Source organism: Chiloscyllium plagiosum, unplaced genomic scaffold (genome assembly GCF_037043375.1).
Source record: "Chiloscyllium plagiosum isolate Xiang-an unplaced genomic scaffold, Cpla_swu_hap1 HiC_scaffold_4, whole genome shotgun sequence".
NCBI classification, from domain to species: domain Eukaryota; kingdom Metazoa; phylum Chordata; class Chondrichthyes; order Orectolobiformes; family Hemiscylliidae; genus Chiloscyllium; species Chiloscyllium plagiosum.
The window spans coordinates 75,060,683-75,629,534 of NW_028270142.1; the positions used below are offsets into that span (position 1 = coordinate 75,060,683).

At 52.2% G+C, this 568,852-nt stretch overlaps 4 protein-coding genes and 1 non-coding gene across 15 annotated transcripts; 4 read left to right on the forward strand and 1 right to left on the reverse strand.

The window, feature by feature from the left end:
- Positions 1-72,450: 72,450 nt before the first annotated feature.
- On the reverse strand, positions 72,451-81,772 carry chchd7 (coiled-coil-helix-coiled-coil-helix domain containing 7). Its single transcript, XM_043688395.2, has 4 exons — positions 81,682-81,772; positions 73,289-73,365; positions 73,109-73,207; positions 72,451-72,688 (listed from the first exon to the last, which is right to left on the reverse strand). Exons 2-4 carry the CDS (start codon positions 73,340-73,342, stop codon positions 72,584-72,586), a joined length of 258 nt encoding a protein of 85 aa, XP_043544330.1. The 5' UTR covers positions 73,343-73,365; positions 81,682-81,772; the 3' UTR covers positions 72,451-72,583.
- A 193-nt stretch (positions 81,773-81,965) lies between these two features.
- Positions 81,966-427,990, forward strand: plag1 (pleiomorphic adenoma gene 1). 11 transcript variants are annotated; one of them, XR_015756985.1, is made up of 6 exons: positions 81,986-82,112; positions 401,157-401,259; positions 406,727-406,859; positions 411,659-412,021; positions 420,497-421,989; positions 424,663-427,990. XR_015756985.1 is itself a non-coding variant. In XM_087986371.1 (5 exons), the coding sequence occupies exons 4-5, from the start codon at positions 411,780-411,782 to the stop codon at positions 421,755-421,757; spliced, it is 1,503 nt and encodes a 500-aa protein (XP_087842497.1). In that variant the 5' UTR covers positions 81,986-82,112; positions 401,157-401,259; positions 406,727-406,859; positions 411,659-411,779; the 3' UTR covers positions 421,758-422,496. The 11 variants fall into 11 exon arrangements, 8 of the variants coding, with proteins under 8 accessions (XP_087842501.1, XP_087842500.1, XP_087842497.1 ...); XR_015756986.1 differs by having other exon boundaries at positions 427,336-427,982; XM_087986371.1 differs by lacking the exon at positions 424,663-427,990 and having other exon boundaries at positions 420,497-422,496.
- Positions 427,991-449,964: 21,974 nt separating this feature from the next.
- Positions 449,965-450,960, forward strand: mos (MOS proto-oncogene, serine/threonine kinase). The gene has a single exon (XM_043688387.2). The coding sequence runs from the start codon at positions 449,965-449,967 to the stop codon at positions 450,958-450,960; it is 996 nt and encodes a 331-aa protein (XP_043544322.1).
- Positions 450,961-495,742: 44,782 nt separating this feature from the next.
- On the forward strand, positions 495,743-505,524 carry rps20 (ribosomal protein S20). Its single transcript, XM_043688385.2, has 4 exons — positions 495,743-495,899; positions 499,253-499,352; positions 500,762-500,835; positions 505,300-505,524. The coding sequence occupies exons 1-4, from the start codon at positions 495,897-495,899 to the stop codon at positions 505,480-505,482; spliced, it is 360 nt and encodes a 119-aa protein (XP_043544320.1). The 5' UTR covers positions 495,743-495,896; the 3' UTR covers positions 505,483-505,524.
- Positions 500,637-500,700, forward strand: LOC122549629 (small nucleolar RNA U54). The gene has a single exon (XR_006311623.1). It is a non-coding gene; the product is annotated as a small nucleolar RNA U54 (small nucleolar RNA).
- Positions 505,525-568,852: the final 63,328 nt, after the last annotated feature.

Sequence of the window (568,852 nt, forward strand, 5' to 3'; positions counted from 1 at the left end):
TCCATGCGGCAAGTGCCATTCTTCAATCACCACATGGTGTGGGTGGAGCTCATTTCGTTTAGCACCAGAGCAAGGTCGGTGTACTAGCACTCTAACAACCTGCTCCTGGAGGACAAGCTGTTCCGGGACTTGTTTGTCACTTCTGGACTGGCTGGAGAAGGAAGTAGGGGAGCTTCCCCTCCTTGAGGATATGGCGGGATGTGATCAAGAATCACAATTATGTCTTCTGTCAGGAATTTGCATGGGGTGGGGCGGCGGGTGGGGAATGAAGAGTTGTAAATCCAGATTCGACGGGTTGGAGAAGGAGGTGTTTGACCTGTAGTCACATCTTGGTAAGCGCAGTTTCAACCCATCTGTGTGGTGGTGTACAAAGAGAAGAAGGCAGTGCTCCAGAATCTGCATCTTGTTGGGTCCGAGGTTGTATATATGAGATTGTGGGTCCAGTTGGGAGCTTGGCCGCAAGTCCCCTCTCTACTCGCTTGAAAAAAGGCACCAGGTCTACCAGCAGTTCCTTGCGCTGCTAGCCAGCAAAAGATACCTCACTTTGGAACTGGCTCGCATCAAGGCACAACTGACAGACTGTTACAGGCTGTCTTCCCTTTGGATCCATTCAATGAGGAAGCGTGCAAAGTCCTGTGGAAGGACCTGTTGCAAGTCATCCCCAAGGGTGCCAAGAGGCTTGACGCCCCTCTGAGCTTAGAGGAGCTGACCATTGCCCTCAACTATCTTTTCAGTGGCAAGTTCCCGGGCCAGACAGGCTGACCATGGAGTTCTTCTTCATGGTGTTCTGGAACATCCTGGGGTGACTGTGCGGATCCTGAAGAAATATATTGTGACCGGAGAGATACCCCTTTCTTGGCACAGGGTTGTCATCACTCTGCGTAACAAGTGAAATCTCTGTTTGTTAAAGGGCGGCATGGTGGCACAGTGGGGGCGGCATGGTGGCACAGTGGTTAGCACTGCTGCCTCACAGCGCCAGAGACCCAGGTTCAATTCCCGCCACAGGCGACTGACTGTGTGGAGTTTGCACGTTCTCCCCGTGTCTGCGTGGGTTTCCTCCGGGTGCTCCGGTTTCCTCCCACAGTCCAAAGATGTGCAGGGTCAGGTGAATTGGCCATACTAAAATTGCCCGTAGTGTTAGGTAAGGGGTAAATGTAGGGGTATGGGTGGGTTTCGCTTCGGCGGGTCGGTGTGGACTTGTTGGGCCGAAGGGCCTGTTTCCACACTGTAATCTAATCTAATCTAAATTGGCATCTGGTCTCCCTCCTCCACACTGACTACAAAGTCTTTGCCAGGGCACTTCCAACTCACCTTGGCTCTGCTGGGCAACATAATCCACTCAAACCAGTCCTCCACTGTCCTAGGATGGAGCTTCCACGACAACATTCACCTGGCCTGGGACATAGGCCAGCCCTCTGGGGATAATGGATCATCGACCAACTTTCTCTCTCTTGATCAGGAAAAGGTATTCAACAGAGTGAATCACGATTATCTGCTTGGGACTCTGTGAGCTTACAGGTTCAGAACACAGTTTGTCGCCTGGATCTGACATCTGTACACCACTGCAGAGTGCTGAGTGATGGTTAACAGATCCCTGATGGCACTGCTACACTTTGGGAGATGAGCCTGTCAGGGCAGCTTTATTTTTTTTCTGTGTGGAGCCATTCCTGCACCTCTTGCTTCATCAGCTTTTGGGTTTGGCTCTGCCCTGGCCAGGGCTGGATTTGATTCTTTCAGCATATACCGACAACATGCTCCCAATGTTCACAGACCCAGCTGACCTGCGGAGGATGTACATGTGCAAGGAGGTCAATTCTGTAGCATCCTCTGCGAGGATCAACTGAATTAAGTATTCAGGACTTTTGCTCGGTCCCTGGCAGATAGATTTCCGCTCTCCCCCCAAAGTGTTTGTCTGCAATCTCTTCTTAGTTTTTTGAAGTGACTTCTATTAAAGTTCTGGTTGCACTTCAGTCCCACACTCCTGATTTATGGGCACCCAGTATGGGGAAGGGCAGACAAGTCTATGAGCCTTCTCACGGATTTCCTCTTGGGCCTGGCCAAGATGGCCATTAACGCATCCAGGTAGTAGGCCAAAGATGGGCTCATCATCCCTGTCTGTCTATCCCACTTTCATAGTTACATCTGTGCTTGGGTATCTCTGGAGAGGGAGAACACAGTGCTCACTAACATGGTCAAGGCCTTTTGAGAACACCAAGTGCTGCGTGGGATTGACTAATGAAATTCTGGCTTAGATTAGATTACTTAGAGCGTGGAAATAGGCCCTTCAGCCCAACAAGTCCACACCGACCCTCCGAAGAGCGACCCACCCAGACCCATTTCCCTAATACTACGGGCAATTTAGCATGGCCAATTCACCTAACCTGTACATTTTTGGACTGTGGGAGGAAACCGAAGCACCCGGAGAAAACCTGCACAGACATGGGGAGAATGTGCAAACTTCACACAGACAGTTGCCTGAGGCAGGAATTGAACCCAGGTCTCAAGCGCTGTGAGGCAGCAGTGCTAACTGCTGTGCCACCTTGCTGCCCCAAAGTTAATTTTGGGGCAGCAAGTGGTAAGTTTCCATTTTGCCATTTGAGTTTGTTTTCAGTTTGGTGCGTCCAGAAGAAGGCTGTTTTATTTTCCCTTTGTTTGGAGTTTGAACCCTTTGGAAGAATCAAGGCAACTTTTATATCAGCCCCATAATGTCCCTGTTTCCGATATACTTGATAGGGATCGGTGAGAGGAGAATTTTATTTTTAGTTGAAATGAGCAGTGGAACTTTTCTCTGCATTTTTAAACCATAGTTGTCCCTGTTTCAGGAGTGTTGGATGGGGATGGAGCAGCAGTGATTTATTTACTTAGTTGTTTTACTTGTTTGTTTTCTTAGCTTCGATTTGAGTTTCTTTTGGCCCCTTGTGATCCCTGCCCGAAGAGGTTGGTGGGGATGGAGTTGAGGGAGAGTCCTTTTTCTTTGTTTATTTGTTTTGTTTTTCCCCAGAGTAGTAGGGTTTTAATGTATGTTTAAAGGCGTCAAGGCAACTTTATTTTCTGTTTTGAAAGAGAGAGTGGGCTTTGCTCTGTGTTTCACCACTAATGTCTCTGTCCCGAGATTGTCTTATGGGGGCAGTATCAGGGGGTCTTGGATTTTTCTGTTTACACCTTTCGTTTAAATGAGTGGTGAGGTTGTTTTTTGGATGGGAAGCCTGTTGCAGGGATGTGTACTGTGTCATCTTTTGCTTCAATAAATGAATTGGATGAAATTTAGGGTGGCATGGTGGCTTAGTGGTTAGCACTGCTGTCTCACAGTCCCAGGGTCCCAGGTTCAATTCCCGCCTCCGGTGACTGTCTGTCTGTGTGGAGTTTGCACATTCTCCCTGTGTCTGCATGGGTTTTCTCCCACAGTCCTAAGATTTTCTGATCTGGTGAATTGGCCATGGTAAATTGCCCATTAGGTGCATTAGTCAGAGGGAAATGGATCTGGGTGGTTTACTCTTCGGAGGGTCAGTGTGGACTGGTTGGGCCGAAGGGCCTGTTTCCACACTGTGGGGAATCTAATCTAATCTAATCTAATGGTTAGTAAGTTAAAGGACAACCCCAAAATTTGTGGCCATCAGACCATGACAAAGGCTTCTAAGATTACAAAGGGGCCTTGATCAAATGGGCCAATGGGCTGCAAAATGTTCGATTAAATGTGGATAAATCTGAGGTATTGCATTTTGGTACTTATACAATTAATGGTAGGGCTTTGGGTAGTGTTGTGGAGGGACCTAGGGGTTCAGGTACATAATTTGTTGAAGTTTGTGTCACAAACAGGGCGGTTAAAAGAGCATTTAGCATGCTCTTGTCGAGGTGCCGGTGTTGGACAGGTGTGGACAAAGTCAGAAGTCACACGATATCAGGTTATAGTCGCAACAGGTTTATTTGAAATCACAAGTTTTTGGAGTGCTGCGAAAGCTTGTAATTTAAAAAAAAAACCTGTTGGACGATAATCTGGTGTCATGTGACTTCTGAGGTTGTACAGGACATTTGTGAGGCTTCTTCTGGAGTAATGTGTCTTGCTCTGGTTGCTCAGTTATAGGAAGGATAACATAAAGCCGGAGAGTGTTCAGAAGAGATTTACCAAGATGTTGCCAGCTATGGAAAGTTTGAGTTACAAGGAAAGGCTGCATAGGCTGGGATTTTTTTCACTGGAGCATAGGAGGTTGAGAGGTGACTTCATAGAATATTATAAAATCACGAGGGTATAGATAGGGTTAATGGTAGGTGTCTTTTCCCTGGCATGGAGATTTCAAGACTAGGGGACATATTTTTTACAGAGAGAGATTTAAAAACGAAATGAAGGGCAATTTGTTTACAGACGGTGGTTCACCTGTAGAATAAACTTCCTATGGACATAGCACAATTACAATGCTTAAAAGACATTTGAAAAAGTACATGAATAGGAAAGGTTTGAGAATGTGGGCCAGGTGCAGGTAGGTGGGACTAGTTTAGTTTGGGATATGTCCGGTATGACCTAGTTGGACCGAAGGGTCTGTTTCCGTGCTGTATGATTTTTACAAAACCTTTTCCAAATGAGTTATCTACTGATATCTGAGACCAATCTCTGTTGTCAGTTCCTTCCCTTTTCAAACTTAACAGTTTAGCAAAACAAAAGACTATTACAACAACAAGCATAACAAATTGTAGTACAGCAATCACGAGACACAATTCTGATCCACAGAAGGATTCTGGGAAATCCAAGATTGAGGACGAGAAACATTTCTGGCTGTAACAGCTGCCCCCTTTTTTTTTGAGGTATTTTAGGTGCTGGAGGTGATTTCCTTGAATTCCAGGAGCAGCAATTACTGTTTCAAATGCTGTTGCATTGTTTTAGAACTTTAGAAAAAGAAAGTCAAAACAACAGCAGTTTTAAAAGGGAGAAGAACAGACAAAGGAAGCACATGGTGAGGACAGTGCAGGAGAGAGAGAAAGAGAGAGAGAGAAAGAGAAAAAAAAACCTGCACAGTTACTGCCTTTGCTGTTTTGAATTCATGTATCGCTGGACATCAGAGTGCGTCTGGGAAATTAACAAACAGTCAAATTCACAACTAATCTTGGAGGAACCTGTTTGGGGGAAGTTCACAGCACAGAATCAGGTGAGTTAACCTTTGTTTGAAGTGTGTCCAATAGAAAGGCTGCAGTAGTGAGTAGAGTGGGTTCTTTCTTGCTTATATGTTTTTGGAGATATGTCTCTAGACTAAACTTAAAATGTAAGCCATAACTATTAATTTAACCTGGGACAGTGTTTTGTAGAGAAATAAGACAGTGTTATTTTCTGGGTCTGTAGATTGGGAAGGAGCAAAAATGGCCTTTGCAGTGATATGTACTTGTCAGATGTGGGAGTTTAAAGAGAGTTTAAGGGTTACTGCAGATTATATGTGCCATAAATGCTGTTGGCTCTGAATCTTATCAGATTGAATGGATCGGTTGGAGAGACAGTTAGAAGTAATGAGGAATTTGTAACAGCAACAGTACATGATGGATGGCAGTTATAGGAAGGGGGGGAAAGTCTGAGATACAGTCACATACTTGGGTTAACTCCAGGAAAGATAAGAGAGGTAGGCAGCTAGTACAGGATTCATATACCCATTTCAAACAGGTATGCTGTTTTGGAAAATGTAGGGGCTGATGGATTCTCAGGAGAACGTAGCACGAACACAGCCAAGTTTCTGGTATTGAGACTGACTCGAATGAAATGAGGGGTATGTCGGCTTCCAAGTGATCGATTGTGTTAGGGGATTCTGTAGTCCGAGGTACAGACAAACATTTCTGCGGCCAGCAGCGAAAAAGCAGAATGGTGTGTTGTTTCCCTGGTGCCAGGATCAAAGATGTCTCAGAGAGGGTGAGAATGTTCTCAAGGTGGAGAGGGGCCAGCAAGAGGTCATTGGAACCAACGACATAGGAAGGGAAAAGGTTGAGATTCTGAAGGGAGATTACAGCGAGTTAGGCAGAAATTTAAAAAGGAGGTCCTCGAGAGTAGTAATACCTGGATTACTCCCAGTGTTACGTGCTAGTGAGGGCAGGAATAGGAGGATAGAGCAGGTGAATGCATGGCTGAGGAGCTGGTGTATGGGAGAAGGATTCACATTTTTGGATCATTGGAATCTCTTTTGGGGTAGAAGTGACCTGTACAAGAAGGACGGATTTCACCTAAATCGCAAGGGGTCTAATATACTGGCAGGGAAATTTGCTAGAGCTGCTCGGGAGGATTTAAAATAGTAAGGTGGCGAGGTGGGACCTAGGGAGATAGTGAGGAAAGAGATCAATCTGAGACTGGTACAGTTGAGAACAGAAGCGAGTCAAACAGTCAGGGTAGGCAGGGACAAAGTAGGACGAATAGATTAAACTGCATTTATTTCAATGCAAGGGGCCTAACAGGGAAGGCAGATGAACTCCGGGCACGGTTAGGAACATGGGACTGGGGTATCATAGCAATTACAGAAACATGGCTCAGGGATGGGCAGGACTGGCAGCTTAATGTTCCAGGATACAAATGCTACAGGAAGGATAGAAAGGGAGGCAAGAGAGGAGGCTGAGTGGCATTTTTGATAAGAGATAGCATTACAGCTGTACTGAGGGAAGATATTCCCAGAAATACATCCAGGGGAAGTTATTTGGGTGGGACTGAGAAATAAGAAAGGGATGATAACCTTATTGGCATTGTATTATAGACCCCCTAATAGTCAGAGGGAAATTGAGAAACAAACTTGTAAGGAGATCTCAGCTATCTATAATAATAATAGAGTGGTTATGATAGGGGATTTTAACTTTCCAAACATAGACTGGGACCGCCATTGTGTTAAAGGTTTAGATGGAGAGGAATTTCTTAAGTGTGTACAAGACAATTTTCGGATTCAGTATGTGGATGTACCTACTAGAGAAGGTGCAAACCTTGACCTACTCATGCGAAATAAGGCAGGGCTGAGGTGTCAGTGAGGGAGCACTTTGGGGCCAGCGACCATAATTCTATTAGATTAAAATAATGATGGAAAAGGATAGACTAGATCAAAAAGTTGAAGTTCTAAATTGGGCCAATTTTGACAGTATTAGGCAAGAACTCTCGAAAGCTGATTGGGGGCAGATGTTCACCGATAAAGGGATGGCTGAAAAATGGGAAGCCTTCAGAAATGAGATAATGAGAATTCAGAAAAAGGTATATTCCTGTCAGGGTGAAAGGAAAGACTGGTAGGTATAGGGAATGCTGGATGACTAAAGAAAAAGAAGGAAGCATATATAAGGTATAGACAGGATAGATCGAGTGAATCCTTAGAATATAAAGGAAGTAAGAATATACTTAAGAGGGAAATCAGGAGGACACAAAAGGGAAATGAGATAGCTTTGGCAAATAGAATTAAGGAGAATGCAAAGGATTTTTATAAATACATTAAGGACAAAAAGGTAACTAGGGAGAGAATAGGGCTCCTCAAAGATCAGCAAGGCGGCCTTTGTGTGGAGCCGCAGAAAATGGGGAAGATACTAAATGAGTATTTTGCATCAGTATTTACTGTGGAAAAGGATATGGAAGATATAGACTGTAGGGAAATAGAGGGTGACATCTTGCAAAATGTCCATATTACAGAGGAGGAAGTGCTGGATGTCTTGAAACGGGTAAAGGTGGATAAATCCCCAGGACCTGATCAGGTGTACCCTAGAACTCTGTGGGAAGCTGGAAAAGTGATTGCTGGGCCTCTTGCTGAGATATTTGTATCATCGATAGTCACAGGTGAGGTGCGGGAAGACTGGAGGTTGGCAAATGTGGCGCCACCTTTTAAGAAGGGCGGTAAGGACAAGCCAGGGAACTATAGACCAGTGAGCCTGACATCGGTGGTGGGCAAGTTGTTGGAGGGAATCCTGAGGGACAGGATGTACATGTATTTGAAAAGGCAAGGACTGATTAGGGATAGTCAACATAGCTTTCTGCGTGAGAAATCATGTCTCACAAACTTGATTGAGTTTTTTGAAGAAGTTACAAAGAGGATTGATGAGGGTCGATGTGATCTATATGGACTTCAGTAAGGCGTTCGACAGGTTTCCCCATGGGAGACTAATTAACAAGGATACAGGGAGAACTAGCCATTTGGACACAACTGGCTCAAAGGTAGAAGACAGAGGTTGGTGGTGGAGAGTTGTTTTTCAGACTGGAGCCCTGTGACCAGTGGAGTGCCACAAGGATCGGTGCTCTGTCCTCTACTTTTTGTCATTTACATAAATGATTTGGATGTGAGCATAAGAGGTACAGTTAGTAAATTTGCAGATGACATCACAATTGGAGGTGTAGTGGACAGCGAAGAGGGTTACCTCCGATTACAACAGGATCTTGACCAGATGGGTCAATGGGCTGAGAAGTGGCGATGGAGTTTAATTCAGATTAATGCGAGGTGCTGCATTTTGGGAAAGCAAATCTTAGCAGGACTTATACGTTTAATGGTAAGGTCCTCGGGAGTGTTGCTGAACAAAGACACCTTGGAGTGCACGTTCATAGCTCCTTGAAAGTGGAGTCGCAGGTAGATAGGATAGTGAAGAAAGCGCTTGTTATGCTTTCCTTTATTGGTCAGAGTATTGAGTACAGGAGTTGGGAGGTCATGTTGCAGCTGAACAGGACATTGGTTAGGCCACTGTTGGAATATTGCGTGCAGTTCTGGTCTCCTTCCTATCGGAAAGATGTTATGAAACTTGAAAGGGTTCAGAAAAGATTTACAAGGATGTTGCCAGGGTTGGAAGATTTGAGCTGTTGGGAGAGGCTGAACAGGCTTGGGCTGTTTTCTCTGGAGCGTCAGAGGCTGAGGGGTGACCTTATCGAGGTTTACAAAATTATGAGGGGCATGGATAGGGTAAATAGACAAAGTCTTTTCCCTGGGGTGAGGGAGTCCAGAACCAGAGAGCATAGGTTTAGGGTGAGAGGAGAAAGATATAAAAGAGACCTAAGGGACAATGTTTTCACACAAAGGGTGGTACGGGTATAGAATGTGCTGCCAGAGGACGTGGTGGAGGCTGGTACAATTGCAACATTTAAAAGGCATTTGGATGAGTATATGAATAGGAAGGGTTTGGAGGGATATGGGCCGAGTGCTGGCAGGCGGGATTAGATTGGGTTGGGATATCCGGTTGGCATGGATGGGTTGGACCGAAAGGTCTGTTTCCATGCTGTACATCTCTATGACTCTATGAGGTAGACCTGAGTGTTCAGTCCTGAATTCCAAATTTTGGTTCTAAAGCTTACAGCTTGCAAATTCCTGTTTGCCTGCTCAGCATGAGTTTTAATCTCCTTCTCATGCATAGCCCATTGAGGAAGAAGCAGCACTTTGAAAGCTAGTGCCTCCAAATAGACCTGTTGTATATAACCTGGTGTTGTGATTTTTTAACTTGTCCACCTCAGTCCAACACTGGCACCTCCAAATCTCCTACCAAGGCATACTTAAATGTTTGTCTATCCTGCTGGTGAATAACCAATGAGCAGTTCTCATAAGAGGCAAATCCACACTGAGTGAGGAATTCTTTGATAATTTTGAACAGACAAACACAGTAGTTACCCTCTTGGTGGCATTGGGACAAATCCCACCCCTACTTCTGGATCCTTCTCGAAGTATGCCTTTCTTGGCCACTGGGGCATAGATTAAAAGATAGGGTTGAAACTGCCCAGGACCGGCAATGATGACAGAAAAGCCCACACCTCCTCCTAACATGCAGTCATTACTGTAACATTTGCTCGGACATGTAATATGTGTCGTTAACTTCTCTCATTTATGTAAAAAAAATCAGTGTTCGCCTCGGATGGGACCCTCATTCCAAAGAAAATGATAATGATCTCCACATTCTGATCATGTTTCTTCTTCCAAGAAAAATGTAACTTCTGCACATATGTGCAGTTAATCTGATTTTATTCCTTTTATTACATTTATACTGTTAATCTCCTCATCCCCTCATCCATTTCAGTTAGATGGTGGATGTTTCATCCATTTTATTCCCTTTTTTTTTTCTTTTTCATTTCCGTTAGTGTGCCTGAGGTGACCCCTAAGGTTTTAGGAGATGGTGGTGCATCTGCCAGATCTCCATTTTGCTCACGTTGCTCTGGTCCTGCAATCCCCTGGTATGGGTTCCAAAAATACTTCCACTCTAAGTTTCCTAACTTTGGGGCCTCACATTCTCCCAATATGGTATGAAAATGATGATAATTGTCCTGCTCCCCTCTCTGATTTTAGCTGGTTAATATTATACCAGCCACTCTTCTTAGTGGCTGTTGGTACCTTTTGTACTGATGGACTTGGTTTGTCTATCACTCCATATGTCCCTGCAAAACAAGGGGCCAGAAAGGTTTTTTTTAGATATATGTACAGGTATCATCGCCTGTTGCCCTACCTGCAGCTCCATTGGCTTTGTCTTGAAGTCAAAATGGGCTTTTACTTTGTTGTTTCTCCCTTCCCATATTATTTGAGACCCAATAATTTGCTTCTTTACACTCTCAACTAGTTCTTGTACCCATTTATTTTTCATTATTGCATCTACTTCTGGCTCAGGTAGGTCTAATCCCACAGTGGTCCAGGCCACGTATCTCTCGCCCCATCATCAGCCTATAAGGGGTAAATCCTGCAGAGGAAGTTACAGTGCCTCATTATCATCAGGCTATAAGGAAGCTCTGTCAGCCAAGTGATCTTGCACTGCTGCACCATTTCAGCCAATATATTCTTCAAAGTTGGATTCATCCTTTTGATTATCCCACTGGATTAGAGCCTGTAGAATATATGGAATCTTTGATTTATCCTTAGCTGTGTCATGACCTGCACTGTAAGATATGTCCCTTATCTGATTCAATACTCCTTAGTTGAGAACCTTGGTTAATACTTGATTGTCTCCCGTGGGACACCAGTGTACAGACCCACCGATTTGTCAAAAGGTGCATCCAAATTTGTTCGGTCTAGCCCTGGGCTGTATACACTCTGGAACACTAACCATAGCCTTGCAGAAAATGCAGTTGGGTGCTGCCTGTTCCTCAATCAACACTTTTACAGGGCTTCCTCTGCGTCCCCTCTATTAGCTCCCAAGGTCATCAGTACAGCCCCTTTTAACTCATCTAATGTTTTCCCTCCCGCATATTCTGGTTCGGGCAAAGCTGAAGGAATAGTGGGATGTAGACACATCAGTATTAGTTTTTTCTCATCCTTATTATCTAACGTGTATGGTTTGCTGCTTGTCGGTAGCTTGGAACAGCTCCCAGGGCTCATCACCAGGCTGACAATCCCTTATACATCTCAGAGACAGCAGGCAGAGAATGCCGCCTGAACTTTGAAAATTTGAAAGACGGGATTGGAGTGTGCATTGAAGCACGATGTTTCTTAGCTGTTAACGTCCCTGGTGGGAATTGACAAGAAGTAACTTTAATTTACTCCGACACCAGACTGGGTAACCTCTGGTTTTTTCAACACCCTGCCTGACCCTGAATTAAAGGTATTTGTGATGTCGGGAGCTGGCTCTTGCTCTTCTCTCCTAATGGTCAGGTGGGCCTTAAAGGCAATGGGCCTTTCTCCTGCCCCTCCCTCCAGAGGGGAACCCCATTCCCCTGCGTTCTTCTCTCTATCTGGCAACTTCATCTACTAGCCCTCCCCAGTCAATGTCACCATCTTCCTCCCATCCCTCCTCAAAGGGTGGGGTTGCAAATGCACATATTATCCCTCTTTGTGATGATACCTGACTCTGAAACTTCACTATCTGCTTCATACACTTTGTACAATCATCTGAGGACCTCTTTCACTCCTACGCTGACTTATGCATTACTTCATAGCTGTTTTCAAATCACTACACTGTCTCTTTCACTCTTCTGTCTGTGTGTGTCTCTTTAGTTTCCTCTTCATTTTTCTCATTTTCCTTTATCAGTTTCACACACTGCATTTGATACTGGTTCGTATGCATGAGATCGACATCTCTGTGGTTTTGTAAATTCCTGGCCTTCTCAGTCAGTCTCTCTATCTCATTTCTCAACTGAGCTACCTCTATTTGCAGCTGCAGCTCTCATCACTGCTCTTCCAATGTACAGCCAATTGCTACAGCTTTCTGCAGTTTCTTAATGTGCCTTTTTCCTGTATCATCTTTTGCCAATTTCATCTTTTACCATGCTCCAGAGAGTATCTCCATGCATTCTGTTTCCACTCCAATCCTACTGGTATACCCACAGTACTTCGCCAATTTCCCATGGTCAGTCACATACTGTTGGAGAAATCTTATCCAGTCAAAGTCCCCTGGACCCACCAGCCTCTGTTAGTCCTAACTTTTTTAGTGTGTCCACTGTTCTTTTTGTGTCCTTCTCACTACCAAGTTTCCACCATCATCTTTATGGCAGCCACTTACTCCTGGCTATCACGTGAGAAAGTTGCCTTCTTAATTCAGGGCTGAAAATGTGTTGCTGGAAAAGCACAGCAGGTCAGGCAGCATCCAAGGAGCAGGAGAATCGACGTTTCGGGCATAAGCCCTGCTGCGCTTTTTCAGCAACACATTTTCAGGTCTGATCTCCAGCATCTGCAGTTCTCACTTTCTCCTCCCTTCTTAATTCAGGATCAGGTAGGGTATTAAAAAACATCAGGGGTTACCCCAGTCCAGTGTCTGATTAACTTAAAGTTACTTCTTGTCGATTCCCACCAGACGTGTCAAAATTCTGTTTCCTGTTAGTTAGCCAATCCCCTTTCCTTGTCCCATTTATTGCCCATATGCTATGATCTCTTATCTTGTGCAGTAACTTTTGACATAATATCAAATGCCTTTTAGAAATCCAAGTGCACTATATATCCCCTTTTACCTACCTTGCCTGTTACTTATAAAGTCATAGAGTCATACAGCACAGAAACAGACCCTTCAGTCCAATCAGTCTATGCCAACCACAATCCCAAACTAAACTAGACCAATCTGCCTGCACTTAGCCCATATCCTTTCAAACATTTCTTATTCATGTACCTATCCAAATGTCTTTTAAACGTTGTAACTGTACCTGCATCCACCACTTCCTCGGAAGTTCATTCCCCACACGAACCACTGTGTCAAAGTTAATAGTTGCCTCTCATGTCTTTTTTAAATCCCCTCTCACCTTAAAAATATTCCTCCTCAAACTCTAAGCATGATTCCACAAAACCGTATTGACTCTGTCTGATCACATTATGATTTTCTACGTTCCTTGCTATAACATTTTAATAATAGATTAGGCATTTTCACTATGACAGATGTTGCATTAATTGATTCATAGTTTCCTGCTTTCTGTCCCCTCCTATCTTAAATAATGATGTTATATTTGTCACTCTGATGGGACTTTTCCAATATGCAGGGAAAATTTCAATATTACAACCAATGCATCCACTATTTCCTTTGAAGCCCCCAAAGTACAAGCCATCAATCCTAAGGACATGTCAACCTTTTAACTTTAATTGTTTCCTCAGTCCTTTTGCCCAGTGATTGTTATTGCTTTAAGTTCCTCCCTTTCATCTCTTACTTTACAAGTATTTCTGGCATGTCATGTATCTTCTACAGAGATGACAAACACAAGCTACCTGTCAACACTTCCACCTTTAATTCGCCACATGAAATGCATAGACCAATGTTTAATTTAGTTCCTGTTTTTGTATCCTTTGAAGTACTGGTAGAAATTGTACTCTTCCTGTTCCTGAGCTCTATCCATATGACTTCACTGGATGAGCCCTACAAGGTGTTCTCCCTCAATTCTCCCTTATTAGTAATGTGACTCCCTCACATCTTTTACATCCCTGTTTATCTAGCTTGAAACATCTAAATCCCAGAATGTTAAGCTGCCAATCTTGTCCCAATGTTTAATTTAGTTCCTGTTTTTGTATCCTTTGAAGTACTGGTAGAAATTGTACTCTTCCTGTTCCTGAGCTCTATCCATATGACTTCACTGGATGAGCCCTACAAGGTGTTCTCCCTCAATTCTCCCTTATTAGTAATGTGACTCCCTCACATCTTTTACATCCCTGTTTATCTAGCTTGAAACATCTAAATCCCAGAATGTTAAGCTGCCAATCTTGTCCTTCTTTGAAACAACAACATTATAGTTATAAATTCATCTGTCATTCTCCTTGCATTAACGTACACACACCTCAGAGCAACAGTTATGTTGTGTTCAGTCCTTAAAATAAAATAAAGAATAGCGAATGCTGGAGAGCTGAAATAAAAATGAAGTGCTAGAAAATCTCATCAGGTCTAGCAGCATCAGTGGAGAGAAAGCAGAGTTATGTTTTGAGTCCTATGACCCTTTGTCAGAACTGAAAGCAATTCAGAAATGGTGGTATTTATGCTGATATGGGATGGGATTGGTTTCCAGGCATGATTGAAATGCAAAATAAAATGGGAAACAACATCTCATGTTCTGCCTAGGTTCCTTATAGTCTTCAGGATGGAACATTGAGTTTCACAGCACAAACAGTTCATGTTCATGACTCATCTGCAGATCCTGTTCTGTACAGGTTGCTACCAGCACAGCCAACATATTTATGCTTCCCATATTAAGCATTCATCATTTACTTCTTCCCCAGTTACCAGCAGCAATCCCTTTGTCTGCTTCCCTCTTATTCCTTTCTCTCTTAACACCGTCTCCATTTGTTCAACTCACCCCATTCATACACCCCAAATCATCAATACCACCACTTCAGTTCTGGCAAAGTTTGGACTCAAAAAGACAACTCTGTTTTTCTTTTTACTGATGCTGCTAGATCTGTTGAGTTGCTGCAGCACTTACTGTTTTTGATTCAGATTTCCAGCAACTGCAGTTCTTTAAAGTCATAGAGAGCTACAGAAAGAACAAGTCCATATCGGTCAAAAACAACCACCTAACCGTTATAATCCTGTTTCCCAGCACTTGGCCTCCAGCCTTGTCTGTCTTGTCAGCACCAATGCATATCTAAATGCTTCTTAACTATTATGATTATTTCTGTCTTTACCATCTTTACAGACTGTGAATTCCAGGTTCCCATCGCCCTCTGGATGAAAAAGTACTTCCTTACATTTCTTCTAAATCTGGTGCCCCTTACTTTAAATCTATTTCCTTGGTTATTGATCCCTCCACCAAGGGGGAAAAGTCCCTTCCTGTCTATGGCCTTCATTAGTTTATACAGCTCAATCATGCACATGAGCAATTTCCTCTGACCTATGGAAAACAGCCCTAGTCTGTCCAATCTCTCCATTAACTGAAACTCTGCAGCCCAGGCAGCATCTTCGTAAATCTGTTTTGCACTCTTTCTGGTGCTATCACATACTTCATATAAAGTGGTTCCAGAACCACACACAGTAGTCTAGCTGTTGCCTAACCAATGTTTTATACAATTGCAGCATAACCTCCCTGCTGTTAAACTCTATGGCTTGACTAATAAAGGCAAGTATATCACAGATATATCACATTTATCCAGATTGAGTTCCATTTGCCACTAATCAGCCTATCTAAATCCTCCTGTAATCGAAGTCTATCCACCTCAATATCTATCACCCCACCAATTTTTGTATCATCTACAAACCTAATCATCAACCCTCCTACATCAAGTCAAAATGGAAGATGGTGGTGGTTGTTGGAGGTCAGTCTTCTCAGCTCCAGGATGGCTCTGCAGGAGTTCCTCAAGGTAGTGTCCTTCAGCTGCTTCATCAATGACCTTTCCTTCATCATAAGATCAGAAGTGGGGATGTTTGCTGATGATTGCACAATGTTCAAATGCAATGAGATCTGGACAATATTCAGGCTTGGGCTTACAGGTAGCAAATAGCATTTATGCCACATATATGACCATCACCAATAAGAGACATTCTAACCACCGCCCCTTGACACTCAATAGTTTTGCCATCACTGAGTCCCCCACTATCACCCTGTGAAAGGGTTCAGAAAAGATTTACAAGGATATTGCCAGGGTTGGAGGATTTGAGCTATCGGGCGAGGCTGAACACCCTGGGGCTATTTTCCCTGGAGCGTCGGAGGCTGAGAGGTGACCTTATAGAGGTTTACAAAAGTATGAGGGGCATGAGGAGGGTAAATAGGCAAAGTCTTTTCCCTGGTGTCGGGGAGTCCAGAACGAGAGGGCATAAGTTTAGAGTGAGAGGGGAAAGATATAAAAGAGACTTAAGAGGCAACTTTTTCACACAGAGGGTGGTACGAGTATGGAATCAGCTGCCAGAGGAATTGGTGGAGGCTGGTACAATTGCAAAGTTTAAGAAGCATTTGGATGGGTATATGAATAGGAGGGGTTTGGAGGGATATGGGCCAGCTGCTGGCAGGTGGGACTAGATTGGGTTAGGATATCTGGTCAGCATGGATGGGTTGTACCAAAGGGTCTGTTTCCATGCTGTACATCTCTATGACTCTATGACCAGAAACTCAACTGGACTCACCACATGAACACAGTGGCTGTAAAAGCACATCAGAAGCTAGGAATACTGCAACGAGTAACTCACCTGAGTCTCTAAAGCCAGTCCACCATCTACAAAGCAGGAGTGTGACAGAATACTCCCCATTTGCCTGGGTGAGTGCAGCCCATCAACACTGCAGAAGACTGACACTATCCAGGACAAAACAACCTGCTTGATTGGTACTGCATCTGCAAGCATCCACTCCCTCCACCACTGCTGGTCAGTAGCAGCAGTGAGTACTATGTATAAGATGCACTACTGAAATTCACAAAAGGTTCTCAGACAGCATCTTCCAAATCCATGAGCACTTCTATCTAGAAGAGCAAAGGCAGCAGATATATGGAAACACAACCACTTTCAAGTTCCCTTCGAAGTCATTCACCATCCTGACTTGGAAATATATCATAATTTCTTCGCTGTCACTGGTAAAATCCTGAAATTTTCTCCCTAATGGCATTGTGGGTCAATCCACATTAGGTGGATTGCAGTGAATTAAGAAGGCTGCTCACCAATTCCTTCTCAAAGACAACTAGGGATGGGCAAATGCTGGCCAGCCAGCAATGCCCACATTCCACAAACGAATAAATATTTTAAAAAAAATTTTTACCTAAACCACAAACAGAAGGGCGCTGACCCCTGTAAGACCTAACTAGATACAGACTTCAAGTTAGAAAAATATCCTTCAGCCAACATCCTGCTTCCTATCACTCAGCCAATTGTGGATTCAATTTACCAAATTTCCTCGGATTCCATGGGTCTTACCTTTGCTCTCAGTCTACTATGTGAGAGTCTGTTTTACTTTGTTTCATTTTGGGAGAGGCATTCCCCTCAGCCTGACACTGTGGCCCAGAAGGGAAGGGGCCAGAATAGAAAAGCGCTAGTGATAGGAAACTCAATTGTTAGGAGAATTGTCAGGAGATTTTGTGGTCAGGATCGGGAATCCCGGAAGGTATGTTGCCTCCCTGGTGCCAGGGTCCAGGCCGTCTCTGATCGGGTGTATAAGATTCTGAAAGGGGAGGGCGAACAGCCAGAAATCGTGTTGCGTATTGGCACCAATGATATAGCAAGGAAAAGGATCGAGGATATAAAAAGTGATTTCAGGGAGTTAGGGTGGAAGCTGCAGAGCAGGACGAACAGAGTAGTGTTCTCGGGTTTACTACCGGTGCCACGAGATAGCGAGGCGAAGAACAGGGAGTGGGCGCAGCTTAACACGTGGCTGCGCAGCTGGTGTAGGAGGGAGGGCTTCAGATATGTAGATAATTGGGATGCCTTCTGGGGAAGGTGGGACCTGTACATGAAGGACGGGTTGCACCTGAACTGGAAGGGGACCAATGTACTGGGTGGAAGGTTTGCTTGAGTGGTTCAGGAGGATTTAAACTAGTATGGCAGGGGGGTGGGAACCTGAGCTGTATACCGGTGGTGAGAGTTGATGGAGATGAGGCAATAGCAAGAGGTAGCGCAGCCAGTGGGAAGGAATTTCCTGGGAAAGAACCAAGGGATCGGTTAATGTGCATTTGCTTTAATGCAAGGAGGATCAGGAATAAAAGTGATGAGCTTAGAGCATGGATCAGTACCTGGTGCTCTGACGTTGTGGCCATAACAGAGATGTGGATTTCTCAGGGGCAGGAATGGTTGCTGGATGTTCCAGGGTTTAGAACATTTAAAAAGAATGGGGCGGGAGGGGGGGTGGAAAGAGGAGTGGGTGTAGTACTGCTAATCAGAGAGGCTATCACAGCTACAGAAGTTACCATTGTCGAGGAAGGTCTGCCTACTGAGTCAGTATGGGTGGAAATTAGGAACAGTAAGGGAGCAGTCACCTCATTAGGGGTTTACTACAGGCCCCCCAATAGCAACAGGGAGACTGAAGAAAGCATAGGTCGGCAGATTTTGGAAAAGTGTGAATGTAGTAGGGTTGTTGTCATGGGTGACTTTAATTTCCAAATATTGATTAGAACCTCCTTCAAGCAGATGGTTTGGAAGGAGCTGTTTTTGTAAGGTGGGTTCAGGAGAGTTTCCTAACTCAGTACATTGACAGGCTGACAAGGGGAGAGGCCATTTTGGATTTGGTGCTCGGCAATGAGCCGGGGCAGGTGTCAGATCTTGCGGTGGGAGAGCATTTTGGTGATAGTGACCGCAACTGCCTCACATTCTACATAACCATGGAGAAGGAGAGAAGCAGGCACAATGGGAGGATATTTAATTGGGGAAAAGGAAACTATGATGCTATTAGACGTGAGTTGGGAAGCATGGACTGGGAGCAATTGTTCCATGGAAAGGGGACTACAGACATGTGGAGACTAAGGAACAGTTGTTGCGAGTGATGCATAAATGTGGTCCTCTGAGACAGGCAAGAAGGGGTAAGATAAAGGAATCTTGGATGATGAGAGCGGAGGAGCTTCTCGTCAAAAGAAAGAAGGCAGCTTACGTAAGGGGGAGGAAGCAAGGGTCTTGCTCAGCTCTAGAGGATTACAGGCAGGCGAGGAAGGAGCTCAACACTGGTCTGAGGAGAGCCAGGAGGGGGCAGGAAAAAGGCTTGGCAGGAAGGATTAGGGAGAATGCAAAGATATTTTACACGTATGTGAGGAATAGAAAATGATCAAAGAAAGAGTGGGGCCGATCAGGGATAGCATAGGGAACTTGTGTATAGAGTCTGAAGAGATCGGGGAAGCCCTAAATGAGTTTTTTGCTTCTGTCTTTACTAAAGAAAAGGACCTTGTAGTGAATGAAACCATTGAGGAGCAGATACACATGCTGGAACGGATAGAGATTGAGGAAGCTGATGTGCTGAAAGTTTTGACAAACATTAAGATTGACAAGTCACCAGGGCCAGACCAGACTTGTCCTCGGCTACTTTGGGAAGCGAGAAATGTGATTGCTTCGCCGCTTGCAAAGATCTCTGCATCCTTGCTCTCCACCGGAGTCGTACCTTAGGACTGGAGGGAGGCAAATGTAATTCCTCTCTTCAAGAAAGGAAATAGGGAAATCCCCAGCAATTACAGACCTATCAGTCTCGCGTCTGTCGTCTGCAAGGTATTAGAAAGGATTCTGAGGGTTAGGATTTATGACCATGGCTTGATTAAATGCCGTCAGCACGGCTTTGTGAGGGGCAGGTCATGCCTCACAAATCTTATTGAGTTCTTTGAGGATGTTACTAGACAAGTTGATGAGGGTCGAGCGGTGGATATGGTGTATATGGACTTCAACAAGGCATTTGATAAGGTTCCCGATGGTAGGCTCGGTCAGAAGGTCAGGAGAAATGGTATACAGGGAAATCTAGCTGTCTAGATACAGAATTGGCTGGTCGACAGAAGGCAGTGAGTGGTAGTGGAAGGAAAGTATTCTGTCTGGAAGTCAGTGGTCAGTGGTGTTCCACAGGGCTCTGTTCTTGGGCCTCTACTCTTTGTAATTTTTATTAATGACTTGGATGAGGAGATTGAAGAATGGCTTAGCAATTTTGCAGACGACACAAAGGTTGGAGGTGTCGTTGACAGTATAGAGGACTGTTGTAGGCTGCAGCATGACATTGACAGGATGCAGAGATGGGCTGAGAGGTGGCAGATGGAGCTCAACCTGGATAAATGCGAAGTGATGCATTTTGGAAGGTCGAACTTGAAAGTTGAGTACAGGATTAAGGATAGGATTCTTGGCAATGTGGAGGAACAGAGGGATCTTGGTGTGCAGGTACATAGATCCCTTAAAATTGCCACCCAAGTGGACAGGGTTGTTAAGAAAGCATATGGTGTTTTGGCTTTCATTAACGGGGTATTGAGTTTAAGAGCCGTGAGATCTTGTTGCAGCTCTATAAAACTTTGGTTAGACCGCACTTGGAATACTGTGTCCAGTTCTGGTCGCCCTATTATAGGAAAGATGTGTATGCTTTGGAGAGGGTTCAGAGGAAGTTTACCAGGATGCTGTCTGGAATGGAGGGCTTATCTTACGAAGAGAGGTTGACTGAGCTCGGACTTTTTTCATTGGAAAAAAGAAGGAAGAGAGGGGATCTAATTGAGGTGTACAAGATAATGAAAGGCACAGATAGAGTTGATAGCCAGAGACTTTTTCCCAGGGCAGAAATTGTTAACACGAGGGGTCATAGTTTTAAGCTGTTTGGCGGAAAGTATAGAGGGGATGTCAGAGGCGGGTTCTTTACGCAGAGAGTTGTGAGAGCATGGAATGCATTGCCAGCAGCAGTTGTGGAAGCGAGGTCATTGGGGATATTTAAGAGACTGCTGGACATGCATATGGTCACAGAAATTTGAGGGTTCGTAGGTTTTCCTCACATGAGGATCAATGGTCGGCACAAGATCGTGGGCTGAAGGGCCTGTTCTGTGCTGTACTGTTCTATGTTCTATGTTCCATAAGTGGTCAAGCCAGCATATGAAATACTTTGTTTTATGATTTGAGCCCCTAGAATATAAGAGCAAGTACGTTGTGCTAGACCGATACAAAACCCGAGTTAGACTTCAGTCAGATAATTGCTTCATTTCAGGGCAGTGCATTACAAGGGCATAGAGTCACGTAACAGAGAGACAGTTTATGAGGATGTATCTTTATGAAGATATTGGAAAGAATGGAATACTTTACCTCTGATGAAATACTAGCCTGAAACAGCAGAGGCTGGGGGTGGGGATTGAATTGAGGTGGCTAAAATCATAAGGGAAAAATGGATAGAAAGGACCTGTCTTTGAGGGCAGAGAAGTCAAAAGCCAGGGAATATTGATTTAAAATATTTAGTAGAAGATCTGAATTGGAACAGGGGAGATTTTGTTTTGCCCAGAGGGTGTTGCAGGTCTGGAATTCAATGACTATTTATGGCACACTAGAATCTAAGAATCTACTTTGTTGTACCACTTAAGCAAACCATTATCAGCCTCGAATCAAATTTTCTAATTTGTTCTCATCCTGAAATCTCATCCAACTAAAATAGGTGTGAACTCAGCAGTTTGGCTGTTACAATGGTCAGGGTTGTGGGGCGGTACAGGAAGTTAAATAGATGAATTTAGCTCCACTAGCTCCTCTTCCTTTGTATTATTGTTGAACACATAATAAGCAATCAATTTCAAGTGAGCTATTTCCATATGGTATAGCTTTGCTGATAACTGAAAAGCTCAATCCTTGAGAGAGGTCCGTTCTGCCTCAAGTGGCACATGAAATTGAAATCAAATGTTGATGGGTTTGTTTTTCTCAGAATTGACTTCTGTTCTCAAGTCTCTGCTCATCAAGGTGGTGTGCTCCAGTTCATACAAGATGTTGCCATTTCCCTCTATTATCGGATGGTGACTCTCAGATGCCATAATGTTTGTCATGTAAAAGTATACTTCATTCATAAAATATCGAAAAGTACATTCCAAAACATTTCAATGGGAATTGCAGAAAGTGCAGTATACAACTTCGTTGACAAGTAAGAGCCTCAAAACAATTGCCATATATGTAACACTCACTGTATATATTCAGTGACAGGCATAGTCCAAAGTGTTCTATAAGTTACCAGCGCCTCAGCACACTGTGACTGAAATGCCTTAGACAGTGGCTTTCCCCACTGCACTTTGCTGGCAGCTATGCCAAGCTTTTGTATGTCTATTAGCACAGACTAGGCATGCACCAGTCTGCAACACTCATTCAAGGAAGAGTAGTAGTGAAGAGCACTAGAAGACTAGTGTGACTCAGATAGGCTAAAGAGTGTATTTCACTGGGTTGATGGTCCTGTAGCTGTAGTTGATGCTTGTCTCGATACACATCCCTTTAGATTAACCCTGGTTCATGGAGATGCTCAGGATGTACTTCAACTATAACTAATGGGTCTCTCTCCAGACTTCCTTTACAAATGCACATTCCAGAAGGAGATGTGCTGTGGCCTCTTCACCACTGCAGCCATCTTGAAGGCAATGTGCAATGGTGCAGAGTCTGGGTGTGCATGAACAATCTGACAAGGTATGCATACCGTCTCACCATCAGCCAAACTGTTTGAAAGTTCTGGATGATTGATGGATAGGATCTTTATGTCTTGCATCGAAGCATTTTGAAATTGAGTTTTATTCATGATTGTGTCCTGCCAGGATATACTCATACTGCACAGCAGACAGCAGAACTTCATATTATAGATGAAAGCCATCCTTTCATCAAGATGACCATAATATCATGACCTGGAGGTTTATAAAGAGGAATCTCTTTTTCTTACACACTGCTAAGCACCAAGCCTTTACATTGAAAAAGAAAATATTTGATATCCATGGAATGTGGGCTTTCTGAGGAGAGTTCATGGGCAGTGGGAATAAAACACTTACAGATGCCAAGCCTCATATGAAGTAATGTTAATAGAAATCACCGTATGCACAAAGTTTTGCATGTATATTTACCTAGACATCCATTAGATTCGTGTGTCACTAGACATCGGAGTATGTCTATGAAAGCTTAACAAACAGCAAAAATCAAAACTGCTCTTGGAGAAACCTGTTTTGGAGAGGTCACAGCACAGAAACTGATAAGTGAATACTTTTAAGTATAACTTTGCTATATATCTACATTAGTGGGTAGAGTGGGTTCTTTCGTGATTATATATTATTCAGGTATGTCTCTTAAGTCATAAGTATTAAGTTAGTCTGAGCAGTGTTTTGTAGAGGCATAAGACAGTGCTATTTTCTGGATCTGAAGACTGGAAGAAGCAAAAATGACATTTAGTAGAATTATATGCTCTTTTTGTCGGATCTGGGAGTTTGGGGAGCATTTATGTGTTACTGAGAACTATATCTGCAATAAATGCTGTTGGATGCGAATCCTACAAGATCAAATGCATCAGTTGGAGTGACAGTTTGAGGCAATGAGGAATTTACAAGAGCAAGGGGGTATGATGGATGGCAGTTACAGAAGGGGGAAAAACTGCAGATACAGTCACATAGATGGATTAACACCAGGAAAGGTAAGAGAGTAGGCAGGTAATGCAGGAATCTTCTGTGGCTATCCCCATTTCAAACGAGTGTGCTGTTTTTGAAAATGTAGGGGGTGATGGATTCTCAGGGGAATGTAGCATGAATGACGACTGGAGGAAGAGCGCCTCATCTTCTGCCTAGGAACCCTCCAACCACAAGGGATGAACTCAGATTTCTCCAGTTTCCTCATTTCCCCTCCCCCCAACTTGTCTCAGTCCCAACCCTCGAACTCAGCACCACCTTCCTAACCTGCAATCTCCTTCTTGACCTCTCCGTCCCCACCCCCACTCCGGCCTATCACCCTCACCTTAACCTCCTTGCACCCATCACATTTCCAACGCTCCTCCCCCAAGTCCCTCCTCCCTACCTTTTATCTTAGCCTGCTTGGCACACTTTCCTCATTCCTGAAGAAGGGCTCATGCCCGAAACATCGATTCTCCTGCTCCTTGGGTGGTGCCTGACCTGTTGCGCTTTTCCAGCAACACATTTTCAGCTCTGATCTCCAGCGTCTGCAGTCCTCACTTTCTCCGTAGCATGAACAGCCAAGTTTCTGGTATCAAGATAGGCTCTAATGTAATGAGGGGTACATCGGGTTCCAAGTGATTGATTGTGTTAGGGGACTCTCAAGTCAGAGGCACAGACAGATGTTTCTGTGGCCAGCAACGAAAAATCAGAATGGTGTGTTGCCTCGCTGGTGCCAGGATCAAGGATGTCTCAGAGAGGGTGCAGGATGCTCTCAAAGGGGAGAGGAACCAGCAGGAGATCGTTGTACACATTGGAATCAATGACATAGGAAGGGAAAAGGATGAGATTTTGAAGGGAGAATATAGAAAGTTAAGCAGAAGTTTAAAAAGGTAAACATTACAAAGAAACAAATTTGATAAACAAATGGACAAAATTGCTACAAATAGATTTCAATGAAAGCAAACATGAAGACATCTACCTTGGATCTAATAAGGATACAATAGGAACTTTCTAAATTATCAAAAAATAGAAACGCTATAGGTTACTGAGACTTGTAGTGCAGGTACATCGATCTTTAAAATGTTACAGGCCTTTGCAGAAAATAATCAAAAAAGCCAGTAGATTGTACCTAGACCATTAGAATACAAAGGAATAGATGTCATACTTCAGCAATAGGCTAAATATGGAGTATTATGATGGTTCAGAGCACTACACCTTAAGGAAAGATACATTGGACTTGGAAAATCATGAAGCAGATTTACCAGAATGTTATCTAAGTTTCAAGAATTAATCACAAGAGAGTATACATATTGAAGTCACAAAAGAAATGTGGAAAGTTAAAAGATAACTTCATCAAAACTTTCAACATATAAAGAGGAACAGATATAGTAGTTTGAGAGAAATGGTATTCCATTGGTTGAAGCATTTAGGACTAGGGACCATTGTGTACAAGTAAAGAGCCAAACTTTTCAGGAGTGAAATTGGGAAATACATCTACGCACAAAGAATGTTAGTGGTTTGATTCTCTTTCACAAACTGTAATTTATGCTAGATTGAGCAAGTTTACATCTGAGGTTGATATATTTTTGTCAACAAAAGCAAGCATATGGCATTAGGCAACATTATCAGCTATGATCTCATTGAACAGCAAAGTAGGTTAGAGAGGGCAAATGTGCCACTCACTCTCCAAGGAATTTCTGCAGCATAAATCAGGAGTCTGATGAAATGTTCTCTTACCTAGGTGAGTGCAGCTCTAATAGCATATTTTCAAATGCCTTCTGGCTCTTCTTTATCCACACACTTGTTACTTTCTCAAAGAACTCTAATAAATTTGTTAAATATGGTATCCCTTTCAAAAACCATGCTGACAATTCTCAATTATCTTAAGCTTTTCTAAGTGCTTAGTTACAACTTCTTTAATGATTGCTAACATCTTTCCAATGATGGAAATAAAGATAACTGATCTATAGATTCTTATTTTCTGCTCCCTCCTGTCTTGACTAGAGGAGTTATAATTGTTAATTTCTAGATGGAATCGTTCCAGAAATTTGCATAGTTTATAAAAATGCACTAATACATTTACTACATCATTATTAGCCACTTCTTTAAAATCACAGGACAAAAGCTCCATCAATTTTCTGAGTACCACTTCTTTAGTGATGGCAATTTCACCACAATACTCTTTTCTTTCCATGTCCTCATTTATAGCTATTTATGGAATGGATTTTTTTGTCTCTCTAAAGTGAAGAAAGAAGCTAAATATTTACTCATATTATCTGCCATATATATGAGGGTGGCATGGTGGCTCACTGGTTATCACGGCTACCTCACAGCACCAGCGACCTGGGTTTGATTCCAACCTGTGTGGAGTTTGCATATTCTCCCCGTGTCTGCATGAGTTTCCTCCCATATTCCAAAGGTCTGCAGGTTAAGTGGATTGGCCATGCTCAAACGTCCAAAGTGTCCAGGGATGTGTAGGTAAGCTGGAATAGCTGTGGGAAATGCAGGGTTACAGGGATAAGATAGGGGGATGGATTTAGGGATGCTCTTTGGAAGGTTGGTGTGGACTCAATGGGACAAATGGCCTGCTTCCACACTTTAGGGATTCTATGATATAGGAACCAAGAGCAAAAGTAGGAATCTTCTTTAGAATCATACTGCCTATTATGTTGTCTTCTGGTTAAAGTGCATCACCTCACACGTCTCTGCATTGAACCTTATTGGCCGACTCCACCAACTTGACAATTTCATTTTGGAATTCTACACTATTCTCCTTACAATTTATAATTCTTATCAAGTTTAGTGCCATCTGCAAACTTGAGAATTGTCCTGCACAACAAAATCCAGATCATTGATATAGATCAGGAAAAACAAGGGTCTCCATTCCAACCCCTGACAAACTCCACAACAAACTTCCTTCTCGCCTAAGAAATATCCATTGACCATTACTCTGCTTTCTATCACTGAGCCAATTTTATGTTCATGTTGCCACTGTACCTTTCATACCGTGACTTTGCACACAAGTCTGTTGTGAGCCATTATATCTAATTGCTTCTGGAAATACATGAAAATTACCCTCATCAACCCTTTCCATTCCCTCTTCAAAACTCCAATAATTCCTTTAGGAAACCATACTGACTCATCCTTATTAACCTACTATTTTCTACTTCTGATTCTATCTCAAATAACTGTTTCCAAACTTTTCCCCACTACTGAAATTAAACTAACTGCTCTGTAATTGCCAGTATAAGCCTTCCAGTCATTTCTGGACCAGTCTTCTGACACCTCCTCAAAGTCCATGGAAAGGCTGAAATATTATTGCCAATGCATCTGCAATTTCTACTCTCACTTCCTTCAAAATCATTGGATGCATTTATCTCTTCCCGGTGCCTTGTTAACTTGTCAAGTGTCAACAATATATCCAAAACTTCTTCCTCATTAATTTTGATCCCTTCGATCTTACTTGCCAATAAAAGACTTTGCAATTTCCTTTGATGTTGTCTGCTAGTCTTTTTTCACAGCTCCTTTCCACTTATTTGCTTTTCCACCTCCCTTCTAAACCTTCTGCATTCAGTTGATTCTCAATTATATTTTCTTCCTTGCATCTGTCATAAACACACCTTTTGTATCTATTGTTAATTTCTACCTCCTTGGACATCTGGATTTGTCTGTCTTACCTTTTACATTAAAGAAAATAAATATTCATTGTATTTGTTCCTTGAAGGGAGTCTGTTGGGGAGAGATATCAAAGAGGACTCTTGAGTCCTGTGTTCTGTAGCGTAAATTGATCTTTATTTACAGCTCCTTCACTACACATGTAGTTCAGGCCAGAGACTGCTCTGAATCTGGCTTTCACGTGGTGCCCAAGTGCCCTATTAGTTGCACCTCAGGGCAAAGAAGAGGTTCGTGACACTCTACCTTTCCTAATAAAGTATAGGATATTTATACATATACCATTACAATGATAAAATGCAACATTTATGTCATGATTCCATCCTCCTAATAAATGCACCCAATCCTGTAAATACCCAATCAATGGTGGATACTCCTATTGACAGCCTTGGGTTCTCCCATGAACTCATAATGTTAACAACACAGCTTTATCATTAGTCATAGAGTCATAGAGATGTACAGCATGGAAACAAACCCTTCGGTCCAACCCGTCCATGCCGACCAGATATCCCAACCACCCAATCTAGTCCCAGTCCTTGGAATCTTACAATATATCTTATTACTTTACATTGCAATCCTTGCACTTATTATAGGACAAAGAAAAAGATGCTAATTCCTACCAATTGCTACTAAATTCATAATATTAAATTCTAATATTAAGTTATTTATATATAAAGTTATATGGTTACACCTAACGTTAGAATTCTTTAGCTAACGAGTTGTGAGCAGCTTCTTTCTCACCTGACCTTGGAATGTCAAACAGATATTGCTCCTCTATCTTATAGCTGCAATTATAACTCCTTCTATTCACATGCTGTCTATAAGTGTGTTTTAAACAGGAGATTGGTTCTAAGATGAAATTTATTGACCCTAATTTAAATATTTCTACATTAACTATTTTACTTAATAAGACATTTGTTCAAATTCCATTAATAAGATTGAAGCTCATTCACTTTCCCTGCTCAATGTGCAATTCTGGTCTCCTTCCTATAGGAAAGATGTTGTGAAACGTGAAAGGGTTCAGAAAAGATTTACAAGAATGTTGCCAGGGTTGGAGGATCTGAGCAACAGGGAGAGGCTGAACAGGCTGGGGCTGTTTTCCTGGAGGCTGAGGGGTGATCTTATAGAGATTTACAAAATTATGAGGGGCATGGATAGGATAAATAGACAAAGACCAGAACTAGAAGGCATAGGGTTAGGGTGAGACAGGGAAGATATAAAAGAGACCTAAGGGGCAACTTTTTCACGCAGAGGGTGGTACGTGTATGGAATGAGCTGCCAGAGGATGTGGTGGAGGCTGGTACAATTGCAACATTTAAGAGGCATTTGGATGGGTATATGAATAGGAAGGGTTTGGAGGGATATGGGTCAGGTGCTGGCAGGTGGGACTAGATTGGGTTGGGATATCTGGTCTACATGGACGGGTTGGACCGAGGGGTCTGTTTCCATGCTGTACATCTCTATGACTATGACTCTATATCCATGTCCTTTCCCCCTTAATCCTTGGATATAAGAATTCATTTGAGATGTCTCCATCATTGCCTAGGTTAGCTTATTTAGGTTAGGAAGCTCCCATCATTCACGTTCTCAAATTCAAGCTGGTGCCCCTTAGAGATCATTGGCTTACCCATTTGTTGTATAGACCCAAGTCTTGCCCTTTCTTGAATAAAGTCTCTGTGCTGCTACGTCATAATTCCATATTGCAATATGAGTCTGTAACTCTTTGACCACATTTACCAAGCTCTGTACATGTACACACATGCCTGTTTTGTACATTCTTTCTTTCTCCCCATTCCAACTTCAGGAACAGAGTCTACTCCAGTGTGCAGAGGTCCATTCCCAGAAACAGGGTCCACAACTAAGTGCAGAGTCCACTCCAGTGTGCAGACTCTACTCCTGAAGGCAGCAAATGTACACCCTCGTACTATCTTGCTATTTTCTATGCTAGTGCCCGCTGTATTAAAGAGAAGACAAGATAATAGTACAGCAAAGGAACAGCCCTGAGGCCCACCAAGACTGCACCATGCATCATGATGCCTTTCTAAACTAAAAAGCTTCATATCCCTCTATTCTCAGCCTATTCATATATCTGTGAAGATGCCACTTGTATCTGCCTCCACCTCCTCTGCCAGCACATGACAGGTACTATCGTCCTCTGTGTAAAAAACATGCCTCTAATGTCTCCTTTAATTTTATCCAAGTTTCCCTTAAACTTATTTTCCCTAGTAATTAACATTTCTACTCTGGGAAAAAGACTCTGACTCTCCAATTTCTCCATGCCTCTCATAATTTTGTAAACTTCTGTCAGATCTCCCCTCATTCTTCAATGTTCAACCAAATTTGTCCAACTCTCCTCATAACTAATAACCTCCAAACCAGGCAACATCCTGCTAAACCATTTCTTTACCATCTCCAGAACTTCCTCATCCTTTTGATATTGTGGCAAGTGGAACTGTACATACTATTCCAAGTGTGGCCTAATTAAACTTCTGTACAGTTGAAACACACTTGCTAATTTTTATACTCTGTGCCTCAACTGATGCAAGCACATCATATGCCTTCTTGAGCACCTTAGAACATAGAACATAGAACATAGAACAATACAGCACAGAACAGGCCCTTCGGCCCACGATGTTGTGCCGAACATTTGTCCTAGCTTAAGCACCCATCCATGTACCTATCCAATTGCCGCTTAAAGGTCACCAAAGATTCTGACTCTACCACTCCCACAGGCAGCGAATACAATGCCCCCACCACTCTATGGGTAAAGAACCCACCCCTGACATCTCCCCTATACCTTCCACCCTTCACCTTAAATTTATGTCCCCTTGTAACACTCTGTTGTACCCGGGGAAAAAGTTTCTGACTGTCTACTCTATCTATTCCTCTGATCATCTGATAAACCTCTATCAAGTCACCCCTCATCCTTCGCCGTTCCAACGAGAAAAGGCCTAGCACTTTCAACCTATCCTCGTACGACCTATTCTCCATTCCAGGCAACATCCTGGTAAATCTTCTCTGCACCCTCTCCAAAGCTTCCACATCTTTCCTAAAGTGAGGCAACAAGAACTGCACACAGTACTCCAAATGTGGCCTAACCAAGGTCCTGTACAGCTGCAACATCACTTCACGACTCTTGAATTCAATCCCTCTGCTAATGAACGCTAATACACCATAGGCCTTCTTACAAGCTCTATCCACCTGAGTGGCAACTTTCAAAGATCTATGAACATAGACCCCAAGATCCCTCTGTTCCTCCACCTCACTAAGAACCCTACCGTTAACCCTGTATTCTGCATTCTTATTTGTCTTTCCAAAATGGACAACCTCACACTTGGCAGGGTTGAACTCCATCTGCCACTCCACAGCCCAGCTCTGCATCATATCTAAGTCCCTTTGCAGCCAACAACAGCCCTCCTCGCTATCCACAACTCCACCAATCTTCGTATCATCTGCAAATTTACTGACCCACCCTTCGATTCCCTCATCCAAGTCATTAATAAAAATTACAAACAGCAGAGGACCCAGAATTGATCCCTGCGGAACTCCACTTGTAACTGGGCTCCAGGCTGAATATTTACCATCTACCACCACTCTCTGACTTCGACCGGTTAGCCAGTTTTCTATCCAATTGGCCAAATTTCCCTCTATCCCATGCCTCCTGACTTTCCGCATAAGCTATCATGGGGAACCTTATCAAATGCCTTACTAAAATCCATGTATACTGCATCCACTGCTCTACCCTCATCCACATGCTTGGTCACCTCCTCAAAGAATTCAATCATACTTGTAAGGCAAGACCTACTCTTCACAAATCCGTGCTGGCTGTCCCTAATCAAGCAGTGCCTTTCCAGATACTCATAAATCCTATCCCTCAGTACCCTTTCCATTACTTTACCTTCCACCGAAGTAAGACTAACTGGCCTGTAATTCCCGGGGTTATCCCTATTCCCTTTTTTGAACAGGGGCACAACATTCGCCACTCTCCAGTCCCCTGGTACCACCCCCGTTGACAGTGAAGATGAAAAGATCATTGCCAACGGTACTGCAATTTCCTCTCTTGCTTCCCACATAATCCTAGGATATATCCCATCAGGCCCGGGGGACTTGTCTATCCTCAAGTTGTTCAAAATGTCCAACACATCTTCCTTCCTAACAAGTATCTCCTCTAGCTTACCAGTCCGTTTCACACTCTCCTCTTCACCAATATGATCCCTCTCATTCGTAAATACTGAAGAACCTCTCCTATCTCTTCCGACTCAATACACAGTCTCCCACTACTGTCCTTGATTGGGCCTACCCTCGTTCTCGTCATTCTCATGTTTCTCACATACGCATAAAATGCCTTTGGGTTATCCTTGATCCTATCTGCCAAAGATTTTTCATGCCCTCTTTTAGCTCTCCTAATCCCTTTCTTCAGGTCCCTTCTGGCTATCCTGTATCCCTCCACTGCTCTGTCTGAACCCTGTTTCCTCAACCTTATGTAAGCCTCCTTCTTCCTCTTTACAAGACATTCAACCTCCCTCGTCAACCAAGGTTCCCTCACACGACCATTTCTTTCCTGCCTGACAGGTACATACATATTAAGGACACGTCGTATCTGTTCCTTGAAAAAGTTCCACATTTCCACGACATCCTTCCCTGACAGCCTATGCTCCCAATTTATGCTCCTCAGATCCTGTCTTACAGCATCGTAATTACCCTTCCCCCAATTGTAAAACCTACCCTGTTGCACGCACCTATCTCTCTCCATAACCAAGGTGAAAGTCACAGAATTGTGGTCACCATCACCAAAATGTTCACCCACTAACAAGCCCATCACTTGTCCCGGTTCATTACCGAGTACCAAATCCAAAATGGCCTCCCCTCTGGTCGGACAATCTACATACTGAGTTAGAAAGGCTTCCTGGACACACTGCACAAACACCGCCCCATCCAATCTACTTGATCTAAAGAGCTTCCAATCAATATTTGGGAAGTTGAAATCGCCCATGACTACTACCCTGTGGCTTCTGCACCTTTCCAAAATCTGTTTCCCAATCTGTTTCTCCACATCTCTGCTGCTATTGGGGGGCCTATAGTAAACACCCAACAAGGTGACTGCACCTTTCCTATTTCTGACTTCAGCCCATACTACCTCTAAAGGCAGATCCCCCTCGAGCTATCTTGCAACTGTCAGGGAACTGCGAAATAATAGCCAAGATCCCTCTGTATGCAAATGCTACTAAGGGTTCTATCATTTATTGCACACTTCCCTCCTGCGTTCCAATCAAAATGCATCAGCTCACATTTGTCTGGATTCAATTCCATCTGCCATTTCTCAGCCCAGGTTTGCATGCAACTATATGCCACTGTATCGTCTGGTAATCCTCTTCATTATCCATAGCTCCCCCAACCTTTGTGTCATCTGCAAGTTTATTAATCAGGGCACCTACATTCTCTTCCAAATTATTTATATAAATTACAGGGGTCCCAGCACTGATCCCTGCAGAATCTGGTCACAAATCTCCAGTCAGAAAAACAGCCTTCCACTCTCTGTCTTCTAGCCCTTGCACTCTAGTTTTTAGTGCCTGTACTTTCTTTTTGCATGTGTTTTCATTTTTTGGTGTTTGGCCTGAGCCCCTGTGAGTCAACTGCACTTTTCTAGATGAACCGTTCCCCTGTGGGTAAGCCTGGCTTTCTGTGGGCAGACCAGGTCTCTGTAAAGGCGGAGCACCTATGTAGATGTGAGGTGAGCATTTGCTGCATGCTGGAGTTGACTCTGCATTCGGGAGTGGACTAAGCCCCTGTGAGTTAGCTGCACCTTTACAATGAACTGTATTCCTGAGTGGGCCTGGTCCTCTGTGGATGGACCAGGCGTTTAAGGAGCCTGAACACCTGTGTGTGTGCTGCAGGGTGTACATTTGCTGCCTTCAGGAGTGGTGTCTGTACACTGGAGTAGACTCTGCATTTGGTTGTGGACCCTGTTTCTGGAACTGGACCTCTACATATTGGAGTGGACTCTGTTCCTGGTAATAGACTCTACATACTGAAGAGAACTGTTTCTGGTAATGGACTCTGCATACTAGAGGGGAATCTTTTTGGTAATTAATTCTGCTTTTTTGCTTGTTGCGTTTATCACTGTCTAGTGTGTCCCTGCGTCTGGCAGGCCTTACTGTGAGCTGGGAAGCTCATAGGTTGGCCTGAAAACTGTCACCCTGAGAGCCAGAAGGTGAGTAGGCCATCCTGTGACCTGAAAGCTGAGTAGGCTGCCCCAAAAGCCAAAAGGTGGGTAGGCCATCCCCTTGCCAGTCGCCCCGAGAGCTGGAAGGCGGGTAAGCAATCCTGAGCACTGTCATCCCAAGAAGGTGCGTAAGAGCAGACCAAGGGCTGGAAGTCTTGTGGGCTGCCCTGTGCGCTGTCGTCCCAGGCAGAGTGACAGGCTATCCTAGAGGTGGCTGGAAGGTGTGTCTGGGCACTCCACTGGGTGGCTTGGTGATGGGCTATTGGCTTCTTTGCAGTTATATCATCCCACCCTTCTTGTACCTGCCTGGAAAACATCCAAATTATCTATTTCACTGAAGCCTTCCTTCCTAACAACTCTTTAGCCATGTATTGAACTGTACTATCTTCCTATTCCTCGCTTCACCAGCACGTGGCACAGGAAGTGATTCCAAGATTACAACCTTGGATATCCTGCTTTCCTACTTCCTACTCAATTCCTTGAATTCCTCTTGTAAGGCTCATTTCTTTTTCTGCCTCTGATAATGCAAACAATATGGATCACAACCTCTGGCTGGTCACCCTTCCCCTTCAGAATATGCTGTGCCTGCTCTTGACCCTGGCACCAGTGAGGTCACACCCCATCCTGGATTCTGACTTGTGGCCACAAAAACACCTGTTTATGCCCCTGACTGTAGAGACCACTATGACTACCACTATACTTTGCAACTACCTGCTGTACAACAGTGCCAGTCATGGTGTCACTGATCTGGTTGCTGCTGCTTTCCTCTGAGAGGCCATCCCCACCAACAATGGTGGGCGGCACGGTGGCACAGTGGTTAGCACTGCTGCCTCACAGCGCCAGAGACCCGGGTTCAATTCCCGCCTCAGGCGACTGACTGTGTGGAGTTTGCACGTTCTCCCCGTGTCTGCGTGGGTTTCCTCCGGGTGCTCCGGTTTCCTCCCACAGTCCAAAGATGTGCAGGGTCAGGTGAATTGGCCATACTAAATTGCCCATAGTGTTAGGTAAGGGGTAAATGTCGGGGTATGGGTGGGTTTCGCTTCGGCGGGTCGGTGTGGACTTGTTGGGCCGAAGGGCCTGTTTCCACACTGTAATCTAATCTAATCTAATATTCAAACAGTGTATCTGGTAGGTGAGGTAAATGGCTACATGGACTCCTGCACTTCCAAATTACTCTTCTTCCAGGTGGTCAACCAACTCTTCTCTGTCTGTATCCCTTAGTGGTAGTGTAACTAGCTCTCTAACCATGCTATCCATAACTTTCCCAGTCTCACGGATGTTCATTGTGAGCACATCCATATGGCAAATTAAGAGCTTCAGCTGAACACACTTCCCACACATGCAGTCACTGTGGATACTGGAAGTTTCTGATTTCCCACATGTTGCAAGACGAGCTTTCTCCAGAACTACACCTCTCTGAGGATGAAAGATCAGACCTCGGCAGAGGCCTCGCCTTCATTCCCCTATGATCTCGGATTAACGAGTTCAACACGCAACGAGACATTGAACAATTCTTCCGCCGCCTTCGCTTCCGCGCCTACTTCTTCAACCAGGATTCTCACCCACCCTCTGACGACCTCTTCTCCCGCCTCCTACACACCCCATCCACCTGGACACCCCGTGCTAACCTCTTACCTGCCCTCGATCTCTTCATAGCCAAGTGCCGCCACAACATTAACCGCCTCAACCTCTCCACCCCTCTCACCCACTCCAACCTCTCACCCTCGCAACATGCAGCCCTCCACTCCCTCCATTCCAACCCCAACCTCACTATCAAACCGGCAGACAAGGGAGGCACGGTAGTAGTTTGGCGCACCGACCTTTACACCGAGGCTAAACGCCAGCTCGCGGACACCTCCTCCTTCTGCCCCCTTGACCATGACCCCACTTCCCACCACCAAACCATCATCTCCCAGACCATCCATAACCTCATCACCTCAGGGGATCTCCCATCCACTGCCTCCAACCTCAAAGTCCCACAACCCTGCACCGCCCGTTTCTACCACCTGCCCAAAATCCTCAAACCTGACTGCCCCGGCCAACCCATTGTCTCAGCCTGCTCCTGCCACACCGAACTTATCTCTGCATACCTCGACACGGTCCTGTCCCCCTTAGTCCAAGAACTCCCCACCTACGTTCGGGACTCCACCCATGCCCTCCACCTCCTCCATGATTTTTGTTTCCCCGGTCCCCAACGCCTTATCTTCACCATGGACATCAAGTCCTTGTACACCTCCATCCCGCATCACGAAGGTATCAAAGCCCTCCGCTTCTTCCTTTCCCGAAGTACCAACCAGTACCCTTCCACTGACACCCTCCTTTGACTGACTGAGCTGGTCCTCTGAACAACTTCTCTTTCCAATCCTCCCACTTCCTCCAAACCAAAGGAGTAGCCATGGGCACCGCATGGGCCCCAGCTATGCCTGCCTCTTTGTAGGATATGTGGAACAGTCCATCTTCTGCAGCTACACTGGCACCACCCCTCACCTTTTCCTCCGCTACATCGATGACTGTATTGGCGCTGCCTCGTGCTCCCACAAGGAGGTTGAACAGTTCATTCACTTTACCAACACCTTCCACCCCAACCTCAAATTTACCTGGACCGTCTCAGACTCCTCCCTCCCCTTCTTAGACCTCTCCATTTCTATCTTGGGCGACCAAATCAACACGGACATTTACTATAAACCGACCAACCGACAGCTACCTAAACTACATCTCCTCCCACTCTGCCCCCTGTAAAAACACCATCCCATATTCCCAATTCCTTCGTCTCCGCCGCATCTGCTCCCAGCAGGACCAGTTCCAATACCGTACAACCCAGATGGCCTCCTTCTTCAAAGACCGCAACTCCCCCCCAGAGGTGGTCGACGATGGTCTCCACTCCATCTCCTCCACTTCCCGCTCCTCCGCCCTTGAGCCCCGCCCCTCCAATCGCCACCAGGACAGAACCCCACTGGTCCTCACCTACCACCCCACCAACCTCCATATACATTGTATCATCCGTCGTCATTTCCACCACCTCCAAACGGACCCCACCACCAGGGATATATTTCCCTCCCCTCCCCTATCAGAGTTCCAAAAAGACCGCTCCCTCCGTGATTCCCTCGTCAGGTCCACACCCCCCACCAACCTAACCTCCACTCCCGGCACCTTCCCTGCAACCGCAAGAAATGCAAAACTTGCGCCCGCACCTCCTCCCTTACTTCCCTCCAAGGCCCCAAGGGATCCTTCCATATCCGCCACAAATTCACCTGCACTTCCACACACATCATTTACTGCATCCGCTGCACCCGATGTGGCCTCCTCTATATTGGGGAGACAGGCCGCCTACTTGCGGAACGTTTCAGAGAACACCTCTGGGACACCCGGACCAACCAACCCAACCACCCCATGGCTCAACACTTCAACTCTACCTCCCATTCCACCAAGGACATGCAGGTCCTTGGACCCCTCCATCGCCAGACCATAGCAACACGACGGCTGGAGGAAGAGCGCCTCACCTTCCACCTAGGAACCCTCCAACCACAAGGGATGAACTCAGATTTCTCCAGTTTCCTCATTTCCCCTCTCCCCACCTTGTCTCAGTCCCAACCCTCGAACTCAGCACCACCTTCCTAACCTGCAATCTCCTTCCTGACCTCTCCGTCCCCACCCCCACTCTGGCCTATCACCCTCACCTTAACCTCCTTACACCTATCACATTTCCAAAGCTCCTCCCCCAAGTCCCGCCTCCCTAACTTTTATCTTAGCCTGCTTGGCACACTTTCTTCATTCCTGAAGAAGGGCTCATGCCCGAAACATCGATTCTCCTGCTCCTTGGATGCTGCCTGACCTGCTGCGCTTTTCCAGCAACACATTTTCAGCTCTGATCTCCAGCATCTGCAGTCCTCACTTTCTCCTAGAGCTTTCCACAGGGCCAAGTTCGCCTGCCATTTGAATCTTATTGATAATATCATTCTTATCAACTATTGACAATAATATAGAAACTGATTACACAACGTTACCCACTGATCACCAAGCTCAGATCTCTCATTCCCGCTCTCTATTCCTAGCAGATTTCCCCCCCAAGCCATGGGGTGGTTGGGTTGGTTGGTCCGGGTGTCCCAGAGGTATTCTCTGAAACGTTCTGCAAGTAGGCGGCCTGTCTCCCCAATATAGAGGAGGCCACATCGGGTGCAGCGGATGCAGTAAATGATGTGTGTGGAGGTGCAGGTGAATTTTTGGCGGATATGGAAGGATCCCTTGGGGCCTTGGAGGGAAGTATATTTCTCTAGACATTATTCACTCGGTGCTATTCACCGCTAATATTCTTTCTTGGTAAAACTCTTTGCGAGGACTTCAGTCCCAGGACTCCACTTCAGGTCCTCCTCTCAGAGCCAGTCGTAACACAAAGCTAGATGAAAAGGTGAACTGAGAGGAGATAGCAGATGCAGTATAACATAGATAAGATTCCCTACAGAGTGGAAACAGGTCCTTTGGCCCAACCAGTCCACACCAACCCTCTGAAGAGTAACCCACGCAGACCTATTTCCCTCTGGCTAATGCACCTAACACTATGGGCAATTTAGCATGGCCAATTTACCTGATCTGCACATCTTTGGACTGTGGGAGGAAACTTACACAAACACAGCTATAATGTGCCAACTCCACACAGACAGTCGCCTGAGACTGGAATTGAACCTGGGACCCTGGTGCTGTGAGGCAGCAGTGCTAACCACTGAGCCACCATTCCACCCAATGTGACGTTATCCACATTAGAAGCAAACATAGAAAGGCAGATTATTACTTGAATGTCTGTAAATTGAGAGAGGGGAATGTCAATGAGACCTGGTGTCCTTGTGCACCAGCCACAGAAAGTCACACGTAGTATAGCTGACAGTAAAGAAGGCAAACTACATGCTGGCTTTCATTGCAAGACGAAACATCACACAACACCTGTTTATTGTCTGACAGGTTTATTTGAAAGTACAAGCTTTTGAAGCGCTGCACCTTCGACAGGTAATCAGCAGTGTAGAAGGTGATCAGAAATAGCAGCAGGACCTTGATCAGCTTGGGAAGTTGCCTGAGAAATGGCAAATGGACTTTAATATAGTTAAGTGTGCATCTTGGAAAGTCAAATCAAGGCAGGAGTTTCATGGTGAATAGTAGGGCCTGAAGGAGTGTGATGGAACAGAGGAACCTTGGAATTCAAGTGCATGGTTCACTGAAAGTGGAGTTACAGGTAGACAGGGCTGAAGAAGGCTTTTGGCACACTGCCCTTCATCAGTCAGGGTATTGAGTGTAGAAGTTGGGACGTTATGTTGCAGTTGTAAAGAATGTTGGTTGAGGCCGCATACTTGGAGTATTGTGTTCAATTTTGGTCAACTTGTTAGAGGAAGGATGGTACTAAACTGGAAAGACTGCAGAAGAAATTTAAAAGGATGTTGCCAGGGTGGCACAGTGGCTTAGAGGTGGCACAGTGGCTCAACGGTTGGAACTGCTGCCTCACAGCGCCAGGGGCCCAGGTTCAATTCCAGCCTCAAGCTCCTCTGTGTGGAGTTTGCACATTCTCCTTATGTCTGCATGGGTTTCCTCCCACAATGTGCAAAATGTGTAGGTTCAATGAATTGGCCATGCTAAATTGACCATAGCATTCAGGGACATGTTGGTTAGGTGCATTAGTCAGGGGTAAAAGTAGGGGAATGGGTCTGGGTGGGTTAATCTTTGGAGGGTTGGTGTGGACTTGTTTGGCACACTGTTTCCATGCTGTAGGGCTTCTATGATCCTATGATTTCAATGGTCTGAGTTATAGGGAGAGGTTGGACAAGCTAGAACTTCTTTCTTTAGAGCGTAGGAGACTGAAGAGGGATTTTATAGAAGTGTATAAGATCATGAGAGGTATGGATAGGGTGAATGCACTTAGTCTTTTCCCCAGGATTGGAGAATCGAGGACTAGAAGGCATTGGTTTAATGTTAGAGATGAAAGAATAAAAGGGAACCTGAGGGGCAACCTTTTTACACAGAGGGTGGTACACACATGGAAGTGGTTAAGACTGATACATTAACAACATGTAAAAGGCATTTGGACAAATATATGGATAGGAAAGGTTTAGAAGGATATGGGCCAAGTGCAGGGAAATGAAATTAGCATTGATGGACATTTTGGTTGTCATGGACCAGTTTTGGGCCAAATGGCCTGTTTCCATGCTGTAGGAATGTATGACTCTACGGGTGTATACTCTGCATTTATTTAAAATGCAAAGGCAAATATACTGCAAGAAAAATAGTAAATGCAATAATCAAGAAAATTGACACAGTTAATCATTCAGAGAATTGTAGTACTTTAAATCCTAAGTATTTACTTGATTTACAATAATAGAACCTTATCCCACTAATACACACAGAAAACAACAGTTTAATTACAAAGTCTTTCATCAGAATTCCTACCCTGGGGTCCCAATGCACTGTCACCATCTGTCTTCCATTCTCTGCTAGCTAGCTTGGAACTTTGGGATCTCGAGAGTTTAAGCTCACCACTGAGAAAATGCAGTTTTGAAATGTGCCTGGCTGTTCCTGCTAGCCCTACACTGAGCCTGGATGAAGCCTTCAGACTGCATAGGTTTTTCAGTTTCGGTTGAGCCTACTGATGCAGCAAGTGCATATTGGGTCTATTGGGTAATTACCTGATTTTCCTTACTTTCTGCTAGTTTTGTGTGGCTGGTTTTCACTTTAGGATGTGTCTGAGGACTTGTGGCAACAGTTGAGTCGGTCGGTTGCAGAATTGTCTGTCTTTGGTCCTGCTGGTCATGCACAGTTGACATTGGTTCTCTGGGATCAGAACAGGCCTCTCATTTGGGAAAGTCTCGGATTGTTCTCTCAGGTGAGATGGGGGCTGACAATTAAACTCATTGTGGGCATCTTATTTTTTGCACCAAACCCATGCTTTTCATTGTGTTTCTGGTGTTTCCTTCTGAAATTAATTGGTTTCCCAATTATTACACTATGTATGAATGGCTTTTGATTGAGGTTAAATGTCTGGTCTGGCATCTCTGTAGGCCCCATACTATCTGCACTGTGTAGCCCGAAGTGTAAAAGCTGTCTCGGGCTAAGGTCTGTTGGTTTCAGTAGATTGTTCTTTTAGAGTGGAGGTGTAAATTGGGATTCCAGGCTGAACAATAGTCGTAGATAGTAATTCTATTCCCAGGCCTGCTGTCTGTGTATTTCTTACAGATCCATTCCAGCTTTTATTTTTGTTTTTAAAAGTTTTGGAAGTCCAGGACTCTGCCCGAAATCTAGGGGTTTGTCCAGATGTTTTAATATTGGAGATTTTCGCTTGATCTTACCAAATTGAGGAGGAGAGATTTCATAGAGACCTATAAAACTAGACAGGTTAGAAGCAAGAAGTATATTCCTGATAGTGGGGGATCTCAGAAACAGGAATCAAAATTTAAGGATAAGAGGACTAAGATGAGGAGAACTTTCTTCATCCAGAATGGTGAGCCTGTGGGAATTCACTACCATGGAAAGTGGTTGAGGCCAAAATATTATGTGTTTTCAAGAAGTCGATAGATATAGTTCTTGTGGCTAAAGGGATCAAGGGATATGGGGGCCAGTGGGATTAGAATATTGAACTCGGCAATCAACTATGATCAGATTGAATAACAGAGCAAGGCTTACTCCCGCTCCTTTCTTCTATGTATATAAATTTTAATAGCAAAATGAAAAGGCCAGGAAGGGACCAAGCCATGTCCTAGACAAATAGCAAGAGGCCATTCTACTTCTTTTCTTCAATTCCAGATGATAAGGCCTGCTGCTCTTCTGACTGGGGAAGGACTAGGGCTGCATCTTCAAAAGATGGGGCAAAGCTCTGGGGCTGGATGGCAAGATTCCCAAGATCCAAAATACTGCATAAAGAGGCCAGCACATCCCAACTTCAAATTGGAGAGGCCAATTCACTCCAGATCAAGGAAGCCAGGAGCTGCAATGCCTGTGAAGATGTTGAAACCTTGACCCTGGTAGGAATGCATAATGCCAACCAGATTGAACATTTTTCACAGGGTTGACCTAGATGGCTTCTTCCTGGTGACAAGTCAGAGGCTAGGAAATTTGCTTCAGACAACTCACTCCCAAATCCTTAATGGCTGTTCACCATCTACAAGGCACAAGTCAGAAGTGTGATGGAATACTCCCCACCTGCCTCGATGTTTTCATCTCCAACAATACTCAATAAGTCCATACCATCCAGGATAAACATTCATTTGCTTGGCAACACATTCACAACCATTCACTCCTCTACTGACACAAAATAGAAGCAATTATACACCATTTATAAGATGCACTGCAGAAATTAACCAAGGTTCCTTAGGGGGTACTAGAAAGCAAAGACAGTAGATACATGGGAACATTAATGCCTGCAAGTTCCCCTCCAAGCCTCTCACCATCCTGACTTGTAAACTTAGCACTGTTCCTTCAGTATCACTGGGTCAAAGTTCGAGAGCTCAAGAGCATTGTGAGTATATTAACACCAACTGGTGCAGCAGTTCAAGAATGAAGTTCACCACTGCCTTTTCAAAGGCAATCAGGAATGGGTAATAAATGCTGGCTAAGCTACTGAAGCCACACTCCATGAATGAAGTACAGGCTGAAGGACGATCAACTCAGTGGAAGAGGCTTCCCAAAGCCTGCTGGTCTTCCATCACAAAGGGTTGTCTTTGACCAAATGTTAAAGACTGACACATTCCAGTCAGTCAGACACATTCCAAGGTGGAGGTCTACATGCTGAAGCTTGTACTAAAGCTTGGTGCAGTTGCTGCAGAAGCATGGTGGGAAAAGATTGCTGTCTGAGACCTTTCACCTATAGTATACAATGAACTGGAAAATATAGAACCTCTTGGGCTGTATTTTTGACAAGAAAGGTAGATAGTGAAGATAAAGTGTATTGCTCTCTTAATGAACAGAGAAGGTGATGGCCTGGTGGCATTATCCTTGGACTGTTAATCCCAAGAATAAGGTAACGTTCTGGAGGCCTGATGTTGTAGGTAAAAATGTCTTATGTTTAAACTATGGTCTTGTGCCCTTCCAAGCCACACTAATCCATTTGTCAAGTAGGTGTACATGTCGAAGGCCCGTTCTTCAGTTGTTGTTTGTTCTTTCTCTAAATTTACACATATATCTTAAACTTTGCTTGTGGCTCATTCTAGACATTTGATATGCTCCTATGCAAATTTTGAACAAATTCAAAATTCTGTCTTAAGAACTCTTATAACAATAACTGTTTTCATAAGTTTTCACAATTCCATTGATGCTACTAAATCTGCGCCCCCCCCCCCCCCCCCCCCCCAAGTGGCTACCAGGCAAAAGGCCAGGGTGAGAATGAACAAAACGTTCCAAAGTCTAACGATCAGAGTTTTAAAATGATCCAAAGAGTATATTGCCCATGCGCAACAACCTGCACTCCTGGTCCACATCTCACAACTGCAAAGGATGTCCACAAGCCCAGAAAGGAATCAGTCTGAAAAGGAAATAGAGAGTGAGGATACCTGTCGGTGCCTATATATTTCATCAACTGGGCCCAGTGTTGGTGGGCGGCACGGTGGCACAGTGGTTAGCACTGCTGCCTCGCAGCGCCAGAGACCCGGGTTCAATTCCCGACTCAGGCGACTGACTGTGTGGAGTTTGCACGTTCTCCCCGTGTCTGCGTGGGTTTCCTCCGGGGGCTCCGGTTTCCTCCCACAGTCCAAAGATGTGCAAGTCAGGTGAATTGGCCATGCTAAATTGCCCGTAGTGTTAGGTAAAGGGGTAAATGTCGGGGTATGGGTGGGTTACGCTTCGGCGGGTTGGTGTGGACTTGTTGGGCCGAAGGGCCTGTTTCCACACTGTAAGTAATCTAATCTAATCTAATCTAATCTAAAAAAAACTCCCTTCCCTCACACGTCAATACAAGCACATATATCACCACCATGATAACTTCATAGAGACCATTCCACTTAGGGGCAAAGCCATTTTTACCAGCTAGAGTCTTACTCGTAACTTTACTACCCGCCAGTGGAACCTTGGGACAATCCTCTAATTGCCTCTGTTCATCTGTCCTTCCTGTTTATCCCTAACTGTTTTGCACACCTCCTTCAGCTGGGCGCTCAATTCGAACACATAGTTCTCGATTCGATATATTTTATCGTGGAGAGGGTCAACATCAGATCTCCCCATGATGATGGACTGGGGCAGTTGCATTGCCCTACCTGTTATTAACTCATAAAGGTCAAACCAGTCGACAGGTTTGAGGTCGACCTGAGTCTTATGAGTATCACAGGCAGGACCTTAGTCCAGTGTTTGCCAGAGTCCTGCATAGCCTTAGGAAGGGAGGTTTAAAGGGTCCTATTCATACGCTTCACCATGCCAGAGCTCTGTGATGTGGAATTTCAGTTTAATTCCCATCAACTGGTGTATAGTTTTCACTATTCTTCCAGTGAAATGGGTCCCCTGGTCAGAATCAATCTGGAATGGCACCCGCCACCTCTTCGTTTTGGAATCACTTCCTCAACTAGAATCCTTGCAACAGTATTAGCAGAGCAGTTCCGAGTGGCGTAGGCTTCCATCCACCTGGTGAATTGGTCAATAATCACAAGGCAATAAATTTTGCCATGTGACTGGGGAAGAGGTCCAGTAAAGTCTATTTGTATATGCTCCCAGAGCCCCCTTGTGCCTGGCTGGTGCCCCATTCTAATTTTAACAGGCCTGCCAGGGTTGTGCTGGACACACGTCACACAGTGGTGACAAAATCAGGCAATATTTCTGCCCATGCCCTTCCACCACCATTCCTTCCCGATGCTGGTCATCATGGTGTTGTGGCCCATAAGGGAAACGCCATGGTGTAAGTGCATGAGAGTAAGTTGGATGCATGCAGGGCCATAACCTTGTTGTTCAATCTTCAGACACCATTATCGTCTGGTGTGGCCCCCTGCGCCTTCTACCTGACACACTCGACCTCAGGGATATCAGCATGCAGTTGGATAATACTTATGGTAGAGCCATCCCCAGCAAAGGTAGCCAACAAGGGATGGATGTCTTCTGTGTCTAGGCCTGATTGAGCAGCTTTGTCAGCAGTCTGGTTTCCCTTAAAAATGTGCCATTTGGGATTCTGCTTGTCCGGTTCCCTCTGATGGGCCATGACCTTCAACACCACTGCCTCTAATGGGAGCTCACTGGCTTCTAGTAAGATCTCTATTATCTGCCCATGTTTGACAAGGGTGCCCCCCCCCCCATGGTGACAAATCCCCGTCTTCGCCAAACAGTCATGTAATCGTGGACAATCCCAAACGCATATCTATTATCATGTAAATGTTCACCCCTTTCCCTGTCGCCTCCATGAAGGCTTGGATGAGGGCCACTGACTCTGCAACTTGAGCCAACAGCCTCCCTCTGTTCTACCAGCGTGGATCACAAGTAGGTCCGCACTCACTACTGCCCAGCCTGTTCGTGGAGGGCCGTCAACATATTTCTGCAAGCCATCCATGAACAGGGTCTCATCACGTGCCTCCAAGGGCAGATACTTTATATGATGTTCCTCTAACTCATCATCAACATTCCCACATTCAAATGGCTCACCATCTCCCAACATTACTTCCTCTGGGTTTTACAGGTATTCTGGACTACAGTAACCGAGTTAGTGGATGGCAAAAAACACAGCCTCCCAATTCACCCTTCTCATGTTAGACACAGAGTGTAACTTTCCCGTATTGAGCGTCTCAACAAGGGTATCTTTAGTATGCAAACTGACATTCCCTGTCATCACAATGGGTTCACTGACCCTGCCAGCCTATGCAGCACAGTCTAAGGCAGCAATGCATCTGGGCAAGCCGTTAACAACGGATCCCTCCTCAGTGGGCAAATACCCTATACGTTGGTGTTTGTTGCCATGGATCTGGGTTACCATTGCCGAGTAAAAGCCTCCATGCTGTTGCAGTAAATATGGAAATCCTTACTCGTGTCAGGCCCCACTCCTGGGGCTGACATTAACTCCGCTTTCAGTTTCTAAAGAAGTCATCTTGTTCTGGTCCCCAGTCAATGGGGTCTGTCGCTGGTTCCCCCCTTTTACCAATCGTTGTATGGGTTTGACTAATTTGACAAACTCAGGGATAAAATTCGTACAGTAATTTAACAAGCCCAAGACTTTTCTCACACTACGGACTGTCACAGATTGTGGCATTTGTGGTATGTGGTCTTCCTATCTACAGGCATTTCTTTTGTGCCTTAGGAGATTAAATTTCTCAAGCAATGAGTTTTCTTCAGGCTGGCTTTTAACCCTCTGTCCTGCAGGTGTTTCAGTATAGTGCCTCCTGATGTCTCAGTTTGGACTCAGAAGCCAGTTGGATGTCATTAACACATTGTAATATCATATTGCCATGGGACAGATCGATCTCCCTGAGTACCTCACTCATTGCACAGTGAAAAATGACTGAGAAGTCAAGTCCACGTATATTGTTTATCCCTGACAGGAAATGCAAACTTATCTTGGGAATCACGATGGAGGGGGATAGACCAGAATCCATTTGCAATATTGGACGGTGCTCAAGTGGCTCACGTAAGTCCCCATCTTTTTTTCCTTTTTTTTCATCAGGACGGGGCCAGATTAATTTACCTTTCCCACAATCTATAAGGACTTCATTTTCCTTCATTAAATCATTTTCCATAATAGCTCCTTCATTATTTTTTACACACATAAAATTGCATCGTATATACAGACTATTGATTTCTATTAGAGTGGTCTCACTCAAGTACTCAGGAGTGTGTTGTCCATTAATCCCCTTCACATAAATCATCTTATTAGTTGTGGGCAGGGGTAGATTAGTAATAGATATGGGGGTTCCTGTATCCACTAGCATCTCACACTGTCTGCCCCCTACTAATGCAGACACATAAATCCTACCCTCCTTATTACCTGTGCCTATGGGGCTGCCAGATGTCAGATGTTTGTTGTGTTCTGGGTAGTTGTTGTTTTGCCGTGTTTTCACCAACAAGTGTTTTCAGAGTGGCCCCTTGTGCCACAGTACTGACAGACAAACCTGAACATTGCATTGGAATGCTTTGCAGCCCTATACTCCCTGGTAAAGTGATCCATCTTGCTGTAATTTCAGCAAATGTGTTTTGATTTTTGTCTTTGTCACAGCGCCCACATTCTCTTGTTTTATTCGCATGGGGGATTTTTCTCCCATCCCTTTCTTAATGCCCAGTCAGAGTGGTGTGTCTGTTAGACTTTAAAGAGTTGCTTTCCATACTTGGAAGCGCCTCTCCTTTCTACTATTTAGTATTAGTTATTTTTGCCCAGTTGTTGGGTGGTTTGCCGAATCCACACTGAATTTCAGCCTTAAATCTGCCAAAAGGGTCCTGTTGGTCCTCTATTTATACTCTCAGGAAAAATTGCCATGTTGGCCACAATTATAATTGCTCAAAAAATTACATAAACCATATATAATCGAAACGGATACAAACACAGACTATATTTTCAAACACAGACTATATTTAATATTTTCAAATATTAACACATTTTCAGCTCTGATCTCCAGCATCTGCAGTCCTCACTTTCTCCTAGTATATTTTCAAATCACCATTGATATCCAAAATGTAGACTTAATTCAAAACATTCCTGGATCTTGAGTTCCAAGGAACAAAAATGAATATTACACAAGACCACATGTGACCTCCAGCAAACAAAAGTACATTCAAAACAGACCACAAAGAGTTAACACTTGTTCAGTATTCGCAGCACCAAAAGCTGTTCTCTCTCTCTCTCTCTCTCTCTCTCTGCTCGATTGTAAGAGAAGGTCTCTCTCTCTCTATGCAGTTTCTTTTTTGTTTCTAATTTACTCAAAATTTCTGCCAATTGTTTTATGCAATCACAATTAAATGTGCCATCAGGTGGAAATGGCTTCTCAGTTCTTTGTGTCCATTTCACCCATTTGTTGACAAAGTTTTGTTTTGGCATCAGACCTGTAGTGAACATACATGTACACTAAACACGTTCCCTTCTGAGGATGCACCTCATGACAGATGTTGTTCCCCATGCTTTCGACAACTATCTCTCTCACGTAAACAGTCCTTTAATTAGGATATTACAATTTACCAAGTTGACCAATTCACACAGAGAATTTCCCAAAATATCCAATTTCTCAGAGGAGCATTTAATCCCTATTTCTCTAAGTCATGATTCTAAGATTCCTTTGTCCTCTGTCCACGCCTTTGTGGTTTCTAAGGTTTTGCCTCTAAGGCCAGTGAATTGCTGCACTAGAAGGACTCCAGTTTCCTTGGTCCTATCTTTCTTTTGTCCGAAGTGTTACAACATTGGGTAAACCCTCCTGCTTAATTTAAAACCAGCAACACAGGAAAGATGTATCCCGTGCAACAATCTGTAAAATTTGAGTGGCCAAGAACTATTTAAAGTAAAAATTAACAACTTTATTTCTTAAAGTATAATTAACTAACCACTATTTACAATTTCTTTCTTTAATCTATCTTTTAGCTTCTCTTCTATAATACTAGTCCGATAAAACTCCCAATTAAAATTTACAAAACAACACTTTTATCTCAAAACCAGGCAGCTGTAGGTTCTTTGGATCTTCCTGTGTCTTCTTTTCTCCTTGTTAGGAATTTCCTTTTTACAGGTTACTGATCAAAATGTTACTTTTAATAGAGACCTATTTTCAAGCAGTCTCTAACACGCTGGGCTGTGGCAGTTCTCTTCTCAACTATTCAATTTTCCATGATTTTATACCCCTAAATCATCAGATTGTGTCATTTGAAGATTGTCAATATACTAAATTCAAACTGGATTGGAGTTTGGTATTTTTTCAGGGTATAATGGAAACTGATTGGCCTAGTTTGAATCTGTTTTGCCGTGTCCAAGCAACCAGCTAATCAAGTTGTTTGACCAAATGTTATATTATATATTTTTTTCAGAACACTTGGTTCTGTCAGGTCGTTTTAGCTTTTAATTCTCTTAAGTGTACAGTACACCCACACCATCATAACACCTCCCTTTAAGAAAAAAATGAACCATCATAATGAAAAGATGGCTTCATTTTTTCTCTACTTTTAAACACATTACTCTAACATACGGATAATATTAATACAAGTTCATCTTAATGTCTTCCCATATACCTGTATATATATATTCTTCTAAACTCTATCAGTTAAATCTGTGATAATGCACCTGCGATTACTTTCTTCCGACTGGCTACATGTATGATTTTTAAATTAAAAGTCTGTAACATAAGACTCCAATGAAATAGCCCCATATTCTTGTCTTTATTACTTGTGCCTGTGGGGCTGCCAGACGTCAGTCAGATGTGTTCTGGGTAGATATTATTTTGCTGTGTTTTCACCAACAAGTGTTTTCATAGTGGCCCCTTTTGCCCCAGTGTTGACAGACAAACCTGGACTTCACATTGTAATGCTTTGCAGCCCTATACTCCCTGGTGAGAATGTAAGCGGATTGTGATTTGTGTACACAACCATCTTTGACAGATTGTCTGTGACATACACATTAAAATGTTGTAAGGCCAGTACCAAACCCAATAATTCCTTTTTGATTGTGGAGTATTTCCTCTGGTGGATGTTGATCTTCTTTGAAAAGTAACTAACTGCTGTTCAATCCCATCCTCGTCTTCCTGTAGCAGGAAGCTCCAACTCCTACATCACTAGCCTCAATGATGACCTTAAAAGGTTTTGAAAGGTTTGGTGTAGCTAAAACTGGTTTGGTGGCTAATATTGCTTTCAAATGGTCGAATGCCTCCTGGCATTATACTGTCCACTGAAACTTTGTGTTCTTCTTCAGCAAATCGGTTAGCGGTGCCACTACATTGCTGACATTTGGAACAAACGTCCGATAGAATCTGCTGAGTCCCAAGAATTGAAGCACCTCTTTCTTTGAGGTTGGTCATGAAAATTCTTCGATGGCCTTCGTTTTTACGTTCCGTGGGGTCAACCTTCTGTGATTGATGCTATATCCCAAGAACATCACCTCTGCTTTCGCGAATTCAGTTTTATTTAAGTTTATCACCAGTTTTGCTTCTCATAGTCAGTCAAAGAGCTCTGCCAACTGTACCATGCGATCTTTCCAGGACTTACTAAAGATCACTACATCGTCCAAATAGACTGCACAGTTTGTTAATCCAGCCACAACTCTGTTCATGAGTCTTTGGAATGTGGCTGGTGCGTTCTTCATGCCAAAGGGCATCACTTTAAACTGATACAGCCCATTTAGAGTTACAAATGCAGAAATTTATTTTGCCGTCTCTAAAAAGGTACCTGCCAGTAACCATGTATTAAATCCAACTTGGTGATGTAATTGGCTTGTCCGACTTTCTCGATACAGTCCTCCAATCTAGGAATTGGATACGAGTCCAATTTTGTAACAGCATTGGCCATCTAATAATCCACGCAGAATCATTGAGTCCCGTCCAGTTTGGAAACTAAGACCATTGGCAAACTCCACTCGGTCTGGCTTGGTTCAATGATGTCCTTGTTGACCTCCATCTGCACTTGTCTGGCTTTGAAGGGATTAAGCTGATATGGGTGTTATTTTATTGCAGCAGTATTCCCTGCGTCTACGTAATGTACGATAGCATTAGTCCTCCCTATCTGATTCTTACTTATGTCCTTATACTGCAGTAACAAACCTTTCAACTGCGTTCTATGCTCCTGAGACAGATAGCTTACTAACCTCTCCCACTCCACAGGGACCTCTTCATTTTTTAATCTATACTGAGGCACATCAAAATCTACATCATCTGGATTTGATTCCTCACTTTGCGGGGCAGTAACTAACACCTGTTTCTCCAGTTTTTTTCTCCCTAGTATAATACGGTTTCAACATGTTCACATGACATACTCAATAACTTTCTGTTCTATCTGGCATCTTTACAAGATAGTTGACCTGACTCAACTTTTTCTCAATTTGATAGGGACCACTAAACTAGACTTTGAAGGGATCTCCTATCACTGGTTACAATACTAACAAGTCATCTCCTTGGGAAAACATCTGAGTCTCAGAGCTGTCTGTTGTCTGAGCATCTGCTGTCTGTTTCATTCTACACTGTGCCCTCTTTCAGTGCTGTTTAGCTAATTCACCTACTCTATTTAATCTCAACCTCACCTTCGATACATAATCTAAGTGTGAGATCTCCGACTTTGGTCCTGTCAATTTTTCTTTAATTAATTTCAAAGGGCCTCTCACTTCATGAACGAATGTGAACTCAATTTAGATTAGATTAAATTACATTACATTACATTACAGTGTGGAAACAGGCCCTTTGGCCCAACAAGTCCACACCGACCCGCCGAAGCGTAACCCACCCATACCCCTACATTTACCCCTTACCTAACACTACGGGCAATTTAGCATGGCCAATTCACCTGACCTGCACATCTTTGGACTGTAGGAGGAAACCGGAGCACTCGGAGAAAACTCACGCAGACATGGGGAGAACGTGCAAACTCCACACAGTCAGTCGCCTGAGGCGGGAATTGAACCCGGGTCTCTGGCACTGTGAGGCAGCAGTGCTAACCACTGTGCCACCGTGCCGCCTTAAATGGGAGTGAACTGAGTAGATTTGTTTGGGGCATCTGTAATGGCAAACAATATGAATGGGATACCTTTATCCTAGGTCTCCAAGGTCTGATGCCACCTTTCTAAAGCTCCCTGGGATTCGGCATGCTACACACTGGATTTAAAGTGCTATGTACCTAAGCTATGTATAACCTCCTTAACTAGCCAACCAGTGAAATTTGACCCTTGGTCCGACTGAATCTCTCTGGGTAGCCCATACCGCATGAAAAAAGCTACTAGCTCCTCTACCACCATTTTTGCCTTGATGGAATTGCCTCCGGAAATCTGGTAGACGCAGCCATTATAGTTAACAAGGTGGAAAGTTTAAGGGGGATACACGGGGCAAGCACTTCACACAGAGGGTGGTGGGCATCTGGAATGCGTCGCCAGCAGAGGTGGTAGAGGCAGGCACGGAGATTCATTTAAGATGCATTTAATACCGCTTGTGGCTTACCTACTATTTGGCATTTATGACATGTACGGCAAAAAGTAACCACAACCTTGTGCATTCCAGGCCAATAAAAATGTTTTTGTACCTTAGCCTGAGTCTTTTATATCTGTAGGTGACCTCCTACATGTAGTTCATGTGCTACTTGTAACACCTCCTGTCTGTGTGTTACTGGCAACACAATCTGGTGCACTTTGGCCCATTTCTCTTCTGCACTAACCTGTCATGGTCTCTATTTCCATCTTAGAATTTGATCTTTTAGATAATAACCCTCTGGAATATTCTTAGCCTCCTTTTCAGAGTACCCGTCCACATATATATCTTTTATTGTCTTGTCTTGCTGTTGCAAGTCCCTTGGCCTTTCAGGAGTAAACACTTTTGTCCGACCGTCTGCCTGTTCAGGTTTCTCCTGCACCATTACATCAAACAACCTCAACTGAATCTCAATTCCTTCATCTTTCTCTTTACTTTTCACTTTGTGCTGTGACTTAAGATAGTGGGATTTGGTTACCACACAGTCTGGGAAAATACCAGGATATTTCTGTTTTAAATCCTCAGTTTCTTGGTCTTCCTTTGGCTTCTCCACAACAAGAGATGTCACTCTCACTTTGGATCCTGCCAAATCATTCCCAAGATCAAACTGAATGCCTGGAATTGACACTGTCAACCCACTGTAACTTCCCCAGTCTTGAGTTGGCAGACCAACCTGACTCGGGGAACACTAAATTTCTGTCCATCTATCCCATAAATTACCACTCTCTCAGTAACAGACCAGAAAGAGTACATATTTGCTCATTTCTTACTATCAGCAACTGGTTAGATCCTGTATCTCTCAAAATTATAACTTCTTGATCTTCTTCCCCTGTTCTTTCTGAGTAAACTTTATCTGAAGAGGTGAATTCTTTGTAGAGATCAGGTACTAACTCCATACCCAGCCCCTGCCTAGACTATGCACTCTCCTGCAGTTCCTCGGCTCTTCTAGTGCCACTGGCTTAGCTTCTTTTACCACATCTTTTCCCACAACCAGCACTACAGTGGAAACACCTGAGACCTTTCACCTCCCTTACACCCTCTTGGGCTTGTTTTGTATCCTATGGTAAATTCTTACCAATGCTCTCTACTCCTGGTTTAGTAGTGTAGGATCTCCCCTTCTCTGATGTTGACCCTTTCCACGATAAAATATGTCGAATCGAGAACTATGTGTTCGAATTGAGCGCCCAGCTGAAGGAGATGTGCAAAACAGTTAGGGACAACAGTTCTCTTCTCAACTGTTCAAATTTCCCCCACTTATACCCCCCCCAAAGCATCAAATTGTGTCATTGGCTTTTAAAATTCTTAATATACTAAATTCAAACTCGATTGGAGTATGGTATTTTTGGTATTTTGGGGTATAATTTAAACTGATTGGCCTAATTCAAATCTTTTTTTGTCATTTCCAGGCAACCAGCAGATCAAGTTGTTTGACCAAATGTTACCTTTTTTTCAGAATACTTCCTTCTGACAGGTACTCTTTGCTTTTAACTCACATCTTCATAACACTGGCATCTGATTATCACTTCCCAGGGATAATTTTTCCAGTCAACCCTCCTACTTTAGGGTCCTGGCTTTCATGTGGGGTATTTCCTTTCTTAACTACCGCTCAGGCTCGGTGCTAGGGACGCTTTCAAATCTGATGTCACACAACCAACACTCTTTCATTCACTCTACCCTACCTGGTGCAGTGGGCAAGACCTTGCCACTGCGTCAATTTGTTGTTGGTAAAATTTATTGAGCATCAGATTTAGTAGCAAGTCAAATCACAGTTTATTACACAAAAGCTTTTGGGAGGTGTGAGGTTGCCCTCAGAATGGAATTACAACCAGGCAATCTCTCAGATTACAGAGATCAATAGCCCTGTAAGCCCCTAACCACAGCAAAGCACACAGTTTCAGATAAAATTATGTAAACATTTCTCAAGCCTGCAGGTGTTGGTCTGTTGAGACTACAGCCACTGGTTATTTTGAGTTTGTGGTTTGCTTGCTAATGGTCATACTTCCGTTTTGCCTGCTCCTGCAAGTTTTAGAAATAATCAGCACAAAAGCACAACTTGCACAAAACCTTTAGCAAACATCAGCACAAAAGTTTAGTCAACAATCCCAGTATTCTTAAAATGTAGTCAACAATTCCAGCATTCTCTACTTCACTTGGGTCTTGGCATGTGGTCGAATTTGAATTCAATTAAAAAGTGTGGAATTAAAAATCATTAGATTACCATATGTCGATTGTTGGGAAAATTAATCTGGTTCACAAATGCCCTTTAGGGCAGGAAATTGCCATCCTTATTTGATTTGGCCTACATGTGACTCCAGACCCACAGAAATTTGTTTGACTCTACACTGACCTCTGACCATTCGGGATGGGCAATAAATGCTGGTCTAGCCAGCGAGGCCCTCATCCCATGAATGAGTCAAAAAAAAGTATTGAAATTATTCTAAGACAACTCGGAGTAAAATATGATGGATTTCTGTTGCACTTCTTAAAATTTTCATTGGAAATTTTTTTTAACTCTTGAGAAGTATGCCTCATATCAAAAGTATATTAAAATCATTGTCATGGTTTTAATACCTTAAGTATTAAAACCATAACAATTTCAGGACATCTAAAAATGGAGTATGCTTTGTGGAGCAAGGTTAGATTGGGTGAAATACAGGGAGAATAGCCATTTGGATACAAAATTGCCTCAAAGGTTGGAGATGAAGGGTGGGGGTGAACTGGAACTGGAAGCCTGTGACCAGCAGTATGCCACAAGGATCGGTATTGGCTCCACTGCTTTTTGTCATTTATATAAATGATTTGGAAGTGAATATAGGAGGTCCTTGGCCTCCTCCATCACCAGACCATAGCAACACGACGCCTGGAGGAAGAGCGCCTCATCTTCCGCCTAGGAACCCTCCACGCACTAGGGATGAACGCAGATTTTTCCAGCTTCCTCATTTCCCCTCCCTCCACCTTATCTCAGTCCCAGTCCTCGGACTCAGCACCACCTTCTTGACCTGCAATCTTCTTCCCGACCTCTCCGCCCCCACTTGACCTGCAATCTTCTTCCCGACCTCTCTGCCCCCACTTCCCTCTCTGGCCTATCACCCTCACCTTAACCTCCTTCCACCTATCGCATTCCAAACGCCCCTCCCCCAAGTCCCTCCTCCCTACCTTTTATCTTAGCACACCTTAGCTTGGCACACCTTCCTCATTCCTGAAGAAGGGCTTATGCCTGAAACATCGATTCTCCTGCTCCTTGAATGCTGCCTGACTTGCTGCGCTTTTCAAGCAACACATTTTTCAGCTCTGATCTCCAGCATCTGCAGTCCTCACTTTCTCCTGGTACCGTTAGTAAGTTTGCAGATGACACTAAAATTGGTGGTGTAGAGAACAGCAAAGAAGATTACCTCAGAGCATATTGGGATTTTAATCAGATGGGCCAATGGGCTGAGGAATGGCAGATGGAGTTTAACCTAGCTAAATGTGAGGTGCCACATTTTGATATGGCAAATCAGGTCAGAACATATACACTTTATTGAAAGATCCTGGGGAGTGTGCCAAACAAAGAGACCTTGGAGTTCAGGTTCATAGTTGGTTGAAAGTGGAGTTTCAGGTACACATGTTAGTGAACAAGGCATTTTGTACACTTGCCTTTATTGGTCAGTTCATTGAGTGTAGGAGTTGGGAGCTGTTGTGGCTGTACGGGACATTGCTTAGGCTATTTTGGAATGTTGCTTTCAGTTCTGGTCTCCCTGCTATAGGAAAGATGTTGTTAAACTTGAAAAGGTCCAGGAAAGAATTACAAGGATATTACTGGGGTTGGAGGTCTTGAGTTATAGGGAGAGACAGAATTGGCTGGAGATATTTTCCTGCAGTATTAGAGGTTAAGGGGTGACCTTATAGAATTTTATAAAATCATGAGGGGTATGGATAGGGTAAGTAGCCAAAGTCTTTTCCCCAGGGTAGGTGACACCAAAACTAGAGGGCATATGTTTAAAGTGAAGGGTGGCATATTTAAAAGGGACCTAGGTGTTAGCTTTTCCATGCAGTGTGTGTATGGAATTGACTGCCAGAGGAAGTGGTAGGGGCTGATATAATTACAACATTTAAAAGGTATCTGGATGGGTATATAAGTAGAAAGGAATTATAGGGATATAGGTCAAATGCTGGCAAATGGGACTGGATTATTTTAGAATATCTTATCGGTATAGAGAAGTTGGACCGAAGGCTCTGTTTCCATGCTGTGTATCTGTGCATCTACGACTGTAAGACAAGTAGAATTTTGTTGTAAATTCTGTAATTTACACATGGAGATGGTTTGTAATGCACTTTTAATAACTTTATACATAAGATATATTATGGAGTAAACATTTACGAGAAACAGTAAACATTGACATGATATGAAAACTGGGATTAGAGTGGTGCTGGAAAAGCATAAGAGGTCAGGCAGCATCTGAGGAGCAGGAAAATCGACATTCCGGGCAGGAGCCCTTCATCAGTCCTCACTTTTGCCTATCATATGAAAGCTGTGCATTGATTGACTGATGAGTAATTGCTCTCAGTGATCAAACTGTAGAATCAGTTTGGGTATAGATAATAAATAACAATAGTAAGACGTAATTCGTGAGACTAATTTATAGCCCTTAAAGGTAGTTACACTTTAGGACAAGAAGAAATAAATGGGACATGTAAGGTATGTACTATAGTAATAGTCAGGGGTTAAGAGGATCAGATTGGCAAAGGCAGCCTGGAAAATTACATTAGAGAACTTCCAGGACAATTTCTTAGATCAGTACGTTTTACAGCCTAAAAAAAGCAGCAGGCTATCTTAGATCTGGTAATGTGCAATCAGATGAGATTAATCAATAGTCATGGTAAAGGAGCCTCCAAGTGACAGTGATCACAAAGAATTTCAATTTCAGTTCAATTTCAGTTTCATTAATTTTTTTCAACCAAAAGGTAACCATGAGAATATGAAGGCAGAAATAGCTAAACTATTCAGATAGATTAAAAGGCATGACATCAAAGTTATGGTGGAAGAATATTAAGGAGATACTAAAATAAGGGAGAAAAACTGACATAGGACACTCAACTGCATAGGTTTTTCCAAAGGCTGGCACAAACATGGGCTGAATGGCTTACTTTGTGCTTTAAGATTTTATATTAAAGAATTTTCAAAGATTTATTCCAATAAGAAGGGCTCTTTGAGAAAGATGAATCATCCATGGGTAAACTCAGAAACATTATAGAAATTTGCAAAGATTAGGTATAGGTCTTTGTAATGAGATGATTTTAGGAGCCAACAAAAAACGACTAAAAAGATGAAGCAAAGAGCAGAGCAGAAGAGAAACCTGGTTAGCACTATAAATATAAATAGTCAGAATTGCTGCAAGTATTTGAATAGGAATGAAATAACTAATGCTGGGCTCTAAAGGGATAGAGTCCTGGGAATTGATAATGGAAAATAAACAAATGATGGAACCTTCGATTAGGCATTTTCTGTCCATCTCAGAAGACTTCCCTAAGATAATTGAAAATCAAGATATTTTACAGAGGAATAAATTTATAACTATAACCATCCTGACTGCCTGGCTCTCAGGACAACTCCATACAACCCTGTCACGGTGGACGCTGCAAGACGTGTCAGATTGTGGACATAGATACCACTATTACGTGTGGGAACACCTCCCACCTTGTACATGGCAGGTACTCATGTGACTCAGCCAACGTTGTCTATCTTATACGTTGCAGGCAAGGATGCCCGGAGGCATAGTACATTGGGGAAACCGAACAAAGGCTACGACAACGGATGGATGGGCACTGCACAACAATCAACAGACAGGAGAGTTGGTCCAGGACATTCAGCCTCGGACCTTCGGGTGACCATCCTCCAAGGTGGACTTTGGGACAGGCAGCAGAGGAAAGTGGCCGAGCAGAGGCTGATAACTAAGTTCAGTACCCATAGGGAGGGCCTCAACCGGGACCTTGGGTTCATGTCACATTACAGGTGATCACCATTGCACTACACACACACACACACACACACACACACAGATATTCCTACACACACACACTCTCACATACACATGGACACAGGTACACACAGACGTGCACACAGACACCCACACACACCCTTATAGACACACACACTCCCACACATGCACTCCCTCACAGACTTAAGACACTCTGCACTCACTACACACACACACACACACTTTCTCAAACTCACAACCCCCACCCCAGACAGACAGACACACATAGACAGACAAAGACCCACATGCACACATATATTTTGTGTGGTGAATTTGTACTTGCAGAGTTACATTGCACTTTGATAAAAAAACTGCATACGTTCATGAAGAATTCTGAGCTCACAAACTGCATGAATTTATGTAAAACTCTTGTTATCTCACTTTTTAGATTGGAATCAATCTAAACATCAGGTCATAGACAGAGAACACAGGGGGCTAACACCTTCAACATATTGTCTAGCTATCACCATTGTTAACAGCTAACCCGAGAATGCAACTTTTAAAAAAAGGGTTTTGTGATTTACACATGAAAGAAGTGAAACTATCACTGTATTCTAACAGATGAAAGGCTTAACAGACAATCAGTTTTTCAATGTATAATTTCAGTTACATCACACTGCAAATTTTTGCTATAAATTCTGTGTTACGATCGTGCCCTCCACAATCACCTGATGAAGGAGCGTCGCTCCGAAAGCTAGTGTGCTTCCAATTAAACCTGTTGGACTATAACCTGGTGTTGTGTGATTTTTAACTTTGTACACCCCAGTCCAACACCGGCATCTCCAAATCATGGAAAGAATGGTCTTTGAGGAAAGCGGAAATGGGTGGGGAGGGAAATATATCCCTGGTGCCGAGGACATGCATGTCCTGGGCCTCCTCCACCACCACCCCCTCACCACCCGACACCCGGAGGAAGAACGCCTCATCTTCTGCCTCGAAACACTTCAACCCCATGGCATCAATATGGATTTCCCCTTACCCCACCTCACCCCAGCTCCAGCCTTCCAGCTCAGAACAGCCCTCATGACCGTCCTATCTGCCTATCTTCCTTTCCACCTATCCACTCCACCCTGCTCTCTGACCTATCACCTTCATCCCCACCCCCATTCACCCATTGTACTCTTTGCTACCTTCCCCCACCCTCATCTCTGACCTATTACCTCCATCCCCACCCCCATTCATCTATTGTACTCTATGCTACTTTCTCCACACCCTCACCCCCCTCTCATTTATCTTTCCACTCTGCAGGCATCCTGCCTCTATTCCTGATGAAAGGCTTTTGCCCGAAATGTCGATTTTCCTGCTCCTCGGATGCTGCCTGACCTGCTGTGCTTTTCCAGCACCACTCTAATCTAGACTCTGATTTCCAGCATCTGCCGTCCTTGTTTTACCTAGTTTATTTGAATACGCAAGCTTTCAGAGCCTTACTCCTTCTTGGCTAGTGAGAGAGGAGACATCAGAGACATAATTTATAGGTAAAAGATCAAAGGCTCATCCAACTGATGGAAATGTGTTGAAAATCTCTAAGATAGCTGTTAAATCTTTAATCAGATAGAATGGGGATGGACGTTTAAATTGATTAATATGCAAATGCCAGAACTTCTTTCACGTCACTGCCCCAAGATAACTTAAGGTTTTTTCAGTATAGGAGAGGTGAAATCTCAGATCAAACAATGCTTTTTTAAATGTGAGGCCTTGTTTAGAATCTGTCTGTGTCTTAACCTGGAGTCAGACTGGTTTTATATCCAAATTTATAAAATGCCACATTGGCTGACTGTTCATAAATTGTGTGCTTTTTGAACAAAACAGAAGGTATCTGCAAATTAAGTTTATTAATCTGGTAGGGTTTTTTTGATGAAGCTGTCGAAAACTTTCATTAGGCCACATTTGTGTGCAGTTCTGGTCACCACACTTTAGGAAGGAATGTACAATTGTTGGAGAAAGTTTAAAAGAGATTTATACAGATGTTGCCTGGATTGGAGTGACAATGCTGTCACTTTAAAAACTCTGGCCTTGTTTTTGTTTTTCAGAAGAGGTCATAAAGGCAGAGGTACCAAAAAGTCTAGGGAGGGCCTAGTTTAACAAGGAGAAAGTGAGGTCTGCAGATGCTGGAGATCAAAGTTGAAACTTTATTGCTGGAACAGCACAGCAGGTCAGGCAGCATCCAGGGAACAGGAGATTCCTGAAGAAGGGCCTGTGCCCGAAACGTCGAATCTCCTGTTCCCTGGATGCTGCCTGACCTGCTGTGCTGTTCCAGCAATAAAGTTTCAACCTAGTTTAACAATCCAAGGGGAATGCCAGTTCTGGCAGCATCCAAGGAGCAGGAGAATCGACGTTTCGGGCATGAGCCCTTCTTCAGGACCTGCTGCGCTTTTTCAGCAACACATTTTCAGCTCTGATCTCCAGCATCTGCAGTCCTCACTTTCTCCAGGAATGCCAGTTCTCCCAGTTCAGGTTTTTTCTAGTTTGTCTTAGCTGTAGCAGTCACTAGATGTGAGAGTTCATGGGAGTTGCAAGCTTCAACAAAGAACTCCTCTGGCCTTCTTCTGAAATCTCTTTGGATGTTGTTCCCTCTTGCCTGTAAGAATCTGTGTTTGAATTTACCTTTTTGTCAAGTGGTATGTTTGTGGGATGTTGCTGTGTTGTCTCGTCATATCCTCAAAGAACTCAATAAGGCTTGTGAGGCATGACCTGCCCCTCACGAAGCTATGCCAACTATTTTTAATCAAGCTACATTTTTTCCAATTAGTCATAAATCCTCTCTCTCAGAATTCCTTCCTGTACCTTGCTCACCACACATGTAAAACTGAGGAGAAAGTGAGGTCTGCAAATGCTGGAGATCAGAGCTGGAAATGTGTTGCTGGAAAAGCGCAGCAGGTCAGGGAGCATCCAGGGAACAGGAGAATTGACGTTTCGGGCATAAGCCTGAAGAAGGGCTTATGCCCGAAACGTCAATTCTCCTATTCCCTGGATGCTGCCTGACCTGCTGCGCTTTTCCAGCAACACATTCCCACACATGTAAAACTGACTGGTCTGTAATTCCCAGAGATTTCCCTATTCCCTTTCTTGAATCGAGGAACAACATTCGCCTCCCTCAAACCATCCGATACTATTCCTGTGGAGAGTGAGGATGCAAAGGTGCAGAAATCTCATTCCTCGATTCCCATAGTAACCTTGGATATATCTGCTACAGCCCTGGAGACTTATCTATCTTGATGCTTCCCAGAATTTCTAGCACATCCACTTTCTTAATATCAATCTGTTCAAGCTTATTAACCGGTTTTCTCACTTTCAACAAGGTGCCTTTCTCTCATGAATATTGAAGCAAAATCTCATTTATTGCTTCCTTTACCTCTTCAGACTCCAGGCGCATGTTCCCTCCACTATCCCTGATCGGTTATTCCTCATGTACGAGTAGAATGCCTTCGGGGTTTCCCTAAACCTTCCCAGTAAGGCCTCTTTGTGCCCCATCTAGCTCTCCTCAGTCCATTTTTGAGTTATTTCTGAGCTATCCTGTAATCCTGTAAACCTGTGCCAGATCCTTAATTCCATAAATTTAAGGAAGCTTCCTTCTTCCTTAGGAGGTATGGGATACATGGAAATTTGGCTGTCTGGATACAGAATTGGCTGGCTGAATGAAGACAGTCAGTAGTAGCGGATGGAAAGTATGCCATCTGGAGGTCAGTGACCAGTGGTGTCGCGCAGGGATCTGTTCCTGGGCCTCTGCTCTTTGTAGCTTTTATAAATGACTTTGATAAGAAATGAAAGGGTGGGTTTGCTGATGACACAAAGGTCTGTAGTGTTGTAGATAGTGTCGAGGGCTGTTGCAGGCTACAATAGGACATTGACAGGATGCAGAGCTGGTCTGAGAAGTAGCAAATGGAGTTCAACCTGGATAAATGCAGTCATTCGTTTTGGAAGGTCAAATTTGAATGCTGAATACAGGGTTAAAGACAGGATTCTTGGCAGTGTGGGAGGAACATTGGGATCTTGGGGTCCACATACAAAGATCCCTCAAAGTTGCCACCCAAGTTGATAAGATTATTAAAAAAGTGTGTGGTCTTTTGGCTTTAATTAACAGCGGGATTGAGATTAAGAGCCGCAAAGTTTTGCTGCAGCTGTATAAAACCCTGGTTGAACCACACTTGGAATATTGTGTCCAGTTCTGGTCGCCTCATTATAGGAAGGATGTGGATGCTTTAGAGAGGATGTAGAGGAGATTTACCAAGATGCTGCGTGGATCGGAGGGCTTATCTTATGAAGAGAGTTTGAGTGAGCTGGGGCTTTTCACACTGAAAAGAAGGAAGAGAGGTGACTTGATAGAGGTGTACAAGATAATGAGAGGGATAGATAGCGTAGATAACCAGAGACCTTTCCCCAGGGCAGAAATGGCTGTCACAAAGGGGCATAATTTTAAAGTGATTGGAGGAACAATAGGGGAGATGTCAGAGGTAGGTTCTTTATGCAGTGAGTGTTGTGTGCATGGAATGTACTGCCAGTGGTGTTAATCGAGTCAGAGACACTAGGGTCATTTAAGTGACTGCTGGACAAGCACATTGATGGCAGTAAATTGAGGGGTGTGTAGATTAGGTTGCTCTTCAATTAAGATAAATGCTTGGCACAACAACATGGCTGAAGGGCCTGTACTATGCTGTAGTTTTCTATGTTCTATGTTCCTCTTGACGAGAAGCTTCTGTTCTCTTGTCATCCAAGGCTCCTTCACCTTACCATCCCTTGCCTCTCTCAGTGTGACAAAGTTATCCAACACTCGCAACAAGTGCTCCTTAAACAGCCTCCACATTTCTGTTGTGGATTTCCCGTAGAATAATTGTTCCCAATTTACACTTCATAGCTCCTGTTTAATAACAGTATAATTTCCCCTCTCCCAATTAAATATCTTTCCATACTGTCTGTTCCTATCCCTCTTCATGACAATGGTAAAGGTGAGGCAGTTGTGGTCTCTGTCACTGAAATGCTCTCCCACCAAGAGATCTGACACCTGGCCAGGCTTGTTGCCTAGTACCAAGTGCAATATGACCTCCCACCTAGTCGTCCAATCTACATATTGAGTCAGGAATCCTTCCTGGACACATCTGACAAAATCGGCTCCATCCAGACCATCTGCGCTAAGGAAGTTCCAATCAAGTCACCCATAACAACAACTCTGTTACATCTGCACCTTTCCAAGATCTGCTGTCCAATCTGTTGTTCCATCTCTCTGTAGAAAACTCCCAATAAAGTGACTACTGCTTACCGGTTACTGACTTGCATCCATACTGACTCAACAAACAAGCGCTCCTCAAAAACTTCCTTTTCTGCAGCTGTGATGCACTCTCTAATTAACAATGCTACTCCCCCTCCTCTTTTACTCCCCTCCCTGTTCTCTTTAAAAGAACTAAATCCTGGAACATCCAGCAACTATTCCTGTCCCTGTGAAATCCATTATGGCCACAACATTGTAGTTCCAAGTACTGATCCATACTCTAACCTCTTATTCCTGACACTCCTTGCATTGAAACAGAGACACTTTAACCCATCCCTTTGCCCTATCGACTCTATCCTTCCTGACAGACTCTCTGCATTCAAGTTCTGCCCGTTCAACAACTACCTTTTCCCCGATCTGTAGCTCTGGTTCCCATCCCCCTGCCAAACTATTTTAAACTCCCCCCAAAGTGCTCTAGCAAATCCCTCGCCCAGGACATTGGTGCCACTCAGAATTAGAATCCCTACAGTGTGGAAACAGGCCCTTCAGCCCAACCAGTCCACACCAACCATCCGAAGCATATCCCACTCAGACCCATTCCCCTACCCTATATTTACCCCTGACTAATGCACCTAATCTACATATCCCTGAACACTATGGGCAATTCAGCATGGTCAATTCACCTAACCTGCACATCTTTGGACCGTGGGAGGAAATCCATACAGACACAGGGAGAACGTGCAAACTCCACACAGACAGTTACCCGAGGCCGGAATCTAACCCGGGTCCCTGGCGCTTTGAGGCAGCAGTGCTAACCACTAAGCCACCGAGCTGCCCCTCCAGTTTAAATGTAATCCATCCTTCATGTACAGATCCCACCTTCCCCAGAAGGTACCCCAATGATCTGCATATCTGAATGCCGCCCTCCTACACCAGCCTTGTAGCCACATGTTAGCTGCACTTGCTCCCTGTTCCTCACCTTACGAGCATGTGGCACCAAGCACTTATCCTGCTTTTTAGCTTTAGGAGTAAGAAAAGCTCAAACTAAAATACAAAAAAATTTTTACTGGCCTGGATTGCATTATAGATATACAGAGAATTCTCGATTATCTGAACGAAATGGGCGGGCATTATTTTGTTTGGATAATTGATTATTCGATTAATCGATTCAATTCCTTTCCTCTGAGGCTTGGAGTTTTATATTAAGTCTGCTCCCCATTCAGGAGACTAGCAGCAGCAGCACAGCACGCGCGAACTCTTGCCTGCCCCTTCCAAACCCCCTCCAACACCTCACCCCACCCGCACCCCTCCAAACCCCATCTGACCCCCCCACCTGCCCCCATCCAACACCAACCACCCCCCAACACTGGCCACTGCCCGTCATCCCACCCCATCCAACACTGCCCACTGCCCCTGTCCAACACCACCCACTGCCCACCCCCCTAAACCCCGTCCAACACAGCCCATCACCTGCCCCCATCCCCGCCCATCACCCACACCCCAACCCCGTCCAACACCGCCCACCCCTGCTCCATCCAACACCACCAACCACTAACCCCCCCAACCCTGTCCAACGCCGCCCACCACCCACCCCCCAAACCCGTTCAACACGTCCTACCGCCCATCCCCCAACCTCGTCCAACACTGCCCACTATCCGCTCCTAACGCCGTCCAACACCGCTCCCCCGCCCACTTCCCCTGTCTATCCCTTTGCCCGAACACTGTCTGCCCCCGACATCACCCCCCCCACCCACCCCCAACACCGCACCCCTGTCCGAACCTCCTCCTGCCCTGACACTCCCCACCCCCATCAGCCATGTGACACCTGTCTGCCCTGCCCCCTCTCTGGAGCATCTGAACTGGATACCAACAAGACTTCTGCTGCTGTTGCCTTTTGGGGAGTGAGTCTTTAAATAGCGCACACACACACACCTTTTTACTGTGACATTTTGACAGGTTTCACCTCTGCCCTGTACAGGACAATGTTAGGGAGATTATCTGGGGAAGGGGGTTTAGGGTACCTGTCTGTGTAGGACTCCAGAGAAAGTGTGTGGACAGAGATAGAGGGGGTAGGAGGTCAGTCATTTAGAGATGGTGTCTGTGCTCCCATCAGTCCAGGACTGTTCTGGGCAGCACTTTTAATCACTGTAAACAAAAAACGTGATCAGTGTTGGACAGATGTCTTTGATGTAATGTTTCTGTCAGGACCTCGAGATCTCCTTTGGATAATACGATTTTCGGATAACTGGGATTCGAATAATTGAGGTTCCCCTGTAGTTGTATGACATGTCCAGCAAAATTTGTTCCAGGTAATTGAAAAACCTCAGGCACCTTTTAAGACCTATTCCTGCATTTGAGGGATCTTTTACAAGGGTCTTAATTGATTGCATAGGACTCTTACCTAAAACAAAAAGTGAGAATCAGTATTTGCTAACAATAATGGATGTGTCCACCAGATTTCCAGAGGCCATTCCATTACACAATATTACTCCCAAAAGGATTGTAGTAGAGTTATTCAAATTTCTCACTAGATATTGACTACTAGATATGACTCACAGCGACACAATCAAATCAAGGATCAAATTTTACATCCAAAGTAATCAGGGAAATTATGGACAGTTTAGGAATAAAGTAATGCAAATCCACAGCATATCATTTAGAACTGGAAGGAGCTTTAGAAACATGGCAACAAACTTTAAAGACCATGTTAAGGGCTTATAGTCAAGACTATCCAGATGATTGGGTAAAGGAATTCCATCTGTACTTTTTGCCATTAGGGATGTATGAAATGAGTCAACCAAATTTAGTCCATTTGAATTAACTTTTGGGCATGAGGTGAAATGAATTATGGAAAAACTGGTGAGTCAGAATACAGAGACCACATACTTGGACTATGTGTTAAATGTCACGGAATAATTAAATAGAGTAGGGGAGTTGGCTAGACAGCATTTAGAAATATCACAGCATATGATGAAATAGGAAGCAGATGACAAAATCAAAAACTCACCATTTTGCTATTGGAGATAAAGTGTTAGTGTTCCTTCCAGTGATAGGTGAACCTTTAAAATCAAGGTTTAGTGGACTTTATCAAATTGAAAAGCGATTGAGTGAGGTGAACTATTTGATAAGGACTCCAGATAAAGAACTCTCACAGAGTGTGTCATGTAAATATGCTCAAAAGGTATTTTGATAGGGAAGGAAAACAAAAGGAGAATATAGAGTGAAGAGCCAAATTCAGAGGATTCCGAATTGGACATCCCTGAAATTTGATTGGACAGTAAGGAAGTTCTGGAAAATTGGGATAAATTATTGCGGTACCTTCCAGAGGAAAATTGAAATGACCTGAAAGAATCATTACTATTGCATGGGGAGATATGTGGGAATAAACTGAAAAGTACTAATCCAATTAAGCAACATCCTTACAGATGTAACCATCTGTAAGGAGAATCGATGTTTCGGGCATAAGTTGGCACAGGTTCATGAAGCGATTGAACACATCCTCCAAGACTACATAATCAAAGTGAGTTGCAACATCTGGAGCTCTCCAAAGTACATAGTAATGTTGCCAAAGCCAGATGGTACCCAACAATTACGTGTAGACTATCGCAAAATCCATGCAGTTACAAAGTCAAATTCATATCCAATTCCACTTTTGGAAGACTGTATTAAGAAAGTGGGACAAGCAAATTAAATTTCTAAGTTGGACTTACTTAAAGAGTACTGGCAGGTAACTTTATCAGAAAGAGCAAGTGGACCGTATGAATTTAAAGAAAAGGAATTTGTGGAATGTCTATGAGATGGCTTTTTGGAGCAGCTTTGGCAGAGCCCACTAGGGAACAGGCAATACTGGATTTGGTGTTGTCCAATGAGGCAGACTTGATAAAGGGAGCTATAGGTGAAGGAACCCTTAGGAGGCAGTGATTATAATAGGATTGAACTTACTCTACAATGTGAGAGGGAGAAGATAGAATCACACATAATGGTATTACAGCTGAATAAAGGCAACTACAGAGGCATGGGGGAGGAGCGAGGTAGAGTTGACTGGAAGAGGAGCCTGGAAAAGCACAGCAGGTCAGGCAGCATCCGAGGAGCAGGAGAATCGATGTTTCGGGCATAAGTCCTTCATGAGGAATAAGGCTTGTGGGTGGGGGAGCTGAGAGATAAATGGGAGGGGAGTGGGACGGGGGTGGCAAGGTAACTGAAGTTGCAATAGGTCGATAAAGATGGGGAGAAGATGCTACGTTGGAGAGGAAGGTGGAGTGGATAGATGGGTGAGACGATAGACAGGTCAAAAGGGCGGTGCCAAGTTGGAGGCTTGGGACTGGGATAAGGTGGGGGGAGGGGAAATGAGGAAACTGGTGAAATCCATATTAATCCCATGCGGTTGCAGGGTCCCAAGGTGGAAGATGAGGCGTTCTTCCTCCAGGCGTTGGGTGGTTAGAGTTTGGCAATGGAGGAGGCCCAGGATCTGCATGTTCTTGGTGGAGTGGGAGGGAAAGTTGAAATGCTCAGCCACGGGGCAGTGGGGTTGGTTGGTGTTGGTGTCCCTGAGATGTTCCCTGAAATGATCCGCAAGTTGGCATGCTTTCTCCCTGATGTAGAGGAGACCACATCGGGTGCAACAGATACAGTAGATGGCTGCATGGAATGTGAAAACAAAGGTTCATAGAATCTCTACAACGTGGAAGGCCAGTTGGCCCAAGTCCACACCAAACCTCCAATGAATAACCCATTCCCCTATCCTGTTATTCTACATTTCCCCTGACTAATGCACCTACCTAACCTACACAATCCTGAACACAATAGACAATTTAGCATGACCAATTCACCTAACCTGCACATCTATGGACCATGGGAGGAAACCGGAGCACCGAAGGGAAACCCATGCAGACATGGGAAAAATGTGCAAACTCCACACAAACAGTCACCCAAAACTGGAATCAAACCTGCGTCCCTGGCACTGTGAGGCAGCCATGCTGACCACTGAACCACCAAGCTGCCCGGAGAGTTTCTCATACCATCAACAAAGACAGCTAACAATCCGCATACATGAACATCAACTAGCCATGAAACGACACGACCAGCTATCCTTAGTAGCCACACACGCAGACAACAAGCAACATGAATTCGACTGGGACAACACTACTATCATAGGGCAAGCCAGACAGAGAACAGCCAGGGAATTCCTAGAGGCATGGCATTCATCCACAAACTCTATCAACAAACACATCGACCTGGACCCAATATACCAACCACTACAGCGGACAGCTGAAACTGACAACCGGAAGCGGCAGGCACAGACCACTATAAACACCGGAGGAAACATCAAAGAAGCGCTTCGTAGGAGGCTCCCAAGCACTGATGATGTCGCCTAGCCAGGGGACGAAACGTATGCAACAAAAACTTCCAGCTCAGCGAATAGAACCATAACAACGAGCACCCGAGCTACAAATCTTCGCACAAACTTTGAACACTTACGGGCGAGAGACGCTGAAACAAAGAGGCCAATACTATTATTCCTGGGATTCGGAAATTCATACCAAATTTTAGCTGTGTGGTTCCTCCACTCACTGACTTATTGGCGAAGTGCAGAAAATTTCAGTGGATGGAGGAATGTCAGAAGGCATTTAACAGCCTGAAAGCTGTGTTCACCACTGCCCTAGTATTAGCCATACCTATTTACGCAAAACCATTCGAGGTGCTATCAATGCAAGTAATGTGGTTGTCGGTGTTGTACTTTTGCAAGATGACAATGAGAAGACAGCAAGACCTATTGGATACTTCTCCAGGAAATTGAATATTCATCAACAGAAATATTCCACAATTGAGAAGGACACCTTGAATTTGATTTTGGCATTATAACATTTCCATTCTATGTTGCCAGTAATGTGTCTGACAAAAAATATATATACTGATCATAACCCATTAAAGTTTTTGGAGAAATTTAAAGATAAAAATCCTACACTGTTTAGATGGAGCTTATCTAATTTGAAAACTATACACGCAGCAAGATGAGAAAATGTAATTGCTGATGCATTGTCAAGACTTGGATGAAGAAAAATGGAGTCATCCAGTGGCAGGAGTAAACAGACTGAAGTAGAATGTAGTATTGAATGTTTGCATGTTTTGAGTCAATATAGTATATATGTGTTGTCGTGTACTAACAGAATAAGAACGAGGGGCTTAAAATGAAACCATCTTTCTATAGTGATGTTCATTTTTAAGGGTGGAAGTGATGATGCTGTCAGTTTAAAAAGGTTATTTTGTCCTTGTTTTTTTTTAAAAGGGGTCTTAAAAGCAGAGGTAGTATTTAAATAATGTATGTTCTTGCTGAAAGCCAAGTGGTTTAACCAGCTGCATCACACCTGGAGTACTTACTTCACATCTGCCTTTAAAATAAGAAAAAGTTAGGGTCTAGGCTACCTTCTTAAAATGTTGTGAGGGTGTCTGGCCTGGTCCTAACAATAGTGTGTATAGTCAGAGTTTTTCCCCAAAGGTGGAAATGTCAAATACTTGGGGGCATAGGTTTAAAGTGAGGGGGAGAAAGTCCAAAGATCCAAAGGATACTAGTGAGAGAGGGTCATGTTGTTTTGGGGCTAGTTGATGTTCATGTATCCTGGTGGCTAGTTTTCTGCCTGTTTGTCCAATGTAGTGTGCATTCTAAAACAGCAGCTCATGAATATGAAAGACCCAATACAGATACCCAATAGCAAAACTAATGTCATTTACAAAATACTGTGCAAGGACTGTAACAAACACTACATTGGACAAACAGGCAGAAAACTAGCCACAAAATGACATGATCCTCTCTCATTAGTATCGTTACACACAGATAAGGAAGGACACCACTTCGACTGGGATAACACATCCATCCTAGGACAAGCCAAACAGAGACATGCACGAGACTTCCTCAAAGCATGGCATTCCAACCTGAACTCTATCAACAAACACATTGACTTGGAGACACAAGAAATGACATCACCAACCAAAAGAAATCTAAATATATAAATAGAAAGCAGGAAACAGGAAACATCAGCAGTGATTTGTCCGGAGCCTCACTGAAGATGTTACCTAGTATGGTGATGAAACGTCTGAAAATGAACCTTCTAACTCAGCGACCAAACCTACATCCAGAACCTCAATCTGAGCTACAATACTCAAAACACATGAACATGTTTAGTTTGGCAGGAAGAACAGAAAACAGTATATTGTTTGCAATTGCACTAGAGGATGTTGCAGAAGAGATTTACCAGGATGCTGCCTGGAATGGAAAACTTAAGTTGGATAGGTTGGATAAGCTTTGGTTATCTTGGTTGAAGCAGACAAGATTGATCAGCAATCTAATTGTCCATGTTCTCGTAAACCAGAGTGGATAAGAATCAGCTGTTCCCCTTAGTTTAAGGGTTGGTTAGAGCATCATAGCATTAAAGGCTATGGGCCATGTGTTGGCAAATGGGATTAGGTTAAACGTCAGGTGTTTCTAACGTCAGTGAAGACTTGATGAGCCAAAGGGCCTCTTCTACACTGTATAATTTTATAATTTGTAGAAATTGCAGAACTCACTGGTACAGAGGAATCTGGGTGTCCTTGTACATGGATAATACATTATACAGATACAGCAAATGCCAAAGAAGGCAAATTCAATTTATTCTACGGGAATTGAATGTAAAAGTAGGGAAGTTTTCCTGCAGCTGTACAGGTGAGACCACATCTAAGGTAGATGCAGATGTTTTAGAAGCAGTTCATAAAAATTCATTTGACTAATTCCTGGATGCCAGGCTTACTATATGGAGGTTGACTAGATGAGGTCTATATACATTGGAATTTAAAAGAATAAGAGCTGTCCCTTCCCTGTCTCCTCCTCACTTTTGATGGTTTGCATTGCCCATAATGGCTTTGCTTGTAAAAATATAATTGGCTCAAAGGTGATTACAGGTAGCAGTTAATAAAGAAACAAAAACACAAAAACAAGTGTCACAGTAATTTTGGTGGTGGGAATGTTGCTCAGTTGTGTGTAATAGCACTTCTGGATATCGAAAAAATGAGAGGTCGGGCCTCTTGTTATGCATTGGAAGTGTCCCTGCCTCTGAGCCAAGAGATTTGGCTTAAAGTCTTATCTGCTCCAGAGGTGGGTGAACAGGTTATTGAGGAAAATATGCAGAAGAATGAGAGGTAATCTTATTGAAACATACAAGACCTTGAGGAGACTTGGCACAGTGGATACCTGGTGGATGTTTCCATTTGTCAGAAATCGACTGTAGAATTCTCTTCCCCAGAAGGTAGTGGAAGATATGTCTTTAAATTTATTCATTGCTCAGTTAAATCAATTTGATAGAGAAGGGAGTCAGGGTTACAGAATGTAGACAGAACATTAAGTTGAAACCATGACTAGATCAATTATGATTTTATCAAAGGTGGCACATGCTTGAACACTAAACGGCCACTTCGACTTCTACATCCCCCTCATCCATTTTACTAATATTTTGGAAACTTGCATTTTTATAGTATGCAATTCTGTGTCTACCTAAAATCACAAGTCATTGACCCAAATGTTGCATTGCAGCCATGGGAAAACTGCCACAAATTGTGCTCATTCTAATTGTGTAACTCACAGAAACTTTTGGTGTCTACACCTGTGTAATTAAATACCAAAAGCCAGAAAGTGCTCTGTGATTCTCCACTGTTCCATCAGGTATGCTGTTCAAGTCCATGATTCTTAAAATTTCACATAAATTGAAGTGATTTTTATTTTTATATTATTTCTTATTTAACCAAGCCCCAAAAGAAAACATTTTATTGAATGAGGTAGAATTGAGTTTAAACAACATATTAAATTAGTAACTACCAAAGAACAACCTCTCTTGTCTTTAAATATGATTTAGTATGTTCCCTGTCATGATGAAAATGTCAAAGGTTTTAAAATATTTTTGAAAAGTGTAATTGATTGCTGAAAGAAAACAAACACAAGTGATCCCATATGCTGATCCAAAAATGGAACTAAAATTAGATAATCTATATACAGATTGCTAGCTCTTTAATGGACACCTTGCTTCAAAGTCAATGACAAGTACTCTCGCTTTGTTGCTCATTCTGAAATCCAGAAGTTATATCAGAGAGTGTGTGATTCAAACATGTGATAATAGTTATTAAAAATGAACACTGTAAACCATCTCCGACCCATCACCTTCACCCCCCACCATCATCTACCGATCACATTCCCAGCTTTCTTCTCAACACTCCCTCCCATTTATCTCTCAGCTCCCTGGCCCACAAGCCTCATTCCTGATGAAGGGTTTATGCCACTCCTGACCTATCACCTTCCTCCCCCACCTTCATCTACCTATCACAATCCCAGCTACCTTCCCTCCAGCTCCACCCCTCCTCCCATGTATCTCTTAACCTCCCTGGCCGACAGCCTCATTACCGATATATCGATTCTCCTCCTCTCCAGCTGCTGCCTGACCTGCTGTACTTTTCCAGCACCACATTCTTGACACTGTAAACCATCTGCAAATGACTGCCAAGGGTGGATAGGCTAACCTCAGACCAGAACCTAAGATACACTACCCTGAAGGAGGCTCTTAGTGAAGCCAGATAGAATGAAATAAATTGTCAGATACTGCACTGCAACATTCTATCTTTGTAAATGTTCCCTGCTCCATCAAGCAGTGCTATTTCCCATTAACACTGTCTAATTTTGTATAACTTATGATGGAGCATTTATTATTATGTGAATTAATTGTGTCATGTCAACACACAGTATATCTCAATCTAAAACTGAATTCCTAGCTTCAGCCACTCTTTCTGGTACTCCATAAAAGGTCAATAGAATAACTTAAAAATTATCCTTCTATAATGTGCATATTTATAAAACTTTCAACAATGCCCTTTTCCTCCATTATATAATTTATAACAAAGTGCTTTGAAATATTCATTATTTGAGAACTGCAGACAGACATTGAGAAATCCTTGAGCTCTTTTATTGTAAATATCTAATGTACCATTTGCATTAATTAATAAAGCTTTAGATTAAAATTACACATTCAAATTATTCACGTGGATTTGTTCACATTGATCATTTTTCAGAATCAAGAACATCAGTAAGGCCTCTTTGTGCATTCTTCCAGAATTTCTTTTCTATCCTTTGCAGTTGGCATGTCAGGGCTAATTCCATTTCTTCGTCTTTGAATCATTATGTTGTTCTTCAAAAAGAAAAAAAAAAGCTTCAAATAAATTATTTCTGCAAAACCTGAGTCAAGGTAGTACTACATTAACAGATAATGCAATAAAATTTATTGTGGTGGTTTCCTTGATCAGTGGTTACTGATGAGTTAAACAAAATCATAGTTCAGAAATTGAGGCTGATTGCACCAATATATTGCAAGCTCTGCATCACTTTCAACAGAAGATCCAGGAAATGGTAGTGTTACAAGAAGGCTGAAGAATTTTCACCTATATTTACACTGAAGATGGGATGAATAATTTACCTCAAATTAGAAAATCCGGGCTTGGTTATGTAGTATCACATTGAGACCAGTCAACTTCCTGGCTTTTTTTCTTTCTCAAATATCTCAAAGAGTTTTCTGATAAAATCGACAGGTCAAATCTTTGATCATACTTACCCAGAACTTCCTACACGCTTTATACCTCAGAAAATACTCGGTACACATATCTTTGTTATAATTGTTTGCTTCTAAACACTTGCTGGAGGCATCTGTTTCCTTTAAATAAAAATGGACCATTTGTCACATCAGTTAATAAACATAGTTAAAATAACAGTTGGAGTTTAACAATACTCCTACCTCAAGACAAGGATTAATGTCTTCATCCCTTAATTTTCGTACATTTTTCGGCATTCTGAGTTGTGCTTTTCCAACACCTAACAATGAAAATTGTAATATTATCCAATCTTATGAACAATGTGACAGTTTCACCAGTCCTATTGAAATTGGTTAATTTATAAAGTTTATAAAAACTTCATACAAAAGTACAACACACTTAAAAATACTTCAATTTTGCACCTGTATCAACCAGATCTGGCCAGTAAACTAAAAGAAATCAAACTGAAGATTGCTAAATGGACCCAGTTACTTAATTAGTGAACCATACAAAGTGGGTGGTATGGGAGACTGCTATGTCAGAACAGAGCATTGCATTTCCAAAAAAAAAAATCACCAAGACACACACATTAAAAAGGAATGAGAAAAAGAAATTAAGGAAAATGCAAGAATACAAAGACAAAAGCACTGATGAGTGCAAAAGGCTTTGTCAACATTTCTTTGCAGCAATATTCAAAATTATAAGTTATACTCTACTCAACAAAATATACCATGCTAAGAAAATTTAACATTAATGAGTTGACTTTATGAATTTTATTTTAAAATGAAATCCTTCCCTTTACTATAGACATATGAAATAAAATATCCAAATTACTTTTGAAAATGGGTAGGATTGGTGTGAGAGTAGTCCAGTGTCTTGATCTATGTGATTCAAATGGGGGTTAACAGCATGAGATATTGCACACAATTACATGCATTTAATTTTTCAAAATAACTCAGAGCCACGTGAGAGAGATAACTGAAAGTTTGTTCAGAGATGTTGGGTTTTATGGTGAGTTTCAAGTGGAACGTGGAGCAAAGTAATTTAGGAAAAGAATTCCACAATAATGGCTCAGCTGCCAGTGCGGGAGATGGAGCTATGCAATAAGAATCTGACTGGAAAATTGAAAAGACAGATGGAAGGTACAGATATAGGTTAGGAGATGAAAAATTATGATCAGTATAACTATAATGTGGTTTAAATATATAATCCCTACAGTGTGAAAACAGGCCATTTGGCCCAACAAGTCCATACTGATCCTCCAAAGAGTAACCCACCCAGACCCATTCCCCTACCCTATAATTTTATATTTATCCCTGACTACTTGTACCTAACCTACACGTCCCTGAACACAATGGGCAATTTAGAATGGCCAATTCCTGCACATCTTTGGACTGTGGGAGGAAACCAGAGCATCCAGAGGAAACCCATGCAAACACGGGGAGAACGTGCAAACTCCACACAAATAGTCTCGCAAAACTGGAATTGAACCCGGCCGGGTCCCTGGCACTGTGAGGCAGCAGTGCTAACCACTGAGCCACCATGCCACCCTGGCAACATCTTTGTAAATATGTAGCTGAAGGTTTTGAATTGGAGGCACTGGAAACCAGTAGAGGCCAGCAAGGAAAACAAAGATGGGTGAGTTGTACTTATTCCAGATTACCACAAGTTGAATTGTTTGTTACATTAATTCAATGAAATATTAACCCCGTTACATGAAAAAATGTTTTTCTAACTTTATGTCTGTTTGTGTATGCCCAAACAGGAAAGATGAGGCAACTATGGTTGACCAGGAAAAAGAATGTAAAGTGGTAAAGTGGTAAAGTGGGAAATCAGAGGATTGGGGAGCTCACAAAGACCAACAGAGGGCAACTAAAAAAAAGGAGGGAGAAGATTAAATATAAGGGTAAGCTAGCCAGTAATATAAAGGACGACTGTAAGGGTTTCTTTAAATATATAAAAAGGGACAAGAGAGGCATAAGTGGACATTGGACAGCTGGAAAATGATGCTGGAATGATAACAGTGAACAAGGAAATTGCTGAGGAACTGACTAATTACTTTGCGTCAGTCTTCATGGTTGAAGACATGAGTAATATCCCAAAAATTCAAGAGTTGGGGTTAGACCTGAGTTTGGTGGCCATCGCCAAGGAGAAGGAGCCATCACCTGGACTAGATGGACTACACCTAAGAGTTCTGAAGGAGATAACTGAAGAGATAGTGGTGGCATCTAGCATTAGATCTTTCACGAATCCCTAGAGTCAGGGAGGATCCCAGAGGACTGGAAATTCGCTAACACATTTTAAAAAGGGAGTAAGACAAAAGACAAAACATTATAGACTGATTAGCCTAACCTCGGTCATGGATAAGATTTGAGTCCATTGCGAGGGAAGAGATTTCTGAATACATAGAACTTCGAACGTTACAGCGCAGTACAGGCCCTTTGGCCTTCAATGTTGCACAGACTTGTGAAATTAATTTGATGCCATCTAGCCTACACTATTCCATTATTATCCAAATGTATGTCCAATGCCCATTTAAATGCCCTTAACTTCGGCGAGTTTATTACTGTCGCAAGCAGGCCATTCCATGGCCCTACTATTCTCTGAGTAAAGAAACCATCCCTGATATCTGTCCTACATCTATCACCACTCAACTTAAAGGTATGTCCCCTCGTGTTAGCCTTCACCATCTGAGGAAAAAGAGTCTCACTGTCCACCTTATCTAACCGTCTGATTATCTTGTGTGTCTCAATTAAATCACCTCTCATGCTTCTTCTCTCCAACAAGAACAGCCTCAGTTCCCTCAGACCTTCCCACTGCTGTCTTTGATTGGCCCTAATCTTACTCTGGTCATTCTTTCGTTCCTGATATATCTGCAAAAGGCCTTAGGGTTTTTCTTGATCCTATCCGCCAACAACATCTCATGTCCCCTCCTGGCTCTTCTTAGCCCTCTCTTTAGATCTTTTCTGGCTAACGTATAACTCTCAAGCCCCCTAACTAAGCCTTCATGCCTCATCCTCACATAAACCAGCTCTTGACAAAAGTTTCAACTTCTTTAGTAAACCATGGATCCCTCTCACAACAATTACCTCCCTGCATGATAAGTATATACTTATCAAGGACCCATAGTAGCTGTTCCTTGAATAAGCTCCACATTTCAAATGTGTCTATCCCCTGTAGTTTCCTTCCAAAAATGCTTGGAAGTATATGGTAAAATAGGGCAAAGTCAGCATGATTTCATCAAAGAGAGGTCATGCCTGACAAATCTGTTAGAATTATTTGAGGAAGTAACAATGACTGCCAGACTACTCAGACCTCTTGGCATCACAGTAACCCACCAACACACCAAAACAGCAGATAATGAACTTGAAAGACCCTACACAGACAACAAGCAAAACTAATGTCACTTACAAAATACCATGCAAGAACTGTAACAAATACTATATTGGACAAACAGGCAGAAAACTAGCCAACACGATACATGAACACCAACTAGCCACAAAACGACACGACCCTCTCTCATTAGTATCCTTACATACAGATAAGGAAGGACACCACTTCAACTAGGGGAACACATCCATCCAAAGACAAGCAAACAGAGATACACAGAGAATTCAGAGAAGCATAGCATTCCAACCGGAACTCTATCAACAAACACATTGACTTGCAGCCCATTTACCACCCTGAGAAAAAGAACAGGAAATGATGTCACCATAGGAAATGACAACACAAACCCAAAGAAACCCAACATATAAATAGAAAGCAGGAATCATCAGCAGTGCTTCATCCAGAGGCTCACTGAAGATGTTACCTAATGTGGTGGCGAAATGTCTGAAAATGAACCAGCTCAGCGACCAAACCTACATCCAGAAGTAACAAACAAATTAGACCAAGAAGAGCCAATGGATGTTATCTACCTGAACTTCAAGAAGGCCTTTGACAAGGTGCTACACGGAGGCTGCTGAGTAAGATAAGGCCTATGGCAGCAAGGTGTTCGCATTGATGAAAGATTCGCTATCTGGCAGAAAGCAGAGATTGGGGATAAAAGAGTCTTTTTCAGGATGGCAGCTGGTGATAAGTGGTGTTCCACAAGGGTCAGTTTTGGGACACATAACTTTTCCCTTTATACGTTAATGATGTAGATGAAGGAACTGAGGTCATTTTGGCTAAATTTGTCATTGAAACAAAGAAGTAGAGGGAGAAATAGAATTGAGGAGATGGGGAGGCTGCAGAGGGATTTGGACAGGTTAGGAGAATGGGAAAAGAAGTGGCAGATGGAGTACAACTTGGGAAAGTGTGAGGTCATGCACTTTGGTAAAAAGAATAGAAGCACGGAATATTTTCTAAATAGGGAGAAAATGCAAAAGTCTGAAGTGCAAAGAGTTCTAGTCCAGGATTCTCTCAAGGTAAATTTGCAGGTGAGTCAGTAGTTAGGAAGGCAAATGAAATGTTGGCTTGATCATAAAAGCAGGTATGCACTTCTCAGGGTCTGGTCAGGCCACATTTGGACTATCGTGTGCAGTTTTGGCCCCCATTTTTCAGGAAGGATACAGTAGCCCTGGAGCGGATTCAGAGGATGTTCATGAGAACAGCCCCAGGAATGAAAAGCTTAACATAAGAGGAACCTTTGAGAATCTGGGTCCACACTCAATGGAGTTTAGAAGGATGAGGGGATATATAATTGAAACTTACAGAATACTGAATGGCCTGGACACAGTGGATGTTGGGATGTTGTTTCCATTGGTAGAGAGACTAAGACCTGAGGGCACATCCTGAGATTAAAGGGAAGACCTTTTAGAATAGAGATGGGGGAAAATGTCTTCAGCCAGAGTGGTGAATCTATGGAATTCACTGTCTCAGAAGGCTTTGGAGGCCAGGTCATTGAGTATCTTTAAGATAGAGACAGGTAGGCCCTTGATTGTCAAGAGGATCAAGGATTACAGGAAGAAAGTGGGAGAATTGGTTTGAGAAACTTATCAGCCATGATTTAGTGGCAAAACATACTCCATGGGCTAAATAGCCTCACTTCTGCTTCTGTGTTATGGTCTTAATTCAGCCACTGCCATGCTATTAGTATCCTAGGAAGTCCATTCCGATGAGCAATACAAAGTCTTTCATAAACAACACAAGCAGGCAAATGCATTATTCTATCTGGCACAGACTATTTACTCCACTCCAACACCCAATTAAATGTGACCTCCTGGACAAAGGTTCTACGATATCACATCCAGCCCCAAAACTAGTTCATTGACTCTGGCCTATTTCACATCCTTATACCATGTTAACACCAACACTAAAAAATAATTCAGAACTTTTTATCAGATCACTGACCTGAAACATGAACTCTCTTAATTCCCAATCTGCAGGCGCTACCAGACTTGGTGAAAATTTTCTATTTTTATTTGAATTCCAGAATATTTGATGTTGGATTCATTTTTGACCTTTTTTTTGTTTTTCACAGAAGTGGAAACAGCCTGAACGGTTTAGCTGCTGTGGCTGTGCAACTGCATAATGACACCACTATGTTTTTACAGTAATTTATGAGCTAACATACTTTATATGATTGAGGACATGAAAGCTGCATTACAAGTGCAAACTTGTTTTTTCCTCTTCTTTTGTTTAACCCCAACCTCCATCATATCAACTCCTCTTCTTTCTGTGACCTAAACTCTCACTGCGTGCCTCTGAAGTTTCGAGTATACCTATATTTAGCTCATTGAACTCATGTCCAATTTACTCCCTCTGTGTTTTCTGCCAAATCCTTACGTCTCTTCCATTTTCTTGCATATATCTTCATTCAATTTTCACACTTTCAATTTCCCTGGGTGAGATTGTGAATGATTACTTTGTATCAGTGTTCACTGAAGAGAGGAACATGGTGATTAGAGATAGAAGTTTGATTAGTCAACATTACGTTGACACAAGTCGGGAAGATGTGTTGGGTAGGCTAGAGGTTATTAAGGTGGACAAATCCCCAGGACCGGATGGGATCTATCCCAGGTTGCTGAGGGAGGCAAGAGAGGAAATAGCTGGGGCCCTGACAGATATCTTTGTGGCATCCTTAAATACAGGTGAGGTGTCGGAGGACTGCAAGGTTGCTCATGTTCTCCCCCGTACAAGAAGGGTAGTAGGGATATTCCGGACAACTACAGACCAGTGAGCCTGACGTCGGTGGTGGGGAAGTTGCTGGAGAAGGTACTGAGGGATAGGATCTATTTATATTTAGAAAAGAATAGGCTTATCAGTGATAGGCAACATGGTTTGGTGTGGGGGAGATCGTGCCTTACCAACTTAATAGAGTTCTTCGAGGAAGTGACCAAGTTGATAGATGAAGGAAGGGCTATTGATGTCATATATATGGACTTTAGTAAGGCTTTTGATAAGATCCCCATGATAGACTAACGGAGAAACTGAAGTCACAGTGTGCAGGGTGTTCCAGCCAGGTGGATAAAGAACTGGTTGAGCAACAGGAGACATAGAATAGTAATTGAAGGGAATTTCCTCGAAATGGAGAAAGGTGACCAGTGGTGTTCCACAGGAGTCAGTGTTGGGGCCACTGTTGTTTGTAATATACATAAATGATCTGGAAGAGGGCACTGTTGGTATGATCAGCAAGTTTGCAGATGACACGAAGATTGATGGAGTAGCAGAAAGCATAAGGGACTGTCAGAGAATACAGGGTGATATAGATAGACTGGAGAGTTGGGTGGAGAAGTAGCAAATGGAGTTTTGTCCAGGCAAAATGTTAGGCGATGCATTTTGGGAAGTATAATTCTCGAGCGAATTATACAATGAACTGAAGAGCCTTAGGAAAAGTTGATGGGCAGAGAGATCTGGGAGTGCAGGTCCATTATTGTACCCTGAAGGTGGCTGCACAGGTGGATAGAGTGGTCAAGAACCCACATCGTATGCTTGCCTTCATTGGATGGGGAATTGAATATAAGAGCTGGCAAGTCATGTTAAAATTGTACGAGACATTGGTTCGGCCACATTTAGAATACAGTGTATAGTTCTGGTCGCCACATTACCAAACGGATGTGGACGCTTTGGAGAGGGTGCACAGAAGGTTTACGAGGATGTTGCCTGGTATGCAATGTGTTAGCTATGAAGACAGGTTGAGTAGGTTAGGTTTATTTTCATGAGAAAAAAGGAGATTGAGGGGGGAACCTGATTGAGGTTTACAAAATCATGAAGGATATATGATTTGGAGATGCCGGTGTTGGACTGGGTTAAAAATCACAACACCAGGTTATAGTCCAACAGGTTTAATTGGAAGCACACTAGCTTTCGGAGCGACAGTCCTTCATCAGGTGATTGTGGAGGGCTCGATCGTAACAGGATTTATAGCAAACATTTGCAGTGTGCTACATGTATACATTCATGCATACATTCATGTAGAACTCTGAGCTCAAAAACTGCATGAATTTATGTAAAATTCTCTTATCTCACTTTTTAGATTAGAATCAATCTAAACATCAGGTCATAGACAGAGAACACGGGGCTAACGCCTTCAACATATTGTCTAGCTATCACCATGGTTAACAGCTAACCCGAGAATGCAACTTTAAAAAAAGGTTTTGTGATTTACACATGAAAGAAGTGAAACTATCACTGTATTCTAACAAATGAAAGGCTTAACAGACAATCAATTCTTCAATGTATAATTTCAGTTCCATCACATTGCAAATTTTTGCTATAAATTCTGTGTTACGATTGAGCCCTCCACAATCATCTGATGAAGGAGCGTCGCTCCGAAAGCTAGTGTGCTTCCAATTAAACCTGTTGGACAATAACCTGGTGTTGTGTGATTTTTAACTATGATGGATATAGACAAGCTTTTCCCTAGGGTGAAGGATTCAATAATGGGAGGTCACGCTTTCAATGTGAGAGGTGGCAAGTTTAAGGGGAGGGGGGTACACACAGCAGGTTCTTCACACAGAGGGTGGTGGGCATTCGGAACGCATTGCCAGCAGAGGTGGTAGAGGCAGGCACTGTAGATTTATTTAAGATGCATCTGAACAGATGCATGAGTAGGTGGGGAGCACAGGAATTGACTGACAGGTTTAGACAATACATTTGGATCAGCTCAGGCTTTGAGGGCCGAAGGGCCTGTTCCTCGGCTGTAAATTTTCTTTGCTCTTATACCACTCTCGAGGTCCCCCTTCCTATTTTCTAAAACTTCAAATTACTTTCCATTGTCTCTCCTTCGATTGCTCGAATGTTTTGCCTGTCCTCGGATGCTGCCTGAATTGCTGTGCTCTTCCAGCACCACTCATCCAGAATCCATGTTCCTTCTCAATCTCAGTCTCACTGATTCCCGTGCCACTAGCCCTCTTTTCACTCTTGCCCTCTGAAGAAACCCCTGCTCCTGTATCCAGTCCACACTTTCTGAATCCATTCTTCGGATTTATTTTTTCTCCACTGGCTCGCTACTCGTCTCCTGCCCCGTATCGCGATCCGCTCTCGCCTCCGAACACCCTCTATTACAAATCCTCCTTCTCCACTCCTCACCTTCCTGTACTCACCTCCTTCCTCTCTGCCCCAATCTACAACTTTGTTGTACGCCTTTCTTTCCCGTCTTCCTGCCCCTTCTTACCCTTTTCCAGGTCTTCCTTTCCCTTATGCTGCCGCCTTCTCACTTCATCCTCACCTTCACCATCAGGACACACCAACAAACAACGTCACAAGCAGGCGCGCGCACTATAAGATGAGTGGAACCTAACTTGATGACGGAAACCTGGGGTTGACATTGATAGATAGCTCGACGAACCTATACATCCAGGGAATGTCCGCCTCGTCCCCACCCACTTCCCGCTTGACCCAATAGAGTGGAGTAGAGGGGGCGGGATGTCCGCCATCAAGTTAGGTAGAGGCACAGCGCGTATACAATGGCCGCTGGAAGGAGGCTAAAGCAAACAATTTTTAGGCCCGCGGTGAAACAAAAATATGAGAAAAAAATTTTTAAAAATTCGAATAATTGTTTAAAGCCGGAAAAAAATGCGGAAAAGTGATGTTGAATGTCCCATGGTAAGTTCCAGTTAAATTTTGCCAGGTGTTGTCCCCGTTTTGAAATAGTTTATCAGAGTTATTTAAATCATGTTGTCAGAGAGGGGCTTAAAAAAAAAGTTGTGCCCCCGTTTGTACCTCAGAGTCGGAGAGAAACGGTAGCAGAAAAAAGAGGAAACAACTTATTCAAAACCGATCCCAACTCATCGTCAAGGTTGAGGATAGATCACCTCACTGCTGCCTTATAGGATTGGGGAGTTAATCACTTTAATCACTTTCTTACTTGAGCTCAGTTTTGGATTTGGTTTTTTGTGTATATGTTGTTTTATGTTTTAACGACGGTGTTGAAGAGTGAAAGAGAAACTTGGAGCAACTTCTTCTGTGCAAGCTGCAACGAGATCAGAAAGAATTTAAAAAGATTTTTAATTAACTTTTTTTTCACAGAACGTTCCACGTTAAAAACACTCTTGTTCCCCCACCCTCGAAATTTGTTTTTGTTTTTGTTTCGGATATGTTTTGGCAGAAACAGAAACAGACAAACAACAAAAATAAGATGCTCCAAAACTAATGTTAACCACGATTTCAGATCCGGCCGTTTTTAAAGAGGGTCGAATGTTAAATGAAAAATAATGAAACTTAAATCTCTCCTTTGATTTTTGGATGATTGGGTGAAGTGAATAACTTTTCACAAACATGCAGTTCTGGTATTGGGGGGAGGGTAGACAAGCAGTTGAAGGAATTGGATATTACTTTTTGTTTTTAATCATTAAGACGTTTTTAGAGGTTATCAAAAAAGACGGAAAAATTACGAATTATTTTGTTTTCCCTTGTTATTCTGTGGTTTTAACGAGTTCCCAGTGATAACTCGAATATAGATCGCTTAAACGTTTAGTGGAGTGTTAATATAAACAAGACTTGTGAAATTATGTGTAAGTATTGCAGGCAGCTACTTTAAATAACCTCTAATTCTTTGTAGAGAAAAATGCAAAGAATATTTCGTTTAAACCGATAATGCATAGCTTCGATTTCGCACAATTGTTTTAAATGGAAGATTATATTTCAGAATACAATGACACTTCTTTCCCGCTACTTAATTGCTTTATATCTTAAAATCATTTTTTAATCATAAGAGCAAGGATTAACTTTGAGAATATTCGACAGAAAAACATTTGAAATGATTCTTGAAAATATCCAGACGTCAATAGATTAGCACGTTTTCAAATCAGTCTGATTGATTAGTCCTTCCTCGTGAAAAGATGCAATGTTTATTGTGTTAAATCAAAACTTTTCCTACTTTTTTTTTTGTTTCGAAATCGCTGTCGCAAATGTGTTTTTGCTGTAGTTTTGAAGATATGCGGCACTTCTAACATGTTAAACGGAGGTGTCTGTCAGTGTAAGAAAAGGCTTATTAATGAAGGTGACTGAAGCTGAAAAAGCAAATACTTGTTTCAGAGCAGCATTTTTAACATTGCTATCGAAACAACTTTGTTGGTTGTCTGGTTGCATTGTGATTAATATTTTAATTAGTTCTGTGGACGTACAGTACGTCAGCATCGTAGGAAAGCTATTCTTGCTGTTGCTGTTCCTTGCGTAGTCATTGATATAGTAACATGCAGGATGGACTTTGAAAACTTTCAAATTAATATTAAGTGCACCTTGGGCTTTTGGATTGTTTGTCGATGTATAACTGTGGAACGGAGCGATGTTAACGCAGTATTATTTTGTATCATCTTGACAAGTGTATGTTTTAAAAACTGTTGTTACACGAATAAAGACTAATAATGAGTTCTGCCTTAAAGTTGCAGTAAGGGCAGGTTATTGACAAAGAAACTTCAATACTGTTAAATGAAATTGTGCACTTTGCCGGGAGGAATGAGGAAGGAACCTACTGCTTGGAAAACAAGTCTAGTGGGTTGGAGTGTGATTCTTGGATACAGATTAGCAAATCATTAAAAGTAACAAATCAAGTTACCAAACTCCAAGGTGTAAATAAAGCCCTGAGATTTATTTCTAGAGGTATAGAATTCAAAAACAGATGCTAGATTGGACTGTATTTTTGGCATTTCTTGATTCCACATTTCAAATGAGATATAGCTGCACTGGAGGAAGTGTGAAATAAACTACAAGGATGAGGTTGGAATGTGAACTGAGAAGTTCTAACTACCAGGTTTAAAAGAAATGAAGTGACCAATTGAGTTATTTAAAATATGAAAGGACTTGAAAGGATACATGTAGAGAAAATGTTTCCACTGCAGAATCAAAAACTCTTGTAAGTATTAGATTGTCACTTATGAATATGGTAGGAAATATGGGAGATATTTGGAGGTTGAGAATTTGGAACATGCCACCACATGGAGTAGATGAGGTAAATAGCAAAGAAGTGTTTCAATTTCATAAGTACATAAGGGGAGAAGGAGGACTGTTGATAAAATGAAATAAAATAAGTTAAGAACACGTTCATATGATGCCATATTAGTATAATGGCAGGATAAATGTATTTGACTAAATGACTTGTTTCTGTGCTGTAGAGTTTGTAATTCTTTGTATCTCATGAAGTGCACAGGAAACATTGCAACAGATGCACTGAGCATACATTTTGTATATAGATGAGGTAGAATTTGCTGTGTTTATCATATGGCATAATGCTTTTAAACATTGTCTTCTTTACTGATAAAGATTTAATCAGCTTGTATTTCAGTTTAACCAAGAATGTTAGTGAGACTAAAGATATTGACATTAAGCTTTAGTTACATTTCATTATTAAATCTATACTCAACCATCTGGGAAGTGTTCTAAACATGTTTGAAAAACTGTGAACACTGTAACTGAAATAAAGTGTATTTCTAAAATTGCATGGAATGAGATTTTTAAGCTTGTTTGCCTTAGAAGTTTTAAGAAAGCTATGTTAACTTTGTGTGAAATTAAAGTTCATGAGATTAAATACAAGTTTTCCAGAAAGAGATCCTTAAGTATTACAAGGGTAATGTCTTGTTTTCCAACTTTATGGGAAATACTGCATTGATTTTGCTTATACAAAGTTTTGGGGAGGTTCTTTATAAATGGATGAAACTAAATTTAAAGTACAAAACAAAACCTACTTCCAAGTTTAATGCTTTCAGGAATAGATATGTTTCTTTGTAGCTTCATGTTCCAAACTGAATAGTTTTGGCTCATACTTTATCTGTAATATTTACTGATATCTAAATTGTTAAAGCAGACTTAAAGTGATTTTCAGAAAAGAACATCATCTGGAATTTTTTTATAATTAAAATTGTATCTGTAAAGTCTTACTATAGAAATGTAACCGCAATTATTTAAAATGTGAAAATGTATTTCAGAAATCTATTGCTTTCCTAAGACATTTAAACTGTAAAAAAAAAATGCAATTGTGCTTGAAGTGCATTTTCATTTATTAGGTGCACATTTTCTAGGCTTGTGAATTGTGGGGACATTATACAAATCCTCACAGTAACACAAATAATTTCTTACATCACTTTACAGCTTTAAGTGACTAGAGTATGAATGTAACCTGTTTGTCATCGGTTATTAGAAAATTTATGATTTTAATTAATGCTTGGCATTAATTTACTTCTATGATTACACTTTTAATAGATCAAAGCTTACACACTTGTCTGTACCAATATTTGTAAAATTTCAGCAAAGTCTTAAATGTTAATCAGTTCTTTTCTAACCCCAAATTCATTTCAAACTATTTTGACTAGCATTGATGTGATGTACAATTTGAAAATAGTCATTGAGAGACTGAAGAAATTACATATGTAATTTATGGCGACTAAATTAGAAGTGAATATCTTTCATTTTCATTAGTGGAATCTATGAACATAATCAATCTAGAAATTCTGTCAGCTGGAAGATTACAATTTAATTGAATAAATTCACTGGGTTTAAAAATGCTGAACTAATTTTATTTAGTAGTTGCAAGATATAAAATATGAAACCCATAACACAACAGATACATTTACTTCTCAGAATAATGATCTAGGTTTCTAAACACTAAACTAACTTGCATCTATAAGAAACTCATTAGCAATTCAATCCACACTAGCAGCTACATCAGAAAATCTTAAGGAATTCTTTATGTATTCAGGCTTTTTGTTCCAAAGTTGCAAATTGTTACTTAATGTAATTTTTTTAAAAACTTTTTTATGCTGTAGAATTCTTTGTTGAGTTTTCATTTTCTGTTTTTATGCGCTCATTATGACCACATCTAATACAAAAACAGGACCTTTATTAATCAGGGGCATATTTTCTGGAAAAAAATCCCAAATTTAATTGTTTTAAACTTAATTGACTTTTCTCACAATCACAGTGAATCAGTGTCAACTTATTGATGCAGAAGAATGTAAAAGGCTAATATTTCTATTGACACTTCAGATTGCATGCTCCTATTATTTCAAGGCTGACAAATTGCTTCCTCTAAATTGAGTGAATGATTTAGTGTTTAATATTTTATTAAGTGTACCGTGTACAAAATAACTTTTTAAAAATCATCTTAAATGTCAGAAGTTATTGGATAATAAATCGGATGATCAGACATTGTGGTTCACCATTATTGGTAAAATGTTTTTCAGCACTGCATTTTAGATTCTTGTTTTCTTTTAGATTCAAAGTTACAAGAATAAGTCTTTCATTAGGTTGTAAGTTTGCTTGCTGAACTGGTAAATTTGTTCTCCGATGTAACATCATCAGTGAGCCTCCAATGAAGCCCTGGTGTTCTGTCCTGCTTGCTATTTGTGTGTCTTGGTCTGTTGTGGTGGGTGACATCACTTCCAATTCTTTTTCTGAGAGGTTGGTAAAAAGGATCCAAATCAATTATATTTGTTAATGGAATTCTGGGTCGAATGCCAGGCCTCTCAGAATTCCCGTGAATGTCTTTGTTTAGCCTGTCCCAGGATGGATGTACTTGTTCTAGTCGAACTGTTGTCCCTCTTTGTCTATGCGTATGGATACCAGTGATAGTTGGTCTTGTCCTTTGGTGGCCAGTTGGTGCTCATGTATCCTGGTGGCAAGTTTCCTGCCCATCAGTCCAATGTTTATTGCAGTCCTTGCAGGGTATTTTGTACATAACGTCTGTTCTGGTACGGGGTCTTTTTAAATTCATCAGCAGCTGTTTCAGTGTGATGGTAGGTTTGTGGACTACCATGATGCCTTGGGGCCGGAGTAATCTGGTTGTCATCTCTGAGGTGTCTTTAATGTATGGTAAGGTGGCTAGAGTCTCTGGGCGTGTTGTATCATCTTGTTTAAGTCTGTTGTGTAGGAATCAGCGGACTGAAGTTGTCGGGTACCCATTGTTTCTGAATATATTGTACAGGTGCTTTTCCTCTGCTTCATATAGTCCTGGGTGCTGCAGTATGTTGTGGCCCTTTTAAATAATGTCCTGATGTAGTTGCATTTTGGGTGCTGGGATGATTGCTCCTGTAGTTGAGTATCTGGTCAGTGTGTGTGGCTTTCCTGTAGACATTGGTCTGCAGCTCTCCATTGGCTTTTCATTCTAGGAAGGTGTTTTAAAAAATTCTCAAGGTCAGGTTCGTAGGAGAGTAGTCTGACACAGAACAAACGACCAAGAGGCGAGTCTGCTAGAATATGGGCATTTTATTCCTCGCAGCGTCGCCACAACGGGTCTGGCTTATACTCACTCTACATGTTACCGGAACTGGGAGCCGTCAGTTCTCGTAGAGCGGTTGCCAACAACCCACGCTCGGCGGTTAAACGTAACCCCGGAGCAGACTCACCGAACTGGAGACTTTTCCAGCTGATATACTCTTTTCCAGATATAAACATTCATGTGAACAGCAGAGCAAGGCTAAAAAACACATTCCATTCTGGTTACATACAGATAAGAAGATTCACACGGGGAGGTGTGTAATAAGATTCACACGGGACTAAGCAACACCTCCATTCCGGTTAGATTCACACATGTATTGGGACATAATTTTTAACCGTTTCACCACATTCATTTTACACCACAGAAGGGGAGTCAATTGTTGTTCTCTTCCTATTTGTACTTTATACCAGTAAGGATGTTTTTTATGTTTGTGGGTTTCTTCTAATTTGTTGCATTTCGTGATGACAAAGGTGTCATCCACGTAGCTGACCCAAAGCTTGTGGCTGATTATGGGAAGAGCTCTTCATTCAAATCTTTGCATAACTGTCTCTGCTAAGAGTCCTGAGTTCATGAATCCTTCCTATGATCCAGCCCAAGCTCTGGTCTGTTATATGGATGACACCAATGTAATCACGAATTGCAACAAATTAGAACAAAAGCACAAACACATAAACAACATCCTTAGAACATAGAACTTTAGAGTGCAGTACGGTCCCTTTGGCCCTTGATGGTACCACAGCTTGGCGCAACAATCTGAAGCCCCATCTAACCTACACTATTCCATTCACGTCCATATGCCTATCCACTAGCCATTTAAATGTGAATCTACTATTGTTGCAGGCAGTACATTCCATGCCCCTACTACTACCACTGAGTAAAGAAACTACCTCTGACATCTGTCCTATATCTATCACCCCTCAAATTAAAGCTATGTCCCCTCGTACTAGCCATCGCCATCGGAGGAAAAAGGCTCTCACTGTCCAACCTATCTAACTCTCTAATTATCTTGTGTCTCAATTAAGTCACGTATAGAACATAGAAAATCCTTACTGATATAAAGTTCACCAAAGAGGAAGAGAACAACAACAGGCTCCTCTTCCTATTTGTCACAGTAGAACGAAAAGCCAATGGAGAGCTACACATCAGCATCTACAGGAAAGCCACACACATTGACCAGATACTCAACTACAGGAGCAATCATCCCAATCAGCCCACAAATGCAGCTACATCAGGACATTATTTAAACAGGCCACAACATACTGCTGCATCAAGGAACTACACGAAGCAAAGGAAAAGCACCTATACAATGTATTGAGAAACAACGGGTACCCAATAACCTCAGTCTGCTGATTCCTACACAACAGACTTAAACAAGACAATGCAACATGCCCAGAGACTCTAGCCATCCTGCCATACATTAAAGACATCTCGGAGATGACGACCAAACTACTCCGGCCCCTAGGCATCATGGTAGTCCACAAACCTATCTTCACACTGAAACAGCTTCTGATGAACTTAAAGGACCCCATACCAACAATAAGCAAAACAGACGTCATATACAAAATACCCTGCAGGGATTGCAACAAACATTACATTGTACAGATGGAACAGGAAACTAGCCATCAAGATACATGAGCACCAATTAGCCACCAAAAGATATGATCATCTATCACTATGCATACATACAGATGAAGAGGGGCACCAGTTTGACTGGGGCAGTATATTCATCCTGGGACAGGCTAAACAAAGGCATGCACAGGAATTCCTAGAGGCCTGGCATTCAAACCAGAACTCTATTAACAAATACATTGATTTGGACACCATTGACCAACCTCTCAGAAAAAGAGATATCACCCATCACAACAGACCAAAACACGCAAATAGCAAGTGGGACAAAACACTAGCGCTTCATCGGAGGCTCACTGATGTTACCTAGCATGGTGACGAAACGTCAGAATAATTCTATTAGCTCAGCGAGCAAACTTACAACCTGATCCACAATGTGAGCTAGAAATCTCTAAAATTGCAAGTCTTTCATTCTCAAAAGATTTGAAGCACATTTTGAAATAATTTTAAAGAAAAGTTTCCTTAGTATTTTTGTTATTTGTTTACAATGCTGTTGTTAAATGTGACGAGTCCTTCAGAATATATTTGCAAAATATTTGTTTACTTCTGGTGACTTTTGTGCTGGAAATGATTGCATGCATTTGTCTTCTTGGAATACTCACTGCTGTATTAAATCACTTTAATAGGTATGATTTGTGTATGGTTTAGAAAGCATCTGTTTGACAATTGATATGTTTTCCAAATTTCATAGCAGCATTCATCAGAAGAGAAACCTCCCAAGAGTTGCAGTCATTGAGACATACAGCACAGAAACAGACCCTTCGGTTCAACTCATCCAGGCCGACCACATATCCAAATAAATCTAATCCCATTTGCCAGCATTTGGCCCGTATCCCTCAACCCTTCCTATTCATATATCCATCCTGATGTCTCTTAAATGTTATAATTGTACCAGCTTCAACTACTTCCTCTGGTAGCTCATTCCATACAGGCACCACTCTCTGCGTGGAAGCGTTCACCCCTAGGTCCCTTTTAAATCTTTTTCCCCCGTCCCTCATCTTAAACCTGTGCCCTGCAGTTTAGTGAAATTCTAGATGAAAACATTGAGTGCATAATTATATTGCTTTTCATTGAATATGTTTTTACAAACATAATGATATAGTTGGAGTAACTTTGTTTCAGAAATTAAATTGGATTGTAATTTTTGATTTTTCTTTGTAATATTATTAGTGGATAATATATCTTGTTTTTAGATACTAGTGATGAGTAGCACACAAATTAACTATAAGTTTTAATAACTTTAAAAGAACAGTGCAAGCTGCAATTAAGTTATCAAAATGTAGTATAGTTTTCATGGATTGTTTTGAATCTGATTTCCATTCAGTACTTTTTAAAATTTTCCTGTTGTATTGATTTTTAAAAACTCTTGTTGCGTTGGACACAGGTATAATAATTTATGGAAGTTCTGTAATGTAACCCAATCAATATTGATAAACCTGATGAATTTGATTTAGTTTTGTTTTTTCTTTTTGTTTCAGTTTTATGTTTAAACATCTGTTTGTTTCTTTTGGTTAAGCATCACAAACCAACTCAGCCAAAAAGTGTGGTGCTGATCAGGCAGTATCCAAGGAGCAGGAGAGTCGACATTTTGAGCATAAGCTCATCATCAGGAATGAATTCCTGACAAAGAGTCATTCGAGATATACAGCTTCGGTCCAACATGTCCATGCCGACCAGATGTCCCATCTTAATCTAGTCCCACTTCCCAGCATCTGGCACATATCCCTTCAAACCCTTCCTATTCATATACTCATCTAAATACCTTTTAAATGTTGCAATTGTACCAGCCTCCACCGCTTCCTGTGGCAGCTGATTCCATACACACACCAGCCTCTGCATGGAAAAAGTTGCCCCTTCGGTCTCTTTTATATCTTTCCCCTCTCACCCTAAACCCTCTAGTTCTGAACTCCTGCACCACAGGGAAAAGACCACAGGCAGCGCATTCCATGCCCCCACCACTCTCTGGGTAAAGAACCCACCCCTGACATCTCCCCTATACCTTCCACCCTTCACCTTAAATTTGTCCCCTTGTAACACTCTGTTGTACCGGGGAAAAAGTTTCTGACTGTCTACTCGATCTATTCCTCTGATCATCTTATAAACCTCTATCAAGTCACCCCTCATCCTTCGCCGTTCCAATGAGAAAAGGCCTAGCACTCTCAACCTATCCTCGTACGACCTATTCTCCATTCCAGGCAACATCCTGGTAAATCTTCTATGCACCCTCTCCAAAGCTTCCATATCTTTCCTAAAGTGAGGCGACCAGAACTGCACACAGTACTCCAAATGTGGCCTAACCAAAGTCCTGTACAGTTGCAACATCACTTCACGACTCTTGAATTCAATCCCTCTGCTAATGAACGCTAATACACCATAGGCCTTCTTACAAGCTCTATCCACCTGAGTGGCAACTTTCAAAGACCTATGAACATAGACCCCAAGATCCCTCTGTTCCTCCACCTCACTAAGAACCCTACCGTTAACCCTGTATTCCGCATTCTTATTTGTCTTTCCAAAATGGACAACCTCACACTTGGCAGGGTTGAACTCCATCTGCCACTCCTCAGCCCAGCTCTGCATCATATCCAAGTCCCTTTGCAGCCGACAAGAGCCCTCCCCACTATCCACAACTCCACCAATCTTCGTATCATCTGCAAATTTACTGACCCACCCTTCGACTCCCTCATCCAAGTCATTAATAAAAATTACGAACAGCAGAGGACCCAGAACTGATCCCTGCGGAACTCCACTTGTAACTGGGCTCCAGGCTGAATATTTACCATCTACCACCACTCTCTGACTTCGATCGGTTAGCCAGTTTTCTATCCAATTGGCCAAATTTCCCTCTATCCCATGCCTCCTGACTTTCCGCATAAGCCTACCATGGGGAACCTTATCAAATGCCTTACTAAAATCCATGTATACTACATCCACTGCTCTACCCTCATCCACATGCTTGGTCACCTCCTCAAAGAATTCAATCAGACTTGTAAGGCAAGACCTACCCTTCACAAATCCGTGCTGGCTGTCCCTAATCAAGCAGTGTCTTTCCAGATACTCATAAATCCTATCCCTCAGTACCCTTTCCATTACTTTACCTACCACCGAAGTAAGACTAACTGGCCTGTAATTCCCGGGGTCATCCCTATTCCCTTGTTTGAACAGGGGCACAACATTCGCCACTGTCCAGTCCCCTGGTACCACCCCCGTTGACAGTGAAGATGAAAAGATCATTGCCAACGGTACTGCAATTTCCTCTCTTGCTTCCCACATAATCCTAGGATATATCCCATCAGGCCCGGGGGACTTGTCTATCCTCAAGTTGTTCAAAATGTCCAACACATCTTTCTTCCTAACATGTATCTCCTCTAGCTTACCAGTCCGTCTCACACTCTCCTCTTCAACAATACGGTTCCTGTCATTCGTAAATACTGAAGAAAAGTACTCATTCAAGACTTCTCCTATCTCTTCCGACTCAATACACAGTCTCCCACTACTGTCCTTGATTGGACCTACCCTCGTTCTCGTCATTCTCATGTTTCTCACATACGCATAAAATGCCTTTGGGTTATCCTTGATCCTATCCGCCAGAGATTTTTCATGCCCTCTCTTTGCTCTCCTAATCCCTTTCTTCAGGTCCCTTCTGGCTATCCTGTATCCCTCCACTGCTCTGTCTGAACCCTGTTTCCTCAACCTTATGTAAGCTTCCTTCTTCCTCTTTACAAGACATTCAACCTCCCTCGTCCACCAAGGTTCCCTCACACGACCATTTCTTTCCTGCCTGACCGGTACATACTTATCAAGGACACGTGGTATCTGTTCCTTGAAAAAGTTCCACATTTCCACGACATCCTTCCCCGACAGCCTATGCTCCCAACCTATGCTCCTCAGATCCTGTCTTACAGCATCGTAATTACCCTTCCCCCCAATTGTAAAACCTACCCTGTTGCACGCACCTATCTCTCTCCATAACCAAGGTGAAAGTCACAGAATTGTGGTCACCATCACCAAAATGTTCACCCACTAACAAGCCCATCACTTGTCCCAGTTCATTACCGAGTACCAAATCCAAAATGGCCTCCCCTCTGGTCGGAAAATCTACATCCTGTGTTAGAAAAGCTTCCTGGACACACTGCACAAACACCGCCCCATCCAATCTACTTGATCTAAAGAGCTTCCAATCAATATTTGGGAAGTTGAAATCGCCCATGACTACTACCCTGTGGCTTCTGCACCTTTCCAAAATCTGTTTCTCCACATCTCTGCTGCTATTGGGGGGCCTATAGTAAACACCCAAGAAGGTGACTGCACCTTTCCTATTTCTGACTTCAGCCCATACTACCTCTAAAGGCAGATCCCCCTCGAACTGCCTTTCTGCAGCCGTTATACCATTTCTAATTAGCAACGCCACCCCCCCCTCTTTTTTTTAACCACCCTCCCGAATCCTACAGAAACATCTGTAACCAGGAACCTCCAACAACCATTCCTGTCCCTCTTCTATCCACGTTTCCGTGATGGCCACAACATCGTAGTCCCAGGTACCGATCCACGCCTTAAGTTCATCCACCTTATTTCTGATACTCCTTGCGTTGAAGTATACGCACTTGAACCCATCTCTGTGTCCGCAAGTATTCCCTGTCAGTGCTACCTTCTTCACAGCCTCCCCACACACTTGGACATCCTGACAAACAGCTAGCCTACTTGCTGGACTACAAGTCCGGATCCCATCCCCCTGCCAAATCAGTTTAAACCCCCCCGAAGATAGCTAGCAAACCTACCCTTCAGGATATTGGTGCCCTTCTGGTTCAGGTGTAACCCGTCATGCTTGTACAGGTCCCACCTTCCCCAGAATGCAGTCCAATTGTCCAAATACCTGAAGCCCTCTCTCCTACACCATCCTTGCAGCCACGTGTTCAACTGCACTCTCTCCCTATTCCTTGCCTCACTGTCACGTGGCACCGGCAACAACCCAGAGATGACGACTCTGTCTGTCCTAGCTTTCAGCTTCCAGCCTAACTCCCTGAGCTCTTGAATGACCTCCCCACCTCTCTTCCTACCTATGTCGTTGGTGCCAACGTGCACCATGACTTCTGGCTGCACACCCTCCCCCTTAAGGATTCTGAAGACACGGTCCGAGACGTCACGGACCCTGGCATCCGGGAGGCAACAAACCATCCGAGAGTCTCGCCCATGCCCACAGAATCGCCTGTCCGTCCCTCTAACTAGAGAGTCTCCTATAACTAGCGCTCTCCTCCTCTCCCCCTTTCCCGTCTGAGTCTCAGAGCCGGACCTCACGCCACAGACCCGGCCACTGCAGCTTACCCCTGCTGGCTGTCCCCCCCACCAGTATCCAAAGCAGTATACCTATTGTTTAGGGGAATGACTACCGGGGATCCCTGCACTGCCTGCTTCCTCCCCTTCCCACCTCTAACTGTTACCCAGCTACCTCTGTTCTCTGGCGTAACTATGTCCCTGTAGCTTCTATCTATCACCTTCTCAGCCTCTCGAATAATCCTCAGTTCATCCAACTCCAGTTCCAGTTCCCTAACTCGTTCTGTGAGGAGCAGAATCTGACTGCATTTCCTGCAGATGAAGTCGGCAGGAGTATCGGTGGTCACCCCTACCTCAATCATCCTGCAGGAGGAACATTCCACTGCCTGCGCTGCCATTACTCTACACTTCGTCTCCAAAGCAAGAACACTGAGTAGCTTATTGTGAACTTTAAAGTTAGGTTAGAGGAGGAGGATGGGAGGGAGGCCCTACTGTGTAGGCCTGGGGACGAGAACACACCCACTCAAATATATATCACTTACCTTCCCGACTAGCTCTGCGCTCCAACCTCACTTCCGCCCAGCTCGCGTGTCTCTCTCTCTCTCTCTCTGTCTCTCTCTCTGTCCTCCGCGCTCTCCCGCGCTCTCGAACTCGCTCTCCCGCGCTCTCGAACTCGCTCTCCCGCGCTCTCGAACTCGCTCTCCCGCGCTCTCGATCTCGCTCACGCGCGCTCTCGATCTCGCTCACGCGCGCGCTCTCTCGCGCTCTCTCGCGCTCTCTCGCGCTCTCTCGCGCTCTCTCGCGCTCTCTCGCGCTCTCGCGCTCTCACGCTCTCTGGCTCTCTGGCTCTCAGGCTCTCAGGCTCTCACGCTCTCACGCTCTCACGCTCTCACGCCCTCACGTCCTCACGTCCTCACGTCCTCACGTCCTCACGTCCTCTGGCTCTCTGGCTCTCTGGCTCTCTGGCTCTCTGGCTCTCTGGCTCTCTGGCTCTCTGGCTCTCTGGCTCTCTGGCTCTCTGGCTCTCACGCTCTCACGCTCTCACGCTCTCACGCTCTCAGGCTCCCACGATCCCATGCTCCCACGCTCCCACGCTCTCTGGCTCTCTGGCTCTCACGTTCTCACGTTCTCACGCTCTCGCTCACGCGCGCTCTCGATCTCGCTCACGCGCGCTCTCGATCACGCTCACGCGCGCTCTCGATCTCGCTCACGCGCGCTCTCGATCTCGCTCAAGCGCGCTCTCGATCTCGCTCACGCGCGCTCTCGATCTCGCTCACGCGCGCTCTCGATCTCGCTCACGCGCGCTCTCGATCTCGCTCACGCGCGCTCTCGATATCGCTCACGCGCGCGCTCTCTCGCGCTCTCTCGCGCTCTCTCGCGCTCTCTCGCGCTCTCTCGCGCTCTCTCGCGCTCTCTCGCGCTCTCTCGCGCTCTCACGCTCTCACGCTCTCACGCTCTCTGGCTCTCTGGCTCTCTGGCTCTCTGGCTCTCACGCTCTCACGCTCTCACGCTCTCACGCTCTCACGTTCTTTGACGCTCACGTTCTCACGCTCTCACGTTCTCTGGCTCTCACGTTCTCTGGCTCTCACGTTCTCTGGCTCTCACGTTCTCTGGCTCTCACGCTCTCTGGCTCTCTGGCTCTCTGGCTCTCTGGCTCTCTGGCTCTCTCGCTCTCACGCTCTCACGCTCTCACGCTCTCTCGCTCTCACGCTCTCTCGCTCTCTCGCTCTCTCGCTCTCTCGCTCTCACGCTCTCACGCTCTCACGCTCTCACGCTCTCACGCTCTCACGTTCTCTGGCGCTCACGTTCTCTGGCTCTCACGTTCTCTGGCTCTCACGTTCTCTGGCTCTCACGTTCTCTGGCTCTCACGTTCTCTGGCTCTCACGTTCTCTGGCTCTCACGTTCTCTGGCTCTCACGTTCTCTGGCTCTCTGGCTCTCTGGCTCTCTGGCTCTCACGCTCTCTGGCTCTCTGGCTCTCTGGCTCTCACGTTCTCACGTTCTCACGTTCTCACGTTCTCACGTTCTCACGTTCTCACGTTCTCACGTTCTCTGGCTCTCTGGCTCTCACGCTCTCACGCTCTCACGCTCTCTGGCTCTCACGCTCTCACGCTCTCACGCTCTCACGCTCTCACGCTCTCACGCTCTCTCGCTCTCACGCTCTCTCGCTCTCACGCTCTCACGCTCTCTGGCTCTCACGCTCTCACGCTCTCACGCTCTCACGCTCTCACGCTCTCTGGCTCTCACGCTCTCACGCTCACACGCTCACACGCTCTCACGCTCTCACGCTCTCTGGCTCTCACGCTCTCACGCTCTCACGCTCTCTCGCTCTCTCGCTCTCTCGCTCTCTCGCTCTCTCGCTCTCTCGCTCTCACGCTCTCACGCTCTCACGCTCTCACGCTCTCACGCTCTCTGGCTCTCACGCTCTCACGCTCTCACGCTCTCTCGCTCTCTCGCTCTCTCGCTCTCACGCTCTCTCGCTCTCACGCTCTCACGCTCTCTCGCTCTCACGCTCTCACGCTCTCTGGCTCTCTGGCTCTCTGGCTCTCTGGCTCTCACGCTCTCACGCTCTCACGCTCTCTCGCTCTCACGCTCTCTCGCTCTCACGCTCTCACGCTCTCACGCTCTCACGCTCTCACGCTCTCTGGCTCTCTGGCTCTCACGCTCTCACGCTCACACGCTCACACGCTCTCACGCTCTCACGCTCTCTGGCTCTCTGGCTCTCTGGCTCTCACGCTCTCACGCTCTCACGCTCTCTCGCTCTCTCGCTCTCTCGCTCTCTCGCTCTCACGCTCTCACGCTCTCACGCTCTCACGCTCTCACGCTCTCACGCTCTCTGGCTCTCACGCTCTCACGCTCTCACGCTCTCACGCTCTCACGCTCTCTCGCTCTCTCGCTCTCTCGCTCTCACGCTCTCTCGCTCTCACGCTCTCACGCTCTCTCGCTCTCACGCTCTCACGCTCTCACGCTCTCACGCTCTCACGCTCTCACGCTCTCACGCTCTCTGGCTCTCTGGCTCTCACGCTCTCACGCTCTCACGCTCTCACGCTCTCACGCTCTCACGCTCTCACGCTCTCACGCTCTCACGCTCTCACGCTCTCACGCTCTCTGGCTCTCACGTTCTCTGGCTCTCACGTTCTCTGGCTCTCACGTTCTCTGGCTCTCACGTTCTCTGGCTCTCACGTTCTCTGGCTCTCACGTTCTCTGGCTCTCTGGCTCTCTGGCTCTCTGGCTCTCTGGCTCTCTGGCTCTCTGGCTCTCTGGCTCTCACGCTCTTTGGCTCTCACGCTCTCACGCTCTCTGGCTCTCTGGCTCTCTGGCTCTCTGGCTCTCACGCTCTCACGCTCTCTCGCTCTCTCGCTCTCTCGCTCTCTCGCTCTCTCGCTCTCTCGTTCTCACGTTCTCACGTTCTCACGTTCTCACGTTCTCACGTTCTCACGTTCTCACGTTCTCACGTTCTCTGGCTCTCTGGCTTTCTGGCTCTCACGCTCTCACGCTCTCTGGCTCTCACGCTCTCACGCTCTCACGCTCTCTCGCTCTCACGCTCTCACGCTCTCTCGCTCTCACGCTCTCACGCTCTCTGGCTCTCTGGCTCTCTGGCTCTCTGGCTCTCTGGCTCTCTGGCTCTCTGGCTCTCACGCTCTCTGGCTCTCTGGCTCTCACGCTCTCACGCTCTCACGCTCTCACGCTCTCACGCTCTCTGGCTCTCACGCTCTCACGCTCACACGCTCACACGCTCTCACGCTCTCACGCTCTCACGCTCTCTGGCTCTCTGGCTCTCACGCTCTCTCGCTCTCTCGCTCTCACGCTCTCTGGCTCTCTGGCTCTCACGCTCTCACGCTCTCACGCTCTCACGCTCTCACGCTCTCACGCTCTCACGCTCTCTGGCTCTCTGGCTCTCTGGCTCTCACGCTCTCACGCTCTCACGCTCTCACGCTCTCACGCTCTCTGGCTCTCTGGCTCTCTGGCTCTCTGGCTCTCTGGCTCTCACGCTCTCACGCTCTCTCGCTCTCACGCTCTCTGGCTCTCACGCTCTCTGGCTCTCACGCTCTCACGCTCTCACGCTCTCACGCTCTCACGCTCTCACGCTCTCTGGCTCTCTGGCTCTCACGCTCTCACGCTCACACGCTCACACGCTCTCACGCTCTCACGCTCTCACGCTCTCACGCTCTCACGCTCTCTGGCTCTCACGCTCTCACGCTCTCTCGCTCTCACGCTCTCTCGCTCTCTCGCTCTCTCGCTCTCACGCTCTCACGCTCTCACGCTCTCACGCTCTCACGCTCTCACGCTCTCTGGCTCTCTGGCTCTCATGCTCTCACGCTCTCACGCTCTCACGCTCTCACGCTCTCACGCTCTCTGGCTCTCTGGCTCTCTGGCTCTCACGCTCTCACGCTCTCACGCTCTCACGCTCTCACGCTCTCTGGCTCTCTGGCTCTCACGCTCACACGCTCACACGCTCTCACGCTCTCACGCTCTCTGGCTCTCTGGCTCTCACGCTCTCACGCTCTCACGCTCTCTCGCTCTCTCGCTCTCTCGCTCTCTCGCTCTCTCGCTCTCACGCTCTCACGCTCTCACGCTCTCACGCTCTCTGGCTCTCTGGCTCTCTGGCTCTCTGGCTCTCACGCTCTCACGCTCTCACGCTCTCACGCTCTCACGCTCTCTGGCTCTCTGGCTCTCTGGCTCTCTGGCTCTCTGGCTCTCTGGCTCTCTGGCTCTCACGCTCTCACGCTCTCACGCTCTCACGCTCTCACGCTCTCACGCTCTCACGCTCTCTGGCTCTCACGCTCTCACGCTCTCACGCTCTCACGCTCTCACGCTCCCTCGCTCTCCCGCTCTCCCGCTCTCACGCTCTCTGGCTCTCTGGCTCTCCGGCTCTCACGCTCTCACGCTCTCACGCTCTCACGCTCTCACGCTCTCACGCTCTCTGGCTCTCACGCTCTCACGCTCTCACGCTCTCACGCTCTCACGCTCTCACGCTCTCACGCTCTCTGGCTCTCACGCTCTCTGGCTCTCTGGCTCTCTGGCTCTCACGCTCTCTGGCTCTCTGGCTCTCACGCTCTCACGCTCTCACGCTCTCACGCTCTCACGCTCTCACGCTCTCTGGCTCTCTGGCTCTCTGGCTCTCACGCTCACACGCTCACACGCTCTCACGCTCTCACGCTCTCACGCTCTCTCGCTCTCTCGCTCTCTCGCTCTCACGCTCTCACGCTCTCTGGCTCTCTGGCTCTCTGGCTCTCTGGCTCTCTGGCTCTCACGCTCTCACGCTCTCACGCTCTCACGCTCTCACGCTCTCACGCTCTCTGGCTCTCTGGCTCTCTGGCTCTCTGGCTCTCTGGCTCTCACGCTCTCACGCTCTCACGCTCTCACGCTCTCACGCTCTCTGGCTCTCTGGCTCTCTGGCTCTCTGGCTCTCACGCTCTCACGCTCTCACGCTCTCACGCTCTCACGCTCTCTCGCTCTCTCGCTCTCTCGCTCTCACGCTCTCACGCTCTCTGGCTCTCTGGCTCTCTGGCTCTCTGGCTCTCTGGCTCTCACGCTCTCACGCTCTCTGGCTCTCTGGCTCTCATGCTCTCATGCTCTCACGCTCTCACGCTCTCACGCTCTCACGCTCTCACGCTCTCACGCTCTCACGCTCTCACGCTCTCTGGCTCTCTGGCTCTCTGGCTCTCTGGCTCTCACGCTCTCACGCTCTCACGCTCTCACGCTCTCTGGCTCTCACGCTCTCACGCTCACACGCTCACACGCTCTCACGCTCTCACGCTCTCACGCTCTCTGGCTCTCTGGCTCTCTGGCTCTCTGGCTCTCACGCTCTCACGCTCTCACGCTCTCTCGCTCTCTCGCTCTCACGCTCTCACGCTCTCACGCTCTCACGCTCTCACGCTCTCTGGCTCTCACGCTCTCACGCTCTCACGCTCTCACGCTCTCACGCTCTCACGCTCTCACGCTCTCAGGCTCTCAGGCTCTCTGGCTCTCTGGCTCTCTGGCTCTCTGGCTCTCACGCTCTCACGCTCTCACGCTCTCACGCTCTCACGCTCTCACGCTCTCACGCTCTCACGCTCTCTGGCTCTCACGCTCTCTGGCTCTCACGCTCTCTGGCTCTCACGCTCTCTGGCTCTCACGCTCTCTGGCTCTCTGGCTCTCTCGCTCTCACGCTCTCACGCTCTCTCGCTCTCTCGCTCTCTCGCTCTCTCGCTCTCACGCTCTCACGCTCTCACGCTCTCACGCTCTCTCGCTCTCTCGCTCTCTCGCTCTCTCGCTCTCACGCTCTCACGCTCTCACGCTCTCAGGCTCTCTCGCTCTCACGCTCTCACGCTCTCTCGCTCTCTCGCTCTCTCGCTCTCACGCTCTCACGCTCTCACGCTCTCTCGCTCTCTCGCTCTCACGCTCTCACGCTCTCACGCTCTCTGGCTCTCACGCTCTCACGCTCTCACGCTCTCTGGCTCTCTGGCTCTCACGCTCTCACGCTCTCTCGCTCTCTCGCTCTCACGCTCTCACGCTCTCACGCTCTCACGCTCTCACGCTCTCTCGCTCTCTCGCTCTCACGCTCTCACGCTCTCACGCTCTCACGCTCTCACGCTCTCACGCTCTCACGCTCTCACGCTCTCTGGCTCTCACGCTCTCTGGCTCTCACGCTCTCTGGCTCTCACGCTCTCTGGCTCTCACGCTCTCACGCTCTCTGGCTCTCACGCTCTCACGCTCTCTCGCTCTCACGCTCTCACGCTCTCTCGCTCTCTCGCTCTCTCGCTCTCTGGCTCTCACGCTCTCACGCTCTCACGCTCTCTCGCTCTCTCGCTCTCTCGCTCTCTCGCTCTCTCGCTCTCTCGCTCTCACGCTCTCACGCTCTCACGCTCTCACGCTCTCTGGCTCTCTGGCTCTCACGCTCTCACGCTCTCTCGCTCTCGCTCTCTCGCTCTCACGCTCTCACGCTCTCACGCTCTCACGCTCTCACGCTCTCTCGCTCTCTCGCTCTCACGCTCTCACGCTCTCACGCTCTCTGGCTCTCTGGCTCTCACGCTCTCACGCTCTCACGCTCTCTGGCTCTCTGGCTCTCTGGCTCTCTGGCTCTCTGGCTCTCACGCTCTCACGCTCTCTCGCTCTCTCGCTCTCTCGCTCTCACGCTCTCACGCTCTCACGCTCTCACGCTCTCTGGCTCTCACGCTCTCACGCTCTCACGCTCTCACGCTCTCTCGCTCTCTCGCTCTCACGCTCTCACGCTCTCACGCTCTCTGGCTCTCTGGCTCTCACGCTCTCACGCTCTCACGCTCTCTGGCTCTCTGGCTCTCTGGCTCTCTGGCTCTCTGGCTCTCACGCTCTCACGCTCTCTCGCTCTCTCGCTCTCTCGCTCTCACGCTCTCACGCTCTCACGCTCTCACGCTCTCTGGCTCTCACGCTCTCACGCTCTCACGCTCTCACGCTCTCACGCTCTCTCGCTCTCTCGCTCTCACGCTCTCACGCTCTCTGGCTCTCTGGCTCTCTGGCTCTCTGGCTCTCTCGCTCTCTCGCTCTCTCGCTCTCTCGCTCTCTCGCTCTCACGCTCTCACGCTCTCACGCTCTCTCGCTCTCTCGCTCTCACGCTCTCACGCTCTCACGCTCTCTCGCTCTCTCGCTCTCACGCTCTCACGCTCTCTGGCTCTCACGCTCTCACGCTCTCACGCTCTCTGGCTCTCTGGCTCTCTGGCTCTCTCGCTCTCTCGCTCTCTCGCTCTCACGCTCTCACGCTCTCACGCTCTCACGCTCTCACGCTCTCTCGCTCTCTCGCTCTCACGCTCTCACGCTCTCACGCTCTCACGCTCTCACGCTCTCACGCTCTCACGCTCTCACGCTCTCTGGCTCTCAGGCTCTCAGGCTCTCACGCTCTCTGGCTCTCTGGCTCTCACGCTCTCTCGCTCTCTCGCTCTCTCGCTCTCACGCTCTCACGCTCTCACGCTCTCACGCTCTCACGCTCTCACGCTCTCACGCTCTCACGCTCTCACGCTCTCTGGCTCTCACGCTCTCAGGCTCTCTGGCTCTCACGCTCTCACGCTCTCACGCTCTCACGCTCTCACGCTCTCACGCTCTCACGCTCTCACGCTCTCACGCTCTCACGCTCTCTGGCTCTCTGGCTCTCACGCTCTCACGCTCTCACGCTCTCACGCTCTCACGCTCTCACGCTCTCACGCTCTCTGGCTCTCTGGCTCTCTGGCTCTCACGCTCTCACGCTCTCACGCTCTCACGCTCTCACGCTCTCTGGCTCTCTGGCTCTCTGGCTCTCTGGCTCTCTGGCTCTCACGCTCTCACGCTCTCTCGCTCTCACGCTCTCTGGCTCTCACGCTCTCTGGCTCTCACGCTCTCACGCTCTCACGCTCTCACGCTCTCACGCTCTCACGCTCTCTGGCTCTCTGGCTCTCACGCTCTCACGCTCACACGCTCACACGCTCTCACGCTCTCACGCTCTCACGCTCTCACGCTCTCACGCTCTCTGGCTCTCACGCTCTCACGCTCTCACGCTCTCACGCTCTCTCGCTCTCTGGCTCTCACGCTCTCACGCTCTCACGCTCTCACGCTCTCTCGCTCTCTCGCTCTCTCGCTCTCACGCTCTCACGCTCTCACGCTCTCACGCTCTCACGCTCTCACGCTCTCACGCTCTCTGGCTCTCTGGCTCTCATGCTCTCACGCTCTCACGCTCTCACGCTCTCACGCTCTCTGGCTCTCTGGCTCTCTGGCTCTCACGCTCTCACGCTCTCACGCTCTCACGCTCTCACGCTCTCTGGCTCTCTGGCTCTCACGCTCACACGCTCACACGCTCTCACGCTCTCACGCTCTCACGCTCTCTGGCTCTCTGGCTCTCACGCTCTCACGCTCTCACGCTCTCTCGCTCTCTCGCTCTCTCGCTCTCTCGCTCTCTCGCTCTCACGCTCTCACGCTCTCACGCTCTCACGCTCTCTGGCTCTCTGGCTCTCTGGCTCTCTGGCTCTCACGCTCTCACGCTCTCACGCTCTCACGCTCTCACGCTCTCTGGCTCTCTGGCTCTCTGGCTCTCTGGCTCTCACGCTCTCACGCTCTCACGCTCTCACGCTCTCACGCTCTCACGCTCTCACGCTCTCACGCTCTCTGGCTCTCACGCTCTCACGCTCTCACGCTCTCACGCTCTCACGCTCCCTCGCTCTCCCGCTCTCCCGCTCTCACGCTCTCTGGCTCTCTGGCTCTCCGGCTCTCACGCTCTCACGCTCTCACGCTCTCACGCTCTCACGCTCTCACGCTCTCTGGCTCTCACGCTCTCACGCTCTCACGCTCTCACGCTCTCACGCTCTCACGCTCTCACGCTCTCTGGCTCTCACGCTCTCTGGCTCTCTGGCTCTCTGGCTCTCACGCTCTCTGGCTCTCACGCTCTCACGCTCTCACGCTCTCTGGCTCTCACGCTCTCTGGCTCTCACGCTCTCACGCTCTCACGCTCTCACGCTCTCACGCTCTCACGCTCTCACGCTCTCACGCTCTCACGCTCTCTGGCTCTCTGGCTCTCTGGCTCTCTGGCTCTCACGCTCTCTGGCTCTCTGGCTCTCACGCTCTCACGCTCTCACGCTCTCACGCTCTCACGCTCTCTGGCTCTCTGGCTCTCTGGCTCTCTGGCTCTCACGCTCTCACGCTCTCACGCTCTCACGCTCTCTGGCTCTCACGCTCTCTGGCTCTCACGCTCTCTGGCTCTCACGCTCTCACGCTCTCTGGCTCTCTGGCTCTCTGGCTCTCACGCTCTCACGCTCTCACGCTCTCACGCTCTCACGCTCTCACGCTCTCACGCTCTCACGCTCTCTGGCTCTCTGGCTCTCACGCTCTCTGGCTCTCACGCTCTCAGGCTCTCAGGCTCTCAGGCTCTCAGGCTCTCAGGCTCTCAGGCTCTCAGGCTCTCAGGCTCTCACGCTCTCACGCTCTCACGCTCTCACGCTCTCACGCTCTCTGGCTCTCACGCTCTGACGCTCTGACGCTCTCACGCTCTCACGCTCTCTGGCTCTGACGCTCTCACGCTCTCACGCTCTCACGCTCTCACGCTCTCACGCTCTCACGCTCTCTGGCTCTCACGCTCTCTGGCTCTCACGCTCTCTGGCTCTCACGCTCTCTGGCTCTCACGCTCTCACGCTCTCACGCTCTCACGCTCTCACGCTCTCACGCTCTCACGCTCTCACGCTCTCACGCTGTCTGGCTCTCTGGCTCTCTGGCTCTCTGGCTCTCTGGCTCTCTGGCTCTCTGGCTCTCTGGCTCTCACGCTCTCTGGCTCTCACGCTCTCACGCTCTCACGCTCTCTGGCTCTCTGGCTCTCTGGCTCTCTGGCTCTCACGCTCTCACGCTCTCACGCTCTCACGCTCTCACGCTCTCTGGCTCTCTGGCTCTCTGGCTCTCTGGCTCTCTGGCTCTCTGGCTCTCTGGCTCTCTGGCTCTCACGCTCTGTCGCTCTCACGCTCTCACGCTCTCACGCTCTCACGCTCTCACGCTCTCTCGCTCTCACGCTCTCACGCTCTCACGCTCTCACGCTCTCACGCTCTCTGGCTCTCTGGCTCTCACGCTCTGACGCTCTGACGCTCTGACGCTCTCTGGCTCTCTGGCTCTCACGCTCTCTGGCTCTCACGCTCTCTGGCTCTCACGCTCTCTGGCTCTCTGGCTCTCTGGCTCTCTGGCTCTCACGCTCTGTCGCTCTCACGCTCTCTCGCTCTCTCGCTCTCTCGCTCTCACGCTCTCTGGCTCTCTGGCTCTCTGGCTCTCACGCTCTCACGCTCTCACGCTCTCACGCTCTCACGCTCTCACGCTCTCTGGCTCTCTGGCTCTCTGGCTCTCTGGCTCTCTCGCTCTCTCGCTCTCTCGCTCTCTCGCTCTCACGCTCTCACGCTCTCACGCTCTCACGCTCTCTGGCTCTCTGGCTCTCACGCTCACACGCTCACACGCTCACACGCTCTCACGCTCTCACGCTCTCACGCTCTCACGCTCTCAGGCTCTCACGCTCTCACGCTCTCTGGCTCTCTGGCTCTCTGGCTCTCACGCTCTCACGCTCTCACGCTCTCTGGCTCTCACGCTCTCACGCTCTCACGCTCTCTCGCTCTCTCGCTCTCTCGCTCTCTCGCTCTCTCGCTCTCTGGCTCTCTGGCTCTCACGCTCTCACGCTCTCTGGCTCTCTGGCTCTCACGCTCTCACGCTCTCTGGCTCTCTGGCTCTCACGCTCTCACGCTCTCACGCTCTCACGCTCTCACGCTCTCACGCTCTCACGCTCTCTGGCTCTCTGGCTCTCTGGCTCTCACGCTCTCACGCTCTCACGCTCTCACGCTCTCACGCTCTCACGCTCTCACGCTCTCACGCTCTCTGGCTCTCACGCTCTCACGCTCTCACGCTCTCTGGCTCTCACGCTCTCTGGCTCTCACGCTCTCACGCTCTCACGCTCTCACGCTCTCACGCTCTCACGCTCTCACGCTCTCTGGCTCTCTGGCTCTCTGGCTCTCTGGCTCTCACGCTCTCTGGCTCTCTGGCTCTCTGGCTCTCTGGCTCTCACGCTCTCACGCTCTCACGCTCTCACGCTCTCTGGCTCTCACGCTCTCTGGCTCTCACGCTCTCACGCTCTCACGCTCTCACGCTCTCACGCTCTCACGCTCTCTGGCTCTCTGGCTCTCTGGCTCTCTGGCTCTCTCGCTCTCTCGCTCTCTCGCTCTCTCGCTCTCACGCTCTCACGCTCTCACGCTCTCACGCTCTCTGGCTCTCTGGCTCTCACGCTCACACGCTCACACGCTCACACGCTCTCACGCTCTCACGCTCTCACGCTCTCACGCTCTCAGGCTCTCACGCTCTCACGCTCTCTGGCTCTCTGGCTCTCTGGCTCTCACGCTCTCACGCTCTCACGCTCTCTGGCTCTCACGCTCTCACGCTCTCACGCTCTCTCGCTCTCTCGCTCTCTCGCTCTCTCGCTCTCTCGCTCTCTGGCTCTCTGGCTCTCACGCTCTCACGCTCTCTGGCTCTCTGGCTCTCACGCTCTCACGCTCTCTGGCTCTCTGGCTCTCTGGCTCTCACGCTCTCACGCTCTCACGCTCTCACGCTCTCACGCTCTCACGCTCTCTGGCTCTCTGGCTCTCTGGCTCTCACGCTCTCACGCTCTCACGCTCTCACGCTCTCACGCTCTCACGCTCTCACGCTCTCACGCTCTCTGGCTCTCACGCTCTCACGCTCTCACGCTCTCTGGCTCTCACGCTCTCTGGCTCTCACGCTCTCACGCTCTCACGCTCTCACGCTCTCACGCTCTCACGCTCTCACGCTCTCTGGCTCTCTGGCTCTCTGGCTCTCTGGCTCTCACGCTCTCTGGCTCTCTGGCTCTCTGGCTCTCACGCTCTCACGCTCTCACGCTCTCACGCTCTCAGGCTCTCTGGCTCTCTGGCTCTCTGGCTCTCTGGCTCTCTGGCTCTCTGGCTCTCACGCTCTCACGCTCTCTGGCTCTCACGCTCTCTGGCTCTCACGCTCTCACGCTCTCACGCTCTCTGGCTCTCTGGCTCTCTGGCTCTCTGGCTCTCTGGCTCTCACGCTCTCACGCTCTCACGCTCTCACGCTCTCTGGCTCTCACGCTCTCTGGCTCTCACGCTCTCACGCTCTCACGCTCTCTGGCTCTCTGGCTCTCTGGCTCTCTGGCTCTCACGCTCTCACGCTCTCACGCTCTCACGCTCTCACGCTCTCACGCTCTCACGCTCTCTGGCTCTCTGGCTCTCTGGCTCTCACGCTCTCACGCTCTCTGGCTCTCACGCTCTCTGGCTCTCACGCTCTCACGCTCTCACGCTCTCTGGCTCTCTGGCTCTCTGGCTCTCTGGCTCTCACGCTCTCACGCTCTCACGCTCTCACGCTCTCACGCTCTCACGCTCTCACGCTCTCTGGCTCTCTGGCTCTCTGGCTCTCTGGCTCTCACGCTCTCACGCTCTCACGCTCTCACGCTCTCACGCTCTCACGCTCTCACGCTCTCACGCTCTCACGCTCTCTGGCTCTCACGCTCTCACGCTCTCTGGCTCTCACGCTCTCTGGCTCTCACGCTCTCTGGCTCTCACGCTCTCTGGCTCTCTGGCTCTCACGCTCTCACGCTCTCACGCTCTCTCGCTCTCTCGCTCTCTCGCTCTCACGCTCTCACGCTCTCACGCTCTCACGCTCTCACGCTCTCTGGCTCTCTGGCTCTCTGGCTCTCACGCTCTCACGCTCTCACGCTCTCACGCTCTCACGCTCTCACGCTCTCACGCTCTCTGGCTCTCTGGCTCTCACGCTCTCTGGCTCTCACGCTCTCACGCTCTCACGCTCTCTGGCTCTCTGGCTCTCTGGCTCTCTGGCTCTCTGGCTCTCACGCTCTCACGCTCTCACGCTCTCACGCTCTCTGGCTCTCACGCTCTCTGGCTCTCACGCTCTCACGCTCTCACGCTCTCTGGCTCTCTGGCTCTCTGGCTCTCTGGCTCTCTGGCTCTCACGCTCTCACGCTCTCACGCTCTCACGCTCTCACGCTCTCACGCTCTCACGCTCTCTGGCTCTCACGCTCTCACGCTCTCACGCTCTCACGCTCTCACGCTCTCACGCTCTCACGCTCTCACGCTCTCACGCTCTCTCGCTCTCACGCTCTCACGCTCTCTGGCTCTCACGCTCTCTGGCTCTCACGCTCTCACGCTCTCACGCTCTCTGGCTCTCTGGCTCTCTGGCTCTCAGGCTCTCAGGCTCTCACGCTCTCACGCTCTCACGCTCTCACGCTCTCACGCTCTCACGCTCTCACGCTCTCACGCTCTCACGCTCTCACGCTCTCACGCTCTCTGGCTCTCACGCTCTGACGCTCTGACGCTCTGACGCTCTCTGGCTCTCTGGCTCTCTGGCTCTCTGGCTCTCTCGCTCTCTCGCTCTCACGCTCTCTGGCTCTCTGGCTCTCTGGCTCTCTGGCTCTCTGGCTCTCACGCTCTCACGCTCTCACGCTCTCACGCTCTCACGCTCTCTGGCTCTCTGGCTCTCTGGCTCTCTCGCTCTCACGCTCTCACGCTCTCACGCTCTCACGCTCTCACGCTCTCACGCTCTCACGCTCTCACGCTCTCTGGCTCTCACGCTCTCTCGCTCTCACGCTCTCTGGCTCTCACGCTCTCTCGCTCTCTCGCTCTCTCGCTCTCACGCTCTCACGCTCTCTGGCTCTCACGCTCTCTGGCTCTCTGGCTCTCTGGCTCTCTGGCTCTCTGGCTCTCTGGCTCTCACGCTCTCTGGCTCTCACGCTCTCTGGCTCTCACGCTCTCTCGCTCTCTCGCTCTCTCGCTCTCTCGCTCTCTCGCTCTCTCGCTCTCTCGCTCTCTCGCTCTCTCGCTCTCTGGCTCTCACGCTCTCTGGCTCTCACGCTCTCTCGCTCTCTCGCTCTCACGCTCTCACGCTCTCTGGCTCTCACGCTCTCTGGCTCTCTGGCTCTCTGGCTCTCTGGCTCTCTGGCTCTCTGGCTCTCACGCTCTCACGCTCTCACGCTCTCACGCTCTCTGGCTCTCTGGCTCTCTCGCTCTCTCGCTCTCACGCTCTCACGCTCTCACGCTCTCACGCTCTCACGCTCTCACGCTCTCACGCTCTCACGCTCTCTGGCTCTCTGGCTCTCACGCTCTCTCGCTCTCACGCTCTCTGGCTCTCACGCTCTCACGCTCTCACGCTCTCTGGCTCTCACGCTCTCTCGCTCTCACGCTCTCTGGCTCTCACGCTCTCTGGCTCTCACGCTCTCTGGCTCTCACGCTCTCTGGCTCTCACGCTCTCTGGCTCTCACGCTCTCTGGCTCTCACGCTCTCTCGCTCTCTCGCTCTCTCGCTCTCTCGCTCTCTCGCTCTCTGGCTCTCACGCTCTCTCGCTCTCTCGCTCTCACGCTCTCACGCTCTCTGGCTCTCACGCTCTCTGGCTCTCTGGCTCTCTGGCTCTCTGGCTCTCTGGCTCTCACGCTCTCTGGCTCTCTGGCTCTCACGCTCTCTGGCTCTCACGCTCTCTGGCTCTCACGCTCTCTGGCTCTCTCGCTCTCTCGCTCTCTCGCTCTCTCGCTCTCTCGCTCTCTGGCTCTCACGCTCTCTGGCTCTCACGCTCTCTCGCTCTCTCGCTCTCACGCTCTCACGCTCTCTGGCTCTCACGCTCTCTGGCTCTCTGGCTCTCTGGCTCTCTGGCTCTCACGCTCTCTGGCTCTCTGGCTCTCACGCTCTCTGGCTCTCACGCTCTCTGGCTCTCACGCTCTCACGCTCTCACGCTCTCACGCTCTCTCGCTCTCTCGCTCTCACGCTCTCTGGCTCTCTGGCTCTCTGGCTCTCTGGCTCTCACGCTCTCACGCTCTCACGCTCTCAGGCTCTCAGGCTCTCACGCTCTCACGCTCTCACGCTCTCACGCTCTCACGCTCTCTGGCTCTGACGCTCTGACGCTCTGACGCTCTGACGCTCTCTGGCTCTCTGGCTCTCTGGCTCTCTGGCTCTCTGGCTCTCTGGCTCTCACGCTCTCTCGCTCTCTCGCTCTCACGCTCTCACGCTCTCTGGCTCTCACGCTCTCTGGCTCTCTGGCTCTCTGGCTCTCTGGCTCTCTGGCTCTCTGGCTCTCTGGCTCTCGCTCTCACGCTCTCACGCTCTCACGCTCTCACGCTCTCACGCTCTCACGCTCTCACGCTCTCTCGCTCTCTCGCTCTCACGCTCTCTGGCTCTCTGGCTCTCACGCTCTCTGGCTCTCTGGCTCTCTGGCTCTCTGGCTCTCTGGCTCTCACGCTCTCTGGCTCTCTGGCTCTCACGCTCTCTGGCTCTCACGCTCTCACGCTCTCACGCTCTCACGCTCTCACGCTCTCACGCTCTCACGCTCTCTCGCTCTCTCGCTCTCTCGCTCTCACGCTCTCTGGCTCTCTGGCTCTCACGCTCTCACGCTCTCAGGCTCTCAGGCTCTCACGCTCTCACGCTCTCACGCTCTCACGCTCTCTGGCTCTGACGCTCTGACGCTCTGACGCTCTGACGCTCTGACGCTCTGACGCTCTGACGCTCTCTGGCTCTCTGGCTCTCTGGCTCTCTGGCTCTCTGGCTCTCACGCTCTCTCGCTCTCTCGCTCTCACGCTCTCACGCTCTCTGGCTCTCACGCTCTCGCTCTCACGCTCTCACGCTCTCACGCTCTCACGCTCTCACGCTCTCACGCTCTCACGCTCTCACGCTCTCACGCTCTCTCGCTCTCACGCTCTCTGGCTCTCTGGCTCTCACGCTCTCAGGCTCTCAGGCTCTCACGCTCTCACGCTCTCACGCTCTCACGCTCTCACGCTCTCACGCTCTCACGCTCTCTGGCTCTGACGCTCTGACGCTCTGACGCTCTGACGCTCTGACGCTCTCTGGCTCTCTGGCTCTCTGGCTCTCTGGCTCTCTGGCTCTCTGGCTCTCACGCTCTCTGGCTCTCACGCTCTCTGGCTCTCACGCTCTGTCGCTCTCACGCTCTCACGCTCTGTCGCTCTCACGCTCTCACGCTCTCACGCTCTGTCGCTCTCACGCTCTGTCGCTCTCACGCTCTCACGCTCTCACGCTCTCACGCTCTCTCGCTCTCTCGCTCTCTCGCTCTCTCGCTCTCTGGCTCTCTGGCTCTCTGGCTCTCACGCTCTCACGCTCTCACGCTCTCACGCTCTCACGCTCTCACGCTCTCTGGCTCTCTGGCTCTCTGGCTCTCTGGCTCTCTGGCTCTCACGCTCTGTCGCTCTCACGCTCTCACGCTCTCACGCTCTCTCGCTCTCTCGCTCTCTCGCTCTCTCGCTCTCTCGCTCTCTCGCTCTCACGCTCTCACGCTCTCACGCTCTCACGCTCTCTGGCTCTCACGCTCTCTGGCTCTCACGCTCTCACGCTCTCACGCTCTCACGCTCTCACGCTCTCACGCTCTCACGCTCTCTCGCTCTCTCGCTCTCTCGCTCTCTCGCTCTCTGGCTCTCACGCTCTCTCGCTCTCTGGCTCTCACGCTCTCTCGCTCTCTGGCTCTCTCGCTCTCTCGCTCTCACGCTCTCACGTTCTCACGTTCTCACGCTCTCTGGCTCTCTGGCTCTCTGGCTCTCTGGCTCTCTCGCTCTCTCGCTCTCTCGCTCTCACGCTCTCACGCTCTCACGCTCTCACGCTCTCACGCTCTCACGCTCTCACGCTCTCTGGCTCTCACGCTCTCACGCTCTCACGCTCTCACGCTCTCACGCTCTCTCGCTCTCTCGCTCTCTCGCTCTCTGGCTCTCACGCTCTCTCGCTCTCTGGCTCTCTCGCTCTCTCGCTCTCTCGCTCTCACGCTCTCACGTTCTCACGTTCTCACGCTCTCTGGCTCTCTGGCTCTCTCGCTCTCTCGCTCTCTCGCTCTCTCGCTCTCTCGCTCTCACGCTCTCACGCTCTCACGCTCTCACGCTCTCACGCTCTCACGCTCTCACGCTCTCTGGCTCTCACGCTCTCTGGCTCTCTGGCTCTCACGCTCTCTGGCTCTCACGCTCTCTCGCTCTCTCGCTCTCTGGCTCTCTCGCTCTCTCGCTCTCACGCTCTCACGTTCTCACGTTCTCACGCTCTCTGGCTCTCTGGCTCTCTGGCTCTCTGGCTCTCTGGCTCTCTCGCTCTCACGCTCTCTCGCTCTCTCGCTCTCACGCTCTCACGCTCTCACGCTCTCACGCTCTCACGCTCTCACGCTCTCACGCTCTCTGGCTCTCACGCTCTCACGCTCTCTCGCTCTCTCGCTCTCTCGCTCTCTCGCTCTCACGCTCTCACGCTCTCACGCTCTCACGCTCTCTCGCTCTCTCGCTCTCTCGCTCTCTCGCTCTCTCGCTCTCTCGCTCTCTCGCTCTCTCGCTCTCACGCTCTCACGCTCTCACGCTCTCACGCTCTCACGCTCTCTGGCTCTCACGCTCTCTGGCTCTCACGCTCTCTGGCTCTCACGCTCTCTGGCTCTCACGCTCTCTCGCTCTCTCGCTCTCTCGCTCTCTCGCTCTCTCGCTCTCTCGCTCTCTCGCTCTCTGGCTCTCTCGCTCTCTCGCTCTCTGGCTCTCACGCTCTCTCGCTCTCTGGCTCTCACGCTCTCTGGCTCTCTGGCTCTCACGCTCTCTGGCTCTCACGCTCTCACGCTCTCACGCTCTCACGCTCTCTGGCTCTCACGCTCTCACGCTCTCACGCTCTCACGCTCTCACGCTCTCTCGCTCTCTCGCTCTCACGCTCTCACGCTCTCTGGCTCTCTGGCTCTCTGGCTCTCTGGCTCTCTGGCTCTCTGGCTCTCTGGCTCTCTGGCTCTCAGGCTCTCACGCTCTCTGGCTCTCACGCTCTCACGCTCTCTGGCTCTCACGCTCTCACGCTCTCACGCTCTCACGCTCTCTCGCTCTCTCGCTCTCTCGCTCTCACGCTCTCACGCTCTCACGCTCTCTGGCTCTCTGGCTCTCTGGCTCTCACGCTCTCTGGCTCTCAGGCTCTCTGGCTCTCTGGCTCTCTCGCTCTCAGGCTCTCTGGCTCTCTCGCTCTCTCGCTCTCTCGCTCTCTCGCTCTCTCGCTCTCACGCTCTCACGCTCTCACGCTCTCACGCTCTCACGCTCTCACGCTCTCACGCTCTCTGGCTCTCTGGCTCTCACGCTCTCACGCTCTCACGCTCTCACGCTCTCACGCTCTCACGCTCTCACGCTCTCTCGCTCTCTGGCTCTCACGCTCTCTCGCTCTCTGGCTCTCACGCTCTCTCGCTCTCTGGCTCTCTCGCTCTCTCGCTCTCTCGCTCTCACGTTCTCACGTTCTCACGCTCTCTGGCTCTCTGGCTCTCACGCTCTCTGGCTCTCTGGCTCTCTGGCTCTCTGGCTCTCTGGCTCTCACGCTCTCTGGCTCTCTGTCTCTCTGTCTCTCACGCTCTCACGCTCTCACGCTCTCACGCTCTCACGCTCTCACGCTCTCTGGCTCTCACGCTCTCTGGCTCTCACGCTCTCAGGCTCTCAGGCTCTCTGGCTCTCTGGCTCTCTGGCTCTCTGGCTCTCTGGCTCTCACGCTCTCACGCTCTCACGTTCTCACGTTCTCACGTTCTCACGTTCTCACGTTCTCACGTTCTCTGGCTCTCTGGCTCTCTGGCTCTCTGGCTCTCACGCTCTCACGCTCTCTGGCTCTCTGGCTCTCTGGCTCTCTGGCTCTCTGGCTCTCACGCTCTCACGCTCTCTGGCTCTCTGGCTCTCTGGCTCTCACGCTCTCTGGCTCTCACGCTCTCTGGCTCTCACGCTCTCACGCTCTCTGGCTCTCACGCTCTCACGCTCTCACGCTCTCTCGCTCTCTCGCTCTCTCGCTCTCACGCTCTCACGCTCTCACGCTCTCACGCTCTCACGCTCTCACGCTCTCTGGCTCTCTGGCTCTCTGGCTCTCTGGCTCTCACGCTCTCTGGCTCTCACGCTCTCTGGCTCTCTGGCTCTCTGGCTCTCTGGCTCTCTGGCTCTCACGCTCTCAGGCTCTCTGGCTCTCACGCTCTCACGCTCTCACGCTCTCACGCTCTCTGTCTCTCACGCTCTCACGCTCTCACGCTCTCACGCTCTCACGCTCTCACGCTCTCTGGCTCTCACGCTCTCTGGCTCTCTGGCTCTCACGCTCTCACGCTCTCACGCTCTCACGCTCTCAGGCTCTCTGGCTCTCTGGCTCTCTGGCTCTCACGCTCTCACGCTCTCACGCTCTCACGCTCTCACGCTCTCACGCTCTCACGTTCTCACGTTCTCTGGCTCTCTGGCTCTCTGGCTCTCTGGCTCTCTGGCTCTCTGGCTCTCTGGCTCTCACGCTCTCACGCTCTCACGCTCTCACGCTCTCACGCTCTCTCGCTCTCTCGCTCTCACGCTCTCACGCTCTCACGCTCTCACGTTCTCACGTTCTCACGTTCTCACGTTCTCACGTTCTCACGTTCTCTGGCTCTCTGGCTCTCTGGCTCTCTGGCTCTCACGCTCTCACGCTCTCTCGCTCTCTCGCTCTCACGCTCTCTCGCTCTCTCGCTCTCACGCTCTCACGCTCTCACGCTCTCACGCTCTCACGCTCTCACGCTCTCACGCTCTCACGCTCTCACGTTCTCACGTTCTCACGTTCTCACGTTCTCTGGCTCTCTGGCTCTCACGCTCTCTCGCTCTCTCGCTCTCTCGCTCTCTCGCTCTCTCGCTCTCTCGCTCTCACGCTCTCACGCTCTCACGCTCTCACGCTCTCACGCTCTCACGTTCTCACGTTCTCACGTTCTCACGTTCTCACGCTCTCTGGCTCTCTGGCTCTCTGGCTCTCACGCTCTCTGGCTCTCACGCTCTCACGCTCTCACGCTCTCACGCTCTCTGGCTCTCTGGCTCTCTGGCTCTCTGGCTCTCACGCTCTCACGCTCTCACGCTCTCACGCTCTCACGCTCTCTGGCTCTCACGCTCTCTGGCTCTCACGCACTCACGCTCTCACGCTCCCTCGCTCTCTGGCTCTCACGCTCTCACGCTCTCTCGCTCTCACGCTCTCACGCTCTCTCGCTCTCTGGCTCTCACGCACTCACGCTCTCACGCTCTCACGCTCTCACGCTCCCTCGCTCTCTGGCTCTCACGCTCTCACGCTCTCTCGCTCTCTCGCTCTCACGCTCTCACGCTCTCACGCTCTCTCGCTCTCTCGCTCTCACGCTCTCACGCTCTCACGCTCTCACGCTCTCTGGCTCTCTGGCTCTCTGGCTCTCTGGCTCTCTGGCTCTCTGGCTCTCTGGCTCTCACGCTCTCACGCTCTCACGCTCTCACGCTCTCACGCTCTCTGGCTCTCACGCTCTCTCGCTCTCACGCTCTCACGCTCTCACGCTCTCACGCCCTCACGCCCTCACGCCCTCACGCTCTCACGCTCTCACGCTCTCACGCTCTCTGGCTCTCTGGCTCTCTGGCTCTCTGGCTCTCTGGCTCTCACGCTCTCACGCTCTCACGCTCTCTGGCTCTCACGCTCTCACGCTCTCTGGCTCTCTGGCTCTCTTGCTCTCTGGCTCTCTGGCTCTCTGGCTCTCACGCTCTCTGGCTCTCTGGCTCTCACGCTCTCACGCTCTCACGCTCTCTCGCTCTCTCGCTCTCACGCTCTCTCGCTCTCTCGCTCTCTCGCTCTCTCGCTCTCTCGCTCTCTCGCTCTCACGCTCTCACGCTCTCACGCTCTCACGCTCTCACGCTCTCCGACTCTCTGGCTCTCACGCTCTCACGCTCTCACGCTCTCACGCTCTCTGGCTCTCTGGCTCTCTGGCTCTCTGGCTCTCTGGCTCTCAGGCTCTCACGCTCTCTGGCTCTCTGGCTCTCACGCTCTCACGCTCTCTCGCTCTCTCGCTCTCACGCTCTCTCGCTCTCTCGCTCTCACGCTCTCTCGCTCTCACGCTCTCACGCTCTCACGCTCTCACGCTCTCTGGCTCTCTGGCTCTCTGGCTCTCTGGCTCTCAGGCTCTCAGGCTCTCAGGCTCTCAGGCTCTCAGGCTCTCACGCTCTCTGGCTCTCTGGCTCTCTGGCTCTCATGCTCTCACGCTCTCTCGCTCTCTCGCTCTCACGCTCTCTCGCTCTCTCGCTCTCACGCTCTCACGCTCTCACGCTCTCTGGCTCTCTGGCTCTCACGCTCTCACGCTCTCTCGCTCTCACGCTCTCACGCTCTCACGCTCTCTCGCTCTCACGCTCTCACGCTCTCACGCTCTCACGCTCTCACGCTCTCTGGCTCTCACGCTCTCTGGCTCTCTGGCTCTCTGACTCTCTGGCTCTCACGCTCTCACGCTCTCACGCTCTCACGCTCTCTCGCTCTCTCGCTCTCTCGCTCTCACGCTCTCTGGCTCTCACGCTCTCACGCTCTCACGCTCTAACGCTCTCACGCTCTCACGCTCTCACGCTCTCTGGCTCTCTGGCTCTCACGCTCTCACGCTCTCACGCTCACACGCTCACACGCTCTCACGCTCTCTCGCTCTCTCGCTCTCTGGCTCTCTGGCTCTCTGGCTCTCACGCTCTCACGCTCTCACGCTCTCACGCTCTCACGCTCTCACGCTCTCTGGCTCTCTGGCTCTCACGCTCTCTGGCTCTCTGGCTCTCTGGCTCTCTGGCTCTCTGGCTCTCTGGCTCTCAGGCTCTCTGGCTCTCTGGCTCTCTGGCTCTGACGCTCTGACGCTCTCTGACGCTCTCTGACGCTCTCTGGCTCTCACGCTCTCACGCTCTCACGCTCTCACGCTCTCTCGCTCTCTCGCTCTCTCGCTCTCACGCTCTCACGCTCTCTGGCTTTCTGGCTTTCTGGCTCTCTGGCTCTCTGGCTCTCTGGCTCTCTGGCTCTCTGGCTCTCACGCTCTCACGCTCTCTGGCTCTCACGCTCTCACGCTCTCACGCTCTCACGCTCTCACGCTCTCACGCTCTCACGCTCTCTGGCTCTCTGGCTCTCACGCTCTCACGCTCTCACGCTCACACGCTCTCACGCTCTCACGCTCTCACGCTCACACGCTCTCACGCTCTCACGCTCTCTGGCTCTCTGGCTCTCTGGCTCTCACGCTCTCACGCTCTCACGCTCTCTCGCTCTCTCGCTCTCTCGCTCTCTCGCTCTCTCGCTCTCTCGCTCTCTCGCTCTCACGCTCTCACGCTCTCACGCTCTCTGGCTCTCACGCTCTCACGCTCTCACGCTCTCACGCTCTCACGCTCTCACGCTCTCACGCTCTCTGGCTCTCTGGCTCTCTGGCTCTCACGCTCTCACGCTCTCACGCTCTCTCGCTCTCTGGCTCTCACGCTCTCACGCTCTCACGCTCTCACGCTCTCACGCTCTCACGCTCTCACGCTCTCTGGCTCTCTGGCTCTCACGCTCTCTGGCTCTCACGCTCTCTCGCTCTCTCGCTCTCTCGCTCTCTCGCTCTCTCGCTCTCTCGCTCTCACGCTCTCTGGCTCTCTGGCTCTCTGGCTCTCTGGCTCTCTGGCTCTCACGCTCTCACGCTCTCACGCTCTCACGCTCTGACGCTCTCACGCTCTCACGCTCTCACGCTCTCACGCTCTCTGGCTCTCACGCTCTCTGGCTCTCTGGCTCTCTGGCTCTCTGGCTCTCTGGCTCTCACGCTCTCACGCTCTCACGCTCTCTGGCTCTCACGCTCTCACGCTCTCACGCTCTCACGCTCTCACGCTCTCTGGCTCTCACGCTCTCACGCTCTCACGCTCTCACGCTCTCTCGCTCTCACGCTCTCTGGCTCTCTGGCTCTCACGCTCTCACGCTCTCACGCTCTCACGCTCTCACGCTCTCACGCTCTCTGGCTCTCTGGCTCTCTGGCTCTCACGCTCTCACGCTCTCTCGCTCTCTCGCTCTCTCGCTCTCTCGCTCTCTCGCTCTCACGCTCTCACGCTCTCTGGCTCTCTGGCTCTCACGCTCTCACGCTCTCACGCTCTCACGCTCTCACGCTCTCACGCTCTCTGGCTCTCTGGCTCTCTGGCTCTCTGGCTCTCACGCTCTCACGCTCTCTCGCTCTCTCGCTCTCTCGCTCTCTCGCTCTCTCGCTCTCTCGCTCTCACGCTCTCACGCTCTCTGGCTCTCACGCTCTCACGCTCTCACGCTCTCACGCTCTCACGCTCTCTGGCTCTCACGCTCTCTGGCTCTCACGCTCTCACGCTCTCTGGCTCTCTGGCTCTCTGGCTCTCACGCTCTCTGGCTCTCACGCTCTCACGCTCTCTGGCTCTCTGGCTCTCTGGCTCTCTGGCTCTCTGGCTCTCACGCTCTCACGCTCTCACGCTCTCACGCTCTCTCGCTCTCTCGCTCTCTCGCTCTCTCGCTCTCACGCTCTCTGGCTCTCACGCTCTCACGCTCTCTGGCTCTCTGGCTCTCTGGCTCTCTGGCTCTCACGCTCTCACGCTCTCACGCTCTCACGCTCTCTCGCTCTCTCGCTCTCTCGCTCTCTCGCTCTCACGCTCTCACGCTCTCACGCTCTCACGCTCTCTGGCTCTCTGGCTCTCTGGCTCTCTGGCTCTCTGGCTCTCACGCTCTCACGCTCTCACGCTCTCACGCTCTCACGCTCTCACGCTCTCTGGCTCTCACGCTCTCTGGCTCTCACGCTCTCACGCTCTCACGCTCTCACGCTCTCACGCTCTCACGCTCTCTGGCTCTCTGGCTCTCTGGCTCTCTGGCTCTCTGGCTCTCTCGCTCTCTCGCTCTCTCGCTCTCTCGCTCTCTCGCTCTCACGCTCTCTGGCTCTCTGGCTCTCACGCTCTCTGGCTCTCACGCTCTCACGCTCTCACGCTCTCTGGCTCTCTGGCTCTCTGGCTCTCTGGCTCTCTGGCTCTCTGGCTCTCTGGCTCTCACGCTCTCACGCTCTCACGCTCTCACGCTCTCTCGCTCTCACGCTCTCACGCTCTCACGCTCTCACGCTCTCTGGCTCTCTGGCTCTCACGCTCTCACGCTCTCACGCTCTCACGCTCTCACGCTCTCACGCTCTCACGCTCTCTGGCTCTCTGGCTCTCTGGCTCTCTGGCTCTCTGGCTCTCACGCTCTCACGCTCTCTCGCTCTCTCGCTCTCTCGCTCTCTCGCTCTCACGCTCTCTGGCTCTCTGGCTCTCTGGCTCTCACGCTCTCACGCTCTCACGCTCTCACGCTCTCACGCTCTCACGCTCTCACGCTCTCACGCTCTCTGGCTCTCACGCTCTCACGCTCTCACGCTCTCACGCTCTCACGCTCTCACGCTCTCACGCTCTCACGCTCTCTGGCTCTCACGCTCTCACGCTCTCACGCTCTCACGCTCTCACGCTCTCTGGCTCTCACGCTCTCACGCTCTCACGCTCTCTGGCTCTCACGCTCTCACGCTCTCACGCTCACACGCTCACACGCTCACACGCTCTCACGCTCTCACGCTCTCTGGCTCTCTGGCTCTCTGGCTCTCTCGCTCTCTCGCTCTCTCGCTCTCTCGCTCTCTCGCTCTCTCGCTCTCTCGCTCTCTCGCTCTCTCGCTCTCTCGCTCTCACGCTCTCTGGCTCTCTGGCTCTCACGCTCTCACGCTCTCACGCTCTCACGCTCTCACGCTCTCACGCTCTCTGGCTCTCACGCTCTCACGCTCTCACGCTCTCACGCTCTCACGCTCTCACGCTCTCACGCTCTCACGCTCTCTGGCTCTCACGCTCTCACGCTCTCACGCTCTCACGCTCTCAGGCTCTCACGCTCTCACGCTCACACGCTCACACGCTCTCACGCTCTCACGCTCTCTGGCTCTCTGGCTCTCTGGCTCTCTGGCTCTCTGGCTCTCACGCTCTCACGCTCTCACGCTCTCTCGCTCTCTCGCTCTCTCGCTCTCTCGCTCTCTCGCTCTCACGCTCTCACGCTCTCACGCTCTCACGCTCTCTGGCTCTCTGGCTCTCTGGCTCTCTGGCTCTCACGCTCTCTGGCTCTCACGCTCTCACGCTCTCACGCTCTCACGCTCTCACGCTCTCACGCTCTCACGCTCTCTGGCTCTCTGGCTCTCTGGCTCTCACGCTCTCACGCTCTCTGGCTCTCTGGCTCTCTGGCTCTCTCGCTCTCTCGCTCTCTCGCTCTCTCGCTCTCACGCTCACACGCTCTCACGCTCTCACGCTCTCTGGCTCTCTGGCTCTCTGGCTCTCTGGCTCTCACGCTCTCACGCTCTCACGCTCTCTCGCTCTCTCGCTCTCTCGCTCTCTCGCTCTCTCGCTCTCTCGCTCTCACGCTCTCACGCTCTCACGCTCTCTGGCTCTCTGGCTCTCTGGCTCTCACGCTCTCTGGCTCTCACGCTCTCACGCTCTCACGCTCTCACGCTCTCACGCTCTCACGCTCTCTGGCTCTCTGGCTCTCTGGCTCTCTGGCTCTCACGCTCTCACGCTCTCTGGCTCTCTGGCTCTCTGGCTCTCTGGCTCTCTCGCTCTCTCGCTCTCTCGCTCTCTCGCTCTCACGCTCTCACGCTCTCACGCTCTCTGGCTCTCTGGCTCTCTGGCTCTCACGCTCTCTGGCTCTCTGGCTCTCACGCTCTCACGCTCTCACGCTCTCACGCGCTCACGCTCTCTGGCTCTCTGGCTCTCTGGCTCTCACGCTCTCACGCTCTCACGCTCTCACGCTCTCACGCTCTCACGCTCTCACGCTCTCTGGCTCTCTGGCTCTCACGCTCTCTCGCTCTCTCGCTCTCTCGCTCTCTCGCTCTCTCGCTCTCTCGCTCTCACGCTCTCACGCTCTCACGCTCTCACGCTCTCTGGCTCTCACGCTCTCTGGCTCTCACGCTCTCTGGCTCTCTGGCTCTCACGCTCTCACGCTCTCACGCTCTCTGGCTCTCTGGCTCTCTGGCTCTCTGGCTCTCACGCTCTCACGCTCTCTGGCTCTCACGCTCTCACGCTCTCACGCTCTCTCGCTCTCTCGCTCTCTCGCTCTCTCGCTCTCTCGCTCTCTGGCTCTCTGGCTCTCTGGCTCTCTGGCTCTCACGCTCTCACGCTCTCACGCTCTCACGCTCTCTGGCTCTCTGGCTCTCTGGCTCTCACGCTCTCACGCTCTCACGCTCTCTCGCTCTCTCGCTCTCTCGCTCTCCCGCTCTCTCGCTCTCACGCTCTCACGCTCTCTGGCTCTCACGCTCTCTGGCTCTCTGGCTCTCTGGCTCTCACGCTCTCACGCTCTCACGCTCTCACGCTCTCTGGCTCTCACGCTCTCTGGCTCTCTGGCTCTCTGGCTCTCACGCTCTCTGGCTCTCTGGCTCTCTGGCTCTCACGCTCTCTCGCTCTCTCGCTCTCTCGCTCTCACGCTCTCTGGCTCTCTGGCTCTCTGGCTCTCACGCTCTCACGCTCTCACGCTCTCACGCTCTCACGCTCTCACGCTCTCTGGCTCTCACGCTCTCACGCTCTCACGCTCTCACGCTCTCACGCTCTCACGCTCTCACGCTCTCTGGCTCTCACGCTCTCACGCTCTCACGCTCTCTGGCTCTCACGCTCTCTGGCTCTCACGCTCTCTGGCTCTCACGCTCTCTGGCTCTCTGGCTCTCTGGCTCTCTGGCTCTCTGGCTCTCTGGCTCTCACGCTCTCACGCTCTCACGCTCTCACGCTCTCACGCTCTCACGCTCTCTGGCTCTCACGCTCTCACGCTCTCACGCTCTCTGGCTCTCACGCTCTCTGGCTCTCACGCTCTCTGGCTCTCACGCTCTCTGGCTCTCTGGCTCTCTGGCTCTCTGGCTCTCACGCTCTCACGCTCTCACGCTCTCACGCTCTCACGCTCTCACGCTCTCTGGCTCTCTGGCTCTCACGCTCTCACGCTCTCACGCTCTCACGCTCTCACGCTCTCTGGCTCTCTGGCTCTCTGGCTCTCTGGCTCTCACGCTCTCACGCTCTCACGCTCTCACGCTCTCACGCTCTCACGCTCTCACGCTCTCACGCTCTCACGCTCTCACGCTCTCACGCTCTCTGGCTCTCACGCTCTCACGCTCTCACGCTCTCAGGCTCTCTGGCTCTCACGCTCTCTGGCTCTCACGCTCTCTGGCTCTCACGCTCTCACGCTCTCACGCTCTCACGCTCTCACGCTCTCAGGCTCTCTGGCTCTCACGCTCTCTGGCTCTCACGCTCTCTGGCTCTCACGCTCTCTGGCTCTCACGCTCTCTGGCTCTCACGCTCTCTGGCTCTCTGGCTCTCTGGCTCTCTGGCTCTCTGGCTCTCACGCTCTCACGCTCTCTGGCTCTCACGCTCTCACGCTCTCACGCTCTCACGCTCTCACGCTCTCACGCTCTCAGGCTCTCAGGCTCTCTGGCTCTCTGGCTCTCACGCTCTCACGCTCTCACGCTCTCACGCTCTCACGCTCTCACGCTCTCTGGCTCTCTGGCTCTCTGGCTCTCTGGCTCTCTGGCTCTCTGGCTCTCACGCTCTCACGCTCTCACGCTCTCTGGCTCTCAGGCTCTCACGCTCTCACGCTCTCACGCTCTCACGCTCTCACGCTCTCACGCTCTCACGCTCTCTCGCTCTCTCGCTCTCACGCTCTCACGCTCTCACGATCTCTGCCTCTCTGGCTCTCACGCTCTCACGCTCTCACGCTCTCTCGCTCTCTCGCTCTCTCGCTCTCTCGCTCTCTCGCTCTCACGCTCTCACGCTCTCACGCTCTCACGCTCTCACGCTCTCTGGCTCTCACGCTCTCTGGCTCTCTGGCTCTCACGCTCTCACGCTCTCACGCTCTCACGCTCTCACGCTCTCACGCTCTCTGGCTCTCACGCTCTCACGCTCTCACGCTCTCACGCTCTCTGGCTCTCTGGCTCTCTGGCTCTCACGCTCTCACGCTCTCACGCTCTCTCGCTCTCTCGCTCTCTCGCTCTCTCGCTCTCACGCTCTCACGCTCTCACGCTCTCACGCTCTCACGCTCTCACGCTCTCACGCTCTCTGGCTCTCTGGCTCTCACGCTCTCACGCTCTCTGGCTCTCTGGCTCTCACGCTCTCTGGCTCTCACGCTCTCTGGCTCTCACGCTCTCTGGCTCTCACGCTCTCTGGCTCTCTGGCTCTCACGCTCTCACGCTCTCACGCTCTCACGCTCTCACGCTCTCACGCTCTCTGGCTCTCTGGCTCTCTGGCTCTCACGCTCTCTCGCTCTCTCGCTCTCACGCTCTCACGCTCTCTGGCTCTCTGGCTCTCACGCTCTCACGCTCTCACGCTCTCACGCTCTCACGCTCTCACGCTCTCACGCTCTCTCGCTCTCTCGCTCTCACGCTCTCACGCTCTCACGCTCTCACGCTCTCACGCTCTCTGGCTCTCTGGCTCTCTGGCTCTCTGGCTCTCTGGCTCTCTGGCTCTCACGCTCTCACGCTCTCACGCTCTCACGCTCTCACGCTCTCACGCTCTCACGCTCTCTGGCTCTCTGGCTCTCTGGCTCTCACGCTCTCACGCTCTCACGCTCTCACGCTCTCACGCTCTCACGCTCTCACGCTCTCTCGCTCTCTCGCTCTCACGCTCTCACGCTCTCACGATCTCTGCCTCTCTGGCTCTCACGCTCTCACGCTCTCACGCTCTCTCGCTCTCTCGCTCTCTCGCTCTCTCGCTCTCACGCTCTCACGCTCTCACGCTCTCACGCTCTCTGGCTCTCACGCTCTCTGGCTCTCTGGCTCTCACGCTCTCACGCTCTCACGCTCTCACGCTCTCACGCTCTCACGCTCTCACGCTCTCTGGCTCTCACGCTCTCACGCTCTCACGCTCTCACGCTCTCTGGCTCTCTGGCTCTCACGCTCTCACGCTCTCACGCTCTCTCGCTCTCTCGCTCTCTCGCTCTCTCGCTCTCACGCTCTCACGCTCTCACGCTCTCACGCTCTCTGGCTCTCACGCTCTCACGCTCTCACGCTCTCACGCTCTCACGCTCTCTGGCTCTCACGCTCTCACGCTCTCACGCTCTCACGCTCTCACGCTCTCTCGCTCTCTCGCTCTCTCGCTCTCTCGCTCTCACGCTCTCACGCTCTCACGCTCTCACGCTCTCTGGCTCTCACGCTCTCTGGCTCTCACGCTCTCTGGCTCTCACGCTCTCTGGCTCTCTGGCTCTCTGGCTCTCACGCTCTCACGCTCTCACGCTCTCACGCTCTCACGCTCTCTGGCTCTCACGCTCTCACGCTCTCTGGCTCTCTGGCTCTCTGGCTCTCACGCTCTCACGCTCTCACGCTCTCACGCTCTCACGCTCTCTGGCTCTCTGGCTCTCTGGCTCTCTGGCTCTCACGCTCTCACGCTCTCTGGCTCTCTGGCTCTCTGGCTCTCTGGCTCTCTGGCTCTCACGCTCTCACGCTCTCACGCTCTCACGCTCTCACGCTCTCACGCTCTCACGCTCTCTCGCTCTCTCGCTCTCTCGCTCTCACGCTCTCACGCTCTCACGCTCTCACGCTCTCTGGCTCTCACGCTCTCTGGCTCTCACGCTCTCTGGCTCTCACGCTCTCTGGCTCTCTGGCTCTCTGGCTCTCTGGCTCTCTCGCTCTCTCGCTCTCTCGCTCTCACGCTCTCACGCTCTCACGCTCTCACGCTCTCACGCTCTCTGGCTCACACGCTCTCACGCTCTCTCGCTCTCTCGCTCTCACGCTCTCACGCTCTCACGCTCTCACGCTCTCTGGCTCTCACGCTCTCTGGCTCTCACGCTCTCTGGCTCTCACGCTCTCTGGCTCTCTGGCTCTCTCGCTCTCTCGCTCTCTCGCTCTCACGCTCTCACGCTCTCACGCTCTCACGCTCTCACGCTCTCACGCTCTCACGCTCTCTGGCTCTCACGCTCTCTGGCTCTCACGCTCTCTGGCTCTCTCGCTCTCTCGCTCTCACGCTCTCACGCTCTCACGCTCTCACGCTCTCACGCTCTCTCGCTCTCTCGCTCTCTCGCTCTCTCGCTCTCTCGCTCTCTCGCTCTCACGCTCTCACGCTCTCACGCTCTCACGCTCTCTGGCTCTCTGGCTCTCTGGCTCTCTGGCTCTCACGCTCTCACGCTCTCACGCTCTCACGCTCTCACGCTCTCCGGCTCTCACGCTCTCCGGCTCTCACGCTCTCCGGCTCTCACGCTCTCCGGCTCTCACGCTTTCCGGCTCTCACGCTCTCTGGCTCTCACGCTCTCTGGCTCTCACGCTCTCTGGCTCTCTGGCTCTCTGGCTCTCTGGCTCTCACGCTCTCTGGCTCTCTGGCTCTCTGGCTCTCTGGCTCTCTGGCTCTCTGGCTCTCTGGCTCTCTCGCTCTCCGGCTCTCACGCTCTCCGGCTCTCACGCTCTCCGGCTCTCACGCTCTCTCGCTCTCACGCTCTCACGCTCTCACGCTCTCACGCTCTCACGCTCTCACGCTCTCAGGCTCTCACGCTCTCCGGCTCTCACGCTCTCTCGCTCTCACGCTCTCCGGCTCTCCGGCTCTCCGGCTCTCTCGCTCTCTCGCTCTCTCGCTCTCTCGCTCTCTCGCTCTCTCGCTCTCTCGCTCTCACGCTCTCACGCTCTCACGCTCTCACGCTCTCTCGCTCTCTCGCTCTCACGCTCTCACGCTCTCACGCTCTCACGCTCTCTGGCTCTCTGGCTCTCTGGCTCTCTGGCTCTCACGCTCTCTGGCTCTCACGCTCTCACGCTCTCACGCTCTCACGCTCTCACGCTCTCACGCTCTCTGGCTCTCACGCTCTCTGGCTCTCACGCTCTCTGGCTCTCACGCTCTCTGGCTCTCACGCTCTCACGCTCTCACGCTCTCACGCTCTCTGGCTCTCACGCTCTCACGCTCTCTGGCTCTCACGCTCTCACGCTCTCACGCTCTCTGGCTCTCACGCTCTCACGCTCTCACGCTCTCACGCTCTCACGCTCTCACGCTCTCTGGCTCTCTGGCTCTCACGCTCTCACGCTCTCACGCTCTCTGGCTCTCTGGCTCTCTGGCTCTCACGCTCTCACGCTCTCACGCTCTCACGCTCTCACGCTCTCTGGCTCTCACGCTCTCTGGCTCTCACGCTCTCTGGCTCTCTGGCTCTCTGGCTCTCTGGCTCTCACGCTCTCTCGCTCTCACGCTCTCACGCTCTCACGCTCTCACGCTCTCACGCTCTCACGCTCTCACGCTCTCACGCTCTCACGCTCTCACGCTCTCACGCTCTCACGCTCTCACGCTCTCTGGCTCTCTGGCTCTCACGCTCTCACGCTCTCACGCTCTCTGGCTCTCTGGCTCTCTGGCTCTCACGCTCTCACGCTCTCACGCTCTCACGCTCTCACGCTCTCTGGCTCTCACGCTCTCTGGCTCTCTGGCTCTCTGGCTCTCTGGCTCTCTGGCTCTCTGGCTCTCACGCTCTCTCGCTCTCACGCTCTCACGCTCTCACGCTCTCACGCTCTCACGCTCTCACGCTCTCACGCTCTCACGCTCTCACGCTCTCACGCTCTCACGCTCTCACGCTCTCACGCTCTCACGCTCTCTGGCTCTCTGGCTCTCACGCTCTCTGGCTCTCTGGCTCTCACGCTCTCTGGCTCTCACGCTCTCTGGCTCTCACGCTCTCTGGCTCTCACGCTCTCTGGCTCTCACGCTCTCACGCACTCTGGCTCTCCGGCTCTCCGGCTCTCACGCTCTCTGGCTCTGTGGCTCTCACGCTCTCGCTCTCGCTCTCACGCTCTGGCTCTCACGCTCTCACGCTCTCACGCTCTCACGCTCTCACGCTCTCACGCTCTCACGCGCTCTGGCTCTCTGGCTCTCTGGCTCTCTGGCTCTCTGGCTCTCTGGCTCTCACGCTCTCACGCTCTCACGCTCTCACGCTCTCACGCTCTCACGCTCTCACGCTCTCTGGCTCTCTGGCTCTCTGGCTCTCACGCTCTCACGCTCTCACGCTCTCACGCTCTCACGCGCTCTGGCTCTCTGGCTCTCTGGCTCTCCGGCTCTCCGGCTCTCCGGCTCTCCGGCTCTCCGGCTCTCCGGCTCTCCGGCTCTCCGGCTCTCACGCTCTCCGGCTCTCCGGCTCTCCGGCTCTCCGGCTCTCACGCTCTCCGGCTCTCACGCTCTCACGCTCTCACGCTCTCACGCTCTCACGCTCTCACGCTCTCACGCGCTCTGGCTCTCTGGCTCTCTGGCTCTCTGGCTCTCTGGCTCTCTGGCTCTCACGCTCTCACGCTCTCACGCTCTCACGCTCTCTGGCTCTCTGGCTCTCTGGCTCTCTGGCTCTCTGGCTCTCACGCTCTCACGCTCTCACGCTCTCACGCTCTCACGCTCTCACGCGCTCTGGCTCTCACGCTCTCCGGCTCTCCGGCTCTCACGCTCTCCGGCTCTCACGCTCTCACGCTCTCACGCTCTCACGCTCTCACGCTCTCACGCGCTCTGGCTCTCTGGCTCTCTGGCTCTCTGGCTCTCTGGCTCTCACGCTCTCACGCTCTCACGCTCTCACGCTCTCACGCTCTCACGCTCTCTGGCTCTCTGGCTCTCTGGCTCTCACGCTCTCACGCTCTCACGCTCTCACGCTCTCACGCTCTCACGCTCTCACGCGCTCTGGCTCTCCGGCTCTCCGGCTCTCCGGCTCTCCGGCTCTCCGGCTCTCCGGCTCTCCGGCTCTCACGCTCTCACGCTCTCCGGCTCTCACGCTCTCACGCTCTCACGCTCTCACGCTCTCACGCTCTCACGCTCTCACGCTCTCACGCTCTCTGGCTCTCCGGCTCTCCGGCTCTCCGGCTCTCCGGCTCTCCGGCTCTCCGGCTCTCACGCTCTCACGCTCTCACGCTCTCCGGCTCTCACGCTCTCACGCTCTCACGCTCTCACGCTCTCACGCTCTCACGCTCTCACGCTCTCTGGCTCTCCGGCTCTCCGGCTCTCCGGCTCTCCGGCTCTCCGGCTCTCACGCTCTCACGCTCTCACGCTCTCACGCTCTCACGCTCTCACGCTCTCACGCTCTCCGGCTCTCCGGCTCTCCGGCTCTCACGCTCTCCGGCTCTCCGGCTCTCCGGCTCTCACGCTCTCCGGCTCTCCGGCTCTCACGCTCTCACGCTCTCACGCTCTCACGCTCTCACGCTCTCACGCTCTCTGGCTCTCTGGCTCTCCGGCTCTCCGGCTCTCCGGCTCTCCGGCTCTCCGGCTCTCCGGCTCTCCGGCTCTCACGCTCTCACGCTCTCACGCTCTCACGCTCTCACGCTCTCACGCTCTCTGGCTCTCCGGCTCTCCGGCTCTCCGGCTCTCACGCTCTCCGGCTCTCCGGCTCTCACGCTCTCCGGCTCTCACGCTCTCCGGCTCTCACGCTCTCCGGCTCTCCGGCTCTCACGCTCTCCGGCTCTCACGCTCTCCGGCTCTCACGCTCTCCGGCTCTCACGCTCTCACGCTCTCCGGCTCTCCGGCTCTCCGGCTCTCACGCTCTCACGCTCTCCGGCTCTCACGCTCTCCGGCTCTCACGCTCTCCGGCTCTCACGCTCTCCGGCTCTCACGCTCTCCGGCTCTCACGCTCTCTCGCTCTCACGCTCTCACGCTCTCCCGCTCTCACGCTCTCTCGCTCTCACGCTCTCACGCTCTCACGCTCTCTGGCTCTCACGCTGTCTCGCTCTCACGCTCTCCGGCTCTCACGCTCTCCGGCTCTCACGCTCTCCGGCTCTCACGCTCTCTCGCTCTCACGCTCTCCGGCTCTCACGCTCTCTCGCTCTCTCGCTCTCACGCTCTCACGCTCTCACGCTCTCACGCTCTCACGCTCTCCCGCTCTCTCGCTCTCACGCTCTCACGCTCTCACGCTCTCTGGCTCTCTGGCTCTCTGGCTCTCTGGCTCTCTGGCTCTCTGGCTCTCTGGGTCTCTCGCTCTCTCGCTCTCTCGCTCTCTCGCTCTCTCGCTCTCACGCTCTCACGCTCTCACGCTGTCTCGCTCTCACGCTCTCCGGCTCTCACGCTCTCCGGCTCTCACGCTCTCCGGCTCTCACGCTCTCCGGCTCTCACGCTCTCTCGCTCTCACGCTCTCCGGCTCTCACGCTCTCTCGCTCTCACGCTCTCCGGCTCTCCGGCTCTCACGCTCTCTCGCTCTCACGCTCTCACGCTCTCACGCTCTCACGCTCTCTCGCTCTCTCGCTCTCACGCTCTCACGCTCTCACGCTCTCACGCTCTCTGGCTCTCACGCTCACTCGCTCTCTTGCTCTCTCGCTCTCACGCTCTCACGCTCTCACGCTCTCTCGCTCTCTCGCTCTCACGCTCTCACGCTCTCACGCTCTCTCGCTCTCTCGCTCTCACGCTCTCACGCTCTCTCGCTCTCTCGCTCTCACGCTCTCACGCTCTCACGCTCTCACGCTCTCTCGCTCTCACGCTCTCACGCTCTCACGCTCTCACGCTCTCTGGCTCTCACGCTCACTCGCTCTCTTGCTCTCTTGCTCTCTTGCTCTCTTGCTCTCACGCTCTCACGCTCTCACGCTCTCACGCTCTCACGCTCTCACGCTCTCACGCTCTCACGCTCTCTGGCTCTCTGGCTCTCACGCTCTCTGGCTCTCACGCTCTCACGCTCTCACGCTCTCCCGCTCTCACGCTCTCTCGCTCTCACGCTCTCACGCTCTCACGCTCTCTGGCTCTCACGCTGTCTCGCTCTCACGCTCTCCGGCTCTCACGCTCTCCGGCTCTCACGCTCTCCGGCTCTCACGCTCTCCGGCTCTCACGCTCTCTCGCTCTCACGCTCTCCGGCTCTCACGCTCTCTCGCTCTCACGCTCTCTCGCTCTCACGCTCTCACGCTCTCACGCTCTCACGCTCTCACGCTCTCCCGCTCTCTCGCTCTCACGCTCTCACGCTCTCACGCTCTCTGGCTCTCTGGCTCTCTGGCTCTCTGGCTCTCTGGCTCTCTGGCTCTCTGGCTCTCTGGGTCTCTCGCTCTCTCGCTCTCTCGCTCTCTCGCTCTCTCGCTCTCTCGCTCTCTCGCTCTCTCGCTCTCACGCTCTCACGCTCTCACGCTGTCTCGCTCTCACGCTCTCCGGCTCTCACGCTCTCCGGCTCTCACGCTCTCCGGCTCTCACGCTCTCCGGCTCTCACGCTCTCCGGCTCTCACGCTCTCTCGCTCTCACGCTCTCCGGCTCTCCGGCTCTCACGCTCTCTCGCTCTCACGCTCTCACGCTCTCACGCTCTCACGCTCTCACGCTCTCTCGCTCTCTCGCTCTCACGCTCTCACGCTCTCACGCTCTCACGCTCTCTGGCTCTCACGCTCACTCGCTCTCTTGCTCTCACGCTCTCTGGCTCTCACGCTCACTCGCTCTCTTGCTCTCTCGCTCTCACGCTCTCACGCTCTCTCGCTCTCTCGCTCTCTCGCTCTCACGCTCTCTCGCTCTCTCGCTCTCACGCTCTCACGCTCTCTCGCTCTCACGCTCTCACGCTCTCACGCTCTCACGCTCTCTCGCTCTCACGCTCTCACGCTCTCACGCTCTCACGCTCTCACGCTCTCACGCTCTCTGGCTCTCACGCTCACTCGCTCTCTTGCTCTCACGCTCTCACGCTCTCACGCTCTCACGCTCTCACGCTCTCACGCTCTCTGGCTCTCTGGCTCTCACGCTCTCTGGCTCTCACGCTCTCACGCTCTCACGCTCTCACGCGCTCTGGCTCTCTGGCTCTCTGGCTCTCTGGCTCTCTGGCTCTCTGGCTCTCCGGCTCTCCGGCTCTCCGGCTCTCCGGCTCTCCGGCTCTCCCGCTCTCCCGCTCTCACGCTCTCACGCGCTCTGGCTCTCTGGCTCTCTGGCTCTCTGGCTCTCTGGCTCTCTGGCTCTCACGCTCTCACGCTCTCACGCTCTCACGCTCTCACGCTCTCACGCTCTCACGCTCTCCGGCTCTCACGCTCTCCGGCTCTCACGCTCTCCGGCTCTCACGCTCTCCGGCTCTCACGCTCTCCGGCTCTCACGCTCTCCGGCTCTCACGCTCTCCGGCTCTCACGCTCTCCGGTTCTCACGCTCTCCGGCTCTCACGCTCTCCGGCTCTCCGGCTCTCCGGCTCTCCGGCTCTCACGCTCTCACGCTCTCACGCTCTCACGCTCTCACGCTCTCACGCTCTCACGCTCTCTGGCTCTCTGGCTCTCACGCTCTCTGGCTCTCACGCTCTCACGCTCTCTGGCTCTCACGCTCTCTGGCTCTCACGCTCTCACGCTCTCACGCTCTCACGCTCTCACGCTCTCACGCTCTCACGCTCTCACGCTCTCTGGCTCTCTGGCTCTCTGGCTCTCTGGCTCTCTGGCTCTCCGGCTCTCCGGCTCTCCGGCTCTCTCGCTCTCTCGCTCTCACGCTCTCACGCTCTCACGCTCTCACGCTCTCACGCTCTCCGGCTCTCACGCTCTCCGGCTCTCACGCTCTCCGGCTCTCACGCTCTCACGCTCTCCGGCTCTCTCGCTCTCACGCTCTCTGGCTCTCTGGCTCTCTGGCTCTCTGGCTCTCTGGCTCTCCGGCTCTCCGGCTCTCCGGCTCTCTCGCTCTCTCGCTCTCACGCTCTCACGCTCTCACGCTCTCACGCTCTCACGCTCTCCGGCTCTCACGCTCTCCGGCTCTCACGCTCTCCGGCTCTCACGCTCTCACGCTCTCCGGCTCTCTCGCTCTCCGGCTCTCTCGCTCTCTCGCTCTCTCGCTCTCTCGCTCTCTCGCTCTCACGCTCTCACGCTCTCACGCTCTCACGCTCTCACGCTCTCACGCTCTCACGCTCTCACGCTCTCACGCTCTCACGCTCTCTGGCTCTCACGCTCTCTGGCTCTCACGCTCTCTGGCTCTCACGCTCTCACGCTCTCTCGCTCTCTCGCTCTCTCGCTCTCTCGCTCTCTCGCTCTCGCTCTCTCGCTCTCTCGCTCTCTCGCTCTCACGCTCTCACGCTCTCACGCTCTCACGCTCTCACGCTCTCCGGCTCTCACGCTCTCCGGCTCTCCCGCTCTCTCGCTCTCTCGCTCTCTCGCTCTCACGCTCTCACGCTCTCACGCTCTCACGCTCTCTCGCTCTCTCGCTCTCGCTCTCTCGCTCTCTCGCTCTCTCGCTCTCACGCTCTCACGCTCTCACGCTCTCACGCTCTCACGCTCTCCGGCTCTCACGCTCTCCGGCTCTCCCGCTCTCTCGCTCTCTCGCTCTCTCGCTCTCTCGCTCTCACGCTCTCACGCTCTCACGCTCTCACGCTCTCACGCTCTCACGCTCTCCGGCTCTCCGGCTTTCCGGCTCTCTCGCTCTCTCGCTCTCTCGCTCTCTCGCTCTCTCGCTCTCACGCTCTCACGCTCTCACGCTCTCACGCTCTCTGGCTCTCACGCTCTCTGGCTCTCACGCTCTCTGGCTCTCACGCTCTCACGCTCTCTGGCTCTCACGCTCTCTGGCTCTCACGCTCTCCGGCTCTCACGCTCTCCGGCTCTCCGGCTCTCCGGCTCTCCGGCTCTCCCGCTCTCTCGCTCTCTCGCTCTCTCGCTCTCTCGCTCTCTCGCTCTCACGCTCTCACGCTCTCACGCTCTCACGCTCTCACGCTCTCACGCTCTCACGCTCTCTGGCTCTCACGCTCTCACGCTCTCACGCTCTCACGCTCTCACGCTCTCACGCTCTCTGGCTCTCACGCTCTCCGGCTCTCACGCTCTCCGGCTCTCACGCTCTCCGGCTCTCACGCTCTCCGGCTCTCCGGCTCTCCGGCTCTCCGGCTCTCCGGCTCTCCGGCTCTCTCGCTCTCTCGCTCTCTCGCTCTCTCGCTCTCTCGCTCTCTCGCTCTCTCGCTCTCTCGCTCTCACGCTCTCACGCTCTCACGCTCTCACGCTCTCACGCTCTCACGCTCTCTGGCTCTCACGCTCTCTGGCTCTCACGCTCTCACGCTCTCACGCTCTCTGGCTCTCACGCTCTCTGGCTCTCACGCTCTCTGGCTCTCTCGCTCTCTGGCTCTCTCGCTCTCACGCTCTCACGCTCTCTGGCTCTCACGCTCTCTGGCTCTCACGCTCTCACGCTCTCACGCTCTCACGCTCTCACGCTCTCACGCTCTCACGCTCTCTGGCTCTCACGCTCTCACGCTCTCACGCTCTCACGTTCTCTGGCTCTCACGCTCTCCGGCTCTCACGCTCTCCGGCTCTCACGCTCTCCGGCTCTCACGCTCTCCGGCTCTCCGGCTCTCTCGCTCTCTCGCTCTCTCGCTCTCTCGCTCTCTCGCTCTCTCGCTCTCTCGCTCTCACGCTCTCACGCTCTCACGCTCTCTGGCTCTCACGCTCTCCGGCTCTCACGCTCTCCGGCTCTCCGGCTCTCTCGCTCTCTCGCTCTCTCGCTCTCTCGCTCTCTCGCTCTCTCGCTCTCTCGCTCTCTCGCTCTCTCGCTCTCTCGCTCTCACGCTCTCACGCTCTCACGCTCTCTGGCTCTCACGCTCTCTGGCTCTCACGCTCTCTGGCTCTCACGCTCTCACGCTCTCTGGCTCTCACGCTCTCTGGCACTCACGCTCTCTGGCTCTCACGCTCTCCGGCTCTCCGGCTCTCTCGCTCTCTCGCTCTCTCGCTCTCTCGCTCTCTCGCTCTCTCGCTCTCTCGCTCTCTCGCTCTCACGCTCTCACGCTCTCACGCTCTCACGCTCTCACGCTCTCACGCTCTCACGCTCTCACGCTCTCTGGCTCTCACGCTCTCACGCTCTCTGGCTCTCACGCTCTCTGGCTCTCACGCTCTCTGGCTCTCTGGCTCTCACGCTCTCTGGCTCTCACGCTCTCTGGCTCTCACGCTCTCTGGCTCTCACGCTCTCACGCTCTCACGCTCTCACGCTCTCACGCTCTCACACTCTCTGGCACTCTGGCACTCTGGCTCTCTGGCTCTCTGGCTCTCTGGCTCTCTGGCTCTCTGGCTCTCACGCTCTCACGCTCTCACGCTCTCCCGCTCTCACGCTCTCACGCTCTCACGCTCTCTCGCTCTCTCGCTCTCACGCTCTCACGCTCTCACGCTCTCACGCTCTCACGCTCTCTGGCTCTCACGCTCTCTGGCTCTCACGCTCTCTGGCTCTCACGCTCTCTGGCTCTCACGCTCTCTGGCTCTCACGCTCTCACGCTCTCTGGCTCTCACGCTCTCTGGCTCTCACGCTCTCTGGCTCTCACGCTCTCTGGCTCTCACGCTCTCACGCTCTCTGGCTCTCACGCTCTCTGGCTCTCACGCTCTCCGGCTCTCACGCTCTCACGCTCTCCGGCTCTCCGGCTCTCCGGCTCTCTCGCTCTCTCGCTCTCTCGCTCTCTCGCTCTCACGCTCTCACGCTCTCACGCTCTCACGCTCTCACGCTCTCACGCTCTCACGCTCTCCGGCTTTCCGGCTCTCCCGCTCTCTCGCTCTCTCGCTCTCACGCTCTCACGCTCTCACGCTCTCACGCTCTCACGCTCTCCGGCTCTCCGGCTCTCCGGCTCTCCCGCTCTCCCGCTCTCTCGCTCTCCCGCTCTCTCGCTCTCACGCTCTCACGCTCTCACGCTCTCTCGCTCTCTCGCTCTCACGCTCTCACGCTCTCACGCTCTCACGCTCTCACGCTCTCACGCTCTCACGCTCTCACGCTCTCTGGCTCTCACGCTCTCTGGCTCTCACGCTCTCACGCTCTCTGGCTCTCACGCTCTCACGCTCTCTGGCTCTCACGCTCTCCGGCTTTCCGGCTCTCCCGCTCTCTCGCTCTCTCGCTCTCACGCTCTCACGCTCTCACGCTCTCACGCTCTCACGCTCTCCGGCTCTCCGGCTCTCCGGCTCTCCCGCTCTCCCGCTCTCTCGCTCTCCCGCTCTCTGGCTCTCACGCTCTCACGCTCTCTGGCTCTCACGCTCTCTGGCTCTCACGCTCTCACGCTCTCTGGCTCTCACGCTCTCTGGCTCTCACGCTCTCTGGCTCTCACGCTCTCTGGCTCTCACGCTCTCTGGCTCTCACGCTCTCACGCTCTCACGCTCTCACGCTCTCACGCTCTCTGGCTCTCACGCTCTCCGGCTCTCACGCTCTCCGGCTCTCCGGCTCTCTCGCTCTCTCGCTCTCTCGCTCTCTCGCTCTCTCGCTCTCACGCTCTCACGCTCTCACGCTCTCACGCTCTCACGCTCTCACGCTCTCCGGCTTTCCGGCTCTCCCGCTCTCTCGCTCTCTCGCTCTCACGCTCTCACGCTCTCACGCTCTCACGCTCTCACGCTCTCACGCTCTCCGGCTCTCCGGCTCTCCCGCTCTCTCGCTCTCTCGCTCTCACGCTCTCACGCTCTCACGCTCTCACGCTCTCACGCTCTCACGCTCTCACGCTCTCACGCTCTCACGCTCTCACGCTCTCCGGCTCTCCCGCTCTCTCGCTCTCTCGCTCTCTCGCTCTCTCGCACTCTCGCACTCTCGCTCTCACGCTCTCACGCTCTCACGCTCTCACGCTCTCACGCTCTCACGCTCTCCGGCTCTCCGGCTCTCCGGCTCTCCGGCTCTCCGGCTTTCCGGCTCTCCCGCTCTCTCGCTCTCTCGCTCTCTCGCTCTCTCGCTCTCTCGCTCTCTCGCTCTCACGCTCTCCGGCTCTCCGGCTCTCCGGCTCTCTCGCTCTCTCGCTCTCTCGCTCTCTCGCTCTCACGCTCTCACGCTCTCACGCTCTCACGCTCTCACGCTCTCACGCTCTCACGCTCTCACGCTCTCACGCTCTCACGCTCTCTGGCTCTCACGCTCTCTGGCTCTCACGCTCTCTGGCTCTCACGCTCTCTGGCTCTCTGGCTCTCACGCTCTCTGGCTCTCACGCTCTCTGGCTCTCACGCTCTCTGGCTCTCACGCTCTCTGGCTCTCACGCTCTCACGCTCTCACGCTCTCACGCTCTCACACTCTCTGGCACTCTGGCTCTCTGGCTCTCTGGCTCTCTGGCTCTCTGGCTCTCTGGCTCTCTGGCTCTCACGCTCTCACGCTCTCACGCTCTCACGCTCTCCGGCTCTCCGGCTCTCCGCCTCTCCGGCTCTCCGGCTCTCCGGCTCTCCCGCTCTCCCGCTCTCCCGCTCTCCCGCTCTCTCGCTCTCACGCTCTCACGCTCTCACGCTCTCACGCTCTCACGCTCTCTCGCTCTCTCGCTCTCACGCTCTCACGCTCTCACGCTCTCACGCACTCCGGCTCTCCGGCTCTCCGGCTCTCCCGCTCTCCGGCTCTCCCGCTCTCCGGCTCTCCCGCTCTCCCGCTCTCCCGCTCTCCCGCTCTCACGCTCTCTCGCTCTCTCGCTCTCTCGCTCTCACGCTCTCACGCTCTCACGCTCTCTCGCTCTCTCGCTCTCACGCTCTCACGCTCTCACGCTCTCACGCACTCCGGCTCTCCGGCTCTCCGGCTCTCCGGCTCTCCGGCTCTCCGGCTCTCCCGCTCTCCCGCTCTCTCGCTCTCGCGCTCTCGCGCTCTCACGCTCTCACGCTCTCTCGCTCTCTCGCTCTCTCGCTCTCACGCTCTCACGCTCTCTCGCTCTCTCGCTCTCTCGCTCTCTCGCTCTCACGCTCTCTCGCTCTCTCGCTCTCACGCTCTCACGCTCTCACGCTCTCACGCTCTCACGCACTCCGGCTCTCCGGCTCTCCGGCTCTCCGGCTCTCCGGCTCTCACGCTCTCTCGCTCTCTCGCTCTCTCGCTCTCTCGCTCTCTCGCTCTCACGCTCTCACGCTCTCACGCTCTCTGGCTCTCTGGCTCTCCGGCTCTCCCGCTCTCTCGCTCTCTCGCTCTCTCGCTCTCACGCTCTCACGCTCTCTCGCTCTCACGCTCTCACGCTCTCACGCTCTCTCGCTCTCTCGCTCTCTCGCTCTCTCGCTCTCACGCTCTCACGCTCTCACGCTCTCACGCTCTCACGCTCTCACGCTCTCACGCTCTCTGGCCCTCTGGCTCTCACGCTCTCACGCTCTCACGCTCTCACGCTCTCACGCTCTCACGCTCTCACGCTCTCACGCTCTCTGGCTCTCACGCTCTCACGCTCTCTCGCTCTCTCGCTCTCTCGCTCTCACGCTCTCACGCTCTCACGCTCTCACGCTCTCACGCTCTCTGGCTCTCACGCTCTCTGGCTCTCACGCTCTCTGGCTCTCACGCTCTCTGGCTCTCACGCTCTCTGGCTCTCACGCTCTCTGGCTCTCTGGCTCTCTGGCTCTCTGGCTCTCTGGCTCTCTGGCTCTCTGGCTCTCACGCTCTCACGCTCTCTGGCTCTCTGGCTCTCTGGCTCTCACGCTCTCACGCTCTCACGCTCTCACGCTCTCACGCTCTCACGCTCTCACGCTCTCACGCTCTCTGGCTCTCACGCTCTCTGGCTCTCTGGCTCTCACGCTCTCTGGCTCTCTGGCTCTCACGCTCTCACGCTCTCACGCTCTCACGCTCTCACGCTCTCACGCTCTCCGGCTCTCACGCTCTCTGGCTCTCACGCTCTCTGGCTCTCACGCTCTCTGGCTCTCACGCTCTCTGGCTCTCACGCTCTCTGGCTCTCACGCTCTCTGGCTCTCACGCTCTCTGGCTCTCACGCTCTCTGGCTCTCACGCTCTCTGGCTCTCACGCTCTCTGGCTCTCACGCTCTCTGGCTCTCACGCTCTCCGGCTCTCACGCTCTCTGGCTCTCTGGCTCTCACGCTCTTTCGCTCTTTCGCTCTCACGCTCTCACGCTCTTTCGCTCTTTCGCTCTCTGGCTCTCTGGCTCTCTGGCTCTCTGGCTCTCTGGCTCTCACGCTCTCACGCTCTCTGGCTCTCACGCTCTCACGCTCTCTGGCTCTCACGCTCTCTGGCTCTCTGGCTCTCACGCTCTCACGCTCTCACGCTCTCACGCTCTCACGCTCTCACGCTCTCCGGCTCTCACGCTCTCCGGCTCTCACGCTCTCCGGCTCTCACGCTCTCACGCTCTCACGCTCTCACGCTCTCACGCTCTCACGCTCTCACGCTCTCACGCTCTCACGCTCTCCGGCTCTCACGCTCTCCGGCTCTCACGCTCTCCGGCTCTCACGCTCTCAGGCTCTCACGCTCTCCGGCTCTCACGCTCTCCGGCTCTCACGCTCTCCGGCTCTCACGCTCTCCGGCTCTCACGCTCTCCGGCTCTCACGCTCTCCGGCTCTCACGCTCTCCGGCTCTCACGCTCTCCGGCTCTCACGCTCTCCGGCTCTCACGCTCTCCGGCTCTCACGCTCTCTGGCTCTCACGCTCCCACGCTCTCTCGCTCTCTCGCTCTCTCGCTCTCTCGCTCTCTCGCTCTCTCGCTCTCACGCTCTCACGCTCTCACGCTCTCACGCTCTCTGGCTCTCACGCTCTCTGGCTCTCCCGCTCCCACGCTCTCTCGCTCTCTCGCTCTCTCGCTCTCTCGCTCTCTCGCTCTCACGCTCTCTCGCTCTCACGCTCTCACGCTCTCTGGCTCTCTGGCTCTCTGGCTCTCACGCTCTCACACTCTCACGCTCTCACGCTCTCACGCTCTCTCGCTCTCTCGCTCTCTCGCTCTCACGCTCTCACGCTCTCACGCTCTCACGCTCTCACGCTCTCTGGCTCTCTGGCTCTCTGGCTCTCTGGCTCTCACGCTCTCTGGCTCTCTGGCTCTCTGGCTCTCTGGCTCTCACGCTCTCACGCTCTCACGCTCTCACGCTCTCACGCTCTCACGCACTCTGGCTCTCTGGCTCTCCGGCTCTCCGGCTCTCTGGCTCTCTGGCTCTCTGGCTCTCTGGCTCTCAGGCTCTCACGCTCTCACGCTCTCACGCTCTCACGCTCTCACGCTCTCACGCACTCTGGCTCTCTGGCTCTCACGCTCTCACGCTCTCTGGCTCTCTGGCTCTCTGGCTCTCACGCTCTCTGGCTCTCTGGCTCTCTGGCTCTCACGCTCTCACGCTCTCACGCTCTCTGGCTCTCTGGCTCTCTGGCTCTCACGCTCTCACGCTCTCACGCTCTCACGCTCTCACGCTCTCACGCTCTCTCGCTCTCTCGCTCTCTCGCTCTCTCGCTCTCACGCTCTCACGCTCTCACGCTCTCACGCTCTCTGGCTCTCTGGCTCTCTGGCTCTCTGGCTCTCACGCTCTCTGGCTCTCTGGCTCTCTGGCTCTCACGCTCTCACGCTCTCACGCTCTCACGCTCTCACGCTCTCACGCACTCTGGCTCTCTGGCTCTCCGGCTCTCCGGCTCTCTGGCTCTCTGGCTCTCTGGCTCTCTGGCTCTCAGGCTCTCACGCTCTCACGCTCTCACGCTCTCACGCTCTCACGCTCTCACGCACTCTGGCTCTCTGGCTCTCACGCTCTCACGCTCTCCGGCTCTCCGGCTCTCTGGCTCTCTGGCTCTCTGGCTCTCAGGCTCTCACGCTCTCACGCTCTCACGCTCTCACGCTCTCACGCTCTCACGCTCTCACGCACTCTGGCTCTCTGGCTCTCACGCTCTCACGCTCTCTGGCTCTCTGGCTCTCTGGCTCTCTGGCTCTCACGCTCTCTGGCTCTCTGGCTCTCTGGCTCTCACGCTCTCACGCTCTCACGCTCTCTGGCTCTCTGGCTCTCCGGCTCTCCGGCTCTCCCGCTCTCCCGCTCTCCCGCTCTCCCGCTCTATCGCTCTCTCGCTCTCTCGCTCTCTCGCTCTCACGCTCTCACGCTCTCACGCTCTCTGGCTCTCACGCTCTCTGGCTCTCTGGCTCTCACGCTCTCACGCTCTCACGCTCTCACGCTCTCACGCTCTCACGCTCTCACGCTCTCACGCTCTCACGCTCTCTAACGCTCTCACGCTCTCACGCTCTCTGGCTCTCTGGCTCTCTGGCTCTCTGGCTCTCTGGCTCTCTGGCTCTCACGCTCTCACGCTCTCACGCTCTCTAACGCTCTCACGCTCTCACGCTCTCTGGCTCTCTGGCTCTCTGGCTCTCTGGCTCTCTGGCTCTCTGGCTCTCTGGCTCTCACGCTCTCTGGCTCTCTGGCTCTCACGCTCTCTGGCTCTCTGGCTCTCACGCTCTCACGCACTCTGGCTCTCTGGCTCTCACGCTCTCTGGCTCTCTGGCTCTCACGCTCTCTGGCTCTCTGGCTCTCTGGCTCTCACGCTCTCACGCTCTCACGCTCTCACGCTCTCACGCTCTCACGCTCTCACGCACTCTGGCTCTCTGGCTCTCACGCTCTCTGGCTCTCTGGCTCTCTGGCTCTCACGCTCTCACGCTCTCTGGCTCTCTGGCTCTCACGCTCTCTGGCTCTCTGGCTCTCACGCTCTCACGCACTCTGGCTCTCTGGCTCTCACGCTCTCTGGCTCTCTGGCTCTCACGCTCTCTGGCTCTCTGGCTCTCTGGCTCTCACGCTCTCACGCTCTCACGCTCTCACGCTCTCACGCTCTCACGCTCTCACGCACTCTGGCTCTCTGGCTCTCACGCTCTCTGGCTCTCTGGCTCTCTGGCTCTCACGCTCTCACGCTCTCTGGCTCTCTGGCTCTCTGGCTCTCACGCTCTCACGCTCTCACGCTCTCACGCTCTCACGCTCTCACGCTCTCACGCTCTCTGGCTCTCCCGCTCTCCCGCTCTCCCGCTCTCCCGCTCTCCCGCTCTCCCGCTCTCTCGCTCTCCCGCTCTCTCGCTCTCTCGCTCTCTCGCTCTCTCGCTCTCTCGCTCTCTCGCTCTCTCGCTCTCACGCTCTCTCGCTCTCACGCTCTCACGCTCTCACGCTCTCACGCTCTCACGCTCTCTGGCTCTCACGCTCTCACGCTCTCACGCTCTCTGGCTCTCACGCTCTCTGGCTCTCACGCTCTCACGCTCTGGCTCTCACGCTCTCACGCTCTGGCTCTCACGCTCTCACGCTCTGGCTCTCACGCTCTCACGCTCTGGCTCTCACGCTCTCACGCTCTCTGGCTCTCTGGCTCTCACGCTCTCTGGCTCTCACGCTCTCTGGCTCTCACGCTCTCACGCTCTGGCTCTCACGCTCTCACGCTCTCACGCTCTGGCTCTCTGGCTCTCACGCTCTCTGGCTCTCACGCTCTCTGGCTCTCTGGCTCTCACGCTCTCTGGCTCTCACGCTCTCACGCTCTGGCTCTCACGCTCTCACGCTCTGGCTCTCACGCTCTCACGCTCTGGCTCTCACGCTCTGGCTCTCACGCTCTCTGGCTCTCACGCTCTCTGGCTCTCACGCTCTCACGCTCTCTGGCTCTCTGGCTCTCTGGCTCTCCCGCTCTCCCGCTCTCCCGCTCTCTCGCTCTCTCGCTCTCTCGCTCTCTCGCTCTCTCGCTCTCTCGCTCTCTCGCTCTCACGCTCTCTCGCTCTCTCGCTCTCACGCTCTCACGCTCTCACGCTCTCTCGCTCTCTCGCTCTCTCGCTCTCTCGCTCTCACCCTCTCTGGCTCTCACCCTCTCTGGCTCTCACGCTCTCACGCTCTCACGCTCTCACGCTGTCTGGCTCTCACGCTGTCTGGCTCTCACGCTGTCTGGCTCTCACGCTGTCTGGCTCTCACGCTGTCTGGCTCTCACGCTGTCTGGCTCTCACGCTGTCTGGCTCTCACGCTGTCTGGCTCTCACGCTGTCTGGCTCTCACGCTGTCTGGCTCTCACGCTGTCTGGCTCTCACGCTGTCTGGCTCTCACGCTGTCTGGCTCTCACGCTGTCTGGCTCTCACGCTGTCTGGCTCTCACGCTGTCTGGCTCTCACGCTGTCTGGCTCTCACGCTGTCTGGCTCTCACGCTCTCTGGCTCTCACGCTGTCTGGCTCTCACGCTCTCTGGCTCTCACGCTCTCTGGCTCTCACGCTCTCTGGCTCTCACGCTCTCTGGCTCTCACGCTCTCTGGCTCTCACGCTCTCTGGCTCTCTCGCTCTCTCGCTCTCACGCTATCTGGCTCTCACGCTCTCTGGCTCTCACGCTCTCACGCTCTCACGCTCTCACGCTCTCACGCTCTCTGGCTCTCTGGCTCTCTGGCTCTCACGCTCTCTGGCTCTCTGGCTCTCTGGCTCTCTGGCTCTCACGCTCTCTGGCTCTCACGCTCTCTGGCTCTCACGCTCTCTGGCTCTCGCTCTCACGCTCTCTGGCTCTCTGGCTCTCTGGCTCTCACGCTCTCACGCTCTCACGCTCTCACGCTCTCACGCTCTCTGGCTCTCTGGCTCTCACGCTCTCTGGCTCTCACGCTCTCTGGCTCTCACGCTCTCTGGCTCTCACGCTCTCTGGCTCTCACGCTCTCACGCTCTCACGCTCTCACGCTCTCTGGCTCTCTGGCTCTCTGGCTCTCACGCTCTCTGGCTCTCTGGCTCTCTGGCTCTCTGGCTCTCTGGCTCTCACGCTCTCTGGCTCTCACGCTCTCTGGCTCTCACGCTCTCTGGCTCTCACGCTCTCACGCTCTCACGCTCTCACGCTCTCACGCTCTCACGCTCTCACGCTCTCTGGCTCTCTGGCTCTCTGGCTCTCACGCTCTCTGGCTCTCTGGCTCTCTGGCTCTCTGGCTCTCTGGCTCTCACGCTCTCTGGCTCTCACGCTCTCTGGCTCTCACGCTCTCTGGCTCTCGCTCTCACGCTCTCTGGCTCTCTGGCTCTCTGGCTCTCACGCTCTCACGCTCTCACGCTCTCACGCTCTCACGCTCTCACGCTCTCACGCTCTCACGCTCTCTGGCTCTCTGGCTCTCTGGCTCTCACGCTCTCTGGCTCTCACGCTCTCTGGCTCTCACGCTCTCTGGCTCTCACGCTCTCTGGCTCTCACGCTCTCACGCTCTCACGCTCTCACGCTCTCACGCTCTCCGGCTCTCACGCTCTCCGGCTCTCACGCTCTCCGGCTCTCACGCTCTCCGGCTCTCACGCTCTCCGGCTCTCACGCTCTCCGGCTCTCACGCTCTCCGGCTCTCACGCTCTCTGGCTCTCACGCTCTCTGGCTCTCACGCTCTCTGGCTCTCACGCTCTCTGGCTCTCTGGCTCTCTGGCTCTCTGGCTCTCTGGCTCTCACGCTCTCACGCTCTCACGCTCTCTGGCTCTCACGCTCTCACGCTCTCACGCTCTCACGCTCTCTGGCTCTCTGGCTCTCCGGCTCACACGCTCTCCGGCTCTCCGGCTCTCCGGCTCTCCGGCTCTCCGGCTCTCAGGCACTCCGGCTCTCCGGCTCTCCGGCTCTCCGGCTCTCCGGCTCTCCGGCTCTCCGGCACTCCGGCTCTCCGGCTCTCCCGCTCTCCCGCTCTCCCGCTCTCCCGCTCTCACGCTCTCACGCTCTCACGCTCTCACGCTCTCACGCTCTCACGCTCTCTGGCTCTCACGCTCTCCGGCTCACCGGCTCTCTGGCTCTCTGGCTCTCTGGCTCTCCGGCTCTCCGGCACTCCGGCTCTCCGGCTCTCCGGCTCTCCGGCTCTCACGCTCTCACGCTCTCACGCTCTCACGCTCTCACGCTCTCTGGCTCTCACGCTCTCTGGCTCTCACGCTCTCCGGCTCACCGGCTCTCCGGCTCACCGGCTCTCCGGCTCTCCGGCTCTCCGGCTCTCCGGCTCTCCGGCTCTCCGGCTCTCCGGCTCTCCGGCTCTCCGGCTCTCCGGCTCTCCGGCTCTCCGGCTCTCACGCTCTCACGCTCTCTGGCTCTCACGCTCTCCGGCTCACCGGCTCTCTGGCTCTCTGGCTCTCTGGCTCTCCGGCTCTCCGGCACTCCGGCTCTCCGGCTCTCCGGCTCTCCGGCTCTCCGGCTCTCACGCTCTCACGCTCTCACGCTCTCACGCTCTCACGCTCTCACGCTCTCACGCTCTCTGGCTCTCACGCTCTCTGGCTCTCACGCTCTCCGGCTCACCGGCTCTCCGGCTCACCGGCTCTCCGGCTCTCCGGCTCTCCGGCTCTCCGGCTCTCCGGCTCTCCGGCTCTCCGGCTCTCCGGCTCTCACGCTCTCACGCTCTCTGGCTCTCACGCTCTCTGGCTCTCACGCTCTCACGCTCTCACGCTCTCACGCTCTCTGGCTCTCACGCTCTCTGGCTCTCACGCTCTCTGGCTCTCACGCTCTCCGGCTCACCGGCTCTCCGGCTCACCGGCTCTCCGGCTCTCCGGCTCTCCGGCTCTCCGGCTCTCCGGCTCTCCGGCTCTCCGGCTCTCCGGCTCTCCGGCTCTCACGCTCTCACGCTCTCTGGCTCTCACGCTCTCTGGCTCTCCGGCTCTCCGGCTCTCCGGCTCTCCGGCTCTCCGGCTCTCCGGCTCTCCGGCTCTCCGGCTCTCCGGCTCTCACGCTCTCTGGCTCTCTGGCTCTCACGCTCTCACGCTCTCACGCTCTCACGCTCTCACGCTCTCACGCTCTCTGGCTCTCCGGCTCTCCGGCTCTCACGCTCTCACGCTCTCACGCTCTCACGCTCTCACGCTCTCACGCTCTCACGCTCTCACGCTCTCACGCTCTCTGGCTCTCACGCTCTCTGGCTCTCACGCTCTCACGCTCTCACGCTCTCACGCTCTCACGCTCTCACGCTCTCACGCTCTCACGCTCTCTGGCTCTCTGGCTCTCTGGCTCTCTGGCTCTCCGGCTCTCCGGCTCTCCGGCTCTCCGGCTCTCCGGCTCTCACGCTCTCACGCTCTCACGCTCTCTGGCTCTCACGCTCTCCGGCTCTCACGCTCTCACGCTCTCACGCTCTCACGCTCTCACGCTCTCTGGCTCTCTGGCTCTCTGGCTCTCTGGCTCTCCGGCTCTCCGGCTCTCCGGCTCTCCGGCTCTCCGGCTCTCACGCTCTCACGCTCTCACGCTCTCACGCTCTCTGGCTCTCCGGCTCTCCGGCTCTCCGGCTCTCCGGCTCTCCGGCTCTCCGGCTCTCCGGCTCTCCGGCTCTCCGGCTCTCCGGCTCTCACGCTCTCACGCTCTCACGCTCTCACGCTCTCACGCTCTCACGCTCTCTGGCTCTCACGCTCTCTGGCTCTCACGCTCTCTGGCTCTCACGCTCTCACGCTCTCCGGCTCTCCGGCTCTCACGCTCTCACGCTCTCACGCTCTCACGCTCTCACGCTCTCTGGCTCTCACGCTCTCCGGCTCTCCGGCTCTCCGGCTCTCCGGCTCTCCGGCTCTCCGGCTCTCCGGCTCTCCGGCTCTCCGGCTCTCCGGCTCTCACGCTCTCACGCTCTCACGCTCTCACGCTCTCCGGCTCTCCGGCTCTCCGGCTCTCCGGCTCTCCGGCTCTCCGGCTCTCCGGCTCTCACGCTCTCACGCTCTCACGCTCTCACGCTCTCTGGCTCTCTGGCTCTCACGCTCTCTGGCTCTCACGCTCTCTGGCTCTCACGCTCTCCGGCTCTCCGGCTCTCCGGCTCTCCGGCTCTCCGGCTCTCCGGCTCTCACGCTCTCCGGCTCTCCGGCTCTCCGGCTCTCCGGCTCTCCGGCTCTCCGGCTCTCCGGCTCTCCGGCTCTCCGGCTCTCCGGCTCTCACGCTCTCACGCTCTCACGCTCTCACGCTCTCACGCTCTCACGCTCTCTGGCTCTCTGGCTCTCCGGCTCTCCGGCTCTCCGGCTCTCACGCTCTCACGCTCTCACGCTCTCACGCTCTCTGGCTCTCACGCTCTCTGGCTCTCACGCTCTCACGCTCTCTGGCTCTCCGGCTCTCCGGCTCTCCGGCTCTCACGCTCTCCGGCTCTCCGGCTCTCCGGCTCTCCGGCTCTCCGGCTCTCCGGCTCTCCGGCTCTCCGGCTCTCCGGCTCTCCGGCTCTCCGGCTCTCCGGCTCTCCGGCTCTCACGCTCTCACGCTCTCACGCTCTCACGCTCTCACGCTCTCACGCTCTCACGCTCTCTGGCTCTCTGGCTCTCCGGCTCTCCGGCTCTCCGGCTCTCACGCTCTCACGCTCTCACGCTCTCACGCTCTCTGGCTCTCACGCTCTCTGGCTCTCACGCTCTCACGCTCTCTGGCTCTCCGGCTCTCCGGCTCTCCGGCTCTCACGCTCTCCGGCTCTCCGGCTCTCACGCTCTCACGCTCTCACGCTCTCACGCTCTCACGCTCTCTGGCTCTCACGCTCTCCGGCTCTCCGGCTCTCCGGCTCTCACGCTCTCACGCTCTCACGCTCTCACGCTCTCACGCTCTCACGCTCTCACGCTCTCACGCTCTCACGCTCTCACGCTCTCTGGCTCTCACGCTCTCTGGCTCTCACGCTCTCTGGCTCTCACGCTCTCTGGCTCTTACGCTCTCCGGCTCTCCGGCTCTCCGGCTCTCCGGCTCTCACGCTCTCACGCTCTCACGCTCTCACGATCTCACGCTCTCACGCTCTCTGGCTCTCTGGCTCTCACGCTCTCTGGCTCTCACGCTCTCTGGCTCTCACGCTCTCTGGCTCTCACGCTCTCCGGCTCTCCGGCTCTCCGGCTCTCCGGCTCTCACGCTCTCACGCTCTCACGCTCTCACGATCTCACGCTCTCACGCTCTCTGGCTCTCTGGCTCTCACGCTCTCTGGCTCTCACGCTCTCTGGCTCTCACGCTCTCTGGCTCTCACGCTCTCCGGCTCTCCGGCTCTCCGGCTCTCCGGCTCTCACGCTCTCACGCTCTCACGCTCTCACGCTCTCACGCTCTCTGGCTCTCACGCTCTCCGGCTCTCCGGCTCTCCGGCTCTCCGGCTCTCCGGCTCTCCGGCTCTCCGGCTCTCCGGCTCTCACGCTCTCCGGCTCTCCGGCTCTCCGGCTCTCCGGCTCTCCGGCTCTCCGGCTCTCCGGCTCTCCGGCTCTCCGGCTCTCCGGCTCTCACGTTCTCACGTTCTCACGTTCTCACGCTCTCCGGCTCTCCGGCTCTCCGGCTCTCCGGCTCTCCGGCTCTCCGGCTCTCCGGCTCTCCGGCTCTCACGCTCTCCGGCTCTCACGCTCTCACGCTCTCACGCTCTCCGGCTCTCCGGCTCTCCGGCTCTCCGGCTCTCCGGCTCTCCGGCTCTCCACCTCTCACGTTCTCACGTTCTCACGTTCTCACGCTCTCCGGCTCTCCGGCTCTCCGGCTCTCCGGCTCTCCGGCTCTCCGGCTCTCCGGCTCTCACGCTCTCCGCCTCTCACGCTCTCACGCTCTCCGGCTCTCCGGCTCTCCGGCTCTCCGGCTCTCCGGCTCTCCGGCTCTCCGGCTCTCACGCTCTCCGGCTCTCCGGCTCTCACGCTCTCCGGCTCTCACGCTCTCCGGCTCTCACGCTCTCACGCTCTCACGCTCTCTGGCTCTCACGCTCTCTGGCTCTCACGCTCTCACGCTCTCTGGCTCTCACGCTCTCTGGCTCTCACGCTCTCCGGCTCTCCGGCTCTCCGGCTCTCCGGCTCTCACGCTCTCACGCTCTCCGGCTCTCCGGCTCTCCGGCTCTCACGCTCTCACGCTCTCACGCTCTCACGCTCTCACGCTCTCACGCTCTCACGCTCTCTGGCTCTCACGCTCTCTGGCTCTCACGCTCTCCGGCTCTCCGGCTCTTCGGCTCTCCGGCTCTCCGGCTCTCCGGCTCCCCGGCTCTCACGCTCTCCGGCTCTCACGCTCTCACGCTCTCACGCTCTCACGCTCTCACGCTCTCCGGCTCTCCGGCTCTCCGGCTCTCCGGCTCTCCGGCTCTCCGGCTCTCTGGCTCTCACGCTCTCTGGCTCTCACGCTCTCTGGCTCTCACGCTCTCTGGCTCTCACGCTCTCACGCTCTCCGGCTCTCCGGCTCTCCGGCTCTCCGGCTCTCCGGCTCTCACGCTCTCTGGCTCTCCGGCTCTCCGGCTCTCACGCTCTCACGCTCTCACGCTCTCAGGCTCTCACGCTCTCTGGCTCTCACGCTCTCTGGCTCTCCGGCTCTCCGGCTCTCCGGCTCTCCGGCTCTCCGGCTCTCCGGCTCTCCGGCTCTCCGGCTCTCCGGCTCTCACGCTCTCCGGCTCTCACGCTCTCCGGCTCTCACGCTCTCACGCTCTCACGCTCTCTGGCTCTCACGCTCTCACGCTCTCACGCTCTCACGCTCTCTGGCTCTCACGCTCTCCGGCTCTCCGGCTCTCCGGCTCTCCGGCTCTCCGGCTCTCCGGCTCTCCGGCTCTCACGCTCTCACGCTCTCACGCTCTCACGCTCTCACGCTCTCAGGCTCTCAGGCTCTCACGCTCTCTGGCTCTCACGCTCTCTGGCTCTCCGGCTCTCCGGCTCTCCGGCTCTCCGGCTCTCCGGCTCTCACGCTCTCCGGCTCTCACGCTCTCCGGCTCTCACGCTCTCACGCTCTCTGGCTCTCACGCTCTCTGGCTCTCACGCTCTCACGCTCTCACGCTCTCTGGCTCTCACGCTCTCCGGCTCTCCGGCTCTCCGGCTCTCCGGCTCTCCGGCTCTCCGGCTCTCCGGCTCTCCGGCTCTCCGGCTCTCCGGCTCTCCGGCTCTCCGGCTCTCACGCTCTCCGGCTCTCCGGCTCTCCGGCTCTCCGGCTCTCCGGCTCTCCGGCTCTCCGGCTCTCACGCTCTCACGCTCTCTGGCTCTCACGCTCTCTGGCTCTCACGCTCTCACGCTCTCTGGCTCTCCGGCTCTCCGGCTCTCCGGCTCTCCGGCTCTCCGGCTCTCACGCTCTCACGCTCTCACGCTCTCTGGCTCTCACGCTCTCACGCTCTCACGCTCTCTGGCTCTCACGCTCTCTGGCTCTCACGCTCTCTGGCTCTCACGCTCTCTGGCTCTCACGCTCTCCGGCTCTCCGGCTCTCCGGCTCTCCGGCTCTCCGGCTCTCCGGCTCTCACGCTCTCACGCTCTCTGGCTCTCTGGCTCTCACGCTCTCTGGCTCTCCCGCTCTCCGGCTCTCCGGCTCTCCGGCTCTCCGGCTCTCCGGCTCTCCGGCTCTCACGCTCTCACGCTCTCTGGCTCTCTGGCTCTCCGGCTCTCCGGCTCTCCGGCTCTCCGGCTCTCCGGCTCTCCGGCTCTCCGGCTCTCCGGCTCTCCGGCTCTCCGGCTCTCACGCTCTCACGCTCTCACGCTCTCTGGCTCTCACGCTCTCACGCTCTCACGCTCTCTGGCTCTCACGCTCTCTGGCTCTCACGCTCTCTGGCTCTCACGCTCTCTGGCTCTCACGCTCTCCGGCTCTCCGGCTCTCCGGCTCTCCGGCTCTCCGGCTCTCCGGCTCTCCGGCTCTCACGCTCTCACGCTCTCTGGCTCTCTGGCTCTCCGGCTCTCCGGCTCTCCGGCTCTCCGGCTCTCCGGCTCTCCGGCTCTCCGGCTCTCACGCTCTCACGCTCTCTGGCTCTCTGGCTCTCACGCTCTCTGGCTCTCCGGCTCTCCGGCTCTCCGGCTCTCACGCTCTCCGGCTCTCACGCTCTCCGGCTCTCCGGCTCTCCGGCTCTCACGCTCTCCGGCTCTCACGCTCTCCGGCTCTCACGCTCTCCGGCTCTCACGCTCTCCGGCTCTCACGCTCTCCGGCTCTCACGCTCTCCGGCTCTCACGCTCTCCGGCTCTCACGCTCTCCGGCTCTCACGCTCTCCGGCTCTCACGCTCTCACGCTCTCTGGCTCTCACGCTCTCACGCTCTCTGGCTCTCTGGCTCTCACGCTCTCACGCTCTCACGCTCTCTGGCTCTCACGCTCTCCGGCTCTCCGGCTCTCCGGCTCTCCGGCTGTCCGGCTCTCCGGCTCTCCGGCTCTCACGCTCTCACGCTCTCACGCTCTCACGCTCTCTGGCTCTCACGCTCTCTGGCTCTCACGCTCTCCGGCTCTCACGCTCTCCGGCTCTCCGGCTCTCCGGCTCTCCGGCTCTCCGGCTCTCCGGCTCTCCGGCTCTCCGGCTCTCACGCTCTCTGGCTCTCACGCTCTCTGGCTCTCACGCTCTCACGCTCTCTGGCTCTCCGGCTCTCCGGCTCTCCGGCTCTCCGGCTCTCCGGCTCTCACGCTCTCACGCTCTCACGCTCTCTGGCTCTCACGCTCTCACGCTCTCACGCTCTCTGGCTCTCACGCTCTCTGGCTCTCACGCTCTCCGGCTCTCCGGCTCTCCGGCTCTCCGGCTCTCCGGCTCTCCGGCTCTCCGGCTCTCACGCTCTCACGCTCTCACGCTCTCCGGCTCTCCGGCTCTCCGGCTCTCCGGCTCTCCGGCTCTCCGGCTCTCCGGCTCTCCGGCTCTCCGGCTCTCACGCTCTCTGGCTCTCACGCTCTCTGGCTCTCACGCTCTCACGCTCTCACGCTCTCACGCTCTCTGGCTCTCTGGCTCTCCGGCTCTCCGGCTCTCCGGCTCTCCGGCTCTCCGGCTCTCCGGCTCTCCGGCTCTCCGGCTCTCACGCTCTCACGCTCTCACGCTCTCACGCTCTCTGGCTCTCACGCTCTCTGGCTCTCACGCTCTCCGGCTCTCCGGCTCTCCGGCTCTCCGGCTCTCCGGCTCTCCGGCTCTCCGGCTCTCTGGCTCTCACGCTCTCACGCTCTCTGGCTCTCCGGCTCTCCGGCTCTCCGGCTCTCCGGCTCTCCGGCTCTCCGGCTCTCCGGCTCTCCGGCTCTCCGGCTCTCCGGCTCTCCGGCTCTCACGCTCTCACGCTCTCACGCTCTCTGGCTCTCACGCTCTCACGCTCTCTGGCTCTCACGCTCTCACGCTCTCACGCTCTCTGGCTCTCACGCTCTCTGGCTCTCACGCTCTCTGGCTCTCACGCTCTCTGGCTCTCACGCTCTCCGGCTCTCCGGCTCTCCGGCTCTCCGGCTCTCCGGCTCTCCGGCTCTCCGGCTCTCCGGCTCTCCGGCTCTCCGGCTCTCACGCTCTCTGGCTCTCTGGCTCTCTGGCTCTCCGGCTCTCCGGCTCTCCGGCTCTCCGGCTCTCCGGCTCTCCGGCTCTCCGGCTCTCACGCTCTCACGCTCTCTGGCTCTCACGCTCTCTGGCTCTCACGCTCTCTGGCTCTCACGCTCTCTGGCTCTCACGCTCTCCGGCTCTCCGGCTCTCCGGCTCTCCGGCTCTCCGGCTCTCCGGCTCTCTGGCTCTCACGCTCTCACGCTCTCACGCTCTCTGGCTCTCCGGCTCTCCGGCTCTCCGGCTCTCCGGCTCTCCGGCTCTCCGGCTCTCCGGCTCTCCGGCTCTCCGGCTCTCCGGCTCTCCGGCTCTCACGCTCTCACGCTCTCACGCTCTCTGGCTCTCACGCTCTCACGCTCTCTGGCTCTCACGCTCTCACGCTCTCACGCTCTCTGGCTCTCACGCTCTCTGGCTCTCACGCTCTCTGGCTCTCACGCTCTCTGGCTCTCACGCTCTCCGGCTCTCCGGCTCTCCGGCTCTCCGGCTCTCCGGCTCTCCGGCTCTCCGGCTCTCCGGCTCTCCGGCTCTCCGGCTCTCACGCTCTCTGGCTCTCTGGCTCTCTGGCTCTCCGGCTCTCCGGCTCTCCGGCTCTCCGGCTCTCCGGCTCTCCGGCTCTCCGGCTCTCACGCTCTCACGCTCTCTGGCTCTCACGCTCTCACGCTCTCACGCTCTCACGCTCTCACGCTCTCTGGCTCTCACGCTCTCTGGCTCTCACGCTCTCTGGCTCTCACGCTCTCTGGCTCTCACGCTCTCCGGCTCTCCGGCTCTCCGGCTCTCCGGCTCTCCGGCTCTCCGGCTCTCCGGCTCTCCGGCTCTCCGGCTCTCACGCTCTCTGGCTCTCTGGCTCTCCGGCTCTCCGGCTCTCCGGCTCTCCGGCTCTCCGGCTCTCCGGCTCTCCGGCTCTCCGGCTCTCACGCTCTCTGGCTCTCACGCTCTCTGGCTCTCACGCTCTCACGCTCTCTGGCTCTCTGGCTCTCCGGCTCTCCGGCTCTCCGGCTCTCCGGCTCTCCGGCTCTCCGGCTCTCACGCTCTCTGGCTCTCACGCTCTCTGGCTCTCCGGCTCTCACGCTCTCACGCTCTCACGCTCTCTGGCTCTCACGCTCTCCGGCTCTCACGCTCTCACGCTCTCTGGCTCTCCGGCTCTCCGGCTCTCCGGCTCTCCGGCTCTCCGGCTCTCCGGCTCTCCGGCTCTCCGGCTCTCCGGCTCTCCGGCTCTCACGCTCTCTGGCTCTCACGCTCTCTGGCTCTCACGCTCTCACGCTCTCTGGCTCTCCGGCTCTCACGCTCTCCGGCTCTCACGCTCTCCGGCTCTCACGCTCTCACGCGCTCACGCTCTCACGCTCTCACGCTCTCACGCTCTCACGCTCTCACGCTCTCACGCTCTCACGCTCTCTGGCTCTCACGCTCTCTGGCTCTCACGCTCTCACGCTCTCACGCTCTCACGCTCTCACGCTCTCACGCTCTCTCGCTCTCTGGCTCTCTCGCTCTCTGGCTCTCTCGCTCTCTGGCTCTCTCGCTCTCTGGCTCTCTCGCTCTCCGGCTCTCACGCTCTCCGGCTCTCACGCTCTCCGGCTCTCACGCTCTCCGGCTCTCACGCTCTCTGGCTCTCTGGCTCTAACGCTCTCACGCTCTCACGCTCTCACGCTCTCACGCTCTCACGCTCTCACGCTCTCCGGCTCTCACGCTCTCACGCTCTCACGCTCTCACGCTCTCACGCTCTCACGCTCTCACGCTCTCACGCTCTCACGCTCTCTGGCTCTCTGGCTCTCAGGCTCTCAGGCTCTCACGCTCTCCGGCTCTCACGCTCTCACGCTCTCACGCTCTCACGCTCTCACGCTCTCACGCTCTCACGCTCTCACGCTCTCACGCTCTCACGCTCTCTGGCTCTCTGGCTCTCAGGCTCTCAGGCTCTCAGGCTCTCACGCTCTCACGCTCTCACGCTCTCCGGCTCTCACGCTCTCCGGCTCTCACGCTCTCACGCTCTCACGCTCTCACGCTCTCACGCTCTCTGGCTCTCACGCTCTCTGGCTCTCACGCTCTCTGGCTCTCTCGCTCTCTGGCTCTCTGGCTCTCTCGCTCTCTGGCTCTCTGGCTCTCTGGCTCTCTGGCTCTCTGGCTCTCCGGCTCTCTGGCTCTCCGGCTCTCTGGCTCTCACGCTCTCTGGCTCTCTCGCTCTCTGGCTCTCTCGCTCTCTCGCTCTCTGGCTCTCTCGCTCTCTGGCTCTCTCGCTCTCTGGCTCTCTCGCTCTCTGGCTCTCTGGCTCTCCGGCTCTCTGGCTCTCCGGCTCTCACGCTCTCCGGCTCTCACGCTCTCCGGCTCTCTGGCTCTCACGCTCTCACGCTCTCACGCTCTCACGCTCTCACGCTCTCACGCTCTCCGGCTCTCACGCTCTCACGCTCTCCGGCTCTCACGCTCTCCGGCTCTCACGCTCTCACGCTCTCACGCTCTCACGCTCTCTGGCTCTCTGGCTCTCAGGCTCTCAGGCTCTCTGGCTCTCACGCTCTCACGCTCTCACGCTCTCCGGCTCTCACGCTCTCCGGCTCTCACGCTCTCCGGCTCTCACGCTCTCCGGCTCTCACGCTCTCCGGCTCTCACGCTCTCCGGCTCTCACGCTCTCCGGCTCTCACGCTCTCACGCTCTCACGCTCTCACGCTCTCACGCTCTCTGGCTCTCTGGCTCTCAGGCTCTCTGGCTCTCTGGCTCTCACGCTCTCACGCTCTCACGCTCTCCGGCTCTCACGCTCTCCGGCTCTCACGCTCTCCGGCTCTCACGCTCTCCGGCTCTCACGCTCTCCGGCTCTCACGCTCTCCGGCTCTCACGCTCTCCGGCTCTCCGGCTCTCACGCTCTCCGGCTCTCACGCTCTCCGGCTCTCACGCTCTCCGGCTCTCACGCTCTCCGGCTCTCACGCTCTCTGGCTCTCTGGCTCTCTGGCTCTCACGCTCTCACGCTCTCACGCTCTCTGGCTCTCTGGCTCTCACGCTCTCTGGCTCTCACGCTCTCTGGCTCTCACGCTCTCTGGCTCTCTGGCTCTCACGCTCTCACGCTCTCACGCTCTCACGCTCTCACGCTCTCTGGCTCTCTGGCTCTCTGGCTCTCACGCTCTCAGGCTCTCTGGCTCTCACGCTCTCACGCTCTCACGCTCTCACGCTCTCACGCTCTCCGGCTCTCACGCTCTCCGGCTCTCACGCTCTCCGGCTCTCACGCTCTCCGGCTCTCACGCTCTCCGGCTCTCACGCTCTCACGCTCTCACGCTCTCACGCTCTCACGCTCTCTGGCTCTCTGGCTCTCAGGCTCTCTGGCTCTCTGGCTCTCACGCTCTCACGCTCTCACGCTCTCCGGCTCTCACGCTCTCCGGCTCTCACGCTCTCCGGCTCTCACGCTCTCCGGCTCTCACGCTCTCCGGCTCTCACGCTCTCCGGCTCTCACGCTCTCCGGCTCTCCGGCTCTCACGCTCTCCGGCTCTCACGCTCTCCGGCTCTCACGCTCTCCGGCTCTCACGCTCTCCGGCTCTCACGCTCTCTGGCTCTCTGGCTCTCTGGCTCTCACGCTCTCACGCTCTCACGCTCTCTGGCTCTCTGGCTCTCACGCTCTCTGGCTCTCACGCTCTCTGGCTCTCACGCTCTCTGGCTCTCTGGCTCTCACGCTCTCACGCTCTCACGCTCTCACGCTCTCACGCTCTCTGGCTCTCTGGCTCTCTGGCTCTCACGCTCTCAGGCTCTCTGGCTCTCACGCTCTCACGCTCTCACGCTCTCACGCTCTCACGCTCTCCGGCTCTCACGCTCTCCGGCTCTCACGCTCTCCGGCTCTCACGCTCTCCGGCTCTCACGCTCTCCGGCTCTCACGCTCTCACGCTCTCACGCTCTCACGCTCTCACGCTCTCACGCTCTCACGCTCTCACGCTCTCACGCTCTCACGCTCTCTGGCTCTCACGCTCTCTGGCTCTCTGGCTCTCAGGCTCTCTGGCTCTCTGGCTCTCACGCTCTCTGGCTCTCACGCTCTCACGCTCTCACGCTCTCACGCTCTCACGCTCTCTGGCTCTCTGGCTCTCTGGCTCTCACGCTCTCAGGCTCTCTGGCTCTCACGCTCTCACGCTCTCACGCTCTCACGCTCTCCGGCTCTCACGCTCTCACGCTCTCTGGCTCTCTGGCTCTCTGGCTCTCACGCTCTCAGGCTCTCTGGCTCTCACGCTCTCACGCTCTCACGCTCTCACGCTCTCACGCTCTCCGGCTCTCACGCTCTCCGGCTCTCACGCTCTCCGGCTCTCACGCTCTCCGGCTCTCACGCTCTCCGGCTCTCACGCTCTCACGCTCTCACGCTCTCACGCTCTCACGCTCTCACGCTCTCACGCTCTCACGCTCTCCGGCTCTCACGCTCTCACGCTCTCTGGCTCTCACGCTCTCTGGCTCTCTGGCTCTCAGGCTCTCTGGCTCTCTGGCTCTCACGCTCTCTGGCTCTCACGCTCTCACGCTCTCACGCTCTCACGCTCTCACGCTCTCTGGCTCTCTGGCTCTCTGGCTCTCACGCTCTCAGGCTCTCTGGCTCTCACGCTCTCACGCTCTCACGCTCTCACGCTCTCCGGCTCTCACGCTCTCCGGCTCTCACGCTCTCCGGCTCTCACGCTCTCCGGCTCTCACGCTCTCCGGCTCTCACGCTCTCCGGCTCTCACGCTCTCACGCTCTCACGCTCTCACGCTCTCACGCTCTCACGCTCTCACGCTCTCACGCTCTCACGCTCTCACGCTCTCCGGCTCTCACGCTCTCACGCTCTCTGGCTCTCACGCTCTCTGGCTCTCACGCTCTCTGGCTCTCTGGCTCTCAGGCTCTCTGGCTCTCTGGCTCTCACGCTCTCACGCTCTCACGCTCTCCGGCTCTCACGCTCTCACGCTCTCCGGCTCTCACGCTCTCCGGCTCTCACGCTCTCCGGCTCTCACGCTCTCCGGCTCTCACGCTCTCCGGCTCTCACGCTCTCCGGCTCTCACGCTCTCCGGCTCTCACGCTCTCCGGCTCTCACGCTCTCCGGCTCTCACGCTCTCACGCTCTCACGCTCTCACGCTCTCACGCTCTCTGGCTCTCTGGCTCTCTGGCTCTCTGGCTCTCACGCTCTCACGCTCTCACGCTCTCACGCTCTCACGCTCTCACGCTCTCTGGCTCTCTGGCTCTCTGGCTCTCTGGCTCTCAGGCTCTCAGGCTCTCAGGCTCTCAGGCTCTCAGGCTCTCAGGCTCTCACGCTCTCACGCTCTCACGCTCTCCGGCTCTCACGCTCTCCGGCTCTCACGCTCTCCGGCTCTCACGCTCTCCGGCTCTCACGCTCTCCGGCTCTCACGCTCTCCGGCTCTCACGCTCTCCGGCTCTCACGCTCTCCGGCTCTCACGCTCTCACGCTCTCACGCTCTCCGGCTCTCACGCTCTCACGCTCTCACGCTCTCACGCTCTCCGGCTCTCCGGCTCTCCGGCTCTCACGCTCTCACGCTCTCTGGCTCTCACGCTCTCTGGCTCTCACGCTCTCAGGCTCTCTGGCTCTCTGGCTCTCACGCTCTCACGCTCTCACGCTCTCCGGCTCTCACGCTCTCACGCTCTCCGGCTCTCACGCTCTCCGGCTCTCACGCTCTCCGGCTCTCACGCTCTCCGGCTCTCACGCTCTCCGGCTCTCACGCTCTCCGGCTCTCACGCTCTCCGGCTCTCACGCTCTCCGGCTCTCACGCTCTCCGGCTCTCACGCTCTCCGGCTCTCACGCTCTCCGGCTCTCACGCTCTCTGGCTCTCTGGCTCTCTGGCTCTCTGGCTCTCTGGCTCTCACGCTCTCACGCTCTCACGCTCTCACGCTCTCACGCTCTCTGGCTCTCTGGCTCTCTGGCTCTCTGGCTCTCACGCTCTCACGCTCTCACGCTCTCACGCTCTCACGCTCTCACGCTCTCCGGCTCTCACGCTCTCCGGCTCTCACGCTCTCCGGCTCTCACGCTCTCCGGCTCTCACGCTCTCCGGCTCTCACGCTCTCCGGCTCTCACGCTCTCCGGCTCTCACGCTCTCCGGCTCTCACGCTCTCACGCTCTCTGGCTCTCTGGCTCTCTGGCTCTCTGGCTCTCTGGCTCTCTGGCTCTCTGGCTCTCACGCTCTCACGCTCTCACGCTCTCACGCTCTCACGCTCTCACGCTCTCTGGCTCTCTGGCTCTCTGGCTCTCTGGCTCTCTGGCTCTCTGGCTCTCCGGCTCTCACGCTCTCCGGCTCTCACGCTCTCCGGCTCTCACGCTCTCCGGCTCTCACGCTCTCCGGCTCTCACGCTCTCCGGCTCTCCGGCTCTCCGGCTCTCCGGCTCTCACGCTCTCACGCTCTCACGCTCTCACGCTCTCACGCTCTCTGGCTCTCACGCTCTCACGCTCTCTGGCTCTCTGGCTCTCTGGCTCTCTGGCTCTCTGGCTCTCACGCTCTCACGCTCTCACGCTCTCACGCTCTCACGCTCTCACGCTCTCACGCTCTCACGCTCTCACGCTCTCACGCTCTCCGGCTCTCACGCTCTCCGGCTCTCACGCTCTCCGGCTCTCACGCTCTCCGGCTCTCACGCTCTCCGGCTCTCACGCTCTCCGGCTCTCACGCTCTCCGGCTCTCACGCTCTCACGCTCTCTGGCTCTCTGGCTCTCTGGCTCTCTGGCTCTCACGCTCTCTGGCTCTCTGGCTCTCACGCTCTCACGCTCTCAGGCTCTCAGGCTCTCACGCTCTCCGGCTCTCACGCTCTCACGCTCTCTGGCTCTCTGGCTCTCTGGCTCTCTGGCTCTCACGCTCTCTGGCTCTCTGGCTCTCACGCTCTCACGCTCTCACGCTCTCAGGCTCTCTGGCTCACTGGCTCTCACGCTCTCCGGCTCTCACGCTCTCCGGCTCTCACGCTCTCCGGCTCTCACGCTCTCCGGCTCTCACGCTCTCACGCTCTCACGCTCTCACGCTCTCACGCTCTCACGCTCTCACGCTCTCTGACTCTCTGGCTCTCACGCTCTCACGCTCTCACGCTCTCACGCTCTCACGCTCTCACGCTCTCTGGCTCTCACGCTCTCTGGCTCTCACGCTCCCACGCTCTCACGCTCCCACGCTCTCACGCTCTCACGCTCTCACGCTCTCTGGCTCTCACGCTCTCACGCTCTCACGCTCTCTGGCTCTCTGGCTCTCACGCTCTCTGGCTCTCACGCTCTCACGCTCTCACGCTCTCACGCTCTCACGCTCTCACGCTCTCACGCTCTCCGGCTCTCACGCTCTCCGGCTCTCACGCTCTCCGGCTCTCACGCTCTCCGGCTCTCACGCTCTCCGGCTCTCACGCTCTCCGGCTCTCACGCTCTCACGCTCTCTGGCTCTCTGGCTCTCTGGCTCTCTGGCTCTCACGCTCTCTGGCTCTCTGGCTCTCTGGCTCTCTGGCTCTCACGCTCTCACGCTCTCACGCTCTCTGGCTCTCTGGCTCTCACGCTCACCGGCTCTCACGCTCTCCGGCTCTCACGCTCTCCGGCTCTCACGCTCTCCGGCTCTCACGCTCTCCGGCTCTCACGCTCTCCGGCTCTCACGCTCTCAGGCTCTCACGCTCTCACGCTCTCACGCTCTCACGCTCTCTGGCTCTCTGGCTCTCTGGCTCTCACGCTCTCACGCTCTCACGCTCTCACGCTCTCTGGCTCTCTGGCTCTCTGGCTCTCTGGCTCTCTGGCTCTCACGCTCTCCGGCTCTCACGCTCTCTGGCTCTCTCGCTCTCTGGCTCTCACGCTCTCCGGCTCTCACGCTCTCCGGCTCTCACGCTCTCACGCTCTCACGATCTCACGCTCTCACGCTCTCACGCTCTCTGGCTCTCTGGCTCTCACGCTCTCACGCTCTCACGCTCTCACGCTCTCTGGCTCTCTGGCTCTCTGGCTCTCACGCTCTCACGCTCTCTGGCTCTCACGCTCTCTGGCTCTCTCGCTCTCTGGCTCTCTCGCTCTCACGCTCTCACGCTCTCACGCTCTCTGGCTCTCTGGCTCTCTGGCTCTCTGGCTCTCACGCTCTCACGCTCTCACGCTCTCACGCTCTCTGGCTCTCTGGCTCTCTGGCTCTCACGCTCTCACGCTCTCACGCTCTCACGCTCTCTGGCTCTCTGGCTCTCTGGCTCTCACGCTCTCACGCTCTCTGGCTCTCACGCTCTCTGGCTCTCTCGCTCTCTGGCTCTCTCGCTCTCCGGCTCTCACGCTCTCCGGCTCTCACGCTCTCCGGCTCTCACGCTCTCCGGCTCTCATGCTCTCATGCTCTCACGCTCTCCGGCTCTCCGGCTCTCCGGCTCTCATGCTCTCCGGCTCTCATGCTCTCCGGCTCTCATGCTCTCCGGCTCTCATGCTCTCCGGCTCTCATGCTCTCCGGCTCTCACGCTCTCCGGCTCTCACGCTCTCCGGCTCTCACGCTCTCCGGCTCTCACGCTCTCCGGCTCTCACGCTCTCCGGCTCTCACGCTCTCCGGCTCTCCGGCTCTCCGGCTCTCACGCTCTCACGCTCTCCGGCTCTCACGCTCTCCGGCTCTCACGCTCTCCGGCTCTCTGGCTCTCACGCTCTCACGCTCTCACGCTCTCACGCTCTCTCGCTCTCACGCTCTCTGGCTCTCTGGCTCTCTGGCTCTCACGCTCTCACGCTCTCACGCTCTCTCGCTCTCTGGCTCTCACGCTCTCTCGCTCTCTCGCTCTCTCGCTCTCTCGCTCTCTCGCTCTCACGCTCTCACGCTCTCAGGCTCTCACGCTCTCAGGCTCTCTGGCTCTCACGCTCTCACGCTCTCTGGCTCTCACGCTCTCACGCTCTCACGCTCTCACGCTCTCACGCTCTCCGGCTCTCCGGCTCTCACGCTCTCACGCTCTCACGCTCTCACGCTCTCACGCTCTCTGGCTCTCACGCTCTCACGCTCTCACGCTCTCACGCTCTCACGCGCTCTGGCTCTCTGGCTCTCTGGCTCTCTGGCTCTCACGCTCTCACGCTCTCACGCTCTCACGCTCTCTGGCTCTCACGCTCTCAGGCTCTCAGGCTCTCACGCTCTCCGGCTCTCCGGCTCTCCGGCTCTCCGGCTCTCCGGCTCTCCGGCTCTCCGGCTCTCCCGCTCTCACGCTCTCACGCTCTCACGCTCTCCGGCTCTCACGCTCTCCGGCTCTCACGCTCTCTGGCTCTCACGCTCTCACGCTCTCACGCTCTCACGCTCTCACGCTCTCACGCTCTCACGCTCTCACGCTCTCCGGCTCTCCGGCTCTCAGGCTCTCAGGCTCTCAGGCTCTCCGGCTCTCCGGCTCTCAGGCTCTCAGGCTCTCAGGCTCTCAGGCTCTCAGGCTCTCCGGCTCTCACGCTCTCCGGCTCTCACGCTCTCCGGCTCTCACGCTCTCCGGCTCTCACGCTCTCTGGCTCTCACGCTCTCACGCTCTCTGGCTCTCACGCTCTCCGGCTCTCACGCTCTCCGGCTCTCACGCTCTCCGGCTCTCACGCTCTCACGCTCTCACGCTCTCACGCTCTCTGGCTCTCACGCTCTCTGGCTCTCACGCTCTCACGCTCTCACGCTCTCACGCTCTCACGCTCTCACGCTCTCACGCTCTCTCGCTCTCTCGCTCTCTCGCTCTCACGCTCTCACGCTCTCACGCTCTCACGCTCTCACGCTCTCCGGCTCTCCGGCTCTCCGGCTCTCCGGCTCTCACGCTCTCTCGCTCTCTCGCTCTCTCGCTCTCTCGCTCTCTCGCTCTCTCGCTCTCTCGCTCTCACGCTCTCACGCTCTCCGGCTCTCACGCTCTCCGGCTCTCTCGCTCTCTCGCTCTCTCGCTCTCTCGCTCTCACGCTCTCACGCTCTCCGGCTCTCACGCTCTCCGGCTCTCACGCTCTCCGGCTCTCACGCTCTCCGGCTCTCCGGCTCTCCGGCTCTCACGCTCTCACGCTCTCTCGCTCTCTCGCTCTCTCGCTCTCTCGCTCTCTCGCTCTCACGCTCTCACGCTCTCACGCTCTCCGGCTCTCCGGCTCTCCGGCTCTCCGGCTCTCCGGCTCTCCGGCTCTCCGGCTCTCACGCTCTCCGGCTCTCACGCTCTCCGGCTCTCACGCTCTCTGGCTCTCTGGCTCTCTGGCTCTCACGCTCTCACGCTCTCACGCTCTCACGCTCTCTCGCTCTCTCGCTCTCTCGCTCTCTCGCTCTCTCGCTCTCACGCTCTCACGCTCTCACGCTCTCACGCTCTCACGCTCTCACGCTCTCCGGCTCTCCGGCTCTCACGCTCTCTCGCTCTCTCGCTCTCTCGCTCTCTCGCTCTCTCGCTCTCTCGCTCTCACGCTCTCTCGCTCTCTCGCTCTCACGCTCTCTCGCTCTCTCGCTCTCTCGCTCTCTCGCTCTCTCGCTCTCACGCTCTCACGCTCTCACGCTCTCACGCTCTCCGGCTCTCACGCTCTCCGGCTCTCACGCTCTCCGGCTCTCTCGCTCTCACGCTCTCACGCTCTCACGCTCTCACGCTCTCACGCTCTCACGCTCTCCGGCTCTCACGCTCTCCGGCTCTCACGCTCTCTCGCTCTCTCGCTCTCTCGCTCTCTCGCTCTCACGCTCTCACGCTCTCCGGCTCTCACGCTCTCCGGCTCTCACGCTCTCCGGCTCTCACGCTCTCCGGCTCTCACGCTCTCCGGCTCTCACGCTCTCCGGCTCTCTCGCTCTCTCGCTCTCTCGCTCTCTCGCTCTCACGCTCTCACGCTCTCACGCTCTCCGGCTCTCCGGCTCTCACGCTCTCCGGCTCTCTCGCTCTCTCGCTCTCTCGCTCTCTCGCTCTCTCGCTCTCTCGCTCTCTCGCTCTCTCGCTCTCACGCTCTCACGCTCTCCGGCTCTCACGCTCTCCGGCTCTCACGCTCTCCGGCTCTCACGCTCTCCGGCTCTCACGCTCTCCGGCTCTCACGCTCTCTCGCTCTCTCGCTCTCTCGCTCTCTCGCTCTCTCGCTCTCACGCTCTCACGCTCTCCGGCTCTCCGGCTCTCACGCTCTCCGGCTCTCACGCTCTCCGGCTCTCACGCTCTCCGGCTCTCTCGCTCTCTCGCTCTCTCGCTCTCTCGCTCTCTCGCTCTCTCGCTCTCTCGCTCTCACGCTCTCACGCTCTCCGGCTCTCACGCTCTCACGCTCTCCGGCTCTCACGCTCTCCGGCTCTCACGCTCTCCGGCTCTCTCGCTCTCTCGCTCTCTCGCTCTCACGCTCTCACGCTCTCCGGCTCTCACGCTCTCCGGCTCTCACGCTCTCCGGCTCTCTCGCTCTCTCGCTCTCTCGCTCTCACGCTCTCACGCTCTCCGGCTCTCACGCTCTCCGGCTCTCACGCTCTCCGGCTCTCACGCTCTCCGGCTCTCACGCTCTCTCGCTCTCTCGCTCTCTCGCTCTCTCGCTCTCTCGCTCTCTCGCTCTCTCGCTCTCTCGCTCTCTCGCTCTCACGCTCTCCGGCTCTCAGGCTCTCACGCTCTCCGGCTCTCACGCTCTCCGGCTCTCACGCTCTCCGGCTCTCACGCTCTCCGGCTCTCACGCTCTCCGGCTCTCACGCTCTCCGGCTCTCTCGCTCTCTCGCTCTCTCGCTCTCTCGCTCTCTCGCTCTCTCGCTCTCACGCTCTCACGCTCTCCGGCTCTCCGGCTCTCCGGCTCTCACGCTCTCCGGCTCTCCGGCTCTCCGGCTCTCCGGCTCTCACGCTCTCCGGCTCTCACGCTCTCACGCTCTCACGCTCTCACGCTCTCACGCTCTCACGCTCTCACGCTCTCACGCTCTCACGCTCTCACGCTCTCACGCTCTCACGCTCTCACGCTCTCTGGCTCTCTGGCTCTCACGCTCTCTGGCTCTCTGGCTCTCACGCTCTCACGCTCTCACGCTCTCACGCTCTCACGCTCTCACGCTCTCACGCTCTCACGCTCTCACGCTCTCACGCTCTCTGGCTCTCTGGCTCTCACGCTCTCTGGCTCTCTGGCTCTCACGCTCTCTGGCTCTCACGCTCTCACGCTCTCACGCTCTCACGCTCTCACGCTCTCTGGCTCTCTGGCTCTCACGCTCTCTGGCTCTCTGGCTCTCACGCTCTCTGGCTCTCACGCTCTCACGCTCTCACGCTCTCACGCTCTCTGGCTCTCTGGCTCTCTGGCTCTCTGGCTCTCTGGCTCTCTGGCTCTCACGCTCTCACGCTCTCACGCTCTCTGGCTCTCTGGCTCTCTGGCTCTCTGGCTCTCTGGCTCTCACGCTCTCTGGCACTCACGCTCTCTGGCACTCACGCTCTCACGCTCTCACGCTCTCACGCTCTCACGCTCTCACGCTCTCTGGCTCTCACGCTCTCTGGCTCTCACGCTCTCACGCTCTCACGCTCTCACGCTCTCACGCTCTCACGCTCTCACGCTCTCACGCTCTCTGGCTCTCTGGCTCTCACGCTCTCTGGCTCTCTGGCTCTCTGGCTCTCACGCTCTCTGGCTCTCACGCTCTCACGCTCTCACGCTCTCTGGCTCTCTGGCTCTCACGCTCTCTGGCTCTCACGCTCTCACGCTCTCTGGCTCTCTGGCTCTCTGGCTCTCTGGCTCTCTGGCTCTCCGGCTCTCCGGCTCTCCGGCTCTCACGCTCTCCGGCTCTCACGCTCTCCGGCTCTCACGCTCTCCGGCTCTCACGCTCTCCGGCTCTCACGCTCTCTGGCTCTCACGCTCTCTGGCTCTCTGGCTCTCTGGCTCTCTGGCTCTCTGGCTCTCTGGCTCTCTGGCTCTCTGGCTCTCACGCTCTCTGGCTCTCACGCTCTCTGGCTCTCACGCTCTCTGGCTCTCACGCTCTCTGGCTCTCTGGCTCTCTGGCTCTCTGGCTCTCTGGCTCTCACGCTCTCACGCTCTCACGCTCTCACGCTCTCACGCTCTCTGGCTCTCACGCTCTCTGGCTCTCACGCTCTCTGGCTCTCACGCTCTCTGGCTCTCACGCTCTCTGGCTCTCACGCTCTCTGGCTCTCTGGCTCTCTGGCTCTCTCGCTCTCTCGCTCTCTCGCTCTCTCGCTCTCACGCTCTCTGGCTCTCTCGCTCTCTCGCTCTCTCGCTCTCTCGCTCTCTCGCTCTCTCGCTCTCTGGCTCTCTGGCTCTCTGGCTCTCTCGCTCTCTCGCTCTCTCGCTCTCTCGCTCTCTCGCTCTCTGGCTCTCACGCTCTCTGGCTCTCTGGCTCTCTGGCTCTCTGGCTCTCTGGCTCTCTGGCTCTCACGCTCTCACGCTCTCTCGCTCTCTCGCTCTCTCGCTCTCTCGCTCTCACGCTCTCTGGCTCTCTGGCTCTCTGGCTCTCTGGCTCTCTGGCTCTCACGCTCTCACGCTCTCACGCTCTCCGGCTCTCCGGCTCTCCGGCTCTCCGGCTCTCAGGCTCTCAGGCTCTCACGCTCTCTGGCTCTCTGGCTCTCTGGCTCTCACGCTCTCACGCTCTCACGCTCTCACGCTCTCACGCTCTCACGCTCTCTCGCTCTCTCGCTCTCTCGCTCTCACGCTCTCTGGCTCTCTGGCTCTCTCGCTCTCTCGCTCTCTCGCTCTCTCGCTCTCAGGCTCTCTCGCTCTCTCGCTCTCTCGCTCTCTCGCTCTCTCGCTCTCACGCTCTCTGGCTCTCTGGCTCTCTGGCTCTCTGGCTCTCTGGCTCTCAGGCTCTCAGGCTCTCAGGCTCTCCGGCTCTCCGGCTCTCCGGCTCTCCGGCTCTCCGGCTCTCCGGCTCTCCGGCTCTCCGGCTCTCTGGCTCTCTGGCTCTCACGCTCTCACGCTCTCACGCTCTCACGCTCTCACGCTCTCTGGCTCTCTGGCTCTCACGCTCTCTGGCTCTCACGCTCTCTGGCTCTCACGCTCTCTGGCTCTCACGCTCTCTGGCTCTCTGGCTCTCTGGCTCTCTGGCTCTCACGCTCTCTGGCTCTCACGCTCTCTGGCTCTCACGCTCTCACGCTCTCACGCTCTCACGCTCTCTGGCTCTCACGCTCTCTGGCTCTCTGGCTCTCACGCTCTCACGCTCTCACGCTCTCACGCTCTCCGGCTCTCCGGCTCTCACGCTCTCCGGCTCTCCGGCTCTCCGGCTCTCCGGCTCTCCGGCTCTCCGGCTCTCACGCTCTCCGGCTCTCCGGCTCTCACGCTCTCTGGCTCTCACGCTCTCTGGCTCTCTGGCTCTCTGGCTCTCTGGCTCTCTGGCTCTCTGGCTCTCACGCTCTCACGCTCTCACGCTCTCACGCTCTCTGGCTCTCTGGCTCTCTGGCTCTCACGCTCTCTGGCTCTCTGGCTCTCCGGCTCTCCGGCTCTCCGGCTCTCCGGCTCTCCGGCTCTCCGGCTCTCCGGCTCTCCGGCTCTCACGCTCTCCGGCTCTCCGGCTCTCCGGCTCTCCGGCTCTCCGGCTCTCCGGCTCTCAGGCTCTCAGGCTCTCAGGCTCTCGCTCTCTGGCTCTCACGCTCTCTGGCTCTCTGGCTCTCTGGCTCTCTGGCTCTCACGCTCTCACGCTCTCACGCTCTCACGCTCTCACGCTCTCTGGCTCTCTGGCTCTCTGGCTCTCACGCTCTCTGGCTCTCTGGCTCTCTGGCTCTCTGGCTCTCCGGCTCTCCGGCTCTCCGGCTCTCCGGCTCTCCGGCTCTCCGGCTCTCCGGCTCTCACGCTCTCACGCTCTCTGGCTCTCACGCTCTCTGGCTCTCTGGCTCTCTGGCTCTCTGGCTCTCTGGCTCTCTGGCTCTCTGGCTCTCCGGCTCTCCGGCTCTCACGCTCTCACGCTCTCACGCTCTCACGCTCTCACGCTCTCACGCTCTCACGCTCTCACGCTCTCTGGCTCTCACGCTCTCTGGCTCTCACGCTCTCTGGCTCTCACGCTCTCTGGCTCTCACGCTCTCTGGCTCTCACGCTCTCTGGCTCTCTGGCTCTCTGGCTCTCTGGCTCTCACGCTCTCACGCTCTCTGGCTCTCACGCTCTCACGCTCTCACGCTCTCACGCTCTCACGCTCTCTGGCTCTCACGCTCTCTGGCTCTCTGGCTCTCTGGCTCTCACGCTCTCACGCTCTCACGCTCTCACGCTCTCACGCTCTCCGGCTCTCCGGCTCTCACGCTCTCCGGCTCTCCGGCTCTCCGGCTCTCCGGCTCTCCGGCTCTCCGGCTCTCCGGCTCTCACGCTCTCCGGCTCTCCGGCTCTCCGGCTCTCCGGCTCTCACGCTCTCACGCTCTCAGGCTCTCAGGCTCTCGCTCTCTGGCTCTCACGCTCTCTGGCTCTCTGGCTCTCTGGCTCTCTGGCTCTCTGGCTCTCACGCTCTCACGCTCTCACGCTCTCACGCTCTCTGGCTCTCTGGCTCTCTGGCTCTCACGCTCTCCGGCTCTCCGGCTCTCCGGCTCTCCGGCTCTCCGGCTCTCCGGCTCTCCGGCTCTCCGGCTCTCCGGCTCTCACGCTCTCACGCTCTCCGGCTCTCCGGCTCTCCGGCTCTCCGGCTCTCCGGCTCTCACGCTCTCAGGCTCTCAGGCTCTCGCTCTCTGGCTCTCACGCTCTCTGGCTCTCTGGCTCTCTGGCTCTCTGGCTCTCTGGCTCTCACGCTCTCACGCTCTCACGCTCTCACGCTCTCACGCTCTCACGCTCTCTGGCTCTCTGGCTCTCTGGCTCTCACGCTCTCTGGCTCTCTGGCTCTCTGGCTCTCCGGCTCTCCGGCTCTCCGGCTCTCCGGCTCTCCGGCTCTCCGGCTCTCCGGCTCTCCGGCTCTCCGGCTCTCCGGCTCTCCGGCTCTCTGGCTCTCACGCTCTCTGGCTCTCACGCTCTCTGGCTCTCTGGCTCTCTGGCTCTCTGGCTCTCTGGCTCTCTGGCTCTCCGGCTCTCCGGCTCTCACGCTCTCACGCTCTCACGCTCTCACGCTCTCACGCTCTCCGGCTCTCACGCTCTCCGGCTCTCACGCTCTCCGGCTCTCACGCTCTCCGGCTCTCACGCTCTCCGGCTCTCACGCTCTCCGGCTCTCACGCTCTCCGGCTCTCACGCTCTCCGGCTCTCACGCTCTCCGGCTCTCACGCTCTCCGGCTCTCACGCTCTCCGGCTCTCACGCTCTCCGGCTCTCACGCTCTCCGGCTCTCACGCTCTCACGCTCTCTGGCTCTCACGCTCTCACGCTCTCACGCTCTCTGGCTCTCACGATCTCTGGCACTCTGGCACTCTGGCACTCTGGCTCTCTGGCTCTCTGGCTCTCTGGCTCTCTGGCTCTCTGGCTCTCACGCTCTCACGCTCTCACGCTCTCACGCTCTCCGGCTCTCACGCTCTCCGGCTCTCACGCTCTCCGGCTCTCACGCTCTCCGGCTCTCACGCTCTCCGGCTCTCACGCTCTCCGGCTCTCACGCTCTCCGGCTCTCACGCTCTCCGGCTCTCACGCTCTCCGGCTCTCACGCTCTCCGGCTCTCACGCTCTCCGGCTCTCCGGCTCTCACGCTCTCCGGCTCTCACGCTCTCCGGCTCTCACGCTCTCACGCTCTCCGGCTCTCACGCTCTCCGGCTCTCACGCTCTCTGGCTCTCTGGCTCTCACGCTCTCACGCTCTCACGCTCTCACGCTCTCTGGCTCTCTGGCTCTCTGGCTCTCACGCTCTCACGCTCTCTCGCTCTCTCGCTCTCTCGCTCTCTCGCTCTCTCGCTCTCTGGCTCTCACGCTCTCACGCTCTCACGCTCTCACGCTCTCTGGCTCTCTGGCTCTCTGGCTCTCACGCTCTCACGCTCTCTCGCTCTCTCGCTCTCTCGCTCTCTCGCTCTCTCGCTCTCTGGCTCTCACGCTCTCACGCTCTCACGCTCTCACGCTCTCACGCTCTCAGGCTCTCTGGCTCTCTGGCTCTCTGGCTCTCTGGCTCTCACGCTCTCACGCTCTCACGCTCTCCGGCTCTCACGCTCTCCGGCTCTCCGGCTCTCCGGCTCTCCGGCTCTCCGGCTCTCCGGCTCTCCGGCTCTCCGGCTCTCCGGCTCTCCGGCTCTCCGGCTCTCCGGCTCTCCGGCTCTCCGGCTCTCACGCTCTCACGCTCTCACGCTCTCACGCTCTCACGCTCTCACGCTCTCACGCTCTCTGGCTCTCACGCTCTCTGGCTCTCACGCTCTCTGGCTCTCACGCTCTCTGGCTCTCACGCTCTCTGGCTCTCACGATCTCTGGCTCTCTGGCTCTCTGGCTCTCTGGCTCTCTGGCTCTCTGGCTCTCTGGCTCTCTGGCTCTCTGGCTCTCACGCTCTCTGGCTCTCACGCTCTCTGGCTCTCACGCTCTCTGGCTCTCACGCTCTCTGGCTCTCACGCTCTCTGGCTCTCACGCTCTCACGCTCTCACGCTCTCCGGCTCTCACGCTCTCCGGCTCTCCGGCTCTCCGGCTCTCCGGCTCTCCGGCTCTCACGCTCTCACGCTCTCACGCTCTCACGCTCTCACGCTCTCACGCTCTCACGCTCTCACGCTCTCACGCTCTCACGCTCTCTGGCTCTCACGCTCTCTGGCTCTCACGCTCTCACGCTCTCACGCTCTCACGCTCTCACGCTCTCTGGCTCTCACGCTCTCTGGCTCTCACGCTCTCTGGCTCTCACGCTCTCTGGCTCTCACGATCTCTGGCTCTCACGATCTCTGGCTCTCTGGCTCTCTGGCTCTCACGCTCTCTGGCTCTCACGCTCTCTGGCTCTCACGCTCTCTGGCTCTCACGCTCTCTGGCTCTCACGCTCTCACGCTCTCCGGCTCTCACGCTCTCCGGCTCTCACGCTCTCACGCTCTCCGGCTCTCACGCTCTCCGGCTCTCACGCTCTCCGGCTCTCACGCTCTCCGGCTCTCTGGCTCTCACGCTCTCACGCTCTCTGGCTCTCTGGCTCTCTGGCTCTCTGGCTCTCACGCTCTCACGCTCTCACGCTCTCACGCTCTCACGCTCTCTCGCTCTCTCGCTCTCTCGCTCTCTCGCTCTCACGCTCTCACGCTCTCACGCTCTCACGCTCTCTCGCTCTCTCGCTCTCTCGCTCTCTGGCTCTCCGGCTCTCACGCTCTCACGCTCTCACGCTCTCACGCTCTCACGCTCTCACGCTCTCTGGCTCTCTGGCTCTCACGCTCTCACGCTCTCACGCTCTCTCGCTCTCTCGCTCTCTCGCTCTCTCGCTCTCACGCTCTCACGCTCTCTGGCTCTCTGGCTCTCACGCTCTCTGGCTCTCACGCTCTCTGGCTCTCTGGCTCTCTGGCTCTCTGGCTCTCTGGCTCTCACGCTCTCACGCTCTCTCGCTCTCTCGCTCTCACGCTCTCACGCTCTCACGCTCTCACGCTCTCTCGCTCTCTCGCTCTCTGGCTCTCTGGCTCTCTGGCTCTCCGGCTCTCACGCTCTCACGCTCTCACGCTCTCACGCTCTCACGCTCTCTGGCTCTCACGCTCTCACGCTCTCACGCTCTCACGCTCTCTCGCTCTCTCGCTCTCTCGCTCTCTCGCTCTCTCGCTCTCTCGCTCTCACGCTCTCACGCTCTCTGGCTCTCTGGCTCTCACGCTCTCTGGCTCTCTGGCTCTCTGGCTCTCTGGCTCTCTGGCTCTCTGGCTCTCACGCTCTCACGCTCTCACGCTCTCACGCTCTCACGCTCTCACGCTCTCACGCTCTCACGCTCTCACGCTCTCACGCTCTCTGGCTCTCACGCTCTCTGGCTCTCACGCTCTCTGGCTCTCTGGCTCTCCGGCTCTCCGGCTCTCCGGCTCTCCGGCTCTCCGGCTCTCCGGCTCTCCGGCTCTCACGCTCTCTGGCTCTCTGGCTCTCTGGCTCTCTGGCTCTCTGGCTCTCTGGCTCTCCGGCTCTCCGGCTCTCCGGCTCTCCGGCTCTCCGGCTCTCACGTTCTCACGCTCTCACGCTCTCACGCTCTCTCGCTCTCTCGCTCTCTCGCTCTCTCGCTCTCTCGCTCTCTGGCTCTCTGGCTCTCTCGCTCTCTGGCTCTCTGGCTCTCTGGCTCTCTGGCTCTCCGGCTCTCCGGCTCTCCGGCTCTCCGGCTCTCCGGCTCTCCGGCTCTCCGGCTCTCCGGCTCTCACGCTCTCTCGCTCTCTGGCTCTCACGCTCTCACGCTCTCTGGCTCTCACGCTCTCACGCTCTCACGCTCTCACGCTCTCACGCTCTCTGGCTCTCACGCTCTCTCGCTCTCTCGCTCTCACGCTCTCACGCTCTCTGGCTCTCACGCTCTCACGCTCTCACGCTCTCACGCTCTCACGCTCTCTGGCTCTCACGCTCTCTGGCTCTCACGCTCTCACGCTCTCACGCTCTCACGCTCTCACGCTCTCTGGCTCTCACGCTCTCACGCTCTCACGCTCTCACGCTCTCACGCTCTCACGCTCTCTGGCTCTCACGCTCTCACGCTCTCACGCTCTCCGGCTCTCTGGCTCTCACGCTCTCACGCTCTCACGCTCTCCGGCTTTCACGCTCTCCGGCTCTCTGGCTCTCACGCTCTCTGGCTCTCACGCTCTCTGGCTCTCACGCTCTCACGCTCTCACGCTCTCACGCTCTCACGCTCTCACGCTCTCACGCTCTCACGCTCTCTGGCTCTCACGCTCTCACGCTCTCACGCTCTCACGCTCTCACGCTCTCACGCTCTCACGCTCTCACGCTCTCACGCTCTCACGCTCTCACGCTCTCACGCTCTCTGGCTCTCACGCTCTCACGCTCTCTGGCTCTCACGCTCTCTGGCTCTCACGCTCTCTGGCTCTCACGCTCTCACGCTCTCACGCTCTCACGCTCTCACGCTCTCTGGCTCTCTGGCTCTCTGGCTCTCACGCTCTCACGCTCTCACGCTCTCTCGCTCTCTCGCTCTCACGCTCTCACGCTCTCACGCTCTCTCGCTCTCTCGCTCTCTCGCTCTCTCGCTCTCTCGCTCTCACGCTCTCACGCTCTCTGGCTCTCTGGCTCTCTGGCTCTCTGGCTCTCTGGCTCTCTGGCTCTCACGCTCTCACGCTCTCTGGCTCTCTGGCTCTCACGCTCTCACGCTCTCACGCTCTCACGCTCTCACGCTCTCTGGCTCTCACGCTCTCACGCTCTCTGGCTCTCACGCTCTCTGGCTCTCACGCTCTCTGGCTCTCACGCTCTCTGGCTCTCACGCTCTCCGGCTCTCCGGCTCTCCGGCTCTCCGGCTCTCACGCTCTCTGGCTCTCTGGCTCTCTGGCTCTCTGGCTCTCTGGCTCTCTGGCTCTCCGGCTCTCCGGCTCTCCGGCTCTCCGGCTCTCCGGCTCTCCGGCTCTCCGGCTCTCACGTTCTCAGGCTCTCACGTTCTCACGTTCTCACGCTCTCACGCTCTCACGCTCTCTCGCTCTCTCGCTCTCTCGCTCTCTCGCTCTCTCGCTCTCTCGCTCTCTCGCTCTCTCGCTCTCTGGCTCTCTGGCTCTCTCGCTCTCTGGCTCTCTGGCTCTCCGGCTCTCCGGCTCTCCGGCTCTCCGGCTCTCCGGCTCTCCGGCTCTCCCGCTCTCACGCTCTCACGCTCTCTCGCTCTCTCGCTCTCACGCTCTCACGCTCTCACGCTCTCTGGCTCTCACGCTCTCCGGCTCTCTCGCTCTCTCGCTCTCTCGCTCTCTCGCTCTCTCGCTCTCACGCTCTCACGCTCTCACGCTCTCACGCTCTCTGGCTCTCACGCTCTCTCGCTCTCTCGCTCTCTGGCTCTCTCGCTCTCTCGCTCTCTGGCTCTCTGGCTCTCTGGCTCTCTGGCTCTCCGGCTCTCCGGCTCTCCGGCTCTCCGGCTCTCCGGCTCTCCGGCTCTCCGGCTCTCACGCTCTCACGCTCTCTCGCTCTCTCGCTCTCACGCTCTCACGCTCTCACGCTCTCTGGCTCTCACGCTCTCACGCTCTCTGGCTCTCACGCTCTCTCGCTCTCTCGCTCTCTGGCTCTCTCGCTCTCTCGCTCTCTGGCTCTCTGGCTCTCTGGCTCTCCGGCTCTCCGGCTCTCCGGCTCTCCGGCTCTCCGGCTCTCACGCTCTCACGCTCTCTCGCTCTCTCGCTCTCACGCTCTCACGCTCTCACGCTCTCACGCTCTCTGGCTCTCACGCTCTCCGGCTCTCTCGCTCTCTCGCTCTCTCGCTCTCTCGCTCTCTCGCTCTCTCGCTCTCACGCTCTCACGCTCTCACGCTCTCACGCTCTCACGCTCTCACGCTCTCACGCTCTCTGGCTCTCACGCTCTCCGGCTCTCACGCTCTCCGGCTCTCACGCTCTCCGGCTCTCACGCTCTCACGCTCTCTGGCTCTCACGCTCTCTGGCTCTCACGCTCTCACGCTCTCACGCTCTCACGCTCTCACGCTCTCACGCTCTCTGGCTCTCACGCTCTCACGCTCTCACGCTCTCTGGCTCTCACGCTCTCACGCTCTCACGCTCTCACGCTCTCACGCTCTCACGCTCTCTGGCTCTCACGCTCTCACGCTCTCACGCTCTCACGCTCTCACGCTCTCACGCTCTCACGCTCTCACGCTCTCTGGCTCTCACGCTCTCACGCTCTCACGCTCTCACGCTCTCTGGCTCTCACGCTCTCTGGCTCTCACGCTCTCACGCTCTCTGGCTCTCACGCTCTCTGGCTCTCACGCTCTCTGGCTCTCACGCTCTCTGGCTCTCTGGCTCTCTGGCTCTCTGGCTCTCCGGCTCTCCGGCTCTCCGGCTCTCCGGCTCTCCGGCTCTCCGGCTCTCACGCTCTCTGGCTCTCTGGCTCTCTGGCTCTCTGGCTCTCTGGCTCTCTGGCTGTCTGGCTCGCTGGCTCTCCGGCTCTCCGGCTCTCCGGCTCTCCGGCTCTCCGGCTCTCCGGCTCTCACGCTCTCTCGCTCTCTCGCTCTCTCGCTCTCTGGCTCTCTGGCTCTCTCGCTCTCTGGCTCTCCGGCTCTCCGGCTCTCCGGCTCTCCGGCTCTCCGGCTCTCCGGCTCTCACGCTCTCACGCTCTCTCGCTCTCTCGCTCTCTGGCTCTCTGGCTCTCTGGCTCTCTGGCTCTCTGGCTCTCTCGCTCTCTCGCTCTCTCGCTCTCTCGCTCTCTCGCTCTCTCGCTCTCACGCTCTCACGCTCTCCGGCTCTCCGGCTCTCCCGCTCTCCGGCTCTCCGGCTCTCCGGCTCTCCCGCTCTCTCGCTCTCTCGCTGTCACGCTCTCACGCTCTCTCGCTCTCTCGCTCTCTCGCTCTCTCGCTCTCTCGCTCTCTCGCTCTCACGCTCTCACGCTCTCTGGCTCTCACGCTCTCCGGCTCTCTCGCTCTCCGGCTCTCTCGCTCTCCGGCTCTCTCGCTCTCCGGCTCTCTCGCTCTCCGGCTCTCTCGCTCTCTCGCTCTCTCGCTCTCTCGCTCTCTCGCTCTCTGGCTCTCTGGCTCTCTCGCTCTCTGGCTCTCTGGCTCTCTGGCTCTCCGGCTCTCCGGCTCTCCGGCTCTCCGGCTCTCCGGCTCTCCGGCTCTCCGGCTCTCACGCTCTCTCGCTCTCTGGCTCTCACGCTCTCACGCTCTCTGGCTCTCACGCTCTCACGCTCTCACGCTCTCACGCTCTCTGGCTCTCACGCTCTCTCGCTCTCTCGCTCTCACGCTCTCACGCTCTCTGGCTCTCACGCTCTCACGCTCTCACGCTCTCACGCTCTCACGCTCTCACGCTCTCACGCTCTCACGCTCTCTGGCTCTCACGCTCTCACGCTCTCACGCTCTCACGCTCTCTGGCTCTCACGCTCTCACGCTCTCACGCTCTCACGCTCTCACGCTCTCACGCTCTCACGCTCTCACGCTCTCTGGCTCTCACGCTCTCACGCTCTCACGCTCTCCGGCTCTCTGGCTCTCACGCTCTCACGCTCTCACGCTCTCCGGCTTTCACGCTCTCCGGCTCTCTGGCTCTCACGCTCTCTGGCTCTCACGCTCTCACGCTCTCACGCTCTCACGCTCTCACGCTCTCACGCTCTCTGGCTCTCACGCTCTCACGCTCTCACGCTCTCACGCTCTCACGCTCTCACGCTCTCACGCTCTCACGCTCTCACGCTCTCACGCTCTCACGCTCTCACGCTCTCACGCTCTCACGCTCTCTGGCTCTCACGCTCTCTGGCTCTCACGCTCTCTGGCTCTCACGCTCTCTGGCTCTCACGCTCTCACGCTCTCACGCTCTCACGCTCTCTGGCTCTCTGGCTCTCTGGCTCTCTGGCTCTCTGGCTCTCACGCTCTCACGCTCTCACGCTCTCTCGCTCTCTCGCTCTCACGCTCTCACGCTCTCACGCTCTCACGCTCTCTCGCTCTCTCGCTCTCTCGCTCTCTCGCTCTCTCGCTCTCACGCTCTCACGCTCTCTGGCTCTCTGGCTCTCTGGCTCTCTGGCTCTCACGCTCTCACGCTCTCTGGCTCTCTGGCTCTCACGCTCTCACGCTCTCACGCTCTCACGCTCTCACGCTCTCACGCTCTCTGGCTCTCACGCTCTCACGCTCTCTGGCTCTCACGCTCTCTGGCTCTCACGCTCTCTGGCTCTCACGCTCTCCGGCTCTCCGGCTCTCCGGCTCTCCGGCTCTCACGCTCTCTGGCTCTCTGGCTCTCTGGCTCTCTGGCTCTCTGGCTCTCCGGCTCTCCGGCTCTCCGGCTCTCCGGCTCTCCGGCTCTCCGGCTCTCACGTTCTCACGTTCTCACGCTCTCACGCTCTCACGCTCTCTCGCTCTCTCGCTCTCTCGCTCTCTCGCTCTCTCGCTCTCTCGCTCTCTCGCTCTCTGGCTCTCTGGCTCTCTCGCTCTCTGGCTCTCTGGCTCTCCGGCTCTCCGGCTCTCCGGCTCTCCGGCTCTCCGGCTCTCCCGCTCTCACGCTCTCACGCTCTCTCGCTCTCTCGCTCTCACGCTCTCACGCTCTCACGCTCTCTGGCTCTCACGCTCTCCGGCTCTCTCGCTCTCTCGCTCTCTCGCTCTCTCGCTCTCTCGCTCTCTCGCTCTCACGCTCTCACGCTCTCACGCTCTCACGCTCTCACGCTCTCTCGCTCTCTGGCTCTCTCGCTCTCTCGCTCTCTGGCTCTCTGGCTCTCTGGCTCTCTGGCTCTCCGGCTCTCCGGCTCTCCGGCTCTCCGGCTCTCCGGCTCTCACGCTCTCACGCTCTCTCGCTCTCTCGCTCTCACGCTCTCACGCTCTCACGCTCTCTGGCTCTCACGCTCTCCGGCTCTCTCGCTCTCTCGCTCTCTCGCTCTCTCGCTCTCTCGCTCTCACGCTCTCACGCTCTCACGCTCTCACGCTCTCTGGCTCTCACGCTCTCTCGCTCTCTCGCTCTCTGGCTCTCTCGCTCTCTCGCTCTCTGGCTCTCTGGCTCTCTGGCTCTCCGGCTCTCCGGCTCTCCGGCTCTCCGGCTCTCCGGCTCTCCGGCTCTCCGGCTCTCCGGCTCTCACGCTCTCTCGCTCTCTCGCTCTCACGCTCTCACGCTCTCACGCTCTCTGGCTCTCACGCTCTCCGGCTCTCTCGCTCTCTCGCTCTCTCGCTCTCTCGCTCTCTCGCTCTCTCGCTCTCTCGCTCTCACGCTCTCACGCTCTCACGCTCTCACGCTCTCACGCTCTCACGCTCTCTGGCTCTCCGGCTCTCACGCTCTCCGGCTCTCACGCTCTCCGGCTCTCACGCTCTCACGCTCTCTGGCTCTCACGCTCTCTGGCTCTCACGCTCTCACGCTCTCACGCTCTCACGCTCTCACGCTCTCACGCTCTCTGGCTCTCACGCTCTCACGCTCTCACGCTCTCTGGCTCTCACGCTCTCACGCTCTCACGCTCTCACGCTCTCACGCTCTCTGGCTCTCACGCTCTCACGCTCTCACGCTCTCACGCTCTCACGCTCTCACGCTCTCACGCTCTCTGGCTCTCACGCTCTCACGCTCTCACGCTCTCACGCTCTCTGGCTCTCACGCTCTCTGGCTCTCACGCTCTCACGCTCTCTGGCTCTCACGCTCTCTGGCTCTCACGCTCTCTGGCTCTCACGCTCTCTGGCTCTCACGCTCTCTGGCTCTCTGGCTCTCTGGCTCTCTGGCTCTCTGGCTCTCCGGCTCTCCGGCTCTCCGGCTCTCCGGCTCTCCGGCTCTCACGCTCTCTGGCTCTCTGGCTCTCTGGCTGTCTGGCTCGCTGGCTCTCCGGCTCTCCGGCTCTCCGGCTCTCCGGCTCTCCGGCTCTCACGCTCTCTCGCTCTCTCGCTCTCTCGCTCTCTGGCTCTCTGGCTCTCTGGCTCTCTGGCTCTCCGGCTCTCCGGCTCTCCGGCTCTCCGGCTCTCCGGCTCTCCGGCTCTCACGCTCTCACGCTCTCACGCTCTCTCGCTCTCTGGCTCTCTGGCTCTCTGGCTCTCTGGCTCTCTGGCTCTCTGGCTCTCTGGCTCTCTGGCTCTCTCGCTCTCTCGCTCTCTCGCTCTCTCGCTCTCTCGCTCTCTCGCTCTCCGGCTCTCCGGCTCTCCGGCTCTCCGGCTCTCCGGCTCTCCGGCTCTCTCGCTCTCTCGCTGTCACGCTCTCACGCTCTCTCGCTCTCTCGCTCTCTCGCTCTCTCGCTCTCTCGCTCTCACGCTCTCACGCTCTCTGGCTCTCACGCTCTCCGGCTCTCTCGCTCTCCGGCTCTCTCGCTCTCCGGCTCTCTCGCTCTCCGGCTCTCTGGCTCTCTCGCTCTCTCGCTCTCTCGCTCTCTCGCTCTCCGGCTCTCTCGCTCTCTCGCTCTCTCGCTCTCTCGCTCTCTCGCTCTCTCGCTCTCTCGCTCTCCGGCTCTCTCGCTCTCTCGCTCTCTCGCTCTCTCGCTCTCTCGCTCTCTCGCTCTCTCGCTCTCTCGCTCTCTCGCTCTCACGCTCTCTCGCTCTCTCGCTCTCTGGCTCTCTCGCTCTCTGGCTCTCTCGCTCTCTCGCTCTCTCGCTCTCTCGCTCTCTCGCTCTCACGCTCTCACGCTCTCTCGCTCTCTCGCTCTCTCGCTCTCCGGCTCTCCCGCTCTCTCGCTCTCCCGCTCTCTCGCTCTCCCGCTCTCCCGCTCTCTCGCTCTCTCGCTCTCCCGCTCTCTCGCTCTCTCGCTCTCTCGCTCTCCGGCTCTCTCGCTCTCCGGCTCTCTCGCTCTCTCGCTCTCTCGCTCTCTCGCTCTCTCGCTCTCTCGCTCTCTCGCTCTCACGCTCTCTCGCTCTCCGGCTCTCCGGCTCTCTCGCTCTCCGGCTCTCTCGCTCTCTCGCTCTCTCGCTCTCTCGCTCTCTCGCTCTCACGCTCTCTCGCTCTCTCGCTCTCCGGCTCTCCGGCTCTCCGGCTCTCCGGCTCTCCGGCTCTCTCGCTCTCTCGCTCTCTCGCTCTCTCGCTCTCTCGCTCTCTCGCTCTCTCGCTCTCTCGCTCTCTCGCTCTCACGCTCTCCGGCTCTCACGCTCTCCGGCTCTCCGGCTCTCACGCTCTCACGCTCTCTCGCTCTCTCGCTCTCTCGCTCTCTCGCTCTCACGCTCTCACGCTCTCACGCTCTCACGCTCTCACGCTCTCTGGCTCTCACGATCTCCGGCTCTCCCGCTCTCCCGCTCTCCCGCTCTCCCGCTCTCTCGCTCTCTCGCTCTCTCGCTCTCTCGCTCTCTCGCTCTCTCGCTCTCACGCTCTCACGCTCTCTCGCTCTCTCGCTCTCTCGCTCTCTCGCTCTCTCGCTCTCACGCTCTCCGGCTCTCTCGCTCTCTCGCTCTCACGCTCTCACGCTCTCCGGCTCTCACGCTCTCCGGCTCTCACGCTCTCCGGCTCTCACGCTCTCCGGCTCTCACGCTCTCCGGCTCTCACGCTCTCCGGCTCTCCGGCTCTCACGCTCTCCGGCTCTCACGCTCTCCGGCTCTCCGGCTCTCCGGCTCTCACGCTCTCTCGCTCTCTCGCTCTCTCGCTCTCTCGCTCTCTCGCTCTCACGCTCTCACGCTCTCACGCTCTCACGCTCTCTGGCTCTCACGCTCTCCGGCTCTCCGGCTCTCCCGCTCTCTCGCTCTCTCGCTCTCTCGCTCTCTCGCTCTCACGCTCTCACGCTCTCACGCTCTCACGCTCTCCGGCTCTCCGGCTCTCTCGCTCTCTCGCTCTCTCGCTCTCTCGCTCTCTCGCTCTCACGCTCTCTCGCTCTCTCGCTCTCTGGCTCTCTCGCTCTCTGGCTCTCTGGCTCTCTGGCTCTCTGGCTCTCTGGCTCTCTGGCTCTCTGGCTCTCTCGCTCTCTGGCTCTCTCGCTCTCTCGCTCTCTCGCTCTCTCGCTCTCACGCTCTCACGCTCTCACGCTCTCTGGCTCTCACGCTCTCCGGCTCTCTCGCTCTCCGGCTCTCTCGCTCTCCGGCTCTCTCGCTCTCCGGCTCTCCGGCTCTCTCGCTCTCTCGCTCTCTCGCTCTCTCGCTCTCTCGCTCTCTCGCTCTCTCGCTCTCCGGCTCTCTCGCTCTCTCGCTCTCTCGCTCTCTCGCTCTCTCGCTCTCTCGCTCTCTCGCTCTCACGCTCTCTCGCTCTCTCGCTCTCTGGCTCTCTCGCTCTCCGGCTCTCTCGCTCTCCGGCTCTCTCGCTCTCCGGCTCTCCGGCTCTCTCGCTCTCTCGCTCTCTCGCTCTCTCGCTCTCTCGCTCTCTCGCTCTCTCGCTCTCCGGCTCTCTCGCTCTCTCGCTCTCTCGCTCTCTCGCTCTCTCGCTCTCTCGCTCTCTCGCTCTCACGCTCTCTCGCTCTCTCGCTCTCTGGCTCTCTCGCTCTCTGGCTCTCTCGCTCTCTCGCTCTCTCGCTCTCACGCTCTCACGCTCTCTCGCTCTCTCGCTCTCCGGCTCTCTCGCTCTCCGGCTCTCTCGCTCTCTCGCTCTCTCGCTCTCCGGCTCTCTCGCTCTCTCGCTCTCTCGCTCTCTCGCTCTCTCGCTCTCTCGCGCTCTCGCTCTCTCGCTCTCTCGCTCTCACGCTCTCCGGCTCTCCGGCTCTCTCGCTCTCCGGCTCTCCGGCTCTCTCGCTCTCCGGCTCTCTCGCTCTCTCGCTCTCTCGCTCTCTCGCTCTCTCGCTCTCACGCTCTCTCGCTCTCTCGCTCTCTCGCTCTCCGGCTCTCCGGCTCTCCGGCTCTCCGGCTCTCCGGCTCTCCGGCTCTCCGGCTCTCCGGCTCTCTCGCTCTCTCGCTCTCTCGCTCTCTCGCTCTCTCGCTCTCTCGCTCTCACGCTCTCCGGCTCTCACGCTCTCCGGCTCTCACGCTCTCCGGCTCTCACGCTCTCCGGCTCTCCGGCTCTCACGCTCTCACGCTCTCACGCTCTCTCGCTCTCTCGCTCTCTCGCTCTCTCGCTCTCACGCTCTCACGCTCTCACGCTCTCACGCTCTCACGCTCTCCGGCTCTCCGGCTCTCCGGCTCTCCGGCTCTCCGGCTCTCCGGCTCTCCCGCTCTCTCGCTCTCTCGCTCTCTCGCTCTCTCGCTCTCTCGCTCTCACGCTCTCTCGCTCTCTCGCTCTCACGCTCTCCGGCTCTCTCGCTCTCTCGCTCTCTCGCTCTCTCGCTCTCTCGCTCTCTCGCTCTCACGCTCTCCGGCTCTCTCGCTCTCTCGCTCTCACGCTCTCCGGCTCTCACGCTCTCCGGCTCTCCGGCTCTCACGCTCTCTCGCTCTCTCGCTCTCTCGCTCTCTCGCTCTCTCGCTCTCTCGCTCTCACGCTCTCACGCTCTCACGCTCTCTGGCTCTCACGCTCTCCGGCTCTCCGGCTCTCCGGCTCTCCCGCTCTCCCGCTCTCCCGCTCTCTCGCTCTCTCGCTCTCTCGCTCTCTCGCTCTCTCGCTCTCTCGCTCTCTCGCTCTCTCGCTCTCACGCTCTCCGGCTCTCTCGCTCTCCGGCTCTCTCGCTCTCTCGCTCTCTCGCTCTCTCGCTCTCTCGCTCTCTCGCTCTCACGCTCTCCGGCTCTCTCGCTCTCTCGCTCTCTCGCTCTCTCGCTCTCTCGCTCTCTCGCTCTCACGCTCTCCGGCTCTCACGCTCTCCGGCTCTCTCGCTCTCTCGCTCTCTCGCTCTCTCGCTCTCTCGCTCTCTCGCTCTCACGCTCTCCGGCTCTCCGGCTCTCTCGCTCTCTCGCTCTCTCGCTCTCTCGCTCTCTCGCTCTCTCGCTCTCACGCTCTCCGGCTCTCTCGCTCTCTCGCTCTCTCGCTCTCTCGCTCTCTCGCTCTCTCGCTCTCACGCTCTCCGGCTCTCCGGCTCTCTCGCTCTCTCGCTCTCTCGCTCTCTCGCTCTCTCGCTCTCTCGCTCTCACGCTCTCCGGCTCTCACGCTCTCCGGCTCTCACGCTCTCCGGCTCTCACGCTCTCCGGCTCTCACGCTCTCCGCTCTCACGCTCTCCGGCTCTCACGCTCTCCGGCTCTCTCGCTCTCTCGCTCTCTCGCTCTCTCGCTCTCTCGCTCTCTCGCTCTCTCGCTCTCTCGCTCTCTCGCTCTCACGCTCTCCGGCTCTCACGCTCTCCGGCTCTCACGCTCTCCGGCTCTCACGCTCTCCGGCTCTCACGCTCTCCGCTCTCACGCTCTCCGGCTCTCACGCTCTCCGGCTCTCACGCTCTCCGGCTCTCCGGCTCTCACGCTCTCACGCTCTCTCGCTCTCTCGCTCTCTCGCTCTCACGCTCTCACGCTCTCACGCTCTCTGGCTCTCACGCTCTCCGGCTCTCCGGCTCTCCGGCTCTCCGGCTCTCCCGCTCTCTCGCTCTCACGCTCTCACGCTCTCACGCTCTCACGCTCTCACGCTCTCACGCTCTCTGGCTCTCACGCTCTCCGGCTCTCCGGCTCTCCGGCTCTCCGGCTCTCCGGCTCTCTCGCTCTCTCGCTCTCTCGCTCTCTCGCTCTCTCGCTCTCACGCTCTCACGCTCTCACGCTCTCACGCTCTCCGGCTCTCACGCTCTCCGGCTCTCACGCTCTCCGGCTCTCACGCTCTCCGGCTCTCACGCTCTCCGGCTCTCACGCTCTCCGGCTCTCCGGCTCTCACGCTCTCACGCTCTCACGCTCTCTCGCTCTCTCGCTCTCTCGCTCTCTCGCTCTCTCGCTCTCTCGCTCTCACGCTCTCTGGCTCTCACGCTCTCTGGCTCTCCCGCTCTCTCGCTCTCTCGCTCTCTCGCTCTCTCGCTCTCTCGCTCTCTCGCTCTCACGCTCTCTGGCTCTCACGCTCTCTGGCTCTCCCGCTCTCCCGCTCTCTCGCTCTCTCGCTCTCTCGCTCTCTCGCTCTCTCGCTCTCTCGCTCTCACGCTCTCTGGCTCTCACGCTCTCTGGCTCTCCCGCTCTCCCGCTCTCTCGCTCTCTCGCTCTCTCGCTCTCTCGCTCTCTCGCTCTCACGCTCTCTCGCTCTCACGCTCTCCGGCTCTCCGGCTCTCCGGCTCTCTCGCTCTCTCGCTCTCTCGCTCTCTCGCTCTCTCGCTCTCTCGCTCTCTCGCTCTCACGCTCTCCGGCTCTCCGGCTCTCCGGCTCTCCGGCTCTCCGGCTCTCCGGCTCTCTCGCTCTCTCGCTCTCTCGCTCTCTCGCTCTCACGCTCTCACGCTCTCCGGCTCTCACGCTCTCCGGCTCTCACGCTCTCCGGCTCTCCGGCTCTCACGCTCTCACGCTCTCTCGCTCTCTCGCTCTCTCGCTCTCTCGCTCTCTCGCTCTCTGGCTCTCACGCTCTCTGGCTCTCCCGCTCTCCCGCTCTCTCGCTCTCTCGCTCTCTCGCTCTCTCGCTCTCTCGCTCTCACGCTCTCTGGCTCTCACGCTCTCTGGCTCTCCCGCTCTCCCGCTCTCTCGCTCTCTCGCTCTCTCGCTCTCTCGCTCTCTCGCTCTCACGCTCTCTCGCTCTCACGCTCTCCGGCTCTCCGGCTCTCCGGCTCTCTCGCTCTCTCGCTCTCTCGCTCTCTCGCTCTCTCGCTCTCTCGCTCTCACGCTCTCCGGCTCTCCGGCTCTCCGGCTCTCCGGCTCTCCGGCTCTCCGGCTCTCTCGCTCTCTCGCTCTCTCGCTCTCTCGCTCTCTCGCTCTCACGCTCTCACGCTCTCCGGCTCTCACGCTCTCCGGCTCTCACGCTCTCCGGCTCTCCGGCTCTCACGCTCTCACGCTCTCTCGCTCTCTCGCTCTCTCGCTCTCTCGCTCTCTCGCTCTCACGCTCTCCGGCTCTCACGCTCTCACGCTCTCCGGCTCTCACGCTCTCCGGCTCTCACGCTCTCTCGCTCTCTCGCTCTCTCGCTCTCTCGCTCTCTCGCTCTCTCGCTCTCACGCTCTCCGGCTCTCCGGCTCTCTCGCTCTCTCGCTCTCTCGCTCTCTCGCTCTCTCGCTCTCTCGCTCTCACGCTCTCCGGCTCTCCGGCTCTCCGGCTCTCTCGCTCTCTCGCTCTCTCGCTCTCTCGCTCTCACGCTCTCACGCTCTCCGGCTCTCACGCTCTCCGGCTCTCACGCTCTCCGGCTCTCACGCTCTCCGGCTCTCACGCTCTCCGGCTCTCACGCTCTCACGCTCTCACGCTCTCACGCTCTCACGCTCTCTGGCTCTCTGGCTCTCTGGCTCTCCGGCTCTCCGGCTCTCACGCTCTCACGCTCTCACGCTCTCACGCTCTCTGGCTCTCTGGCTCTCTGGCTCTCTGGCTCTCACGCTCTCTCGCTCTCACGCTCTCACGCTCTCACGCTCTCACGCTCTCACGCTCTCTGGCTCTCTGGCTCTCTGGCTCTCTGGCTCTCTGGCTCTCTGGCTCTCTGGCTCTCTCGCTCTCACGCTCTCACGCTCTCACGCTCTCACGCTCTCACGCTCTCACGCTCTCACGCTCTCTGGCTCTCACGCTCTCTGGCTCTCACGCTCTCTGGCTCTCTGGCTCTCTGGCTCTCTGGCTCTCTCGCTCTCTCGCTCTCTCGCTCTCTCGCTCTCACGCTCTCACGCTCTCACGCTCTCACGCTCTCTGGCTCTCACGCTCTCTGGCTCTCACGCTCTCTGGCTCTCACGCTCTCACGCTCTCACGCTCTCACGCTCTCACGCTCTCACGCTCTCACGCTCTCTGGCTCTCACGCTCTCTGGCTCTCACGCTCTCACGCTCTCACGCTCTCACGCTCTCACGCTCTCACGCTCTCACGCTCTCTGGCTCTCACGCTCTCACGCTCTCACGCTCTCACGCTCTCACGCTCTCACGCTCTCTGGCTCTCACGCTCTCTGGCTCTCACGCTCTCCGGCTCTCCGGCTCTCCGGCTCTCCGGCTCTCCGGCTCTCACGTTCTCCGGCTCTCACGCTCTCACGCTCTCCCGCTCTCCCGCTCTCCCGCTCTCCCGCTCTCCCGCTCTCCCGCTCTCCCGCTCTCCCGCTCTCTGGCTCTCTGGCTCTCACGCTCTCTGGCTCTCTGGCTCTCACGCTCTCACGCTATCACGCTCTCACGCTCTCTGGCTCTCTGGCTCTCTGGCTCTCTGGCTCTCACGCTCTCTGGCTCTCACGCTCTCACGCTCTCACGCTCTCACGCTCTCACGCTCTCACGCTCTCACGCTCTCCGGCTCTCCGGCTCTCCGGCTCTCCGGCTCTCACGTTCTCCGGCTCTCCCGCTCTCCCGCTCTCCCGCTCTCCCGCTCTCCCGCTCTCCCGCTCTCTGGCTCTCTGGCTCTCTGGCTCTCTGGCTCTCTGGCTCTCACGCTCTCTGGCTCTCTGGCTCTCACGCTCTCACGCTCTCACGCTCTCACGCTCTCTGGCTCTCTGGCTCTCACGCTCTCACGCTCTCACGCTCTCCCGCTCTCCCGCTCTCCCGCTCTCACGCTCTCTCGCTCTCTCGCTCTCTCGCTCTCTCGCTCTCTCGCTCTCTCGCTCTCTCGCTCTCTCGCTCTCTCGCTCTCACGCTCTCTGGCTCTCTGGCTCTCACGCTCTCTGGCTCTCACGCTCTCTGGCTCTCCGGCTCTCCGGCTCTCCGGCTCTCCGGCTCTCCGGCTCTCCGGCTCTCCGGCTCTCCGGCTCTCACGCTCTCACGCTCTCACGCTCTCACGCTCTCACGCTCTCACGCTCTCACGCTCTCAGGCTCTCTGGCTCTCTGGCTCTCTGGCTCTCACGCTCTCACGCTCTCTGGCTCTCACGCTCTCTGGCTCTCACGCTCTCTGGCTCTCACGCTCTCCGGCTCTCCGGCTCTCCGGCTCTCACGCTCTCACGCTCTCACGCTCTCACGCTCTCACGCTCTCACGCTCTCACGCTCTCACGCTCTCACGCTCTCTGGCTCTCTGGCTCTCACGCTCTCTGGCTCTCACGCTCTCTGGCTCTCACGCTCTCTGGCTCTCCGGCTCTCCGGCTCTCCGGCTCTCCGGCTCTCCGGCTCTCCGGCTCTCCGGCTCTCCCGCTCTCCCGCTCTCCGGCTCTCCGGCTCTCCCGCTCTCCCGCTCTCACGCTCTCACGCTCTCACGCTCTCACGCTCTCTGGCTCTCTGGCTCTCACGCTCTCACGCTCTCCGGCTCTCCGGCTCTCCGGCTCTCCGGCTCTCCGGCTCTCACGCTCTCCGGCTCTCACGCTCTCACGCTCTCACGCTCTCACGCTCTCTGGCTCTCACGCTCTCACGCTCTCTGGCTCTCACGCTCTCACGCTCTCACGCTCTCTGGCTCTCACGCTCTCACGCTCTCTGGCTCTCTGGCTCTCTGGCTCTCTGGCTCTCTGGCTCTCTGGCTCTCCGGCTCTCCGGCTCTCTGGCTCTCTGGCTCTCTGGCTCTCACGCTCTCTGGCTCTCACGCTCTCACGCTCTCTGGCTCTCACGCTCTCACGCTCTCACGCTCTCACGCTCTCACGCTCTCTGGCTCTCTGGCTCTCTGGCTCTCTGGCTCTCTGGCTCTCTGGCTCTCTGGCTCTCTGGCTCTCTGGCTCTCTGGCTCTCTCGCTCTCACGCTCTCACGCTCTCACGCTCTCTGGCTCTCTGGCTCTCACGCTCTCTGGCTCTCACGCTCTCTGGCTCTCACGCTCTCTGGCTCTCACGCTCTCTGGCTCTCACGCTCTCTGGCTCTCACGCTCTCTGGCTCTCACGCTCTCTGGCTCTCACGCTCTCACGCTCTCACGCTCTCACGCTCTCACGCTCTCACGCTCTCACGCTCTCACGCTCTCTGGCTCTCTGGCTCTCACGCTCTCTGGCTCTCACGCTCTCTGGCTCTCACGCTCTCTGGCTCTCACGCTCTCTGGCTCTCACGCTCTCCGGCTCTCCGGCTCTCCGGCTCTCCGGCTCTCCGGCTCTCCGGCTCTCCGGCTCTCACGCTCTCTGGCTCTCACGCTCTCTGGCTCTCTGGCTCTCTGGCTCTCTGGCTCTCTGGCTCTCTGGCTCTCTGGCTCTCTGGCTCTCACGCTCTCACGCTCTCTGGCTCTCCGGCTCTCCGGCTCTCCGGCTCTCCGGCTCTCTGGCTCTCACCCTCTCTGGCTCTCACCCTCTCTGGCTCTCACCCTCTCTGGCTCTCACCCTCTCTGGCTCTCACCCTCTCTGGCTCTCACCCTCTCTGGCTCTCACCCTCTCTGGCTCTCACCCTCTCTGGCTCTCACCCTCTCTGGCTCTCACCCTCTCTGGCTCTCACGCTCTCTGGCTCTCACGCTCTCTGGCTCTCTGGCTCTCTGGCTCTCTGGCTCTCACGCTCTCTGGCTCTCTGGCTCTCTGGCTCTCTGGCTCTCTGGCTCTCACGCTCTCACGCTCTCACGCTCTCACGCTCTCTGGCTCTCTGGCTCTCTGGCTCTCTGGCTCTCTGGCTCTCACGCTCTCAGGCTCTCTCGCTCTCTCGCTCTCTGGCTCTCTGGCTCTCTGGCTCTCTGGCTCTCTGGCTCTCTCGCTCTCTCGCTCTCTCGCTCTCACGCTCTCACGCTCTCACGCTCTCACGCTCTCTGGCTCTCACGCTCTCTGGCTCTCACGCTCTCACGCTCTCACGCTCTCAGGCTCTCACGCTCTCACGCTCTCACGCTCTCACGCTCTCTGGCTCTCACGCTCTCTGGCTCTCTGGCTCTCTGGCTCTCTGGCTCTCTGGCTCTCTGGCTCTCTGGCTCTCACGCTCTCACGCTCTCACGCTCTCTGGCTCTCTGGCTCTCACGCTCTCACGCTCTCACGCTCTCACGCTCTCTCGCTCTCTCGCTCTCTCGCTCTCTCGCTCTCTGGCTCTCTGGCTCTCTGGCTCTCTGGCTCTCACGCTCTCACGCTCTCCGGCTCTCCGGCTCTCTGGCTCTCTGGCTCTCTGGCTCTCTGGCTCTCTGGCTCTCTGGCTCTCTGGCTCTCTGGCTCTCTGGCTCTCTGGCTCTCCGGCTCTCACGCTCTCACGCTCTCACGCTCTCACGCTCTCACGCTCTCACGCTCTCCGGCTCTCACGCTCTCCGGCTCTCACGCTCTCCGGCTCTCACGCTCTCCGGCTCTCACGCTCTCCGGCTCTCACGCTCTCACGCTCTCACGCTCTCTTGCTCTCTCGCTCTCTCGCTCTCTCGCTCTCACGCTCTCTGGCTCTCACGCTCTCTGGCTCTCACGCTCTCACGCTCTCACGCTCTCACGCTCTCACGCTCTCACGCTCTCACGCTCTCACGCTCTCACGCTCTCACGCTCTCTGGCTCTCACGCTCTCTGGCTCTCACGCTCTCTGGCTCTCACGCTCTCTGGCTCTCACGCTCTCTGGCTCTCACGCTCTCTGGCTCTCACGCTCTCTGGCTCTCACGCTCTCTGGCTCTCACGCTCTCTGGCTCTCACGCTCTCCGGCTCTCCGGCTCTCCGGCTCTCCGGCTCTCTCGCTCTCTCGCTCTCTCGCTCTCTCGCTCTCTCGCTCTCTGGCTCTCTGGCTCTCTGGCTCTCTGGCTCTCACGCTCTCACGCTCTCACGCTCTCACGCTCTCCGGCTCTCCGGCTCTCCGGCTCTCCGGCTCTGACGCTCTCTCGCTCTCTCGCTCTCTCGCTCTCTCGCTCTCTCGCTCTCTGGCTCTCTGGCTCTCTGGCTCTCACGCTCTCACGCTCTCCGGCTCTCACGCTCTCCGGCTCTCACGCTCTCCGGCTCTCACGCTCTCCGGCTCTCCGGCTCTCCGGCTCTCCGGCTCTCCGGCTCTCCGGCTCTCTGGCTCTCTGGCTCTCTGGCTCTCTGGCTCTCTGGCTCTCTGGCTCTCTGGCTCTCACGCTCTCACGCTCTCACGCTCTCACGCTCTCTCGCTCTCACGCTCTCACGCTCTCACGCTCTCCGGCTCTCACGCTCTCACGCTCTCACGCTCTCTCGCTCTCTCGCTCTCACGCTCTCTCGCTCTCACGCTCTCTCGCTCTCTCGCTCTCCGGCTCTCCGGCTCTCCGGCTCTCCGGCTCTCCGGCTCTCCGGCTCTCTCGCTCTCTCGCTCTCTCGCTCTCTCGCTCTCTGGCTCTCTGGCTCTCTGGCTCTCTGGCTCTCACGCTCTCACGCTCTCCGGCTCTCACGCTCTCCGGCTCTCTCGCTCTCTCGCTCTCTCGCTCTCTCGCTCTCTGGCTCTCTCGCTCTCTGGCTCTCACGCTCTCAGGCTCTCTGGCTCACACGCTCTCACGCTCTCACGCTCTCTCGCTCTCTCGCTCTCTCGCTCTCTCGCTCTCACGCTCTCACGCTCTCACGCTCTCTGGCTCTCACGCTCTCTCGCTCTCTCGCTCTCTCGCTCTCTCGCTCTCTCGCTCTCACGCTCTCTCGCTCTCTCGCTCTCTCGCTCTCCGGCTCTCCGGCTCTCCGGCTCTCCGGCTCTCCGGCTCTCTCGCTCTCTCGCTCTCTCGCTCTCTGGCTCTCTGGCTCTCTGGCTCTCTGGCTCTCACGCTCTCACGCTCTCACGCTCTCACGCTCTCACGCTCTCACGCTCTCACGCTCTCCGGCTCTCACGCTCTCCGGCTCTCTCGCTCTCTCGCTCTCTCGCTCTCTCGCTCTCTGGCTCTCACGCTCTCAGGCTCTCTGGCTCACACGCTCTCACGCTCTCACGCTCTCTCGCTCTCTCGCTCTCTCGCTCTCTCGCTCTCACGCTCTCACGCTCTCACGCTCTCTGGCTCTCACGCTCTCTGGCTCTCACGCTCTCTGGCTCTCACGCTCTCTGGCTCTCACGCTCTCTGGCTCTCACGCTCTCTGGCTCTCACGCTCTCACGCTCTCACGCTCTCTCGCTCTCACGCTCTCACGCTCTCACGCTCTCACGCTCTCACGCTCTCACGCTCTCACGCTCTCTGGCTCTCACGCTCTCTGGCTCTCACGCTCTCTGGCTCTCACGCTCTCACGCTCTCTCGCTCTCACGCTCTCACGCTCTCACGCTCTCACGCTCTCACGCTCTCACGCTCTCACGCTCTCACGCTCTCACGCTCTCACGCTCTCTGGCTCTCACGCTCTCTGGCTCTCACGCTCTCTGGCTCTCACGCTCTCTGGCTCTCACGCTCTCTGGCTCTCACGCTCTCTGGCTCTCTGGCTCTCACGCTCTCTGGCTCTCACGCTCTCACGCTCTCACGCTCTCACGCTCTCACGCTCTCACGCTCTCACGCTCTCACGCTCTCCGGCTCTCACGCTCTCACGCTCTCACGCTCTCACGCTCTCACGCTCTCACGCTCTCACGCTCTCACGCTCTCCGGCTCTCACGCTCTCACGCTCTCTGGCTCTCACGCTCTCCGGCTCTCACGCTCTCACGCTCTCACGCTCTCACGCTCTCACGCTCTCACGCTCTCTGGCTCTCTGGCTCTCTGGCTCTCTGGCTCTCTGGCTCTCTGGCTCTCTCGCTCTCACGCTCTCACGCTCTCTGGCTCTCACGCTCTCACGCTCTCAGGCTCTCACGCTCTCTGGCTCTCACGCTCTCTGGCTCTCTGGCTCTCACGCTCTCACGCTCTCACGCTCTCACGCTCTCACGCTCTCCGGCTCTCACGCTCTCCGGCTCTCACGCTCTCACGCTCTCTGGCTCTCTCGCTCTCTCGCTCTCACGCTCTCACGCTCTCACGCTCTCACGCTCTCAGGCTCTCTGGCTCTCACGCTCTCACGCTCTCACGCTCTCACGCTCTCACGCTCTCTCGCTCTCTCGCTCTCTCGCTCTCTCGCTCTCACGCTCTCACGCTCTCTGGCTCTCACGCTCTCACGCTCTCACGCTCTCTGGCTCTCTGGCTCTCACGCTCTCACGCTCTCACGCTCTCACGCTCTCACGCTCTCACGCTCTCACGCTCTCACGCTCTCACGCTCTCTGGCTCTCACGCTCTCTGGCTCTCACGCTCTCACGCTCTCACGCTCTCTGGCTCTCTGGCTCTCACGCTCTCTGGCTCTCACGCTCTCTGGCTCTCACGCTCTCTGGCTCTCACGCTCTCTGGCTCTCTGGCTCTCACGCTCTCTGGCTCTCACGCTCTCTGGCTCTCACGCTCTCTGGCTCTCACGCTCTCACGCTCTCTGGCTCTCACGCTCTCACGCTCTCACGCTCTCTGGCTCTCTGGCTCTCTGGCTCTCACGCTCTCACGCTCTCACGCTCTCACGCTCTCACGCTCTCACGCTCTCACGCTCTCACGCTCTCTGGCTCTCACGCTCTCACGCTCTCTGGCTCTCTGGCTCTCACGCTCTCTGGCTCTCACGCTCTCTGGCTCTCACGCTCTCTGGCTCTCACGCTCTCTGGCTCTCTGGCTCTCACGCTCTCTGGCTCTCACGCTCTCTGGCTCTCACGCTCTCTGGCTCTCACGCTCTCTGGCTCTCACGCTCTCTGGCTCTCTGGCTCTCACGCTCTCTGGCTCTCACGCTCTCACGCTCTCACGCTCTCACGCTCTCACGCTCTCACGCTCTCTGGCTCTCACGCTCTCCGGCTCTCACGCTCTCACGCTCTCACGCTCTCACGCTCTCACGCTCTCACGCTCTCTGGCTCTCTGGCTCTCTGGCTCTCTGGCTCTCTGGCTCTCTGGCTCTCTCGCTCTCACGCTCTCACGCTCTCACGCTCTCACGCTCTCACGCTCTCTGGCTCTCACGCTCTCACGCTCTCACGCTCTCACGCTCTCACGCTCTCTGGCTCTCACGCTCTCTGGCTCTCACGCTCTCTGGCTCTCACGCTCTCACGCTCTCACGCTCTCACGCTCTCACGCTCTCACGCTCTCTGGCTCTCTGGCTCTCTGGCTCTCTCGCTCTCTCGCTCTCTCGCTCTCTGGCTCTCTCGCTCTCCCGCTCTCACGCTCTCACGCTCTCAGGCTCTCTGGCTCTCACGCTCTCACGCTCTCACGCTCTCACGCTCTCACGCTCTCTGGCTCTCACGCTCTCTGGCTCTCACGCTCTCTGGCTCTCACGCTCTCACGCTCTCTCGCTCTCACGCTCTCACGCTCTCACGCTCTCACGCTCTCACGCTCTCACGCTCTCACGCTCTCACGCTCTCACGCTCTCACGCTCTCACGCTCTCTGGCTCTCACGCTCTCTGGCTCTCACGCTCTCTGGCTCTCACGCTCTCTGGCTCTCACGCTCTCTGGCTCTCTGGCTCTCACGCTCTCTGGCTCTCACGCTCTCACGCTCTCACGCTCTCACGCTCTCACGCTCTCACGCTCTCACGCTCTCACGCTCTCCGGCTCTCACGCTCTCACGCTCTCACGCTCTCACGCTCTCACGCTCTCACGCTCTCACGCTCTCCGGCTCTCACGCTCTCACGCTCTCTGGCTCTCACGCTCTCCGGCTCTCACGCTCTCACGCTCTCACGCTCTCACGCTCTCACGCTCTCACGCTCTCTGGCTCTCTGGCTCTCTGGCTCTCTGGCTCTCTGGCTCTCTGGCTCTCTCGCTCTCACGCTCTCACGCTCTCTGGCTCTCACGCTCTCACGCTCTCAGGCTCTCACGCTCTCTGGCTCTCACGCTCTCTGGCTCTCTGGCTCTCACGCTCTCACGCTCTCACGCTCTCACGCTCTCACGCTCTCCGGCTCTCACGCTCTCCGGCTCTCACGCTCTCACGCTCTCTGGCTCTCTCGCTCTCTCGCTCTCACGCTCTCACGCTCTCACGCTCTCACGCTCTCAGGCTCTCTGGCTCTCACGCTCTCACGCTCTCACGCTCTCACGCTCTCACGCTCTCTCGCTCTCTCGCTCTCTCGCTCTCTCGCTCTCACGCTCTCACGCTCTCTGGCTCTCACGCTCTCACGCTCTCACGCTCTCTGGCTCTCTGGCTCTCACGCTCTCACGCTCTCACGCTCTCACGCTCTCACGCTCTCACGCTCTCACGCTCTCACGCTCTCTGGCTCTCACGCTCTCTGGCTCTCACGCTCTCACGCTCTCTGGCTCTCTGGCTCTCACGCTCTCTGGCTCTCACGCTCTCTGGCTCTCACGCTCTCACGCTCTCACGCTCTCTGGCTCTCTGGCTCTCACGCTCTCACGCTCTCACGCTCTCACGCTCTCACGCTCTCACGCTCTCACGCTCTCACGCTCTCTGGCTCTCACGCTCTCTGGCTCTCACGCTCTCACGCTCTCTGGCTCTCTGGCTCTCACGCTCTCTGGCTCTCACGCTCTCTGGCTCTCACGCTCTCTGGCTCTCACGCTCTCTGGCTCTCTGGCTCTCACGCTCTCTGGCTCTCACGCTCTCTGGCTCTCACGCTCTCTGGCTCTCACGCTCTCACGCTCTCTGGCTCTCACGCTCTCACGCTCTCACGCTCTCACGCTCTCTGGCTCTCTGGCTCTCTGGCTCTCACGCTCTCACGCTCTCACGCTCTCACGCTCTCACGCTCTCACGCTCTCACGCTCTCACGCTCTCTGGCTCTCACGCTCTCACGCTCTCTGGCTCTCTGGCTCTCACGCTCTCTGGCTCTCACGCTCTCTGGCTCTCACGCTCTCTGGCTCTCACGCTCTCTGGCTCTCTGGCTCTCACGCTCTCTGGCTCTCACGCTCTCTGGCTCTCACGCTCTCTGGCTCTCACGCTCTCTGGCTCTCACGCTCTCTGGCTCTCACGCTCTCTGGCTCTCACGCTCTCTGGCTCTCTGGCTCTCACGCTCTCTGGCTCTCACGCTCTCACGCTCTCACGCTCTCACGCTCTCACGCTCTCACGCTCTCTGGCTCTCACGCTCTCCGGCTCTCACGCTCTCACGCTCTCACGCTCTCACGCTCTCACGCTCTCACGCTCTCACGCTCTCACGCTCTCTGGCTCTCTGGCTCTCTCGCTCTCACGCTCTCACGCTCTCACGCTCTCACGCTCTCACGCTCTCTGGCTCTCACGCTCTCACGCTCTCACGCTCTCACGCTCTCACGCTCTCTGGCTCTCACGCTCTCTGGCTCTCACGCTCTCTGGCTCTCACGCTCTCACGCTCTCACGCTCTCACGCTCTCACGCTCTCACGCTCTCTGGCTCTCTGGCTCTCTGGCTCTCTCGCTCTCTCGCTCTCTCGCTCTCTGGCTCTCTCGCTCTCCCGCTCTCACGCTCTCACGCTCTCAGGCTCTCTGGCTCTCACGCTCTCACGCTCTCACGCTCTCTCGCTCTCTCGCTCTCTCGCTCTCACGCTCTCACGCTCTCACGCTCTCTGGCTCTCACGCTCTCACGCTCTCAGGCTCTCAGGCTCTCACGCTCTCACGCTCTCACGCTCTCTCGCTCTCACGCTCTCACGCTCTCACGCTCTCACGCTCTCACGCTCTCTGGCTCTCTGGCTCTCACGCTCTCACGCTCTCACGCTCTCACGCTCTCACGCTCTCACGCTCTCAGGCTCTCTGGCTCTCTGGCTCTCTGGCTCTCTGGCTCTCACGCTCTCACGCTCTCACGCTCTCTGGCTCTCTGGCTCTCTGGCTCTCTGGCTCTCTGGCTCTCTCGCTCTCTCGCTCTCACGCTCTCACGCTCTCACGCTCACACGCTCTCAGGCTCTCACGCTCTCACGCTCTCACGCTCTCACGCTCTCTCGCTCTCTCGCTCTCTCGCTCTCTGGCTCTCTGGCTCTCTGGCTCTCTGGCTCTCACGCTCTCACGCTCTCACGCTCTCTGGCTCTCTGGCTCTCTGGCTCTCTGGCTCTCTCGCTCTCTCGCTCTCTCGCTCTCACGCTCTCACGCTCTCACGCTCTCACGCTCACACGCTCTCAGGCTCTCACGCTCTCACGCTCTCACGCTCTCACGCTCTCTCGCTCTCACGCTCTCACGCTCTCACGCTCTCACGCTCACACGCTCTCAGGCTCTCACGCTCTCACGCTCTCACGCTCTCACGCTCTCTCGCTCTCTCGCTCTCTCGCTCTCAGGCTCTCTGGCTCTCTGGCTCTCTGGCTCTCACGCTCTCACGCTCTCACGCTCTCTGGCTCTCTGGCTCTCTGGCTCTCTGGCTCTCTCGCTCTCTCGCTCTCTCGCTCTCACGCTCTCACGCTCTCACGCTCTCACGCTCACACGCTCTCAGGCTCTCACGCTCTCACGCTCTCACGCTCTCACGCTCTCTCGCTCTCTCGCTCTCTGGCTCTCTGGCTCTCTGGCTCTCTGGCTCTCTGGCTCTCTCGCTCTCACGCTCTAACGCTCTCTGGCTCTCTGGCTCTCACGCTCTCACGCTCTCACGCTCTCACGCTCTCACGCTCTCACGCTCTCTGGCTCTCACGCTCTCTGGCTCTCACGCTCTCCGGCTCTCTCGCTCTCCCGCTCTCTCGCTCTCTCGCTCTCTCGCTCTCTCGCTCTCTCGCTCTCTCGCTCTCACGCTCTCTGGCTCTCTGGCTCTCTGGCTCTCTCGCTCTCACGCTCTCACGCTCTCACGCTCTCACGCTCTCACGCTCTCACGCTCTCACGCTCTCCGGCTCTCTCGCTCTCTCGCTCTCTCGCTCTCTCGCTCTCTCGCTCTCTCGCTCTCTCGCTCTCTGGCTCTCTCGCTCTCTCGCTCTCACGCTCTCACGCTCTCACGCTCTCACGCTCTCAGGCTCTCTGGCTCTCACGCTCTCACGCTCTCACGCTCTCACGCTCTCCGGCTCTCCGGCTCTCCGGCTCTCTCGCTCTCTCGCTCTCTCGCTCTCTCGCTCTCTCGCTCTCACGCTCTCTGGCTCTCTGGCTCTCTGGCTCTCTCGCTCTCACGCTCTAACGCTCTCACGCTCTCACGCTCTCTGGCTCTCTGGCTCTCACGCTCTCACGCTCTCACGCTCTCACGCTCTCACGCTCTCTGGCTCTCTGGCTCTCTCGCTCTCTCGCTCTCTCGCTCTCTCGCTCTCAGGCTCTCTCGCTCTCACGCTCTCACGCTCTCACGCTCTCTGGCTCTCACGCTCTCCGGCTCTCACGCTCTCTCGCTCTCTCGCTCTCTCGCTCTCACGCTCTCTGGCTCTCTGGCTCTCTGGCTCTCTGGCTCTCTGGCTCTCTCGCTCTCACGCTCTAACGCTCTCACGCTCTCTGGCTCTCTGGCTCTCACGCTCTCACGCTCTCACGCTCTCACGCTCTCACGCTCTCTGGCTCTCACGCTCTCACGCTCTCACGCTCTCACGCTCTCACGCTCTCTGGCTCTCTCGCTCTCTCGCTCTCTCGCTCTCTCGCTCTCTCGCTCTCTCGCTCTCTCGCTCTCTCGCTCTCAGGCTCTCTCGCTCTCACGCTCTCTGGCTCTCACGCTCTCCGGCTCTCACGCTCTCTCGCTCTCTCGCTCTCTCGCTCTCACGCTCTCTGGCTCTCTGGCTCTCTGGCTCTCTGGCTCTCTCGCTCTCACGCTCTAACGCTCTCACGCTCTCTGGCTCTCTGGCTCTCTGGCTCTCACGCTCTCACGCTCTCACGCTCTCACGCTCTCACGCTCTCTGGCTCTCTGGCTCTCTCGCTCTCTCGCTCTCTCGCTCTCTCGCTCTCTCGCTCTCTCGCTCTCAGGCTCTCTCGCTCTCACGCTCTAACGCTCTCACGCTCTCACGCTCTCACGCTCTCCGGCTCTCACGCTCTCTCGCTCTCTCGCTCTCTCGCTCTCACGCTCTCTGGCTCTCTGGCTCTCTGGCTCTCTCGCTCTCACGCTCTAACGCTCTCACGCTCTCTGGCTCTCTGGCTCTCACGCTCTCACGCTCTCACGCTCTCACGCTCTCACGCTCTCTGGCTCTCTGGCTCTCTGGCTCTCTCGCTCTCTCGCTCTCTCGCTCTCAGGCTCTCTCGCTCTCACGCTCTAACGCTCTCACGCTCTCTGGCTCTCACGCTCTCCGGCTCTCACGCTCTCTCGCTCTCTCGCTCTCTCGCTCTCACGCTCTCTGGCTCTCTGGCTCTCTGGCTCTCTGGCTCTCTCGCTCTCACGCTCTCACGCTCTCTGGCTCTCTGGCTCTCTGGCTCTCACGCTCTCACGCTCTCACGCTCTCACGCTCTCACGCTCTCTGGCTCTCTGGCTCTCTCGCTCTCTCGCTCTCTCGCTCTCTCGCTCTCTCGCTCTCTCGCTCTCAGGCTCTCTCGCTCTCACGCTCTAACGCTCTCACGCTCTCACGCTCTCACGCTCTCCGGCTCTCACGCTCTCTCGCTCTCTCGCTCTCTCGCTCTCACGCTCTCTGGCTCTCTGGCTCTCTGGCTCTCTCGCTCTCACGCTCTAACGCTCTCACGCTCTCTGGCTCTCTGGCTCTCACGCTCTCACGCTCTCACGCTCTCACGCTCTCACGCTCTCTGGCTCTCACGCTCTCACGCTCTCACGCTCTCACGCTCTCACGCTCTCTGGCTCTCTCGCTCTCACGCTCTAACGCTCTCACGCTCTCTGGCTCTCTGGCTCTCACGCTCTCACGCTCTCACGCTCTCACGCTCTCACGCTCTCTGGCTCTCACGCTCTCACGCTCTCACGCTCTCACGCTCTCACGCTCTCTGGCTCTCTCGCTCTCTCGCTCTCTCGCTCTCTCGCTCTCTCGCTCTCTCGCTCTCTCGCTCTCTCGCTCTCAGGCTCTCTCGCTCTCACGCTCTCTGGCTCTCACGCTCTCCGGCTCTCACGCTCTCTCGCTCTCTCGCTCTCTCGCTCTCACGCTCTCTGGCTCTCTGGCTCTCTGGCTCTCTGGCTCTCTCGCTCTCACGCTCTAACGCTCTCACGCTCTCTGGCTCTCTGGCTCTCTGGCTCTCACGCTCTCACGCTCTCACGCTCTCACGCTCTCACGCTCTCTGGCTCTCTGGCTCTCTCGCTCTCTCGCTCTCTCGCTCTCTCGCTCTCTCGCTCTCTCGCTCTCAGGCTCTCTCGCTCTCACGCTCTAACGCTCTCACGCTCTCACGCTCTCACGCTCTCCGGCTCTCACGCTCTCTCGCTCTCTCGCTCTCTCGCTCTCACGCTCTCTGGCTCTCTGGCTCTCTGGCTCTCTCGCTCTCACGCTCTAACGCTCTCACGCTCTCTGGCTCTCTGGCTCTCACGCTCTCACGCTCTCACGCTCTCACGCTCTCACGCTCTCTGGCTCTCTGGCTCTCTGGCTCTCTCGCTCTCTCGCTCTCTCGCTCTCAGGCTCTCTCGCTCTCACGCTCTAACGCTCTCACGCTCTCTGGCTCTCTGGCTCTCACGCTCTCACGCTCTCACGCACTCACGCACTCACGCTCTCTGGCTCTCTGGCTCTCTGGCTCTCTGGCTCTCTCGCTCTCTCGCTCTCTCGCTCTCAGGCTCTCTCGCTCTCAGGCTCTCACGCTCTCAGGCTCTCTGGCTCTCACGCTCTCTGGCTCTCACGCTCTCACGCTCTCTCGCTCTCACGCTCTCTCGCTCTCACGCTCTCACGCTCTCTCGCTCTCACGCTCTCTCGCTCTCACGCTCTCTCGCTCTCTCGCTCTCTCGCTCTCACGCTCTCAGGCTCTCAGGCTCTCACGCTCTCACGCTCTCACGCTCTCACGCTCTCACGCTCTCTGGCTCTCTGGCTCTCTGGCTCTCACGCTCTCACGCTCTCACGCTCTCACGCTCTCACGCTCTCACGCTCTCACGCTCTCTGGCTCTCTGGCTCTCTGGCTCTCTGGCTCTCTGGCTCTCTGGCTCTCTCGCTCTCTCGCTCTCTCGCTCTCTCGCTCTCTCGCTCTCAGGCTCTCTCGCTCTCAGGCTCTCACGCTCTCTGGCTCTCTGGCTCTCACGCTCTCTGGCTCTCACGCTCTCTGGCTCTCACGCTCTCACGCTCTCACGCTCTCTCGCTCTCACGCTCTCTCGCTCTCTCGCTCTCTCGCTCTCACGCTCTCAGGCTCTCACGCTCTCACGCTCTCACGCTCTCACGCTCTCACGCTCTCACGCTCTCACGCTCTCACGCTCTCACGCTCTCACGCTCTCACGCTCTCTGGCTCTCTCGCTCTCTCGCTCTCTGGCTCTCACGCTCTCTGGCTCTCACGCTCTCCGGCTCTCACGCTCTCACGCTCTCTGGCTCTCTGGCTCTCTGGCTCTCTGGCTCTCTGGCTCTCTGGCTCTCTGGCTCTCACGCTCTCCGGCTCTCACGCTCTCACGCTCTCTGGCTCTCTGGCTCTCTGGCTCTCTGGCTCTCTCGCTCTCTCGCTCTCTCGCTCTCTCGCTCTCACGCTCTCACGCTCTCACGCTCTCTGGCTCTCACGCTCTCACGCTCTCACGCTCTCACGCTCTCACGCTCTCACGCTCTCACGCTCTCTGGCTCTCTCGCTCTCTCGCTCTCACGCTCTCACGCTCTCACGCTCTCACGCTCTCACGCTCTCTGGCTCTCTCGCTCTCTCGCTCTCACGCTCTCACGCTCTCACGCTCTCACGCTCTCACGCTCTCTGGCTCTCACGCTCTCTGGCTCTCACGCTCTCCGGCTCTCTCGCTCTCTCGCTCTCTCGCTCTCACGCTCTCTGGCTCTCTGGCTCTCTGGCTCTCTGGCTCTCTGGCTCTCTGGCTCTCTGGCTCTCTCGCTCTCACGCTCTAACGCTCTCACGCTCTCTGGCTCTCTGGCTCTCACGCTCTCACGCTCTCACGCTCTCACGCTCTCACGCTCTCACGCTCTCTGGCTCTCTCGCTCTCTCGCTCTCACGCTCTCACGCTCTCACGCTCTCACGCTCTCACGCTCTCTGGCTCTCTCGCTCTCTCGCTCTCACGCTCCCACGCTCTCACGCTCTCACGCTCTCACGCTCTCACGCTCTCTGGCTCTCTGGCTCTCACGCTCTCTGGCTCTCACGCTCTCCGGCTCTCCCGCTCTCTCGCTCTCTCGCTCTCTCGCTCTCACGCTCTCTGGCTCTCTGGCTCTCTGGCTCTCTCGCTCTCTCGCTCTCACGCTCTAACGCTCTCACGCTCTCTGGCTCTCTGGCTCTCACGCTCTCACGCTCTCACGCTCTCACGCTCTCTGGCTCTCTGGCTCTCTGGCTCTCACGCTCTCCGGCTCTCCGGCTCTCTCGCTCTCTCGCTCTCTCGCTCTCAGGCTCTCTCGCTCTCAGGCTCTCTGGCTCTCAGGCTCTCAGGCTCTCTGGCTCTCAGGCTCTCAGGCTCTCTGGCTCTCAGGCTCTCTGGCTCTCACGCTCTCTGGCTCTCACGCTCTCTGGCTCTCACGCTCTCTGGCTCTCACGCTCTCTCGCTCTCACGCTCTCACGCTCTCTCGCTCTCACGCTCTCACGCTCTCACGCTCTCTCGCTCTCACGCTCTCAGGCTCTCACGCTCTCACGCTCTCACGCTCTCACGCTCTCTCGCTCTCTCGCTCTCACGCTCTCACGCTCTCTGGCTCTCACGCTCTCCGTCTCTCACGCTCTCACGCTCTCTGGCTCTCTGGCTCTCTCGCTCTCTCGCTCTCTCGCTCTCTCGCTCTCTCGCTCTCACGCTCTCACGCTCTCACGCTCTCTGGCTCTCACGCTCTCACGCTCTCACGCTCTCACGCTCTCTGGCTCTCTCGCTCTCTCGCTCTCTCGCTCTCACGCTCTCAGGCTCTCTGGCTCTCAGGCTCTCTGGCTCTCACGCTCTCTGGCTCTCACGCTCTCTGGCTCTCACGCTCTCTGGCTCTCACGCTCTCTCGCTCTCACGCTCTCACGCTCTCTCGCTCTCACGCTCTCACGCTCTCACGCTCTCTCGCTCTCACGCTCTCAGGCTCTCACGCTCTCACGCTCTCACGCTCTCACGCTCTCACGCTCTCTCGCTCTCTCGCTCTCACGCTCTCACGCTCTCTGGCTCTCACGCTCTCCGTCTCTCACGCTCTCACGCTCTCTGGCTCTCTGGCTCTCTCGCTCTCTCGCTCTCTCGCTCTCTCGCTCTCACGCTCTCACGCTCTCACGCTCTCTGGCTCTCACGCTCTCACGCTCTCACGCTCTCTGGCTCTCTCGCTCTCTCGCTCTCTCGCTCTCACGCTCTCACGCTCTCTGGCTCTCACGCTCTCACGCTCTCACGCTCTCTGGCTCTCTGGCTCTCTGGCTCTCACGCTCTCACGCTCTCACGCTCTCACGCTCTCACGCTCTCACGCTCTCACGCTCTCACGCTCTCTGGCTCTCACGCTCTCTGACTCTCACGCTCTCTGGCTCTCTGGCTCTCACGCTCTCACGCTCTCACGCTCTCTGGCTCTCACGCTCTCTGGCTCTCTGGCTCTCTGGCTCTCTGGCTCTCTGGCTCTCTCGCTCTCTCGCTCTCTCGCTCTCTCGCTCTCTCGCTCTCTCGCTCTCACGCTCTCACGCTCTCACGCTCTCAGGCTCTCTGGCTCTCACGCTCTCACGCTCTCACGCTCTCACGCTCTCACGCTCTCACGCTCTCACGCTCTCTGGCTCTCACGCTCTCCGGCTCTCACGCTCTCACGCTCTCTCGCTCTCTCGCTCTCACGCTCTCTGGCTCTCTGGCTCTCTGGCTCTCTGGCTCTCACGCTCTCTGGCTCTCACGCTCTCTGGCTCTCACGCTCTCACGCTCTCACGCTCTCACGCTCTCACGCTCTCAGGCTCTCACGCTCTCACGCTCTCACGCTCTCACGCTCTCTGGCTCTCTGGCTCTCACGCTCTCTGGCTCTCTGGCTCTCACGCTCTCCGGCTCTCACGCTCTCACGCTCTCTCGCTCTCTCGCTCTCTCGCTCTCTCGCTCTCTCGCTCTCTCGCTCTCTCGCTCTCACGCTCTCCGGCTCTCACGCTCTCACGCTCTCTCGCTCTCTCGCTCTCTCGCTCTCTCGCTCTCTCGCTCTCAGGCTCTCTGGCTCTCACGCTCTCTGGCTCTCTGGCTCTCACGCTCTCACGCTCTCACGCTCTCACGCTCTCTCGCTCTCACGCTCTCACGCTCTCTCGCTCTCACGCTCTCTCGCTCTCTCGCTCTCACGCTCTCTCGCTCTCACGCTCTCTCGCTCTCACGCTCTCACGCTCTCACGCTCTCACGCTCTCACGCTCTCACGCTCTCTGGCTCTCACGCTCTCTGGCTCTCACGCTCTCCGGCTCTCACGCTCTCACGCTCTCACGCTCTCACGCTCTCAGGCTCTCAGGCTCTCTGGCTCTCACGCTCTCACGCTCTCACGCTCTCTCGCTCTCACGCTCTCACGCTCTCTCGCTCTCACGCTCTCACGCTCTCTGGCTCTCACGCTCTCTGGCTCTCACGCTCTCACGCTCTCACGCTCTCACGCTCTCTGGCTCTCACGCTCTCACGCTCTCACGCTCTCACGCTCTCACGCTCTCACGCTCTCTCGCTCTCACGCTCTCTCGCTCTCACGCTCTCACGCTCTCAGGCTCTCAGGCTCTCTGGCTCTCACGCTCTCACGCTCTCACGCACTCTGGCTCTCACGCTCTCTGGCTCTCACGCTCTCACGCTCTCACGCTCTCACGCTCTCTGGCTCTCACGCTCTCTGGCTCTCTGGCTCTCTGGCTCTCTGGCTCTCTCGCTCTCTCGCTCTCTCGCTCTCTCGCTCTCTCGCTCTCACGCTCTCACGCTCTCACGCTCTCTGGCTCTCACGCTCTCACGCTCTCACGCTCTCACGCTCTCACGCTCTCACGCTCTCTGGCTCTCACGCTCTCACGCTCTCACGCTCTCACGCTCTCACGCTCTCTGGCTCTCTGGCTCTCACGCTCTCACGCTCTCACGCTCTCTCGCTCTCACGCTCTCTCGCTCTCACGCTCTCTCGCTCTCACGCTCTCTCGCTCTCACGCTCTCACGCTCTCTCGCTCTCACGCTCTCACGCTCTCACGCTCTCACGCTCTCACGCTCTCACGCTCTCTGGCTCTCACGCTCTCTGGCTCTCACGCTCTCTGGCTCTCTGGCTCTCTGGCTCTCTGGCTCTCTCGCTCTCTCGCTCTCACGCTCTCACGCTCTCACGCTCTCAGGCTCTCTGGCTCTCACGCTCTCACGCTCTCACGCTCTCACGCTCTCACGCTCTCACGCTCTCACGCTCTCTGGCTCTCACGCTCTCCGGCTCTCACGCTCTCACGCTCTCTCGCTCTCTGGCTCTCTGGCTCTCTGGCTCTCTGGCTCTCTGGCTCTCTGGCTCTCACGCTCTCTGGCTCTCACGCTCTCTGGCTCTCACGCTCTCACGCTCTCACGCTCTCACGCTCTCACGCTCTCACGCTCTCAGGCTCTCTGGCTCTCTGGCTCTCACGCTCTCACGCTCTCAGGCTCTCTGGCTCTCTGGCTCTCACGCTCTCACGCTCTCACGCTCTCTGGCTCTCTGGCTCTCTGGCTCTCTGGCTCTCACGCTCTCCGGCTCTCACGCTCTCACGCTCTCTCGCTCTCTCGCTCTCTCGCTCTCTCGCTCTCTCGCTCTCTCGCTCTCTCGCTCTCACGCTCTCAGGCTCTCTGGCTCTCACGCTCTCTGGCTCTCACGCTCTCACGCTCTCACGCTCTCACGCTCTCTCGCTCTCACGCTCTCACGCTCTCTCGCTCTCACGCTCTCTCGCTCTCACGCTCTCTCGCTCTCTCGCTCTCACGCTCTCACGCTCTCACGCTCTCACGCTCTCTGGCTCTCACGCTCTCCGGCTCTCACGCTCTCACGCTCTCACGCTCTCACGCTCTCACGCTCTCAGGCTCTCTGGCTCTCTGGCTCTCTGGCTCTCTGGCTCTCACGCTCTCACGCTCTCACGCTCTCTCGCTCTCACGCTCTCACGCTCTCACGCTCTCTGGCTCTCACGCTCTCTGGCTCTCACGCTCTCACGCTCTCACGCTCTCACGCTCTCACGCTCTCTGGCTCTCACGCTCTCACGCTCTCACGCTCTCTCGCTCTCACGCTCTCACGCTCTCACGCTCTCACGCTCTCAGGCTCTCTGGCTCTCACGCTCTCACGCTCTCACGCTCTCACGCTCTCTGGCTCTCACGCTCTCTGGCTCTCACGCTCTCACGCTCTCACGCTCTCACGCTCTCACGCTCTCACGCTCTCTGGCTCTCACGCTCTCTGGCTCTCTGGCTCTCTGGCTCTCTGGCTCTCTCGCTCTCTCGCTCTCTCGCTCTCTCGCTCTCACGCTCTCACGCTCTCACGCTCTCACGCTCTCAGGCTCTCTGGCTCTCACGCTCTCACGCTCTCACGCTCTCACGCTCTCACGCTCTCACGCTCTCACGCTCTCTGGCTCTCACGCTCTCACGCTCTCACGCTCTCACGCTCTCACGCTCTCTGGCTCTCACGCTCTCTGGCTCTCACGCTCTCACGCTCTCACGCTCTCACGCTCTCTCGCTCTCACGCTCTCTCGCTCTCACGCTCTCTCGCTCTCACGCTCTCTCGCTCTGACGCTCTCACGCTCTCACGCTCTCACGCTCTCTGGCTCTCACGCTCTCCGGCTCTCACGCTCTCCGGCTCTCACGCTCTCACGCTCTCAGGCTCTCTGGCTCTCTGGCTCTCTGGCTCTCTGGCTCTCTGGCTCTCTGGCTCTCACGCTCTCACGCTCTCACGCTCTCACGCTCTCACGCTCTCTCGCTCTCTCGCTCTCACGCTCTCACGCTCTCACGCTCTCACGCTCTCACGCTCTCTGGCTCTCACGCTCTCACGCTCTCACGCTCTCTGGCTCTCACGCTCTCACGCTCTCTGGCTCTCACGCTCTCACGCTCTCACGCTCTCTCGCTCTCACGCTCTCACGCTCTCACGCTCTCACGCTCTCACGCTCTCTGGCTCTCTGGCTCTCTGGCTCTCTGGCTCTCACGCTCTCACGCTCTCACGCTCTCTCGCTCTCACGCTCTCACGCTCTCACGCTCTCACGCTCTCTGGCTCTCACGCTCTCACGCTCTCACGCTCTCTGGCTCTCACGCTCTCACGCTCTCACGCTCTCTCGCTCTCACGCTCTCACGCTCTCACGCTCTCACGCTCTCAGGCTCTCTGGCTCTCACGCTCTCACGCTCTCACGCTCTCACGCTCTCTGGCTCTCACGCTCTCTGGCTCTCACGCTCTCTGGCTCTCTGGCTCTCACGCTCTCACGCTCTCACGCTCTCACGCTCTCTGGCTCTCTCGCTCTCTGGCTCTCTCGCTCTCTGGCTCTCTCGCTCTCACGCTCTCACGCTCTCACGCTCTCACGCTCTCACGCTCTCACGCTCTCTGGCTCTCTGGCTCTCACGCTCTCACGCTCTCACGCTCTCACGCTCTCACGCTCTCACGCTCTCACGCTCTCACGCTCTCACGCTCTCACGCTCTCTGGCTCTCACGCTCTCACGCTCTCACGCTCTCTGGCTCTCACGCTCTCACGCTCTCACGCTCTCACGCTCTCTCGCTCTCACGCTCTCACGCTCTCACGCTCTCACGCTCTCAGGCTCTCTGGCTCTCACGCTCTCACGCTCTCACGCTCTCACGCTCTCTGGCTCTCACGCTCTCTGGCTCTCACGCTCTCTGGCTCTCTGGCTCTCACGCTCTCACGCTCTCACGCTCTCACGCTCTCTGGCTCTCACGCTCTCTGGCTCTCTCGCTCTCTGGCTCTCTCGCTCTCTGGCTCTCTCGCTCTCACGCTCTCACGCTCTCACGCTCTCACGCTCTCACGCTCTCACGCTCTCTGGCTCTCTGGCTCTCACGCTCTCACGCTCTCACGCTCTCACGCTCTCACGCTCTCACGCTCTCTGGCTCTCACGCTCTCTGGCTCTCACGCACTCTGGCTCTCACGCTCTCCGGCTCTCACGCTCTCTGGCTCTCACGCTCTCACGCTCTCACGCTCTCACGCTCTCACGCTCTCACGCTCTCACGCTCTCTGGCTCTCACGCTCTCTGGCTCTCACGCTCTCTGGCTCTCACGCTCTCTGGCTCTCACGCTCTCCGGCTCTCACGCTCTCACGCTCTCACGCTCTCACGCTCTCACGCTCTCACGCTCTCTGGCTCTCACGCTCTCTGGCTATCTGGCTCTCACGCTCTCACGCTCTCACGCTCTCACGCTCTCACGCTCTCTGGCTCTCACGCTCTCTGGCTCTCTGGCTCTCTGGCTCTCTGGCTCTCTCGCTCTCTCGCTCTCACGCTCTCACGCTCTCACGCTCTCACGCTCTCACGCTCTCAGGCTCTCTGGCTCTCACGCTCTCTGGCTCTCTGGCTCTCTGGCTCTCTCGCTCTCTCGCTCTCACGCTCTCACGCTCTCACGCTCTCAGGCTCTCTGGCTCTCACGCTCTCACGCTCTCACGCTCTCACGCTCTCACGCTCTCTGGCTCTCTGGCTCTCACGCTCTCACGCTCTCACGCTCTCACGCTCTCTCGCTCTCACGCTCTCACGCTCTCTGGCTCTCTGGCTCTCTGGCTCTCTGGCTCTCTGGCTCTCTGGCTCTCTGGCTCTCACGCTCTAACGCTCTCACGCTCTCACGCTCTCTGGCTCTCTCGCTCTCTCGCTCTCACGCTCTCTGGCTCTCACGCTCTCTGGCTCTCTGGCTCTCTGGCTCTCTGGCTCTCTGGCTCTCTCGCTCTCTCGCTCTCACGCTCTCTCGCTCTCACGCTCTCACGCTCTCACGCTCTCACGCTCTCACGCTCTCACGCTCTCAGGCTCTCAGGCTCTCACGCTCTCACGCTCTCACGCTCTCACGCTCTCTGGCTCTCACGCTCTCACGCTCTCACGCTCTCACGCTCTCACGCTCTCACGCTCTCACGCTCTCACGCTCTCACGCTCTCTGGCTCTCACGCTCTCTGGCTCTCACGCTCTCTGGCTCTCACGCTCTCTGGCTCTCACGCTCTCACGCTCTCACGCTCTCACGCTCTCACGCTCTCACGCTCTCAGGCTCTCACGCTCTCACGCTCTCACGCTCTCACGCTCTCTGGCTCTCACGCTCTCTGGCTCTCACGCTCTCTGGCTCTCACGCTCTCTGGCTCTCACGCTCTCACGCTCTCTGGCTCTCACGCTCTCTGGCTCTCACGCTCTCTGGCTCTCACGCTCTCACGCTCTCACGCTCTCACGCTCTCACGCTCTCTGGCTCTCACGCTCTCTGGCTCTCACGCTCTCTGGCTCTCACGCTCTCTGGCTCTCACGCTCTCTGGCTCTCACGCTCTCTGGCTCTCACGCTCTCTGGCTCTCTGGCTCTCTCGCTCTCTCGCTCTCACGCTCTCACGCTCTCAGGCTCTCAGGCTCTCAGGCTCTCAGGCTCTCACGCTCTCACGCTCTCACGCTCTCACGCTCTCACGCTCTCACGCTCTCACGCTCTCACGCTCTCTGGCTCTCTGGCTCTCAGGCTCTCACGCTCTCACGCTCTCACGCTCTCACGCTCTCACGCTCTCACGCTCTCACGCTCTCACGCTCTCACGCTCTCAGGCTCTCAGGCTCTCACGCTCTCACGCTCTCACGCTCTCACGCTCTCTGGCTCTCACGCTCTCTGGCTCTCACGCTCTCTGGCTCTCACGCTCTCTGGCTCTCACGCTCTCTGGCTCTCACGCTCTCACGCTCTCACGCTCTCACGCTCTCACGCTCTCACGCTCTCTGGCTCTCACGCTCTCTGGCTCTCTCGCTCTCTGGCTCTCACGCTCTCACGCTCTCTGGCTCTCTGGCTCTCACGCTCTCAGGCTCTCTGGCTCTCTGGCTCTAACGCTCTCTGGCTCTCACGCTCTCACGCTCTCACGCTCTCACGCTCTCACGCTCTCAGGCTCTCAGGCTCTCACGCTCTCAGGCTCTCAGGCTCTCAGGCTCTCAGGCTCTCACGCTCTCAGGCTCTCACGCTCTCAGGCTCTCACGCTCTCAGGCTCTCAGGCTCTCTGGCTCTCTGGCTCTAACGCTCTTGCGCTCTTGCGCTTTTGCGCTCTTGCGCTCTCTGGCTCTCACGCTCTCACGCTCTCACGCTCTCACGCTCTCACGCTCTCACGCTATCAGGCTCTCAGGCTCTCAGGCTCTCAGGCTCTCTGGCTCTCTGGCTCTAACGCTCTCGCGCTCTCGCGCTCTCGCGCTCTCTGGCTCTCACGCTCTCACGCTCTCACGCTCTCACGCTCTCACGCTCTCACGCTCTCACGCTCTCACGCTCTCAGGCTCTCAGGCTCTCACGCTCTCACGCTCTCACGCTCTCACGCTCTCAGGCTCTCAGGCTCTCAGGCTCTCAGGCTCTCTGGCTCTCTGGCTCTAACGCTCTTGCGCTCTTGCGCTCTCGCGCTCTCGCGCTCTCGCGCTCTCACGCTCTCACGCTCTCACGCTCTCAGGCTCTCAGGCTCTCAGGCTCTCACGCTCTCAGGCTCTAACGCTCTCGCGCTCTCGCGCTCTCGCGCTCTCGCGCTCTCGCGCTCTCGCGCTCTCACGCTCTCACGCTCTCTGGCTCTCACGCTCTCTGGCTCTCACGCTCTCTGGCTCTCACGCTCTCTGGCTCTAACGCTCTCGCGCTCTCGCGCTCTCTGGCTATCACGCTCTCACGCTCTCACGCTCTCACGCTCTCACGCTCTCACGCTCTCACGCTCTCAGGCTCTCACGCTCTCTGGCTCTCACGCTCTCACGCTCTCACGCTCTCTGGCTCTCACGCTCTCTGGCTCTCACGCTCTCTGGCTCTCTGGCTCTCTGGCTCTCTGGCTCTCTGGCTCTCACGCTCTCACGCTCTCACGCTCTCACGCTCTCACGCTCTCACGCTCTCACGCTCTCACGCTCTCACGCTCTCAGGCTCTCACGCTCTCAGGCTCTCACGCTCTCAGGCTCTCACGCTCTCTGGCTCTAACGCTCTCGCGCTCTCGGCTCTCGCGCTCTCACGCTCTCACGCTCTCACGCTCTCACGCTCTCACGCTCTCACGCTCTCTGGCTCTCTGGCTCTCACGCTCTCACGCTCTCACGCTCTCAGGCTCTCACGCTCTCACGCTCTCACGCTCTCACGCTCTCTGGCTCTCGCGCTCTCTGGCTCTCACGCTCTCACGCTCTCACGCTCTCACGCTCTCTGGCTCTCGCGCTCTCTGGCTCTCTGGCTCTCACGCTCTCACGCTCTCACGCTCTCACGCTCTCTGGCTCTCACGCTCTCTGGCTCTCACGCTCTCACGCTCTCAGGCTCTCACGCTCTCACGCTCTCTGGCTCTCGCGCTCTCTGGCTCTCACGCTCTCACGCTCTCACGCTCTCTGGCTCTCGCGCTCTCTGGCTCTCTGGCTCTCTGGCTCTCACGCTCTCACGCTCTCACGCTCTCACGCTCTCTGGCTCTCACGCTCTCTGGCTCTCACGCTCTCTGGCTCTCACGCTCTCTGGCTCTCACGCTCTCACGCTCTCACGCTCTCAGGCTCTCTGGCTCTCTGGCTCTCTGGCTCTCTGGCTCTCTGGCTCTAACGCTCTCGCGCTCTCGCGCTCTCGCGCTCTCGGGCTCTCACGCTCTCACGCTCTCACGCTCTCACGCTCTCACGCTCTCACGCTCTCTGGCTCTCTGGCTCTCACGCTCTCTGGCTCTCACGCTCTCACGCTCTCTGGCTCTCACGCTCTCTGGCTCTCAGGCTCTCTGGCTCTCAGGCTCTCTGGCTCTCTGGCTCTCTGGCTCTCTGGCTCTAACGCTCTCGCGCTCTCGCGCTCTCGCGCTCTCGGGCTCTCACGCTCTCACGCTCTCACGCTCTCACGCTCTCACGCTCTCACGCTCTCTGGCTCTCTGGCTCTCACGCTCTCTGGCTCTCACGCTCTCACGCTCTCTGGCTCTCACGCTCTCTGGCTCTCACGCTCTCTGGCTCTCACGCTCTCTGGCTCTCACGCTCTCAGGCTCTCACGCTCTCTGGCTCTCTGGCTCTCTGGCTCTCACGCTCTCTGGCTCTCGCGCTCTCGCGCTCTCGCGCTCTCGCGCTCTCGCGCTCTCACGCTCTCGCGCTCTCACGCTCTCACGCTCTCACGCTCTCACGCTCTCACGCTCTCACGCTCTCTGGCTCTCACGCTCTCTGGCTCTCACGCTCTCTGGCTCTCACGCTCTCAGGCTCTCACGCTCTCTGGCTCTCACGCTCTCTGGCTCTCACGCTCTCAGGCTCTCACGCTCTCAGGCTCTCACGCTCTCAGGCTCACACGCTCTCTGGCTCTAACGCTCTCGCGCTCTCGCGCTCTCGCGCTCTCACGCTCTCGCGCTCTCACGCTCTCTGGCTCTCACGCTCTCAGGCTCTCACGCTCTCACGCTCTCTGGCTCTCACGCTCTCAGGCTCTCAGGCTCTCTGGCTCTCTGGCTCTCTGGCTCTCTGGCTCTCTGGCTCTCACGCTCTCTGGCTCTCGCGCTCTCGCGCTCTCGCGCTCTCGCGCTCTCACGCTCTCACGCTCTCCCGCTCTCACGCTCTCACGCTCTCACGCTCTCACGCTCTCACGCTCTCTGGCTCTCACGCTCTCTGGCTCTCACGCTCTCTGGCTCTCAGGCTCTCAGGCTCTCAGGCTCTCAGGCTCTCACGCTCTCAGGCTCTCACGCTCTCAGGCTCACACGCTCTCTGGCTCTAACGCTCTCGCGCTCTCGCGCTCTCGCGCTCTCGCGCTCTCGCGCTCTCACGCTCTCACGCTCTCTGGCTCTCACGCTCTCTGGCTCTCACGCTCTCACGCTCTCACGCTCTCACGCTCTCACGCTCTCACGCTCTCACGCTCTCACGCTCTCTGGCTCTCACGCTCTCTGGCTCTCACGCTCTCTGGCTCTCACGCTCTCTGGCTCTCACGCTCTCTGGCTCTCACGCTCTCACGCTCTCACGCTCTCTGGCTCTCACGCTCTCTGGCTCTCACGCTCTCTGGCTCTCACGCTCTCTGGCTCTCACGCTCTCTGGCTCTCACGCTCTCTGGCTCTCACGCTCTCTGGCTCTCACGCTCTCTGGCTCTCACGCTCTCTGGCTCTCACGCTCTCACGCTCTCACGCTCTCACGCTCTCACGCTCTCACGCTCTCACGCTCTCTTGCTCTCAGGCTTTCACGCTCTCACGCTCTCACGCTGTCACGCTCTCTGGCTCTCACGCTCTCTGGCTCTCACGCTCTCTGGCTCTCACGCTCTCTGGCTCTCTCGCTCTCTGGCTCTCACGCTCTCTGGCTCTCACGCTCTCACGCTCTCTGGCTCTCTGGCTCTCACGCTCTCACGCTCTCACGCTCTCTGGCTCTCACGCTCTCACGCTCTCACGCTCTCTGGCTCTCACGCTCTCGCGCTCTCGCGCTCTCGCGCTCTCGCGCTCTCACGCTCTCACGCTCTCACGCTCTCACGCTCTCACGCTCTCACGCTCTCTGGCTCTCACGCTCTCACGCTCTCACGCTCTCAGGCTCTCTGGCTCTCTGGCTCTCTGGCTCTCACGCTCTCTGGCTCTCTGGCTCTCTGGCTCTCACGCTCTCACGCTCTCTGGCTCTCTGGCTCTCACGCTCTCTGGCTCTCTGGCTCTCTGGCTCTCTGGCTCTCAGGCTCTCTGGCTCTCTGGCTCTCTGGCTCTCTGGCTCTCTGGCTCTCACGCTCTCTGGCTCTCTGGCTCTCTGGCTCTCTGGCTCTCTGGCTCTCACGCTCTCTGGCTCTCTGGCTCTCTGGCTCTCTGGCTCTCGCGCTCTCTGGCTCTCTGGCTCTCGCGCTCTCGCGCTCTCATGCTCTCACGCTCTCACGCTCTCACGCTCTCTCGCTCTCACGCTCTCACGCTCTCACGCTCTCACGCTCTCACGCTCTCACGCTCTCACGCTCTCACGCTCTCTGGCTCTCTGGCTCTCTGGCTCTCTGGCTCTCACGCTCTCTGGCTCTCACGCTCTCTGGCTCTCACGCTCTCTGGCTCTCACACTCTCTGGCTCTCACGCTCTCTGGCTCTCTGGCTCTCACGCTCTCACGCTCTCACGCTCTCACGCTCTCACGCTCTCACGCTCTCTGGCTCTCACGCTCTCTGGCTCTCACGCTCTCACGCTCTCTGGCTCTCACGCTCTCTGGCTCTCTGGCTCTCACGCTCTCTCGCTCTCTCGCTCTCTCGCTCTCTCGCTCTCTCGCTCTCACGCTCTCACGCTCTCTGGCTCTCACGCTCTCACGCTCTCTGGCTCTCACGCTCTCTGGCTCTCTGGCTCTCACGCTCTCACGCTCTCTGGCTCTCACGCTCTCTCGCTCTCTCGCTCTCTCGCTCTCTCGCTCTCTCGCTCTCTCGCTCTCTCGCTCTCACGCTCTCACGCTCTCACGCTCTCACGCTCTCACGCTCTCACGCTCTCTGGCTCTCTGGTTCTCTGGCTCTCACGCTCTCTGGCTCTCACGCTCTCTGGCTCTCACGCTCTCACGCTCTCACGCTCTCACGCTCTCACGCTCTCACGCTCTCACGCTCTCACGCTCTCACGCTCTCACGCTCTCAGGCTCTCAGGCTCTCTGGCTCTCTGGCTCTAACGCTCTCGCGCTCTCTGGCTCTCACGCTCTCACGCTCTCACGCTCTCACGCTCTCTGGCTCTCACGCTCTCACGCTCTCACGCTCTCACGCTCTCAGGCTCTCAGGCTCTCTGGCTCTCTGGCTCTAACGCTCTCGCGCTCTCTGGCTCTCGCGCTCTCTGGCTCTCTGGCTCTCACGCTCTCACGCTCTCACGCTCTCACGCTCTCACGCTCTCTGGCTCTCACGCTCTCATGCTCTCTGGCTCTCACGCTCTCTGGCTCTCACGCTCTCTGGCTCTCACGCTCTCTGGCTCTCACGCTCTCTGGCTCTCACGCTCTCTGGCTCTCACGCTCTCTGGCTCTCACGCTCTCTGGCTCTCACGCTCTCTGGCTCTCGCGCTCTCGCGCTCTCGCGCTCTCGCGCTCTCGCGCTCTCACGCTCTCGCGCTCTCACGCTCTCACGCTCTCACGCTCTCTGGCTCTCACGCTCTCTGGCTCTCACGCTCTCGCGCTCTCGCGCTCTCGCGCTCTCGCGCTCTCGCGCTCTCACGCTCTCACGCTCTCACGCTCTCACGCTCTCACGCTCTCTGGCTCTCACGCTCTCTGGCTCTCACGCTCTCTGGCTCTCACGCTCTCAGGCTCTCACGCTCTCACGCTCTCACGCTCTCACGCTCTCACGCTCTCACGCTCTCACGCTCTCTGGCTCTCACGCTCTCACGCTCTCACGCTCTCACGCTCTCACGCTCTCAGGCTCTCACGCTCTCACGCTCTCTGGCTCTCACGCTCTCTGGCTCTCTGGCTCTCTGGCTCTCACGCTCTCTGGCTCTCACGCTCTCTGGCTCTCTGGCTCTCTGGCTCTCTGGCTCTCTGGCTCTCTGGCTCTCTGGCTCTCTGGCTCTCTGGCTCTCTGGCTCTCTGGCTCTCACGCTCTCAGGCTCTCAGGCTCTCAGGCTCTCAGGCTCTCAGGCTCTCAGGCTCTCACGCTCTCTGGCTCTCACGCTCTCACGCTCTCTGGCTCTCACGCTCTCTCGCTCTCTCGCTCTCACGCTCTCACGCTCTCACGCTCTCACGCTCTCTGGCTCTCTGGCTCTCTGGCTCTCTGGCTCTCTGGCTCTCTCGCTCTCTCGCTCTCTCGCTCTCTCGCTCTCTGGCTCTCACGCTCTCAGGCTCTCACGCTCTCACGCTCTCACGCTCTCACGCTCTCACGCTCTCACGCTCTCTGGCTCTCTGGCTCTCTGGCTCTCACGCTCTCACGCTCTCACGCTCTCACGCTCTCACGCTCTCTGGCTCTCACGCTCTCTGGCTCTCACGCTCTCTGGCTCTCACGCTCTCTGGCTCTCACGCTCTCTGGCTCTCACGCTCTCTGGCTCTCACGCTCTCACGCTCTCACGCTCTCTGGCTCTCTGGCTCTCTGGCTCTCTCGCTCTCACGCTCTCACGCTCTCACGCTCTCTCACGCTCTCACGCTCTCACGCTCTCACGCTCTCACGCTCTCACGCTCTCACGCTCTCTGGCTCTCACGCTCTCTGGCTCTCACGCTCTCACGCTCTCTGGCTCTAACGCTCTCGCGCTCTCACGCTCTCTGGCTCTCACGCTCTCACGCTCTCTGGCTCTCTGGCTCTCTGGCTCTCTGGCTCTCTGGCTCTCTGGCTCTCACGCTCTCCCGCTCTCTGGCTCTCACGCTCTCTGGCTCTCACGCTCTCTGGCTCTCACGCTCTCTGGCTCTCACGCTCTCTGGCTCTCACGCGCTCTCGCGCTCTCGCGCTCTCTGGCTCTCTGGCTCTCTGGCTCTCTGGCTCTCTGGCTCTCTGGCTCTCACGCTCTCACGCTCTCTGGCTCTCTGGCTCTCTGGCTCTCTGGCTCTCTGGCTCTCTGGCTCTCACGCTCTCACGCTCTCACGCTCTCTGGCTCTAACGCTCTCGCGCTCTCACGCTCTCTGGCTCTAACGCTCTCGCGCTCTCTGGCTCTCTGGCTCTCTGGCTCTCTGGCTCTCTGGCTCTCACGCTCTCACGCTCTCACGCTCTCACGCTCTCTGGCTCTCACGCTCTCACGCTCTCTGGCTCTCTGGCTCTCTGGCTCTCTGGCTCTCTGGCTCTCTGGCTCTCACGCTCTCACGCTCTCACGCTCTCCCGCTCTCTGGCTCTCACGCTCTCTGGCTCTCTGGCTCTCTGGCTCTCACGCTCTCACGCTCTCACGCTCTCACGCTCTCTGGCTCTCACGCTCTCACGCTCTCTGGCTCTCTGGCTCTCTGGCTCTCTGGCTCTCACGCTCTCACGCTCTCACGCTCTCCCGCTCTCTGGCTCTCCCGCTCTCTGGCTCTCACGCTCTCTGGCTCTCACGCTCTCTGGCTCTCACGCTCTCTGGCTCTCACGCTCTCTGGCTCTCACGCTCTCTGGCTCTCAGGCTCTCTGGCTCTCTGGCTCTCTGGCTCTCACGCTCTCACGCTCTCTGGCTCTCTGGCTCTCTGGCTCTCTGGCTCTCACGCTCTCACGCTCTCTGGCTCTAACGCTCTCGCGCTCTCACGCTCTCTGGCTCTAACGCTCTCGCGCTCTCTGGCTCTCTGGCTCTCTGGCTCTCTGGCTCTCTGGCTCTCTGGCTCTCACGCTCTCACGCTCTCACGCTCTCTGGCTCTCACGCTCTCTGGCTCTCACGCTCTCTGGCTCTAACGCTCTCGCGCTCTCGCGCTCTCGCGCTCTCTGGCTCTCTGGCTCTCTGGCTCTCTGGCTCTCTGGCTCTCACGCTCTCACGCTCTCACGCTCTCACGCTCTCACGCTCTCACGCTCTCACGCTCTCTGGCTCTCACGCTCTCTGGCTCTCACGCTCTCTGGCTCTCACGCTCTCTGGCTCTCACGCTCTCTGGCTCTCACGCTCTCTGGCTCTCTGGCTCTCTGGCTCTCTGGCTCTCTGGCTCTCTGGCTCTCTGGCTCTCACGCTCTCACGCTCTCACGCTCTCTGGCTCTCTGGCTCTCACGCTCTCTGGCTCTCACGCTCTCTGGCTCTCACGCTCTCTGGCTCTCACGCTCTCTGGCTCTCACGCTCTCTGGCTCTCACGCTCTCTGGCTCTCTCGCTCTCTCGCTCTCTCGCTCTCTCGCTCTCTGGCTCTCTCGCTCTCTGGCTCTCTGGCTCTCACGCTCTCACGCTCTCACGCTCTCACGCTCTCACGCTCTCACGCTCTCACGCTCTCACGCTCTCACGCTCTCACGCTCTCACGCTCTCACGCTCTCTGGCTCTCTGGCTCTCACGCTCTCTGGCTCTCACGCTCTCTGGCTCTCACGCTCTCTGGCTCTCACGCTCTCTGGCTCTCTGGCTCTCTGGCTCTCTGGCTCTCTGGCTCTCACGCTCTCACGCTCTCACGCTCTCACGCTCTCACGCTCTCACGCTCTCACGCTCTCACGCTCTCAGGCTCTCACGCTCTCTGGCTCTCAAGCTCTCAAGCTCTCAAGCTCTCACGCTCTCACGCTCTCACGCTCTCACGCTCTCTGGCTCTCACGCTCTCTGGCTCTCACGCTCTCACGCGCTCAGGCTCTCAGGCTCTCACGCTCTCACGCTCTCAGGCTCTCAGGCTCTCACGCTCTCTGGCTCTCTCGCTCTCAGGCTCTCAGGCTCTCTCGCTCTCTGGCTCTCTGGCTCTCTCGCTCTCTCGCTCTCTCGCTCTCTCGCTCTCTGGCTCTCTGGCTCTCTCGCTCTCTCGCTCTCTGGCTCTCAGGCTCTCAGGCTCTCAGGCTCTCAGGCTCTCAGGCTCTCAGGCTCTCTGGCTCTCAGGCTCTCTGGCTCTCTGGCTCTCTGGCTCTCAGGCTCTCTGGCTCTCTGGCTCTCACGCTCTCTGGCTCTCACGCTCTCTGGCTCTCACGCTCTCTGGCTCTCACGCTCTCTGGCTCTCACGCTCTCACGCTCTCACGCTCTCACGCTCTCTGGCTCTCAGGCTCTCTGGCTCTCAGGCTCTCAGGCTCTCAGGCTCTCAGGCTCTCTGGCTCTCTGGCTCTCAGGCTCTCTGGCTCTCAGGCTCTCTGGCTCTCACGCTCTCTGGCTCTCACGCTCTCTGGCTCTCACGCTCTCTGGCTCTCACGCTCTCACGCTCTCACGCTCTCACGCTCTCACGCTCTCTGGCTCTCTGGCTCTCAGGCTCTCAGGCTCTCAGGCTCTCAGGCTCTCAGGCTCTCAGGCTCTCAGGCTCTCTGGCTCTCAGGCTCTCTGGCTCTCAGGCTCTCTGGCTCTCACGCTCTCTGGCTCTCACGCTCTCTGGCTCTCACGCTCTCTGGCTCTCACGCTCTCACGCTCTCACGCTCTCACGCTCTCACGCTCTCTGGCTCTCACGCGCTCAGGCTCTCACGCTCTCTGGCTCTCAGGCTCTCACGCTCTCACGCTCTCTGGCTCTCACGCTCTCTGGCTCTCACGCTCTCTGGCTCTCACGCTCTCTGGCTCTCACGCTCTCTGGCTCTCACGCTCTCTGGCTCTCACGCTCTCTGGCTCTCACGCTCTCACGCTCTCACGCTCTCACGCTCTCTGGCTCTCACGCTCTCTGGCTCTCACGCTCTCTGGCTCTCACGCTCTCTGGCTCTCACGCTCTCACGCTCTCACGCTCTCACGCTCTCACGCTCTCACGCTCTCACGCTCTCTGGCTCTCTGGCTCTCACGCTCTCACGCTCTCACGCTCTCTGGCTCTCTGGCTCTCTGGCTCTCTGGCTCTCACGCTCTCACGCTCTCACGCTCTCTGGCTTTCACGCTCTCCCGCTCTCACGCTCTCCCGCTCTCACGCTCTCTGGCTCTCTGGCTCTCTGGCTCTCAGGCTCTCACGCTCTCACGCTCTCACGCTCTCAAGCTCTCACGCTCTCACGCTCTCACGCTCTCTGGCTCTCACGCTCTCTGGCTCTCTGGCTCTCACGCTCTCTGGCTCTCTGGCTCTCACGCTCTCACGCTCTCTGGCTCTCACGCTCTCTGGCTCTCTGGCTCTCACGCTCTCTGGCTCTCAGGCTCTCACGCTCTCACGCTCTCACGCTCTCACGCTCTCACGCTCTCACGCTCTCACGCTCTCACGCTCTCACGCTCTCAGGCTCTCATGCTCTCACGCTCTCAGGCTCTCAGGCTCTCACGCTCTCTGGCTCTCTGGCTCTCACGCTCTCTGGCTCTCTGGCTCTCACGCTCTCACGCTCTCTGGCTCTCACGCTCTCTGGCTCTCACGCTCTCTGGCTCTCAGGCTCTCACGCTCTCACGCTCTCACGCTCTCACGCTCTCACGCTCTCACGCTCTCACGCTCTCAGGCTCTCATGCTCGCACGCTCTCAGGCTCTCAGGCTCTCACGCTCTCTGGCTCTCACGCTCTCACGCTCTCACGCTCTCTGGCTCTCTGGCTCTCACGCTCTCTGGCTCTCTGGCTCTCTGGCTCTCTGGCTCTCTGGCTCTCTGGCTCTCACGCTCTCACGCTCTCTGGCTCTCTCGCTCTCTCGCTCTCTCGCTCTCTCGCTCTCACGCTCTCACGCTCTTACGCTCTCACGCTCTCACGCTCTCACGCTCTCACGATCTCTCGCTCTCACGCTCTCACGCTCTCACGCTCTCACGCTCTCACGCTCTCTGGCTCTCTGGCTCTCTGGCTCTCACGCTCTCTGGCTCTCACGCTCTCTGGCTCTCACGCTCTCTGGCTCTCACGCTCTCTGGCTCTCACGCTCTCACGCTCTCACGCTCTCACGCTCTCACGCTCTCACGCTCTCACGCTCTCTGGCTCTCACGCTCTCACGCTCTCTGGCTCTCTGGCTCTCTGGCTCTCACGCTCTCACGCTCTCACGCTCTCTGGCTCTCACGCTCTCTCGCTCTCTCGCTCTCTGGCTCTCACGCTCTCTCGCTCTCTCGCTCTCTCGCTCTCTCGCTCTCACGCTCTCACGCTCTCACGCTCTCACGCTCTCACGCTCTCACGCTCTCTGGCTCTCTGGTTCTCTGGCTCTCACGCTCTCTGGCTCTCACGCTCTCTGGCTCTCACGCTCTCACGCTCTCACGCTCTCACGCTCTCTGGCTCTCACGCTCTCACGCTCTCAGGCGCTCTGGCTCTCTGGCTCTCTGGCTCTCTGGCTCTCTGGCTCTCTGGCTCTAACGCTCTCGCGCTCTCACGCTCTCGCGCTCTCTGGCTCTCACGCTCTCTGGCTCTCACGCTCTCACGCTCTCACGCTCTCACGCTCTCTGGCTCTCACGCTCTCTGGCTCTCACGCTCTCTGGCTCTCACGCTCTCTGGCTCTCACGCTCTCTGGCTCTCACGCTCTCAGGCTCTCACGCTCTCAGGCTCTCAGGCTCTCAGGCTCTCAGGCTCTCTGGCTCTAACGCTCTCGCGCTCTCTGGCTCTCACGCTCTCTGGCTCTCACGCTCTCTGGCTCTCACGCTCTCTGGCTCTCACGCTCTCACGCTCTCTGGCTCTCACGCTCTCACGCTCTCTGGCTCTCACGCTCTCACGCTCTCTGGCTCTCACGCTCTCTGGCTCTCGCGCTCTCGCGCTCTCACGCTCTCACGCTCTCACGCTCTCACGCTCTCACGCTCTCTGGCTCTCTGGCTCTCTGGCTCTCTGGCTCTCTGGCTCTCTGGCTCTCTGGCTCTCTGGCTCTCTGGCTCTCTGGCTCTCTGGCTCTCACGCTCTCTGGCTCTCACGCTCTCACGCTCTCTGGCTCTCACGCTCTCTGGCTCTCGCGCTCTCGCGCTCTCACGCTCTCACGCTCTCACGCTCTCTGGCTCTCTGGCTCTCTGGCTCTCTGGCTCTCTGGCTCTCTGGCTCTCTGGCTCTCTGGCTCTCTGGCTCTCACGCTCTCTGGCTCTCACGCTCTCTGGCTCTCACGCTCTCTGGCTCTCACGCTCTCTGGCTCTCACGCTCTCTGGCTCTCACGCTCTCTGGCTCTCACGCTCTCTGGCTCTCACGCTCTCTGGCTCTCACGCTCTCACGCTCTCACGCTCTCACGCTCTCACGCTCTCACGCTCTCACGCTCTCTGGCTCTCTGGCTCTCACGCTCTCTGGCTCTCACGCTCTCACGCTCTCTCGCTCTCACGCTCTCTGGCTCTCTGGCTCTCTGGCTCTCTGGCTCTCTGGCTCTCACGCTCTCACGCTCTCACGCTCTCACGCTCTCACGCTCTCACGCTCTCACGCTCTCTGGCTCTCTGGCTCTCTGGCTCTCTGGCTCTCTGGCTCTCTGGCTCTCACGCTCTCTGGCTCTCACGCTCTCACGCTCTCTGGCTCTCACGCTCTCTCGCTCTCTCGCTCTCACGCTCTCACGCTCTCACGCTCTCACGCTCTCACGCTCTCTGGCTCTCTGGCTCTCTCGCTCTCTGGCTCTCTCGCTCTCTGGCTCTCTCGCTCTCTGGCTCTCTGGCTCTCTGGCTCTCTGGCTCTCTGGCTCTCTCGCTCTCACGCTCTCACGCTCTCAGGCTCTCACGCTCTCAGGCTCTCAGGCTCTCAGGCTCTCAGGCTCTCAGGCTCTCACGCTCTCACGCTCTCTGGCTCTCACGCTCTCTGGCTCTCACGCTCTCTGGCTCTCAGGCTCTCTGGCTCTCACGCTCTCTGGCTCTCACGCTCTCTGGCTCTCACGCTCTCTGGCTCTCACGCTCTCTGGCTCTCCCGCTCTCTGGCTCTCACGCTCTCTGGCTCTCACGCTCTCTGGCTCTCAGGCTCTCACTCTCTCACGCTCTCACGCTCTCTGGCTCTCACGCTCTCTCGCTCTCTCGCTCTCTCGCTCTCTCGCTCTCTCGCTCTCACGCTCTCACGCTCTCTGGCTCTCTGGCTCTCTGGCTCTCTGGCTCTCACGCTCTCATGCTCTCACGCTCTCATGCTCTCACGCTCTCAGGCTCTCACGCTCTCAGGCTCTCACGCTCTCACGCTCTCACGCTCTCACGCTCTCACGCTCTCACGCTCTCACGCTCTCTGGCTCTCACGCTCTCTGGCTCTCACGCTCTCTGGCTCTCACGCTCTCTGGCTCTCACGCTCTCTGGCTCTCACGCTCTCTGGCTCTCACGCTCTCTGGCTCTCACGCTCTCTGGCTCTCAGGCTCTCACGCTCTCACGCTCTCTGGCTCTCACGCTCTCTCGCTCTCTCGCTCTCTCGCTCTCTCGCTCTCACGCTCTCTGGCTCTCACGCTCTCTGGCTCTCACGCTCTCTGGCTCTCACGCTCTCTGGCTCTCACGCTCTCTGGCTCTCACGCTCTCTGGCTCTCACGCTCTCTGGCTCTCACGCTCTCTGGCTCTCACGCTCTCACGCTCTCACGCTCTCTCGCTCTCAAGCTCTCACGCTCTCACGCTCTCACGCTCTCACGCTCTCTGGCTCTCTGGCTCTCACGCTCTCACGCTCTCACGCTCTCTGGCTCTCTCGCTCTCTGGCTCTCTCGCTCTCTGGCTCTCTCGCTCTCTGGCTCTCTGGCTCTCTGGCTCTCTGGCTCTCTGGCTCTCTGGCTCTCTGGCTCTCTGGCTCTCTCGCTCTCTGGCTCTCTGGCTCTCTGGCTCTCTGGCTCTCTGGCTCTCTCGCTCTCTCGCTCTCTGGCTCTCTGGCTCTCAGGCTCTCTGGCTCTCAGGCTCTCAGGCTCTCACGCTCTCAGGCTCTCACGCTCTCTGGCTCTCAGGCTCTCAGGCTCTCACGCTCTCAGGCTCTCACGCTCTCACGCTCTCTGGCTCTCACGCTCTCACGCTCTCACGCTCTCACGCTCTCACGCTCTCACGCTCTCACGCTCTCACGCTCTCACGCTCTCACGCTCTCACGCTCTCTGGTTCTCACGCTCTCACGCTCTCACGCTCTCACGCTCTCACGCTCTCACGCTCTCACGCTCTCACGCTCTCTGGCTCTCACGCTCTCTGGCTCTCTCGCTCTCTGGCTCTCTCGCTCTCTGGCTCTCTCGCTCTCTGGCTCTCTCGCTCTCTGGCTCTCTCGCTCTCTGGCTCTCACGCTCTCTGGCTCTCACGCTCTCTGGCTCTCTCGCTCTCTGGCTCTCTCGCTCTCTGGCTCTCACGCTCTCACGCTCTCACGCTCTCACGCTCTCACGCTCTCACGCTCTCACTCTCTCTGGCTCTCACGCTCTCACGCTCTCACGCTCTCACGCTCTCAGGCTCTCAGGCTCTCACGCTCTCAGGCTCTCACGCTCTCACGCTCTCACGCTCTCACGCTCTCACGCTCTCTGGCTCTCTGGCTCTCACGCTCTCTGGCTCTCACGCTCTCACGCTCTCAGGCTCTCAGGCTCTCAGGCTCTCAGGCTCTCACGCTCTCACGCTCTCACGCTCTCACGCTCTCACGCTCTCACGCTCTCACGCTCTCACGCTCTCACGCTCTCAGGCTCTCAGGCTCTCACGCTCTCAGGCTCTCTGGCTCTCTGGCTCTCTGGCTCTCACGCTCTCTGGCTCTCACGCTCTCTGGCTCTCACGCTCTCTGGCTCTCTGGCTCTCACGCTCTCACGCTCTCACGCTCTCTGGCTCTCACGCTCTCTGGCTCTCACGCTCTCTGGCTCTCACGCTCTCTGGCTCTCACGCTCTCTGGCTCTCACGCTCTCTGGCTCTCACGCTCTCTGGCTCTCACGCTCTCTGGCTCTCAGGCTCTCACGCTCTCACGCTCTCACGCTCTCACGCTCTCACGCTCTCACGCTCTCAGGCTCTCACGCTCTCAGGCTCTCACGCTCTCACGCTCTCACGCTCTCAGGCTCTCAGGCTCTCAGGCTCTCAGGCTCTCAGGCTCTCACGCTCTCTGGCTCTCACGCTCTCACGCTCTCTGGCTCTCACGCTCTCTGGCTCTCACGCTCTCTGGCTCTCTGGCTCTCTGGCTCTCTGGCTCTCTGGCTCTCTCGCTCTCTGGCTCTCTGGCTCTCTGGCTCTCTCGCTCTCTCGCTCTCTGGCTCTCTGGCTCTCACGCTCTCTCGCTCTCTGGCTCTCTGGCTCTCACGCTCTCTGGCTCTCACGCTCTCTGGCTCTCACGCTCTCTGGCTCTCTCGCTCTCTGGCTCTCTCGCTCTCTGGCTCTCTGGCTCTCTGGCTCTCTGGCTCTCTGGCTCTCTGGCTCTCTCGCTCTCTGGCTCTCTGGCTCTCACGCTCTCTGGCTCTCACGCTCTCTGGCTCTCACGCTCTCTGGCTCTCACGCTCTCTGGCTCTCTCGCTCTCTGGCTCTCTCGCTCTCTGGCTCTCTGGCTCTCTGGCTCTCTCGCTCTCTGGCTCTCTCGCTCTCTGGCTCTCTCGCTCTCTGGATCTCTCGCTCTCTGGCTCTCTCGCTCTCTGGCTCTCACGCTCTCTGGCTCTCACGCTCACTGGCTCTCACGCTCACTGGCTCTCACGCTCTCTGGCTCTCACGCTCTCAGGCTCTCTGGCTCTCACGCTCTCAGGCTCTCACGCTCTCAGGCTCTCACGCTCTCTGGCTCTCACGCTCTCTGGCTCTCACGCTCTCTGGCTCTCACGCTCTCTGGCTCACACGCTCTCTGGCTCACACGCTCTCTGGCTCTCACGCTCTCTGGCTCTCACGCTCTCTGGCTCTCACGCTCTCTGGCTCTCACGCTCTCTGGCTCTCTCGCTCTCTGGCTCTCTCGCTCTCTGGCTCTCACGCTCTCTGGCTCTCACGCTCTCTGGCTCTCACGCTCTCTGGCTCTCACGCTCTCTGGCTCTCACGCTCTCTGGCTCTCACGCTCTCTGGCTCTCTCGCTCTCTGGCTCTCTGGCTCTCTGGCTCTCTGGCTCTCACGCTCTCTGGCTCTCTGGCTCTCTGGCTCTCTGGCTCTCACGCTCTCTCGCTCTCTCGCTCTCTCGCTCTCTCGCTCTCTGGCTCTCTGGCTCTCTGGCTCTCTGGCTCTCACGCTCTCTGGCTCTCACGCTCTCAGGCTCTCAGGCTCTCACGCTCTCTGGCTCTCACGCTCTCACGCTCTCTGGCTCTCACGCTCTCTGGCTCTCACGCTCTCTGGCTCTCACGCTCTCTGGCTCTCACGCTCTCTGGCTCTCACGCTCTCTGGCTCTCTGGCTCTCTGGCTCTCACGCTCTCACGCTCTCTCGCTCTCTCGCTCTCTCGCTCTCTCGCTCTCTCGCTCTCACGCTCTCACGCTCTCACGCTCTCAGGCTCTCACGCTCTCTGGCTCTCACGCTCTCACGCTCTCACGCTCTCTCGCTCTCTCGCTCTCACGCTCTCACGCTCTCACGCTCTCACGCTCTCTCGCTCTCTCGCTCTCTCGCTCTCTCGCTCTCTCGCTCTCTGGCTCTCTGGCTCTCTGGCTCTCACGCTCTCACGCTCTCTGGCTCTCACGCTCTCTGGCTCTCACGCTCTCTGGCTCTCACGATCTCACGCTCTCACGCTCTCACGCTCTCTGGCTCTCACGCTCTCACGCTCTCACGCTCTCACGCTCTCACGCTCTCACGCTCTCAGGCTCTCACGCTCTCACGCTCTCACGCTCTCACGCTCTCAGGCTCTCACGCTCTCACGCTCTCACGCTCTCACGCTCTCACGCCCTCACGCCCTCACGCTCTCACGCTCTCACGCTCTCACGCTCTCAGGCTCTCTGGCTCTCACGCTCTCACGCTCTCTGGCTCTCACGCTCTCACGCTCTCTGGCTCTCACGCTCTCTGGCTCTCACGCTCTCACGCTCTCACGCTCTCACGCTCTCACGCTCTCACGCTCTCACGCTCTCAGGCTCTCAGGCTCTCACGCTCTCACGCTCTCACGCTCTCACGCTCTCACGCCCTCACGCCCTCACGCTCTCTGGCTCTCTGGCTCTCACGCTCTCACGCTCTCACGCTCTCACGCTCTCTGGCTCTCACGCTCTCAGGCTCTCACGCTCTCACGCTCTCACGCTCTCACGCTCTCAGGCTCTCAGGCTCTCAGGCTCTCACGCTCTCACGCTCTCACGCTCTCACGCTCTCACGCTCTCACGCTCTCACGCTCTCAGGCTCTCTGGCTCTCACGCTCTCACGCTCTCTGGCTCTCACGCTCTCACGCTCTCACGCTCTCACGCTCTCACGCTCTCTGGCTCTCACGCTCTCTGGCTCTCACGCTCTCTGGCTCTCACGATCTCACGCTCTCACGCTCTCACGCTCTCTGGCTCTCACGCTCTCACGCTCTCACGCTCTCACGCTCTCACGCTCTCACGCTCTCACGCTCTCAGGCTCTCACGCTCTCACGCTCTCACGCTCTCACGCTCTCACGCCCTCACGCCCTCACGCTCTCTGGCTCTCTGGCTCTCACGCTCTCACGCTCTCACGCTCTCAGGCTCTCTGGCTCTCACGCTCTCAGGCTCTCACGCTCTCACGCTCTCACGCTCTCACGCTCTCAGGCTCTCAGGCTCTCAGGCTCTCAGGCTCTCACGCTCTCACGCTCTCACGCTCTCACGCTCTCACGCTCTCACGCTCTCAGGCTCTCTGGCTCTCACGCTCTCACGCTCTCTGGCTCTCACGCTCTCTGGCTCTCACGCTCTCTGGCTCTCACGCTCTCTGGCTCTCACGCTCTCTGGCTCTCACGCTCTCACGCTCTCACGCTCTCACGCTCTCTGGCTCTCACGCTCTCTGGCTCTCACGCTCTCACGCTCTCTGGCTCTCACGCTCTCTGGCTCTCACGCTCTCTGGCTCTCACGCTCTCTGGCTCTCACGCTCTCTGGCTCTCACGCTCTCACGCTCTCACGCTCTCACGCTCTCACGCTCTCTGGCTCTCACGCTCTCTGGCTCTCACGCTCTCTGGCTCTCACGCTCTCTGGCTCTCACGCTCTCTGGCTCTCACGCTCTCTGGCTCTCACGCTCTCTGGCTCTCACGCTCTCTGGCTCTCACGCTCTCTGGCTCTCACGCTCTCACGCTCTCACGCTCTCACGCTCTCTGGCTCTCACGCTCTCTGGCTCTCACGCTCTCTGGCTCTCACGCTCTCTGGCTCTCACGCTCTCTGGCTCTCACGCTCTCTGGCTCTCACGCTCTCTGGCTCTCACGCTCTCTGGCTCTCACGCTCTCTGGCTCTCACGCTCTCTGGCTCTCACGCTCTCTGGCTCTCACGCTCTCTGGCTCTCACGCTCTCTGGCTCTCACGCTCTCTGGCTCTCTGGCTCTCACGCTCTCTGGCTCTCTGGCTCTCACGCTCTCTGGCTCTCTGGCTCTCTGGCTCTCACGCGCTCAGGCTCTCTGGCTCTCTGGCTCTCTGGCTCTCACGCTCTCACGCTCTCACGCTCTCACGCTCTCTGGCTCTCTGGCTCTCTCGCTCTCTGGCTCTCTCGCTCTCAGGCTCTCACGCTCTCACGCTCTCACGCTCTCACGCTCTCTGGCTCTCTGGCTCTCTCGCTCTCTGGCTCTCTCGCTCTCAGGCTCTCTCGCTCTCACGCTCTCTGGCTCACACGCTCTCTGGCTCTCACGCTCTCACGCTCTCACGCTCTCACGCTCTCACGCTCTCAGGCTCTCAGGCTCTCACGCTCTCAGGCTCTCACGCTCTCAGGCTCTCACGCTCTCAGGCTCTCAGGCTCTCACGCTCTCAGGCTCTCAGGCTCTCTGGCTCTCACGCTCTCACGCTCTCTGGCTCTCACGCTCTCTGGCTCTCACGCTCTCTGGCTCTCACGCTCTCTGGCTCTCACGCTCTCTGGCTCTCACGCTCTCAGGCTCTCACGCTCTCACGCTCTCACGCTCTCACGCTCTCACGCTCTCAGGCTCTCAGGCTCTCACGCTCTCACGCTCTCACGCTCTCAGGCTCTCAGGCTCTCAGGCTCTCAGGCTCTCAGGCTCTCAGGCTCTCAGGCTCTCAGGCTCTCACGCTCTCACGCTCTCACGCTCTCACGCTCTCACGCTCTCACGCTCTCACGCTCTCTGGCTCTCACGCTCTCTGGCTCTCACGCTCTCTGGCTCTCACGCTCTCTGGCTCTCACGCTCTCTGGCTCTCACGCTCTCTGGCTCTCACGCTCTCTGGCTCTCACGCTCTCTGGCTCTCACGCTCTCTGGCTCTCTCGCTCTCTCGCTCTCTCGCTCTCTCGCTCTCAGGCTCTCACGCTCTCAGGCTCTCACGCTCTCACGCTCTCAGGCTCTCACGCTCTCAGGCTCTCAGGCTCTCAGGCTCTCAGGCTCTCAGGCTCTCAGGCTCTCAGGCTCTCTGGCTCTCACGCTCTCACGCTCTCACGCTCTCACGCTCTCACGCTCTCTGGCTCTCACGCTCTCACGCTCTCAGGCTCTCACGCTCTCACGCTCTCACGCTCTCACGCTCTCACGCTCTCACGCTCTCACGCTCTCACGCTCTCACGCTCTCAGGCTCTCTGGCTCTCTGGCTCTCTTGCTCTCTGGCTCTCACGCTCTCACGCTCTCACGCTCTCACGCTCTCTGGCTCTCAGGCTCTCTGGCTCTCTGGCTCTCTGGCTCTCTGGCTCTCTGGCTCTCACGCTCTCACGCTCCCACGCTCTCTGGCTCTCACGCTCTCACGCTCTCAGGCTCTCAGGCTCTCAGGCTCTCACGCTCTCACGCTCTCACGCTCTCACGCTCTCAGGCTCTCTGGCTCTCTGGCTCTCTGGCTCTCACGCTCTCACGCTCTCACGCTCTCAGGCTCTCAGGCTCTCTGGCTCTCTGGCTCTCTGGCTCTCACGCTCTCACGCTCTCACGCTCTCTGGCTCTCACGCTCTCACGCTCTCTGGCTCTCAGGCTCTCACGCTCTCACGCTCTCACGCTCTCACGCTCACACGCTCTCTGGCTCTCTGGCTCTCTGGCTCTCACGCTCTCACGCTCTCACGCTCTCACGCTCTCACGCTCTCTGGCTCTCACGCTCTCACGCTCTCACGCTCTCACGCTCTCTGGCTCTCTGGCTCTCTGGCTCTCTGGCTCTCTGGCTCTCACGCTCTCTGGCTCTCACGCTCTCACGCTCTCACGCTCTCTGGCTCTCTGGCTCTCACGCTCTCACGCTCTCACGCTCTCACGCTCTCTGGCTCTCTGGCTCTCTGGCTCTCTGGCTCTCTGGCTCTCTGGCTCTCTGGCTCTCACGCTCTCACGCTCTCACGCTCTCACGCTCTCACGCTCTCACGCTCTCACGCTCTCACGCTCTCACGCTCTCTGGCTCTCACGCTCTCTGGCTCTCACGCTCTCTGGCTCTCACGCTCTCAGGCTCTCAGGCTCTCAGGCTCTCACGCTCTCACGCTCTCACGCTCTCACGCTCTCACGCTCTCTGGCTCTCACGCTCTCTGGCTCTCACGCTCTCTGGCTCTCACGCTCTCACGCTCTCACGCTCTCACGCTCTCACGCTCTCACGCTCTCACGCTCTCACGCTCTCACGCTCTCACGCTCTCACGCTCTCTGGCTCTCACGCTCTCTGGCTCTCACGCTCTCATGCTCTCAGGCTCTCAGGCTCTCAGGCTCTCACGCTCTCACGCTCTCACGCTCTCACGCTCTCACGCTCTCTGGCTCTCACGCTCTCTGGCTCTCACGCTCTCTGGCTCTCACGCTCTCACGCTCTCACGCTCTCACGCTCTCTGGCTCTCACGCTCTCTGGCTCTCACGCTCTCAGGCTCTCACGCTCTCACGCTCTCACGCTCTCACGCTCTCACGCTCTCACGCTCTCAGGCTCTCACGCTCTCTGGCTCTCACGCTCTCTGGCTCTCACGCTCTCAGGCTCTCACGCTCTCACGCTCTCACGCTCTCACGCTCTCTGGCTCTCACGCTCTCTGGCTCTCACGCTCTCTGGCTCTCACGCTCTCAGGCTCTCACGCTCTCACGCTCTCACGCTCTCACGCTCTCACGCTCTCACGCTCTCAGGCTCTCTGGCTCTCACGCTCTCTGGCTCTCACGCTCTCTGGCTCTCACGCTCTCACGCTCTCACGCTCTCACGCTCTCACGCTCTCTGGCTCTCACGCTCTCTGGCTCTCACGCTCTCAGGCTCTCAGGCTCTCAGGCTCTCACGCTCTCACGCTCTCACGCTCTCACGCTCTCACGCTCTCACGCTCTCACGCTCTCAGGCTCTCTGGCTCTCACGCTCTCTGGCTCTCACGCTCTCTGGCTCTCACGCTCTCTGGCTCTCACGCTCTCTGGCTCTCACGCTCTCTGGCTCTCACGCTCTCTGGCTCTCACGCTCTCTGGCTCTCACGCTCTCACGCTCTCACGCTCTCACGCTCTCACGCTCTCACGCTCTCTGGCTCTCACGCTCTCACGCTCTCACGCTCTCACGCTCTCACGCTCTCACGCTCTCTGGCTCTCACGCTCTCACGCTCTCAGGCTCTCTGGCTCTCACGCTCTCTGGCTCTCACGCTCTCTGGCTCTCACGCTCTCTGGCTCTCACGCTCTCTGGCTCTCACGCTCTCTGGCTCTCACGCTCTCTGGCTCTCACGCTCTCTGGCTCTCACGCTCTCACGCTCTCACGCTCTCACGCTCTCACGCTCTCACGCTCTCACGCTCTCTGGCTCTCACGCTCTCTGGCTCTCACGCTCTCTGGCTCTCACGCTCTCTGGCTCTCACGCTCTCTGGCTCTCACGCTCTCTGGCTCTCACGCTCTCACGCTCTCACGCTCTCACGCTCTCACGCTCTCACGCTCTCTGGCTCTCACGCTCTCTGGCTCTCACGCTCTCTGGCTCTCACGCTCTCTGGCTCTCACGCTCTCTGGCTCTCACGCTCTCTGGCTCTCACGCTCTCTGGCTCTCACGCTCTCTGGCTCTCACGCTCTCTGGCTCTCAGGCTCTCACGCGCTCAGGCTCTCTGGCTCTCTGGCTCTCTGGCTCTCACGCTCTCACGCTCTCACGCTCTCTGGCTCTCTGGCTCTCTCGCTCTCTGGCTCTCTCGCTCTCTGGCTCTCTCGCTCTCAGGCTCTCTCGCTCTCAGGCTCTCTCGCTCTCACGCTCTCTGGCTCACACGCTCTCTGGCTCACACGCTCTCTGGCTCTCACGCTCTCACGCTCTCACGCTCTCACGCTCTCACGCTCTCACGCTCTCACGCTCTCACGCTCTCAGGCTCTCACGCTCTCAGGCTCTCACGCTCTCAGGCTCTCAGGCTCTCACGCTCTCAGGCTCTCAGGCTCTCTGGCTCTCTGGCTCTCACGCTCTCACGCTCTCTGGCTCTCACGCTCTCTGGCTCTCACGCTCTCTGGCTCTCACGCTCTCTGGCTCTCACGCTCTCTGGCTCTCACGCTCTCTGGCTCTCACGCTCTCTGGCTCTCTGGCTCTCACGCTCTCTGGCTCTCACGCTCTCACGCTCTCACGCTCTCACGCTCTCACGCTCTCACGCTCTCACGCTCTCACGCTCTCACGCTCTCAGGCTCTCAGGCTCTCACGCTCTCAGGCTCTCACGCTCTCACGCTCTCACGCTCTCAGGCTCTCACGCTCTCAGGCTCTCACGCTCTCAGGCTCTCACGCTCTCACGCTCTCTGGCTCTCACGCTCTCTGGCTCTCACGCTCTCTGGCTCTCACGCTCTCTGGCTCTCACGCTCTCTGGCTCTCACGCTCTCTGGCTCTCACGCTCTCTGGCTCTCACGCTCTCTGGCTCTCACGCTCTCTGGCTCTCTGGCTCTCTCGCTCTCTCGCTCTCTCGCTCTCTCGCTCTCTCGCTCTCTCGCTCTCAGGCTCTCACGCTCTCAGGCTCTCACGCTCTCACGCTCTCAGGCTCTCAGGCTCTCAGGCTCTCAGGCTCTCAGGCTCTCTGGCTCTCACGCTCTCACGCTCTCACGCTCTCACGCTCTCTGGCTCTCACGCTCTCACGCTCTCACGCTCTCACGCTCTCACGCTCTCACGCTCTCTGGCTCTCTGGCTCTCTGGCTCTCACGCTCTCACGCTCTCACGCTCTCACGCTCTCACGCTCTCACGCTCTCACGCTCTCTGGCTCTCACGCTCTCACGCTCTCACGCTCTCACGCTCTCTGGCTCTCTGGCTCTCTGGCTCTCTGGCTCTCTGGCTCTCACGCTCTCTGGCTCTCACGCTCTCACGCTCTCACGCTCTCTGGCTCTCTGGCTCTCTGGCTCTCTGGCTCTCACGCTCTCACGCTCTCTGGCTCTCACGCTCTCACGCTCTCACGCTCTCTGGCTCTCTGGCTCTCTGGCTCTCACGCTCTCACGCTCTCACGCTCTCACGCTCTCTGGCTCTCTGGCTCTCTGGCTCTCTGGCTCTCACGCTCTCACGCTCTCTGGCTCTCTGGCTCTCTGGCTCTCACGCTCTCACGCTCTCACGCTCTCACGCTCTCACGCTCTCACGCTCTCAGACTCTCACGCTCTCTGGCTCTCACGCTCTCTGGCTCTCACGCTCTCACGCTCTCACGCTCTCACGCTCTCACGCTCTCTGGCTCTCACGCTCTCACGCTCTCAGGCTCTCAGGCTCTCACGCTCTCACGCTCTCACGCTCTCACGCTCTCACGCTCTCACGCTCTCACGCTCTCAGGCTCTCTGGCTCTCACGCTCTCTGGCTCTCACGCTCTCTGGCTCTCACGCTCTCACGCTCTCACGCTCTCACGCTCTCTGGCTCTCACGCTCTCTGGCTCTCACGCTCTCTGGCTCTCACGCTCTCAGGCTCTCACGCTCTCACGCTCTCACGCTCTCACGCTCTCACGCTCTCAGGCTCTCACGCTCTCTGGCTCTCACGCTCTCTGGCTCTCACGCTCTCAGGCTCTCACGCTCTCTGGCTCTCACGCTCTCAGGCTCTCACGCTCTCACGCTCTCTGGCTCTCACGCTCTCTGGCTCTCACGCTCTCTGGCTCTCACGCTCTCTGGCTCTCACGCTCTCTGGCTCTCACGCTCTCACGCTCTCACGCTCTCACGCTCTCACGCTCTCACGCTCTCACGCTCTCACGCTCTCACGCTCTCACGCTCTCACGCTCTCACGCTCTCTGGCTCTCACGCTCTCTGGCTCTCACGCTCTCACGCTCTCACGCTCTCACGCTCTCACGCTCTCACGCTCTCACGCTCTCACGCTCTCACGCTCTCACGCTCTCACGCTCTCTGGCTCTCACGCTCTCTGGCTCTCACGCTCTCTGGCTCTCACGCTCTCTGGCTCTCACGCTCTCACGCTCTCACGCTCTCACGCTCTCACGCTCTCACGCTCTCAGGCTCTCTGGCTCTCACGCTCTCTGGCTCTCACGCTCTCTGGCTCTCACGCTCTCTGGCTCTCACGCTCTCTGGCTCTCACGCTCTCTGGCTCTCACGCTCTCTGGCTCTCACGCTCTCTGGCTCTCACGCTCTCACGCTCTCACGCTCTCTGGCTCTCACGCTCTCACGCTCTCAGGCTCTCAGACTCTCACGCTCTCTGGCTCTCACGCTCTCTGGCTCTCACGCTCTCACGCTCTCACGCTCTCACGCTCTCACGCTCTCACGCTCTCACGCTCTCACGCTCTCACGCTCTCTGGCTCTCACGCTCTCTGGCTCTCACGCTCTCTGGCTCTCACGCTCTCACGCTCTCACGCTCTCACGCTCTCACGCTCTCAGGCTCTCACGCTCTCAGGCTCTCACGCTCTCTGGCTCTCACGCTCTCTGGCTCTCACGCTCTCACGCTCTCAGGCTCTCACGCTCTCAGGCTCTCACGCTCTCAGGCTCTCTGGCTCTCACGCTCTCTGGCTCTCACGCTCTCTGGCTCTCACGCTCTCTGGCTCTCACGCTCTCTGGCTCTCACGCTCTCTGGCTCTCACGCTCTCTGGCTCTCACGCTCTCTGGCTCTCACGCTCTCTGGCTCTCACGCTCTCTGGCTCTCACGCTCTCTGGCTCTCACGCTCTCACGCTCTCTCGCTCTCACGCTCTCACGCTCTCACGCTCTCACGCTCTCACGCTCTCACGCTCTCACGCTCTCACGCTCTCACGCTCTCTGGCTCTCACGCTCTCTGGCTCTCACGCTCTCAGGCTCTCAGACTCTCACGCTCTCTGGCTCTCACGCTCTCTGGCTCTCACGCTCTCTGGCTCTCACGCTCTCTGGCTCTCACGCTCTCTGGCTCTCTGGCTCTCTGGCTCTCACGCTCTCACGCTCTCACGCTCTCTGGCTCTCACGCTCTCACGCTCTCTGGCTCTCACGCTCTCTGGCTCTCACGCTCTCTGGCTCTCTGGCTCTCTGGCTCTCTGGCTCTCACGCTCTCACGCTCTCACGCTCTCACGCTCTCACGCTCTCACGCTCTCACGCTCTCACGCTCTCACGCTCTTTGGCTCTCACGCTCTCTGGCTCTCACGCTCTCAGGCTCTCAGACTCTCACGCTCTCTGGCTCTCACGCTCTCTGGCTCTCACGCTCTCTGGCTCTCACGCTCTCTGGCTCTCACGCTCTCTGGCTCTCACGCTCTCTGGCTCTCACGCTCTCTGGCTCTCTGGCTCTCTGGCTCTCACGCTCTCTGGCTCTCACGCTCTCTGGCTCTCACGCTCTCACGCTCTCACGCTCTCTGGCTCTCACGCTCTCACGCTCTCAGGCTCTCACGCTCTCACGCTCTCACGCTCTCACGCTCTCTGGCTCTCACGCTCTCTGGCTCTCACGCTCTCTGGCTCTCACGCTCTCTGGCTCTCACGCTCTCTGGCTCTCACGCTCTCACGCTCTCACGCTCTCACGCTCTCACGCTCTCACGCTCTCACGCTTTCTGGCTCTCACGCTCTCACTCTCTCACTCTCTCACGCTCTCACGTTCTCTGGCTCTCTGGCTCTCTGGCTCTCACGCTCTCACGCTCTCACGCTCTCACGCTCTCACGCTCTCTGGCTCTCTGGCTCTCTGGCTCTCTGGCTCTCTGGCTCTCACGCTCTCTGGCTCTCACGCTCTCTGGCTCTCACGCTCTCTGGCTCTCTGGCTCTCTGGCTCTCTGGCTCTCTGGCTCTCACGCTCTCTGGCTCTCACGCTCTCTGGCTCTCTGGCTCTCACGCTCTCACGCTCTCACGCTCTCTGGCTCTCACGCTCTCTGGCTCTCACGCTCTCTGGCTCTCACGCTCTCACGCTCTCACGCTCTCACGCTCTCTGGCTCTCACGCTCTCACGCTCTCACGCTCTCACGCTCTCACGCTCTCTGGCTCTCTGGCTCTCTGGCTCTCACGCTCTCACGCTCTCACGCTCTCACGCTCTCACGCTCTCTGGCTCTCACGCTCTTTGGCTCTCTGGCTCTCTGGCTCTCTGGCTCTCACGCTCTCTGGCTCTCACGCTCTCTGGCTCTCACGTTCTCACGCTCTCACGCTCTCACGCTCTCACGCTCTCACGCTCTCTGGCTCTCTGGCTCTCACGCTCTCACGCTCTCACGCTCTCACGCTCTCACGCTCTCACGCTCACACGCTCTCACGCTCTCTGGCTCTCACGCTCTCTGGCTCTCTGGCTCTCTGGCTCTCACGCTCTCACGCTCTCACGCTCTCTGGCTCTCTGGCTCTCTGGCTCTCTGGCTCTCTGGCTCTCTGGCTCTCTGGCTCTCACGCTCTCTGGCTCTCACGCTCTCACGCTCTCACGCTCTCACGCTCTCTGGCTCTCACGCTCTCACGCTCTCAGGCTCTCACGCTCTCAGGCTCTCACGCTCTCACGCTCTCACGCTCTCACGCTCTCACGCTCTCACGCTCTCACGCTCTCTGGCTCTCACGCTCTCTGGCTCTCACGCTCTCTGGCTCTCACGCTCTCTGGCTCTCACGCTCTCTGGCTCTCACGCTCTCTGGCTCTCACGCTCTCTGGCTCTCTGGCTCTCACGCTCTCACGCTCTCACGCTCTCACGCTCTCACGCTCTCACGCTCTCACGCTTTCTGGCTCTCACGCTCTCACTCTCTCACGCTCTCACGTTCTCTGGCTCTCTGGCTCTCACGCTCTCACGCTCTCACGCTCTCACGCTCTCACGCTCTCACGCTCTCTGGCTCTCTGGCTCTCTGGCTCTCTGGCTCTCTGGCTCTCACGCTCTCTGGCTCTCACGCTCTCTGGCTCTCACGCTCTCTGGCTCTCTGGCTCTCTGGCTCTCTGGCTCTCACGCTCTCTGGCTCTCACGCTCTCTGGCTCTCTGGCTCTCTGGCTCTCTGGCTCTCTGGCTCTCACGCTCTCACGCTCTCACGCTCTCTGGCTCTCACGCTCTCTGGCTCTCACGCTCTCTGGCTCTCACGCTCTCACGCTCTCACGCTCTCACGCTCTCACGCTCTCTGGCTCTCTGGCTCTCACGCTCTCACGCTCTCACGCTCTCACGCTCTCACGCTCTCACGCTCTCTGGCTCTCACGCTCTCACGCTCTCACGCTCTCACGCTCTCTGGCTCTCACGCTCTTTGGCTCTCTGGCTCTCTGGCTCTCTGGCTCTCACGCTCTCTGGCTCTCACGCTCTCTGGCTCTCACGCTCTCACGCTCTCACGCTCTCACGCTCTCACGCTCTCTGGCTCTCTGGCTCTCTGGCTCTCACGCTCTCACGCTCTCACGCTCTCACGCTCTCACGCTCTCACGCTCACACGCTCTCACGCTCTCACGCTCACACGCTCTCACGCTCTCTGGCTCTCACGCTCTCTGGCTCTCTGGCTCTCTGGCTCTCACGCTCTCTGGCTCTCACGCTCTCTGGCTCTCACGCTCTCTGGCTCTCTGGCTCTCACGCTCTCTGGCTCTCACGCTCTCTGGCTCTCTGGCTCTCTGGCTCTCTGGCTCTCTGGCTCTCTGGCTCTCTGGCTCTCACGCTCTCTGGCTCTCACGCTCTCACGCTCTCACGCTCTCACGCTCTCACGCTCTCTGGCTCTCACGCTCTCTGGCTCTCTGGCTCTCTGGCTCTCACGCTCTCACGCTCTCACGCTCTCACGCTCTCTGGCTCTCACGCTCTCACGCTCTCTGGCTCTCTGGCTCTCTGGCTCTCTGGCTCTCACGCTCTCTGGCTCTCTGGCTCTCTGGCTCTCTGGCTCTCACGCTCTCACGCTCTCTGGCTCTCACGCTCTCACGCTCTCACGCTCTCTGGCTCTCACGCTCTCTGGCTCTCACGCTCTCTGGCTCTCAGGCTCTCAGGCTCTCAGGCTCTCAGGCTCTCACGCTCTCACGCTCTCACGCTCTCACGCTCTCAGGCTCTCAGGCTCTCAGGCTCTCAGGCTCTCAGGCTCTCTGGCTCTCTGGCTCTCTGGCTCTCACGCTCTCTGGCTCTCACGCTCTCACGCTCTCACGCTCTCTGGCTCTCACGCTCTCTGGCTCTCACGCTCTCACGCTCTCTGGCTCTCACGCTCTCTGGCTCTCACGCTCTCAGGCTCTCAGGCTCTCAGGCTCTCAGGCTCTCAGGCTCTCAGGCTCTCACGCTCTCAGGCTCTCACGCTCTCAGGCTCTCAGGCTCTCAGGCTCTCAGGCTCTCAGGCTCTCTGGCTCTCTGGCTCTCACGCTCTCACGCTCTCACGCTCTCACGCTCTCTGGCTCTCACGCTCTCTGGCTCTCACGCTCTCTGGCTCTCACGCTCTCTGGCTCTCACGCTCTCTGGCTCTCACGCTCTCTGGCTCTCACGCTCTCTGGCTCTCACGCTCTCTGGCTCTCACGCTCTCTGGCTCTCACGCTCTCTGGCTCTCACGCTCTCTGGCTCTCAGACTCTCACGCTCTCTGGCTCTCTGGCTCTCTCGCTCTCTGGCTCTCACGCTCTCAGGCTCTCAGACTCTCACGCTCTCTGGCTCTCACGCTCTCTGGCTCTCACGCTCTCTGGCTCTCTCGCTCTCTGGCTCTCTCGCTCTCTGGCTCTCTCGCTCTCTGGCTCTCTCGCTCTCTCGCTCTCTGGCTCTCTGGCTCTCACGCTCTCTGGCTCTCACGCTCTCTGGCTCTCACGCTCTCTGGCTCTCACGCTCTCTGGCTCTCACGCTCTCTGGCTCTCACGCTCTCTGGCTCTCTCGCTCTCTGGCTCTCACGCTCTCTGGCTCTCTCGCTCTCACGCTCTCACGCTCTCTGGCTCTCACGCTCTCTGGCTCTCACGCTCTCTGGCTCTCTGGCTCTCACGCTCTCACGCTCTCACGCTCTCTGGCTCTCACGCTCTCTCGCTCTCTCGCTCTCTCGCTCTCTCGCTCTCTCGCTCTCTCGCTCTCTGGCTCTCTGGCTCTCTCGCTCTCTGGCTCTCTGGCTCTCTGGCTCTCTGGCTCTCACGCTCTCACGCTCTCTCGCTCTCCCGCTCTCTCGCTCTCTCGCTCTCTCGCTCTCTCGCTCTCTGGCTCTCTCGCTCTCTCGCTCTCTGGCTCTCTGGCTCTCTGGCTCTCTGGCTCTCACGCTCTCTGGCTCTCTGGCTCTCACGCTCTCTGGCTCTCTCACTCTCTCGCTCTCTGGCTCTCTGGCTCTCTGGCTCTCTGGCTCTCACGCTCTCACGCTCTCACGCTCTCACGCTCTCTCGCTCTCTCGCTCTCTCGCTCTCTCGCTCTCTGGCTCTCTGGCTCTCTGGCTCTCTGGCTCTCTGGCTCTCTCGCTCTCTCGCTCTCTCGCTCTCTCGCTCTCTCGCTCTCTCGCTCTCTCGCTCTCTCGCTCTCTCGCTCTCACGCTCTCTGGCTCTCACGCTCTCTGGCTCTCACGCTCTCTGGCTCTCACGCTCTCTGGCTCTCACGCTCTCTGGCTCTCACGCTCTCTGGCTCTCTGGCTCTCTGGCTCTCTGGCTCTCTGGCTCTCTGGCTCTCTGGCTCTCTGGCTCTCACGCTCTCACGCTCTCACGCTCTCTGGCTCTCTGGCTCTCTGGCTCTCTGGCTCTCACGCTCTCTCGCTCTCTGGCTCTCTGGCTCTCTGGCTCTCTGGCTCTCACGCTCTCACGCTCTCACGCTCTCTCGCTCTCTCGCTCTCTCGCTCTCTGGCTCTCTGGCTCTCTGGCTCTCTGGCTCTCACGCTCTCACGCTCTCTCGCTCTCTCGCTCTCTCGCTCTCTCGCTCTCTCGCTCTCTCGCTCTCAGGCTCTCAGGCTCTCAGGCTCTCACGCTCTCTGGCTCTCACGCTCTCTGGCTCTCACGCTCTCTGGCTCTCACGCTCTCTGGCTCTCACGCTCTCTGGCTCTCACGCTCTCACGCTCTCTGGCTCTCTGGCTCTCTGGCTCTCACGCTCTCACGCTCTCACGCTCTCTCGCTCTCTCGCTCTCTCGCTCTCTCGCTCTCACGCTCTCTGGCTCTCTGGCTCTCTGGCTCTCTGGCTCTCACGCTCTCTCGCTCTCACGCTCTCACGCTCTCACGCTCTCACGCTCTCTGGCTCTCACGCTTTCTGGCTCTCACGCTCTCACGCTCTCACGCTCTCACGCTCTCACGCTCTCACGCTCTCTGGCTCTCACGCTCTCTGGCTCTCACGCTCTCTGGCTCTCACGCTCTCACGCTCTCACGCTCTCACGCTCTCTGGCTCTCACGCTCTCTGGCTCTCACGCTCTCTGGCTCTCACGCTCTCTGGCTCTCACGCTCTCTGGCTCTCACGCTCTCACGCTCTCACGCTCTCACGCTCTCACGCTCTCTGGCTCTCACGCTCTCTGGCTCTCACGCTCTCTGGCTCTCACGCTCTCTGGCTCTCACGCTCTCTGGCCCTCACGCTCTCTGGCTCTCACGCTCTCACGCTCTCACGCTCTCTGGCTCTCACGCTCTCACGCTCTCACGCTCTCACGCTCTCACGCTCTCAGGCTCTCACGCTCTCACGCTCTCTCGCTCTCTCGCTCTCACGCTCTCAGGCTCTCAGGCTCTCAGGCTCTCAGGCTCTCACGCTCTCACGCTCTCACGCTCTCACGCTCTCACGCTCTCACGCTCTCACGCTCTCACGCTCTCAGGCTCTCACGCTCTCACGCTCTCACGCTCTCACGCTCTCACGCTCTCAGGCTCTCACGCTCTCACGCTCTCAGGCTCTCACGCTCTCACGCTCTCAGGCTCTCACGCTCTCACGCTCTCACGCTCTCACGCTCTCACGCTCTCACGCTCTCACGCTCTCACGCTCTCTGGCTCTCACGCTCTCTGGCTCTCACGCTCTCTGGCTCTCACGCTCTCTGGCTCTCACGCTCTCTGGCTCTCTGGCTCTCTGGCTCTCACGCTCTCACGCTCTCACGCTCTCACGCTCTCACGCTCTCTGGCTCTCACGCTCTCTGGCTCTCACGCTCTCTGGCTCTCACGCTCTCTGGCTCTCACGCTCTCACGCTCTCACGCTCTCACGCTCTCACGCTCTCTGGCTCTCACGCTCTCTGGCTCTCAGGCTCTCTGGCTCTCTGGCTCTCACGCTCTCACGCTCTCACGCTCTCACGCTCTCACGCTCTCTGGCTCTCTGGCTCTCTGGCTCTCTGGCTCTCTGGCTCTCACGCTCTCTGGCTCTCACGCTCTCACGCTCTCACGCTCTCACGCTCTCACGCTCTCACGCTCTCTGGCTCTCACGCTCTCTGGCTCTCTGGCTCTCTGGCTCTCTGGCTCTCTGGCTCTCTGGCTCTCACGCTCTCACGCTCTCACGCTCTCACGCTCTCACGCTCTCTGGCTCTCACGCTCTCACGCTCTCACGCTCTCACGCTCTCACGCTCTCACGCTCTCACGCTCTCTGGCTCTCACGCTCTCTGGCTCTCACGCTCTCTGGCTCTCACGCTCTCTGGCTCTCACGCTCTCTGGCTCTCACGCTCTCTGGCTCTCACGCTCTCTGGCTCTCACGCTCTCTGGCTCTCTCGCTCTCTCGCTCTCTCGCTCTCTCGCTCTCTCGCTCTCTGGCTCTCTGGCTCTCTGGCTCTCACGCTCTCACGCTCTCACGCTCTCTTGCTCTCACGCTCTCTTGCTCTCACGCTCTCTTGCTCTCACGCTCTCTGGCTCTCACGCTCTCTGGCTCTCACGCTCTCTGGCTCTCACGCTCTCTGGCTCTCACGCTCTCTGGCTCTCACGCTCTCTGGCTCTCACGCTCTCTGGCTCTCACGCTCTCTGGCTCTCACGCTCTCTGGCTCTCTGGCTCTCACGCTCTCACGCTCTCACGCTCTCACGCTCTCACGCTCTCTGGCTCTCACGCTCTCTGGCTCTCACGCTCTCTGGCTCTCACGCTCTCTGGCTCTCACGCTCTCACGCTCTCAGGCTCTCTGGCTCTCACGCTCTCACGCTCTCTGGCTCTCACGCTCTCTGGCTCTCACGCTCTCTGGCTCTCACGCTCTCTGGCTCTCACGCTCTCTGGCTCTCTGGCTCTCTGGCTCTCTGGCTCTCTGGCTCTCTGGCTCTCACGCTCTCACGCTCTCACGCTCTCACGCTCTCTGGCTCTCACGCTCTCTGGCTCTCACGCTCTCTGGCTCTCACGCTCTCTGGCTCTCACGCTCTCACGCTCTCACGCTCTCACGCTCTCACGCTCTCTGGCTCTCACGCTCTCACGCTCTCTGGCTCTCACGCTCTCTGGCTCTCACGCTCTCTGGCTCTCACGCTCTCTGGCTCTCACGCTCTCTGGCTCTCTGGCTCTCTGGCTCTCTGGCTCTCTGGCTCTCAGGCTCTCTGGCTCTCTGGCTCTCACGCTCTCACGCTCTCACGCTCTCACGCTCTCACGCTCTCAGGCTCTCTGGCTCTCTGGCTCTCTGGCTCTCTGGCTCTCACGCTCTCTGGCTCTCACGCTCTCTGGCTCTCACGCTCTCACGCTCTCACGCTCTCACGCTCTCACGCTCTCACGCTCTCACGCTCTCTGGCTCTCACGCTCTCTGGCTCTCACGCTCTCTGGCTCTCTGGCTCTCTGGCTCTCTGGCTCTCAGGCTCTCTGGCTCTCTGGCTCTCACGCTCTCACGCTCTCTGGCTCTCACGCTCTCACGCTCTCACGCTCTCACGCTCTCTGGCTCTCACGCTCTCACGCTCTCTGGCTCTCACGCTCTCTGGCTCTCACGCTCTCTGGCTCTCACGCTCTCTGGCTCTCACGCTCTCTGGCTCTCACGCTCTCACGCTCTCTCGCTCTCTCGCTCTCTCGCTCTCTCGCTCTCTCGCTCTCTGGCTCTCTGGCTCTCTGGCTCTCACGCTCTCACGCTCTCTTGCTCTCACGCTCTCTTGCTCTCACGCTCTCTTGCTCTCACGCTCTCTGGCTCTCACGCTCTCTGGCTCTCACGCTCTCTGGCTCTCACGCTCTCTGGCTCTCACGCTCTCTGGCTCTCACGCTCTCTGGCTCTCACGCTCTCTGGCTCTCACGCTCTCTGGCTCTCACGCTCTCTGGCTCTCACGCTCTCACGCTCTCTGGCTCTCTGGCTCTCTGGCTCTCTGGCTCTCTGGCTCTCACGCTCTCACGCTCTCACGCTCTCACGCTCTCACGCTCTCTGGCTCTCTGGCTCTCTGGCTCTCTGGCTCTCACGCTCTCACGCTCTCATGCTCTCACGCTCTCACGCTCTCACGCTCTCACGCTCTCACGCTCTCTGGCTCTCACGCTCTCGCTCTCACGCTCTCTGGCTCTCACGCTCTCTGGCTCTCACGCTCTCTGGCTCTCACGCTCTCTGGCTCTCACGCTCTCTGGCTCTCTGCCTCTCAGGCTCTCACGCTCTCACGCTCTCACGCTCTCACGCTCTCACGCTCTCACGCTCTCACGCTCTCACGCTCTCACGCTCTCTGGCTCTCACGCTCTCTGGCTCTCACGCTCTCTGGCTCTCACGCTCTCTGGCTCTCACGCTCTCACGCTCTCACGCTCTCACGCTCTCACGCTCTCACGCTCTCACGCTCTCACGCTCTCTGGCTCTCTGGCTCTCTGGCTCTCTGGCTCTCACGCTCTCACGCTCTCACGCTCTCTGGCTCTCACGCTCTCTGGCTCTCACGCTCTCTGGCTCTCTGGCTCTCACGCTCTCTGGCTCTCTGGCTCTCTGGCTCTCTGGCTCTCTGGCTCTCTGGCTCTCTGGCTCTCTGGCTCTCACGCTCTCACGCTCTCTGGCTCTCTGGCTCTCACGCTCTCACGCTCTCTGGCTCTCACGCTCTCTGGCTCTCACGCTCTCTGGCTCTCACGCTCTCTGGCTCTCACGCTCTCTGGCTCTCACGCTCTCTGGCTCTCACGCTCTCTGGCTCTCACGCTCTCTGGCTCTCACGCTCTCACGCTCTCTGGCTCTCACGCTCTCACGCTCTCTGGCTCTCACGCTCTCTGGCTCTCACGCTCTCTGGCTCTCACGCTCTCTGGCTCTCACGCTCTCTGGCTCTCACGCTCTCTGGCTCTCACGCTCTCTGGCTCTCACGCTCTCTGGCTCTCACGCTCTCTGGCTCTCACGCTCTCAAGCTCTCTGGCTCTCACGCTCTCTGGCTCTCACGCTCTCTGGCTCTCACGCTCTCACGCTCTCACGCTCTCACGCTCTCTGGCTCTCTGGCTCTCTGGCTCTCTGGCTCTCTGGCTCTCACGCTCTCACGCTCTCACGCTCTCACGCTCTCACGCTCTCTGGCTCTCACGCTCTCACGCTCTCACGCTCTCTGGCTCTCACGCTCTCTCGCTCTCTCGCTCTCTGGCTCTCTCGCTCTCTGGCTCTCTGGCTCTCTGGCTCTCACGCTCTCTGGCTCTCACGCTCTCTGGCTCTCACGCTCTCACGCTCTCTGGCTCTCACGCTCTCTGGCTCTCACGCTCTCTGGCTCTCACGCTCTCTGGCTCTCACGCTCTCTGGCTCTCACGCTCTCTCGCTCTCTCGCTCTCTCGCTCTCTCGCTCTCTGGCTCTCTGGCTCTCTGGCTCTCTGGCTCTCACGCTCTCACGCTCTCACGCTCTCACGCTCTCTGGCTCTCTGGCTCTCTGGCTCTCACGCTCTCTGGCTCTCACGCTCTCTGGCTCTCACGCTCTCTGGCTCTCACGCTCTCTGGCTCTCACGCTCTCTGGCTCTCACGCTCTCACGCTCTCACGCTCTCTCGCTCTCTCGCTCTCTCGCTCTCTGGCTCTCTGGCTCTCTGGCTCTCACGCTCTCACGCTCTCTGGCTCTCTGGCTCTCTGGCTCTCACGCTCTCACGCTCTCACGCTCTCACGCTCTCACGCTCTCTGGCTCTCACGCTCTCACGCTCTCACGCTCTCTGGCTCTCACGCTCTCACGCTCTCACGCTCTCACGCTCCCACGCTCCCACGCTCTCACGCTCTCACGCTCTCACGCTCTCAGGCTCTCAGGCTCTCAGGCTCTCACGCTCCCACGCTCTCACGCTCTCACGCTCTCACGCTCCCACGCTCCCACGCTCCCACGCTCCCACGCTCCCACGCTCTCACGCTCCCACGCTCTCACGCTCTCACGCTCTCACGCTCTCACGCTCTCACGCTCTCTGGCTCTCTGGCTCTCTGGCTCTCTGGCTCTCACGCTCTCACGCTCTCTGGCTCTCTGGCTCTCACGCTCTCACGCTCTCACGCTCTCTGGCTCTCACGCTCTCTGGCTCTCAGGCTCTCAGGCTCTCAGGCTCTCACGCTCTCACGCTCTCACGCTCTCACGCTCTCAGGCTCTCACGCTCTCACGCTCTCACGCTCTCACGCTCTCACGCTCTCAGGCTCTCAGGCTCTCAGGCTCTCAGGCTCTCACGCTCTCAGGCTCTCACGCTCTCAGGCTCTCACGCTCTCACGCTCTCACGCTCTCAGGCTCTCTGGCTCTCTGGCTCTCTGGCTCTCTGGCTCTCACGCTCTCACGCTCTCACGCTCTCAGGCTCTCTGGCTCTCACGCTCTCACGCTCTCACGCTCTCACGCTCTCTGGCTCTCTGGCTCTCTGGCTCTCACGCTCTCACGCTCTCTGGCTCTCTGGCTCTCACGCTCTCACGCTCTCACGCTCTCTGGCTCTCACGCTCTCTGGCTCTCAGGCTCTCAGGCTCTCAGGCTCTCACGCTCTCACGCTCTCACGCTCTCACGCTCTCAGGCTCTCACGCTCTCACGCTCTCACGCTCTCACGCTCTCACGCTCTCAGGCTCTCAGGCTCTCAGGCTCTCAGGCTCTCAGGCTCTCAGGCTCTCACGCTCTCAGGCTCTCACGCTCTCACGCTCTCACGCTCTCACGCTCTCACGCTCTCAGGCTCTCTGGCTCTCTGGCTCTCTGGCTCTCACGCTCTCACGCTCTCACGCTCTCAGGCTCTCTGGCTCTCACGCTCTCACGCTCTCACGCTCTCACGCTCTCTGGCTCTCACGCTCTCACGCTCTCTGGCTCTCAGGCTCTCAGGCTCTCAGGCTCTCACGCTCTCACGCTCTCACGCTCTCACGCTCTCAGGCTCTCAGGCTCTCAGGCTCTCAGGCTCTCACGCTCTCAGGCTCTCAGGCTCTCAGGCTCTCACGCTCTCACGCTCTCACGCTCTCACGCTCTCACGCTCTCACGCTCTCACGCTCTCTGGCTCTCTGGCTCTCAGGCTCTCACGCTCTCAGGCTCTCAGGCTCTCACGCTCTCAGGCTCTCAGGCTCTCACGCTCTCACGCTCTCACGCTCTCACGCTCTCACGCTCTCAGGCTCTCACGCTCTCACGCTCCCACGCTCCCACGCTCCCACGCTCTCACGCTCTCACGCTCCCACGCTCCCACGCTCCCACGCTCTCACGCTCCCACGCTCTCACGCTCTCACGCTCTCACGCTCTCTGGCTCTCTAGCTCTCTGGCTCTCACGCTCTCACGCTCTCACGCTCTCACGCTCTCACGCTCTCACGCTCTCACGCTCTCAGGCTCTCAGGCTCTCACGCTCTCACGCTCTCACGCTCTCACGCTCTCAGGCTCTCAGGCTCTCAGGCTCTCAGGCTCTCACGCTCTCACGCTCTCACGCTCTCAGGCTCTCAGGCTCTCACGCTCTCAGGCTCTCACGCTCTCACGCTCTCACGCTCTCACGCTCTCAGGCTCTCACGCTCTCACGCTCTCACGCTCTCAGGCTCTCAGGCTCTCAGGCTCTCACGCTCTCACGCTCTCACGCTCTCAGGCTCTCAGGCTCTCAGGCTCTCACGCTCTCACGCTCTCAGGCTCTCACGCTCTCACGCTCTCACGCTCTCAGGCTCTCAGGCTCTCAGGCTCTCACGCTCTCAGGCTCTCAGGCTCTCACGCTCTCACGCTCTCAGGCTCTCAGGCTCTCAGGCTCTCAGGCTCTCACGCTCTCAGGCTCTCACGCTCTCAGGCTCTCACGCTCTCACGCTCTCAGGCTCTCACGCTCTCACGCTCTCACGCTCTCACGCTCTCACGCTCTCTGGCTCTCACGCTCTCTGGCTCTCACGCTCTCTGGCTCTCACGCTCTCAGGCTCTCACGCTCTCACGCTCTCAGGCTCTCAGGCTCTCACGCTCTCTGGCTCTCACGCTCTCTGGCTCTCACGCTCTCTGGCTCTCACGCTCTCTGGCTCTCACGCTCTCACGCTCTCACGCTCTCACGCTCTCACGCTCTCTGGCTCTCTGGCTCTCACGCTCTCTGGCTCTCACGCTCTCTGGCTCTCACGCTCTCTGGCTCTCACGCTCTCTGGCTCTCACGCTCTCACGCTCTCACGCTCTCACGCTCTCACGCTCTCTGGCTCTCTGGCTCTCACGCTCTCTGGCTCTCACGCTCTCTGGCTCTCACGCTCTCTGGCTCTCACGCTCTCTGGCTCTCACGCTCTCTGGCTCTCACTCTCCCACGCTCTCACGCTCCCACGCTCTCACGCTCTCACGCTCTCTGGCTCTCACGCTCTCTGGCTCTCTGGCTCTCTGGCTCTCACGCTCTCACGCTCTCAGGCTCTCACGCTCTCAGGCTCTCACGCTCTCAGGCTCCCACGCTCCCACGCTCTCACGCTCTCACGCTCTCACGCTCTCACGCTCCCACGCTCCCACGCTCTCACGCTCTCACGCTCTCACGCTCTCACGCTCCCACGCTCTCACGCTCCCACGCTCCCACGCTCCCACGCTCTCACGCTCTCACGCTCTCACGCTCTCACGCTCTCTGGCTCTCTGGCTCTCACGCTCTCACGCTCTCTGGCTCTCACGCTCTCTGGCTCTCACGCTCTCACGCTCTCACGCTCTCAGGCTCTCACGCTCTCACGCTCTCACGCTCTCACGCTCTCAGGCTCTCACGCTCTCACGCTCTCACGCTCCCACGCTCTCACGCTCTCACGCTCTCACGCTCCCACGCTCTCACGCTCTCACGCTCTCACGCTCTCACGCTCTCACGCTCTCACGCTCTCACGCTCTCACGCTCCCACGCTCTCACGCTCTCACGCTCTCTGGCTCTCACGCTCCCACGCTCTCACGCTCCCACGCTCTCACGCTCTCACGCTCTCACGCTCTCACGCTCTCACGCTCTCACGCTCCCACGCTCTCACGCTCTCACGCTCTCACGCTCTCACGCTCCCACGCTCCCACGCTCTCACGCTCTCACGCTCTCACGCTCTCACGCTCTCACGCTCTCTGGCTCTCTCGCTCTCTCGCTCTCTGGCTCTCACGCTCTCACGCTCTCACGCTCTCACGCTCTCTCGCTCTCTCGCTCTCTGGCTCTCTGGCTCTCTGGCTCTCTCGCTCTCTGGCTCTCTGGCTCTCTGGCTCTCACGCTCTCACGCTCTCTCGCTCTCTCGCTCTCTCGCTCTCTCGCTCTCTGGCTCTCTGGCTCTCTGGCTCTCTGGCTCTCTGGCTCTCTGGCTCTCTGGCTCTCACGCTCTCTGGCTCTCACGCTCTCTGGCTCTCACGCTCTCACGCTCTCACGCTCTCACGCTCTCACGCTCCCACGCTCTCACGCTCTCACGCTCTCTGGCTCTCACGCTCCCACGCTCTCACGCTCTCACGCTCTCACGCTCTCACGCTCCCACGCTCCCACGCTCCCACGCTCTCACGCTCTCACGCTCTCACGCTCCCACGCTCCCACGCTCTCACGCTCTCACGCTCTCACGCTCTCTGGCTCTCTCACTCTCTCGCTCTCTCGCTCTCTCGCTCTCTGGCTCTCACGCTCTCACGCTCTCACGCTCTCACGCTCTCTCGCTCTCTCGCTCTCTGGCTCTCTGGCTCTCTGGCTCTCTGGCTCTCTGGCTCTCACGCTCTCTCGCTCTCTCGCTCTCTCGCTCTCTCGCTCTCTCGCTCTCTCGCTCTCTCGCTCTCTCGCTCTCTGGCTCTCTGGCTCTCTGGCTCTCTGGCTCTCACGCTCTCTGGCTCTCACGCTCTCTGGCTCTCACGCTCTCTGGCTCTCACGCTCTCTGGCTCTCACGCTCTCACGCTCTCACGCTCTCACGCTCTCTCGCTCTCTCGCTCTCACGCTCTCACGCTCTCACGCTCTCACGCTCTCACGCTCTCACGCTCTCTGGCTCTCTGGCTCTCACGCTCTCACGCTCTCACGCTCTCACGCTCTCACGCTCTCACGCTCTCACGCTCTCTCGCTCTCTCGCTCTCACGCTCTCACGCTCTCACGCTCTCACGCTCTCACGCTCTCTGGCTCTCTGGCTCTCACGCTCTCACGCTCTCACGCTCTCACGCTCTCACGCTCTCACGCTCTCACGCTCTCTGGCTCTCTGGCTCTCACGCTCTCACGCTCTCACGCTCTCACGCTCTCACGCTCTCACGCTCTCTGGCTCTCACGCTCTCACGCTCTCACGCTCTCACGCTCTCACGCTCTCACGCTCTCACGCTCTCACGCTCTCACGCTCTCTGGCTCTCACGCTCTCTGGCTCTCACGCTCTCTGGCTCTTACGCTCTCTGGCTCTCACGCTCTCTGGCTCTCACGCTCTCTGGCTCTCACGCTCTCTGGCTCTCACGCTCTCACGCTCTCACGCTCTCACGCTCTCACGCTCTCTGGCTCTCACGCTCTCTGGCTCTCACGCTCTCTGGCTCTCACGCTCTCTGGCTCTCACGCTCTCTGGCTCTCACGCTCTCACGCTCTCACGCTCTCACGCTCTCACGCTCTCACGCTCTCTGGCTCTCACGCTCTCTGGCTCTCACGCTCTCTGGCTCTCACGCTCTCTGGCTCTCACGCTCTCTGGCTCTCACGCTCTCACGCTCTCTGGCTCTCACGCTCTCTGGCTCTCACGCTCTCTGGCTCTCACGCTCTCTGGCTCTCACGCTCTCTGGCTCTCACGCTCTCTGGCTCTCACGCTCTCTGGCTCTCACGCTCTCTGGCTCTCACGCTCTCTGGCTCTCACGCTCTCTGGCTCTCACGCTCTCACGCTCTCTGGCTCTCACGCTCTCTGGCTCTCACGCTCTCTGGCTCTCACGCTCTCTGGCTCTCACGCTCTCTGGCTCTCACGCTCTCTGGCTCTCACGCTCTCTGGCTCTCACGCTCTCTGGCTCCCACGCTCTCTGGCTCTCACGCTCTCACGCTCTCACGCTCTCACGCTCTCAGGCTCTCAGGCTCTCACGCTCTCACGCTCTCACGCTCTCACGCTCTCACGCTCTCTCGCTCTCACGCTCTCACGCTCTCAGGCTCTCAGGCTCTCACGCTCTCACGCTCTCACGCTCTCAGGCTCTCAGGCTCTCAGGCTCTCAGGCTCTCACGCTCTCAGGCTCTCAGGCTCTCAGGCTCTCAGGCTCTCAGGCTCTCAGGCTCTCAGGCTCTCAGGCTCTCACGCTCTCACGCTCTCACGCTCTCACGCTCTCACGCTCTCACGCTCTCTGGCTCTCACGCTCTCTGGCTCTCACGCTCTCTGGCTCTCACGCTCTCTGGCTCTCACGCTCTCTGGCTCTCACGCTCTCTGGCTCTCACGCTCTCTGGCTCTCACGCTCTCTGGCTCTCACGCTCTCACGCTCTCACGCTCTCACGCTCTCACGCTCTCAGGCTCTCACGCTCTCACGCTCTCAGGCTCTCAGGCTCTCAGGCTCTCAGGCTCTCAGGCTCTCAGGCTCTCACGCTCTCACGCTCTCACGCTCTCACGCTCTCTGGCTCTCACGCTCTCTGGCTCTCACGCTCTCTGGCTCTCACGCTCTCTGGCTCTCACGCTCTCTGGCTCTCTGGCTCTCTGGCTCTCTGGCTCTCACGCTCTCACGCTCTCTGGCTCTCTGGCTCTCTGGCTCTCTGGCTCTCTGGCTCTCACGCTCTCACGCTCTCTGGCTCTCACGCTCTCTGGCTCTCACGCTCTCTGGCTCTCACGCTCTCTGGCTCTCACGCTCTCTGGCTCTCACGCTCTCTGGCTCTCACGCTCTCTGGCTCTCACGCTCTCACGCTCTCACGCTCTCAGGCTCTCAGGCTCTCACGCTCTCAGGCTCTCACGCTCTCACGCTCCCACGCTCTCAGGCTCTCACGCTCTCACGCTCCCACGCTCTCACGCTCTCACGCTCCCACGCTCTCACGCTCTCACGCTCCCACGCTCTCACGCTCTCACGCTCCCACGCTCTCACGCTCTCACGCTCTCACGCTCTCACGCTCTCACGCTCTCTGGCTCTCACGCTCTCACGCTCTCAGGCTCTCACGCTCTCACGCTCTCTGGCTCTCAGGCTCTCACGCTCTCACGCTCTCACGCTCTCACGCTCTCACGCTCTCAGGCTCTCAGGCTCTCAGGCTCTCAGGCTCTCACGCTCTCACGCTCTCACGCTCTCACGCTCTCACGCTCTCAGGCTCTCACGCTCTCACGCTCTCACGCTCTCACGCTCTCACGCTCTCAGGCTCTCAGGCTCTCAGGCTCTCAGGCTCTCACGCTCTCAGGCTCTCAGGCTCTCAGGCTCTCAGGCTCTCACGCTCTCACGCTCTCACGCTCTCACGCTCTCACGCTCTCACGCTCTCACGCTCTCACGCTCTCTGGCTCTCACGCTCTCTGGCTCTCACGCTCTCTGGCTCTCACGCTCTCTGGCTCTCACGCTCTCACGCTCTCACGCTCTCAGGCTCTCAGGCTCTCACGCTCTCAGGCTCTCACGCTCTCACGCTCCCACGCTCTCACGCTCTCACGCTCCCACGCTCCCACGCTCCCACGCTCCCACGCTCTCACGCTCTCACGCTCCCACGCTCTCACGCTCTCACGCTCCCACGCTCTCACGCTCTCACGCTCTCACGCTCTCTGGCTCTCACGCTCTCACGCTCTCTGGCTCTCTGGCTCTCACGCTCTCACGCTCTCACGCTCTCAGGCTCTCACGCTCTCTGGCTCTCAGGCTCTCAGGCTCTCACGCTCTCACGCTCTCACGCTCTCACGCTCTCACGCTCTCAGGCTCTCAGGCTCTCACGCTCTCAGGCTCTCAGGCTCTCAGGCTCTCAGGCTCTCACGCTCTCACGCTCTCACGCTCTCACGCTCTCACGCTCTCAGGCTCTCACGCTCTCACGCTCTCACGCTCTCACGCTCTCAGGCTCTCAGGCTCTCAGGCTCTCAGGCTCTCACGCTCTCAGGCTCTCAGGCTCTCAGGCTCTCAGGCTCTCACGCTCTCACGCTCTCACGCTCTCACGCTCTCACGCTCTCACGCTCTCACGCTCTCACGCTCTCTGGCTCTCACGCTCTCACGCTCTCACGCTCTCACGCTCTCACGCTCTCTGGCTCTCACGCTCTCACGCTCTCACGCTCTCACGCTCTCACGCTCTCACGCTCTCACGCTCTCACGCTCTCACGCTCTCAGGCTCTCAGGCTCTCACGCTCTCAGGCTCTCAGGCTCTCAGGCTCTCAGGCTCTCAGGCTCTCACGCTCTCACGCTCTCAGGCTCTCAGGCTCTCACGCTCTCACGCTCTCAGGCTCTCACGCTCTCACGCTCTCACGCTCTCACGCTCTCAGGCTCTCAGGCTCTCAGGCTCTCAGGCTCTCAGGCTCTCACGCTCTCAGGCTCTCAGGCTCTCAGGCTCTCACGCTCTCACGCTCTCACGCTCTCTGGCTCTCTGGCTCTCACGCTCTCACGCTCTCACGCTCTCACGCTCTCACGCTCTCACGCTCTCACGCTCTCACGCTCTCACGCTCTCACGCTCTCTGGCTCTCTGGCTCTCACGCTCTCACGCTCTCTGGCTCTCTGGCTCTCACGCTCTCTGGCTCTCACGCTCTCACGCTCTCACGCTCTCACGCTCTCACGCTCTCACGCTCTCACGCTCTCTGGCTCTCACGCTCTCACGCTCTCACGCTCTCACGCTCTCACGCTCTCTGGCTCTCTGGCTCTCACGCTCTCACGCTCTCACGCTCTCACGCTCTCACGCTCTCACGCTCTCACGCTCTCACGCTCTCACGCTCTCACGCTCTCTGGCTCTCTGGCTCTCACGCTCTCACGCTCTCTGGCTCTCACGCTCTCTGGCTCTCATGCTCTCATGCTCTCATGCTCTCATGCTCTCATGCTCTCATGCTCTCATGCTCTCACGCTCTCACGCTCTCACGCTCTCTGGCTCTCTGGCTCTCTGGCTCTCTGGCTCTCACGCTCTCTGGCTCTCACGCTCTCTCGCTCTCTCGCTCTCTCGCTCTCACGCTCTCACGCTCTCAGGCTCTCACGCTCTCAGGCTCTCAGGCTCTCAGGCTCTCAGGCTCTCAGGCTCTCACGCTCTCACGCTCTCACTCTCTCTGGCTCTCACGCTCTCACGCTCTCACGCTCTCACGCTCTCACGCTCTCTGGCTCTCTGGCTCTCACGCTCTCACGCTCTCACGCTCTCTGGCTCTCACGCTCTCACGCTCTCACGCTCTCACGCTCTCTGGCTCTCTGGCTCTCTGGCTCTCTGGCTCTCACGCTCTCTGGCTCTCACGCTCTCACGCTCTCACGCTCTCACGCTCTCAGGCTCTCAGGCTCTCAGGCTCTCAGGCTCTCACGCTCTCAGGCTCTCAGGCTCTCAGGCTCTCAGGCTCTCAGGCTCTCAGGCTCTCACGCTCTCAGGCTCTCACGCTCTCACGCTCTCAGGCTCTCACGCTCTCTGGCTCTCTGGCTCTCACGCTCTCACGCTCTCACGCTCTCACGCTCTCACGCTCTCACGCTCTCACGCTCTCACGCTCTCTGGCTCTCACGCTCTCACGCTCTCACGCTCTCACGCTCTCACGCTCTCACGCTCTCTGGCTCTCACGCTCTCTGGCTCTCATGCTCTCATGCTCTCACGCTCTCATGCTCTCACGCTCTCAGGCTCTCAGGCTCTCAGGCTCTCAGGCTCTCAGGCTCTCACGCTCTCACGCTCTCACGCTCTCACGCTCTCACGCTCTCACGCTCTCACGCTCTCACGCTCTCACGCTCTCACGCTCTCTGGCTCTCACGCTCTCTGGCTCTCATGCTCTCATGCTCTCATGCTCTCACGCTCTCACGCTCTCACGCTCTCACGCTCTCACGCTCTCTGGCTCTCTGGCTCTCTGGCTCTCACGCTCTCTGGCTCTCTGGCTCTCACGCTCTCACGCTCTCATGCTCTCACGCTCTCAGGCTCTCACGCTCTCAGGCTCTCAGGCTCTCAGGCTCTCAGGCTCTCAGGCTCTCACGCTCTCACGCTCTCACGCTCTCACGCTCTCACGCTCTCAGGCTCTCACGCTCTCACGCTCTCACGCTCTCACGCTCTCACGCTCTCACGCTCTCACGCTCTCACGCTCTCTGGCTCTCACGCTCTCTGGCTCTCACGCTCTCTGGCTCTCATGCTCTCATGCTCTCACGCTCTCACGCTCTCACGCTCTCACGCTCTCACGCTCTCACGCTCTCTGGCTCTCACGCTCTCTGGCTCTCTGGCTCTCACGCTCTCTCGCTCTCTCGCTCTCTCGCTCTCTCGCTCTCTCGCTCTCTCGCTCTCACGCTCACACGCTCTCAGGCTCTCACGCTCTCAGGCTCTCAGGCTCTCAGGCTCTCACGCTATCACGCTCTCACGCTCTCAGGCTCTCAGTCTCTCACGCTCTCACGCTCTCACGCTCTCACGCTCTCACGCTCTCTGGCTCTCTGGCTCTCAGGCTCTCAGGCTCTCAGGCTCTCACGCTCTCACGCTCTCACGCTCTCAGGCTCTCAGGCTCTCAGGCTCTCACGCTCTCACGCTCTCACGCTCTCACGCTCTCTGGCTCTCTGGCTCTCACGCTCTCAGGCTCTCACGCTCTCACGCTCTCAGGCTCTCACGCTCTCACGCTCTCACGCTCTCACGCTCTCACGCTCTCACGCTCTCACGCTCTCAGGCTCTCAGGCTCTCACGCTCTCACGCTCTCACGCTCTCTGGCTCTCACGCTCTCACGCTCTCACGCTCTCACGCTCTCACGCTCTCACGCTCTCAGGCTCTCAGGCTCTCAGGCTCTCACGCTCTCAGGCTCTCACGCTCTCACGCTCTCACGCTCTCACGCTCTCACGCTCTCACGCTCTCAGGCTCTCAGGCTCTCAGGCTCTCACGCTCTCACGCTCTCACGCTCTCACGCTCTCACGCTCTCAGGCTCTCACGCTCTCACGCTCTCACGCTCTCACGCTCTCAGGCTCTCAGGCTCTCAGGCTCTCACGCTCTCAGGCTCTCACGCTCTCACGCTCTCACGCTCTCACGCTCTCACGCTCTCAGGCTCTCAGGCTCTCAGGCTCTCAGGCTCTCACGCTCTCAGGCTCTCACGCTCTCACGCTCTCACGCTCTCACGCTCTCACGCTCTCAGGCTCTCAGGCTCTCACGCTCTCACGCTCTCAGGCTCTCACGCTCTCAGGCTCTCAGGCTCTCACGCTCTCACGCTCTCAGGCTCTCTGGCTCTCACGCTCTCAGGCTCTCTGGCTCTCACGCCCTCACGCTCTCTGGCTCTCACGCTCTCACGCTCTCTGGCTCTCACGCTCTCTCGCTCTCTCGCTCTCTCGCTCTCTCGCTCTCTCGCTCTCACGCTCTCACGCTCTCACGCTCTCTGGCTCTCTGGCTCTCACGCTCTCACGCTCTCACGCTCTCAGGCTCTCAGGCTCTCACGCTCTCACGCTCTCACGCTCTCACGCTCTCACGCTCTCACGCTCTCACGCTCTCACGCTCTCAGGCTCTCAGGCTCTCACGCTCTCACGCTCTCAGGCTCTCAGGCTCTCTGGCTCTCACGCTCTCAGGCTCTCTGGCTCTCACGCCCTCACGCTCTCTGGCTCTCACGCTCTCACGCTCTCTGGCTCTCACGCTCTCACGCTCTCTCGCTCTCTCGCTCTCTCGCTCTCTCGCTCTCTCGCTCTCACGCTCTCACGCTCTCACGCTCTCTGGCTCTCTGGCTCTCTGGCTCTCTGGCTCTCACGCTCTCTCGCTCTCACGCTCTCTCGCTCTCTCGCTCTCTCGCTCTCTCGCTCTCTCGCTCTCTCGCTCTCACGCTCTCACGCTCTCACGCTCTCACGCTCTCTGGCTCTCAGGCTCTCTCGCTCTCTCGCTCTCACGCTCTCACGCTCTCACGCTCTCAGGCTCTCAGGCTCTCAGGCTCTCAGGCTCTCACGCTCTCAGGCTCTCACGCTCTCAGGCTCTCAGGCTCTCAGGCTCTCAGGCTCTCAGGCTCTCAGGCTCTCAGGCTCTCAGGCTCTCAGGCTCTCAGGCTCTCACGCTCTCAGGCTCTCACGCTCTCTGGCTCTCTGGCTCTCACGCTCTCACGCTCTCTGGCTCTCACGCTCTCACGCTCTCACGCTCTCAGGCTCTCACGCTCTCACGCTCTCACGCTCTCACGCTCTCACGCTCTCAGGCTCTCAGGCTCTCAGGCTCTCTCGCTCTCACGCTCTCACGCTCTCACGCTCTCACGCTCTCACGCTCTCACGCTCTCAGGCTCTCAGGCTCTCAGGCTCTCACGCTCTCAGGCTCTCAGGCTCTCACGCTCTCTGGCTCTCACGCTCTCACGCTCTCACGCTCTCACGCTCTCACGCTGTCACGCTCTCAGGCTCTCAGGCTCTCAGGCTCTCTCGCTCTCTCGCTCTCTCGCTCTCTCGCTCTCACGCTCTCACGCTCTCACGCTCTCACGCTCTCAGGCTCTCACGCTCTCAGGCTCTCAGGCTCTCAGGCTCTCAGGCTCTCAGGCTCTCAGGCTCTCACGCTCTCTGGCTCTCACGCTCTCAGGCTCTCAGGCTCTCAGGCTCTCAGGCTCTCTCGCTCTCTCGCTCTCTCGCTCTCACGCTCTCACGCTCTCACGCTCTCACGCTCTCAGGCTCTCACGCTCTCAGGCTCTCAGGCTCTCAGGCTCTCAGGCTCTCAGGCTCTCAGGCTCTCACGCTCTCAGGCTCTCACGCTCTCAGGCTCTCACGCTCTCTGGCTCTCTGGCTCTCTGGCTCTCACGCTCTCACGCTCTCTGGCTCTCACGCTCTCACGCTCTCTCGCTCTCACGCTCTCACGCTCTCACGCTCTCACGCTCTCAGGCTCTCACGCTCTCAGGCTCTCACGCTCTCAGGCTCTCAGGCTCTCAGGCTCTCAGGCTCTCAGGCTCTCAGGCTCTCAGGCTCTCAGGCTCTCAGGCTCTCACGCTCTCACGCTCTCACGCTCTCAGGCTCTCACGCTCTCTGGCTCTCTGGCTCTCACGCTCTCACGCTCTCTGGCTCTCACGCTCTCACGCTCTCAGGCTCTCACGCTCTCACGCTCTCACGCTCTCACGCTCTCAGGCTCTCAGGCTCTCAGGCTCTCTCGCTCTCACGCTCTCACGCTCTCACGCTCTCACGCTGTCACGCTCTCAGGCTCTCACGCTCTCTCGCTCTCTCGCTCTCTCGCTCTCACGCTCTCACGCTCTCACGCTCTCAGGCTCTCTCGCTCTCTCGCTCTCTCGCTCTCACGCTCTCACGCTCTCACGCTCTCACGCTCTCAGGCTCTCACGCTCTCACGCTCTCAGGCTCTCAGGCTCTCAGGCTCTCAGGCTCTCAGGCTCTCAGGCTCTCACGCTCTCACGCTCTCTGGCTCTCACGCTCTCTGGCTCTCACGCTCTCTGGCTCTCACGCTCTCACGCTCTCACGCTCTCACGCTCTCACGCTCTCACGCTCTCTGGCTCTCACGCTCTCACGCTCTCACGCTCTCTGGCTCTCACGCTCTCTGGCTCTCACGCTCTCACGCTCTCACGCTCTCACGCTCTCACGCTCTCACGCTCTCACGCTCTCTGGCTCTCACGCTCTCACGCTCTCACGCTCTCAGGCTCTCAGGCTCTCACGCTCTCACGCTCTCACGCTCTCACGCTCTCTGGCTCTCACGCTCTCACGCTCTCAGGCTCTCACGCTCTCAGGCTCTCAGGCTCTCACGCTCTCACGCTCTCACGCTCTCACGCTCTCACGCTCTCAGGCTCTCACGCTCTCACGCTCTCACGCTCTCACGCTCTCACGCTCTCACGCTCTCAGGCTCTCTCGCTCTCTCGCTCTCTCGCTCTCACGCTCTCACGCTCTCACGCTCTCACGCTCTCAGGCTCTCACGCTCTCACGCTCTCAGGCTCTCAGGCTCTCAGGCTCTCAGGCTCTCAGGCTCTCAGGCTCTCACGCTCTCACGCTCTCTGGCTCTCACGCTCTCTGGCTCTCACGCTCTCTGGCTCTCACGCTCTCACGCTCTCACGCTCTCACGCTCTCACGCTCTCACGCTCTCTGGCTCTCACGCTCTCACGCTCTCACGCTCTCTGGCTCTCACGCTCTCTGGCTCTCACGCTCTCACGCTCTCACGCTCTCACGCTCTCACGCTCTCACGCTCTCACGCTCTCTGGCTCTCACGCTCTCACGCTCTCACGCTCTCAGGCTCTCAGGCTCTCACGCTCTCACGCTCTCACGCTCTCACGCTCTCTGGCTCTCACGCTCTCACGCTCTCAGGCTCTCACGCTCTCAGGCTCTCAGGCTCTCACGCTCTCACGCTCTCACGCTCTCACGCTCTCACGCTCTCAGGCTCTCACGCTCTCACGCTCTCACGCTCTCACGCTCTCACGCTCTCAGGCTCTCACGCTCTCACGCTCTCACGCTCTCAGGCTCTCAGGCTCTCACGCTCTCACGCTCTCACGCTCTCAGGCTCTCAGGCTCTCAGGCTCTCACGCTCTCACGCTCTCACGCTCTCACGCTCTCACGCTCTCAGGCTCTCACGCTCTCAGGCTCTCAGGCTCTCACGCTCTCACGCTCTCAGGCTCTCAGGCTCTCTGGCTCTCACGCTCTCAGGCTCTCTGGCTCTCACGCCCTCACGCCCTCACGCTCTCTGGCTCTCACGCTCTCTCGCTCTCTCGCTCTCTCGCTCTCTCGCTCTCACGCTCTCACGCTCTCACGCTCTCTGGCTCTCACGCTCTCACGCTCTCACGCTCTCTGGCTCTCACGCTCTCAGGCTCTCAGGCTCTCAGGCTCTCAGGCTCTCAGGCTCTCAGGCTCTCTCGCTCTCTCGCTCTCACGCTCTCACGCTCTCACGCTCTCACGCTCTCAGGCTCTCAGGCTCTCACGCTCTCACGCTCTCAGGCTCTCAGGCTCTCACGCTCTCACGCTCTCAGGCTCTCACGCTCTCAGGCTCTCAGGCTCTCAGGCTCTCAGGCTCTCAGGCTCTCAGGCTCTCACGCTCTCACGCTCTCAGGCTCTCAGGCTCTCACGCTCTCTGGCTCTCACGCTCTCACGCTCTCACGCTCTCACGCTCTCTGGCTCTCTGGCTCTCACGCTCTCACGCTCTCAGGCTCTCACGCTCTCACGCTCTCACGCTCTCAGGCTCTCACGCTCTCAGGCTCTCAGGCTCTCAGGCTCTCAGGCTCTCTCGCTCTCATGCTCTCACGCTCTCACGCTCTCACGCTCTCACGCTCTCAGGCTCTCAGGCTCTCACGCTCTCACGCTCTCACGCTCTCTGGCTCTCTGGCTCTCTGGCTCTCTGGCTCTCACGCTCTCACGCTCTCACGCTCTCACGCTCTCACGCTCTCACGCTCTCTGGCTCTCTGGCTCTCTGGCTCTCACGCTCTCACGCTCTCACGCTCTCACGCTCTCACGCTCTCACGCTCTCACGCTCTCAGGCTCTCAGGCTCTCTGGCTCTCACGCTCTCACGCTCTCACGCTCTCACGCTCTCACGCTCTCAGGCTCTCACGCCCTCACGCTCTCACGCTCTCACGCTCTCAGGCTCTCTGGCTCTCTGGCTCTCTGGCTCTCTGGCTCTCACGCTCTCAGGCTCTCAGGCTCTCAGGCTCTCAGGCTCTCACGCTCTCACGCTCTCAGGCTCTCAGGCTCTCAGGCTCTCAGGCTCTCACGCTCTCAGGCTCTCACGCTCTCACGCTCTCACGCTCTCACGCTCTCTGGCTCTCTGGCTCTCTGGCTCTCTGGCTCTCTGGCTCTCTGGCTCTCTGGCTCTCTGGCTCTCTGGCTCTCACGCTCTCAGGCTCTCAGGCTCTCACGCTCTCACGCTCTCACGCTCTCAGGCTCTCACGCTCTCACGCTCTCAGGCTCTCACGCTCTCAGGCTCTCACGCTCTCAGGCTCTCACGCTCTCAGGCTCTCACGCTCTCAGGCTCTCACGCTCTCACGCTCTCACGCTCTCAGGCTCTCAGGCTCTCAGGCTCTCACGCTCTCACGCTCTCACGCTCTCACGCTCTCACGCTCTCTGGCTCTCTGGCTCTCTGCCTCTCTGCCTCTGGCTCTCACGCTCTCTGGCACTCACGCTCTCTGGCTCTCACGCTCTCACGCTCTCACGCTCTCACGCTCTCTGGCTCTCTGGCTCTCTGGCTCTCTGGCTCTCACGCTCTCACGCTCTCACGCTCTCTGGCTCTCACGCTCTCTGGCTCTCACGCTCTCTGGCTCTCACGCTCTCACGCGCTCACGCGCTCACGCTCTCACGCTCTCACGCTCTCACGCTCTCACGCTCTCAGGCTCTCACGCTCTCAGGCTCTCAGGCTCTCAGGCTCTCAGGCTCTCACGCTCTCACGCTCTCTGGCTCTCTGGCTCTCTGGCTCTCACGCTCTCTGGCTCTCTGGCTCTCACGCTCTCTGGCTCTCACGCTCTCTGGCTCTCTGGCTCTCACGCTCTCTGGCTCTCTGGCTCTCTGGCTCTCACGCTCTGTGGCTCTCACGCTCTCTGGCTCTCACGCTCTCTGGCTCTCACGCTCTCTGGCTCTCACGCTCTCTGGCTCTCACGCTCTCTGGCTCTCACGCTCTCTGGCTCTCACGCTCTCTGGCTCTCACGCTCTCTCGCTCTCACGCTCTCTCGCTCTCACGCTCTCACGCTCTCACGCTCTCACGCTCTCACGCTCTCACGCTCTCAGGCTCTCACGCTCTCAGGCTCTCAGGCTCTCAGGCTCTCAGGCTCTCAGGCTCTCACGCTCTCACGCTCTCACGCTCTCACGCTCTCACGCTCTCTGGCTCTAACGCTCTCTGGCTCTCACGCTCTCACGCTCTCACGCTCTCTGGCTCTCACGCTCTCTGGCTCTCACGCTCTCACGCTCTCACGCTCTCACGCTCTCACGCTCTCTGGCTCTCACGCTCTCACGCTCTCACGCTCTCACGCTCTCTGGCTCTCTGGCTCTCACGCTCTCACGCTCTCTGGCTCTCACGCTCTCTGGCTCTCTGGCTCTCTGGCTCTCACGCTCTCTGGCTCTCTGGCTCTCACGCTCTCTGGCTCTCACGCTCTCTGGCTCTCTGGCTCTCTGGCTCTCACGCTCTCTGGCTCTCACGCTCTCTGGCTCTCACGCTCTCTGGCTCTCACGCTCTCTGGCTCTCACGCTCTCTGGCTCTCACGCTCTCTGGCTCTCACGCTCTCTGGCTCTCACGCTCTCACGCTCTCACGCTCTCACGCTCTCTGGCACTCTGGCTCTCACGCTCTCACGCTCTCACGCTCTCTGGCTCTCACGCTCTCTGGCTCTCACGCTCTCTGGCTCTCACGCTCTCTCGCTCTCTCGCTCTCACGCTCTCACGCTCTCACGCTCTCACGCTCTCACGCTCTCAGGCTCTCAGGCTCTCAGGCTCTCAGGCTCTCAGGCTCTCACGCTCTCACGCTCTCACGCTCTCACGCTCTCTGGCTCTAACGCTCTCTGGCTCTCACGCTCTCACGCTCTCACGCTCTCACGCTCTCTGGCTCTCACGCTCTCACGCTCTCTGGCTCTCACGCTCTCTGGCTCTCACGCTCTCACGCTCTCACGCTCTCACGCTCTCACGCTCTCACGCTCTCTGGCTCTCTGGCTCTCACGCTCTCACGCTCTCACGCTCTCACGCTCTCTGGCTCTCTGGCTCTCACGCTCTCACGCTCTCTGGCTCTCACGCTCTCACGCTCTCTGGCTCTCTGGCTCTCTGGCTCTCTGGCTCTCTGGCTCTCACGCCCTCACGCTCTCACGCTCTCTGGCTCTCTGGCTCTCACGCTCTCACGCTCTCACGCTCTCACGCTCTCAGGCTCTCAGGCTCTCTGGCTCTCACGCTCTCTGGCTCTCACGCTCTCTGGCTCTCACGCTCTCTGGCTCTCTGGCTCTCACGCTCTCACGCTCTCACGCTCTCAGGCTCTCAGGCTCTCAGGCTCTCAGGCTCTCAGGCTCTCAGGCTCTCTGGCTCTCTGGCTCTCTGGCTCTCACGCTCTCACGCTCTCAGGCTCTCACGCTCTCTGGCTCTCACGCTCTCACGCTCTCACGCTCTCACGCTCTCACGCTCTCACGCTCTCACGCTCTCACGCTCTCACGCTCTCACGCTCTCAGGCTCTCAGGCTCTCACGCTCTCACGCTCTCACGCTCTCTGGCTCTCACGCTCTCTGGCTCTCTGGCTCTCTGGCTCTCTGCCTCTGGCTCTCACGCTCTCTGGCACTCACGCTCTCTGGCTCTCACGCTCTCACGCTCTCACGCTCTCTGGCTCTCTGGCTCTCACGCTCTCACGCTCTCACGCTCTCACGCTCTCACGCTCTCTGGCTCTCACGCTCTCTGGCTCTCACGCTCTCTGGCTCTCACGCTCTCTGGCTCTCACGCTCTCTGGCTCTCACGCTCTCAGGCTCTCACGCTCTCAGGCTCTCACGCTCTCACGCTCTCACGCTCTCACGCTCTCACGCTCTCACGCTCTCAGGCTCTCAGGCTCTCACGCTCTCAGGCTCTCTGGCTCTCACGCTCTCTGGCTCTCACGCTCTCTGGCTCTCACGCTCTCTGGCTCTCTGGCTCTCACGCTCTCACGCTCTCACGCTCTCAGGCTCTCAGGCTCTCAGGCTCTCAGGCTCTCAGGCTCTCTGGCTCTCTGGCTCTCTGGCTCTCACGCTCTCACGCTCTCAGGCTCTCACGCTCTCTGGCTCTCACGCTCTCACGCTCTCACGCTCTCACGCTCTCACGCTCTCTGGCTCTCACGCTCTCACGCTCTCACGCTCTCACGCTCTCACGCTCTCACGCTCTCAGGCTCTCAGGCTCTCACGCTCTCACGCTCTCACGCTCTCTGGCTCTCACGCTCTCTGGCTCTCTGGCTCTCTGGCTCTCTGCCTCTGGCTCTCACGCTCTCTGGCACTCACGCTCTCTGGCTCTCACGCTCTCACGCTCTCACGCTCTCTGGCTCTCTGGCTCTCACGCTCTCACGCTCTCACGCTCTCACGCTCTCACGCTCTCTGGCTCTCACGCTCTCTGGCTCTCACGCTCTCTGGCTCTCACGCTCTCTGGCTCTCACGCTCTCTGGCTCTCACGCTCTCAGGCTCTCACGCTCTCAGGCTCTCACGCTCTCACGCTCTCACGCTCTCACGCTCTCAGGCTCTCAGGCTCTCACGCTCTCACGCTCTCACGCTCTCACGCTCTCTGGCTCTCTGGCTCTCTGGCTCTCTGGCTCTCACGCTCTCTGGCTCTCACGCTCTCTGGCTCTCACGCTCTCTGGCTCTCACGCTCTCTGGCTCTCACGCTCTCACGCTCTCACGCTCTCACGCTCTCACGCTCTCACGCTCTCTGGCACTCTGGCACTCTGGCTCTCTGGCTCTCACGCTCTCACGCTCTCACGCTCTCTGGCTCTCGCGCTCTCTGGCTCTCACGCTCTCTGGCTCTCACGCTCTCTGGCTCTCACGCTCTCTGGCTCTCACGCTCTCTGGCTCTCACGCTCTCTGGCTCTCACGCTCTCACGCTCTCACGCTCTCACGCTCTCACGCTCTCTGGCACTCTGGCACTCTGGCACTCTGGCACTCTGGCACTCTGGCACTCTGGCTCTCTGGCTCTCACGCTCTCACGCTCTCACGCTCTCTGGCTCTCACGCTCTCTGGCTCTCACGCTCTCTGGCTCTCACGCTCTCTGGCTCCCACGCTCTCTGGCTCCCACGCTCTCTGGCTCTCACGCTCTCTGGCTCTCACGCTCTCTGGCTCTCACGCTCTCTGGCTCTCACGCTCTCTGGCTCTCACGCTCTCTGGCTCTCACGCTCTCTGGCTCTCACGCTCTCTGGCTCTCACGCTCTCTGGCTCTCACGCTCTCTGGCTCTCTGGCTCTCACGCTCTCTCGCTCTCTCGCTCTCTCGCTCTCTCGCTCTCACGCTCTCACGCTCTCACGCTCTCTGGCTCTCACGCTCTCTGGCTCTCACGCTCTCTGGCTCTCACGCTCTCTGGCTCTCACGCTCTCTGGCTCTCACGCTCTCACGCTCTCACGCTCTCACGCTCTCTGGCTCTCACGCTCTCTGGCTCTCACGCTCTCTGGCTCTCACGCTCTCTGGCTCTCAGGCTCTCACGCTCTCACGCTCTCACGTCCTCACGTCCTCACGCTCTCACGCTCTCACGCTCTCAGGCTCTCAGGCTCTCAGGCTCTCACGCTCTCACGCTCTCACGCTCTCACGCTCTCACGCTCTCACGCTCTCAGGCTCTCAGGCTCTCAGGCTCTCACGCTCTCAGGCTCTCACGCTCTCTGGCTCTCTGGCTCTCACGCTCTCACGCTCTCAGGCTCTCAGGCTCTCAGGCTCTCAGGCTCTCACGCTCTCACGCTCTCTGGCTCTCACGCTCTCACGCTCTCTGGCTCTCTGGCTCTCACGCTCTCTGGCTCTCTGGCTCTCACGCTCTCACGCTCTCTGGCTCTCACGCTCTCACGCTCTCTCGCTCTCTCGCTCTCTCGCTCTCTCGCTCTCACGCTCTCACGCTCTCACGCTCTCACGCTCTCACGCTCTCACGCTCTCACGCTCTCAGGCTCTCACGCTCTCACGCTCTCACGCTCTCACGCTCTCAGGCTCTCAGGCTCTCAGGCTCCCACGCTCTCACGCTCTCTGGCTCTCACGCTCTCTGGCTCTCACGCTCTCTCGCTCTCTCGCTCTCACGCTCTCACGCTCTCACGCTCTCACGCTCTCACGCTCTCACGCTCTCACGCTCTCAGGCTCCCACGCTCTCACGCTCTCTGGCTCTCACGCTCTCTGGCTCTCACGCTCTCTGGCTCTCACGCTCTCTGGCTCTCACGCTCTCTGGCTCTCACGCTCTCTGGCTCTCACGCTCTCTGGCACTCACGCTCTCACGCTCTCTGGCTCTCACGCTCTCTGGCTCTCACGCTCTCTGGCTCTCACGCTCTCTGGCTCTCACGCTCTCAGGCTCTCACGCTCTCACGCTCTCACGCTCTCACGCTCTCACGCTCTCACGCTCTCACGCTCTCTGGCTCTCACGCTCTCTGGCTCTCACGCTCTCTGGCTCTCACGCTCTCTGGCTCTCACGCTCTCTGGCTCTCACGCTCTCTGGCTCTCACGCTCTCACGCTCTCTGGCTCTCACGCTCTCTGGCTCTCACGCTCTCTGGCTCTCACGCTCTCACGCTCTCACGCTCTCACGCTCTCACGCTCTCACGCTCTCTGGCTCTCACGCTCTCACGCTCTCACGCTCTCACGCTCTCTGGCTCTCACGCTCTCTGGCTCTCACGCTCTCAGGCTCTCAGGCTCTCAGGCTCTCAGGCTCTCAGGCTCTCAGGCTCTCACGCTCTCACGCTCTCACGCTCTCACGCTCTCACGCTCTCACGCTCTCACGCTCTCACGCTCTCTGGCTCTCACGCTCTCACGCTCTCACGCTCTCACGCTCTCAGGCTCTCAGGCTCTCACGCTCTCACGCTCTCACGCTCTCACGCTCTCACGCTCTCAGGCTCTCACGCTCTCAGGCTCTCACGCTCTCAGGCTCTCAGGCTCTCACGCTCTCACGCTCTCACGCTCTCACGCTCTCAGGCTCCCACGCTCTCACGCTCTCACGCTCTCACGCTCTCACGCTCTCACGCTCTCTGGCTCTCTGGCTCTCACGCTCTCTGGCTCTCACGCTCTCTGGCTCTCACGCTCTCTGGCTCTCACGCTCTCACGCTCTCACGCTCTCACGCTCTCTGGCTCTCTGGCTCTCTGGCTCTCTGGCTCTCTGGCTCTCTGGCTCTCACGCTCTCACGCTCTCTGGCTCTCACGCTCTCACGCTCTCAGGCTCTCTGGCTCTCACGCTCTCACGCTCTCATGCTCTCTGGCTCTCACGCTCTCTGGCTCTCACGCTCTCTGGCTCTCACGCTCTCTGGCTCTCACGCTCTCTGGCTCTCACGCTCTCTGGCTCTCACGCTCTCTGGCTCTCACGCTCTCTGGCTCTCACGCTCTCTGGCTCTCACGCTCTCTGGGTCTCACGCTCTCTGGCTCTCTGGCTCTCACGCTCTCACGCTCTCACGCTCTCACGCTCTCACGCTCTCACGCTCTCACGCTCTCTGGCTCTCACGCTCTCACGCTCTCATGCTCTCTGGCTCTCACGCTCTCTGGCTCTCACGCTCTCTGGCTCTCACGCTCTCTGGCTCTCACGCTCTCTGGCTCTCACGCTCTCACGCTCTCACGCTCTCACGCTCTCACGCTCTCACGCTCTCACGCTCTCTGGCTCTCTGGCTCTCTGGCTCTCACGCTCTCTGGCTCTCACGCTCACTGGCTCTCACGCTCTCTGGCTCTCACGCTCTCTGGCTCTCACGCTCTCTGGGTCTCACGCTCTCTGGCTCTCTGGCTCTCACGCTCTCACGCTCTCACGCTCTCACGCTCTCACGCTCTCACGCTCTCTGGCTCTCACGCTCTCTGGCTCTCACGCTCTCTGGCTCTCACGCTCTCTGGCTCTCACGCTCTCACGCTCTCACGCTCTCACGCTCTCTGGCTCTCTGGCTCTCTGGCTCTCTGGCTCTCTGGCTCTCACGCTCTCTGGCTCTCACGCTCTCTGGCTCTCACGCTCTCTGGCTCTCACGCTCTCACGCTCTCACGCTCTCACGCTCTCACGCTCTCTGGCTCTCACGCTCTCACGCTCTCATGCTCTCTGGCTCTCACGCTCTCTGGCTCTCACGCTCTCTGGCTCTCACGCTCTCTGGCTCTCACGCTCTCTGGCTCTCACGCTCTCTGGCTCTCACGCTCTCTGGCTCTCACGCTCTCTGGCTCTCACGCTCTCTGGCTCTCTGGCTCTCTGGCTCTCTGGCTCTCTGGCTCTCTGGCTCTCACGCTCTCAGGCTCTCACGCTCTCAGGCTCTAACGCTCTCAGGCTCTAACGCTCTCAGGCTCTAACGCTCTCTGGCTCTCACGCTCTCTGGCTCTCACGCTCTCTGGCTCTCTGGCTCTCTGGCTCTCTGGCTCTCTGGCTCTCACGCTCTCACGCTCTCTGGCTCTCACGCTCTCTGGCTCTCACGCTCTCTGGCTCTCACGCTCTCTGGCTCTCACGCTCTCACGCTCTCACGCTCTCACGCTCTCACGCTCTCACGCTCTCAGGCTCTCAGGCTCTCAGGCTCTCAGGCTCTCTGGCTCTCTGGCTCTCTGGCACTCACGCTCTCTGGCTCTCACGCTCTCACGCTCTCTGGCTCTCACGCTCTCACGCTCTCACGCTCTCACGCTCTCACGCTCTCACGCTCTCTGGCTCTCACGCTCTCACGCTCTCACGCTCTCACGCTCTCACGCTCTCACGCTCTCTGGCTCTCACGCTCTCTGGCTCTCTGGCTCTCACGCTCTCAGGCTCTCTGGCTCTCACGCTCTCACGCTCTCACGCTCTCACGCTCTCACGCTCTCTGGCTCTCTGGCTCTCTGGCTCTCTGGCTCTCTGGCTCTCTCGCTCTCTCGCTCTCTCGCTCTCTCGCTCTCTCGCTCTCACGCTCTCTGGCTCTCACGCTCTCTGGCTCTCACGCTCTCTGGCTCTCACGCTCTCACGCTCTCACGCTCTCAGGCTCTCAGGCTCTCACGCTCTCACGCTCTCTGGCTCTCACGCTCTCTGGCTCTCACGCTCTCACGCTCTCACGCTCTCTGGCTCTCTGGCTCTCACGCTCTCACGCTCTCACGCTCTCTGGCTCTCTGGCTCTCTGGCTCTCTGGCTCTCACGCTCTCATGCTCTCAGGCTCTCTGGCTCTCACGCTCTCACGCTCTCACGCTCTCACGCTCTCAGACTCTCTGGCTCTCTGGCTCTCTCGCTCTCTCGCTCTCTCGCTTTCACGCTCTCACGCTCTCACGCTCTCACGCTCTCTGGCTCTCACGCTCTCTCGCTCTCACGCTCTCACGTTCTCAGGCTCTCAGGCTCTCAGGCTCTCAGGCTCTCAGGCTCTCACGCTCTCACGCTCTCACGCTCTCACGCTCTCACGCTCTCAGGCTCTCACGCTCTCACGCTCTCAGGCTCTCACGCTCTCTGGCTCTCTGGCTCTCTGGCTCTCTGGCTCTCTGGCTCTCTGGCTCTCACGCTCTCACGCTCTCACGCTCTCACGCTCTCACGCTCTCACGCTCTCTGGCTCTCACGCTCTCTGGCTCTCACGCTCTCTCGCTCTCTCGCTCTCACGCTCTCACGCTCTCAGGCTCTCAGGCTCTCTCGCTCTCACGCTCTCACGCTCTCAGGCTCTCAGGCTCTCATGCTCTCACGCTCTCACGCTCTCTGGCTCTCACGCTCTCTGGCTCTCACGCTCTCTGGCTCTCACGCTCTCTGGCTCTCACGCTCTCAGGCTCTCAGGCTCTCACGCTCTCAGGCTCTCACGCTCTCAGGCTCTCACGCTCTCAGGCTCTCACGCTCTCAGGCTCTCACGCTCTCAGGCTCTCACGCTCTCAGGCTCTCACGCTCTCACGCTCTCACGCTCTCACGCTCTCACGCTCTCACGCTCTCTGGCTCTCACGCTCTCACGCTCTCTGGCTCTCACGCTCTCACGCTCTCACGCTCTCACGCTCTCACGCTCTCTGGCTCTCACGCTCTCACGCTCTCACGCTCTCAGGCTCTCAGGCTCTCAGGCTCTCTCGCTCTCACGCTCTCACGCTCTCAGGCTCTCAGGCTCTCACGCTCTCACGCTCTCTGGCTCTCACGCTCTCTGGCTCTCACGCTCTCAGGCTCTCAGGCTCTCACGCTCTCAGGCTCTCACGCTCTCACGCTCTCACGTCCTCACGTCCTCACGCTCTCAGGCTCTCAGGCTCTCAGGCTCTCAGGCTCTCAGGCTCTCAGGCTCTCAGGCTCTCTGGCTCGCTGGCTCTCTGGCTCTCTGGCTCTCACGCTCTCTGGCTCTCACGCTCTCACGCTCTCTGGCTCTCACGCTCTCACGCTCTCACGCTCTCACGCTCTCACGCTCTCTGGCTCTCACGCTCTCACGCTCTCACGCTCTCTGGCTCTCACGCTCTCACGCTCTCACGCTCTCACGCTCTCACGCTCTCACGCTCTCACGCTCTCACGCTCTCACGCTCTCTGGCTCTCACGCTCTCTGGCTCTCACGCTCTCTGGCTCTCACGCTCTCTGGCTCTCTGGCTCTCTGGCTCTCACGCTCTCTGGCTCTCACGCTCTCTGGCTCTCACGCTCTCTGGCTCTCACGCTCTCTGGCTCTCTGGCTCTCACGCTCTCTGGCTCTCTGGCTCTCTGGCTCTCTGGCTCTCACGCTCTCACGCTCTCACGCTCTCACGCTCTCACGCTCTCACGCTCTCACGCTCTCACGCTCTCACGCTCTCACGCTCTCACGCTCTCACGCTCTCACGCTCTCTGGCTCTCACGCTCTCACGCTCTCACGCTCTCTGGCTCTCACGCTCTCTGGCTCTCACGCTCTCTGGCTCTCACGCTCTCTGGCTCTCTGGCTCTCTGGCTCCCATGCTCTCACGCTCTCACGCTCCCACGCTCTCACGCTCTCACGCTCTCACGCTCTCACGCTCTCACGCTCTCACGCTCTCTGGCTCTCACGCTCTCTGGCTCTCACGCTCTCTGGCTCTCACGCTCTCTGGCTCTCACGCTCTCTGGCTCTCACGCTCTCACGCTCTCACGCTCTCTGGCTCTCACGCTCTCTGGCTCTCACGCTCTCTGGCTCTCACGCTCTCTGGCTCTCACGCTCTCTGGCTCTCTGGCTCTCTGGCTCTCACGCTCTCTGGCTCTCTGGCTCTCTCGCTCTCACGCTCTCACGCTCTCAGGCTCTCTGGCTCTCACGCTATCACGCTCTCACGCTCTCACGCTCTCTGGCTCTCTGGCTCTCACGCTCTCTGGCTCTCACGCTCTCTGGCTCTCACGCTCTCTGGCTCTCACGCTCTCTGGCTCTCACGCTCTCTGGCTCTCTGGCTCTCTGGCTCTCTGGCTCTCTGGCTCTCTGGCTCTCACGCTCTCTGGCTCTTACGCTCTCTGGCTCTCACGCTCTCACGCTCTCACGCTCTCACGCTCTCACGCTCTCTGGCTCTCACGCTCTCTGGCTCTCTGGCTCTCTGGCTCTCACGCTCTCTGGCTCTCTGGCTCTCTGGCTCTCTGGCTCTCTGGCTCTCTGGCTCTCACGCTCTCACGCTCTCACGCTCTCTGGCTCTCTGGCTCTCTGGCTCTCTGGCTCTCTGGCTCTCTGGCTCTCACGCTCTCACGCTCTCACGCTCTCTGGCTCTCACGCTCTCTCGCTCTCTCGCTCTCACGCTCTCTGGCTCTCACGCTCTCTGGCTCTCTGGCTCTCTGGCTCTCTGGCTCTCTGGCTCTCTGGCTCTCTGGCTCTCACGCTCTCACGCTCTCACGCTCTCACGCTCTCACGCTCTCTGGCTCTCACGCTCTCACGCTCTCACGCTCTCACGCTCTCTGGCTCTCACGCTCTCTGGCTCTCACGCTCTCACGCTCTCACGCTCTCTGGCTCTCTGGCTCTCACGCTCTCTGGCTCTCACGCTCTCACGCTCTCACGCTCTCTGGCTCTCACGCTCTCACGCTCTCACGCTCTCACGCTCTCTGGCTCTCACGCTCTCACGCTCTCACGCTCTCACGCTCTCTGGCTCTCACGCTCTCACGCTCTCACGCTCTCTGGCTCTCACGCTCTCTGGCTCTCACGCTCTCACGCTCTCACGCTCTCTGGCTCTCACGCTCTCACGCTCTCACGCTCTCACGCTCTCACGCTCTCTGGCTCTCACGCTCTCACGCTCTCTGGCTCTCACGCTCTCACGCTCTCACGCTCTCACGCTCTCTGGCTCTCACGCTCTCTGGCTCTCACGCTCTCACGCTCTCACGCTCTCTGGCTCTCACGCTCTCTCGCTCTCTCGCTCTCACGCTCTCTGGCTCTCACGCTCTCTGGCTCTCTGGCTCTCACGCTCTCACGCTCTCTGGCTCTCTGGCTCTCTGGCTCTCTGGCTCTCACGCTCTCACGCTCTCACGCTCTCACGCTCTCACGCTCTCTGGCTCTCACGCTCTCACGCTCTCTGGCTCTCACGCTCTCTGGCTCTCACGCTCTCACGCTCTCACGCTCTCTGGCTCTCTGGCTCTCACGCTCTCACGCTCTCTGGCTCTCACGCTCTCACGCTCTCACGCTCTCACGCTCTCTGGCTCTCACGCTCTCACGCTCTCACGCTCTCTGGCTCTCACGCTCTCACGCTCTCACGCTCTCACGCTCTCACGCTCTCTGGCTCTCACGCTCTCTGGCTCTCACGCTCTCTGGCTCTCACGCTCTCTGGCTCTCTGGCTCTCACGCTCTCACGCTCTCTGGCTCTCACGCTCTCACGCTCTCACGCTCTCTGGCTCTCACGCTCTCTGGCTCTCTGGCTCTCACGCTCTCTGGCTCTCACGCTCTCTGGCTCTCTGGCTCTCACGCTCTCTGGCTCTCACGCTCTCACGCTCTCACGCTCTCACGCTCTCACGCTCTCACGCTCTCACGCTCTCTGGCTCTCTGGCTCTCTGGCTCTCACGCTCTCTGGCTCTCACGCTCTCACGCTCTCACGCTCTCACGCTCTCAGGCTCTCACGCTCTCACGCTCTCACGCTCTCACGCTCTCACGCTCTCACGCTCTCACGCTCTCACGCTCTCACGCTCTCACGCTCTCTGGCTCTCTGGCTCTCTGGCTCTCACGCTCTCTGGCTCTCACGCTCTCTGGCTCTCACGCTCTCTGGCTCTCACGCTCTCACGCTCTCACGCTCTCACGCTCTCACGCTCTCAGGCTCTCTGGCTCTCACGCTCTCACGCTCTCAGGCTCTCACGCTCTCACGCTCTCAGGCTCTCACGCTCTCACGCTCTCACGCTCTCACGCTCTCACGCTCTCTGGCTCTCACGCTCTCTGGCTCTCACGCTCTCCGGCTCCCCGGCTCTCTGGCTCTCACGCTCTCACGCTCTCACGCTCTCACGCTCTCTGGCTCTCTGGCTCTCTGGCTCTCTGGCTCTCTGGCTCTCACGCTCTCACGCTCTCACGCTCTCACGCTCTCACGCTCTCACGCTCTCACGCTCTCACGCTCTCTGGCTCTCTGGCTCTCACGCTCTCAGGCTCTCAGGCTCTCACGCTCTCACGCTCTCTGGCTCTCTGGCTCTCACGCTCTCTGGCTCTCACGCTCTCCGGCTCTCCGGCTCTCTGGCTCTCACGCTCTCACGCTCTCACGCTCTCACGCTCTCACGCTCTCACGCTCTCAGGCTCTCTGGCTCTCTGGCTCTCACGCTCTCACGCTCTCACGCTCTCACGCTCTCACGCTCTCACGCTCTCACGCTCTCACGCTCTCTGGCTCTCTGGCTCTCTGGCTCTCTGGCTCTCACGCTCTCACGCTCTCTGGCTCTCACGCTCTCACGCTCTCACGCTCTCACGCTCTCACGCTCTCACGCTCTCAGGCTCTCATGCTCTCAGGCTCTCAGGCTCTCACGCTCTCACGCTCTCACGCTCTCACGCTCTCACGCTCTCACGCTCTCACGCTCTCTGGCTCTCACGCTCTCACGCTCTCACGCTCTCTGGCTCTCACGCTCTCTGGCTCTCACGCTCTCTGGCTCTCTGGCTCTCACGCTCTCTGGCTCTCACGCTCTCACGCTCTCACGCTCTCACGCTCTCACGCTCTCACGCTCTCAGGCTCTCTGGCTCTCACGCTCTCACGCTCTCACGCTCTCAGGCTCTCACGCTCTCACGCTCTCACGCTCTCAGGCTCTCACGCTCTCACGCTCTCTGGCTCTCTGGCTCTCACGCTCTCTGGCTCTCACGCTCTCCGGCTCTCCGGCTCTCTGGCTCTCACGCTCTCACGCTCTCACGCTCTCACGCTCTCACGCTCTCACGCTCTCAGGCTCTCTGGCTCTCTGGCTCTCACGCTCTCACGCTCTCACGCTCTCACGCTCTCACGCTCTCACGCTCTCGCGCTCTCACGCTCTCTGGCTCTCTGGCTCTCTGGCTCTCTGGCTCTCACGCTCTCACGCTCTCTGGCTCTCACGCTCTCACGCTCTCACGCTCTCACGCTCTCACGCTCTCACGCTCTCACGCTCTCAGGCTCTCATGCTCTCAGGCTCTCAGGCTCTCACGCTCTCACGCTCTCACGCTCTCACGCTCTCACGCTCTCACGCTCTCACGCTCTCTGGCTCTCACGCTCTCACGCTCTCACGCTCTCACGCTCTCTGGCTCTCACGCTCTCTGGCTCTCACGCTCTCTGGCTCTCTGGCTCTCACGCTCTCTGGCTCTCACGCTCTCACGCTCTCACGCTCTCACGCTCTCACGCTCTCACGCTCTCAGGCTCTCTGGCTCTCACGCTCTCACGCTCTCACGCTCTCAGGCTCTCACGCTCTCACGCTCTCACGCTCTCAGGCTCTCTGGCTCTCAGGCTCTCACGCTCTCACGCTCTCACGCTCTCACGCTCTCACGCTCTCACGCTCTCACGCTCTCACGCTCTCTGGCTCTCACGCTCTCTGGCTCTCACGCTCTCTGGCTCTCACGCTCTCTGGCTCTCACGCTCTCTGGCTCTCTGGCTCTCACGCTCTCTGGCTCTCACGCTCTCACGCTCTCACGCTCTCACGCTCTCACGCTCTCAGGCTCTCTGGCTCTCACGCTCTCACGCTCTCACGCTCTCAGGCTCTCAGGCTCTCACGCTCTCACGCTCTCACGCTCTCACGCTCTCTGGCTCTCACGCTCTCACGCTCTCACGCTCTCACGCTCTCACGCTCTCACGCTCTCACGCTCTCACGCTCTCACGCTCTCACGCTCTCTGGCTCTCACGCTCTCTGGCTCTCACGCTCTCTGGCTCTCACGCTCTCTGGCTCTCACGCTCTCTGGCTCTCTGGCTCTCACGCTCTCACGCTCTCACGCTCTCACGCTCTCTGGCTCTCTGGCTCTCTGGCTCTCACGCTCTCACGCTCTCACGCTCTCACGCTCTCACGCTCTCTGGCTCTCTGGCTCTCTGGCTCTCACGCTCTCACGCTCTCAGGCTCTCAGGCTCTCACGCTCTCACGCTCTCACGCTCTCACGCTCTCACGCTCTCTGGCTCTCTGGCTCTCACGCTCTCACGCTCTCACGCTCTCTGGCTCTCACGCTCTCACGCTCTCACGCTCTCACGCTCTCTGGCTCTCACGCTCTCTGGCTCTCACGCTCTCTGGCTCTCACGCTCTCACGCTCTCACGCTCTCTGGCTCTCACGCTCTCACGCTCTCTGGCTCTCTGGCTCTCACGCTCTCACGCTCTCACGCTCTCTGGCTCTCACGCTCTCACGCTCTCACGCTCTCACGCTCTCACGCTCTCTGGCTCTCACGCTCTCTGGCTCTCACGCTCTCTGGCTCTCACGCTCTCACGCTCTCACGCTCTCTGGCTCTCACGCTCTCTGGCTCTCACGCTCTCTGGCTCTCACGCTCTCACGCTCTCACGCTCTCTGGCTCTCACGCTCTCTGGCTCTCACGCTCTCTGGCTCTCACGCTCTCTGGCTCTCACGCTCTCTGGCTCTCACGCTCTCACGCTCTCACGCTCTCTGGCTCTCACGCTCTCACGCTCTCACGCTCTCACGCTCTCACGCTCTCACGCTCTCTGGCTCTCACGCTCTCACGCACTCTGGCTCTCACGCACTCTGGCTCTCACGCTCTCTGGCTCTCACGCTCTCTGGCTCTCACGCTCTCTGGCTCTCTGGCTCTCACGCTCTCACGCTCTCACGCTCTCACGCTCTCACGCTCTCACGCTCTCACGCTCTCACGCTCTCTGGCTCTCTGGCTCTCACGCTCTCTGGCTCTCACGCTCTCACGCTCTCACGCTCTCACGCTCTCACGCTCTCTGGCTCTCACGCTCTCTGGCTCTCACGCTCTCACGCTCTCACGCTCTCACGCTCCCACGCTCCCACGCTCTCACGCTCTCTGGCTCTCTGGCTCTCTGGCTCTCTGGCTCTCTGGCTCTCTGGCTCTCTGGCTCTCACGCTCTCACGCTCTCACGCTCTCACGCTCTCTGGCTCTCACGCTCTCTGGCTCTCACGCTCTCTGGCTCTCACGCTCTCACGCTCCCACGCTCTCACGCTCTCACGCTCTCACGCTCTCTGGCTCTCTGGCTCTCTGGCTCTCTGGCTCTCTGGCTCTCACGCTCTCACGCTCTCTGGCTCTCACGCTCTCTGGCTCTCACGCTCTCTGGCTCTCACGCTCTCACGCTCCCACGCTCCCACGCTCCCACGCTCCCACGCTCTCACGCTCTCACGCTCTCACGCTCTCTGGCTCTCTGGCTCTCTGGCTCTCTGGCTCTCTGGCTCTCTGGCTCTCACGCTCTCACGCTCTCTGGCTCTCACGCTCTCTGGCTCTCTGGCTCTCACGCTCTCACGCTCTCTCGCTCTCACGCTCTCTGGCTCTCACGCTCTCTGGCTCTCACGCTCTCTGGCTCTCACGCTCTCACGCTCCCACGCTCCCACGCTCCCACGCTCCCACGCTCCCACGCTCTCACGCTCTCACGCTCTCACGCTCTCACGCTCTCTGGCTCTCACGCTCTCACGCTCTCACGCTCTCACGCTCTCACGCTCTCACGCTCTCTGGCTCTCACGCTCTCTGGCTCTCACGCTCTCACGCTCTCACGCTCCCACGCTCCCACGCTCCCACGCTCCCACGCTCTCACGCTCTCACGCTCTCTGGCTCTCTGGCTCTCTGGCTCTCTGGCTCTCTGGCTCTCTGGCTCTCTGGCTCTCTGGCTCTCACGCTCTCACGCTCTCTGGCTCTCACGCTCTCTGGCTCTCACGCTCTCACGCTCTCACGCTCTCACGCTCTCACGCTCTCACGCTCTCTGGCTCTCACGCTCTCACGCTCTCACGCTCCCACGCTCCCACGCTCCCACGCTCCCACGCTCCCACGCTCCCACGCTCCCACGCTCTCACGCTCTCACGCTCTCACGCTCTCACGCTCTCACGCTCTCTGGCTCTCTGGCTCTCACGCTCTCACGCTCTCTGGCTCTCTGGCTCTCACGCTCTCACGCTCTCACGCTCTCACGCTCTCTGGCTCTCTGGCTCTCTGGCTCTCACGCTCTCACGCTCTCACGCTCTCTGGCTCTCTGGCTCTCACGCCCTCACGCCCTCACGCCCTCACGCCCTCACGCCCTCACGCTCTCACACTCTCACGCTCTCACGCTCTCACGCTCTCTGGCTCTCTGGCTCTCTGGCTCTCACGCTCTCTGGCTCTCACGCTCTCTGGCTCTCACGCTCTCTGGCTCTCACGCTCTCACGCTCTCACGCTCTCACGCTCTCTGGCTCTCTCGCTCTCACGCTCTCACGCTCTCACGCTCTCACGCTCTCACGCTCTCTGGCTCTCACGCTCTCTGGCTCTCTGGCTCTCTGGCTCTCTGGCTCTCACGCTCTCACGCTCTCACGCTCTCACGCTCTCACGCTCTCTGGCTCTCTGGCTCTCTGGCTCTCTGGCTCTCAAGCTCTCACGCTCTCACGCTCTCACGCTCTCACGCTCTCACGCTCTCTGGCTCTCTGGCTCTCTCGCTCTCACGCTCTCTGGCTCTCTGGCTCTCACGCTCTCAGGCTCTCAGGCTCTCAGGCTCTCAGGCTCTCACGCTCTCACGCTCTCACGCTCTCAGGCTCTCAGGCTCTCACGCTCTCAGGCTCTCACGCTCTCACGCTCTCTGGCTCTCACGCTCTCACGCTCTCTGGCTCTCACGCTCTCACGCTCTCACGCTCTCACGCTCTCTGGCTCTCACGCTCTCTGGCTCTCACGCTCTCTGGCTCTCACGCTCTCTGGCTCTCTGGCTCTCACGCTCTCAGGCTCTCAGGCTCTCAGGCTCTCAGGCTCTCAGGCTCTCACGCTCTCACGCTCTCAGGCTCTCACGCTCTCAGGCTCTCACGCTCTCAGGCTCTCACGCTCTCACGCTCTCACGCTCTCACGCTCTCACGCTCTCTGGCTCTCACGCTCTCTGGCTCTCACGCTCTCTGGCTCTCACGCTCTCAGGCTCTCACGCTCTCACGCTCTCACGCTCTCACGCTCTCACGCTCTCTGGCTCTCTGGCTCTCTGGCTCTCACGCTCTCTGGCTCTCTGGCTCTCACGCTCTCACGCTCTCACGCTCTCACGCTCTCTGGCTCTCTGGCTCTCACGCTCTCACGCTCTCACGCTCTCACGCTCTCAGGCTCTCACGCTCTCACGCTCTCACGCTCTCACGCTCTCTGGCTCTCTGGCTCTCTGGCTCTCTGGCTCTCTGGCTCTCTGGCTCTCTGGCTCTCACGCTCTCACGCTCTCACGCTCTCTGGCTCTCACGCTCTCTGGCTCTCACGCTCTCACGCACTCTGGCTCTCACGCTCTCACGCTCTCTGGCTCTCACGCTCTCTGGCTCTCACGCTCTCAGGCTCTCAGGCTCTCACGCTCTCACGCTCTCAGGCTCTCAGGCTCTCACGCTCTCACGCTCTCACGCTCTCACGCTCTCACGCTCTCAGGCTCTCTGGCTCTCACGCTCTCACGCTCTCACGCTCTCACGCTCTCACGCTCTCACGCTCTCACGCTCTCTGGCTCTCTGGCTCTCACGCTCTCACGCTCTCACGCTCTCACGCTCTCACGCTCTCTGGCTCTCACGCTCTCTGGCTCTCACGCTCCCACGCTCCCACGCTCCCACGCTCTCACGCTCTCACGCTCTCACGCTCTCACGCTCTCACGCTCTCACGCTCTCTGGCTCTCTGGCTCTCTGGCTCTCACGCTCTCACGCTCTCACGCTCTCACGCTCTCACGCTCTCTGGCTCTCACGCTCCCACGCTCCCACGCTCCCACGCTCCCACGCTCCCACGCTCCCACGCTCTCACGCTCTCTGGCTCTCTGGCTCTCACGCTCTCACGCTCTCACGCTCTCACGCTCTCTGGCTCTCACGCTCTCTGGCTCTCACGCTCTCACGCTCTCACGCTCCCACGCTCCCACGCTCTCACGCTCTCACGCTCTCACGCTCTCACGCTCTCACGCTCTCACGCTCTCTGGCCCTCACGCTCTCTGGCTCTCAGGCTCTCACGCTCCCACGCTCCCACGCTCTCACGCTCTCACGCTCTCACGCTCTCACGCTCCCACGCTCCCACGCTCCCACGCTCTCACGCTCTCACGCTCTCACGCTCCCACGCTCCCACGCTCTCACGCTCTCACGCTCTCACGCTCTCACGCTCTCACGCTCTCACGCTCTCACGCTCTCTGGCTCTCACGCTCTCACGCTCTCACGCTCTCACGCTCTCTGGCTCTCACGCTCTCTGGCTCTCACGCTCTCACGCTCTCACGCTCCCACGCTCCCACGCTCTCACGCTCTCACGCTCTCACGCTCTCACGCTCTCACGCTCTCACGCTCTCTGGCCCTCACGCTCTCTGGCTCTCAGGCTCTCACGCTCCCACGCTCCCACGCTCTCACGCTCTCACGCTCTCACGCTCTCACGCTCCCACGCTCCCACGCTCCCACGCTCTCACGCTCTCACGCTCTCACGCTCCCACGCTCCCACGCTCTCACGCTCTCACGCTCTCACGCTCTCACGCTCTCACGCTCTCTGGCTCTCACGCTCTCTGGCTCTCACGCTCTCTGGCTCTCACGCTCTCACGCTCTCACGCTCCCACGCTCTCACGCTCTCACGCTCCCACGCTCCCACGCTCTCACGCTCTCACGCTCTCACGCTCTCACGCTCTCACGCTCTCACGCTCTCACGCTCTCTGGCTCTCACGCTCTCTGGCTCTCACGCTCTCTGGCTCTCACGCTCTCACGCTCTCACGCTCCCACGCTCTCACGCTCCCACGCTCTCACGCTCCCACGCTCTCACGCTCTCACGCTCTCACGCTCTCACGCTCTCACGCTCTCACGCTCTCTGGCTCTCACGCTCTCACGCTCTCACGCTCTCACGCTCTCTGGCTCTCACGCTCTCTGGCTCTCACGCTCTCTGGCTCTCACGCTCTCACGCTCCCACGCTCCCACGCTCTCACGCTCCCACGCTCTCACGCTCCCACGCTCTCACGCTCTCACGCTCTCACGCTCTCACGCTCTCACGCTCTCACGCTCTCACGCTCCCACGCTCCCACGCTCTCACGCTCTCACGCTCTCACGCTCCCACGCTCTCACGCTCTCACGCTCTCACGCTCCCACGCTCCCACGCTCTCACGCTCTCACGCTCTCACGCTCTCACGCTCTCACGCTCTCACGCTCTCTGGCTCTCACGCTCTCTGGCTCTCACGCTCTCTGGCTCTCACGCTCTCACGCTCTCACGCTCCCACGCTCTCACGCTCCCACGCTCCCACGCTCCCACGCTCTCACGCTCCCACGCTCTCACGCTCTCACGCTCTCACGCTCTCACGCTCTCACGCTCTCTGGCTCTCACGCTCTCTGGCTCTCACGCTCTCTGGCTCTCACGCTCTCACGCTCTCACGCTCCCACGCTCTCACGCTCCCACGCTCTCACGCTCCCACGCTCTCACGCTCTCACGCTCTCACGCTCTCACGCTCTCACGCTCTCACGCTCTCACGCTCTCACGCTCTCTGGCTCTCACGCTCTCACGCTCTCACGCTCTCTGGCTCTCACGCTCTCTGGCTCTCACGCTCTCTGGCTCTCACGCTCTCACGCTCTCACGCTCCCACGCTCTCACGCTCCCACGCTCTCACGCTCCCACGCTCTCACGCTCTCACGCTCTCACGCTCTCACGCTCTCACGCTCTCACGCTCTCACGCTCTCACGCTCTCTGGCTCTCACGCTCTCTGGCTCTCACGCTCTCTGGCTCTCACGCTCTCTGGCTCTCACGCTCTCTGGCTCTCACGCTCCCACGCTCTCACGCTCTCACGCTCTCACGCTCTCACGCTCTCACTCTCTCTGGCTCTCACGCTCTCTGGCTCTCACGCTCTCTGGCTCTCACGCTCTCACGCTCTCACGCTCTCACGCTCTCACGCTCTCACGCTCTCTGGCTCTCACGCTCTCTGGCTCTCACGCTCTCTGGCTCTCACGCTCTCTGGCTCTCACGCTCTCTGGCTCTCATGCTCTCTGGCTCTCACGCTCTCACGCTCTCACGCTCTCAGGCTCTCAGGCTCTCACGCTCTCACGCTCTCACGCTCTCACGCTCTCACGCTCTCACGCTCTCAGGCTCTCAGGCTCTCTGGCTCTCACGCTCTCACGCTCTCACGCTCTCACGCTCTCACGCTCTCTGGCTCTCACGCTCTCTGGCTCTCACGCTCTCACGCTCTCACGCTCTCACGCTCTCAGGCTCTCAGGCTCTCAGGCTCTCACGCTCTCACGCTCTCACGCTCTCAGGCTCTCACGCTCTCACGCTCTCACGCTCTCACGCTCTCTGGCTCTCACCCTCTCTGGCTCTCACGCTCTCACGCTCTCACGCTCTCACGCTCTCAGGCTCTCAGGCTCTCAGGCTCTCAGGCTCTCAGGCTCTCACGCTCTCACGCTCTCACGCTCTCACGCTCTCACGCTCTCACGCTCTCTGGCTCTCACGCTCTCTGGCTCTCACGCTCTCACGCTCTCACGCTCTCTCGCTCTCTCGCTCTCTCGCTCTCTCGCTCTCTGGCTCTCTGGCTCTCAGGCTCTCAGGCTCTCAGGCTCTCACGCTCTCACGCTCTCACGCTCTCACGCTCTCTGGCTCTCACGCTCTCTGGCTCTCACGCTCTCTGGCTCTCACGCTCTCACGCTCTCACGCTCTCACGCTCTCACGCTCTCTCGCTCTCTGGCTCTCTCGCTCTCACGCTCTCACGCTCTCACGCTCTCACGCTCTCTGGCTCTCTGGCTCTCTCGCTCTCTGGCTCTCACGCTCTCTGGCTCTCACGCTCTCTGGCTCTCACGCTCTCTGGCTCTCTGGCTCTCTGGCTCTCTCGCTCTCACGCTCTCACGCTCTCACGCTCTCACGCTCTCACGCTCTCACGCTCTCACGCTCTCTGGCTCTCACGCTCTCACGCTCTCACGCTCTCTGGCTCTCTGGCTCTCACGCTCTCAGGCTCTCACGCTCTCACGCTCTCACGCTCTCTGGCTCTCTGGCTCTCTGGCTCTCTGGCTCTCACGCTCTCACGCTCTCACGCTCTCAATCTCTCACGCTCTCACGCTCTCACGCTCTCTGGCTCTCACGCTCTCTCGCTCTCTGGCTCTCTCGCTCTCTCGCTCTCACGCTCTCACGCTCTCACGCTCTCTGGCTCTCTGGCTCTCTGGCTCTCTGGCTCTCTGGCTCTCTGGCTCTCACGCTCTCAGGCTCTCACGCTCTCACGCTCTCACGCTCTCACGCTCTCACGCTCTCTGGCTCTCTGGCTCTCTGGCTCTCACGCTCTCACGCTCTCACGCTCTCACGCTCTCACGCTCTCACGCTCTCACGCTCTCACGCTCTCACGCTCTCTGGCTCTCTGGCTCTCTGGCTCTCAGGCTCTCACGCTCTCTGGCTCTCACGCTCTCACGCTCTCACGCTCTCACGCTCTCACGCTCCCACGCTCTCACGCTCTCACGCTCTCACGCTCTCACGCTCTCACGCTCTCACGCTCTCTGGCTCTCTGGCTCTCACGCTCTCACGCTCTCACGCTCTCTGGCTCTCTGGCTCTCACGCTCTCTGGCTCTCACGCTCTCTGGCTCTCTGGCTCTCACGCTCTCACGCTCTCTGGCTCTCACGCTCTCACGCTCTCACGCTCTCACGCTCTCACGCTCTCACGCTCTCTGGCTCTCTGGCTCTCACGCTCTCTGGCTCTCTGGCTCTCACGCTCTCACGCTCTCACGCTCCCACGCTCTCACGCTCTCACGCTCTCACGCTCTCACGCTCTCTGGCTCTCTGGCTCTCTGGCTCTCACGCTCGCACGCTCTCACGCTCTCACGCTCTCTGGCTCTCACGCTCTCACGCTCTCACGCTCTCACGCTCTCACGCTCTCACGCTCTCTGGCTCTCACGCTCTCACGCTCTCACGCTCTCACGCTCTCTGGCTCTCACGCTCTCACGCTCTCACGCTCTCACGCTCTCACGCTCTCACGCTCTCTGGCTCTCACGCTCTCACGCTCTCACGCTCTCACGCTCTCACGCTCTCACGCTCTCACGCTCTCTGGCTCTCTGGCTCTCACGCTCTCACGCTCTCACGCTCTCACGCTCTCTGGCTCTCTGGCTCTCACGCTCTCTGGCTCTCACGCTCTCTCGCTCTCTGGCTCTCTCGCTCTCACGCTCTCACGCTCTCACGCTCTCTGGCTCTCACGCTCTCTGGCTCTCTGGCTCTCACGCTCTCACGCTCTCACGCTCTCACGCTCTCACGCTCTCTGGCTCTCACGCTCTCTGGCTCTCACGCTCTCACGCTCTCACGCTCTCACGCTCTCACGCTCTCACGCTCTCTGGCTCTCACGCTCTCACGCTCTCACGCTCTCTGGCTCTCTGGCTCTCTGGCTCTCTGGCTCTCACGCTCTCACGCTCTCACGCTCTCACGCTCTCACGCTCTCACGCTCTCACGCTCTCACGCTCTCTGGCTCTCACGCTCTCACGCTCTCAGGCTCTCACGCTCTCACGCTCTCACGCTCTCACGCTCTCACGCTCTCTACGCTCTCACGCTCTCACGCTCTCACGCTCTCTGGCTCTCTGGCTCTCTGGCTCTCTGGCTCTCTGGCTCTCTCGCTCTCACGCTCTCACGCTCTCTGGCTCTCACGCTCTCACGCTCTCTGGCTCTCACGCTCTCACGCTCTCACGCTCTCACGCTCTCACGCTCTCTGGCTCTCACGCTCTCACGCTCTCACGCTCTCACGCTCTCAGGCTCTCACGCTCTCACGCTCTCTGGCTCTCTGGCTCTCTGGCTCTCTGGCTCTCTGGCTCTCACGCTCTCACGCTCTCACGCTCTCACGCTCTCACGCTCTCTGGCTCTCACGCTCTCTGGCTCTCACGCTCTCACGCTCTCTGGCTCTCACGCTCTCACGCTCTCACGCTCTCACGCTCTCACGCTCTCACGCTCTCAGGCTCTCACGCTCTCACGCTCTCACGCTCTCTGGCTCTCTGGCTCTCTGGCTCTCTGGCTCTCTGGCTCTCTGGCTCTCTGGCTCTCACGCTCTCACGCTCTCACGCTCTCACGCTCTCACGCTCTCTGGCTCTCACGCTCTCTGGCTCTCACGCTCTCACGCTCTCTGGCTCTCTGGCTCTCTGGCTCTCACGCTCTCTGGCTCTCACGCTCTCACGCTCTCTGGCTCTCTGGCTCTCACGCTCTCACGCTCTCACGCTCTCACGCTCTCACGCTCTCTGGCTCTCACGCTCTCTGGCTCTCACGCTCTCACGCTCTCACGCTCTCTGGCTCTCACGCTCTCTGGCTCTCACGCTCTCACGCTCTCACGCTCTCTGGCTCTCACGCTCTCACGCTCTCACGCTCTCACGCTCTCACGCTCTCACGCTCTCACGCTCTCACGCTCTCTGGCTCTCACGCTCTCTGGCTCTCACGCTCTCTGGCTCTCACGCTCTCTGGCTCTCACGCTCTCCGCTCTCACGCTCTTGCTCTGCTCTCTGGCTCTCACGCTCTCTGCTCTCACGCTCTCTGGCTCTCACGCTCTCACGCTCTCACGCTCTCACGCTCTCACGCTCTCACGCTCTCACGCTCTCTGGCTCTCACGCTCTCTGGCTCTCACGCTCTCTGGCTCTCACGCTCTCACGCTCTCACGCTCTCTGGCTCTCACGCTCTCAGCTCTCACGCTCTCACGCTCTCACGCTCTCTGGCTCTCACGCTCTCCCGCTCTCACGCTCTCTGGCTCTCACGCTCTCTGGCTCTCACGCTCTCACGCTCTCACGCTCTCACGCTCTCACGCTCTCACGCTCTCCGCTCTCTGGCTCTCACGCTCTCAACGCTCTCTCGCTCTCACGCTCTCACGCTCTCACGCTCTCACGCTCTCACGCTCTCACGCTCTCACGCTCTCACGCTCTCACGCTCTCACGCTCTCACGCTCTGGCTCTCACGCTCTCTGGCTCTCACGCTCTCCGCTCTCACGCTCTCTCGCTCTCACGCTCTCTGGCTCTCACGCTCTCACGCTCTCACGCTCTCTCGCTCTCACGCTCTCTGGCTCTCACGCTCTCACGCTCTCACGCTCTCACGCTCTCACGCTCTCACGCTCTCTGGCTCTCACGCTCTCACGCTCTCACGCTCTCACGCTCTCACGCTCTCTCGCTACGCTCTCACGCTCTCACGCTCTCACGCTCTCTGGCTCTCACGCTCTCACGCTCTCACGCTCTCACGCTCTCACGCTCTCAGGCTCTCTGGCTCTCACGCTCTCACGCTCTCACGCTCTCACGCTCTCACGCTCTCTCGCTCTCACGCTCTCACGCTCTCACGCTCTCTCGCTCTCTCGCTCTCTCTGGCTCTCACGCTCTCACGCTCTCACGCTCTCACGCTCTCTGGCTCTCACGCTCTCACGCTCTCACGCTCTCACGCTCTCACGCTCTCACGCTCTCACGCTCTCTGGCTCTCACGCTCTCACGCTCTCACGCTCTCACGCTCTCACGCTCTCACGGCTCTCACGCTCTCACGCTCTCACGCTCTCTCGGCTCTCACGCTCTCACGCTCTCACGCTCTCTGCTCTCACGCTCTCACGCTCTCACGCTCTCACGCTCTCTGCTCTCACGCTCTCACGCTCTCACGCTCTCACGCTCTCGCTCTCACGCTCTCTCGCTCTCTCACGCTCTCACGCTCTCACGCTCTCACGCTCTCACGCTCTCTCGCTCTCTCGCTCTCACGCTCTCTCGCTCTCACGCTCTTCACGCTCTCACGCTCTCACGCTCTCACGCTCCCACGCTCTCACGCTCTCTGGCTCTCACGCTCTCACGCTCTCACGCTCTTTCACGCTCTCACGCTCTCACGCTCTCACGCTCTCACGCTCTCACGCTCTCACGCTCTCACGCTCCTCTCGCTCTCACGCTCTCACGCTCTCACGCTCTCTGGCTCTCACGCTCTCACGCTCTCCACGCTCTCTGGCTCTCACGCTCCCACGCTCTCACGCTCTCACGCTCTCACGCTCTCCGCTCTCTCGCTCTCTGGCTCTCACGCTCTTCGCTCTCTGGCTCTCACGCTCTCTGGCTCTCACGCTCTCACGCTCTCACGCTCTCTCGCTCTCACGCTCTCTCGCTCTCTCGCTCTCACGCTCTCACGCTCTCACGCTCTCTGGCTCTCACGCTCTCACGCTCTCACGCTCTCTGGCTCTCACGCTCTCTGCTCTCTCGCTCTCACGCTCTCACGCTCTCACGCTCTCTCGCTCTCTCGCTCTCTCGCTCTCTCGCCCTCTCACGCTCTCTCCGTTCGCTCTTGCACGCTCTCACGCTCTCACGCTCTCTCGCTCTCTCGCTCTCTCGCTCTCTCGCTCTCTCGCTCTCACGCTCTCACGCTCTCTGGCTCTCACGCTCTCACGCTCTCACGCTCTCTGGCTCTCACGCTCTCTGGCTCTCTCGCTCTCACGCTCTCACGCTCTCACGCTCTCTCGCTCTCTCGCTCTCTCGCTCTCTCGCTCTCACGCTCTCACGCTCTCACGCTCTCTGGCTCTCACGCTCTCACGCTCTCACGCTCTCACGCTCTCTGGCTCTCTCGCTCTCTCGCTCTCTCGCTCTCTCGCTCTCTCGCTCTCACGCTCTCACGCTCTCACGCTCTCACGCTCTCTGGCTCTCACGCTCTCACGCTCTCACGCTCTCTGGCTCTCTGGCTCTCTGGCTCTCACGCTCTCACGCTCTCACGCTCTCACGCTCTCTGGCTCTCACGCTCTCTGGCTCTCACGCTCTCACGCTCTCACGCTCTCACGCTCTCACGCTCCCACGCTCCCACGCTCCCACGCTCCCACGCTCCCACGCTCCCACGCTCTCACGCTCTCTGGCTCTCACGCTCTCACGCTCTCACGCTCTCAGGCTCTCACGCTCTCACGCTCTCACGCTCTCACGCTCTCACGCTCTCACGCTCCCACGCTCCCACGCTCCCACGCTCTCTGGCTCTCTGGCTCTCACGCTCTCACGCTCTCTGGCTCTCACGCTCTCTGGCTCTCACGCTCTCACGCTCTCACGCTCTCACGCTCTCTGGCTCTCACGCTCTCTGGCTCTCACGCTCTCAGGCTCTCATGCTCTCACGCTCTCTCGCTCTCTCGCTCTCTCGCTCTCTCGCTCTCTCGCTCTCTCGCTCTCTCGCTCTCTCGCTCTCTGGCTCTCACGCTCTCACGCTCTCACGCTCTCTGGCTCTCACGCTCTCTGGCTCTCACGCTCTCACACTCTCACGCTCTCACGCTCTCACGCTCTCACGCTCTCACGCTCTCACGCTCTCACGCTCTCACGCTCTCTGGCTCTCACGCTCTCACGCTCTCACGCTCTCTGGCTCTCACGCTCTCTGGCTCTCACGCTCTCACGCTCTCACGCTCTCACGCTCTCTCGCTCTCTCGCTCTCTCGCTCTCTCGCTCTCTCGCTCTCACGCTCTCACGCTCTCTGGCTCTCACGCTCTCACGCTCTCACGCTCTCTGGCTCTCACGCTCTCTGGCTCTCTCGCTCTCACGCTCTCACGCTCTCACGCTCTCTCGCTCTCTCGCTCTCTCGCTCTCTCGCTCTCACGCTCTCACGCTCTCACGCTCTCTGGCTCTCACGCTCTCACGCTCTCACGCTCTCACGCTCTCTGGCTCTCTCGCTCTCTCGCTCTCTCGCTCTCTCGCTCTCTCGCTCTCACGCTCTCACGCTCTCACGCTCTCACGCTCTCTGGCTCTCACGCTCTCACGCTCTCACGCTCTCTGGCTCTCTGGCTCTCTGGCTCTCTGGCTCTCACGCTCTCACGCTCTCACGCTCTCACGCTCTCTGGCTCTCACGCTCTCTGGCTCTCACGCTCTCACGCTCTCACGCTCTCACGCTCTCACGCTCCCACGCTCCCACGCTCCCACGCTCCCACGCTCCCACGCTCTCACGCTCTCACGCTCTCTGGCTCTCACGCTCTCACGCTCTCACGCTCTCACGCTCTCAGGCTCTCACGCTCTCACGCTCTCACGCTCTCACGCTCTCACGCTCTCACGCTCCCACGCTCCCACGCTCCCACGCTCTCTGGCTCTCACGCTCTCACGCTCTCTGGCTCTCACGCTCTCTGGCTCTCACGCTCTCACGCTCTCACGCTCTCACGCTCTCTGGCTCTCACGCTCTCTGGCTCTCACGCTCTCAGGCTCTCATGCTCTCACGCTCTCTCGCTCTCTCGCTCTCTCGCTCTCTCGCTCTCTCGCTCTCTCGCTCTCTCGCTCTCACGCTCTCTGGCTCTCACGCTCTCACGCTCTCACGCTCTCTGGCTCTCTGGCTCTCTCGCTCTCTCGCTCTCTCGCTCTCTCGCTCTCTCGCTCTCACGCTCTCACGCTCTCACGCTCTCACGCTCTCACGCTCTCACGCTCTCTGGCTCTCTGGCTCTCACGCTCTCACGCTCTCACGCTCTCACGCTCTCACGCTCTCACGCTCTCACGCTCTCACGCTCTCACGCTCTCACGCTCTCACGCTCTCTGGCTCTCACGCTCTCTGGCTCTCACGCTCTCTGGCTCTCACGCTCTCTGGCTCTCACGCTCTCTGGCTCTCTCGCTCTCTCGCTCTCTCGCTCTCTCGCTCTCACGCTCTCACGCTCTCTGGCTCTCACGCTCTCACGCTCTCACGCTCTCACGCTCTCTGGCTCTCTGGCTCTCACGCTCTCACGCTCTCGCGCTCTCTGGCTCTCACGCTCTCACGCTCTCACGCTCTCACGCTCTCACGCTCTCACGCTCCCACGCTCCCACGCTCCCACGCTCTCTGGCTCTCACGCTCTCTGGCTCTCACGCTCTCACGCTCTCAGGCTCTCACGCTCTCACGCTCTCACGCTCTCACGCTCTCACGCTCCCACGCTCTCTGGCTCTCACGCTCTCACGCTCTCTGGCTCTCACGCTCTCACGCTCTCACGCTCCCACGCTCTCACGCTCCCACGCTCCCACGCTCTCTGGCTCTCAGGCTCTCACGCTCTCACGCTCTCACGCTCTCACGCTCTCTGGCTCTCACGCTCTCTGGCTCTCACGCTCTCTGGCTCTCACGCTCTCACGCTCTCACGCTCTCTGGCTCTCACGCTCTCACGCTCTCACGCTCTCACGCTCTCACGCTCTCTGGCTCTCTGGCTCTCTCGCTCTCTCGCTCTCTCGCTCCCACGCTCTCACGCTCTCACGCTCCCACGCTCTCACGCTCTCACGCTCTCTGGCTCTCACGCTCTCTGGCTCTCACACTCTCTGGCTCTCACGCTCTCTGGCTCTCACGCTCTCACGCTCTCACGCTCTCACGCTCTCACGCTCTCTGGCTCTCACGCTCTCACGCTCTCACGCTCTCACGCTCTCACGCTCTCACGCTCTCACGCTCTCTGGCTCTCACGCTCTCACGCTCTCACGCTCTCACGCTCTCACGCTCTCACGCTCTCAGGCTCTCAGGCTCTCACGCTCTCAGGCTCTCAGGCTCTCACGCTCTCACGCTCTCACGCTCTCACGCTCTCACGCTCTCTGGCTCTCACGCTCTCACGCTCTCACGCTCTCACGCTCTCACGCTCTCTGGCTCTCACGCTCTCACGCTCTCACGCTCTCACGCTCTCTGGCTCTCACGCTCTCTGGCTCTCACGCTCTCTGGCTCTCACGCTCTCACGCTCTCACGCTCTCACGCTCTCACGCTCTCAGGCTCTCTGGCTCTCTGGCTCTCTGGCTCTCACGCTCTCACGCTCTCACGCTCTCACGCTCTCACGCTCTCACGCTCTCTGGCTCTCTGGCTCTCACGCTCTCTGGCTCTCACGCTCTCACGCTCTCACGCTCTCTCGCTCTCTCGCTCTCACGCTCTCACGCTCTCTGGCTCTCACGCTCTCTGGCTCTCACGCTCTCTGGCTCTCACGCTCTCACGCTCTCACGCTCTCTGGCTCTCACGCTCTCACGCTCTCACGCTCTCACGCTCTCACGCTCTCTGGCTCTCTGGCTCTCTGGCTCTCTCGCTCTCTCGCTCTCTCGCTCTCACGCTCTCACGCTCTCACGCTCTCACGCTCTCACGCTCTCTCGCTCTCTCGCTCTCTCGCTCTCTCGCTCTCACGCTCTCACGCTCTCACGCTCTCACGCTCTCACGCTCTCTGGCTCTCTGGCTCTCACTCTCTCTGGCTCTCACTCTCTCTGGCTCTCTGGCTCTCTGGCTCTCTGGCTCTCACGCTCTCACGCTCTCACGCTCTCACGCTCTCTGGCTCTCACGCTCTCACGCTCTCACGCTCTCACGCTCTCACGCTCTCACGCTCTCACGCTCTCACGCTCTCTGGCTCTCACGCTCTCTGGCTCTCACGCTCTCTGGCTCTCACGCTCTCTGGCTCTCACGCTCTCTGGCTCTCACGCTCTCTGGCTCTCACGCTCTCACGCTCTCACGCTCTCTGGCTCTCACGCTCTCTGGCTCTCACGCTCTCTGGCTCTCACGCTCTCTGGCTCTCACGCTCTCTGGCTCTCACGCTCTCTGGCTCTCACGCTCTCTGGCTCTCACGCTATCTGGCTCTCACGCTCTCACGCTCTCACGCTCTCACGCTCTCACGCTCTCACGCTCTCTGGCTCTCACGCTCTCACGCTCTCACGCTCTCACGCTCTCTGGCTCTCACGCTCTCTGGCTCTCACGCTCTCTGGCTCTCACGCTCTCACGCTCTCACGCTCTCACGCTCTCACGCTCTCACGCTCTCACGCTCTCTGGCTCTCACGCTCTCTGGCTCTCACGCTCTCTGGCTCTCACGCTCTCTGGCTCTCACGCTCTCACGCTCTCACGCTCTCTGGCTCTCACGCTCTCTGGCTCTCACGCTCTCTGGCTCTCACGCTCTCTGGCTCTCACGCTCTCTGGCTCTCACGCTCTCTGGCTCTCACGCTCTCTGGCTCTCACGCTCTCTGGCTCTCACGCTCTCTGGCTCTCTGGCTCTCACGCTCTCTGGCTCTCACGCTCTCACGCTCTCACGCTCTCACGCTCTCTGGCTCTCACGCTCTCTGGCTCTCACGCTCTCACGCTCTCACGCTCTCACGCTCTCACGCTCTCTGGCTCTCTGGCTCTCTGGCTCTCTGGCTCTCACGCTCTCACGCTCTCACGCTCTCACGCTCTCACGCTCTCACGCTCTCACGCTCTCACGCTCTCACGCTCTCTGGCTCTCACGCTCTCACGCTCTCTGGCTCTCACGCTCTCTGGCTCTCACGCTCTCACGCTCTCACGCTCTCACGCTCTCTGGCTCTCACGCTCTCTGGCTCTCACGCTCTCACGCTCTCACGCTCTCACGCTCTCACGCTCTCTGGCTCTCTGGCTCTCTGGCTCTCACGCTCTCACGCTCTCACGCTCTCACGCTCTCACGCTCTCACGCTCTCACGCTCTCTGGCTCTCACGCTCTCACGCTCTCTGGCTCTCACGCTCTCTGGCTCTCACGCTCTCTGGCTCTCACGCTCTCTGGCTCTCACGCTCTCTGGCTCTCACGCTCTCTGGCTCTCACGCTCTCTGGCTCTCACGCTCTCTGGCTCTCTGGCTCTCTGGCTCTCACGCTCTCACGCTCTCACGCTCTCACGCTCTCACGCTCTCACGCTCTCACGCTCTCACGCTCTCACGCTCTCACGCTCTCTGGCTCTCTGGCTCTCACTCTCTCTGGCTCTCACTCTCTCTGGCTCTCTGGCTCTCTGGCTCTCTGGCTCTCTGGCTCTCACGCTCTCACGCTCTCACGCTCTCACGCTCTCTGGCTCTCACGCTCTCACGCTCTCACGCTCTCACGCTCTCACGCTCTCACGCTCTCACGCTCTCACGCTCTCACGCTCTCTGGCTCTCACGCTCTCTGGCTCTCACGCTCTCTGGCTCTCACGCTCTCTGGCTCTCACGCTCTCTGGCTCTCACGCTCTCACGCTCTCTGGCTCTCACGCTCTCTGGCTCTCACGCTCTCTGGCTCTCACGCTCTCTGGCTCTCACGCTCTCTGGCTCTCACGCTATCTGGCTCTCACGCTCTCACGCTCTCACGCTCTCACGCTCTCACGCTCTCACGCTCTCACGCTCTCACGCTCTCACGCTCTCTGGCTCTCACGCTCTCACGCTCTCACGCTCTCACGCTCTCACGCTCTCTGGCTCTCACGCTCTCTGGCTCTCACGCTCTCTGGCTCTCACGCTCTCACGCTCTCACGCTCTCACGCTCTCACGCTCTCACGCTCTCTGGCTCTCACGCTCTCTGGCTCTCACGCTCTCTGGCTCTCACGCTCTCTGGCTCTCACGCTCTCTGGCTCTCACGCTCTCTGGCTCTCACGCTCTCACGCTCTCACGCTCTCACGCTCTCTGGCTCTCACGCTCTCTGGCTCTCACGCTCTCTGGCTCTCACGCTCTCTGGCTCTCTGGCTCTCACGCTCTCTGGCTCTCACGCTCTCACGCTCTCTGGCTCTCACGCTCTCTGGCTCTCACGCTCTCACGCTCTCACGCTCTCACGCTCTCACGCTCTCTGGCTCTCTGGCTCTCTGGCTCTCACGCTCTCACGCTCTCACGCTCTCACGCTCTCACGCTCTCTGGCTCTCACGCTCTCACGCTCTCTGGCTCTCACGCTCTCTGGCTCTCACGCTCTCTGGCTCTCACGCTCTCTGGCTCTCACGCTCTCTGGCTCTCACGCTCTCTGGCTCTCACGCTCTCTGGCTCTCACGCTCTCTGGCTCTCACGCTCTCACGCTCTCACGCTCTCTGGCTCTCACGCTCTCTGGCTCTCTGGCTCTCTGGCTCTCACGCTCTCACGCTCTCACGCTCTCACGCTCTCACGCTCTCTGGCTCTCACGCTCTCACGCTCTCTGGCTCTCTGGCTCTCTGGCTCTCTGGCTCTCACGCTCTCACGCTCTCACGCTCTCACGCTCTCACGCTCTCACGCTCTCTGGCTCTCACGCTCTCTGGCTCTCACGCTCTCTGGCTCTCACGCTCTCTGGCTCTCACGCTCTCACGCTCTCACGCTCTCTGGCTCTCACGCTCTCTGGCTCTCTGGCTCTCTGGCTCTCACGCTCTCACGCTCTCACGCTCTCACGCTCTCACGCTCTCTGGCTCTCACGCTCTCACGCTCTCTGGCTCTCTGGCTCTCTGGCTCTCTGGCTCTCACGCTCTCACGCTCTCACGCTCTCACGCTCTCACGCTCTCACGCTCTCACGCTCTCACGCTCTCACGCTCTCTGGCTCTCACGCTCTCTGGCTCTCACGCTCTCTGGCTCTCACGCTCTCAGGCTCTCACGCTCTCTGGCTCTCACGCTCTCTGGCTCTCACGCTCTCTGGCTCTCACGCTCTCTGGCTCTCACGCTCTCTGGCTCTCACGCTCTCTGGCTCTCACGCTCTCACGCTCTCTGGCTCTCACGCTCTCTGGCTCTTACGCTCTCTGGCTCTCACGCTCTCTGGCTCTCACGCTCTCTGGCTCTCACGCTCTCTGGCTCTCACGCTCTCTGGCTCTCACGCTCTCTGGCTCTCACGCTCTCTGGCTCTCACGCTCTCACGCTCTCAGGCTCTCAGGCTCTCACGCTCTCACGCTCTCACGCTCCCACGCTCTCACGCTCCCACGCTCTCACGCTCCCACGCTCCCACGCTCTCACGCTCTCACGCTCTCACGCTCTCACGCTCTCACGCTCTCTGGCTCTCACGCTCTCACGCTCTCTGGCTCTCACGCTCTCACGCTCTCACGCTCTCACGCTCTCACGCTCTCACGCTCTCTGGCTCTCAGGCTCTCTGGCTCTCTGGCTCTCACGCGCTCAGGCTCTCACGCTCTCACGCTCTCACGCTCTCACGCTCTCACGCTCTCACGCTCTCACGCTCTCACGCTCTCACGTGCTCAGGCTCTCACGCTCTCACGCTCTCACGCTCTCACGCTCTCACGCTCTCACGCTCTCAGGCTCTCAGGCTCTCAGGCTCTCAGGCTCTCAGGCTCTCACGCTCCCACGCTCCCACGCTCTCACGCTCCCACGCTCTCACGCTCCCACGCTCCCACGCTCTCACGCTCTCTCGCTCTCACGCTCTCTCGCTCTCTCGCTCTCTCGCTCTCTCGCTCTCACGCTCTCTGGCTCTCACGCTCTCACGCTCTCACGCTCTCACGCTCTCACGCTCACACGCTCTCTGGCTCTCACGCTCTCACGCTCTCACGCTCTCAGGCTCTCACACTCTCTGGCTCTCACGCTCTCACGCTCTCACGCTCTCACGCTCTCACGCTCTCTGGCTCTCTGGCTCTCACGCTCTCAGGCTCTCACGCTCTCACGCTCTCACGCTCTCACGCTCTCACGCTCTCAGGCTCCCACGCTCCCACGCTCCCACGCTCCCACGCTCCCACGCTCTCACGCTCTCACGCTCTCAGGCTCTCACGCTCTCAGGCTCTCACGCTCTCACGCTCTCACGCTCTCACGCTCTCACGCTCTCACGCTCTCTGGCTCTCACGCTCTCTGGCTCTCTGGCTCTCACGCTCTCACGCTCTCACGCTCTCACGCTCTCAGGCTCCCACGCTCCCACGCTCCCACGCTCCCACGCTCCCACGCTCTCACGCTCTCACGCTCTCAGGCTCTCACGCTCTCAGGCTCTCACGCTCTCACGCTCTCACGCTCTCACGCTCTCACGCTCTCACGCTCTCTGGCTCTCACGCTCTCTGGCTCTCTGGCTCTCACGCTCTCTGGCTCTCAGGCTCTCAGGCTCTCAGGCTCTCAGGCTCTCACGCGCTCAGGCTCTCACGCTCTCACGCTCTCACGCTCTCACGCTCTCACGCTCTCACGCTCTCACGCTCTCTGGCTCTCACGCTCTCTGGCTCTCACGCTCTCTGGCTCTCACGCTCTCTGGCTCTCACGCTCTCTCGCTCTCACGCTCTCACGCTCTCACGCTCTCACGCTCTCACGCTCTCACGCTCTCTGGCTCTCACGCTCTCACGCTCTCACGCTCTCACGCTCTCACGCTCTCACGCTCTCTGGCTCTCACGCTCTCTGGCTCTCACGCTCTCTGGCTCTCACGCTCTCTGGCTCTCACGCTCTCACGCTCTCACGCTCTCACGCTCTCACGCTCTCTGGCTCTCTGGCTCTCACGCTCTCAGGCTCTCTGGCTCTCTGGCTCTCTGGCTCTCTGGCTCTCTGGCTCTCTGGCTCTCACGCTCTCACGCTCTCTGGCTCTCACGCTCTCTGGCTCTCACGCTCTCTGGCTCTCACGCTCTCTGGCTCTCACGCTCTCTGGCTCTCACGCTCTCTGGCTCTCACGCTCTCAGGCTCTCAGGCTCTCTGGCTCTCTGGCTCTCTGGCTCTCTGGCTCTCTGGCTCTCTGGCTCTCTGGCTCTCACGCTCTCTGGCTCTCACGCTCTCTGGCTCTCACGCTCTCTGGCTCTCACGCTCTCTGGCTCTCACGCTCTCTGGCTCTCACGCTCTCTGGCTCTCACGCTCTCTGGCTCTCACGCTCTCTGGCTCTCTGGCTCTCTGGCTCTCTGGCTCTCTGGCTCTCTGGCTCTCACGCTCTCACGCTCTCACGCTCTCACGCTCTCACGCTCTCACGCTCTCACGCTCTCTGGCTCTCACGCTCTCTGGCTCTCTGGCTCTCTGGCTCTCTGGCTCTCTGGCTCTCACGCTCTCACGCTCTCACGCTCTCACGCTCTCACGCTCTCACGCTCTCACGCTCTCACGCTCTCTGGCTCTCACGCTCTCTGGCTCTCACGCTCTCTGGCTCTCTGGCTCTCTGGCTCTCTGGCTCTCACGCTCTCACGCTCTCACGCTCTCACGCTCTCACGCTCTCACGCTCTCACGCTCTCACGCTCTCACGCTCTCACGCTCTCACGCTCTCTGGCTCTCACGCTCTCTGGCTCTCAGGCTCTCACGCTCTCACGCTCTCTGGCTCTCAGGCTCTCACGCTCTCACGCTCTCTGGCTCTCACGCTCTCACGCTCTCACGCTCTCACGCTCTCTGGCTCTCACGCTCTCACGCTCTCTGGCTCTCACGCTCTCTGGCTCTCACGCTCTCTGGCTCTCAGGCTCTCACGCTCTCACGCTCTCTGGCTCTCACGCTCTCACGCTCTCACGCTCTCTGGCTCTCACGCTCTCACGCTCTCTGGCTCTCACGCTCTCACGCTCTCACGCTCTCACGCTCTCTGGCTCTCACGCTCTCACGCTCTCTGGCTCTCACGCTCTCTGGCTCTCACGCTCTCTGGCTCTCAGGCTCTCACGCTCTCACGCTCTCACGCTCTCTGGCTCTCACGCTCTCACGCTCTCACGCTCTCTGGCTCTCACGCTCTCACGCTCTCACGCTCTCACGCTCTCTGGCTCTCACGCTCTCACGCTCTCTGGCTCTCACGCTCTCTGGCTCTCTGGCTCTCACGCTCTCTGGCTCTCTGGCTCTCTGGCTCTCACGCTCTCTGGCTCTCACGCTCTCACGCTCTCACGCTCTCTGGCTCTCACGCTCTCTGGCTCTCACGCTCTCTGGCTCTCACGCTCTCTGGCTCTCACGCTCCCACGCTCTCACGCTCCCACGCTCCCACGCTCTCACGCTCCCACGCTCTCACGCTCCCACGCTCTCACGCTCTCACGCTCTCAGGCTCTCAGGCTCTCACGCTCTCACGCTCTCACGCTCTCACGCTCTCACGCTCCCACGCTCCCACGCTCTCACGCTCCCACGCTCTCACGCTCTCACGCTCTCACGCTCTCACGCTCTCACGCTCCCACGCTCCCACGCTCCCACGCTCCCACGCTCCCACGCTCCCACGCTCTCACGCTCTCACGCTCTCACGCTCTCACGCTCTCTGGCTCTCACGCTCTCTGGCTCTCACGCTCTCTGGCTCTCACGCTCTCTGGCTCTCTGGCTCTCACGCTCTCACGCTCTCACGCTCTCTGGCTCTCTGGCTCTCTGGCTCTCTGGCTCTCTGGCTCTCTGGCTCTCACGCTCTCACGCTCTCACGCTCTCACGCTCTCACGCTCTCACGCTCTCACGCTCTCTGGCTCTCACGCTCTCACGCTCTCACGCTCTCACGCTCTCTGGCTCTCACGCTCTCTGGCTCTCACGCTCTCTGGCTCTCACGCTCTCTGGCTCTCACGCTCTCTGGCTCTCTGGCTCTCACGCTCTCTGGCTCTCTGGCTCTCTGGCTCTCACGCTCTCACGCTCTCACGCTCTCTGGCTCTCACGCTCTCTGGCTCTCACGCTCTCTGGCTCTCACGCTCTCTGGCTCTCACGCTCTCACGCTCTCACGCTCTCACGCTCTCTGGCTCTCTGGCTCTCTGGCTCTCTGGCTCTCTGGCTCTCTGGCTCTCACGCTCTCACGCTCTCTGGCTCTCTGGCTCTCACGCTCTCACGCTCTCACGCTCTCTGGCTCTCTGGCTCTCTGGCTCTCTGGCTCTCTGGCTCTCTGGCTCTCTGGCTCTCTGGCTCTCACGCTCTCACGCTCTCACGCTCTCACGCTCTCACGCTCTCTGGCTCTCACGCTCTCTGGCTCTCTGGCTCTCACGCTCCCACGCTCCCACGCTCCCACGCTCCCACGCTCTCACGCTCTCACGCTCTCACGCTCTCACGCTCCCACGCTCCCACGCTCTCACGCTCTCACGCTCTCTGGCTCTCTGGCTCTCACGCTCTCACGCTCCCACGCTCCCACGCTCTCACGCTCCCACGCTCCCACGCTCTCAGGCTCTCAGGCTCTCACGCTCTCACGCTCTCACGCTCTCACGCTCTCACGCTCTCACGCTCTCTGGCTCTCTGGCTCTCTGGCTCTCACGCTCTCAGGCTCTCACGCTCTCACGCTCTCTGGCTCTCACGCTCTCTGGCTCTCACGCTCTCACGCTCTCACGCTCCCACGCTCTCACGCTCCCACGCTCTCAGGCTCTCAGGCTCTCACGCTCTCACGCTCTCACGCTCTCACGCTCTCACGCTCTCTGGCTCTCACGCTCTCACGCTCTCACGCTCTCACGCTCCCACGCTCTCACGCTCTCTGGCTCTCACGCTCTCACGCTCTCACGCTCTCACGCTCTCTGGCTCTCTGGCTCTCACGCTCTCTGGCTCTCACGCTCTCACGCTCTCACGCTCTCTGGCTCTCTGGCTCTCTGGCTCTCTGGCTCTCTGGCTCTCTGGCTCTCACGCTCTCACGCTCTCACGCTCTCACGCTCTCAGGCTCTCAGGCTCTCACGCTCTCACGCTCTCACGCTCTCAGGCTCTCACGCTCTCAGGCTCTCACGCTCCCACGCTCTCACGCTCTCACGCTCTCACGCTCTCACGCTCTCACGCTCTCTGGCTCTCTGGCTCTCTGGCTCTCTGGCTCTCACGCTCTCACGCTCTCACGCTCTCACGCTCTCAGGCTCTCTGGCTCTCACGCGCTCAGGCTCTCACGCTCTCACGCTCTCACGCTCTCACGCTCTCAGGCTCTCACGCTCCCACGCTCTCACGCTCTCACGCTCTCACGCTCTCACGCTCTCACGCTCCCACGCTCCCACGCTCTCACGCTCCCACGCTCCCACGCTCTCACGCTCCCACGCTCCCACGCTCCCACGCTCTCACGCTCTCACGCTCTCTCGCTCTCTCGCTCTCACGCTCTCTGGCTCTCTGGCTCTCTGGCTCTCACGCTCTCACGCTCTCACGCTCTCACGCTCTCTGGCTCTCACGCTCTCACGCTCTCACGCTCTCTGGCTCTCACGCTCTCTGGCTCTCACGCTCTCACGCTCTCACGCTCTCACGCTCTCACGCTCTCTGGCTCTCTGGCTCTCACGCTCTCACGCTCTCTGGCTCTCTGGCTCTCACGCTCTCACGCTCTCACGCTCTCACGCTCTCACGCTCTCACGCTCTCTGGCTCTCTGGCTCTCACGCTCTCACGCTCTCACGCTCTCACGCTCTCACGCTCTCTGGCTCTCTGGCTCTCTGGCTCTCAGGCTCTCACGCTCTCACGCTCTCACGCTCTCACGCTCTCAGGCTCTCACGCTCCCACGCTCCCACGCTCCCACGCTCCCACGCTCTCACGCTCTCACGCTCTCACGCTCTCACGCTCTCAGGCTCTCACGCTCCCACGCTCTCACGCTCTCACGCTCTCACGCTCTCACGCTCCCACGCTCCCACGCTCTCACGCTCCCACGCTCTCACGCTCCCACGCTCCCAAGCTCTCACGCTCCCACGCTCCCACGCTCTCACGCTCTCACGCTCTCACGCTCTCTCGCTCTCACGCTCTCTCGCTCTCACGCTCTCTGGCTCTCTGGCTCTCTGGCTCTCACGCTCTCACGCTCTCACGCTCTCACGCTCTCACGCTCTCACGCTCTCACGCTCTCTGGCTCTCACGCTCTCACGCTCTCAAGCTCTCACGCTCTCTGGCTCTCTGGCTCTCACGCTCTCTGGCTCTCACGCTCTCACGCTCTCACGCTCTCACGCTCTCACGCTCTCACGCTCTCTGGCTCTCACGCTCTCACGCTCTCACGCTCTCTGGCTCTCTGGCTCTCACGCTCTCACGCTCTCTGGCTCTCACGCTCTCACGCTCTCACGCTCTCACGCTCTCACGCTCTCTGGCTCTCTGGCTCTCTGGCTCTCACGCTCTCACGCTCTCAGGCTCTCTGGCTCTCACGCGCTCAGGCTCTCACGCTCTCACGCTCTCACGCTCTCACGCTCTCAGGCTCTCACGCTCTCACGCTCTCACGCTCTCACGCTCTCACGCTCCCACGCTCTCACGCTCTCACGCTCCCACGCTCCCACGCTCTCACGCTCTCACGCTCCCACGCTCCCACGCTCCCACGCTCCCACGCTCTCACGCTCTCACGCTCTCACGCTCTCTCGCTCTCTCGCTCTCACGCTCTCTGGCTCTCTGGCTCTCTGGCTCTCTGGCTCTCACGCTCTCACGCTCTCACGCTCTCACGCTCTCACGCTCTCTGGCTCTCACGCTCTCACGCTCTCACGCTCTCTGGCTCTCTGGCTCTCACGCTCTCTGGCTCACTCGCTCTCACGCTCTCAGGCTCTCTGGCTCTCACGCTCTCACGCTCTCACGCTCTCACGCTCTCTGGCTCTCTGGCTCTCTGGCTCTCTGGCTCTCTGGCTCTCACGCTCTCTGGCTCTCACGCTCTCACGCTCTCACGCTCTCTGGCTCTCTGGCTCTCTGGCTCTCACGCTCTCTGGCTCACTCGCTCTCACGCTCTCAGGCTCTCTGGCTCTCACGCTCTCACGCTCTCACGCTCTCTGGCTCTCTGGCTCTCACGCTCTCACGCTCTCACGCTCTCACGCTCTCTGGCTCTCTGGCTCTCACGCTCTCACGCTCTCACGCTCTCACGCTCTCACGCTCTCTGGCTCTCTGGCTCTCTGGCTCTCTGGCTCTCTGGCTCTCACGCTCTCACGCTCTCACGCTCTCACGCTCTCAGGCTCTCTGGCTCACTCGCTCTCACGCTCTCACGCTCTCACGCTCTCTGGCTCTCTGGCTCTCACGCTCTCACGCTCTCTGGCTCTCTGGCTCTCACGCTCTCACGCTCTCACGCTCTCACGCTCTCACGCTCTCACGCTCTCACGCTCTCACGCTCTCTGGCTCTCTGGCTCTCTGGCTCTCAGGCTCTCACGCTCTCACGCTCTCACGCTCTCACGCTCTCAGGCTCTCACGCTCCCACGCTCCCACGCTCTCACGCTCTCACGCTCTCACGCTCTCACGCTCTCACGCTCTCACGCTCCCACGCTCTCACGCTCTCACGCTCTCACGCTCTCACGCTCCCACGCTCCCACGCTCTCACGCTCCCACGCTCCCACGCTCTCACGCTCCCACGCTCTCACGCTCTCACGCTCTCACGCTCTCTCGCTCTCTCGCTCTCACGCTCTCTCGCTCTCTCGCTCTCACGCTCTCTGGCTCTCTGGCTCTCTGGCTCTCTGGCTCTCACGCTCTCACGCTCTCACGCTCTCACGCTCTCACGCTCTCTGGCTCTCTGGCTCTCTGGCTCTCACGCTCTCACGCTCTCACGCTCTCACGCTCTCACGCTCTCTGGCTCTCTGGCTCTCTGGCTCTCTGGCTCTCTGGCTCTCAGGCTCTCACGCTCTCACGCTCTCACGCTCTCACGCTCTCAGGCTCTCACGCTCCCACGCTCCCACGCTCTCACGCTCTCACGCTCTCACGCTCTCACGCTCCCACGCTCTCACGCTCTCACGCTCTCACGCTCTCACGCTCCCACGCTCCCACGCTCTCACGCTCCCACGCTCCCACGCTCCCACGCTCCCACGCTCCCACGCTCTCACGCTCCCACGCTCTCACGCTCTCACGCTCTCTCGCTCTCACGCTCTCTCGCTCTCTCGCTCTCACGCTCTCACGCTCTCTGGCTCTCTGGCTCTCTGGCTCTCACGCTCTCACGCTCTCACGCTCTCACGCTCTCACGCTCTCTGGCTCTCTGGCTCTCACGCTCTCTGGCTCTCACGCTCTCACGCTCTCACGCTCTCACGCTCTCACGCTCTCTGGCTCTCTGGCTCTCACGCTCTCACGCTCTCACGCTCTCACGCTCTCACGCTCTCTGGCTCTCTGGCTCTCACGCTCTCACGCTCTCACGCTCTCACGCTCTCACGCTCTCACGCTCTCTGGCTCTCACGCTCTCACGCTCTCACGCTCTCTGGCTCTCTGGCTCTCTGGCTCTCTGGCTCTCAGGCTCTCAGGCTCTCACGCTCTCACGCTCTCACGCTCTCACGCTCTCACGCTCCCACGCTCCCACGCTCCCACGCTCCCACGCTCCCACGCTCTCACGCTCCCACGCTCCCACGCTCTCACGCTCTCACGCTCTCACGCTCTCAGGCTCTCTGGCTCTCACGCTCTCACGCTCTCACGCTCTCACGCTCTCTGGCTCTCACGCTCTCTGGCTCTCACGCTCTCACGCTCCCACGCTCCCACGCTCCCACGCTCCCACGCTCCCACGCTCTCACGCTCTCACGCTCTCAGGCTCTCACGCTCTCACGCTCTCACGCTCTCAGGCTCTCACGCTCTCAGGCTCTCAGGCTCTCACGCTCTCAGGCTCTCACGCTCTCACGCTCTCACGCTCTCTGGCTCTCACGCTCTCTGGCTCTCACGCTCTCACGCTCTCACGCTCTCTGGCTCTCACGCTCTCACGCTCTCACGCTCTCACGCTCTCTGGCTCTCACGCTCTCTGGCTCTCACGCTCTCTGGCTCTCAGGCTCTCACGCTCTCACGCTCTCACGCTCCCACGCTCCCACGCTCCCACGCTCCCACGCTCCCACGCTCCCACGCTCCCACGCTCCCACGCTCTCAGGCTCTCACGCTCTCAGGCTCTCACGCTCTCACGCTCTCACGCTCTCACGCTCTCAGGCTCTCAGGCTCTCACGCTCTCACGCTCTCACGCTCTCACGCTCTCACGCTCTCTGGCTCTCACGCTCTCTGGCTCTCACGCTCTCTGGCTCTCACGCTCTCTGGCTCTCACGCTCCCACGCTCCCACGCTCCCACGCTCCCACGCTCCCACGCTCCCACGCTCCCACGCTCCCACGCTCTCAGGCTCTCACGCTCTCACGCTCTCACGCTCTCACGCTCTCAGGCTCTCACGCTCTCACGCTCTCACGCTCTCACGCTCTCACGCTCTCTGGCTCTCACGCTCTCTGGCTCTCACGCTCTCTGGCTCTCACGCTCTCACGCTCTCACGCTCTCACGCTCTCTGGCTCTCACGCTCTCACGCTCTCACGCTCTCACGCTCTCACGCTCTCACGCTCTCTGGCTCTCACGCTCTCTGGCTCTCACGCTCTCTGGCTCTCACGCTCTCTGGCTCTCACGCTCTCACGCGCTCACGCTCTCACGCTCTCAGGCTCTCAGGCTCTCTGGCTCTCACGCGCTCAGGCTCTCACGCTCTCACGCTCTCACGCTCTCAGGCTCTCAGGCTCTCACGCTCCCACGCTCTCACGCTCCCACGCTCTCACGCTCTCACGCTCTCACGCTCCCACGCTCCCACGCTCCCACGCTCCCACGCTCTCACGCTCCCACGCTCTCACGCTCTCACGCTCTCACGCTCTCACGCTCTCACGCTCTCACGCTCTCTGGCTCTCTGGCTCTCTGGCTCTCTGGCTCTCTGGCTCTCTGGCTCTCACGCTCTCACGCTCTCACGCTCTCACGCTCTCTGGCTCTCACGCTCTCTGGCTCTCTGGCTCTCATGCTCTCACGCTCTCACGCTCTCTGGCTCTCACGCTCTCACGCTCTCACGCTCTCTGGCTCTCTGGCTCTCTGGCTCTCACGCTCTCACGCTCTCTGGCTCTCTGGCTCTCACGCTCTCACGCTCTCACGCTCTCACGCTCTCACGCTCTCAGGCTCTCACGCTCTCACGCTCTCACGCTCTCACGCTCTCACGCTCTCTGGCTCTCACGCTCTCTGGCTCTCACGCTCTCACGCTCTCTGGCTCTCACGCTCTCACGCTCTCACGCTCTCTGGCTCTCTGGCTCTCTGGCTCTCTGGCTCTCTGGCTCTCTGGCTCTCACGCTCTCACGCTCTCTGGCTCTCTGGCTCTCACGCTCTCACGCTCTCACGCTCTCACGCTCTCACGCTCTCAGGCTCTCAGGCTCTCACGCTCTCACGCTCTCACGCTCTCACGCTCTCACGCTCTCTGGCTCTCACGCTCTCTGGCTCTCACGCTCTCTGGCTCTCACGCTCTCACGCTCTCTGGCTCTCTGGCTCTCACGCTCTCAGGCTCTCTGGCTCTCAGGCTCTCTGGCTCTCTGGCTCTCACGCTCTCTGGCTCTCACGCTCTCTGGCTCTCACGCTCTCACGCTCTCACGCTCTCAGGCTCTCTGGCTCTCACGCGCTCAGGCTCTCACGCTCTCACGCTCTCACGCTCTCACGCTCTCACGCTCTCAGGCTCTCACGCTCCCACGCTCTCACGCTCCCACGCTCTCACGCTCTCACGCTCCCACGCTCCCACGCTCCCACGCTCCCACGCTCCCACGCTCCCACGCTCTCACGCTCTCACGCTCCCACGCTCCCACGCTCTCACGCTCTCACGCTCTCACGCTCTCACGCTCTCACGCTCTCACGCTCTCTGGCTCTCTGGCTCTCTGGCTCTCTGGCTCTCACGCTCTCACGCTCTCACGCTCTCTGGCTCTCACGCTCTCTGGCTCTCACGCTCTCTGGCTCTCTGGCTCTCATGCTCTCACGCTCTCACGCTCTCACGCTCTCTGGCTCTCACGCTCTCACGCTCTCACGCTCTCTGGCTCTCTGGCTCTCTGGCTCTCTGGCTCTCACGCTCTCACGCTCTCACGCTCTCACGCTCTCACGCTCTCACGCTCTCTGGCTCTCTGGCTCTCTGGCTCTCTGGCTCTCTGGCTCTCACGCTCTCAGGCTCTCACGCTCTCACGCTCTCACGCTCTCACGCTCCCACGCTCCCACGCTCCCACGCTCTCACGCTCTCACGCTCCCACGCTCTCACGCTCTCAGGCTCTCACGCTCTCACGCTCTCACGCTCTCACGCTCTCTGGCTCTCACGCTCTCTGGCTCTCACGCTCTCTGGCTCTCACGCTCTCTGGCTCTCACGCTCTCTGGCTCTCTGGCTCTCAGGCTCTCTGGCTCTCTGGCTCTCACGCGCTCAGGCTCTCACGCTCTCACGCTCTCACGCTCTCACGCTCTCAGGCTCTCAGGCTCTCACGCTCCCACGCTCTCACGCTCTCAGGCTCTCACGCTCTCACGCTCTCACGCTCCCACGCTCCCACGCTCCCACGCTCCCACGCTCCCACGCTCCCACGCTCTCACGCTCCCACGCTCTCACGCTCTCACGCTCTCACGCTCCCACGCTCCCACGCTCCCACGCTCCCACGCTCCCACGCTCTCACGCTCTCACGCTCTCACGCTCTCTCGCTCTCACGCTCTCACGCTCCCACGCTCCCACGCTCCCACGCTCTCACGCTCTCACGCTCTCACGCTCTCAGGCTCTCACGCTCTCACGCTCTCACGCTCTCTCGCTCTCTCGCTCTCTCGCTCTCTCGCTCTCACGCTCTCACGCTCTCTCGCTCTCACGCTCTCACGCTCTCACGCTCTCACGCTCTCACGCTCCCACGCTCCCACGCTCCCACGCTCTCACGCTCTCACGCTCTCACGCTCTCACGCTCTCTGGCTCTCACGCTCTCACGCTCTCACGCTCTCTGGCTCTCACGCTCTCACGCTCTCACGCTCTCTGGCTCTCACGCTCTCACGCTCTCACGCTCTCTGGCTCTCACGCTCTCTGGCTCTCACGCTCTCTGGCTCTCACGCTCTCTGGCTCTCTGGCTCTCACGCTCTCACGCTCTCACGCTCTCTGGCTCTCACGCTCTCTGGCTCTCTGGCTCTCTGGCTCTCACGCGCTCTGGCTCTCACGCTCTCACGCTCTCACGCTCTCACGCTCTCACGCTCTCACGCTCTCACGCTCCCACGCTCCCACGCTCCCACGCTCCCACGCTCTCACGCTCTCACGCTCTCACGCTCTCACGCTCTCACGCTCCCACGCTCCCACGCTCCCACGCTCTCTCGCTCTCTCGCTCTCTCGCTCTCACGCTCTCTCGCTCTCACGCTCTCTGGCTCTCTGGCTCTCTGGCTCTCTGGCTCTCACGCTCTCACGCTCTCACGCTCTCACGCTCTCACGCTCCCACGCTCTCACGCTCCCACGCTCTCACGCTCTCACGCTCTCACGCTCTCACGCTCCCACGCTCTCACGCTCCCACTTTCTCACGCTCTCACGCTCTCACGCTCCCACGCTCCCACGCTCCCACGCTCTCACGCTCCCACGCTCTCACGCTCTCACGCTCTCTGGCTCTCACGCTCTCTGGCTCTCACGCTCTCTGGCTCTCACGCTCTCACGCTCTCACGCTCTCACGCTCTCACGCTCTCACGCTCTCACGCTCTCTGGCTCTCACGCTCTCTGGCTCTCACGCTCTCACGCTCTCTGGCTCTCACGCTCTCAGGCTCTCACGCTCTCACGCTCTCACGCTCTCTGGCTCTCTGGCTCTCACGCTCTCACGCTCTCACGCTCTCACGCTCTCACGCTCTCTGGCTCTCACGCTCTCTGGCTCTCACGCTCTCTGGCTCTCACGCTCTCACGCTCTCACGCTCTCACGCTCTCACGCTCTCACGCTCTCACGCTCTCTGGCTCTCACGCTCTCTGGCTCTCAGGCTCTCTGGCTCTCACGCTCTCTGGCTCTCACGCTCTCTGGCTCTCACGCTCTCTGGCTCTCACGCTCTCTGGCTCTCACGCTCTCTGGCTCTCACGTTCTCTGGCTCTCACGTTCTCTGGCTCTCACGTTCTCTGGCTCTCACGCTCTCGCTCTCTGGCTCTCACGCTCTCTGGCTCTCACGCTCTCTGGCTCTCACGCTCTCTGGCTCTCACGCTCTCTGGCTCTCACGCTCTCACGCTCTCACGCTCTCTGGCTCTCACGCTCTCTGGCTCTCACGCTCTCTGGCTCTCTGGCTCTCAGGCTCTCAGGCTCTCAGGCTCTCACGCTCTCACGCTCTCAGGCTCTCAGGCTCTCACGCTCCCACGCTCCCACGCTCCCACGCTCTCACGCTCTCACGCTCTCACGCTCTCACGCTCTCACGCTCTCACGCTCCCACGCTCCCACGCTCTCACGCTCCCACGCTCCCACGCTCCCACGCTCCCACGCTCCCACGCTCTCACGCTCTCACGCTCTCACGCTCTCACGCTCTCACGCTCTCACGCTCTCACGCTCTCTGGCTCTCTGGCTCTCACGCTCTCACGCTCTCACGCTCTCACGCTCTCACGCTCTCACGCTCTCTGGCTCTCACGCTCTCTGGCTCTCACGCTCTCACGCTCTCTGGCTCTCACGCTCTCTGGCTCTCACGCTCTCACGCTCTCTGGCTCTCACGCACTCACGCTCTCTGGCTCTCACGCTCTCACGCTCTCTGGCTCTCACGCTCTCTGGCTCTCACGCTCTCACGCTCTCACGCTCTCTGGCTCTCACGCTCTCAGGCTCTCACGCTCTCAGGCTCTCACGCTCTCTGGCTCTCACGCTCTCTGGCTCTCACGCTCTCTGGCTCTCACGCTCTCACGCTCTCACGCTCTCTGGCTCTCTGGCTCTCTGGCTCTCTGGCTCTCACGCTCCCACGCTCCCACGCTCCCACGCTCCCACGCTCTCACGCTCTCACGCTCTCACGCTCTCACGCTCTCTGGCTCTCTGGCTCTCACGCTCTCACGCTCTCACGCTCTCACGCTCTCACGCTCTCTGGCTCTCACGCTCTCACGCTCTCTGGCTCTCACGCTCTCACGCTCTCTGGCTCTCTGGCTCTCACGCTCTCTGGCTCTCACGCACTCACGCTCTCTGGCTCTCACGCTCTCACGCTCTCTGGCTCTCACGCTCTCTGGCTCTCACGCTCTCACGCTCTCACGCTCTCTGGCTCTCACGCTCTCACGCTCTCTGGCTCTCACGCTCTCTGGCTCTCACGCTCTCACGCTCTCTGGCTCTCACGCTCTCAGGCTCTCACGCTCTCTGGCTCTCACGCTCTCTGGCTCTCACGCTCTCTGGCTCTCACGCTCTCACGCTCTCACGCTCTCACGCTCTCACGCTCTCTGGCTCTCTGGCTCTCTGGCTCTCAGGCTCTCAGGCTCTCAGGCTCTCACGCTCTCACGCTCTCACGCTCTCACGCTCTCACGCTCCCACGCTCCCACGCTCCCACGCTCCCACGCTCTCACGCTCTCAGGCTCTCACGCTCTCACGCTCTCACGCTCCCACGCTCTCACGCTCTCACGCTCCCACGCTCCCACGCTCCCACGCTCTCACGCTCTCACGCTCTCACGCTCTCACGCTCTCACGCTCTCTGGCTCTCACGCTCTCACGCTCTCTGGCTCTCACGCTCTCACGCTCTCACGCTCTCACGCTCTCAGGCTCTCACGCTCTCACGCTCCCACGCTCTCACGCTCTCACGCTCCCACGCTCCCACGCTCCCACGCTCCCACGCTCCCACGCTCCCACGCTCTCACGCTCTCAGGCTCTCACGCTCTCACGCTCCCACGCTCTCACGCTCTCACGCTCCCACGCTCCCACGCTCCCACGCTCTCACGCTCTCACGCTCTCACGCTCTCACGCTCTCACGCTCTCACGCTCCCACGCTCTCACGCTCTCACGCTCCCACGCTCCCACGCTCCCACGCTCTCACGCTCTCACGCTCTCACGCTCTCACGCTCTCACGCTCTCTGGCTCTCACGCTCTCACGCTCTCTGGCTCTCACGCTCTCACGCTCTCACGCTCTCACGCTCTCAGGCTCTCACGCTCTCACGCTCCCACGCTCTCACGCTCTCACGCTCCCACGCTCCCACGCTCCCACGCTCCCACGCTCCCACGCTCCCACGCTCTCACGCTCTCAGGCTCTCACGCTCTCACGCTCCCACGCTCTCACGCTCTCACGCTCCCACGCTCCCACGCTCCCACGCTCTCACGCTCTCACGCTCTCACGCTCTCACGCTCTCACGCTCTCACGCTCTCACGCTCTCACGCTCTCTGGCTCTCACGCTCTCACGCTCTCTGGCTCTCACGCTCTCACGCTCTCACGCTCTCACGCTCTCAGGCTCTCACGCTCTCACGCTCCCACGCTCTCACGCTCTCACGCTCCCACGCTCCCACGCTCCCACGCTCCCACGCTCCCACGCTCTCACGCTCTCACGCTCTCTGGCTCTCACGCTCTCACGTTCTCACGCTCTCACGCTCTCACGCTCTCACGCTCTCAGGCTCTCACGCTCTCACGCTCTCACGCTCTCACGCTCTCACGCTCTCACGCTCTCTGGCTCTCACGCTCTCACGCTCTCACGCTCTCACGCTCTCACGCTCTCTGGCTCTCACGCTCTCACGCTCTCAGGCTCTCACGCTCTCACGCTCTCACGCTCTCTGGCTCTTTGGCTCTCACGCTCTCACGCTCTCTGGCTCTCACGCACTCACGCTCTCTGGCTCTCACGCTCTCACGCTCTCTGGCTCTCACGCTCTCACGCTCTCTGGCTCTCACGCTCTCACGCTCTCACGCTCTCTGGCTCTCTGGCTCTCACGCTCTCACGCTCTCTGGCTCTCACGCACTCACGCTCTCTGGCTCTCACGCTCTCACGCTCTCTGGCTCTCACGCTCTCACGCTCTCTGGCTCTCACGCTCTCTGGCTCTCACGCTCTCTGGCTCTCACGCTCTCTGGCTCTCACGCTCTCAGGCTCTCACGCTCTCACGCTCTCAGGCTCTCAGGCTCTCACGCTCTCAGGCTCTCACGCTCTCAGGCTCTCACGCTCTCTGGCTCTCACGCTCTCTGGCTCTCACGCTCTCACGCTCTCACGCTCTCACGCTCTCACGCTCTCACGCTCTCACGCTCTCACGCTCTCTGGCTCTCTGGCTCTCACGCTCTCACGCTCTCACGCTCTCTGGCTCTCACGCACTCACGCTCTCTGGCTCTCACGCACTCACGCTCTCTGGCTCTCACGCTCTCACGCTCTCACGCTCTCAGGCTCTCACGCTCTCAGGCTCTCACGCACTCACGCTCTCTGGCTCTCAGGCTCTCACGCTCTCACGCTCTCAGGCTCTCACGCTCTCAGGCTCTCACGCTCTCAGGCTCTCACGCTCTCAGGCTCTCACGCACTCACGCTCTCTGGCTCTCACGCTCTCACGCTCTCTGGCTCTCACGCACTCACGCTCTCTGGCTCTCACGCTCTCACGCTCTCACGCTCTCACGCTCTCAGGCTCTCACGCTCTCAGGCTCTCAGGCTCTCACGCTCTCTGGCTCTCACGCACTCACGCTCTCTGGCTCTCACGCACTCACGCTCTCTGGCTCTCACGCTCTCACGCTCTCACGCTCTCTGGCTCTCACGCTCTCTGGCTCTCACGCTCTCAGGCTCTCACGCTCTCAGGCTCTCAGGCTCTCAGGCTCTCACGCTCTCAGGCTCTCACGCTCTCAGGCTCTCACGCTCTCTGGCTCTCACGCTCTCTGGCTCTCACGCTCTCTGGCTCTCACGCTCTCAGGCTCTCACGCTCTCAGGCTCTCACGCTCTCAGGCTCTCACGCTCTCTGGCTCTCACGCTCTCTGGCTCTCACGCTCTCTGGCTCTCACGCTCTCACGCTCTCACGCTCTCACGCTCTCACGCTCTCACGCTCTCACGCTCTCACGCTCTCACGCTCTCTGGCTCTCTGGCTCTCACGCTCTCACGCTCTCACGCTCTCACGCTCTCACGCTCTCACGCTCTCACGCTCTCACGCTCTCTGGCTCTCACGCTCTCACGCTCTCTGGCTCTCTGGCTCTCACGCTCTCACGCTCTCTGGCTCTCACGCACTCACGCTCTCTGGCTCTCACGCACTCACGCTCTCTGGCTCTCACGCTCTCTGGCTCTCACGCTCTCAGGCTCTCACGCTCTCACGCTCTCTGGCTCTCACGCACTCACGCTCTCTGGCTCTCACGCACTCACGCTCTCTGGCTCTCACGCTCTCTGGCTCTCACGCTCTCAGGCTCTCAGGCTCTCACGCTCTCAGGCTCTCAGGCTCTCACGCTCTCAGGCTCTCACGCTCTCTGGCTCTCACGCTCTCTGGCTCTCACGCTCTCTGGCTCTCACGCTCTCAGGCTCTCACGCTCTCACGCTCTCTGGCTCTCACGCACTCACGCTCTCTGGCTCTCACGCACTCACGCTCTCTGGCTCTCACGCTCTCTGGCTCTCACGCTCTCAGGCTCTCACGCTCTCAGGCTCTCAGGCTCTCACGCTCTCAGGCTCTCACGCTCTCTGGCTCTCACGCTCTCTGGCTCTCACGCTCTCTGGCTCTCACGCTCTCTGGCTCTGACGCTCTCTGGCTCTCACGCTCTCTGGCTCTCACGCTCTCTGGCTCTCACGCTCTCTGGCTCTCACGCTCTCTGGCTCTCACGCTCTCACGCTCTCTGGCTCTCACGCTCTCTGGCTCTCACGCTCTCTGGCTCTCACGCTCTCTGGCTCTCACGCTCTCTGGCTCTCACGCTCTCTGGCTCTCACGCTCTCTGGCTCTCTCGCTCTCTCGCTCTCTCGCTCTCACGCTCTCTCGCTCTCTGGCTCTCTGGCTCTCTCGCTCTCTCGCTCTCTCGCTCCCACGCTCCCACGCTCCCACGCTCCCACGCTCTCACGCTCTCACGCTCTCTCGCTCTCTGGCTCTCTGGCTCTCTGGCTCTCTGGCTCTCTGGCTCTCTGGCTCTCTGGCTCTCTCGCTCTCTCGCTCTCTCGCTCCCACGCTCCCACGCTCCCACGCTCCCACGCTCCCACGCTCCCACGCTCCCACGCTCTCACGCTCTCTGGCTCTCTGGCTCTCTGGCTCTCACGCTCTCTGGCTCTCTGGCTCTCACGCTCTCTGGCTCTCACGCTCTCTGGCTCTCACGCTCTCACGCTCTCACGCTCTCACGCTCTCTGGCTCTCTGGCTCTCTGGCTCTCTGGCTCTCTGGCTCTCTGGCTCTCACGCTCTCTGGCTCTCACGCTCTCTGGCTCTCACGCTCTCTGGCTCTCACGCTCTCTGGCTCTCTGGCTCTCACGCTCTCTGGCTCTCACGCTCTCTGGCTCTCACGCTCTCTGGCTCTCACGCTCTCTGGCTCTCACGCTCTCACGCTCTCACGCTCTCACGCTCTCACGCTCTCACGCTCTCTGGCTCTCACGCTCTCACGCTCTCACGCTCTCACGCTCTCACGCTCTCACGCTCTCTGGCTCTCACGCTCTCTGGCTCTCACGCTCTCTGGCTCTCACGCTCTCTCGCTCTCTCGCTCTCACGCTCTCTCGCTCTCACGCTCTCACGCTCTCACGCTCTCACGCTCTCACGCTCTCTGGCTCTCACGCTCTCACGCTCTCACACTCTCAGGCTCTCAGGCTCTCAGGCTCTCACGCTCTCACGCTCTCTGGCTCTCACGCTCTCTGGCTCTCACGCTCTCTGGCTCTCTCGCTCTCACGCTCTCACGCTCTCTGGCTCTCACGCTCTCTGGCTCTCACGCTCTCTGGCTCTCACGCTCTCACGCTCTCACACTCTCAGGCTCTCAGGCTCTCACGCTCTCAGGCTCTCACGCTCTCTGGCTCTCAGGCTCTCACGCTCTCTGGCTCTCACGCTCTCTGGCTCTCACGCTCTCACGCTCTCACACTCTCAGGCTCTCAGGCTCTCACGCTCTCACGCTCTCAGGCTCTCACGCTCTCAGGCTCTCTGGCTCTCAGGCTCTCACGCTCTCTGGCTCTCACGCTCTCTGGCTCTCACGCTCTCACGCTCTCACACTCTCAGGCTCTCAGGCTCTCACACTCTCTGGCTCTCACGCTCTCACGCTCTCACACTCTCAGGCTCTCAGGCTCTCAGGCTCTCACGCTCTCACGCTCTCTGGCTCTCACGCTCTCTGGCTCTCTCGCTCTCACGCTCTCACGCTCTCACGCTCTCTGGCTCTCACGCTCTCTGGCTCTCACGCTCTCACGCTCTCACACTCTCAGGCTCTCAGGCTCTCACGCTCTCAGGCTCTCACGCTCTCTGGCTCTCACGCTCTCTGGCTCTCTCGCTCTCACGCTCTCACGCTCTCACGCTCTCTGGCTCTCACGCTCTCTGGCTCTCACGCTCTCACGCTCTCACACTCTCAGGCTCTCAGGCTCTCACGCTCTCAGGCTCTCACGCTCTCTGGCTCTCAGGCTCTCACGCTCTCTGGCTCTCACGCTCTCTGGCTCTCACGCTCTCACGCTCTCACACTCTCAGGCTCTCAGGCTCTCACGCTCTCACGCTCTCAGGCTCTCACGCTCTCAGGCTCTCAGGCTCTCAGGCTCTCACGCTCTCTGGCTCTCACGCTCTCTGGCTCTCACGCTCTCACGCTCTCACACTCTCAGGCTCTCAGGCTCTCACGCTCTCAGGCTCTCACGCTCTCTGGCTCTCAGGCTCTCTGGCTCTCAGGCTCTCACGCTCTCTGGCTCTCACGCTCTCTGGCTCTCACGCTCTCACGCTCTCACACTCTCAGGCTCTCAGGCTCTCACGCTCTCAGGCTCTCACGCTCTCAGGCTCTCACGCTCTCTGGCTCTCAGGCTCTCACGCTCTCACGCTCTCACGCTCTCACGCTCTCACGCTCTCAGGCTCTCAGGCTCTCAGGCTCTCAGGCTCTCACGCTCTCAGGCTCTCAGGCTCTCAGGCTCTCAGGCTCTCACGCTCTCAGGCTCTCACGCTCTCACGCTCTCACGCTCTCTGGCTCTCACGCTCTCTGGCTCTCACGCTCTCACGCTCTCAGGCTCTCACGCTCTCTGGCTCTCACGCTCTCTGGCTCTCAGGCTCTCACGCTCTCAGGCTCTCACGCTCTCTGGCTCTCTGGCTCTCACGCTCTCACGCTCTCACGCTCTCACGCTCTCAGGCTCTCAGGCTCTCAGGCTCTCAGGCTCTCAGGCTCTCAGGCTCTCAGGCTCTCACGCTCTCACGCTCTCACGCTCTCAGGCTCTCAGGCTCTCAGGCTCTCAGGCTCTCAGGCTCTCAGGCTCTCACGCTCTCACGCTCTCACGCTCTCACGCTCTCACGCTCTCACGCTCTCTGGCTCTCACGCTCTCACGCTCTCTGGCTCTCACGCTCTCTGGCTCTCACGCTCTCTGGCTCTCACGCTCTCTCGCTCTCACGCTCTCTCGCTCTCTCGCTCTCTCGCTCTCTCGCCCTCTCGCTCTCTCGCTCTCACGCTCTCACTCTCTCACTCTCTCACGCTCTCACGCTCTCACGCTCTCACGCTCTCACGCTCTCACGCTCTCACGCTCTCACGCTCTCAGGCTCTCACGCTCTCAGGCTCTCAGGCTCTCAGGCTCTCAGGCTCTCACGCTCTCACGCTCTCACGCTCTCACGCTCTCACGCTCTCAGGCTCTCAGGCTCTCACGCTCTCACGCTCTCACGCTCTCACGCTCTCAGGCTCTCAGGCTCTCAGGCTCTCACGCTCTCACGCTCTCACGCTCTCACGCTCTCTGGCTCTCATGCTCTCACGCTCTCACGCTCTCACGCTCTCACGCTCTCAGGCTCTCAGGCTCTCACGCTCTCACGCTCTCACGCTCTCACGCTCTCACGCTCTCACGCTCTCACGCTCTCTGGCTCTCACGCTCTCACGCTCTCACGCTCTCACGCTCTCACGCTCTCACGCTCTCACGCTCTCACGCTCTCACGCTCTCTGGCTCTCACGCTCTCTGGCTCTCACGCTCACTGGCTCTCACGCTCTCTGGCTCTCACGCTCTCTGGCTCTCAGGCTCTCTCGCTCTCACGCTCTCTCGCTCTCTCGCTCTCTCGCCCTCTCGCCCTCTCGCTCTCACGCTCTCACGCTCTCACGCTCTCACGCTCTCACGCTCTCACGCTCTCTCGCTCTCTCGCTCTCTCGCCCTCTCGCCCTCTCGCTCTCACGCTCTCACGCTCTCACGCTCTCACGCTCTCACGCTCTCACGCTCTCACGCTCTCACGCTCTCTGGCTCTCTGGCTCTCACGCTCTCTGGCTCTCACGCTCTCTGGCTCTCACGCTCTCTGGCTCTCACGCTCTCACGCTCTCACGCTCTCTCGCTCTCTCGCTCTCTCGCTCTCACGCTCTCTGGCTCTCACGCTCTCTGGCTCTCACGCTCTCTGGCTCTCACGCTCTCTGGCTCTCACGCTCTCTGGCTCTCACGCTCTCACGCTCTCACGCTCTCAGGCTCTCACGCTCTCTGGCTCTCACGCTCTCTGGCTCTCACGCTCTCTGGCTCTCACGCTCTCTGGCTCTCACGCTCTCTGGCTCTCACGCTCTCTGGCTCTCACGCTCTCTGGCTCTCACGCTCTCTGGCTCTCACGCTCTCACGCTCTCTCGCTCTCTCGCTCTCTCGCTCTCTCGCTCTCTCGCTCTCTCGCTCTCTCGCTCACACGCTCACACGCTCACACGCTCTCTGGCTCTCTGGCTCTCACGCTCTCTGGCTCTCACGCTCTCTGGCTCTCACGCTCTCTGGCTCTCACGCTCTCACGCTCTCACGCTCTCACGCTCTCTCGCTCTCTCGCTCTCTCGCTCTCGCTCTCTCGCTCTCTCGCTCTCTCGCTCTCTCGCTCTCTCGCTCACACGCTCACACGCTCTCTGGCTCTCTGGCTCTCTGGCTCTCACGCTCTCTGGCTCTCACGCTCTCTGGCTCTCACGCTCTCTGGCTCTCACGCTCTCACGCTCTCACGCTCTCACGCTCTCACGCTCTCACGCTCTCTCGCTCTCTCGCTCTCTCGCTCTCTCGCTCTCTCGCTCTCTCGCTCACACGCTCTCTGGCTCTCTGGCTCTCTGGCTCTCTGGCTCTCTGGCTCTCTGGCTCTCACGCTCTCACGCTCTCTGGCTCTCACGCTCTCTGGCTCTCACGCTCTCTGGCTCTCACGCTCTCTGGCTCTCACGCTCTCTGGCTCTCACGCTCTCTGGCTCTCACGCTCTCACGCTCTCACGCTCTCTCGCTCTCTCGCTCTCTCGCTCTCTCGCTCACACGCTCACACGCTCTCTGGCTCTCTGGCTCTCTGGCTCTCACGCTCTCTGGCTCTCACGCTCTCTGGCTCTCACGCTCTCACGCTCTCACGCTCTCACGCTCTCACGCTCTCTCGCTCTCTCGCTCTCTCGCTCTCTCGCTCACACGCTCTCTGGCTCTCTGGCTCTCTGGCTCTCTGGCTCTCTGGCTCTCTGGCTCTCTGGCTCTCTGGCTCTCACGCTCTCTGGCTCTCACGCTCTCTGGCTCTCACGCTCTCTGGCTCTCACGCTCTCACGCTCTCTGGCTCTCACGCTCTCACGCTCTCTGGCTCTCACGCTCTCTGGCTCTCACGCTCTCTGGCTCTCACGCTCTCTGGCTCTCACGCTCTCTGGCTCTCACGCTCTCACGCTCTCACGCTCTCACGCTCTCTGGCTCTCACGCTCTCTGGCTCTCACGCTCTCTGGCTCTCACGCTCTCTGGCTCTCACGCTCTCTGGCTCTCACGCTCTCTGGCTCTCACGCTCTCTGGCTCTCACGCTCTCACGCTCTCACGCTCTCACGCTCTCTGGCTCTCACGCTCTCTGGCTCTCACGCTCTCTGGCTCTCACGCTCTCTGGCTCTCACGCTCTCTGGCTCTCACGCTCTCACGCTCTCACGCTCTCACGCTCTCACGCTCTCACGCTCTCTGGCTCTCACGCTCTCACGCTCTCACGCTCTCACGCTCTCACGCTCTCTGGCTCTCACGCTCTCACGCTCTCACGCTCTCTGGCTCTCACGCTCTCTGGCTCTCACGCTCTCTGGCTCTCACGCTCTCACGCTCTCACGCTCTCACGCTCTCACGCTCTCACGCTCTCTGGCTCTCACGCTCTCTGGCTCTCACGCTCTCTGGCTCTCACGCTATCACGCTCTCACGCTCTCACGCTCTCACGCTCTCTGGCTCTCACGCTCTCTGGCTCTCACGCTCTCACGCTCTCACGCTCTCACGCTCTCTGGCTCTCACGCTCTCTGGCTCTCACGCTCTCACGCTCTCTGGCTCTCACGCTCTCTGGCTCTCACGCTCTCTGGCTCTCACGCTCTCAGGCTCTCAGGCTCTCACGCTCTCACGCTCTCACGCTCTCACGCTCTCACGCTCTCAGGCTCTCAGGCTCTCAGGCTCTCAGGCTCTCAGGCTCTCACGCTCTCACGCTCTCACGCTCTCACGCTCTCAGGCTCTCAGGCTCTCAGGCTCTCACGCTCTCACGCTCTCACGCTCTCAGGCTCTCTCGCTCTCACGCTCTCACGCTCTCTGGCTCTCACGCTCTCTCGCTCTCTCGCTCTCTCGCTCTCTCGCTCTTTCGCTCTCTCGCTCTCTCGCTCTCACGCTCTCACGCTCTCTCGCTCTCTCGCTCTCTCGCTCTCTCGCTCTCTCGCTCTCTCGCTCTCACGCTCTCACGCTCTCACGCTCTCTGGCTCTCACGCTCTCTGGCTCTCACGCTCTCTGGCTCTCACGCTCTCTGGCTCTCACGCTCTCACGCTCTCACGCTCTCACGCTCTCACGCTCTCACGCTCTCTGGCTCTCACGCTCTCACGCTCTCACGCTCTCACGCTCTCACGCTCTCACGCTCTCTGGCTCTCACGCTCTCTGGCTCTCACGCTCTCTGGCTCTCACGCTCTCACGCTCTCACGCTCTCACGCTCTCTGGCTCTCACGCTCTCACGCTCTCACGCTCTCACGCTCTCACGCTCTCTGGCTCTCACGCTCTCACGCTCTCACGCTCTCTGGCTCTCACGCTCTCTGGCTCTCACGCTCTCTGGCTCTCACGCTCTCACGCTCTCACGCTCTCACGCTCTCACGCTCTCTGGCTCTCACGCTCTCTGGCTCTCACGCTCTCTGGCTCTCACGCTCTCACGCTCTCACGCTCTCACGCTCTCTGGCTCTCACGCTCTCACGCTCTCACGCTCTCACGCTCTCTGGCTCTCACGCTCTCTGGCTCTCACGCTCTCTGGCTCTCACGCTCTCTGGCTCTCACGCTCTCACGCTCTCACGCTCTCACGCTCTCACGCTCTCACGCTCTCTGGCTCTCACGCTCTCTGGCTCTCACGCTCTCACGCTCTCTGGCTCTCACGCTCTCTGGCTCTCACGCTCTCACGCTCTCACGCTCTCACGCTCTCACGCTCTCTGGCTCTCTGGCTCTCACGCTCCCACGCTCTCACGCTCTCACGCTCTCTGGCTCTCACGCTCTCTGGCTCTCACGCTCTCTGGCTCTCACGCTCTCTGGCTCTCTGGCTCTCTGGCTCTCTGGCTCTCTGGCTCTCACGCTCTCACGCTCTCACGCTCTCACGCTCTCACGCTCTCTCGCTCTCTCGCTCTCTCGCTCTCTCGCTCTCTGGCTCTCTGGCTCTCACGCTCTCTGGCTCTCACGCTCTCTGGCTCTCACGCTCTCTGGCTCTCACGCTCTCTGGCTCTCACGCTCTCACGCTCTCACGCTCTCACGCTCTCACGCTCTCACGCTCTCTCGCTCTCTCGCTCTCTCGCTCTCACGCTCTCACGCTCTCACGCTCTCTGGCTCTCACGCTCTCTGGCTCTCACGCTCTCTGGCTCTCAGGCTCTCTGGCTCTCAGGCTCTCATGCTCTCAGGCTCTCACGCTCTCTGGCTCTCACGCTCTCTGGCTCTCACGCTCTCTGGCTCTCACGCTCTCTGGCTCTCACGCTCTCAGGCTCTCACGCTCTCACGCTCTCACGCTCTCACGCTCTCTCGCTCTCTCGCTCTCTCGCTCTCACGCTCTCTCGCTCTCACGCTCTCACGCTCTCACGCTCTCACGCTCTCACGCTCTCAGGCTCTCACGCTCTCACGCTCTCACGCTCTCACGCTCTCAGGCTCTCACGCTCTCAGGCTCTCACGCTCTCACGCTCTCACGCTCTCACGCTCTCTCGCTCTCTCGCTCTCTCGCTCTCTCGCTCTCTCTCTCGCTCTCTCGCTCTCACGCTCTCTCGCTCTCTCGCTCTCTCGCTCTCTCGCTCACACGCTCACACGCTCTCAGGCTCTCAGGCTCTCAGGCTCTCAGGCTCTCAGGCTCTCAGGCTCTCACGCTCTCACGCTCTCACGCTCTCACGCTCTCACGCTCTCAGGCTCTCACGCTCTCACGCTCTCACGCTCTCACGCTCTCTGGCTCTCACGCTCTCTGGCTCTCTGGCTCTCTGGCTCTCACGCTCTCACGCTCTCACGCTCTCACGCTCTCTGGCTCTCACGCTCTCTGGCTCTCTGGCTCTCACGCTCTCACGCTCTCACGCTCTCTCGCTCTCTCGCTCTCTCGCTCTCTCGCTCTCTCGCTCTCTCGCTCTCTCGCTCTCTCGCTCTCACGCTCTCTGGCTCTCACGCTCTCTGGCTCTCTCGCTCTCTCGCTCTCTCGCTCTCACGCTCTCTGGCTCTCTCGCTCTCTGGCTCTCTCGCTCTCTGGCTCTCACGCTCTCTGGCTCTCACGCTCTCTGGCTCTCACGCTCTCTGGCTCTCACGCTCTCTGGCTCTCACGCTCTCTGGCTCTCACGCTCTCACGCTCTCTGGCTCTCTGGCTCTCTGGCTCTCTGGCTCTCTGGCTCTCTGGCTCTCACGCTCTCTGGCTCTCACGCTCTCTGGCTCTCACGCTCTCTGGCTCTCACGCTCTCTGGCTCTCTGGCTCTCTCGCTCTCTCGCTCTCACGCTCTCACGCTCTCACGCTCTCTGGCTCTCACGCTCTCTGGCTCTCACGCTCTCTGGCTCTCACGCTCTCACGCTCTCTGGCTCTCTCGCTCTCTCGCTCTCACGCTCTCACGCTCTCACGCTCTCTGGCTCTCACGCTCTCTGGCTCTCACGCTCTCTGGCTCTCACGCTCTCACGCTCTCACGCTCTCTGGCTCTCACGCTCTCTGGCTCTCACGCTCTCTGGCTCTCACGCTCTCACGCTCTCACGCTCTCACGCTCTCTCGCTCTCTCGCTCTCTCGCTCTCTCGCTCTCTCGCTCTCACGCTCTCACGCTCTCACGCTCTCACGCTCTCACGCTCTCACGCTCTCACGCTCTCACGCTCTCACGCTCTCAGGCTCTCTGGCTCTCTCGCTCTCTCGCTCTCTCGCTCTCTCGTTCTCTCGTTCTCTCGCTCTCTCGCTCTCTCGCTCTCTCGCTCTCTCGCTCTCTCGCTCTCTCGCTCTCACGCTGTCTGGCTCTCTGGCTCTCACGCTCTCTGGCTCTCAGGCTCTCTGGCTCTCACGCTCTCTGGCTCTCACGCTCTCTGGCTCTCACGCTCTCTGGCTCTCACGCTCTCTGGCTCTCACGCTCTCTGGCTCTCACGCTCTCTGGCTCTCACGCTCTCTGGCTCTCTGGCTCTCACGCTCTCTGGCTCTCACGCTCTCTGGCTCTCTGGCTCTCACGCTCTCACGCTCTCACGCTCTCACGCTCTCACGCTCTCACGCTCTCACGCTCTCACGCTCTCACGCTCTCACGCTCTCACGCTCTCACGCTCTCACGCTCTCTGGCTCTCTGGCTCTCTGGCTCTCACGCTCTCACGCTCTCACGCTCTCACGCTCTCTCGCTCTCTCGCTCTCTCGCTCTCTCGCTCTCTCGCTCTCTCGCTCTCTCGCTCTCTCGCTCTCACGCTCTCTGGCTCTCTGGCTCTCACGCTCTCTGGCTCTCACGCTCTCTGGCTCTCTGGCTCTCACGCTCTCACGCTCTCACGCTCTCAGGCTCTCAGGCTCTCACGCTCTCACGCTCTCAGGCTCTCAGGCTCTCACGCTCTCACGCTCTCAGGCTCTCACGCTCTCACGCTCTCACGCTCTCACGCTCTCACGCTCTCTCGCTCTCACGCTCTCACGCTCTCTGGCTCTCACGCTCTCTGGCTCTCTCGCTCTCACGCTCTCACGCTCTCACGCTCTCACGCTCTCACGCTCTCACGCTCTCACGCTCTCTCGCTCTCTCGCTCTCTCGCTCTCACGCTCTCACGCTCTCACGCTCTCACGCTCTCTGGCTCTCACGCTCTCTGGCTCTCTGGCTCTCTGGCTCTCTGGCTCTCTGGCTCTCTGGCTCTCTCGCTCTCTCGCTCTCTCGCTCTCTCGCTCTCAGGCTCTCACGCTCTCTGGCTCTCTCGCTCTCTCGCTCTCTCGCTCTCTCGCTCTCTCGCTCTCTCGCTCTCTCGCTCTCACGCTCTCACGCTCTCAGGCTCTCAGGCTCTCACGCTCTCACGCTCTCAGGCTCTCACGCTCTCAGGCTCTCACGCTCTCACGCTCTCACGCTCTCACGCTCTCAGGCTCTCTCGCTCTCACGCTCTCACGCTCTCTGGCTCTCATGCTCTCTGGCTCTCTCGCTCTCACGCTCTCACGCTCTCTGGCTCTCAGGCTCTCTGGCTCTCACGCTCTCTGGCTCTCACGCTCTCTGGCTCTCACGCTCTCTGGCTCTCACGCTCTCTGGCTCTCACGCTCTCTGGCTCTCACGCTCTCTGGCTCTCACGCTCTCTGGCTCTCTGGCTCTCACGCTCTCTGGCTCTCACGCTCTCTGGCTCTCTGGCTCTCACGCTCTCACGCTCTCACGCTCTCACGCTCTCACGCTCTCACGCTCTCACGCTCTCACGCTCTCACGCTCTCACGCTCTCACGCTCTCTGGCTCTCTGGCTCTCTGGCTCTCACGCTCTCACGCTCTCACGCTCTCACGCTCTCTCGCTCTCTCGCTCTCTCGCTCTCTCGCTCTCTCGCTCTCTCGCTCTCTCGCTCTCTCGCTCTCACGCTCTCTGGCTCTCTGGCTCTCACGCTCTCTGGCTCTCACGCTCTCTGGCTCTCACGCTCTCACGCTCTCACGCTCTCACGCTCTCAGGCTCTCAGGCTCTCACGCTCTCACGCTCTCAGGCTCTCAGGCTCTCACGCTCTCACGCTCTCAGGCTCTCACGCTCTCACGCTCTCACGCTCTCACGCTCTCACGCTCTCTCGCTCTCACGCTCTCACGCTCTCTGGCTCTCACGCTCTCTGGCTCTCTCGCTCTCACGCTCTCACGCTCTCACGCTCTCACGCTCTCACGCTCTCACGCTCTCTCGCTCTCTCGCTCTCTCGCTCTCTCGCTCTCACGCTCTCACGCTCTCACGCTCTCACGCTCTCTGGCTCTCACGCTCTCTGGCTCTCTGGCTCTCTGGCTCTCTGGCTCTCTGGCTCTCTGGCTCTCTCGCTCTCTCGCTCTCTCGCTCTCAGGCTCTCACGCTCTCTGGCTCTCTCGCTCTCTCGCTCTCTCGCTCTCTCGCTCTCTCGCTCTCTCGCTCTCACGCTCTCACGCTCTCAGGCTCTCAGGCTCTCACGCTCTCACGCTCTCAGGCTCTCACGCTCTCAGGCTCTCACGCTCTCACGCTCTCACGCTCTCACGCTCTCAGGCTCTCTCGCTCTCACGCTCTCACGCTCTCTGGCTCTCATGCTCTCTGGCTCTCTCGCTCTCACGCTCTCACGCTCTCACGCTCTCACGCTCTCTCGCTCTCACGCTCTCTCGCTCTCACGCTCTCACGCTCTCACGCTCTCACGCTCTCACGCTCTCTGGCTCTCACGCTCTCTGGCTCTCTGGCTCTCTGGCTCTCTGGCTCTCTGGCTCTCTGGCTCTCTCGCTCTCTGGCTCTCTCGCTCTCTCGCTCTCTCGCTCTCTCGCTCTCAGGCTCTCAGGCTCTCACGCTCTCTGGCTCTCTCGCTCTCTCGCTCTCTCGCTCTCTCGCTCTCACGCTCTCACGCTCTCACGCTCTCACGCTCTCAGGCTCTCACGCTCTCTGGCTCTCACGCTCTCAGGCTCTCACGCTCTCACGCTCTCAGGCTCTCACGCTCTCACGCTCTCACGCTCTCACGCTCTCACGCTCTCAGGCTCTCTCGCTCTCACGCTCTCACGCTCTCTGGCTCTCATGCTCTCTGGCTCTCTCGCTCTCACGCTCTCACGCTCTCTCGCTCTCTCGCTCTCACGCTCTCACGCTCTCACGCTCTCACGCTCTCACGCTCTCTGGCTCTCACGCTCTCTGGCTCTCTGGCTCTCTGGCTCTCTGGCTCTCTGGCTCTCTCGCTCTCTCGCTCTCTCGCTCTCAGGCTCTCAGGCTCTCAGGCTCTCAGGCTCTCTCGCTCTCTCGCTCTCTCGCTCTCTCGCTCTCTCGCTCTCTCGCTCTCACGCTCTCACGCTCTCAGGCTCTCACGCTCTCTGGCTCTCACGCTCTCAGGCTCTCACGCTCTCACGCTCTCAGGCTCTCACGCTCTCACGCTCTCACGCTCTCAGGCTCTCTCGCTCTCACGCTCTCACGCTCTCTGGCTCTCATGCTCTCTGGCTCTCTCGCTCTCACGCTCTCACGCTCTCACGCTCTCACGCTCTCTCGCTCTCTCGCTCTCTCGCTCTCACGCTCTCTCGCTCTCACGCTCTCACGCTCTCACGCTCTCACGCTCTCTGGCTCTCACGCTCTCTGGCTCTCTGGCTCTCTGGCTCTCTGGCTCTCTCGCTCTCTCGCTCTCACGCTCTCACGCTCTCTGGCTCTCACGCTCTCACGCTCTCTGGCTCTCTGGCTCTCTCGCTCTCTGGCTCTCTCGCTCTCTCGCTCTCTCGCTCTCTCGCTCTCTCGCTCTCTCGCTCTCTCGCTCTCTCGCTCTCTCGCTCTCACGCTCTCACGCTCTCACGCTCTCTGGCTCTCACGCTCTCTGGCTCTCACGCTCTCTGGCTCTCACGCTCTCTCGCTCTCTCGCTCTCTCGCTCTCTCGCTCTCACGCTCTCACGCTCTCACGCTCTCTGGCTCTCACGCTCTCTGGCTCTCACGCTCTCTGGCTCTCACGCTCTCTGGCTCTCACGCTCTCTGGCTCTCACGCTCTCTGGCTCTCACGCTCTCTGGCTCTCTGGCTCTCTGGCTCTCTGGCTCTCTCGCTCTCTCGCTCTCACGCTCTCACGCTCTCACGCTCTCACGCTCTCACGCTCTCACGCTCTCACGCTCTCAGGCTCTCAGGCTCTCACGCTCTCACGCTCTCTGGCTCTCACGCTCTCTGGCTCTCACGCTCTCTGGCTCTCACGCTCTCTGGCTCTCACGCTCTCAGGCTCTCACGCTCTCAGGCTCTCAGGCTCTCACGCTCTCACGCTCTCACGCTCTCACGCTCTCAGGCTCTCTCGCTCTCACGCTCTCTCGCTCTCACGCTCTCACGCTCTCACGCTCTCTGGCTCTCACGCTCTCTGGCTCTCTCGCTCTCACGCTCTCACGCTCTCACGCTCTCACGCTCTCAGGCTCTCACGCTCTCACGCTCTCACGCTCTCTGGCTCTCACGCTCTCTGGCTCTCACGCTCTCTGGCTCTCACGCTCTCTGGCTCTCACGCTCTCAGGCTCTCACGCTCTCAGGCTCTCAGGCTCTCACGCTCTCACGCTCTCACGCTCTCACGCTCTCACGCTCTCAGGCTCTCTCGCTCTCACGCTCTCACGCTCTCACGCTCTCACGCTCTCACGCTCTCTGGCTCTCTCGCTCTCTCGCTCTCACGCTCTCACGCTCTCTCGCTCTCTCGCTCTCTCGCTCTCTCGCTCTCTGGCTCTCACGCTCTCACGCTCTCTGGCTCTCTGGCTCTCTGGCTCTCTCGCTCTCTCGCTCTCTCGCTCTCTGGCTCTCTGGCTCTCTGGCTCTCTCGCTCTCTCGCTCTCTCGCTCTCTCGCTCTCTGGCTCTCTGGCTCTCTGGCTCTCTCGCTCTCTCGCTCTCTCGCTCTCTCGCTCTCACGCTCTCTGGCTCTCACGCTCTCTGGCTCTCTGGCTCTCACGCTCTCTGGCTCTCACGCTCTCTGGCTCTCACGCTCTCTGGCTCTCACGCTCTCTCGCTCTCTCGCTCTCTGGCTCTCACGCTCTCACGCTCTCACGCTCTCACGCTCTCTGGCTCTCACGCTCTCTGGCTCTCACGCTCTCACGCTCTCTGGCTCTCTGGCTCTCTGGCTCTCTCGCTCTCTCGCTCTCTCGCTCTCTGGCTCTCTGGCTCTCTGGCTCTCTCGCTCTCTCGCTCTCTCGCTCTCTCGCTCTCACGCTCTCTGGCTCTCACGCTCTCTGGCTCTCACGCTCTCACGCTCTCTGGCTCTCACGCTCTCTGGCTCTCTGGCTCTCTGGCTCTCTGGCTCTCTGGCTCTCTCGCTCTCTCGCTCTCACGCTCTCACGCTCTCACGCTCTCACGCTCTCACGCTCTCAGGCTCTCACGCTCTCTGGCTCTCACGCTCTCTGGCTCTCACGCTCTCACGCTCTCAGGCTCTCACGCTCTCACGCTCTCAGGCTCTCACGCTCTCACGCTCTCACGCTCTCACGCTCTCACGCTCTCACGCTCTCTCGCTCTCACGCTCTCACGCTCTCACGCTCTCTGGCTCTCACGCTCTCTGGCTCTCACGCTCTCACGCTCTCACGCTCTCACGCTCTCTCGCTCTCTCGCTCTCTCGCTCTCACGCTCTCACGCTCTCACGCTCTCTGGCTCTCTGGCTCTCTGGCTCTCTCGCTCTCTCGCTCTCTCGCTCTCTCGCTCTCTCGCTCTCACGCTCTCACGCTCTCACGCTCTCTGGCTCTCACGCTCTCTGGCTCTCTGGCTCTCTGGCTCTCTGGCTCTCTGGCTCTCTGGCTCTCTCGCTCTCTCGCTCTCTCGCTCTCACGCTCTCACGCTCTCACGCTCTCACGCTCTCTGGCTCTCACGCTCTCTGGCTCTCACGCTCTCTGGCTCTCACGCTCTCTGGCTCTCACGCTCTCTCGCTCTCTCGCTCTCTCGCTCTCACGCTCTCACGCTCTCACGCTCTCACGCTCTCACGCTCTCACGCTCTCACGCTCTCACGCTCTCTGGCTCTCACGCTCTCACGCTCTCACGCTCTCACGCTCTCACGCTCTCTGGCTCTCACGCTCTCTGGCTCTCACGCTCTCTGGCTCTCACGCTCTCTGGCTCTCACGCTCTCACGCTCTCACGCTCTCACGCTCTCACGCTCTCACGCTCTCTGGCTCTCACGCTCTCTGGCTCTCACGCTCTCTGGCTCTCACGCTCTCTGGCTCTCACGCTCTCTGGCTCTCACGCTCTCTGGCTCTCACCCTCTCTGGCTCTCACGCTCTCACGCTCTCTGGCTCTCACGCTCTCTGGCTCTCACGCTCTCTGGCTCTCACGCTCTCTGGCTCTCACGCTCTCTGGCTCTCACGCTCTCTGGCTCTCTGGCTCTCTGGCTCTCTGGCTCTCTGGCTCTCACGCTCTCACGCTCTCACGCTCTCACGCTCTCTCGCTCTCTCGCTCTCTCGCTCTCTCGCTCTCTGGCTCTCTCGCTCTCTCGCTCTCTCGCTCTCTCGCTCTCTGGCTCTCTCGCTCTCTGGCTCTCACGCTCTCTGGCTCTCACGCTCTCTGGCTCTCACGCTCTCTGGCTCTCACGCTCTCTGGCTCTCACGCTCTCTGGCTCTCACGCTCTCTGGCTCTCACGCTCTCACGCTCTCACGCTCTCACGCTCTCACGCTCTCACGCTCTCTGGCTCTCACGCTCTCTGGCTCTCACGCTCTCTGGCTCTCACGCTCTCTGGCTCTCACGCTCTCTGGCTCTCACGCTCTCTGGCTCTCTGGCTCTCAGGCTCTCTGGCTCTCAGGCTCTCACGCTCTCTGGCTCTCACGCTCTCACGCTCTCACGCTCTCACGCTCTCACGCTCTCAGGCTCTCACGCTCTCACGCTCTCAGGCTATCACGCTCTCACGCTCTCTCGCTCTCACGCTCTCTCGCTCTCTCGCTCTCTCGCTCACACGCTCTCAGGCTCTCTGGCTCTCACGCTCTCACGCTCTCTGGCTCTCACGCTCTCACGCTCTCACGCTCTCTGGCTCTCACGCTCTCTGGCTCTCACGCTCTCTGGCTCTCTGGCTCTCACGCTCTCACGCTCTCACGCTCTCACGCTCTCACGCTCTCTCGCTCTCTCGCTCTCACGCTCTCACGCTCTCTCGCTCTCTCGCTCTCTCGCTCTCACGCTCTCTGGCTCTCTCGCTCTCTCGCTCTCACGCTCTCTCGCTCTCACGCTCTCTGGCTCTCACGCTCTCACGCTCTCTGGCTCTCTCGCTCTCTCGCTCTCTCGCTCTCACGCTCTCTCGCTCTCTCGCTCTCACGCTCTCTGGCTCTCACGCTCTCTGGCTCTCACGCTCTCTGGCTCTCACGCTCTCTGGCTCTCACGCTCTCTGGCTCTCTGGCTCTCACGCTCTCACGCTCTCACGCTCTCACGCTCTCTCGCTCTCTCGCTCTCTCGCTCTCTCGCTCTCTCGCTCTCTCGCTCTCACGCTCTCTGGCTCTCACGCTCTCTGGCTCTCTGGCTCTCTGGCTCTCTGGCTCTCTCGCTCTCTGGCTCTCACGCTCTCTGGCTCTCTGGCTCTCACGCTCTCACGCTCTCACGCTCTCACGCTCTCTCGCTCTCTCGCTCTCTCGCTCTCTCGCTCTCTCGCTCTCTCGCTCTCACGCTCTCTGGCTCTCACGCTCTCTGGCTCTCTGGCTCTCTGGCTCTCTGGCTCTCTCGCTCTCTGGCTCTCACGCTCTCTGGCTCTCACGCTCTCTGGCTCTCACGCTCTCTGGCTCTCACGCTCTCTGGCTCTCACGCTCTCTGGCTCTCACGCTCTCTGGCTCTCACGCTCTCTGGCTCTCACGCTCTCACGCTCTCACGCTCTCACGCTCTCTGGCTCTCTGGCTCTCTGGCACTCTGGCTCTCACGCTCTCTGGCTCTCACGCTCTCTGGCTCTCACGCTCTCACGCTCTCACGCTCTCACGCTCTCTGGCTCTCTGGCTCTCTGGCACTCTGGCTCTCACGCTCTCTGGCTCTCACGCTCTCTGGCTCTCACGCTCTCTGGCTCTCACGCTCTCTGGCTCTCTCGCTCTCTCGCTCTCACGCTCTCTGGCTCTCTGGCTCTCTGGCTCTCACGCTCTCTCGCTCTCACGCTGTCTGGCTCTCTGGCTCTCACGCTCTCTGGCTCTCACGCTCTCTGGCTCTCACGCTCTCTGGCTCTCACGCTCTCTGGCTCTCACGCTCTCTGGCTCTCACGCTCTCTGGCTCTCACGCTCTCTGGCTCTCACGCTCTCACGCTCTCACGCTCTCACGCTCTCTCGCTCTCACGCTCTCTGGCTCTCACGCTCTCACGCTCTCTGGCTCTCACGCTCTCACGCTCTCACGCTCTCACGCTCTCACGCTCTCTCGCTCTCTCGCTCTCTCGCTCTCTCGCTCTCACGCTCTCACGCTCTCACGCTCTCTGGCTCTCTCGCTCTCTCGCTCTCTCGCTCTCTCGCTCTCTCGTTCTCTCGTTCTCTCGCTCTCTCGCTCTCTCGCTCTCTCGCTCTCTCGCTCTCACGCTGTCTGGCTCTCTGGCTCTCACGCTCTCTGGCTCTCACGCTCTCTGGCTCTCACGCTCTCTGGCTCTCACGCTCTCACGCTCTCACGCTCTCACGCTCTCACGCTCTCACGCTCTCTGGCTCTCACGCTCTCTGGCTCTCACGCTCTCTGGCTCTCTCGCTCTCTCGCTCTCACGCTCTCTGGCTCTCTGGCTCTCACGCTCTCTCGCTCTCTGGCTCTCTGGCTCTCTGGCTCTCTGGCTCTCTGGCTCTCACGCTCTCTGGCTCTCACGCTCTCACGCTCTCTGGCTCTCACGCTCTCTGGCTCTCACGCTCTCTGGCTCTCACGCTCTCTGGCTCTCACGCTCTCTGGCTCTCACGCTCTCTGGCTCTCACGCTCTCACGCTCTCACGCTCTCACGCTCTCACGCTCTCACGCTCTCTGGCTCTCACGCTCTCACGCTCTCACGCTCTCTGGCTCTCTGGCTCTCTGGCTCTCACGCTCTCACGCTCTCTCGCTCTCTCGCTCTCTCGCTCTCACGCTCTCACGCTCTCACGCTCTCACGCTCTCACGCTCTCACGCTCTCACGCTCTCTGGCTCTCTCGCTCTCTCGTTCTCTCGTTCTCTCGCTCTCTCGTTCTCTCGCTCTCTCGCTCTCTCGCTCTCTCGCTCTCTCGCTCTCTCGCTCTCTCGCTCTCACGCTGTCTGGCTCTCTGGCTCTCACGCTCTCTGGCTCTCACGCTCTCACGCTCTCTGGCTCTCTCGCTCTCTCGTTCTCTCGTTCTCTCGCTCTCTCGTTCTCTCGTTCTCTCGCTCTCTCGCTCTCTCGCTCTCTCGCTCTCTCGCTCTCTCGCTCTCTCGCTCTCACGCTGTCTGGCTCTCTGGCTCTCACGCTCTCTGGCTCTCACGCTCTCTGGCTCTCACGCTCTCTGGCTCTCACGCTCTCTGGCTCTCACGCTCTCTGGCTCTCTGGCTCTCACGCTCTCTGGCTCTCACGCTCTCTGGCTCTCACGCTCTCTGGCTCTCACGCTCTCTGGCTCTCACGCTCTCACGCTCTCACGCTCTCACGCTCTCACGCTCTCTGGCTCTCTGGCTCTCACGCTCTCACGCTCTCACGCTCTCACGCTCTCACGCTCTCACGCTCTCTCGCTCTCTCGCTCTCTCGCTCTCTCGCTCTCTCGCTCTCTCGCTCTCTCGCTCTCTCGCTCTCTCGCTCTCACGCTCTCTCGCTCTCTCGCTCTCACGCTCTCTCGCTCTCACGCTGTCTGGCTCTCTGGCTCTCACGCTCTCTGGCTCTCTGGCTCTCACGCTCTCTGGCTCTCACGCTCTCTGGCTCTCACGCTCTCTGGCTCTCACGCTCTCTGGCTCTCACGCTCTCTGGCTCTCACGCTCTCTGGCTCTCACGCTCTCTGGCTCTCACGCTCTCTGGCTCTCACGCTCTCACGCTCTCACGCTCTCACGCTCTCACGCTCTCACGCTCTCACGCTCTCTGGCTCTCTGGCTCTCACGCTCTCATGCTCTCACGCTCTCACGCTCTCTCGCTCTCTCGCTCTCGCTCTCTCGCTCTCTCGCTCTCTGGCTCTCTGGCTCTCACGCTCTCACGCTCTCACGCTCTCTGGCTCTCACGCTCTCACGCTCTCTGGCTCTCACGCTCTCACGCTCTCACGCTCTCTGGCTCTCTGGCTCTCACGCTCTCACGCTCTCTCGCTCTCTCGCTCTCTCGCTCTCTCGCTCTCTCGCTCTCTCGCTCTCTCGCTCTCTGGCTCTCTGGCTCTCACGCTCTCACGCTCTCTGGCTCTCTGGCTCTCACGCTCTCACGCTCTCTGGCTCTCACGCTCTCACGCTCTCACGCTCTCTGGCTCTCTGGCTCTCTGGCTCTCTGGCTCTCACGCTCTCTCGCTCTCACGCTCTCACGCTCTCTGGCTCTCACGCTCTCTCGCTCTCTCGCTCTCTCGCTCTCTCGCTCTCTCGCTCTCTCGCTCTCTGGCTCTCTGGCTCTCACGCTCTCACGCTCTCTGGCTCTCTGGCTCTCACGCTCTCACGCTCTCTGGCTCTCACGCTCTCACGCTCTCACGCTCTCTGGCTCTCTGGCGCTCTGGCTCTCTGGCTCTCACGCTCTCTCGCTCTCACGCTCTCACGCTCTCTGGCTCTCACGCTCTCTGGCTCTCACGCTCTCTGGCTCTCTGGCTCTCTGGCTCTCTGGCTCTCTGGCTCTCTGGCTCTCACGCTCTCACGCTCTCTCGCTCTCTGGCTCTCACGCTGTCTGGCTCTCTGGCTCTCACGCTCTCTGGCTCTCACGCTCTCTGGCTCTCACGCTCTCACGCTCTCTGGCTCTCACGCTCTCTGGCTCTCACGCTCTCTGGCTCTCACGCTCTCTGGCTCTCTGGCTCTCTGGCTCTCACGCTCTCTGGCTCTCACGCTCTCTCGCTCTCTCGCTCTCTCGCTCTCTGGCTCTCACGCTCTCTGGCTCTCTGGCTCTCACGCTCTCTGGCTCTCACGCTCTCACGCTCTCTGGCTCTCACGCTCTCTGGCTCTCACGCTCTCTGGCTCTCACGCTCTCTGGCTCTCTGGCTCTCTGGCTCTCACGCTCTCTGGCTCTCACGCTCTCTCGCTCTCTCGCTCTCTCGCTCTCTGGCTCTCACGCTCTCTGGCTCTCTGGCTCTCACGCTCTCTGGCTCTCACGCTCTCTGGCTCTCACGCTCTCACGCTCTCTGGCTCTCACGCTCTCTGGCTCTCACGCTCTCTGGCTCTCACGCTCTCTGGCTCTCACGCTCTCTGGCTCTCTGGCTCTCACGCTCTCACGCTCTCTGGCTCTCTGGCTCTCACGCTCTCACGCTCTCTCGCTCTCTCGCTCTCTGGCTCTCACGCTCTCTGGCTCTCACGCTCTCTGGCTCTCACGCTCTCTGGCTCTCACGCTCTCTGGCTCTCACGCTCTCTGGCTCTCACGCTCTCTGGCTCTCACGCTCTCTGGCTCTCACGCTCTCTGGCTCTCACGCTCTCTGGCTCTCACGCTCTCTGGCTCTCACGCTCTCTGGCTCTCACGCTCTCACGCTCTCACGCTCTCTGGCTCTCTGGCTCTCACGCTCTCACGCTCTCACGCTCTCTCGCTCTCTCGCTCTCTCGCTCTCTCGCTCTCTGGCTCTCTGGCTCTCACGCTCTCACGCTCTCTGGCTCTCTGGCTCTCTGGCTCTCTGGCTCTCACGCTCTCACGCTCTCTGGCTCTCACGCTCTCACGCTCTCTGGCTCTCTGGCTCTCTGGCTCTCTGGCTCTCTGGCTCTCACGCTCTCACGCTCTCACGCTCTCACGCTCTCTCGCTCTCTCGCTCTCTCGCTCTCTCGCTCTCTGGCTCTCACGCTCTCACGCTCTCTGGCTCTCTGGCTCTCACGCTCTCACGCTCTCACGCTCTCACGCTCTCTGGCTCTCTCGCTCTCACGCTCTCACGCTCTCACGCTCTCTGGCTCTCACGCTCTCTGGCTCTCACGCTCTCTGGCTCTCACGCTCTCTGGCTCTCACGCTCTCTGGCTCTCACGCTCTCTGGCTCTCACGCTCTCTGGCTCTCTGGCTCTCACGCTCTCACGCTCTCACGCTCTCTGGCTCTCTGGCTCTCACGCTCTCACGCTCTCTGGCTCTCTGGCTCTCACGCTCTCACGCTCTCTCGCTCTCTGGCTCTCACGCTGTCTGGCTCTCTGGCTCTCACGCTCTCTGGCTCTCACGCTCTCTGGCTCTCACGCTCTCACGCTCTCTGGCTCTCACGCTCTCTGGCTCTCACGCTCTCTGGCTCTCACGCTCTCTGGCTCTCTGGCTCTCTGGCTCTCTGGCTCTCTGGCTCTCACGCTCTCTGTCTCTCTGGCTCTCACGCTCTCACGCTCTCTCGCTCTCTCGCTCTCTGGCTCTCTGGCTCTCACGCTCTCTGGCTCTCACGCTCTCTGGCTCTCACGCTCTCACGCTCTCTGGCTCTCACGCTCTCTGGCTCTCACGCTCTCTGGCTCTCACGCTCTCTGGCTCTCACGCTCTCACGCTCTCACGCTCTCACGCTCTCTGGCTCTCTGGCTCTCACGCTCTCACGCTCTCTCGCTCTCTCGCTCTCTGGCTCTCTGGCTCTCACGCTCTCTGGCTCTCACGCTCTCTGGCTCTCACGCTCTCTGGCTCTCACGCTCTCTGGCTCTCACGCTCTCTGGCTCTCACGCTCTCACGCTCTCTGGCTCTCACGCTCTCTGGCTCTCACGCTCTCTGGCTCTCTGGCTCTCTGGCTCTCACGCTCTCACGCTCTCTGGCTCTCACGCTCTCTGGCTCTCACGCTCTCACGCTCTCTGGCTCTCATGCTCTCACGCTCTCTGGCTCTCACGCTCTCACGCTCTCACGCTCTCTGGCTCTCACGCTCTCTGGCTCTCACGCTCTCTGGCTCTCACGCTCTCACGCTCTCACGCTCTCACGCTCTCACGCTCTCACGCTCTCACGCTCTCTGGCTCACGCTCTCACGCTCTCACGCTCTCTCGCTCTCTCGCTCTCTCGCTCTCTCGCTCTCTCGCTCTCACGCTCTCACGCTGTCTGGCTCTCTGGCTCTCACGCTCTCACGCTCTCACACTGTCTGGCTCTCTGGCTCTCACGCTCTCTGGCTCTCACGCTCTCACGCTCTCTGGCTCTCACGCTGTCTGGCTCTCTGGCTCTCACGCTCTCTGGCTCTCACGCTCTCTGGCTCTCACGCTCTCACGCTGTCTGGCTCTCTGGCTCTCACGCTCTCTGGCTCTCACGCTCTCTGGCTCTCACGCTCTCTGGCTCTCACGCTCTCTGGCTCTCACGCTCTCTGGCTCTCACGCTCTCTGGCTCTCACGCTCTCTGGCTCTCACGCTCTCTGGCTCTCTGGCTCGCAGGCTCGCAGGCTCTCACGTTCTCACGCTCTCACGCTCTCAGGCTCTCACGCTCTCACGCTCTCACGCTCTCTGGCTCTCACGCTCTCTGGCTCTCACGCTCTCTGGCTCTCACGCTCTCACGCTCTCACGCTCTCACGCTCTCACGCTCTCACGCTCTCTGGCTCGCAGGCTCTCACGCTCTCACGCTCTCACGCTCTCTGGCTCTCACGCTCTCTGGCTCTCACGCTCTCACGCTCTCACGCTCTCACGCTCTCACGCTCTCACGCTCCCACGCTCCCACGCTCTCACGCTCTCAGGCTCTCAGGCTCTCACGCTCTCACGCTCTCACGCTCTCAGGCTCTCACGCTCTCACGCTCTCACGCTCTCACGCTCCCACGCTCCCACGCTCTCACGCTCCCACGCTCCCACGCTCTCACGCTCTCACGCTCTCACGCTCCCACGCTCCCACGCTCCCACGCTCTCACGCTCTCACGCTCTCACGCTCTCACGCTCTCTGGCTCTCACGCTCTCTGGCTCTCACGCTCTCTGGCTCTCACGCTCTCTGGCTCTCTGGCTCTCACGCTCTCTGGCTCTCACGCTCTCACGCTCTCACGCTCCCACGCTCCCACGCTCTCACGCTCTCACGCTCTCACGCTCTCACGCTCTCACGCTCTCAGGCTCTCAGGCTCTCAGGCTCTCACGCTCTCACGCTCTCACGCTCTCACGCTCCCACTTTCTCACGCTCTCACGCTCCCACGCTCCCACGCTCCCACGCTCCCACGCTCCCACGCTCTCACGCTCCCACGCTCCCACGCTCCCACGCTCCCACGCTCCCACGCTCTCACGCTCTCACGCTCTCACGCTCTCACGCTCTCTGGCTCTCACGCTCTCACGCTCTCACGCTCTCTGGCTCTCTGGCTCTCACGCTCTCTGGCTCTCTGGCTCTCACGCTCTCACGCTCTCTGGCTCTCACGCTCTCACGCTCTCACGCTCTCAGGCTCTCACGCTCTCACGCTCTCAGGCTCTCACGCTCTCACGCTCTCAGGCTCTCACGCTCTCACGCTCTCACGCTCTCACGCTCCCACGCTCCCACGCTCCCACGCTCTCACGCTCTCTGGCTCTCACGCTCTCTGGCTCTCACGCTCTCACGCTCTCACGCTCTCTGGCTCTCACGCTCTCACGCTCTCAGGCTCTCACGCTCTCACGCTCTCACGCTCTCAGGCTCTCAGGCTCTCACGCTCTCACGCTCTCACGCTCTCACGCTCCCACGCTCCCACGCTCTCACGCTCTCTGGCTCTCACGCTCTCTGGCTCTCACGCTCTCACGCTCTCTGGCTCTCACGCTCTCACGCTCTCACGCTCTCACGCTCTCACGCTCTCTGGCTCCCACGCTCCCACGCTCTCACGCTCTCTGGCTCTCACGCTCTCTGGCTCTCACGCTCTCTGGCTCTCACGCTCTCTGGCTCTCACGCTCTCTGGCTCTCTGGCTCTCAGGCTCTCACGCTCTCACGCTCTCACGCTCTCACGCTCTCAGGCTCTCACGCTCTCACGCTCTCAGGCTCTCACGCTCTCACGCTCTCACGCTCCCACGCTCTCACGCTCTCACGCTCTCACGCTCTCACGCTCTCTGGCTCTCACGCTCTCTGGCTCTCACGCTCTCTGGCTCTCATGCTCTCTGGCTCTCTCGCTCTCTCGCTCTCTCGCTCTCACGCTCTCACGCTCTCACGCTCTCACGCTCTCACGCTCTCACGCTCTCACGCTCTCACGCTCTCACGCTCTCTGGCTCTCTGGCTCTCACGCTCTCTGGCTCTCACGCTCTCTGGCGCTCACGCTCTCTGGCGCTCACGCTCTCTGGCGCTCACGCTCTCGGGCTCTCACGCTCTCGGGCTCTCACGCTCTCGGGCTCTCACGCTCTCGGGCTCTCACGCTCTCGGGCTCTCACGCTCTCGGGCTCTCACGCTCTCTGGCTCTCACGCTCTCTGGCTCTCACGCTCTCGGGCTCTCACGCTCTCTGGCGCTCACGCTCTCTGGCTCTCACGCTCTCGGGCTCTCACGCTCTCTGGCTCTCACGCTCTCGGGCTCTCACGCTCTCTGGCTCTCACGCTCTCTGGCTCTCACGCTCTCTGGCTCTCACGCTCTCTGGCTCTCACGCTCTCTGGCTCTCACGCTCTCTGGCTCTCACGCTCTCTGGCTCTCACGCTCTCTGGCTCTCTGGCTCTCACGCTCTCTGGCTCTCACGCTCTCTGGCGCTCACGCTCTCTGGCTCTCACGCTCTCGGGCTCTCACGCTCTCGGGCTCTCACGCTCTCTGGCTCTCACGCTCTCGGGCTCTCACGCTCTCGGGCTCTCACGCTCTCGGGCTCTCACGCTCTCTGGCTCTCACGCTCTCTGGCTCTCACGCTCTCACGCTCTCACGCTCTCTGGCTCTCACGCTCTCACGCTCTCTGGCTCTCACGCTCTCTGGCTCTCACGCTCTCGGGCTCTCACGCTCTCGGGCTCTCACGCTCTCGGGCTCTCACGCTCTCGGGCTCTCACGCTCTCGGGCTCTCACGCTCTCGGGCTCTCACGCTCTCGGGCTCTCACGCTCTCTGGCTCTCACGCTCTCTGGCTCTCACGCTCTCTGGCTCTCACGCTCTCTGGCTCTCACGCTCTCTGGCTCTCACGCTCTCACGCTCTCAGGCTCTCAGGCTCTCAGGCTCTCAGGCTCTCACGCTCTCAGGCTCTCAGGCTCTCAGGCTCTCAGGCTCTCAGGCTCTCAGGCTCTCAGGCTCTCACGCTCTCACGCTCTCACGCTCTCACGCTCTCACGCTCTCTGGCTCTCTGGCTCTCACGCTCTCACGCTCTCTGGCTCTCACGCTCTCTGTCTCTCACGCTCTCTGGCTCTCAGGCTCTCACGCTCTCACGCTCTCAGGCTCTCAGGCTCTCAGGCTCTCAGGCTCTCACGCTCTCACGCTCTCACGCTCTCACGCTCTCACGCTCTCACGCTCTCTGGCTCTCTGGCTCTCACGCTCTCACGCTCTCTGGCTCTCACGCTCTCTGGCTCTCACGCTCTCTGGCTCTCACGCTCTCTGGCTCTCACGCTCTCTGGCTCTCACGCTCTCTGGCTCTCACGCTCTCACGCTCTCACGCTCTCTGGCTCTCTGGCTCTCTGGCACTCTGGCTCTCACGCTCTCTGGCTCTCACGCTCTCTGGCTCTCAGGCTCTCACGCTCTCACGCTCTCACGCTCTCACGCTCTCACGCTCTCACGCTCTCTGGCTCTCTGGCTCTCTGGCACTCTGGCTCTCACGCTCTCTGGCTCTCACGCTCTCTGGCTCTCACGCTCTCTGGCTCTCACGCTCTCTGGCTCTCACGCTCTCTGGCTCTCACGCTCTCTGGCTCTCACGCTCTCTGGCTCTCACGCTCTCTGGCTCTCACGCTCTCTGGCTCTCTCGCTCTCTCGCTCTCACGCTCTCTGGCTCTCTGGCTTTCTGGCTCTCACGCTCTCTCGCTCTCACGCTGTCTGGCTCTCTGGCTCTCACGCTCTCTGGCTCTCACGCTCTCTGGCTCTCACGCTCTCTGGCTCTCACGCTCTCTGGCTCTCACGCTCTCTGGCTCTCACGCTCTCTGGCTCTCACGCTCTCTGGCTCTCTGGCTCTCACGCTCTCACGCTCTCACGCTCTCTCGCTCTCACGCTCTCTGGCTCTCACGCTCTCACGCTCTCACGCTCTCTCGCTCTCTCGCTCTCTCGCTCTCTCGCTCTCTCGCTCTCTCGCTCTCTCGCTCTCACGCTCTCACGCTCTCACGCTCTCTGGCTCTCTCGCTCTCTCGTTCTCTCGTTCTCTCGTTCTCTCGCTCTCTCGCTCTCTCGCTCTCTCGCTCTCTCGCTCTCACGCTGTCTGGCTCTCTGGCTCTCTGGCTCTCACGCTCTCTGGCTCTCACGCTCTCTGGCTCTCTCGCTCTCTCGTTCTCTCGTTCTCTCGTTCTCTCGTTCTCTCGTTCTCTCGCTCTCTCGCTCTCTCGCTCTCTCGCTCTCTCGCTCTCTCGCTCTCTCGCTCTCACGCTGTCTGGCTCTCTGGCTCTCACGCTCTCTGGCTCTCACGCTCTCTGGCTCTCACGCTCTCTGGCTCTCACGCTCTCTGGCTCTCACGCTCTCACGCTCTCACGCTCTCACGCTCTCACGCTCTCACGCTCTCTGGCTCTCACGCTCTCTGGCTCTCACGCTCTCTGGCTCTCACGCTCTCTGGCTCTCACGCTCTCTGGCTCTCACGCTCTCTGGCTCTCACGCTCTCTGGCTCTCACGCTCTCTGGCTCTCACGCTCTCTGGCTCTCTGGCTCTCTCGCTCTCACGCTCTCTGGCTCTCTGGCTCTCACGCTCTCTCGCTCTCTGGCTCTCACGCTCTCTGGCTCTCTGGCTCTCTGGCTCTCTGGCTCTCACGCTCTCTGGCTCTCACGCTCTCTGGCTCTCACGCTCTCTGGCTCTCACGCTCTCTGGCTCTCACGCTCTCTGGCTCTCACGCTCTCACGCTCTCACGCTCTCACGCTCTCTGGCTCTCACGCTCTCACGCTCTCACGCTCTCTGGCTCTCTGGCTCTCACGCTCTCACGCTCTCACGCTCTCTCGCTCTCTCGCTCTCTCGCTCTCACGCTCTCACGCTCTCACGCTCTCACGCTCTCACGCTCTCACGCTCTCACGCTCTCTGGCTCTCTCGCTCTCTCGTTCTCTCGTTCTCTCGCTCTCTCGTTCTCTCGTTCTCTCGCTCTCTCGCTCTCTCGCTCTCTCGCTCTCTCGCTCTCTCGCTCTCTCGCTCTCACGCTGTCTGGCTCTCTGGCTCTCACGCTCTCTGGCTCTCACGCTCTCTGGCTCTCACGCTCTCTGGCTCTCACGCTCTCTGGCTCTCACGCTCTCTGGCTCTCACGCTCTCTGGCTCTCTGGCTCTCACGCTCTCTGGCTCTCACGCTCTCTGGCTCTCACGCTCTCTGGCTCTCACGCTCTCTGGCTCTCACGCTCTCTGGCTCTCACGCTCTCTGGCTCTCACGCTCTCTGGCTCTCACGCTCTCACGCTCTCACGCTCTCACGCTCTCTGGCTCTCTGGCTCTCTGGCTCTCACGCTCTCACGCTCTCACGCTCTCACGCTCTCACGCTCTCTCGCTCTCTCGCTCTCTCGCTCTCTCGCTCTCTCGCTCTCTCGCTCTCACGCTCTCTCGCTCTCACGCTCTCTCGCTCTCACGCTGTCTGGCTCTCTGGCTCTCACGCTCTCTGGCTCTCTGGCTCTCACGCTCTCTGGCTCTCACGCTCTCTGGCTCTCACGCTCTCTGGCTCTCACGCTCTCTGGCTCTCACGCTCTCTGGCTCTCACGCTCTCTGGCTCTCACGCTCTCTGGCTCTCACGCTCTCTGGCTCTCACGCTCTCTGGCTCTCACGCTCTCTGGCTCTCACGCTCTCTGGCTCTCACGCTCTCTGGCTCTCACGCTCTCTGGCTCTCTGGCTCTCTCGCTCTCTCGCTCTCTGGCTCTCACGCTGTCTGGCTCTCTGGCTCTCACGCTCTCTGGCTCTCACGCTCTCTGGCTCTCACGCTCTCTGGCTCTCACGCTCTCTGGCTCTCACGCTCTCTGGCTCTCTGGCTCTCACGCTCTCTGGCTCTCACGCTCTCTGGCTCTCACGCTCTCACGCTCTCACGCTCTCACGCTCTCACGCTCTCACGCTCTCACGCTCTCTGGCTCTCTGGCTCTCACGCTCTCACGCTCTCACGCTCTCACGCTCTCTCGCTCTCTCGCTCTCTCGCTCTCTCGCTCTCTCGCTCTCTCGCTCTCTGGCTCTCTGGCTCTCACGCTCTCACGCTCTCTGGCTCTCTGGCTCTCACGCTCTCACGCTCTCTGGCTCTCACGCTCTCACGCTCTCACGCTCTCTGGCTCTCTGGCTCTCTGGCTCTCTGGCTCTCTGGCTCTCACGCTCTCACGCTCTCACGCTCTCTCGCTCTCTCGCTCTCTCGCTCTCTCGCTCTCTCGCTCTCTGGCTCTCTGGCTCTCACGCTCTCACGCTCTCTGGCTCTCTGGCTCTCTGGCTCTCACGCTCTCAGGCTCTCACGCTCTCACGCTCTCTGGCTCTCTGGCTCTCTGGCTCTCACGCTCTCTGGCTCTCACGCTCTCTGGCTCTCTGGCTCTCACGCTCTCTGGCTCTCTCGCTCTCTCGCTCTCTCGCTCTCTCGCTCTCTCGCTCTCTCGCTCTCTCGCTCTCTCGCTCTCTCGCTCTCTCGCTCTCTCGCTCTCTCGCTCTCTCGCTCTCACGCTCTCTGGCTCTCACGCTCTCTGGCTCTCACGCTCTCTGGCTCTCACGCTCTCTGGCTCTCACGCTCTCTGGCTCTCACGCTCTCTGGCTCTCACGCTCTCTGGCTCTCACGCTCTCTGGCTCTCACGCTCTCTGGCTCTCACGCTCTCACGCTCTCACGCTCTCACGCTCTCTGGCTCTCTGGCTCTCACGCTCTCACGCTCTCTCGCTCTCTGGCTCTCACGCTGTCTGGCTCTCTGGCTCTCACGCTCTCTGGCTCTCACGCTCTCTGGCTCTCACGCTCTCACGCTCTCTGGCTCTCACGCTCTCTGGCTCTCACGCTCTCTGGCTCTCACGCTCTCTGGCTCTCACGCTCTCTGGCTCTCACGCTCTCTGGCTCTCACGCTCTCTGGCTCTCTGGCTCTCACGCTCTCACGCTCTCACGCTCTCTCGCTCTCTCGCTCTCTCGCTCTCTGGCTCTCACGCTCTCTGGCTCTCTGGCTCTCACGCTCTCTGGCTCTCACGCTCTCTGGCTCTCACGCTCTCACGCTCTCTGGCTCTCACGCTCTCTGGCTCTCACGCTCTCTGGCTCTCACGCTCTCTGGCTCTCACGCTCTCTGGCTCTCACGCTCTCTGGCTCTCACGCTCTCTGGCTCTCACGCTCTCTGGCTCTCTGGCTCTCTGGCTCTCACGCTCTCTGGCTCTCTGGCTCTCACGCTCTCACGCTCTCACGCTCTCTCGCTCTCTCGCTCTCTGGCTCTCTGGCTCTCTGGCTCTCTGGCTCTCTGGCTCTCACGCTCTCTGGCTCTCACGCTCTCTGGCTCTCACGCTCTCTGGCTCTCTGGCTCTCACGCTCTCTGGCTCTCACGCTCTCACGCTCTCACGCTCTCACGCTCTCTGGCTCTCACGCTCTCACGCTCTCTGGCTCTCACGCTCTCACGCTCTCACGCTCTCACGCTCTCACGCTCTCACGCTCTCTGGCTCTCACGCTCTCTGGCTCTCACGCTCTCTGGCTCTCACGCTCTCTGGCTCTCACGCTCTCTGGCTCTCTGGCTCTCTGGCTCTCTGGCTCTCTGGCTCTCACGCTCTCACGCTCTCTGGCTCTCACGCTCTCTGGCTCTCACGCTCTCACGCTCTCTGGCTCTCACGCTCTCTGGCTCTCACGCTCTCACGCTCTCACGCTCTCACGCTCTCTGGCTCTCACGCTCTCTGGCTCTCACGCTCTCTGGCTCTCACGCTCTCTGGCTCTCACGCTCTCTAGCTCTCACGCTCTCACGCTCTCACGCTCTCTGGCTCACGCTCTCACGCTCTCACGCTCTCACGCTCTCACGCTCTCACGCTCTCTCGCTCTCTCGCTCTCTCGCTCTCTCGCTCTCTCGCTCTCTCGCTCTCTCGCTCTCTCGCTCTCACGCTGTCTGGCTCTCTGGCTCTCACGCTCTCACGCTCTCACACTGTCTGGCTCTCTGGCTCTCACGCTCTCTGGCTCTCACGCTCTCACGCTCTCTGGCTCTCACGCTGTCTGGCTCTCTGGCTCTCACGCTCTCTGGCTCTCACGCTCTCTGGCTCTCACGCTCTCACGCTGTCTGGCTCTCTGGCTCTCACGCTCTCTGGCTCTCACGCTCTCTGGCTCTCACGCTCTCTGGCTCTCACGCTCTCTGGCTCTCACGCTCTCTCGCTCTCACGCTCTCACGCTCTCTGGCTCTCTGGCTCGCAGGCTCGCAGGCTCTCACGTTCTCACGCTCTCACGCTCTCACGCTCTCACGCTCTCACGCTCTCTGGCTCTCACGCTCTCTGGCTCTCACGCTCTCTGGCTCTCACGCTCTCACGCTCTCACGCTCTCACGCTCTCACGCTCTCACGCTCTCTGGCTCGCAGGCTCTCACGCTCTCTGGCTCTCACGCTCTCTGGCTCTCACGCTCTCAGGCTCTCACGCTCTCACGCTCTCACGCTCTCACGCTCTCACGCTCTCACGCTCTCACGCTCCCACGCTCTCACGCTCTCAGGCTCTCAGGCTCTCACGCTCTCACGCTCTCACGCTCTCACGCTCTCACGCTCTCACGCTCCCACGCTCCCACGCTCTCACGCTCTCACGCTCTCACGCTCCCACGCTCTCACGCTCTCACGCTCCCACGCTCCCACGCTCCCACGCTCCCACGCTCCCACGCTCTCACGCTCTCACGCTCTCACGCTCTCTGGCTCTCACGCTCTCTGGCTCTCACGCTCTCTGGCTCTCACGCTCTCTGGCTCTCACGCTCTCTGGCTCTCTGGCTCTCACGCTCTCTGGCTCTCACGCTCTCACGCTCTCACGCTCTCAGGCTCCCACGCTCCCACGCTCCCACGCTCTCACGCTCTCACGCTCTCACGCTCTCACGCTCTCAGGCTCTCAGGCTCTCAGGCTCTCAGGCTCTCACGCTCTCACGCTCTCACGCTCCCACTTTCTCACGCTCCCACGCTCCCACGCTCCCACGCTCCCACGCTCCCACGCTCCCACGCTCCCACGCTCCCACGCTCTCACGCTCTCACGCTCTCTGGCTCTCTGGCTCTCACGCTCTCACGCTCTCACGCTCTCTGGCTCTCTGGCTCTCACGCTCTCACGCTCTCACGCTCTCTGGCTCTCACGCTCTCACGCTCTCACGCTCTCAGGCTCTCAGGCTCTCACGCTCTCACGCTCTCACGCTCTCACGCTCTCACGCTCTCACGCTCCCACGCTCCCACGCTCCCACGCTCTCACGCTCTCTGGCTCTCACGCTCTCTGGCTCTCTGGCTCTCACGCTCTCACGCTCTCTGGCTCTCACGCTCTCACGCTCTCACGCTCTCACGCTCTCACGCTCTCTGGCTCCCACGCTCCCACGCTCTCACGCTCTCTGGCTCTCACGCTCTCTGGCTCTCACGCTCTCTGGCTCTCACGCTCTCTGGCTCTCACGCTCTCTGGCTCTCTGGCTCTCAGGCTCTCACGCTCTCACGCTCTCAGGCTCTCACGCTCTCACGCTCTCAGGCTCTCACGCTCTCACGCTCTCACGCTCCCACGCTCTCACGCTCTCACGCTCTCACGCTCTCACGCTCTCACGCTCTCTGGCTCTCACGCTCTCTGGCTCTCACGCTCTCTGGCTCTCTCGCTCTCACGCTCTCACGCTCTCACGCTCTCACGCTCTCACGCTCTCACGCTCTCACGCTCTCTGGCTCTCTGGCTCTCACGCTCTCTGGCTCTCACGCTCTCTGGCGCTCACGCTCTCTGGCGCTCACGCTCTCGGGCTCTCACGCTCTCTGGCGCTCACGCTCTCGGGCTCTCACGCTCTCGGGCTCTCACGCTCTCGGGCTCTCACGCTCTCTGGCGCTCACGCTCTCGGGCTCTCACGCTCTCGGGCTCTCACGCTCTCGGGCTCTCACGCTCTCTGGCTCTCACGCTCTCTGGCGCTCACGCTCTCTGGCTCTCACGCTCTCGGGCTCTCACGCTCTCTGGCTCTCACGCTCTCGGGCTCTCACGCTCTCGGGCTCTCACGCTCTCGGGCTCTCACGCTCTCGGGCTCTCACGCTCTCTGGCTCTCACGCTCTCTGGCTCTCACGCTCTCACGCTCTCACGCTCTCACGCTCTCTGGCTCTCACGCTCTCTGGCTCTCACGCTCTCACGCTCTCTGGCTCTCACGCTCTCTGGCTCTCACGCTCTCTGGCTCTCACGCTCTCTGGCTCTCACGCTCTCTGGCTCTCACGCTCTCTGGCTCTCACGCTCTCTGGCTCTCACGCTCTCACGCTCTCTGGCTCTCACGCTCTCTGGCTCTCACGCTCTCGGGCTCTCACGCTCTCGGGCTCTCACGCTCTCACGCTCTCGGGCTCTCACGCTCTCGGGCTCTCACGCTCTCGGGCTCTCACGCTCTCGGGCTCTCACGCTCTCGGGCTCTCACGCTCTCTGGCTCTCACGCTCTCTGGCTCTCACGCTCTCTGGCTCTCACGCTCTCACGCTCTCAGGCTCTCAGGCTCTCAGGCTCTCAGGCTCTCAGGCTCTCAGGCTCTCAGGCTCTCAGGCTCTCAGGCTCTCACGCTCTCACGCTCTCACGCTCTCACGCTCTCTGGCTCTCTGGCTCTCACGCTCTCTGGCTCTCACGCTCTCTGGCTCTCACGCTCTCTGGCTCTCAGGCTCTCACGCTCTCAGGCTCTCACGCTCTCAGGCTCTCAGGCTCTCAGGCTCTCACGCTCTCACGCTCTCACGCTCTCACGCTCTCACGCTCTCACGCTCTCACGCTCTCTGGCTCTCACGCTCTCTGGCTCTCACGCTCTCTGGCTCTCACGCTCTCTGGCTCTCACGCTCTCTGGCTCTCACGCTCTCTGGCTCTCACGCTCTCTGGCTCTCACGCTCTCTGGCTCTCACGCTCTCTGGCTCTCACGCTCTCTGGCTCTCACGCTCTCGGGCTCTCACGCTCTCTGGCTCTCACGCTCTCACGCTCTCACGCTCTCTGGCTCTCACGCTCTCACGCTCTCTGGCTCTCACGCTCTCACGCTCTCTGGCTCTCACGCTCTCACGCTCTCTGGCTCTCTGGCTCTCACGCTCTCTGGCTCTCACGCTCTCTGGCTCTCACGCTCTCTGGCTCTCACGCTCTCTGGCTCTCACGCTCTCTGGCTCTCACGCTCTCTGGCTCTCACGCTCTCTGGCTCTCACGCTCTCTGGCTCTCACGCTCTCTGGCTCTCACGCTCTCGGGCTCTCACGCTCTCGGGCTCTCACGCTCTCTGGCTCTCACGCTCTCACGCTCTCACGCTCTCTGGCTCTCACGCTCTCACGCTCTCTGGCTCTCACGCTCTCACGCTCTCTGGCTCTCACGCTCTCACGCTCTCACGCTCTCACGCTCTCACGCTCTCACGCTCTCACGCTCTCACGCTCTCACGCTCTCTGGCTCCCACGCTCCCACGCTCTCACGCTCTCTGGCTCTCACGCTCTCACGCTCTCACGCTCTCACGCTCTCTGGCTCTCTGGCTCTCACGCTCTCTGGCTCTCACGCTCTCTGGCTCTCACGCTCTCTGGCTCTCACGATCTCTGGCTCTCACGCTCTCTGGCTCTCACGCTCTCACGCTCTCTGGCTCTCACGCTCTCTGGCTCTCACGCTCTCTGGCTCTCACGCTCTCTGGCTCTCACGCTCTCTGGCTCTCACGCTCTCGGGCTCTCACGCTCTCGGGCTCTCACGCTCTCTGGCTCTCACGCTCTCACGCTCTCACGCTCTCGGGCTCTCACGCTCTCGGGCTCTCACGCTCTCTGGCTCTCACGCTCTCTGGCTCTCACGCTCTCTGGCTCTCACGCTCTCTGGCTCTCACGCTCTCACGCTCTCACGCTCTCACGCTCTCTGGCTCTCACGCTCTCACGCTCTCTGGCTCTCACGCTCTCTGGCTCTCACGCTCTCGGGCTCTCACGCTCTCGGGCTCTCGGGCTCTCACGCTCTCGGGCTCTCACGCTCTCTGGCTCTCACGCTCTCTGGCTCTCACGCTCTCTGGCTCTCACGCTCTCTGGCTCTCACGCTCTCTGGCTCTCACGCTCTCTGGCTCTCACGCTCTCACGCTCTCAGGCTCTCACGCTCTCACGCTCTCAGGCTCTCACGCTCTCACGCTCTCAGGCTCTCAGGCTCTCACGCTCTCAGGCTCTCAGGCTCTCAGGCTCTCACGCTCTCAGGCTCTCAGGCTCTCACGCTCTCACGCTCTCACGCTCTCACGCTCTCTGGCTCTCTGGCTCTCACGCTCTCTGGCTCTCACGCTCTCTGGCTCTCACGCTCTCACGCTCTCTGGCTCTCAGGCTCTCAGGCTCTCAGGCTCTCACGCTCTCAGGCTCTCACGCTCTCACGCTCTCACGCTCTCACGCTCTCTGGCTCTCTGGCTCTCACGCTCTCTGGCTCTCACGCTCTCTGGCTCTCACGCTCTCTGGCTCTCACGCTCTCGGGCTCTCACGCTCTCTGGCTCTCACGCTCTCGGGCTCTCACGCTCTCGGGCTCTCACGCTCTCGGGCTCTCACGCTCTCGGGCTCTCACGCTCTCGGGCTCTCACGCTCTCGGGCTCTCACGCTCTCGGGCTCTCACGCTCTCGGGCTCTCACGCTCTCTGGCTCTCACGCTCTCTGGCTCTCACGCTCTCTGGCTCTCACGCTCTCTGGCTCTCACGCTCTCACGCTCTCACGCTCTCACGCTCTCACGCTCTCTGGCTCTCACGCTCTCACGCTCTCACGCTCTCTGGCTCTCACGCTCTCTGGCTCTCACGCTCTCTGGCTCTCACGCTCTCTGGCTCTCACGCTCTCTGGCTCTCACGCTCTCTGGCTCTCACGCTCTCTGGCTCTCACGCTCTCTGGCTCTCAGGCTCTCACGCTCTCTGGCTCTCACGCTCTCTGGCTCTCACGCTCTCTGGCTCTCACGCTCTCACGCTCTCTGGCTCTCACGCTCTCTGGCTCTCACGCTCTCTGGCTCTCACGCTCTCTGGCTCTCACGCTCTCTGGCTCTCACGCTCTCTGGCTCTCACGCTCTCTGGCTCTCACGCTCTCACGCTCTCACGCTCTCACGCTCTCACGCTCTCTGGCTCTCACGCTCTCTGGCTCTCACGCTCTCTGGCTCTCACGCTCTCTGGCTCTCACGCTCTCTGGCTCTCACGCTCTCTGGCTCTCACGCTCTCTGACTCTCACGCTCTCTGGCTCTCACGCTCTCTGGCTCTCACGCTCTCTGGCTCTCACGCTCTCTGGCTCTCACGCTCTCACGCTCTCTGGCTCTCACGCTCTCTGGCTCTCACGCTCTCTGGCTCTCACGCTCTCTGGCTCTCTGGCTCTCACGCTCTCTGGCTCTCACGCTCTCTGGCTCTCACGCTCTCACGCTCTCTGGCTCTCACGCTCTCTGGCTCTCACGCTCTCTGGCTCTCACGCTCTCTGGCTCTCACGCTCTCTGGCTCTCACGCTCTCACGCTCTCACGCTCTCTGGCTCTCACGCTCTCACGCTCTCTGGCTCTCACGCTCTCTGGCTCTCACGCTCTCTGGCTCTCACGCTCTCACGCTCTCTGGCTTTCAGGCTCTCACGCTCTCACGCTCTCACGCTCTCTGGCTCTCACGCTCTCTGGCTCTCACGCTCTCACGCTCTCACGCTCTCACGCTCTCACGCTCTCTGGCTCTCAGGCTCTCACGCTCTCACGCTCTCTGGCTCTCACGCTCTCTGGCTCTCACGCTCTCTGGCTCTCACGCTCTCTGGCTCTCACGCTCTCTGGCTCTCACGCTCTCTGGCTCTCACGCTCTCACGCTCTCACGCTCTCTGGCTCTCACGCTCTCTGGCTCTCACGCTCTCTGGCTCTCACGCTCTCACGCTCTCTGGCTCTCAGGCTCTCACGCTCTCACGCTCTCACGCTCTCACGCTCTCTGGCTCTCACGCTCTCTGGCTCTCACGCTCTCACGCTCTCACGCTCTCACGCTCTCACGCTCTCACGCTCTTGGCTCTCAGGCTCTCACGCTCTCACGCTCTCACGCTCTCACGCTCTCACGCTCTCTGGCTCTCACGCTCTCTGGCTCTCACGCTCTCTGGCTCTCACGCTCTCTGGCTCTCACGCTCTCTGGCTCTCACGCTCTCTGGCTCTCACGCTCTCTGGCTCTCACGCTCTCACGCTCTCACGCTCTCTGGCTCTCACGCTCTCTGGCTCTCACGCTCTCTGGCTCTCACGCTCTCTGGCTCTCACGCTCTCTGGCTCTCCCTCACGCTCTCACGCTCTCTGGCTCTCAGGCTCTCACGCTCTCACGCTCTCTGGCTCTCACGCTCTCTGGCTCTCACGCTCTCTGGCTCTCACGCTCTCTGGCTCTCACGCTCTCACGCTCTCACGCTCTCACGCTCTCACGCTCTCTGGCTCTCACGCTCTCACGCTCTCACGCTCTCACGCTCTCTGGCTCTCACGCTCTCACGCTCTCTGGCTCTCACGCTCTCAGGCTCTCACGCTCTCACGCTCTCACGCTCTCACGCTCTCACGCTCTCTGGCTCTCACGCTCTCTGGCTCTCACGCTCTCTGGCTCTCACGCTCTCTGGCTCTCACGCTCTCTGGCTCTCACGCTCTCACGCTCTCACGCTCTCACGCTCTCACGCTCTCAGGCTCTCACGCTCTCACGCTCTCTGGCTCTCACGCTCTCTGGCTCTCACGCTCTCTGGCTCTCACGCTCTCACGCTCTCTGGCTCTCACGCTCTCACGCTCTCAGGCTCTCACGCTCTCACGCTCTCTGGCTCTCACGCTCTCTGGCTCTCACGCTCTCACGCTCTCACGCTCTCACGCTCTCTGGCTCTCACGCTCTCACGCTCTCACGCTCTCTGGCTCTCACGCTCTCACGCTCTCTGGCTCTCACGCTCTCACGCTCTCACGCTCTCACGCTCTCTGGCTCTCACGCTCTCACGCTCTCACGCTCTCTGGCTCTCACGCTCTCTGGCTCTCACGCTCTCTGGCTCTCACGCTCTCAGGCTCTCACGCTCTCACGCTCTCACGCTCTCACGCTCTCAGGCTCTCACGCTCTCTGGCTCTCACGCTCTCTGGCTCTCACGCTCTCTGGCTCTCACGCTCTCACGCTCTCACGCTCTCACGCTCTCACGCTCTCAGGCTCTCACGCTCTCACGCTCTCACGCTCTCTGGCTCTCACGCTCTCTGGCTCTCACGCTCTCTGGCTCTCACGCTCTCTGGCTCTCACGCTCTCACGCTCTCACGCTCTCACGCTCTCACGCTCTCACGCTCTCAGGCTCTCACGCTCTCACGCTCTCTGCTCTCACGCTCTCTGGCTCTCACGCTCTCTGGCTCTCACGCTCTCTGGCTCTCACGGCTCTCACGCTCTCACGCTCTCTGGCTCTCACGCTCTCACGCTCTCTGGCTCTCACGCTCTCTGGCTCTCACGCTCTCTGGCTCTCACGCTCTCACGCTCTCACGCTCTCACGCTCTCACGCTCTCACGCTCTCAGGCTCTCAGGCTCTCAGGCTCTCAGGCTCTCACGGCTCTCAGGCTCTCAGGCTCTCAGGCTCTCAGGCTCTCACGGCTCTCAGGCTCTCACGGCTCTCACGGCTCTCACGCTCTCACGCTCTCAGGCTCTCACGCTCTCACGCTCTCTGGCTCTCTGGCTCTCACGCTCTCTGGCTCTCACGCTCTCAGCGCTCTCAGGCTCTCACGCTCTCAGGCTCTCGCTCTCAGGCTCTCAGGCTCTCAGGCTCTCAGGCTCTCAGGCTCTCACGCTCTCACGCTCTCACGCTCTCAGGCTCTCACGCTCTCACGGCTCTCTGGCTCTCTGGCTCTCACGCTCTCTGGCTCTCACGCTCTCTGGCTCTCGCTCTCAGGCTCTCAGGCTCTCACGCTCTCAGGCTCTCAGGCTCTCAGGCTCTCAGGCTCTCAGGCTCTCACGCTCTCACGCTCTCACGCTCTCACGCTCTCACGCTCTCACGCTCTCAGGCTCTCTGGCTCTCACGCTCTCTGGCTCTCACGCTCTCAGCGCTCTCAGGCTCTCAGGCTCTCACGCTCTCAGGCTCTCACGCTCTCAGGCTCTCAGGCTCTCAGGCTCTCACGCTCTCAGCGCTCTCACGGCTCTCAGGCTCTCAGGCTCTCACGCTCTCAGGCTCTCACGCTCTCAGGCTCTCAGGCTCTCAGGCTCTCAGCTCTCAGGCTCTCACGCTCTCACGCTCTCACGCTCTCACGCTCTCACGCTCTCACGCTCTCACGCTCTCACGCTCTCACGCTCTCACGGCTCTCTCTCACGCTCTCTGGCTCTCTCACGCTCTCAGGCTCTCGCTCTCAGGCTCTCAGGCTCTCAGGCTCTCAGGCTCTCAGGCGTCTCACGCTCTCACGCTCTCACGCTCTCAGGCTCTCACGCTCTCAGGCTCTCTGGCTCTCAGCGCTCTCTGGCTCTCACGCTCTCTGGCTCTCACGCTCTCAGGCTCTCGCTCTCAGGCTCTCAGGCTCTCAGGCTCTCAGGCTCTCAGGCTCTCACGCTCTCTGGCTCTCACGCTCTCTGCTCTCACGCTCTCTGGCTCTCGCTCTCAGGCTCTCAGGCTCTCAGGCTCTCAGGCTCTCAGGCTCTCACGCTCTCACGCTCTCACGCTCTCAGGCTCTCACGCTCTCAGGCTCTCTGGCTCTCACGCTCTCTGGCTCTCACGCTCTCTGGCTCTCACGCTCTCAGGCTCTCAGCTCTCAGGCTCTCAGGCTCTCAGGCTCTCAGCTCTCAGGCTCTCAGGCTCTCACGCTCTCACGGCTCTCACGCTCTCAGGCTCTCACGCTCTCAAGGCTCTCTGGCTCTCACGCTCTCTGGCTCTCACGCTCTCAGGCTCTCGCTCTCAGGCTCTCAGGCTCTCAGGCTCTCAGGCTCTCAGGCTCTCAGGCTCTCAGGCTCTCAGGCTCTCAGGCTCTCACGCTCTCACGCTCTCACGCTCTCACGCTCTCACGCTCTCTGGCTCTCTGGCTCTCACGCTCTCACGCTCTCTGGCTCTCACGCTCTCACGCTCTCACCGCTCTCAGGCTCCTCACGCTCTCACGCTCTCAGGCTCTCAGGCTCTCAGGCTCTCTCGCTCTCAGGCTCTCAGGCTCTCAGGCTCCACTCTCAGGCTCTCAGGCTCTCAGGCTCTCAGGCTCTCAGGCTCTCAGGCTCTCAGGCTCTCAGGCTCTCACGCTCCTCAGGCATCACGCTCTCACGCTCTCACGCTCTCACGCTCTCATGCTCTCATGCTCTCTGGCTCTCACGCTCTCTGGCTCTCACGCTCTCTGGCTCTCACGCTCTCTGGCTCTCACGCTCTCTGGCTCTCTGGCTCTCACGCTCTCTGGCTCTCACGCTCTCTGGCTCTCACGCTCTCTGGCTCTCACGCTCTCTGGCTCTCACGCTCTCTGGCTCTCACGCTCTCTGGATCTCACGCTCTCTGGATCTCACGCTCTCACGCTCTCACGCTCTCTGGCTCTCAGGCTCTCGCTCTCGGGCTCTCACGCTCTCACGCTCTCACGCTCTCACGCTCTCAGGCTCTCACGCTCTCACGCTCTCACGCTCTCACGCTCTCTGGCTCTCTGGCTCTCTGGCTCTCTGGCTCTCTGGCTCTCACGCTCTCACGCTCTCACGCTCTCACGCTCTCACGCTCTCACGCTCTCTGGCTCTCACGCGCTCTGGCTCTCACGCTCTCTGGCTCTCACGCTCTCTGGCTCTCACGCTCTCACGCTCTCTGGCTCTCACGCTCTCACGCTCTCTGGCTCTCTGGCTCTCACGCTCTCTGGCTCTCACGCTCTCTGGCTCTCACGCTCTCTGGCTCTCACGCTCTCTGGCTCTCACGCTCTCAGGCTCTCACGCTCTCACGCTCTCACGCTCTCACGCTCTCACGCTCTCACGCTCTCACGCTCTCAGGCTCTCGCTCTCAGGCTCTCAGGCTCTCAGGCTCTCACGCTCTCACGCTCTCAGGCTCTCAAGCTCTCAGGCTCTCACGCTCTCACGCTCTCAGGCTCTCTGGCTCTCTGGCTCTCACGCTCTCTGGCTCTCACGCTCTCACGCTCTCAGGCTCTCACGCTCTCACGCTCTCTGGCTCTCTGGCTCTCTGGCTCTCACGCTCTCTGGCTCTCACGCTCTCTGGCTCTCAGGCTCTCACGCTCTCAGGCTCTCACGCTCTCACGCTCTCACGCTCTCAGGCTCTCACGCTCTCACGCTCTCACGCTCTCACGCTCTCACGCTCTCACGCTCTCACGCTCTCACGCTCTCACGCTCTCACGCTCTCAGGCTCTCAGGCTCTCACGCTCTCACGCTCTCAGGCTCTCAGGCTCTCACGCTCTCAGGCTCTCAGGCTCTCTGGCTCTCACGCTCTCTGGCTCTCACGCTCTCTGGCTCTCACGCTCTCTGGCTCTCACGCTCTCTGGCTCTCACGCTCTCTGGCTCTCACGCTCTCTCGATCTCAGGCTCTCTCGATCTCAGGCTCTCAGGCTCTCACGCTCTCACGCTCTCACGCTCTCACGCTCTCACGCTCTCTGGCTCTCACGCTCTCTGGCTCTCACGCTCTCACGCTCTCACGCTCTCACGCTCTCTGGCTCTCTGGCTTTCTGGCTCTCTGGCTCTCTGGCTCTCTGGCTCTCACGCTCTCACGCTCTCACGCTCTCACGCTCTCTGGCTCTCACGCGCTCTGGCTCTCACGCGCTCTGGCTCTCACGCGCTCTGGCTCTCACGCTCTCTGGCTCTCACGCTCTCTGGCTCTCACGCTCTCTGGCTCTCACGCTCTCTGGCTCTCTGGCTCTCTGGCTCTCTGGCTCTCTGGCTCTCACGCTCTCACGCTCTCACGCTCTCACGCTCTCACGCTCTCACGCTCTCACGCTCTCACGCTCTCACGCTCTCAGGCTCTCACGCTCTCAGGCTCTCTGGCTCTCACGCTCTCTGGCTCTCACGCTCTCTGGCTCTCACGCTCTCTGGCTCTCACGCTCTCTGGCTCTCACGCTCTCTGGCTCTCTGGCTCTCACGCTCTCTGGCTCTCACGCTCTCTGGCTCTCACGCTCTCACGCTCTCACGCTCTCACGCTCTCACGCTCTCACGCTCTCACGCTCTCAGGCTCTCAGGCTCTCAGGCTCTCAGGCTCTCAGGCTCTCGCGCTCTCACGCTCTCGCGCTCTCTGGCTCCCGCGCTCCCGCGCTCTCGCGCTCTCTGGCTCTCACGCGCTCTGGCTCTCACGCGCTCTGGCTCTCACGCGCTCTGGCTCTCACGCTCTCTGGCTCTCACGCTCTCTGGCTCTCACGCTCTCACGCTCTCAGGCTCTCACGCTCTCACGCTCTCACGCTCTCACGCTCTCTGGCTCTCACGCTCTCTGGCTCTCACGCTCTCTGGCTCTCACGCTCTCTGGCTCTCACGCTCTCACGCTCTCACGCTCTCACGCTCTCACGCTCTCACGCTCTCACGCTCTCTGGCTCTCGCGCTCTCGCGCTCTCGCGCTCTCGCGCTCTCGCGCTCTCGCGCTCTCACGCTCTCACGCTCTCAGGCTCTCACGCTCTCACGCTCTCACGCTCTCAGGCTCTCAGGCTCTCACGCTCTCACGCTCTCACGCTCTCACGCTCTCTGGCTCTCACGCTCTCTGGCTCTCACGCTCTCTGGCTCTCTGGCTCTCTGGCTCTCACGCTCTCTGGCTCTCACGCTCTCTGGCTCTCACGCTCTCTGGCTCTCACGCTCTCACGCTCTCAGGCTCTCACGCTCTCTGGCTCTCACGCTCTCTGGCTCTCACGCTCTCTGGCTCTCACGCTCTCTGGCTCTCACGCTCTCACGCTCTCAGGCTCTCACGCTCTCTGGCTCTCACGCTCTCACGCTCTCACGCTCTCACGCTCTCAGGCTCTCAGGCTCTCACGCTCTCAGGCTCTCAGGCTCTCAGGCTCTCAGGCTCTCTGGCTCTCTGGCTCTCACGCTCTCACGCTCTCACGCTCTCACGCTCTCACGCTCTCACGCTCTCACGCTCTCACGCTCTCACGCTCTCAGGCTCTCAGGCTCTCACGCTCTCACGCTCTCACGCTCTCACGCTCTCACGCTCTCAGGCTCTCAGGCTCTCAGGCTCTCAGGCTCTCAGGCTCTCACGCTCTCACGCTCTCTGGCTCTCACGCTCTCACGCTCTCACGCTCTCACGCTCTCTGGCTCTCTGGCTCTCACGCTCTCACGCTCTCGCGCTCTCTGGCTCCCGCGCTCTCACGCTCTCACGCTCTCACGCTCTCAGGCTCTCAGGCTCTCAGGCTCTCTGGCTCTCACGCTCTCACGCTCTCACGCTCTCTGGCTCTCACGCTCTCACGCTCTCACGCTCTCTGGCTCTCTGGCTCTCACGCTCTCACGCTCTCACGCTCTCTGGCTCCCGCGCTCTCGCGCTCTCTGGCTCTCACGCTCTCTGGCTCTCATGCTCTCTGGCTCTCACGCTCTCTGGCTCTCACGCTCTCACGCTCTCACGCTCTCACGCTCTCAGGCTCTCACGCTCTCTGGCTCTCACGCTCTCACGCTCTCACGCTCTCACGCTCTCACGCTCTCAGGCTCTCAGGCTCTCACGCTCTCAGGCTCTCAGGCTCTCACGCTCTCACGCTCTCAGGCTCTCACGCTCTCTGGCTCTCACGCTCTCACGCTCTCACGCTCTCACGCTCTCAGGCTCTCAGGCTCTCAGGCTCTCAGGCTCTCAGGCTCTCAGGCTCTCACGCTCTCACGCTCTCTCGCTCTCTCGCTCTCTCGCTCTCTCGCTCTCACGCTCTCACGCTCTCACGCTCTCACGCTCTCACGCTCTCACGCTCTCACGCTCTCACGCTCTCACGCTCTCGGGCTCTCGGGCTCTCGGGCTCTCGGGCTCTCGCGCTCTCGCGCTCTCTGGCTCCCGCGCTCCCGCGCTCCCGCGCTCTCGCGCTCTCGCGCTCTCACGCTCTCACGCTCTCACGCTCTCTGGCTCTCACGCTCTCTGGCTCTCACGCTCTCTGGCTCTCACGCTCTCTGGCTCTCACGCTCTCACGCTCTCACGCTCTCACGCTCTCACGCTCTCACGCTCTCAGGCTCTCACGCTCTCACGCTCTCACGCTCTCACGCTCTCACGCTCTCACGCTCTCTGGCTCTCTGGCTCTCTGGCTCTCACGCTCTCACGCTCTCGCGCTCTCTGGCTCCCGCGCTCTCGCGCTCTCTGGCTCTCACGCTCTCTGGCTCTCACGCTCTCTGGCTCTCACGCTCTCACGCTCTCACGCTCTCACGCTCTCACGCTCTCACGCTCTCACGCTCTCACGCTCTCTCGCTCTCTGGCTCTCTGGCTCTCACGCTCTCACGCTCTCACGCTCTCACGCTCTCACGCTCTCACGCTCTCACGCTCTCACGCTCTCAGGCTCTCACGCTCTCAGGCTCTCAGGCTCTCACGCTCTCACGCTCTCACGCTCTCACGCTCTCACGCTCTCACGCTCCCACGCTCCCACGCTCTCACGCTCTCACGCTCTCACGCTCCCACGCTCTCACGCTCTCACGCTCCCACGCTCCCACGCTCCCACGCTCCCACGCTCCCACGCTCTCACGCTCTCACGCTCTCACGCTCTCTGGCTCTCACGCTCTCTGGCTCTCACGCTCTCTGGCTCTCACGCTCTCTGGCTCTCACGCTCTCTGGCTCTCTGGCTCTCACGCTCTCTGGCTCTCACGCTCTCACGCTCTCACGCTCTCAGGCTCCCACGCTCCCACGCTCCCACGCTCTCACGCTCTCACGCTCTCACGCTCTCACGCTCTCACGCTCTCAGGCTCTCAGGCTCTCAGGCTCTCAGGCTCTCACGCTCTCACGCTCTCACGCTCCCACTTTCTCACGCTCCCACGCTCCCACGCTCCCACGCTCCCACGCTCCCACGCTCCCACGCTCCCACGCTCCCACGCTCTCACGCTCTCACGCTCTCTGGCTCTCTGGCTCTCACGCTCTCACGCTCTCACGCTCTCTGGCTCTCTGGCTCTCACGCTCTCACGCTCTCACGCTCTCTGGCTCTCACGCTCTCACGCTCTCACGCTCTCAGGCTCTCAGGCTCTCACGCTCTCACGCTCTCACGCTCTCACGCTCTCACGCTCTCACGCTCCCACGCTCCCACGCTCCCACGCTCTCACGCTCTCTGGCTCTCACGCTCTCTGGCTCTCTGGCTCTCACGCTCTCACGCTCTCTGGCTCTCACGCTCTCACGCTCTCACGCTCTCACGCTCTCACGCTCTCTGGCTCCCACGCTCCCACGCTCTCACGCTCTCTGGCTCTCACGCTCTCTGGCTCTCACGCTCTCTGGCTCTCACGCTCTCTGGCTCTCACGCTCTCTGGCTCTCTGGCTCTCAGGCTCTCACGCTCTCACGCTCTCAGGCTCTCACGCTCTCACGCTCTCAGGCTCTCACGCTCTCACGCTCTCACGCTCCCACGCTCTCACGCTCTCACGCTCTCACGCTCTCACGCTCTCACGCTCTCTGGCTCTCACGCTCTCTGGCTCTCACGCTCTCTGGCTCTCTCGCTCTCACGCTCTCACGCTCTCACGCTCTCACGCTCTCACGCTCTCACGCTCTCACGCTCTCTGGCTCTCTGGCTCTCACGCTCTCTGGCTCTCACGCTCTCTGGCGCTCACGCTCTCTGGCGCTCACGCTCTCGGGCTCTCACGCTCTCTGGCGCTCACGCTCTCGGGCTCTCACGCTCTCGGGCTCTCACGCTCTCGGGCTCTCACGCTCTCTGGCGCTCACGCTCTCGGGCTCTCACGCTCTCGGGCTCTCACGCTCTCGGGCTCTCACGCTCTCTGGCTCTCACGCTCTCTGGCGCTCACGCTCTCTGGCTCTCACGCTCTCGGGCTCTCACGCTCTCTGGCTCTCACGCTCTCGGGCTCTCACGCTCTCGGGCTCTCACGCTCTCGGGCTCTCACGCTCTCGGGCTCTCACGCTCTCTGGCTCTCACGCTCTCTGGCTCTCACGCTCTCACGCTCTCACGCTCTCACGCTCTCTGGCTCTCACGCTCTCTGGCTCTCACGCTCTCACGCTCTCTGGCTCTCACGCTCTCTGGCTCTCACGCTCTCTGGCTCTCACGCTCTCTGGCTCTCACGCTCTCTGGCTCTCACGCTCTCTGGCTCTCACGCTCTCTGGCTCTCACGCTCTCACGCTCTCTGGCTCTCACGCTCTCTGGCTCTCACGCTCTCGGGCTCTCACGCTCTCGGGCTCTCACGCTCTCACGCTCTCGGGCTCTCACGCTCTCGGGCTCTCACGCTCTCGGGCTCTCACGCTCTCGGGCTCTCACGCTCTCGGGCTCTCACGCTCTCTGGCTCTCACGCTCTCTGGCTCTCACGCTCTCTGGCTCTCACGCTCTCACGCTCTCAGGCTCTCAGGCTCTCAGGCTCTCAGGCTCTCAGGCTCTCAGGCTCTCAGGCTCTCACGCTCTCACGCTCTCACGCTCTCACGCTCTCTGGCTCTCTGGCTCTCACGCTCTCTGGCTCTCACGCTCTCTGGCTCTCACGCTCTCTGGCTCTCAGGCTCTCACGCTCTCAGGCTCTCACGCTCTCAGGCTCTCAGGCTCTCAGGCTCTCACGCTCTCACGCTCTCACGCTCTCACGCTCTCACGCTCTCACGCTCTCACGCTCTCTGGCTCTCACGCTCTCTGGCTCTCACGCTCTCTGGCTCTCACGCTCTCTGGCTCTCACGCTCTCTGGCTCTCACGCTCTCTGGCTCTCACGCTCTCTGGCTCTCACGCTCTCTGGCTCTCACGCTCTCTGGCTCTCACGCTCTCTGGCTCTCACGCTCTCGGGCTCTCACGCTCTCTGGCTCTCACGCTCTCACGCTCTCACGCTCTCTGGCTCTCACGCTCTCACGCTCTCTGGCTCTCACGCTCTCACGCTCTCTGGCTCTCACGCTCTCACGCTCTCTGGCTCTCTGGCTCTCACGCTCTCTGGCTCTCACGCTCTCTGGCTCTCACGCTCTCTGGCTCTCACGCTCTCTGGCTCTCACGCTCTCTGGCTCTCACGCTCTCTGGCTCTCACGCTCTCTGGCTCTCACGCTCTCTGGCTCTCACGCTCTCTGGCTCTCACGCTCTCGGGCTCTCACGCTCTCGGGCTCTCACGCTCTCTGGCTCTCACGCTCTCACGCTCTCACGCTCTCTGGCTCTCACGCTCTCACGCTCTCTGGCTCTCACGCTCTCACGCTCTCTGGCTCTCACGCTCTCACGCTCTCACGCTCTCACGCTCTCACGCTCTCACGCTCTCACGCTCTCACGCTCTCACGCTCTCTGGCTCCCACGCTCCCACGCTCTCACGCTCTCTGGCTCTCACGCTCTCACGCTCTCACGCTCTCACGCTCTCTGGCTCTCTGGCTCTCACGCTCTCTGGCTCTCACGCTCTCTGGCTCTCACGCTCTCTGGCTCTCACGATCTCTGGCTCTCACGCTCTCTGGCTCTCACGCTCTCACGCTCTCTGGCTCTCACGCTCTCTGGCTCTCACGCTCTCTGGCTCTCACGCTCTCTGGCTCTCACGCTCTCTGGCTCTCACGCTCTCGGGCTCTCACGCTCTCGGGCTCTCACGCTCTCTGGCTCTCACGCTCTCACGCTCTCACGCTCTCGGGCTCTCACGCTCTCGGGCTCTCACGCTCTCTGGCTCTCACGCTCTCTGGCTCTCACGCTCTCTGGCTCTCACGCTCTCTGGCTCTCACGCTCTCACGCTCTCACGCTCTCACGCTCTCTGGCTCTCACGCTCTCACGCTCTCTGGCTCTCACGCTCTCTGGCTCTCACGCTCTCGGGCTCTCACGCTCTCGGGCTCTCGGGCTCTCACGCTCTCGGGCTCTCACGCTCTCTGGCTCTCACGCTCTCTGGCTCTCACGCTCTCTGGCTCTCACGCTCTCTGGCTCTCACGCTCTCTGGCTCTCACGCTCTCTGGCTCTCACGCTCTCACGCTCTCAGGCTCTCACGCTCTCACGCTCTCAGGCTCTCACGCTCTCACGCTCTCAGGCTCTCAGGCTCTCACGCTCTCAGGCTCTCAGGCTCTCAGGCTCTCACGCTCTCAGGCTCTCAGGCTCTCACGCTCTCACGCTCTCACGCTCTCACGCTCTCTGGCTCTCTGGCTCTCACGCTCTCTGGCTCTCACGCTCTCTGGCTCTCACGCTCTCACGCTCTCTGGCTCTCAGGCTCTCAGGCTCTCAGGCTCTCACGCTCTCAGGCTCTCACGCTCTCACGCTCTCACGCTCTCACGCTCTCTGGCTCTCTGGCTCTCACGCTCTCTGGCTCTCACGCTCTCTGGCTCTCACGCTCTCTGGCTCTCACGCTCTCGGGCTCTCACGCTCTCTGGCTCTCACGCTCTCGGGCTCTCACGCTCTCGGGCTCTCACGCTCTCGGGCTCTCACGCTCTCGGGCTCTCACGCTCTCGGGCTCTCACGCTCTCGGGCTCTCACGCTCTCGGGCTCTCACGCTCTCGGGCTCTCACGCTCTCTGGCTCTCACGCTCTCTGGCTCTCACGCTCTCTGGCTCTCACGCTCTCTGGCTCTCACGCTCTCACGCTCTCACGCTCTCACGCTCTCACGCTCTCTGGCTCTCACGCTCTCACGCTCTCACGCTCTCTGGCTCTCACGCTCTCTGGCTCTCACGCTCTCTGGCTCTCACGCTCTCTGGCTCTCACGCTCTCTGGCTCTCACGCTCTCTGGCTCTCACGCTCTCTGGCTCTCACGCTCTCTGGCTCTCAGGCTCTCACGCTCTCTGGCTCTCACGCTCTCTGGCTCTCACGCTCTCTGGCTCTCACGCTCTCACGCTCTCTGGCTCTCACGCTCTCTGGCTCTCACGCTCTCTGGCTCTCACGCTCTCTGGCTCTCACGCTCTCTGGCTCTCACGCTCTCTGGCTCTCACGCTCTCTGGCTCTCACGCTCTCACGCTCTCACGCTCTCACGCTCTCACGCTCTCTGGCTCTCACGCTCTCTGGCTCTCACGCTCTCTGGCTCTCACGCTCTCTGGCTCTCACGCTCTCTGGCTCTCACGCTCTCTGGCTCTCACGCTCTCTGACTCTCACGCTCTCTGGCTCTCACGCTCTCTGGCTCTCACGCTCTCTGGCTCTCACGCTCTCTGGCTCTCACGCTCTCACGCTCTCTGGCTCTCACGCTCTCTGGCTCTCACGCTCTCTGGCTCTCACGCTCTCTGGCTCTCTGGCTCTCACGCTCTCTGGCTCTCACGCTCTCTGGCTCTCACGCTCTCTGGCTCTCACGCTCTCACGCTCTCTGGCTCTCACGCTCTCTGGCTCTCACGCTCTCTGGCTCTCACGCTCTCTGGCTCTCACGCTCTCTGGCTCTCACGCTCTCACGCTCTCACGCTCTCTGGCTCTCACGCTCTCACGCTCTCTGGCTCTCACGCTCTCTGGCTCTCACGCTCTCTGGCTCTCACGCTCTCACGCTCTCTGGCTTTCAGGCTCTCACGCTCTCACGCTCTCACGCTCTCTGGCTCTCACGCTCTCTGGCTCTCACGCTCTCACGCTCTCACGCTCTCACGCTCTCACGCTCTCTGGCTCTCAGGCTCTCACGCTCTCACGCTCTCTGGCTCTCACGCTCTCTGGCTCTCACGCTCTCTGGCTCTCACGCTCTCTGGCTCTCACGCTCTCTGGCTCTCACGCTCTCTGGCTCTCACGCTCTCACGCTCTCACGCTCTCTGGCTCTCACGCTCTCTGGCTCTCACGCTCTCTGGCTCTCACGCTCTCACGCTCTCTGGCTCTCAGGCTCTCACGCTCTCACGCTCTCACGCTCTCACGCTCTCTGGCTCTCACGCTCTCTGGCTCTCACGCTCTCACGCTCTCACGCTCTCACGCTCTCACGCTCTCACGCTCTCTGGCTCTCAGGCTCTCACGCTCTCACGCTCTCACGCTCTCACGCTCTCACGCTCTCTGGCTCTCACGCTCTCTGGCTCTCACGCTCTCTGGCTCTCACGCTCTCTGGCTCTCACGCTCTCTGGCTCTCACGCTCTCTGGCTCTCACGCTCTCTGGCTCTCACGCTCTCACGCTCTCACGCTCTCTGGCTCTCACGCTCTCTGGCTCTCACGCTCTCTGGCTCTCACGCTCTCTGGCTCTCACGCTCTCTGGCTCTCACGCTCTCTGGCTCTCAGGCTCTCACGCTCTCACGCTCTCTGGCTCTCACGCTCTCTGGCTCTCACGCTCTCTGGCTCTCACGCTCTCTGGCTCTCACGCTCTCACGCTCTCACGCTCTCACGCTCTCACGCTCTCTGGCTCTCACGCTCTCACGCTCTCACGCTCTCACGCTCTCTGGCTCTCACGCTCTCACGCTCTCTGGCTCTCACGCTCTCAGGCTCTCACGCTCTCACGCTCTCACGCTCTCACGCTCTCACGCTCTCTGGCTCTCACGCTCTCTGGCTCTCACGCTCTCTGGCTCTCACGCTCTCTGGCTCTCACGCTCTCTGGCTCTCACGCTCTCACGCTCTCACGCTCTCACGCTCTCACGCTCTCAGGCTCTCACGCTCTCACGCTCTCTGGCTCTCACGCTCTCTGGCTCTCACGCTCTCTGGCTCTCACGCTCTCACGCTCTCTGGCTCTCACGCTCTCACGCTCTCAGGCTCTCACGCTCTCACGCTCTCTGGCTCTCACGCTCTCTGGCTCTCACGCTCTCACGCTCTCACGCTCTCACGCTCTCTGGCTCTCACGCTCTCACGCTCTCACGCTCTCTGGCTCTCACGCTCTCACGCTCTCTGGCTCTCACGCTCTCACGCTCTCACGCTCTCACGCTCTCTGGCTCTCACGCTCTCACGCTCTCACGCTCTCTGGCTCTCACGCTCTCTGGCTCTCACGCTCTCTGGCTCTCACGCTCTCAGGCTCTCACGCTCTCACGCTCTCACGCTCTCACGCTCTCTGGCTCTCACGCTCTCTGGCTCTCACGCTCTCTGGCTCTCACGCTCTCTGGCTCTCACGCTCTCACGCTCTCACGCTCTCACGCTCTCACGCTCTCAGGCTCTCACGCTCTCACGCTCTCACGCTCTCTGGCTCTCACGCTCTCTGGCTCTCACGCTCTCTGGCTCTCACGCTCTCACGCTCTCACGCTCTCACGCTCTCACGCTCTCACGCTCTCAGGCTCTCACGCTCTCACGCTCTCTGGCTCTCACGCTCTCTGGCTCTCACGCTCTCTGGCTCTCACGCTCTCTGGCTCTCAGGCTCTCACGCTCTCACGCTCTCTGGCTCTCACGCTCTCACGCTCTCTGGCTCTCACGCTCTCTGGCTCTCACGCTCTCTGGCTCTCACGCTCTCACGCTCTCACGCTCTCACGCTCTCACGCTCTCACGCTCTCAGGCTCTCAGGCTCTCAGGCTCTCAGGCTCTCACGCTCTCAGGCTCTCAGGCTCTCAGGCTCTCAGGCTCTCACGCTCTCAGGCTCTCACGCTCTCACGCTCTCACGCTCTCACGCTCTCTGGCTCTCTGGCTCTCACGCTCTCTGGCTCTCTGGCTCTCACGCTCTCTGGCTCTCACGCTCTCACGCTCTCAGGCTCTCACGCTCTCAGGCTCTCGCTCTCAGGCTCTCAGGCTCTCAGGCTCTCAGGCTCTCAGGCTCTCACGCTCTCACGCTCTCACGCTCTCAGGCTCTCACGCTCTCAGGCTCTCTGGCTCTCTGGCTCTCACGCTCTCTGGCTCTCACGCTCTCTGGCTCTCGCTCTCAGGCTCTCAGGCTCTCAGGCTCTCAGGCTCTCAGGCTCTCAGGCTCTCAGGCTCTCAGGCTCTCAGGCTCTCACGCTCTCACGCTCTCACGCTCTCACGCTCTCACGCTCTCACGCTCTCTGGCTCTCTGGCTCTCACGCTCTCTGGCTCTCACGCTCTCACGCTCTCAGGCTCTCAGGCTCTCACGCTCTCAGGCTCTCACGCTCTCAGGCTCTCAGGCTCTCAGGCTCTCACGCTCTCACGCTCTCACGCTCTCAGGCTCTCAGGCTCTCACGCTCTCAGGCTCTCACGCTCTCAGGCTCTCAGGCTCTCAGGCTCTCAGGCTCTCAGGCTCTCACGCTCTCACGCTCTCACGCTCTCACGCTCTCACGCTCTCACGCTCTCACGCTCTCACGCTCTCACGCTCTCACGCTCTCTCTCACGCTCTCTGGCTCTCACGCTCTCAGGCTCTCGCTCTCAGGCTCTCAGGCTCTCAGGCTCTCAGGCTCTCAGGCTCTCACGCTCTCACGCTCTCACGCTCTCAGGCTCTCACGCTCTCAGGCTCTCTGGCTCTCACGCTCTCTGGCTCTCACGCTCTCTGGCTCTCACGCTCTCAGGCTCTCGCTCTCAGGCTCTCAGGCTCTCAGGCTCTCAGGCTCTCAGGCTCTCACGCTCTCTGGCTCTCACGCTCTCTGGCTCTCACGCTCTCTGGCTCTCGCTCTCAGGCTCTCAGGCTCTCAGGCTCTCAGGCTCTCAGGCTCTCACGCTCTCACGCTCTCACGCTCTCAGGCTCTCACGCTCTCAGGCTCTCTGGCTCTCACGCTCTCTGGCTCTCACGCTCTCTGGCTCTCACGCTCTCAGGCTCTCGCTCTCAGGCTCTCAGGCTCTCAGGCTCTCAGGCTCTCAGGCTCTCAGGCTCTCACGCTCTCACGCTCTCACGCTCTCAGGCTCTCACGCTCTCAGGCTCTCTGGCTCTCACGCTCTCTGGCTCTCACGCTCTCAGGCTCTCGCTCTCAGGCTCTCAGGCTCTCAGGCTCTCAGGCTCTCAGGCTCTCAGGCTCTCAGGCTCTCAGGCTCTCAGGCTCTCAGGCTCTCACGCTCTCACGCTCTCACGCTCTCACGCTCTCACGCTCTCTGGCTCTCTGGCTCTCACGCTCTCACGCTCTCTGGCTCTCACGCTCTCACGCTCTCACGCTCTCAGGCTCTCACGCTCTCACGCTCTCAGGCTCTCAGGCTCTCAGGCTCTCTCGCTCTCAGGCTCTCAGGCTCTCAGGCTCTCAGGCTCTCAGGCTCTCAGGCTCTCAGGCTCTCAGGCTCTCAGGCTCTCAGGCTCTCAGGCTCTCACGCTCTCAGGCTCTCACGCTCTCAGGCTCTCACGCTCTCACGCTCTCACGCTCTCACGCTCTCACGCTCTCATGCTCTCATGCTCTCTGGCTCTCACGCTCTCTGGCTCTCACGCTCTCTGGCTCTCACGCTCTCTGGCTCTCACGCTCTCTGGCTCTCTGGCTCTCACGCTCTCTGGCTCTCACGCTCTCTGGCTCTCACGCTCTCTGGCTCTCACGCTCTCTGGCTCTCACGCTCTCTGGCTCTCACGCTCTCTGGATCTCACGCTCTCTGGATCTCACGCTCTCACGCTCTCACGCTCTCTGGCTCTCAGGCTCTCGCTCTCGGGCTCTCACGCTCTCACGCTCTCACGCTCTCACGCTCTCAGGCTCTCACGCTCTCACGCTCTCACGCTCTCACGCTCTCTGGCTCTCTGGCTCTCTGGCTCTCTGGCTCTCTGGCTCTCACGCTCTCACGCTCTCACGCTCTCACGCTCTCACGCTCTCACGCTCTCTGGCTCTCACGCGCTCTGGCTCTCACGCTCTCTGGCTCTCACGCTCTCTGGCTCTCACGCTCTCACGCTCTCTGGCTCTCACGCTCTCACGCTCTCTGGCTCTCTGGCTCTCACGCTCTCTGGCTCTCACGCTCTCTGGCTCTCACGCTCTCTGGCTCTCACGCTCTCTGGCTCTCACGCTCTCAGGCTCTCACGCTCTCACGCTCTCACGCTCTCACGCTCTCACGCTCTCACGCTCTCACGCTCTCAGGCTCTCGCTCTCAGGCTCTCAGGCTCTCAGGCTCTCACGCTCTCACGCTCTCAGGCTCTCAAGCTCTCAGGCTCTCACGCTCTCACGCTCTCAGGCTCTCTGGCTCTCTGGCTCTCACGCTCTCTGGCTCTCACGCTCTCACGCTCTCAGGCTCTCACGCTCTCACGCTCTCTGGCTCTCTGGCTCTCTGGCTCTCACGCTCTCTGGCTCTCACGCTCTCTGGCTCTCAGGCTCTCACGCTCTCAGGCTCTCACGCTCTCACGCTCTCACGCTCTCAGGCTCTCACGCTCTCACGCTCTCACGCTCTCACGCTCTCACGCTCTCACGCTCTCACGCTCTCACGCTCTCACGCTCTCACGCTCTCACGCTCTCAGGCTCTCAGGCTCTCACGCTCTCACGCTCTCAGGCTCTCAGGCTCTCACGCTCTCAGGCTCTCAGGCTCTCTGGCTCTCACGCTCTCTGGCTCTCACGCTCTCTGGCTCTCACGCTCTCTGGCTCTCACGCTCTCTGGCTCTCACGCTCTCTGGCTCTCACGCTCTCTCGATCTCAGGCTCTCTCGATCTCAGGCTCTCAGGCTCTCACGCTCTCACGCTCTCACGCTCTCACGCTCTCACGCTCTCTGGCTCTCACGCTCTCTGGCTCTCACGCTCTCACGCTCTCACGCTCTCACGCTCTCTGGCTCTCTGGCTTTCTGGCTCTCTGGCTCTCTGGCTCTCTGGCTCTCACGCTCTCACGCTCTCACGCTCTCACGCTCTCTGGCTCTCACGCGCTCTGGCTCTCACGCGCTCTGGCTCTCACGCGCTCTGGCTCTCACGCTCTCTGGCTCTCACGCTCTCTGGCTCTCACGCTCTCTGGCTCTCACGCTCTCTGGCTCTCTGGCTCTCTGGCTCTCTGGCTCTCTGGCTCTCACGCTCTCACGCTCTCACGCTCTCACGCTCTCACGCTCTCACGCTCTCACGCTCTCACGCTCTCACGCTCTCAGGCTCTCACGCTCTCAGGCTCTCTGGCTCTCACGCTCTCTGGCTCTCACGCTCTCTGGCTCTCACGCTCTCTGGCTCTCACGCTCTCTGGCTCTCACGCTCTCTGGCTCTCTGGCTCTCACGCTCTCTGGCTCTCACGCTCTCTGGCTCTCACGCTCTCACGCTCTCACGCTCTCACGCTCTCACGCTCTCACGCTCTCACGCTCTCAGGCTCTCAGGCTCTCAGGCTCTCAGGCTCTCAGGCTCTCGCGCTCTCACGCTCTCGCGCTCTCTGGCTCCCGCGCTCCCGCGCTCTCGCGCTCTCTGGCTCTCACGCGCTCTGGCTCTCACGCGCTCTGGCTCTCACGCGCTCTGGCTCTCACGCTCTCTGGCTCTCACGCTCTCTGGCTCTCACGCTCTCACGCTCTCAGGCTCTCACGCTCTCACGCTCTCACGCTCTCACGCTCTCTGGCTCTCACGCTCTCTGGCTCTCACGCTCTCTGGCTCTCACGCTCTCTGGCTCTCACGCTCTCACGCTCTCACGCTCTCACGCTCTCACGCTCTCACGCTCTCACGCTCTCTGGCTCTCGCGCTCTCGCGCTCTCGCGCTCTCGCGCTCTCGCGCTCTCGCGCTCTCACGCTCTCACGCTCTCAGGCTCTCACGCTCTCACGCTCTCACGCTCTCAGGCTCTCAGGCTCTCACGCTCTCACGCTCTCACGCTCTCACGCTCTCTGGCTCTCACGCTCTCTGGCTCTCACGCTCTCTGGCTCTCTGGCTCTCTGGCTCTCACGCTCTCTGGCTCTCACGCTCTCTGGCTCTCACGCTCTCTGGCTCTCACGCTCTCACGCTCTCAGGCTCTCACGCTCTCTGGCTCTCACGCTCTCTGGCTCTCACGCTCTCTGGCTCTCACGCTCTCTGGCTCTCACGCTCTCACGCTCTCAGGCTCTCACGCTCTCTGGCTCTCACGCTCTCACGCTCTCACGCTCTCACGCTCTCAGGCTCTCAGGCTCTCACGCTCTCAGGCTCTCAGGCTCTCACGCTCTCAGGCTCTCAGGCTCTCTGGCTCTCTGGCTCTCACGCTCTCACGCTCTCACGCTCTCACGCTCTCACGCTCTCACGCTCTCACGCTCTCACGCTCTCACGCTCTCAGGCTCTCAGGCTCTCACGCTCTCACGCTCTCACGCTCTCACGCTCTCACGCTCTCACGCTCTCAGGCTCTCAGGCTCTCAGGCTCTCAGGCTCTCAGGCTCTCACGCTCTCACGCTCTCTGGCTCTCACGCTCTCACGCTCTCACGCTCTCACGCTCTCTGGCTCTCTGGCTCTCACGCTCTCACGCTCTCGCGCTCTCTGGCTCCCGCGCTCTCACGCTCTCACGCTCTCACGCTCTCAGGCTCTCAGGCTCTCAGGCTCTCTGGCTCTCACGCTCTCACGCTCTCACGCTCTCTGGCTCTCACGCTCTCACGCTCTCACGCTCTCTGGCTCTCTGGCTCTCACGCTCTCACGCTCTCACGCTCTCTGGCTCCCGCGCTCTCGCGCTCTCTGGCTCTCACGCTCTCTGGCTCTCATGCTCTCTGGCTCTCACGCTCTCTGGCTCTCACGCTCTCACGCTCTCACGCTCTCACGCTCTCAGGCTCTCACGCTCTCTGGCTCTCACGCTCTCACGCTCTCACGCTCTCACGCTCTCACGCTCTCAGGCTCTCAGGCTCTCACGCTCTCAGGCTCTCAGGCTCTCACGCTCTCACGCTCTCAGGCTCTCACGCTCTCTGGCTCTCACGCTCTCACGCTCTCACGCTCTCACGCTCTCAGGCTCTCAGGCTCTCAGGCTCTCAGGCTCTCAGGCTCTCAGGCTCTCACGCTCTCACGCTCTCTCGCTCTCTCGCTCTCTCGCTCTCTCGCTCTCACGCTCTCACGCTCTCACGCTCTCACGCTCTCACGCTCTCACGCTCTCACGCTCTCACGCTCTCGGGCTCTCGGGCTCTCGGGCTCTCGGGCTCTCGCGCTCTCGCGCTCTCTGGCTCCCGCGCTCCCGCGCTCCCGCGCTCTCGCGCTCTCGCGCTCTCACGCTCTCACGCTCTCACGCTCTCTGGCTCTCACGCTCTCTGGCTCTCACGCTCTCTGGCTCTCACGCTCTCTGGCTCTCACGCTCTCACGCTCTCACGCTCTCACGCTCTCACGCTCTCACGCTCTCAGGCTCTCACGCTCTCACGCTCTCACGCTCTCACGCTCTCACGCTCTCACGCTCTCTGGCTCTCTGGCTCTCTGGCTCTCACGCTCTCACGCTCTCGCGCTCTCTGGCTCCCGCGCTCTCGCGCTCTCTGGCTCTCACGCTCTCTGGCTCTCACGCTCTCTGGCTCTCACGCTCTCACGCTCTCACGCTCTCACGCTCTCACGCTCTCACGCTCTCACGCTCTCACGCTCTCTCGCTCTCTGGCTCTCTGGCTCTCACGCTCTCACGCTCTCACGCTCTCACGCTCTCAGGCTCTCACGCTCTCAGGCTCTCACGCTCTCAGGCTCTCACGCTCTCACGCTCTCACGCTCTCACGCTCTCACGCTCTCAGGCTCTCAGGCTCTCACGCTCTCACGCTCTCACGCTCTCTGGCTCTCACGCTCTCTGGCTCTCACGCTCTCAGGCTCTCACGCTCTCAGGCTCTCAGGCTCTCACGCTCTCACGCTCTCTGGCTCTCACGCTCTCACGCTCTCACGCTCTCACGCTCTCAGGCTCTCAGGCTCTCACGCTCTCTGGCTCTCTGGCTCTCTGGCTCTCTGGCTCTCACGCTCTCACGCTCTCACGCTCTCAGGCTCTCACGCTCTCACGCTCTCAGGCTCTCAGGCTCTCACGCTCTCTGGCTCTCTGGCTCTCTGGCTCTCACGCTCTCACGCTCTCACGCTCTCACGCTCTCACGCTCTCAGGCTCTCAGGCTCTCGCGCTCACGCGCTCCCGCGCTCTCGCGCTCTCGCGCTCTCGCGCTCTCTGGCTCTCACGCTCTCTGGCTCTCACGCTCTCTGGCTCTCACGCTCTCACGCTCTCACGCTCTCACGCTCTCAGGCTCTCAGGCTCTCGCGCTCTCGCGCTCCCGCGCTCCCGCGCTCTCGCGCTCTCGCGCTCTCTGGCTCTCACGCTCTCACGCTCTCACGCTCTCTGGCTCTCACGCTCTCTGGCTCTCACGCTCTCACGCTCTCACGCTCTCAGGCTCTCAGGCTCTCGCGCTCTCGCGCTCTCGCGCTCTCGCGCTCTCGCGCTCTCGCGCTCTCGCGCTCTCGCGCTCTCGCGCTCTCTGGCTCTCACGCTCGCGCGCTCTCTGGCGCGCTCTCTCTCTCGCGCGGGCTCCCACTCGTTCTCTCTCTCGGTCTGCCGCTCGCCCTCGCTCTCTCGCTCTGCCGCTCTGCCGCTCGCCCTCGCTCTCTCGCTCTGCCGCTCACCCTCGCTCTCTCGCTCTGCCGCTCGCCCTCGCTCTCTCGCTCTGCCGCTCGCCCTCGCTCTCTCGCTCTGCCGCTCGCCCTCGCTCTCTCGCTCTGCCGCTCGCCCTCGCTCTCTCGCTCTGCCGCTCGCCCTCTCTCTCTCGCTCTGCCGCTCGCCCTCTCTCTCTCGCTCTGCCGCTCGCCCTCGCTCTCTCGCTCTGCTGCTCGCGCGCTCGCTCTCTCGCTCTTCCGCTCGCTCTCTCGCTCTGCCGCTCGCGCTCGCTCTCTCGCTCCGCCGCTCTCTCGCTCTGCCGCTCGCGCTCTCGCTATCTTGCTGTCGCTCGCTCTCTCTCGCGCGCTCTCTCTCGCGCTCTCTAACTCTGCCGCCCTCTCTGCCGCCCTCTCTCGTTCTCTCGTGCTCTCGTTCTCTCGCGCGCTCTCTCGCTCTCTCTCTCACTCTCTGTCTCTCTTTCTGTGTGTGTGTCTCTCGCTCTGTCTATCTCTGTCAGTTTGTCTCTTTCTCACTCTTTTACTCTTTCTTTTTGTCTGTCTCTCACTGTCTCTCTTTTTCTCTCTGTCTCTGTCAGTTTCTCTCTCTCTCTCTCTCTCTCTCTCTCTCTGTGTCTCTGTCTCTCACTAGCTCTCTCTCGCTGCCTGTGTGTGTCTCTCTCACTCACACAGACACACACACTGTCTCTCCTGCACAGACCAGGTGCTGCCTATTATCAGTGCTTGTCCCTTTTACAACTGCCATTGTTTTGACATTTTTTTTAAAGAGTTCCAAAACCTGGGTTCAATTCTCACCTCAGGCGACTGACTGTGTGGAGTTTACACATTCTCCCTGGGTCTGCATGGGTTTCCTCCGGGTGCTCCAGTTTCCTCCCACAATCCAAAAATGTGCAGGTTAGGTGAATTGGCCATGCTAAATTGCCCGTAGTTTAGATGAAGGGATAAATGTAGGGGAATGGGTCTGGGTGGGCTGCGCTTTGGCGGGTCGGTGTGGACTTGTTGGGCCGAAGGGTCTGTTTCCACACTAAGTAATTTAATCTAATCTAATGCAACAGCGTATAAAACAGTAATTGCTGCTCTTGGAATTTAACAAAATCACCTCCAACACCTAAAATACCTCAAAGAAAAAAAGGAGCTTGAAATGTCAACTCTCCTGCACCCTGTATACTGCCTGACTGGCTGTGCTTTTTCACACCACACGTTTTGACTTTGAACTCTCCAGCGTCTGCTGTCCTCACTTCCTCCCATCACAAACCAACTGTTTGTTTCATTGTTGTGCTATTATCCAACCAAAAATGTTCAAATAGTATCAATTATGTATGTAGATCCTAGTGTGACATAAAAAAATTCTAGTATGAATAAACAAATATAATTTTTTTAAAAAGCAGCTTTACATTTGTGTTTCAGTATGCAATTTTAAAATTTTTTTTGTGGCATTCTTAGGTGTTGACATATTGCTCCACTAACTTAAGCAATATGAGCAATAACTCCAACAGAACTCAAAAGCTTGACACCATCCGGATCAAAGCTGTTTATGTTGATTGGCATAGTGGCAGCAATATCGACCATCTACAAGATGCACAGCACAAACTTACTAGGCTCTTCCGATAGGAGCTTGCAAACCCACTATCACTGTCACCTTGAAGGTCCAGGGCAACAGGTACATGGTAGAACTACCACCTGCAAATTCTCCAACCCACACTGTCCTGAATTGGAGGTATATCACAGTTTCTTCACTGTTACTCGGTCAAAATCCAGGAACTCCTTTCCAAATGGCACTTTTGTTGTTCCTGTGCTCCAAGGACTATAGAGGATTAAGAAGGTAGTTCACCTTCACTGTCTCCAACTGGATGAACAATAAATGGTGGCCAAGCCAGTGTCTCTCATTCTGTGAACAATTTTGAAAAAAAAGTCAGCTCAGCCTGTAGTTATAGCAATTCATATGCAGGTATCTTTTACAAAACGGGGGTCTGCAGTAAATTGTATTAGTTTTTCGCCAACAAATTGTCAGAAATATCTGGTTTACTTCTAAAGATGCAGAATTATTTGACATCATTTAAGCTTTCAACACACAGTTCACAGCTTTCCTTTTAAATTTGAGATGTTGCTCCATATTAAGAGGGTGTAAAACTTTCCAAATTCCAAGTTTGTTCTTCTTGTCTGTGCCTTTAGTTCATATCTTTCATCATATGTGCTTTGATTATTTTGGATTTTGTATTCTATACAGCATGTACTGATTTGATAAATATTCTCTCATGATTGGGAAGAATAAAAAGGTTGCAATTTAATTGGAGAAATCACAGTTTTTAGCAATTTAATGAATATCAAAAGAATTGCACATGTTTAATAAATAAAAAATGAAACTCATTAAGGATTGTTCGTCTGCAGACGTCACATTGTGTGAAGAAGCTATATCTGGCTTTGGTCATTCAGTACTGAATTTTATTTTGCAAACCTTTCTTATTAAGGTCTAAATAATAAAATTATACCCTATAGCATTAAAAGATATACTACTTCTACTGTAAAAGCAGAATTCTTATTCCATAAAATTAAGAATATAAACCTTCGTTTACAAGTTAGAAGATTTGACTTTTGGATTCTTTGAAACATGGTTTTATAACTGTCTCTTATTTTGTTAAACCTCTTTTAACAAGAATAATTAACATGTACACTTGTATAACACACAACTTTTATACCAGAACTATCTCATAACATTAAAGCAAAATAAAATTGGAGCTGATGTTAGTTCATTGCACTAAAAGTTTAGACTTGATATACTTTGAAGAAAATTTGCCATTTTACCAGTTCCCAATAATCCATGACTATATGTAATTGTCATTCGCCTGACATTATCATAATAGCAGAATTGTGGAAGGAAGAAATTAATTTTAAAATTTTAATTTGGGAGCTGGAAAACTACATTTAATGGCTTCAATTTGTAAAATAACTTTTTAAAGTAGAATTGTAACTTTAGGGACTTGTGTATTTTATTGTGTGACATCAAATGGTTTTGTAAACTTTAGACTGTGGAAGACCATCAATATGTTATCACACATATAGCAAACGTAAGTAGGTGCTTTGTTAATCTATCCACAATTAACTTTATTCTTAAAAATAAAATTATTTTGAGGCACTGTAAATTTGTTTAAATTGGCTTTTTTTTTCTTAAAATCTGTTTATTTTCTATTTTGAGTTAATACACTTGTTTTATCTAATAGGAATTGCCCTCATAATATTGAAGCAAAGGTTAAAAAAACTCAGCTAATCCATGTGTATTAAAAGATAAGCACATATTTTATTTCCAACTTAGAAGCAGTATGATAATCATTAGTAGGAGGGAAGTGGTATTCTGATATGACAGTTTTAAAATAACTCACTGAAAATCATGGGTTTTAGGTTTGTTGTCATATATTTGGATTTCCCTTTAAAAATTGAATTTGTTGAATATGATCTTCTAGTGTGATCTTTTGATTTATTTGAAACCTTTTCATTTATATGTTGCAAAGCAGTCATAAAGTTTTACAAAATTAAGAAATATTTTTTGTAAATTGAGTTCAACTGAAGCTGTGTACTTTGCATAAATAAACCAATTTTAAATAATCAAAAATCCAATCTAGATTTCAATAATTCCGTTTCCAAGGACAGTCACAAAGTTACTTATTTAAGTAGCTAGAAATGTGTTGCTGGAAAAGCACAGCAGGTCAGGCAGCATCCAAGGAACAGGAGAATCGACGATTCTCCTGTTCTTTGGATGCTGCCTGACCTGCTGCGCTTTTCCAGCAACACATTTCTAGCTCTGATCTCCAGCATCTGCAGCCCTCACTTCTCTACTTATTTAAGTAAACTACTACTTCATTGTTAGAAAATCCAATCATTACATGAAATTTCTACTTGCAAACAATTTTGAATTATTTTGGTCTACAGTTTGGAATCAATGAATAGTACAGTCACATAAAAGCCATTCAGCCCATCATTTTTGTGCAGCTCTCTGAAATATAACTGTATCCTTGAAGTTTTAACCTTGTATAATATGACAAGATGAGACCAAATTGTTAGGTCAGTTATTGATAAAAACAAAAGTATGTAAAAAATTCAAAAACAAATTTCGCATCCAATCTGAAAATGTATTGCAAATAAATTTCAATGTGAATAAATCTGAGGTTGTGCATTTTGGTGGTAAAAATAATGAAGTCATATAGCTATTGGAAACTGAATTCTGAATGAAGTAGAGGAGCAAAGGGACTTCAAGGTGCAGATACAAAATTACTGAGTGGACAGACCGATTTAATAAGGCTATTTAGCAACTTTGATAGCAGAACGTTGAGATGAAAATTTAGAGGGAGAGAATTAAGCCTCAGTCCTGAGCATAGATTTGGTCTCCATATTATTGAGGCACAAGTGAAATTGCAAAAAAATGTAAAGATAGTTAAAATCTCTGAATTCTAATACTCTCTCTAGAAAAGAGAAGGTCACTTAACAGATGTTTAAGATTATTAAAGGCTTTGATGATGTAGAGTTAGAGAAAATTATTGGGATACCAAAACAATAAACCAAATCAATCCAATGTATGATTTGAGAGACACTTCTTTATCTAAAGAGTGATCTAGGAAGTGATACCTATTATTACCTGCAGGTAGCAGTAGGGTGGATGAATTTTATACTATAACTGTTCTCTCTAAATATTATTCTTCAGCATTTGTTTCTGATTTTTATTTTGTAGTTTAGCACTTAAAACTAAAATGAAGCGTAACACTGAGGTGAACCAGTCCTTGTGATGTAACTTTTAAGTTTTTAATAGATTTTTAAAATTCTATGCATGTTTTAAACAAAACATTGCACTTTTTAATCTTTTACCTGTTTAAAGCTTCATTAAATTAGTGGATAAAGATATTATATTAAAATTTAGTATTTTTACAATAATCTGCCATGGTTTTCAGATGTCAGATACTTGTTTCTGCTGTTAATTTTAAATTAATACGTCTACAAGTTACATATTGTTAAAACTATGTATTAAGCAAATTAACAGATTATTGTTTTAATCTATAATAATCCAGGGAGTGATGACTATTGATGTTCCTAAATTCATTGACTTTCTAAATTATGTGAATTACTGAATAACAGAGCTGAGAATGATATTGGAATGCTTCACGTTGTTACGCAGCTTAGTATATTTAATAGTAGCACTTTTACATTTCAGACTGTATTTATAAACTTACTTCTGGATTTTGTAGTTATTTCAACATTTTCTTACCTGAATCTGTACACTATGTAGGTAATAAAACATAGGTAGTTAGGCATGTTCCTTTTTTTATTTTTATGGTTCAGGTTTCAGCACACTCAACTTCAAATTTCACTACTCTTTAAGTTATGTATAAACTTGCATCATATTTGTTTAAAATATCCTATTTTTATGCAAATCTGTTTATATGCTGCTTTGCCATTTGAAGTGCTAAATTGCATGATTAGACATCAATGTTTCTGTTTATGCACAATTTATAACTAATAAAATTCACAGGTATCTTTGCATAGTTTATTGCACAAAATCAATAAACATTAATTGCTAATGTCTTGCTTTTTTCAGAATACCCATTTTGTTTTCTATTCTATTATTTATAGAGATTTTGCAGAGTTCATGGAAAGTTATTTCTGAGAAGGTTCATTCTTATAGCCAACTAGCAGTTTCTAATATAGCTGGCATAAAATTGAATATTTAAAAACAAAAGAAAAGGGCACTTGCTTACATTTTAGCTAAACATTTTAAATACATGTTAAGCAGTTAGCTGTGGTTGACCATCTATATTAAGCTGTCAGTTATTTTGTAATTAATTGTTATTTATTAACAGTAATACAATGTTTAGTCTAAGTTCACAATAAAGTTACTAATTTAAAATATCCTGGTTTTATGTAGAAATTTTTAAAAATTCAACCAGTGTTTCATCCCATGACTATACTACCTCTCTCTGACTTTTGTCACTTTTCTGCACACTGGATAGATGGCTCCATTTCAAAGTGTATTGAGAAATACACTCTTTGTAGTTAAAGTCTGTAAGATCCTGTGTCCAGGCCAATTCGGTCTTTGTCTCTGATTCATTATAACATTGACTCCTTTTGACAATAGACCTTCTTTAACACTTGCATTTGCAACATTGCAAGTTGACCATCATTGGTTATTTTTTCTCTCTCTTTTTAAGCATCGGGAACTTCCCTACCCAGTCCTCCCCATCCAAGCCCCATTTGCTGAATTAGTTACAAGAAATTTATCAATTACATGTAAATAACAAAATTGTCATTCTAATTGCCGGAAGTAGTGAGCTGAACAATTTACAACAGGACTGGTATTCTTTCTTTAGGATGCCAAAACACACAGTAATAAATTTCCTGTTGACTGAACTGTTTTTAAACAATTTCTTAAATAAAGGTGCCCTTCTTGCCTGCATCTGGTCAATTAATTTGGTTTTCTGAGGAGCATTCCCGTTTGTTTGAAACCAGTTATTCATGCCAACAAGATGAGTCTTTGCACTTCTATTATTACAACTCATACTGGACAAAAGTATCGAAGATCACTTGATCTGCTAAATTAGTATCTCTCACTTTTTCATTGTTTGTACAACAATGAGAGCATAATTTATACTTCTTATTTAATATATAATCTAACATTCCAATCATGTACTGGATGTAAATTGTTAGATGTACCCAAGAGGTAACAACCTAGGTTCTGCACTTTTTCTTCTAAGCAAGAACTTGAGGGAGATGCCTTTCTTAACTTGACAGAGTAAGGAAGGAAACAAAAAAATCTGTATTTATGTGTTGACTTGTCATGCTTCAGATTTATTAGATTTTTTTTGGATTACTTACAGTGTGGAAGCAGGCCCTTCGGCCCAACAAGTCCACACTGACCCTCCGAAGAGCAACCCACCCAGACCCATTCCCCTACATTTACCCCTTCACCTAACACTACAGCAATTTAGCATGGCCAATTCACCTAAACTGCACATTTTTTTTGGACTGTTGGAGGAAACCAAAGCACCCGGAGGAAACCCTCGCAGACACTGGGAGAATGTGCAAACTCCACACACAGTTGCCTGAGGCGGGAATTGAATTGAACCCGGGTCTCTGGTGCTGTGAGGCAGCAGTGTTAACTGCTGTGCCACTGTGCAGCCCACAAAGCTCTTTTACATAAACTGATTTGTATACAATTTGCTACAACTATGTGGGCAAACAACAGTCACTTTGCACATTGCAAGTTTCCACACACACACTGTTACGTTAAAGGATAATTAGTCTTTTACAAATTGATTGGTAGTACTAGTCAGAAGAATGTAGACTAGTACACTCTTGAACAAGCTTTTTCCCTTTTGAATATTGTTGAATCACCCCACATACATTATTGGGACCAAAAGCTGAAATTGCTGGAAAAGCTCAGCAGGTCTGACAGCATCTAAAGAGAGAAATCCGTTAACTTTGTGGGTCGAGCGATCCTTCCTCAGAAACAGATGCTGCAAGACCTGCTGAGCTTTTCCAGCAATTTCTGGTTTTGTTTCTGACTTCTAGCATCTGCAGTTCTTTTGGTTTTTACATTATTGGGACCTTGGTTTAGCATCTAATTCTGAATACTGCTGGATATTAATTGCTTGTTGTCCTGCAGGCCAAACCTTTTAAAAAAAGGGGAATGCCTAAACAGTTTTAGTTCAGTAAAAAACATGATTCTGCTCCGATCAGCTATCTAGGTAGACATTGTGAACACCGTTTATATCCAGTAGAACATGATTACTAAACATACTGAAAATCTTCAAGGCCTATAACTTTCCAAGGACTGAATATAGTAATATATATAGTTAAATGGCCTGTTTCACTATTTTAGGCCATCTCATTTTGTCTACCCAACATTTTACCCATATCTCCCCAAATGTTTGGATAATAAATCTCTCTCAAATTTTAGATGATTCTTCGCAATTAGCGACTGATGATAGAAGAATTCTAAACTTGTGTCAGCTATGGCTCAGTTGGCAGCACTCTTGCACCTGAACTACGAAGGTAGCACATTCCAGATCTTATCTTGATGATATGCTGCATGGAAAAGTTTCTTCTTATGTTTCCATTGCTCCAATTACTTGAAATCTGTATCCTCTCATTCTTGATGCTTCCAGCATAAACAATATTATATGAATGTTTGTTATGGGCTAGGTCAGACCATAACTTTGCAATTTGTTTTGGTAAGTATACAGTGAAAATTACCTGTATTAAGTTAGCAAGGTTGACTACCAGATTTTAAAACAGACAAAAATTTATTCACAAAATTACACAATGAAACACAAAAGAATAAAGAACCCTTACAGAATTCAGTCCATCCAAGCTAGACTTAATTATGCTATTCCATGTATATACACAGTCACAATAAGCAAACCTCCTTAAGGAACAGTAAAACAAAAGGAGCAGATCCTTACAGGTTCAAGATAGAAGGGCAGAAAGGGAGCAAGCCTATTCACCTAGTCCATTGCTGAATTCTCAACTTGTTCTGGACTGAACTGCTCTGCTAGAGAGCTGACCACTTTCCTTTCATTATACAGGTCACTTCTAAAACATTACCATTTTGGCCTGAAGTCTCATCTGTTTACATATAAACAAAAAGGCCTCTCGACACCCTTTGATCTTTGCACCAAACTAGACAAATCGAAACTGGGAACAGTTTATTACAGCTCTGAAAAAACCAAAGATACTGTATCCTTGAAAAAAGGGACCAGCTTTGTGACATGTTTAATATAACTTCCTTGATTTTGTACTGTCTTCCCTGTTAATAAAGCCTAAGTTGCTATATGCTGAATTAACTGCTTTCTCAACCTTCTAATAATTTGTGCATGTATGTAACCTTTGTCGTATTGTCTCTCTGTTTTTAATAAAATTATTATTCTCACACTCGTCTGTACTGAACTTTATCAGCTACTTGTTCATCTGTTCCACACTAATTTGTCAATGTTCATTTGAAGTTCTACACTATCTTCCTCACCGTTCTTAGCAGTGTTTCTTAGGCTGATAGGTGGTATATTCTAATGACCCCAGAAACTGGTATGGAAGTTATGGGCTTTTCTTGATCTATATCAGTGACCTGGAGTTGGGAATGTGGAAAATTATGTTGGCAGATGACTCAAATCTTAGAAATATGTTTAACAGTGAGAAGCACAGCTGCAGACTTAAGACAGATATTGAATGGTACAATGGGAGACAAGTAGCAGATAATATTTAATGACTTAGAAGAAAAAACAGACAATTTCAACTAGAGTTCAGGGATACAGAATTGGCAGGTTATGTACCAAACCTTTGACAGTGACATGAGAAGTTGGAAAAGCTTTATAAATAAAGGTGGAAAGAATGTTATAATGGACTGTCAATATTCAGTTTCCATAATCTTATTTTGATACCGGGGACCTTCATGAACTAAGGTGATTCCTAAAGAGGATAAATGCTGACTTAAAATGACTGCTTTGATCAGACAACCAGATTGAGGCAAGTTCTGGGAACAATATGGGATACGCTAAACTCAGTGCACTCAATTATCATTTCATGATGAGCATTGAAACCAGAACAACTGAGTTTGCATGAAGGTTTTTATCTCTTGTTTAACTCACACTTGCATGAGAAGGTGTTTCAGTGGTTAGTACAGCTGCCTTACAGCAACAGGGACCTGGGTTTGATTCTAGCCTCTGGAGACTGCCTGTGTGGACTTTGCATATTTTTTTCTGTGTCTGCATGGGTTTCCTCAGAGTGCTCCGGTTTCCTCCCAGAATCCAAAGATGTGAATTGGCCATGCTAAATTGTCCGTAGTGTTCAGGGATGTGTAGGTGAGGTGCATCAGTCAGAGATAAATGTAGAGTAATAGGGTATGGGAATGACTCTGGGTGGGTTACACTTTGGAGGATTGGTGCAGACCTGTTGGGCCAAGTGGCTTGTTTCCATACTTTAGGGATTCTATGAAAATTCACTTGTTTTGAGATGGACTATTGTCTTTGCAAGCTATGTACTCCACAGGCAATGGAGTTAATCTCAGGAATATATGCCTAAATTCTATTTTACTGGTTTGTTTGGGTGAGCAGGGAGAGAAGGAAAAATGGTTTCATAATAATGCAACTTTCAAGGCTCTCGCAATCATTCATCCTGCCTTACCATGCCTTGAATGAAGTACCTGGTGAAAAATAATTTGAGGAAATGATCATTTACTGACAACTCCAAGATTTTACAAATTTCAATACTGCTGAGTTAAACCCTCCCAACCCCTCACCTGGTTGTAACAGATTTGGAAGCTTGAGGATCAGTCTACAGTTCAGGAAGGGAGATTTTCAAAGGGAGAAGAGTGAGGCAGAGACGCAATGATAAGGAATGTAAAGGGATTTAAATTGAAACAGCTCCAGTTGAGAAAGGAGAATGTGGGCACTCTAGAGAGGGATTCACACCCAATTCTGATTTAAGGGTTGAAGCCCATTTCATCCCAGGTTTGATGAGAAACGGTGGATGTTGCCTTTATTGTTTTTGAAAGGTTTGCACAGCAATTAAAGTGGCCACTATTATTGCAGAGCAAGCTGACAAGGAAAGCTCAGTGTTCACACACTCTTACCTGAGGACAGTGTCACTGACTATGAGGCAGCAAACCTGACTGCTTTAAGTATGTAGGGGTCAGTGTTACAAGATGTTAAAAATTCTGTACCTTCAAGAAATGGCCTGGCAAGGCAGACGTGGAATCTGAAACAAAAAGAGAAATTGTTGATGAAACTCAGTAGATCTTGTAGCATCTGTGAGGAGAAAGTAGAGTTATTGTTTAGAGTCTTGGGTCCTAATGAAAAGTCACCAGACTTGAAATATCAATTCTGCGTTCCCTTGACAGAAGCTGCCAGACCTGCTAAGTTTCACCAGCAATTTGTTTCTCTTTCAGAGTTCCAGCATCCACAGTTCTTCATTTTATTTTATTAGATTATGAATGATTTAAGCAGTTATGTTTGACCAGTAGGCAAAATTGATGCCCAAAATTGAGACCAGCTAAGAAAATCATTGTGGGATATTTCTCCTTGGTGTACTAAAACTCCATTCCTATTTTGGATTCAGATGTCTGTCACAGAAGAGAGGGCAATCAGCTATGTTCCCTCTAATTTTCCAGCTGGTGGCCCATGTCAGGCTGTGGCTGGAGAAATCTTAAGTGAATATATCAGGATACCGATTAGTGTGTGCAAATCCGAGAAGCAGCTATGCTGAGAGAAGATTTTTTTTTTTCTTTTTTTAAAACATTTTTATCTCATCAGTCTGTTTAGAGATGTTATTACATACCTTGGATCAGGGGGGCTTGAACCTGGACCTCCTGGTTCACAGATAAGGACACTACCACTATTCCACAAGAGGGCCCCAAACAGCTGAAGCCCCAAACAGCTGTATAGTCTTAAAACACCAATCTTTTGATTAGCAGGTTTGACTGTTCACCAATTGTTACACAGAGACTGACTAAAGGGAATGTCACTATAGTCTTACCAGACCACAGGACTGCTCTCTGATTAGAGAGAGGTGACTGGTGAAAATAAAAAATGTGGGAAATCACACTAGATCTCAGCAGCATCCATGGAGAGAGAACAAGGTTTTAGTCTGATGACTTTTCTTAAGAGCTGGTGATAGATTAACCTGAGGGTCACCACACCTTAAGCAAAGGGAGCAGTTAAGAAGGAGAGTCTTTCATGGTATCCTTAGCTAGTTGGAATTGAACCCATTCTGTTCGCAACACTCTACGTTGGTGAGCTGTGTTGGCTGGTGACAAGTTTGCAATTGGATTGATGTGAAGTTTTACATGAAAATAAGGTGCAGGATATAAGTTCAGACAACTGATGGGAGGCAAACCTCTGAATACTATGCACTAACGTCCTGGAAGTCAAGTCTGTTTTCAAAAACAAAACCTGAATCATGTAGTGGATTGTAGAACTGGGCAGTGAAGGGTTCAGACTTGGGGAATGTGGCACAGCCAGCAAACTGGTCTGAATTCTAGTCCCAAAGCAGCTTTGAAGTCTACTTAGAAGGAAGAGAGTCAACTCTGTATTTGTATTGTCATCCCATTGTTGTTATTTCTTATTGACTGGGTGCCATAATGCACCGTGAACAAAAAGGAGAAATATTGTTCATATCTAACCTTTGTGAAAGAGTTGTTACATGAATGGTAAACACTGTATTTAGCTTCCACGATCTGATTTTAATACCTGAACCTTGGACAAAAGTAATTTTTAAAAGTTGAGAAATGCTGACTTAAACTGGCTACTATGGTCACTCTATCACTGGTTGAAGCAAGACTGTGAAACCCAAATGGAATGCAGTAAATGCTTTACACTAAAATTACCATATCATTGAAGAGGTTTGTTGCTCCTGTTTATTTCACTTCTGGTAAGTTCACATATTAGGTGAAACGTTGCTTGCGGAAAGACAATGGAGCTAGAATCAGATATGTATGAACAAATCAAAGTTCTGTAGCTTACTTGGCAGAGCAGAAGGGGACAGAGAAATGGTTTCATAACTACAGAACTTGGAAGATTTGTACTGTCTTCTTCAGGTCTTTTGGCAGCAGCACCCAGTGAAATGTAACTTGGGAAAACCACCATTCACCGAGTACTTCAAGATTTACAAATTTCACTTCCATCATGAAATCATGATAGTAGCTAAACAGCTCTGGACTCATGTTTCAAGACAAAAGTCTAAAAATTTAAATTGCATTTCCTTTCTTTTTCCTGTTTGTACTAGACCCCCTCCTCTCTCCTGTATCCACAAACCTCCTCTTGTGTTTTGTTCCTTTTCTTCCTCTTGGCATCAGTGGGTAATATAATACCTTTTCCACTGAAAGAACCCATGGAATTGGCTCCCTTTTAATTAACTTCTAATTGAAGTGAGATAGCTCAATGTTTTTTTGAAAAACAAATAAAATACATTTTAATTATGACTCACCAAAAAGGATTAAAGAGACATAGAACATAGAACATAGAAGAATACAGCGCAGTACAGGCCCTTCGGCCCTCGATGTTGCGCCGATCCAAGCCCACCTAACCTACACTAGCCCACTATCCTCCATATGCCTATCCAATGCCCGCTTAAATGCCCATAATGAGGGAGAGTCCACCACTGCTACTGGCAGGGCATTCCATGAACTCACGACTCGCTGAGTAAAGAACCTACCCCTAACATCTGTCCTATACCTACCCCCCCTTAATTTAAAGCTATGCCCCCTTGGCAATTTTGGTGAGTATGTTGAGTATAGGATTTGGGAAGCATGTTGCTGCTGTACAGGACATTGGTTAGGCAACTTTTGGAATACTGTGTACAATTCTGGTCTTCCTCTATGAAGAAGACGTGGCAATTTTGCCCCTCAACCCCAACCTGGTCGTAACAGACCTAGATCACATAGAGGACAGGGAGAACTAGCCATTTGGATACAGAACTGGCTCAAAGGTAGACAGAGTGGTGGTGGAGGGTTGCTTTTTGGACTGGAGGCCTATGACCAATGATATGCCACAAAGATCTGTGTTGGTCCACTGCTTTTCTTCACTTACATAAATGATTTGGATGGGAACATAGGAAATATGGTTAGTAAGGAGGTATAGTTTTTAGATGACGCCAAAATTGGAGATGTAGTAAACAGCGAAGAAGGTTACCACAGAGTCCAATGGGACCTATGATCGATTGGGCCGAGGAGTGGCAGACTGAGTTTAATTTGGATAAATGTGAAGTGTTATGTTTTGGAAAGAATCAGGGCAGGACATATACACTTAATAGTAAGGCCCTGGGGAGTGTTGCTGAACAAAGAGACGTTGGAGTGCAGGTTTATAGTTCCTTGGAAGTGGAGTCCCAGATAGACAGGATAGTGAAGAAGGTGTTTGGTATGCTTGCCTTTATTGGTGAGTATGTTGAGTATAGGATTTGGGAAGCATGTTGCTGCTGTACAGGACATTGGTTAGGCAACTTTTGGAATACTGTGTACAATTCTGGTCTTCCTCTATGAAGAATGTTGTGAAACTTGAAAGTGTTCAGAAAAGATTTACAAGGATGTTGCTAGGGCTGGAGGGTTTGAGCTATAGGGACAGTCTAAATACGCTGGGGCTATTTTCCCTGGAGCATTGGAGACTGAGGGGCAACCTTTATAGAGGTTTATAAAATCATGAATGGCATGAATAGGGTAAGTAGACAAGGTCTTTTTCCTGGGGTAGGAGAGTCCAAAGCTAGAGGGCATAGTTTAAGGTGAGAGGAGAAATATTTAGAAGGAACCTAAGGGGTAACCTTTTTCATCCAGAGGGCGGTGCATATATAGAATGAGCTGTATGAGGAAGGGCGGAGGCTGGTACAAGTACAACATGTAAAAGGCATCTAGATAGGGATATGAACAGGTAGAGTTTAGTGGGATATGCGACAAATATGGCAAATGGGACTAGATTAATTTAAGATATCTGGTCGTCTTGGACAAGTTGGACTGAAAGATCTGTTTCTGTGCTGTACTAATTCTGGGCACCACATTTTTAGGAAAGACATCAAGAGAAGAAAGTTACCAGATTAAAACCGGCATTCCACGTGCCTAGGACTAATCTAAAACTGGAAAAGAGAGCATTGTTCTCCTTCGAGCTGAAATATGGGAGATTTGATAGACTTGTTTAAATTGGGGTGTGTTTATTAAAGTGCAAAGGGAGATACCATTTCCACTAGAAGGGGCAGTAGCAAAAGACGTAGATTTAAGATTCAAAGGACTTGGTACAAGTTATGAACTGGAATAAACTGAAAGGATGGAATCAAAATCAGTAGAAATTTTCAAGAGGAAATAAGATATGTCCTGCAAAAGCAAATAGTGAAGATCTCACAGACTAATGAGGGATATGGACAGGTTGAAGTGGGCAGAAATCTGACAGATTGAATAGAATGTGGGGAAATGTGAGGTTATGGATTTTAATGAGAAGTAGAGAAGAGATGAGTATTATTTAAAAATTCAGAGGATAGGAAAACGTTGGCTTTTTTTATACTCAGTCCATTTTGGAATATAGGCAGCCTTACAAAAACTATGCAAAACATCATTCAGACCACACTTTGAATGCTGTGTTTTGATCCCCTTACCTAAGAGAACTTGTACTGGCGTTGGAGGCATCCAGAGAAGTTCATAAGGTTGAGCCTGGGTATGGAAAGATTCTCTTATGATGAGTAGTTTAGAAGCTTGAGAGAATAGCTTATTAAAATTTGTGGGTGGCACAGTGGTTAGCACTGTTGCCTCACCGCCAGAGACCCGGGTTCAATTCCCGCCTCAGGCGACTGACTGTGTGGAGTTTGCACATTCTCCCCGTGTTTGCATGGGTTTCCTCCGGGTGCTCCGGTTTCCTCCCACAGTCCAAAAATGTGCAGGTCAGGTGAATTGGCCATGCTAAATTGCCCGTAGTGTTAGGTGCAGGGGTAAATGTAGGGGAATGGGTCTGGGTGGGTTGCGCTTCGGCAGGTCGGTGTGGACTTGTTGGGCCGAAGGGCCTGTTTTCACACTGTAAGTAATCTAATCTGTAAGTAATCTAATCTAATCTAAAACCTAAAAGATTTTTAAGGAGTGTGATAGCATAAATGCAGGAAGATTTTTTTTCCTCTTATGGGAGAGTCTAAGACCAAAGAACTTAACTTCAAGAATAAGGATTCTCATTTAAGATGGAGATAAAGAGAAATTCTTTTGCTGTCTACAGGTGGTGAATATGTGAAATTGGGTCACTGAGTAGATTCAAGTTGAGAGAGACTCCTTTTTAATCAGTAAGGGAATCTAGGTTTTCAAGGTTCGTAGCTTGGGTGCCGGTTGAAATCAGAAAGCAGCAACACCCCAAGATTTTATGGATTACTCAAACTACGTAAACCAGACATACCACTTAGACCTATTGTGGCACTCCTGGGAGTGCCATCACATAAACTAGCAAAAGAACTCCAATGACAACTAAAATATAGTGGACCCAAACACACTTCGTACAATCATCACAAAAATTCCTAGACAACATCAAGAACATAAACATAGGCTAGGATGAGGCAATGGTCTCATTTGAATTAGCGGCACTGTTCACTTCAATTGACAAAACTCTAGTCAGAGAGACAATAGCCAACCTCCTGGACAGGCAGAAAAGACAACACCGGGAACCTATCAACAAGGACTGTATGTTGAAACTACTAGACCTGTGCTTGTGACACACTTCACATTCAACAATCAAATATATGAAAGTTCAATGGAACACATATGGGCTCAGCCATTTTTGGGCTCATAGCAGAAGCAGTGGCGCAAAGATTGGAACAAACAGCCCTACCACAAATCCAGCCTAAACTCTGGATCAGCTACATAGTCAATACTTTTGTTATCATTTAGAGAACAGAAATTGAGAACACACACCAGATTATCAACACCATACTTACAGGGATCAGATTTGTAAGAGAGTAGGAAACCTAAAATCAACTCCCATTCCTGGATGTGATGGTACAAAGGACACAACGGTGACTGCACCACAAAAGTGTACAGGAAAGCCACACACACATACCCCTGACCAGGTCCTGAATTACAATAGCAATCAATCAAACACCCAAGAGAAGCTGCATTAGGATCCTGTTCAAAAGGGCTACAATACACTGCAGCTTTCCCGACCTATGAAGGGAAGAAGAAGAACACCTCTACGGAATATTCGCCATGAACAGATATCCTTGCAACTTCATCCACAGATGCTTAACAGACAGATAATGTGATGGGGACGTGCCCCGACTAAACTCACTAGCTATGCTACCTTATGTAAAAAGAAATCTTGGAACTGACTGCCAGACTGCTTTGACCACTGGGATTCATGACAGCCCATAAACAGACAGCCACGCTCAGACAACCACTCATCAGGCCAAAAGACCCTATACCCATCATGTGCAAGATGAACTTAATTCACAAGATTCCATGCAAAGACTGCTTTCACCCCTATATAGGACAAACAGGCAGGCAATCAGAAATCCTCATCTATGAGCACCAACTAGCCACGAAATGCCAGGACCAACTGTCCCTTGTAGCCATACATATGGATGACAAGGACCACAAATTCGACTGGGACAACACAACAATCATAAGACATGCTAAACATAGGACAGCCAGAGAATTTCTAGAAGCCTGGCACTCAGGCTTCTAGCATGGACTCCAACAAGCAAATTGACCTAGACCCAATAGACCAGCCATTCCAACAAACAACCGGAAGCAGCAGAAGCAGAACCAAATAAATTCCAGAAGAGACAGTACAGCAGCGCTTCACAGGATGCTCCTAAACACTGAATATGTCACCTAGACAGGGGACTTCCCAGCTCTGTGAACATAGCCACAACCACGGAATCTAGGTTCATGGGGATAAAGGCAGGAAAGTGGAGTTTAGGATGATCAGATCCGTTGCATTGTCATTGAATGGCTGAATGACTCCTTCTGTTCCTATGACTGATGGTCTTAATGGCAGTGCCATCTGAACCATGCCATCCCAGATTAAACCTGGAGTTGTGGAAAAACCTTAACCTAAATCAAGATTTGTCTCATCCACCCAGCCATTTCTGGGCTCATAGCAGAAGCAGTGATGCAAAGATTGGAACAAACAGCCATACCACAAATCCAGCCTAAACTCTGGATCAGATACGTAGACAATACTTTTGTTATCATTTAGAGAACAGAAATTGAGAACACACCAGATTATCAACACCATACTTACAGGGATCAGATTTGTAAGAGAGTAGGAAACCAACAATCAACTCCACTCTGCAGCAAAATCTGTTTTCTTTCTGGGAAGTTTATTTATTCCAACAATGTTGAAACACCATTTTGCCTTTATCATCTTGAGATTTCACTTTTCTCTAAAGTGGTTGTAGTTCATCTCCACACCACAACTAAAATTTATTCAGAACACAGCCTGCATCTTTGCCAGCACAGAATCTTCCCCCTTCCTCAATCCTGCCATGAGCAAATTTTATTGGTTGCCTATAATCCCAGGAAATTGTCTTGTAGTTCTTCTTGGTTCCCTCCACAATCTTCCACTAATTTACCTCAATAATCTCATGCAGCCATACATCTGAGGGACCCTTAATTTCTCTGACACCAAGTTAGACCCTTGTTCTTTGTCATGCCATTGATGCCTATTTCATTTTTTACTGAAAATGTGTTGCTGGAAAAGCGCAGCAGGTCAGGCAGCATCCAAGGAACAGGAGAATCGACGTTTCGGGCATAAGCCCTTCTTCAGGAATGAGGAAAGTGTGTCCAGCAGGCTAAGATAAAAGGTAGGGAGGAGGGATTTGGGGGAAGGGGCGTTGGAAATGCGATAGGTGGAAGGAGGTCAAGGTGAGGGTGATAGGCCGGAGTGGGATGGGGGCAGAGAGGTCAGGAAGAAGATTGCAGGTTAGGAAGGCGGTGCTGAGTTCAAGGGATTTGACTGAGACAAGGTGGGGGGGAGGGGAAATGAGGAAACTGGAGAAATCTGAGTTCATCCCTTGTGGTTGGAGGGTTTCTAGGCGGAAGATGAGGCACTCTTCCTCCAACCGTCGTGTTGCTATGGTCTGGCAATGGAGGAGTACAAGGACCTGCATGTCCTTGGTGGAGTGGGAGGGGGAGTTGAAGTGTTGAGCCACGGGGTGGTTGGGTTAGTTGGTCCGGGTGTCCCAGAGGTGTTCTCTGAAACGTTCCGCAAGTAGGCGGCCTGTCTCCCCAATATAGAGGAGGTCACATCAGGTGCAGCGGATGCAATAGATGATGTGTGTGGAGGTGCAGGTGAATTTGCGGCGGATATGGAAGTATCCCTTGGAGCCTTGGAGGGAAGTAAGGGGGGAGGTGTGGGCACAAGCTTTGCATTTCTTGCGATTGCAGGGAAAGGTGCCGGGAGTGGAGGTTGGGTTGGTGGGGGGTGTGGACCTGACGAGGGAGTCACGGAGGGAGTGGTCTTTTCGGAACTCTGATAGGGGAGGGCAGGGAAATATATCCCTGGTGGTGGGGTCCGTTTGGAGGTGGCGGAAATGACGGCGGATGATACGCTGTACATGGAGGTTGGTGGGGTGGTAGGTGAGGACCAGTGGGGTTCTATCCTGGTGGCGGTTGGAGGGGTGGGGCTCAAGGGTGGAGGAGCGGGAAGTGGAAGAGATGCGGTGGAGGGCATCGTCGACCATGTCTGGGGGGAAATTGCGGTCTTTGAAGAAGGAGGCCATCTGGGTTGTACGGTTTTGGAACTGGTCCTCCTGGGAGCAGATGCAGCAGAGACGAAGGAATTGTGAATATGGGATTTCCTCCTGGGAGCAGATGCGGCGGAGACGAAGGAATTGGGAATATGGGATTTCCTCCTGGGAGCAGATGCGGTGGAGACGAAGGAATTGGGAATATGGGATTTCATTTTTTACACACCCGTGTTCTGGGTTTTCTTTCATGGATTCCTCTGTCACCATTTCTTCGACAAAGCTTTTCATTTTTCTTTTTGGAAGCCACTTTTTCCTGTTCGTTATAAAAACTTTTTTTGTGTGTATTAGGAACTGTTTTTGAAATGTAAGAACCAGCAACTAGTAGCAGCTTTTCTAGGCTCCTTAAGTTGCTATGTACTTTCTCTTGTATTCCACGCTATAGCAATTTCTTAAGGTAACATTTACATCTGACTGGTGGGAAGGGGTTAACCATCAATATGACCTACGAGCTACTATTTTCATTGCTACATTGGCCAAGTGGTCATTTTGGAATCCTTCGACTGTGTACCATAATTAATTCTAAATAATTATGCAAAATGTAGACATTCATGAACCTCTAAGCAAAGACGCAATAAAATGTTGGTGTTCTCCATAATTGAATGCTGCTGACTCGAATCCAAGATTAATAAGGTACAGTGTGTGGACAATAAGATAATGTGAGAAATAGATGAATTATAGGTTTGCACTGTGAAATTTATAAAGGATCAGATGTTGCTTTTTCCCTCGATTTAGTTCACTGCATTTCTTAGTTTCTTTTTGCAGTGAACTCACTTCAGTTGAAAGGGTGACTGACGACATCTGTTTTACAAGAAAGTCAAATGGGATCCTGTTCACACCTGAAGTTAGTCTTTTTCATTAAAAAGTCCACTAATTTTAATTACAATAATCAGATGTTACCAGCATCTGTAATTAAGTATTCTTACAAAGTTCATGCAAAAGTATGTGTTTTTTTTGTGAAAGTAATGCTAATACAAGTGACAACTTGATTGAGTTTTTTTTTGAAGTTACAAGATTGAAGGCAGAGTGGTGGATGTGGTTTATCTGGACTTCAGCAAGGCGTTCAAAAAGATTCCATGTAGTAGATTGATTAGCAAAGTTGGATCACTTGGAATCGTGGAAGAGCTAGCCATTTGGATACAAAATTGCCTTGAAGATAGGCAACAGAGGGTGGTGATAGAGTTTTACTTTTCAGACTGGAGGCCTTTGACCAGTGGTGTGCCATAAGGATTGGTGCAGTGTCTACTGCTTTTTGTCATTTATACAAATACATGGTTAGTAAATTTGCAGATGACACCAAAGTAGGTGGTGTAGTAGACAGCATGGTGGGCGGCACGGTGGCACAGTGGTTAGCACTGCTGCCTCACAGTGCCAGAGACCCAGGTACAATTCCTGCCTCAGGCGACTGACTGTGTGGAGTTTGCACATTCTCCCTGTGTCTGTGTGGGTTTCCTCCGGGTGTTCCGGTTTTCTCCCAAGTCCAAAGATGTGCAGGTCAGGTGAATTGGCCATGCTAAATTGCCCGTAGTGTTAGGTAAGGGGTAAATGTAGGGTATGGATGGGTTGCGCTTCGGTGGGGCGGTGTGGACTTGTTGGGCCGAAGGGCCTGTTTCCACACTAAGTAATCTAATCTAAATAGCGAAGAAGGTGACCTCGGAGTATAATGGGACTACGATCAGATGGCATGTGGAATGGTAGATGAAATTTAATTTAGGTCACCAAAATACAACACCCCACTGTTAAGGCAAATCAGGGCAGGGCATATACACTTAATGGGAGCGTTCCGGTAACATTTTTGAGCAGAGAGATCTTGGGGTGCAGGTTCATATTTCCTTGAAGGTGGAGGCAGAGTACACAAGCAGTGAAAAAGACATTTGATACGCTTATGTCTACTGGTCAAACTCTCCAACCTCCGGCAACGTCCTTTTAAATCTCTTCTGTCCCCTTTGAAATTTAATAACTTCTTTCCTGTGGCAGGGGACCAGGACTGCACACTGTATTCCAAAAGTGGCCTAACCAATATCCTGTACAGCTGCGATATGACACTCCAATTTCTAAGTTCAATGTAGTGACCAATATTCCTTCTGAAGAACATAACCATCAAAAATGGTGACTACATAAAATGCGTACCTCCCCATGTGACTTATGGCTACAGAAGCATGAATTTTGCTAACTTCATGGAGATTTAAAGCAAATTTTAAATTTATATTTTGAGACAGATGATTCAGGCCTTTTTTGGAATGGAGCAGGTGATTAATCTTTTTATCCATTCTACTTTGTATTCTTTGCCCTACTAATATTATAGTACACTATATCTAAAAAATCAATACCAATTGTGGATCTTATTCATTTTTGTGAGCAGACCATTAGCAAGTAAAATATTTTAGCATTGTGTTTATTGTGTAAGAATTGCAACGTATCTAAATTTTGGCCGTCCAGATTACAGTGAAAGCAAATGCAGATTTCAACTTCAATTTTCCACACCTTCAGTATTTGTAAGAAAGGTATGCTGACCAGGTTTCCTAAACAAAAAAGTAAATCTGAGTCATAGAGGTATATAACACACAAGCAGACCCTTTGGCCAAACAATACCTTTAAAAGGCATCCAGATGGGTGCATGAATAGGGAAGGTTTAAAGGGATTTGGGACAAATGCTGGCAAATGGGATGAGATTAATTTAGGATTTCTGGTTGGTATGGATGAGTTGGACTGAAGGACTGAAGCATGGATTACTTTCTAAACGGTGAGAAAATTCGTAAAGCCAAAGTACAGAGGGATCTGGGAGTGCTCTTTGAGGATTCTCTAAAGGTAAACATGCAGGTTGAGTCTGTGATTAAGAAAGCGAATGCAATGTTGTCAATTATCTCAAGGGGGTTGGAATACAAAAGCACTGTTGTGCTACTGAGACTTTATAAAGCTCTGGTTAGGCCCCATTTGGAGTACTGTGTCCAGTTTTGGTCCCCACACCTCAGGAAGTTCATACTGGCACTGGAGCGTGTCCAGCGGAGATTCACACGGATGATCCCTGGAATGGTGGGTCTAACATACGAGGAACGGCTGAGGATCCTGGGATTGTATTCATTGGAGTTTAGAAGATTAAGGGGAGATCTAATAGAAACTTACAAGATAATACATGGCTTGGAAAGGGTAGACGCTAGGAAATTGTTTCCGTTAGGCGAGGAGGCTAGGACCCGTGGACACAGCCTTAGAATTAGAGGGGGTAAATTCAGAACAGAAATGCGGAGACATTTCTTCAGCCAGAGAGTGGTGGGCCTGTGGAATTCATTGCCACAGAGTGCAGTGGAGGCTGGGACACTAAATCTCTTCAAGGCAGAAATTGATAAATTCTTGATGTCACAAGGAATTAAGGGCTACGGGGAGAATGTGGGTAAGTGGAGTTGAAATGCCCATCAGCCATGATTGAATGGCGGAGTGGACTCGATGGGCCGAATGGCCTTACTTCCGCTCCTCTGTCTTTTGGTCTTATGGTTTATTTCCATGCTGTACGATTGTAGTCCATAACTCATTGAACTCAACCTCCATGTGGGTAAATCATTCATTCAGAAAATTTAGGTCACATTTTAGATTAATGCTTGAAAATAGTTGTATATTTCAGTCATAGCCATGAATTATTGTTTCAAAGTATATAATATTTGCTCAGTATAGTACACTAGATAATGGCTTTTAGACATTATTATTCGGTGAATAAACTATTTGCAGTAACATATTTAACTGAAAGAAACTATTAAGGTCAGACAGATCACAGAAAAGGCTCTTATCGTTCCTGGAAACGTCTATCTATAAAATCTTTGATCCAGAACCCTCCTAAATAGTACTGAACATGTCACAGTTTAAAAACTGAAAGAACTGTGGATGCTGTAAATCAGAAACAAAAGCAAAAGTTGCTGGAAAAGCTCAGCAGATCTGGCAGCATCTGAAGAGAAATCAAAGTTAATGTTTTGAGTCCAGTGACACTTCCTCAGAAGTCACAGTTTACATTTGATTAGTATTATTGTTTAATACTCGTATTCATTAGATTATATAAAGCAGCTGAACCTTGCATTTCTTAAAACCTTATCAAATTCACTTGCTTAGCAAAATGTTACGAAAGGAAATGGGAAAATATGCTCACAAGTCATTTGAGTGTAAAATCATACATGCAATTCTTAGCATCAACAAATATGATGTTATAATGCTTATGAGTAAATTAAATCGAGTTTGAAATCTCTGCTAAATATTCATTTTAAAGAAAACTTCAAAAATGTTAACTACATACAAATGTGTACCTTCCTAATTGACTTCTGGCGATACAATTATATATTTCGCTGACTCTTTTTGGCGATTAAAGGAAATATTTAAACAGTTTTGTTTCAAACAGGTGATACAGGAAGTTTTTTGGAACGGAGCAAGAGGTTTAATCTTTTTATGGTTTAATCTTTTTATCTATACTTTCTTTGCATTCTTGGCCCTACTAAATATTATAATACAGTTTATTCTTTTAAAAAAATCAATTCCAATTATGTTTTAGTGAGTAGACCATGAGCAAGTAAAACATTTTAGAATTGCGTTTATCATGCAAGAAATGCAAAATATCTGTTTTGGTTATCTAGATTACAGTGGAAATAAATGCAGATTTCAACTTTCCACTCCTTCAGTATTTGTAAGAAATGCATTCAGTTATAATGATCTTTGCTAAAATCAAATAAAACACACAAAAAGATAACACGTAGATCATAGAAGTATGCAGCATGGAAACAGGCCCTTTGACCCAACTCATCTATGCTGATCAGGTTTTCTAAACTGAACTATTCTCATTTGCCCTATATTCCTATTAAACCTTTCCTGTCATGTATTTTTCTGTAAAAATCTTATAAAATGTTGTAATTTTACCCACCTCTACCACTATTTCATTCCATGTTCTCTATGAAAAGTTGCCCCTTGAGTCTCTTTTTAAAACATTCTCCTCTCTGCTTAAATCTATGCCCTGTAGTACAGGTCACTTCTGCTTCAGTAGAGGTCTCAATTATCCAAAACACCCAGCATCAGCTCTTCATCTGCCTATCTTCCTATTGCTATACATGGCACAGGAAGTAATCCAGCAATTATTATCCTTGAGGTTCTGCTTTTAACGTCCTACCTAACTCCCTATATTCACTATGCAGGACCTCCATACTTTTTTCTACCGATGTTATTAGTACCAATGTGTAGAATGACCTCTGGTGCTTTCACATTCCTTTGAGAAATTGTTGCAATTGCTCCAAGATGTCTTTGACCCTGGTACCAGGGAGGCAGTACACTGTCGAGTCCTCTATCACAATTGGTCATTTGGAATTTGCCTTATCCTGCATTACAGCAGAGCCAGTTGTGATGCCACAGATCTGGCGGCGGCTGCTGCTATCTCCTATTGTACACAGACACAGACATGTTTGAGTGAGGGCTAGATTCCTGCACTACCTGGGCTACCTCATCTGACGGTCATCCATCTACCTGACTCAACGGGTGGTGTGACCACCTCCTTAAAGCTACTGTCTGCCTTCTAAATGCTTCTCAGTACATCCAACTACCATTCCAGTCATCCATGTGGTCGGAGAAGAGCTCCAGTTGGACTTGCATCCTGCAGACATAGTCTTCAGGGGCACTCGACTGCTCCCTAATCTCCCACATCCGAGAGAAGGAGGATTCCACTCTACTGATAACCATATCTACCCTTTTTAACAGCTAGTTTTGGTTTTGACTGAACCCACTAAAGTTTAAAAACTTGAAGATTTTTTTCAAAAATAAATAAATCAATTATGTCCTCCCCCCCTGCTTAAGTAATAATTTACAAAATAATAGTTTAGATTAGATTTCCTACAGTGAGGAAACAGGCTCTTCGGCCCAACCAGTCTACACCAACCCTCCGAAGAGTAACACACCCAGACCCATTTCCCTTTGACTAATTGACCGAACACTCTGCAATTTAGCATGGCCAATTCGCCTGACCTGCACATCTTTGCACTGTGGGAGGAAACCAGAGCACCCAGAGGAAACCCACGCAGACACTGGGAGAATGTGCAAACTCCACACGGACAGTTACCCAAGGCTGGAATCGAACCTGGGACCCTGGTGCTGTGAGGCAGCAATGCTAACTACTGAGCCACCGTTCTGACGAGTAAGTCCTGGTGGGTATTTCCAATCAGCTGCTCCCATTGATCTAACTCACTTTCTGAGCTACTATGTTTCATGCACTGCTATCTCCACGTGTGGAAGTAGGAACGGAAACACAACACAGCAATGGCTCCTATCTCCCCCGTCCAAACCTCCCACACTCATTTCAACTCTGTTTTTCTCTCTGCAGCTAGCACTCTCAGCTGCCTGTCGTGCTTCAAGAACCATATTTAACTAGTTTGCTTAATCAACTACAGCTTTAGAATTACACTTTTGAGTTCTAACATCTCTTTAATTTAGAACTTAATGTTTAATCATAAAATTGAGCCCTGTGAGCCAAGATGACAGTTCTCTCCATCCAGTGGTTCCTTAGTTGACCTTTCTGGAAATTATTTGTGAGAAGTTGTTTTTAGCTCCAAAAATCTCTCTCAATCTGTGAGCATAATTTTCTCCCCAAATCTTCAATGACACATATTTTGAGATGTATATACATTGGTTCTTGCACCAGTTATAATAAGGCAAAACTCTGCAATATTAGCATGTAAACCAATGAATACCAAGTAATTTTAATGTGAGTGAAGCTGGCCAAATGTCAGAAAAAGAAACCGACATACAATTTTTGGGTTCATTTTAATTGTAAATTATGTTAATTATAGTTGTAGCTTGGTTCTGTCCCATGATCGGAACATTACTGGTCCTAATTAGTTTCAAGACCCATTCCAGATACAAATGTTTTCACAGGTTTTGCAGAATTTATTGAATTCATCAGTACAAGTGCAGAAGAAATAATAGTTCATAAAGCAATGGTTTTTACTTTATGGATACACTTTAGTATGTTCGTTCAGTGGTTGACTGGATACAGGGAAAAGGCAGGAGATTGGAGATCAGACATAATTGAATGGCAGAGCAGACTGGATGGGCTGAATGGCCTAACTTCTGCTTCTGTGTCTTACAGGTCTTTTGTTGACTGGCATTTTCCTTCCCTCTTTCACAACAAAGGAAGACTGGCCTACTACAGATCATCATTTATTAATCCTTACGAGCTGCTACCCCTATGTATGATCAGAGATATCCTGAACTCTTAACTGATTATTAATGCATGAGCTGTTTATGGTCAATCTTGGATTAGCTGGTAACGCTTGCCCAAATCCTTTCCAAATCATTTACTTTCTTGCTGGTCATCCTGGTGATATCACTTCCTACCATCTCCAAATTCATTGGCAGATAGTACAGTCACTTTATAAGATCAACCCTTAATTTGTTTCTCCACACTTACTCACTCCATAGATCTTTAACAAGATATGATGGCACCAGAAGAACAATATGTTCACTTATAGTAAGTAGTGTCACCTTTCACAGATTTAATCACTTCCTAAGTGACCCAACTGTTGCATCTAAATATTCTTCAAAACTTATCAATATTCTTTGAGTGAGAAAAACATTTGGAGAGAGGTGGTGGCCGAGGTAATTTTATGGATACATAATCGTGAATGAAACAAAGAACTGCAATTGCTGGAAGCCTGAATAAAAACAGACATTGCTGGAGAATCTCCACAATTCATCTGCGGAAAGAAAACCGAGTTATTGTTCCTAGTCCAGTGAGAGAAAGTCAAATGAACATTTGAGTTCAGTGACTCTTTTTCAGAATTTAGAGATGCTGGTGTTGGACTGGGGTGTACAAAGTTTAAAAAAAATCTCACAACACCAGATTATAGTCCAACAGGTTTAATTGGAAGCACTAGCTTTCGGAGTGCTGCTCCTTCATCAGGTGGTTGTGGAGGACACAATTGTAAGGCACAGAATTTATAGAAAAGTTTACAGTGTGATGTAACTGAAATTATACATTGAAAAAATACCTCAATTGTTTAAGTCTCTCATCTGTTAGAGTAACCATTTTAGTTTCGCTTCTTTCATATGTAAATCACAAAACATTTTTTACAAATTACATTCTCAGGTTGATTTTAATAATTGGTGTCAGCCCAGATAATATGTTGAAGGTATTAGCCCCCTATGTGCAGTTGTCTGTACCATACTGTTTAGACTGATTCTCATCTTTAAAAAATGAGTTAACAGAGTCTTACATGGATTCATGCAGTTTTTGAGCAAAGTACAAATTCACCCCGCAATTGTATATGTGTATGTGTGCGTGGGGGGGGGGTATGTGGGGATTGTGAGTGTCTATGAGAGAGAGTGTAAATGTGTGTGTGTGTGTAAAGGTTTCTAAGTCTGTGTGAGGGTGTATTTGGGAGTGTGTGTGTGTCTGTAGGTGTGTATATGTGTGTGTCTGGGGTGGGGGATTGTGAGTGTCTGAGAAAGTGTAAATGTGTGTGTGTGTGTGTGTGTAAAGGGTCTAAGTTTGTGAGAGGGTGCATGTGAGAGTGTGTGTCTGTAGGAGTGTGTGAGAGTGCCTGTACACACCTACCCACACAAAAACATACGCACGCACACACACACACACACACTCCCACACTCACACAGACTTAGACCCCTTTACACACACACTCTCTCTCTCTCACACACACACACACACATATATACATACATTTGTGGGGTGAATTTGTACTTGCAGAGTTATATTGTTCTTTGCTCAAAAACTGCATGAATTCATGTAAGGCTCTGTTAACTCATTTTTTTAAAGATTAGAATCAGTCTAAACAGTATGGCACAGACAACAGTATACAGGGATGTTTACACTTTCAACATATTATCTGGGCTGACACCAATTGTTAAAGTTAACCTGAGAAAGTAACTTTTTAAAAGAAGTTTTGTGATTTACATATGAAAGAAGTGAAACTAACATGGTCACTCTAACATGAAAGACTCAACAAACAATCAAGGTATTTTTCAATGTAACTGTTCAGTTACATCACATTGTAAACTTCTGCTATAAATTCTGAGTCTTACAATTGTGTACCCCACAACCACCTGATGAAGGAGCAGCACTCCGAAAGCTAATGTTTCCAATTAAACTGTTAGACTATAACCTGGCGTTGTAATTTTTAAGCTTTTTCAGAACTAATAGTAGCTAGGAAAAAGCGGTATATATGCTGAAGGGGACAGGAGGGTATAAAGAAGTGGGTGGATAGGCAGAGATGGAGTTCAGAGAGAAAAAGAAACAATTGTGCAGTTCTTAAGAATGGTAACTGGACTCAAAACGTAAACTCTGCTTTCTCTTAACAGGTGCTACCAGACCTGCCAAGCTTCTCCTACAGTTTCTATTTTTGCTAGTAATCCCAAGCCCTATGCTAATGTCCTGGGAACTTTAGTTCAAATCACATCTTTGCAGAAGGTGTAATTCTCTATGTCCTTTTTAGTGAATGAAATCTGCCATTCTTACCTGGTGTGTCTCACATGTGATTCCAGGCTTAAAGCTATGTGTTTGACTCTTAACAGCTTTCCAAACAATTGGAGATGGGCAGTAAATGCTGATCAACTTCCCTTCCTCCCTCCCCCTGTCCCCCACACAACACTCCCAATGCCCTGTTGATTTTTTTTAAAAGACTCTACAATAACTATTGATTGCTAACACAAGTTCACTGAAGATATTTTCTAAAGACTGTACAGACTTATGCTCTCCAAGAGACCTGTTACATTCTTTAAATTATAAATGAAGCCAATTTAAAACTTAGATGTGTTTGATTAATAGTTTATTTTAAAATCTCTACAATTTTCCAGTTTACATTAGTTTCAGTCCTAAAACAACCACAAAGTTGTCAACCCATAGCCTTAATTTTGGCCTGGACCCTATGTTTATTTTCCTTGTGGCGTGTTTACAACTAACCCCAATTAAACAAATACAATTTAAATCTTCACTTGATTAAGCAAATCAAAAGTGGTAATATTGGAAAAATAACCCTGCTCTAGTTTACCATTCAATAAGGCCTTAGCTAATCTTTGACTTCAACTACACATTCCTGCAATTACTTCATATTCTTTAAGTTTTGACCTGTGGCTTGAATATAGTCAATAAGGGAGCATCTAAAGCTTTCTGGGATAAAGGATTCTAAAGATGCTTAACATTTTCAGGAGAAAACCTTCTCTTCTCTGTCCAAAGTGACCAGTTTTTGGGGAACCTTACCAAACATATTACTTAAGTCCATGTATATGACATCTACATCGTAAGTATGTTGTGAAACTGGAAAGTGTTCAGAAAAGATTTGCAAGGATTTTGTAAGGGTTGGAGGATTTGAGCTATAGGCAGAGACTGAATAGGCTGGGACTGTTTTTCCTGGAGTATCAGAGGCTAAGGGGTGACCTTGTCTATTTACCCTCTTCATGCCCCTCATGATTTTAGAAACCTCTATAAGGTCACCCCTCAGCCTCCGATACTCCAGGGAAAACAGCCCCAGCCTATTCAGTCTCTACCTATAGCTCAAATCCTCCAACCCTTGCAACATCCTTGTAAATCTTTCCTGAACCCTTTCAGTTTCACAACATCCTTCCAATAGGAGGGAGACCAGAACTGGTTTAAAAAGGAGGAAGACAGACAAAGGCAGCAACAACATGGTTGTAGTCATAGAGACGCACAGCACGGAAACAAACTCTTCGGTCCAACTCGTCCATGACAACCAGATATCCCAACCCAATCTAGTCTCACCTGCCAGCACTTGGCCCATATCCCTCCAAACCCTTCCTATTCATATACCCATCCAGATGCCTTTTAAATGTTGTAATTGTACTAGCCTCCATCACTTCCTCTTGCAGCTCCAAGCATCCATTCTTTACTAAAGGTTTCATAGCCACTGGTAACTCTACCTGGGCTGGAGAGTACAAGTGATAAGAAGAATTGTGGGCGGCACGGTGGCACAGTGGTTAGCACTGCTGCCTCACAGCGCCTGAGACCCGGGTTCAATTCCCGCCTCAGGCGACTGACTGTGTGGAGTTTGCACGTTCTCCCCGTGTCTGCGTGGGTTTCCTCCGGGTGCTCCGGTTTCCTCCCACAGTCCAAAGGATGTGCAGGGTCAGGTGAATTGGCCATGCTAAATTGCCCGTAGTGTTAGGTAAGGGGTAAATGTAGGGGTATGGGTGGGTTTCGCTTCGGCGGGTCGGTGTGGACTTGTTGGGCCGAAGGGCCTGTTTTCACACTGTAATGTAATCTAATCTAATCTAATCTAAAAAAGAATGACTCAGTGAGTGTTTTCTACTTTTTCTGCCAATAGAATTTTTTGACCTTCGGTCATACTCTACTTCTTTCTCATTTCCTAGCTCATTACAAGAGCAAAGACAGACAGAGAAACACAATCAATTTCATCCTATTTACTAATTAGAGTCATAGAGATGTACAGCATGGAAACAGACCCTTCGGTCCAAATCGTCCATGCAGACCAGATATCCTAACCTAATCTAGTCCCATTTGCCAGTACCCGGCTCATATCCCTCCAAACCCTTCCTATTCATATATCTATCCAGGTACCTTTTAAATGTAGTAATCGTACCAGCCTCCACCACATCCTCTGGCAGCTCATTCCAAACATGCACCACCCTCTGCATGAAAAAGATGCTTCTTCAGTCCTTTTAAATTATTCCCCTCTCACCCTAAACCTATGTCCTCTAGTTCTGGACTTCCCCACCCCAGGGCAAAGACCTTGTCTATTTACCTTATCCATGCCCCTCATGATTTTAGAAACCTCTATCAAGGTCACCCCTGAGCTTCCGATGCTCCAGGGAAAACAGTCGCAGCCTATTCAGCCTCTCCCTGTAGCTCAAATCCTCCAAACTTCCAAATCTTTTCTGAACCCTTTCAAGTTTCATAACATCCTTCCAATAGGAGGGAGACCAGAATCGTCTTTCTCTGACCATTCTGATTTTTTAAATTTTAGATTTAATTTCGATAAATGGGAGGTGCTGCATTTTGGGAAAGCAAATCTTAGCAGGACTTATACGTTTAATGGTAAGGTCCTAGGGAGTGTTGCTGAATAAAGAGACCTTGGAGTGCAAGTTATAAGGATAAAGTAAGGAGTAGGTCTGAATGGGATACTCTTTGTAGGGTCGGTGTGGACTCGATGGGCCGAATGGCCTTCCACACTATAGGGATTTTATGATTCTATTCTATTGTATGATATAGTTCTCCTACCATTTCTTTGTTCCCCATTTCCAGCCTCATTTTGCAGCAGTCCAATGTCTACTCTTGTGTGTCTCTTACCTTTTTAGATATCTGAAAAACATTTGCAATTTTCTTTTCTTTTATTAGCTAGCTTGCTCTCATATTTCATCTTCTCCCACCATTTTTTTTAGTTGTCCTCTGCTAGTCTCTTATAAGCTTTCCCAATCTTCTGGCTTCCACTAATCTTCACCGCATTGTATGCTTTCTCTTTCCTTCCCAAGTATTCTGCTTCCTTGCAATGAATTTCTGCTCTGCCTCCCGAATTACCCCCAGAAACATCTGTAATTGCTGCTCCACTATCTTCCCTGTGAGGTTGCCCTTCCAATCAACACCAGTTAGCTCTTCCCCTATGTTTTCATATTTACCATTTATTCATTTATATTGTCATAACATCTGACTCTACCTTCTCCTCAAACTGCAGGTGAATTCTATCATGTTCTGGTCACTGCCTCTTCGGGGTTCCTTCACCTTAAGCTCCCTAATCAAGTCTGCCTCATTACGTTCCCTAAATCCAGAATTTGCCTGTTCCCTGGTGAGCTCGACCACTAGCTGCTCCAAAACAAAAAACATCTTATAGACATTTCACATTCCTTTCCTTGATATTCATATCCAAACTGATTTTTCCAGTTCACTGGCACCTATTGATATCCCTTGTGATTATTGTAAAGGTGCCTTTCCTAGATGCCTTTTCTATCTCCCTGATTTATTTTCTTTCCTACAACCTGACGACTGCTGGGAGGCCTGTACACGTGATGTTTCTTTCCTTTGCTGTTTCTCAACTCTACCCCCCCCCACCCCCCCAAGCTTTCGACTCTATATCACTTCCTGCTGTTGACTTAATTTCATTTCTTACTAACTAGGCAACTCATCCCCTCTGCTCATCTGCCCTTTCAACAAGGTGTATTCCCTTGGATATCTAGTTCCCAGTCCTGACCCCTTGCAGCCATGTCTCTGTCACAACATTGTATCTCCCAATTTCAGTCTGTGATACAAGCTCATTTATCTTGTTTTGTATACAGTCAGTTCTGCTATAACGTGTGTTGCTTTAATGTGGTTGAAGAATTTAGACTTATTTGTAGAATGCGAACTTTCCTTACCCGTATTGGCTAAAACACGAGTCCGGCCCCATTAGTTTAAATGGTGCAGCTATAGTGCGATTTTCTTAACACAAGATCGCACAAGAACAGAACTATCATGTTCTATCAGAGTCGACTGTATTGCATGCAGTTAAGTAAGATGCCCTCAGTCTTGCGTTGACTGCTCCCCTTCTCATAGTGGACTCATTATCTGCTATGCCTGAAGTTAGGTTCCTGACCCTTTCCATATTTTCTGTTCTATTAATTGTTCTGAAAACTTTAACCTCTGCTGAGTCTCTCACTCCCCTTAACATTTTCCATAATCTTCCATGCAACTCAAAAGTAAGTGCATGAGATGGGTCTGTTAATTTTACTCCATCATTCAACAAGAATGGGCGGCACGGTGGCACAGTGGTTAGCACTGCTGCCTCACAGCACCAGAGACCTGGGTTCAATTCCCGCCTCAGGCGACTGACTGTGTGGAGTTTGCACGTTCTCCCTGTGTCTGTGTGGGTTTCCTCCGGGTGCTCCGGTTTCCTCCCACAGTCCAAAGATGTACAGGGAAGGTGAATTGGCCATGCTAAATTGCCCGTAGTGTTAGGTAAGGGGTAAATGTAGGGGTATGGGTGGGTTGCGCTTTGGCGGGTCGGTGTGGACTTGTTGGGCCGAAGGGCCTGTTTCCACACTGTAAGTAATCTAATCTAATCAAAAAAAAGAACATAGCTAATCTTGGGCTTCAAATCCACTGTCACTTAGTCCAGTATTATTTCATTTCCTGAGACATGCAAATTTGCTTGTTCCAAACTGAAATATAGTCAGTGATGAAGCATCCCCAACCATTTGTTTTATTTTATTCATGGGAAATATGCTTAACTGGCTGGGCCAATATTTATTACCCATTCCAAGTTATCCTTGAGAAGATGATGTGCTGCCTTATTTAACTGCTACCGTCCATTTGGTGTTAAGTAGGCCCTACTATTAGGAAGAGAGTTGCAACTTTTCAACTTGGCAACAGTGAAGGAGCAACAATATGTTTCCAAGTCAGTGTGGTGTGTGGCTTAAAAGTGAACTTGCAGGCTATGATGTTCCCATATATCTGCTGCTCCTGTCCTACAAGCTGGGAGTGGGTATGGATTTGGAAGTTGCTGTCAATGAATGATACCCATTGCTGTTGCAGTGTGTCTGCAGTGGATGGAGTAAATGTTTCTGCTCGTCAGGAAGGTTGATTTGTCCTGGATGATATCAAGCTTTTATTGTTGGAGCTGCACTGATATTAGCAAACGGGAAGTATTCCATCACCTTCCTGACTTGTTTTGTCAAATTGGCTTTGGAAAGTCAGGAGGGGGTCAAAGTTAAAAAATCACACAACACCAGGTTATAGTCCAACAGGTTTAATTAGAAGCACACTAGCTTTCGGAGCGCCGTGTCTTCATCAGGTGGTTGTCCTCCTGATGAAGGAGCGACGCTCCGAAAGCTAGTGTGCTTCCAATTAAACCTGTTGGACTATAACCTGGTGTTGTGTGATTTTTAACTTTGTACACCCAGTCCAACATCGGCATCTCCAAATCAGGAGGAGGTCAGTTACTTGCAGGATTCCTAGTCTCTGACTTGCTTTCTCAGCCACAGGATTCGTATGGCTTGTTCTGCTGTTAGTAATCCCCAAGATGCTGATAGTTGGGAATTCAGTGATATAATCCCATTGACTATCAAGGGGCAATAGTTAGATTTTCTCTTTCTGGGATGGTCATTGCCAAGCACTTGCATAGTGTGAATGTTGCTTGCCATTTTTTTTGTCAGCCTGAGCCTGGATATTGTAGAGAATTCTGAAGGTTCACAATTCTTTGCGTGAAGAAATTCTTCCTCATTTCTGTTCTAAATGTTCACTCTCTTTAAGCTGAAAAATGGGTTGATCTTGAGATATACCTGGCAATTTGCTGTAGTTTGCTCCTTCCACAATACAAAATCTTTACTCTCAAAGCAAGAATAAAAATTCTGGAAAACATGAATTATGATTCAACTATATACTAGAAACTAAAGGCCAAATAATTCGAGGTAAACAGAAAAACTATTTGTTTTCTTCCCAAAGAAGAAAACAAATTGGACTCTAGATGTTAATTTTGTTTCTTTCTAAGTTTGTGCGAAGATTTGTAGCTCGGGTGTCGTTGTTGTGGTTCTGTTCCCCGAGCTGGAAGTTTTTGTTGCAAACGTTTCGTCCCCTGGCTCGGCGACATCATCAGTGCTTGGGAGCCTCCTGCGAAGCGCTTCTTTGATGTTTCCTCCGGTGTTTATAGTGGTCTGTTCCTGCCGCTTCCGGTTGTCAGTTTCAGCTGTCCGCTGTAGTGGTTGGTATATTGGGTCCAGGTCGATGTGTTTGTTGATGGAGTTTGTGGATGAATGCCATGCCTCTAGGAATTCCTTGGCTGTTCTCTGTCTGGCTTGCCCTATGATAGTAGTGTTGTCCCAGTCGAATTCATGTTGCTTGTTGTCTGCGTGTGTGGCTACTAAGGATAGCTGGTCGTGTCATTTCGTGGCTAGTTGATGTTCATGTATGCGGATTGTTAGCTGTCTTCCTGTTTGTCCTATATAGTGTTTAGTGCAGTCCTTGCATGGTATTTTGTACACTACATTCGTCTTGCTCATGTTGGGTATCGGGTCCTTCGTTCTGGTGAGTTGTTGTCTGAGCGTGGCTGTTGGTTTGTGTGCCGTTATGAGTCCTAGGGGTCACAGTAGTCTGGCTGTCAGTTCCAAGATGCTCCTGATGTATGCGGTGTGGCTAGTCCTTTTGGTTGTGGTATGTCCTCGTTCCGTGGTCTTTCTCTTAGGCATCTGTTGATGAAGTTGCGCGGGTATCCGTTTTTGGCGAATACCTTGTATAGGTGTTCCTCTTCTTCTTTTTGCAGTTCTGGTGTACTGCAGTGTGTTGTGACCCTTTTGAATAGTGTCCTGATGCAGCTTCGTTTGTGTGTGTTGGGGTGGTTACTTTCATAGTTTAGGACTTGGTCTGTGTGTGTGGCTTTCCTGTATACTCTTGTAGTGAATTCTCCGTTCGGTGTTCTCTGTACCATCACGTCTAGGAATGGGAGTTGGCTATCCTTTTCTTCTTCTCTCGTGAATCGGATTCCTGTGAGTGTGGCGTTGATGATCCGGTGTGTTTTTTCTATTTCCGTGTTTTTAATGATTACAAACGTGTCATCGACATATCTGACCCAGAGTTTGGGTTGAATTTGTGGTAGGACTGTTTGTTCTAACCTTTGCATAACTGCCTCTGCTACGAGTCCCGAGATTGGTGATCCCATGGGTGTTCCGTTGATTTGTTCGTATATCTGGTTTTTGAATGTGAAGTGTGTTGTGAGGCACAAGTCCAGTAGTTTAAGTATGCCGTCTTTGTTGATAGGTTCAGCATCCTGTTTTCTGTTCTGTATGTCCAGTGGGTTGGCTATTGTTTCTCTGGCTAGGGTTTTGTCAATCGAAGTGAACAGTGCCGTCACGTCGAATGATATCATGGTTTCTTCTTTGTCTATGTGTATATTTCTGATGATGTCCAAGAATTCCTGTGTTGATTGTATAGAGTGTTTGGATCCGCTGACCAGGTGTTTCAGTTTCTGTTGTAGTTCTTTGGCCAGTTTGTATGATGGTGTCCCTGGCAGTGATACTATGGGTCTGAGTGGGATATCTGGTTTGTGTACTTTAGGTAATCCATAGAATTGTTTCTTTCTCCACAGATGTTGCCTGACTTCCAGTCTTTTTATGTTTAATTTTATTTTTATCTCAGCTCCACTTTAGCATATTTTTCTATGCTAAAGTGCATAGAATGGCATCTCAAATATCTCGAATGGTATCCAAGACCTATACATACTTCTGGTGCTTTCATTTTGACGATGCCATCTGCACTGTCGATGAACGTCCACCAGATGTATGCAGAATGGGCAGATTATGATATCAGTCAGCATCACATGCTGCTTTGGTGCCAGTGTGTTAATTTTAGAATTCAAAACTCCAACTAATGCCCACTGTTGAACCTACTGTATATAATTGAAATGCACACAGCAGGAAGGGTTCCCACCAGCATTATTTAATGGGAGCATCAACCATTTTAAAGCTGGTTGCTGATTTATATCTGTTGGTTCATGATGCAATTGTTAACCTGTTTGATGAACCCAAAGTTGCTTATGGTTGAAGTCTGTAGCAGGTGTTATTGTACCTGAATTTTTGCTAAGTTCAAAGAAATTGCATGAAGGAAGGATGTATTTATTGTCAATTGAATTTTACTCTAAGTAATACAGTAAAATACAGTGAAAAGCTTCCAACAGTTGCTGCAGTCTGGTGTCCTTTTGCATAGTAGAAGAACAAAAAGGGTAAAAGATATGATTGGAAGAGAGGTCTGAACTGGCTCACCAACAACACCTGCACTTTCATCCCCTTCTTCACTGCTTGCTCCCAGACATGATGCAGTAGTTTGCATCTCTTTTGGAATATTGTATGGCAGGGTGATAAGCAGAAGTAGCGTAGACCAAGTGTGCTGTGAGAATGGTCTCTCAGCAGGAGGCTACACTTGCTCACGGTAGTCACAGGACAATCTACAAGTACTTGATCCAAGAGTAACAAATGTCTCCTATTTCCACGACAGGGTGTTGCCAAGGTTGAAGAATTTGGGAGAGGCTTTATAGGCTGGTGCTGTTTTCCTGGAGTGTCAGAGGCTGAGGAATGATTTTAAAGTGGTTTATAAAGATTATGAGGGGCATGGATAAGGTAAATAGACAAGGTCTTTTTTCTTGGGATGGAGCAAGTCCAGAACTAGAGTGGATAGGTTTAAGGTGAGAGGAGAAAAATTTAAAAGAGACATAAGGGGCAACTTTTTCACACAGAGGATAGTGCACGTAATATCTGATCAGCATGGCCGAGTTGGACTGAAGGGTCTGTTTCTGTGCTGTACATCTCTGACTCTAAGTCTCATGGACAACATCCTCACTTACTGCAGCTTCAGATGATGACAAGGCTGGAACAATGTTGTTACAAATCTCCTTATTTGTCACCATTGCATAGGGAGGTTGCAGAAGCTTTGAATTCCAAAAGAACGGGAAAAAATTGTTCTCTTCATAAAGACAAATGAGCACATGACTTTGCAAGAATTACACGCATTTCCCTAGCTGCAGGATAGTAGGCATTCCAGTCAACCCTGAGATATCATAGCCACATTTCACTGGTAAGTAAGGAATTTCACTTCCTCAACGTCCAGCTGCTGTAAAACCATACACAGTGTTTCTTGGAGGCAGTCATAATGGCTACATTCTGCTTAGTTTGCTATATTTCCAGTATTTGAGCCACAATGACAAATCTCAGTAACTTATAAGTGACAAGGTCTGGAATAGAATAGACTCCCTATAGTATGGAAATAAGCTATTCAGCACACCAAGTCTGCACTGACCCTCCAAACAGCATCCCACATCCCGACCCAACTCCATCCTAACCCCATAATCCTGCAATTCCCATGGCTAACCCATATAGCTTGCACATCCCTGGATACTGTAGACAATTGAGCATAGCCAAACCACCTAACATGCACAGATTTGGACCATGGGAGGAAGCTGGAATACCTGGAGGAAATCCACACAGAAATTGGAAAAATGTTTGTGTGGAGTTTGCACAGTTGCCTGAGAGTAGAATTGAATGTGGGCCCCTGGCATAATGAAGCAGCATTGCTAACCACTGAGCCACCGTGTCGCCTGATACACTGATCAAATGGCTCGTGACTCAGATGTACAAGCTGTTACAAAGTTGAATGAGTATATGTTCACTTTAAAAAGGGAGCGTTTTCTGAATTTGAAGTGCAGGCTCAGCTGCCTGAATGGAAAGGCTGGGAGATGGGCTGTTCCAAAATAGATACATGTAACAGTTGGCTGTTAAATAAATACCTGAGTTTTGGTTGCTGTTTTGACAACCACTCAAATTTAACCAATTACTTTAATCATGCCCAGGATACTGAAACCCAAATGAGTTTGAATTCATTGTTTGACAATATCAGACCAATGAGAAGGAATAATGCTGGGGGTTTAAATACATGAGCATTTTGAAAATTGGTCAAAACAACTGCCACCAATCAGCAGAGGAACTGCTGAAGAGCCGGAGAGCTAACTGCCCCTCTAACATCTTGCTCTCCGAGAAATTCAAAGACACTATCAAAAAGTTATCTTTTCCTGTAAAAACATACTCACAGTAAAAAGAAAGCCGCGACCCAGGGAGATCAGCAGACAGAAGATTGAAGACATTGGAGAGGAGAGAAACTTTGTGGACTTGAGGTTAGGTTAATGTAATGTTTAATAAGTGTGTTATTGGAACGATTCGGAGATGCCGGTGTTGGACTGGGGTGTACAAAGTTAAAAATCACACAACACCAGGTTATAGTCCAACAGGTTTAATTGGAAGCACACTAGCTTTCGGTGCGACGCTCCTTCATCAGGTGATTGTGATCACCTGATGAAGGAGCGTCGCTCCGAAAGATAGTGTGCTTCCAATTAAACCTGTTGGACTATAACCCGGTGTTGTGTGATTTTTAACTTTGTTATTGGAACAGCATTTTTAGAGTTGGGGATAGTAAGTAGTTAAGAAAAAAGTGGCTTGGATCTGTTAATAGTTTTGTTTAGTCTTAACAACTTATTTTCTAGTAATGATCTTCCTTTAATTTTTTTGTTTTACGAATCCCTACAGTGTGCAAACAGGCCTTTTGGGCCAACAGGTCCACACTGACCCTCCGAAGAGTAACCCACCCAGAAACATTCTCTTATTTCTCTACATTTTCCTTGACAAATTAAATAGTGGAAATTAGGAGTTCTCTCTCACTCTGTTGAGAGAGAGAGAAAAAGAGGCAAGGTGAGCTTTTCTGGATGTAACGGGGGGTTGCACCTCCATGTCATGACAATTTGTGGCTCATCATCCAGGATTTGGGCAGGTTTCTAAGATCCCATCCGGGCGTTTTGACAGGTTTAGACAAATTCTGAGGGGGTTGCACAGGTTTGGGGTACAAAAGGTCCCAGCAGATTTAAACAGTTGGTGATCAGTGTCCTAGATCTTTTAATAAAACTCATGAGAAAATGTATTTAACTTTGGTTAGTTGTGGTTGGTTAAATTGCTAAAGAGGTTCTGGGGTTTGAAGATGCTTCCCAAATTTTCCAAGAAAGTTTAGAAAGATAGAGTAAGGATATACTTTTAGAATTAGCAAACAGCTTGGAATTGGGTTTAACCAGGGACAAAGCACTTGAGTATTTCAGAGAAACTGTCAAGTGCAGTGGAGTTAGAAAATCTTAATTTACAAATTGGGAGATAAATTTCTCAGCTGACCAAAAAGAAAGAGAATTCGAACTTCAGCAGTTGCAAATTAGTCAGGAAAGTCAAGTACAGGATGGAGATGAAGGGAGAAGGTAAGGATGTGTACACCTCATCTACTGTGTCTGTGGCTATGTAATTCTATGGCAGAAGGAGCTAACAGCACTCGCCGTTACTAATGTGCAAATCACATTGCAAATTGCAGTGACCGCACATGCATTTTAAGTGTAAATGATGAGTTTATTGTCCAAGTTGCCTTGCTCCTTCAAAACCTATGGGATAGCTATTCAAGCCAGTATATCCGAATGTGGTGCTACCTTCTCAGCTTGTCTGAAATGTTAGAGCTTCTCCATTCCACAAGTACCTGATTAATGCATGGTAAATCTTGGTTGCAACCAAACAGCCCCTCCAGCACTCCAAATTAACTGCAGAAGGTTTGGATCTTCAGTTTTTAATTATTGGAGGTTTTAAAAATTAAAAAGAATCATTTTCTTATTAACGATTCTTCAGTCTCCATTAAGGAGATATGTTTCCTTGCATTGTTCAAACAGTCTACTGACACTGTGCTTTATTGATAGCTGACTGGCAGGAACCTCCAGTTTAAATGCCCATTAAAATATCTGTGAACAATAGGAAGTGTCACTTGCCACCAACAGCAATACTCAACCTAGTATTGTTCTCCCTCTCATAAAACAGCACATTCCTTGTGACTTTGAGTATGCTTTGGGAGATTCATATTTTTAAAAAAAAGTTTAAAGTCGCCACAGTCCCAGAGGACTGTATGGCCAGTCTGTCATTAGAGAGAATTGATTGGTGGTAGCTTTATCCTGATTTATCACACCTCGGAATTAAGGGTGAGGTTGAGAAGGCAGGAGCTCCACAGTAACCTCAGCCAGTGTAGGAATCCTAATATAGGATAAAATTGAACTCGAAACTGTCAGTTTGTAGTGCTTATCTGCTAATTTCAATTAACCCAAAATTTTCAGTAAAAGGCTTACCTGAAAACTTTTGCATTCATGTCATATCTTTTTTAGATCATCAAAAATGACATATTTTTGGTTGCCAGCTGGAGAAATTAGCTGAACTGGTTGAGACTATTGCAAATGATTTGCAACAGGACAGTGGAGTACAGAAAAGGTAACTGTCCTTTTATGTGCTAGAACTTTGTTGCTTATACGGTCTGTACATGTTGGTAATTTCATAACATTAATCTGAATGCATGTTAGGTGAGAAAAAAGTCTTTTTTCTGAAATAATTTTAAGCTGTAAGAAGTGGGGAGGTACTAAAGGGCAAGTGGAACATGCTTCAGTAGAAAAGAATTGAATAACAGTGATCATAAGGTTTACAATTTCTGTGTAAAAAGACGGTGTAAATGAATGCCAACTTCCATGAGTCTTTTTATAAAACCTGTTCTGATCCAGGTTGGTTGGTGGAGCATAAATTGATAAGCAAAACAGCTTGTGAACTAAGGGTTGCCCTCACAGTGGAGATAGGAGAAAGTGAGGACTGTAGATGCTGGAGATCAAAGTCGAGAATGTGGTGCTGGAAAAGCACAGCAGATCAGGCAGCATCCAAGGAGCAGGAAAATCAACATTTCGGGCATAAGCTCTTCATCAGGACTGATGAAGGGCTTATGCCCGAAACGTCGATTCTCCTGCTCCTCAGATGCTGTCTGACTTGCTGTGCTTTTCCAGCACCACACTCTTGACTCACAATGGAGATAGTTTGGGGAAGAATGAACACAATGCAAAGATGGAAGGTGGTAGAGGAAAGGAGGAATACCCAAAGGTAAAGCTCCTGGATGACTAAAGCTATGGAGCTTAAAATGGGATAGAAAATTTTAACAATAGTTATGATAATGATGAAACCATATGTAAATAATCCAACAAGAGAAGGGGTCATACTAGTCCTGATATTGGGGAATGAGCCTGGCAGGTGATCGAAGTTTCAGTGGGAAAGCATTTCAGGAACATTGACCATAATTCTGTAAGTTTTAAGTTACTTATGGATAAGGATGAGAGTAACCCTTGGGTGGAAGTACTACACTTGGAGAATGCTATCACAGTATTAGGCAATAACTGGGAAATGTAAACTGAGGCAGTTGTTTGAGGGTAAATCCACATGTGAATTCTTTTTAAAAGGTCAGTTAATTAGAGGTCAAGAACACCACATTCCTGTGAAAATGAAGAATAAGGATGTCAAGATTTGGGAACTTTGAATGATGAGAAATTGTGAGCTTAGTCACATAGGAAAGGGAGGCATATATAAGGTTTTGGAAACTGAAGACTATAAGAAGAATGTAAAGAAAGCAAAGAATTTAAACAAGGGATTAAGAGGGACAAAAGGGCCCATGAAATATCTTTGGCAAACAGGATTAAGGAAAATAGCAAGGTATTTGAGACATATATAACGATTAAAGTGGGTAGGTAGGGGCAGAGTAGGTCCATTCAAGGATTTAAAAAAAAAGGAGCAGCAGTAGGCCATTTGGTCCCTCAAGCATGCTTGAACAAGATTGTGACTCCTCTTTGTTCAAGATCAACATATCTGTGTAGTTCCTCATATTTCAAAACTCTCTCTGCCTCCTCTTCAAATACTTTCCACGATCTAATCTCCACAGCTTTTGGAGTAGGGAATTCCCTATCCTACAGGAAAAGAATTTCTTTCGTATCTCAGTTTTAATTGTGTGTCCTTATTCTTTAACTGCGTTTCCACTTCAAAAGTCTCCTTCGTGGAAACATAATTTCAACATTTGCTCTGATTAGCCCCTCAAAATCTTGTATGTTTCAATTAGACAGTCCCTGGTTATTCTAAACTGTGCAATAAATACATGAACTGTTTAGCTATTCTTAATAAGTCACCTCCTTCATCCTAAGAATCTGCCAAATAAATAGCTTTTGAACTGCCTCTTATGCTAATGTATACTTCCTTTTAAAAGGGAACCAGTGTTGTCTATAATACTCTAGGCACAGCCTCACCAACATCCTATACAATTGTAACAAGACTTTACTACTTTTAAATTTCTCAACACCCTAGCGATAAAAGTCAAAATTCCATTTGCTGCCGATATTAGCAGGCTAACATCTTGTTTCATGCACAAGTACATCTAAATCCCCCTGCATCTCACTTTCTGAAAATCTCTGACTACTTTTTCTTTTTTCCTGTGGAAGTGCATTAAATCCATCTGCCAAGATTTTGCCCATTTTCCTCAATCTATTCATAACCTGTTGTAGATACCTTTTAAGGCCTTGTCACAACTTACCCTCCCACCTATTTTGGCATTGACAACAGATCTGTCCCTTCCTCCTAGTCATTAATATAGACAGTAAATAATTAAGGCCCTCAGACTGATTCTTGTGACACTCTACTAATTAAATCTGAAAAAGCCCCATTAATCCCAACTATATCTTCTGTGCATTAACTAATCCTTAATTCATGCTAATAAATTAACCCCAAAATTGTGAGCTACTATCTTCTGGAATAGCTTTTAATATCATACCTTATTGAATGCCTTCTGAATATCCAAATACAAAACATTTGCCAATTCCCCTTTATCAACTTTGCTTGTTATATCCTCGAAGAACTCTAGCACATTTGTGAAACATAATTTCCTTTTCACAAAACCATGTTTTTGATCATGTTAAGCTTTTCTAAATGTCCAGCCAAGTCTTCCTTGGTAATGAATTATAGCATCAGCAACAGATTTAGGCTAATTGACCTTCAGTTTCCTGTTTTGTGTCTCTCTTCCATCTTGAACAGGGCTGTCACATTAGGAATTTTTTAATCTGCTGGAGCCCTTCTGGAATCTAGTAAATTCTGGAATATTACAACCAATGCCTCCACTATTTCTACAGCCGCTTCCTTTTTAAACCCTTAGATATAGATTATCAGATCCTGATGACATGTCTGCCTTTAGACCTATTAGTTTATAAAATACTTTATCCCTCATGATAGAGACTTATAAGATCGTTCCCCTCCTTAGTTACGAAAAGTACTATCATAAAGTCATCGAGTCATACAACATGGAAACAGACCCTTTAGTCCAACTAGTCCATGCCAAACATAATCCCAAACTAAACTAGTCCCACCTGTCTGCTCCTGGGCCATATCCTTCCAAACCTTTTAAATGTTGTAACTGCGCCTGCATCCACCACTTCCTCAGGAAGTTCATTCCACATGCAGAGCATCCTCTTTGTAAAAAAATAAATTGCCCCTCATGTTTTCTTTTTAATTATTCACCTTAAATGTATGTCCCCAACCCTTGAAATCCCACATATTGGAAAAAGTTACCTACCAGTAACTCATCTATATCCCTCATGAGTTTTTATCAAGTCACCTCTCAACCTCCTACATTCTACTGAAAATAGCCTGCAACCTTTATAATTCAAAATTTTCATACCCTGCAACATCCTGGTAAATCTCTTGTCAACCCTCTCTAACTTGATAATATCCTTCCTATAGCAGTGTGACCAGAACTGGACACAGTACTCCAGAAAATGTCCTCACCAATGCCCTGTACGACCTCAACATGATTTCCCAACTTCTACATTCAAAGGACTGAGTGACGAAAGCAAGCATGCTAAATGCCTTTTTAACCACTCTCTGGGATGTTTATAGCTTCCTCCATTGTGAAGACTGATGCAAAATATTGGTTTGTTATTTGTCACTTCCCTGTTCCTCATCGTTAATTCCCCATTTTTGTCCTTCAAGCAGCCCACACTTACAGTAACTCAAGTATGTTTTTTTTAAAAAAACAGTAGAAGCTCTTGCTATGTTTTGCCAAACTATTGTCATAATTAATTTCTTCCTTTTTATCAGCTTTTCACCATCTACTACTGGTTCCTTGTTTTAAAAACAAAGTCCCCAATCTTCTGACCAATCACTAGTTTTTACTGCATTATGTGGTTTTGTTTAGGATTGGAAGTTTATCCTTGTCATTTGAATTTTCCTTTTTGACTGAAATCAAGTTTTACCGAGCACTATGAAATATTTGCAGAAATGTCTGCCACTGCTCATCCACCTACTTTCCTCTTACACTATCCCAACCTGCTTGAGACAACTCTTATCTCTACTCCTCTTGTCATTGCCTTTCTTGAAGTAGAGGACACTGGTTTGAGACCCAATTTGCTCAACCTCAAACTGAATTTGAAATTCTTCTATAATGTGAACACAGGGTCCTTAACTGAGATCTCTTATCAATCCTGCATGATTTACATATTACTAGATCTAAATTAGCCCGTCACCAGGTAGATCTTGCAACATACCCTTCTAAGAAGCAAGTCCTATTGCACTTTACAAATTTGACATCCATGATTTGTATTGTTAACATGCTGTCTGAAATCATACATTGAACTGCACAATTAGTTTCCTCCTTGTGCATCTTCATTGTTTTCCAATGTGGTTCCAATGAAGTCTGTCCCCTCCTTTCCCCAGTGGTGGTGCGAGAGCCCATTTTCCCATACAAATCTTTGAACTATGCATTTACCTCTCATTTACCCTTTGTCAATTTGCATATAATTCAGGTTGCAATTCAAAGATTATGATCTTTGTGGTTTTGCTTTTGAAATTAGCCTGAGTTGTTCATAATCCCTCAGCAGAACTTTCTACCTAGGTCGTTAGCATCTATTTGGACCATGACAACTGGATTCTTCTCCAGTCTAGAAGATATGTCCTGACCTTGATGTCCTGGGGAATAGCATGGAAATTGTGAAGTCATGTGAAGCAAACTTTTAAACCCCCTTAAATATAGGATAGTGCCAGATCTTTGCCAGGTAACAAGTGTTCTTACATGTTTGATTAGGTGATTAGTGTGGAAACAGGCCCTTTGGCCCAACAAGTCCACACCAACCCTCCGAAGAGTAACCCACCCAGACCCATTCCCTCTGACTAATGCATCTAACGATGGGCAATTTAGTTTAACAAAAAGAAAACGATGTGAACTGCAAATCAGAGGAAACATTTTTTAAAACTCAGCGGGTGGTTGTGATCTAAATGGAAAGGGTACTGGGTGCAGTAGTAACATTGAAAAGGGAATTGGAAAAATATTAGAGCTCTTAAAAATTATGCAAGGCTTTGGGGTAAGAGTATAGGACTGGGTTCAATTGATAGGATATACCAAAGAGCTGGCAAAGCGTGATGGGCAGAATAACCTCATTTCATGATTCTGGATAAAGACTTGCTATGCCACTGCCAAATTATGTCAGGTCACCATTTAATATAAATATAAGCTATTGCTGCTATCACTCTGATCTTTCATTCAGGCTTACCACATCAGCAACATTTTATAAAGATTGCAACATTTATAAATTGTACATTCTAAAAACCCAGAGATTTTTCTGGAAAATGGTTTAAACATCTGTAGGTGTTCTTCTGCCTTCAAATTCTAATTCTAACAAATTAGCATTATATATTTTGCAAAATTTTACAGTGCTCCTCATTGCCAATTGTATTTTGTTTCCGAACTTAAGAACTAATTTGCGAAAACATCATCATCTCCCCATTCTATATTAAAATTTCCCAAGGTTTTTTTTGTTTATTTAGTAGAAGTACACTTTGGGAATACTTGATTTGTGCATTTGTGACACCAGCTTCTGACTTTTGCCCTTAGGTTCTATTTTCATGATTTGCAGAAACCTGGGGCAAAGAGCGATTGCACAAAACTAAGTGAGCCTGAAACTGATTTCCACAATGAAAAGTGGTATTTTCATCATGTAGAACTAGGAAGAAAATCATTTGAACAGGTAAACTTCTCCCTTAGTCCCATAACAGTTATAGAACAAAAGCATTCCCTATTGAATGATGAGAAGCAACATTGTAAACAAGCATGTCATATAAAAATAAAAGTCCAGATTGTGAATTGGTAGAATAACAGATCGCCTCATCTGTTAATATGTTTAATAAAACATTCTCTCAACTGTTACTTAAGTTTTTGGGTAACTACACATTATTTCAATAAGTCAATTCTTGATTTATTTGAAAAACCTTTTCATTTTTACAGAACTGATAGTTGGAAATTGGCTGTTTGTAAGCTGCATGTAATCTTTCATTGAAAGATGTGAGCATTAGAGGCACCTGGGACATTCCTTAAGGAAGTGTCCTTGGACCAATCATCTTCAGCTGCATCATCAGTGATCCTCCCTCCATAAAGTCAGAGATGGGAATGTTCCTTGACGATTACACGTTCAATACTGTTCGCAACTCCTCGTACACTATAGTAGGATGTGGACAACAGTGAGGCTTGGACTGACAAGTGGCAAGTAACATTTGCATCAAGTGCTGCCAATAATTATCTCCAACTAGACACATTATAGCCAAAGCCTTGGACTTTCAATGGCCTTACCATCACCATCAAAATCCTGGAAGTTACCATTGACCAGAACCTAAATTGGACTAGCTATATAAATATGGTTAAAAATGAAAATGTTAGAGACTTGGAATTCTTCAGTGAGTAACTCAACTCTTAATTCTCCCAAAGCATGTCCGCTGTCTGCACTGCAAATGTCAGGAGTGTGATGGAATACTGTTCATTTGCCTTAATGTGTGCAGCTCCAACAATAGTCAAAAAGCTTGACACCATTTAGGACAAAACAGCCCATAAAGTTGGCAACCCAACCCCCACCTGCAACATTCACTTCTTCCAATACTGATGCACAGTGGCTTTAATATGTACTAGCTACAAAATGTGATGCAATAACTTACAAAGCCTCTTATTAGAAAGCACTTTCCAAACCTTTCTCTTCAAACCTAACAGGACTAGCATCATAGATGCATGAGATCACAACCATCTGCAAGTGTCTCTGTAAGCTGCAGACTATTCTGACTCAGAACTATATCACTGTTGCTAGGTCAAATTCTTATAATTTTCTATCAGCATTGTGGTATACCTACCTTCAGTAAACTGCAGTGGTTCAAGACGACAGGCGACATGATGGTTCAGTGGTTAGCACTGCTGCCTTACAGGGCCAGGGATCTAGGTTTGATTCAAGTCTCTAGTGTCTGTGAGGGTTTTCACTGAGTGCTCATGTTTCCTCCCATAGTCCAGAGATGTGTAGGTTAGATGGACTGGTCATGCTAAGTTGCCTGTTGTGTCCAGAGATTGCAGGTTAGAAAGATTAGCCATGGTAAATGCAGGATTTCAGGGATAGGTGGGCTGGATCTGAATGGGACAATCTTTAGAGGGTCAGTGTGGATCGATGGGCCAAATGGTCTCCTTCTGCATCATCGGGATTGTACGAAGACTGCTCACTACCATCTTCTCAAGAACAACTAATAATGGACAATAATTGTTGGATAATCTAGCAATGTCCACTCCAGTGAATGAATAAGAAATGGGACATGTTGTAGAATCATACAGTCATTCAGTCCAATTTGTCCATGTTTCCCAAACTGAACTCTCCATTTGGCCCGTATCCCTCTAAACCTGTTTCATCCAGTGCCTACAGCAAAAGGAGAGAATTTTCCTTGTACATCATTTAAGAAAAATTGACTAATAAAACACTTTTTAAAGGAATTTATAATCACAGAGCTTTTTATTATTTGTTCTTGAGTTGTGGGTGTCATAAATTACCCATAAGCTGATAGTGTCCCACTGCCTCGAACCTCTGCTTTCTGTCTCATAGTAACACCCACAATGCTGTTAGGAAAGGTGCTGTGTTCCAAGTCCAAGACTTGGATCCAGCAACAGTGAAGGAATGACAATAACTTCAAGTTAGGATGGTGAGTGATTTGAAGAGGTAATCGTAGATAGTCTTCCAATGTGTCTGTTGCCCTTGACCCTCTGAGTGGTTGAAGTCACAGCTTTAGAAGATTCTTTAGCAAACAAGCATATGTAAACAGCAATAGGGATCGTATTTGGATGTAGATGATTTGAAATTGATAAAAGAAAGGTCTGTATCTCTGGATTCAAAATCCTGCCATTGTAGATATTTGGAATTGGGAGTCTAATAGCAAAGAACAATACAGCATAGGAACAGGCCCATCGGGTCACATGTGGGCAGACACATTCTATCCATCCATACTAAAACAGTCTTCATTTACAGGATCCGTATCCTTTCCTTTTCATGTATTCGTCCAGGTGTTTCTTGAATGCTGCTATTTGTCTGCTTCCACCATCACCTCTGGCAGCGCATTTCAGGCAGTTGCCCCACACTGAAAAAGTTGCATTGCACGTCTCTTTTAAACTCTTTCGCCACCCTAACATTTTGAGCTTGTGTCCTCTAGTAATTGATCCCTCCATCCTGAGTAAAAGCCTCCTATTTTTCACTCTGTCTATGTCATTCACAATCTTATAAACTGATATTACGTCACTCCTCAACTTCTTGCTTTCCAGTAAAAACGGAGCCTAGTCTATCTCACCTTTCTTCATAGCTAAAGTTCCTCATACAAGGCAACATCAGGGTAAACATTTTCTGTACCCTCTCCAATATCATTCTGGTAGTGTAGTGATCAGAACTGTACACTATATTCAAGTATGGGCTAACTAAAATTATATACAGCTGCAGTATAACTTGTCTTTCCTACTCAATGCCCCTTCCAATGAAGGGAAGCATGCCATAGACCTTTTTTATTAACTTACCTACTAGTGCTGCACCTTTTAAGTAATCTGTGGACCTGCACACCCAGACCCCTCTGCATATCAATACTGTTAAGAGTTCTGCCATTCACTGTATAATTTCCACCTGTACTTAACCTTCCAAAATGCATCACCTAATGATGACCGTGCAACTAATGTAGATTGTCGGAAAAATCCAACTGAAACTGCCATCCTTATCTGTTTTGGCCTTTTCATGACTGCATACCCATAGCAAATTGATTGTCATTTAACTATCTTCTGGACAATTAGTGGTGGGTAGTAAATGCTGACCTTGCCAGTATACCATGAATGAATGAAGTTTTTAAAAAGTATATGATCAGTAAACAAAAATTTGACAAATAGTGAAAAGGACTTCAGGATGGTAAGATAGTGGAATAAGCAGGCAGACAGTAGACACAATTTAATGAGGATGTGTTTGAAGAAAACGAAAAGCATATAATTAAAGAATAGTGGTAACAGGGAGTGAAGGATGTTCATGTACATTATTGGGTAAAGGCATCCAGCATAAGAACGATGAAGAAGTAATGAATATATGCAAAATTTTGATTAGGCTACAGTTAGGAGTGTTGAGTGTATACAGTTTTGAATGTCCCATTACATGAAGGATGTTAAAGCTGTTGAGCATGTATTGTAGATTTGCCAGCATTATATCAAGGATGCAGACTATAGTTATGAGATGAGGATTATTATACACAAACGGAGATTTTTAAATTTGTGCACTGATTGGGCGGCACGGTGGCACAGTGGTTAGCACTGCTGCCTCACAGCGCCAGAGACCCGGGTTCAATTCCCGCCTCAGGCGACTGACTGTGTGGAGTTTGCACATTCTCCCCGTGTCTGCGTGGGTTTCCTCCGGGTGCTCCGGTTTCCTCCCACAGTCCAAAGATGTGCAGGTCAGGTGAATTGGCCATGCTAAATTGCCTGTAGTGTTAGGTAAGGGGTAAATGTAGGGTGGGTTACGCTTCGGCGGGTCGGTGTGGACTTGTTGGGCCGAAGGGCCTGTTTCCACACTGTAATGTAATCTAATCTAATCTAATCTGATTGTGCATAGAGAAAAAGTTATATTTTTGGTATTGTTAATCAGGATCACCATTTTAACGTTGCCACATTTGATGAAGGATCAGCAACCAGGAAATGTTACTGTTTTTCTGTGATGCTGACTGACCTAGTCAGAATTAGCAGCATTTCCGGTTTATATATTTCAGGTTCCCAGCATCTGCAGTAGTTTCATTTTTTGGTTAGTTGTGATTGCTGTAGTAGCAGCAACATAGACCCATTTAAAGATAGATTCATTTAAGATGCATCTGGACAGATGCATGAGTAGGTGGGGAGCAGAGGGATACAGATGCTTAGGAATTGGATGATAGTTTTAGACAGTAGATTTGGATCGGCTCAGGCTTAGGCTATACATTTTCTTTGTTAACATAGATACACTGAACCTAATAAAAGAATTGCAGATACTGGGAATCAGAAACAAAGTTCAGAGTTCTGAAAAAGGGTCACTGGATCCAAATATTAACTCTGATTTCTCTCCACAGATGCCAGACCTGCTCAGCTTTACCAGCAATTTCTGTTTTGGTGCTGTAAACACCTATTGTTTGAATAAAATACCGTTTACTTGAAAATATTTCTATTATTGGAGCAAGATGTTAACACAAATTAAGATATATTTATTCACACATTCACTTCTGGAGACACTGTGCACAGGAGAAAGATGATTTTATCTCTTTTGAAAAAACTATAGAGAATTAGAAATGGAATATGTTCTACTAAAGTTAGTAAATTCTGTGATTCATTGTGAACCATTAGAACATTATTCCAGATGTGGTTTGCATTGAGTATATATAATAACACAATTGGCAAAGTAAGACATTTTTCTGAAATCAGTCACACTATAGATTACCTTAAACAGCTTATAAAACACTCAACGCCTTTTACTGTTTATAGGTTCTAAGTGCCAAAGGTGTTGAACACATGAAACATCAGAAAGAAGAAACAGAAGTCAATTTACATCAGCACAACTGGGCCAAACTGAATTGTTCAGAAATCGGGCATTCTATGGACTGCGATGGCCACTGTCATCCCTGGTGATCTTTTAGAAATAAAGGATACTCAGAAGGTTCTAGTGGGGAAGCGTAAACAAAGTGACACCAAAGCAAGAAAATCCTTTCCTTGTCAGTTGTGCGGAAAGATCTTCACTAGTGTTGAGAAACTGAAAGTACATTCCTATTCACACACTGGTGAAAGACCCTACAAGTGTTCACACGAAGCCTGTACCAAGGCATTTGTGTCTAAGTATAAGCTACTGAGGTATGGAAAATTTGCTATAGGAATTATTACAATTTTTACAGCAACATTAGGGATATTTGCCTGTCAGGTTTTGGTACTTTGGTACCATATTTTACAGAAATTGTAAAGTTCAGATTTGGGCTCATTCTAAACTAAATAGTTGCTTGCTGCTAATTCACCTAAGTCATGTCACAGCAGGGTTGGAAGGAGACTGCATTAAATTGGTTTGATGAAAGAAATACTTTTTTGGCCACGTTTTTCAAAGTAATGATACCCAAATAATTAGGCTGAAACTGGGCATTTGTTCTATGTATATTTAGTCTCACACTTATACAAGAGATAAAAGGACATTTAACTAAATGTTGCTGTCAGATTTTGAGTTACTTGAAGATACTGTTATTGTTCTAATTACTGTTTTTACTGTATTTTAATTATGAGATATGAAGAGATTCTAAAGACATCAAAATAATTAGAATTGAATTCAATAGTGAATATATTGAAATAATGGGAATTTCCATTCCGTACTTCTAAAGCTGGCCAAATTAATGCACATAAAGCTTCTTGGATATTTCATGTGAGATTTAAATACATTGGTCTTGAAGCAGGTCCCAATTACAAAACTGATCAACCTGTCACTCGCCAATACCCCGAAATTGTCAATTAATGATGTGTTAATTTTTTCATTTAACTTATTTTTCCAATCAGCCTATTCAGACAGATGTTATTCCATACCTCTGAAACAGGTGGGATTTGAACCCACTATCCCCTGGTCCAGTGGCAGGGACACTACCACACTGCCACAAGAGTACCGTTTTAGTAGTTTTGTTTTGTAAATTCAGCTTTTTTCTAGTTAGCCTATTGAGAGATATTATTACATATCTCTGGAGCAGGTGGGACCTGAACTCTTGCCTCCCAGTCTAGACGTTGAGACACTACCACTATGCCACAAAAGGACCCTAAATTAATGCTTATTTTTTTAATGTAGATTAGCCCCGCAACCACTTTTAAATACTGTTTAATCAACCAGTCCAGAACCACTATGGCATGCCTCTGGAGTAGATGGGATATGAACCTGGATTGCCTAGCTCAGAGGTGGGAAACTACCATTGTGTCACAAGAGGGCCTCCACACTTTCATTGATGTTTTCTTAATTTAACCTATTTTTCTAATCAATCTATCCAAAGGTGTAGAGATTCTAAAGAATTGAATTCAATAGTGAATATATTGAAATAATGGGAATTTCCATCCCGTACTTACACACCTCGGGAGCATGAGGGACTTAAATCTAGGTCTCCTAGATTGTGATCCTACTCTCCAGGAATAGGATCACAAGCACTGTGCCAGAAGAGGGTCCTAAATTAATGGCGACTGTGTGATTCTCAATTCGTTTCACCCTCCTGCGGGACTTTGAGATTCTGGAGATAAAAATAGGTTCAGGTACACCAACTGACACTTTAAAATCTTTTAAATATTTTCAAGTCATTTCAAGTCATGTAAAATTGTACAAATTTCAGATGGTACACTAACAAGTCTGACAACATTTTTTCTGACAAAACCATTTTCAGCTGTATTAATCTTTTTTTTCTTGTGGGACACCTGCCAGCATTTATTGCCCATCCCTAGTCCCTATAACAGATCGGGAGGAATACCTTTTAAGACTTTATTCTGAAACACTACCAGGTTGCACTGGTTCATTGCAAATTTGAGCAGATAGTGGTGAAGTGAATAACACCCCAAAACTGGCGCAATTTCTGGTGCAGTTTGCATCTTGTTCACAGGTTATGTTAAAAATGGAAACTTTACACCTTGACTTTACAGAATAATTTCAGCATTACTTTGTTTTTTCCTCAATAACTTTTATTGTTTCAGTCCTTTTCAAAACATTAGTAGTTTTCAATACATCCAAGAAGTATTATTTAAAAGGTTGCATTAGTTATAAATAATTTAAAAGTATTAAGAGAAGTGAGACAAAAGCAAGCATATGTAGTTATCTCCGATCACTCATTTTCTCACTAACTGAAGAAACACAAGGGATCAAATGGCCAATTCCTGTTCCTATTCTATAGATGCAAATAGTCTACATGCTAGCCTACAAAAATATGAAACTCTGCAAGAAGCTATATCCTTCAACTCTGGCATATAATAGCAATTATATATCTGCTAGTGTAAAAACTGTAGGCCAATAAAGCAATAGTTTCAGTAGTTGTTTTTCTCAGAATTTGTCCTTCCAATCTAGCACTTTGCATTAATGTATTTTTAAACAATATTCCTTAGCTAAGTTTTAAATATTATGTTTATTATAAAAATAAACTAAAAATGAAATACTTAGTTTATAAATACAATTTTTGATATAAATTTATTGAAATCTGATTATTTTGTGTTTGAAGTATTGTGTAGAACATAGATCAGTACAACGTAGGAGCATGCCCTATGGCCTGCTATGTGTATGTTGACTATGATGCCATTCTAGACTAATCTCATCTGCCTATACGTAGTCTGTTCCTTTATTCCCTGCCAGTTCATGAATGTGTCTAAATAGCTCTTAAACATTGCTATACTATCTGCTTCTACCACCACCTCCCCTGGCAGTGTGTTCCAGGCACCTACCAAACTGTGTAAAAAATAAATTTTCCTTGCACATCATTTTTAAATCTTACCCTCCCTCACCTTTAAACATATGTCTCTTATGTTTCACCTTTGTGGGGGGGGGGGGAAGACGACTCTGACTATCCATGCCTCTCTCAATTCTATACACTTCTAACTGGTCGTCCTTCAGCCTTTGGTGCTCTAGCTAAAAACAAGCCAAGTTTATTCAATACCTCCTTTTATAGCTACTATACTCCAATCCAGGCAACTTCGTGTCAAACTGCTTTTTCATCCTTTCCAAAGCCTCCGCATCCATTCTATAGTGTGGTGACCAGAACTGCATACTGTACTCCAAATAGAATCATAGAGATGTACAGCATGGAAACAGACCCTTCGGTCCAACCTGTCCAGGCCGACCAGATATCCCAACCTAATCTAGTCCCACCTGCCAGCACCCGGCCCATATCCCTCCAAACCCTTCCTATTCATGTACACATCCAAATGCCTCTTAAATGTTGCAATTGTACCAGCCTCCACCACATCCTCTGGCAGCTCATTCCATATACGTATCACCCTCTGCTTGAAAATGTTGCCCCTTAGGTCCCTTTTATATCTTTCCCCCCTCACTGTAAACCTAAGCCCTCTAGTTCTGGACTCCCCGATCCGAGGGAAAAGGCTTCGTCTATTTATCTTATCCATGCCCCTCAGTCTCCGATGCTGTTGCATTTTACCTACTAAGATACAGTACTTCACACTTCACTAGACAAAACACTATCTGCCATTTCTCTGCCCAACTTTCCGACTGGTCGATATCCTGCTATCTCCTTTGAAACCTTCTTCACTATCCACAACTCTACCGATTTTCATGTCATCTGCTAACTAATCAGATGACCAAATTGTATATTTGTTTGTATAATAAATCACAAGCAGAGGACCCAGCTCTGATCCTTTCTGAACACCACTTGTCACAGACAACTCAACCAAGTTTGTGAGAGAAGGCTTTCCCTTCATAAAGCCATGCTGACTATCCATAATAAGTCTGCTCTTCAAATGTGAGTAAATGCTTGTCTTTAAGAATTTTTCCAATAATGTCCCTACCATTGATGTAAGGCTCACTGTCTATAATTTTCCTGGAGTATCTTCTTAAACAAAGGAACAACATTGGCTATTCACCAGTATTCTAAGCTCTTTAGTATTTTAGGCTAGATCCCATCAGGCCCTGGGGACTTATCTACCTTAATTTTTTCAAAACATTCAAAACCACCAGCACCTTAATATTGACATGGCCCAGAATATTATGATACGCCTCCCTCATCTGACCATCACCCATTTCGCTCTCCTTGGTGAATACTGATGAAAAGAACTCCTCATATCCATATAAAATGTCTTGGGGTTCTGTTTAATCCTGCTTGCTAAGGACATTTCAGCCTTCCTAATTTCTTGTTTAAGTTCTTTTCTGCTTCCTTTGTACTCCTCAAGGGCCTTGTTTGATTTTAGTTTCCTAAACCTTACTTTTGCTTACTTTTTCTTTTTGACTAATCTTTCAATATCTTTTATCATCCAGGATTCCCGAATTTTGCCATCTTTATGTTTCAGCCTCACAAGAATGTGCCAGTCCTGAATTCTGATCAACTGACTCCCACATGTCAGATGTGGATTCACCCTCAAACAGCCATGCGCAGTCTAATTCCTCCAGTTCTTTCCTAATACTGTATAGAAAATCAGTGATTTTCTTTTTGGTTTAAGCCTAATAAATTATATTTAAAATAACTACATTTTTTTTGATAAAATTCAGTTTTTACAAAACTATTTGAAAACAAGGTATGCATATATTTCTATATTATTTTATTGTGAATATATATTTTTAGCAATGTTAATTATACAGATGCTTCATACTTTTCAAATTTTAATCTGCTATATTAACATTTGGTGAAAGCTCAAATAGATTAATACTACAATTTGGAGAGTGGGATTTAGTATAAATGCATTGAATTCATGTGCAAAAATTTGAAGATTTGTTCCTTTATCCATTTTTGATAAAATAATGGGGAGGCAATGCCCTAGTGCTATTATCGCTGGACTGTTAATCAAGGGACCCAGGTTCAAATCCTGCCATGGCAGTTGGTGAAATTTGAACTCAATTTAAAAAAAACAAAATCCGAATTAAAAATCTAATGATGACCATGAATCTGTTGTGAAAACCTGTGTGGGTCAATATTTGCCATCTTACCTGTGACTCCAGATCCACAGCAAGCTGGTTGACGCTTAATAGCCCTCTGGGGAATTAGGGATGAGCAATAAACGTGGCATAGCTAGAGATATCCTCTTCCCATAAGTGAACTTTTCTCTTAAAAAAAAGCTCAGACGTTTTGTAGAATTTTCAATGACTTTACCATATTTTCCTTCGATATTGAGAATGTGCCAAATATTTAAATATCTTTCCAAAGCTCCTTATCATTTGGAAATGATCTGTCCACCCGGAATCTCAAATTAATTGGAAGGGGTTTTTACTTCCAAAACGTTTTCCTAATACCTTAGCTGCACTGTGAATCATTAACATTTTCAATATTTCACTTTCTCTGATCACAAAAATCATAGTTTGCATTAACAATTTTATGCATATTAGTTATTGAATGTAAAACAATTATTTTGTAATTAGTACAGAAAAAGCAGATGATGAAACCAATTAAATTGCCTATACTTGATTGCTAAGTTATCTATAAATGATTAAAATATTTGAAACTTTTATAATTATTTGGTTAGAAAAGCAACCTAATTACTAAATATTATACAAAAATATTCTCAATTATCTGACACTTGTTTACTTTCTTCTGTAATGAAGCCTTCATTTTTAGTTTAAGGTGACTGTCTTCATTTCCAAGAAAACTAATAGCCCATACATTTTTTTCAACTATTAATGGCTTTCTTAGTTTTTGTGAAGTAGGTATTTGTTTTTCTTTGAGGATATTACTTTTAGATGCAAATAATATTTGGTTAAAATATTTCATTAACTTTCTTCAATAATGTAGGGGCACCTTTTGGATGTCTCCAAGGTACTTCTCCCTAACTTATAAATCAAAGTTCGTGCAGAGGAAATAACTCAGCCTTTTTTTAAAATAATTTCCTCGTGAATATAACTTGATTGACTTTAGAAGTAGTAATGAATATAAGATATTATCAAAATATTTGTTACTAATTCAATACATAGGTTTTATTGAACTAATTTTTAGAAAAAATCTTATTTCCACATGCTTTTCTTGTCTTATTTTAATCCTATAAACAGTATAATCCCCACAGCCTATAATTACACGAACATAGAACATTACAGGGCACTACAAGCCCTTTGTCCCTCGATGTTGCGCCAGCCTGTTAAGCCCATCTAATTTACACTATTTCGTTTTCATCCATATGTTTATCGAATGACCATTTAAATGCCCTTAAACTTGCAAGTCTACTATTGTTGCAGGCAGGGTGTTCCACCCCCTACTACTTAGTAAAGAACTTACCTTTCACATCTGTTCTACATCTATAACCTCTCAATTTAAAGCTGTCCCCTCATGCTAGCCGTCACTATCCAAGGAAAAAGGCTGTCAGTGCCCACCCTATCTAATCCTCTGATTATCTTGTATGTCTCAATTAAGTCACCTCTCAACCTTCTTCTCTCTAAAAGATCAGCCTCCAGTCAGTCAGCCTTTCCTCATAAGACCTACCCTCTAAACCAGGCAACATCCTCGTAAATCTCCTCTGAGCCCTTTCCAAAGCTTCCACATCCTTCCTATAAGGTAGTGACTAGAACTGTACACAATACTGCAAGTGCAACCGTGCCAGAGTTTTTTATTTAGATTACTTACAATGTGGAAACAGGCCCTTCGGCCCAACAAGTCCACACCGTCCCTCCAAAGAGCAACCCACCCAGACCCATTCCCCTACATTTACCCCTTCACCTAACACTACGGGCAATTTAGCATGGCCAATTCACCTAACCTACACATCTTTGGACTGTGGGAGGAAACCAGAGCACCCGGAGGAAACCCACGCAGATACAGGGAGAATGTGCAAACTCCACATAGACAGTTGCCCGAGGCGGGAATTGAACCCGGGTCTCTGGCGCTGTGAGGCAGCAGTGCTAACCACTGTGCCTCCGTGCCACCCATTTTGTACAGCTGCAACGTGATCTCATAGCTCCGAAACTCAATCCCTCTACCACTAAAAGCTAACACAATGTATGCCGCCTTAACACTCCTATCAACCTGGGTGACAACTTTCAAGATCTCATGGACTCTGAAATCTCTCTGCTCATCTACACTACCAAGAATCCTACCCAGTATTCTGTATTCCTGTTGCTCCTTCCAAAGTAAATTACCTCGCACTTTTCCACATTAAGCTCCATTTGCCACCTCTCAGCCCAACTCTGCAGCTTATCTATGTCCCTCTGTAACCTGCAACATCCTTCCACACTGTCCACAATCCCACTGACTTTAGTGCCATCTGTAAATTTGCTAACCCATCCTTCTGTGCCCTCACCCAGGTTATTTATAAAAATGACAAACAGCAGTGGCCCCAAAACAGATCCTTGCCGTACACCACTAGAAACTGAACACTTGGATGAATATTTCCCGTCAATCACCACCTTTCAACTAATCAATTTCTGATCCAAACTGTTAAATCACGCTCACTCCCATGTCTCCATATATTTTGCAATAGGCTACCATGGGGAACCTTATCAAATGCTTTACTGAAATCCATATACACCACATCAACTGCTTTACCCTCATCCACCTGTTTGGTCACCTTCTCAAAAGAACTCTAAGGTTTGTAAAGCATGACCTACCCTTCTCAAAACCTTGTTGACTATCCCTAATCAAATTATTCGTCTCTAACTGATTATAAATCCTATCTCTTGTAATCCTTTCCAACACTTTACCCACAACCGAAGTAAGGCTCACTGGTCCATAATTATCAGGGGACAAGGGGACAACATTTGCTGTCCTCCAGTCTTCTGGCACTATTCCTGTAGACAATGATGACATAAAGATCAAAGTCGAAGGCTGTGCAATTTCCTCCCTGGCTTCCCAGAGAATCCACGGATAAATCCCATCCGGCCCAGGGAACTTAGCAATTCTGGAAACCACCTCCATGTGAATCTCAATCCGGTCTAGTCTAGTAGCCTGTATCTCAGTATGGTCCTGAACAACATTGTCTGTGCCTTTTTCCAGTGTGAATACTGACAAAAAATATTCATCTAGCACCTCCCCTATCTCCTCTGACTCAATGCACAACTTCCCACTACTGTCCTTGATTGGTCCTAATCTTACTTTAGTCGTTCTTTTATTCCTGATATGCCTATAAAAGCCCTTTAGGGTTTTTCTTGATGCTACCTGCCAACAACTTCCTGTCCCCTCCTGGCTCCTCTTAGCTCTCTCCATAAGTCTTTCCTGGCCAACCTGTAACTGTCAAGCACCTTAACTGAGGCTTCATGCCGCCGCCTTCTTGACAAGAGATGCAACTTCATTAGCAAACCACGACTCCTTCGTTTGACCACTTCCTGCCTGCCTGCCATCTGATTAGATGTTTATAAATGTTCTTACTGGCAATAATTTATTTATACTTTCTGCCCAATATTTTGGGGGTTTAAATAAATATAAAGTGATACGTGCTTTGAACTTTGAATAAATTAGACTTTTTAAAACATTAATGCATTCTATAACTTTTAAATTATTTATATGGATGTATAAACTGAAGTAGGATTACAGCAACATTTTATTCCTAATTTTCTGTTCATTTATGTTTGGGGAGTATACTGTCATGTTTAATTGCCTACTCAAAACTAATAAAGCTGATGTGCTTTACTTTTATGCAGATATTTAAATTCATTAATTCAGTACCAATAACCATTTGTATCTATTCAAGGCATATGGCCACCCATTCACCTCAGAAGACCCACAAGTGTACTTATTGTGAGAAAATGTTCCATCGTAAAGATCACCTAAAAAACCACCTACAGACTCATGATCCAAACAAGGAAGCCTTCAAGTGTGAGGAATGTGGGAAAAACTACAATACAAAGCTTGGTTATAAACGTCATCTGGCTCTACATGCTGCAACTAGTGGTGACCTTACCTGTAAAGTTTGCTTACAAACATTTGAAAGCACAGGAGTGTTACTGGAGCACCTGAGGACACATGCTGGCAAGTCAAGTGGCACAAAGGAAAAAAAACACCGGTGTGACCACTGTGACCGTTGTTTCTATACACGGAAAGATGTTCGGAGACACATGGTAGTACACACTGGAAGGAAAGACTTCCTTTGTCAGTACTGTGCCCAGAGATTTGGTCGGAAGGACCACTTGACACGCCACATGAAAAAAAGTCATTCTCAAGAGCTGCTGAAGGTGAAAACTGAACCACCAGATTTTGTGGATCTATTTAGCTCTAATCCATCATTGTCCTTAAAAGATGAGCTAACACCAGTGATGTCTGTGGTTTCCAGTGAACTGACAACTAGGCCATTTACAAATGCTTTACAAATGAATATTTACAGTGCCCATATTCAGACAATGCAAACGCTAGGGTCAACAAACCAAATGGTCTCTACACCATTACCTTTAGGAATGAGTTGCCCATTAGAAATTGAATCTTCAATTCGGCCTCCTCAAGAACTCTCCTCAAAATATTTCCTTGGCTCTACCTCATATGCCATTGCAATGCCTGAAAAAGGACAACCATTAAAGAATGAAATAGATAGTTACTTAATGGATATACAAAGTGATTTGCTTTCCTCCTCCCATGACACTCAATCATCCTCATCAAAACTGGGCTTGGAATTGCAGGCAGGGTCTCTGGGTGATGGATATGGGGATATTTTACTTTCAAAAAGTCCAACGGTCCTCTCTGAACCTCTGAATACATCATCTTTAGACTTTTCTCAGTTGTTAAGTTTCTTGCCACTTAATAGTCCTGCATACAATCAGCCAGTTTCTTTTGGCAATCCTGGAGTGTGTTATACACAGGACGAACCTCACACATCCCTCCTTCCTCTTGCATCACAGAACCAGGATTCACATGAAACTGGCAACAGTATTGGTCTCCATGCTCTACATCCTTTATCTACAGTCTTCACGACTAGCTTAAGCACAACAACACTACCACGTTTTCACCAGGCTTTCCAATAGCCAATGCAACTTTCTGATCCACTTCCTTTTACATAGATTCTTCTCTGTGGTGTCAGTTTCCAGATGGAATATTAAGGAATTGGCCTGTAGACTCTTAATGGCTTCTAATATCTTGCTACTTTGTGAATAGTCACAGGAGACGAGCAAAAATGGGTAGCACAAAACTGTGTACTTTTGTTCATGATGGGAACATCCTGTGTAGCAGCTGATGTATAATAAATATGCATTGCAGGTTAGTAAGGAGATTTGAATCTAATCTACCATTAATAAAGTCAAATTGACTAGTCTGGAGTTTTATAGAAAGAATACATACTCCATAGCACCTCATCCGACACAAAGAGTGATGGTTCTTATAGGTGTAACTTTGAGGCATTAAAAAAGAATTTTCAGGTTTAGTTAGAGTGACTGCAACATTCACAGTGCATTTTCCTTTTTTAAAAAAAAACACAAACTATTCAATTTTAAACTAAGGTCCATGTTACTTTGTGAAATGATTTTACGAAGTTGGTTTTTAGATCTTTTGGTGGTTCTTAATTGTGATTTTAAGTTTCAACATCAAGTACCTTTTAAACTGGGGGCATATCTGTGCACCTGGAACCTAGCAATTTTTTTTAATTCAAATGCTCCAAAGAAGTTATGGGGAATAGATTAATTTAAATTATATGCAAACTGAAACACTTTGAAAATCTGTAAAGCTTATAAATGCCATCAAATTCAATACAGTGCATTTTAAAAACTCTGGCTATGACTTTATTGAAATTCATTTACTATGTTGCAATAGAAATCCAGTATGAATTCTGTTTTTCAATTTAGCAATTATATTCCTTTAAATTTATTTTAAATTTCAAATGATCAATTAAATTTATGCAATAGATATTCAACTGAATGTTTGAATATTCAATATGTCAGAACACAATTGACAAAAGCTAATAATGCATATTCATCTAAGATGGTTTAAATTCACCTACATTTGATTATTGGTTTAGCTATAAATTCTATTATGAGTATTTTCCAATTAACTCCTACTTTAAAACAAGACAAGTGAAAGAGAGGATTTCTGAAATTTATGCAGAGTTTAAAGAGAGGAATAGAATCAACTAATGACAAATAAGTTATGTTTTGGTAGAATCCTTATTTATTTGTTACATAAAACTACACATTCTCCTTGTTTTTTTAATTCTAATAGCATATTTAGTCAATGTGCTTAGCTAAATATTTTGGGCTATTTATTGTTTAATAATTTTTTCAGTACTTGCTGCTCCAAAAACCACTTGGCACATTCCTGGAGAATCATTTCACTCATTCTTACTTGGTCTACTTTAAATTTAAAGTTATGACAACCATTTTGAATTGATTTTCTTTAGATTTTATTTGACCCTTGTTTACCTCCATCATATTACTAATGTTAACTATCATTTCTGCAGCATCATAATGCACTTGAATTTCATCTTTCATTGATGAAATGAAGACTGTATTGGAATTGTTATCCATAGATAAACTAAACCTCAAAGTACTGTATTTCTTTAAAAATCTCAAAGACCTAATTTGAACTGAAAAATTAATTGTACTTATTTCTTTTGTATTTGTAGTTTGAAAAGGTGCACTTCAGAGGTACCAGTACTTACAATCAGTACTTAACACAGTACTTGAACTCATTCTGAGTTTAATTTGGAGTTTTCTTAATGCCATTCTTGCTAGTGAGTGAATTCTGTTTTGAGATAATGAGTGCCATTTGTTTTCTTGTACTATACACAACGAAAGAAAAATGTGCATTGGCTTGAAATCTAAAATTTAAAGAAAAGCTGGAAAATTCTTCATGTCTGGTAGCATGTGTAAGTGAGAAAGAGTTAATGTTTCAGGTTGGTTATATGTTTTGATGAAATATCTCCATAAATGCTGCTAGGTTTGCTGAGTATTTCTAGTATTATGTTTTTATTACAAATGTTGGAAATAGTTTAGGTAAGGAGTAAATATATTACTTTCGTAGCAGATATTGATCTAACTGATCATGATTTAACCAGCTAGTCAATCTCTGTAAGCTATTTAACAAGTGAAAAGCTTTTCATTTAGTAGGTAATGTTATTATCAAGTAGCAAGATGTGTTACAATCTATTTTATTGGTTAGTTTTTAGCTCAGAAACAAAACATGTCAGAAACAGTGAACCCAAATGTAACTCTTAAGTGAATGGCCTCACTCAATATGCCTATGGCTTTATGGAGAGAACAGAAAAGTTAACACTTCTGGTATAACTTTGCAGAAATGTTATGTAACACCTAAAATGTTAACGTGTGACACCTAAATATTAACATATTTGGTCTTTTCACAAATGATCATTGACTTAATGCATATTCATCAATTAGCTATGCTTTCCATCTCATTAGCTTCTTTAGGGCATTTACTTAATGGAATATTGTTTAATGAAAATAACCTGAAGCCCAAGAAGATGAAATGTAGGGAGAACCAGAATAACCTTGTTGACTTTGTGAAATCCCATTTCCACGTCTGTTAATATTAAACTCCTACCTATTATCTGTGACTGATGTTAGGCCAAACTGTCTGCAATTCATGGTTTTCTCCGTCCTTCCAATTTCCCATGTTAGAGTGGCACTGTGACCCTTGAATCTGTGGGGTGCACCACTATTCAGAATCTGACTGCTAACAATAGATTAATGCAATACTTCCATTTTAATTTTGTAGTTGAAATTTGAGGTGCAAAGTTCCACTCAGCAAATCTGAGTAACAATGGTTCACAATTTAGCACTTAGTTAACACTTGATTGTCCCAAGAGATCCTAATTATTTGTCAAACAGAAAAGTGTTTCTTGCTACATGGATTTGATTATGAATTTGAAACTCTGAAGTACATAGATCATTTTCCTCTGTGTGGGTTTCTCATTTCATTTAGGACTATCGCAGAATAATGACTGTCCTGCAAATAAGACCTTTCAGTTGTAGATACCCAAAGAACAACAGGAGACTTGCCAATCCTGGCAGTAAGTAATAGAACAGTCCTTCTGCATTGAATAAAATCATACTGGCATTTACTTAATGTCAAGGTATCTCAGTTCTTTACATGAATGACCTTATTAAAATGTAGTTACTATTAACAAATTTCTGCTTATAATTGAAACCTCAAACTGAAATATGTTGGATCTGTAATTATGAGAGCTGAAGCTTGGAAATTATATCTTTTTGGAGGTATTATTTTAGATAATGCCTTGCAGTGCTTCCGTTTAGAGTTTTCAAACTCAGCATTGTATTATCATTGAAGATTTAGAATATAATTAATGTTACTAGATGGAACTAATATTTTTTTAAAACAACGAGTTTTTTTGTCTGTAATCCTTAGCTCTGGTCAATTGTTCTTGGAATTTGAAGGAATTTGCATCTAATTGGGATTAGAGGCAAATGAAACTGAAAATTAGCCCCATCACCCAATTACCTCAATTCTGTTTCCCTTCAGCCTTTGGGCTATTTTTGTGGAGTCATGATTGAAAAATTTGGCTTTTAGTTTTCTTAATTGGCAGGGACCAATTTAAGTGCCTGGAGGCAGGCACAATGGGGTCAAGTTCTCCAGGCAGGCCAAGTGGTTGCTCCATCTGTGTGTAAGAGCATTCACAGGGCACCCTGCAGCAGGATTCTCTTCAACTCAGTGGCCTGGCTGCTGAATTTATGTTTTAGTGAAAGATATGAATAAATTAGGGACAGTGTGCTTCCATTTTGAAAGCTTTCAATGTTATTTATCTTTCACTAATGCCTGCTGTTAATTAAGAGAGCATGATCAGTTCACTCTGGGATAAGCTGGAGTGTAAAATCCGACAAATCCTATTTCCTGGTCAGAGAGAGAGTTCAATTCACCCATTAATGTTTGGTCATTCACATAGTGAGGCTACTGTTTTTAAATTTGTGAAAGATTTAGCACTTAAGTTCAAATGCATGCATTAGAGTTTTGAACAATGACTAAGCAGTACTTAGAATTTGGCTTTTAATTGAACATTTTCTCAGCAACAGAATTAGGCGTTATGCATCCAATGTATTATTCAGCAAGTGTTAATGAAAGATTTGCTTTCCTAAACCCCTCCCACCACCAGATTTGTAGGTAGATTATTTAAACAGGAGAGAATTGTCTAGTTCTTAAAGTCAATTAACTGTAAAATAATACAGCATAGTTATTAAAAAGATATGTTTTAAAAAACTATTGAAAAGATAACGCCTATAAAATAATTATAGAATTTCATAGATCCCAATCGAAAGATCTTTGGGGGGTGTTGGTGGGGGAGGTACGTGGAATTAGAATATTAATGCATTGCATTATTTATTTATAAAACATGTAAACAATCTATATTACATTGGTTTATTAGACAATCAAATGTTCTAGTCAGATTTGTTTTCATAAAACTCAATATTAATTATATAGATGTTTTGAGGTACTTCTGAAAATGTATTATTAAGGCATTTCATTTGCCAGAAGTAATCAGATAATTAAGATGTATATTGTACATGATATTTCAATTATTATTTCATTGTAAATAGTTCCAGAATGTAGTACACAAAACCTAATGTCCATTATGCTCTTTCTAAAACAGGTTTTCTGGTGGTAGTACCAAGTTGGAAAAGATCCCAAATTTGAAACTAAATAAAAACCAAAAGAATTGTGGATTCTGTAAATCAGAAAGAAAAAAACAGAAGTTGCTGCAAAAGTTCGAAGTCTGGAAGCATCTGTGAAGAGAAATCAGTTAACATTTTCTTCACAGATGCTACCAGGCCTTCTGAGCTTTTCCAACAACTTCGGTTTTTGTTCCATCGCTGAACCTGTAAAACTTCCTTGCACAGACACTTGCACAGGCTGAGCACCTGAAACTTTGGTTGCAGCATAGCTGAAAGGGTAATAATGGTGATAGGATAGCCAGTGGGTAAATTGTTTACAAATACCCATGAATGTTTACACAATCTGGATGTGGAATGACAAATCCAAATGTATGATCTGTTAGCCAACTAATAAAGAAAGTTCAGTTCTTTACATCAAAAATGCTTCTATTTAAGTACACCTTCTGACTTAAATTTAAACCAGAGAAAATTTTATTTTTTAGGATTTCTTATGGTTTAGAATAAGTTGAATATCTAAGCTGTCTAGAGGAAAAACCCACCACACATAATTGGAGGAAAAAATTTCAAAGGAAGACAACTAAGGAAGCCCATCCTATTTAGTTGACAAGTCATCACATTTTGAGAATAAGAGATATCCCATAAATAAAATAACATGGATAGATACTGTCTTTAATTCCTACATTCAAATTGCCTCTAAACTTAAGCTTTAAACAGTTATCTTTTAAAACATTGTTTCATGTCAACTAAGGCACAAGCAAGTACATGCTGCTTGAGAAGTGGAATTTTCATAAAATCTTGATTTATTTTTTCATTTGTCCAACAACTTCCTTTTTTTATAGATGCATAACATGTTTTACATTATTGTTATAGCACACTAGCATATAGTGTATTGTGTAAATTGTAGCCTTATCTACAGAATGTGCAAAATAACCTATATTTTTAGCACTTTCATTATCCCTTAATGTCTTAGATTCCCTACAGTGTGGAAACAGGCCCTTCAACCCAACAAGTCCACACCGACACTCCGAAGAGCAACCCACCCAGACCCATTTCCTTACATTTACCCCTGCACCAACACTACAGGCAATTTAGCATGGTCAATTCACCTAACCTGCACATCTTTGGATTGTGGGAGGAAACCGGAGCACCTGGAAAAAAACCCACGCAGACACGAGGAGGATATGCAAACTCCACACAGACAGCTGCCCGAGGCGGGAATTGAACCCGGGTCCCTGGCACTGTGAGGCTAACCCAGAACTCTCTTGAAGGTCATACATTTTAACCATCATTACAAACTTGTTTCAAGTGCTATTTAATTTCATAGTCTATTATTAGAGCGTTAGATTATAAAACAGTTCTTGTACATATAATTTTACATTTTCTATTTAACATTTTAGCTATAGTGCTATAGTGTTCCTTTTTTGTAAAAACAGAAGTCATATTTGCTTTACTTGCACAGGGTTGCTGTGTCCCACTTAGGGAATTAAATAAAGACAACATTTAAAAATGAGCTGTCTGACATCTTCCTTGCTGATGCTATATCATCAGCTCCCTCTAAGTAAATATATATACATAGACAAGAAAGTAAACACATGGATGAATTATATTGTTACGTCTCAACTGAAGCAAATTCAATGGGGAACACTCCATCAACACTTTTTAAAGCATGTATTTTGCTGCTATTTCACATTGTTTATATGAAACCAGTTCTTTTGTACGGTGAACTTCGCATTCCTTAGTTTAGTACTGCGATTATGTAGTGCAGTTACCAGTATCCAGAAGATTAAATGACATGGCTTTCATATGAAGCCACAATACACTATGCAGTTGTAGCAAAAAAAAAACCACCTGTTGGAAGGCTTTAAGATCTGATCAAAATCAATCAAAAAGTAGTATTCCTTCAATCTCTATATAGTGGAGGTTTGCTAGAACCATGTGAATTCTGACGCATTTATAGTGGAAATACTGTTGAACATTGTGCATTCTCCCTGAAGTGTTGTTACATCTATTGTTCGACATTTGTACATTCTCAAAGAACTGAAAAATACCAACAGTTTGCAAGCACACACCCCCCCAGCTTACATCAGTAAGATGGAAAGTTTAAGCAGATTGAGTGAATGTTAAGAAATGTAAACAGAATTAGATATTTAATGTAACTTGTTTAAAGCATATTTTACTTTAAGTCAAAAAGTGATGCAGGTAACTGCATTCCAAATTGGACCTCTGTACATTTTTGTATTTCAGCAACTGTCCTGTTCATAATCGAAACACGTTGCTTACAATGTATATAATTATCCATGTATTTACATACTACATATAGGTATATAAGATAGTATTCAAAACCTAAAGCTGCAGTAAACATTTTAAAATTTAATCGTTACATCCAAAGAAATGCTTTAAAAGCAAATATTATTTATTAAGCCAGATAATCTGCATTTTTATAAGCAAATTTACTATAATAAAACAGTTCTGCTGCAGCTCCATTTGATCTAAAGTGTATTAGTATCTACAAACAATAAATTCAAATTAATTATCCAATAATATTTTGGAGAGGGCCTGAAAAGGAAGAGTTGGAACAATATTAAATTTTACAAAACTTTTAAAAGGTGTTTTTTTCTCTTACAGGTTGGTGGAAGCCTTCTTTGGGGTTACATCCTCAAAATGTTAAAGATCAGCAGAGCCCCGCTTAAGTAAAACTTACTAATGTGGCCCAATCAGTGTCAATATCAAGAATTTGAAGATAACTTGGTATTTGTGGGAATGGTCATTTGGGAGGGTTTCCAGGCAATCATTTTAATCTTATGGCAACAGGTTTATCATGATGGATCATATTCTATAAACTCTTTTGATCCATGCCCACTTCCTCTGAATCTTTCCAGCCAATGTGTGTTTGTGCATGAGTGTAGGGCATAAAAAAAAGAGGCGGTTGTGTGGTATTGTAATTCTTACATTGCTAACTAGCAGACCACAAACTAAGTCCAAATTCCATCATGATAAATTGAGGTTGATTTGAGTAAATTTGGTAATGTATAAACTAATACCAGAAAAATAATCTCTCAATTTGCTGGATTGTCATGAAAATGAAACTAATTCACTGATAGCCTTACAAAATGAAATTCTGCAGCCCCGTATCTGTCTGTCTGTTTTGTATTAATTCTAAAGTAATTCAACTTGTTACTCAGTTGCAAACAATTACCTTGCAACGCTTTCAAAAAGAAAGGGGAAAATAAACAAAACTTGTCAATGATGATTAAGGCAAAAATTGGGAAAGCTGTCACGCAGACCAGTCAAGTGTTTTGGAATTAACTCAACAGGGCCATTCAAACTGATAATTTTATGCTGATGGTTATGATCCACATTAATCTCATACTTAGGTATTACTAACACTAGAATCCTTGTTAAATAGCTAATCTCACTTAATCTCCTTCAGATTTGATGAAGTCCTCTAAACCTTACTTTTCAACGTTCACCTATCACTGGAAGTAATACTAATGCTTTATCTCCATTAGAAAAATTGATAGGAAGCAAACAAGAAATCAAAAACTATTTCATCATAAGCTATGATATTTTAAATGCTGCCTAGCCAGCTCCCCTGCTCTATTTAATTGTTCTCTAAAATTTGACACATAATCCAAATATGTGGTCTCTGATTCTGACTCACTAATTTCTCTTTAATTGATCTCATTGGTCCTGACATCTCAGGCCCAAAATACTAATGCAAATGGACTGAATTTGGAAAATTTATTTTGTGCATCCCTAGTGGCAAAAAGCACAAACAGAATTTCTTTGTCCCAATCGTCTGGATAGTCTGGATTATAATCCCTTAAAATAGTCTTTAAAATTTGATGCCCCTTTTCTACCAATCCCTGCAATTCTCAGTGGTATGCAGTGGATTTGAATTGTTTTATTCCGAAACTATCCATCATTTCCCTGAATAATTTGGATGTAAAATTTGACCCTTGATCTGATTGTATCACTGGAGGGTCCATATCTAGTGAAAAAATTCAGTAACTGCTGCAATCCTTTTAGCTGTGATATTGTGTAATGGATTGGCCTCTGGAAATCTAATGGACACATCCATTGTTAACAAATACTGATTCCTACCTTTTGCTTTAGGTAGGGGTTCTACGCAATCAGTCAATTAAGACCCTTGTGAAAGGTTCTTCAATGCAGGAATGGTTATTAAAGGTGCTAGTTTTATTACTGCCTGAGGTTTTCCAGTCACCTGACATGTATGACATGTCTGGCAAAACTCAACTACATCCTTACGTAGTCCAAGCCTGTAAAATGTTTTGTCTTTTGACTTGAGTTTTTCTTATCCCTAAATGACCTCCTACAGGTAATTCATGTGCTACCCACAACACTTCTTTTATGTAATGATTTGGAGATGCCGGTGTTGGACTGGGGTGTACAAAGTTAAAAATCACACAACACCAGGTTATAGTCCAACATGTTTAATTGGAAGCACACGAGCTTTCGGAGCGACGCTCCTTCGTCAGGTGGTAGTGGCTTCCAAAGGTACACAAAGCCAACACACCAGGACGTCCCATTCTGTCAGGCAATGGGACCCTATGTGAGAATCTCTCCGGCTATGTGGAAGGCATCTTGAAACCTATTGTACAGGGGATCTCCAGCTTCTGTTGCGACACTACGGATTTCTTACAGAAACTCAGCACCCACGGTCCAGTTGAACCGGGAACATTCCTCGTCACAATGGACGTTTCCGCACTCTACACCAGCATCCCCCACAATGATGGCATCGTGGCAACAGCCTCAGTACTCAACACCAACAACTGCCAATCTCCAAACACCATCCTACAACTCATGCGCTTTATCCTTGATCACAACGTCTTCACCTTTGACAACCAGTTCTTCATCCAGACACACGGAACAGCCATGGGGACCAAATTTGCACCCCAATATGCCAACATTTTAGCGCACAGGTTCGAACAAGACTTCTTCTCTATGCAGGGTCTCCAACCAACATTGTACACCAGGTACATTGACGACATTTTCTTCCTCTGGACCCATGGCGAGGAGTCACTGATAAAACTACACAGTGACAGCAATAAGTTTCATCCCACCATCAAACTCACCATGGACTACTCTCGACTATCTGTCTCATTCTTGGACACTTGCGTCTCCATCAAGGATGGACACCTCAGCACCACACTCTACCGCAAACCCACAGGCAACCTCACAATGCTACACTTCTCCAGCTTCCACCCAAAACATATTAAAGCCACTACCACCTGATGAAGGAGCGTCGCTCCGAAAGCTAGTGTGCTTAAACCTGTTGGACTGTAACCTGGTGTTGTGTGATTTTTAATCTTTTATGTAACTAACACAACTTGATGAACTCTGTCCATTTCTCATCCGCCTGAATATGTGATGGTCTGCATTTCCTCATTAAGGTTTCATTTTTAAGATAGTAACATTTGGGAAAACACACCTGTGTACACATTTTGATACTATTGCTTGAGTTTTTCATCTTCATGTTGTAAATCAGTTAATTTCTCAGAGCTAAAAATATCCACTTTGTCTTCCCCCTGTCCTTGTTTTGGCTCAACCATTCAATCAAGCATGGTTTCTAATAATCCTACTTCCATTTCTTTGTCTATATTGATTTCTCCTCCTCTTTCAACTTGGGGATTTGTGACCTTGTTATCAGAGTCAAGAAAAATCCCAGTGGCCTGTATCTCCACTGGCCTTTCAACCACAGTAGGCAGCACTCCTACCTGTAATCCAGCTATGTCGTTAGTAAAGACAAATTGTGTTCCTGGAACCAAGATTTTCTCTAGTACTCTTATCACCACTTCTCCGTTTTTCTCCTGGCTGTCCAACCTCAGTCTACATAATAGATCACTTCTCATCTCACCATGAATTCCAAGTACTAGCACTTTTTTTGCCAATAGTACTTCTGAGTTATATATCTCATCTCTCAACATCAAAAATTTACATGATCCCATTTCTCTTAATACTGTAACTTCTTTACATGTTGTTCCTGGCCCAGGCAAGCAAACTTTACCTTCGCAAGTAAATAGTTTAAGAAGATCTGGCACTTCCTTCAAAACCAACTGACCAGGGTTGTACATTCTTGTGCAGCTTTTTAGCCTCCACTGTGCTTTCCTTTACTACATTAACAAAATTCACTGGCTTATCCTGTTTTCCACTATCCTTCTTTCCAATGCTTTTTCTAAACTGCCAACACAGTGACTTCATTTGACCTACTTTATTGCAGTGAAAACACCTCAGCCTTTTAACTTCTCTTCCCCCTTCATGGGTTTCCTTTTTGACCTGTGGTAAGCTATCTTAACTCAGATCTATTTTTCCCTTACCACCTGAGGAGTTCTCTTTTCCCCAGTTTCTATCCCTCATGGATTGAAATTGATGTCAGAAGTCAAACTCTGATTTATGGACCAATTCAGCTGCTAATCTTGTCATTTTAACTCTTTGCGCTTTCACACGAGTTCTCACTATCTCAGGAAGTGAATTTTTGAGCTCCTCCAAAATAATCATCTCTGAGTGGTTAGCACTTCTGCCACACAGCACCAGAGGCCTTGTTCGATTCCAGCCTCCGGTGACTGTGTGGAGTTTGAACATTCTCCTGTGTCTGCATGGGTTTCCTCTGGGTGCTCAGGTATCCTCCCACAATCCAAAGATATGCAGGTTAGGTGAAGTGAATTGCCCATGCTAAATTGCCTGTCGTGTTCAGGGATGTGTAGGCTCGGTGCATTGATCAAGGGTAAATATAGGATAATAGGGTAGGGGAATGGGTTTGCGTGCATTACCCTTCAGAGAGTCGGTGTGGACTTTTTGGGCTGAAGGGCCTGTCTCCACACTGTGATTCTATGATAAGAATGTGATATGTTTGAGCTATTTTTATTCCCCTTATCCACTTGTCAAAATTACTTTGTTTGATCCTTTCAAACCCAATGTATGTCGGACCAGGGTTCCCCCCTTAGATTCTTGCAACATTGTCTGCAGACTTCTGGCACAAACTCATATGCACTTAAAATGTCTTTCTTCACCTCCTTATACAATACTCCCCAGACACTACCTCTGATAGTGATGCAAATACCTCTCTTGCTTGACATACCAACTATGTTTGGATCAACAAAATCCATCCAGTCACAGGCCACTTCACTTGTTTAGCCACTTTCTCAAATGAGATGAAAAAGGCTTCAACATCCTTCTCACCAAATTTAGGTAATGTTTGGATATACTTAAACAGATCCTGACCAGGCCTTTGACTATGATAGGTTGGCTCATCATCACTATCCTCCTCACTGGGCCTACCTTCACCTTTTAAGCCAACTTTCCTGTTTAATTGTCAACTTCTGAAGTTCAAACTTCCTTTATCCCTTTCCTTTTTCTTTTTCCCTTTCTTCTGCTAGGGACTTCCTCTCATTTTCATTTTGTTCTGTTAGTGCAATTCTTTCTTCCTCTTTTAACCATAATTCAAATTACTTCCGTTCCTTTTCATGTTCCAGCTGTTTCAACAGCAATTGAATTTGAGCCATTTCCAAAGATTCTGATCCTTTGCAGCAAATTTAAATACCGAGCTATTGCGATAATTTTGTCTCCTTTCCTCACACACTAAGACAACCCCAACTCCAGGTTATCTGCCCTTTCCAAAGCTTTGCCTTACTCACCTTTTGCAAATTCACCCAAGTGACTTCTTCCATCCCCTGAAAATGCTTACTAACTGAAAGAGCACTGTTTAAACAAACGAAAGTCAACACCCAAAACAAAGAAACACCAACACATATCACTTGCCACCTTTGAGTCCAACAATCCTACATCCAAAACTAGAATTGTAGAATCAATCCCGACAAGAGCGCCGAGTCTGTTACGGACCAGGCCGGGCCGCCTCAAAATATTTCAATAAGGTAGTGTAGACCTAACTTTCTCTTATTTTAAAGGTAGATGTGAGGTGGGTGTTCCAGGTGTGATGCAGCTGGTCAAACCATTTGGCTTTAAGCAAAACAGAATTTAAACACTACACTTGAAACATGAACAAAAGAAAGCGGAATTTAGAAAAACTTAACCAGTGGAAAACTTAACCGACTCAATACAGCATCTTAACTAATTAACTGTTCCAACTAATTAACATTCCATAAACACAACCCTTGGCAAAAAGGTAAACTCAAACACAGATTCTTACAGGCAGGAGGGAGCAGCATCCAGAGAGAGATTTCAGAAGAAAGTCAGAGGAATTCTTTCCTGGAGCTTGAAACTCCCTGGACTCCCACATCTTGTGACTACTACAGCTGAAACAAACTAGAGAAACCTGAACTGGGAGAACTGGCCGCTCCCCTTCCATTGTTAAACTAGTCTCTTTGGCACCTCTACCTTTGGTTTTATTTTGAAGAAAAGTCCCAAGGACAAAATAACCTTTTTAAAATGACAGAATCATACTTTATCCCTTTCTTCTGCAAGAGCTATTCTTTTTCTTCTGCTAGGGTATTCTTTTTCTTCTGCTTTCAACCATAATTCAAACTGCTTGAATTCCTTTTCATAATCAAACTGTTTCATTTGCATGTGAATTTTAGTTATTTCCAAAGATCCCGATTGCATTCCTGACAATTATAAATGTTGAGTTATTGCTACAATTATCTCCCTTGTCCTAGCAGGCACATGCAACCTCACATTCAGCTTTTCTGCCTATTCTGAAATCTCTGCCTTACTCACCTGCTATAAACCACTCCAAGTGATTTCTTGCACACCCAAGAAACTTTTAGCCCCTGCTAAAGCCGGTATTACACAAGGGGCACTCTATTTAAACCAAATGAATGCATCACCCCAGAAAAGAACACAAACATTCACCACCCACTGTCTTTGAGTCCAATAACTCTAAACTGAACCTGGAATTCAAGACTATGATCCTGTCAAGAGCTCCTAAACCAACCCAAATCCCTTCAAAACATGTCAAAGAGATACCGGGACCCTAAATTTTGTCTTATTTAAAGGCAAGTGTAAAGCACTGTGTTCCAGATGCAATTCGATTGGTCAAACTAATAGGCTTTAAGCAAAATACACCTAATTCTTACAAGCTCTCTTACCACTGCTGCAAAAAAAGTTTGAGTTCTGTCTCTGCTGCTAGATTCATTCTTTTGGTTTTTCTTTTCTCTGAAGTTTGGAAACAGCATGTCAGCGAATCTGTTTTGCTGAAACTGCCTTTGCCAAGGGCATGTTTCATGGATGCTGCCATATTGGAACAGTTGATGAGTAGTAGTTAAATATTATTTTGCTAAGTATCTTGACAGAGTTAATGTTATGCCGATTCTTCTATTATTATTTCTACTTTAACTGTGATGTAAGAATTAGGTGTATTTTGCTTAAAGCCTATTAGTTTGACCAATCGAATTGCATCTGGAACACAGTGCTTTACACTTGCCTTTAAATAAGACAAAATTTAGGGTCCCGGTATCTCTTTGACATGTTTTGAAGGGATTTGGGTTGGTTTAGGAGCTCTTGACAGGATCATAGTCTTGAATTCCAGGTTCAGTTTAGAGCTGAAAGCAAAACTGAAACCCTAATTTTAAAAAGCTCAAAGCTATTTACTCTGCTTTCTATGTAGCAGACACCTCGTTATCAAGTTTGTAACAGATGCTACCTATAATGCTACTTTCACCACCACCTTCCTTCCTCACAAATGCTGTCTGCCATATCCATGGATGCCAGTCATGTGACTGTCATCACCATTGGTCACATAACCCCTCCTACTCCTGACTCTAGAGACAGTCTCCACCTCCACTCACAGCACCACAGTAGGTCCCAGCCACAAGCTCTGCTGGGTATTTACCACCCCCCTTCCAACAAATGGTTAGTCCATCATTCCACTCTGCCCCCATGTCAGTGAATTCTGGACACGCTGCGATGTTGAACTCTTTTTCCATCACCTCCATGCCTACTTTTTCAATCATGACTCCCTCCACCCTCCATGGACCCCTTCTCCTGCCTCCAACTCACTCCATAATCCGAGACACCCCATGTTAGCATGTTACCCTCCCTCGACCTTTTCACTTCCAATTGCCGTTGAGACATTAACCGACTCAATCTCTCCACCCACTCCAACCTCCCGCGCAGACCTCCACTCCCTCCGCTCCAACCACAACCTCACCATCAAACCAGCTAACAAGGAAGGCAAGGTGGTAGTGTGGCACACTGATCTCTACATCACTGAAGCCAGGAGCCAACTTGCCGACACCTCATCCTACTGCCCCCTTGGCCATGACTCCAGCTCGCATCACCAAACTATCATCCCCAAGACCATCCACAATCTCCTCTGATGATCTCCCACCCTCAGCCTCTAATCTCATAGAACCGGATGGTGCGGGGTTGGGGGACTATCTCTTGCCAAATATCCACAAACTTTACTGCTCTGGTTGACCGATTGTCTCTGCCTGCTCGTGCCCTCCTGAACTTATCTCCACTTTCTCAACTCATTCCTGTCCCCCTTGGTCCAGGAACTCACTACATAAGTTCAAGACACCTTCCATCTTCAACAAGTCCTCCATGACTACCGATTTCCCAGCTCCCAACTCCTCATCTTCCAGCCCCTCTACACCCCCAGTTCTCCATAAAGGAAGGCCTAAAAGCCCCAGTTTCTTCCTCTCCATGACCCACCCAGTGCCCCTCCAACACCCAGTGCCCCTCCAACACCCTAACTGGCAGAACTGGTCCGTACCCTCAACAACTTCTCCTTCCAATCCTCCCACTTCCTACATACCAGAGGTATAACCATGAGCACACACATGGGTCCCAACTATGCTGCCTTTTCATAGGATATATGGCACAATCCCTCTTCCACAGCTACACTGGCACCAAACCCCACATTTTCCTCCACTACATTGATGACTGTATTGGTGCTGCCATGTGCTCCCATGAGGAGTTTGAATAGTTCATTTACTAATCCAACACCTTCCACCCCGACCTCAGATTCACCAGGTCCATCTCCAATACGTCCCTTCCCTTACTGGACCTCTCCGGTCTCCATCTGCGGTGACCGTCAAACACCAACATCTACCTGGAATACACCTCTTCCCAACCACCCCCCTGCAAAAACACAATCCCTTATTACCAATTCCTCCGCCTCCACCATATCTGCTCTCAGGATGAGCGGTTTTACACCAGGACATCCCAGAAGGACCATAATTTTCCCTTGCCAGTGATCAATGGTGTCCTCAATCATATCTCCTCCATTTTCCACACTTCTGCCACCCAACTCCAACAAAGATAGAATCCCTCAGTCCTCATATTTCACACCACCAATATCCAAATCCAGTGCATCATCCTCTGCCATTTTCGCCACATTTAGTCAGATCCCGCCACCATAAATATATTTCTCTTCCCACTCCTATCTGCATTCTGTACAGACCATTTCCTCCATGACTTCCTCATTAGGTTCACATTCCTAACTCCTTCCCCACTTGTGGTACCTTCCCCTGCCATCATAAGAGATGCAAAACCTATTCCCACATCTCCACCCTTACCTTCGACCAAGGCCCAAAAGGATCATTTCAAATCTGGCAGAGATTTACTTGTACATCCTCCAACTTCAGTTATTGCATCCGGTGCTTTCAATGTGGTCTCCTCCACATTAGAGAGACCAAACGCAAACCCACGGAGTGGTTCAGGGAACATCTCTGGTCCATACATACTAACGAACACTACCTTTCTGTGGCCATCCACTTCAACTCCCCAAAGGATATATCCATTCTGGGCCTCCTTCACAGCCTGCAGAAGACCACCCACAAAATGGAGGAAGAACACCTCATCTTCTGCCTCAGGAGCCTACAAACACACAGCATGAACAGAGAATTCACCATTTCCAAATCTCCCATCCCCCACCCCATCCCAGATCCAACACTCTAACTCGGATCTGCCCTCTTGACTTGACCTGACCTACCTTTCCACTCCACCCTTCCCACCAACCTATTACTATCACCTACCTTCGCCCACCTAAAATCTATCTTTCCCTAGCCCCACCCCCATTTCCCCTATTGATATCTCAACCCCCACCCTCCCCTACCTTCCTAAAGAAGGGTCCTGCCCAAAACATCGATTCTCTTGCTCCTCAGATATTGCCTGTCCTGCTGTGCTTTTTTCAGCACCACACTTTATCAACTCTGACAATGTCCAGCATCTGCAATCCTCAGTGTCTCCTTATAGTATGTCTCTCTAAGGGCAACAGGACAGAACAAATCCCTCTTAGAGTCACATTTCATCACACTCTATCAATATCCTCTCATTCAACACTAAATGAGAAAAGATGTTATAGATAGTGCCATCAAACATGATTTCACAAATAACCTACTCACCAGTACTGAGTTCCACTTCTGCCAAATGTTTGGCTCCAGAACTCAGCACAGCCTTGATTTAAACATAGACTTTTAAAAATAAATTCTTTCATGGAATGTAACCATCCCATGAAAGGCTCATTTTTTTGCCCATCCTTAGTTAATCTGAGGTACATTCAAGTGGTTGTCTGTTTAGTTCAACTAGTCAGTGATTAGATGCTGGCCAATCCAGTGGAATGTGGAATCGGGAGAAGAGATTGAACATCTGGGAGTTAAGCAGTTGTTTGGGTAGTCTGAGTTGGAGTCCTGTTGTCAGAACATGTTTTATGGAAAGGAAATAAGAGGGGCTTCGAGCTGAATCTGGATTGCAGTTGAAGGGTAACCAATGGCCAGTTCTCTAAAGTAGAATAGTGGAGTTCTCTTGTGAAGAAGACAGAGTTTGAATGATTTGTGTAACTCACAGTAATCACTGACATTTGAGTGAGTTGCTAAGAGAATCTATGGGCTTTGATTTGATTGTGTTGACCATTTAGCAGTTACCATACTTGTCTAATTTTTAAAAAATTCTTTGTTAAAACAATGCAAGTTTGTATCTTTATTTTCTTAGTAAGCAATTAGAACTTCAAATTTCATCTACATTAATACAAATGTCATTGGTTCCTAAATTGATCATAAAAAAATGCATGTGTTTGGGAACTTAATTGATTAGTATGATGGTTGTTTGAAGGTTTTATCATTTCCTCTTTAATGAGAAAAAGCACAAAGGCATTCTTGATGAAAATATGTGGCCTTTATAAATGTAGCAATCATGTATAACAGCAAGGAGCACAAAATTACTGTTTCCTTCAGTGCAATGTATACATATGGGTTAATTGTGAAGCATGATCCACATGTCCATTTTTGGAGATTAGCAAAATTCTCCCTCTATGGATATTACAGCACTCTATACAAGATATGATTATTTCCCATTGCTATTGCTATGCCAAGGACAGTTAGCAACCTTCCTTTGGTATTTAGCAATTCTTCACAGTTCCTGAATTCGGAATTCACTGAGAAAGCCACCTTGTCCCTAGTATTTTTCATGACTTTTGTGAGTCTCCTTGCTTCAGGACTAGAGCTAGAATTATTTTTTGTGAGATAACAGATAATAAGCCTTCAGGTGAGGAATCTTTAAAATTGTGGATATGCACTGGTTTTAGACATTGTAGTAAAATTGTTATAAAGTGACTGCTTTGGCTAATTTGAACTGCTGCAACATCTTTGTATTTTTGTCTTCTCAGCCATCTCAGATGAGCTTCTAATAGCTTCTTATGAAGATATCATAAATATATGTTAAGAATGGTGGTCTTGTGGCTCAGTGGGTAATGTTCCTGCCTCTGAGCCAAAACTCTGGGATTGAAGTCCTACTCTAGGACTCGATAGCCAAGGAAATTGCACTCAAAAGGCATCCAAACAGGTGGAGTATCCATCTGCAAATTATTCTAACATATACCATAGGTAGACACAATGAGCAGGAGAGATTCCTGATCATCAGTGAGATGGACGGAAAATAAGAGCCTATTTTGCCTCAAATTGCAATATCTAACCACAGCAAATAGAGGAGAGGAGACGCTGGTTGTTGGCTAAATGGTTAGTGTGGTGTGCCAACAGTATGGGATTCAATACCTGTTCCAGCACAGGTGCATTTCATATCTGCTTCCTTGTCCAATCAGTAATGGAGCTCATGGCAACAAAGGTTGGATTTGTCTTCGGGCAGAGAAATGAAGAAGTAGTAAGGTAGGTTTTGGCATTTATAATTGTGGTACACACTCACATATGACTAACACTTTTCATAACATAATAAATATTTACACCAAATTATTGATTTCTGTACATAAAGGTATGCCAATTATTGAAGTTATTTTATTTTCATTTTGGAGGAGTTTCTTGTATGATATGCAATCTTGTGATATTAAGTAAAGACTTCAATGATGTCAAAAGAACAGAGTCTAACCCCAGATTACTTATGGAAATACAGAACTGCTCTGTTTGATACTTTTTAAAAAAAAATAACATGCAGGGCAGAGATCATTGAGAATGCAACTTAGTGACTGTGTATAAAATTCCTGTGTGGATTACATCTAGCCTTGAGAGAGATCATGAATCCATACCTGGAAGGGTGTCAAGATATTTCAGAGAAACACTTCAAAGGAGGAGATGCAATGCAAAATCTTGAACCATTTCCTGTGAGTTACATCCACAGATTGTGGGATAATAGAAAGCATCTTGGCGAAAGATGTGTCTATTTCTGCTGCCAAAAATACCCGAGAGTTTAAAAAAAACCAACTGCACCTAACGCACAGTGTATGTGTGCTGATCTGGTGTTCTACTGCAACTGTACAAGAGTGTGCTATGATGGTTACAACTAAAAGACAACAACTAGTCACCACTGTGCTTGATGGTAAAAAGGAAAAGTACAGAATTTTCTCTATCTCTCTGAGTGCTCAAAGCAAGTGATAGTCAAATATGAAATTGGACACCACCTTACAACTAATTGATAAATCCCAAATCTTTGTGGCACACTGCAGCTCACAGGCCTCCAGTCTGAAATTCAACCCTCTCCCACCACTGTCTGTCTCCTACTTTCAAGCCAATTTTGAATCCAATTGGCTAGTTCCCCTGGATCCCATGTGTTCTGATCTTACTAACTAGTCTACTGTACAGAGCCTTGTCAAATACTTTGCTGGAGTCACTATAGACAACGCCTACCATTCTGCCTCCATCAGCCGTTGTTGTCACCTTTTCAAAACAAAACTTAATCAAATTAGAGACATGATTTCCCATGCACAAAGCCATGTTGACTATCTCTAACCAGTTCTTGCCTTTCCAAATGCATTTAAATCCTGTTCCTCAGAATCCCCTCCAACACCTTACGCAGCACTGATGTAAGGCTCACTGCACAACTGCCAGAGTCAGTGCCACAAAAATCATTCAGCACACCAGCTCCAATGTTTCACTCTTTACTCTGTATGGACAAACCAAAGATTGAATTACTTCACTTCAGCTATTATCTTTTTAATCACTTCTTATTTTTTAATGTGTGTTTGTGTTGCATTTCTTTCCTCACGTTATATGTACTCTTCCTTTATCTCAAGAAAACCCAGCTTCTTTTAAAATATAAATTTTCTTTTAAATATAAATATACAATGGAATCAGGAAAGAAATGCATGAGAGAGTGGATCTTTTCTCTTACATTAATCAACTGAAACTGGGATGGATGGTAGAAGAGTCGATAAAGAAATGGAGCCAATCCCTTTCTCCTCAGCCAGGATCATAACGAATTGGGGACCCTCAAACAGTGACTGTTGTAATAATAATATCAAATTGAAGAACTGTAAAATTATTTTTGGTCTTCCCAAGAATTAAGTCATTCAAAAAAAGTACAGCTCCCCATTCATCATTAAATGATAATAAAGGTCGCTTTTCTAAAACAAAAATATCGCAAAGCATTGTTTTCTGAGGAGGGGATAGACCATGCAGCTAACAATCTAAAATGAATCCATCTTTTTGAAGAACCTTGCTGAGATATTTGTGTTATAGACGTCTACAGGTGAGGTGCCAGAAGACTGGCGGTTGGATAATTGGTGTCATTACTTGAAAAAGATTGTAAGGAAAAGCCAGGGAACTATAGATCGGTGAGCCCAATGTCAGTGATGAGTAAGTTGTTGGAGGGGATTCTGAGGGACAGGATTTACATGCATTTGGAAAGGGAAGGACTCATCAGTGATAGCTAACGTGTTTGTGCATAGGAAAATGTTTCTCACATTTTTTGAAGAGACAACAAAGATCGATGAAGGCAGAATGTGAATGCTGTCTGTAGTGACTTCAGTAAAGTGTTCAACAAGGTTCAGTATGGTAAACTGTTAAGATTACCATAGATTAGATCCAAGGGGAAACTGGCCAATTGATTAATTAATTAGCTTAAAGACAGGAGATAGCAGGTTGCTTTTTGGACTGGAGAGCTGTGATCCGTGGTGTGCTACAAGGATCGGTGCTGGGTCCACTGTTTTTGTAATTTATATAAATTATTTAGATGTGAATGTAGGAGGTACAAAAAATGTGGTGCTGGAAAAACACAGCAGGCTAGGCAGCATCCGAGGAGCAGGAGAATCGACGTTTCGGGCATAAGCCCTTCTTCAGGAATGAGGCTGGTGTGCCAAGCGGGCTGAGATAAAGGGTGGGGGAGGGAATTTGGGGGACGGGTGCTGGGAATACGATAGGAGGAAGGAGGTGAGGGTAAGGGTGATAGGCCGGAGAGGGGGTGGGGGCAGAGAGGTCAGGAAGAAGATTGCAGGTCAAGAGGGCGGTGCTGAATCCGGGGATTGGGACTGAGATAAGAGGGGGGGGGGGGCGGGGAGGGGAAATGAGGAAGCTGGAGAAATCTACATTCACCCCGTGTGGTTGGAGGGTTCCTAGGCGGAAGAGGAGGCGCTCTTCCTCCAGGCATTGTGTGGTCAGGGTCTGGCGATTGAGGAGGCCAAGGACCTGCATGTCCTTGGCAGAGTGGGAGCGGGAGTTAAATTGTTCAGCCACAGAGTGGTTGGGTTGGTTGGTGCAGGTGTCCCAGAGGTGTTCCCTGAAACGTTCCGCAAGTAGGTGGCCTGTCTCCCCAATGTAGAGGAGACCACATCGGGTACAATGGATACAGTAAATGATGTGTGTGGAGGTGCAGGTGAATTTGTGACAGATATGGAAGGATCCTTTGGGGCCTTGGGTGAGGTATTAGTGCAAGTTTTGCACTTCTTGCAGTTGCAGGGGAAGGTGCCGGGAGTGGAGGTTGGGTTGGTGGGGGTTGTGGACCTGATGAGGGAGTCGCTGAGGGAGTGGTCTCTCCGGAATGCTGATAGGGAAATATATCCCTGGTGGTGGGGTCTGTTTGGAGGTGGCGGAAATGACAGAGGATGATACAATGTAACTGGAGGTTGGTGGGGTGGAAGGTGAGGACCGCTGGGGTTCTGTCCTGGTGGCAATTGGAGGGGCGGGGTTCAAGGGCGGAGAGGCGGGAAGTGGAGGAGATGCAGTGGAGAGCATTGTCGACCATGTCGGAGGGGAAATTGCGGTCTTTGAAGGAGGAGGCCATTTGGGTTGTTCAGTAGTGGAATTGGTCCTCCTGGGAGCAGATGCGGCGGAGGCGAAGGAATTGGGAATATGGGATGGCGTTTTTACAGGAGGCAGGGTGGGAGGAGGTGTAATCTAGCTAGCTGTGGACATCCAGTCCCTATATACTTCCATCCCCCATCACGAAGGCCTCCAAGCCCTCCGCTTCTTCCTCTCTCACCGACCCAACCAGTATCCTTCCACTGACACCCTCCTCCTACTGACTGAACTGGTCCTCACTCTTAACAAATTCTCCTTCCAATCCTCCAAACCAAAGGAGTAGCCATGGGCACCTGCATGGGCCCCAGCTATAGGAAGGATGTTGTTAAATTGAGACTGTGCAAAAAAAAAAGATAGGTTTATAAGGATATCACCGGGACTGGAGGGTTTGAATTATAAGGAGAGGCTGAATAGGCTGGGGCTTTTTCTCCCCCGGAGCATTTGAGGCTGAGGGATGTCCTTATACAGGTTTATAAAATCCTTAGGGTCATGGATAGGGTGAATAGCCATGATCAGAAAGTGCATAATTTTAAGGTGAGAGAAATAAGATTTAAAATGGACCTGAACGGTAACTTTTTTAGGCACAGTATGGTGCATGTGTGGTACAAATTGCCAGATGAAGTGGCGGAAGTGGGTACAATTACATTTAAAAGACATTTGGATGGGTACATGAATGGGAAGGGATCAGAGGGATATGAGCTAAATGCCAATTGGGACTAGGTCAGATTGGGATGTCTTGTGCTGTAAAAGCACAGCCAGTCAGACAGCATCCGAGGAGCAGGAGAGTTGATGTTTCAAGCATGAGCTCTTCTGGAATGAGGGGTTAGCCCAAGGGGGTTGAGAGATAAATGAGAGGGGTGTGGGGCTGGGTGGAGGGGAAGTTAACTGGGAATGCGATAGGTAGATGAAGTTGGGGGTAAAGATGATAGGTCGGAGAGGAGGGTGGAGCGGATAGGTAGGACAGTGCCAAGTTGGTAGGTTGGATCTGGGATAAGGTGGGGGGTGGGGGGGAGGGAAAGGGGGAAACTAGTGAAATCCACATTGATCCCATGTGATTGGAGGGTCCCTAGGTGGAAAATGAGGCGTCAACTGGCTAGAGTTTGGCAGCAGAGGAGGCCCAGGACTTGCATGTCCTTGGCAGAGTTAAAGGGGTAGTTGAAGTGTTTGGTACAAGGCTGTGGGGTTGTTTGGTACGTGTCCCAGAGATGTTCTCTGAAACGTTCAGCAAGTTGGCATCCTGCCTCCCCAATGCTGAGGACACAGATCAGGATGGCAGTCAGATCACCAGCTGTGGGATTTAAATAACCAACACTCAAGGACAGCCACTGGTTGAACCGGCTTTAAAATTACCTATCCATCCAAAGACTTGTGCCAAATTTGTACCTACAGGTACAGGACAGATTAGTTTAAAAATAGGAATCTATGTAGTTTTGATGCAAGACTGAAATCAAATCATATATCATTACCATAATGGGCATGGGTACCAGTAAATAGAGGCCACTACCAAATGATTGAAAGAACTGTGTTGGTGACCTGAGCTACACAAGGATCACATAACGTAGGAAACTCTGGTCTGGCCCAAATTAATCCAGATAGGTCTGCCCAGAAGGGAGAACTGAGACACACCCGTTCAGTGAAAGGCCCCTGGACAAATCTACAAATTAATTACATAGGTTCCCTTCCACCACGTAGGAATGGATTTACCTATATCCTAGTCATGATAAATATACTCACAAAGTGGGTCAATGCTTTTCCTGTTTGGCCAAACACAGTGAAAAGAACCATCCAAATCCTAACACAACAGGTATTTAGAAGGTTGAGTCTACCCAACAGTAATGAGTCAGATCAGGGAACCCATTAGACCAGGCAAGTCATGCAGAATGTGATGACTATGCTTGGTATCAAGCAGAAATTCCACATTGCATACTACCTGCAGTCTAGTGGGATTGTTGAAAGGATGAACCGCACCCTAAAAGGAATATTTACAAAGACGATGCATAAGCTCAATGAAAATATCAAGGCCACTCAGCGACAGCTGTAGGTTATGGATCAAAAGGAAAGTTAGCAAGGCTTACTTTTACAGTAACATTAAGCCTGTTGAATACCCAGTAGGACAGCAGGTGATACTAAAGATATGCTGACAGCATAGCTAAGTTATACATTCCCAACAGTCTAGACATGACAGAACTTGAACAATCCCAATTCATTATAACTCATACCCCAAACAACGTTCTCACAACATGGACATACAACAATACTAAAAGGCTAGTACAGATCAGGGAAAAACAGACTGACCCAGACTCTCAAATGGTAATGTCCAACAGTGTATCACTGCCAGAGGGAATGACAGGACATGGACATGGGAACCAGGAGGATACAATATTGCCAGAGACCGAGGACTCACAATACATTGAGAAGTCTCTATTAGGTGCCTATTTGATGAATTTCGTTCATGAATCCAGATGATGAAACAGCTCCTGACAGTCACCCAAGGTGAAGTGTTTCTGATGGTTCAAAATCACACGCATTTCATGCATCTCTGTAATCCCAGTAGTACCAACTCCTATTCCTGTATGCACTGATGGAAGTAACCAGGTTATAAGTCTTCAGTTTCCCTAATGTTGTTTCATCTTCATCTTCATCTCCAAATTTCCTTCGTAGGTCACAACAATCACTTCATCTTTACATTTAATTTGTTGGTCACGATGACCGCCTCATTTCAGTCTTTTCTGATCACTCAATGGTCAGACCATTTAAAACCATCCTAATCCCTCCCACTAGAAACCGAGGTTGGAGCCTTCCAGGCCTCTAAACCTGAGTTAACATTCCTATTCCCTTTAAAAAAAATGTTGGGGAGGGTTAGGGCATATGCGTTACATCAGTGCAAAACCATAGAGATATTAGACAAGGATAACAACAGTTAAAAAGTGTGGCGCTGGAAAAGCACAACAGGTCAGGCAGCAACCGAGGCGCAGGAGAATCAACATTTCGGGCATAAGCCCTTCATCAGAAAATAAATAACCTTGACCTCTTCCCGGACAACCATGACCACGCAGAACTTAATCAAGACCTACTTCATCAGGATCATCATTGGCAATGGAAACAACACAGAAGAAACAGCGAACAGACCAGGATAAAGAATTATTAGTCTAGTAAATATTAATTATCGTGTTGTTTGCATAAAATGTTCTCCAGTTTATAATGTTGGATTTTTCATTATGAATTTTCTTTTGCTGTTATATAACTTGTGTTTTCATAGAGTCATTTGAGTCCTACAGCACAGAGGCAGGCAATTTGACCCACATAGGTCCATGCTGACTAAAATATCCATCAATGCTAACCCCATTTCCCTGCACTTGGCCTGTATCCATGCATTTGTCCAAATGCCTTTTAAATGTTGTTAATGTATCCATCTCAACCACTTCTGCTGGCAGCTCATTCCATATGCGTACTACCCTCTGCGTAGAAAAGTTGCCCCCAGGTTCCCTTTTTTTTCCTTTCTAACTTTAAACTGATGCCCTCTATTCCTTGATTCCCAACCCTGGGAAAAAGACTGACTGCATTCACCCTATTCATGCCTCTCATGATTTTATACACTTCTATAAGGTTCCCACCTCAGTCTCTTACATTCTAAAGAAAAAATCCTAGCTTGTCCAATCTCTCACTATAACTTAGACTGTTGAGTCCTGGCAACATCCTTATAAATTTCTTCTGCACTCTTTTCAGTTTAATAACATTCTTCCTATAGCAAGGTGACCAAAACTGAACACAATACTCCAAGTGCAGCTTTACCAATGCCCTGTTTAACTGCAACATAACTTCTATACTCAATGCCCTGACCGATGAAGGCCAGTGTGCCAAAAACCTGACTTTCAGCGAACCGTGCACCTGAACTACAAGGTCCCTTGGTTCCACTACACTCCTTAAGGCTCTACTATTCACCATGAAACTCCTACCTTGATTTGACTTTCCAAAATGCAAGACCTCACACGTATCTGTATTAAACACAATTTTCTATTTCTCAGCCCACTTCCCCATTTGATCAAGGTCCTGCTGCAATTTTTGATAACCTTCCTCACTGTCCACGATACCTCCTATTTTAACAAACTTACTAATCATGCCTTGTACGTTCTCATCCAAATCAGGATGTTCAGGATCTAGAGGGGGACTGCAGCTGATTGGGTCACTCAAAATGATGGATTTATGATAAAGACTCTCATTAAAGGGCTGGAACAACTACTGAGTATTAGAATCATTGCAGTATCTCGAAATCAGCCACTGTGAAGAGAAGACATCCCTGGGACCACTAAGACCTAGTGTGGTGGTATATGATCATTCAGAGTTAAGTTAAAGCATAAGATAGTTGACTGGATATAATCGTGTAAATTGTTAGTTTATAATGTACTTTGTTGTTATGGTATTAATTGTGGTAATTAAATATTATTGTTTATTATTGAGTCAATTCACAGTTTCTTTGCTAGATATAAGAGTTAAGTACACTGTGGCAGGCACAACATAAGACATGAACTTTTCAAGGCAAGTTACTTTATAATTTAGTCATCAGGCTGTGAGTGCATCACATGAATAAAATATCACACTCTTAAAAAAAACCTGTGTAGTATAGCTGCACCACAATGGATGGATATGTTCATAGGAAGGGTTTAGATGGATACTGGCAAATGAAACTAGATTACTTTAAAATATCTGGTGGATCTGGTCGAGTTGGAACAAAGGGTCTGTTCCCATGCTCTACATCCCAATGGCTCTATGACTCTAAGTAATCTCAGCAGATACATGGGGACACAATGATCTCCAAGTCACTCACCTCCTAATTTGGAAATATATTGGTGTTCCTTCATTGTCACTGAAATCCTGAAATGCCCTCTCTATGGGCAACTTACAGCAGGTGGACTGCAGCTGTTCAAAAAGGCAGCTCACCACCACCTTCTCAAGGGTAACTAGGGACAGGCAATAAAAATGCTGACCAGCCAACAATGTGAATATAAGTGAATGAAAGAAACCCTTTGATTTGAGATATGGGTTTCATGTTTCTAGGTAGTTCTAAGAGACATTATTACACCGCTCTTGAGCAGGTGGGACTTGAACCACAAGAGAACCCCATCGTTATTTGTAATGTAGCTCAGATGATAGATTACTCTCAATGAACAATGTATTATGAGAATCAGAAGCCAGAAAAAAAAATCCAGTCCATGCACCTTCAGTTATCATTAGTTTTAAAAATCTCTGCCAGCAAAATTACAGCTAAAATCGATATCAAAAACTTAATTCAGAGTTTCGGCTATAACAATTTCGATTTTTTCTTAGCATTTATGCATTAACGTAAAAATATGCTATACATGTAAAGGATACGCTCTTCCTGGGAGATTTGATAATTTGCCGAATATTTAGTTTAAAATTGTCGAATTTTCATCATGCAGTTCTGAATGGTTTTATTTTAGGCATAAACAAAAAAGCCCTCCGTTTTAAAAGTAAAGTGATCGACTCCAGACCTGGCCTTTCTGTTCTTTCACATTTTCTCATATGAAACTGATGGAAACTAATAGGAAAATCCCCAAGTTGAACGAATATATGTTGTGGAAGGAGACGACCCCTCCAGCAATTGGTAAGGATATAGAAATTGGTGGATTTTTTTAAAAAAAGAGAAACGTGTTCACGCACCACAGACGACAAGGTTAAGAGAGATATCAACTTTAGACCTGTGTACTTAAACATGTTTAACTATCTTACATTGGGTACGTTTACTGTCTGTTGGAGGAGACCGTTAAAAACATTGCGTGGGATCGACGCATCATAGATCACTAGTAGAAAGTCAAACAACAAAGAGAAAACGTAGATTATATACATTATCTCGTCGAGTTATTATTGGCGGAGGTGTGAGGATGTTCAACTATTCTAATTAATCAACAATTACTTAAAATAGTTGGTATTTTAAAGACTTTTATAAGCATTACATCATCACTGGTTTTATTTAAAAGTTTTGCTAATCGACCAGTAACTTGCAGCTCAGCCAATATCCTGGATGCGTTCCCCAGCGTTTAGTTGTGCTAACAATGTGCAGATGTAACCCATTGGTTCATCAATGAACGGTCATTAATAAAAGATGCTGCCTATGTGTTCGTAGTAAGGCGTAGAAAATAATGCCATCACCCATCCCAATTCCCCGGTTTTTGCCGAGGAGTTTAACACCGACCAAATCCCTGAGGCCTTGTAGTAGCCCCAACCAGTTCCAGGGCTGTCGTTTCTCTTGTGCAAAGCCATCTCGGGCGTTACAACGGCGCTCTTGGAGTACGGTAATTTGGGATGAACTGAAGTTACTAGATCTTTTGGGTTCAGGTGGTTTCGGTTGGGTTTATAAAGGAACTTATTATGGTCAAATTGTTGCAATAAAGAAAGTGAGAAAATGCGTAAAGAACAAACTGGCTGCTCGGCAGAGCTTTTGGGCAGAATTGAACGTTGCTCACCTGCTGCATGAGAACATTGTGAGGGTTGTAGCAGCTACAACGTCTGTTCCCGCAAATCCAGAGGACGAGGACAGTGTGGGCACCATCATCATGGAGTACGCAGGAGGAACAAGTCTAGATCATAGGATTTATAACTGTACGGAACCCCTGGAAATGAGGGGATGTTTAACATTTTCTCACGATATTGTCAGTGGACTGAGTTTCCTACACAGTCACCACATAGTACACTTGGATCTGAAACCAGCTAACATCTTCATTACCGAGGCGGGGCGGTGTAAAATCGGAGACTTTGGGTGTTCTCACAAATTACCGATCGGCCGTGACTTGACTCCTAATGGCCAATTGCGGCACCTTGCTGGTACCTACACTCACCGGGCACCTGAGCTTCTGAGAGGTGGTCGCGCTACTTTAAAGGCGGATATTTATTCTTTTGCGATCACTCTCTGGCAGATGCTAAGTAGAGATCAGCCCTATTCCGGCGATCGTCAGTGCGTGATGTATGCTGTAGTGGCTTATAACCGACGTCCAACTTTCTCCACAATTTTCGATGAATCCTCGTTGGGCCGCGGGATTCGATCAATCATCAGTAAATGCTGGGAATGTGAACCAAATCGTAGACCGAGTGCAGTAGAATTACTAGAAAATATTAATTGCTTAGAAGCACAGCTATAGCATTATCTTGACAAACTTGTGTACTTTAAACTTCAATATATCTTTTAATGTCGCCCCTTTAAAAAAAAAAGCAGCATTTTCTAAATTTTTAAAAATGCTTGTGGAAAAAAAATACTCCTGTCTTAATGCCCTATATCCTGTGCTTTGCGTTAGCCGGGTTATAACAATTGGACTGGGAAGTAAGAACTTAACAAATGTTAATATTATTTCTGTTCCATAGGTTGGTAAACAACACTTGTTAGTAAGTTATCCTTTTTTTTTGCTTTCCTTAAGATTTTCTCCGGACCAAAACCTGACTTTTTTTCCCACTTACTTGCAATGTCCTTACTAATAAAGTTTGAAGTTGTATGACAACAATATTTTTAGTATCAGTTTGTGTATGTTTGACGTTTCAAACTTGTACATTGAGTATAGCTCAGGTCTGTCTACAAATCTCACTATTGTGAAACTACTACCTGTATTGGAAGAGGTGAAATGGCAAATTGCCAATTCGTCAGGTTTCCCAGAACTCTGAAAACCTGACTGCTAAAAGGTGACGCTCATAGCTAAGTCATGCACTCCTTCAAATTCGCAATCCTGAGAATTCTGCTTTTTTTTTCTCGCTCGTTCTTTTTTTTTCGCTTGCTTTGTTTCTCTGAGCAATATGCTTTCAAAATGTGATGGCACTGGACAGCGCGTGATTTGATGTTTTCTTTTCTCCTGAGGCAGCGGTCTAAACTGAAAACCTGTGGCTTAACTAATTACCAGATAGTTGGGTAAGTATAATGGTAAGTGAATTAGCATTCGAGTATCAGTACAAGTCTAGAGACATTAATTTAAAAATAATTTGTATGCTACGTTTTTTAAATGCAGAGATATTCCCTGCATGCCTATGTTTTAAAACCTATTGCGCAGAAATTGTGGAAACTCGAGGAAAATTCACAGTGGAGAACCACAATAGTGAGATCTCCAGTTTAAATTCTAATCTAAGATTTTATCTTGGAATAGCTGAGATCACTGGAGCATGGGAGATTCGGGAGATGGGGGAACACCACAAATTGAATTCAGGATAGTAGATTATCAGGTCATGATTAGAAGAGGAATTGTAACAGTTTTTTGGCAGGTATGGTAGTTGGTGTTGGTGATTGGGTATGCAATGTAATGCAGACCATTGATGTCAATGACCAAGGCATAGAGGATGTCCAAGAGTGGAAATTCCGTCATAAATGGAAAGAGATTCACCAGGTGAAAGGCCTCTCTGTTCTGGAACTACTGATTCTAATTAAATTCCAAACTTTCTGGCTTTCCACTTTACTTTTCAGTAAATCTGAGCCTGCCTCTTTTTTTGTATGAACCTGGAATTTTTACGTACAGAAAAAAAATGCCCTGGGAAAGATGGCTTGGAACCTCAAGTTATTTTCACACTCCAAGCTAAAAAATGTAAAATTGTCATTGATATTTGGAGGCTGGTCAGTTGGTTCATGTATTAGTGTTATGACCAGTAATCTGTGACTTTGTTTTGAGTAAAGTATGTACTTGAGGATCACTTAATTCTTCTGTTGTGGGTGACACCTACAAAGCTTACTATTGGATCCTATTAAATGGAAACCTATTGACACACAATGAAACCCTTTCATTAAGTTCTTTTCTAAAGAGACTTTTTCTAAAATAAATACTCTTTCAATTGAGATTCTTGTGCATTTCCAGAGCCCTACTCTCTCTCACTTTTAAAATTATAATCAGAACCATGCACAACAAAGTAACATTGCTTAAATAAGTGACAGAAATTAAGATTGAAATCATCCACTCTTGACCCAAGAGTGTCTCATCACTTAAGCTGTGGGTGACTAAAGAGATCTTGAGGATCTAGTTGGCAATGGAAATTCTACTTTAGAAATATATATTTAGAATTTTTAGAATTTGGATTTCAAAATAATGACCCATGGATGACAGTTACTTTTTAGAATTTTTATTCTAAAATCTTTGGTTATTTGGTCCTCTGGAACAGTGATTGAACCCAATTTGTGTCAGAGCAGGCAAAACCCTTCCTCTATAGAAACGATGGTGGAACTTCTAAACCAGGAGCGCTTGGTTAGGAATTTGCAAGTTATTAGCTGAAGAAACACAGCCAATTGAGACGGTGTCCTGGAGTCATCAGTGCTGAATAGAAACTGGGGAGAATCAATAAGTTAAAACTTAAGATTTGTTATAGGAAAGCAATTTTTTTCTGCTTAGATTCTCTAATGGCTAGTATTAGGAAACAGCTTTGCTGTCTAAGATCTTTAACTGGAGGTCTTCATAGGTTTATTTTTCAATTTTGTGTAGTAAGCCTTTTCATTGTTTTAATAGGTCTGTACCCTCATGTGATTGTTTAACTTAATACCAATTCAAATTCTTAAGTTGAAAGTATAAAGTTAAATTTCATTTTTAAACTGATCAAGTCAGATAATCGTAAAGTAACCAAATCAACAGCAATAGATAGGTTTTAAAAAAAAAAGTGCTAATTAAATGTTGACGTATCCCAACATGGCTGGAATAAAAAGGGAGGTTATAGCTTTACAAAGCTGAAGTGAGACACAATTGGAAATATTGCATTCAGTTTTGGACACCGTACCTTTGCTGTGATATTTGACTTGGCTGTGGTATAAAATGCTGGATTTGAAAGGCTTAAGTTAGACTGGTTCTACTATCTGCATCTTGCCCTGAATGTAGAAAATTAGTGAGTTAGAGCCATAGAGATGTACAGCATGGAAATAGACCCTTCAGTCCATCCTGTCCATGCTGACCAGATATCCCATCCCAATGTAGTCCCACCTGCCAGCACCCAGCCCATATCCCTCCAAACCCTTCCTATTCATATACCCATCCAAATGCCTCTTAAATGTTGCAATTGTACCAGCCTCCTCCACATCCTCTGGCAGCTCATTCCATACACGTACTGCCCTCTGCGTGGAAAAAAGTTACCCCTTTGGTGTCTCATGTCTTTCCCCTCTCACCCTAAACCTATGCCCTCTAGTTCTGGACTCCCTGACCCCAGGATTCTGGGTAATCCAATTTGGAGGATGGGAAACATTCCTGGCTGGAAGAGCTGCTTTCTTTTGGTACTTTAGGTGTTGGCGGTGCTTTCCTTGAATTTCAGGTGCAGCAATAACTGTTTTATATGCTGTTGCATTGTTTTTGAACTTTGGGGGAAAAAAGTCAAAACAACAGCAATTTTAAAAGGGAGAAGAGCAGACAAAGGAAGCACATGGTGAGGACAGTGCGAGAGAGAGAGAGAGAGAGAGAGAGAGAGAGAGAGACCGACACCTTTGTTTGAATTAGTGTATCGCTGGACGTCGGTGCATCTGGGAAAATTAACAAACCGTGAACTTCACAACTAATGGAGGAACTGTTGGGCCACGTTCACAGCACAGAATCAGATGTTATTTGTTTTAAGCCTGTCCAAGAGAGGCTGTATTAGTGTACAGTGGGTTCTTTCTTGATTGTTTTTGGAAATAAGTCTCTTGATTAAACTTAATTAATAGCTCTGGCGTATTGGTAGTGTTTGTAGAGGAATAAGACAGTGTTATTTTCTAGGTCTGTAGATTGTGAAGGAGCAAAATTGGCCTTTGCAGTGATATGTACTTGTCAGATGTGGGAGTTTAGAGAGTTTAAGGGATACTGCAGATTATATCTGCCACAAATGCTGTTGGATGCGAATCTTATCAGATTGAATGGATCGGTTGGAGAGAGAGTTAGAAGTGATGACGAATTTGCAACAGTATGTGATGGATGGCAGTTATAGGAGGGGGGTAAGTCTCCGATAGGTTAATTCCAGGAAAGGTAAGAGAGGTAGCAACTAGAGCAGTAGTCTTTTGTGGATATACCCATTTCAAACAGATGTGCTGTTTTGGAAAACGTAGGGGGTGATAGATTCTCAGGGGAACATAGCATGAACAGCCGAGTTTCTGGTATTGAGACTGGCTCTAATGCAAAGAGGGGTACGTCAGGTTTCAAGAGATCAATTGTGTTAGGGGATTCAGTAGGCCGAGGTACAGATAGACTTTTCTGTGGCCAGCAGCGAAAAAGCAGAATGGTGTCGCTTCTCTGGCGCCAGGATCAAGAATGCCTCAGAGGGTGCAGAATGTTCTCACTGGGAAGAGGGGCCAGCAGGAGGTCATTGTCCACATTGGAACCAATGACATTGGAAGGGAAAAGGTTGAGATTCTGAAGGGAGATTAGAGAGTTAGGCAGAAATTTAAAAAGGAGATCCTCAAGGATAGTAATACCTGGATTATTCCCAATGTTACGAGCTAGTGAGGGCAGGAATAGGAGAATAGAGCAGATGAATGCATGGCTGAGGAGCTGGTGTATGGGAGAAGGATTCACATTGTTTGCATCATTGGAATCTCTTTTGGGGTAGAAGTGACCTGTACAAGAAGGATGGATTTCACCTAAATTGCAAGGGGACTAACATACTGGCAGGGAAATTTGCTAGAACTGCTTGGGAGGATTTAAACTAGGGGGGGGGGGGGGCGCGGTGGGACCCAGAGAGATAGTGAGGAAAGAGATCAATCGGAGACTGGTACAGTTGAGAACAGAAGTGAGTCAAACAGTCAGGGCAGGCAGGGACAAGGTAGGAGAAATAAATTAAACTGCATTTATTTCAATGCAAGGGGCCTAACAGGGAAGGTAGATGAACTCAGGGCATGGTTGGGAACATGGGACTGGGATATCATAGTAATTGCAGAAACGTGGCTCAGGGATGGGCAGGACACTCCGCTTAATGTTCCAGGATACAAATGCTATAGGAAGGATAGAAAGGGAGGCAAGAGAGGAGGGGGAGTGGTGTTTTTGATAAGAATAGCATTACAGCTGTGCTGAGGGAGGATATTCCCAGAAATACATCCAGGGAAGTTATTTGGGTGGAACTGAGAAATAAGAAAGGGATGATCACCTTATTGGGATTATATTATAGACCCCCCAATAGTCAGAGGGAAATTGAGAAACAAACTTGTAAGGAGATCTCAGCTATCTGTAAGAATAATGGGGTAGTTGTGGTAGAGGACTTTAATTTTCCAAACATTGGCTGGGACTGCCATAGTGTTAAAGGTTCAGATGGAGAGGAATTTGTGTGTACAAGACAATTTTCTGATTCAGTATGTGGATGTATCTGAGAGAAGGTCCAAAACTTGATCTACTCTTGGGAAGTAAGGCAGGGCACGTGACTGAGGTGTCAGTGAGGGAGCACTTTGGGGCCAGCGACCATAATTCTATTTGTTTTAAGATAGTGATCGAAAAGGATAGACCAGATCTAAAAGTTGAAGTTCTAATTTGGAGAAAAGCCAATTTTGACGGTATAAGGCAAGAACTTTCGAAAGCTGATTGGAGGCAGATGTTCGCAGGTAAAGAGATGGCTGGAAAATGGGAAGCCTTCAGAAATGAGATAACAAGAATCCAGAGAAACTATATTCCTGTCAGGGTGAAAGGGAAGGCTGGTAGGTATAGAGAATGCTGGATGACTAGAGAAATGGAGGGTTTGGTTCAGAAAAAGGAGGAAGCATATGTCAGGTATAGACAGGATAGATCGAGTGAATCCTTAGAGTATAAGGAAACCAGGAATATACTTGAGGGAAATTAGGAGGGTAAAACGGGGATGTGAGATCGCTTTGACAAATAGAATTAAGGAGAATCCAAAGAGTTTTTACAAATATATTAAGGACAAAATGGTAACTAGGGAGAGAATAGGGCCCTTCAAAGATCAACAAGGTGGCCTTTGTGTGGAGCCTCAGAAAATGGGGTTGATACTAAATGAATATTTTGCATCAGTATTTACTGTGGAAAAGGATATGGAAGATATAGACTGTAGGGAAATAGATGGTGACATCTTGCAAAATGTCCATATTACAGAGGAGGAAGTGTTGGATGTCTTAACGGTTAAAGGTGGGTAAATCCCCAGGACCTGATCAGGTGTACCTGAGAACTCTGTGGGAAGCTAGAGAAGCAATTGCTGGGCCTCTTGCTGAGAGGGAATTGAGGAAATTGATTGGATTATAGAAATAAACTTTGCTCTTCTGGGGAGGTCCAAAAATCAAGCAATACCAATACCTTTTTGACCTATCAATCAGGCTAAATCTCATTGAATGCTGCCACAGATTGAAGAGGCTGAATAGACTATTTATCCTTCCTTCATGAGAAGGAACATGTCTGACTACTTGATCAGACTTGATAAGTGAGTAAATAGACATGAGAAAGTATTACTACATATTTATAGAGGAATTTGCTTAAATTTATCTTGAAAAAAACTTTCTTTTTACTTTTGAGTGAAGATGCAGGTTGAACTGCCATTAGTATGCAATTGTCATAAAATTGGTTGGAATGTGAAAGGAGTCTGAGATGTATGCTTCAACGGGATGGAGATGTGTAAATGTAGCACTTTTTTTTTCCAATTTTAAATTGTGGTGTAAAGAGTAACTGATAAGAGGTTTCCACAATCAAATTGTAGGTGTTGTACCATATTTACGTAGCAGAAACATCATGTTTTATTTCACTGTTTAGTACCTTCTTTATTGTGCTATTCCTATCAGACATTTGAGTTGAGCACTTCATCTGAATGATGGGATCATATTAATGTTTTTTTCTCCCCATTACTTTGACAAGTAATAAGTCACTTAGAATTTGGTGCAGACATGTTTAATTTTGTTAGATGCGGAGGAAATTAGCACAGTACATTTTTGTATGAATAAAGTTTTTCTTAAAACTAAGTATATGGTATTTAAAATGGAAATATGGCAGTGTTAAACAAAGTTCTCCATTTTCCTTGTGCTCTTGAGATATAAATTATATAGAAATGTTACCTCTTAATTTTAAGTGCATCAGTCATGTAAGTCAATACAGCTTGGAACCATAAGACCATAATTTCAGTGTATTTGTGCTCTATGCCCTTATTGTGCTGGTGGAGTGTGTGTATACCAACCTGGTGTTTTTATCTCTTTCATGGGCTTTGAGCATCATTGGCAAAGCCATTACCTTATTGCCCTTCTCTAATGGAACTTGAGCTGACTGGCTTACTACATCAGCTGATAGTGCCATTGAGTTAACCACAACACTAATATGGGTCTGAAGTCACGTGTAAACCACCCCAGGTAGAAATGGTGGGTTTTTTCCTAATAGCAATGGAATAATAATCTCTAAACTAAGTATTAGAGTTTGGGAGAAGATTTGTACCTCGGGTGCTCGAAGTTGTGGTTCTGTTCACTGAGCTGGGAATTTGTGTTGCAGACGTTTTGTCCCCACACAAAAGAAGTTGTATCAAGACACTGTTCGAAAGGGCCACAACACACTGCAGTACACCAGACCTGCAAAAAGAGGAAGAAGAACGCCTCTACAATGTATTCGCCAAAAACAGATACCCCTGCAATTTCATTAACAGATGCCTAAGGGAAAGACAACGGCATGAGGACATGCCACAACCCAAAGGACTCGTCACACTACCATCCATCAAAAACATTTCTGAGCTGACAGCCAGACTACTAGGACCCATAACAGCACACAAACCAACAGCCACTCTCAGACGACAACTCACCGGAATGAAGGACCTGATACCCAGCATGAGCAAAATCAATGTAGTGTACAAAATCCCATGCAAGGACTGCACAAAACACTACATAGGACAAACAGGAAGACAGCTAATGAACACCAACTAGCCACGAAATGACATGACCAGCTATCCTTTGTAGCCACACACTCAGATGACAAGCAACATGAATTCGACTGGGACAACACTATTATAGGACAAGCCAAACAGAACAGCCAGGGAATTCAGATTCATCCACAGATTCAATCAATAAGCACATCGACCTGGACCCAATATACCGGCCACTGCAGCGGACAGCTGGAACTGACAACCGGAAGCAGCAGGTACAAATCACTATAAATGCCGGAGGAAGCTTCACAGGAGACTCCCAAGCACTGAGGATGTCACCTAGACAGGGGATGAAATGTCTGCAACACAAATTCCCAGCTGGGTAAACAGAACCACAACAAGTATTAGAGATTAATCTCATGTACACAATGAGGGGCAAGATAATTAATCTTTTTTTAAAAATTGGGCTGAACTTTCCCACACTTTTGCAAAAGAGTTTCATGGAAATCATAAGAACACAGTCTACAATGGCTCTTAGCAATTCTTCCCTTGCAACCATCCTCCTCTCACATCAATCTTTTTGTGCTTCTCCTGTAATTGAACAGTGAGGGGTGAAAGTTTTAGCTACAAGTGTTCATGCTAATGGCACCATATTTAAAGCCCAAATGCACATCACTTAAAATGTTGCAAGCCATGAATTGCCCCTCATGTTGTGGTGTTCCATCATTACCATTTGAGGAAATGGCCCGAGGTGTAAAAGGATGGTGTCTGTGGAGCATGTAAGGATATTGTGAAGATATGAATTGGATGATACCTGGTAGAATCATTCTGCAATTTGCAGCTGTTGGGAATTTGCACTATCTAGTTTCTCAGGGAATAATGTGATGTGGAAATGGCCCAAGACTTGAGGGAGTTGGAGGGCTAATGAGGCAAACGCACGTGTATAAGATAGTAGTTACTCTTCAGCAAGGTTCTCCAGTTACTATTATAAAGGCTAAGGGGAAAAATTGGGAATCTTTTTTTGTCAAGTTTCCATTTTTTTTCATTCTTGACATATAGTCATAGATGTACAGTGCAGACCTTTCCATGCTGACGAGAAATCCTAAATTAATCTCTCCCCATTTGCCAGCACTTGGCCCATATCCCTCTAAACCCTTCCTATTCATATACCCATCCAGCTGCCTTTTAAATGTTGCTGTTGTCCCAGCCTCCTCCACTTGCTATAGTAGCCCATTCCATACACGCTCAATCCTCTGCATGAAAAAGTTGTCCCTTAGGTCCCTTTTAAATCTTCCCTCTCTCCCTAAACCTATGCCCTCTAGTTCTGGACTCCCCCACCCCAGGGAAAAGACCTTGTTTATTTATCCTATCTATGCCCGTCATGATTTTATAAGCCTTTTTTTTTCCAACTTTCTTGCTGATTTCACTCCAGTGAGGGGAAAAAATCCTTTTATGTATTCAGATTATTTTGCTCTTACAAATTCAACTTATTGTCAGCTTTAGCATTTTGCAATGTTAAGCAAGATTTGCTATTGATTCTGATCTTAACCATTTTATTAAGTGAAATAAATGGTTTGTATGTAGCATCTTTTTGAAAGCAGTCTAGTGAGCTGACAATTTTTATGTTTTAAGAATTCAAATTGTTTTTACTCAATTGTAATTATGATTTAGTTTAATTAATCACAATGTTAGTTTCCTTATTAAACCTACATTGCAGTGTTACAATGTGTTGCACCTTGTGTGTATATTTACATTTAGAAACAATTCTACCGCCTATATTTTATTACAAATAATGAGTCCTATCTGACTTGAAATGTTCATTGTTTATCTTCCCACAGATGCTGCCAGACTAGTTTTTTTTATTTCCCATCTCTGCAGCTTTAGTTACATTGTTTGCAATGAGAGCAAAGAGCTATTGACAGGTTAGGTGAGCAGCAATAAGGTAGTAGATGGAGCAGAATGTGGGAAACTGACTTATTCACTTTACAAAAGCAGATTTTTCTAAATGACACAACTTGTAAATATTGATATTTACAGGGACTTGTACAAAGAACACAACTTGTATGTAAATACAACAAATAATTAAGGAAATAGCTTATTAGCTATCTATTGCAAGAAGATTGGAGTTCAAATTCTTGCTACAATTCTACTGGGCTTTGAGACCACACCTGGAAGACAGTGTCTTGCTTTGGCCTCATTAAGGAAAGGTCTACTGAAAAACCAACACTACTGGTATTGGTAGAGTGCAAAACGATAGTACCCTTCTTGAGCTGAGTGGCAGTTTTGCAGATGACCCTTTAGCAAGGCAGGGTATAAATGAAGAAATTGTCATCTATGATGGGGTTATATGGGTTTTCAATATATATTTCCACCTTTCAAAGCAATGATAGGGTTAAGTTTAATTATTTTTTTTCCTCGATGTAACACTTTGATCTTGAATTAAGCCATATTTAAATACCAATTGTACATTAATGAAAATTATATTGGTAACACAAGTTATAAGCCAATAGCAAAACTTTATAGTGAAATATTATCATTCCTGCAATGTGTGCGCATATGTAGGTCTATTGTCTATGCATTAATTCTTGATTCTATAAAAATTGAATTGAAACTTGGACAAGTAGTCAAATTTAATATTTTAAGACTCCAGGCTATTTCAGCCCTGAAAAGTAGAATGGGTCTCAAATGTTGGATTAAAGAAAATGAAGAGTTTTGGGACTGAGGGGATATGTTCCCAAATTAACAAAAAATAAATGTTGTACCTTTTTTTTACTATTTCTTAATTTGGATATATGCAATAAAAAGAATGTACTATAATCGTAATTTTAAAAATGTTGGACTATCAAAAATTACAATTTGTTAATTTCCACCTCATTCACAATCTTGAAATCTTAGGTTTTAGTTCTCTACAATTATAGGGAGCTGGATTGGAACAGGTTGCTATTTATTTTGTAATCAGTGATGATATGGTTGTAAAGAACAGTTCTGCAAGGGCCCATAGCAGGTGTTGTACTGGCTTTTTATGACTTACTCGCCAAACCCTTTCTCTTTTTTGGAGACAGCATCTTTCCCTTATTAAAGGTACACAAACACTAACTTTATAAACCATTTCATAGTTATATTTTACTGCACCCAATATCATGCGTTTATTCACATCAAGTAAAAGCACCAAAGATCTTGTTTATGGAGATCAAATTAAAATTTTCATGATTACCTTTATTTGAATTCACTTCTGTAATTTAAAGTATATTTATTTCATCTATATGCATGGAATAGTTACTTTAAATTAACAAATCCTTTTTTCATCATTTTAATGTTATTTCCACCAACTATGTAGCTTCCAATTACTAAAAGGTCTTTGATGGGCTGGAGTACCACTGGTGGTATTTTCATCGAAGCTATTCTTGACTGGAGATACAATCGCATTGGAAACACTATTTGCCTGGAGTCTTGATGTTGTCACCAGGCCTCTTTGCAGCTAAATTACCCTCTTTTATATTTTGGTGGGTTTGAAAGAGGGAAAGTTTGCAATATCTAGGCAGTGTAGGCTTGAAGCTCATTCAACTTTATACAAGAATGCATTGTTACATTCAGCACACTTCATTAGACAATTATGTTTAAGCTGACTCTTTCAATTTAAGGTTTAAAACTGTCCTGAAATGGGAGGTGTGAAGTTGTACAGAATACACCTGACTACAAGCCCAAGTGACCCATGAACATCACAAATGCAGACCAAATGGTATGTAGACTCTTCCAACATTCAGCATGATCTTGGCTGATTTTGGGTTTCAATTTATCTCCCTGATTCCCCATATTGCTTGATTTCTTCAGTGAGAAGAGAGACTTTATTTTAAAAGAATACTGGAAAATCCATCCTGGTGAAGCTGGGAGAAGCGATCCTGTCAATAACAGAAGAATCTTAAGATTTTAACCACAGGAGTATGGCAAGGGTAGCACAGTGCATAATAACCAAAACCCCATGTTGTATTTACGTTTCTGGAGGTTGCTGTATTAGTTGCCTACAAAAATGTTTAGTCTGTTGATTCTAGCTTGGTACAGCAAAATTCTTAATGGGAAATTATCTTCCATTCTTTGCATGAGCCACTGAGAATTTCCTATTTTTTTATTATCACAATCATAGAATTTACAATACAGAAGGCTGTCCAACCCATTGTCTCTGTACTGGCTCCCATAAGAATTACCTAGAGTCTCTAAGAAGATCTTAACAAATATTAATAGATTCCTGGCCTAACTGTCACAGAACTGTTATCGCACAGAAAAAGGCCATTCAGCTCATGTTTGCAACAGCTCATTAAATAAGCATCATTATCTAGTGCTAATCTCCTGCTTTCTTCCCCATTACTTTTATCCAGAATTTTCATCTGATGCCCTCTTAAATAGCTAACTTTAACCTGCCTCCACCAAATTTCTGAACAGTGCATTCCATTCCCTAACTACTAGCTCAGTGAAAAAGACTTTTCACACTTCATTTTAGCTGTTTATGGAAGTCACTTTAAACCTATGTCCTCCTCTTCTCATTTCTTATACCAGCACATCAAAAATGTCTACTTTTTAAAATTACAATGACCAAAATCTTCTATATTAAAGAACCTTCACTCACTGCTCTCTTTGGTTTCTGTGGTGTTACCTAGGTATCATGTCATCCAAATGATGACGAACCCAGCTTCATATCTGGACTGGATCCCAGCAGAATTACCCAGAGTCTCTAAGAAGATCCTAATAAATTATGCACAGGCAGCATGGTGACTCAGTGGTTAGCGCACTGTTTAATTCTAGCCTCTGGTTACAGTTTTTGTGGAGTTTGCACATTCTCCCTGTGGCTGTGGGTTTCCTGAGTGCTCCTGTTTCCTCCCATAGTCCAAAGTGTGTAGGCTAGGTGGATTGGCCATGCTAAATTGCCCATAGTGTTCAGGGATGTGTAGGTTAGGTGATAAAGCCAAGGAAAATGCAGGGTTACAGAAATAGCATAGGGAGTCAAGTGAATTGCATGCTGTTCAGAGTTGGTGTGGACTTGGTTGAATGGCTAGTTTCCATACTGTAGGGATTCTATGATTCAACCCACTCTTCACCCTGTTAATATTCAAAATAAGGCTTGAGCTCTGCTTCCAACAGCTTTGGTTGCACACTTATTGGTCTCTGAGAAGAGAATGTAGTATTTATCTCCCTCCTGTCAAGTATATCCATATCATACATGGGCAACAGGTAGAAATTTAGAAAAGGATTTGTGAAGCATTTTCTGATGCAGCAATATAAGCCCAATACAGGGAGAGATCAAACCAGCGTAGGGAAAGCCCAGCATAGAATAGTAACAAGCCCATGGCTAAAGTAGTACTGTAATTTGGAACTTTCAATTTTTTTTTTATTTATGACTTTACAGTTGTCAATATAACGTTGAACATTTTATTTCTTTTTGTACTTAAGATTTTGTACCTAGGTACCTTTTGTAGCTTAAATTTTGCTGTGAATGGTGACATTGTAAACTTTTCACTGTACTCCTGTACTTGAGAATATATGTGTGTTTCATTAACATGAATTCACTATGACATGACTAATGAACTGGGAACATTGTTTCTAAAGCACAAAACTTTTAATATGTGTGTTTGTTATAATGTGATTCCACTTTCATTAGTTTAAATGATGCTGCTATTACACTTGTTTATAACATGGGATTTCTCGAATGGAACTATTGTGTTCTGGCAGAACTGACTACTTGTGACAGTAAAACCTAATGCTAAATTCTACAGATGTGGTAAAGAACAGCTGGAAATTAAACCATTGAGTTTTATAAATCAGTACAGGTTTAGTTGGTTTATTATTTGGGAGTGGTGGGAGGAAAGCAATAACTTTTGAGATTGGTACTTGATTTAAACTGAGGTCAGCAAGCTTGGTATAATCCTTTGTGATCCCAGGATATTTTATGCACTATGTGGGAGCATGTCTGTTTATTAAAGGTTAATGGGTTGAAATGGTAATCTCATCAGGCCAGGCACCAGTGGCCATTGTTCTTGCTTACCTGATCACTTGTTTTTGTTTTTTCACATTGTAGTGTTAATATATTTGTAAATTTATAACTGCATCTTGTTTGTTCAGTTCTCTGTAAATCTTGTTACTATTTTGTGACTGTGACAGACTCCATCACCTGATCCAACTGCCAAACGGAATGATTGGCATCTATTCAGATGTGTATAAAAACTTATGTATCGTAACCTTTTGCTCTTCTCAGACAGACAGGGTGTCAATACCTTGCTGCCAGTAGGAAAACCTGCCCTTATACCAATAGGTCTTGTTTGATTTACAAGAATGTGTCTGTGTGGTCCTCTAAGAACCCAGTCGTATAATCTTTGATGTAAACTTGGTGATGAGAGTGGGATCCAATAGACTGACATTTGAGTGAACGAAGCAGATTGACGAAGTTGTAAACTACCTAAAGTGGCCACCAAGGTAGGTTTATCTTGTTAGCTCCTTTGCTGACTATTGTCTCTCGTCCCTCACTCCTGGGTGGTATAAGTGGATGGCATCCCAGGTAAATAGACACATGATTAGATTACTTGGTGTGGAAACAGGCCCTTCGGCCCAACAAGTCCACACTGACCCACCAAAGCGCAACCCACCCAAACTCATTCACCCTACATTTACCCCTTCACCTAACACTACGGGCAATTTACCTAACCATATTAGGCTCCAGGTAATTTGATGAGGTCGGTAAGGTTAATTCCCTTAAAAAAAAAAGGTATGGGATAGACTAACAGTACAAAGTGAAAAGTCACACAGCAGTAAGAACGCAGAATATAACTGAGGCAAGTGATCGTACCAAATTTTAATGCTGGCTTTCTAAGTGGGCCAAGGAAACAAAGGATAGGCTGCATCCTTTTCTGAAAGAAGCTAGTCTAGATTTGTATGTTGTTCGGAATGTATTAGTGTGGAAGGAAAAATGTGGGAAAAAGCGAGTTAAGCCAGAAGAATAGGGCATAGGAAGTAGCTACGGCTAGGAAAATGAGTTTTTGCTTGCTTCATGGAGGGATAATGCAAGTAGGTAAGGGTTAGGGATATGTCATCCAAAGGGGTTACTTAAGACATTAGATGAATTAAAAATAGATGTAAAAAGTCATGACAAACAGAAACCAGAAAAAGGAAAGTGATCAGAAACAAGGAAAACGAGCAATACAAGGCATGTATCCCCAACTACCCTCCGCCTCCGCTCCAGAGGAGGACAATATAGTTTGTACAGCGATTATGTAGGTTTGTGGGACCACCCGAATGGCGTTGCATGACTACCTGCTTGAAAGTACCCTAGGTTCTTCACTAAAGTGTATTAGCCTAAGAGCAGAGCTCATCTATTCCAGCTGTTTCAGATTCAAGTACTTGTTGGATTCCCTCCAACGTATCAAATCGAAACTGTAACTAGTCCAATATCAAATGATCAAGCTACCTCAACCACTAGCACATCCAGGGGCAGGACAGACACCTTAGTACTGAAACACTCTATAGTCCTTTTGCGAAACATACTTGCTCCCGAGCTGGAGGTACAGAAATCTGCCAATTACATAAGTGCATTTTTCCAAATTGACAGCGGTCCATATACAGACCTTGGACACCAAATTAACTAAAAGGAATTTTGGATATAATAACACATCCCCAAAAAATGCAAACAGTGTTGTAAGGATCTTTCACAGATGCAAGTTTGCACTGGGGCCATAACTAGATTGTGTTCAGTTAATGAAAGGGTTAGTTACATGAGAAGTTAAGTGGAATGCTATGAGATTTGAATGTTTATAGCTGATAGGAATGGAAATTCAGAGGATGATCAATTAGAAGCATTGAGTGAAGGGATTATGGCAGCCTGGCCATTGGCATGCAATTGGGAAAAGATTGCAGAATGTAAGCAATATCCCAATGAAGACTGGAATGATTATTCGGTCAGGTTTATTCAGACCTGTGTGCAATTGTGGCGATGACAGTTTTGACCCTGATGATTCTACTCCAATGGTTATTCACCATTTTTTTTTTTTTCAGGGTTACAGCCAGCCATAATAAGACTTCTTAGAGTCATAGAGATGTACAGCATGGAAACAGTCCCTTTGGTCCAACCTGTCCATACCGACTAGATATCCCAACCCAATCTAGTCCAAGCTACCAGCATCCGGCCCATATCCCTTCAAACCCTTCTATTCATATACCCATCCAAATGCCTCTTAAATGTTGCAATTGTAGCAGCTCCACCACTTCCTCTGGCAGCTCATTCTATACATGTACATGAAAAAGTTGTGTGAAAAGTTGCCCCTTAGGTCTCTTTTATATCTTTCCCCTCACCCTAAACCTAATCCTATCTGTTTATCCTATCCTATCCTATCCATCATAATTTTGTAAACCTCTATTAAGGTCACTCCTCAGCCTCTGTCATTCCAGGGAAAACAGCCCCAGCTTGTTCAGCCTCTCCATGTACCTCAGATCCTCCAACCCTGCCACCATCCTTGAAAGGGGTCAGAAAAGAATTAAGTTTCACAACATCTTTGATAGGAAGGAGACCAGAATTGCATGCAATATTCCAACAGTAGCCTAACCAATGTCCTGTACAGCCGCAACATGACCTATCAACTCCTGTACTCAATACTCTGACCAATAAAGGAAAGCATATCAAATGCCGCCTTCACTATCCTATCTACCTGCGACTCCACTTTCAAGGAGCTATGAACCTGTACTCCAAGGTCTCTTTGTTCAGCAACACTCCCTAGGACCTGACCATGAAGTGTATAAGTCCTGCTAAGATTTGCTTTCCCAAAATGCAGCACCTCGCATTTATCTGAATTAAACTCCATCTGCCACTTCTCAGCCCATTGGCCCATCTGGTCAAGATCCTGTTGTAATCCAAGGTAACCCTCTTCGCTGTCCACTACACCTCCAATTGTGATGTCATCTGCAAACTTACTAACTGTACCTCTTATGCTCACATCCAAATCATTTATGTAAATGACAAAAAGTAGAGGACCCAGCACCGATCCTTGTGGCACTCAACTGGTCACAGGCCTCCAGCCTGAAAAACAACCCTCCACCACCATCCACTGTCTTCTACTTTTGAGCCAGATCTGTATCCATGAGATCTAAGCTTGCTAATCAATCGACCATGGGGAACCTTGTCGAACGCCTTACTGAAGTCCATATAGATCACATCTGCTCTGCCCTCATCAATCATCTTTGTTACTACTTCAAAAAACTCAATCAAGTTTGTGTGAGATGATAAGGGAATGGATGAACCCCTCACAACTGGCAGCAACCCCCCCCACAGTTGCTTTAGGTATCTTTAAGTGCCACTGGAGAACCTTTAGTTTCAACTTGAGCTTAACAACAGTCTTAGACATTTTAGTGAGCACAGGAGCAACTATGCCAACTTTGGGTGGTATAGGACTAAGACTTTTATAGTATTTGGATGCACCGTTATTAGAAATTCTGTTTCGGTCTCTGTAACAGTGAAAGCATCAGATGAAAATGATGTTGCTATTTTGAAGCACACATTCCTGCTGTCTCCCCACGTATCATTTCATATTCTAGAAAGAGATCAATTATATAAAATTACATTGCATTGTTCCCTTTTTCACCTTTTTCTCTATCCCTCTGGCTCCTGAATCTGTTTGTTTGCCTTCGTTTGTGAAGGAAGACAGCACACCTGGATTAGACTACCGCAAGGATTTATTAACTCACCTTCCAACTTCTTACATGCCAACTTGCAATCTCTAAAGTTTGAGCATGGGTCTACTTTGGTTCAGTATGTGGATGACATCTTAGTAACTAATCCTAATGAACAATCTTGCATATTAGACATTGGGGCGGTGCAGTGGCTCAGTAGTTAGCACTGTTGCCTCACCGCACCAGAAATCAGTGTTTGATTCCCGCCTCGGGTGACTTTCCACGTGGAGTTTGCACATTCTCTGCGTGGGTTTCCCCTGCGTGCTCTGGTTTCCTCCCACAGCCACAAAGATGTGTAGGTTAGGTGAATTGGCCATGCTATATTGCCTATAGTGACAGGTGCATTAGTCAGAGGGAAATTGGGCAGGGTGGGTTACCCTTCTGAGGGTCAGTGTGGACTTATTGGGTCGAAGGGCCTGTTTCCACACTCTAGGGAATCTAATCTAATCAACCACTTCCACTGGCAGCTCATTCCATACTGGTATCACCCTCAGTGTATATTTAAAAAAAAGTCACAGCTTAGGTCATTTCTAGGACTGATGACTGTAGATACTTGATACCTGATTATTCGCTGATCTCTAAACCCCTGTTTGAGGCGGTTGGACTGACTTTGTCTGGTTATGATAACAGAGGAATTTGAGCAGGTATTAAAAAAATTAAATCTCCTCTTACTGCTGTGCCAGCATTGGCTCTCCTATGGTACACCATTCCTTCTGAACTGTTTGTGTCTACTAAAAATGGTTTTTGTCTCGCAGCCTTAATAAGAAACATGGAGACTGATAACACTCTGTAGCATATTTGTCTTCGAAGCTGAATTCAGTTGCAGCGTGACTTCCAGTATGTATGCAAGCGGTGACTACTGCCTATGAAGCAGTTATATCCACGTGAAAAATCACCCTTGGTAGCCCTTTAAATAGTACATGCTGGTCATGCTGTAAATGGGTTGCTCTTCATTCCTGCAATACTACATTTGACTTCAGCTTGACATACTAAGCATGAACTTGCTCTGTTGAATAACTCCATCATTACCATTGCCCATTCTGATGTTGTACATCCCTCTTCATTCCTAAACCCCTTTACCAGTTGTTCTGAAAATCATTCCCATGTGTTCATGACTTTTTGGATGTTGCTGAATTCAAAACATCCCTGCGAGCTGACTTAGACAATAAGAAGACCATAAGAAATAGGAATGGAAGTAAGGCCATTTGGCCCATCGAGTCCACTGACTTAAAGGAGACCCGCTACACAAAATAGTTAGACATAGGAGCAGAAATTAGGCCATTCAGCCCACTGATTCTGCTGTGCCATTCAATCATGGCTGATACGTTTCTCAGTCCCATTCTTCCACTTTCTTCCCATATCACTTAATCCCTTGGATCCACAAGAACCTATCTATCTCAGTCTTAAATAAATATGATGTGGTCTACACAGCCTTTTGTGGCAATGAATTCCATAGATTCACCATTTTTTGGCTGAAGAATGTTCTCCTTATCTCCTTTACTCTAAGGCTATATCCTCGAGTCCCAGTCTCTCCGACTAATGGAAACATCTTCCCAACATATACTCTGTTCAGGCTATTCAGTATTATATGTTTTAATTAGATCTCCTCTCATCCTTCTAAACTCCATTGAGTATAAACCTCAAATGTTTAGCTTTTCATTCCTGGGACCATTCTTGTGAACTTCCTTGGAACCCATTCCAGAGCCAGTACATCCTTCCAGAAATATGGGGCCCAAAACTGTGCAGAATACCCCAAATGTCTGACCAGAGCCTTATAGAGCCGCAGAAGTACATCCCTGTTTTTATATTCAAATCCTTTCAAATTAACACTACTCACCTTCCTAACTACTGACTCAACCCGCAAGTTTACCTTGAGAGAATCCTGGACTAGAACTCTTTGCACTTATGATTTGGAAATGCTGGTGTTGGTCTTGGGTGTACAAAGTTAAAAATCACACAACACCAGGTTATAGTACAACAGGTTTAATTGGAAGCACACTCGCTTTTGGAGCGACGCTCCATCAGGTGATTGTGGAGGGCTCGATCGTAACACAGAATTCATAGCAAAAATTTGCAGTGTGATGTAACTGAAATTATACATTGAAGAATTGATTGTCTGTTAAGCCTTTCATCTGTTAGAATACAGTGATAGTTTCACTTCTTTCATGTGTAAATTACAAAACCCTTTTTGAAAGTTGCATTCTTGGGTTAGCTGTTAACAATGGTGATAGCTAGACAATATGTTGAAGGTGTTAGCCACCTGTGTTCTGTCTATGACCTGATGTTTAGATTGATTCTAATCTAAAAAGTGAGATAACAGAGTTTTACATAAATTCATGCAGTTTGTGAGCTCAGTGTTCTACATGAATGTATGCAGTTTTTGAGCAAAGTGCAATGTACCTCTGCAAGTACAAATTCACCACACAAAATATGTGTGCATGTGGGTCTTTGTCTGTCTGTGTATGTGTGTGTCTGTCTGAGGTGGGGGTTGAGTGTGAGAAAGTGTGTGTGTGTAGTGAGTGCAGAGTGTCTTACGTCTGTGAGGGGGTGCATTGAGAGTGTGGGAGTGTGTGTGTCTATAAGGGTGTGGGTGTCTGTATGCGCGTCTGTGTGTACCTGTGTCCGTGTGTATATGAGTGTGTGAGTGAGTGTGGTGCAATGGTGATCACCTGTAATGTGACATGAACCCAAGGTCCCTGTTGAGGCCCTCCCTATGGGTACCGAACTTAGCAGAGTTACATTGCAATTTGCTCAAAAACTGCATACATTCATGTAGAACTGAGCTCAAAAACTGCATGAATTTATGTAAAACTCTGTTATCTCACTTTTTAGATTAGAATCAATCTAAACATCAGGTCATAGACAGAGAACACAGGGGGCTAACACCTTCAACATATTGTCTAGCTATTACCATTGTTAACAGCTAAACCAAGAATGCAACTTTAAAGAAAAAAAGGGTTTTGTGATTTACACATGAAAAGTGAAACTATCACTGTATTCTAACAGATGAAAGGCTTAACAGACAATCGATTCTTCAATGTATAATTTCAGTTCCATCACACTGCAAACTTTTGCTATAAATTCTGTTACGATCGAGCCCTCCACAATCAGCTGATGAAGGAGCGTCGTTCCGAAAGCTAGTGTGCTTCCAATTAAACCTGTTGGACTATAACCTGGTGTTGTGATTTTTAACTCTTTGCACTTAAGTCTTCTGAATGTTTTCCCCATTTAGAAAATAGTCCATGTCTCTATTCTTTTGAGCAAAGTGCATGACCTGACACTTTTCCATGTTGCATTCCATCTGCCATTTCTTTGCCCAGTCTCCTAACTTGTCCAAATCCTCTGCAGACTCCCTGCCTCCTCAATGCTACCTGTCCCTCTACTGATCTTTGTATCATCTGTAAACTAAGTCAGAATGCCCTCAGTTCAGATCATTAATGTATAAGGTGAAAAGTTGTGGTAACAAAACTGAGCCTTGCAGAACAGTACTTGTCATTGGCTGCCATCCTGAGAAGAAAATGTGGTGCTGGAAAAGCGCAGCAGGTCAGGCAGCATCCAAGGAACAGGAGAATCGACGTTTCGGGCATAAGCCCTCCTGAGAAGGATCCTTTTATCTCTGCTTTCTGCCAGATAGCCAAGCTTCTATCAATGCTAACACCTTGCCTCTGACACCATGGGCCCTTATCTTACTCAGTAGCCTCCTGTGCAGCACCTTGTCAAAGGCCTTCTTGAACATTCATTGGCTCACCATGGTCTAACCTGCTTGTTACTTCCTCAAAGAATTCTAGCAAATTTGGTATGATCTCCCCTTGATGATACCATCCTAACTTTGCCCTATTTTACCTTTTACTGCCAAGTATTCAGAAATCTCATTCTTCACAATAGGTTCCAGGATTTTACCCATGAGAGGTTAGGCTAATCAGTCTGTAATTTTCCATCTTTTGCCTTACTCCCTTTTAAAGGGGTGTCACGTTAGTGATTTTTCCAGTCCTCTGGTACACTCCCTGATTCTAGCAATTCCTAAAAGATCATCACTAATATCTCCATTATCTCTTCAGCTATCTCCCTTCGAACTCTGGGGTGTAGTCCATCTGGTCCAAGTGATTTATCCACCTTCAGGCCATTCCGTTTTAGTGGCACCTTCTCCTTGGTGATAGCCATCATACTCTGCTCTGTCCTTCCACACTCTTGAATTTATGGCATATTACTCATGTCTTCCACAATGAAGACTGATGCGAACTAATTATTCGGTTCCTCAGCCGTTTCCTTGTTCCCCACTATCTCCCCATCATTTTTCCAACAGCCCAATGTCCACTTTTGCCTCTCTTTTGCTCTTTACATATCTAAAGAAACTTAGTCTTCCTTTGTATTACTGGCTAGCTTAACCTCTTATTTAATCTTGTCTCTCCTTATTTATTTTTTTTCCCAAAGCTTTGATGGTACTAATATGATTAGGATATAGTGTTTGCTTGGACCTTGTAATATTCAAGTCTGGATGACTGCCTTTTCATTTGTCCGCACAGGCAGCTGAGTTATTTGCCTTTACTAGAGCTTGCATTCTTGCTGTGGAAAAAAATTTATGACTATCTACACTGACTCTCGATATGCCTTTGGAGTCTCTCATGATTCTGGACAGTTCTGAAAAGGTAGAGGATTCTTGACTTCAACACGTAGCATCATAAAACATGGTGATTTTATCCTATGTTTGTTACTTACTAAATTATTTCCCAGATAGCCATTATTAAACATGCAGCTCACACAACGTTAACTGATCAAGTAGACAAAGGAAATGCTCATGCAGCTGCTGCAGCTAAGGGCATCTTCCGTCTCCTGCAGTTTTATTAGTTCTCTTTTGAAGACTCTCCCATCTGGGCCTCAGAACTACAACCCCTATCTGTTCCATTAATAAAAGAAGTTATTGAATTGCAAAACAAAGCTAAGGATTTGCATGCGTCATGGGTGAAGGATGGTTGCCTGCAGAATTCTAATGGAATTTGGCACCTTCCGGATGGGCGAATTGTTGCGCCACCCCACACTTGTACCCATCCTCTTAAAGGTTAAGGAGAATTAGTTGGCAGAATTCTATCTTCTTGGTATTGCCCAGACTGGTCTTTACATCAAGAAGCAGACCAAAGACTTGCCATATATGCCAGTTGAAGAATCCTGGTAAAGCAATTAAGGCAAGGCAATACCATTCTCCCCTGACATGGGGACTTTTTGTACGCTTACAATTAGATTTTATTCAAATGCCCAGTAATAATGGTTGTAAATATTTGTTGTTGTTGATTTATTTAGCAGATGGGTGGAAGCGTATCCTTTCAGAAATGCAGATGTGGTCACAGGAAGAGCGGGGGCTTGGACTAGGAACCTTCCAGGAAAGGTGAATCACTAATGTAAATCTTTAAATCCTTACCTCAAGCATTGGAACCCTCCATTTCAGCAGCAGGAGGAGCAGGAGCTTGGACCAGGGGCCTGCTGGGAAAAGTGAGTCACTAATGACATCGGAGAGCAGAGGTTTCTGGGAAAGGAGGGACTTTGTTTTTTTTCCTCCTTGGTTATATAAGTGAGTGTTTTCTAAACCCAAGACCCTACCCTTGTAGGGCCTCCCACCCATCCACCACCTCTATCTTAAACACTAGGGACACATCAGGTAAGCTTCTCTCCTTTTTTACTTTCTGATAAGGGGACTAGCAGGAATGGCAGTGCAGAGAGGAATGTTCCTCCTGCATGATGTTTGAGGTGAGGGACACTATTAGTGTCCCATTCAAGTACGTCTGCAGGAAATGCACCCAACTCTTACTCCTTCAAGACTGCGTTAGGGAACTGGTGTGGGAGTTTGAACTTCGGATCATTCGGGAGCAGAGTCTGTGATAAGAGTTACAGGGAAGTTGTTACTCATAAGCGCAAAGAAAGCCAGGTAACTGTTAAAAGGGGGAAACACAGTCAGTGCAGGGGTCCCCTGTGATCATTTCCCTGGAAAAACAAGTATACAGTTTTGGATACTGTTGGGGGGACTACTTACCAGAGTCTGTCCCTGTTGCACAGAAGGGAAGGGGGGAAAGAAGGTGAGTGTTAGTCATTGGGGACTCAATAGTTAGAGGGTCAGATAGAAGGTTTGTTGGGAACAAAAGAGACTCTCAGTTGGTGAGTTGACTCCCAGGTGCTGGGGTCCACGATGTCTCTAATCATGTCTTTGGGGTCCTGAAGGGAGAGGGTGACCAGCCCTAAGTTGTGGTCCTCAGGTAGAAAGACGGATAGGGATGTAAGGCAGGATTTCAGGGAGCTAGGGTGGAAGCTGAGAGCTAGAACAAAGATTTGTTATCTCTGGTTTGTTACCCGAGGTGAGGAACAGGGAGAGAATATCAGCTGAACACATGGTTGCAGGGATGGTGCAGGAGGGAGGGTTTTAGGTATATGGATAATTGGGGCTCATTCTGGGGAAGGTGGGACCTCTACAAACAGGACAGTCTTAACTTGAAGCACAGGAGTACTAATATCCTGGGTGGGAAATTTGCTAGTACTAATCGGGTGGGTTTAAACTAGCTCAGCAGGAGGATGGAAACCTGAGGTGTCGTTACAGTACACAGGATGATGAGAATAGGGAGGACATGGACAGGATTTAATGGTCACAGGAGTGTGCTGGTAGATAGTAAGCTGGTTTGAAGTGTCTACTTCAATGCCAGCAGTATCCAGAATAAGGTAGGAGAGCTTGCAGCATGGATAGATATCTGGGACTTCAATGTTGTGGCCATTTGGGAGACATGGAGAGAGCAGGGTTAGGAATGGATGTTGCAGGTTCCTTTTCAATAAGATCAGGGAAGGTGGTAAAAGAGGGGGAGGTGTGGCTTTGTTAGTCAAGGACAGTATAATGGTGGCTGAAAGAACTTTTGACGAGGACTCGTGGTATGGGCTTAAGTTAGAAACAGGAGAGGGAGTTTTTTTTATAGGTTTCCGCAAAGTTCCAGGGATGTGGAGGAGAGGATTGGCAAAATGATTCTGGATAGGAGTAAAAGGAACCGAGTGGTCATTATGGGGTCTTTAACTTTCCCAACATTGACTGGAAATGCTATAACTCTAGTACATCGGATAGATCAGTTTTTGTCCAATGTGTGCAGGAGGGTTTCCTGACACAGTATGCTAAAGGGTCGATAAGAGGGAAGGCTACACTGGATCTGATGTTTGGGAATGAACCATGCCAGGTGTTTGATTTAATGGTAGGTGAGCACTTTGCAGAGAGTGACCATAATTCGGTTATGTCTAGTTTAGTGATGGAAAGAGATGGGTACATACCATAGGGCAAGAGATGGGGAAGGGCAATTATAATGCGATTAGGCAAGATGTAGGAGGCATAGAATGAGTAGCAAAATGCAAGGGATGGGGACAGTTGAAATGTGGAGCTGGTTTAAGGAACAGATATTGCGTGTCCTTGATAGGTATGTCTTTGGGGTCCTGGGATCACAGGCAGAGAGGAAGTGATAAGGTAAGGGAACCATGGTTTACTAAAGAAATTGTATCTCTCGTTAAGCGGAAGAGGGAGGCTTATATGACATTGAGACTTGATTGTTCAGATGAGGTAATGGAGTTACAGACTAGCTAGGAAGGATTTAAAGGAGGAGTTAAGAAGAGCAAGGAGAGGACATGAGCAGTCTTTAGCAGGTAGAATAAAGCTTTCTATAAGTGAGGAATAAAAGGGGGACTATGGTAGAAATAGAGCCAGTTAAAGAGAAGTGGGAAGTTGTGTGTGGGCTCTGTGGGGATTGGAGAGATGCTAAATGAATATTTCTCATCTGTTTTCACTCAGGAAAAGGAGAATATTGTAGAGAAGACTGAGATACAGGCTATTAGAATAGAAAGGATTGAGGTTAGTAAGGAGGTGGTGTTATCAATTCTAGAAGGGTTGAAAGTAGATAAAGTAGATAAATCCCCATACAGCCCAGCGGACTTATCTGAAGATTCTCTGGGAAGCTAGGGAGGAGATGACAGAGCCTTTAGCCTTTATCTTTGAGTCATCATTGTCTATAGATTTAGTACCAGAGGACTGGAGGATTGCCCTTGTTCAAGAAGGGCAGTAGAGATGACACAGGTAATTATAGACCGGTGAGCCTGTGTCTGTTGTCAGAAAAGTTTTTTTTGGAAAGGATTATGAGAGGATTTATAATCTACCAAGCAACAATTTGATTAGAGATAGTCAACATGGTTTCTTGAAGGGCAAGTTGTGTCTCTCAAACCTCATTGAGTTTTTTGAGAAGGTGACCAAGCATGTAGATGAGGATAGGACAGTTGACGTAGTGTACAAGGACTTCATGAAATAAGGTTCCACATGGTAAGTTTATGAAGAAAATGCAGTGGCATGGGATTGAGGGTGATCTAGCAGTTTGGATTAGAAACTGGCTTTCTGTAAGAAGGCAGTGAGTGGCGGTTGATGGAAAATATTCAGCCTGGACTCTGGTTACGAGTGATGTGCCAAAAGGATCTGTTTTGGGACCACTTCTGTGCAGGCATAAGTGGATGGGTTAGTAAGTTTGCGAATGACACTGAAGTCTATGGAGTGGTGGACAGTGTGGAAGAATGTTGCAGGGGGACTTGGATAACCTGCAGAATTGGGCTGAGAGGTGGCAAATGGAGTTCAATGCAGATAAATGTGAGGTGATTCATTTTGGGATTAAAAAAAAAACAAGAAGGCAGAATACTGGGTCAATGGAAAAATTCTTGGTAGTGTGAATGTGCAGAGGGATCTTAGAGTCCATGTATATAGATCCCTGAAAGTTGCCACCCAGGTTGACAGTACTATTAAGAAGGCATACAGTTTGTTAGGTTTTATTGGTTGAGGGATTAAGTTCCGGAGTCATGATGTCATGCTGCAACTGTACAAAACGCTAGTGTGGCGTCACATGGAATATTGTGTACAGTTCTGGTCGCCCCCATTACAGGAAGGATGTGGATGCATTAGAAAGTTGCAAAGGAGATTTACCAGGATGTCTGGTCTGGAGGGAAGGTCTTATGAGGAAAAGCTTGAGGGACTTGGATCTGTTTTCATTGGAGAGAAGAAGGCTAAGCGGGGATTTAATAGAGACATACAAGATGATAGGATTAGATAGGGTGGACAATGAGTCTTTTTCCTAGGATGATGACATCAGCTTATACGAGGGGACATAGCTGCAAATTGAGGGGTGATTGATTTAAGACAGATATCAGAGGCAGGTTCTTTACGCAGAGCGGTAAGGGTGTGGAATGCCCTGCCTGCCAATGTAGTTAAGTCATCTGCCTTACGGGCATTTAAATAGTCCTTGGATAAGCATATGGGATAGTGGAGGGGGAATGAACTGAGAATAGTTCACAGGTCGGCACAATATCAAGAGCCGAAGGGCCTATTCTGCACTGTATTGTTCTATGTTCTATAGTTAAGTGCTTGTTGAGAGCCCATTATACTTAGGTTTGGTGTTCCATTTTGCTGCACAGATAAGTGCAGAACTCTGCAAAGCTTTAAGGATTAAGCAACACTGCATCGCTCCAATCACCCACAATCGTTGGAAGTGGTGGAAAGAACAAATAGTACCTTAAAAACAATATTAGCTAAGCTGACATATCGGGCAGACTCTGGTTGGATATGCTCCCAATTGCTCTGATGATGATACGGATCCTTTTCCGTAAGTAAACTAAACTTACTCCAGCAGAAGTTGTCTTTGGAAGGCTGCCCTATCAGATTAAGCCTAGTCATCTTAGAGATTTGTAAGCAGTAGATAATGAAATGCAGATCTACTTGGTGAATTTAACTCATGCTATTACTATGTATCATTTACAGATGGCTGAGGTGCAAGAGGTACCACTAACTGTGGAATCATTAAATCCTGACATCCAACCAGGTGATCAAGTACTGGTTAAAAGATTTAACCAAAAGGCATTGATGCCCAGATGGGAAGGACTATATGATGTCTGCTAATGCCACCAACTGCAATTAAAAGAAAAAGAAAAATTAAGTGGATACATTTGAGTCATTATGAAAAGTGGCCATCGTGAAGGTAAGACTGTTGTATATTATTAGAATATTAGTCCTCAGGCTGGGAGTAAGGAAGAGTAAGGGTAGCACCATATACAGATCGGACACAGATGATAGTGTTCCCATACCTACTAACCTCTTGTCCTCCATTACTCGTCAGCCCCCTACTTCTGTGGAAGCAATCTTACCTATTGTATACATGTGTTAAATCAAAATGCCCTTAATAATGCCACTATCCTCTGCATGAATACCAATAATATCCTGGCAAATACAAACTTTGTGCAAGCACTGTCTTTGTACTTTGGCACTACTTTGACTAACAGTGCCTGTGATATTTCAGTACAATACTCGAATGGAATTAATGGTCCACCAAGCAAAAACTGAATTTTTACGACCTAGCAAACCATTAGTGTTATTTCCTTGACTACCCACAAGGGCCAGGTCATGTACAACAAAGAGATTTTTAGTTTAATTATGCTATCCCTTGATACAGAAGTAGGAAGGTGCAAAGTATACAATTGACTAGTTTACAACCTGGAAGTCCTAACCTATACAATGAATGGCTACAGCAGGTTCATCTGAGAAAGTGTATATGGTATGAGCCTGTAGGGAAAGAGTTAAGCTTTGGGTTGTGAAACAAAGGCTCAGCTCGCATGATTTTGAACAGATAAGAACTTGCAGTAAACAATGAGGTGCTGGAGGCAAGGGTAGTGGGTTAAGAGGTGAAAAAGCGTTCATTACGTAAAGCAGTTAACAAGATGAAGAAGCATTCATTATGTAAAGACAGTTAAACAAGGTAAAAAGCATTCATTTATTTGAAGCCAAGTTAAGGTTAAAATCATTCATTGCATAATGCCAGATATGGCTTAAACTTTACTGTTTATGCTTGCTGATCATAACAGTTACCCAGTCAATATAGATATTGCCTTATTTGGATGCTCCTCCCTGTAAGTGACTAAATAATTCATTAAGAATCTGTTGTTCAAGAGAAGACAGAGAACTCATGTCCCTGTGCACATGGGCGATCGTTCTCTCTCCCTCCAGGGCCCTGAAAAAAGATGGAGGTAAAACTATACTGTGTCTCTGATTGTTTTGCTTCAACTGAGGCAGGAAAGGGACAACACAGCAAGGAGTAAGAACAACTGATCTGTACCTGCAAAATATAAGCCCTTGTGCATCCACATCCTAGGTCAGTGGGAGCTGGCTCCCCTACTCAGATGACTCCAATCCTAGACTGCAATCTTCGCAGAGATGTTCCATTTAGCTATCAACATTGTGATGCCATAAGAGAGAAACTGCCAATGCACCAGATATCGATGGAAAGCTCAAGGGTCGAGAATGTCTGAGACACCAGGAGGCACCCAAAGGGATACTCATCATTATACATTCTATTGATGACTGATGTACAGTGTGGACAAATAGGGCAGGGAGGTAGGGTTTTACCCACTACTGTCATTACATAATTACAGGCCAAGACCTGCATAAAGAACCAGCCAATAATGCAGTTAGAAATTAAACTGCCTTTTGATGGAGAGCCCCATGAATGTTGGCAGTATGGACAGAACACCTGTTTCAATATAAAAAAAATGTAGCCTGAACTCTATGGAAATCACCATGTGGGTGTGTAACCATACAGCTTACTCCTGCTTGGCCACTAACTTTAATGGATGTTGCACCTTGGTGCAGTATGTCCCTGTGTTTCGACTCAAATGCCCCACACTCCATTATCTGAATAGACATTGGATCACTGTATGAAGTGGAGCAAGTATAGTCTGAATTTTGAATACTCTAACTGGCAGTACTTCTTTGCTGCTGTACTATCAAATTAGTGTGGTATCAACTCTTTATGAAATAAATTAGTTGGCACATGCATTTGCCAAGATGGCAAACGAAATTGCAATGGGATTGGTGAACAAGAAAACATTGGAGAGAAGGACAATGGCCTTACAAACGTGGATGGCCTTGGCATGTGCTACATGCTGAAGGAGGCTCCTGGGCCATTATTGGACCTGAGTGTTCATGGATTGACAATTTTCAAAAATGAGTTGACAACATCACTCAGCAGATTGTGTAAGATGGGGAAAAAAAAAGTGTCTGACAGTGACTGGGATCCAATTTGTTGGTTAAGTATTTGGCTTCAAGGTACAGGTCTAACAACATTAAAATGGGTAGGAATCATATCAGGAATATATGTAGCCATTTGATTTGGATTGGCCTGTTGCACTGGATGTGCTTCTAAATTGGAAAATAAGATATCATCAAATAAACAAATTGTTATACTGAATATGGAACAGTCTACCCAATTTAGAACAGCGAACAATAGAGCGCAGTACACTCCCTTCAGCTCTCGATGTTGTGCCACCTGAGGCACCAATCTGAAGCCCAACTAACCTACACCATTCTATTATCATCCACCTATTTATCCAATGCCCATTTAAATACTCTTAAGGTTGGCAAGTCTACTATGGTTGTAAGCAGAACCTACCTCTGACATCTGTACCAAATCTCTCACCCTTCAGTTTAAAGCTATGTACCCTCATGGTAGCCATCACCATCCGAGACTCTCCCTGTCCACTCTATCTAATCATCTGATCATTTTGTATGTCTCGGAGTCACCTCTTAATCTTCTTCTCTCTAACAAAAACAGCCTTGAGAGTCATAAGACCTCATAAGAACTTCCCTCCGTACCAGGCAACATCCTTTCCAATACTTCCACACCTTTCCTATAATGCGGCAACCAGAACTGTATGCAATACTCCAAGTATGGCCGCACCAGAGATTTGTACAGTTACAACATGACCTCCTGGCTCTGAAACTCAATCCCTCTAACAATAAAAGCTAACATACTGTGTGTGCTTTTTTGTAAATATATTTATTAGCAATTTTTTAAACTTTATAAACATGCAAAGTTATTGAAAAATACAATCAATAACAAATATCAGTATAATAAAAAAAAACACAAATTACAATAAAGCTACGGTCTACTAACCTACCCTCTAATACGGAACAGACCCTAATGCTGTGTGCAAAGCAACACCGAAACAAAAAGAAAGAAAAGCAAAAAAAAATCCACAAAATACAGAACAGCTATGCTCGGTGCAAAGCTCCCAAATGAACGGGAGCGTTGTATATCTACCCGTATTAACTCAGCAGACCCCCTCCAGGGCCCAGGGCTTGACAAATCTAACCATTCTGGTTAAACAAACGCCCTAGTTAAGATAACTGACAAATCTATATCCAAATAGCTCAAGTAGGGCTGCCACGTCTTATAAAAATGGCCTGTTGTGTGGTGCACCATGTTTGTAAAAAAAAAAAAAGTCCAAGGGAATGTGCTCCATAATTAATTTCTGTCATCCCAGCAAGCCCGGTGGGTTCTCAGAGATCCAATTCATCGGAATATTCTTCTGTGCACAGTATGCAAGAATATTAAATAGTTTCTTTCCATGCCCGTCTAAAGATAGTAAATTTGGTAGACCCAAGAGGAGAGATATCGGGTCTACTTTGACTTCAGTCCTCAATACGCTCCTTATCTCTCCTGCCACAGTGCCCTAATAAACACTGAGCCTGTGGCATGTCCAGAAGCAATGGGTAAGAGTACCTACACTTATTTTACATTTGGGGCACACTGACGATGCCCCTTTTTTAAACTTCACCAGACGGTCTGGTGCCAGATGAGCCCTGTGCAGAACTTTTAACTGCGTAGCGCATATCCTATTACAGACTGAGATCTTTTGAGTATTCTCTCATATGTTCTCCCATGTTTCAGAAGAGATCTCCACTCCTAGCTCTTTCTCCCAGACCTCACATAACCAGTTAATATCCTGCCAGACTCTGCCACCCAGCAGACGATAGAGGGCACTAACTGAAAGGGTGCTTGTGGAACATAGCAACAACCTCTCTGTATCTTAGTGATAAGTGTAGTCTTCTTCTGGATGAAATCCCTAACCTGAAAAAAATAGAAAAATCTCTGCTGGGCAACCTGTATTTGGGGCTCAGTTGCTCAAAAGACATCATAACCTCCCTCCTCAAATGAGTCTCCCAAATTAGAAACTCCTCTCGCTGCCCATATTTTGAACCCAGAATCCATCATCCCTGGTCAGAACCCTGGCATGCCAACTATAGGTGTAAGTGGCGACGTCTTGGATAAGCAACCCTCATTCTGACGCATTGCCATCCATGCCTTGATTGTACTAATGACAATGGGGTTCTGGCAGTAGTCCATAATTGTCCTCATCTTATCCATGAAGAACAGGGTACTTTGCCTGGGAGGCCTCAATATCCAGCAATATTGAGTTTGGATCGTTGCCTACACAATCACTGACAAAGGAGAGCAGGGAACTCACTTGATACTCCTGATGTCTGGGAAATCAACTCCTTCCCCTCCTTGAGGCAACTGCAATTTAGTAAGTTTGATGAGGGGCCGCCCACGATGCCAGACACAGGAAGCAAACCACCCCATAAGCTTCCGCATGGTTGACCTGGGAAACATAGGGAGCATACGCATAGGATAAAGCAAACGAGGAAGAACGTTCATCTTAATGAGAGATATTCAGCCCAGCACTGAAATTGGAAGAGCCTCCCATATTAGGAGATCTTGCCTAATATTGTTGAGCAAGTGAGCAAAGTTAGTCCGAAATAACAGATCAAACTTGGGGATAATAAAAATGTCTAGGATGGGAACCCTGCCCGTGACCACTTATAAGGGAACTTAGGGCCACCTTCAACTTCTGACACATCCTTAAGATTCCCCAAAGGCATAGCCTCCGATTTTGCAAAGTTAATCTTATATCCTGAAATAGCTCGAAATGAATTGATGCATTGTATCAAATGGAATACTGAGGTCATCGGTTTCGATAAAAACAGAAGGACGTCATCTGCATACAGTGTAATCTAGTGTGTCCTCGATCCCACTTCCGGAGTGGTTATGTGGACGTTCTGACGAATGGCCTCTGCCAGTGGCGCTAACACCAACATAAACAACAATGGTGAGAGGGGGCAGCCTTGCCGACTACCTGTACTAACTTAAAATTCCCAGGCTTCATATCCCCATTGGTGATGACTGTGGCCAGAGGGTGGCTACATAAAACCTCCACCCACCTAGCAAAGACTCCACCCAACCCAAACTGTTCTAAGACATAAAAAAGATACGGTCATTCCATCTAGTCAAATGTTTTCTCTGCATCTAAGGAAGTCACCAACCCCTGAATTGATTGTGGCTGACAAACTTGGATCATATTCAGCAACTTTCTAATATTATTAGAGTACCTATGGCCCCTTATAAAGCCTGTCTTTAATAATATAGGGCAATACCCTTTTCGATCTCAGCGCCAGGATCTTGGACAGAATCTTGAAATCTGAATTTAATAGAGAGATGGGCCTATATGAGGCACAATCCTCAGGAACATTCCCCTTCTTAAGAATTAAGAAAATAATAGCTTCTCTCAAAGATGGTGCTAGGCATTCATGCATATAGGAGTGATTGTACATCTCCAACATCGGCCCTGACAGAATCCCTATAAACTCCTTATAAAACTCACCCAGGAGACCCTCAGGGCCAACTTTCCCACTCGGACGTTGCCTAGCTGCCTCCTGTATTTCCTGAACTGTCAAGGGGGCATTAAGGAGAGAGGCCTATTCCAAGGTTACCCCTGGGAGGTCCAGGTTCTTAAAAAAGGTCTCCATTTTAGCCCTCCTGCCCTCACAACCTTCAGACCGATACAATTCAGAGTAAAAGTTCCGAAAAGCCTCATTAATCTTTTTAGCATCGTGTGCAAGGACCCTGGCGCTGTCTCTGATTGCAGTAACTGATTGGGGAGCACGCTTTTTCCTGGTCAGGTACACTAAATACTTCCCTGGCCTATCCCCATATTCGCACACCCTTGTCTAACAAAAGCAAGTTCTTTCTTTGCATTTTGTGTCAGTACTGAATTCAAGACAGCTATGATCTGCTGTAGCTTAGTCACCGGAGGTTGCGCAAAATGTGCTGCCTTGGCGGCTTTCAACTGCATCTCAAGTCGACCCTGCTGTTCTTCCTTCCTTCTGTCATTTCTGGTTAGCTGAATAGGAAATAACTAATCCCCTAGCAAAGGTCTTGGCAGTCTCCCATAGTATAGATGGACTACTAGCCGTGCCTGAGTTGATAGTCAAGAATTCCTGAAATTTCTTCAAAACGTATTCCATAAATTTGGAATCCTTAAGTAGAAAAGGGTCCAAACGCCAATGCTGCAAATCTAGGCCTTCAATCTTGGCCTTAAGCTCCAAATATACTGCCGCGTGATCAGAGATTTCTATATTCCCAATTTTATAACCCATAATCGAATCCAGAAGGGCCGAAGAAGCCTGAAAGAAGTCAATCCTCATGTGACATTGATGTGGGTTTGAAAAAAAGGTGAAGTCCCTGCCAGAAGGGTGAAGACATCGCCAAATATCCACCAGTCCCAACTCCTCGCATAAGTCAACCACCTGCTTGGCCTGCGAAGAAATAGTTGGGGGCCCACAAGTCATCCTGTCCACTGTCGGATCCAAAAGACAATTAAAATTCCCCCCCCCTATAATAATGTGCTGTGTTCCAAAAGCACTCAACTTAGAGAAAGCACTAATCAAAAATTTGAGGGGATGCGCTGGAGGACAGTAGACATTTTAAAATGCCATATTCCTCTCTTTATATCAGGATTTTAAGAAACACAAACAGTCCCTGCTCATCTTTCACCTGCTCTAATAATGTGAATGGAAGATTTTTCTGGATAAGTACTGCCACTCCCCTACTTTTAGTAGTAAAGGATGAAAAGAATACCGGTCATAAACCCCCTGTTGTAATTCAGGTGTTCCCCATCATCAAGATGGGCTTCTTGCAACAAAGCAATATCAACCCTTTCCCTCTTAAGGCAAGAAAGCACTTTTTTTTCCTTTTTAATAGGCGAATGACTTCCCTTAATGTTCCAGGTGCACCATTTAATAAGACACTTAGCCATATCCCCTTTCAGAGACCCTTGAACCCCTCGGAGGGAGAACCCTGCTTACAAAGCACCGAGCAGAAGTAAATAAAGATTCATAACGTCGAAGAACTATATATACAAAAACTACTCTATCATAACTATAAACAACTGTTACTACCAAACAACTACAAAGAAAACCAACTATAAAACCTTAAATGGAAGACTCTTTTCCCCCTGCCCATAGAGGGCACTCACCCTACCCATCCCCTCCTTCACAGCTCCTTCAAAGCCGGACTGTGCCCCAGCCGGAGATGATCCTTAAATCAACAGAAAAAAGACAGTCAGAATGAGCACTCCATTCATCCCTGGCTTCATGTCACCCCTAAATGAGAAACAGAAAAAACAAAAAAAAGGGGAGAGACAACAAAAAACATCCACAAAATTTCCCATCAGAAAGTCCAGTTATTTAAAAAAAAAAGAAACAACTTATTCCAAGGTCTTTTCCCCCCTTTCCAAAAAGGAATTTTTTAGGGAGAAAGAAAGGAATTTTTAAAAAAAGGAAGAGAAAACAAGGGGAAAGATAGAAAAGAGAACAAACATTAACCATATTCTCTAGGCCAATCCATCTATTTTAAAGTGTCTGCAAAGTTTTTAGCTTTATCTGCTGAGTCAAATGTAACCATATGCCTTCTTAACAATCCTATCACCCTGGGTGGCAACTTTCAGGGATCTTATGCACATGAACAGGGCAGCACGGTGGCACAGCAGTTAGCACTGCTACCTCACAGCGCCAGAGACTCGGGTTCAATTCACGCCTTGGGAAACTGTCTGTGTGGAGTTTGCACATTCTCCCTGTGTCTGCGTGGGTTTTCTCCGGGTGCTCCGGTTTCCTCCCACAGTCCAAACATGTGCAGGTTAGGTGAATTGGCCATGCTAAATTGCCCGTAGTGTTAGGTGAAGGGGTAAATCACCTCACACTTTTCTGACCCATCGAAGGTACACTATAGTGTTTCCAGGCAATATTAGGAACGTTATGAGCATTGATGAGGATAATAGTGTCATGGAACTTGCTAATCTTGATCCTTCTGTCTTGCAGTAATTCACTTTAACAGGATGAACCTTTGTGGTAATCGTTGACTGCCTTTTTCATTTTTGTTGGATTGTATGCAATAATATCTATAGAGCTGACCTTAATCCTCCAGTGTAGTAACAACTGAGTATTATTGACTGTTAATGCAGAAACAAGACAAGCCCTAAGCCTGCCCACAGTCAGCACATATTACATTTTTTTGTGGAATTGGTGCATTGCTTGGATTTTGAACCTAACATTGATTTCCCTCCTTTGCTGGACCTTGATTTGGCCTAACTTGTGCCCAAAGTCATCATAATATAACAACAATCTTCCAGAAATCCCCATGAGGCTGGATCAAGCAGTGGCTGCAGGACAATCATGAACTGAACAAAAAAATTGTGTTGGTATTCCTGTTACTCTTGATTCTGATGATGTTGCCAATTTTCTGTTTTATTGTGCTTTCGTAAGCACAAAGGGGGTGGGGAGAAATGTGGGAGCATATCTGTTTACTAAAGGCTAATGGGTTGGAATTGTAGTCTTATTAGGCCAGGCAGCACAAAACATTGTTCTTGCTTACCTGATCACTTGTTGTTGTTCTTTTTCGTAATGTGGTGTTAATATATATGTAAACTTGTAACCGCATCTTGTTTGTTCAGTTCTCTGTAAATCATTATTATTTTGTGACTGTGTCATGTCCCCATCACGTGATCCAACTGCCAAACTGCCAGATGTGTATAAAAACTGCAAATGTATTGTAAACTTTTGCTCTTCTTAGACTGACAGTTCGGGTGTCAATGCCTTGCTGCTAGTATGAAAGCCAGCTCTTGTACAAGTAGAAGGTATTGTTTGATTTACAAGAATGTGTCTGTGTGGTCCTCAAAGAACCCAGTTGTATAATCCTCGATAACTTCAAAGCCAAAGTAATTTCAGCACTGTTGAAACATTGAGGAATACAACAGTAAGAGCCATTAAGAGCCAGGATGGCATGGTGGCTCAGTGGCTAGCACTGGTGCCTCACAGCACCAGGGACACAGGTTCGATTCCAGCCTTGGGTGACTGTGTGGAGTTTGCAAATTCTCCCCGTGTCTGCGTGGGTTTCCTCCGGGTGCTCCGGTTTCCTCTCATAGTCCAAAGATGCGCCGATCAGATAAATTGGCCATTCTAAATTTCCCATAGTGTTAGGTGCATTAGTCGAGGGAAATGCGCCTGGGTGAGTTACTCTTCGGAGGGTCGGTGTGGACTTGGGCCAAAGGACCTGTTTCTGCACTGTAGGGAATCTAACCTAATCTATTCACTAAACCTATCTGCTATAGTATTGTCCCTTTTGAGAGAGACGTTTGGTACACTTGCCTTTACTGATAGGTGCATTGAACATGGGAGTTGAGAGATCATATTGCAGGTATACAGGACACTGGATAGGCCACTTTTGGAATACTGTGTTCAATTTTAGTCTCCCTGCTATAGAAAGATGTGAAACATGAAAGGGTCCAGAAAAGATTTACAAGGATGTTGCCAGGGTTGGAGTTTCTAGGAAAGGCTGAATAGGCTGGGGTTCTTTTCCCTGGAGCATCAGAGGCTGAGGGTCCAAACCGACCCTCTGAAGAGTAACCCACCCAGACCCATTTCCCTCTGACTAATGCACTTAACACTATGGGCAATTTAGAATGGCCAATTCACCTGACTGTGGGAGGAAGATGGGGGAAGGGAAGATAGCTGAGAGTGCAATAGGTAAATGAAGGTGGGGGTAATGGTGATAGGTCAGAGAGGAGGGTGGAGCGAATAGGTGGGAACGAAGATGGACAGGTCATGAGGAAGGTTGGAACTGGGACAAGGTGGTGGGAGGGGAAATGAGGAAACTGGTGACCTTATATAGATCTTATAGAGATTTATAAAATCAAGAGGGGCAAATAGGGTGAATAGCTAAGGTCTTTTCCCTGGGGTTGGGGAGTCCAAAACCAGAGGGCACAGGTTTAAGGTGAGAGGGGAAAGATTTAAAAAGGACCTGGAGGCAATTTTTTCATGCAGAGGGTGGTGTGCTTATGGAATGACCTGCCAAAAGAAGTGGAGGATGCTGATACAATTACAATATTTAAAATGCATCTTGATGGCTATATGAATATCAAGGTTTTAGAGGGGTATGGGCCAAATACTGGCAAATGGGAATAGATTATCTGGTTGGGATGACAAGTTGGATGAAAAGGTCTTTTTCCATGCTGTATGTCTCTATGATTGTATGTGATTAGAGCCTGCAATGAACTATGAATGTAACGAAGGCAGGTTTAATGAATTCAAAAGGGAATTTGAATAGTTATTTGAAAAGGAGCTATGTGCAGGATTAAGGGGAGAATGCAGAGAAATGAATGGATGATGATTTGAAGAGCAGGTGGTGGAATTAATGGCTTCCTTCAGCACTGCAACAATTCTGTGACACTCGTGTTCACTTTTATTACTTTTTTGATGTCATTGATAAGATCATAATAAGGTTTCATATTTTACAGATTCTACAATTATAGAATATAAGCACGTTTTAAGAATCTTGGAATGTTTTATTGTAAAAATACACTTTATTCATAAAAAATCTGTACATACACAAGGTACTAAAACAGTTCTACACTGTCTTTGCAGAGGGTAAAAAAACACATTGGAATTTGACATTCTTCAGAGCTTCTCTGTAGCTGCAAATACATTTTCTACTCACGCAGTTATTTTAAGGCAACGAGAGTGTCTGACCACTGTGGTTAGCACTGCTGCCTCAATGCGCCAGAGACCCGGGTTCAATTCCCGCCTCAGGCGACTGACTGTGTGGAGTTTGCACATTTTCCCCGTGTCTGCGTGGGTTTACTCCGGGTGCTCCGGTTTCCTCCCAAAGTCCAAAAATGTGCAGGTTAGGTGAATTGGCCATGCTAAATTGCCTGTAGTGTCAGGTTAAGGGGTAAATGTAGGGGAATGGGTCTGTGTGGGTTGCGCTTCAGGGGTCAGTGTGGACTGGTTGGGCCGAAGGGCCTGTTTCCACACTGTAAGTAATCTAAAAAAAAACTCTCATTGCACTTTGTCAGATGCTATTTTTCCCTCGCTGTGCCTCTAAATGGCAGCTGCATCAAGCTTTAGTGCATTCTTCAGCATATAGCTCTGGAGTGCACCAGTCTGCAACACTCAGTCGAGGTTAATTCTTTACAGTTGAAGATCAACAAGTTTTGGGCAGACCAAAGGCAGACTTTGTACAGAGTTGATGCACCGCCAAGCGCAAGCCAATGTTTCTCTCTGTGTGCACTCCCGAGAACTAACGTGTAGAGTCATTTGTGTTGGAGCTGCTTGGTACAAACCTCATTGTTTCGTTAAAAACACTCCATATCTCTCCAGACGTTCGTTGAAAGGGCATATTCCAGAAGGAGAAAGTGAGGTCTATAGATGTTTATGAGATCAGAGTCAAGAGTCTGGTGCTGGAAAAGCACAGCAGGTCAGGCAGCATCCGAGGAGCAGCAGCATTGACGTTTCGGGCAAAAGCCCTTCATCAGGAATGAGGCTGTCAGCCAAGGGGATGGAGAAATAAATGGGAAGGGCTGGCAGTGGGGGAGGGAAGATTGCTGAGAGTGCAATAGGTAAATGAAGGTGGGAGTAATGTGATAGGTCCGAGAGGAGGGTGGAGCGAATAGGTGGGAACGAAGATGGACAGGTCATGAGGAAGGTTGGAACTGGGATAAGGTGGTGGGAGGGGAAATGAGGAAACTGGTGAAAGCCACATTGATGCTGTGTGTTTGGAGGGCCCTGAGGCAGAAGATGAGACGTTCTTTCTCCAGGCGTCGGGTGGTTACGGAGTGGTAGTGGTGGAGGTCCAGGACCTGCATGTCCTTGACGGAGTGGGAGTGAGAGTTGAACTGTTTGGCCTTGGGGCAGTGGCGTTGGTTGTGCGGGTGTCCCGGAGATGTTCCCTGAAACGCGCTGCAAATAGATGTTCTGTCTCCCCAATGTAGAGGAGACCGCCTCAGGAGCAACCGATACATTAAATGACGTCATGATTTGGAGATGTCGGTGTTGGACTGGGGTGTACAAAGGTAAAAATCACACAACACCAGGTTATAATCCAACAGGTTTAATTGGAAGCACAACAGCTTTCGGAGCGTCGCTCCTTCATCCTATCTAAGATTCACAAGCCTGACTGCCCGGCTGACCAATCGTCTCAGTCAACTGCTGCCCCACTAAACTCATACGCTGTCCTATCCCCTCGGTCCAGGAACTCTCCACATACGTTCGGGACACCACCCATGCCCTCCCCCTCCTCCAAAATGTTCATCTTCCTGGCCCCAATACCTCATCTTCACCATGACCATGACCATTTCGTTCTCTCCCGGCATCCCTACCATACCCTTCCACTGAAGCTGTCATTCATTTGGCTAAACTCAATGATTTCTTCTTTGAATCCTCCCACTTCCTCTAGAGGTAAGGGGTAACCATGGGCTCCAGCTATGCCTGTCTTTTTGTCAGCTACATGGAACATCTTCCGCATTTAAGTTGCCACCATTCCTCCCCTTTTCCTCCACTACATTAGTGACTGTATTGGCGCCACCTCATGCTCCCATGAGGAGGTTCAACAGTTCATCAACTTCACCAAAACATTCCACCCCGACCTCAAGTTCACCTGGACCATGTATGACACCACCCTTCCCTTCCTGGACCTCTCCAACTCCATCAACGGTGGCCGACTCAACACTGACATCTTCTACAAACCCACCGACTCCCACAGCTATTTGGACTACACCTCCTCCCACCCTGCGTCCTGTAAAAATGCTACGCCATATTCCCAAATCCTCCACCTCTGCTGTATCTGCTCCCAGGAGGATTGGTTCCACCACAGAACACACCAGATGGTGTCCTTCCTCAAAGGCTGCAATTTCCCCTCCCGTGGTTGATGATGCCCTCCAGCACATCTCATCCACTTCCCGCACTCTGCCCTCGAACCCCAGCCCTCTACCAGAACAAGGACAGAACTCCCTCGGTCCTCCCCTTCCACCCCAACCAACCTCTGTACACACCGCATCATCCTCCGCTATTCCCACCACCTACAAACAGACCCCACCACCTGAGATATATTTCTGTTCCCGCCCTGTCTGCTTTTCATAAGGACCATTTCCTTCCTTGCCAGGTCCACTCCCCCCACCAACTTGCCTTCCCCTTCCGGCACCCTCTAGTGCCACCACAGGAATTGTAAAACCTGCGTCCACACACCATTCCCCCCCACCACTTTCGTCCAAGGCCCCATAGGTGCCTTCCACATCCATCAGAGTTTTACCAGCACTTCCACATGTCATTTAATGTATCATTGCTCCCGCTGTGGTCTCCTCTATACTGGGGAGACATGCCGCCTACTTGCAGAGCACTTCAGAGAACATCTCCGGGACACCCGCACCAAACAACGCTATCAGCCCATGTCCAAACACTTCAACTCGTACTCCCACTCCACCAAGGATATGCAGGTCCTGGGCCTCTTCCACCATCTTCCCCTAACCACCTGACACCTGTAGGAAGAACACCTCCTCTTCTGCCTTGGGATCCTCCACCCACATGACATCAACGTGGATTTCATCAGTTTCCTCATTTCCCCTATCCCCACTTATCCCAGTTCCAACCTTCCTCATGACCTGTCCTACCTATCCATCTGCATTCCCACTTATTCGCTTCATCCTCCCCTCAGACCTATCACCATTAGCCCCAACTTCATTTACTTATTGCGCTCTCAGCTATTTACCCCCCACCCCGCCCTTTTATCTCTCCACCCCTTGACTAACAACCTCATTCCTGATGAAGGGCTTTGAGGAAATGTTGATTCTCCAGCTCCTCGGATGCTGCCTGATCAGCTGTGTGCACATGAAGGATGTGACAGGAAATGCCTTTCTCACAAACAGCCAGGCTGTGTCTTGCTTGTTGGAAATTTCTGGTGATTAGGTATTCTGCCATGTCATTATTGACAGTTTGCTCAGGGAACCATCTGATAGGATTAACACTCTCCTTTTCCTAAAGGTCTCAAGGATTTTATGTGCTCACCCTGCCTGATTGATTTGTGGTCAAATGGAAAAATTTACAAGAAAATATGAAGGACAGATGATACAGAATGGTCCAACTATTTGGAGTATTCTGCGGCAACGAGGCCAGATCGATCTTTGCAACACCAGGGCCAGGTAGAACCTCTGGTTTGTAGTGACACTTGGTGTTTGTGTATCATGGATTTTATTCACAGCTTGATGCAACTGCACACAAAATGGAAGGTGGCTTGGGTGACAAGTGGTGTAAGCTCACATAATGCATCAGATCTGTGCACATACAACAACAGAGCACATCATGCCTGACGACCAGGTTTTTAACCTGCAATGGAGAGGGATCAGTGTTCCTATCTGTCCAGTTTTTGCCTCATCTGGATGATACATCCCCCAAGTTTTGGCACACATCTTGCCCCCTCTGAAATATATAGAACATAGAAGAATACAGCGCAGTACAGGCCCTTCGGCCCTCGATGTTGCGCCGATCCAAGCCCACCTAACCTACACTAGCCCACTATCCTCCATATGCCTATCCAATGCCCGCTTAAATGCCCATAATGAGGGAGAGTCCACCACTGCGACTGGCAGGGCATTCCATGAACTCACGACTTGCTGAGTAAAGAACCTACCCCTAACATCTGTCCTATACCTACCCCCCTCCCATTAATTTAAAGCTATGCCCCCTTGTAATAGCTAACTCCATACGTGGAAAAAGATTCTCACTGTCGACCCTATCTAAACCCCTAATCATCTTATACACCTCAATCAAGTCACCCCTAAACCTTCTTTTCTCTAATGAAAACAACCCCAAGTACCTCAGCCTTTCCTCATACGATCTTTCTACCATACCAGGCAACATCCTGGTAAACCTCCTCTGCACCCGTTCCAGTGCCTCCACATCCTTCCTATAGTATGGCGACCAAAACTGCACACAATACTCCAGATGCGGCCGCACCAGAGTCTTATACAACTGCAACATGACCTCAGTACTCCGGAACTCAATTCCTCTACCAATAAAAGCCAGTACGCCATATGCCTTCTTCACCGCACTATTTACCTGGGTGGCAACTTTCAAAGATTTGTGTACATGGACACCAAGATCCCTCTGCTCATCCACACTACCAAGTATCCGACCGTTAGCCCAGTACCCCATGTTTTTATTACTCTTACCAAAGTGAATCACCTCACACTTAGCTACATTGAACTCCATTTGCCACCTTTCTGCCCAGTTCTGCAGCTTATCTATATCCCGCTGTAACCTGCCACATCCTTCCTCACTGTCTACAACCCCTCCGACTTTCGTATCATCCGCAAACTTGCTCACCCAACCTTCTAACCCCTCCTCCAGGTCATTTATAAAAATGACAAACAGCAATGGTCCCAAAACAGATCCTTGCGGAACACCGCTAGTGACGACACTCCAAGATGAACCTTTGCCACCAACTACTACCCTCTGTCTTCTTCCAGCCAGCCAACTCCTAATCCAAACCTCCAACTCACCCTCAATGCCATACCTCCGTATTTTTTGCAGTAGTCTACCATGGGGAACCTTATCAAACGCCTTACTAAAATCCATATACACCACATCTACTGCTTTCCCCTCGTCCACCTCCTTAGTCACCTTCTCAAAGAATTCAATAAGGTTTGTGAGGCACGACCTGCCCTTCACAAAACCATGCTGACTATCCTTGATCACATTATTCCTATCCAGATGTTCATAAATCCTATCCCTTACAATTCTCTCTAAGACTTTGCCCACAACAGAAGTGAGACTCACCGGCCTATAGTTACTAGGGTTATCCCTACTCCCCTTCTTGAACAAGGGAACCACATTTGCTAGCCTCCAATCTTCTGGCACTATTCCTGTAGACAACGAGGACATAAAAATCAAGGCCAATGGCTCTGCAATCTCCTCCCTTGCTTCCCAGAGAATCCTAGGATATACTCAGCACCTTCAGATAATCTGGTCCATAGCTAAAGAGGATAGAGGAATGCTATGTAAGAGAAGCAGAACTCAGCTACTTAAATCACTTTTAAAGTAATGGTCTTGTTTACTGGGATATATAGTTTCCTCATGTTACTGATACCAATGGGTGGAGGATGCCAATGCAAAACTTTGGTTAGCAAATATGAGTGAAGCATTTCAAAGGTTTAATGTGAGAGGGAAGTAAACAGTAAATGGCAAACACTTAGAAGCATTAACATACCAAGGGATCTCGGCATATAGGTTCACAGTTCCTAGACAGTAGTTGAAGAAGCTATAGGACACACTTTCCCACATCAGTCACAGAACAGAATATAAAAATCAAGTCGTGTTGCGGCTGTTTTGAACTTCAGTTAGACCACACTTTGGAATATTGTGTAGCTCTGGTTGCCACACTACTACAAGATTTTGGCCAGGGTACAGAAAAGATTTATCAGAATGCTGGTTGTTTTGAAGGGTATTAGCTATGTGGACAAATTGGGTAAACTTGGTTTATTTTCACTTGAATGTTCGAGGCTGAGGGGCGGTCTGAAAGAAGTTTACAAAATTGAGAGGCGTGGATAGAATGGACAGGCAAAGTCTTTTTCTCAGGGTAGATATGTTAATTACAATGAGACATAGGTTTAAGATGAAAGGGGAAAGTTTAAAGGAGATGAGAGGCGAGTCTTTTTACATATAGTGCCTGGAAGGTGGTAGAAGTGGATATAACAGCAATGTTTAAGGAGCACCTATACAGATATAAGGTCGATATGGACTGCGTAGAGGCAAAAGGTTTTTAATTTAGACGGCATCATATTATCGGTACAGCGTGGATGGGCCTGTTACTGTGCTATACTGTTCTTCTGAGAGTGAAGCTCAGTATTGAAAACCAGAACGAGTATGATACTTATCTCTCCAAGATGGCGCCGACAAAGCACACAACGTCCGGCAAGATTGTTTTCTCTACATATTTTATTCATCCTTTCTTATTCTTCATTTTCGAAGGCGGAATGATGTCGGTGGCAGTTGTGATGGCTGGAGCCTGGACTTTTAGCGAGCCGTCGCTAGCAGTACAGCCAGAGTTTTACCCTAAATGGTATAGGACGGTAGTACCTATTGTATGGGGCCCAGCGTGTATTCAGCAAAAGCACACATATCAATCTCGACAACTTATTTTATCAGCTATTCATAGTAATGTTTGCAAAAGTCCTTATGAGTATCATTGTTCTATAAAATGCAGTATTTGACTCCCATATTAGAGAATTCAAGTCACCCACTTCCTCAGCTCTCATGTCTAGGCTTCAGGGACGTTTGGTACTCTGACTGTCAAAGGGCGTATCAGGCAATTCACGGCGTCGGAGCGGATTTCCGCCCGCTCCGTCTCCAAGTCCTGGGTTTTACACTCGGTCAGCTCCGCCTCCTCCAACGAAAACACTCGCCCCACCTTCTGGAAGCCGTCTCAGGCAGTGGGCGTAGGCTCAGTATTTAAACGTCGCTGACGTAGCAACGCTTCCTTTTCAGCTGTGATAGTTGGAGTAGGAGGTTGTCCTGGTTGGTACGCTCCTGACTCACCGCTGTTCGTTCACTTTCAGTGTCTTAAAAGTCGACGGATAAGTTGGTCAGGAGTTTACCATGGTGAGAGTGAGAGTCGCGCAGTGGGCCGTGGGCAGGCAGGGAGCGAGCGAGCGCGCGCAGTACGCCTGCGGCCTTGGTCATGGTGTTTGCTGTGTCCATGTGCTGTGGCCGCGCTCTAGCTGCCTCGCTGTCTCGCTGGATGCCAACTCGCCCTTATTTTCACGGAAAGGCGGAATAAGCGTTGATTGAATGAAATGCGCTAATTAAATAAGTTGTGAGCTGCAATCAAGGCTGTGGATTAAGTATTGGAAATTGGATTTGAAACACGACCAGCGCGGATACAAAGGCCTCGTTCCGTGGTTTAAAAAAAACAGCCTGAATTTTCAGTAGCTCAGAGCAATCTATGGCGAGACAATCGTCTTTACCCTACCGTGTGGGTTCATATTTGGATCATCTTGAACTCCTTGCCTTGCGACTTGATCAGACAGATCTGTCCTATTTAAAACAGCGCGTTTCTTTCATGTTGATTCAGCATCTGCAATTTATCTGACGTTGCTTAATGTTTTTCGCTTTGCTTCAATTTGCTGTTTCGTTAGTTGGCACGTTTTAACTGAGGTTACAATGCTAAACACTAAGGTCTATATTTACACTTTTTTTACACAATCTGCTACTACAAGAAGTTGATTAAAATTTTAGATTTAAGTTGACTAAAATTCAGTTTTTATTGTGTATACTTAAATATCAAAAGAAAGAATTGTATTGAGGATTCCTGAGGGGTGTTATTCATTTTCCAGGTTGGGGTGGCTCAGTGGTTAGCACTGCTGCCTCAGCACCAGAGTCACAGGTTCAATTTCAGCCTTGGGTGATTGTGTGGAGTTTGCACATTCTCCCAGCATCAGCGTGGGTTTCCTCTGGGTGCTCCGACATCCTCCCACAAGCCAAAGATGTGCAGGTTAGGTGAATTGTCTATAGTGATAGGTGCATCATCGGGAAATGGGTCTGGATTGGTTGCTCTTCTTAGGATTGGTTGGGCCGAAGGACCTGTTTCCACTCTGTAGGGAATCTAATCAAAGTTACAGGTGAACTGTTCATTGATTCATACAGTACAGAAAAGGCTCTTTGGCCCATCATGTCTGAACCAACATAACTCATTAAATTCCAAATTCCTGCACTTGTCCTAATATCCTTGAGTGTTATGATGCTTGAAGTACACATCTAAATATTTTTTAAGATCGAGAGGCTTTTGGCCTCCACTGCTTTTTCAGACAATGCTTTCCACATTCCCACCATCTACTCAATGGGAAATATCCATCATTCTTCCCACCCCCAATCCTGCCCCTTAAAACAATGCCCTCTCATGATTGACCTTTGTATCAGCTGCTCTCTATTCACCCTTTCCATACCCTCCAAATCTTGGACAACTCCGTCATGCCACCCCCTGTCTTCTCTTCCCTTAAAATAATCCAAGTCTATCTAATCTCTTCTTATAGCTCAATTTCTCCATCCAGGCAACATCCTGATGAACATACTTGCAACCCTCTCTTTATTACCTGTGCCTAACTGATGCTCTGTACAACTCTAATATTACCTCCTTTGGCCTCATATTTCATGCTATGACTGATGAAAGCAAAAATCTCATTTGTTGCTTTAACTATTCTATTCATGTGCTCTGACTTCAAGAATCTGTGGAATAATTACCTCAAGCTACAGAGTGTCTTGCCATTCATTAAATACTCCCTCATCTTATTTCTTCATCCAAAGTGCATCACCTTATCAGGTACTTATCAGGATTAAGTACCATCTGCCACTGGGTCTGCTTATCTGACCAACCCATGTACATCTTCCTGAAACCTACAATCATCTTCCTTGCTATTAACCACTCTGCAAATTGGCTGAACCTGCCTGCCCTGCTCCCACATTTTCGGCTATACAGAATCCCAGCACTGATCCATGTACACTGTTGGAGGCACCACTATTTTGTCCTGTTACTAAGCCAGATCTATCTCACCAAGTTTCCCTCACTTAATGTGCTTTCATCTTCTCAATCAGACTCCTGTGTGGGATCTTGTCAAAAGCATTGCTGAAATCCATATAAGATACATCAACTAAATTTCCTTCATCCATACACTTCAAAAAATTCAAATAAGTTTGTTAGATGTAAACTCCTAGTGACAAAGCCATGGTGACTATCCAAGTAGTATTAATTTGTTTCTTCAGTTTTTGTTTTCCTGTTGTTGACCTGACTCATCAGTCTGTGTAATTTTCCTGGTTCATTTTTACCACCCTGTTTGAAAAGTGGAATTATGTTGGCTAGTCTCCAGTTCTCTAGCATTTCTCTGATGGCTAGAGAGGAAGTAAAAGTTCTGGATTACTGGTGCTGGAAGAGCACAGCAGTTCAGGCAGCATCGAAGGAGCAGCGAAATCGACGTTTCGGGCAAAAGCCCTTCATCAGGAATAAAAGCAGTGAGCCTGAAGTGTGGAGAGATAAGCTGGTGGGGGTGGGGAGAAAGTAGCATAGAGTACAGTGGGGGAGGGGATGAAGGTGATAGGTGAGGGTGGAGTTGATAGGTGGAAAAGGAGATAGGACAAGTCTGGACAAGTCATGGGGACAGTGCTGAGCTGGAAGTTTGGAACTAGGGTGAGATGGGGGAAGGAGAAATGAAACTGTTGAAGTCCACATTGATGTCCTGGGGTTGAAGTGTTTCGAGTCGGAAGATGAGGTGTTCTTCCTCCAGGTGTCTGGTGGTGAGGGAGCGGCGGTGAAGGAGGCCCAGGACCTCCGTGTCCTCGGCAGAGTGGGAGGGGGAGTTGAAATGTTGGGCCACGGGGTGGTGTGGTTGATTGGTGCGGGTGTCCCGGAGATGTTCCCTAAAGCACTTTGCTAGGAGGCGCCCAGTCTCCCCGATGTAGAGGAGACCGCATCAGGAGCAACGGATACAATAAGGGATATTAGTGGATGTGCAAGTAAAACTTTGGATGTGGAAGGCTCCTTTAGGGCCTTGGATAGAGGTGAGGGAGGAGGTGTGGGCACAGATTTTACAGTTCCTGCAGTGACAGGGGAAAGTGCCAGGATGGGAGGGTGGGTTGTAGGGGGGCGTGGACCTGACCAGGTAGTCACGAGGGAATGGTCTTTGTGGAAGGCGGAAAGGCGTGGGGAGGGAAATATATCCCTGGTGGTCGGGTCTTTTTGGAGGTGGCGGAAATGTCGGCGGATGATTTGGTTTATGTGAAGGTTGGTATAGTGGAAGGTGAGTACCAGGGGAATTTGTGTCAACAACTTAACTAAACCTTTTGAATTATAATCTTTAATGTGATAGTGACATAAGCAGGTAGTCTATAAACTGTTTTTTTGACTTTGGGGGAAACGTGTAATGTCTGAAAACTGCTTAGTTTACACTTTTTCATTTGGATAGGCATTTAAAGATTCTGGCAAAGCACCTGTGGAACAGGAGGTTGCAATTCACCGCATTAGAATTACTTTGACCAGCCGGAATGTAAAGTCACTCGAGAAAGGTAATTTTTTTTTTGGTTATTTTGGGGAGGAGAGGTTCATTTATTAGGGGAGAAAGTGAGGTCTGCAGATGCTGGAGATCAGAGCTGAAAATGTGTTGCTGGAAAAGCGCAGCAGGTCAGGCAGCATCCAGGGAACAGGAGAATCGACGTTTCGGGCATAAGCCCTTCTTCAGGGTTCATTTATTAGCCTCTTATTTAAATTTTGTTTACTACTGAAATAGATAAGTCAGTAGTCATCTACAATCACGCGTTAATGAGAATGGATTGTCCATTTAGGAAATTGCATGTTGTAGTAGATGCCTTTTGCAAGACACCTTTTAATGTGGGAATGTTGTTGCACACCAGACTCAGTTCTTGACAGAAAGTAGATCTACTTCCAGTAGCAAGGAAACCATGGCAACTGGGTATCTCCCTACCCGCTAGGAGAAAGCAAGGACAGCAAATGCTAGTGATGGGAGACAAAACATGTGGCATTGGAGAAGCACTGCCGGTCAGGCAGCATCCGAGGAGCAGGAGAGTCAACATTTTGAACATAAGCTATTATCAGGACGTTCCTGATGAAGAGCTTATGCTCGAAACGTCAATTCTCCAGCATCCTTGGATGCTGCCTGACTGGCTGTGCATTTCCAATGCCACACCTTTTCACTTCCATCTCCCTAGCAGCTGCAGCCTTCATCTCCTGTTGCAACTGTTGTTATCATATGGGTATTGCTATTGTGGCCTTGTTTTGGATTGCACTTTGCAATATCTGACTGTTGAATGGCCATGCCAGGAGTTAAGAACTCCTGATGGCATCGCTCTTGAGTTCAGCGGAACTGTCCAACCTGTCCTCTGCAGAAAAGTGGCAGTCCACAAAATATAGAGTCAGTACATCTGTGGAAATGGGATGGTTTCTTGTAGCAAATGTTTGTTTGTGGCATCAGCACAACCAATATTCAACGTTACATCCTTTTGTCATGGAGATTCTGTAATTCAGTTTGTTTTTATGCATTCTTTAGAATATGTATTTGGAGTTTTGATTGTACAGTAACTTTCTTCTCCATTTAGTTGCATAACGGAGCAATAACTGCACCTTTATTGGCCTACTGGCCCCTGTTTTAAATTTATTACCAACTGCTCTCACTTGTGACTGGATGAAGTGATAAACTAGCATTGGGGACTACTATCATTGGCATTAAAAGCATGAGTCTTTTTTAAGAAAACTGCCAAACAAGCATCTTCTGTAACATCAGACTAAAGTTGCCTCACTTGGCCTGTCATTGTTCCAACAGAATTGAATTTTGCTGGCAAGGATGATATTATGTAAATGAATCAGCATGATTGTTTTGTACGCTATTCTGAGCCAGTTATATTTTAGATGGCAGTTATGTGGTGTCTGCTTTCTTGACTGAAACTTTACTTCTCTCCAGTTTGTGCTGATCTAATTCGTGGTGCTAAAGAGAAGAACTTGAAAGTCAAGGGACCTGTTCGCATGCCCACCAAGGTAAGGTCATCTGTAGAGGGAGAAAAAGTCAGGGGTTTTAATGTAACTTTTTTTGTGTGTGGCTTTACATTTCCCACAGAAGTTGTAGGAAAAGAAGAGCTCTGATGATTTTTTTTTGTAAGGGGAGAGATGGGGATGGATTCAATCGCATTGGATGTTGTAGTGACTGCTTTATCAGTAGGTCGCTTTTTTCTTGAGTGGTAGAAAATGATTATGCTTAAGTCTGTAGAAAAGGTCTGTACTACAAGATGACACATCAGTGTTCTGTCACCAATCTAGGCTATTATCTGAAATGCAGAACCTTTTTTGTTTTCTCATGGCAACATTAAAAAAGCAGGAGAGTTGTAGCAAATTGTCTAACACTCTCAGCAAGATTGGTGTATAGTTATTTAATGTGTATCTTATTGCGGTGCACAGGATTGCACTGTGCAGATTATTGCTGACAAACATGCACAATGACCTCACTTGTAAGATTATATATCAAGATGTCTCACATCCACATTAACTAAGGGTGTTAAATGTCTGTTCTTTGTATTGGTTGGATTTAGTAGGGAGTTTTAGGAGGGAAAACTGAATCAATGAATGGTGTTTTTTAAAAATTTGAAACCAGTGTGGCAAGAATGTTAATGGATTGGAGATAATGTCTTTAGAAGCAGGCTGGTAGTTGAACTTACTAAATCTAAGCAATGAACTTTAAGGATGTGGTGACCTAGATGATTCTACCATGCTACAGGCTATATTGCAATTCATGGGATATGGGGTATTAGTAATCCGGGGACCTGGGTCTGGGAAATGGGTTCATGTCCTACTTTGGAAATCAGTGGAAGTTTTTCCAGTGAAAATAATCAAGAGGATAAAGTTGGTCTTGGTTTTTTTAATCTGCATTACTGTCATTGATTGTTGTTGAAATCCTCTGGGAGAAAGTGAGGACTGCAGATGCTGGAGATCAGAGCTGAAAATGTGTTGCTGGAAAAGCGCAGCAGGTCAGGCAGCATCCAAGGAGCAGGAGAATCGACGTTTCGGGCATGTGCCCTTCTTCAGGAATGAGGAAAGAGTGCCAAGCAGGCTAAGATAAAAGTTAGGGAGGAGGGACTTGGGGGAGGGGCGTTGGAAATGCGATAGGTGAAAGGAAGTTAAGGTGAGGGTGATAGGCCGGAGTGGAGATGGGGGCAGAGAGGTCAGGAAGAAGATTGCAGATTAGGAAGGTGGTGCTGAGTTCGAGGGTTGGGACTGAGACAAGGTGTGGGTAGGGGAAATGAGGAAATTGGTGAAATCTGAGTTCATCCCTTGAGGCGCTCTTCCTCCAGCCGTCATGTTGCTATGGTCTGGTGATGGAGGAGTCCAAGGACCTGCATGTCCTTGGTGGAGTGGAGGGGGAATTGAAGTGTTGAGCCACGTGGTGGTTGGGTTGGTTGGTCCGGGTGTCCCAGAGGTGTTCTCTGAAACGTTCCACAAGTAGGCGGCCTGTCTCCCCAATATAGAGGAGGCCACATCGGGTGCAACGGATGCAGTAAAAGATGTGTGTGGAGGTGCAGGTAATCCTCTGGTTTGCTTTAGTGAAGGAAATCTCTTGTCCTTACCTGGTCTAGTCTACATCACTCCACTCCAGGTCTGTAGCAATGGGGTTGATTACCCTGGGAAATGGCGTGGCCAAGGGTGGTTAGGGATGGACAGAAGAGGTAGCTTTGCCAATGTGTGTGGCTCATCAAAAAAGCATTGCAATGAAAATGGTGTAGGTGTGGGAATAGTGATTTTTGGCAGGTTATGGGATATTCCTCATTCATCAGAATGCACTTGTACAGGACTTGTTACATATATGCTTGTACAAGTTTGGCACGTTGGTAACATTGCCTAAAGTGATTTAACCAGTATGATACCCTTCCCTAGTCGAGGTTATGTTTGCCGAGGATTTACCATTTTTGGTCTGAGTGAGGGATGTCTTGTGAGTAGAATTGCCCAATGTTTTACTGCATAATCAATTTTGTGTAGACTAGATTCCCTACAGCGTGGAAACAGGCCCTTCGGCCCAACAAGTCCACACCGACCCTGCGAAGAGTGACCCACCCAGACCCATTTCCCTCTGACTAATGCACCTAACACTATGGGCAATTTAGCATGGCCAATTCTCCTGACCTGCACATCTTTGGACTATGGGAGGAAACCGGAGTACTTGAGGAAACCCATGCAGACACTGGGAGAACGTGCAAACTCCACACAGACTGGAGCCCAAGGCTGGAATCAAACCTGGGTCCCTGGCACTGTGAGGCAGCAATGCTAACCACTGAGCCACCATGTGGCCCCTAAACATAACACTTGGATCGAGCAAGGTTAATAGTGTCTCTTTCCCAACCCCCCAAAAAAGCCTCAAGGACAGGACTGGGAATATTGCTAAGGAAAACTTTTTAAATTTTGACAAATTTTGTACCATAGGAGACTGTATACTCTTGGCCATTAGGGATACGACAGGAATGTGAAGTTTGATGGTTGAGCACTCCCGGTCTGTCTTAACTTTGTCATAGAGGGTCTGAAAGCCATCAAGTAGTCTTGAAAAGTAATGGAGAAGATCAATGGTGTGCCACCAGCTAATTATTTGATGGACAATAGCTTCAGTGAATGTCTCATTTGTTCAGTGTACTGTTCGATTCTGTAAACCTTAAGGCATTAGTGATGTGAAACTATTTTTAGTATTCAGTGTTTTAAGAATTCTTGAGTAGGAAGCAAAGTCACCTGTTATTCAACCATGCCAGCAGAACTATTTTGAAAGTGCTTTCCAGTTTAAACTGCATTTTCTCCATGTGTTCAGACACCTAGTGTAAATTGTCAATAACTGATCTCACTGACATCACAGAAACTAAAGCATAGATTGATACTTGCACTCATACATTCAGAAACTAAAACAGACAGATACAGATGGATATCTACATTCACAGCAGAAACTGACAAGAACGTTCCCAGAGCATAAACTAACAGATTCAGATTTATACCAACACTCTCATTTTCAGAGAAACAGAAACTGACAAGTATAGTTTGATAACTACACTAAACATCCAATCAGGGTGAAAAGACAACAACTGATCACTGTAGATGTTGAGCATCTTGTGTGGTGATCCGTATTTTACCTTTATATTGTTACTACTATGCTTAAATTAATAATTTTATTTGACAGTTGGATAAATTGAGAAATGTAGCTGCAATGAAAAGTTGAATGAATCCAAAGCATTGTTGGGGGGGACATCAACCTGCTGGGCCATGAAGCAGGTGAGACATGTATCCAGATCTTCTGGACCAAAAATTGAAATGCTACTACTGTGCCACAAGCCCCAATACTATGTGTAACACTGCTACCTTAGTGCAGCAGTTGATGGTAGCCAGACTTGAATATTTATATTAGACAGAAGAGGTACGCAAGACGTCTATAGATTGTAGCATCCATTTGGAGAAAGTGAGGTCTGCAGATGCTGGAGATCAGAGCTGGAAATGTGTTGCTGGAAAAGCGCAGCAGGTCAGGCAGCATCCAGGGAACAGGAGAATCGACGTTTCGGGCATAAGCCCTTCTTCAGGAATTCCTGAAGAAGGGCTTATGCCCGAAACGTCGATTCTCCTGTTCCCTGGATGCTGCCTGACCTGCTGCGCTTTTCCAGCAACACATTTCCAGCATCCATTTGGAGTCAATGCAGAACTTCAATCGTCCTTGTTGGCTATCCCTCAACTGATTTAGCATTTACTTAACTGAGAATTTGTCATGGTTGAAAATCCTTTTTTTTTTGACATGCTCATTGCTCTTTCGTCAATAGTCTCATTGACATGAATGAATTGGCTGAATTTACCAGGTTACTGCAAACTACATACACCTATCTGTAATTACTACAGTTCTCTGGACCGTGGTCATAATGCTTAAATGAAAGAAAATTTAGTGAATAGTAAAGTCAGATTTTTGTGTGCATTTAAATACCTGGCAGTAACTGAGGGAATCTAACCTTCATTGAGGGTGGCACGGTGGCTCAGTGGTTAGTGCTGCTGCTACCTCTGTGCAAGGGACCCAGGATCGATTGCAACCTCTGGTGACTGTGTGTAGTTTGCACGTGTGGGTTTATTCTAGGTGCTCTGGTTTCCTCCCACAGTCTAAAGATGTGCAGGTTAGGTGAAGAGGCGGTGCTAAATTGTCCATAGTGGTCAGGGATTTGTAGGTTAGGTGCATTAGTCAGGGATAAATATGGGGTAGGGGAATGGGTGTGGGTGGGTTACTCTTTGGACGGTTGGTGTGGACTTGTTGGGCCAAATGGCCTGTTTCCACATTGTAGGGATCCAATAGTCTGTTCTTTCCGATAATTATTTGAGCTTGTTTGCAGCATATTTTCTTTCTGCCCCAAGAGTTACATTGTGTTCTTTCATCAGGTGAAAATTCAATATTAACTGCTGAAACATGGATAAATCATTGCATTGTGTATTTGTACTTTATTCCAGACTCTGCGAATCACAACAAGAAAAACCCCTTGTGGTGAAGGTTCTAAAACCTGGGATCGCTTCCAAATGAGGATCCACAAACGTCTAATTGATTTACACAGTCCATCTGAAATCGTGAAACAAATTACCTCCATCAGTATTGAGCCTGGTGTTGAAGTAGAGGTTACAATTGCTGATGCTTGAATGTCTATGGAAAACGCAAAATAAAATACGTTTTAAATCCTATGGTGCTTTTTCATAATCTAATTAACATTACTAGAATATTGGAGTTCAAGTTAAGGTGGTTAGCAAAAGATGAATATTGCTAGCAAAATTATGAAAGGTTTTGGTAAATGCAGTTGATTTGAGATGTTAAGTATGGGATGTGAGTATCATTAAATTGGTATGTATTACCCCTTCTGAATTATCCTTAGTGTTCTACTGTCTTGAACTGATGAACTGTTTCAGAAGAGAGAGTTTCAGAATTCTCACCCTGTTACAGTGGAATGATGGCTTAAAGTCTAGTTTGGCTTGGAGGTGGTGTTCCCATATGTTTGCTGCCGTTGTGAGGTGCTTGGTGTTGGTGGTATGGGAAGTACTGCATAGCATGTTGTAGATGGTAAACAATGTCAATGAACATCAGAAATGAATTGAAAATTGAAACCTAGAGGGAAGGTGGCTGGGATTGGGACTCTGAGTTGCACTAGCAGAGCTGGCACAGATGAGAGGCTTCCTTCAGTATTGTAACTATTCTGATTGTAATGCTTGATGTAAACTGAAGTTTCATTTGTGACTTTCTCCTAGTTTGAGAAATTAATATGTTTAATCATACAATTGCCAAATGTCATTGCATTGCAAAGTTTTTATAACTTAAAACATCACAAGTAGGTAGTGTTGGAGATTGAGGGGTGATGTTAGAGACTTTTAAAATTGAGGCATGGACAGCCAAGATCTTTTTCCTAGGGTAAGGGAGCCCAACACTAGAGGGCTTAGGTTTAAGGTGAGGGGGAAAATTTTAAAAAGGGCCTGAAGGGTTACTTTTTTTTCATGCAGGTGATTTGTGTATGGAATGAGCTTCCAAAGGAACTGAGGGGGGTTGGAGGGGGCGGGATAGTACAATTCCAGATACCTTTTAAATATTGAAGGGGTACATGAATAAGGGTTTAGAGGAATATGGGCCAATGCTGCCTAATCGGAATAGGTCAAGTTGGGATGTCTGGTTGAGTTGGATCAAAGAGTCATAGTACAGAAACAGACCATGTACTGTAACCACTTGAATGTTTAAGGTGGTTTTGAATTCCCTTTTGAATAAAGTAAACATGTTTAAAATGAACGGAGAAAAATTGCTCACCTATGAAACCTGTGGTTTCCCCACATTTGTTAGTTAGAGATCACCTGAACTTGGATTTCATACTTCAAGAAGAATAATTTCCAATCTAGGATGTAGTTGGATTGTAACTACAAAAAAAAATCTGTTCTGATAGATTATTTCCCTCATTAATTCTTAACGCTTCAGGGCATGAACTCCTTTGGGCGGCACGGTGGCACAGTGGTTAGCACTGCTGCCTCGCAGCGTCTGAGACCCGGGTTCAGTTCCCGCCTCAGGCGACTGACTGTGTGGAGTTTGCACGTTCTCCCCGTGTCTGCGTGGGTTTCCTCCGGGTGCTCCGGTTTCCTCCCACAATCCAAAGATGTGCAGGTCAGGTGAATTGGCCATGCTAAATCGCCCGTAATGTTAGGTAAGGGGTAAATGTAGGGGTATGGGTGGGTTGCGCTTCGGCGGGTCGGTGTGGACTTGTTGGGCCGAAGGGCCTGTTTCCACACTAATGTAATCTAATCTGTAATGTAATCTAATCAAATAAATGACATCTGAACATGCCTTTTATTAGATTAAATGTGATAAATAATTAATTGAACTACCTAGCAAAAATAATCTGTAGCTACAGTCTGAGGTCAGCACAGTTAAATGCCACAATTAAGCTTGATGAGGGAACATAGTGCTAGTTTTTATTAGAGATCTTTGAATCAGTAGTTTGATTTAACAACAAAAGCCTGAAAGACATGGATGCTAGAAATCTGAAAGAAAACAAATTGATTTAAAAAAAACCTCCTCAGGCAGTTTCTGTGGGGACAAAGCAGAGTTGGTGTTTCTGGTCCAGTGACCCTTCAGAACTAATGGTAATTTGGAAAATGCCAGTATTTATGCAGAAGATGGGTTGTGGGAAGGAAGATCCAAAGCAAAAAAAAATACTGGGAACTAATCTTAACAGCTTGATTTAAATGATTTCAAACTTGGATCTGCTCCGAAATGATAAGGAAACCCGTTTCCCATATGCTAGTCAGTCAATGTTACCATTGAGAATTCATCTTTCTAAGACCGAATCATATTTTTAAATTAATTAGTTTTTTTGGAGGAAGAGGTTTATGAAATCATGAGGGGGATGGATAAGGTAAATAGACAAGGTCTTTTCCCTGGGGTGGGGAAGTCTGGAACTGGACGGCATAGGTTTAGGATGAGAGTGCAAAAATTTAAAAGGGACCTAAGGTTCAGTTTTTTAGCATAAGAGTGATGCGTGTACGGAATGAGCTGCCAGAGGAAGTGATGGAAGCTGGTACAGTTACAGCATTTAAAAGGCATCTGGATGGGTACATGAATAGGAAGGGTTTGGAGCGATATGAGCCAAATGCTGGCAATGGGACTAGATTAAATTAGGATATCTGGTCAGCATGGATATGTTGGACTGAAGGGACTATTTCTGTGCTGTACATCTCTAGGACTCGTATCAGCATCTGTGGGGAGAAAGCAGACTCGAGACAAGCCACTGGACTTGAAACGTTAACTGCTTTCTCCACCACACATTCTGCCAAGCTTTGCAAGCAATGTCCATTTTTTTTCTCAACTAAATAGAACAACCCTCCTTCTGTGAAAAATGTGTTGAAGCTATATTCCGGTGCATGACATTCATTAGTTAGTAAAGAATTAGTTCACTAATAGAAGTCAGATCAGGGTGTCATAGATTCAAGGCTCATTCTAGAGTTTTGAAGATTCTGCCGAATTAAGATTAGATTACATTACAGTGTGGAAACAGGCCCTTCGGCCCAACAAGTCCACACCGACCCGCCGAAGCGCAACCCACCCATACCCCTGCATTTACCCCTTACCGAACACTACGGGCAATTTAGCATGGCCAATTCACCTGACCTGCACATCTTTGGACAGTGGGAGGAAACCGGAGCACCCGGAGGAAACCCACGCAGACACAGGGAGAACGTGCAAACTCCACACAGTCAGTCGCCTGAGGCGGGAACTGAACCCGGGTCTCAGGCGCTGTGAGGCAGCAGTGCTAACCACTGTGCCGCCCACGGTTGCTGTAAAAGATTCCACGACATCTGTTACTGTTATTGTCTACATTAAATTAGCTGAAGTCTTTACCTGCAGTGTTATAGTCTGCAAAATAACTAATTTTGCAAATAATTTGATTCCATTCTTAAGTGTATTTGCGAAAGTGATATTAATTTAACCAGTGACAAGTTGAAAATGGTGGTGTTATTGCTTTAATAGGTTTACAGCAAGAAGTGCATACATTGAATTAAGTCACAGACATTTAAAAAAAACTTGCTATTTAAAACTTTTTAAGCTCTTATCAGAGTCATAAATTACATGTAGTGTGACTGACAAAAAGTGAACTTTCCTTCATCAGCCCTTGGGATTTAGTGATTGCAACCTTCAAGGCCATTTGGCTCGTTAGGAGTGCTCTCATTCAGATTCAATCATAGCTACTTAATCATAGCAGGGAATTACTTGTAAAATCATAGAGATCCATCGTATTTGCACCGGTCAAAAATAATCGTCTAACTACTCTAACTCCATAGCCTTATATGCCTTGATGTTGAAACATAGAATGTAGAACATTCAGCCCTTGATTCCACTGGTCAGCGCAACAATCTAATGTACACTATTTCATTCTTGTCCATATGCCTATCCAATGACATTTAAATGCCCTTAAAGTTGGCGAGTCTACTACTGTTGCAGGCAATGCATTCCACACCACTACTACTCTGAGTAAAGAAACTATCTCTGACATCTGTCCAACATCTATCACCCCTCCATTTAAAGCTATGTCCCCTCTGCTGGCCATCGCCATCCAAGGAAAAAGGCTCTCACTGTCCACCCTATCTAACCCTCTGATTATCTGATATGACTCAATTAAGTTGCCTCTCAACCTTCTTCTCTAAGGCCTTCCCTCCATACCAGGCCACGTCCTATTAAATCTCCTCTAAATCCTTTCCAAAGCTTCCACATCCTTCCTATAACACAGTGACCAGGACTGTATGCAATAATCCAAATGTGGCCACACCAAAGTTTTGTACAGGTGCAGCATGATATCATGGTTCCAAAACTCAACCCCTCTACCAATAAAAGCTAACACACTGTATGCCTTCTTAACAACCCTATTAACCTGAGTGGCAACTTTCAAGGATCCATGTACCTGGACACTGAGATCTCTCTGCTCATCCACACTACCAAGAATCATTCCATTAGCCCAGTACTCTGCATTCCTGTTACTCCTTCCAAAGTGAATCACCTCACACTTCCCACATTAAACTCTATTTGCCACCTCTCACCCTAGCTCTGCACCTTATCTGTGTCTCTCTGTAATCTATAACATCCTTCATCACTATCCACAACTCTACCGACCTTAGTGTCATCCATAAATTTACTAACCCATCCTTCTCTGCCCTCATCCAGGTCATTTATATAAATGATAAACAACAGTGGAACCAAAACAGATCCTCGCCGCACCCCACAAGTAACTATGCATATCTAATGCAAATCTAAATACTTAAATATTGTAAGGATTTCTGCCTTATAAGCAATGAGTTCCAGATTTCCACTATTCTCTCTGGGTTAGTGGACCAACCTTCTGACTCTTGCCTTAAATCTATGCCTGCTAGTCATTGATCCCTCCACCAAGGGAGAGTTTTTTTTTCCTGTTAACCCTATCTAAGGCCCTTATAATTTTATACATCTGAATCATGTCCCTTCTCACAGTCTCTCCAATTTCTCATAACTGAAACCCTCCAGCTTATGCAACATCCTGGTAAATCTCCTTTGCACCCTCTCCAGTTATTAGATTAGATTCCCTACAGTATGGAAACAGACCATTTGACCCAACAAGTCCACAACGACTCTCCGAAGAGTAACCCACCCAGACCCATTCCCCTACCCTATATTTACACCTGACTGATGCACCTAACACTATCGACAATTTAGCATAACCAATTCACCTGACCTGCACATCTTTGGATTGTGGGAGGAAACCCATGCAGACATGGGGAGAATGTGCAAATACCACACAATCAGTCGCCCGAGACGGGAATTGAACCCGGCTGCCAGGCACTGTGACGCAGCAGTGCTAACCACTAAACCACCGTGCTGCCCATTATGTCACATTTATCCTATAATGTGGATTCAAGAACTGCACAAGATACTCCCGCGACGGCCTAACCAATTTCCAGTATAGTTGCAGTATAATTTCCCCGCTCTTAACTTCTATGCCTTGAGGAGTAAAAGTGATCATACCAAATGCCCTCTTGACCACTTGATCCACCTGTCCTGGTACTATTAGTCACCAATGCATTTGCACTCCCAGATCCCTCTGATCCTCGATGCTTTCCAAGGTCCTACCATTTAGTGTGGATTCCCTTGGCTTATTTGTCCTACTCAAGTTTAATTCTTCATGTTTGTTTGGATTGAATTCCATTGGCCACTAATTAGCCCATCTATCCTCTCATAGTTAAAAGCTATCCTCCTCCTATTTTTGTGGCGTCTGTGAAGTTACTGATCAATCCTTTAGCATTCAAGTCAAAAGAATTTTATAAAAATAACAAACAGCAAGAGCTCTAACCTTTTCTGCAGGACATTATCAAAAGCCTTGCTGATGTTCAACTAGACTACGTCAAAAGCATTACTTTCAACTACGTACTTGATCACCTCTTCAAAAAATTAAATCAAGATTTACATTTGGATGAAAATATAGGGGGTACCATTTGTAAGTTTATGGATTACACCAAAATTGTTGGTATCCCTGGACTATGAAGAAGGCTATCTAAGAGTACAATGCAAACTTCATCAGATGGACCAAGAAATGGTAGATGAAGTTTAATTCAAATAGTTGAGGTTTTGCATTTTGGTAAGGCAAACCAGGTGGACCTATACAGTTTGATATGACCCTGGGAGAATTGTTGACAGAGGGACCAAGGGGTGCAGGTTCATGCATAGAATCCTTAGTGTGGAACCAGGCCATTTGGCCCAACAAGTCCACACCAACCGTCCAAAGAGTAACCCACCCAGATCTATTTCCCCCTACCCTAAATTTGGCCCTGACAAATTCACCTAACCTACATATCTTTGGACTGTGGGAGAACACCCGAGCACCTAGAGGAAACCCATTCAGACACTGGGAGAATAAGCAAACTCCACACACTATCACCCAAAGCCGGAATCGAACCCAGGTCCCCGGTGTTGCTGACCACCATGCCTCCCATTGTTCCTTTAAAGTAGTGTTGCAGATAGATATGGTGGTGAAAAGGCATTTGGCACACTTGCTTTCACTGCTCAGACTATTGAATGTAAGAGTTGGAACGTCATGTCGCAGTTATACAGCATGTTGAATACCACCCCATCCTACCCACTGCTCTGTGTACAATTCTCGTTGCCTTGCTACAGGAAGGATGTGGCAACACTAGAAAGGGTGCAGAAAAAATGGCAGGAATGTTGCTAGGATTCTATTATTTGACTTGCATAAATAGTCTAGGATCTTTTATCCCCTGGAACAGAGGAGGCTGAGGGGTGACCTTTATAAAAGTTTATGCAATCATGAGGGACATAGATAAGGTGAAAAGTCAGGGTCTTTTCCCCAAGGTACGGGAGTCCAAAACTGGAGCTCATAGGTTTAAGGTCAAACGGAAAAGATTTAAAAGGGACCTGGCTGTCAGCTTTCACAGTGGGGTGGTGTGTATATGGAATGAGCTGCCAGAAGAAGTGGTAGAGATGAGTACAATTACTACATTTTAAAAGACAAATGGACAGGTACATGAATAGGACAGCTTTCAAGGGATATGGCCAAACACAGGTAAATGGGACTAGTACAGTTTAGGATATCTTGTCAGCATGGATGAGTTGGACTGATAGATGTTTCTGTGCTGATGACTGTGTAAGTTGATTCTACATGATTTCCTATTAACAAAACCATGCTTACTGTTCTTGATTAATCCCAATGCCTCCAAATGGATTCATTCAGTCCTTTAGATTTATTTCCAATAGTTTACCCATGAGCAAAGACCTGTTCATTTAGAGACCTACCTACATCCTCTGTCTCCATACATAAGTTACCACTGTGGTCCTTAATGACCCCTAATCTTTCCCTTGTTATCCTTTGACCCTTAATATACCTGTGAACCAACTTTGGATTTTACCTTATTTACTTACTGGTATGTTTTCTCCTAATCTCTTTTAAGTTCCGTTTTGCACATTCTATACTCCTCTAGGGCTTCTGCTGGTTTCAGCCCACAACATCTGTCATAAGGCTACCTTTTACTCTTTATCCAATGCTGCATACCCCTTGATATCCAGGATTAAAGGATTTGATAGTCCTACCCTTTTTTCTTTCTTAAAACACGTTAGTCATGTAATAGCTTCTGTTGTGCAACATTTCACATCCCCTTAACCCTAACTCTCCCCCTTTGCACCTATCTATTTCTCATTTATGTATTGGGCCCTGATGATATCATCCCAAATCATGGCATTAGTTTTCACATTTGTGCTGATAACAGCTCGCACCAATCTTTCAAGCCATACCATTCATTGGGGCCCATTTCTTGATTTCTGCTGAAGTAGACAGCACAGAGACAGACCCTTTTTTGGATGCAGCAGCTATAATGACTTCTGCAGTTGAATAGTTAGTGATGGACAGACGGACTCAGAATTTAAGTTCTGAGTGGCTTCTAAGTTTGTGGGTATTTTGAGGGCACATTTAGCTTCTCCACTTACTTGAGGTGAAACAGGTGTAAAATATAGTGGGACTATGCTTTGTTCCTTGAAGATACCAGAAAAGTGGCATTCTTTGACTTTCACGCATTTAATGCATTGCTATTGAGATGGTGTCTCAAACCACTCAGACCCCTTGGCATCATGGTAGCTCACAAACCCACCAACACACTAAAACAGCAGCAAATGAACTTGAAAGATCCTATACAGATAACAAGCAAAACTAAGTTAAAAATCTCACAACACCAGGTTATAGTCCAACAGGTTTAATTGGAAGCACACTAACTTTCGGAGCATCGCTTCTTCATCAGGTGGTGGCTCCTTCATCTACCACCTGATGAAGGAGCGACGCTCCGAAAGCTAGTATGCTTCCAATTAAACCTGTTGGACTATAACCTGGTGTTGTCAGATTTTTAACTTTGTACACCCCAGTCCAACACTGGCATCTCCAAATCAAGCAAAACTAATGTCATTTACAAAATACCATGTCAGAACTGTAACAAACACTACATTGGACAAACAGGCAGAAAACTAGCTACCAGGATGCATGAACACCAATTAGCCACAAAAAGACATGACTCTCTCTCACTAGTATTCTCACATATGGATGAGGAAGGACACCACTTCGACTGGGACAACACACCCATCCTAGGACAAGCCAAACAAAGACGCGCATGAGAATTCCTAGAAGCATGGCATTCCAACCGGAACTCTATCAACAAACACATCGAGTTAGACCCCATTGACCACCCCCTGAGAAAAGGAACAGGAAGTGACTTCACCACAGGATATAACATCACAGGAAATGACATCACCATCCCAAAGAAACCCAAACATATAAATAGAAAGCAGGAATTTTCAGCATTGCTTCGCCTGAGGCCCACTGAAGATGTTACCTAGTAGGGTAATGAAACATCTGGAAATGAAGCTTCCAGCTCAGCGAGCAAACTTACATCCAAAACCTCAACCTGAGCTACAAATCTTCTCAAAACTTGCTATGGTGTCTCAAATTTTGGAACTGGCTTGGGCAGTTTGTGATGTAGATTTTGTTTCCAGCAGAAAGTTTTTAATCTGGTATGGTGGTGCTCATGTTAATGCTTCTGTAACATTAAAAATGCTGAGTGTGGATATTGTGGTACTGAACAATCTAACAGATGTTTGTTACAACTAACTGTTAGAATTCCTACAGTGTGGAAACAGGCCCTTCGGCCCAACAAGTCCTCACCGCCCCACCACCCACCCAGACCCATTACCCTACATTTCCCCTGACTAATGCACCTAACCCATACGTCCCTGAACACTGGACTGTTTATCGTGCCCAATTCACCTAACCTGAACATCTTTGGATCATGGGAGGAAACCAGAGCACGCGGACAAAACCCACGCAGACACGGGGAGAATGTGCAAACTCCACACAGACAGTCGCCCGAGGCTGGAATCGAACCTGGGTCCTTTGGAAGTTATTATGGCGGTAATGTAGTTAACTTAGTATTGCAATGTATGCCTAGAATCATGTTACAGGGCTCCAGTAACAGATCGTGGTAGTGCATTGCGATAGGTTAGTTAAATCACTGGGAGATGAGCTAATGCTGAAGATGATATTGTAATGTGGTAGGTTAAATGTGATGGAAGGAACCAGTGTGGCAGACGATGATTAGTTTAGAAAGACAAAACAAGCCAGCATGATTGGCTATGCTAATGTTATCCGATTAGCGTGGGATCGATAAATTAGAGAAGAACAAAGAAATTGTGGGGAGCCAGGAAAGGTTATTTTGCTGGCTTCCTTAGCTTTGATTTTGCAAGATTAATGTTTAATTTCGTGAAGGATTTTCTGCGTCTCCTGGTAATTTTCTACAATTTCATTGTTCCATTTCACAACCAACTGAATACACACTAGTTGTGTTCATGTTCCCCACACAGTGATTATTTGGCATGTCAATTCAAAGGATCATAGAAGCCCTAGAGTGAAGATACAGCCCATTTGTCCCATCGAGTCTGCATCGACTCTTCAAAGAGCATTCTTCACCATCCCATGAATGATCCAAGCCTATCTCCCATTTTCCTGCATTTACTCTAACGAATCCACCTAAGCCAGCACAACCCTGAACACTATGGGAAAATTTAACCTGGCCAATCCACTGAATCTGCACATCTTTGAGCATTAATTCTGCTTGGATTTGGCATAACCTTTATTGATTTTGGCAATCTTATGTGGTTGAGGGTTGTGTAATTATATAGGATTCAGAAACTCTAGTGTTGGAAGCATTCAAATGTTCAACAACTGTGAAGAACAGTGAAAAGGGCATTGGACAAGCTGTATATAGATTTACATTTTCTCAGGTCAGTAATTTGTTTTACTGCATTTTGGTAATAGTACGTGCTGAAAATTGTTCCTTACCACTTTTGACCTATTATATCCTCATTTATAACATACCAGATTCTCTTTCTGTAAGGTTTTGTATTCTACAACAGTCTTAAATATATTTTGCAAAACAAGATTCCTTAAATGTCCAGGATTAGATTTTCATCTGAGGACAAACATTGTCACACACTTTTTTGTTCTTCTTTGTACATCCTGAACTTTTTGTTGTTCTTCAAGTGATGGTCTGTAGCTATAATATAGATGTATCTGTATTTTCATTACTTTGTTTTGTATTTTATAAATTTGGGTGAGGTCAGTGAAGTGTTTTAGTGCTGAATTTGCTTTGTTTGTAAACTGGATCCTTTTACATTGAATTCACTTTAATGGAGAACTAGGCTGTTTTATCTAATTAGTCTGTACTGATGTGCCTCATCTGTTCCCATCCACCTAACCTTCTATTCTTCTCACTGTACTTGAACGTTTTATACAATCTAAATACTGAAGAGTTCACAGACCAGGAATACTTGTTCTATCCACAGCTGCTGCCTGACCTCTTAAGCATTTCCAACGTCTTTCTCTGGATTTACTGACCTTTACTGAAATGCAACTGTGAGGAGCTAGATAAAAATTGGAGGTGTAGTGAGCAGTGAAGAAGGTTACCTCAGATTACAATGAAATCTTAATCAGATGGGCCAATAGGCTGAGAAGTGGCAGATAGAGTTTAATTCAGATAAATGCGAGGTGCTGCATTTTTCAAAAGCAAATCTTAGCAGGACTTATACACTTAATGGTAAGTTCCTCGGGAGTGTTGCTGAACAAAGACACCTTGGAACGCAGGTTCATAGCTCCTGGAAAGTGGAGTTGCAGATAGATAGGATAGTGAAGAAGGCGTTTGATATGCTTTTCTTTATTGGTCAGAGTATTGAGTACAGGAGTTGGGAGGTCATGTTGCAGCTGTACAGGACATTGGTTAGACCACTGTTGAAATATTGTGTGCAGTTCTGGTCTCCTTCCTATCGGAAAGATGTTGTGAAACTTGAAAGGGTTCAGAAAAGATTTACAAGGATGTTGCCAGGGTTGGAGGATTTGAGTTATAGGGAGAGACTGAACAGGCTGTGGCTATTTTCCCTGGAGTGTCGGAGGCTGAGGGGTGACCTTATAGAGGTTTACAAAATTATGAGAGGCATGGATAGGATAAATAGACAAAGTCTTTTCCCTGGGGTTGGGAGTCCAGAATTAGAGGGCCTAGGTTTAGGGTGAGAGGGGAAAGATATAAAAGAGACCTATGGGGCAACGTTTTCACGCAGAGGGTTGTACATATGGAATGAGCTTCCAGAGGAAGTGGTGGAGGCTGGTACAAACGCAACATTTAAAAGGCATTTGAATGGGTATCTGAATAGGAAGGGTTTGGAGGGATATGGACTGTGTGCTGGCAGATGGGACTAGATTGGGTTGGGATATCTGGTTGGCATGGATGGGTTGGACTGAAGGGTCTGTTTCCATGCTGTACATCTCTATGACTCTGTAACTCATTTGAATAAACGGTTGAAATGTGGATTGCATTAGTGCCAATAGTACTCAATCCCTGTTCCTGCTGAGAGAGATTTGGAGCCTGCCTGTCTGCTGTCCCTATGAAAGAAATCATAGAACCTTTGTTATGATTTAGTGATTAATTAAGAAGGAGCTGCTTTCAGGCAGAGGATCCAAAGTGTGTTCATGCGATAATATGAAGTGTCAACAAATTTCATTGCTCTTGACGATAGACAATAGGTGCAGGAGTAGGTCATTCTGCCTTTCGAGCCTGCACCACCATTCAATATGATCATGGCTGATCATCCTTAATCAGTATCCTGTTCATGCCTTATCTCCATAACCATTGATTCCACTATCCTTGAGAGCTCTATCCAACTCTTTCTTAAATGACTCCAAAGACTGGGCCTCCACTGTCCTCTAGGGCAGAGCATTCCACACAGCCACCACTCTCTGGGTGAAGAAGTTTCTCCTCATCTCTGTCCTAAATGGTCTACCCCGTATTTTTAAGCTGTGTCCTCTGGTTTGGCACTCACCCATCAGCGGAAACATGTTTCCTGCCTCCAGAGTGTCCAATCCTTTAATAATCTTATGTGTCTCAATCAGATCCCCTTTCAGTCTTCTAAACTCAAGGGTATACAAGCCCAGTCGCTCCAGTCTTTCAGCGTAAGGTAGTCCTGCCATTCCAGGAATTGACCTCGTGAACCTACGTTGCACTCCCTCAATAGCCAGAATGTCTTTCCTCAGACCAGAACTGCACACAGTACTCCAGGTGTGGTCTCACCAGGGACCTGTACAGCTGCAGAAGAACCTCTTTGCTTCTATACTCAATCCCTCTTGTTATGAAGGCCAGCATGCTATTAGCCTTCTTCACTACCTGCTGTACCTGCATGCTTACCTTCATTGACTGGTGTACAAGAACACCCAGATCTCTTTGTACTGCCCCTTTACCTAAATTGATTCCATTTAGGTAGTAATCTGCCTTCCTGTTCTTGCCACCAAAGTGGATAACCATACATTTATCCACATTAAACTGCATCTGCCATGCATCTGACCACTCACCTAACCTGTTCAGGTCACCCTGTAATCTCCTAACATCCTCCTCACATTTCACCCTGCCACCCAGCTTAGTATCATCTTGCCTCTTGAATAAATATGTTCCTAATACCTGTGGTAGATTTTAGGAAGGACTATCTTATATTTATGATTCCCGCATTTCGTCTATCAAGTACCTTTCCATATTTTTTAAGACCTTTTCGATCTGATAACCTGAGTGAAGAGAAAAGTCTGCTCACTCTTCGTTATTTGTGTTATTCCAGAATTCAAAAGATAGTTGAGTGATTGGATATATGTTATAACTGTGGCAGGGGTAGATATTTAAATTAAACCCCACTACACGGTGAGCTATGCCAAAAGTGTATGTGTTTCAGTGTATCACTAAAATTTGTATTTTTTAAGCTGATACATACTGTAAAAGAACTGTCCAGCAGACTTCTTTTAATAGCCTCAATGGTTAATCACTAAGCTACTGTTCAGAATTAAACTCTATCCTGTTAATCCTCAAAAGACACATTAGACAAGCTAACACAGCACTGGAGCGATATAGTGGGATTGGAAAAAAAACAGGAAAGACATCCCTTTGAGTAAAGAATATTAATTCATAAGGAATGGCTTGACTTTGCTCAGTTCCTTCAATTCCCTGTTGATCGGATCAAAATTCTGATAGTTACAGAATGATGCAAGATTTTTAGAATAGATTTGTGGTTCCCATGGAACTACTTAGCAGTCTTGGTATCTGAAATTTCATAAAATTTCAAGATACTTCACAGAGAGCTTTAAGTTGATTTGCTTTTAAGGTTGATTTTTAAATTTTGCTTACTGACCAAGAGGCTTGCAGGTGTGATGTTACTATAGCTTTAAAAGGTATATTTTGTCTTTTTTTTAATGAAGAAAGGTTGAGCGAGAAATGCTGAGCAGTCCAGTTAGCCTTGGGGTTTATCATCTTTTGTAAAAATTAGAACTATAGAAATAGCCTGAATGGATGGGATCAAACACCAACAGAACCAGAGGTTTTAGTTTTCGTAGCAATTGCTGCAGTTTTGTACTGGGTTTACAAGCTACAATACATCTTTCCTTAGTATGGGTGGCACGGTGGCACAGTGGTTAGCACTGCTGCCTCACACAGTGCCGGAGACCTGGGTTCAATTCCCGCCTCAGGCAACTGTCTGTGTGGAATTTGCACATTCTCCCCGAGTCTGCATGGGTTTCCTCCCACAGTCCAAAATTATGCAGGTTAGGTGAATTGGCCATGCTAAATTGCTGTGTAGGGGAATGGGTCTGGGTGGGTTGCTCATCAGAGGGTCAGTGTGGACTTGTTGGGCCGAAGGGCCTGTTTCCACACTGTAAGTAATCTACACTGAATTTTCTCTTCATTTTGTTTTTTCCTGCCTGGACTGGAGAATTGACTGAGACAGAATCCATTTTCTGAATTTGTCTTTGCCAATGGGGTGTTTATGGGATGTTACCTTATTTGAAAAGTTGTTGTTTAGTTAAGTAATCTATTATTTTAAGCTTTTCAATAGAGTTAAGTTATTCTGATTTGGAAGTTTGACCAACCAAGTTGCATCTGCAATGCAATATCTGACACTTGCCTTTTAAAATAAGGAAAAGTTTGGGTTTAGGATATCCTCTTAATATATTTTTGAGGAGTTTTGATCAAGGTCGCATCCTTGATTGAAGTCTTTAATTCCAGGTTGAGTTTAGGATTATTGGACTTTGAAGGCAGTGAGTGTTGATGTTTTTTGGGTGTTGTATTCAATTGGTTTGAATAGGGTGTGCTTGTGTAGTAATGACTCTCTCAGTCAGAGTTTCCTAAGGGTGGAGAAGTCACTTTAGTAGTTTTACAGAAAGTGAGTAAGACAAAGCTTTTGAGTTGGCAAACAAGCTGGAGTTGTGATTGCTGTGTCTGTGAGGAAAGAGAAGGTTATTGTAGCAATCATGCAGCATTTGCAACTGCCAGGAATGCCATTGGAATATTTGGAAATGGCTAAAAATCAATTTAAAAATGAAAGAGCTTGAATACTAAAAGGAAATGAAATGTTTGAATTACGATTGAAAGCGGAGGAAAAGCAGAAAGAGAATAACCCTAGCAGAGGAAAAAGAAAAAGCAAGGATGGCACTAGCAGAAGAAAGAGGATAAAGGGTTTTTGAACTTCAGAGGTTAGAACTGAAAACTCAAAGTCAAGTTAAAAATCATGGAGATAGAGGTGAAAAGTAGGAATACTGATGAGGACAGTGATGGACAGCAATTCCATCATAGCCAAAGGCTTGGACATATCTAAATAGATCCTCACCAAGAATTGCCTCTATTTGACCAAGGACATAAAAGCCTTCATTTCATTTAAGTGGCTAAATAAATGAAATGGCCAATGACCCTGTGTGTATTGTTGGCCCAGAGCTATGTATCTGCATCACTATCAGGACACCAGGTTATAGTCCAACAGGTTTAATTTAATTGGAAACACTAGCTTTCGGAGTGCTGCTCCTTCATCAGATGGTTATGGAGTGCACAGTTGTAAGACACAGAATTTATAGCAAAAGTTTACAGTGTGATATATATGAAATTATACATTGAAAAATACCTTGATTGTTTGTTAAGTCTGTCATCTGTTAGAGTGAACTCATTCGCTTTATCCTCGATCACATCTTCACCTTTGACAACCAGTTCTTCATTCAGACACATGGAACAGCCACGGGGACCAAATTTGCACCCCAATATGCCAAGATTTTCATGCACAGGTTCAAACAAGACTTCTCTACGCAGGACCTCCAATCAACACTATACACCAGGTACATTGATGACATCCTCTATCTCTGAACCCATGGCGAGGAGTCACTGATAAAACTACACAGTGATATCAACAAGTAATATTATCTTAGCTTTAAACATATTTACTGAGGAAGCCTCAATTACTTCACTCGGCAGGGAATTCTATATATTCAAAACCCTCTGGTTGAAGAAGTTCCTTCTAAATTCAGACCTAAATCTGTTCCCTCTAATCTTGAGACTATGCCCTCTTGTCCTAGTTACACCTGCCAGTGTATCCTTCTCGTTTTGATACTGCACAATGGAATGGCATCTGGCAATCTAGCAGACACATCCATTAAGGTCAACAAATACTGATACCCACTTTGTTTAGGTAGGCATCCTATGTAATCAGTTTCGCTTCTTGTAAAAGGTTCCTCAAAAATGTGAGCATGGGTATTAAGGGTGCTTGCTTTATCACTGCCTGAGGTTTTCCAATTACCTGACAAGTCTGGCAAAAGTCAACCCCATCCTTATGCAGTCTAGACCAGTAGAAATGTTTTTGTATTTTGGCTTGAGATTTCCTCACTCCAGAATGACCTCCTACTGGTAATTCATATGCTGCCTGCAAAACCTCCTTCCTATAATATATATAAACTAGTAAGACAACTTGATGAACTTCTGCGCATTTCTCCTCTGCTTGAATATGCTGATTGCGATTTCCTCATGAAGACATCATTTTTAAGATTGTATTCCAGAATGTTGCTCTCATCCTTATGTATGATTTAGCTTTTTGCTTTAGTTTTTCATCTCCTGTGGTTAAAATGGTTTGATGTTTTTGGCTGCCTTCACATCATTCTATCCCTGTGTCTAACATTCAGTTTTACTCAGATGTTATTGTCAACCACAAGAAAACTTAACTCTTTGTGACCCAAAAATAAAGAGGCAGCACGGTGGCACAGTGGTTAGCACTGCTGCCTCACAGCGCCAGAGACCCAGGTTCAATTCCCGCCTCAGGCAACTGATTGTGTGGAGTTTGCACGTTCTCCTCCGGGTGCTCCGGTTTCCTCCCACAATCCAAAGATGTGCAGGGTCAGGTGAATTGGCCATACTAAATTGCCCGTAGTGTTAGGCAAGGGGTAAATGTAGGGGTATGGGTGGGTTTCGCTTCAGCGGGTCGGTGTGGACTTGTTGGGCCGAAGGGCCTGTTTCCAAACTGTAATCTAATCTAGGTCTTCGTTATTAGGAGAGTGAGTGCACTTGCATCGATTTTGCTCAGAAAAGCCTGACAATATGAAGGTAAATGATTGCTCTAGAATTTAGAAATATAGAGCAGTAGTTATCAATTGTCTTCAGTGCAACCAAGGCTATTCAGTCCAACTGGACTATACTAGCTTTTGTGCTCGAAATAAGCCTCCTCTCACCCTACCTCACTTCAACCTATCTGCATTTAGTTTGGACAGCAAAAATTATTTTTATTCTTCCCCACAGTTATGCAATCAGCCTCCCAGAGATAGACAGAAAACATAGAAGACATTCAAAGCAGAAATACTCAGCTCGAATCATAGTTCCTTGAAGGTGGAATCGCAGGTAGTCAGGGTTGTGAAAGCAGCATTCGGGAAGCTTGCCATTACGGGGTCAGTGCATTGAGTATGGGAGTTGGGAGTTCCTGTTACAGGTGTAGAGGACATTAGTTTAGGCCACTTTTGGAATACTGGGTTTAATTCTGGTCTCCCTGCTATAGAAAAGAAGCTATTAAACTTGAAAATATTCAAAAAGATTTACAAGGATGTTGCCAGGGATGGATGCTTTGAGCTCTAAAGAGAGGTTGAATAGGTTGGGGATTTTTCCCTTTGAGAGGAGGTGGAGGACTAATCTTGTAGAGGTTTATAAAGTCATAAGGGGCATGGATAGGGCGAATAGCCAAGGTCTCTTTCCCAGGATAGGGAGTCCAAAACTTGACGGCATAGGTTTAAGATGAGACGGGAAATACACCTGCCTACACCTGTTCTTAGTTCTTATGTAAGGTTCTCAAATTCTTTTGCTACATACAGACTACCTGCATTGATACAATTAGATCAAGGGTCAAATTTTACATTCAAATTATTCAAGCAAGTTATGGATAGCTTATGATTAAAACCATTTAAAACCATTGCAACCATCCAGAGTGGGAGAGTGTACTAGAATGGTGGCATCAAACTGTGAAGACCATCTTGAGGGCTAAGCTAAGATTATCCAGAGGTTTGGGATAAGGGAGTTCCATTTGTACTTTTTGTAATCAGGAAAGTGTCTCATGAATCTACCAAATTCAGTTCATTTGAATTAGTTTTTGGACATGAGGTGAGAGGACTGCTGAAATTAATTAAGGAGAAATGGTTGGGTCAGAGTTCAGAGATCACATTTGGACTGTGTCAAATTTCAGAAGATTTAATAGAGCAGGTGAGTTGGCTAAACAGCATTTGAAGGTAGCACAGGAGGTGATGAAACAGGAAGCAGACCAGAAATCAAAAATTCACAATTTTTCTAGTGGAGATAAAATGTTATTTCCAGTGATTGTTGAACCTCTTAAAAACAAGGTTTAGTGGGCCTCATCAAATTCAAATGAAATTGATTAGATTAGATTAGATTATTTACAATGTGGAAACAGGTCCTTCGGCCCAACAAGTCCACACCGACCCGCCGAAGGGTATACCGCCCAGACCCATACTCCTACATTTACCCCTTCACCTAACACTACGGGCAATTTAGCATGGCCAATTCACCTAACTTGCACATTTTTGGATTGTGGGAGGAAACCGGAGCACCCGGAGGAAACCCACACAGACACGGGGAGAATGTGCAAACTCCACACAGTCAGTCGCCTGAGGCGGGAGTTGAACCCGGGTCTCTGGCGCTGTGAGGCAGCAGTGCTAACCACTGTGCCACCATGCCGCCCACTAATTGAATGAGGCGTACTATTTAATGCGAACTCCAAGTAGAAATATGTCATGTGAATATGCTCAAAAGGTATTTTGATTGGGAAGGAAAGCAAAAGGAGAATGTGTTACTGGTTACAACACAGACTGAAAAACCAAGTTCAGATGATTCTGAATTGGACATTCCTCTAATTAACTTGTGCAATGAGGAAGTTCTTTAATTAGGACAAATTACTGAGTTATCTTCCAGAGGCATATTGAAATGACCTGAAAGAGTTGTGACAATCACATGGGGAGATATGTGGGTAATAGCTGAGAAGTACTATTCTGATTATACATGATGTAGATATAGGAAATGCTGTTCTAAGTAAGCAACATCCTTATAGACTGAACCCTCAAGTTGTCACACGTTCGCAAAGTCATTGTCTTTAAGCATGCATTCAATATAACTGAAGTGAGTTAGTGTACAGTACCCATAGTAATGATGCCAAAATTAGATGGTACCCAATGATTTTGACAAGTGCAAAGTCAGTGGGTGGCATGGTGGCTCAGTGGTTAGCACAGCTACCCAACAGCACCAAGGTCCAGGTTTGATTCCAGCCTCAGGCGACTATCTGTGTGGAATTTGCACATTCTCCTCGTGCCTGCGTGGGTTTCCTCCGGGTGTTCCGGTTTCCTCCCATAGTCCAAAGATGTGCAGGTCAGGTGAATTGGTCATGCTAAATTGCCTGTAGTGTTAGGTGCATTAGTCAGAGGGAAATGGGTCTGGGTGGGTTACTGTTCGGAGGTTTGGTGTGGACTGATTGGGCCAAAGGGCCTATTTGCACACCGTAGGGAATCTAATCAATGCGGTTGCAAAATCTTATTCATATCCTATTTCACATCTGGAAGACTATGCTGAGAACTTCTATTTCAACGTTGGACTTACGTTGAGGATACTGGCAGATACCTTCTAACTCCTATTGCGCTCCCTCCCTCTCGTGTGCATGCTCTGCAGGGAGCAAGAGAAATGGACTGCAGCTTTCAAGACCCAGCAACCGATACTACTGAAAAACCAAAACCAAAGGTCCTGGCTCTGGCTCTGTGGGAGAGCTTGTTCTAACCATTCAGGCTGCTTTTATTGTTCCAACTTTTTTTTTAAGAAAAAAACTCTAAGGCCACACATGCTATTTATTTTATAGGCTTTCAATAAACAGTTTTCACCTCAGACTTAATAGAACATAGAACAGTACAGCACAGAACAGGCCCTTCAGCCCACAATGTTGCGCCGACCACTGATCCTCATGTATGCACCCTCAAATCTCTGTGACCATATGCATGTCCAGGAGTCTCTTAAATGTCCCCAATGATCCTACCTCCACAACTGCTGCTGGCAACGCATTCCATGCTCTCACAACTCTCTGTGTAAAGAACCTGCCTCTGACATCCCCTCTCTGCTTTCCTCCAACCAGCTTAAAACTATGACCCCTCGTGTTAGTCATTTCTGCCCTAGGAAATAGTCTCTGGCTATCGACTCTATCTATGCCTCTCACTATCTTGTATACCTCAATTAGGTCCCCTCTTCTCCGCCTTTTCTCCAATGAAAAAAGTCCAAGCTCAGTCAACCTCTCCTCATAAGTTAAGCCCTCCAGTCCAGGCAGCATCCTGGTAAACCTCCTCTGAACCTGCTCCAAAGCATCCACATCTTTCCTATAATAGGGCAACCAGAACTGGACGCAGTAATCCAAGTGCGGCCTAACCAAAGTTTTATAGAGCTGCAACAAGATCTCATGACTCTTAAACTCAATCCCCCTGTTAATGAAAGCCAAAACACCATATGCTTTCTTAACAACCCAGTCCACTTGGGTGGCCATTTTAAGGGATCTATGTACCTGCACCCAAGATCCCTCTGTTCCTCCACACTGCCAAGAATCCTATCCTTAATCCTGTACTCAGCTTTCAAATTCGACCTTCCAAAATGCATCACCTCGCATTTATCCAGGTTAAACTCCATCTGCCACCTCTCAGCCCATCTCTGCATCCTGTTAATGCCCTGCTGCAGCCTACAACAGCCCTCTATACTGTCAACGACACCTCCAACCTTTGTGTCATCTGCAAACTTGCTGATCCATCCTCCAATCCCCTCATCCAAGTCATTAATAAAAATTACAAACAATAGAGGCCCAAGGACAGAGCCCTGTGGAACACCACTCACCACAGACTTCCAGGCAGAATATTTTCCTTCTACTACCACTCGCTGTCTATTGTTGGCCAGCCAATTCTGTATCCAGACAGCTATGTTCCCCTGAATCCCATTCCTCCTGACCTTCTGAATGAGCCGACCATGGGGAACCTTATCAAATGTCTTGCTGAAGTCCATATACACCACATCCACAGCTAGACCCTCATCAACTTTTCTACTCATATCCTAAAAGAACTCTATAAGGTTTGTGAGGCACGACCTGCCCCTCACAAAGCCGTGTTGACTGCATTTAATCAAGCCATGCTCTTCCAGATGGTCATAAATTCTATCCCTCAGAATCCTTTCTAACACCTTGCAGATGACAGACGTGAGACTTACTGGTCTGTAATTGTCGGGGATTTCCCTATTTCCTTTCTTGAAGAGAGGAATTACATTTGCCTCTCCCTTCCCAAAAAAACCAGACAAAATATACCTCTTTAAAAGCTGTAGTGTCATTACATTTTTTCCAAAGTTACTTAGTCTCCTAATAAAGTGAAAGTTTTCACAGTTTAGGTTAGAATCCCTACAGCATGGAAACAGGCCTTTCGGCCCAACAGGTCCCCACCAACCCTCCGATGAGTGATCCACTCAGCCCCATTTCCCTACATTTACCCCTGACTAATGCGCCTAAAATTATGGACAATTTAGCATAGCCAATTCACCTAACCTGTACATCTTTTGTAATGTGGGAGGAAAACTGAGCATCCAGAGGAAACCCACGTAGACAACACATGGAGAACGTGCAAGCTCCACACAGACAGTTGCCTGAGGCTGGAATTGAATCCAAGTCCCTGGTGCTGCGAGGCAGCAGTGCTAACCACTGTGCCACCCAAACTTCTCTTTGACCTTTTCATTTTTGTTCATTTAGACTTTTAAGTCATATTCAATCCAGAGATGTCCACACTATTCCAAATTTTCAGTTTCTCATAGTTCATAAATTATATAAGCTTTATTTTTATTTCAAAAATATACTTTATTCATAAAATAATTTGATGGTCTGTACAGTTGGCCATGCCATACATATGTAAACATGTACATACAGAGATCAGAATTTATCATTTTTATACAGGTCTGTACATTTTTCAATCATATGCCCATATAATTAGCTGAGGCGTCAGCAGAGCCCAAATGACTGCATGGGCCCCCTGTTCTTCATTAGGCAGGCAGACTTTACACAGTGGTCTTTCCACACTGCGCCTTGGCGGCAGCTGCCCCAAGCTTCAGCACATCCCTCAACACGTAGTCCTGGACCTTGGAATGTGCCAGTCTGCAACACTCAGTCGGGGTCAACTCCTTCAGCTGGAAGATCAGCAGGTTTCGGACCACCCAGAGAGCGTCCTTCACCGAGTTGATGATCCTCCAGGCACAGTTGATGTTCGTCTCGGTGTGCGTCCCGGGGAACAGGCCGTCCCGCGTCACGGCGCTGCTTGGGACGAACCTCGACAAACACCACTACATTCCTCTCCAGACTTCCTCTGCATAGGCACATTCCAGAAGGAGGTGTGTGACAGTCTCGTCCCCCCCCCCGCAGCCGCTTCGAGGGCAGCGTGCGGTGCGGCTGAGAGTCCGGGCGAGCATAAAGGATCTCACAGGCAGAGCCCTTCTCACCACCAGCCAAGCCATGTCTTGGTGCTTGTTGGAATGTTCTGGCGATGAGGCATTCTGCCAAATGGCTTTGACAGTCTGCTCAGGGAACCGCTCGATAGGATCTGTCCTCTTCTTTTCCCGAAGGGTCTCAAGGACCCTACGTGCTGACCACTTCCTGATGGACTTGTGAAAAAGGTGTTTTTCTTCATAAACTTCTCGACGAAGGACAGGTGATACGGAACGGTCCAACTACTCGGAGCGTTCCGCGGCAGTGAGGCCAGGCCCATCCTTCGCAACACCGGGAACAGGTAGAACCTCAGTACATAGTGACACTTGGTGTTTGCGTACCGGGGATCCACGCACAGCTTGATGCAGCCACACACAAAGGTGGCCATCAGGGTGAGGGTGGCATTGGGTGTATTTTTTCCCCCGTTGCCCAGATCTTTGTACAGCGAGTCCCTTCGGACCCGGTCCATCTTTGACCTCCATATAAACTGGAAGATGGCCAGCACAGGTTCTGGGAATGTGCCACGTATAACAACAATGACAGTGCCTCACACCTGATGACCAGGTTTTTTCCCGTGATGGAGAGCGACCGTAGCTTCTATCTGCCCAGTTTCTGCCTCACTTTGCTGATACGCTCCTCCCAAGACTTGGCGCACGCCCCAGCCCCTCCGAACCAAATACCCAGCACCTTCAGGTGGCCGGTCCTGACGGTGAAGGGGATTGAGGATTGGTCGGCCCAGTTCCCGGTTTACCTTGGCCCCGAGGCCCGTTCGAACTGGTCACATATGCACATGAGTCTGTGCACGGACAGTGGCTCCGAGCAGAAAACGGCGACGTCATCCATGTACAGGGAGGCCTTAACCTGCAGGCCCCCGCTGCCAGGAATAGTCACCCCTCTCAGGCTCGCATCCTTCCTGATGGACTCAGCAAATGGCTCCATGCAGCACACAAACAAGGCAGGAGAGAGAGGGCAGCCCTGCCTGACTCCAGATCTGACTGGGAAGCTATCTGATTCCCACCCATTGATTGAGACTGCACTGACAATGTTGGTGTAGAGCAATCTGATCCAATTGCAGATTCCCTCCCCAAAGCCCATATTGGAGAGAACATCTCTCATATACCTGTGTGATATCCTGTCAAAGGCTTTCTCCTGGTCCAGGCTGATCAGGCAGGTGTCCAACCCTCTGTCCTGCACGTAGGCGATCGTATCCCTGAGGAGTGCGAGACTCTCAGCGATCTTCCTGCCCGGCACAGCACAGGTTTGGTCCGGGTGAATCATCGACCCCAGAGCAGACCTGACCCGGTTGGCGATTTTTTTTAATTTCAAAAATATACTTTATTCATAAAATAATTTGATGGTCTGTACAGTTGGCCATGCCATACATATGTAAACATGTACATACAGAGATCAGAATTTATCATTTTTATACAGGTCTGTACATTTTTCAATCATATGCCCATATAATTAGCTGAGGCGTCAGCAGAGCCCAAATGACTGCATGGGCCCCCTGTTCTTCATTAGGCAGGCAGACTTTACACAGTGGTCTTTCCCCACTGTGCCTTGGCGGCAGCTGCCCCAAGCTTCAGCGCGTCCCTCAACACGTAGTCCTGGACCTTGGAATGTGCCAGTCTGCAACACTCAGTCGGGGTCAACTCCTTCAGCTGGAAGATCAGCAGGTTTCGGACCACCCAGAGAGCGTCCTTCACCGAGTTGATGATCCTCCAGGCACAGTTGATGTTCGTCTCGGTGTGCGTCCCGGGGAACAGACCGTAGAGCACGGAGTCCCGCGTCACGGCGCTGCTCGGGACGAACCTCGACAAACACCACTGCATTCCTCTCCAGATGTCCTCTGCATAGGCACATTCGAGAAGGAGATGTGTGACAGTCTCGTCCCCCCCGCAGCCGCTTCGAGGGCAGCGTGCGGTGCGGCTGAGAGTCCAGGCGTGTATAAAGGATCTCACAGGCAGAGCCCTACTCACCACCAGCCAAGCCATGTCTTGGTGCTTGTTGGAAAGTTCTGGCGATGAGGCATTCTGCCAAATGGCTTTGACAGTCTGCTCAGGGAACTGCTCGATAGAATCCGCCCTCTCCTTTTCCCGAAGGGTCTCAAGGACACTACATGCTGACCACTTCCTGATGGACTTGTGGTCAAAGGTGTTTTTCTTCATAAACTTCTCGACGAAGGACAGGTGATACGGAACGGTCCAACTACTCGGAGCATTCCGCGGCAGCGAGGCCAGGCACATCCTTCACAACACTGGGGACAGGTAGAACCTCAGTACGTAGTGACACTTGGTGTTTGCGTACCGGGGATCCACGCACAGCTTGATGCAGCCACACAAAAATGTGGCCATCAGGGTGAGGGTGGCATTGGGTGTATTTTTTCCCCCATTGCCCAGATCTTTGTACAGCGAGTCCCTTCGGACCCGGTCCATCTTTGACCTCCATATGAACTGGAAGATGGCCTGGGTGACTGCAGCGGCACAGGTTCTGGGAATAAGCCAGACCTGTGCCACGTATAATAGCAATGACAGTGCCTCACACCTGATGACCAGGTTTTTTCCCGCGATGGAGAGCGACCGAAGCGTCCATCTGCCCAGTTTCTGCCTCACTTTGCTGATACGCTCCTCCCAAGACTTGGCGCACGCCCCAGCCCCCCCCAAACCAAATACCCAGCACCTTCAGGTGGTCGGTCCTGACGGTGAAGGGGATTGAGGATTGGTCGGCCCAGTTCCCAAAGAGCATGGCCTCACTCTTGTCTCAGTTTACCTTGGCCCCCGAGGCCCGTTCGAACTGGTCACATATGCACATGAGTCTGTGCACGGACAGCGGATCCGAGCAGAAAACGGCGACGTCATCCATGTACAGGGAGGCCTTAACCTGCAGGCCGTCGCTGCCAGGAATAGTCACCCCTCTCAGGATCGCATCCTTCCTGATGGACTCGGCAAATGGCTCTATGCAGCACACAAACAAGGCAGGAGAGAGAGGGCAGCCTTGCCTGACTCCAGATCTGACTGGGAAGCTATCTGATTCCCACCCATTGATTGAGACTGCACTGACAATGTTGGTGTAGAGCAATCTGATCCAATTGCAGATTCCCTCCCCAAAGCCCATATTGGAGAGAACATCTCTCATATACCTGTGTGATATCCTGTCAAAGGCTTTCTCCTGGTCCAGGCTGATCAGGCAGGTGTCCAACCCCCTGTCCTGCACGTAGGCGATCGTATCCCTGAGGAGTGCGAGACTCTCAGCGATCTTCCTGCCCGGCACAGCACAGGTTTGGTCTGGGTGAATCACAGACCCTAGAGCAGACCTGACCCGGTTGGCGATTACCTTTGACAGAATTTTGTAATCCGCATTCAACAGTGAGATTGGTCTCCAATTTTTGAGTTCCTCCCTCTCCCCCTTCCGCTGGTAGATGAGGGTGATGATACCTTTCCTCATGGATTCACTCATGGTACCTGCCCGAAGCATACTGACATACGCCTCCAGCAGGTCCCGGCCAATCAAGTCCCACAGAGCGGAATAGAGCTCGACTGGTAAGCCGTTGCTTCCGGGAGTTTTATTCTTTTCGAAGGACTCGAGGGTCTTGGTCAGCTCGTCCAGAGATAGCGGCTGGTCCAGCCTCTCCCGTGTTCTGTCGTCTAGGACCTCCGTGATAGAGGACAGGAACGACTTGGAGGCCGCGCTATCGGTTGGCTTCGAGTCATACAGACTGGCATAGAAGGATTTACTGATCCTCATGACGTCAGCCTGAGATGACGTTATCGAGCCATCTTCTTCCTTCAGGTTGCTGAGCACGGAGCTCTCTTTGTGCACCTTTTGGAAGAAGAAACGTGAGCACATCTCGTCCTGCTCCACCGAGTGGACCCTGGACCGGAAGATTATCTTGGAGCTCTCCGAAGCAAAGAGCGAGGCTTGCTGGCCCTTCACCTCCTTGAGGTCCTCTGTGACATCCACCCCCATCGTCTGCAGCAGGAGCAGGTTCTGCATACTTTCCTGGAGCTGGGACTGTTTTCCCCGCCTCTCTCTCACCTCCTGAACACCTTTGAGGATGAAGAACCTCTTGATGTTCCCTTTTACTGTTTCCCACCAGTCCGCTGGGGACTCAAAGAGGGGCTTCACGGTTCTCCAACCTGCGTAGTCCCTCTTGAGCTCCTCAATGTTTCCCGGGGTCAACAGCTTTGTGTTCAGCTTCCACGTTCCCTTACCAGCCCGCTGCTCGTCCTGTAGGTGACAGACGGCCAGCAGGAGGCAGTGGTCAGAGAAGAACACCGGCTTGACGTCGGGGGATCTGACCGAGAGCGTTAGGGACACAAACAGGTAATCTATCCTTGAGCGGATAGACCCGTCTGCCCGTGACCAGGTGTATCTACGCTGCGCTCCGTCTGCAGGGGTGCTGAAGACGTCATGCAGCTTGGCATCTTTTACCGTGTCCATCAGGGCTCTGGATGTGGTGTCCAGTTTACTGTCCCCCCCCCGCCGGATCGTCCATCTGCATCAATGATACAGTTGAAGTCTCCGGCCAGAATGACCAGCCTGGACATAGCCAGCAACAGTGGAAGCTGCTGCAGGACGGCCAACCGTTCACTCTTACCCACTGGGGCGTACACATTAATCAGTCTCAGGGGAGCATTCCTGTACATGACGTCGGCGACGAGGAGGCGCCCGCCCACCACCTCCTTAACCTCGGAGATGGTGAAGTTGCCTCCTCGCGACAGGATACCCAGGCCGGAGGCGCGGCTATCGTTGCCCCCTGACCAAACTGATGGCCCATGGGCCCACAAGCTCGACATCTCCTGTAGCTGCTGAGGTGCGGTATCCCACACTCCTGCAGAAACAGGACGCCAGCTTTAACGTTGGCCAGGAAGGCCATCGTAGAAACACATCGCGTAGCCAATTTGATGCTACGCACATTGATGCTGGCAATTTTTAACCCCATTTTAACAGTTTACAAGGTTGACACTGTCCATTTGCTGCTGGTCTTGCCCCTCTGGGGTAGCTGTGTGCATCCCTGTGGTGACGGCAAACTGCTGGACCCTCCCAGGGCTGAGGTAGCTGTCCGGCTCCACGCTGAAGCCATTTCCCCGCTCTGGTGTCTTCGGGTCGGGCCCAGGGTCCGCACAGTCCAGTTCTCCATCTGACAGCGGGGCTGTCACAGGACTGCTGCTCCCAGTCACCTGGAGCTGTGGGCCGATGGGTACCTGGTTCTCACCAGGTCGGGGGAGGCCTTTACCCGTCCCCTCAGAGGGATCGTCTTTTCCTGCTTGGGCGGTGCTGCCCTCCTTTTTCCCCGCGGCGCTCTGTCTCTTGCTCTGGTGACGACCCGCCTTGCACCCGTCCTCACCGTCGGAAGAGCTGCTTGTATCCTCGTCGTGTAGGTGTCGCTTCCCCCTTCGCTAGGTGGCTTTGGGAGGTTTCCTCTTCCTGCTTTTGACAGTAATCCAATCCTCTGCCTCCTTTGATCCCTCCTCTTCCATTTCCTCCGTCTGTCTTGAAGGAGCTTGGATCGGCTGCTGCATCTTCCCACTGTCTGCCCCGCTACAGCCTGCCCTTCCTTCTGGGTGCCTCCTGACACCGTTCCTGTGCTGTTTTGTGGTACCTTGCTGGTCTTAGGCGGTCCACGGCTCGTGTTGCCACCTCCGGCTATCTGTGAGTAGGTGGCGGCCCCTCGTCTCGGGCAGGCCTTGTACATGTGGCCCGCCTCTCCGCACAGATTACAGTTCTTGGCCTCCTTACATTCCTTGGTCGGGTGGCCTTCCTGCTTGCAGTTTCGGCAGATGGTCACCTTACAATCTGCCGCCATGTGGCCTGATCTCCCGCAGGTTCGGCACACTTTCGGCTGCCCTGCGTATGTCAGGTACCCTCTGCTTCCTCCGATGGCAAAGCTGGAGGGTGTTCCCACTGGCATCGACCCTCAGGGTTACCCTGACCTGTCGTTTGCTGGTCCAGATCCCGAAAGGATCGACCACATCGGTACTCTCTCCCCCTACCTGGACGTATCTTCTCAAGAAGGTCAGGACATCTGCTGCTGGGACGTGAGGGTTGTACATCTGGATTGTTACAACCCAACTCCTCTGCGCAGGAAGCACACACAACTGGACTGCCGACAAGATGGAGAACAGTGGTTCCCCTTCCTTCTCCTTGAATACCTTCAGGAGCTGCTCGCAATTCTTCACGCTCCTGAAGGTCACATCGAAATAGCCTGCAGCAGGGAAATCCTGCAGGCAGTACACGTCTGCGGCTTCGAACCCGCAGCACTCCAGCAAAATCTTCTTCATGAACACCGTCTGATCGACCGGTGTGTGCTCCTCCACCTTCTTCACAGTCACCCTGACTGTGTTGCGAATGCCCTGGCCAGGGCTGCGAGCGGCTGCTGAGGCCATAGCTCTGAGGTTGGCTGGTACCTGAATTGGCGTTAGGCCAAAGCCAGCATAAAGATCCACCAAGAGCAGGTCAGCACAACCAAACGATCCTCCAACGTCCAATCACGAACCAGCGATGGTCTCCAGCAGCTCCGACGGCTCGCAACACGACCCCCGTGGTTTCTCCCCCACCAGCACACGTCTGCTGCGTCGAACCGACAGCACTTGAGCAGAATCTCTTCCTCTGGTCCTCAGGAACTACACATATTCCGAGCCAAAAGGCCGAGAAGCGATATAAGCACTTTAACAATGTTATGGTGAGCATAGTTTCTCGACCCAATCCTTACTTCTAAATGAAGAGTCCAGACCTGCAGGTATAGTCTGAAAGTTTGGGTGACATTAAAGAATATTTCTATATATGGGTACCACTGGATCAGAGGTTTTGAACTCTATTCTAACAAGTAGAAGAATGAGTCAATTTTAAATCTGAGAAATTTTGTACTCTATGATAAAACATATGGAACAAAGGTGTTTGCAAAGCAGCCATAATCTCATTGGCCGAATAATCTTATGGAACTAAGTCACCAACTCTGTTCTTATTTCTGGTTACTCTTTGGTGCTTTTTTTCATTACTCTATAATCCAGAACTATGTGATATTCCTTCACTTTGTAAAAAATCTTCTGTTAGATCTTTGGGCAGGAAACCAGCCAAAAATAATTCTTTGATGGCACAGTAAAAGATGTGGTTAAGCAATATCTCCAAGGGTAGAATAGTTTGGTGTTTACCTATGGAGTTACCAATGCTGGAAAAACCTACACTATTCCAGATATAGGATTAGAGGATGAAGAAACAGAGAAATGTAAAACAATCAATCAAGAATTGTTGTTTTCTGTATTCACAAGATTGTACACAATTCATCTGCCTCTTAAATCATGGGTAAAACTTCAAATGTAAAATAGCTAATTTCTCACATGACGATTGTAGCATTTAAGTTATGTTGCGTGTTGATTGTGAGCAAACTTGCCTCTAGCCCTTTCAAAGAGTTCAGTATTAAAATCTGGAGCTCTTTGAATTATGATGCAACTTCATTTTTTGATCCTGTGCACAATATTCTGTTCTAGTTGAACATACAAATAATTTTGTTTAAAGATAATGTGGAGGAACCGGTGTTGGACTAGGGTGGACAAAGTTCAAAGTCACACAACACCAGGTTATAGTCCAACAGGTTTATTTGGAAGCACTAGCTTTTGGAGCACCGCTCCTTCATAAGGTGATTGTGGAGTATAAGATCATAAGACAGAATTTATAGCAAAAGATTACAGTGTCATGAAACAGAAAGATGTATTGAACAAATCTGGATTGTTAAGTCCTTCATCTTTTAGAATGGGTTGCATGTTTCAGTTCATTAATATGTAAATCCCAGAAATTCTTTCAAGTCACCTTCTCGAGATAACTTAAGGTTTTGATTGGGATACAGACTCTGACCTCACACCTTTAATGCATTGTCTGAGCTGAGATGTGATGTTTTTGTTATAAAACATTATGTTATCTCAAGCCTACTCAGTACCTCACTTCTATAACCAATAATTTACTAATTAATATGCTCATGATGTTTTGATTTGTATAGGCAGTTAAACAACATTTGCTCTCTTCAGATTCTTTCTCCTCTTGTCAATCATAGGTACTGCTAAAATGCTGGTAATTTGCCAAGAGTACTGGATATGGATTTTGATCACATAGAAAGCAGGCAATATCAAAAAATGGATTTAAAACCACATATCGGTGATGAGGTGTTAAACTGGACAGTCACCAAACCTGGCAAGAAGGAAATGTCAAGGCTGCAATCTCTTCCAGGTTGAAGAAGGTAACAAGATTCTGGAAATCTAATCCACGTTTCTTTTTTCCTATTCAATTCCATTCCGCTCATCAAGTCTGCATTGACCCTCTGAAGAGCATTCCATCTGGACTCATCCCCCAAAAGCCTGCACTTCCCATGGCTAATTCACCTAACCTATGCATCCCTGGAAACTATGGGCAATTTAGCATAGCCAGTCTTTCTAACCTATATGTCTTTTGGACTATGGGAGAAAACCAGACCATCCATAGGAAACGATGTAGATACAAGGAGAACATCACAGACAATCACCTGAAGCTGGAATTGAATCTGGGTCCCTGGCCCTTTGAGATAGCAGTGCTAACCACTGAGCCACCATGCTGCCCTGTTGTGAGACTTTGTTTACTTTTGGTGAAGTGAAAATATTTGTGCTGGTGAGGTAAGAGTGGTTGAATGTCTAGTATATGTTGCTCAGAATTAAGTCATTAGCACTGAATTCAGTCCCCATTCTAAACTTGGCCTGTTGTGTAGTAAAATCATGGCATAATTTGAGATTCAGTAACTGTTAAATAACAATGGATGCTATCTGAAAATGAAATGTACACTTCCACACCAAAGTTTGACATAATCCTTTAGACATGGTCATGAACTAAAACAATACTACAAATCTTAACTGTAGCTGATTCCATGAGAATTATTCTTTTCAGATGGTCTGAAATTCTAATTCAGAGTTGAGTTGTGATCTTCTAAAAACTTAATGGTCTACCATTTGCATTTCACAATTAGAAATTACCATAGTTCACCTTTTTTTTGCTCCTGTGTGGCCTGTTTATAATATTCTAATGAAACTGAATGGATTCTTCTGACCTTCAATGCCCTTTTTATCCAAAGCTAAGAAAGAGATTCAGTATTCCCTAATTATTTCCATTATATGATTTAAGTACTTGTCTTAAGATTTTTAAACTTTCTGGGAGAAAATTTATATTTTAGGAGTATTTTGAAAACCAATAGGTGTAGTTCTCAATACTTCACATTTTGTCAGTGTTACCATACAACCAAATGGGCATGTTTTCAAGACCATGTGTTTATTTGAGAGATTTGGTATTTGATTGTACAACTGCACTAGTACTGCAATGATTAGGTAAAGTTTCAAGTTAATTGCGATTGATACTGTCTGTATGGAGTTTGCACATTCTCCCTGTGTCTGTGTGGGTTTTCTCCAGTTGTGCCGGTTTCCGCCCACAATCTAAAGATGTGCAGGTTAGGTGAATTGGTCATGCTAAATTGCCCATAATGATCAGGGATGTGTAGGTTAAATGCATTAGTCAGGGGTAAATCTAGGGAAATGGGTTTGGGTGGGATATTCCTCGGAGGGTTGGTGTGGACTTGTTGAGCCGAAGGGCCTGTTTCACACTGAAAGGATTCTAAGAAACTTAACTTGTCAACGTTTGGAAGGTTAAAGGATTATTATTACACCAAGCCTCCTCTAATTCTGAGACACTATTGTTTTTACTCAGCAATTCGAGAACCAGGGGATATTAGTATCAGGACTTCTGACAAGGTTAAGAAAACTGTGAGAGGCATGGTGACTTTGATTTAACCCTTAATGAGAAGTAGAGAGTATGGTTGGCAAACGAGATTAATGTAACCATGCAAAAGCACCTACCAGCCCAACTGAACTTCAAACAGGCTCTACAACTGGCTTTAAATCATTGGAAAGTGCAGCAAGTGGAGCATTTGAGTTGCAGGGTATTTCACTGGAAGTGGACACTCTTGTCTGTCCAACCAAGTTTGGGAAATGCCACTTGAGTGAAGGATATTACATAGCCACACTGAGGACATATCCTGAACAGAGGGACTCTAGATCAGCCCTCAACAAACTCCAAAACAGAGCCAACCCTCAGATAAATGGTTAAAACCTTCTTCAGGATCCAGGCTGGCAAGCCATTGTAGTTGCTGCTGGAATGAATGCAGTCTCAAGACAGTGAAAGGTGTCCTACTAGACATAAATTGAGTAACAGAACTCAGGCTGGTATCTAGGAGAGTTCACATCCTGGGAAGACAACTTACAGCTGGTTTTGATAGTTAAATCACCTAGCAACATCTAAATCCGAGCCAATCAAAACAAACATCTGGTTAAATAGTCACTCGGTTCAAATGGAGGTAGATACTGGTGAGGCTATTTCAGTAATTACAGAACCAGTTTTCAACAAAATTCGCTCTGGACTCCAACCCTTAGGCTAACCACAGTAGTTTTCCCACATTCATGGAAATGGTCAAGTAAACCCCAGACTCTATTACATGTCAAGTATGCAGGTCTTTTCATGAATGTGAAGGCATCAGAAATGCAAGTGCAGGCACCAGACTCTGCCAAGCAAGAGACACAGTTTACTGTCAGGACAATGTTTGGTATAGTAACGATAGAAATGGCCCTGCATTGTCAGAGGTTTGGTTGACTCAAAGTCTGGACCAGTGATATATAAAGTTCAGGTAGGAGAGATGGTCCTGAACGAGACATGAATCACATGAAAGCCATAACTCGTAAACAGTGCAAGAGCAAAACATGCCCTGCTCCTCATAATAGTCAAAGCCTGTGAACCAGTGCATTCTTCCGCTCCATCAAGCATTGAAGAGACTTCTGAATCTAAGATGGACATGGCAGATCTCGTTGCATCGACACCTTTGCAGCTGGAAGGGTTTGAATTTCTCACAAGATACTCTGGACAGAAGAAGTGAACTTCAAAGTGTCATACACCACCCATATCAAATCCAAGTCAGAGGAAACTAAACAAGAGGCCCTACAAGAAAAAGCCTATGTCCTTGGGCACAAAGAGGGATGAGATGTAGAAATTGTAATGAGGTAAGCCAGGTGGACCTCATGAAATGAATTCCCTCATTGAGGCTATTAATTTGGTACAATCAAGGAGTCCTGGCTGACAGACATTCTGACATTCAAACATAGCTGTGAGGGGGCTGAACCAGTGTCAAGGACTTTCCACATGCAAAGGATGATTTGGTGACAGGATACCAGCCTCTGCAGAGTTATTTCACACAATTGATCCTTAATCTCTCCCTAAATGTTTGGGGTCAAAGAGTGTGGTGCTGGAAAAACACAGCCAGTCAGGCAGCATCCGAGGAGCAGGAGAATCACTGTTTCAGGCATAAGTCCTTCATAACTTTCTCCTAAATATTTGGGGGCTTATAGTACACCCCCATAGTTTGCTGTTTTTGTGGATTTCACATCTATCCATAAATCTAGAATAATTTAATAATCCTTCCAAGGTTTAATTCTTGCTCACTGCCATCATTAATTCCATGATCAATATTGCAATCCCATACTTCTCTATTCCCATCTTGTCTGAATACTCTACAATCAGGAATGTTGAGCTTCCAATTCTGCCCATCTTTCAACCAAGTCTCAAGTCAGAGAAATTGAGAACTCTGGGTCTGTACTTGGAGTTTAGAAGGATGGGGAGGAATCTGATTAAAACTTACAGAATACTGAGAGGCCCAGACAGAGAGGGCATGGAGATGAAGTTTCCATAGTAGGAGAGAATAGGACTAGAGTGCACAGGCTCAGAGTGAAGGAATGACTCTTTAGAACTGAGAGGAGGAAAAATTTCTTCAGCTGATTGGTGGTTAATCTGTTGAACTCATTGTTGAAGACACCTGCAGAGGCTTAGACATTTAGTGTATTCCAGACAGAGATAAAGTCTTGAATGGTAAGGGGATCAAGGGTTACTGGGAGTAGGCAGGAGAGTTTGAGAAACATATCAGCCATGATTGAATGGCAGAGCAGACTCAATGCACCGAATGGCTTAATTCTGCTCCAAAGCCAGATTTTGTTCTTTTCTCATCTCCAACTACTTTAGACCAATTATACCTCTAGCTTCCTCGTTGTGCTGGAAGCTTATTGATCAATTTATATTATATATTATATGAAGTATTTCCAACATCTTCTATATCTGCAGTGTTTTGCTTTTAATAGTTCATAAGTGAGCAGTTACAGTACAAAAAAGTTATTTTCTCCATTCTCATCTCTTCAAAATCCAGTATTGCTGTAAATATTACCTTCACTTTATGTTCCTCAGTGATCTCTTCTTTTGCAAAGTATTTACCTTGAACTTCTACCAAAGCACAATTGTATGCATGTCGCCTGATTGATTTTTTTTGAATATGTGGAGTTTATTTTCTAATTGTTCTTCATAGACCTCCTTTAGTTCTTCAAAATGCTCACTGCAAGGATGAATACAACAAATGCAAAATGTTATCATCTAAACAACTGTAAACATGGAAGATGGCTGATAAAATTCAGTACAGGAAAACGAGTAGCAGAGCATCTTGATTGCAAGAATGACAGAGTGTTCACCAGCACAATGATAAAGTTAAAAGATGCTGCAAGAAGAGAGATTAGAAGGTGGGTTTGTGCACATATCTCTGAAGGTGGCAGGATAAATTACCAAAATTAATCAATATAAGAACAGACCTGGGCTTTATAGAGAGAGGCAGACAAGCTACAGAAGCTAGGAAGTGATAAAGACCTTATAAAATTATAGTTCTGTCCTAGCTGGAGTACAGTGACAAAGTTGTGCGAGATCATATTCTAAGAGGGCACAGGAAAGTACAAGAATTAGTCATGTGGGGGGGGGAGGGGGAGAAAGGAGTGCAGAGGGGAAGCTAGGGATATACTCAAGAGCAGAAATAGGAAATATGATGGAGCTCTTTAAAGACCATAAAGGATTGACAGATGAGTATATAGAGAGTAGTCAGTAGCAATAATAAGGTCACTTGATGATTAATCTAAACTCCAGGCCACTCTTCCGGGTACATGGGCTCAAATACCATGAGGGCAAAATTTGAAGTTAAGAACAAAAAACACAAAAATGTTGGTCCAATGGCCATCATATAACCACTGTTGATTGTTGTAAAACCATCTGGTTCACTAATATCCTTCACTAATATCCTTGCTGGCCTGGCATAGCCTAAATGCAATTCCAGACCTGGTAACATGGTTGAATAAAAACAGTAAATAAAAGTAAATTGAATCTAAGTAGCTGAAAGGGTCAGTAACCAGAGTACTGGTTTAAAGATGACAGAAATCACCGAAGTTAAAAAGCATTTTATTTTTTTCCTTAAAGAAAGGCTATTAAAATAATTTTGTTTGGTATGCATTTGCATCGTGTGTGCCCAAGTTTAAAGCATTGTCTCAAAAATTGCAAATCACAGAAAAAACTTGAAATTGTGAACAATGAGAGGGATGGCGATTGCCCTTAAGAGGAAACATCAGGATGATAGTATGGGCAGACAAATGGCAAATGAAACTTAACACTGAGAAGTGTGAAATGATATCCCATTCTTCTCACAAAAAAAATCAAAAAGGTTAGCACACCAGAACAGAAACCTGAACATATACATGAGCACAAATTACAAAGGGTTGAGAAAATGCTTACAATGCTAGAAGAGCTCCTGAATTGTACAAATAGCTCCACAGGATCACTAGTGATGAAGAATTTTTATTAAGCACAGTTTCTACCTCAACTGGAGTGAGTGTTGGCCAATTCTAGGCATCACACATTTGGACTAAGCATGAAGGAGTTAAGTATAGAAGGTACAAGGTTGCAACATCCAACTCTTCATTTTCCTGTTCCTCTTCACCTTTAATTAGTAGATCTTCACAAAATTTTCAGCAGAAACACTTTCACAGAAATTACTACATACCATCATACTGGAATCACTCATTGGACCAGTAAAGTGCAAGCCTACTTTTGCGTGAATGATCTGAATTATGTGAAAAATTGGTCAGAGTATTGAGTACAGGAGTTGGGAGGTCATGTTGCGGCTGTACAGGACATTGGTTAGGCCACTGTTGGAATATTGCATGCAATTCTAGTCTCCTTCCTATCAGAAAGATATTGTAAAACTTGAAAGCGTTCAAAAAAGATTTACAAGGATTTTGTCAGGTTTGGAGGATTTGAACTATAGGGAGAGGCTGAACAGGCTCGGGCTGTTTTCCCTGGAGTGTCGGAGGCTGAGGGGTGACCTTATAGAGGTTTACAAAACTATGAGGGGCATGGATAGGATAAATAGACAAAGTCTTTTCTGTGGGGTCGGGGAGTCCAGAACTAGAGGGCATAGGTTTAGGGTGAGAGGGGAAAGATATAAAAGAGATCCCAAGGGCAACCTTTTCACACCGAGGGTGGTACGTGTATGGAATGAGCTGCCAGAGGAAGTGGTAGAGGCTGGTACAACAGCAACATTTAAAAGGTATTTGGACGGGCATATGAATAGGAAGGGTTTGGAGGGATATGGGCTGGGTGCTGGCAGGTGGGACGAGATTGGGTTGGGATATCTGGTCGGCATGGACGGGTTGGACCGAAGTGTCTGTTTCCATGCTGTACACCTCTATGACTCTATGTGCGGGAACTAACCTTCATGATTCATTCTTGATAGAAAAGTGAGATATGTACCAGAAATACCTGCATAAAAAAGCAATAAAACTAACCAGATTTTCTGTGAGAAAATATTTAAGCTTTGAATTGCAGTCTATAAGTTTCTAAACTTCACAAAAATCACACCTCTCCTGCAAATGAAAAATTAATGTTTTTAAACTTTGCCTTTTGATAAAATGTGAGAGAAACTCAGCAGTTCTGGCCGAGCTTATGAAGAAAGAAAAAAAGAGTTACCAAATTCAAAATACTTATGGTACTAAAGGGCCTGGAAATTGTTTTATCTTATACTATCAACTCATGGGAACTGCATATTGCTGTTGGGTTATCATTTATTGTCTGTCCCTCATAACCACATTAAACATATTGCACCCCCACAGTTGTCTGTATTCTTCAACATCTCAAATGAATGCTGGATAAAGTAGAATACACAGTCTGTACATTATGTACATATACAAAAGATTATATCATGGGTGTTGGCAAATGGCTGTGAAAAATCAGAATGGTGTATTGCTTCCCTGGTGCCAAGATCAAGGATGTCTCAGAGAGGGTGCAGAATGTTCTCAAGGGGGAGAGAGATCAGCAGGAGGTCATTGTACTCATTGGAATCAATGACATAGGAAGGGAAAAGGATGAGATTCTGAAGGGAGAATATAGAGAGTTAGGAAGGAATTTAAAAAGGAGATCCTCAAGAGTGGTAATATCTGGATTACTCCCATTCCGCGAGCTAGTGAGGGTAGGAATAGCAGGAAGAGCAAATGAATACATGGCTGGTGTATGGAAGAAGGATTCACATTTCTGGATCATCGGAATCTCTTCTGGGGTAGAAGCAACCTGTACAAGAAGGACGGATTGCACCTGAATTGGAAGGGGACTAATACACTGGCAGGGAGACTAGCTGTTCCTTGGCTCAAGGATACTCTGTCCTTGATTCTTTCCCAGAATAAACAGGCCAGCCTCCGATCAATCTGGTTTCATACAGAGATGAATAGGATTTTGGAAGGCCTTTTGTTTATATGTAACTGATAAGACTTCAGGCCAAAGTGGTCATGTTTTAGAAATGAAAATGTGTTGCTGGAAAAGCGCAGCAGGTCAGACAGCATCTAAGGAACAGGAGAATCGATGTTTCGGGCATGAGCCCTTCTTCAGGAAAGCCCTGAAGAAGGGCTCATGCCCGAAACGTTGATTCTCCTGCTCCTTGGATGCTGCCTGACCTGTGCTTTTCCAGCAACACATTTTCAGCTCAGATCTCCAGCATCTGCAGTCCTGCTGAGCAGTTTAGTGTTCAGTCTGAACCTGTGAGGAGTTCAATAGTGAGCTCTGTGGAAACCCTCTCTCTCTTTCTACCCCTCAATTTCAACCTGTAAGCATGTGTACCATTTAAATTGGGTTTTAAAGGGAGCTTGCTTATTGGGACTGTTGTGTATATTCAGAACAGCATAATTAAGTCTAGTTTGGATAGACTGAATTCTGTAGGGGTTCTTTATTCTGTTCTTTGTGTTTCATTGTGTAATGGTTTGAATAAATTTTTGTCTGTTTTAAAATCTAGTCATCAACCTAGCTAATTTACTCCGGAGAGTTTCCATTGTACACTTACTGAAACAAATCGCAAAGTTACAGTCCAGGGCTGCTTGTTTAAGAATATTTTGAGAGGTCTGACCTCGTCCATAACAGATGGGATTTTCAACAGGGAGTTGTAGGTGCTAGTACTTTTATTTCAGGTGTTGGTTTGGTTGGGTAGACAAAACTTGGGATAGTAATGGCTCTTTCAGTCGCCAAAAGTTTTCTGGATGTGGATGCGGTGACTTTGGAAGTTTTGCAAAAAGTGAATAAGACCAAGTTGCGAGAATTAGCAGAGAAATTAGCTTTGGACCTGCCTATTTCTATGAGGAAAGGAGAGATAACTACAGCAGTTGCTCAGCATTTAAACTTGCTGGAAAAACCATCAGAATCTCTCGAGATGGCAAAAGTTCAATTGCAAATGAAGCAGCTTGAGTTAGAGGTGAAATGCAAGGAAAGGGCAGCAGAAATGAAACAGTTTGAGATATGAGTAAAAGCAGAAGAGAGGGAAAAGAGAGAGCAGAGAAAGAAAAAGAAGAAGCTATTGAACTTCAAAAACTGACACAGAAAAAGGCAAGTCAGCTTAAAAGACTGGATATAAAGGCTGTGAGGGTAGGCTTAATGAGGAAGTGAGTGAGGAAGAGCAAGCCCCTGGTAGTCGCAAGACTAGTGAAAAACTGTTAAGCATGCTCAAGCATTGCCTAAATTTGATGAGAAGGATGTGGAAGCCTTTTTCATCTCATTTGAAAAGGTGGGTAAAGAAATGCAGTGGTCAGTGGCAATGTGGGTTTTGTTGATCCTAATGAAACTGGTAGACAGGGCAAGTGAGGTATTTGCATCACTATCAGAGGAGGTATCTGGGAAATATGAGGAGGTGGAAAAAGTCATTTTAAGTGCATATGAGCTTGTACCAGAAGCCTATAGACAATGTTTCAGGGATCTAAGGAGGGACCCTGGTCAAACCTATATTCAGTTTGAAAGGATCAAACAAAGTAATTTCGATAGATGGATAAGAGCTTTAAAAATCAAGAAAACCTATGACGCCCTTTTTGCCATTTAAGATTTTGATTTCTTTTTAACTTATTTCAAAACAAAATCCAAGATGCATCAAAAGAGGTTTATTAAGCAGTGTCTTAATAACTAGGACCTCAGCAAGACATTCTCCAAGGACAAGCTGTCACCTGCACTGAAGAGCAGGTCATTGTGGACCTGGTGTCAAGCAATACATACTTAAAGCCCAAACACTACATCACTGTAGAGGTTCCCTCCTCCTGTAACCAGACAAAAGAGAGGGATAGAGAGATGTGTGACTGAAAAATTTGTTGGTAATAGAGTAAGTAGTATGGCTTTAGCTTGAGAGGCTTCTGAGAACAGTGACTTAGCAAAAAATACAGATAAGCTCAGGTAAAGACCTTTTAGAGTTTTAGTGAGGTGATCACACCTAAACTGTAGGCACAGTGTAGCTGGGTGACCACTAGGAAAGGCAAAAGGAGTAGACAGAGAGTGCAGAAATCCACTATGGCCTTTGAAAACAAGTGTACCATTTTGGATACTGTTTGGTGTATTGGTGTGTGTGTATGTGGTGGAGGGGAATCACCACTCGGGGAAAGCAGCAGCAGATTTTTTATATCATTACGACCTTTTCGGATACAGAGGTCACCTGATCAAGAGGGACAGGTTGTACTTGAACTGGAGGGGGACCAATATCTTGGCAGTCAGATTTGCGAGTGCTGCAAGGGAGGGTTTAACCTAGATTGGCAGGGGGACGGGATCCTCAACAGCAGAAAGGCAAGTGAGAGGCTCGAAGGGGATACAATAATTAGAAATAGTAAGTTGAGGAGACAGGTTAGCCTGGAACACAACAAGGAGCAAGAATGCCTGTTGGATTAAATTTTCCTAACCCCATAGACTGGGACTCCTTGAGCAAAGGGCTGAGATGGGATGGAATTTGTTAAATGTGTTCAGGAACATTTCCTCAAGCAGCATGTAGAGGGGCCTACTCGGAAAGGGGCAAAACTCGACCTACTCTTGGGAAATAGGGCAGGACAAGTGACTGAGGTGACAGTAGGGAGGCACTTTGGGACCAGTGACCATTAGTTCTATTAATTTTAAAATAGTCATGGGGAGGGACAAAACTGCTCCACAAGTTCAAGTTCTAAATTGGGGCAGGCAAAATTTAATGGAATAAGACAGGAGCTTGCAGGAGTTGATTAGAGTAGTTTGTTTGCAAGCAAAGGGACCTCAGGAAAGTGAGTGGCCTTTAAAAAGTGAGAGAGCTGGAGCTCAAGGTCTATATGTTTCTGTAAGTGTGAAGGACAAGATTGGTGGGAATAGGGAACGTGAACGACAAAAGACATTGAGGCTTTGACCAGAAAAAAAAGAGGCGTGGCTCAGGTACAGGCAGCTGGGGATACATGATTTACTGAAGAAAGAAATCAGCATGCAAAATAGCCTTGACTGAGAAGAATAGGGTGAGTCCAAAGAAGTTCTTAAAGTATATTAAAAGGAATAAGAATAACTAGAGAGAGAATAAAACACCTCAAGGACCAATGTGGACATGTATGTGTCAAATCACAGAAGATGGGCAAGGTTCTCAAATTAATATTTCTCCTGTGTTTACTATGGGAAAAGACAAGGTGACTTGGGAAAGTTAGTAGTGATATTTTGGGGACAGTCCATATCACAGTAGAGGAGGTGTTGGACATATGAAGGTGGATCAATCTTTTGATCCTAATCAGATATATCAAAAAACACTGCAAGAGGTTAGAGAAGAAATTGCAGGGGCTGATATTTTTGCATCATCATTAGCCACGAGTGAGGTGCCGGAAGACTGGAGGATGGCAAATGTTGTGCCATTATTCAAGTAGGGCTGCAAAAAAAAAGCTTGGGAACTATAGACAAGTAAGCTTAACATCTGTTGGTGGGTATGTTACTTGAGACGATTCTGTGGGATAAGATATACATGCATTTGGAAAGACAGGGTTTGATTAGTAGCAGTCAGCATGGCTTTGAAAATGGGAGATTATGCCTCAGAAATTTATTAGAGTTCTTTGATGAGTGACCAGGAAATTTGACGAGAGCAGGGTGATAGACATAGTCTATATAGATTTCACTAAGGCCTTTGATAAGGTCTCACACGGTAGGCTGCTCTGGATGAAGTGAGGACTGCAGATGCTGGAGATCAGAGCTGAAAATGTGTTTAAGGAAAAGCGCAGCAGATCAGGCAGCATCCAAGGAGCAGGAGAATTGACGTTTCGGGCATGAGCCCTTTTTCAGGAATGAGGAAAGTATGTCCAGCAGGCTAAGATAAAAGGTACGGTGGAGGGACTTGGGGGAGGGGTGTTTAAAATGCGATAGGTGGAAGGAGGTCAAGGTGAGGGTGATAGGCCGGAGTGGGGGTGGGGGCGGAGAGGTCAGAAAGAAGATTGCAGGTTAGGAAGGCGGTGCTGAGTTCGAGGGTTGGGACTGAGACAAGGTGTGGGGAGGGGAAATGAGGAAACTGGAGAAGTCTGAGTTGGACTTTGAGTGCGAGCAGCAGCTAAGATAAGACAGTTTGTTTTAAAATTACTTACCGGTAGCGGGCAGCGGTGTTTTTTTTTCTCTTCACAGAAAGAGCGGGAGCAGCAGGGGGATGTGACGAAAACCAGAGGGGCAGCCGGGTAGGTTTTTTTTCCCTTTAAAAGCGCGCAGGAGAAGAACCCGAGGCACTACAGAGGTAGTGTCTCCCACCCGCCCTCCTCCTCTAACCTAAATAATAAGACCCGTTGTGGTAAGTAGGTAAGTGCTGCATTTTGCTTGTTGTATTCTTTAGACCCAGTTTTTTTAAAAAAAAGGTTACTTTCAGAGGGATGGCAGTGAAGGCAGTGCAATGTTCCTCTTGCAACATGTTTGAGGTGAGGGATGCCATGGACGTCCCTGCTGATTACACTTGCAGGAAGTGCACCCATCTCCAGCTCCTCCAAGACCGTGTTAGGGAACTGGAGCTGGAGTTGGATGAACTTAAGGTCATTTAGGAGGCAGAGGGGGTCATAGATCGGAGCTTTAGGGAAGTAGTAACTCCAAAGATGGCAGATAGATGGGTGACAGTGAGGGGGACTGGGAGGAAGCAGCCAGTGCAGTGACCCCCTGCGGCCGTTCCCCTCAAGAACAAGTATACCGTTTTGGATACTTGTGGGGGGGACGACTTACCAGGGGTAAGTAACGGGGCTCAGGCCTCTGGCACGGAGCCTGTCCCCGTTACTCAGAAGGGAAGGGTGGAGAAGAGCAGAGCAATAGTAATTGGGGACTCGATAGTTCGGGGCACAGATAGGTGGTTTTGTGGGAACGAGAGAGACTCACGTTTGGTATGTTGCCTCCCAGGTGCAAAGGTATGTGATGTCTCTGATCGTGTTTTCCGGGTCCTTAAGGGGGAGGGGGAGCAGCCCGAAGTCGTGGTCCACATTGGCACCAATGACATAGGTAGGAGGAGGGCTGAGGATGTTAGGCAGGCTGTCTGGGAGCTAGGTTGGAAGCTCAAAGTTAGAACGAACAGAGTTGTTGTCTCTGGTTTGTTACCCGTGCCACGTGATAGAGAGTCGAGGAATAGGGTGAGAGAACAGTTAAATGCGTGGCTACAGGGATGGTGCAGGAGGGAGGGATTCCGGTATTTGGATAACTGGGGTTCTTTCTGGGGAAGGTGGGACCTCTATAAACAGGATGGTCTGCCCCTGAACCTGAGGGGCACCAGTATCCTTGGTGGGAGGTTTGCTAGTGCTCTTGGGGGGGGGTTTAAACTAACTCTGCAGGAGCATGGGAACCCAGACTGTAGCTTTAGGGTGCAGGACCTGGAGTGTAGGGAGGTTAGGAACATGGCATCAGTTTCAAAGGAGGGTGCCTGTAAACAGGAAAGTGGCTTGAAGTGTGTATACTTCAGTGCAAGAAGTATACGAAATAAGGTAGGTGAACTTGCAGCGTGGGTTGGTACCTGGGACTTCGATGTTGTGGCTATTACGGAGGCATGGGTAGAACAGGGACAGGATTGGCTGTTGCAGGTCCCAGGGTTTAAATGTTTTAGTAGGGTCAGAGGTGGGGATAAAAGAGGGGGAGGTGTGGCATTGCTTGTCAAAGATAGTATTACAGCTGTGGAAAGGACGATGGATGAAGACTCGCCATCTGAGGTAGTTTGGGCTGAGGTTAGGAATAGGAAAGGTGAGCTCACCCTGTTAGGAGTTTTTTACAGGCCTCCTAATAGTCCTAGAAATGTAGAAGAAAGGATTGCGAGGATGATTCAAGAGAAGAGTGAAAGTAACAGGGTGGTTGTTATGGGGGACTTCAACTTTCCTGATATTGATTGGGAAAGCTATAGCTCAAGTTCGTTAGATGGGTCAGTGTTTGTCCAATGTGTGCAGGAGGGTTTCCTGACACAATATGTAGATAGGCCAACAAGAGGTGAGGCCATACTGGATTTGGTTCTGGGTAACCAACCAGGCCAGGTGTTAGAATTAGAGGTAGGTGAGCACTTTGGGGACAGTGACCACAATTCGGTGACTTTTACTCTAGTGACGGAGAGGGATAAGTGTGCACTACAGGGCAAGATTTATAGCTGGGGTCAGGGAAATTATGATGCGGTGAGGCATGACTTAGGATGTGTGGCTTGGAAAAGTAAGCTTCAAGACAAGGGCGTAATTGATATGTGGAGCTTGTTCAAGGAGCAACTATTGAGTGTCCTTGATAAGTATGTACCCGTCAGGCAGGGAGGAAAGGGTCGTGTGAGGGAGCTGTGGTTTAATAAGGAATTGGAATCCCTTGTTAAATGGAAGAGGGCAGCCTATGTAAAGATGAGGCGTGAAGGTTCAATTGGAGTGATTGAGAGTTATAAGGTAGCCAGGAAGGACCTGAAGAGAGAGCTAAGAGCAGCAAGGAGGGGACATGAAAGGTCCTTAGTTGGTAGGATTAGGGAAAACCCAAAGGCTTTCTATAGGTATGTCAGGAATAAAAGAATGACTAGGGTAGGAATAGGTCCAGTCAAGGATAGTAGTGAGAAGTTGCGTGTGGAGGCTGAAGAGATTTGGGAGACACTGAATGAATACTTTTCGTCAGTATTCACTCAGGAACAGGACATTGTTGTCGATGTGAATACTGAGTCACAATTCAGTAGAATGGATGGCTTTGAGGTATGTAGAGAAGAGGTGTTGGAAATTCTGGAAAGGGTGAAAATAGATAAGTCCCCTGGGCCTGATGGCATTTATCCTAGGATTCTCTGGGAAGCAAGGGAGGAGATTGCAGAGCCATTGGCCTTGATTTTTATGTCCTCGTTGTCTACAGGAGTAGTGCCAGAAGATTGGAGGCTAGCACATGTGGTTCCCTTGTTCAAGAAGGGGACTAGGGATAACCCTAGTAACTATAGGCCGGTGAGTCTCACTTCTGTTGTGGGCAAAGTCTTAGAGAGAATTGTAAGGGATAGGATTTATGAACATCTGGATAGGAATAATGTGATCAAGGATAGTCAGCATGGTTTTGTGAAGGGCAGGTCGTGCCTCACAAACCTTATTGAATTCTTTGAGAAGGTGACTAAGGAGGTGGACGAGGGGAAAGCGGTAGATGTGGTGTATATGGATTTTAGTAAGGCATTTGATAAGGTTCCCAATGGTAGACTACTGCAAAAAATACGGAGGTATGGCATTGAGGGTGAGTTGGAGGTTTGGATTAGGAGTTGGCTGGCTGGAAGATTACAGAGGGTAGTAGTTGATGGCAAAGGTTCATCTTGGAGTGCCGTCACTAGCGGTGTTCCGCAAGGATCTGTTTTGGGACCATTGCTGTTTGTCATTTTTATAAATGACCTGGAGGAGGGGTTTGAAGGTTGGGTGAGCAAGTTTGCGGATGATACGAAAGTCGGAGGAGTTGTTGACAGTGAGGAAGGATGTGACAGGTTACAGCGGGATATAGATAAGCTGCAGAACTGGGCAGAAAGGTGGCAAATGGAGTTCAATGTAGCTAAGTGTGAGGTGATTCACTTTGGTAAGAGTAACAAAAAGATGGGGTACTGGGCTAATGGTTGGATACTTGGTAGTGTGGATGAGCAGAGGGATCTTGGTGTCCATGTACACAGATCTTTGAAAGTTGCCACCCAGGTAAATAGTGCAGTGAAGAAGGCATATGGCGTACTGGGTTTTATTGGTAGAGGAATTGAGTTCCGGAGTCCTGAGGTCATGTTGCAGTTGTATAAGACTCTGGTGCGGCCACATCTGGAGTATTGTGTGCAGTTTTGGTCGCCATACTATAGGAAGGATGTGGAGGCACTGGAACGGGTGCAGAGGAGGTTTACCAGGATGTTGCCTGGTATTGTAGGAAGATCGTATGAGGAAAGGCTGAGGCACTTGGGGTTGCTTTCATTGGAGAAAAGAAGGTTTAGGGGTGACTTGATAGAGGTGTACAAGATGATTAGGGGTTTAGACAGTGAGAATCTTTCCACATATGGAGTCAGCTATTACAAGGGGGCATAGCTTTAAATTAAGGGGGGGGGGGGTAGGTATAGGACAGATGTTAGGGGTAGGTTCTTTTCTCAGCAAATCGTGAGTTCATGGAATGCCCTGCCAGTAGCAGTGGTGGACTCTCCCTCATTATGGGCATTTAAGCGGGCATTGGATAGGCATATGGAGGATAGTGGGCTAGTGTAGGTTAGGTGGGTTTGGATCAGCGCAACATCGAGGGCCGAAGGGCCTGTACTGCGCTGTATTCTTCTATGTTCTATGTTCTATCCCTTGTGGTTGGAGGGTTCCTAGGCGGAAGATGAGGCGCTCTTCCTCCAACCGTCGTGTTGCTATGGTCTGGCGATGGAGGAGTCCAAGCACCTGCATGTCCTTGGTGGAGTGGGAGGGGGAGTTGAAGTGTTGAGCCACAGGGTGGTTGGGTTGGTTGGTCCGGGTGTCCCAGAGGTGTTCTCTGAAACGTTCCGCAAGTAGGCGGCCTGTCTCCCCAATATAGAGGAGGCCACATCGGGTGCAGCGGATGCAATAAATGATGTGTGTGGAGGTGCAGGTGAATGTGTGGCGGATATGGAAGGATCCCTTGGGGCCTTGGAGGGAAGTAAGGGGGGAGGTGTGGGTGCAAGTCTGGCGATGGAGGAGTCCAAGGACCTGCAGCGTGAAGCATGGAGAGATAAGCTAGAGGAGGGTGGGGGTGGGAAGAAAGTAGCTTAGAATACAATAGGGGAGTGGGGGAGGGGATGAAGATGATAGGTCAGGGAGGAGAGGATAGGTGGAAAAGGAGATAGGCAGATAGGACAAGTCTGGACAAGTCATGGGGACAGTGCTGAGCTGGAAGATTGGAACTAGGGTGAGGTGGGGGAAGGGGAAATGAGGAAACTGTTGAAGTCCACATTGATGCTCTGGGGTTGAAGTGTTCCGAGGCGGAAGATGAGGCATTCTTCCTCCACGCGTCTGGTGGTGAGGGAGCGGCGGTGAAGGAGGCCCAGGGCCTCCATGTCCTCGGCAGAGTGGGAGGGGGAGTTGAAATGTTGGGCCACGGGGCGGTGTGGTTGATTGGTGCGGGTGTCCCGGAGATGTTCCCTAAAGCGCTCTGCTAGGAGGCGCCCAGTCTCCCCAGTGTAGAGGAGACCGCATCGGGAGCAACGGATACAATAAATGATATTAGTGGATGTGCAGGTAAAACTTTGATGGATGTGGAAGGCTCCTTTAGGGCCTTGGATAGAGGTGAGGGAGGAGGTGTGGGCGCAGGTTTTACAGTTCCTGCGGTGGCAGGGGAAGGTGCCAGGATGGGAGGGTGGGTTGTAGGGAGGGTCGTGGACCTGACCAGGTAGTCACTGTGGGAATGGTCTTTGCGGAAGGCAGAAAGGGGTGGGAAGGGAAATATATCCCTGGTGGTGGGGTCTTTTTGGAGGTGGCGGAAATGTCGGCGGATGATTTGGTTTATGCGGAGGTTTGTAGGGTGGAAGGTGAGCACCAGGGGCGTTCTGTCCTTGTTACGGTTGGAGGGGTGGGGTCTGAGGGCGGAGGTACGGGATGTGGACGAGATGCGTTGGAGGGCATCTTTAACCACGTGGGAAGGGAAATTGCGGTCTCTACACGCACGGTGGCACAGTGGTTAGCACTGCTGCCTCGCAGCGCCAGAGACCCGGGTTCAATTCCCGCCTCAGGCGACTGACTGTGTGGAGTTTGCACGTTCTCCCCGTGTCTGCGTGGGTTTCCTCTGGGTGCTCCGGTTTCCTCCCACAGTCCAAAGATGTGCAGGTCAGGTGATTTCGCCATGCTAAATTGTCCGTAGTGTTAGACAAGGGGTAAAATGTAGGGGTATGGGTGGGTTACGCTTCGGCGGGTCGGTGTGGACTTGTTGGGCCGAAGGGCCTGTTTCCACACTGTAAAGTAATCTAATCTAATCTAATCTAATCTACAGAAGGAGGCCATCTGGTGTGTTCTATGTTGGAACTAGTCCTCCTGGGAGCAGATATGGCGGAGGTGGAGGAATTGGGAATACGGGATGGCATTTTTGCAAGAGGTAGGGTGGGAAGAGGTGTAATCCAGGTAGCTGTGGGAGTCGGTGGGTTTGTAAAAAATGTCAGTGTGAAGTCGGTTGTCATTAATGGAGATGGAGAGGTCCAGGAAGGGGAGGGATGTGTCAGAGATGGTCCAGGTAAATTTAAGGTCAGTGTGGAATGTGTTGGTGAAGTTGATGAATTGCTCAACCTCCTCGTGGGAGCATGAGGTGGCGCCAATGTAACGGAGGAATAGCTGGGGAGTGGTGCCGGTGTAATTACGGAAGATCAACTGTTCTACGTAGCCAACAAAGAGACAGGCATAGCTGGGGCCCATACGTGTACCCATTGGTCTGGAAGAAGTTGGCCACGTCACCACGCCTAACCCCGCCCCCCCGCCGCGTTCCGTCACCACGCCTAACCCCGCCCCCCCGCCGCGTTCCGTCACCACGCCTAACCCCGCCCCCCCGCCGCGTTCCGTCACCACGCCTAACCCCGCCCCCCCGCCGCGTTCCGCCACCACGCCTAACTCCGCCCCCCGGCCGAGTTCCGTCACCGCGCCTAACCCCGCCCCCACGCCGCGTTCCGTCACCGCGCCTAACTCCGCCCCCCCTCCGCGTTCCGTCACCACGCCTAACCCCGCCCCCCCGCCGCGTTCCGTCACCACGCCTAACCCCGCCCCCCCGCCGCGTTCCGTCACCACGCCTAACCCCGCCCCCCCCGCCGCGTTCCGTCACCACGCCTAACCCCGCTCCCCCGCCGCGTTCCGTCACCACGCCTAACCCCGCCCCCCCGCCGCGTTCCGTCACCACGCCTAACCCCGCCCCCCCGCCGCGTTCCGTCACCACGCCTAACCCCGCCCCCCCGCCGCGTTCCGTCACCACGCCTAACCCCGCTCCCCCGCCGCGTTCCGTCACCACGCCTAACCCCGCCCCCACGCCGCGTTCCGTCACCGCGCCTAACTCCGCCCCCCGGCCGAGTTCCGTCACCGCGCCTAACCCCGCCCCCCCGCCGGTCTCCATCACCATGTCCAACTCCGCCCCCACGCCGACCTCTGTCCCCGCCCCCAGGCCTAACCCCGCCCCCGCATCCAACTCCAGTCCCACACCAGGTCCTAGCTCCCAGCCCTGCCGTGTGTTCACCATCCCTCCAGACTTGCCCCTCTCTGAGGATGAAAGATCAGTCCTCAGCAGAGGTCTCACCTTCGTTCCCACACGTTCTCGGGTCAATGAATTCAATACATGGAGTGACACCGAACAATTCTTCCGCCGCCTTTGCCTCCGTGCCTTCTTCTTCAATCAAGACTCTCGCCCACCCTCTGACGACCCCTTCTCCCACCTCCAACACACCCCGTCCACCTGGACACCCCGTGCTGGCCTCCTACCTGCCCTCGACCTCTTCATAGCAAACTGCCGCCGCGATATTAACCGCTACCTGAACTCCCCCACCCCTCCCACCCACTCCAACCTCTCACCCTCGGAACGCGCAGCCCTCCACTCCCTCCGTTCCAACCCCAACCTCACCATCAAACCAGCTGACAAGGGAGGCGCAGTAGTAGTTTGGCGCACTGACCTTTACACCGCTGAGGCCAAACGCCAGCTCGCAGATACCTCCTCCTACCGTCCCCTTGACCATGACCCCACCCCCCACCACCAAACCATCATCTCCCAGACCGTCCATAACCTCATCACCTCAGGGGACCTCCCATCCACCGCCTCCAACCTCATAGTCCCACAACCCCGCACCGCCCGTTTCTACCTCCTGCCCAAAATCCACAAACCTGACTGCCCCGGACGACCCATCGTCTCAGCCTGCTCCTGCCCAACCGAACTCATCTCGGCATACCTCGACACGGTCCTGTCCCCATTAGTCCAAGAACTCCCCACCTACGTTCGTGACACCACCCACGCCCTCCACCTCCTCCAGGATTTCCGCTTCCCCGGTCCCCAACGCCTCATCTTCACCATGGACATCCAGTCCCTGTACACCTCCATCCCCCATCACGAAGGACTCAAAGCACTCCGCTTCTTCCTTTCCCGCCGTACCACCCAGTACCCTTCCACCGACACCCTCCTTCGACTGACCGAACTGGTCCTCACCCTGAACAACTTTTCTTTCCAATCCTCCCACTTTCTCCAAACAAAAGGAGTAGCCATGGGCACCCGCATGGGCCCCAGCTATGCCTGCCTCTTCGTAGGGTATGTGGAACAATCCATCTTCCGCAACTACACTGGCCCCACCCCCCATCTTTTTCTTCGCTACATTGATGACTGTATCGGCGCTACCTCGTGCTCCCACGAGGAGGTTGAACAGTTCATCCACTACAATAACACCTTCCACCCCGACCTCAAATTCACCTGGACAGTCTCGGACTCCTCCCTCCCCTTCCTAGACCTTTCTGTTTCTATCTCAGGCGACCGAATCAACACGGACATCTACTACAAACCAACCGACTCCCACAGCTACCTGGACTACACCTCCTCCCATCCTGCCCCCTGTAAAAACGCCATCCCATTCTCCCAATTCCTTCGTCTCCGCCGCATCTGCTCCCAGGAGGACCAGTTCAAAATACGTACAACACAGATGGCCTCCTTCTTCAAGGACCGCAATTTCCCCCCCGACGTGGTCGACGGTGCCCTCCACCGCATCTCCTCCACTTCCCGCTCCTCCGCCCTTGAGCCCCGCCCCTCCAACCGCCACCAGGACAGAACCCCACTGGTCCTCACCTACCACCCCACCAATCTCCATGTACAGCGCATCATCCGCCGTCACTTCCGCCACCTCCAAACAGACCCCAGCACCAAGGATATATTTCCCTCCCCTCCCCTATCAGCTTTCCGTAGAGACCACTCCCTCCGCGACTCCCTTGTCAGATCCACACCCCCCACCGACCCAACCTCCACTCCCGGCACCTTCCCTTGCAACCGCAGGAGGTGCAACACTTGCGCCCACACCTCCCCCCTCACTTCTCTCCAAGGCCCCATGGGAAACTTCCATATCCGCCACAGATTCACCTGCACCTCCACCCACATCATCTACTGCATCCGCTGCAGCCGGTGTGGCCTCCTCTATATTGGGGAGACAGGCCGCCTACTTGCGGAGCGATTCAGAGAGCACCTCTGGGCCACCCGGACGAACCAACCCAACCAACCTGTGGCACAGCGTTTCAACTCCCCCTCCCACTCCACCGAGGATATGCAGGTCATTGGACTCATCCACCGCCAAACCACAACAACCCGACGGTCGGAGGAGGAGCGTCTTATCTTCCAACTGGGAACCCTCCAACCGCAGGGGATGAACTTGGACTTCACCAGTTTCTTCATCCCCCCTCCCCCCACCTTGTCTCAGCCGGATCCCTCCAGCCCGGCACCGCCTTCCTGACCTGCAGTCTTCTTCTTGACCTCTCCGCCTCCATCCTACTCCGACCTATCACCCTCACCTTGACCTCTTTCCACCTATCACATTTCCAACTCCCCTCCTCCAAGTCCCTCCTCCCTACCTTTTATCTTCTCCTGCTGAACACTCTCTGCTCATTCCTGAAGAAGGGCCTGTGCCCGAAACGTCGAATCTCCTGTTCCCTGGATGCTGCCTGACCTGCTGTGCTGTTCCAGCAATAAAGTTTCAACCAGGATTCGAAGGAGAAATTGTTAAGGGTGAGGACCAGTTCGGCCAAACGAATGAGAGTGTCAGTGGAAGGGTACTGTTGGGGACACCTGGAGAGGAATAAACAGAGGGCTTGGAGGCCCTGGTCATGGCGGATGGAAGGATTGGATATCCATGGTGAAGATGAAGCGTTGGAGGCCGGGGAAACAGAAGCCTTGGAGGAGGTGGAGGGCGTGGGTGGTGTCTCGAACGTATGTGGGGAGTTCCTGGACTAGGGGGGATAGGACAGTGTCGAGGTAGGTAGAGATGAGTTCAGTGGGGCAGGAGCATGCTGAGACAATGGGTCGGCCAGGGTAGTCAGGCTTGTGGATCTTGGGAAGGAGGTAGAACCGGGCAGTGCGGGGTTCCTGGACTGTGAGGTTGGAAGCTGTGGGTGGGAGATCTCCTGAGGTGATGAGGTTCTGTATGGTCTGGGAGATGATGGTTTGGTGATGGGAGGGTGGGGTCATGGTCGAGGGGGCAGTAGGAAGAGGTGTCCTCGAGTTGGCGTTTGGCTTCAGCGGTGTAGAGGTCAGTGCGCCAGACTACCACTATGCCCCCTTTATCCGCTGGCTTGATGGTGAGGTTGGGATTGGAGCAGAGGCTGCACGTTGTGTGGGTGAATGGTTGGAGTGTGGGAGGGGGGTAGACAGGTTGAGGCGGTTAATGTCCCAGCGGCAGTTGGAAATGAAGAGGTCGAGGGCAGGTAATAGGCCAGCGTGGGGTGTCCAGGTGGATGCAGTGTGTTGGAGGTCCTCGGAAGGTGGGCGGGAATCCTGATTGTGAAAGTAAGCTCGGAGTCGGAGGCGACAGAAGAATTGTTCGATGTCACGGTGTGTATTAAATTCATTGATGCGTGGACGGAGGGGAATGAAAGTGAGTCCTTTGCTGAGGACTGATCGTTCGTCCTCGGTGAAAACTCAGCAGGGCTGGGAGCTGGGAGTTGGGAGCTGGTGTGGGTGTGGAGCTGGGAGTGGAGGCGGAACCTGTAACTGGAGTGGGTGTGGTGGTGGGGGGAATGGGTTAGAGTCATGAGCAATGGTAGTGTTCCCCTCGGGGTTCTGGGGGGTGGGGATAGTGACAGTGGGATCTGTCGGGGGCGTGTCAGCAGAATGCAGGTGAGTGGTGCTGGTGGGGGCGGAAGTCACTGAGCGTGTGGCATCAGCGATGATGTGAGGGGCAGAAGTGATGTCACGTGTGATGCATGAGGAATTGTGAGGGGTGGAAGTGGTTGTGGGAGTGGCCATGATGGGGGCGGAAGTGACATCATCAATCAGCGTGGGGGTGGCAGCTGCATCAGCCACATGGCTAATTGCGTCTGAGTAGTTTCCGAGGCCAGGGGAGGTGGTCCGGAGTCCGTGTGGGATGAGTTGGTTACGGAGGCAGGCACTGAGGAAGCAAATGTGGCTGTGGTAGCGAGTTTGTTTCACGACATGATTGAAGAGCTTCAGGGCAGAGGAAATGACCTGGGAGTTGCAGTGGGAGAGGGACTCCCTGAGATTCTTGTAGAGAGAGGAGGAAAACTTCTTCAAGGCAGGCATCTTCAACTCCCCCCTCCCACTCTGCCAAGGACATGGAGGTCCTGGGCCTCCTTCACCGCTGCTCCCTCAACTCCCCCTCCCACTCTGCCGAGGACATGGAGGTCCTGGGCCTCCTTCACCGCCGCTCCCTCACCAGACGCCTGGAGGAAGAACGCCTTATTTTCCGCCTCGGAATACTTCAACCCCAGGGCATCAATGTAGACTTCAACAGTTTCCTCATTTCCCCTTCCCCCTAGTTCCAAACTTCCAGCTCAGCACTGTCCCCATGACTTGTCCAGACTTGTCTGCGTGGGTTTCCTCCGGGTGCTCCGGTTTCCTCCCATAGTCTAAAGATGTGCAGGTCAGGTGAATTGGCCATGCTAAATTGCCCATAGTGTTAGGTAAGGGGTAAATGTAGGGGTATGGGTGGGTTGCACTTTGGCGGGGCGGTGTGGACTTGTTGGGCCGAAGGGCCTGTTTCCATACTGTAATCTAATCTAATCTAATCTTGTCCTACCTGCCTATCTCCTTTTCCACCTATCCATTCCACCCTCTCCTCCCTGACCTATCACCTTCATCCCCTCCCCCACTCCCCTATTGTATTCTATGCTACTTTCTCCCCACCCCCACCCTCCTCTAGCTTATCTCTCCACGCTTCACGCTGCAGGTCCTTGGACTCCTCCATCGCCAGCAAGGACATGCAGGTCCTTGGACTCCTCCATCGCCAGACTTGCGCCCACACCTCCCCTCTTACTTCCCTCCAAGGCCCCAAGGGATCCTTCCATATCTGCCACACATTCACCTGCACCTCCACACACATCATTTATTGCATCCGCTGCACCCGATGTGGCCTCCTCTATATTGGGGAGACAGGCCGCCTACTTGCGGAACGTTTCAGAGAACACCTCTGGGATACCCGGACCAACCAACCCAACCACCCTGTGGCTCAACACTTCAACTCCCCCTCCCACTCCACCAAAGACATGCAGGTGCTTGGACTCCTCCATCGTCAGACCATAGCAACACGACGGTTGGAGGGCTCATGCCCGAAACATCAATTCTCCTGCTCCTTGGATGCTGCCTGATCTGCTGCGCTTTTCCTTAAACACATTTTCAGCCCTGATCTCCAGCATCTGCAGTCCTCACTATATCCAGAGCAGCTTACCGTGTGAGACCTTATCAAAGGCCTTAGTGAAATCTATATAGACTATGTCTATCACCCTGCTCTCGTCAAATTTCCTGGTCACTCATCAAAGAACTCTAATAAATTTCTGAGGCATAATCTCCCATTTTCAAAGCCATGCTGACTGCTACTAATCAAACCCTGTCTTTCCAAATGCATGTATATCTTATCCCTCAGAATCGTCTCAAGTATCATACCCACCAACAGATGTTAAGCTTACTTGTCTATAGTTCCCAAGCTTTTTTTTTGCAGCCCTACTTGAATAATGGCACAACATTTGCCATCCTCCAGTCTTCCGGCACCTCACTCGTGGCTAATGATGATGCAAAAATATCAGCCAGGGCCCCTGCAATTTCTTCTCTAACCTCTTGCAGTGTTTTTTGATATATCTGGTTAGGATCAAAAGGTTTATCCACCTTCATACGTCCAACACCTCCTCTACTGTGATATGGACTGTCCCCAAAATATCACTACGAACTTTCCCAAGTCACCTTGTCTTTTCCCATAGTAAACACAGGAGAAATATTAATTTGAGAACCTTGCCCATCTTCTGTGATTTGACACATACATGTCCACATTGGTCCTTGAGGTGTTTTATTCTCTCTCTAGTTATTCTTATTCCTTTTAATATACTTTAAGAACCTCTTTGGACTCACCCTATTCTTCTCAGTCAAGGCTATTTTGCATGCTGATTTCTTTCTTCAGTAAACTCATGTATCCCCAGCTGCCTGTACCTGAGCCTCGCCTCTTTTTTTTCTGGTCAAAGCCTCAATGTCTTTTGTCGTTCACGTTCCCTATTCCCACCAATCTTGTCCTTCACCCTTACAGAAACATATAGACCTTGAGCTCCAGCTCTCTCACTTTTTAAAGGCCACCCACTTTCCTGAGGTCCCTTTGCTTGCAAACAAACTACTCTAATCAACTCCTGCAAGCTCCTGTCTTATTCCATTAAATTTTGCCTGCCCCAATTTAGAACTTGAACTTGTGGAGCAGTTTTGTCCCTCCCCATGACTATTTTAAAATTAATAGAACTAATGGTCACTGGTCCCAAAGTGCCTCCCTACTGTCACCTCAGTCACTTGTCCTGCCCTATTTCCCAAGAGTAGTTCGAGTTTTGCCCCTTTCCGAGTAGGCCCCTCTACATGCTGCTTGAGGAAATGTTCCTGAACACATTTAACAAATTCCATCCCATCTCAGCCCTTTGCTCAAGGAGTCCCAGTCTATGGGGTTAGGAAAATTTAATCCAACAGGCATTCTTGCTCCTTGTTGTGTTCCAGGCTAACCTGTCTCCTCAACTTACTATTTCTAATTATTGTATCCCCTTCGAGCCTCTCACTTGCCTTTCTGCTGTTGAGGATCCCGTCCCCCTGCCAATCTAGGTTAAACCCTCCCTTGCAGCACTCGCAAATCTGACTGCCAAGATATTGGTCCCCCTCCAGTTCAAGTACAACCTGTCCCTCTTGATCAGGTGACCTCTGTATCCGAAAAGGTCGTAATGATATAAAAAATCTGCTGCTGCTTTCCCCGAGTGGTGATTCCCCTCCACCACATACACACACACCAATACACCAAACAGTATCCAAAATGGTACACTTGTTTTCAAAGGCCATAGTGGATTTCTGCACTCTCTGTCTACTCCTTTTGCCTTTCCTAGTGGTCACCCAGCTACACTGTGCCTACAGTTTAGGTGTGATCACCTCACTAAAACTCTAAAAGGTCTTTACCTGAGCTTATCTGTATTTTTTGCTAAGTCACTGTTCTCAGAAGCCTCTCAAGCTAAAGCCATACTACTTACTCTATTACCAACAAATTTTTCAGTCACACATCTCTCTATCCCTCTCTTTTGTCTGGTTACAGGAGGAGGGAACCTCTACAGTGATGTAGTGTTTGGGCTTTAAGTATGTATTGCTTGACACCAGGTCCACAATGACCTGCTCTTCAGTGCAGGTGACAGCTTGTCCTTGGAGAATGTCTTGCTGAGGTCCTAGTTATTAAGACACTGCTTAATAAACCTCTTTTGATGCATCTTGGATTTTGTTTTGAAATAAGTTAAAAAGAAATCAAAATCTTAAATGGCAAAAAGGGCGTCATAGGTTTTCTTGATTTTTAAAGCTCTTATCCATCTATCGAAATTACTTTGTTTGATCCTTTCAAACTGAATATAGGTTTGACCAGGGTCCCTCCTTAGATCCCTGAAACATTGTCTATAGGCTTCTGGTACAAGCTCATATGCACTTAAAATGACTTTTTCCACCTCCTCATATTTCCCAGATACCTCCTCTGATAGTGATGCAAATACCTCACTTGCCCTGTCTACCAGTTTCATTAGGATCAACAAAACCCACATTGCCACTGACCACTGCATTTCTTTACCCACCTTTTCAAATGAGATGAAAAAGGCTTCCACATCCTTCTCATCAAATTTAGGCAATGCTTGAGCATGCTTAACAGTTTTTCACTAGTCTTGCGACTACCAGGGGCTTGCTCTTCCTCACTCACTTCCTCATTAAGCCTACCCTCACAGCCTTTATATCCAGTCTTTTAAGCTGACTTGCCTTTTTCTGTGTCAGTTTTTGAAGTTCAATAGCTTCTTCTTTTTCTTTCTCTGCTCTCTCTTTTCCCTCTCTTCTGCTTTTACTCATATCTCAAACTGTTTCATTTCTGCTGCCCTTTCCTTGCATTTCACCTCTAACTCAAGCTGCTTCATTTGCAATTGAATTTTTGCCATCTCGAGAGATTCTGATGGTTTTTCCAGCAAGTTTAAATGCTGAGCTACTGCTGTAGTTATCTCTACTTTCCTCATGGAAATAGGCAGTTCCAAAGCTAATTTCTCTGCTAATTCTCGCAACTTGGTCTTATTCACTTTTTGCAAAACTTCCAAAGTCACCGCATCCACATCCAGAAAACTTTTGGCGACTGAAAGAGCCATTACTATCCCAAGTTTTGTCTACCCAACCAAACCAACACCTGAAATAAAAGTACTAGCACCTACAACTCCCTGTTGAAAATCCCATCTGTTATGGACGAGGTCAGACCTCTCAAAATATTCTTAAACAAGCAGCCCCGGACTGTAACTTTGCAATTTGTTTCAGTAAGTGTACAATGGAAACTCTCCGGAGTAAATTAGCTAGGTTGATGACTAGATTTTAAAACAGACAAAAATTTATTCAAACCATTACACAATGAAACACAAAGAACAGAATAAAGAACCCCTACAGAATTCAGTCTATCCAAACTAGACTTAATTATGCTGTTCCAAATATACACAACAGTCCCAATAAGCAAGCTCCCTTTAAAACCCAATTTAAATGGTACACATGCTTACAGGTTGAAGTTGAGGGGTAGAAAGAGAGAGAGGGTTTCCACAGAGCTCACTATTGAACTCCTCACAGGTTCAGACTGAACACTAAACTGCTCAGCAGGACTGCAGATGCTGGAGATCTGAGCTGAAAATGTGTTGCTGGAAAAGCACAGGTCAGGCAGCATCCAAGGAGCAGGAGAATCAACGTTTCGGGCATGAGCCCTTCTTCAGGGCTTTCCTGAAGAAGGGCTCATGCCCGAAACATCGATTCTCCTGTTCCTTAGATGCTGTCTGACCTGCTGCGCTTTTCCAGCAACACATTTTCATTTCTAAAACATGACCACTTTGGCCTGAAGTCTTATCAGTTACATATAAACAAAAGGCCTTCCAAAATCCTATTCATCTCTGTATGAAACCAGATTGATCGGAGGCTGGCCTGTTTATTCTGGGAAAGAATCAAGGACAGAGTATCCTTGAGCCAAGGAACAGCTAGTCTCCCTGCCAGTGTATTAGTCCCCTTCCAATTCAGGTGCAATCCGTCCTTCTTGTACAGGTTGCTTCTACCCCAGAAGAGATTCCGATGATCCAGAAATGTGAATCCTTCTTCCATACACCAGCCATGTATTCATTTGCTCTTCCTGCTATTCCTACCCTCACTAGCTCGCGGAATGGGAGTAATCCAGATATTACCACTCTTGAGGATCTCCTTTTTAAATTCCTTCCTAACTCTCTATATTCTCCCTTCAGAATCTCATCCTTTTCCCTTCCTATGTCATTGATTCCAATGGGTACTTTGACCTCCTGCTGATCTCTCTCCCCCTTGAGCTCACTATTGAGCTCCTCACAGGTTCAGACTGAACATTAAACTGCTCAGCAGGACTGCAGATGCTGGAGATCTGAGCTGAAAATGTGTTGGTGGAAAAGCGCAGCAGGTCAGGCAGAGTGGGAGGGGGAGTTGAACTGTTGAGCCACGGGGCAGTGTGGTTGATTGGTGCGGGTGTCCTGGAGATGTTCCCTAAAGCGCTCTGCTAGGAGGCGCCCAGTCTCCCCAATGTAGAGGAGACCATATCGGGAGCAACGAATACAATAAATGATATTGATGGATGTGCAGGTAAAACTTTGATGGATGTCGAATGCTCCTTTAGGGCCTTGGATAGAGGTGAGGGAGGAGGTGTGGGCGCAGGTTTTACAGGTCCTGCGGTGGCAGGCTAAGGTGCCAGGATGGGAGGGTGGGTTGTAGGGGGGGTCGTGGACCTGACCAGGTAGTCACTGTGGGAACGGTCTTTGAGGAAGGCGGAAAGGGGTGGGGAGGGAAATATATCCCTGGTGGTGGGGTCTTTTTGGAGGTGGCGGAAATGTCGGCGGATGATTTGGTTTATGTGAAGGTTGGTAGGGTGGAAGGTGAGCACCAGGGGCGTTCTGTCCTTGTTACGGTTGGAGGGGTGGGGTCTGAGGGCGGAGGTACGGGATGTGGACGAGATGCATTGGAGCGCATCTTTAACCACGTGGGAAGGGAATTGCAGTCTCTAAAGAAGGAGGCCATCTGTTGTGTTCAGTGGTGGAACTAGTCCTCCTGGGAGCAGATACGGCGGAGGTGGAAGAATTGGGAATACGGGATGGCATTTTTGCAAGAGGTAGGGTGGGAAGAAGCTGTGGGAGTCGGTGGGTTTGTAAAAAATGTCAGTGTCAAGTCGGTCATCATTAATGGAGATGGAGAGGTCCAGGAAGGGGAGGGATGTGTCAGAGATGTCCAGGTAAATTTAAGGTCAGTGTGGAATGTGTTGGTGAAGTTGATGAATTGCTCAACCTCCTTGCGGGAGAACGAGGTGGCACCAATGCAATCATCAATAAAGCTGAGGAATAGGTGGGGAGTGGTGCCTGTGTAATTACAGAAGATCAATTATTCTACGTAGTCAACAAAAAGACAGGCATAGCTGGGGCCCATACGTGTGCCCCTGGCTAACCCTTTGGTCTGGAGGAAGTAGGAGGATTCAAAGGAGAAATTGTTAAGGGTGAGGACCAGTTCGGCCAAACGAATGAGAGTGTCGGTGGAAGGGTACTGTAGGGGACATCTGGAGAGGAAAAAACGGAGGGCTTGGAGGCCCTGGTCAAGGCGGATGGAGAGATTGGATATCCATAGTGAAGATGAGGCGTTGGGGGCCGGCGTGGGTGGTGTCTCGAACGTATGTGGGGAGTTCCTGGACTAGGGGGGATAGGACAGTGTCGAGGTAGGTAGAGATGAGTTCAGTGGGGCAGGAGCATGCTGAGACAATGGATCGGCCAGGGTGGTCAGGCTTGTGGATCTTGGGAAGGAGGTAGAACCGGGCAGTGCGGGGTTCCTGGACTATGAGGTTGGAAGCTGTGGGTGCGAGATCTCCTGAGGTGATGAGGTTCTGTATGGTCTGGGAGATGATGGTTTGGTGATGGGAGGGTGGGGTCATGGTCAAGGGGGCAGTAGGAAGAGGTGTCCTCGAGTTGGCGTTTGGCTTCAACGGTGTAGATGTCAGTGCGCCAGACTACCACTACGCCCCCTTTATCCGCTGGCTTGATGGTGAGGTTGGGATTGGAGCACAGGGATTGGAGGGCTGCGCGTTGTGTGGGTGAGAGGTTGGAGTGGGGGAGGAGGGTAGACAGGTTGAGGCGGTTAATGTCCCAGCGGCAGTTGGAAATGAAGAGGTCGAGGGCAGGTAATAGGCCAGCGTGGGGTGTGCAGACGGATGCAGTGCGTTGAAGGTGGGCGAAGGGGTCCTCGGAAGGTGGGCGGGAATCCTGATTGTGAAAGTAAGCTCGGAGGCGGAGGCGACGGAAGAATTGTTCGATGTCACGGCATGTATTAAATTCATTGATGCGTGGACGGAGGAGGATGAAGGTGAGTCCTTTGCTGAGGACTGATCGTTCGTCCTCGGTGAAAATTCGGCAGAGCTGGGAGCTGGGATCTGATGTGGGTGTGGAGCTGGGAGTGCAGGCGGAACCTGTAACTAACTCTGCAGGGGCATGGGAACCCAGATTGTAGCTTCAGGGTGCAGGGCCTGGAGTGTAGGGAGGTTAGGAACATGGCATCAATTTCCAAGGAGGGTGTCTGTAAACAGGAAAGTGGCTTGAAGTGTGTATACTTCAATGCAAGAAGTATACGAAATAAGGTAGGTGAACTTGCAGCGTGGGTTGGTACCTGGGACTTCGATGTTGTGGCTATTACGGAGACATGGCTAGAACAGGGACAGGATTGGCTGTTGCAGGTTCCAGGATTTAAATGTTTTAGTAGGGTCAGAGGTGGGGGTAAAAGAGGGGGCGGTGTGGCATTGCTTGTCAAAGATAGTATTACAGTGGTGGAAAGGACGATGGATGAGGACTTGCCATCTGAGGTAGTTTGGGCTGAGGTTAGGAATAGGAAAGGTGCGGTCACCCTGTTAGGAGTCTTTTACAGGCCTCCTAATAGTGCTAGAATCATTGAAGAAAGGATAGGGAAGGTGATTCAGGAGATGAGTGACAGTAATAGGGTGGTTGTTATGGGGGACTTTAACTTTCCTGATATTGATTGGGAAAGCTATAGCTCAAGTTCGTTAGATGGGTCAGTGTTTGTTCAATGTGTGCAGGAGAGTTTCCTGACACAATATGTAGACAGGCCAACAAGAGGTGAGGCCATACTGGATTTGGTTCTGGGTAACGAACCAGGCCAGGTGTTAGAATTAGAGGTAGGTGAGCACTTTGGGGATAGTGACCATAATTCGGTGATTTTTACACTCGTGATGGAGAGGGATAAGTGTGTACTACAGGGCAAGAGTTATAGCTGGGGTCAGGGAAATTATGATGCGGTGAGGCATGACTTAGGATGTGTGGCTTGGAAAAGTAGACTCCAAGGCAAGAGTGTAAATGATATGTGGAGCTTGTTCAAGGAGCAACTATTGAGTGTCCTTGATAATTATGTACCTGTCAGGCAGGGAGGAAAGGGTCGTGCGAGGGAGCCGTGGTTTAATAAGGAATTGGAATCCCTTGTTAAATGGAAGAGGGCGGCCTATCTCAAGATGAGACGTGAAGGTTCAATTGGGGCGATTGAGAGTTATAGGGTAGCCAGGAAGGACCTGAAGAGAGAGCTAAGAGCAGCAAGGAGGGGACATGAAAGGTCCTTAGTCGGTAGGATTAGGGAAAACCCTAAGGCTTTCTATAGGTATGTTAGGAATAAAAGAATGACTAGGGTAGGAATAGGTCCAGTCAAGGATAGTAGTGGGAAGTTGCGTGTGGAGGCGGAAGAGATTGGGGAGACACTGAATGAATACTTTTCTTCAGTATTTACTCAGGAACAGGGCATTGTCGTCGATGTGAATACTGAGTCACAAATAAGTAGAATGGATGGCTTTGAGGTATGTAGAGAAGAGGTGTTGGAAATCCTGGAAAAGGTGAAAATAGATAAGTCCCCTGGGCCTGATGGCATTTATCCTAGGATTCTCTGGGAAGCAAGGGAGGAGATTGCAGAGCCATTGGCCTTGATTTTTATGTCCTCTTTGTCTACTGGAGTAGTGCCAGAAGACTGGAGGATAGCAAATGTGGTTCCCTTGTTCAAAAAGGGGAGTAGGGATAACTCTAGTAACTATAGGCCGGTGAGTCTCACTTCTGTTGTGGGCAAAGTCTTAGAGAGAATTGTAAGGGATAGGATTTGTGCACATCTGGATAGGAATAATGTGATCAAGGATAGTCAGCATGGTTTTGTGAAGGGCAGGTCGTGCCTCACAAACCTTATTGAATTCTTTGAAAAGGTGACGAAGGAGGTTGATGAGGGGAAAGCGGTAGATGTGGTATATATGGATTTTAGTAAGGCGTTTGATAAGGTTCCCCATGGTAGGCTACTGCAGAAAATACGGAGATATGGCATTGAGGGTGAGTTGGAGGTTTGGATTAGGAATTGGCTGGATGGAAGAAGACAGAGGGTAGTAGTTGATGGCAAAGTTTCTTCATGGAGTGCCGTCACTAGCGGTGTTCCGCAAGGATCTGTTTTGGGACCATTGCTGTTTGTCATTTTTATAAATGACCTGGAAGAGGGGTTAGAAGGTTGGGTGAGCAAGTTTGCGGATGATACGAAAGTCGGAGGAGTTGTTGACAGTGAGGAAGGATGTGGCAGGTTACAGCAGGATATAGAGAAGCTGCAGAGCTGGGCAGAAAGGTGGCAAATGGAATTCAATGTAGCTAAGTGTGAGGTGATTCACTTTGGAAAGAATAACAAAAAGATGGGGTACTGGGCTAATGGTCGGATACTTGGCAGTGTGGATGAGCAGAGGGATCTTGGTGTCCATGTACACAGATCTCTGAAAGTTGCCACCCAGGTAAATAGTGCAGTAAGGAAGGCATATGGCGTACTGGCTTTTATTGGTAGAGGAATTGAGTTCCGGAGTCCTGAGGTCATGATGCAGTTGTATAAGACTCTGGTGCGGCCGCATCTGGAATATTGTGTGCAGTTTTGGTCGCCATACTATAGGAAGGATGTGGAGGCACTGGAACGGGTGCAGAGGAGGTTTACCAGGATGTTGCCTGGTATGGAAGGAAGATCGTATGAGGAAAGATTGAGACACTTGGGGCTGTTTTCATTAGAGAAAAGAAGGTTTAGGGGTGACTTGATTGAGGTGTACAAGATGATTAGGGGGTTAGATAGGGTTGACAGTGTGAACCTTTTCCCGCGTATGGAGTCGGGTATTACAAGGGGGCATAGCTTTAAATTAAGGGGGGGGTAGATATAGGACTGAAGTTAGGGGTAGGTTCTTCACTCAGCGAGTCGTAAGTTCATGGA

Excerpts from the sequence above, each read along its gene's own strand:
- chchd7 (XM_043688395.2), bottom strand. The coding sequence starts at position 73,342 with ATGCCGAAAAATGTACGAAAATTAAGGGATGAAGACATTAATCCTTGT. Across the intron at positions 73,208-73,288 it reads ACATTAATCCTTGTCTTGAG|GAAACAGATGCCTCCAGCAA; the intron begins GTAGGAGTATTG and ends TTTTATTTAAAG. Across the intron at positions 72,689-73,108 it reads AAGCGTGTAGGAAGTTCTGG|AACAACATAATGATTCAAAG; the intron begins GTAAGTATGATC and ends TTCTTTTTGAAG.
- plag1 (XM_087986374.1), top strand. The coding sequence starts at position 411,780 with ATGGCCACTGTCATCCCTGGTGATCTTTTAGAAATAAAGGATACTCAG. Across the intron at positions 412,022-420,496 it reads TCTAAGTATAAGCTACTGAG|GCATATGGCCACCCATTCAC; the intron begins GTATGGAAAATT and ends TATCTATTCAAG.
- mos (XM_043688387.2), top strand. The coding sequence starts at position 449,965 with ATGCCATCACCCATCCCAATTCCCCGGTTTTTGCCGAGGAGTTTAACA.
- rps20 (XM_043688385.2), top strand. Across the intron at positions 499,353-500,761 it reads TGTAAAGTCACTCGAGAAAG|TTTGTGCTGATCTAATTCGT; the intron begins GTAATTTTTTTT and ends ACTTCTCTCCAG. Across the intron at positions 500,836-505,299 it reads CTGTTCGCATGCCCACCAAG|ACTCTGCGAATCACAACAAG; the intron begins GTAAGGTCATCT and ends ACTTTATTCCAG.